General features: G+C 50.0%; 7 protein-coding genes and 1 pseudogene across 26 annotated transcripts; 5 read left to right on the forward strand and 3 right to left on the reverse strand.

Annotated features, from left to right (window-relative positions):
- The first annotated feature begins 23,233 nt into the window (after positions 1–23,233).
- Positions 23,234–397,584, forward strand: CUX1 (cut like homeobox 1). 15 transcript variants are annotated; one of them, XM_082644032.1, is made up of 24 exons: positions 23,234–23,468; positions 103,598–103,708; positions 197,207–197,254; positions 225,419–225,497; positions 252,589–252,726; positions 257,257–257,380; positions 261,611–261,687; positions 263,140–263,206; positions 296,718–296,766; positions 306,510–306,614; positions 312,783–312,965; positions 322,191–322,249; positions 325,787–325,835; positions 326,548–326,644; positions 327,653–328,324; positions 329,465–329,530; positions 330,836–330,937; positions 332,322–333,160; positions 335,427–335,592; positions 336,139–336,195; positions 356,423–356,725; positions 359,075–359,263; positions 365,361–365,625; positions 370,562–371,363. In XM_082644032.1, exons 1-24 carry the CDS (start codon positions 23,406–23,408, stop codon positions 371,262–371,264), a joined length of 4,611 nt encoding a protein of 1,536 aa, XP_082500158.1. In that variant the 5' UTR covers positions 23,234–23,405; the 3' UTR covers positions 371,265–371,363. The 15 variants fall into 15 exon arrangements, with proteins under 15 accessions (XP_082500158.1, XP_082500160.1, XP_082500157.1 ...); XM_082644031.1 differs by having other exon boundaries at positions 23,235–23,468; positions 312,777–312,965; XM_082644022.1 differs by having other exon boundaries at positions 23,235–23,468; positions 327,959–328,324.
- Positions 397,585–398,679: 1,095 nt separating this feature from the next.
- SH2B2 (SH2B adaptor protein 2) lies at positions 398,680–423,874 on the forward strand. 3 transcript variants are annotated; one of them, XM_082644598.1, is made up of 9 exons: positions 398,680–398,749; positions 411,094–411,854; positions 415,088–415,189; positions 416,841–416,932; positions 418,502–418,593; positions 418,702–418,866; positions 419,990–420,198; positions 422,727–422,898; positions 423,428–423,874. In XM_082644598.1, the coding sequence occupies exons 1-9, from the start codon at positions 398,707–398,709 to the stop codon at positions 423,775–423,777; spliced, it is 1,986 nt and encodes a 661-aa protein (XP_082500724.1). In that variant the 5' UTR covers positions 398,680–398,706; the 3' UTR covers positions 423,778–423,874. The 3 variants fall into 3 exon arrangements, with proteins under 3 accessions (XP_082500724.1, XP_082500725.1, XP_082500726.1); XM_082644599.1 differs by having other exon boundaries at positions 418,705–418,866; XM_082644600.1 differs by lacking the exon at positions 398,680–398,749 and adding an exon at positions 400,592–400,733.
- Positions 423,875–446,693: 22,819 nt separating this feature from the next.
- On the forward strand, positions 446,694–471,475 carry PRKRIP1 (PRKR interacting protein 1). The gene is made up of 6 exons (XM_082600489.1): positions 446,694–446,870; positions 447,498–447,576; positions 448,404–448,504; positions 452,986–453,071; positions 454,074–454,141; positions 471,003–471,475. The coding sequence occupies exons 1-6, from the start codon at positions 446,745–446,747 to the stop codon at positions 471,095–471,097; spliced, it is 555 nt and encodes a 184-aa protein (XP_082456615.1). The 5' UTR covers positions 446,694–446,744; the 3' UTR covers positions 471,098–471,475.
- On the reverse strand, positions 466,631–468,900 carry LOC309791604 (small nuclear ribonucleoprotein G-like; annotated as a pseudogene). The gene is made up of 2 exons (XR_014296212.1): positions 468,835–468,900; positions 466,631–468,602 (listed from the first exon to the last, which is right to left on the reverse strand). The product of XR_014296212.1 is annotated as a small nuclear ribonucleoprotein G-like (transcript).
- A 36,810-nt stretch (positions 471,476–508,285) lies between the features above and the next one.
- ORAI2 (ORAI calcium release-activated calcium modulator 2) lies at positions 508,286–519,577 on the forward strand. The gene is made up of 3 exons (XM_082645097.1): positions 508,286–508,408; positions 511,699–511,936; positions 516,214–519,577. The coding sequence occupies exons 2-3, from the start codon at positions 511,712–511,714 to the stop codon at positions 516,751–516,753; spliced, it is 765 nt and encodes a 254-aa protein (XP_082501223.1). The 5' UTR covers positions 508,286–508,408; positions 511,699–511,711; the 3' UTR covers positions 516,754–519,577.
- Positions 519,578–520,029: 452 nt separating this feature from the next.
- ALKBH4 (alkB homolog 4, lysine demethylase) lies at positions 520,030–526,936 on the reverse strand. 2 transcript variants are annotated; one of them, XM_082645095.1, is made up of 3 exons: positions 526,778–526,936; positions 523,860–524,057; positions 520,030–520,911 (listed from the first exon to the last, which is right to left on the reverse strand). In XM_082645095.1, the coding sequence occupies exons 1-3, from the start codon at positions 526,898–526,900 to the stop codon at positions 520,324–520,326; spliced, it is 909 nt and encodes a 302-aa protein (XP_082501221.1). In that variant the 5' UTR covers positions 526,901–526,936; the 3' UTR covers positions 520,030–520,323. The 2 variants fall into 2 exon arrangements, with proteins under 2 accessions (XP_082501221.1, XP_082501222.1); XM_082645096.1 differs by having other exon boundaries at positions 520,030–520,947.
- Positions 526,937–526,997: 61 nt separating this feature from the next.
- On the forward strand, positions 526,998–533,629 carry LRWD1 (leucine rich repeats and WD repeat domain containing 1). Of its 2 annotated transcripts, XM_082643415.1 has the most exons (15): positions 526,998–527,197; positions 527,708–527,942; positions 528,039–528,155; positions 528,584–528,724; positions 528,970–529,074; positions 529,341–529,463; positions 529,541–529,655; positions 529,873–529,982; positions 530,192–530,399; positions 530,886–530,958; positions 531,052–531,192; positions 532,671–532,762; positions 532,947–533,102; positions 533,184–533,296; positions 533,391–533,629. In XM_082643415.1, the coding sequence occupies exons 1-15, from the start codon at positions 527,118–527,120 to the stop codon at positions 533,535–533,537; spliced, it is 1,956 nt and encodes a 651-aa protein (XP_082499541.1). In that variant the 5' UTR covers positions 526,998–527,117; the 3' UTR covers positions 533,538–533,629. The 2 variants fall into 2 exon arrangements, with proteins under 2 accessions (XP_082499541.1, XP_082499540.1); XM_082643414.1 differs by having other exon boundaries at positions 532,947–533,296.
- A 316-nt stretch (positions 533,630–533,945) lies between these two features.
- Positions 533,946–537,940, reverse strand: POLR2J (RNA polymerase II subunit J). Its single transcript, XM_082643423.1, has 4 exons — positions 537,784–537,940; positions 536,521–536,610; positions 534,922–535,096; positions 533,946–534,137 (listed from the first exon to the last, which is right to left on the reverse strand). The coding sequence occupies exons 1-4, from the start codon at positions 537,834–537,836 to the stop codon at positions 534,102–534,104; spliced, it is 354 nt and encodes a 117-aa protein (XP_082499549.1). The 5' UTR covers positions 537,837–537,940; the 3' UTR covers positions 533,946–534,101.
- Positions 537,941–541,707: the final 3,767 nt, after the last annotated feature.

Below are 541,707 nucleotides of genomic sequence, written 5' to 3' on the forward strand. Positions count from 1 at the left end.
CACCCCCTTCCTTGCACCATGGGTACTAAGCTGGGTGCTTGCGAACTCCTTACCAGAAAGTGGCCTCCCCTAGTTAACCTCATTGCCTGGCCCGCCATCTCTTTAACCATCCGAACCTGACATTGAGACAAAATAATATCTAGCTTTCCTTCCTTGCTTTGATAAAGATCAAAGCCCCAAAGGTAATGTCAAAGGTCGTCAAACCTTGCTTTAAGCCAGCATCCTGGATTTGGGGTTTACCCCAGCCCTATGAGGTTTCTGCCCAGGCAGAAGAGACATGGGGCTTCCCAGCTCACCCCTCTTTTCTTTTCTGTTCCTCTAAAAGAGAGAGAGAGAGACAACAAGCAAGCCTGGGGCACAAACAAGCTGTAAGGAGATAAGATGATACCCTCTTGTCACCCTCCTGGTATTTTGATGTCCAGAGATGGCAGCCCAGTGCTTGCATTGGCAAAGAAAGTGGGGTCATTGACCTCCCTTGCGACATCTTTCAGAATGGGCTCCTCCCTGCTTTAATTTCAGCCTCAAGGTGTGGAGAAGAAACAAGAAAAACACATCCTCCTGTTAATCAGTGTGCAAAATGGCTACAGGCCTTTTCCATGCTTGCAAACAGAGAGGGCCCCTGAGGGTCCCTGTGTTGTCCAGGGACCTTTTCAACTGGATCTGTCCCAGCTTCTTCCTGCTGGATGAAATTCCAGAGTCTTCTGTCCCGAGTGGCCATGGAAGCCAGGCTGTGGCCTCTGGAATAAAGGTCCAGAGACGAATGCATGGAAACAGAAAGACAACTGTGAAGTGGGGGGTCGACATTGCTATGTCTCTGGCATTTGATATCCCCTATGATGGGAGGAAGAGGCCCTTCCTGATTTCCCAGGGGAACTTTGAGTGACCCCATTGGAAGCAGGCGTGCAGGTGTCCAACTGGTATTTGCCAAGAGGCAGGACCTGGGATAAAGGGGCTGGAAAAGGAGTGCTTCACAGTGGCTAAGATAGCCGGAGACCCACTCAGAACATTTAGCCCACATGGGCCCACTCCATGGACATAGAGTGATGGGGAAAATGTCACATGGAGAACCTGATACCACTGGCTGGATGACCTCATGCTGTTACTTCTGGTCTCTGGCATCGGAGTCCCGCTCTGTAATAAGAGGTGATAATTGACCTACCAGAGTTCCTAGAAGGTCAAGTGTGATGGGCATGCAGGACCCTTGCACTCTGTCAAACCCTCTTCAAAAGTCAGGAGGACGCCAGGGTGAGTAGACATTGGTCCAGACTGGAGTGACATTTCTGAAGTTCCCCTGAGAATCCACCACCATCCGCATTCCTCTGGGAAGAGCCTGTGTCTTAGAACAGTCACTGAGGAGTGGACAGGAGTTGGTATATTTATCATTTAAAAAAAAAAAAGAGGCATTTTCTGCGCTGGCTGGCTCATGGTCACACAAAATTTCTGGGTCCTTCCCAAGCAGGCAATGACATCTGGTAACCCCATTGTCTGCTATCTGCAGGGAAGAAAGTGTTAGACACGAGGGGCAGATGGAGTTTGCCTAATGTGTCTGTTCTCTTCTTTGCTGCCTTTTCAACTCTTCTTGGGAATGCAGCAAAATAGCAGCTGTTCATAATTTCATGAATAAAGAACTATGTAAATTTCAACTATGAAAATGTGTTGCATCTCTTGTGGGCAAAGTGTGGTGTATGCTCCAGCTCCATCTCTATTTCCATCTTGTGTGCATCTTGGGGTTTATCTAAACTGCATTCTCCAGGCAACTGCTCAGTTTCAGAATCCGTCTTGGTTAATTGATGACAAAAGCTATCGTTCCCCGATCCTCCCGGCCAGAGCGAGAGGCTTGCAGGCCAGGTTCTCAGGTACCGATTCCACCTCCATCGCCTCTGAGTGGGGTGTCAGTCTCTATGTGTTTCTTTTTACTGCTGTAAAATGGGTATATGATGTTTCTCTCTTTCACAGAACACTTGCATGATAATTACGGATTTGTGAACTACCTTCCAGCAGCCTTTGGATGGGGAGGCCAAGTACGTTAACGGTCTTCTTATAAATACCTGCACGAGGTGAAACTTGTCAGCAAGCATTCCATCCTGATTAGGTCCAAATAGGTACATACTGCTTGGGAGCTGTCTTCTACCCCATTTTCTCTACTCCTGGGGGCTTCAGAAATAGTATTTGCACCGTGTTTCTGAAGAGCATGCTGTACTCTTTAGTAACAATCTTACCAGCTCAGCTCAAAAATGGCAGGAGGGGGCTTCCCTGGTGGCGCAGTGGTTGAGAGTCCGCCTGCCAATGCAGGGGACAGGGGTTTGTGCCCCGGTCCGGGAAGATCCCACATGCCGCGGAGCAGCTGGGCCCGTGGGCCATGGCCGCTGAGCCTGCGCGTCCGGAGCCTGTGCTCCGCAATGGGAGAGGCCACAACAGAGAGAGGCCCGCGAACTGCAAAAAAAAAAAAAAAAAAAAAAAGAGAGACACCAGTTGCTTCTGACCCTCCTCACTATGGACATTTGGGACTCTTGGAGTTGGGCTGCTTTGGAAAGCTCGGCCCCAAAAGGCATCCACAGAGGCTGGGGCTGGTGTGGTCAGTCGGTTTCAGAGACAAAGGTCCTTTCCGCAGTCAAGGTGAACAAAAGAGAGCAAGTGACAAGAAGGTCATTGTGCCCACAGGTAACTGGCTGGTCGGGCTGAGGGACTTAGTGAACATGACCTTGTTTCTGCAACGTTGTTTTTGTTGCCTGAGGCTCCCTCCCTGTCCAAGCCCAGCGCACTCCTGTTCACTCCGCGTCAACCCTGAACTCCGTCACTTTGGATCCAGCACGTCTTTTCCAAAGGTTTCCCTCCTCTGGCCAGGTAGCAGGACTGGTGGAAGGGAGCACAGAGGTGGACAAAGTACAGGGCTTTGCCTCACGTTGTACCATGAAGACAAAGCAACCAGTACACGGAGAAACGGAGGAAGACCCCTGTGGACTGGGTTAATCAGTGAAGGCTTCCTAAAGGAGGTGAGATTTCAGGTAGGCCTCAAGGATGATAAAGCTAAAGATCACGGAAGTGGATCAGAGGTGAGGATGGGGAGGGGGTGAAGAATGCACGTCCCAGAAAGACCCCCACAGGAAAAGCCTATTCAAGAAGCCCCTCGTGCTTTGGAAAATAGTCTGAAATTCCTCCAAAGGTTAAACATAGAGTTTAAAAAATAAAAAAAAAAAGAATGAAGCACTGACACAGTCTACAAGGTGAATGAACCTTGAAAACATCATGTCAAGTGAAAGAAGCCAGACACAAAGGACCACATATTGTCTGATACCATTTATATGAAATTTCCAGAACAGGGAAATCTATGGAGACAGAAAGCAGGTTAGTGGTTGCCAGGAGCTGGGGAGGAAGCTGGAGTTGGGGAGGAATAGGGGGGTGACTGTTAATTGGTATGGGTTTTCTTTTTGGGGTGATGAAAATGTTCCAAATATGATTGAGGTGATGGTTATACAACTTGGTGAATTGCAAACAACCCAATGAATGGTACGATCTAAATGGGTGGATTGTATGGCATGTGAATTGTATCTCAAAAAGCTGCTAAAAAAGAAAAGAAGAGGAAGCACAAGGGTAGTTCTTGGTCTAAGAGTCATTAGTCATGTTCTTAGAGCTTTACCCTTGAAATGCAGCCCTGGTCCCCTCAGCAGCCAATTTCCAGTCTCATCCCTTCCTACCTTCCTGCTTGTATTAGGTCATGTGCCCCAGGAAGCAGAATCTGAGGCAGAAATTTGGGCCCAGGAAGTCTACTGGGAATGGATCAAGATTGTTAAGGGAAGCAGGTTTGAGCAGGGGGAAGGATTGAGCTGCAGTGCAGTCACAAAAAAGGCCTCAGCCAACCCCATGGGGTCCGCTGAAACTGGGATGACCCATCAGAATTGCCTCACTTTTTTTTTTTTGCGGTACGCGGGCCTCTCACTGCTGTGGCCTCTCCCGTTGCGGAGCACAGGCTCCGGACACGCAGGCTCAGCGGCCATGGCTGATGGGCCCAGTCGCTCCGCGGCACGTGGGATCTTCCCGGACCAGGGCACGAACCCGCGTCCCCTGCATCGGCAGGCGGACTCTCAACCACTGCGCCACCAGGGAAGCCCTCGCTGGAATTGTCTCACTTTGAGGCAAGGGGGCTGGGCCTCTATACTCTCTATGGTAACCAGTCATAGGATGAGGGCTGCCCCTGGGGAGGGGTATGACCTTGAACAAGGTGGATGTCTTTGGGAAAGGGGTGTCCTTGGGAAAGAATTCAGCTGAGCTCTCCCAGCAGCAGGTGGGACAGAGACTGTCAGTCCTGAAGGGAGGACCTAGGCAGTGCTCCCATTATTCACTATGTTGCTCTTCCAAAGGGCTGGCCAATCCACCCTTCACCTGGTTAAGAGGAACTTCATCTCCAATAATTGGACCTGTCCCCTTGGCCTCACAGCACAAATAAAATGAGAGGAGGCAAACTTGGTTTGAAAGGACCGTTATAGGACATTCTTTAAAAACAGCTGCATCATAGAACATTTCTGGAACCCAATTCTCGACATCTCTTCCATGTCTTCTTTGTTTTTTTTTTAACTGAGATAAAATTCACATAACATAGAATTCATTCCTCCTTGTTTTTAAATCTTCTTTTCTCGCCTTCTACTGTTTGAAGGCATTTGGGTACAAGGCTCACCCTTGAAGCAGCAACACCTCTGACATTAGAGAAATAAAGATCAGTGGAGCATTTAAAAATGGCAACAATAATGACAGTCATGAGCTGACCTGCTACTTATTGGAGAAATAAGAAGTCACTCCTTATTCAAAGAGATGGGATTCTCAGCAAAGTTATAATATGTCCCTCCTTGGTTATGTATATAAACCACTGAAAAACATCCATGTGAAATAAAAAGAAATGGACTCTTCCTTTGAATATTCTTTCAGCGAAAAAGGAGAGTTTTTCCGTACTGAATTTATGGTATCACAGCAGATTTAAAAAAATAATATACAATGCTCTGTCCTACACATGAAACCAAGCTGGATCATCAAATTGCCTGAGTCATCTGAGAAGCCACCTTCCAATACCCAGAGTTCCTACCTCCAAATAAAATTAAATAGAAAACAAGTTTTAAAAAAATCCTTAAATAATTATGGAAGTGGGCAGAGTTTTTTCTGCGATTGAAATGGTTGATAACGCTTGTATGAGGAGTGAAAAACATCTCATATAAATTTAATCTGAGTGTTTTTGTTATTAAAAATCTCATGTGAATCATGAATTATGGGAAACATGACTAGGGAGAGCTGTGAACAAGTTGATTCAAGTATCTTAGGCATCTGATGATCTCACGTCCCAGTCCAGCTTGGCTTCTGGGACTGTCAGGATTTTATCAGGTTCAGAGCTTGCTGATGGCCTAATGCTGGCTCCACGCCTCAGCTGGCTCCTTTCACAGGCTCAAGGAACTGTGGAGAACCAGGCTGGTCACCAGCGACCACAGTGGGTTGTGGCTGGTATCACTCTCCCACTCTTAAATATGGAGAAAGAGAAACCCTGGAAATGAAGGGCATGGCAAGATAGACTTAGACCTCATGACCCTTGACCTTTGACTCTTAACTGAGGAGTGAACCAGGCTCGTTCCTTCCTTCCCTCATCAAACATTCTTTAAACCGCTACCATGTGCCAGGCCTGTAGGTGGACGGGAATGCAAAGAGAAATAAGACTAGGTCATCTCCTCAGATAGCTTAGTCTGGTGGGAGAAACTAAAAAATTACCAAAACGTGGTCAAAGAGATTGCGGGTAATGTTAGATTCTGGGATGGAATCTGTGATGTGCACTGGGGGCCAAAGGATGGCCTTGATCTCGGGAGTCAAGACCACCTGCCTGCTCCAGAAACTGCCGAGGGCACGGGTTCAGTCCCTGGTTGGGAAACTAAGATCCCGCAGCTTCAGGGAAAGAAAAGAAAGAAAAAGAAAGAAAGAAAGAAAAAAGAAAGAAAGAAAGAAAGAAAGAAAGAAAGAAAGGAAGGAAGGAAGGAAGGAAGGAAGAAGGAAAGAAAGAAAGAAAGAAAGAAAGAGAAAGAAAGAAAGGAAGAAAGGAAAGGAAGAGAGGAAGAAAGAAAGAAGTCAGTAACAAATCTGGTGCCCTCATGTTAGAAAACTTTAAAAACTCAGGCAGAATAGATGGGCACTGACCAATCAGAGTGCACACTGACCATCAGAGGACCGGCCAGGCTACACTGGTGTGAATGTTTGAGAAGCAAGGAAAAGTCTAGTGTGGCTGGAACGTTGACTGCAGGATGGGGAGAGGCAGCATGGAGGCTGAGATGGTGGGCGAGGACAATGGGAGGAGAGCCTGAAAGATTAGCAGGAGAGAGACAAGATGAGAGCATTTCAGGATGCTCACCTGCGAGGCCCCGTGGAGTGCCAAGTGGGTGAATTGGTCCCTATGTCCTGTGTACTTGAGAATACAGAAGCCAAATTTGAGGGACTGAAGGGATGTGAAAAGCAGAGGGGCCTGGGCCATTGGTCTCCATCTTCCACTCTTTGTAAATGCAAAGCCAGCATCCAGCTACTATTTTTTTTTCTTGGCCGCGTGGTGCGGCTTGCAGGATCTTAGTTCCCTGACCAGGGATAGAACCGGGGCCCTTGGCAGTGAAAGCACGGAGTCCTAACCACTGGACCATGAGGAAATTCCCAGCATCCAGTTACTTGATGTCCACTTCCCTCACGTCACCCTTGTCCATAACCTAGAAGCCGAAAGCAAGAACAAGCCTGTGCAGACCTGATTGCCACATCATCTTCTAATCCCCTGTTTTTCAGCTCTCCCTAAGACCTGATGCAGCCCAACCCGGCCTGGAGGAGAAGTCTGCAGTTACCATGCCCCTTGGGGGCGCTGCCTCCACCTGGCCTCCTTTAAGAGTTTGGCCAGAGGACTTGAGACAGCCCCAGTGCACCATAAGCAGACTAATGACATCAAGGTGGAACCACAGCGATAAGTCTTAGCCCCAAGAACTTGAACTTCTACTATGCACCAGACACCATACCAGGTATTTTCCATGCGTTATTTATGTTTTAAGTAGGCCCTCCTCCAAATCACAAAGTCACGGAATATACTCCTCAAAATGGGTCCACAGTGGTGGGTGGAGCCCAGCAAGGATGCCAGGCCATACGCTAGATAAGTCTTTGGCAGCGTGACCAGCTCCCGTGCACTTGCCTGCTGGCCTCCAGTAAAACTGCAAATTAGCCCAGATCACAGACCTTCAGAGTTGCTCCCAAATCCTGGAACCCACAAACGTTAAGTTCACCTGTGCTGAGGGTCTATGGAATTATCATCACGTTATAGATGAGGAAGCCTTACTTGTAGTAGAATCTATTCCAATTGCCACCCAGACTCAGAAACCGCAAGTCTTCCTGGAGAGCGGGGGGTCTCCTATAAGACTTCCCAGGACTTCCCTGGTGGTGCAGTGGTTAAGAATCCACCTGCCAGTGCAGGGGACGTGGGTTCGAGCCCTGGTCCGGAAGATCCCACATGCCGTGGAGCAACTAAGTCCATGCGTCACACTACTGAGCCTGCATTCTAGAGCCCATGAGCCACAACTACTGAGCCCACGTGCCACAACTACTGAAGCCTGCGTGCCTAGAGCCCATGGTCCACAACAAGAGAAGCCACTGCAATGAGAAGCCCTGAGAAGCCCGAGCAGTGCAATGAAGAGTAGCCCCTGCTCACCGCAACTAGAGAAAGCCTGCGCACAGCAACGAAGACCAATGCAGCCAAATAAACAAACAAATAAATAAATAAATTTATTAAAAAAAAAAAAAGACTTCCCAGGGTCCCTTGTGAGCCATTTCCAAGAGTCTATAACACTTTATTTATTTATTCTTTTGGCTGCGTCAGGTCTTAGTTGCGGCACGTGGGATCTTTCGTTGCAGTGCACGGGCACTTTGTTGCAATACATGGGCTCTGTAGTTGTGGCGCGTGGGCTTAGCTGCCCTGCAGCATGTGGGATCTTAGCTCCCCAATCGAACCCGCGTCCCCTGCATTGGAAGGCGGATTCTTAACCACTGGACCACCAGGGAAGTCCCGGCATTTCCAAGAGTCTATAATTCTTAGCTGCCCTTTCCACTCTGTGTGCTGCCAGAAACAGGAATCAAACCATCCCACCCTTTGAGTACATTTTCTGAGTATCTCCTCTCTTAATCCTAAATGCCTTCAGATCAGAAGTGCAAAGGACCATTGCATTTCTCAGCCCCAACAAGAGAAAGTGTCGTTGAATAAGATGGCCACTGATGCCTTCTCTCATTTGACACATCATTATTGACAGAGCCAGGCCCTGGGGACAAAACAGGGAGAGGAAGGAAGACAAACTTTGTCCCTGCCTCACCTGAGGTTAACAGAAAAGATAAGCAAATCAGGGATGCTTTAAAAGGTTGGTATTATGCATACTGAGAACAGGGGGTAAAAATGAACCCAATCCTAATTGAATTCCACATTGCTGAGTCGAATTTGTTTTCTTTATTCATTTTCATTCACTTAAATATAAATTAAATTTATATTTTGAAATTCCTGCTGTATCAGTCAGGAGCCTAGCGGGGAAACAGAATCAAACGTAGGTGATTCAAGGGAAGTGAAGAAGGGACTAGGTACGAGGTGTGGGCAAAATTAAGGGGGCCAATAAGGGTGTTGAGGCCCTCCCCTGCTTCCCCCGCCATCAGCAGTAACAGTAATAGCAGGAAGCGGCTACTACCCTGAGGCCTGGGCAGGGGGACGTGGCCATGGGGGCCTGATGGAAGCCAGAGTTGTGGGAGGATGCTCAAATTCTAGAGGCAGAGCAGGAGTCGGGAAGCAAAGTCCCAGCCACTCCTTCCTCCAGTCTCCACCCTCCAACCTCCTACACAGCAGGCACCTCCATTAGCCCAACCCAATGGGAAACCAGAGTGGAAGAGAAACTACAAGAGTGTCCTCCCTGGGGCTCAGGTATGGGATTCAAGGGCAGACAGTGGCTGCAGGGGTGGAGGAGTTTTGCAAGAATAACTGTAAACTTTGCAAGCATTGGAAGGGGGCTCCTCAGGGAAATAGGCGAGGGTGTCCAGGGCGAAAGCATTCCACAGGAGAATGTTGCTGCGATGGCAGATTTGTTGATAAAGAAAGAGTCTTAGCACAGAAGGAAAAGGAAAGTTAGGCTAGTCGGTTAATCCGGGCTCGGGTGCGTGATTTAGTCTCAAGATGGGAGAAATGGGAGGGCGGAGTAGGCGACTGTCGTGGTTCCTCCCTGGCCTGTCTGTATTGATCAACTAAACCGATAACCGCCAGCTGTCTCCATCCCTTTGTGTTGTGAATTCACAGCCATAATGTGTGTGCATCTGTCCCTCCACGAGGGTTCATGGAGGCTGAGTAACGTCTGGAGGGAGAAAAAAAAAAAAAAAAGACTGCGTATGGCAATATGATCCCCAGCAATCGACAGCTGGTGATAGAGGGGCTTTCAATCTTTTTTTCTGTCTCAGGCTGAGCAGCTAAGTCTGGTGTTTAGCTGTATTTTGTATTGATTTCCAAAATGACAAAGAAAATTTCCAAAGCTGTCAAACACGAGACACTTACGAAATGAAGTGGCGTTTCATTGCGATTTCTGCTTTCTTCCTCATCTATTATGGATATTTCATTAGCAATTAGTCAGAAACTTTTGAAGCTAGCTTTGGAGTTTGTCATTTAGGGCTTTCGTGTCAATTTCCTTTAAAACACATGAAATATCACTGCTATAAATAAAGCACAAGGCTCAGCACGGAGGGAGAGAATGCAATGCAGAAAGGCAAATATAATTTCCAAGTATATGCAATTATGAAAAATAGAATAACAAAGTAGGCAATGTTTCAAATTAAGTTCCTAAATGTACATTTCATTTAAGCTTAATAAAATATCACTTAGATTGCAGTAATACCATTTAATTATTAAAAATCCTATCCAACCAGATTAATAACTATGTAAAAGATGCTCGTCTAAATTCTAAATTTCCCTCCATTCAGCAGTCCCTCATTATGAAGACTATCCCTCATTTTAGAAAGAATTTTCTTCGGTCCCTCAAAGACCTGCTGAGAACTCATTTTTAACACTGTAAATTATTTACATCAGAATCTTGGAAAAACAAAGCAAAGTAGGGCAGTTGTCATAGATGCGTCATTTTAGGTTTATTTTTCACCTACTATATCTTCTTGGGCTCAGGTCAATTTTAAATAAACATCATTCACAATGGTCCACAACTAGCTCGTGCTGGTACATGTGCTAAGTATCTTCCCAGAGAGTGGACGTCTGTTATTACTCTTTGCAACAAGTCCCTGAGGCAAGTATTATTGCCCCCATTTTATAGACGGGAAAAGAGAGGCTTGAGGATGTCACAGCCAGTAAGCAGCCTGATCTGACCCCACATGTCCCGCCTCACCATTTTCTGCTTTCTCCATGGAAACACACTGCTAGGGCAACTTGTAATAATTACCTACTATAATTCTCAGCATCGTTGTTCACATCAAATTCCATTGCCAGATTCCACTGATCTGGCTTTTGTTGGATCAGTAGCAACCTTAATGCCTGATAACAGCAGTGGGGCTGACCCCTTTCCATGAGATGCTGTCTGAGTGTCTCTAAATTGATGGTTTTATTAACCAGTGACACGCCATGGAAATTCAGTCTCACAGACTAAGAGTTTGGGGACCTGGCAACCAGACAGGATGTGCTGGGGGAAGTTTCTGTCTATGTTTAAAATATGTTTTTGAAGTTTCTCCTGTCCTTTTGTGGTTGCTTTCTACTTGATGGTTATTGTAATCTCGGCCTCGGGGCACTAAACAATCAGACCTCAGTTCCTCGATGGGATCTATGTTGGGTGGGAAGGCTGTTTTTATTCCACAGAATCCATTGCTTCTTTCATTGAGTTTGGGCTTCAGAGCATTTGGACTCAGGGAGAAGCTTCAGGGATTCGCTCAACCTCAGCACCGTGCTGGCAAGTTAGGGTGATGAGGCCAGTGGCTCAAGAGTAGGGGCCCAGAGTCTGAGAAAGGCAAGGCCATTACCTGTGCTTACAGCAGAGCCCAGAATTTGAAAGGTTGTATGTGTGCGTGTGGCCACGGGGGCACGGGGGTGGGGGAGGGGATGGTGGGAAGTGACATATGGTCCCTCCTGCTTTGTGAACTGGGGACAAGGAGACAGGGCCTTCCACTCCCAGTACTATTTACTCTTCCAGAACTTACAAGACATTGAAGGAACCTTGATCCAGAGACCCCTGGCCAGGGATCTAATTCACTACCTCCAGGGACAAAGCTGACTCACTGTGGGCCCTGACTATATGACTTGAGGACAAAATAACAGTTGTTAATTTCAGGTCCTCCAAGAAGGGACGCTGTCACTTCAGCTGCGGGTCATTATTTGTGAGTATTTAGGAGGGCCAGGGGCACGTAAGAGCACCTGCTTTACCTTTTTTAAAAAATATACTTTATTTTTTAGAACAGTTTTATTTTATTTTATTTTTTAATTTTTTGGCCGTGTGACACGGCTTGCGGGATCTCAGTTCCCTGACCAGGGATTGAACCCGGGCCCACGGCAGTGAAAGCGCCGAGTCCTAACCTCTGGACTGCCAGGGAATTTCCTAGAATGGTTTAGATGTGCAGAAATATTGAGCAGATAACACAGAGAATTTCCATATTAGGATCCCCGTCAACATCTCGCGTTAGTACGGTACATTTGTTACAATTAATGACCCGTATTGATGCGCTATTATTAACTAAAGTCCACAGTTTACGTTAGGGTTCACTCTTTTCTTAAAAAATTCATTATTTATTTATTTATTTAAAATTTTTTGTTGAAATATAGTTGATTTACAGTGTGTGTTAGTTTTAGGTGTACAGCAAAGTGATTCAGTTATGTGTGTGTGTGTATATATATATATATATATATATATATATATACAATATATTATTTTTTCACTTTCTCTTCCCTTATAGGTTATTAAAAGATATTGAGTATAGTTCCCTGTGCTATACAGTAGGTCCTTGTTGGTTATCTATTTTATATATAGTAGTGTGTATATTTTAATCCCAAACTCCTAATTAGGGATTAGGACACCCTCCCCCACCCTAAGGTTCACTCTGTTATATATTTTTGGGTTTTGAGAAATGCATAAGGGTATGTATCCACCATTGCAGCATCATACAGAATAGTTTTCCCACCCTAAAACTGCAGTGTTGTGGACCCATTCCTCAGGCAATTTGATCATCCTGAAATTAAGCAGAAACCATACTCCTGGAACAAGAAAGTATGGACAAGTGTTATACTCCGATGGGCTGTGAACATTCTATGAAGTGGAACTGGGCTGGTGAACAAACACTGTGATAGCTATGGAAAGAGAGACAGAAAAGTAAAAAATGGTAATTGAGGGATAGTGAGGCCAAAAATCCCTTCTGGAGTGAGGAATAAGGTGGAGGAAGCATAAAACTTCACTGAGGGATGTCCATGCCCACCTCTAATGCTTCCGGTGTATTAGCTCTTTAATCTTACAAGGTAGGTGACATAATTATTCTCTTTCACAGATAAGGAGGTACAGGCAGAGTAAGTCCAAGGAAACGGAGATTTTCCTGTTTAGGAACTAGGATTTGAATTCAGGCAGCCCAATATCAGGGAATGTGCTCTTAACCTCCATCGTTAGGCGGAAGTTTGCTACATCACTTCCTCTCAACTTCACCCCAGCCCTATGGGATGGGTTAGTTATGATTCAGATATTCCAGGTGAGGACAGAGGCTCAGAGAGGTTAGGTAAGCGGCTTGAAGCCGCCCAGCTACAAAGCTACAGAGCCTAGGGTTTGCACACAGGTCTGTCCCGTCTGAAGTCCACGCCCGTGACCTTCTCTGCCCCTTGGCCCGGTCTCCTCTGAGAAGGAGGGTGGGTGAGGATTTCGCTCTTTTGCTTCTCTGAATAGTGGTCGATGCAATTGTTCCAGGGAGCTCGAGGGAGGCAGTTTTTAAGAGAAGCAGCGACAGGAAATTTGGTCTATTGTTTGAAACAAGAGGTGCAAACAAGTCTCCTCTTTGAAGTGCTGAATACCAAATTCTGCTGGGAATGGAAAGGCGAGAAGCTACAAGATTCCTGAGCTGGTGTCAAATGCGCACGGCGGAGGGCAGGAGGGGAAGAGGCGGCCCTCGGAGAAACTGGGGCAGGATTTGTTTGAAGGGAACGTCTTAAATAGATCAGGCTACAGAGGACAGAAGCAGGGGGCCAGGGATCATTCTTTTATTTCCTAAGGGAGCCCGTTTTTGAAGGAAAACATAGCATCCAAATGTGGGGATGGGAGGCGACCGGCTCAACAGTAAAATGCAGAGCAGTTGCAACAGAAAACAAAACCAAACCCGCCACCTGGTCCGACTCGGTTGGTAATAAAATGCTATCGGATGAATGGAGCTTGTGTAAACGAATCCCACCTCCCACTCACAACTCAGCATTAAATTTTGGAACGAGAGATGGGAAGATACCGAACTTGGGATTACTTGCAATCACTTTACTAAACTGCATGCCTTCAACTCTGAGAGTGTATCCACGACCCCACCCTCCCAGCCAGACTCATAGCCAGAAAGGGATTGTTAATCAGATACTTCCCCCGACAGTCCATTAGATTAGACCAGACTCTCCTAAGGTGAAGAAGTCAGAACCCTGGGCAGTTAGCAAAGAGATTCCCAGCGATGACTAGGGAAACACACCCGTCGCCAGCGCTTAGACTGACAAACATCCCGTCTTCCTGGACTTAAGAGGGACTTTTGACTCTGCCATTGTCTCTCATTTGCAATCGATGTCTCATTCAAGACCAAGGTCAGGTGATCAATCTTTATTATAGATGCCCTGGACCAGGGTGTCTGGAGCCTCCACTGCGGCAGAGAAATGTCTGGAGACGAGAGCTCCGCCGAGAAGGACTACTTGCCAGCAGGCTGCTGCAAGGTAAGATGGAGGGATCCCTCCTGGGCAGGTAATACTCTGGACTTCCTGAAGGCGTGAAAGAGAGGCAACCTGTCCGACGACCCAGGTAAGTTCTCACCAGGTTGGGGCTCAGGTGTGACGGAGCAGCTGCAGGTAAGCCTATGGCGGTGCAGAAAGCCCAGATTTGACTCACCAGTGAGCAAGTCACATTGGAGAAGTCTCTTTATCTCTCCGAGCCTCAGTCTTCTTATATGTAAAAGGGGAATAATGCTTTCTGTCTTGCAAACCCGCTTCAAGGATCAGAGATAAAGGTGTGTAAAGCACAGGACAGAGGGCAGATGCTGGATGGATAATAATTGTTGTTATTAGGTAGTTTTACAAGTAAAGATAACTCTTCCAGGCATGTGCCTTTCAATCTGGCCTTTCCACCCTCAGGACATCAGCAGATAATAGGATGTCCTGCGTTGGCTCTATCCCCAGCCCCCTTCCAAGAGTTTCCATAAATATGTTTTATTTGGGGGAGGCCAGACCTGAGAAGTCCCCAAAGGGGAAAGATGTCCAAGGGAGGTATATGGCTAAGGCAGAACGGGGCTGGGTGCCTCTGATCCTGATGTCTCAGGAGCCGTATCTACGAGCTATGGCAACGCACCTGTGTGTGTTTGGGGTTTTCAGGGCCTTTACGTCCCTCAGATATTATTTTCTTATCCCATCAAATAACCTATAAGGTGGAACCAGTTACATGTTTCTAATGTCTTTTCAGCCAGATTTTAGACTCTCATCAGGGCAGGAGCTACTGCATTTCATGTGGCTTTACGTACACCCTCCCCCACCTTGCCATCTCACCTGCCCCCCTAGTGCACATGCCCGTGTACACACACACACACACACACACACACACCATACCAGCCTGATACAGACTTAGGAGCAACTGCAGATTTGAATTGACTTTATTTCACGTCGCATTTGGGAAAGCAGGAAACTTGGCTTCTCTGTTGGTGGTTGTGGTCTCAGCCCTGATTTCTGAAATGAAAGATCCCAGGTAAACAGGCCTGGAAGCAGAATATGAGGATAGCCCTCCCCAAGGTCAGACCTATCAAAGATTTTATTCTGGTAATGAGGGCTTACATTGCCAAAACAAAGAAGGCTGAAGGATTACAGTGCTCTGTGGCATGAAGAATGTAAAAGTCAGGAAAGTGAAAGGGGTTTAATAACCAGCAATGACATGGCACAGGATGGGAAGGCCATGAGGAGAGGTCCCCTCTCACTCTGAGATTTCTTCTCGTGGTGCTCAGCTGTCCAACGGAGAAGGAGTAGGGAACTCCCTCAGGCTCCAGACCCGGCACACAGTAGGCCCTCAATAAATATTTGCTGGAGGAATAAATAAATAAACACATCAATTGCTTCAGAAAGGCATTTGGGAGGGTGCAGCTGAGATCATGATATTAAGAGGTGATCAGAAAATTGAACAGGTGCTTGGCAGCCTGACTGAGAAATTCAACCTCTCCGTCAAACAACTTTTTGGTGCTCTGAACCTCAGTTTGCTTTTCTGTAAAATGGTATTAAAATATAAGCGGGAGTGCAGAGAAACAAAGTTAGGGTAGGTGGATATAATGCAGTTGAATGGGATTAAATAATAAAAGCTGACTTTTATTGGGCGCTTAGTGTATGCAGGTAGAGCTCAAAGCATTTTCCGTGGATTTTCTCGTTGAAGTCTCCTGCACATAATGAAGCATGCGCTTCTGCTGTGGAAACTTGAGACTACGCAAGGTTAGACATCATGCTCAAGGTCAAAGTGCTTTTCACCAGAATTTCAGTCCATGTCTGACCCTGTGGTTACGTGCTTCAATACAAACTGCTTCTCCTTAGCTCTGCTGTTTAGATGCTGGCTCGACTGATAGGACAAGGGTCTCTTTTGACGTGGTGAGTTGGAAATGGGAGCTCAGTGGGAATGGGTCATTCGCAGCAACTGCACGTCACTTGGCATCACCACGGCTCATCATCCACAGTGGAGGACTCCCACTTGCCTCTTCCAAGATGCCACCAGCATCTTCCCATTTGGCCAGCCTTTAAGATCCCAGCCTGCTCTCCACCTCCTGGGCTCCCAGCTGAACAGCGCACGCACTGTTTCCCTTCTTTGTATGAGGTTAGTCTGTGCTGCATTGTGCCTGCTTTTCCTGACCCCAAATGCCCTCCATCTTTCTTTCCAGCTCTTACATCCTGCCCTGTCCAGCACCCCATCATTTCCGAAATCTTTCGCTCATCTAAACTGAGAATGAACCTCAGTTCATTGCTCACATCCAAGCTAATGCTATGGCAGGTATCAGCCTTTTATCAGTTCCTTTCCTGGATATTGTTTGTCTTCTGCTTAAGTTGAATCATTGTTCCTCACCCCACCCACACATGTTATTGCTCTATTCCCCCCAAAACTGTAAGCTTCTAAGGGCAGAGACCTTTTCCACTGATTCTGTGTTTCTTTATAGTGTCTGACAGATTGCTTTGCTCAACAGATAATGATTGGTGATTGGACAGTGGACATCCAAGCATTACTGGTTACATCCTTATCTGCTCCCCACCCCCCAAACCTTTTTAAAGAACACAGAATCCTGCACAGCCAGTTTGGCATCTGGCCTCATATCTCACTTCAATTTCTCTCAAACACCTTTGTCTTTTTGGCATCTGGCCTCATATCTGACTTCAATTTCTCTCAAACACCTTTTGTCTTTCCTGCTGTGGAAACAGACTTCGCAAGGTTAGACATTATGCTCAAGGTCAAAGCGCTTTTCACCAGAATTTCAGCCCACGTCTGACCCTGTGGTTATATGCGTCAATAAAACCGCTTTGCCTTAGCTCTGCTGTTTAGATGCTGGCTGGACAGATAGGACAAGGGTCTTTTTTGACTTGGTGAATTGGAAATGGGAGCTCAGTGGGAATGGGTCATTTGCAGGAACCGCAGGTCACTTGGCATTACCATGGCTCATCATCCAAAATCGTGGACTTCAATTAGCATTAATAGAATAACACTTTGCACCTTTATAGGATCTTTCCTTAGAGAACTCAAAAGCATTTTACAAGAAAATATTAATTATTCCCATTTTACAGGCAGGAAACCCGAGGCAAAATCAAACAGTGACTCAGTGGCAAAATTAGGACATGATTTTTCTCTCTTTGTTTTCAATTGTCTACATAATCACTAGATGATGCTATCCCTTCTAGGTTAGAGTTAAATTACTGTTGAAAGACATGACATACCAAGCTTTTCACCATCCTTACAAATAATATTTGCTCTTTTCCTGCATTATAAAAGTAGCATACGCTCATGTAGAAATTATATAAAATACAGAAATATTAAAGAAGATAACACCCATAAATTCATTGTCCAGAGACACCTACTGTTCTTTTGGTATCCTATGTGTCTGTGGAACACGTTATTCTTTGTGACTGAGCTCACCATATATCCTGTTTTCCTCTTAAGTACTAAACATTTCCCCATGTCACTATGTATTTTACTAAACATAATTTTTAATGGCTACACACTTTCATCATTTATTTAATAATTTCTGTACTGTTGGACTTTCATGTTGTTCCATTTCGTTGTTTTTTGGTTTGTTTGTTTTGTTACCAGAAATACTTCTGGAATGAAAGTATTTGCACTTTATTCTTTTCTTTAACATATATGCTTTCCAGATTCTGTGTGTGTGTGTGTGGGGGGGGCATTTTAATAAGAAAAAATTATTGCTAGATTAGAGGCCCACTTTCCTGGCTTCTTTCTTCTATCTCACACACAAACAAAATTTTGACATCCTAGGAGATTCTGCTAGCTACTTAAATCTCTAAAGATATCCTAATACAGATTCTCAAAGCTGACACTAGATCAAATATTTACTGTGAATGAAGCTTGAGGGAATGAAAAAAGTTTTGTACTCCCCACTAGATAGATCAGCTTCCCTCTTTTCCATTGGAACAAGCTTTCAAAATCTTACAAACCACACTTACCCAGAAAAAAAATAATATACAGTCTGACGGTGCTTATGACAAAAGAAAATCTAATTACATTTCATGAAAACAAGTCTTCATTCAACTCCAACTGTACAACTGCAGAGATGTGTCATCAAGGATCTCGGGGAGAAACAGAACAATATTTTGCTTCATGTCATGAATACAATTAAAAAAAAACAAAACTGTGGTGTCCCTGCCCTATATGTCCTGGCACCAGGGACATAGTTGTGTGTTTAAAATATTGGATGGCAAACTGATATCATAAGAACAATATTAATAATGAAAAGTCAATATAAATAGAATGCATAGGGGTCATATCTCCCAGGAGGAAAGAAAAGGAACTAATATATGGTCTTAGCACAGAACTTGAACTTGCATTAAACAAGATAATAATAATATTTATATAGTCCTTTACATATTTTGAGCCTTTCATGCTACTGATGATGTACACTATTAATTCCTAGTGATTCAGCAACGTCATCAGTGAGAGTCATATAAGATGGCATTTATTTCAATAGCATACAGGAAATATGTAATATGACGCGTATGTGGGCCTCTCATGAGGAGGAAGAAGTAAAAAGGGGAAAATGAGATGTGATATTCTAATAAACTCTAAATTTCAAGCAAGTTTATATTAGAATATAAGTTTGGTAACAGAGACTGGGGCAGGGGGCTGTGTGGCCAGTGAGATGGTGTATGGGCGCTTGTGGAGTGATGAGAAGCCCTGGGTCCCTCTTAGGGGTTTGGAAGTCCCAAGGTAGTGAGCCCTTGAGTCCATTAAGCTAGATGTATTTTCCAAGCGTAAGATGGAGCTCTGTCTGAAAGATCCAACTGCAAGCTTTTTTGTTTAAGACACGCAGAGAACAGAACGTAATCGTTAGAGGTGTGGAAAGACACCTAGAGCTAGTGGCATTGACATATGCTGTCCAGAAGTGGAAAGCACACTTAAATGGTGGGCCAGAAATTAAGTCTTTGAAGATTCCAAAAAGGGTCTTGGAACTGAGCAATGCTGTCACCAGAGAGAGGCTGAGGGGGTTGGTGAATAGGAGAGTCTATTGTTTAGAAATCATTATAGTTTGTTCTTACAAGTTTGGCAGGTTCTTGGTACGATTATATAACTACACATACATTTGGCGTATAGAGATGAATTACGTATTCTGCATGTAATTACATGTAGCAAAATGTGTACTTTTATTTGGTGGGTATTTACATAGTACAGTGAATCGTGTACTCGGAAATAATTAGCATAAAGTATTATTTAAAAAACAAAACAAAAGTTGTTTGGTTTTCTTGAGCTTCAGAAAAAAAAAAAGAATCTGGAAACTTCCTTTCATTTATTCCAATAGTCCATGCCAAATTGTTCTGGAAGGCCATCGCCAAAGACAAAAGGAAGACACTGTAATTTCCCTCTGTTGTTCATCATCTTTTGATTTAAGGAAAAGGCCTTTTCAAATTTAAAGTGTCTCAATACTTCTGTCTGGCCTTAGATATTCCTAAATTTAAAACATTTGCAAATTCAGTCAACTTGAATGAATACCTAGATATAAATTTTCAGCTTCTATATTTGTAAAACTGAGACTCTTGTATGACTCATTAGGAGTATGAATAATTTTTTTACTGTGCAACGAAAAGTAGCCATGTCTTTATGTTTATCTGTGAATAAATTATGAAGGAAACATTTAACATTATATATTGTCTCTGGTTATCTGACATATTTCTTGTTGGAAACAATTCAACACCAGTTCTAATTTGGATGCAAAAATATTCAGAAAGTGAATTAAGGTTTTAGAACTGAATCTCTTTTGAGTTTTCTTTCTAAGCATATCACATAGGACAGAAGATTTCTGAATTTTTTCATTATTCTTGGCGTTGGCTTAAAAACTCTATTCTCCAACTTTTTCTGGAGATAAAGTTTCTAAGTGAAACTTAATTTTATGAGTTCATTATAAATAAGATCTTAGAACATAGAGACTCTTTTGTGAGGGATAAAGAGGATGGCTTTTTTTATAATGCCCTAATTGTAAGACATTTTTCAGTTTGGAAGAAATTCTTGATGGTTAATTCCTTCAAGGAATTAGGTTAACTATATCAGAACGATTACTAAATTAGAATCTTTAGGAAACAGGGTAATATATTTTCCTTTCTTGGGGCTATCAAAGGAGGACCAATTTAGTAATAATCAACCCATATGGCATTTTAGAGAATTTGCCAATTTTCACCTTAATTGATTTAATCAACTATATGTAGCTGTTGGGAGACAGGAGGGTCCACCAACGCCAGGAGGATAGGAAAGTGTGAACTTCTGAAAGTGCTTTACAGTGTTCTGTAAGTTACATTCATTAGTATTATCACTTCCCCATTATAGGCAAAATAAAATGGGTCAGAAAAGAAATTTAGGCATTCTGGACTCATATTTATTTGTCTGATCTGGTGCAAAACTGTAATTATTTAAAGGGTTCAGGAACAAACATCATTTTGGTCAGTCCTCCCATCTGATTACTTGGGGCTTGATTTTTGAAAGATTGGGATGGTGAATTAGTCATATACTTGGGAACTGTGAGTTTTCTTTCCCAGAACATCAGTGTCTCTGGGTTGTTTTTCTTGTGCTTCATTCTAAGTAATATTGTTTTCAAGTCAAGATGCTTCTCGTTTCCTGGGCCAGTTATCCTACTAACCTGCCTCTGTCTCACACTTCGCTCTGGGTTCTTATAGCCATTATTCCATTGTCTTTGTAGATGCTAATAGAGATCTAGGTCCTAAAACTTTTCCATTTTCTGAATATTTTATACAGTACACAGCTTGTGTAGATCCACTATATTTGGATGTCAGCAGGTCCTCCTGATCTTCTACCAAGGGGAGGCTGAAAGTCAATATAAAAAGAAAGAAAGAAAGAAAGAAAATAGCCTTTTGAAATAGATATAATTTGTTCTTATTCTATATCTATACTCAAGAAAAAGAAAATGTACTTTAAAAAGTTTTTTTAGGTCTCTGCTGATTCTTTCAGTCAGCTAAGGGAATTTTTGATCAGTGATTTATCTGGAGTGTTTTCCTTTAAAATGGTAACATTTTGTGGTGCTGGTTAAGTTATTCTAAACCTTTTTCCCCCTGTAGAGAGCAATTAGCCTTGTATAACTCAAAACTTTGGTAGAAGAAATCTAAACTTTATTTAAATAGAACTTAACATTTGGGCCATTCAATGTAGTGCTTTTTCGACTAAGTCCAGTTAGCATGTAAATAACGTAAGTATAACCAGAAATGTAACAAGGGTATTTAATACTCATCCAAATTTATTTCTGAAATATTGCCGTGGATTCAGAATCCTGAATTCCAACCAGATGTATTTCTGGAGTATTACACAGGTCATATATATTTCACTTTTTTTGGTTCAAACCCTGGGGATCGACACGATAATTAGATTGAGAACATCTGCACCAAATCCAAACCATTTCCCTGATCCTTCCTTGAGCCTTCCCCACGGGAGGGATTTTTTTTTTTTTTAAGCCCTTGCACATTTTATTTGTCTAGTTACCTTTCGGGCAATTCCGAGGTCTCACCTGCCTGCCACTGCACAAATAGGAGGGGAAGGCAGACGTACCCTCAAGTGTGGGAGAGGGAGTAATCTTTAGATGTGGCATATTTCTTCGGGACGGGAATCGCTAGAGGTGGCAATGCTGTCTCCCGCTAGGGGCCTGGCTTTGGGACAGGGCGTGGCCAAGCGCGGGGCGCGCGGGTGGGCACGTGCGCAGGGACCAGGGGACGCGAGTGTCGGGGCGCCGCTGCCCTCTACCGGGCGGCGCGGTCGGAGCTGCAGCGCGGTCGCCAGCCGACTGCGCGCGCGGGCTCGGGCGCTCCACACCGAGCCGGCCCTCGGCGTCCCGAGGTCGGGAGTGCCCTGCCTGGCGCGGCGTCACTGAATCTGGGGCCAAGGCTCCCGGCTCCCGCCCGCTCCCACCCACCTGCTTCCTGCCCTTGCTGCTGCTCAAAGCTGCCGCCGGGACGCCCAGGGAACCCCCATGCAGACCTCGGGAGTCGCGCCTTGTCGAAACTGAGGCTCCTGGTCGCCAGTGGCAGACGTGGGGGCACGTGTGTTCTCCAAATCTCGGGGACTTTCACTTCCAGTCCCTTCATTCAAAAATGTTGAGTTCACTCCAACGATCAACGCTAAAACCCTCGAACTCAGTTGAAATGCAATTATATACCACTTACATGTTTTATTTTGTGTTCCTTACAGATTTTATTTACATATAATTTTCGAGATTGAGGAATGTGGGGATTTGTTTTAACTAATTACACGTTAAAAGAAGGGCGGGAGAGTAAAAGTACAGTATTCCTACTGGAAACTCAAACTCACACGTGTGTTATAATCAATTAAAGATGACGACAATAAAACGCGTACTTCTTGCCAGGTTTCTTCGAAGAAAGAAATCAAAAGAGAATTGACTTTGGGGTTTATATTTTAGCATTCCTGTAAACTAGGGACCATGCTTTTTGTTATGAGCGTACCCACACTTTCCAAGTTTTTGCACCCAAACCGATGTGTCTGAACTACAGGAAGTTTCTAAGGCTGTTCCGCTTAAGCGGTGCGGGGGGATACAGAACTGGGCTCCAAGACTTTTCCTGTCGTGGCCTAAGCTGGCGCAGCTCCGGCGGACAGGGGCCATCGGGACCCTCGGCCACGGGGGGCGCGGTGCGGCGCGGGGACCGCGTGGCCACTGTGCGGGACATTAACGTGTGCAGCGACACGGGGGTCAGGGCTGCTTTCCCCCGGCTCCAGTGCCCCCAACATGAAACGCCGTTCGTGGCTGGCTCGGTCTCTGAATCCGGCTGGGTCGCAGGGAGAGGGTGTGCGGCAGCCGACCGCCAGAGCGCCTCGCACCAGCGCCGCAGCCGTGGGCCGGGTCCACGCGGGGTCGGGGCTCGGGCAGGTGGTCGCGGCGGCTCCGCGCGCTCGGCGCCCTGCCGGAGGGCGAGTGAAAGCGGCGCGGGGCCGGTGCCCTCCCCAAACGGCCACCCGCTCCCAACAGAGGGCCCAGAAGGGGCTGCGCTGCGCCGCCGCCCGAGACCGCGACCCCCCGGCGCCCGAAAACCGCCCCAGGTGAGCCGGGCCCGGGGCCTCCTGCGGGGGCCCGGGGCGCCCCTCCCGTCGCCCTCCAGCGCCCCCTCGGGGCCGGGGAGGTGGCCGCCGCCCGCAGGGGCCGGGGGCTCGGGAGCGGCGGGGGTCGCGGGCCTGGTGGCGGGCGCGGGGGGGAGGGGGCAGGGGCCGCGCACGCGAGGCCCGGCGGCCGCCGCCGCGCCCTCGGGCTCCGACTCCGGCTCCGGCTCGGGCTCGCCATGGCTGCGGCGGCGCCGTGAGGAGGAGTCCGCGTCCTCCGTGGCGGCGGCGGCGGCCGGCTCCAGGCCGGGTTTTGGCGCCGCCCGCCTGCTGCCTCCTGGCGGCTCCTGAACTCCAGCCCCCTCTCTATCAGCCTCTCACTCCGTCTCAATATGTCTCAAGATGGCGGCCAATGTGGGATCGATGTTTCAATATTGGAAGCGCTTTGATTTACAGCAGCTGCAGGTCAGGCTTCTCCTCACTCGGCCTCTCGCCCGGGGGTGGGGGCTGCGGGCGGTCGCGGCCTCCCCCGGGGCCCCGGGCTGTCCGGCCGCCGGGGGGCCGCGGCGGAGGGGAGGAGGGGGGTGCCGGGGAAAGCGGGGCCGAGTCGGGGATAAGTCCCTCTCGCTCCCCGGCCCCCATTGATAACTCGCTTGATCAGAAATTGATCCTCTTTGTTCAATTCATCGATCAGCCCAAGATGGCGCCGGGAGCCGCCGCCGCCACCGCTGCCCCCGGTGTCGGCCCCCACCCCGGGCGCCCCCCCGGCCCTGCGCCGCCGCCGCCACCGCCGCCGCCGCGGGACCGGGGAGGGGGCGGCCCCGGCGGTCCGCGGGGTGCGCGCGCGAGCGGGGAGCGGGCGGCGGGCGGCGGCGGCGGGCGCTGCGCTGGGAGGGGGCTGCGGCCCGGCGGCGGCGCCCGGCCGCGCGCCCCGCGCCCCCGGCCCGCCGTATTCCCGGGGAAAGTTTGTGGGGAGTTGCTGTGGGGGTGAAGCGCCTGCCTCTCCAGGAGGAGCTGCCGCCGCCACTGCCGCCGGCGCGGCGGAGCTGGGGCTGGTGGCGCTGTGGTGCCGCCGGCTCGGGGGAGGGTCAGAGCGGCCACCGGCGGCGGCGGCGGCGGCGCGGCCGGGCTCCGGCCAGGCGGGCGGGTGGCCGGGCGGGCGTCCGCGCTGCCCGGCCGGCCCGGGCCCCGGCCGCGGTCCCCGGCCGCGGCCCCCGGCTGTCAGCGGGCGGGGACCGCGCCGCCGCTCCTCCGCCAGGCGTGGGGCGCCCAGCGCGGACCCGGGGGTTTGTTTACGTCCAGGCGGGTGCTGGGGGGCCACCCGCAGACCCCGCAGCCGTCCCGCTCTTTTGTGTGCCTGCAGGAGCGGCGCGGAACCGGCTGCTCCGCGGCCGGGGACCCCGGTAGGGGCGCTTGGGGAAACTTGCTGGGGGCGGCGGGCGCCGCGCACGCGGAGCCCGGGTGTCGGGTGTCCCGGGGGCGCGGGTACGGGCGCCGGAGGAGGGCTGCAACTTTCCCCGAACGCAGGCCCGGCTCTGCGCCCGGGCGCGCGGTCTGTCCGGGCCGGGGGCTCTTGCTCCCCGGCGCCTGTCTGGGCGGCCCTCTCCCCGCGCCCAGGGGCTCCCGCGGACCCCAGTAAACACCCCCCACCCCCCGCTTCTCTCTGACCCTCTCCTCCGAGGCCCTGTCCTCCCAGCAGGGTCCGCGGGGGGCAATGGACCGCGCGGCGGGTCCGCTTCGAAATGCCTACTCCGATCGGGTTCTCGAAACCAAAGCCCCCGGGGCCTCGCTGGACTGTGGTGTACCGGGCCGTGGTCCACACGCCGAGCCCCGGGCGCCGAGGGGGCATCGTGCTGGGGCTCCACATCCGGCGCCCGAGCCGCAGGCGTGCCCAGGGGGCGCGTTCCTGCCTGCCAACCCCCACCCAGGGGAGCGGCGCGCCCTCGGGGTCCGCCCGGGATCTGCCAGCTCCTCGCTCGTGGCGCCTGGACGGCCCCGGGACTCTGCCAGGTGGATGTTGTGCGTAGCCGGAGCCAAGTTGAAGGTGAGCGGCGTGTGGGCCAGAAACTCCGCGAGCGCTGGCGGTGGGGGTGTCTACGGCTTAGAGGGACCCTGGGCGGCCTGGCGCTCCGGGGCGGGGGGATGGGCCCTCGGCGTCCCTGGGGGACGGCTGTTGCTCCTAACTCTAAGGGGTGCTTGAAGGTAAACTTGGCCGAACTTTCCTAACCCGGAGGAGTGGTGATAGTGACCTACAGTACTTTTAGGAGGAAAGCAAATGAACTCCAGATGCGGGCGTGTATGAAATGAAGCGGATTGGATTAAAATGTACATAAACGGAGTCTGACAACTTTAATTGTGTGTGCTTGTTTTCTGCTCTTGCCTACGTAAGAGCGGTAAAGCAGACTCATAGTCGTTATGAAATTTCTTCAGATTTCTCACTTAACTAGCAAGAAGACTATGTGAAATATGTATTTCCGATAAGATTAAAACTTAAAGGAGTTCGTGTTTATTGACTAAAATAGATTACTCCAAAGTGTCTATTGTGTAAATTAGATTCCTGAATGTAATGAACACAGCTGAATGGCATTTTTGATAAATTGGTCTACCCTGTTTTAGTAAAAATAGCTCCCTTTTACCATAATTTAATTCCCGAGCTTACTGTAAAACCCGTTGTGGAGTTTTAGGAGACAAACCTTAATTTTTTTTTTCTTGTCTTCCTAAATGTGACATTCTAGTTTAACACCAATGCGGTTTCTTCTTTAAGCATCCTGGCAAAACTGCCTGGGAGGTGGATTTGGTTTCTAGGGAGTTATTATATGAACTCTTTGACCCCGGCCCCCCAATCTTGGTGATTAGCTAGTTCTTCAGGGTAGCATGGTTAACTGTGTAACTTTACTGAAAAGTTTCCCTGTCAGTTCATGTGAGTGCACTTTCAGATGTTCATCTTGAATCTTAAAAATTCTTTGTCTGAGCATCGTTTTTTTTTTTTTTACTGAGCAGCCATTGGCTTTTGGTGATAGATAAGGATTTGGCCTTTGATGATTTCCTATTGCCGCTTCATCGCCTGTTTGAAAACCTTTAGTTGCCTGTGGAACGCCCAAGTTCCAGGAGAAGGCTAAACTAGTTCTTTCTCTGGGCCCTGAAGAGGCCTTTTGAATTGATATCTAGTTTAGCGTCACCTCTATTCCCACAGACAGTAAGTGAGCCAGTGGGACTGCAGTTTGAGAAGAGAGAATTCATTAGTTTCAGACTCTTCTCATCTTTCCAGAGCCCCTTACACCGAGATCGGGTTGCCTGCAGAGCCCAGCGAGGGTTGTGGTATTGCTACCTGAGGGTAAAGAGGCTGGGTCTCCGAGGGTCCAGGTGGGTTGAGGCAATTGTGCCCCTGGCAACAATGCGGGGAGCTGGGGCTGAGCTCTGGGCCCTCCGCTCGGTCTGACTTGAAGCTGCCTTGGGCTGTGCAGTGAGTGCCCAGGAAGAGAGTTTCTGAAGACTGAGCTCTATTTTGTTTCCTTTTTAGTCCCAAAGTCTTGTTGGTATGGGAATTTCAGTGATCTGGCCTTGTTAAGACTAGTTGGACAAGTTTTTATCCTATCCCAGACTTGTAAAAACCAGGATTTTTTTTTTTTAATAAGAAAACCACTATTGTATAAATTTGCCTTTTAAATACACGTTTGGAAAGAGGACACTTTCTAAAATGAGCTCATGTAACTCTGTATGTTAGGGTAGCTTTTTGCCAGTGCCTGGCTTCCCTTTAGGGCGTTCATTATTCCTACGTGGTGACTAGCCTTTCCCTTTAAGGAACCTCTGCAAAAGTAACCTTTAAATGTTTTCCTCTTTTTCAAAATAAGAAAACAATTTCATTTTTGCTGCAAGTCCATTTTCTGGTTGCTTTTATTTTGTTTTCTCCTGTTAAGGAAGTGTGTATGTTACCAGCCCTCCAGAACTCTTCCCTCTAGGAAGTATATTATTTTGATTAAAATATGTATCTCATCTAGGACCCTTTATAAAATAATGAGTAAACAAATGGAGGGGTTCCACACAGCTGCTGTTTTTGTTTTCTTGGTTCTCTTAATATCATTGTCTTTGAGATTGAGTGTGGGTCATTATCAGTTGATTAAAGTTTTTTTTTTTTTTTTTTTTCTTCTATACAAAACTATGTGTAGGGTTTTTTTGGGGGGTTTTGTTTTGCCTTTTTTTTTTTTTTTTTTAAAGGTGTAAGTCTGTGAAGGGGTTGAGTCACGCAGCACCTCCTGGGCAGTTGGGTCCATAGAGGCCCTCTTCTCCTGCTTCCCCAATTTCACCCATCTCCTGCCAGTAGTTAGTGACATGAAACGGACAGATTGCTAGTCCCCTCAGGAATGACTCTCTCCTAATGCACTGAGCTAACCTTAAAATTAAAAATACTGTCTGGTGAGCTGATGGAGCCCAAGACCTTTAGTGGCTGTTGAAGAAGTTCTCTGCCCTGTTGTATGCAATTCAAACGAACCCACTAGGGTTCATGCGGGGCCGGGGGGTGGTGTGGTGTGGAGGGGGGGGGTCCCTGTGCAGAAGCACCAGGCTGTGCTTTGAGACCCTCCACTCCGAGTCTACCTGGAGCAGTCAGCAGTCTAAACTGCTCCTGAGGCTGTGCTCACATTCTGTGTCTTAGGAGAGAAAACAGGGCTCCAAGTAGAAAATCCATGTGCCTTTCAGCTCATTTATAAAAGCACAAGGAACATCTGCAGTGAAAGGAAGGAAGGACAAATTTGTTAGAGGAAAAGTTGTACATTTTTAAAAAGAGAAATTCATCGTGTGAAGAGTCCTGCAGAGCTAGGCCAGATTCCTACCTGTGCTTCCGTTTTTTTCAGGTCACACGTTTGGCCTCATGTAAGTGTCACATAGTTAAAAGACAGGTATATCTGATGGACTGTAACATAAATGCTGACTAAAAGTTACTATAAACATTAAATATACAGAATCATATATTTTTAGAAATTATTTAAAAACCTATTTAAAATTAATGTATTATACATATATTATATATATATAGTAGCTTTCCCTATGAAAGTTCTGATTTTTACAAGTAATTGTCAAAGATAGAAATTCGTGTATTTCATCTAATTGTTTTGTCTGAAGCTCTGCATTATGGCTGCAGAGAGATAGTTTTGGTTGCAGCTGAAATTCCCCTGCCTCTGATTGTCTAAACCAGACCCTTAATCTTATTTTAACATACTTAAAATGTTCAGAAAACCCGGAAGAATTGTTTTGTATAAGTAGCAAGTGAATGTGGTTTAAACACTCAAGCAGTTCTGGTATCTAATTGGAAACAGGTGGAATTCTTGGAATCCTGTGTTTGAATCTTATTATAGCAAAGCACAGAGACACTTCTTATTTATGGCCATTCATTTTGTTGAAGCTGTTTGAAATGGGGCTCTGTGACCTCTCCCTGTGCCCCATTGCTGTTTACCTGGATGTTCAGCTGTGCTGGGCGTTTTAGGATACCTGTGTGTGCTTGGACACCCAAGAGAACTGTGCATGTGTGGATCACGGAGTGAAAGGGGAACTTTAATGGCATAATTAGGTGAGCGATTGAATATCTGTATTATATAATATAGCAAAGAAATGTGTGATTTCTGCTTTAATAAACATTTGTTGACATGAGCATTTGGGTACCTTTTCTTATACCCTGATAAACATTTCAAATTCAGAAAGAAATTACTTTCCCTAAGTACATTTAGAGATGTAACCTTAAATAGCAACCAAACCAAACCAAACAAAAAACCAGGTTAGGAGGATATTTCAATAAAATGTTCATGGTGGGGCCCTCTGAATTATCTCAGTATTTTTCCTATTCTACTTTTCAGAGCCATATAATAGCCTTGGTTTTGCTTTGTGTTTAAGAACCAAGTTTCGGTTGGTGTTTAGGTGCTGATTTGTGTTGAGCTGTCGGTTCTCACAGTCTTGGATTTGCTGAGCTGTAATCAGTCCTGCTTTTCAGCTCTCCTCTGAGAACGCTGGTAGAGGAAAACGGTCTTTGGCTGGGCAGGAGGTGTTCCTGCAGGGACTTACCTGGGATTGACGGGGTACCTGTGGCATAGCCTTCATTTGTACCATGGCTTGAAGCTGCTTTGAAGCACCTGGGCTAATAAGCACCTGGGATAATGCACCTGTGACTTAAAAAGTGTGTGTGCTACCCTGTTCACATAATGTGACATAGTTAAAAAACACAATGAAGGCGAACAGCTCCTCCTGAAAGACGTCTGATTTGTTGCAGACCCCATCAAGAACCTTTCCTTTGAAAAGTAAACAACTCTCTAATAAAAATAATTCTAATTCTTGCTGTAATTAAATTCTGATAGGATGATGTTAGTGTGCAAAATAAATGTTGTCAGTTTCTTCATTTGAATCTGAAGGCCTTTCCTTAATGCAGGAGGCCCCGGGCAGGCAGCAGAATTTTTGTGTTTATTAGAGCCCTGGGCCTGGGGCAGCCCGGGAAGTTCTTCAAATGTATGATTGGTAGGATCCCTATGCAGAGGTTTTCCCCCACCCCATCCTCAGGAACACCATGGGACAGGTGACCAGAAAGGAGCGGGGTTGGGAGTGTTCAGTCCTTCCAAGAATTTAGCCAACACTGCAGAGCCGCTGGAAGAATAGGTAGGAGGTGCACATGAAACTGACTAGATTCTGCTTCCTTCTTTGAGGCACTTGTGAAGTTGGGAACACCAACTATGTGATCCACACCTTTTATAAAACACAAGAGGCCACAGCAGGGCCTACCCAGTCTTGCTTGTGGCCCACTCACTCAGCTGACAGTTGAAATCCTGGATGCTTTTGACTGTGATTTATGAAGTTAATGTCGGAAGAAATTACCAGAGCTCTCTCTGAAGCTTGTGCTTTCTTAGCATTACCCTGAGTATACCAGCATGGGGCCGTTTTCTTAGACATCTTTCTCTTTGACTGTGCTTATCTAATAAGTTAAAGCAGTTAACGTTTCTTTAAAAAGTTATGCATAGTTGTGTGGTGTCTTGAGTTTGGTTAAGGGAAAAACAAATTGACAAATTAGCTCTTTCTTAAGTGAACATTGCAAAATTGTGAGAAATAGAATGCCATTCTTACTGTCATTAAAATTTTATTTGGGTGTTGACAGCTTTTTGCTAAATGTAAGGCGTTCAGATCCTGTCCACCCAGCTGTAAAAAAAAAAACCCCAACCAGCTCAAAAGCTTGTTTCCAATTTTCCAATTTCCCCCAAAAAGCAAGACGGTCTTAATCACTGGGTCTTTTCCCCTAATATATTGTTAACATTTTATTTCTAACATAGTTTTATATTTTTAAGGCCAAAAAGAATATGAACTCATTTTAGGCATCTTGGTTCAGTTGTTATTTTGGACCTGCAAGGGTCTTTGGTTTATTGCCACCTTCCCTTGGATTTTTAGAGGAGAAATTGCTGTTTAGATCAAAATAATTTGATTTAAAGCTAGTAATTGACACCAAAGGTAAATCCTTGTCTTGAAGAGCTGGAGGATGCAAATAGAAGCAAGGCCGGTGAGCTGCTGGCAAAGGAAGGGCCACTTTGGAGCCGCCCTCAGCCTGGGTGCTGCCAGCCCCAAGTGCCTGCTGTCAGCCTGCTTGCCACTTCTTGTCCCTCTCTGAGCTCCCGCCCTGCCAAGCTTGTCCCCTCCTTCGTTGTGACAACTGTTTTTTTTTTTTTTTTAAAGTATTTGTGGAGCTCCATTATTTTGAGAGTCTTGGAAGAAAGATACTATGTAAATGAAAATTAAAAATAAAATTCTTGCTGGAGGGAATTGTACATTCAATTTTTTGATTAGGTTTGGAAAAGATTTTGTTTCCCCTTACCCTGAAAATAAGAACATTCTGTTGCTTCTGTCACCATTTTTGCTTCATTCTGAAAGGTGTGGCAGATAATGGTGAAATGCATCCTTTATTTTCTGTTTTTCACCATGATAGTTGCCCTAGAACTTAAACCCATGCAGTTCTGTGTACAGTGAATTCTTTGTTTCACATTGTTCTACTCTGCCGAGCCGCCCATAGGACACAAACCTTTTAAAGGGGAAAAGATTTTGGGTCATCACCATGCAGAAGTTACAGCTAAAATACGTAGACCTGCAAATAAAATTCCACCTTCCCTTCCCGTTCACACAGGAAGAGGTGTTGTAAGTTGTACGTTTTTGAAACAGAAAGCTGTGAGAACCAGAGCATTCATGTAAACCAGTGTAGAAACCTCAGTTTACTGGAATTGCTTCATTTCACTTGTACCTCAGCTCCTCGTTTACATAGCACAGTGTGCTGTCAGGTTTGGAGTCATGCTTCTGCTCCACAGGCATGTGTGGGACCCAGGAGCCAGACGGGAAGCCCAGGCTGCTGCCAAAGCGCCCTGTCCAGGTGACCTGGTCTGCCAGGGACCTCAGGGACAAGCGCAGAGGACCAGTGAGGTGGCCAGGGCCTGGCGAGCACTTACCTTGGAGAGCAGCATGTCGCAGGCAGGAAGTTGTCACCTGGAGCCGACCATCCCTGGGGGTTGGGGGAGGGGGAGGGACACATGCTCTTCCCCCCACGGTTCCTCAACCCTGGCACCCCAATTTGTCAGCATTGATATGGGATTGGAAGAGGAAGGATATTGCCGGTTATGGTTGAATGTCATCGTCAGGAGGAGTAAGAAGTGGTTTGTGGTGATTGTTTTACGTTGCTCTGTGCTGGTATGTAATTATGCTGTCATTTTAAGACACACTAATACTTTAATAAATCTTGTGTGTGTGTGTGTGCATGTGTGCGTGTGTGCGTGTGCGCGCGCAGTTAGTTTTGAAGGCCGCTTGTATGTGAGAGCCAAATCTTCCTAACTACAGGAGCTGAGAGTGTAGCCTTTACTTGTTTGAAAATTGTCTGAAACAGGTCGCGATCCATTATGTCTGTGGCTGCCAGATGAATCTTCCCAAATCATTGATTTCATCATGTCATTCCTCTCCTTAAAGACCCACAGTGGCTCACGTTGGGACAGAAGGGGGACCACATTCCTTATGGCTGTCTCCACCCCGCCTAAACCTTTTCCCCCGCTTAGGAGGATCCCAGCTCCCCGCTCCACTGGAGAAACTCCTCCCTCTGCACATCTGAGTCTCCAGCCTTGTTTATGCACTTCTTCATTTTCACCAACGCCAAGGGAGCCCCTGTGTGCCAGACACTGTGACAGGGTGAGAGAGCCGCGGCTCCCCGCTGGAAGAGCGGGCAGCCCGCTATGGGCAGAGGTGCGCCGGGTGGCTGGGAGGCGGCTGTCACGGAGCATGCGCATGGATCGGTGGAGGGCTGCAGAGGATGGGCGTCCAGATCCGGGCGGGGCGGGCAGGGAAAGCGCCCAGAGGCCGGTAAAGCTTGAGCCGAGTTCTATGCACCTGGGGAAGCATGGGAGAGGGTGTTCCAGCAGAACAGCTGGGGGGTGGCCGGTGGTCACTGAGCTCTGGCTGACTCCTTTGCTGTTTCTGATGGCCCCCACGTAGCACCCACTTAGCTTCCCAGGCACGGTCCTTACGTTGCTGTGCGCCTGCTGTTCACTCTGCCCTCTGCTGTGGCACCCGCCACAGTTCTTGGCACCCAGTGAGTCCTGCTGCACGAGAACTGCGGGCGTCTTTTAGGGAGCAGTCTTGTGTGTTTCTGATTTGGGACTCAGCTAGTTAGTTTAAGAAAGCAAATGGAATTCTTCTTAGGATTGTGAAAGGTAGGCAGGGTATATTAAAATGGCTGTGTTTTGAAAGCTACTGATAGATACACACTGATAGAACATGTATTTCTTTTTTTATTTCCGTTTATTAAACTCCTTCTTTGCAAAGTGACATATACGTTGGTTAAAATACACATACTTGTATTTGTGGCACATAACACAAAAAATTCACGTTTTTAAAAATAGAATCGGGCAGAACAATTCTTTGACAGAGATTTATTCTCTGACTCTCATCACAGCCTGAATGGGAGGAAACTTCCCCATATGAATGGGGAAAGTTGGTATTGCAACGGTCAGGACTCCACCAATGGAAGAGAAAGCGAGTAGCAAGAAACACGAAGGCTTGGGGGTCAGCGCTGGAGAAATGTCTCAGCCGTGCTCGGGCCCCCAGAAGCTGTCCCGTGGGCCTGGGCAAAGGCTCCCGAGCAGCTCGTTTCACAGCAGTGGCCTTCATAGCCTGCATGCTTTCTCTGCTTCTTCATTTACAAAGAAAGTACCTAGGGTATTTTTGTAGGGGTGACGTCAGTGTCTGGCTGCATCAGCATTTGCATGGATTTGGGGAAGTGAGGGCTGCCAGGACCTCACCGAGGGGGGGCGTTGAGAGGAGCCACCATCCCTGGGGTCCAGCCTGGGTGGCTGGTGAGGGGGGCAGGGCCTGGTGTCCAGAGGGACAGGGAGGAGGCAGTGGAAGAAGACACGCTCCTTTGTTGGGCTTTGTGGGTTTGGGGGGGACTGGTGGGAATTCAGGGGCTGAGCCCTGGGAAAAAGGAGGGGTGAAGTGCAGTGGAGAGGTTTTGATGTTGAAGTCTCCAAGATGGGTTGAAGCCTGTGGAGGATTTGTTTGCGTTTTGGTTGGTGCTTGAGAGTTTGGCTTCATTTGCGGTGGGGAGGGCTGAAGAATTAACCTGGTCCCCCCCCCCACCTTGGGTCTTAACTTCCCCATTTTTGGAGCTGGGATTGTAGTGATGCTTCGGGAAAAGGCAGAGAAGAGAAGGAAAGCATTGGATTCCTCATATTGTAGCTGGTTTTATGTCCACTAGTGACAAGACAGATGCTTAAAATTTTTTTTTAATGCTATATATATATATATATATATATATATATGGTATCAGCTCTCATTTCCTGAGTATTGACCCTGGGCAGGATCTGGTTTAGGCTGTTGATTTCTTTCCTGTCGTCCACACCACAGTCCCGTGGAGGAGCTATGATCCGGCTGGAAGGTGAGAAGCCGCGAGAAGGTGGATGCCTGGGGCTGCCTCTGTCCCGTCCACACTTTCCCTGCCACCCCTGCTGTCCCTGAGAGGAGCTCTCCCTTGAAGCGGGGTCGTCGTGATGAGGCGACAGGGGGAGCAGAAGGGGTCCCCTGTCCACAAGCTGCCCGGATGAGCTTGGGGGTGGGTGAGTCACTTAATGTGAACAGCTGGGGATTGAATAGAGTCTCTGAGGTGCACGTGAAGGTACTTAGGTGACTGGTGGACAGACACCTTCTGGCCAAGGCCTCGCTGGATCCGAGACATTTTCTAGAGCCCTCCCCTGCCCTGAGACTTCAGAGTCAGCTCCCAGCAGTAGAGCTCCAAAGAGAATTATCTGAGAGAGAATCCTTCCCCGGGCAGTGAGTACTCCCATTAGCAAACTTTATCTTGATAGTAGGGGTACAGTGACAGCATTGGGCTGAACATAACCCTCCTGGTGTCACCTGCTGTCCTCAGCGCCCCATCTGTGCACAGAGCAAATTTGTGGGAAGGGTTTTGGGGAAATGGAAGGCAGGAGAGAGGCCTGATGGGGGGGCCTGGGCGGGGGGGGAGGGAGGGAGGGAGAGAGGGAGGGAGCTGGCTCAGGGGAGGCCAGGCACTGTCCAGCGGGCAGTTCTGCCATGAGCACCGGGCTGTGGTGCCTGGGTCTCTAACCAGGACTGTTTTCTGACACACCTGGCCTGATGCTGGTGCTGGGGAGCAATTCTCTGTGAGATGCTAATATTCGCCTTTAACCTCGTGAAGGCCAAGACGAAACCGCCCCCTCAGCCCCTGGGAATCTAGTTGCTTTAGCCACTGTAGTGATATTAGATTCAAATCCACTCATATCACCCGAAAAGCGTCAGCCACACAGGGTTTTGTTCCCAGTTGCACGTGAAGGTGGTGCTGGGGTGTGTTGAGTGAGAGGCCGGCTCTGTAAGGGGTCTTCAGGTGAACATCCATCCCTTGATAAGAAGCCTGATCAGCCGACACACCTTATTTTCCTCAAGGAGTCATCATGAAAAAGCTGAGTGTTTAGGCTACTCTGAATTCAGATGATTATTTTGCATGCCTGATTTTTTTTGGAGATGATGCGGCTTGTTTTGTAATCAAGTTGTACATTTAGTAAGAAAATATGCGCAAAGGTGCTCTGGTCTCAGAAATAATGCAGCATGTTTGAGTGAGGGGGTTTGCAGTTTTGTTTGTTTCTTGAAAGACTTTCTTTTTTGTAGACTGTCGGGGCCTCTCATTCATTCATTTATTGAGCAGGTCTCCGTGGTGCCCAGTGTCCGCACTGGATCCTGTTCAACCCCCTGGGGTACCAAGAGGAATGAGCCTGCGGCCCCGCTGGTCAGAACCGCAGGACACACAGGGCATCCGCAGGCGTCAGGTTAGGGGCTGGGGGTGTCTGATGTGTGCGGAGGGCAGGACAGGGGCCTGGAAAGATGGGCCTGGGACATCGTGCTCCACTGACCTCCCCTGTCAGCCAGGCGCTGTTCCAGCACAGCCTTCTAGTGACCAGAGCAGCAGGACGTCCCTGCCCTCAGGGAACTTACGTTCTAGCCCGGGAGACAGAAAGTAAACACAGGAGGAATAAGAATAAGTACATTACAGAATGCAAGTACGTGCCCAGGGCCTGGGCCCAGACAGCCTCTGTGCAAAGCCCTGCTGAGTCAGTTCTGTGTTCTGAAGGCCCTGAGAGATGCTGCTTTTAAATGCGAGAGGGCCAATTCAGCACTCAGATTTGTGTTTAGGAGGATTCTTCCAGAAGCTGCTTAGGACAGGCTGATCAGAGTGTGAGGGGGAGGGGTGGTGAGGGATGGAGCGGGGAGGGTAGGACTTCCTAGTCCAGTAAGAGGTGGAGAGGGACTGGGCCAGGAGAAAAGATGCCAGGCTGAGTGCTGGTGGCCGAGGGTGGAGGAGGCACCCGGGTCCTGGCGTGTCCAGGGAGGCTGCTGGGGTCGTGGTGGCCGTGGCAGAGATGGGCCCAGTGAGTGGCATTTGGACAGGCCGTCTGGGGGAGAGGAGTCAGCCGAGGAGACTGGGGCTGGGGGAGGGGCTGGGAGTAGCGCCTGGAGGAAGGAGTGGTCTTCAGGTTCCGGTAGATGCTGAGCGGCCAGCAGGCCTGTGTCACCTGGTGCCTGGTGCTGGCCCTTCCAGAGGTGGCCCGTGCACATGGCCGCTGGGCTGGGCCCCAGAGGTTGATGAAAAGCAGGTGAGGTGCCGTCCGCCCTACTTGAGTGTTGGGTGTGACCCAGACATGCATGGAGTCAGCCCGTCGTTTCTTTTATTCATCCCTATTTGCTTTTTGTCGGTAATCCTTTGTAATTCCCTAGTTTCATGGTGTAATTTTAATGGAATTAAACTTGAACACTTCAATTTGTAATTAATTACGTTTGGCTTCAATTACAATGACTAATTATAATGTGACACCTGGTGGCAAGTCAGGTACGTCCTGCTGGCGGGTTCCTGTCTGCCAGCTATTAGGATGGCCACTGTCTTGTCACCAGGGGTGCGGCTGCCTTTGGGGCTGCCCGGTGCCTCTGTCCCACCCCACCAGGGGCAGCTCCAGGACCTGTGAGGTGTGCACCATGGGTGAGGTGCAGGGATGGGGGTGGTGGGCGGGGAGGCCTGTTTTAGGACGCAAAGGCTCAAACTTGTTTTCAGGTCAGAGAGCTAGGAAAGCAAGTCTGGGGTAGGCCGGACGGGAGAGCAGGGCGCTACTGCCGGATTCCTCTACTTACTCTGGGATGTTGGATGGAGGTCGCACTTAAGTCAGTGTGAACACGGCCTGAAGAACGGGCAGGATGGTTTAGGGAGAAAGGTAAAGGTGCAAGAACCACCTTGGGGTGAAAGAAGGGGGTGGGGTGGAAGCCAGGTTTAAAAATGTCACTGTGGGGGGCCTCCCTGGTGGCACAGTGGTTGAGAGTCCGCCTGCCGATGCAGGGGATACGGGTTCGTGCCCCGGTCTGGGAGGATCCCATATGCCGCGGAGCGGCTGGGCCCGTGAGCCATGGCCACTGGGCCTGCGCATCCAGAGCCTGTGCTCCGCAACGGGAGAGGCCACAACAGTGAGAGGCCCGCATACCGCAAAAAGAAAAAAAAAAAAAAAAAAATGTCACTGTGGGAACTATTCCCAGGTGGCCAATGTGCAGGGCTCTGGGACCAGTAAACTGCCTCAGACCCCACGATGTAGCTTTGTGTTTGTGGGCTTCCTCTTTGCATGTGGTGGTGGTTTTATTTTGTGTTAGGAGAAGGGGGTCTTGCTGAGAAATCTGTACCCCGATCGACTGTTGCCCCTGAAGCTGGGCACTCCCATCTCCCGCTGATGGGGAATGGCAGCCCTTCCCAGAACTGGGCTGGGGGGTGCATGTTCGCTTGAGGACGCCATGGGCCTCCCGCCCCTACCCGCACAGCCTCGGTCTCCAGACACTCCTGTCATCCCGCTGTCCTCCAGGGAAGCTTCTTGGAATGGACTTTCAGCAGTGGTGCCCACGGGTGGCATCCAGTGTCCGGTGACCTGTTAATTTGAGAGGCTCAGGGCATTTTTTCAAAAGCTGATTCTTACGTCTGAGACTAGGGAGGTTTTCTTGATGCTCATCTGTGAGTTTTCCAGCACTTCCTGTTGGGATCGTGCTGGCCAAGGGGCTGTGTCAGAAGCGCAAGCTGAGGTGGAGTTTTGGGTTAGGCCGTGAGGGCACCTAAGTGTCTTACGGATTTCTGTTCTTTAAGGGAGAGTTAGTTTCACACTTCAGAGAGTGAGCGTGATGGCGCAGCACGTGCCTGGAAAACTTTTCCCTGTTGAACGTGCTGTTTGCTGTCCTGGTGCACAGGGCAGCTCCCTTGACATGATGCCCGATACCTCTGCTGTTACTTTTTAAGATAAAATTCATATAAAACTCACCATTTTAACCTTTTTAAAGTATACAATTCATTATTTTTTGGTATATTCACAATGTGGTGCAACCATCGCCACAGTCTAATTCCAGAACGTTTCCAACACCCCATCGAGAACCCCATACCTGTCAGCAGTCACTCCCCACCTGCCCCACGTCCCCCAAGCTCTATGTAGCCTTTAATCTACTTCCTGTCTCTATGGGTTTGTCTATTCTGGATATTTCACGTATAAACAGAATCATACAGTATGTATGTGGCCTTTCGTGTCTGGCTTCTTTCACTCACTATGGTGTTCTGCCGGTTCATCCGTGTTGTAGCAGGTGTCACCACTTCGTTCTTTTTATGGCTGAATAATATCCCATGCTGTGGATATACAACTTCTTGTTTATTCTTTCATAAATTGATGGGCATTTGGATTGTTTCCACTTTGGGGCTAGTATGAAGAAGGCTGCTGTGAACATCTCTGTGTAAGTGTTTATGTGACTGTAGGTTTTCAGTTTTCTTAGGTATATACTTAAGAGTGGAATTGCTGGGTGGTAGGTGGTGACTCTATGTTTAACTTTTTGAGTCTGTTACTTTGTGGCTTCTTCTGTGTAACTCCTGTTTTCTCTGGGGGTGCTCATTTTAAGGCCCAGACTGTTGTTCCATCCTAACTCTGTTCTGTTCTGCTCTGGTCTTCCTCTTGACTCTTTCTCGGGTGCCTTACTGATGGGGATCCGCCCCCCCCGCCTCCTTGGGACCACTGTTACGTGCAGATAGACTGTGGAGAGGCTGGGAGCAGTTTGAATGAGACCACACACTGTTGGCTGCCCCCTTCCCCCCAGCTCTCCCCTCCCCGCCTTCCCTCCTTACTCACCAGCAAGGGGCCTCTCCCCTAGCCAAGTGTGATGGGCATTTCACTTCATTTTGGCCAGAGAGATGGGGACTGTCAGGCAGATTTGCTTATGGTGCTGCTTCTTTGATAAAAGGCGACGAGCCAGGACAAACTGCCATTTTCTGCCTGTGAGCACGCCTGTGGGAGAAGAGGCTGCCCAGGCCTGCTGCCATCATCTTAGCACCAAAGGGGGAAACCCAGGATGACGGGCAACCACAGAGGACGTGGAGCAGGGAGATGGCAGGAACCTGGGCCCTTGCTCCTGCAGCCGCCCTCCCCCAGCTCTCTGTGATGCCAAACGAGCATTATAGCTGAAGTCCAGACCACAGGAAGCTTCTCCTGACTGCTTTGGCTGGGTGTGGACGTGCAAGTCATGTTTTCTGAGATGCACTGGTCCTGGCTGAAGGCAGACCTGAGGGTGTGAGAAGAAAGTGAGCGCTTGAAGCTCTCTTTTCTGATAGCAAGCAGAATCCCATTTGCCAAGCCAGATGTCCTTCAGTACTTTAGATCCAGCCGATAAAGCTCTGAGCATTTAGAATGGTTAATATAAGTTAAGTACAATTAGAAGCTGGTGTAAATTGTGAATGAAATTGACAGGTTCCATAAGTTACAGCAAAATACCAAATCTTCTTCAAGTAGAAGATGTATGTGTATCTCTGTGGTCTGTCAACCCAGACAGGTATATCATCTTACCTCCTTGGAATAGAAATGAGGGGCTGCTATCAACCCAGTTCACTATAATTCTGAAAGTTTAGGGACATCTTGCCAGTTGTTTTATGTCAAAGATTGAAATCCTTAAGTCAAGTTGTAAGAACTTTAACACTCTCATTTCTATACTATGGGCAGGAAAGATCAAATCCCTATTTTCTGCCTGCCTTCAGGGCATGTGTGTGTGTGTGTGTGTGTCTTGTGTGTGCATGTGTACACACACGTGTCTCCCCCCACACGAGTTGCAGTAATCACTTCTCAGTTCACAGCACATCATGATTCATCTTACTAAATTTTTTCTCCTTTCTGCTCTATCCCCATTTCTAGTCCCCTCCTCTCCTCATTCTAACGTGTTTAATATGCCTCTATATGGATGTATTCTTGTAAAGTATGTCGCCTGTTTTGTATGTATAAGTAGTTATAATTCATAAGCGTGGCATCGTGCTATAAATCTTTCTCTCCTTCCTTTTCACTTCTCACTGTTTTTGAGATCTGTCCATGTTACCCCCCCATAAATTTCATCATTCATGAGAGCTACATCGGATTCCACCTTAAGAATCCACTTGTCTTAGTCAGCTCAGGCTGCTATAACAAAATACCATACACAGGAGTGGGGGTGGGTTAAATAGCAGACATTTATTGCTCACCGTTCTGGAGGCTGGGAAGCCCAAGATCAAGGTGCGTGCAGATTCAGTTCCTGGGGACAGCCCTCTCCCTAGCTTGCAGACAGCCATCTTCTTGCTCTGTCCTCAACATGATGAAGGGTCTTGAGAGAGAGTGAGTCTTTTCATAAGGACACTAATCCCATCATGGGGACTCCACCCATATCACCTCATCTAAACCTCCCAAAGGCCCCACCTCCAGACACCATCACATCGAGGGCTAGGGCTTCAACATATGAATTTGGGGGACACACCATTCAGCCCCTAGCACCACTCTAGCTCACATGTCCATTTCCCTGGGGATGGCCCCCTTTGGTGGCCTCGGGCATCCTTACACGTGTCTCCTAACAGATAGATGCCCAGGAGTAGGATTGCTGAGTCCCAGGGTGAAAAGTGTTCTTAATTTCACTGAGCACTGCCAGATTGCTCCCCAGAGCGCTGCACCATGCTTCTCTCCACAGTCTCATTAGCGCTTCCTAGAGACTTTTGCCATCCTGATGGTTTTAAAGGGGCACTTCAGCGTTGTGATTTTTCTCTAATCACCGGTAAGTTTTCTACTTTTATAAACCTCATTTTATACTTGTTTAGGTTTTCAGATTTACTTTTTTGTAAATTGTCTAGTCATATATTTTATCCCTTTTTTCTTTCTTAAAATGGTTTACTGTGTTTTTGTTGATTTGCAAGAGTTTCTTGTATGTTTACATGCTAACCCTGTGTTGGTTTTCATGTTTGTAAGTAACTTCTCCCAGTCTTTCACTCGTTTTGTTGATTTGTCTGTAGTGTCCTTCAATAAACAGAAAAACCTAATTTTGATGAAGTCAAATCTATCAATTTTTCATTTCAGTCTTGTTTGAGAAAATCTTTCCCCACTCAAGATCGCAAAGATACTCACACTTGGACGGCCATAGAGATTCGTTTAGATTTTTAGGTTGGAGATGGTTTTTTGTGTAGAATGTGAGATAGTCAGTTTAGCACCGCCTGCCAAGTGGTCCAGTCTCCTACCCAGTGATTTGGGAAGTTACCTCCACTGTATGCCAAGTCCCTATATACACGTTGGGTATGTTTCTGGTGGTTCTTTTGTTCCAAAACCCTATGTGTTTCTTCCTGCACTGGTGCCACACCATTTTAATTTCGGCTTTATACATGTTTTACTTTCTGATCAGGTGAATTTGATCTTTGCTTTTCTCTTTCAAAATATCTCGGCTCCTCAAGGTCTGTTATTCTTTTGTGCCCATTTCTATCAAGTTCCCCTTAAGTTCTGCTGGAGTTATATTGGAATTGGATCAAATATACAGATTAATCTGGGAGAGAATTAAGAACTTTCAAGTTGTCCTGTGACTGGGAATATTTCTCCACCTGCTTAGGTCTTTCTCCAGAAAGGTTTTGTGCCTTTGTCATTAGGTTAATTGATAGTTCTGTACAGTTTCTGTAGTATTGCGAACAGTGACTTTTTTATTTAAAAATTTTTTTCTGATTGGTTATTGTGGTGTGGAGGAAAACAGCTGTTTTTGTTCACTGATTTTGAAACTGGCCAGCTTGCTGAATCTCTCATTGGTTTTACTAGTTCACTTGAATCTGTTGCATTTCTCTGGGGAGGATATCATATGCAAAAAAATGACACTTTTGTTTGTCCCATTCCTTCGACTCCTTATATACCAAAGTGACTTGTATCGTCAGCAGGAACACCAAGGACTCTGTTGCAGAGTGGTGATGGGGCTTTGCCTCTTCTTTCCTAGTCTGGGAATGTGCGTAATGGAGAGTTTTGATAGCAGCTTTAATCGGGTTAAGGAACTACAGGACTCCATTGTCTCCACTTTTCTGAGAGCTTTCATCATAAATAGGTGTTGACCTTTCCCTTTAAATCTATTCATGTCTGGGTGATTTTTTATCCCTCAGTCCATGAATGTGGTAAATTAAGTGATTGATGCTCTGATGTTGAAGCATCCATTGCGTTCTTTGATCAACCCTTCTTTGTCTTGTATTTTAAAATATTGTTGGATTAGATGTATAGTTGTCACATCTGTGTTATTAAATAAAATTGGCCTACAATTTTCTTATTCTTATCTGGTTGGAATTGAGGTTATGCTGGTCTCATAAAATGGGTTAAAATGGTTTTGGAACCATTTGTATAAGATGAAGATTATCTGTAGCTGAAATTTGATAGGGCTCACCTGTAAAACTGTGGGGCCTGAGCCTGAGAGTGTGCTGGGAGGCATTTATCATTTCATTTTCTTTGTTATTAGTCTATCTGAGTTTTCTGTCCATAGACTGATTTTGGCATTTTATAATTTTCTAGATGTGTATCCATTTCATCTGGGCTTTAAGTTTTATTCTCGTGTGATTGTTCATAATATTTCTATTATTTTTGTAAATCTGTTTTTCGGCTCTTGCTACTTCATTTTTCTTTCTGCATCTGTATTTTTGAATTTGTCTAAAACTTGTTTATTTTCAGGCTCATGTAGAGTTTTGTTCATCTTACTAATCTTTAAAGAAAACCCAGCTTTTGCTCTTTTTAACCTCTTTGTCTCTGTTTTTTGTTTACATGGCTGACTTCTCACCTTTATTTCACTCTTGTCTCTTTGAGGTCACTCTCTTTTCCTAACTTCTTTTTTTGAAGGCTCAGCCTTTTAATTTGACTTCTTTCTCATTTTCTGATAAATATATTTAAAGCTGAAACATTTCTTCTAAGTATTACTTTAGTGGTGGTCCACAACTTTTGACCTGTAGTGCTTTCATTTTTATTCACTTTGTAATTTTGTATTTATTGTGTAATTTCCATTATAATTTCCCTTTTAACCGAAAGGTTATTTAATAGCAAACATCTTTTAGAGTTTTGACATTTTTCTTTAATAACTTTTCTTATGCTATTGATGTCTGTTTTTATTGCATATGGTCAGAGAATATAGTTAACATGACACTGACTTCCTTGGAACATGTAAGAGAACTTTTGGTGCATTTACACAGAGTGTGCTTTTGTGAATGTTCCACATGTGCTCAAAAATAATGTGTTTTTTGTTTGGGGATACATTTTTCCCTATATTATTTTGAGCTTTTTCATGTTACTTAATTCTTCCATATCTTAGCTTTTTTCTTATAGTTTTGACAGCTGTTATGTTATATTATGTTAAGGCTATATTGTTAGGTGCACATATGATTATTGTCTTTATATCTTCCTGATTAATTGTTCCCTTTTCTGGTGTATATGTAGACTCTTCATCCTTTATGATGTCTTTCACCTTAAATTCTATTTGTTTTGATGTTAAAATTATTCTCCTTTTTGTTTGCTTTTTCCTTTGTTTTTAGTTTCTGTTTGCCCTATAAAGCTCCTTCTCTTTCATTGTTTCCAATCTTTCCATATCCTTTTGCTTTAAATATGTCTATTATAGATATATGATGCAAATCTTGTTTTTTAAACCCAGGATGAGAGTCTGATTAGTGAATTTAACTCATGTACATTTATGAAAATTGTGATTATATTAGGACTAATGCAATTTTATGTTTTCTTTTTACCATTCCTTTTTTGGGAGTGGGTTCTTTTTTTAAAAAAATTTATATTGGAGTATAGTTGATTTACAGTGTTTTGTTAGTTTCAGGTGTACAGCAGAATGATTTAGTTATACATTTATGGAGGTATCTTTTCTTGTAATATTTCATCGGGGTGAATTTCCTCTGCTGGATTTTAAAATTGTGCAGTCTATTTTATTCTTCTGAAATTCAGAATCTGGATTATTCCCGAAATTATTAAGACCCATCCATGTGTTTATTTTTTCCTGTCAGTTTCTAAAGTTTGTCAATACCTCTGTCCTATTTCCTGTTTCACCAGCCTTTCTCCTCTCTCTTCTGGTTTTGACCACGCTGATTTTATGTTCTTGTTCTTGAACTCTGCCTTCTCTCCTCAGGCTGTTGGACTAGTTGGTCTGTCTCTTCTAGTGTTGGCTGTTTTTCCCTGTGACCTGTTGTCGCCTAGGCCCCAGGGTATCAGCTGATTCCTTGCCCTGGGTGGGGAGGAGTTTGGTGGAAAGGGGTGTGCCCAGGGTGGAGGGCTTAGGCGGGGTGCAGTCGCCCAGGGCAAGCTCTTGGTGCCTTGCTCCAGCCACACCTGTTCTCCTGGGGCTGCCTCCCTCTGATGTTATTGCACAGCCTTCACTGTGTTTCAGGATCCCCTGGGGGAGGGGTCACCCGCAGAGATCCTGATCCTGCTAGTCTGGGCTGGGCACTGGTATGTTTTTCAAAGCTTCTCAAGACAGGAGAGGGGTATGATATAGACTGGCTATGGTTGATCAGTGTTGAAGCTGGGAGATGGGTGCTTAGGGGTTCATTATACTCTTTGTTCACGTTTGAGGTACTGTCTGTGTACAGCTACAAGTCTGATTACCTCCTGGCTGAGACTGACTGACACTGACCCTTGGTACAGGATAGAGGTGGGGGGTGGGGAATGAAACCTAGCAAGAACCTGTGGGGCTCCTGGGCAGGAAGCCTTTCAAACAGTTGCTAATCAGGGAAGGGAGGGGATGCAGAGACAAGGGAGGAGCAGCCAAGAAACAATAGTGGAGCCTTGGGGCAGGGTCCTGGTTGCCTCGAGATACACATAACAATATCTTTGAGCTCTTTACAGAACTAAAACCCCCAACAAATGGAAGATGTTAGCATTCTTCATTCCAGAGAAGACCACAGTTTGATAATCTCGAGAAGCTCATCAGGAGACCACCTGGGACCAGATTAAAGGAACCAAGAGAAGCTCATTAGGAGAAGACCACCTGAGGCCAGATTAAAGGCCTGCAGGCCCTGCACACACCTTTATCAGCAACCCGCCCTTGAACCATTGCTATAAAACTCCTCACCAAATCCTCCCGGTTTAGGGACACACAGTTTTGAGGGGCACGAGCCTGCCATGTGCCGCTTTGCCTGGCAGAGCAATAAAGCTATTCTTTTCTCCTTCACCCAGAACTCTGTCTCCGAGATTCGATTTGGCCCCGGTGCACAGAGACCGAGTTTTCCACATCAGGAATAGAAGAGGCTAGCTGGGGCTGCCAGACATTGAGGATGACTTATGTGGCATGTATTCTATTTCTCTTGGAAAGCGCTGTTTCATCTAGACCCTGGTTCTCCAGTGGTCCATGAACCAGCAGCAGCAGCAGGGAACTTGTGAGGAATGCAGAGCCTCAGGCCCCACCCCAGACGGACTGAGTCAGAATCCACATTTTTATGAAATCCCTAGGTGATTCATATGCACATTAAAGTTTGAGAAGCACTGGTCTAGGTCTTTTTAAAGGGATGGTTGGTTTCATTTAATTCCTATTTTAATAGAGTGACTCCTCCCTTACCATCCCAGTGGAGCTTTCCAGAACAGAGGTAGCAGCCAGTGCTCTGAGCAGCTAGGAAAGGTGCACACCGTCTGTGCGGTTATGCGAGGGAGGCCCTCGGGCCCTCTCCCAAGCCTGTTTTAAATCTACCTCCTTTTTTTTTTTTTCTTTTTTAACATCTTTATTGGAGTAAAATTGCTTTACAGTGTTGTGTTAGTTTCTGCTGTATAAGGAAGTGAATCAGCTATACAGATACGTATATCCCTGTTTCCCCTTCCTCTTGTGTCTCCCTCCTACCCTCCCTATCCCACCCCTCTAGGTGGTCACAAAGCACCGAGCTGATCTCCCTGTGCTGTGCAGCTGCTTCCCACTAGCTGTCTGTTTTACATTTGGTAGTGTATATATGTCCATGCTACTCTCTTACTTCGTCCCAGCTTACCCTTCCCCCTCCCCATGTCCTCAAGTCCATTCTCTACGTCTGCGTCTTTATTCCTGTCCTGCCCCTAGGTTCATCAGAACCTTTTTTTTTAGATTCCATATATATGTAATTAGCATATGGTATTTATTTTTCTCTTTCTGACTTACTTCACTCTGTATGACATACTCTAGGTCCATCCACCTCATTACAAATAGCTCAATTTCATTTCTTTTTATGGCTGAGTAATATTCCATTGTATATATGTGTCACATCTTCTTTATCCATTCATCTGTTGATGGACACTTAGGTTGCTTCCATGTCCTGCCTATTGTAAATAGAGCTGAAATGAACACTGTGGTACATGACTCTTTTTGAATTATGGTTTTCTCAGGGTATATGCCCAGTAGTGGGATTGCTGGGTCATACAGTAGTTCTATTCTTAGTTCTTTAAGGAAGCTCCATACTGTTCTCCATAGTGGCTGTACCAATTTACATTCCCATCAACAGTGCAAGAGGGTTCCCTTTCCTCCACACCCTCTCCAGCATTTATTGTTTGTAGATTTTTTGGTGATAGCCATTCTGACCTGTGTGAGGTGATACCTCATTGTAGTTTTGATTTGCATTTCTCTAATTAGTGATGTTGAGCATCTTTTCATGTGTTTGTTGGCAATCTGTATATCTTTGGAGAAATATCTGTTTAGGTCTTCTGCGCATTTTTGGATTGGGTTGTTCGTTTTTTTGATACTGAGCTGCATGGGCTGCTTGCATATTTTGGAGATTAATCCTTTGTTGCTTCGTTTGCAAATATTTTCTCCCATTCTGAGGGTTGTCTTTTCGTCTTCTTTATGGTTTCCTTTGCTGTGCAGAAGCTTTTAAGTTTCATTAGGTCCCATTTGTTTATTTTTATTTCCATTTCTCTAGGAGGTGGGTCAAAAAGGATCTTGCTGTGATTGATGTCATAGAGTGTTCTGCCTATGTTTTCGTCTAAGAGTTTTATGCTGTCTGGCCTTACATTTCGGTCTTTAATCCATTTTGAGTTTATTTTTGTGTATGGTGTTAGGGAGTGTTCTAATTTCATTCTTTTACATGTAGCTGTCCAGTTTTCCCAGCACCGCTTATTGAAGAGGCTGTCTTTTCTCCCTTGTGTATTCTTGCCTCCTTTATCAAAGATAAGGTGACCATATGTGCGTGGGTTTATCTCTGGGCTTTCTATCCTGTTCCATTGATCTGTATTTCTGTTTCTGTGCCAGTACCATACTGTCTCGATTACTGTAGCTTTATAGTATAGTCTGAAGTCTGGGAGCCTGATTCCTCCAGCTCCGTTTTTCTTTGTTAAGATTGTTTTGGCTATTTGGGGTCTTTTGTGTTTCCATACAAATTATGCAATTTTTGGTTCTAGTTCTGTGAAAAATGCCAGTGGTAGTTTGATAGGGATTTCATTGAATCTATAGATTGCTTTGGGTAGTATAGTCATTTTCACAGTGTTGATTCTGCCAATCCAAGAACATAGTATATCTCTCCATCTGTTTGTATCATCTTTAATTTCTTTCAGCAGTGTCTTATAGTTTTCTGAATATAGGTCTTTTGTCTCCTTAGGTAGGTTTATTCCTAGGTATTTTATTCTTTTTGTTGCAATGGTAAATGAGAGTGTTTCCTTAATTTCTCTTTCAGAGTGTACAGGAATGCAAGAGATTTCTGTGCATTAATTTTGTATCCTGCTACTTTACCAAATTCATTGATTAGCTCTAGTAGTTTTCTGGTGGCATATTTAGGATTCTCTATGTATAGTACCATGTCATCTGCAGTGACAGTTTTACTTCTTCTTTTCCGATTTGGATTCCTTTTATTTCTTTTTCTTCTCTGTTTGCTGTGGCTAAAACTTCCAAAACTATGTTGAATAATAGTGGTGAGAGTGGGCAACCTTGTCTTGTTCCTGATCTTAGAGGAAATGGTTTCAGTTTTTCACCATTGAGAACGATGTTGGCTGTGGATTTGTCATATATGGCCTTTATTATGTTGAGGTAGGTTCCCTCTGTGCCTACTTTCTGAAGAGTTTTTTATCATAAGTGGGTATTGAATTTTGTCAAAAGCTTTTTCTGCATCTATTGAGATTATCATATGGTTTTTATCCTTCAGTTTGTTAATATGGTGTATCACATTGCCTGATTTGTGTGTATTGAAGAATCCTTGCATTCCTGGGATAAACCCCACTTGATCATGGTGTATGATCTTTTTAATGTGCTGTTGGATTTTGTTTGGTAGTATTTTGTTGAGGATTTTTGCATCTATGTTCATCAGAGATATTGGCCTGTAATTTTCTTTTTTGTGCGACATCTTTGTCTGGTTTTGGTATCAGGGTGATGGTGGCCTCATAGAGTGAGTTGGAGAGTGTTCCTCCCTCTGCTACATTTTGGAAGAGTTTGAGAAGAATAGGTGTTAGGTCTTCTCTAAATGTTTGATAGAATTCGCCTGTGAATCCGTCTGGTCCTGGGCTTTTGTTTGTTGGAAGATTTTTAATCACAGTTTCAATTTCAGTGCTTGTGATTGGTCTGTTTATATTTTCTATTTCTTCCTGGTTCAGTCTCGGAATGTTGTGCTTTTCTAAGAATTTGTCCATTTCTTCCAGGTTGTCCATTTTATTGGCATAGAGTTGCTTGTAGTAGTCTCTCATGATCCTTTGTATTTCTGCAGTGTCAGTTGTTACTTCTCCTTTCTCATTTCTAATTCTGTTGATTTGAGTCTTCTCCCTTTTTTTCTTGATGAGTCTGGCTAATGGTTTATCCATTTTGGTTGTCTTCTCAAAGAACCAACTTTTAGTTTTAATGATCTTTGCTATTGTTTACTTCATTTCTTTTTCATTTATTTCTCATCTGATCTTTATGATTTCTTTCCTTCTGCTAACTTTGGGTTTTTCAGTTCTTCCTTCTCTAATTGCTTTAGGTGTGAGGTTAGGTTGTTCACTTGAGATTTTTCTTGTTTCTTGTGGTAGGCTTGTGTAGCTATAAACTTCCCTCTTAGAACCGCTTTTGCTGCATCCCATAGGTTTTGGGTCGTTGTGTTTTCATTGTGATTTGTTTCTAGGTATTTTCTGATTTCCTCTTTGATTTCTTCAGTGATCTCTTGGTTATTTAGTAGTGTATTGTTTAGCCTCCATGTGTTTGTATTTTTTACAGATTTTTTCCTGTAATTGATATCTAGTCTCATAGCGTTGTGGTCGGAAAAGATACTTGATACGATTTCAGTTTTCTTAAATTTACTGAGGCTTGATTTGTGACCCAAGATATGGTCTGTCCTGGAGAATGTTCCGTGAGCACTTGAGAAGAAAGTGTATTCTGTTGTTTTTGGATGGAGTGTCCTATAAGTATCAATTAAGTCCATCTTGTTTAATGTGTCATTTAAAGCTTGTGTTTCCTTATGTATTTTCATTTTGGATGATCTGTCCATTGGTGAAAGTGGGGTGTTAACGTCCCCTACTATTATTGTGTTACTGTCAATTTCCCCTTTTATATGGGAAATTTTATATGTCAATTTCCCCTTTTTATAGCTGTTAGCATTTGCCTTATGTATTGAGGTGCTCCTATGTTGGGTGCATAAATATTTACAATTGTTATATCTTCTACTTGGATTGATCCCTTGATCATTATGTAGTGTCCTTCTTTGTCTCTTGTAATAGTCTTTATTTTAAAGTCTGTTTTGTCTGATATGAGAATTGCTACTCCAGCTTTCTTTTGGTTTCCATTTGCATAGAATATCTTTTTCCATCCCCTCACTTTCAGTCTGTATGTGTCCCTAGGTCTGAAGTGGGTCTCTTGTAGACAGCACATGTACGGGTCTTGTTTTTGTATCCATTCAGCCAGTCTGTGTCTTGGTTGGAACATTTAATCCATTTACATTTAAGGTAATTATTGATATGTATGTTCCTATTACCATTTTCTTAGTTGTTTTGGGTTTGTTTTTGTAGGTCTTTTCCTTCTCTGTGTTTCCTTCCTAGCAAAGTTCCTTTAGCATTTGTTGTAAAGCTGGTTTGGTGGTGTTGAATTCTCTTAACTTTTGCTGATCTGTAAAGATTTTAATTTCTCAGTCGAATCTGAATGAGATCCTTGCCCGGTAGAGGAATCTTGGTCGTAAGTTTTTCCCTTTCATCACTTTAAATATGTCCTGCCACTCCCTTCTGGCTTGCACAGTTTCTGCTGGAAAATCAGCTGTTAACCTTATGGGGATTCCCTTGTATGTTATCTGTTGCTTTTCCTTGCTGCTTTTAATACTTTTTCTTTGTATTTAATTTTTGATAGTTTGATTAATATGTGTCTCAGCGTGTTTCTGTTTGGGTTTATCCTGTATGGTAGTCTCTGTGCTTCCTGGACTTGATTGACTATTTCCTTTCCCATGTTAGGGAAGTTTTTGACTATAATCTCTTCAAATATTTTTTCAGACCCTTTTTTTTTTCTCTTTTTCTTCTGGGACCCCTATTATTTGAAGGTTGGTGCAATTAATGTTGTCCCAGAGGGCTCTGAGACTGTCCTCAATTCTTTTCATTCCTTTTTCTTTATTCTGCTCCCTGGCAGTTATTTCCACCATTTTCCACCATCTTCCAGCTCACTCATCCGTTCTTCTGCCTCAGTTATTCTGTTATTGATTCCTTCTAGAGTATTTTTAATTTTAGTAATTGTGTTGTTCATCACTGTTTGTTTGCTCTTTAGTTCTTCTAGATCCTTGTTAAATGTTTCTTGTATTTGCTCTATTCTGTTCCCGAGATTTTGCATCATCTTTACTCTCTTTACTCTGTAAACCTATCTCCTTTTTGACGCACAGTTCTGATAGTATCGATTATCTGATATTCAAGGTCCTAACATATTAAAACAACAAATTGGAAGAAGGCAAGGGAAGGCCCAGTGGCAGTACCAGAGGTCCGCTTGGGAGTAGGAGACCAGAAGACAAGATTGCAGGCTGGGGCTGTTTGCTGGACAGGCAACTCCTCCCCTGTGGAGGTTGTTGAGGAACATAGGGATTCACTGCAGATTTCAGCATTGACCTTCAGTATGATTTGTCTGAGCCACTAGGAAGGGACTAGCTGACGTTGTGATGAATATACCTACCACAGCCATTGCGTGGGGAAGGTAGTATTGTCACCAGTGTCATAGCACGTGTCAGGGCCGAGACCGGAGACAAATGCTTGTTTGGAGAATGCACTTTGGGGAGTGTCTCCTCCACTCATTGTGCTGGGTCCCTGGCACACTGTCCCCTGGTGGTGGCAGCTCTCAGCGTGAGCACATGGGGTTCCTAGGTGGCCTGCCTTTGGGTGGCCCAGACCCACCGGCCCATCTGACTTGGAATCTCCATTTACTGGCTGTGTGACCTTGGGCACTTAACCTGCTTCCTCTGTACAATGGTGCTAATAAAACTACTTACTCTCCAGGGGACTTGCTGAGACTCAGTTTAGGACAGAACCTGGTACACTGTCCTCAGTGTCTTTTAGCCTCAAAATGACGAAGTCAAGGAAAGGATGTAGTGTTGGCAGCTCACCAGGAGACACCGCCTTCTGGTAAAAGCGTAATACTGGTGACTCAGATGGCAGTGTCCTATGTCACAGTGTCAGTACTGCCGTCTGGGTCACTGGCTACATGTCGGTGTGTTGTTTACTACTTTTATTTCTTTTATGCTTTTCCCCAGAGATTGTTTTCTCCTTATATGATGAAAAATATCTGCTTACACGTTAAACCCACCTCAGTTTGAATAATGCATTAAGGCAAAAGCGTGCCTCTGGGTCTGAGTAGCTCGCACATTGAGTGTTCAGCAGGCAAATGAAAAATGTGAGTTGTGCAGTACTTGTCACCTTTGGCTTCTGACATTTGGTGGCAGACTTCCTACAGAGAGGAGGAACTGCTGAGTGGAAATCCTCTCAGATCCAGACAGTGAAAGGATCCTTCCAGAGAAGCCGCTTGATTCTTAGCACTGGCTGGGACGAGTGATTAGTTGAATGTTTTTCCTCCTCCTGTTTTCTCAGCCTGCCAAGCCTACATGGGGGCCAAATTAATCCCAAATTTACCACTTCTGTGCAGAGTGAGGCTCTGTGCTCACCGGATGGGCTTACCCCTAAGGATGAGAACCATTTCTGGTACCTTCTGAAATGCACAGCAAATAGAAGACGGAGAGCGTGTAGACCAATAGAATACTTGCAGGGTGTCTCTCTGCCCGTGTAGAGAGCTTGGGTTTGCTCTCTCTGGTGTATTTAAGATTAAATACATTCAAGATGTACAACAACTTCTTCTTTTCTTTTTTTTTCTGGCTCTTCTTCCAGCCCTGAGCAGGAAAAGCTACTGTGCCTTGTGACTTACCTGTCGGGCTTGGAGTTCTGTTTTCTTGGCAAAGATCTTGAAGACTGTTTCCAAGTAGGCTTTTCTTCCTTGGCAGGAGATTTGGGCTCTTGGGTGGTCAGCCCTGTCCTTGTCTGCAGGGGAGCTGAGCTGGGGGTTTGGGAGAGAGTGGGCAGAGTGGCTACTGTGAGTGCTCCGTCCTCTCTCAAGGAGTTTGGAATGGAGCGGCACCATTGGCTGAAGTTTGAATGTAGGAAATTCATATAAAGCACACTTTGATCTGACTTTCAGATAGATAATAGAACTGAAATTTGGAGAAGGTGGTCAGATAGTTGTACAGAATATGCGACCAGCAAGGGTTTCAGAAGCAAAGTCAGAAAAATCTGGTAAAAAATCTTGGGTGACAAGGAGAAAAGAATGCAACGCTCAAGCCTCCATGGTTCCCTGCTGCGCAGGTGCCCCGAGGTGTCTGGCAGGCCCAGAACTCCAGGAAGTGGAGGCCAAGGTTGGCTCACATGTGCAGGCCTCCTGGGCTACGGTTTCAGGCCTGGCAGCCCTGGGCAGCCTCCTCTACCTGACATTTCCAACCCAGGTAGGGGTAAAGCTCGCAGGTTCAGCCATTAGCAAATAGGTCACGGATGAGAGAGGTTTGGGAGTGGAAACAGTTATAAGGCAGAATTAGTGCTTTTCCACGTGGCCCCTATGGTTATCACATTTTAAAACTGTTCAAGGTTCCCCCAGAAAAAAAAGTTGTACATCTTGAATGTATTTAATCTTAAAATAAAAAATTGTCTGAAGGTAATCATTATTTTTGTATATTTTCTTTCTTTCAAAACACTTAATTTTCATTTTTTCTTAATTATTAAAACAAATTTTTTTTTTTTTTTTTTTTTTTTTTTTTTTTTTGCGGTATGTGGGCCTCTCACTCTTGTGGCCTCTCCCGTTGTGGAGCACAGTTTCCAGACGCGCAGGCTCAGCGGCCATGGCTCACGGGCCCAGCCGCTCTGCGGCATGTGGGATCCTCCCAGACCGGGGCACGAACCCGTGTCCCCTGCATTGGCAGGCGGACTCTCAACCACTGCGCCACCAGGGAAGCCCCCCATTTTTTTTTTTTAATTTTTATTTTTTGGGCCATGCCTCATAGCTTGCGGGATCTAAGTTCCCCCGACCAGGGGTCGAACCCTTGCCTGCAGTGGAAGCACATAGTCCTAACCACTGGTCTGCCAGGGAAGTCCAGGAAGTCTCCTGTTGGTGCGTCTCTGCTCCTTTTTTCTCTTGTTTTGGTCCCAGTTAGAAATTTCCTGAAATGTCTGGTGACATTTCATCATCTGTCTCTATATAAGTGCAAGGCGCTAGCATGCTTATAATGGAAGCTCGTGTATGTGTGTCTTGAAGGGGTGGTTTTGGGGGCAGTCGACTGGTGGCCTTCGCTGTAAGTGATCAGCCCCGGTGCTTTGCTGGGGGGAGTCCCCCAAGTGTCCGTGTCTGTGGTCTTTTCTCCTGGGCTTGACAGTTTCTCCCATGAATGCCCTGGGTTCCCTGCCGGGTGGGGTCGTTGAGCCTGGAAGTCTGACGGCTTGTCTTGGGGCTGAGCTGTGAGCTTCCTCTGGTCTGTGAAGTCTGCTGTGGCTGGTTCAGCAGCTGGAAAGCTTCTAGGAGTCGGTGGACTTCTCCTTTGCAACACTCTGCTGTGAGACGAGACCTTACTGTTCTGGAGGGAGCAGAGAGAGCTTGGGTGTCAAGCTGCCGTTTTTAAGCTGGAAGTCACACGTTTTCAAGATGCCTCACTTCATGTATGGGGTAAGGCTGTATGTCTGTGACGACACCGGTTTTCTAGGAGACACATCACAGCAATCTTCTGGGAGCTCCTTCCAGCCAGGCTGCCCTGAGTGACACGTGGTTAACACACGCTGGGGATCGTCTGCAGAGGGGCTTTGTGAAATGCCTCGAACCGTGGGCTCCGTAGCATAGGAGCCTTGATTGTGATGGGAAGAAGGAAGCCGTGTGGGCTTTGGAACCCAAGGCCTGGGTTCAAATCCTCCACCATTTTGTGGTTGGATGTCTCTACTCCCTCATCTGAAAGGCGAGACCTTCCTAACTGGGTTGTTATAAAAACAAAAAAGAGTGAATATATGTGAAGTGTCTGCCGGTAGCTGCTCTGTGTAAATGGGAGCTATTATTAACCGTAACATCCTCACTGGACTAAGAAGTGGCCCCCCCACGTCTCGCATTTAGGTGACACCTCATTCTCAGTGGTGGTTATTCACACACACACTCAGAACTCCGAACGGACTTGGCTTGGATTGTGCTGCTCAACTGCAGGGGTCACGTCCTTCCCTCCCTGTTATTTCTTCTTCTTGCCTCTCGCCTGTAATCTTCCCCAACACATTGATGCTCCGCTTCCTGCCTCAGAGCTCACTCTTCCCTGCTTTTGCCGCGGGTGGACCCCATCCCCTGGAGCCCCCAGCTCAGGCCCTGCCTCCCTGTGAAGGCCTTTCTGCCTTCCCAGCCCCAGGAGCTCCATCCCCTCGGAAACCCCACCTTCCTCTGTGGTGACACTGAGCCCCATTCATCTGTCTTGGTGGCCTTGCCTGCCAGGGGCCACGCTGAGGGGCATGGCTCTCTCCGTAGAGTCTGGTCATTTCTCCTCAATTGACCAAGAAAACAAGGCGTGGGGAGAGGAAGGGTTTTACCTGAATTTACAGGTGGCACAATGGGAGAGTCACCAGTGGGTTTGCAGGAATTTCGCCATTTAAGTCACAACATTCAGTCTGGTACTTTGTGCTAACCCTAAGTTTTAAGTTGTCAGTGATACATAATGACCAGAATGTTACTCCCCAGTTGCAGTTTGTTTATTTCACTGGCACTGCATCTTCATCCTTTCTCTGCCCTATCCTTGATGGTTTATCGGAGCCAGTGTTCCCCATTCCCTAACTGAAGGCCCTACAAGCGGGCCCAGCCAGGAGTCTGGTGGGTCTGGAAAGTGACGGGGACGCCACAGAAAGATGGTGCCAGCATACTCCATTCCCTCTGGATGGAAACCCTTCTGAGGGCTGGGCCTCTCTCAGCCGGACAGACGCAGCCACGCAATCTGTTTCCTGCAGGCCCGAGGGAATGCTTCCTCCTCGCGGTCAGTGACTTCAAAAGCTGCCCCAGTCACACAAAGTTCAACTGTTTCTCCAATTTTGGGGACGTTGGGGCAGCCTGTCACGCCTTGAGGAGAAGCCTCCTTCTTACCCCTCTTCTCTCTGGTTCCCTCTTCATCACTAAACCGAAACTGCTTGCTTGCAGCTGGGTGAATGCTGCAGGCCCTCCTCGGGCCTCGTCCTCTGTGACCCCCGCCTCCTCGGGCTCCCACGTTTGGAGCCGACCAGGCCCCGGGTGTCAGAACCCACCCTCCCCGGTCAGGCCTCTGCTTGTGCTGCCCCCTCCCTCCCTCTGCATCCTTCTCCCCTCGGCCTCTGAAGCCCTGCTGCCCGGATCAAGTTCCTGTTTCTGTTTGAATGAAGCCCTTCCGATCCCCTCCAGCAGATGGAATCTGTCCTCCTCTGACCCCCAGGGGCGCTCCTGGCCTACCCTATATTTCTGCCCTCACCGCACCTAGGATTACTGTCCTCTGGGTCCTTGTTTTATGCCGGGTCAGCTTATCAGCGCGAGCTGTGCTTGACTGGGGACTCAGCACCTCCCACGGTGCCTCGCATAGAATAGGCATAGCATTCAATAAATGTCATAGTTTTGAAATATCTGTTGAAATAAAAAGAAATGCTTTTTTTTTTTCCAGGAGTCAAAATGCATGGCTTTCATCCACTTTCAACACATAAAAGATGTTTTCAACACAGAAAGGCCTTTCACTGCTCTTAATAGTCAGCTTTTGGAATGATGTGGACTAGAGTGAAAGATGAGGATGAGCACCTCTGAAATCAGCTGTTTTGAATTAAATAAAGCAGAGTGAGGATGGAATCAGGTGAAGTGAGAGGATGGGATTTAACCAGAGGAGGATTAACGTGCTGGGTGCCTTGGAGCTCTGAGGGCCTGTCTTCCCACACGTGAGATGGGAGGGGACGGACAGGGCTGGGTTGGCCCCACTCCTCCCCCGACCAGCCTGTTACCCCCTTACCTGGACTTAGGTCAGAACGACTTAGCCCTCCTGCAGCTTCGCAGAATTGCAAGGAAGTTTCTAGGTTTTTTTTTTTCTTATTTCTTTTGGGTTTTTTGGGGGGAGATGGGGGGGTCAGGGTTTTTACCCTTAGCTGTTCTTCCTGGTGATTTTCGGAGATCAGTAAGGATGCTGAGGCCAGGGAGTGAGGAGGCCCCAGGCCCTCGCTGCTCCGTGGACGTGTGTTTGCACTGGGTGGACTGTGCGTCCATGTCCCGTGCTCTCAGTTTCCCTGCCTGCTCCACCTTGAGCACGGAGGCTTGGATGCTTTGCGTCCAGTAGCCAATTTTGCAGAGTCTGCATGTTTAGCTGTCCATGTGAAAACAGACTAACGACACTAAATATGATGGGAATTCCCTGGCGGTCCAGTGGTTAGGACTTGGTGCTTTCATTGCTGAGGGTGTGGGTTCAATCCCTCATCTGGGAACTAAGATCCCACAAGCCGCACGGTGCAGCCAAAAAGTAAATGAATGAATGAGTGAATAAAGAAACAAAATAAAATCAAATCACTAAATATGAAGCCAACCTTCTCAGGCCTTTCAAGACATGCTGAACTGACCTCTGTCTCAGTGAGGCCAGGCAGCCCCAGTCTGACTGTGAAAGTGGTGGGGGTGACTCTCCCCTGCCTGAGGCAGGCTGTTTCATAAACTTCACCAACAGGTGAGCGGGGCTTCTTGTCTCCAGTCTGGCTGGGGATGAGCCAAGGCCTTGGCGTTGGTCAGCTGATAGAACTGACCCTGGAAGATTCTGGGGCCTCCAAGTTGGCCGACTTGCCGCGGATCGTGTGGACAGTGCTGCTGCTGACTTCGCTCCCATGTGGTCCCTCTCGTCAGGCCTGGCCCCTGTGGGCGGGTGGGCGCTGGGCGCTGTTCTCACGGAAGCTGAGTGGCCCCCTTAGGGTCAGCCGTTCCCACGATGCCGTCTGGGGGGGTCACCTGGGGCTGTTTCAGGAGTGCAGTCCAGTGTGGATCAGTGTTTGCATCAACGACCCCGGGTCTGACTTTTTTTTTTTTTTTTGCGGTACGCGGGCCTCTCACTGCTGTGGTCTCTCCCGTTGCGGAGCACAGGCTCCGGACGCGCAGGCTCAGCGGCCATGGCTCACGGGCCCAGCCGCTCACGGGCCCAGCCGCTCCGCGGCATGTGGGATCTTCCCGGACCGGGGCACGAACCCGTGTCCCCTGCATCGGCAGGCGGACTCTCAACCACTGCGCCACCAGGGAAGCCCCGGGGTCTGACGTTTTAACTGAGGGCTTAAAAAATTTTTTTTTCTCGATCCCACACCCCCTGCATTGGAAGCTCGGTGTCTTAACCACTGGACCACCAGGGAAATCCTTAACTGAGTGCTGAGATGGGCTCCGCTCAATACAGGGCTAATGCTGGAACCAAGAGGATTTTAAAACACGACACTGTATTTCAGTTGTTACCGAGGAGGAGGGCTCATTACCAGGGAACTGATGAAAAAAAAAAATACAGTATCTAGATTCCTGAAGGCTATGGCAAAGCTAAAGCAGCTTGTAAGCAGGCAAATGGACAGAAGTCTCGCCCACAGCGTTTTGGTTTCTGTTTTGGGGGTGGTGACGGGAGTTCCACTGCAGGGCCGGCTTTGGTTTGCCTCGATGGGTTTTACTTCCTTCAGGTCTCAGATGTCCCCTTCCCGCCCCTTATAAACTAGCACCCCCTCTTGGCCCCTCACCGCCCCCCCCCGACCTTTTCTTCTGCAGTGACTTATTGTCACGTGAGCCACTATTTATAAAAGCTGCCCCCTCCCCCCTGTGTGAACTGTGGTGCCTTAATGAAGGTACACGTTGGCCCTTAGAACTGCAACGGCTTTTAATCACAAGAATGTCCTCTTATTTATTCATGGATTGTGAAAACACTTGTACCTTTTCTTTGTTGAAGAAATCCAGTAACGTCAGGCTTTATAGATTCAAAGTAGGTCAGATGGCTAGTGATTGAAAATGGATCGGCATCCAGCGTGTCTGGAAATGGGAAGCTAAAGTCTTTGAGGCTGTGTTTTTGTTTATCCCCTTATCATTCAAGTGACTGTGCGGAGGCTGCGTTTGCAGTGGCTGCTGACCAGGGGTTAAGGGCAGAGCTGCAGGGAAACTAAGTTAAGGCTTCCCTCCCTCCACCTGAGCTGCGAGGGAGGCGGGCTTATGATTAACTCAGCACTGTCTTAGATGCAGTTTCTGGGGGCTGAAAACATTAACTTTTAAAAATGATTTAAAATTACCAATTGACCATATCCGGGGCCGAACCTGCATGATTCAGCTCCTTTTAAAAATATCTTTTCTCAACAGATTGCTTCCTTAACATTTTAATTTGTTGATCATAAAGGAAGCTTGCCAAATATTAGCCGTTCTTTTCCATTTCCTACAGCTTCAAGCTTTCCTTATTTGGCATATTTCAGTGGAACTGTAAGGTCACTCCCTATTTTTCTTCCCAAATAACTATATTTATTACTGTCAAGTATTGGCGGGTTTGATCCAGCTGTCATCAGAATGTTTGGAAATACTGTTTTTTGCCAGAATGCTGATTTAATGATCTAATACTGACATGGCTTGTTTTCTCTGCTGACTTGATAACTTGTTCAATAAGCTATCCTCTTTTTTTTTTCTTGCCATAAGCTTTATGGAGCAAGTGTCTTTTTTATTTTTTATTTTTCTTTTGGCTTGTGGGATCTTAGTTCCCTGACCAGGGATCAAACCCGTGCCCCCTGCAGTGGAAGTGCGGAGTCCTAACCACTGGACCACCAGGGAATTCCCAGGGGCCAGTGTCTTAAAGACAGTCATGGAAAGGTTTTTTTTTCCTTCCTTCTTCTTCCCCCACCCCCTCCCTTTCCTTCCTCCTCTTTCTTTTTTTGGAGAAGACCTAGATGGTAACAAAACTCTCCTTGAAGAAGCTGGCATTGCTGCTGCTTGGTATTTTGGAGAGTACTTAAGACAATTTTTCCTAGTGAAACCTTTCAAATATACACCAAAGCAGAGGCAGCTCTAGTGAACCCCCATGTACCATCACCGGCTTTACCAGTTAATGGCTCATGGCCTGTCTAATTTCATCCCTACCCCCACCTGTTTCTAGAATTTTGAAAAGGCTATCGTATTACTTTATCCATAAACATTTCAATATGTATCTCTAGAGGATGATACGTCTTTTTTTTAAAACACCGTAATACCATGACCACACCTAAAAGATAACGCTGTGAAGAAGACGTTTCACCCGAGTGGCACAGAAGTGAGACAGGCCGTGGGTGTCTCGGGGGAGAGGTGGCCTGGCCCAGGACTCTGCCCTCACCTGCTCCAGGGCCTGGGGCTGGTTACTGCTCTTTCTCGAGACTTAGTTGCTTCATCCAGAAAACCAGATGCACTAGTTCTTCTGTCTGTCTCTGAAAATCTTCCTTTTTATTTATTTTTTATTTTTTTATTTTTATTTTTTGCGGTACGCGGGCCTTTCACTGTTGTGGCCTCTCCTGTTGCGGAGCACAGGCTCTGGACGCGCAGGCTCAGCGGCCATGGCTCACAGGCACAGCTGCTCCGCGGCATGTGGGATCCTCCCGGACCAGGGCACGAACCCGTGTCCCCTGCATCGGCAGGCGGACTCAACCACTGCGCCACCAGGGAAGCCCCTAAATCTTCCTTTTTAAAAAAAATATTTCACACGTATGTGTATATTTTTTAATTTATTTCTTATTGTGTATAGTTGACCTGTCTCTGAAAATCTTGAGTCTCTGAACGTGTGAGGTGCTGCCTTGCTTCAGAATCGGTCCCTCAGCCCCGTGGAAGGAGGGGGTGGGCAGGCGCTTTACTGTGTCGGGTTCTGCCTCCTTCCTGCCAGCTGTGGGAGTTTGAATGTTTGACTCCAGCTGCTTCCATCTGGTAGTTGGATGGGTGTTCCCGGTCATCTCTTTTATCCTTTCAGTGTTTCACGGGCCACGGATTCTCCTTTGTTGCCCGTGCTGATCATCTGAAACTCTGCGTAATAGTTGCTTCTCGAAGGGGAGGCCGTTTTCCATATTTAGTGGTTAGCGGTTAAGGGTCAGGAACAGGTGTCACATTTGCAACCCATTTTTACCCCAATCTTTTGGAACTGAAATGTTTTAGTTATTTGAATTGAACAGACTGCCTGGTGCTGCCGCAGACGCTGGGGCTACAAAGCTCGTTTGGTGCTGGCTGGACCTCCGGGAGCCCCGTCTGCGGGGAGAGGACGGGTGCCCAGTGCCTTAACTGCTACAGGGGGAGGCCTCACCAGGTGTAGGGCTTGGGTGCAGGGCTGGGGCGGGGTGGGTAACAGGTCCCGATTTGGCGGTAATGGTGCTGCTGGGCCTTGAAGCACGAGTGGGATTTCTGTACCATCCAGGCTGTTGGGCGGTGGTGGGTAGCCATGTGTCTGACACCCGTAATCCAACTGGTATACCAGGGTTACAATCACCGTTAACGATGTGATTCATTTGGATATTTCTGCATGGATACATGGATTTCTGCTATCCATTCATGCAGTCAGCAACTCAAGAAACACGTCTTGAGCATCTGGCTACATGCCAGACTCTCTTCTTGGTTCTGGGGTGATAGGGAGAGGTCAAGGTGATTCCTGCCCTCAAGGAGCTTACAGTCTGGTAGGTTTACATAGTAAATCGTACCATACAGTAGATGCCAAATGGCATTCTGTTTAGTTCACTTTACAGATTACACTAGGCCGTCCATGGATTATTCGCCTGCCCTTCCAGCCTGCTGTTGCTCTTCAGCTTGACAGAGAACAGCTGTCTGTGAAATGTGACCCTGACAGGCCAGCCCGCTCCCCGCCCCCATCCCCCAACCCAGGCTCAGAAGGTGTTCAGGGAAGGCTTTCAGCTGGTGGGCTCAGGACATGCCCCCTTTCCCTTTAAGTTGCCTGTAAAAGGGTGGGGTTTTCCTCTTTTTGAGTAATTATACTGACTCTATATGCATTGAGGAACATATTTAAAATCCGGGTATAATTTGCAACCCAAGCATGCCCTTAAATCATTTCATTACCAGGGGTGGTCGGGGGGCAAGTGTTGTATTGGTTTTCTTACAGTTTATGTGCTCGAAAATGTCACATCTTTATTGTCACCCTTTATTGTTCAGTGTACCTGGAAAATGTGGCTCCAAATTCAAATATATACCCAAACAGAAGAGCAGAATGAAGCCTTTTGTACCCATTACCCAGCTTCAATAATTTTTCATTTATGGCCAACTTCGTTTTAGCTGGAATTTGTCCTTCTCTACCCAACTTAATTTTGAAACAAATCCCAGGCCCCATATTCTTACTTCATCCATAAATATTTCAGTGTGTATCTTTAAAAGATAAGGACTTTAAACCCCAGTACCATTATCATATCTACCCCGCAAATGGCAAAAAATTGGTAATATCAACTATCCAGTCCGTACTCAAATCTCTGTTTTCTCATAAATGTCATTTTAAAAAATCTGTTTGAATCAGAGTCCAAGTAAGAGCCCTATATTGTGATTGGTTCGTATATCTTTTAGTCTTTTAAGTCTCTTAATCAGCCAGTTCCCACCCCCCACCCCCACCCCCTAGTAATCTATTTCTGAATCTGAAGATCAGATTTGGATTTTTTGTTTGTTTTTCATTTTTTTGGCTAGGTTCCTTCTTAGGTGATGGTATGTGTTTCCCTCAGAAGGTCAGAGGTATGCTATTTATGTGTAATACAGGTTTTTTTTTTTCCTTTCTAATGTTTTAAATTACAGAATACATATAAAATGTACCATCTTAACTATTTTTAAGTGTACAGTTCAGTGGCATTAAGTACATTCATATTGTGTAACCATCCGCAGCTTCCATTCACAGCACTCTTCTCATCTTGCAAAACAGAAACTGTACCCATTACACACTAAGTCCCCATCTCCCCCCTCCTCCCAGCCCCTGGCACCCACCATTCTACTTTGTGTATCTGTGAGTTTGATTACCGTAGGGACCTCATAGAAGTGGAATCTTGCAGTACTTGTCTTTTTGTGACTCACTTATTTCACTCAGCATATTGTCCTCAAGGCTCATCTGTGTTGTAGCAGGTACCAGAATGTCCTTCCTTTTTAAGGCTGCATAACATTCCATTGTATGGATGGACCACATTTTGTTTATCCTTTCATGAAAGGGTGGACACTTGGGTTGCTTCCACGTTGTAGCTATTGTGAATAATGCTGCTCTGAACAAGGGTGTACAAATAACTCTTTGAGACCCTGCTTTCAATTCTTTTGAATATATCTACACCTAGGAGTGGATTTGCTGAATCATATGGTATTCTATTTTTAACAACTTGACGCACCGCCATGCTGTTTTCCACAGTGGCCGCACCATTTTACGTTCCCATCAACAGGGCACCAGGTTTCTTTCCTTTTTTCTTTTTTAAAAAATTTATTTATTTATTTTTGGCTGCGTTGGGTCTTCATTGCTGTGCACGGGCTTTCTCCAGTTGCGGTGAGCCGGGGCTACTCTTCGTTGTGGTGTGCGGGCTTCTCATTGCGGTGGCTTCTCTTGTTGCACAGCACGGGCTCTAGGCACACGGGCTTCAGTAGTTGTGGCTCGTGGGCTCTGGAGTGCAGGCTCAGTAGTTGTGGCGCATGTAGTTAGTTGCTCTGCAGCATGTGGGATCTTCCCGGACCAGGGCTCGAACCTGTGTCCCTTGCATTGGCAGGCGGATTCTTAACCACTGCGCCACCAGGGAAGCCCGGGCACCAGGTTTCTGATTCTCCACATCTTCGCCAACACACATTTTCTGTTTTTTTTTTTTTTTCATTTATATTCCTACTCTTTTGAATTTTATTTATTTTATTTATTTATTTGGCTGCGTTGGGTCTTCGTTGCTGCACGCGGGCTTTCTCTAGTTGCAGTGAGCGGGGGCTACTCTTCGTTGTGGTGCGTGGGCTTCTTATTGCGGTGGCTTCTCTTTTGGAGAACGGGCTCTAGGTGCGCGGGATTCAGTAGTTGTGGCACACAGGCTCAGTAGTTGTGGCACACAGGCTCAGTAGTTGTGGCGCACGGGCTTAGTTGCCGCGTGGCATGTGGGATCTTCCCGGGCCAGGGCTCGAACCCGTGTCCCCTGCATTGGCAGGCGGATTCTTAACCACTGCGCCACAAGGGAAGCCCTATTTTCTGGTTTTTTGATAGAAGCCATCCTAATGGGTATGAGGTAGTATTTCATCGTAGTTTGGATTTGCATTTCCGTAATGACAGCACTTATTTTTAATAACTTATTTAAACTTTATATTTCATCTGGGGGCGCTTCAAGGTGGGGCATGTATTTAGTGAGCCACCTTAATTATTTCTTTAAAAAATAAATGAGGGAAATACTGTTTCCCCAACAGTATTCACAATACATATCATTTGTTTGAAATGTTTTGTAAAATCACCAAAATTAGACCAATCCTCTCAGTTAACCACAAAGAAACTGATACCCACCTGGGCTGGGCCTTTGTCCATGGCCTCAACCGTGGGAGAGGGAAGATGAGGCTGGGCCCCAAGTTCCTGGGTCCGACGTCCAAATCTCCTGCTGGCCCTGGCCTCCTCGTCCTTCCTCCCCACTTCTAGGCCCGGTTGTGGTCCTTCGGTGGGGAGGGCCAGGTGCACAAAGCCCTATTTGTTTGGCTACACATGCCCACCAGCAGTTGCTCTTATTATAGAGCAGTTATTCTTATTTGTCAAGAAACTCAGAACAACTGTTTTTATTCTTCACAGTGAATGCTTATGCACATGACCTTTTGAGAACATATTTCTGGATGCTGCAGAGGCACTGATGTTCATGCAGATTAGCTAAGTTAAATCTTTCTTTCAGCTGAAAATTGCCTCTGTCCCTTTAAGAATTCCACTTTGCAGAGTTACTGTGTTTCCTTCTGTTGTTAAATGTTTATTAGTAGCCCCATATAAATTAGGTTATTACTTTCAGATGACAGTAGGACCCCTTGGTAGAGCCTGTGTTAAAGTCTGATGTTAGTTAAACCTTACTTACGCTGTGTTCAAGTCCGATGTTAGTTAAACCTTACCCTGCTTATCGCGGTGCGGGACAGACAGTGCTGGTGCTCGATGCACGTGGGCAGGACGGGGTGGAAGGGTGGTCTGACAGTTCAACTGCAAGCAGCCATGTAGCATGTCCCTCTGGGGGCAGCGTATCTATTCATTTACATGTTTCTGTGTAGTCTCTGAACACAGATATTTATGAAAGTGGGAGGTACATACCTACACCTACATGTATGATGGCCGTGATGGAAAATTCACTCATGCAGTAGTTACACTAATCTTTATTGTTTGGTTAGTAAGGACCAGGCACAGTGCTAGGTATCTGGGATTAGCACTGAGAAAATGACAGCACCTGCCCTCATGGGACTGACAATTTGGTGGTTTCAAGGGAAAGCAGCACTTGTTTTGAAGGGACCTTGGCAAAGCAGACGACCTTGAAATCTACCAAAGGCAGCAGTAGTTGGCATGCTTATTTTACAGTCTCCAGACAAAAGAATCATATCAGACCCTCTATTGCAGACATGAACATTTATTTTAAGGACTCAAATTAAACTAGAGGAGATAAATGAGCAGGCATAGTTGTTTGCTGATCATTCATGGCTGATACGATGAGCAACTCATTAAATTGTTGGTAACAAATGTAGTCATGAGAATTTCAACCCTGAGACACTCTGAACAACACAAACCATAAAACATTGAGTTAAGGGTGATTCTTCTTTGTCCTCGAAGCATCTGATTGATTTCAAAGCTTATAAAGAAGGCACCGCTGGAGCCTTTGGGAAAAGTGCCATGTAAGAAAGTTCAAAAAGTTTCATAAAAGTTAATTTGAAGTTTCAGTGTGATTTGATTTTCCATGGGGATAATTAATATGCCGTGTATCACTACAAGCATTTTACTTTCTGTTTTCTTGTGTATGCTGAATTTTCCAAAGTGGCGAAGAGTCACACAGCAGTGGATGAAATGATGGTGGTTCCTTGCACAGATGTGTGTGATGGAGCCAGCTCAGATGGCAGCATCCAAGTCATTCAGGGGGGGCTCTTCGGATGTTCAGTTTTAACGGCAGATTATTTATTAAGTCTGGCCTCCAAGTGGTGAGTCTCACAGCCAGAGCCTCACAGAAGCCCTCCTTGTCCTGGGGTGCCGGCAGCCACCAGGATGAGGTCACGCCCAGAGTGTCGAGTGCATGGCTGTCACAGACCTGAGGCTCTACTGCAGGGGAGAAAGGAGGAGGGAGGGTGTTGAGGAAGGGCATGTAGGACACTAGTGAAATTCTCTGTGCATCTTCCCCTGACACCTGGGCTGGGGGGGCGCCTCACAGGGACCAGTGAGTGTGTCAGCTGACCAACACTTCACCTGCTGGCTTTTCTTCCTCTGGACCTTCATCTCTGGGTGTCCCCAGAAGCTCAGACTTCAGATAATTTGCTCTCATTTTAAGCCAACTTCTTTGTAGAATCACTCACTCGTAGCTTTAACTGTCACCTCGATGTCCAGGTGTCAGAAGTCCAGTCCTTCCCGACTTGGTCCCTGGGTGGCCCACCCTCCCTTCAGTCGATTGGGACCTGTCTCATCCGTTTCCATCCCCCTCTGCAGAGCCGGCTTCTGAGGTCTTCCCGCGGGCCGCCGAGCCCTGGCCTTGTTGTGGCCCGGCACCTCCTCTGGCCGGCAGAGGGTCTGGAACTTGCCCCCTCCGGTCCGAGGCTCTCCCAGTTGCAGGCAGTGTCGGGGTGTTGGGAGGCGCTCCCCCCTTCAGTCTGTCTTGCACTGGGGACGTGCGAGCTGCCTGTACTCCTGGCGTGTGGACCGCCAACCGGACACACAGCACCGTGACCCTCAACAACCGCAGGCTGGGCCGCCCTCAGGGAGCCCTTCACTGCCCGGGGCGCCGGCTCTTTACGGGAAGAGCTCACCACGGAGAACTTGGTCTGAGCTAACTGTGCAGGAAACACCATGAGCAGCAAAGATCTGAGAGCAGACAGATAACAAGTGCTTTGGGCATCGACGGGAGAAAGGTCCCTGTGCGAGCGAGGATGCTGGGCTGATGTGAAAGGGCGCTGGGGAGGGGGCGAAGCATTAGTGGGAGCTGGAGAGTAAAGGGCCTTGAGTGCCGGGAACAGTGCTTTAGGCCTGACCCTCCAGGAGGTGGTTCGGCTGCAGGGACACGCCAGGGAGCCTCCCTGGCTTCGGAGATGAACAGGCAGAGGGCCTGTGATGGTGGCAGGGGCAAGAAGGAGTCAGAGGAACCCCACCCAGGTCGTGGTAATTTGTTTGGAGGCAGGGAGGGAGGACACCTGGATGAACCCAGAAGTGCACTTGGGCACGAAGGGTTTCCGTCAGAGACCCAGATGGCGGGAGGTATGTGGGGAGGACACACTGCCTTTCAGACGTTCTGAGTAAAGAGAACTGCTTGAGAGACAAGGGTGGGTCTGTCCCGTCTCTGCCCGATTCCCAGTGCCTGGGACACACTAGGTGCTTAATAAACCCGTGGATCAAACACATGAGGTTGAACGGAGTCAGAACTGGCCGCGGGTTCTCCTCCCCACCTGAGCATTTGTTGACCCCGTGGAAGTGAGTGAGTTTCCCAAGGGATAGGATTAAAGGGAAGAGGGGCCAAGAGCTGAGTGCTGGTGTGGGAGCCTGCAGTTAAGGGTGCAGTGGAGGCGGGAGGGTGCAAGGTCAGCTGAGGTCGGGAGGCTCCTGGGAGACGGGGGTGATGTGGGTACAGGAAGCCTTGTGTCCTCACCATGGAGAAGGCGGACGAGTGAGTGGGCCGGAGAGAGGGTAGAGGAAGGGCTTGGCTTTCCAGTGCCTCCCCCAGGCCGCCTCTGCCGAACCCAAACACTGTTGCCGACACCCGATCTGGTCCTGCTCCCCCCAGAGCCTCATTTCCCACTTCTCTTCCGGGACGCTGCTTCATGGGCTGCAGTGCACTGTCCACCCGCCACGTGCACCCACCAGCCTCACGCCCCCCACCACCTCCCGGAGCCAGGAGCCACCACCACCTGGAGCCCGGACGAGGTCACGTCGGCCGGCCGGAGCAGCTGCTTGGTCCCGATGTCTTGTTTTACAGCCGGGACCGTGTTGTCCACTCGCCTCCCAGCCCACAGTGGGGCGTCCCAGGGAGCAGAGAGGAAGTCAGAGCTCCTCCTTCACTGCCCTTCGTAAAACTCTTGTCTAGAAATTAATGGACGAGAGGATCTAGGGAACCTTGTCCAATGATACCTTGAAGAAATCTCGGAAATATGAACTTAAAGGGAAACATCATAGCTATCTCATTGAGACTGTGGGACGGTAAATTCCTTAACCTTAAGTGGCAGAGCTGGTTTAACAAGATGTTTCTCTTTGTGGTGGAGTTTTCATTTTTCCCCTTTTAAAGTTGTTCAGATAAAGCTGTGAGGGTGGTATAGAGTTTTTCTTTGTTAAGTTGGTAACTAGTAATTTTAAGATAGATGCTTATGAAGTCTGTAAATAATAATTTAAAAACCCTTGCCTAGTACCATGCTCATACCAGTTTATTTTTTAACTTTTTATTTTATATTGGAGTATAGCTGATTAACAATGTTAGTTTCAGGTGCACAGCAAAGGGACTCGGCCATACATATACGTGCATCCATTCTCCCCCAAACTCACCTCCCATCCTGGCTCTCATATCAGTTTTAATAAATATTTACGTAGCTGGACTCACCTGTCTGCCACGGAGGGGCCGAGCAGGTCCCCAGGGTGTGGAAGTGACTCAGAGTGGGTGGACGCCGATGTTCTCTCTGATGTTTTCTGCTCGGAAAGAGAAGGTTGATTTTAGTCTGTGATCATAGCACCCAAGGTGGGGGAGATTGTGAAGTTAATCCTCCTGCAGTTTCATCAGCAGAGCATAGGCCTCAGCTCCATTTAATTTGGTCCCATCATGAGGACTAAGAGGGGATGGTTTCAGTTACATGATGGCTTTTAAAACTAAAAGCCTTTAAACAAAACAAAACAAAACAAAAAAACACCCATCAGGGTGGCAAGATTTTAAGTCTGAAGCTATGGAGGGTTCGCAATGTGATCTCTGTCCTGTCGGTGGGTGTGTGAGCCAGAACAGCCACTTCGGAGAGGGATTTTGAAGGTGCACAGGTACAGGGGAGCAGTCTCCCTCCGAGGTGAAATGTACTCTTAGAGGTGCTCTCGGGTGTGTGTTCTGGGAGGCGTGTACAAGAACAGTGAACACCTGGGGAGAACGTAGAAGTCGTTGGGGGAGAGTGGTGTTGCCCAGGGCAGTTGTAGAAGGCAGGCTTCACGTGCTGGGGGACCTCACAGGCACAGCAGAGAGTGGAAGGGGCAGCCGGAGGGCGCACACAGCATAGTCCTGTTCATATGGAGTCAAATACGTGAAGCCGTACCTCGTGTTGTTCATGCCCCCATGAAGAGCTAGTGAACATAGAAAGATTTTTTTGGGAGAAAGATAAATGCCAGATTCTGGAGATATGATTATTTGAGGGGGAAAGAAGGGAGAAAATGGGTCTGAAGAGGGTATAATTGGAGGGCCAACTATAATATCTTATCCCCCCCCCTTTTTTTTTTTTGGCGGTACGCAGGCCTCTCGCCGCTGTGGCCTCTCCCGTTGTGGAGCACAGGCTCCGGACGCACAGGCTCAGCGGCCATGGCTCACGGGCCCAGCCGCTCCGCGGCATGTGGGATCCTCCCAGACCGGGGCACGAACCCGTGTCCCCTGCATCAGCAGGCGGACTCTCAACCACTGCGCCACCAGGGAAGCCCTCTTATCCCTTTAAAAGCAGCAAATATGGCAGAATGTTGAAATTTGATGATTCTGGGTATAGGTACGTAGGAATTTATGCTTTTCTGTATGGTTGAAATATATAATTATTAAAAAAATAATGTATACTAGCTGTCTGAACGTATGTGAACAGGCTTTAGTAATCTATTGTATTTACAGCCTAAAGTTCTCAAGATCGGGGCATCTTATGTGGGACCCTTTTATATCTCTCTTTTTCCTCTTCTCTTAGAGAATTCTAAAATTATGGCGGCTTTAATTTTATTTGTTGAAGAACTTTTATGGTCTCTTGTTTTAAATATCGGAAGGTTGGTGAAACTTTTTAGGCCTCTGTACATTTTAAGAAGATAATTTTAAGGTGTATTTTCTCCTTTGGGTTATGCCTTTTGATAGAAAAATAGGTCCTTGCCTCTCTTTCTGTGTAGTCACGATGAATTTTCTAGAAAAACAAGGACAGGAGAACTGAAGGGAAGAGACCCATGATGCCCGCATCTCCTTATGTATAGCCCTTAGGATACCTGGGATCCTTGGCAAAAGTAAACTATAAATTACACCTAATATTATCCAGGCCGTGGGTCTGGGATGGTTTCATATTGTCACTGGAACAAGAGATGCTTCTCAGAATGAGATTTCTGGCTTAATTGAATTAGCATCCTTGCAGTCAGGACGGGAGTGAGATGGTACATTCCTGTTGTGCCAGTTGTGGGGGATGATATTAAAGCCGGCCGTTGATGGAATAATATCCTTTACTCACTTGCTGTCTTGCTCTGAGGAAACAGGAGCTTAATGTGCCCCATTCAATTAACCCTGACAACATCCTTGAGAAGGTGAATAGAAGGCAGGTAGTATTATCTCCCTTTTACTCAAAAAGGGGCTGAAACATGACGAGCCTGAGCTCCCCGGGAGCCTCCACCCTCCTCTCCGAGCTCTGGCCAGGGTCATGGTCAACGCAGCTCACGGGGGAGGAAGGAAGCACTCAGGATGTGTCGCCTCCAAGCCTGGCCCTGCTGGGGAGTCTCAGGATCACAGTCACTTTTGATCCTGAGGACAGTCCTGTGAGGCCATCAGTGGGGTCATCCCAGCTTCTCAGGACGTCCAAGTCCCTGGCCGAGTCCCCAGGCTGGTCAGCGGCAGGCTTGGCTCTGCCCCGCCAGACCCTAGGTTCCTACCTGGTCACCAGGCCTTGCGTCCAGCCCCAGGCCGGGGGGGTGGGGGGGAGGGGGAGCGGTGGGGATCCATCGGGATCTGTCCTCTGAGAAAACAAAGCTTCAACATGCTTGAAGCAAAGTTAGCGACTCTGTTGTGGTGGCTGTCACGTGGTTAAGACCACTGAACACAGCTTCACTTGAAAGTAACTTGGGATCGTGGAGCAGAGAGGGTTCAGGGCATCCCACCTCCCACTTCTCGACCCCGGGCAGGTCTGCCACCCCCCGAGCGTCAAGAACAGATGTGACTCGCGTGGAATCTGCTGATAGACTTTATTCTGTTGGCTTAAACCATTTGCCGGGGCCAGATCAATCTCCAACGATTCTGGTTAGAAGTTGTGGGGAGGGTCAAGAAAAGGAAACAAGGCTGACGGGGGGACTGTGGTCTTCGCCGCCGTGTCTCCGTGTCCTGACCCATCCTTCGAGCCAGGCTGATTTACAGGTGAGTAAGAGGCAGTCAGGATGATGAACTTGCCCAGGGCCGCGTGTTTTTCAGTGGCAGAGCTGGGGGTCCAGACCCAGACCTCTTGTATTCCAGAGCTCACCGTCTCTCGGGTACGGTCAACCTGCGGCCGTGCCTTTGGCCAGCTGATGTTTTTTTGTTGTTTTTTAAAAAATATTGCTAATTATTCATGAGAAATGAGGATGAAGGCTTCGATTTCAGCCACTTAGAATTGGACAAGTATTGCTCTTATTATAAGCAGGGCTCTTTATTAACCGAAAACACTTGGCCCTTAGATGTGGTGTTTAATTGCTGTTGAATATATTTTTGTCACACTGCCCTGTGATAAGCCAGAGAACGGTTTGTGCCAGACACAGAAGGAAAGTGAAGCAGGGATGACAACCCTTCTGCTCACCCAGCTCCCCAGTGGAGCCCGCGGTCTTGTGTTTGCTGTGTTGGGTCTAGTTTCTGTTTACCGCACCTGGTCTGGAGGCTGGTCGGGACCTGTGATGGGGGAGACCCTCCCCGGGGGGCTCAGGTGCATCTCCCTCCCTTCCTGAGCCAGTGCTCATCTCTTCCTGGCCTTTCATCCTTGGTTGTGTAGGCCTTCTAACGTTACAGCACTGATAGAGGAAAATCAGCTACTGACCTTGGCCTTGGTTTTTTTTTGTTTGTTTATTTGTTTTGCAAAGTGGAAGTGACTTTGTGATTTGAAAAAGTAAGAAATGCTAGTAAAAATTAAGAAACTATGAAAACATATGACGAAGGAAATAAAAATCACCACTAATCTTATTCCTGTTAACATTTTGGTATACGTTCTTCCAGACGTTTCCCTGGCTGTGGGTTTACAAAACTAGGTGAGTGGAGTAAACACTTTGGATACTGTTTGGTAACAATCTCTCCCCAACCTAGAGTTCACTAAGCTACTAAGAATATCTTTCAATGTTAGTTTAGAAAAACTAACATGCTCTTTGTTGAACTTACACGTTACGTAGTATTCCGCTGATTTCCCATGTTTCATTAAATTGTTCTTCTCTTTTTCAACTTTGTACTACCTTAGACTACACAGGGATGAACATCTTTGTGCATCTATGCATGTTTTTGCTTTTTAATTTATAGTACTTTTAATGTTTGATTATTTCCTTAGGTTAAATTTCTAAAAGCAGAAGTGCTGAGTGAACAGTGTGTGTGTATTTTTAAGACGTTGGGTACATGTTACCCAAACTTCCCAGAAAAGTTGGACCAATTTATAGCGGCAGTTGCACTAAATTCCTGTAATGCTTTTTTCTGAGGAACATCGCATGGTTCCCCCTGCAAAAAAAAAAAGACATAAAGAGAAGTCTCCTACCTGCCCTGCGCTGCCCACTCCTCCACCACATGGCTGATTTCTTTGTGTATCTTCCTGAGTTTCTTTATACACAGAAACAAATACGAATACATGTTGTTTTCCCCGTATATACCCATAGTCTGGCGTGCTGTACATGCTCTTCTGCATCTTGCTTTTTACTTTTTAAAAATTATCAGCATTCCTTAGGCTTTCCAAATCAGTACATGAAAGCTGAAAATTCTATTTCTATTTCTATTTCTCTCTCTCTCTCTCTCTCTCTCTCTCTCTCTCTCTCTCTCAGAGCTCCGTGATATTCCCTGATACGGATGGCCATACCCGATATACCAGGTTTCCCATGGATAGATATTTGCATTGCTTCTAGTCTGTGCTCTCACAGCAACGCTGCCTTGAAGGGCCCTGTGTGTACACCGTCTGACACTGGTGCACGTGTACCAGCAAGGAGAGTTGCAGGGTCCCTGCACACGAGCATCTGTGATGTGATCGGGGCTGCCACCTTCCCCTCATGTGTCCCTTTAGACTCCCCCCAGCGCAGCTCCGCTCTCCGCTGCCCCGCCACAGAGTCCACATTGGGCTCTAGTTCTTTCATGATCCCTCTAGCCGTGCATCGGTTACTGTGAGGACCCTCCCCTCTGTACCCCAATGTGAGAGCCCTCCTCCCCTCCCCACTGAAATAACGCCACTTCCTTTTACGGGCAGGCAGTGGCTCTCTATTTGCCACCAGGAAAGCAATGAGTTCTTTTAGAGCCTGACCTCACAAGGAGCCAGCCATGGACTGTGGCGTGGCAAACTGGGGTTTGAGGTAAACGGTCCGACAGCGCAGAGCTTGAGGAACTGAAATGATCACAGCTGAGACTGTGACAAAATGCAGGCAGGGCCCAGTGAAGGCAAGTGGTGGCCATGTCCCTGTTGGACGTAGCCCCAGTGGTAGCAGTCAAGAGTCAGCAGTCAAGCTCCAGCCAGGATTTGGGTGGCCCAGACAAGCCCACCTTCACGCAGTTTTGATCAAAACAGTGCAGATTCCAAACCACAAAAGCAAACTGATACTTCTTAACACCATGTGGTTTTAAAAAATTTTATGAATGAAGAGAAGAAAGATGAAATGATGACTTACAAGCTTTTAAGTAGAAGAAACTCTTTTCTTCAAAATACTGTTAGGGTCAGAAGACTGTTTGCATTGTGATAAGGGGGTACTTGCCCTATCCGTTCTTTGTAAATGATACAAACCTACAGGCTTGAGTATCTGGGATCGTTGGATTTCAGGGCCTTTTCAAACTCCCCTGGGAGACGGTGTCCCCGGGTTTGACTTGTGCAGTGGAGCTGAGTCCAGGAGGAGTTAGGGGCGTCCATTGGAACTCAGGGCACCACCTGGTAGCTTAGGGTGACCTTGACTCTCTCCCTGCCCCTCCCCGTGTCCCTTTCTGATGGCTTTAACGTACAAATATTTGTAAATCATCTACCCTGTGCAAGAGTGGTCTCCTCTAAAAAACACTTTGAAATTAGGGTGTATCCCTCCCTCCCTTCTCCCTATTTTATTTCTAGGTTGGAGCCATTTAGTATAATGTAACTTTCTGCTTTATTCTTCTAGATAAACACATTCTAACCATTGGCATTTCAAAGTTTCATTCTCAGGGACATTTAGCCCCTTCCTGGATGAGGCTGGTCATACTGGATGAGGCTGGTGGTATTGGATGAGGCTGGTGGTATTGGATGAGGCTGGTCTTGCATGGCTTCAGTGGTGTTCAGCGTTTTTCTTGGGCTTGCTGCCACCCACTCTGAAGGCCCAGCCAGCTAGCAGTCTCCTCAGGCAGTGGACCCCACAGTCGGCTCACCTGGTCCACCTGAGGGCTGGTCTGCTTTCTTCTGAGACCCAGCGTGGTTCTCTTCTCCCATAGCCTAGCCCTGCCAGGAGATGACATGGTCTCGCCAGGTACTTGGTGGGCTTCCTGCAGGGCCCCTGGTGGAGTTGCAGATGTAGCATTGATTTGCCCGTAGGGTCTGCTCCCGCCCAGAAGGCAGCCCAGCGGCTCCATGGACAGCATCCTGGTGGGTGATCCATGGTCACCTAGCACACGTGGGTTCGAGTTGGGGGGACTGTAGGATCATGCTCTGATCTTCCCCCACCTGTGGACACTAGTGATGGGTGGGGACAAACAGGAGTCAACTGGGACAGAAGGGAAAGGTGACCTTGCTGGCGGGGGTGGGGAGAAAGGGATGTGCTTGTGGATGCAGTGCACACCTGGTCCGGAACGGTCGGAGCACCTATAGGAAGAGGCTTGCTTGAAAAACAACAGCTAAAGGCGCACAAGACCCAAAGCATATATACAATGCATTATATAACGTGCTCCATTGAAAGGAACATCGTGAACCAACTTAGGAAAAGGATCTTTTAAAATGGCTTTCCTAAAAATACTCCTAGGACTGGGTCAGAGGGTTTGGAGAGCTTGCCTTCAGAAAGCCCTAGTCCGGCATGGAGATTGTTGATGGAATCCTACTGTGAAATGTTCAGAAGCCCATATTCCTTAGGAACGGCCTCGTTAGGGATGGCTGTGTACAGAGTGTCGTGAGGAGGGTGTGCAGGCGTGGGCTTTGGGGGGGCCTTTCCTCCTTATCACACATCCCCCAGACCCCTCTCCCTGGCCTTGTAAAGAAACAGATGGCGCCCCAGGAATAGCTCCGAACTCACGTTGGCTCCTGGCTGTATAAAGAGAAAGGACCGGGACCATAAAAATTTGAAATGTCCCAGGAAAGGCAATTATTTCCTCAATGAAATATCGATGGAAGGGGAGCATTTAAAACGACAAAAGTTATGAACCCAGATTCAAGTCGAACCAGATACTGCACTTTAACCTTTTTGAGAATTATTAATTTAAAAGCAAATAGAATGAAATATAGACTATAAAAGCAAATTAAATCATTTTTATGCTTCCTGGGCTTTTGGTGTCACGTGGTTGGAAGGGCTAACAGAGAGGAGAGCGGGTTTTGGACGGAGGACGGTGGGGCTCACGTGAGATCAAGCACAGGCTGTGATCCTTGAGGAACAGAAGGAAGAAGCCGGCCAGCAAGGGCCCAGGATGCAGAGCCCCACGGATCCACAGAGGCCTCCAGAACGGAATCCTCTGTTAGGAGCATTTTCTCGAGCAAAAAATGCCCGTCCCGTGTCCGACCAGAGGGAGCAGATGTTTAAGAAAGGTGTCTTTGTCTGATTGATTTGGGGGGAGGCCCCCAGCAGTTGATGTTTTATGTGGAGGTGGGGGAAGCTAGGGCCGGGTTACACGTATCTACCTGCAGGAATAAATAATTCTTTTGACACATCACGAGGAAAAAAAAAAAAAGCTTTAGATTTATCTGAAGAGGAAGTGGGAAGTTAAAGTTGCTGGAGATCTCATTACTGTCTGTCTCGCTCACCGTAATTAAAAAATGCCTGAACGATGTTAATAACACATGATTCAGCTGACAAGCACTAATTGCCCCGTATCAGGCCAGGAGAAGATGAATGTTGTCAAGAAAACCGCAAGTCAGACAAGCTGATTCTCTCTTAGTCTGACACTGTGTTCCATGTACAGACCAGTTTTTACTGGAGCCTTTCCAGTATCAAAAGAGCTCCTTACCTTCCCATTAATTTTCATCGCTGGCAGGCCTGAGTTGTTTGTGACGCACTGTACTCATTACCCCTGCTTGCCAGCTCGAGAGCCCAGGTCTGCAGACAAAATGGAAATGTGTTTCTTGCTCTTATCTTGGTCCTTTTTAGGGAAAGAAATCCGTTCCTATTCAATTTGAATGCCCCGGTGGGCTTGTCACTGCATTACATGGCATCTGGGAATTGATTTTCTGACGCCGCCGATTTGTCAAGAATTCCGCGTGCTTTTTCAGCGATTTGACAGAACCTGTTGGACCACCGCATCCTGTGATGGGGTCCTCTGCTGGCCGAGAAAGGGGAACCAGGGCCTTGTCGCTTGGGCATCCAGAAACCTCCTTGCAGGGGGTGAATTTTGAGGAAGGAGGGGAGAATAATGATACTGGCTCATCCTTACACTTCTATAGGACGGCTGAGTCATCCTGTCATACCAGAGCCTAGTCATAGTCTGAATCTAGTGAAGCTCAGTTCCTTAAAAAAGGCCGAGCGCCTCTACACCAGGGCAGCATGCTGGGGAGAAGGGGCCGCAGCGGTAACAGCGCCCTGGCTGTCCCTGGCCACCTACCACGTCCTCTCACACCCGCAGGCCTTGGTCCCCTGGCGCCAGGCCCTGTGCTGGAGGGAGGCTCCCTGTAACGGGGAGGGAGATGGGTCCATCACCTGCCCTCACCCGGCTGGGCGAACCTCTCTGCAGGAAAACACTGCAGCATGGCACACCGGGTCCAGATCAGGCCAGCATCTGCCGTGACTGCCCTGTCCCTGCCCTCCCAAGAGACAGGCCAGTGCGGAATGGAAAGGTTGGCCTCAAAGGCTGGCAGGGCTGGGCTCTGGCTGTGGGGCCTAGGGCTGGGCCTTCAACATCTCTGGGCCCGGGTCCTCGTCTGAGAAACGACCTTGTGGGGCCGCGGTGAGGTCTGAACGAGGGGCCGCTCAGCGTAACGCTGCCCGAGCACAATGCCGGACACGTATGGGGCAAGGCAATATATGTCTATTGTTGTCACCCTCCAGGGTTGGGGAATTAGATGAGAGGGTTTCACGTTGCCCAGAACCGCGAGTTGCACACGTTAGGAGCACAGTCAGTTGCTGAGACAGGAACTTACTTCCTACGGAAAGAGGCCGATAAGGCTGGCAAATAAATGAGCAGAACACAGAAAGCCATTCAGTCCGCTGACTTGGTGAAGTGGCAGTGACTGGTCCCCGAGTGTTCCCTGCTGGAGGGGGATGCCTGGTCCACAGGAGCGCCCGGAGCCGCCCCACGCCGAGCTTCAGGGTTAGCCTAGTTAGCGAAGATGGCTCTTACCAGAGACCTATTTTCCTGAAATTAAAATAAAGTGAAAATCTGTGATGATTATCAAATACCTTCAGTGTGACTTAGTTGTAGGGGAAAAAAAATCATAAAGGAAGCGGTGCGTGGAAATAAAGCCAGGGTGTGCTTTTTGCTTTCCATTCAGAACCTGTGTTTGGTGGCCTCTCTGTTTCTCTTGTTACCTTTTGACTTTGAGACTCAGGGCCTTGAGCAGTGTGCTACCCACGACACCACGCAGCCCTTCGTGCACGGGTTCAGGAGGACCCAGAAGAAGAATCTGTGGGGGTCCCTGCTCTGAGCGGGGCTCCTTGGTCGGAATCTGGCTTTCCTGATGACCTGGTGGCCTCCAGGGTCACTGGAGACCCGGACCCCCAGTGGCAGCGGGCAGGCTGGCCCCGGCCTCCCCCGCTCTCAGGTTGTCCCGGGATTTGAAAGTCAGGGATAAAGGTTTTGCAGACCTCAAAGTCCCCGTTGATTCTGCGTAATGCAAGTAACAGCACCTCTGCGTGGTGGTGTGCCACCTTTGTCGTTTAATTTATGCATGGCCCTGAGTCAGTGGAAACCACGGCTAGAGAATCTAGATCAGCAACTTATTCCAAACCTCAGCCTGGCTGGCTCAGTTTGTAAGTTCTAGGCTGTGAAAGGGACGGCTGTTCATTTAATCTTCATATTTCACCGATTTTTCATATGTGGGAGTGGTGCTTTTCACCCTGTTTTGTTTTGTTTTTAAATCAAGTTATTTATATTATGGGGTGAGTCTGTCACATGGTCTGAATGCGGAATGTTGCCGTCCTTTTAATCAGAATCCTGCTAGTAATTTCTGTTTACAGTAGAGCTATTGAAAATTATATTGGGGTGAAACTAGCATAATATAGAAATTGTTGGCTTGTCTGCGATTTTTTTTTTTTTTTTTGGTGTGTGTGAGATTTTTATAATATGTACATACGGACAAAGTGGGCTCTAGTTCAGAAGGCTATTTCTATCTGTTGTGCTTTTATTAGCTAATGTTCCGGAGCGGGCCAGGTGCTGTTGGGAAATACGGGGGATTGGAGTACCTAGCTGTGGACCTTGAGATGTCCCATCTTATCTGTAGTGTCGTCCCGGCGGCGTCCCAGAAATTTCTGATTCCAGAACTCCTTTCTCCCCTCCCATGTCTGGATCCATGATTGCTGCAGGCCTAGTTTGTAGATGGGGTGGGAAGGCAGTGTACCCCCATGGGGGCCTCCTCTGTTTCGGGCCGGTCATTGTTTAAGCGCCCCTGCAGGGTGGGTGTGCGTTAAACTCCCAGCTCCGGTGTGTCCCAGCCCACCCTGTGCGTTGGCTATGCAGAGCACCTGGGAAAGCAGACTTCTCCCAGAGAGAACAGCTAATGGGGCGGGGTTCTGAGACAAAACTACATGCGATTGTCAGTTTCATGGATTACAGTTAATTCTGTTTGATGTCCTTTTTCCCCTCCTTTTTTGCCAAGTCCTGTGCATCATAGAATATTGACTTGAGCACAGAAGCGCTTAAAACTTGATTTGGTGCTTAAATGGATATTTATACAGTGACACCACAAATGTTGGATGAACAGGGGATCTGTTCTAATGAGATCTTCAGTGATTCGAAGCCTTTCCCCCCTTGCCTTGTGGAATCTGGGGCACTTCTTCTGCCTAGTTCTGGTGGTGCCGTAGCAGCCAGAACGCTCCCCTCATGTCCTCACTGGGTTTCAGGCTCTCTGAAGCCCGGGCCTCCTCCCCTCCCTCCGTGTGCCCTCTGCCGCTGTGCCTATCTCTGTGATTTGCATGTAGCGGAAATATTTGTTGAACCGAATTATTTTTACACACGGGCCTTTCATATGGCCGGTGTTCTGAGGTCTGTTTCCTTTGGCCGGAGGCTGGGAGAAACCTTCCAGTTCACCGAGGAGTGATGATGGCTTCAGGTACAGGGGTGCCCTGCCCGGGGCTGGGTGCGCCCCGTCTGGCCAGGTGGATCTCCAGCCAGGAGAGGGGGCTGAGACGGGTGCCCACACCCTCTCACGGTCCCCGCTGCAGCGTTGGGGAAGTCTAGGAGGCCTTCGGAGTGACCTGCTCCAAAGAGCAGTTTCCTCCTGCGGCCCAGAGGGGAGGAGGGGAGAGGAGGAATCAGAGCCCGGAGGAGTCTGCCCAGAGGACCCCCGACCTCAGAGGCCCCTTGTCCTTAAAGGCCCAGTTCAGTGCTGTTGAGATTTCCTCTTCGTATTTCGTGACTTATTTAAGAAATACCCATGTTTTCCAAGGGTATGTTGCCTGGCTTTTTCGGATGAGGCTTTTGGCTTCAAGGAGTGATCACCACAGCTCACACTTAGAGGACGTTTCCTCTGTGTTTGGGCTGTTCCGCGTGCCTCACACCTTCTAGCTCCGTCCATCGGTCCTCACAAGCTTCGTCCACAGCGGAGGAAAGCGAGGCTGGGGACCAGTGCTCAGCTGGCCCTGGGGTCCCCTCACCCCTCAGGAAGACATGCTGGGAGACGCAGTTGAAGGGTTGCTGATCCTCTCCCGTCTCCCAGATGACCCAAATGCCCGCGCTGTCATGAGCCTGCCGTGTGTTACCTTCCTGAATGCCAGTCCCAGCCTTGGGGACCCTGCAGGGACTTACCATCCTTGAGATGCTGCAGCGCTTGGAGGTCAGGTGGGCCTGGCTTTTGGAGGAGGCCCGCCTGGCCCCTCCTGCCCCTCTTTCCTCCCACTGGCCCTGGGTCACTTTCTCCTGTCGTGATGTGGCGTTTTCTGGCCCTCCCAGGTCTAATGCTGCTCTGTGGTGACAAAGGAGCCCTCGGGACTCGGCCACAGGCTTCCCCCACCCCATCCCAACTGCAGATAAGGGAAAGCAGTCGTGCCCAGGAACGTGTGTTCTTGCAAACGGGGTCAGTGATGAACACTATTTGGGCGTCGCCTCTGGGCTGTGAGCACAGCTGGTGAAGCTTTCAAGGGGCTGTGCTGCTGGAAGTTTCTAGGAGGCACCCCTGGCCGGGCAGCAGAGATGCTGCTGCCCTCCCTCCCATCTTCGAGACATGGACACAATCTCACCTCTCTTTTTAACCACTCACTCCTCCTCGTCCCCTCTCTTTGTGAATCGTGTGTGCACGAAGCAGGTAAGAGCCATCCAGGACACCAGGATCAGTGTCAGGACCACCCTCATGAACCCAAGGCCGAGATGTCTCCTGACCTGGATGAGGGCCTCCAGGAGGAGCCAGTGGGCAGGACAGAATCCACAACTGCCATGTGTACAAGCCAGTAAAGCAAGTGTCCTCCTCTGGGACTTGTTCTCCTGTGGTATTCCTTGCTCTTAGCATCTGGGGATTGAAAAACCAAATCCTACCACTGTATCTGGTGCTGAAAATGACCTTTATTTTGTCTTGAAGCTTACAATTCTCAGGTGTCTTCTGGTGTATGTGCCCCCCAGCGATTATGGGGCCCTATGCATGCTCACCCCAGGAGAACACATCCAGTGCCAAGACACTGACATGTGAAGTTGAATTTAGGGACATAGAGGATAAAGCTCATTGAGGGTTAGGTCGATAAGTTCAGTAAACATTTTTCAGTGTTTCCCTTGTACCTGGCACTGTGCTTGGTCTCTTTCAATTCCACTGGATAATAAATGAAATTCATGTTTGTCTCTAGACTCACAGATATCTGTATACTCACATTTACTTATAAATAAATGTATTGAACACATTACATTGGTTTATTGTCCTTCTCCCTGTCTGTACTGTCAGCTTGACTGTCTTGTTCACTGTGATCATTTCAGTTCCCAAACTGCGTGCATGCACGCATGTCTGAATGAATGAATGAGGCCCATTTTTTCCTTTTTCCCCAGGGTCTGGCACATAGGAGATGGTCATTAAAGATTGCTGAGTTTAGTCATTCCTCACAAAACCCTACAAAGTTGCTATCACTTTTATTTTGCAGATTAGAAAATTGATGCTCAGAGAGCAGGAATCTTTCCCCCAGGAGGGTTTGTGGAAGAGCCCTCCCCTTTCCCCTGTCTGATGCCTCCTCCCCTGCACCACACAGCCTGTCTCCAGGTGCACATTAGCATTTGGGGTATTTTTTTTTCCCCCATACTTTGGTTCTTCACTTTAAGCTCTAAAGGATTCATAAAATAGACTTGAGAGGAGTAAACCAGAATTTTCTTCTAAAACATCCAGTGCTTGTGAAGTGTTCAGGAAATAATTTCTTGGACGAAGGAACCCTGCAATTGCAAATACAATCTTTTTACTGGTTGCATGCAGGGCACTGAAACTCTCCGTTAATCCAAATGATTGGAGATGCTCTGTTTTCCGGAAATCCAAGCTTTCCCACCCCTGCTTCGCTTAGACAGGGTTCCAGGGTCTTTGCAGCAGAGACACAGCTGCCCTGACAGTAGAACCATTCCTACTGGCACATGGTGGGGTGTCCCCAAGGATCTGGGGAGAGGAGAAGCCAGTGGTAGGAACGGACTGGAAGAAGGAGAGTGCTAGGAAAAACGTGGGGTCACGGATGGGTGGGTTTTAGTATCAGGGAGGCCTAATGCGGGATAGGAGACAGGTGAGTGTTCAGAGATCCAGAGTCTGCTGCTCAGAGCAGGAACCCCACCCTGGCCCGCGGGGTAAGAGGGCCCTGAACCGGGCGTCAGTTCCAGGGGAACCGAAATCCCAGCTGGTGACCAAAATGGGGACATGAGAGCTTAGGAGTCAGAGCAGATTTGCAGGAGGGCTCCTCTGCTCTGCCTCTGCTCCATCTTCCCCCTCCCCCTGTCTTCCCCTGCCTTGAGTCAGAGCTGGCTGGGCAACCAACCCGACCCTGGACCCCGCTGTCTGTCCTGGGCAGGAGTCAGGGCTGGAGGGTGCAAAGTGCCTGGCAGAGCCCTACGCTAGATTGATTCTTGGGATCAGAGTGAAACACACCCCTTACGTTTTTAAGCTGCTGCTTTTGTGGGTCAGCATGGAGCAAAATGGTGGATCTCTTTTATGAAACATTTATATAAAGGTTGGTTGGAAAAGTAGCAGCTCAATTCTATTTGTGCGTTTTTGCTCATTGCTTAGAACACAAATCTGTCTTCCTCCTTTCTGAATTGTAATTATCTGATTAAATTGTAACTTAATCGTTATTGACTTAATGAATCGGACAGGTTAACCTTGAACCTTTCCATGGCTGTGGTTTTTACCATCCACCCCTTCTCACTTTACACGCGAACATGAGATCTTTTTTATTCTGAAGTGTGGCTTGACATTGTTTAAGCTGTTGTTTGCTTCTTATTTTCGACTCTTCTTTTGTCACTTAAGTAGGATGTCTTAATTCTTATTTCGTGTTAGATTATTTAGCAGGCTTTTTTTTTTTTTTGCTTTTTCCCTCTTTTTTAACATGGTTTTGTGTTGCATTTTGAATACTTTCTTAAGGAGGCATGTTTTAGAATTACTATAGATCCTGTAATTCTCTTCTCAAAGACATTTAACTGTTAGATGTAAACACCAAAAACACTTTCTTCAATCATTTCATTTAGAACTGCAGTCCAGGGAGACTGTCTGGAATGTGCCCCAGAGTCTCGGACCGGATCTTCTTTGAGTGCAGAGCGGACGTTCAGACTCACTTCATGACCGGGGTGTACGTCTGACCTGCACTAGGTGCTGTGGGGAATCCAGAGATGAGCAGGACAGCCCCCATCTTCTAGGAGCTGCGTCAGTGGCGTCAAGAAGACCCACTAATGACCACTAAAGCACATGGAATGTGACACATGCTGCAAAGTGCAGGCGAGGGAGAAGTGGTTCTGACCAGTGGTAGAATAGAACAGGGTTCATGGAGATGGTGGCATTTGAATTCCATATTTGGGGTTGTTGGGTTCCATGGTAGTCCTAGGGCAATAGTCCTTTATATTTAGTTCCCCCCTAAATTCGAAGAAGTGGTGGCATTTTCGTTTTTAAACTAGTTGGTGTGGGTGTTGGATTTCTGTACGGAGAGCGTCTGCTCATTTTGTTCCTGTCTCCTCCACTGCACAGTGTCAATAAATGTTGAATTATTTCGAAGGGTTTGTTGTGGTTGTCACTGTTAATGATCTGGGCTGTACCTTTTGTCTGGCACACTGAACACTGGAAGTCCCAGCTGGGTAGGGCAGTGCACAGTTTAGCTTTTTGTTCCTACAAATTGACTTGTCAGAGGTGGGGGACTCACTCAGGGCTCACTGAATGAGTCGGATCCCAGGGCATATTTTTTGAGTTTCAGTGGAGAGTTTGTCCCCGTTCTTTCTGTCCCTCTCCTTGCTCTGAGCTGGCCGCCGGCAGGCCGAGGGCAGTTGGACTTCTTAAGAAAGCTGCATCTAGAAGCAGATCGTTGGTCAGATTCTTTTAATTTTAGGGCTAGTGATGCTCCTTTTTCTCCCATTTGGTGAAGTGGTGTGATGCTTTAGCACATTTTAAATAGGATTACGCAAGCTGCTGTTAGCTGGCTTCAAGTGTCTTTTAATCTGGAGAGAAAATGTTACTTCCTTCATTTGCGAAACAGCATGTTTCTGTCACCGTATCCCAGAGTATCTTCTGGTTGTCCCGTTTTTCAAAACTTATTGTGGGCTTCCGATTACCCTTATTTAGGTGTCCAGGGCAGAAATTGCCACTTCAACAAGAAAATTTTGTAATGAGCCAGAGGAAATGGGCTGGTCATTACCACGTTATATATATGCAGCCTAAAAATCTATGTGGATTTTTCTTTCATGGGAATGTGACTGTTTAATTGAAAAATGTTGTTGAAGTGTCCTTTTCCCTTCCCATCAGTCTGTTGTTAATGCTTATATATCCAAGCTAGAGTCAGTTAAAATTGGTGCCCCTTTGCCAGAATGCTTCTTTTCATTTTTGGTGCAGGATTTTGTGTTGCTAGATCTATTTTTGTTTAATTAGGCCCTGCAAGGAAATAAGGGAGAGCTGTATTTAAATTTTTAGACCATTGAAGAGCCTCAAACTATCCTAGATGAAAAGCTCAAAAAATTAACTTCACTATTTTTTATATGAATAAAACCAAGAGGGAGAATAGTTCCAGAAACCCTTTCTCTTTTTCCTTGTTCAGACAGCTGGCTCAGATTAATAGCAGGCCAGAAAGCAGGCACATTTGCTACTTTTCCTCGTTCTGTTACTAGAAAATAACTCTCCAAGGAACAGACACTCTCAGTCTCCTTGTCTTTGGGGGTCAGGTTGTAAACTTTATAACTCACTAATATAATAAAATGTTTGTTGATCACATTATCCAATTTTGCTCTCTGGTAGAAGAATCCTAGTCTCTCCTTTTATTGGGATTCCTTTTGCAGTTTTAATCCAGAAAACAAAACCATGTGCATGTGACAGACTTGCCTCGTCCACGGAAAGTTCTAAAAACACCAGTTCCAGGGCTGTGGAACCAGGCTGGCTGGCTTCTGGCTCGAGAAAAGCTTGGAGGAAAGTACGTTTGGGGCCCAGCCCGAGAATGTTCTCTCATCATTTGACCAGCGATACCCCACCTGGGCTGAGGGTTAGCCAAAGACTCTTCTGTAGAAAGATGGTCAGACCTAGTTGCATCAAACCAAGATGAGGGGCAGAAGGAAGGAAGGGAGGCCGACACCCACCGGAGCTCCAGTATTTTTCCCCTCCGTTGGATCCCCCAAAGTGGGTTGGCTGTTGTGATGGAAAAGATTGTCAGCACTATGTAAATGAGAAGGAAAGCGAAAGTGCATCTCGTGCAGATAATTTCTATGTAGATAATTTGCCATAAAAATTTATATCGCAGTCCTTTAAAGCCTTCAGAGATGTAGTCTGTTCTAGGGAAAGGTGATTTATATGGTATTAAAACACGTTTTATGTCCCAGTCCTTTAGATTTAACGTTTATTGCCTATAAAAATGAAATCTTCTTGTGGATATTTAAAAGTTTGGGTACTGTGTGAAATATACATTCAGGTTAGAATCTGAATCGCTTTGGGGAAGTAAATGAGCAGCAAATTCTCTGCTCTGAAGTTGGCTTGGCCCACGTGTCCGCTTGGCACACTCAGGAGGTTGCACGGGTTCGGTGTGTCATCACCACGGTCAGGTTGCCAGGTAGGAAGATGTCTTCTGTGGGGACGGTGTTGATTTCTTTTTTTTTTTTTTTGCGGTACGCGGGCCTGTCACTGTTGTGGTCTCTCCCGTTGCGGAGCACAGGCTCCGGACGTGCAGGCTCAGCGGCTGTGGCTCACGGGCCCAGCCGCTCCGCGGCATGTGGGATCCTCCCGGACCGGGGCACGAACCCATGTCCCCTGCATCGGCAGGCGGACTCTCAACCACTGCACCACCAGGGAAGCCCGGTGTTGATTTCTTTAAAAAATTTAAATCCACTGACAAGTCCAGAAATATCCCCATTCCTCAGAAACTTGGGCAAGGTGTGACCAGAATGTCATGCCAGCCTGCAGAGGTACGTGAATTATGGCCCAGCTTTTTAAGAGCAGAAGTGCTCTGGCAATGCGTTATCAAGTGCAGAGCGGTTTTTGGACCTTTGCAGCCCCTCGGATTCCCAAGTCATGGCGTGCTTTAGCACCGGCCTTGCATAAAACTCCGAGAGAGTAAATCATACGGTGGGAGGCGCAGCTGCTGCGAAGGGGGAACCATGTGAGCATTTGGGGGGCCCCGAAGGATGTCTTTTGAGCAGACAGCCCTGGAGACGAGGAGCTGCTTTGATTGTGAGCTGAAGCATAGTGTCTGTAGGCCTAGTATGTGCTCCGCTGGCCTCTCGTCCCCACCCCCGATGCTCTCTGTGCGTGGACAGTGGCTGCTGCCTGAGCGCGGGGACGGTGGCCTCGCTGAGCCTTACGCCCCAGGCTGAGCCCTGGGCGGCTTTCCAGGCTCCTTAGAGGCTGGGCATTTTAGAAATTTTAGAAATGACGTGGGAAATGCTTTTCCTGGAGATTTGCAGGAAAAGGTGGAACTCATCAGGGAGGCCACCCCAGTATAGCTACGGTGGGACTCGCAAGGCCATGGCCGTAGGAACACTGAGCCTGCCCTGGGGTGCTGGCTGCTCTTTGAGGCCCGGAGTTGCAGGGGGAAGAGACGGGGTGTGGAGACTTTGGTCAGAATGTTTGTCCACGGATGCAGGCCTGTCAGTGAGGTTTGCTGAGTGGCTGCCCCATAGCAGGGCTTGGCTCAGCTTCCAAGGGCAAGAGGAACCCGAATTCTTAAAGAATCTAGGGAAGGCGGACAGGGAGAGTGACGGAAGTTCTGAAGCCCTCAGGATGGACCTCGCGTGGCTCCCTGCAGTGATGTGCCCAGCCAAGCCTGACTCCAAGAGATGTCGCAGCGATCTTTCAGGCAGAATCAGTGAAGAGGTGACAGCTGTTGCCTAATTATTGTAGTGGTGGTAGTGAGTCAGAGGACACATTCCTGAGGATTCAGGGGCCACAGTTCCTTGTATCACCAACAGGATGAAGCAGGATCCATGCCCCGGGAGAGCAGACCACATGGACAGCCTCCCGATTTCCAGCTTGCCTGAAGCAGCGAAGCTGCTTTCCAAGGCGGGGCCGAGGTGTTTGTGACAGCAGTGAAGCCTCAGAAAGGGGGTTGGTGGGGAAGCGGCTACAGGACAAAGAACCACCAAGCACGGGGGTGGGGTGGGGTCGGGGTGGGGGGGATGGTCCCCACCCAGGGTAGGTGTGTCATCAACCTGCACGTGTTGAAAAGTAAGAGGGTGTGTGCGGTGACAGTCCCCTCCCCGCCCAGGGAAGTAACCACAGTCAGCTTTGTGTGCAAAGGGCCAGCGACCAGGCTGCCAGCGTGGCTTCCCCCAGCTCCGCTTGCCCCCAGGAGCAAGTCGGGGAGCTCACACACTTCAGCTTCACAGCGGCCCCCCCACTCCATCGCCGTGAACCCCACCATCTGAAGGGAACTCGAATGCACAGACTTTCCAGTGACAGTGTGAAGTGAGGTCACTTCCACAGCTCCATTGACTAATATTTTTGATATAAAGCCTTGTTAAAATTAATTCCAGTCTGAAACTTGATGAATTCTCAGTCATGGAATTAACAGGTTTCAAATGGGAAGAAAAAATTGGCTTGATTAAAAAATAAATGTTTGTTCCGGAAATTTGGAGCCCGTCCCTAACAAACCGAACGTGTGGTTCTTTTTCATTTCAGAGGGTCTGTTTGCCTCTTTGTCTTTACAGGGGAAAGTACATATTCACACCAGAAACGCACAGACCACTAGCCATGACCCACCGGCAGCGATCTCTCACAAGCTGTCAGTCCTTTATGCCTAAGGCCTGCCTTCGGTCCACGTGAAGAATAAGATGCCACCTGGCTCCACGGGGGACTCTGACCCTGGTACAAAGCAGGTCACGCACGTGCTGCCACGTGTGGAGCATGTGGTGCCGGGAGGGCAGCCTCCTTCCAGCCAGCACACCCACCCGATTTCCTCTTGTCTTCCTAGGTCTTCCTCTGAATGTACGTCAAGTAAACCATGCAGGACACTGTGTGTTTCATTTTGTTTTCAGTGGGGTGTCAGACATCCGCCGCCCATCTCTGTCCTCTGAGTAACAGCACGGAGCTCCACACCGTTGGATATTAGACATCTGTGGTTTGACACCTTGAAGGCTCAGCCACTCCTGGGTGTGTTGGGTTAACGCAGCAAGGAGAGAACAAGAGGCTCTTTATTTGGAGTCTGGGGATTCTGCTCTCGGTTAACGAGGAGACTTCTAACAGTGAAGAACGAGCTAGGCTTCCTTAGTTTTGCTGGTTTAAGCATCGCACGTGGGGGCATCGTAAACACTTGGCTCTTTTCATGCCCGGCTTCAGTGTTGAATAACACCCAGAACGCAGCACAACCAGCCCCTTTCCATACCCAGATCTCCATAGGTTTAGCTGTAAGAATCGAAAACCGAGGAACCATGGTTTTTTTTTGGTGTGTGTGCGGTTCAAGAGAAACTTGCGTTCCCAGATTCATTTAAGTAGGAACAGTAATGCAGAAAAGCTGGATTTTATCAATAGTTTTTGTTAAAAAAAAAAAAAGTCCACACCCAGGTGTCCCTGTTGTGCCAGAGCTGCCTAATAATCCGTCGCACCATCCTCCAGCTGTGGGACCCAGTAGCGCGCCCCTGTCTGCCCCATCAGGCCTCTGGCAGCCGGCCGGGCTCGGGATCCAGCAGGGTGAGGTCACCGCGGGAAGGGCAGATGTGCCGGGAGGGGGAAGCCCGTTCCCCTGCTTTAAACCACAAATGTCTTTTGATAACTAGTAAAATTGGCAAGCAGAATGATTGAAAACATGTGAGAGGTAACTGGATCTACGTTGCAAGTAGTACATATTTGAAAAGTTTTCCCCAATGTAAAAGTTACTCTTTAAGAGCCTTAAACTAATAAAAACAAGGAAATTCCATGTTACGGCTGCCACTCGGCCTTTCCATTTTTATTCCAGCAGTCAGATTTGACAGGTCCGCTGCTGATTGGCTCTGGGACCCCCATGAGCATGTAAATCAGGGGGGACGAGGGCAGAAGCTGGCAGCAGCTGGGGTGGAGAAAGTCCCCACCGCCTTTCAGTGCCAGGCTTGTAATTCCATTTTAGTATATCCTATTTTCCCTTCTTGCGGCGGCTTCCTGTATTACTTTATTGACTGAAGCCAATTCAGGATTCTTTTAGAGACGTTTCTGGTTCCTTTCCTTTTTCTTGATCTCACAGCAGATTTTACGGGGCGGCAAAATCCCTCGCCCCGTGGCTTCTTTTCTGAACCGCGTGACCAGCTCTCAGCCTCTCCTCGCTCAAATCCATTCTCCCCGTCGCCGCCAGCATGATCTTTCTAAAGCACGGCAGTGATCCTCAATAGCCTGGAGTCAGCCACACGTGGGTTCAACACAGAGTCAGATGCACGTTCAGGGCTCCGATGAGGCGCCCCCGCGCTGTCCCTAGATACACTTCCTGCCTTTCTTAGTGACCCAGCAAATAACAAGTAGCTCTGGTCTCGAGACCCCACTGTCTTGTTTTTTTCACCAGTAAGCTGAGGGAACTGCCCCCATCCCCGGGGTAGGGGAGGGGGTCGGACGACAGAAAAGGGAGGCTGGGGGATTTGAAGAACCGCGTCACCAGTTCCACCGTTAGGACATCATCACAGAGCTTTAGAAGAGGCAGGAACCCCAGGGTTTCCCCCTTCGTGCCCCCAGAGCCCACCGCCCCCACGTCAGCCCCAAGCCTGGTGCGCTTCCAAGAGCGTCCTTCTGTAGCAGAGGGAGCAGCGTTAGGTGCAGAGAACGTGGCCTTTTACGTCTCCCTCCGTAAATGTGTGATCTCGGTCGGGTCCCCTTCACCTCTGAACCTCGGTATCCTCGCTCGTTGGTGGAACAGGAGTTGATGGCTGTTGTAGGACCACCGTGGCGATGAAAAATGACAAGGGGTGTAAAGCATGAGTTGATAACTGTAGCTGCAGAGGTTTTTTTTTATCATGTCTCTCTGCCCATTTTTTGCCTTCTGGAATCCTCCCTCCCCCCCCAAAGAATTCACACCCATCCTTTGGGACTGTCCCCTGCTACCTTTCCTAGGAAGTCTTCGCTTCGGCGATCTTTTGTTTTCGTATTTGGTTTTGTTTGCTTTTTTTTTTAAATTTTTTTGGCCGCGCTTCAGGGTGTGTGGGATCTTAGTTCCCCGAACAGGGATTGAACCCGTGCCCCCTGCAGTTGGAAGCACGGAGTCTTAACCACTGGACAGCCAGGGAAGTCCCAAGTCTTCCCCGATCTTTCCCCTCAACTCCCAGCTGTCTCAGAACCACTTCTGGCATGTCCTGCCTCACGGCATCTGGCTGTCTTTCTTGGTTGTGAGTTCTGAGCACTGGTATGGTTTGTTGCCCTTTTGTGCCCTGTCTTGTCCTTCCAGGAGGAGCTCGGGAATGCCCCTGCTGGATGGATGAGTTGACTAAGCGCCCGGGTGGGAGGGGAGCAGCGTCCTGGGGCATTTGGGCTGAATGGCTGTTCTAGGGGAGGGGGAAGCCTTTGGTTTCCTTTGGCCCTCGTTTCACACAGGTGTGCACGCTTGATCCCACCGTCTCTGAAACCAGTCACATCCTTTCTTCTGAGAGTCTTTGGGATGCAAGCAGAGTCTTCATGGTTAGTCCATGATTCATGGGACCTCCCCAGTTCAGGGGTTCCTGCTGCAGCCGTGCATAACAAGCCTTTGCTAGTGGCGATTATGTACAGTTTCTTTAGTATAATACAGGTGTCTAGAAATCCAGTGAGACCCGTTAAGCGGACACTTAGGGATGGAGTTTTATAGCTGGGAGTAAAGCAGGAAGTCCTCTTTTGTCTCAGTTCTTGCTGAAAATCTTGATAGGATAAATATATGGGTGTGCTTTCCAGAATTAGGAAGTAGAGTATGCGGGACACGATTGATTGCTTTTGTTTTTGATGATTGAAGAGCTTGATTATCATTTCGGATCTATGGCAATATTTCCTTTATGTTTACATTAGCCTGGCAGCCTCAAATGTTTGCTGGCATAGAAGACGGTGGCTGCTGCTTGTACAGTACTGCCTGTGGCTTCCTGCCTGTGATGGGATGACGTGGTCAGAGGAAGAGCCAGAGAGTGTGACCAAGGCCGCTTGGCCAGCATTGCTTCTGATGCTGCATGGGCAGCGCCCTGGGGTCCCCGCCTCTGACTGATATTGCCAAGGAGGCCATGGGGTGAGAGGTGTCCTTTTATAAATCACACTCTGCTGGGAGCTGCCTTTTGACCCCAGAGCAGATCAGGACCACCTCCTCCCCGCTGCTCCTCAAGAAATCACACAGAAAACCAAGAACAGAGGGTATAGGGAAATGTCATTCCTGGGCCAAAACAAGTGGCGTCATTTTACTGAGCTCAGAAATCTTCTGGGTGTCTGTGTAGTTAAGAAATAACACCCAGAGCTGGGGAAAACAGGTGATGAGACCCTGAACTTGGAGGGGTCACAGAGAGGTTGGGAACGCTTTGTAATTGGCATTGATTTTCTGCCTCAAGAACTAGCCCCTGCTTCTATCTGCACACACACAACCACAACCCCCACCCCTACCCCCGCCAGCCCTCATGGATCACTGAGGAGGCCGTGGAGTCACCTGTCCACACCGGGCAAGAGCTTGCACTGTCTGAGGGCGCTGGATTCGAGTATCTGAACCCATTCCAGAGTCAGTAGTAGTTTGCTGTAATTGTGCTGGTCAATTGTGTGTCCTCATCCTTTCACGTGAGTTAGAGAGTTAACAATAGCTCTGTAGCTGGCTCGATAAAGTCTGAGTTAAAGTGCCCCTCCAGGGACTTCCCTGGTGGCGCAGTGGATAGGACTCTGCGCTCCTGGTGCAGGGGGCCCGGGTTTGATCCCTGGTTAGGGAACTAGATCCCACATGCATGCCACAACTAAGGAGCCCGTGTGCCGCAACTAAGGAGCTGGCAAGCCGCAACTAAGACCCGACGCAACCAAATAAATAAATATTAAAATAAACAAACAAATAAATAAATAAAGTGCCCCTCCAGCTTATTTTTAGAAAGCTCCCCGGACAGGGTGGAGTGGGCAGACTGGCAGCAGCACTTCCAGGGCAGCTCCCGGAGCAGCCCTTTTTTTTCTTCCCGGATGTCCCTCTAGAATAGCCAAAGGTGAAACTCTTTGAGGATTGAAACGGCCCCTTTAAGATCACATCCCTGCTCTCGACACCGGGCGCCCTCATGTGATGTCACCTGTTGCTGCCCAGCACCCCGGTTCCCTGATAGCGGCCAGCAGCCCTGGTGCCAGGAGAGAGTGAAGGACTCACGTGCGACATTCACTTTGCCACACGAGTGTCACTGTGTCGGGCTATCTGGCGGGCAGCAGTTCTCCATTGCCATCCAGCCAGTGGCAGGATGTTGTAAACCTTGCTCGCTTGAAAATTAACTGCAAAAATAAAATCAAAGCTGGCTCAGAGGTGGCATCTCTTGGCCTGAAATGAGCTATTCAAATGAACCTGCTCAGCATTGTTGGTAGATGTCTGTTAGGGGTTTGGTTTCCCCCAGGAGCCACTTGGCGTCTTTCAACTTTTACTTACAAATTCCAGGCAAAAACATTTTGAGAGCTTTCTGGAGTTCTTATTTGCTAATTAAAATGTGAGAAGGGAACACAGCTACAGGTAGAGTGCTAGTGCAAGCCACAGCTGTGATTTAAAAAAAACCAAACCTGACAGTTCCAAAATGAAGTTATTAACACTTCACCTGTAACTGTGAGAGCTTTTAACTTTCATGCTCTGTCTCTTAAGCCCCCCTCCACCCCCGTAGTGTATGAAAAAGGGAGCTAAGTGAGGAATTTGTAGGATACTTTATCCTTGCAGGAGATAAGAAGAACTACCATTTCTGTGGAAGTTCTTTAACTTGCAAGAGTTTTTCTTATTCTTTATGTCATGCGGTTTTCCAACAACCCTTCGAGCCAGGGTAGGTGGCATATTTTACAGATGAGGAAACCAAGGCTCAGGGCATCTTGGTGACCTGTCCAGATTCTTATAGGCAGGATGGAGCTGGCTCTTCCTGAAATTCTGCTGCTTGCTTCCTAGACTTCACTAATGGTGGGAGAGACAGGGCTATGTGAAAAATCACCTGATATTGGGTCCCAGGTCTTCTACCACCTTCAAAATAATTAAAGAAAATGTCCTCTGCTCCTGGAAATCACTTTCAGCTGATTGCCCACTGAGCCCAGCTATGTATTCCTAGTAACCCCCAAAGTGCGTCTGTCCTTGCACACACACTGGGTTTGATTCACAGCCTGCGTCTGCGCCGGCAGATGTTTGTGGCCGGGGCAGCCCCGGCAGAGAGCGAGTGAGCTGCAGGGCGGTGGATGGCTTTGCCGCCAAGTGTTTTCCCAGAGAAGTGGAAGGGAACCTTTGCCAGAGTGGCTGGTGCCCTAACAAATTGATTCCTGCCAAACAATAGAAATAAATATTTTCAACAGACAGAAATTTTGGCTCTTAAAGTATTCAAATTAAAGGCTTATTTCTGAAACAAATACTTTAGGAGGAAAACATTTACCAGCGTAGATGAGATTGGAATCACTCCTTTTGGCAGTGGCATAATTATTTTTGAGATTAAAACACGTTTTTCCTGCTCCTGCCTCATTTTTAGCCCATGGCCTTGCCTCCTATTTCCTGGAGAAAGTCAAGTGCGTTAAGCTGGAGCTTGGGAAAGAGGCATTGCTGGGGTTTATTTACCTCAAGGAGCTTCGGCTTCCGTGGAGTTAGTTACCCAGAGCTGGATTCAGATCTCATTTCCAGCCACTTTGTGGTGTGATTTGGGCAAAGTCTGGTCATCTGATCATCAGTTTACTCAGTTTGTGAAATGGGGCAGCAGTCTCTGCTTTGTAGCAGTTAATCATGTTACCCTCAGAACCTGGAGAGTCCTTCTAGACTGTCGCTGTCCAGCAGAACTTCCCACGTTGATGGAATGGTCTGTGTCTGTGCCATCGGATACAGTTGTCAGTAGCCCTCAACGTGCGGCTACTGCGACTGAGGAATTTGTAATTTAATTTCGAGTCACACGTGGCTAGTGGCCACTGTTTTGGAGAGTGCCTTTCCCATTCGTCCGCTTCACTCCACTAATTGGTCCCTGGTTCCAATTCATTGGTTGGCAGCTCAGCCCACTGGAGATCTCTCGAGTCTCTCTCTCGCCATTGTGAATCCGGGAGTTTAGGCGGATCTGTTCTCTCTGATGTCTGTCTCCTGTCCTGCAGCCAGACCAGTGGGCCAGTTGCACTGAGCTAGACGGGGAAATGAACACTTTAGCCAAAGATCTCCCCCACCCCCCAACCAGATCAGCCTTCATGGACATTTAACATTTTAACAAGATTCCACTTAGTTTTGGAATTTGTCTTATAATGTATAGTAAGCATAAGAAGATTGAGAAAAGACACGGAGTCAAGGGCCTCTTCCTTGGACATTTGTTAGCAAGTACGTCGCGTCCGCGCCCGGCCTTGGTCTCCTCATCTGTGACATGGGATTAGCCAAGCTCCTGTGGCTGCCTATCCCCCAAGTGGGCTGAGGCCCACGGGACGGGGAGTGCCAGAGGCCACCTCAGCAGGGGATGGCAGAGGCTGTGACCTGGGGGACCAGCAGAAGAAAAGAGACTTAACCCGGGAACCAGACGGCCAGAGGAGAAGGTGGTAGCCCAGGAAAAGGAGACAACCAGACAGCAAGGACCAACCCTAGTGGCACCTTGGGGTGGGGGTGGAGGGTGGGGCATGTAAGGCTTTTGGGCTCCTTGGAGAAGTTTAAGATCAGAGAGGGAGAGAGCACTCCCGCCATTTGGAGCCGTGTGTGCCTGAAAGGCTGAGGCTGCCAAGGCAGAATTTTGTTTTGCTTTGCCATGTGGCCAAAGAGCAAGTAAAGAATGCAACTTACGAAACAGACAGACATAGTTGTAGTTCAGAACTGGGCAGATGGCAGCAGTTTCATTGGTTTCGATTAATAACAGAATCCTGTTAGTTGGGGTTAAGAGGTGTCCTTCCCTCTCCCTGCACAGGCCCTGGGCCACAGCGACCCAGGCCTCTGATCGCCTGTGTTTCATCATGCATCACCGAGCTGCCGTCTCTCACATCTCACTGTTTAAATGAGAGTCTGGCAAGTATTACGTGTAGTGCAGTGCTGGTTAGGTACATCTGGCATTTTTGTCTCTGCGTAGTGGGTTTCCGACGGGGTGAAAAACAATAAGAAACAAAATCTTGTTCTCTCTTGAAATGTCTCTGTGCCGAGGAATTCACAGAAAGGGTCGTAGCTTTTGTTAGGGTGATGTGTTTATTTTTGTTCAATTTTATTTTCTGAATAGGTAACGCATTCACTCGATCCAAAATCAGAGTTCTATTTAAGAACGTGAGAAATCTGCCCCCCACCTCTGTGCCAGCCCACCTTTAGATGAAAAGACCTCAGGCAGTAAGTGTATGTTGGAGTGAGTTGTTTCACTTGAATTTCTTAGATTGGGAATTAATATCAAGTCGTCTCCCAGAATCAAGAAATATCGAGTACATACTAGATGTATGACACATACTTGACATATGATAACCTTTTCTTCAGAGTTAAAGGAACATGAGAAAATGATCTTTATTTGAGGTGGGCTCTAACATTCTCACTCGTACCAGGCATTTCATCTTATTTAATCCTCACAGCAGCTCTGTGTGTATCAGCGTTCCCGTTTCAGGTTAGAGGGCTGGCTTGGTCCAGAGCTAAAAGGTGGTGGGAGTCTGTATGCAGACTGGCCTCTGCGCTGCCCTGCCGGCTTCCCCACCCTCCCACCCAGTTCCTATAATCCCTGGCTGTTCTCTCTGCTTTCCCTGGGCACGGGGAACCCCACTGTGCTCTGTGAGACCCTGCCAATAGGTTGCCTTCTGTTCATTCGACTCTAAACTCCAAGACGGGAGAAGGTAGCTAACTACACCGTGCAGGTTTCCGCAAGGGTTGAAACGGTGTTTTTGCTTAAGCCCCCAGACAACTAGAAACTTCAGCTGTAGGCAGTCCCTTGCACGTTCCCACGCCGCTTGGCCGTCCCCTGAGAACCTCAGGGTGTGATTAACCCAGAGAGCTCGCCTCCTGTCCGCCCAGCACGCCCGCGTGTGCTGCCCTCCTGCTGCGTGCTGGGCTCTGCGCTGGCTGCCCCCAGGAGCTGTGCTTTCCCTGCCTGAGGGAAGGTCCTCCTGGGACACCCTCTTGGGGAAGCAGACACAGGCCCTGCCAACAGGCCCGGGAGGAGCCTTAACAGCGAGCCCTCCACGTCTGCTTTGCTGCTCCCTATTTTACCCAAAGCACTGTTGGCACGGACTTTTCCTGTCCCTGTTTTTCCTGTTTCCTGTTCTCACGGTGGAGCTGTGATGACAGTGGCTTCCTCGGCTGCAGGGAGACCTTGCCCCGGCGCCTTCAGCAGAGATGAGCCCCTCGTAGGCAGATGATCCTAATTCTTAGAAAAATGGTACCATCCAAGGAGCCACCCATGGTCCTTTGAAGCTGAGCCAGAGGAGGGTGTGGGTCTCCTCCAGGTGCCCCTGCCCTCCCTCCTCATCCGTTCTTGCCTTCAAGAAGTTGCCTCTGTCAACTTGTCCCCTTCATCCACAGCCTCTTGAACTGTTCTAGACTGTTCTCTTTCATTCAAGGGTCAGTGCTTGGGCCGGCCTTTTTCTGGCAGCCTCCCTCTTTCCGACTGGAAGCCTTGCTGTCTGCAGTTCTTAAATTTGTGCCCTCCCCCTTTGTTGGTCCCTCTGTCCGGTGTGCATCCTTGCCCACCCCAGAATTCTCTCAAAGGTGCTATTATTTTCATGAAGCTGTTTCTGATTTTTTTTTCCCCAAGCAGAAGTAACCTCTCTTCCTTTGAACCCTTTTGCACATACTCTGAACTTCTGTTGGAGCATTTAGTTTATTTTGCCATTCTTTTTCTTTCTCCTTGTTTTTTTCTTTTCTTTTTTTTTTTTTTAGCTTACTCTTTCCTTTGGCAAATTCTGACTACAGTAGTCCCTCGGTATCCATGGGGATTTGCTCAAGTCCCTTAAATAATATGGCATAATATTTGCATATAATCTAAGTACGCCCTCCCGTATACTTTAAACCCTCTCTACATTACTTATACTACCTTATACAATGTAAATGCTGTGTAAATAGTTGCGGGATTGTGGTGAATTCTAGTTTTGCTTTTTGGAACTTTCTGGACATTTTTTTTCCTCGAATATTTTCAATCCCTGGTGGATTGAATCCCTGGATGTAGTGCCCACAGGTACGGAGGGCCGACCACGATGTGCCCCAGCACCAGGTGAAGTGAGCAAAAACAGTTCTTCCCAGAGCTTACAGCCTATGGGGTGCCCAGAGTTAAACAAGCACCCAGGCCAATACGTAATTGCAGACAGGCACGGTTTAGGGAGCTGGGTGCACACCTTCTGGGGCGGGAGGGGCATGAGGGGCAGGGGAGGCTGTGTTTGAGCAGAGATCCGACAGGTTCCATAGGAGAGAGAAAGGAAAGTCTTCCAAGCAGAGGGAAGAGCCTGTGCTGAGGGCCTGAGGTGAGTGAGGGGCCTGGTGGTCCCTGGTGGTCTCACCAAGGCCCCCTGGGAAGCCCCTGAAGGCTTTTGAGCAGGGATGACAGGTCCCCTTTCCTGCAGGCTGTGTGTGTGTCCTGGTGACCTTATAGCTGTGTGGCGATCAACACCCATGAGGGGACAAGGGCACCTTGGTCTGGCATCGAGGGACCCTCCTTGAAGCCCCCTGTACACACGCCAACACCTCCAGCCATCCTGCCTTTGGTTGCTCTGCTTTTCTCCATTTGTTCCCCTTTCCTGCACTGCCTGCCTTCTGTTGATATTCTCCTGGGCCGCGTGCAAGTCCATCTAATTCTGTAGGACTGTGGCTTCCTGGGTGGGGATGCTGACTGCTGGCCCGCAGCCTGACATCACGTGACAGAACACTGTAGCCGGAATTCAGATCCCTGTATCGCCCGGTGGTGAATCAAAGACTGTGAGTGGGAAAGTGATGGGTAAAAATGAAGTGTCTGAAGGAACACTTGGGAGATACAGGGTCAGACTTGGTTCCCTACCTAAACTTATAAAATAAGTGGGAACATTAACGTTTCCCTAGGGAATTCTGCAAGGTTCTCCTTGAAACAGAGACCATCATCTGTCCACACACCCGGGAACAGGACAAAACGCACTTCCTGCAGGACCGCATGAGGGCTTTGCTGGGAATGAGGCATTCATAGGCTCTTATCAGTCCTTCAAAGCCCATGTATCATTATAGGGGAAAAAATGAGATTTTAAGATAAATGTTTACTTTTTAGGAGTGGTCATTACATTTATGTGTACAAAATGCACAAGATACAAAAGGGTACACAGTGAAAGGACCTCCCAACCCCCCACAGGGCCCCCCGCCCATTCATCTTCCCCAGTATGAGGAATGGCACCAGGATCTTGAACCTGGGGTGCCTTCCAGAGCGATATCGTGTATGAGCAGAGAGTGTGTGTGTGTGTGTGTGTGTGTGCGCGCGCGCGCGCTCACAGTGGATGTCCTGGTCAGTGTCTGGTGTCTGTGACTTCTAACTGAACACAGTGTGTCCATTCTAGCCCCAGCCCCCTCTCAGTAGCCCTTTCACCACTTCTGTGCCCAAGCCAGCCTCCCTGGGGGGACCTGACCTGGGTCCTGCTCCATCTAAGCCCCCTTTCATGGTCTCTGACAGCACCAGTCACAACCAGAAGTTGTACTGGGGATTCGCTGAGCCCAGAGGAGGAGGAGGAGGTGTGGAGGGTGACCTGCGGACTCAGGCCAACCTGTACACAGGCCCCAGCCGAGATGGGCATCTTTCACGAAAACCTGGAGCCCTTTCTTGCTGGCAGTGTGTCCTGCCTTATCTAACCTCTGCCTGTTTTCATTCCACCAGCCTGGTCCCCTCTGTCTTGTCGCTCTTCCATGCCTGCCTAGTTTCCTCGGCTGGACTGTGGGTACCTGGAGGTCAGGGTCAACTTCCAATTCACCTGTGCATCCCTGGAGCCCCCGGCTTAGTTGGGGATACTGGTGGCAGAATGCATTCTAGCCTGAGGTCAAGCGTGTGGCTCTGGTAGTACAGAAAAACTCCCCTCGATGGAGTGCTCACCATGCCTCAAGGTGGACATGCATTACCTTAGTTATCTCCAGGGAGGGGACATCACTGACCCAAACCACATAGGTTATATAAAAGGGGTGGAGCCTGGAATCCAAACCAGGGTTCTCTAAGGCCACTGTCTGAAGGGTCTCCAGATGTTCCGTGTAGGAGGCCAGGGAGGGGGTGATGGAAGGAGGCCGGTGGGTGGGCTTGGGGCTTTCACCCCTTTCTAGTCAGAGTACCTTCCATTTGTCCAGTGATTCCATTGCAGGAAACGAAACAGAAAATGTTCCAAGGCCTACTTCATGCAGAAACCATGGCTGGCCTTCCCCTTTCTGCACAAGTGCTCTCTCTCCATTTTCCCTAATAAAGCCACTTTAAGTTCTTATATAGGATTTGCTGTTAATTAGTTGACAGATAAGCCCTGAAGAAGCCTCAGATGAACCCACTCTTTGAGTCAAAGTTAGCGACAGTGAAAAGACAATACTTTACTCGCATCTCTGATGCAGTTGACTGGTGTGTTTTCCCCACCAGCCCGGGGGCCCTGGGGGCAAAGAGGGCCTGTGTGCATCTGCTCAGAGCACTGGCAGGCCTGGCTTGGGGGCCTCAGGGAGAGAGGATCTGACAAATATTGTGGCAGCATTGCAGAGACACGACACACACACACACACACACACACACACACACACACACACACACACACACACACACACACACACACACACACACACACACACACACACACACACACACACACACACACACACACACACACACACACACACACACACACACACCCATTTAAAACCAACAGCTAACCATTCACTTTAACGGCCAGGGGTTCCAAACTGATCCTTGACTTTATTAAGAGACATGTTTTCTTTGGGAGACACTTCCCCCAAAGTTTCTTTTAAATAGGCAGCTGCATGGTCGCTTTTTATTTGTGTGTGTGTTAGTAAGCCTTTAATACTTGGCTGAGAGGCTGGAGTTCAGGCAGAGAGAAACTTCCAGTGTTGGGAGCTCTGCCCTTTGAGGATCTGTCAGAAATGGAGAAAAAGCATCCCAGAAATCAAAGTCAGTGAGGAAAACAGGATTGCAGCGTCCACAGCTCTTGGGGCAGTTCCCCAGTTTCATGGGGTGAGGTGTCCAAAGCCAGAGGTCTTTCCCTGGACCTTGTCGCCCCCTGATATCAGTCATCCCATGACGACTTTGAAAGAAAACCCCAGAGTTTCTGCAGCCAGGTGCCGTCCTTGCAAGATGCTTTGTTGTTACCATTTCTAGCTCTTTCGGCCTAGTTGGAAATGCCCCTGTTCAGAGCCCATGGGTTTGCTACCAGTTTCCGTCACCTGGCACCTGGGGTTGCCAGGTGTTTCCGGCAGGAGAACAGTTGTGAACAGTTCAGAGAAGACACCCTCCTCTGCCCTTCCCTGGGAAGGTTGGGGCTTGACTGAGTGGTGTTTTTGGTGACTGGCCACCTCCTACTCGTCTGTAAGCCCTGAGACTGGCCAGCATGCAGCACGTTGTGCAAGAAACAGCTGTTGTTTTGACAAAGGACACACTTGCCTCACTTTTTGAATCACCAGAGTGAGTCAGGGGTCATCTATCCCAGGCCTCTGTCCCTGGGCAGGTGGACACGGAGACCACGCACACTCATATATGGGGATGCAGCATGTAAAATATGTTTGTGTAACTATATGTGTGTGTGTTTTTTTCACATTAGCAGATTTTAAATATATAAAAATTAATATATATTGCGACTTTTCCAATCAGGTAATTCATATACATAGCAAAATAGCCAAAAGATACATGAAGAGCAAGTCCCCTTCTCCCCGGGCCTCCTCAGAGCCAAGCACGGTTTCAAGTTTCTCCATCTTTCTAGAGACAAGCAAAGCATATGCAAACATGCGTATAGATACTCTTTTAAACAATGTAGCATTGTTTTGCACTTTGCTTTTTTTTTGCTTAAATATATCTTGAATATCATTCCATCTCATATTGTGTGTATGTAGGATTGCATTTTTGCAAAATAGTTCTTGAGTGGATATGCCAATACACTATGTGCTATTGCTGGACATTGAGGTTGGTTCTATGCTTTTTTTTGTTTGTTTGGTTTTTGGGTTTTTTTTGTTCTTTGTGAATTTTTTTTTAAATACATTTCATTTATTTATTTGTTTATTTAGGCTGTGTTGGGTCTTCGTTGCTGCGAGCGGGCTTTCTCTAGTTGTGGTGAGCGGGGGCTACTCTTCATTGCAGTGCGGTGGCTTCTCTTGTTGCGGAGCACGGGCTCCAGGTGCATGGGCTCAGTAGTTGTTGCTCGAGGGCTCTAGAGTGCAGGCTCAGTAGTTGTGGTGCACGGGCTTAGTTGCTCCGCGGCATGTGGGATCTTCCCGGACCAGGGCTCGAACCCGTGTCCCGTGCATTGGCAGGCGGATTCTTAACCACTGCACCACCAGGGAAGTCCCCCTTTGTGAGTGCTCCTTGTTACATGTGACCAGTGACTCAGGGGCTGAGGGTTCTGTATTTTAGACCCCCACTGCCACTCCCCTGAAACATTCATTTCCCTTGTTAATGGATCATTATATGTGACATTTGGAGGATAGACTGGCTGGGTAGATAATAAAACAGTATTGGGCTTATGTTTCATAGCCATCTCCTGCCTCTGTGTTGTCCCCAGAGCCTTGATGTCCTCCAGGACTGAGACTGTGAGCCTTGAACCTGAGCAGCCAGACCCAGCGTGGCAGAGGCTCATGCTCGGTGGGTGGCGGCACCCGGTGCACTTTGGAGAGCCCTGTTGGTTTCTCACTCGGGCCTGCATATGTCTGCACGCATGGCGAAGGGGGTGTGGGATGCCCCCCACATCCCCCCTCTCCCCACCCCGGCCCGCCGCCTGGGTCCCTGCCTGCCAGCAGCAGGTCACCTCGGGCGCCCTGGCCTTGCTACCCCGTGATGGGGTAGGTCAGTTTCCCTTCCATCAAGTGACCTGTGCCAGGTTCAGCCCTCCACAGTCAGGCTTTCTGATGGATCTGCCCACGGAACCCCTTGATGCCGGGCTGGGACAGACCTCAGAGTGAGAGGTGGGGGGACCGAGGGGCCCAGGGAGGCCCACAGACCGTGTGCTCTTCGACATCTCCTGCAGTGCTGCCCCCATGGTCCCCGAGTTCTTCCCACTAGGTCTGGGACCCCGCAGTCAGCCGTGTGCCTCCAGCATCCAGCACCTGTCGGCAGAAGTCACCAGACACCCTCTGATTAAGTGACCCCTCCCACCCCCCACCCCCCGCCCCAGGAAGTAGGGTCTTCACTGAAAGCTCTTTGTTTTTCTCTAAGTTTTCTGCATCTGTGTGTGATTGGAACCAAACATCAACTTTACTTTTTTTGTCGTATTTCAATATTGGCTTTTTACCCCCTTTCTTGAAATCTCCTTTTATAACTTCTGCTGCTGCTGCTTAAATATAGATGTCTAAGTCCTCCTCCTTACCAGATTGTTTATATTTTTGAGAAGCCTTCTGCTTATCTGCGATTGCTCTCTCCTCTGTCTCCATCCCCACGCTGCCACATTGGTTTCAGTTGCTCTTTTTTTCCCCCCTGCCTTCACTTGACTGGGATGTGTTTCAAATGTGGTCTATCAAAATGTGCAGTGTTTCCCTCTTTTCTGCAGTAGCTTTGACATCTGTTCTTGAATCCGAGCCCACGTTATTCTTTTGGACTTGCTTGCCCAAGAATTGCCGCAATGCCAGAAGCGCGGAAGGAGGGAGAGAGTGCGGTGTGGTGGCATCTCCCCCACCCCCTTGTTCCTCCCCCCAACCCCCCACCCCTTTAAAAACTCTCTGCCATTTCCAAGTTGACAGCACCCTAGATGTTTGTTCCAGCACTCTGCCGCCCCGTCTGGCAGCGGCCCACCCTGTAGCGGAATGAACGAAGTGCTCAGCAGCAGGGCTCGCAGACGTCTTTGGTTACTTCCGCCAAAAAGGAAGCCGGGTGGGTGGAGGGTGGGTGTAGAAAGCCTCTTGGCTTCCTGGATGTCTGTGCATGGATCTTCAGCTTGGAGTTTCCTCGCCTTCCCTAGCTCTGCTGGGCCTCGGGGCGACGGGCTGTACCACTGAGAAGCCACTTGGAGCCGCCGCTTGCATCCTAAGCAGAATGTGCCCGTGTGTGTCTTCAGTAGCCAAAGCCACCCAGCACGAAAATGCGACTCTCGGTGGCTTTGGGAATGTGTCCTTGCACTCCTGCTGTCCGCCCAGGACACCACCCTCCTGGGCCCATCTGCCGCAGGCTTGTTTCAAGCGGAGCCTCTTGGCTGCTCCTCCCAGAGCTTCCAACGCTAGGACACAGGTTCTCTGATGCTCTGCGTGCCGGTTTGTTCTATGTGACAGAGGCCCACCCACTCCTGGTGGTTCTCAGAGGCTCAGGGGCAAGTCTAAGGGTTGGGGGATAACACTGTTTCCAGGTGCCTCGTTTCCCAAGTTGACACGACGCTGGAGATCCTTATTCTTGGGACTTGCCTCTTAAGGTCCCTTTTGAAAACAACTAACAGGTCCTGAACATGATGTCTGGCCTCTAGTAAGCCCACAATAAGTATCTGTTGAACAAAAGCAAATCAGATGTGACTACAGAAGATGCCAGGCCCAGAGAGTCAGACAGGATGCCCTGGGGAACAGCCTGGAATCAAGCAGCAGGACTGGGGCCCAGAGACGTGGCAGGAAAGACGCTCGTGAAGAGCAGAAGCGAGTGACTCCGGGGAGGGGTGGTGTTTGGGCACTCGCCTGACTCTGGTTTTAGCCAAGAAAAAATGCATCCGCGTGTTCTGTCATAGGAGCAGTCACTTGTGTTGCGCCTGTTGATACACAGCATGTCAAACCGAGCGGGTTTGGTTTTTTCAAACCAGTCAGTGCACAGGGGCGGATGGGAGCCTCCTGGTGGTGCCCCGGTCCCTTTCCGCTGGCCCCCAGCCCCTCCTGGGCCACGAGGTGGTGATCCCTGGAGCCACGGGCTCCCCCACCGTCCCGCCACCCGGTGCCCTGGTCAGGTGCAAATGTGCTCTCCTGCGGTACAAAGTGCAATTACAATCTCGCCTTCCCTTTTTGTTTCTCTCTGCAGAGGGAACTCGATGCCACCGCAACAGTATTGGCGAACCGGCAGGATGAAAGCGAGCAGTCGAGAAAGCGGCTCATCGAGCAGAGCCGAGAGTTCAAGAAGAACACTCCAGAGGTGAGCAGCATCTCCCTCCCTGGCTCTCAAGGGAGGGGGCCTCTTACTGTCCTAGCGCACATTCGGAGGGTGTGTCGTAAGCGTTTCATTCCTAGCAGACAGGGCCGTCTGCTCCTTCCTTTCGGCTGCCCTTGGCCCCAACAGCGAGCCCCTTTGCGGGCTGGGGACCAGATTGATGCCCGAGTGAATTCTAGATGCAGATGCTGAACCAGCTGGGGAACCAGGGGCGGGACCCCAGCCCCTCCGTGCCCGTGTGCTCATGTCTGTAGGCAGGACCTCACCCCGGGTCCTTAGGGAGCGTGAGTACAGGGACAGAGCCGGGTGGCAGGGCCTCAGAGGGGCACCTGCAGGCTGCATGCATCCAAGGATGCAGTATGCTGACGCTTCTTGCGAAACAGACATTTAGTCTGGTCTGGCCTTTTACTTGCCTCTGTGTTTCCTGAAATATGCTTTAAAGGGCATTGGAAATGTGCTCTTCGTGAGCTCCTCTAATTTTTCTTTTTTGGAAGTATGTGTTCAGAGGACAGTGTTGAGAGTGGCTGGGGCAGCCTTTTCCTGTCCTATTTTCTTGGTCCCTTGTTCCCTGAGTCCTTATCAAAGGCTTCAGAAGAAATAAAAAGACAGGAGAGTTTTACAGACAGTTGAGCAGACGTGAGGATTGCTTTCCGTGAGCTTCTGCCAGTTGGACCCACAGTGGTTCTTGTGCCATGGGCTCGTACCCAAGCCTCCTGCACCCTCCACTCAGGTGTGAGTGCGTGGCGGGTGTTCAGAGCTTCAACCCTGGCTCCCAGGCCTCCAGATTCTTCCATGGAGAACAAAGGAACAGGCCTGGAAGAAAAGCTGCTTTCTGGGAGGATGCTTCTAACTTTTATAATAGTCCTGGAAAATGATGTGTGAATTGAATTTGCTTAAAAGTGGACCCATTTTAAGTGCTCCAAAGGAGCTTGCTGTTTAAGGGAGTGTTATTGTGAATCATTTGGGGAAACAAGGAATTAACCCTCTATTTTCAGAATAAGTATTTTAGGAGAAAAAATCGTGGTAGTCCAGTGGAAAGAAATAAGGCTCTAGGGGCAGACCCACCTAAGGGTTTTAAATTTTAGATTGATTGCTTACCCTCTCCACCCCACCCTGCCCTGAAACGTGGATCTTCCGTGTTGTATCAGGACCAGACACGCGGGTCAGAGTGATTCAGGCTTGGGGGTTGCTGTCCTCCATGCCGCTGGGGGGTTGGGGGTGGACTGCTGGTCTCCACGTTCCACCTCGTCATGTCATGAGCAAAGGCAGGATCAGAGAAGGCAGTCGAGCGACAGGCCACCTTCCTCCTCTTGGGCTGCTCAGGGCAGACCTTCCCGGAGGGTCTCGCCGCGGGGTTTCTTGCACTCTTGTCTTTGGCTTTGTTTCCCTAGACCAGCCCGGGTCAGGTGTGCCTCTCGAGCCACCTTCAGCACTGATCCAGCAACTAGCTGTCACCGCTGTCCTGTGTTCTCACTGCCCTTCCCTTGGTGACCATATGTCCAGGGGTGGCCATAGAAAAATCTAAAAAAGAAGGGCAATGTCATGCTTCTGAGGTGTCAGACAGCAGTAGGTAAATATAATTCATCCTGTGAGGAAGTGCCGTGGAGAGAACTGGATTCCTGGGTGTTCCACTTGGGTCCCAAGGTCCTGTCAGCTAAAGGTGGTGCCAGCCGAGGAAGGGTGTGTCCCCTCCGGCCACCTCGGGCTCAGCGACCGGGCCCCGTCCCTCCATTGACATCTAAACAGGGCTCGTCTGGCAGGAACTGGCCGCCGGCTCCCATCCATGGCCTGTGTTGAATCCCAAGTCAGTTACTTGACGAAACCAGCCTCAAACTTTGCATTTTATCTTCTAATCCCAGTAAATGGAAGAGGCTTGGGGAGGAGCAGCCTGATGGGGAAAAGCCATTTGGGGCATTGCTTTCCAGGGCACGTTTTGTTTGCTTGTTTGTTCTTGATTTTTTTTAAATTTGTTTTTATTTTTATTGGGCTATAGGATATGGGTTGGGAGATATCTCTGCAGGTTTTGCCAGGGCACGTTTTTAGACACCGTCTTCCACGGAGGAGGGGACGCAGAACCCCGCCTGGAAGGGATGGACGTTGCCATCCTGCTTGTCCCTGGCTCGGGCTGGTGCCCTCTCGGGCTCCTCCTGCCACAGTCAGGAGGCCTCGCTGCGGCATAGATTTCCAAGATGCGTGGAAGGGTGAAGCCGCTCACCGGCTCTCGCCCTGATGGCTCCCCTGCATTTCCCAGTCCCGGACCCATCCTTGAATTTGGTGTGGGGTTCCCATGGGAACTGGAGGCAAGACCCTGTAGAGAAGACAGGTTCACCTATGCTGCCAGCCATCCAGAGTCTTCTGTAGATTTGGAAACCTCTTAAGGCTGCAGTGGAGGTGGGGGTGGGTAGTGTCAGCGAGGTCCTCCGGGGTACATGATGGCGGTACTTAGGGGTCCTATGGTATGGGAGTGTCTGGGGGCTCTGACGAGTGTGGGGCCTGGGACCCAGGTCAGGTATCGGGGTCATCACCTTGTTTGGAGCTTCAGTCCAGAGGAGCCTGACCCGTCTGTGACATCAGTCATTTCTTCTGATTATTAAACAACTGAGGACAGATTAACACTTACTGTCGAGGGAACACTTCTGGCAATAGGACGTGTGAAGATGAAGGTTGCTTAGAACTTTGTTCTCAGGGGTAAAAAAAAAAAATGTTGGCTTGTTGACGGGGGTGCATCTCTGGGTGTGGACACAGACCGGCATCCTCATGCCTCACACAGTCAACCGAGTGAGGACCAGGCTGGCAGGGCAGAGCCAGGGCCCTTGGTCTTGCTGGCGTCACACCAAGTGCGTTGATTCTGGATGAAAACCCTGATGTCCCTCTTTGTTCTGGGAAAGGAGAAACTGTCCTCCCAGTGTCTGTTGAGTGTCTAGTAAGTCTGTTAGGCAGGTTCAGGCTTCAAGGGGCAGTCAGAGGTGAGTGAAGCTGTCTGCCGACAGGGAGTTTGTGTTTTTCTGGACTGGTGCTGCCCAAGGGCAACTGGGAAAGCCCGGGTCCAGGAGCAGGAGTGTGTGTGTGTGGACATGGGCGGGTCAGTGCCCACCCCACCAGCCAGGAGCACAAGAGGCACCGCGGAGGCCGGAGCCTTGAAGATTTTTTGTTTAGAATGAAGTTCTTTCAGTTTCAGTTTTATGTCATTAAAAGAATACATTCCTAGTCAATTGATATTCTTGCTTCTGTCTTTTTAAACTCAAAATTGTAGTTAATCTGAAGGAGATGCAGTTACTCTGCATATGAAGTTTCATGCCTTCCTTTGACTCAGAAAAGAGTCCCTTTCGAAGAAAAACGTTTTCAATTTGAATTTTGTGACTGAACATCCATTCGCTATTGAGTTTATGATTGATAATTGAACGTAAAAGACTGGGGGGGTATTTCTAGGTTGTTTCACTTTTTATATTTATTGCTGCAGGTGACTTACTGGCTGGTGTCATTGGGCAAATGACTTAACCTCCCAAAGTCTCAGTTTCATCATCTGTAAAAAGTGTAATTGGCAGGGCCCAGCTCCCAGGGTAGCTATGTGTGTGTAGTGTTTGTGTGTGTATGGTATGTAGTGTGTGTAGTATGTAATGTATGTGTAGTAAGTAGTGTGTGTGTGTGGGGGGGGGAGAGCTCCACACAGGCCCAGCACCGAGAGTCTAGTACGTGTTTGTTAACGAGCATTAACTTGGAAAACATACTACGAAACACATGAGATATAGTTGTCTTCTGCTCCTCAAAGACAGCTCAAGGAACTTAAAAAAAAAACAAAACCCACAACAAATATAGGTTGTTTTCACCCAAAGTGTTCCAAAAGTTGGTGTGTAATAAGTTAATCATTTTACGAGTATTTTTGAGCACCTTCCACGTGCCAGATGGTTTGGCCCTGGGGATAAAATCCTATCCCTGTTCTTAAAAAGTTCCTTATATTCTTACCAAGCAAGTACGCCATCCTGATAAGGCATGTTAAGTATAGGACAGTGTCTCTGGAATCTTCTGAATGTAGACTCTCCCCCAGAAGCACTCTTAGATCAATGCTGGTAAATTCCAAGCTGCATGTGTCACAGTGATTCTTACTATAGGTGAGCAGGGCTGCTTTTTGAGCCTTGGTTCTCAACCTTTGAAGCATTGGGGAAGGACCTGCCCCCTGAGAAATGCACACGTTTGCACATAGTTTCGTTTCATTTGGATCCCCTGAAACTCATCCAGGAGCCCCTGGCTTAATGCACAGCTGCAGGGCACGCGTTGGTGGTCTCAGTGGTCTCAGCGCACCACCCTGGGTGCTCTGTATGTGTCTCCCCTTTCACCTTCCTCCTAGTTGTGCCCAGCCTGGGGTGGGGGGATGAAAGACTGGGGAAAGGGGCTGCATGAGAGATGAATGCTGAGGCCTTGACCTCTGGGCAGAGGCCACTGCACTTCGGCCCCCGGGCTGGATTTTGGGGACCGGGAGGTGGGTAGAGGAACTGGGCCACCCCCGCTGATGAGGGGCCCTGCAGGCTGGCGGCAGGGGCAGGTGCCTCCATGCTGGGTGGCACGTTCTTCCTGCCCAAGGCGGGTGAAGAGCATGGCTAGGCTGGCGGCAGCTTTCTTGAAGCTCTTGAAGCCTGGTGGGGTTAGAACTGTGGGTTCAGTGCAGGCCAAAACCCCGTGCCTTTTGCTTTTCTGTTGCTTTGATCAGAGAGCCAGGGTGTGGGCGGGATTACCGTTGATGCCTCAGTGTTGATAAACCTAATGGCAGATTAGAGGACCAGGGATGTGGAGGACCCTGCCCAGACCCTCCTAGGGCACACACAGCTCCTTACTCCTGGAAACTGAGTTACTTCCCATGGTGGGTGGGGACGGAGATAGGGACAGCAACGCTAGGGTTTCATGATTCTACCTAGGAATTGCTTTTTTTCTTGGTTTTCTGTTTGGTTAACTTTTTTTTTTTTTTGCGGTACGCGGGCCTCTCACTGTTGTGGCCTCTCCCGTTGCGGAGCACAGGCTCCGGATGCGCAGGCTCAGCGGCCATGACTCACGGGCCCAGCCGCTCCGCGGCATGTGGGATCTTCCCGGACCAGGGCACGAACCCGTGTCCCCTGCATCGGCAGGCGGACTCTCAACCACTGCGCCACCAGGGAAGCCCTGGTTAACTTTTAAGTTTGCTCCTGGGACCAACGTTTGTCTTGACAAGGATCTCACAGCTGCTACTCGACCAGGCTGGGACTTGAAACCAGGCAGCCTGGCCCCTGAGTTGGTGCTTTTAGCTGCCTCCTCGATGGGCTGAGCATCTGGAGTGGTGCAGGCCCGCAGAGTCAGGTCACGGGAGGTTTGCAGGGGGTGCCGTCCTAGCTCAGCGGCTCCAGCTATTTGAATATGATGCTCAACTATCAGAAGAAGGGTCTTCAGTGTTAGATTAGACTTGCTTCCAGATGGAGCACAAGGGATGGTTTTCGTTTTGTTGCCTTTCTTTTCAACAACAGAAGAACCATCCTTCATGGGGAGGAGGAAAGGAAAACCTCCGACTGGAGATGCTGCAGTTTTATCATAAAACCATCTTTGGGCCTCATCTTTGTCTTGGCAGAGTGTCCAGCTCCTAACCCAGAATGTATCTTAGGCACCTGACTGTCAGCCTTTGCTGGATTAATCTATGTTTCCTATGAAAGGGGTCACATCTCTTCCATGAGGTTTAAAACTCAGCTGCAATTCAGGAGCTCTGCTTGGTCATTTTTTCCCCTGATGTATTTTTGCCTCAACATTTCTTGCTCTCTTGAGTGTTAATCCTTGTGACACCTGGTCCACCAGGCTCACATCCTGGGTCTGTTTCCCACATTTCTCCTGCGCAAACGCACGTGGCCTCTTTCTCCCGTCACCATCTCTCGCTCCCGTCGTGACAGACAGAGCTCAGTCCCCGCCCTGACTGGGGCTCGGCTCCCTGACCACCCTCGATCCCCAATGGGGAAGATGGCCCTGGGCCTGGCGCCACCCACAGCCTTACAGCCCCGCCTCCCGGGTCAGCAGGCCTGGCTCCGTGAAGGGAACGTTCTCTTTCCTGCTGACATAACCGCCTGTTCACGGGCGTTCATTTCCTGAGCGCCAGAATCTTAATTTGCCCTCTCTGTCTCTGGCTGGAGTGTTTTTCTGATTTTTACATTCTTAGGAAACCGTTATAGAATAGTCAGGAGTCGTCTTGACATACAACTCGGGAAGCTGTCTTGCACCACGCCTAAAATGAACTAGATTTGTGGATTTCTCTCCAACTCTGGCAGGTGGGGGCAGGGTGAGGGCACCTTCTTTCGGAAAGTCCCCAGTCACTTTCTTATTGATCAGGATGTACTCCTTCTGAGTGAGATAAAAAGTCACGTGCCCCCAGCCCATCTCCTGCACACGTGAGCCAGTTGCTCCCCTTCTGCGGAGGTGAGGGGGACAGAAGGACGGAAAGACGCTGCAAACTTTGTGGCTCCTTTTGCGCTCCCTGTGAGAAAGGAGTCAGCAGGCTGGGGGAGGGAAGGAGGGGGCAGTAATATAGTTGTGGCCCGGGCCCAAATGCATTTAGTCACTGCCTCTACAGCCTTTATATAGACACTGCTGGGAGTGACTCAGCCTGGAAAAAGAGCGTCACTTAAAAATAAAGTTGCAACTCAGATGGACACGTCCTGCACAGACTGCCTCGAGACGGCGTGGCTGGGGATTGGTGAGAAACCTGTGGGGGGGTGTCTTTGCCCCACATGGCCCTGCAGGGGTCCCAGGCCAGTCAGGTGGCCAAGGTGAGGATGGTCGTTAAGCTGCACTGTGGAATTGGCATGAGGATTAAACGAGCTCACGTATGACTCCCCAAGCTTTTTAAACTATCAAACAGTGTTCAGACGTTCTTCGCTACAACTGGACGTGCTTGCGTGTTGAGCAGTGACTGAATTCTTCGCTCTTCTCTTGTTTTCAAGAAATTGACAGACAATAAAGGCCTGTGTGGCTTCTGTGTTTGCTTCCGTCCCCATGAGAATCAAAAAAGACGGTGCACAAGGGAGACTAGAAATGCGAGCTTAGTTTTCCTGGTGTCTCACTGGACACGGGAATGCATTCATTGACGACCCACTGCACTGATTTGATAAATTGTGACCTTTTTTACTAGTTTAATCCCACTTTATTAAATACACATAATCATACAGAGCCCAAAGCCTAGAGGGTTAAACACCAAAATGCTAACCTTATATTATTTCTGTAGTGAGTAGGGGAGGGGTACATTGTCTCCTTTCTGTTCTTCTATACTGTCAACAAATTGTGACTTTTTAAAAAAATCATAACTAGGACTTTTTTTTTAAAGTTTTATTAGAATACAGTCATGATTTCTTTTTTTTTAAGTTTTATGAATTTACTTAGGCTGTGCTGGGTCTTCGTTGCGGTGCGCGGGCTTATTTGCGGTATGTAGGATCTTAGTTCCCCAACCAGGGATCAAACCCAGGCCCCCTGCGTTGGGAGTGCAGAGTCTTAACTGTCGGACCACCAGGGAAGTCCCAACAAATTGTGACTTTTAAAGAGAAGGGCAGACCAGACGTGCCCCTAGGGACACAGGCCTTTCAGGAAGGGTAGTGGTGGGGAGGAGGCCTGTAAGCTTGAAGACCGGGGGATGCAGGCGGACACCATCCAGGAACACGGACACCCCCAGTGCCCCACGGACCACTCACATCGGGGACCCAGGAATCTAGACGCAGCCCCTCTGCTGAGTCTGCAGCTCTGGTACAATTACTTCCTCCCACTTCTGAAGGGGAAAGGCCTGTAGGCCGGAGCTGTGGCTCCATCCATCATGTGTATTTAGCTGTGCACCTTGAGCACCGTGGACGCTGGGTGACCATATTTATAGCATTCGTTTAGGAATCTTTTCTTTACAAAACAGAATCTTTAAAATATATATTAAGGCATATGTATGGAATCTAGAAAAATGGTTCAGATGAACGTATTTGCAAGGCAGGAACAGAGACACAGATGTAGAGAATGGACATGTAGACACAGTGGGCGAAGGAGAGGGTGGGATGAACTGGGAGATTAGGATTGACGTAAATACACTACCATGTGTAAAGTAGATAACTAGTGGGAACCTGCTGTACAGCACAGGGAGCTCAGCTTAGTGCTCTGTGATGACCTAGAGGGGTGGGATGTGGGGCGGGATGGGAGGGAGGTCCAAGAGGGAGGAGATGTATGTATACGTATAACTGATTCACTTCGTTGTACGGCAGAAACTAACAAGACATTGTAAAGCAACTATACTCCAATTTTAAAAAATGTTAACTATACTGCTCTACAAGATTCATTTCTCAAACAGGCAGATAAAATTTTACTTAACACTTTAATTTTGTTTTCTGTACAGAATTTTAAAAAAATTTCAAGAACTGCCTTTCTGTGGCAGTTCCTCAAAATGTTAAACACAGAATTACCCTATGACCCAGCACTTCCACTCCTAGGTATATATCCAAAAGAATTGAAAACATGTCCACGCAACAACTTGTATGTGAATGTTTATAGCAGTGCTATTCAAAATAGTCAAAAAGTAGAAACAACCCAAGCGTCCATCAAGAGATGAATCAATAAACAAAAAGTGATACAGCCATACAATGGAATATTATGCAGCTATAAAAAGGAATAACATGTTATGATATAGATGAACTTTGAATCATTTTGCTCAGTAAAAGAAGCTAGACACAAAATGCCACATGATTGCATTTATATGAAATGTCCATAATAGGCAAATCCATAGAAGTAGATTAGGAGTGGCCAGGGGGATGGGGAGTGACTGCTGATGCTTATGGGTTTTTTTGGGGGGATGATGGAAACGTTCTGGAATTAGATGGTAGTGATGGTTGCACAACTTTGTGTATATGGCAAACACCACTGAACTGTACACTTTATTTTTATTTTTTATTTTGGCTGCGTTGGGTCTTCGTTGCTGCACACAGGCTTTCTCTAGTTGTGGTGAGTGGGGGCTACTCTTTGTTGCAGTGCACAGGCTTCTCATTGCGGTGGCTTCTCTTGTTGCGGAGCACGGGCTCTAGGCGCACGGGCTTCAGTAGTTGTGGCTCGCGGGCTCTAGAGTGCAGGCTCAGCAGTTGTGGCGCACAGGCTTAGTTGCTGCATGGCATGTCGGATCTTCCCGGACCAGGGCTCGAACCCGTGTCCCCTGCATTGGCAGGCAGATTCTTAACCACTGCGCCACCGAGGAAGCCCTGAACTGTACACTTTAACAGGATAAACTTTGTGGTATGTGAATTATATCTCAATTAAGGGTTTTTGTTTTTTTTTTAATGCCTTTCTTTGTGGGGTTTGGGAAATCCCTGCACAGGTGGTCTGTTCACTTGTTCTCTCTTATCCTCTGAAGAAATTCCCTACATAAAAGGGTCTTGTGGATTTTATTTGGGCAGTGGCCAGCTTGGTTTGGAAAAGGCTGCTCCAATATTTGGCCAGATTATAAAGCCCAAATAATCAACTTGGATGTTTAAGCATTCCAGAATCACCCACCGTTAAGAAGACTTTAACTAGAAAAAGTTTAAAAATTAAAAGTGAACTTTTAACTGTTACCAATTAAACTCTTTAAGCCAGTTTATCAACCCAAGAGGTTATTTTCTGGTTTCTTCTGGGTCCCTAGGAGAGAAAACCTGCCTCGAGGGGGTGATAGATAGATAGAGTAATGAATGCAGCACAAATGTCATTCAGCCCCCAGTCGGTAATGGCTAGTGGCCACGGTATTCCCCCTCATTCCAGAGAGATCCTGCAGTATGCTCCCAAGGCACCAAGGAGGCCTCTAGAGCAGAAGAGGACTTAGCTCAGACTTGGACACATGGAGTGAGTCTAGCTCCATGGCTCAGTGGCTTTGGGACAGAAACTTAACCTCAGTTCCTCCATCTGCAAAAATATATTCTGCTTACTTCAAGAGGTCATGTTGAGGAACATGTGAGATTCCTGGAAAGTAAGTGGCCAGTCCTGGGCTGGAGTGGAGTGGACAAGCCAGTAAGTGGCGACCAGGATGTTTGGGCTAAGTTACCTTGACCAAGATCACCAGGCATTCTGGGACGCAGACCCCATATGTATAAATGGAACTGACAGTATCCCAGCTGCTGGGCAGGTGAAATGAATTCAATTGTAAGGAACATATAGTAGGTGCTCAATAAACACTTTTCTTCCTGCATTCTTTCCTCCCCCCCTTCCTTCCTTCTGAGCCCTTTCCTGGACCAGGGGCTGTCTGAGGTTCTGAGATACAGCAAGACACCGAGAGAAGGTTCTGGCTCATGTGGGGAGCAGGCAGACAGTGACCACGTAAACCAGTGACACACAGGATAATTTCAGGTGGTGATAAGAATGAAAACAGGACAGTCTGGCAGTGAGTATGGAAGGGTGGAAGGATCTTCAGGAAGTTAGGACAGTTTCTTGAATCAAAAAATGGAGGGCTTCCCTCGTGGCGCAGTGGTTGAGAGTCCGCCTGCTGATGCAGGGGACACGGGTTCGTGCCCCGGTCCGGGAAGATCCCACATGCCATGGAGCGGCTGGGCCCGTGAGCCATGGCCGCTGGGCCTGCACGTCCGGAGCCTGTGCTCCGCAATGGGAGAGGCCCGCGTACCACCAAAAAAAAAAAAAGGAAAATGACCTTTTGCATAGCTCCCTGCTACCCTTGCTGAATTTGGGCAGATTGTTTAGCTGCGGGGTCCCTGTAATTTCTTTCAGCTAAAAGCCTGATGGCCTGTGTTTGCTCTTATCATTCAGTGACTTTGAGACACCAGATTCAGTCCCTCTGCTTCCTAAGACCAGGAGCTTTTCCATTGGGATGTCAGAAAGTTCGGTCGGTAAACATTTGAGTTGGAGGGAGGCCTTGTTTTGTTTGACGGCCTTTGGCCCAGAAAAGTGAATTTGTAGGTAATCAATGAAGAGTTAATCTCTCGGTCTGTGTTGGTTATACAGGAAGGAGGCAGAGCTGCTCGAGGAGCCCTGACCTGGGGGCCGCACGTGGCATCTGCAGAGCCCTCAGGCCCCGCTTGCTTCCCGGGAGCGGCCTGTCCCGACTCACTCACTGAAATGTCGCAGGGCTGCCGTTCCCTTTCCTTCCTGAGCCTGTGTGCCGCTTCCTCTATGCGTCTAGCAGTTTTCAAAGGGCCATTTTAAGTATAACAGACAGATTCTCTGAGAGTTTACTAACTGTCAGAAGGAAAAGGCTGTAATTAGATGCATGTGGCGTGGAAGTTTAGTCGAGACCACTCTGAGTTGTATAACCTCCGAGCCTCCATTTTCTCATCCAGAAAATGGGAGCGATGACAACTCTCGCAGGGTAATTATGAGTCGGACAGAACGCTGTAGACGGACCAGAGTAACCTTGGCAAATAGCGGGAGCTCAATGAATGGCCTGTTGAGTGTTATGTTATAGAAATCTAATCTTTTAGAAGGAGAAATTGTGTTCACGAGTGAATTTTAAAGCTATAAATGAGCACTAAAATTTAAAAAAACAAAACAAAACTTTTTTGGGGGGCAGGGGGGCCTCGCCGCTCGGCATGTGGGATCTTAGTTCCGACCAGGGATCAAACCTGTGCCCCCTGCAGTGGCAACACGGGGTCCTAACCACTGGACCGCCAGAGAAGTCCCCCCACACAAAAATACTCTTAAAGCATTAAGTAGACCTGTAGGTCTATAAGCTATAGACCTAGTTTCTAGGGCAGACTTGAATAGATTCAGTTAAGTTAAAATACATTCCTTCCATATGTGTCTAGATGGTCATTTTCTCTCCCTTTGCATTGGTGCTGCTGTTCATGGAGTGGAAATATTTGCCTAAACTCTCTCTTTGGAAGCTGTTCTTTGGGAGCAGCCCGGAGCTTGTCTTTCTGGTCAATAACCTCAACCGAAGTACATTTCGGGTAGAGAATGTCATTCTGCATAGGATGTAGTAATAACCCGGGTATAGACAGGAGCTCACAGCTCTTCTCAGTAAACATCCTTGTTGTGTGCAATTTGTTAGGTATGATGGTTAAATGGGAAAGCCATAAAATTTGGTTGAAATTGTGGTGAACTGTTATTTATTAATATTTATCGAGTACTTCCCGAGAGCCAAGCATTATGCTAAGTGCATCACGGTCACCCAAGGAGGTGGGGGTCCTTAGTGCCTCTTCACAGAGTGCAAGCCACCTGCCTCCCAGGCAGACAGACTCCCAAGAACCAGGCCATAACCATCGTGCCAGACTGTCCCCTTTTTAGCTTCCAAAAGTCGATTTTTAGTCAGTTAATTGTAAGCAGTTTCTCTTCCGTTAGTTAAAAAAATGACCAAATATATATATATATATATTTTTTTGAGTATCACTCTGAAGTGACATACCCATTTAAAGGGTGTTGAATGTGTTGGGTGTGCGTTTTGTGGGATTATACCCAGGGAAGAGTGGTTAGGCTAAAATCTGGCGTTTCCTTGAAAACACTGGTTACCTTACGGGAATGTTTATAACCCAAAGCACAGGAAAATCTCCCCTTCTGTTTTGAGATTTTTGTCAGTCAAGAATGAGACAGATGACAGGTCCTGCTGACCTTGAGATCTGTTGTTTTAGGTTTTTCTTTCTTTGCCCAAGGGGGCTACAGGCGGGAATAGTTGGGGCTAATCATTGAACACTGATTTTTTTTTTTTTTTTTGCCACACCATGTGGCATGCGGGATCCCAGTTCCCTGACCAGGGATTGAACCTGGGGCCACGGCAGTGGAAGCGTGGAGTCTCAACCACTGGATCGCCAGGGAAGTCCTGAACACTGATTATTGACTACTGTCGGCTCTTGGTTTTAACTTGAAAATGTAAGTTGCAGAAAAAGTAATTTACAGGGAGCATTACGCGCCTACCACGCAGAGTGTGATAATTTTCTTTGTGGTCCGGTATTTTAACAGGAAGACATTATGGTATTGTTGATACATTTAAAAGGACAGTTGTATCTGGAATCAGGACACTTGGATCCTGATTCTGGTTCTGCCACTGACTGGATTTGAAGGCTGAGCAGGCCAGGTCCCCTCTGTTGTTTGATGGCCGTGCAGCGTGGCCGAGATCCGAGGGCGCTTGAGCTGGGCCCACTCCCTCCCCATCCGGCTCACTCCTGTTCATCCTCCATGGGCCAAGACTTCTGGGCTGCCCTTTCTTCTCAACAGGCCTCACCTACTTTACCTCTTGGGGTTTTTCTATTCAGAATTCATTCTGCACACAGCAAAACGTTATGGCGATCCCATTGTATGTGGGTTGGGGTATACCCGGGCAGCTCTGTTTTGAGGGCTCTGGTCACTGCAGGGACACAGCAGGAAGAGCTCATAACAACAGCTGACACTTACTGAGCGCTTACTGTGTACCGAACACTGTTCTAAAGACTTTAACTGTATTGGCTGATTTAACACACAGGATCCCTGTGAAATAGGTACAATATTTCTCTCCATTTCAGCGAGAGGAAAACTGAGCCCTTAGAGGAGGGAGGAGGTCCACTAGGGCGTCACAGCTCAGAAGCGGAGAAGCTGGCTGGAGGTTGGGAATGCAGGCCTGCTGGCGGCAGGTCTGAGGCCCCTGGGGTGGGATGGGTCCCTGGATCCGCCTTCCCTGCCCCACGCAGCCCTGCCTCCCTGGCAGCCAGATTCCCCAGCACAGTCCGGGGAAGGCACAGAGGCTGGATTACTTCTCACATGGGTAACTTGCATCCTGGGCCACTTCAGCTGCAGGCCCCCCCCCTTGGCGGTTCCCTACTTCACATTTAAAAGGTCACTGTTGTAGTTCCGAAGTCCAGTTGGTGCCCCAATTTCACCCCGTATTTATTCATCCGTTCACTGTTTCCGCACCGTTGCCAAGAGCGTCTGCCGTCAGGTATCCTGAGATTGGACAGTTAGTGACAGTTGTCTTCCTGGGGGATCTCCCCGCCAGCCTTGGGGAGGCGGGGCAACCTCAGCTCCTAACACCTCCCACTCCGCCTTCAACGTTATGTCACAAGAAGCTCTTGCATTTGTAAGGTACTGGGTAAATTTTAACCTGCAAACGTTTTGAGTCAAACAGACCCCGGCACACACATCTTCCAAGAACTTCTTGTGTGAGGGAGTGGCCCTTGGGTAGAAAGACCCAGAAGGTACGGCTGCCTTTGCCTCCCCTGGGTCCCACTCACAGGCCTCACACAGGATTTTACCTGCATGACACAGTTCTTTTATATGCAAAGCCGTGTGACCGGGTTTATATATATTTTTTTATATGAAGTATTTCTAGCATACCAAAAAGCATAAAAACAAAACACACGTTTCTGTGCCCTTCATGACGACTGGAAAGATGTTAACATTTCGTCCATTTGCTTCTGATGCCTCTTTTTCAAACAGAAATAAACTGTTATATATGCAGCTAAAATTCCACCTCCCTGCCTTCCCCCTCTTTTCTTCCTTAGATATAAACCCATCCTGAAAGTGATGTTTCATCGCCGTATGCTTTTTGCATTCATAGCAATGTTTATGCACTCATAAACAATAGATATTGTTTTATATACATATACATCTATTTTACTATTTACACACGTGGTAGGCAAATGGTATCTTGCGATATCTGTATATATCCTCTGCCACCTGGTCTTTTTTAAATTCATTCCCTGTGTGCATGAACCACAGATGATGTATCCGTTGCCCTCCTGAGATGGCACGTGGATTTTTGGTTGTTGTTGGCACTCTTTCTTTATTATTATACCCGTCCTGGGGAGTGGGTTCAGGAATTTACCGAGGTGAACCCCCCAGAAGTGTGGTCGCCGGTCACAGCTTGGCCAGGTGGGTGTTGCCAGTTAGCTGCCCTCAGTGGCTACATGCTGTCATGCCCCCCGTCTCCCAGTACCTGTTCCGGCCACATCCTCATTGGGTTTTGCTATATTTCCTTATTTCTAACGTGGGAGAACATCCTTTTGTACAATGACTGGCCTATACAGTTTCCTCTTTTGTGTCTTAACTGCTTGTATCTTTTGCCCATTTTCCCATCGGGCTGTTAGCTGTTTTCTTACCGACTTGTAGGAAATTTTAATATCCAGAATCTGGATCCTTTGTTGAGTGTGTACATGGCTGCTCTCTCCTCCCAGGCCGTGGCCTGTCTTTTCACTGTGTTTATGTTGTCCTTGGTCACATGGAAGATTTTAATTTTAATGCAGGTGGCTTTTATTTTTCCAGTTTTTGATGTAAAGTTTGGGTTTTTTAATCTTATTTCAGAAATTCTCCCTATGCTGATGTCATAAAAACAGTCTCCGGTGTTTTCCTTCAACAGTTATTTGGTTTTGCTTTTTACATCAGGCCTGTAAAGTATTGTGTGGATGGTGACTGGGTGAGGCTATAATTTTATCTTTGTCCATTAAGGGCCCCGCGACCCAGAACCATTTACCGTGGAGTCCCCCTTTCCTGAGGGTTAACGTCTGCACCTCTGCCAGGCGCCACGCCCGCCCCTAGGCCCCCAGTCTGTCCAACCCAACACTGTCTGGATGGTTATTACTATATTATTGCCATAATTATTTCCGTACCATTACTAAGTCTTGATATCTAGTAGAGAAAGGCCCATCCTCATGGTTCTTCAAAACCATCTAGACTGTGCTTCCGTATAACTTTTAGAATCATTTATTTGGTGCCATTTGGAAAATTCTCTCAGGATTTTTATTGGAAAAGTGTTGAATTTGTAGATTAATCTGGGGAGAGTTTATAAGGTGTTTAGGGTTTGGATGGAATTACTCTAGATCTTATTCTTAGGTGGATTTCATTCCATGCCTGACTCCAGGGATCCATGAAAATGACACACTCTTAACTCACTCAGTTAGTTGTGTGGATACAAAACAGTCAACATTGAAGGATTGATCATTGTAGTCTGGAACCAGGCATAAAAATAAACCCCACTCTGTTATCATAGGTGGCTGTGATTAAGATCAGGGGAAAGGTCAGCTGTGGGCCTCCTCACATTGACAGTTTCCTTCAGAAGATTAAGTGGTTCTTCATTTTTGGCCCAGGTCATCAGTAGCTTAAAGCCATTACTGTCTATTGGCTGTTTGGTTTGTCTGAAATATGGGGCTGGTCTCAGCCTATTTCCCTGGGGTCAGGTGTGTTCACATAATCAAAGTGCTAGGACCCCATATAGTATGCGTGTGTGTGTACGTACACAAAGTAGCCTTCTCTGGGGAGGAATGCACAGCGCCAGGATACAGAGATGTCCTTTTGTGCCTTTGCATTTTAAAATGTGCGTTCTTTACTAGTAGAGTGTTTTCGAGCTCAGTTTTGAGACAGGCTTGTTCAGCCACAGTCACATGTGCTTTGGAAAATGACCGCTTGTGATGCTGTCAACCACATGCAAACTGAAGAAAACTGAAGATGGCTTTTCTGTTTATGTGTGTTCAGGGGTTTTCATTAGCCCAATGCAGTTCCCATGACCTGTTCGGGGAGAGGTGAAAGCTTCCGTTTCCTTTCATTAAAAGTTGATAACGAGAATATTTTTATTTATTTTGTTTACATACAAACAACCTATGAAAAGTATTCCATGTGTATTCAAATGATACTTTGCCACAGGAAAGAAAAAAAAAAATGCTGGTTCCAACAGTGACAGGAGACCAGAAAAAGAAAAAATGACCTGTGAATAGGGATGAAGAAATTAAAGTGAAAAATATGACCAGGGCAGGTTGGGCTAATAAAATGAAGAGTAGAACTTGGGGTTTAATTCTTTTTGCTGTTATAAGGGAAATGTTTATCTTTCTTTCTCTCTATGTCTTTTCCTTTCAAATCCATTTGTAGTTGAAACTAGATAAAATGTTTGACTGTATTAATTTTCTTGATTATAAGTGTGGGAAAGGAGTTCCATTGTAACCCTTCTTAAGTAAATGAACTCATATGTTAGAACCAAAAGAGTTGAGAGTAATTTTTATTTTAAAATTCTTTTTGCATTAACACATCTGCAATGTTGAGGAATATATGGAAAATTGAAATAGTGCTTCTATCCTGCTGTGTCTACAGTACATCAATAAATCACCTTTTTTTTTCCTTTTAAAATGTCTGGCCTTGTACTTTATGTTTGCATAACCCATTACTAAATTCATAGTAGGTGTTTTAGTTGGCAGGCATTATTCCAGGGATTCTGAGGATCTTAAAAAAAAAAAAAAAACTACAGAGCCTTTGTTAGTATTTATATGTAAGTGGACACTTCCCCGAAAAAAAAAAAAAAAAAGAATTGGATTAAAAAAAAAAAGAATTTGGAGCTGGCTATTTACCTTTTTCTTAAGCCAACAATATTAAAGCCCATATTCCCACATTATCAATTGTCATGGATTTCTTAACTGACTTTATTGTTTTTCTTTCTTTTTTTTAAAAAATGTGATGGAACTGCACTATTTTTTTAAATTTATTTTTATTTTTTTATTTTTTGTGGTACGCGGGCCTCTCACTGTTGTGGCCTCTCCCGTTGTGGAGCACAGGCTCCAGATGCACAGGCTCAGCGGCCCTGGCTCACGGGCTCAGCCGCTCCGCGCATGTGGGATCTTCCCGGACCGGGGCACGAACCCGTGTCCCCTGCATCGGCAGGCGGACTCTCAACCACTGTGCCACCAGGGAAGCCCCTATTTTTATTTTTTAATTTATTTTTATTTTTAAGCTGTGTTGGGTCTTCGTTTCTGTGCCAGGGCTTTCTGTAGTTGCGGTGAGCGGGGGCCACTCTTCACTGCAGTGCGCGGGCCTCTCACTGTCGTGGCCTCTCTTGTTGCGGAGCACAGGCTCCAGATGCGCAGGCTCAGTAGTTGTGGCTCACGGGCCCAGTTGCTCCGCAGCATGTGGGATCTTCCCAGACCAGGGCTCGAACCCGTGTCCCCTGCATTGGCAGGCGGATTCTCAACCACTGCGCCACCAGGGAAGCCCTGTTTCTTTTTAAAATTAAAATCGGCAGAAGAAAATGATGTTAAGATCATACTAATTTCTAGACAATTTTCCATAGGTTTCATGTTGCACAGAAAATAAAAATTTGTTTCCCTAATTTTTAAATTTCTTAAATGCCATTGACTATCTTAGTTATAAAATGAAGATGAATGTATTCATTCATTTACGCTGTTTGGTGCTTGAACAGAAATAGCAAAGTTCAGGGTTAGTTCTCATACTTGTGGCTTACCGTTGAGACTTTCTAATTTTTAAGCAGACATTTAAAAATAATCATTATGTCTTCTAGCCCTAAGTTAGGGAAACTTTTAGGGCCTTACTCTGAGATGACGAAAAAAAGTTATTTCTGTTTTGTATTGTAAAAAAAAAAAAAATTTTTTTTAAAGTGATCTTTATGGTAGTTAGAAAGCCGGAAGGGCCACTTACGGTTTTTGGAAGAAGTTTGTTTTATTCGATCATTCTTCCCTTCTCTTTCCCCAACCCCCATCAACTGGTTAATAAAACATTTTCAGTATAAAATATGTATTTCAGCACATTGAAATCTCTGTGGCCCCTCAGAAGAGGAATTGTTTCTCCCGCCGGGGAGCCTTAATATATTTACCAGGAAGTCTGTAGCCCCCTCAGTCTCTTTGTGAAACAGAATACAGGTTATTGTTCAAAGGATATGTTTAAAAATTCAGAGTTTAACCTGTTCAAACTCTCTTCTAAAAGTCCACTCTTGCTGTAGAAGTTTGAAAGTCTCTCTGCCTTCCTCCTACTTAAGTTAGGCACTAAAAGAAATGACAGCTTTCTTTTGTTTTTGTTTATGTTAAACGTAGCTAATGTGACATTTTTAAAGTGGCTTATTTTCATTACAGTTTTAGTTCCTTATCAGAGACGTTTATTCTGGTGGTATTGCTCTGACAACCTTCTACACTTACGGAATAATTTCTATTGGGTTCCAGAGGTGCCTCTTCCATTTCTGCATTTATTTCTGGAAACTTTGGGCTCTTATTCGCTCTTCCTGGCAAGGTGTGGGGTTTCGAGAATCTGTCCGACTTCTAAAAACCCAGCTCTCAGACCAGAGCCTTTCCTGACAAGAACAATGAATGTAGATTACAGAAATGGTATCGCAGCCTTCAGGAGACAAGAAACACACTTTCTGGCTTTCTGTGAGGTTTTCCTCCCCTGCCCCATCCTCCCTGGAGTTGGTGGCCCCGTCGTCCTGAGCCCTGTGGTCGTGTCCCAGAAAGCGTTTCCACCAGGCAAGGGTGCTGAGCCAGAAGTCGGGAGAAAGGAAAAAGGAGGTGTTTATCGTCCCGAAGACGCCTTCCAACTTTTATTATTAACTCGTTTCCAAAGTAAACTTTCGGGTTTGTTTCAAGTCACTTCTGGCCAAAGTACAGTTGGGTTTGCTGTGTCCTCTAGGGGGAGAGGCGAAAACAGCATCACCCTGGGCGAGGAGGAGGTGGCGGCCTGTTCGCTTAGGGAAGGGAGGGGATCCGAGTGACAGCTGGGGGCCGGGGGGAACAGTTGGGATTGAGAGTCGGCTGCGGGCTGGGCCCCTGAGAGGCACTGGGGTATCCGGAGCTCCCCGTGGGCACCCCTGGCCCAGCCAGAGATCGGTGTGGAGTTAGACTGTTTGGATAAAGAGTAATAAATGACCAGATGGTGAGGGCAGTGCCCAGAGGACACTTGGAGCAAAGAGAAGGGGCTCTGGGGGAGATGCAGGAGTCCTGACCCGGGCTGGGGCCAGCGTGGGGCAGTCACCAGGAGTGATCAGTTCATGGGGGTGGGAGGGGGTGGCACATGGTGGGGCTCCGGCCGCTGCTGGAGAGGTTCCAGAGCGAGGCTGAGGAACAAGGACCTTGCTCTGCCTAAGGCCCTGCCAGGGGACCACAGGGTGCATGGCCCAAGAGTGACCCGGCCTGGCCTACACGTCGCGGAGTTGGTGCCCACGCTGTGGCGTGGAGCATGGATGCCCCGGGAGCAGAGGTGGGACCGGAACCGCTGGGCCCCTGCTCTGGGGTCTCCGTGGGAAACGGCTGCTCTCTCCACAAGCAGGTGATGTCATATCCATTCAACAAATACCTGTCGTGCACCTTCTCTGGGCCAGGCGCTGAGGATGCAGCAGTGAACAGAGTGCCAAGCCCCTGCCCTCGCAGTGCCGCCTTCAAAGGGAGGAGACAGACCACCAGTGAACAAATAGGACTGAGTTCCAGGGGATGCTGCTCTTGGGATCGGGGGAGGAGAGACGATGAATTTTGAAAATGCTTGGCTGAGAAGGGCAGGAAAGAGGCGGGGGGGGCATAAATAGGAAAGGACACGTTTTAAGGGGGTGGTTTTCCCCACCCCGAGGGGACGGAGCTTGTTCTAAGTGGGGGCAGGGTGGGGGAAAAGGAGAATCCATGTGTGATGGGGTATAATTCCAGAGCAAGGTCAAGGTCACAGAGGTGGGAGGAGAGGGACTCTACGTTCCAGGGAGCGGCATCCGCTCTCCCAGAGAAGTAGGAGAAGTTGTCCTTGAAGGGTGAGCAGGGGGCCGAGTGCTAGGGGAGACTGGACAGGTTTACAGTGGTCGTGAAGACGGTGGGAGAGGGATTTGGCAAAGCGCAGCCAGGATGGGGCGGTGGGAGGTCTCGGATGTGTGGTGGCACCTGGCCACCAGGTGTGCAGAAGGAGACCGTGGGTGTCCTGTTGAGGATAGTGAAGGACAGGTGACCAACCCTGCTGGTTGCATTCGGGCTTCCTGTCTCTTCATTGACTTGCTTCAGTCTGGATGCTTTTGAAATCACGCCAGACCAGTTACTTATAGGTTGCAAAGCCAAGGTTCTCCTGGTCTCCGAATTTTAAAGGTTAAGAAATCAGCTTCACTTCTAGCCATGCAGGAGCCACCCTATGTCAGTATTTTCCTAAGTTAGCTAATTGTAAAAGTCTCCTGGGTGTGTGCTTGTTAAATAAAACTACCATCCCTGGGCCCTACCCTACATGGAGCGAGACATAATCTCCCAGTACGGGCCTGGGGACCTGCATTTAGAATCAGCGCCTCGAATTCTTACTCAGGAGCCTGTTGGGGCACCCAGCCTCCCTTGATCTGCCCCCGGCTTGGATGATTTCTTCCTCCATGAGGATGTAGGATGTAGAAAGCCAAGGCTGTGGTTGGCATTTCTCCATCTCCCCACAGTGATGCTCGGGGAACGTGTGTCCAGTGACCACCTGAGACCTTGGGTGGTCAGGGCGTGTGGGCGGGGTCAGCCTCAGTCGTGAGGGTGGAAAAGCAGCCTGTGAACCATGTTAGTGCTGTCACTCCTGGGAGAGGCTGGGAATGATCTCAGGGTTCCAGAAGGCCTCTGGAAATGAGCATCATCACGAACTAGCAGACCTGGAAGCGTTCTCCGGGTTGTCTGGTCCAGTCTCCTTATCACGCATGTGAGGAAGCTGAGGTCTGTGGCCGGCCGAAGCTCCGCTCTGTGCAGGGACAGTGCCGGGCGTCTGTAGGACTGTTTTTGACCAGAGATCACCAAGCTTTGGCTTAAGCCAGGGTTGTTCACGTGTCCGAGCCCCTGGTAGGCGGTGCCCGGGAGGGAGCAGGCCCCCAGGCTGGAAGTCCCCTGACCTCAGCAGGAGAGTGGGCGGGCGTCCTGTAGAGATGACTCTGCTTTGGAGTATGGTGAAGGGTAGAAACCAGGTCTGCAAGGCCCCGCCCAGAAGAGGACTTGGTTGTGATGGTCTCTGTGGTGCTCCCTTGACAACACCTCCAAGTACGAGCGTGCTTGTGTGTGCACGTGCGTGTGTGTATTCTTTGGGTGACTTAAAGCAGTTTTACAAGCAGAAAGTACGGTTTTAATACTGATCATGGGCGCTAGCGCTCAGAGCTCACGGCCCACCAGGCACTGTGCTCACGTGCTCTGCACGTGTCTTCCACGCACTCCTCACAACAGGCCCCGGAGGCCAGCTGTCTCACCCCCGTCCTGCAGAGGAGGAGCCTGAGGTTGAAGTTGCCTGGGGTCGCCCGGCCAGGACACGGCAGAATCAGGACGTCGGAGCCGGCCAGCCTGGCCCCAGAGCCCCCGCTCTGTGCGCTCTGCTCTCCACCCCTGGAGTACGGGACCCTACGCCACTAAGCGCTCAGGCCGAGCAGGTCTCCTGTCTTTCCCGTTAATGATGTTAGTGGTTTTCTGCTTATTCATTTCATTCTCACGACACTTTCTAGTGGATTTGAGTTTAACGGGCACCATAGATTTTTATAAATCGTGGGAGACTGTCTTGAGAAAATTCTTTCTCTCTTCTACCCACACTTTTACCACCTACCCATCCCCACCTCCCACAAAAGCTGGGAGAAGGGCGAATAATAATCATCATAGTGAGTATCCTGGTCTAGCTACTCACGAGGCTTTAAAGATTCCGGTCAGTGAGAATGGTTTTCATCTTTCTGGCTGCACTCTAATTCCTTTTGTAGTACTGGCATGGAGATGTTAGTGTCAACTCAGTCCTTCGCTTGGGGAGAGGTTTCTTTTAAGTCAGGTTTATACTCATTCACCCCTTTGTAGGGGTCCGCTAATGTGAATTTTGGCAAATGTGTACCTTTATGAACCACCACCACAATTATTGCGTGGGACAGCACCCTCGTCCCCCAGATTCTTCTGTGCCTCTTTATAGTCAGCCCCTTCCCCACCCCCAAGCTCTTGGTGACCACTGATCTGTTTTTCTGTTCCCGTTTTGCGTTTTCCAGGATATCACATAAATGGATCATGCAGCCCCCTGAGTCTGGCTTCTTTCCTCCAGTGTAACGCGTTTGAAACTCAGCCGTCGTTGAAAGTACCTGTAGTTCCTCCCTTTTTAGTGCAGGGTAGAGTTTCTTTGTGTGGATGTACCACAGTGGGGTGAGGTTTGTGCTGCACTTCATCTCAGGATCCCCGACATCCAGACCCCTGGGGTGTTTAAAGCTGCACACGGCCTCGCACCCAGTGCTGCCTGATACCCTGATTGGTTTGATAGGGAGGCCGGGCAAGTGCACTTTGATCCATGCCAAGAATGGTCACATCAGTGCTCTGCCGTTTCTTTTTTTTTTTTTTTTTTTTGCGGTACGCGGGCCTCTCACTGTTGTGGCCTCTCCCGTTGCGGAGCACAGGCTCCGAACGCGCAGGCTCAGCGGCCATGGCTCACAGGCCCAGCCGCTCAGCGACATGTGGGATCTTCCCGGACCGGGGCACGAACCCGTGTCCCTTGCATCGGCAGGCAGACTCTCAACCACTGCGCCACCAGGGAAGCCCAGTGCTTTGCCGTTTCTGCTTGCAAACCCACCCTCCTTCTGAGTGCGCGGGGTCTTCCTTGAAGGAGGCGGGGTTAGTACTAAGTTGGCAAAGCTGACCGTTTTCTGGTCCTGTGTCCCAAAGGGAAGAAGGATTTGAGAGTTGCTGGAAACAAGCTCACACAGAGGATGCCAGCCCCCTGTTGACGGAGGCTGCACCTGCGCTGAGGGACAGGTGTAGCACTTCAGTAAACCAGGCATCTCGCTCCCTTTGTGCTCTGAATTGTAGATGCTCTTTTAGTATTTCCTTATGTCGTTATTTCATCCCCCTGTGATGTGCTTTCTCCTACTTGTATGCTCTGGGAAGGTAAGAACAATACCTCAGATCCTCCTCCAGCCTTGGTTGGATCTGGGATTGGTTGATTGATTACATGCCGTAATGCAGATGTGCAGAGTGATCCAGCCCGCGCCCCCCCCCCAAGAATGCTGTCGTCACAGCTGAGGACGGGGTGGGGGAGGGAGAGGGGCTTAGCAATCACTAGCCCACCTTGTCATGTTCTTCTGGAGAAAACTGAGGCCAGAGAGGTACACCAACTTGCCCAGAGTCACACGCCAGTTCAGCAGAGGGGCCCGGACATGGAGGAAGGGTCTGCTCCCCCGCTTCCCCCACCCGCAGTCCACTGCCCCACACAGCTCATCTCCACGCTGTAAATTCGAAAAGTCAGAAGGAAAAGGGCAGCGTGTTGGGCTTCCTTGAGGCAGGTGGCTCTTTTAAAGCTGGGGCTTGTTGCCAATCTGACCTCGTTTCCATGGAAGCAGCCAGCGGGGGCAGCTTGTTCCTGTCCCTCTGAGGTCTGGTGGAGCCTCAGCCCCTGACAGCTCGCCAGCTTGCTCACTTGGAGGAGGGGACCCAGGAGCCCCTCCAGAGGCTCTTTCCACCTTGCTTTTTGCTGCAGGAGTTCGGCGGCGTGAAGGGAAAGTTAGTGCATCGCTAGCCCCAGCCTGCGCTTTCCCCAGGACTCGCACGGGGTAGACTTCGTCACTGCTCTGGGGAGACCTCCTTTGGGAGCCCTCCTTAGAGATGGGCTCCCCCTGTAGACCTCATGGCCCTCCCATCATTCCTGGAGAATCTCAAAGACGGAAAAAGAACTATCCAGTACGTTTATTTTGTGCTGCAAGCGAACTCTCAGTGGAATCTGGTTCTTGAAGTTAATTTCATCAAGCTACTGGCTTTTCTTTCTCGCTGAGATTGCCGTTCAGCGGTTGTGGTGTGATAACCCGATCGTGAGAGCAGATTTGCCTTCTCTCCTGTCCGGCAGTTTTAATGTCTTGGCATTCCTGAGCTGGGTCTGCTTCGTCTCATGCTGGGATCACGGCTCAGTAATGAAGCCTTTATTATATTCACTCGTCAACAGATAACATTCTTTGAAGAATCCTGAGTTTTTAATTACCCCGCTTAAGCCTTTGGACACACGGGTTCTAAGGGGCATTTTTGCATTGCTAAATTCCAGAGTTGATTGCAAACCTTAAAAGACTAGAAAATGCTAGGAGCAACTTGTAAAGTCACAGACCCGGGAAAGGTTCCCCGCTTCCTCCCCCTTCCTGCCCCTCCCCTAATCCTGTTTTTCATGCCTTTCGGTCGGTGGTGTAAGTGCACTTTTATCAGACATGCCAGCACACATCGTTTCCCAGGTCTGTTTTTGCATTAAACGTACCCAACCTCTGTTCCAGTAGGTGGAGAAAGATGCTTCAATCCTAGAAGCACCACTCACCTACCTTTTTAGGGTATTGCAGGTTTAGCTTGAGGGCTGGAGGGCTTCCAAAAAAGTATGACTAAGGGAGAAAAGGGCTACTCCCAGAGCTAACAGGGTGGAGCGTTGCAGTCGGGATAGGAAAATTTCCCAGCAGGGAAACCGTCTTGTCTGTAATGCAGACACGCTGGGTCATAGATTTGCTTTCACAGAATAAGTGAAATGGAACAAAGTTTTCTGAGTTCTCATTCCCAAAGGCCCGGTTTCTGCAGGTGTGTCTTTCAGTCCCAACTTTTGTATCCGGTATTATATCAAACAATTTGCACTTCATGCTGTGTCTGCTCCAAACCAAACAGCTGGCTGGCTGAAAAGGGGAGTGTCGCCCGATCACTCTGCCAACCACCTGTCTTAGGGCAGAAAAGTGAGCAGCATCTTTGCCCCCGTCCACCGGCCACCCCAGGACCCTGCTCTTTCCCTCCCCTGCTGTCGTTTCTCCTCTGCTCATTAGCAACTGGCGATGCACCCCTGGCCCTCTGAGAGCCAGCGTGCGGTGTACGTTGTGTATTGTGTGTGTGTGTGTGTGTGTGTGGCTTTGGAGCAACACAGTCCTGGGTCCAAATGTTGCCTCCACCAGCTGCTGGTCTATCACTTAACGTCTCTGCAACTCAGTTCAACCTGAATGGGAATCTGTCCTTCTTACGGTGGCTGTGATTAAATAATCAAGGTCGCTTCCCTGCTCAGTGTCGCTTAGCACCCTGTGCACAGGTGTCTGGGGAACATTTGCTTTCCTTCCCAACCTGGTAAATGCTCATATACTGAGTTGCAGGAAAATGACCAGTTCATCTAGCTCTGGGCAAGTTAAGTGATGCTTTCCAACACGCATGTGGCTGAGCTCAGCCATTCTTGGGGCATCTTCTGGCCCAGTTTTGGTGTTTTCTCTCCGGTGGACTCTTGTCAGTATTACGCGTCATAGGCAGGATGCTAAGAGAGAGTCAGGCTCAGAGATATCGGGGGTGAAAGGAGTAGCGGGGCCAGATGTCGGCGGGAGCAATGTCCTCTAACAGTTTGAATTTTCGTTTTTCAAAAAAAGGCAGTGATAGGTTTGTGGGCACCTGTTGGCCTTTGGAGGTTCAGAATGTAATTTTGGTCACTGCCGTAAACACAGCGCAGTGCCTGCCACATAGACATTCAATAAATACCATTAAAAGAAATGAATAAGTAACTTGTGAAAATATGGCTAATGCTCTTGCCTTTTACACAGACACCTGATTGTACCTTTTTGTTGACTGTATCTTTGTGCTGTCCTGCAGCGGTGCGTGAAAATCTGTCTCTATAGAGCACACCTTTGCCTTTTCAGAATGCGGGGGGGCAACGGGGGGAGGGAGTTTTGTTTTTTCCTCATCATTAGGATAATATGGGCCAGTTGTAAAACATTCACTTAATGAAGAAACAGAGTCACCCTAAATTCTGCCATCCCGAGCTAACCACTGTTAGCATTTTGCAAACAGCGTTTCGGACATCTCTGTGCTTACATGCACATCCAGGCTCAGTTCTGCTCAGTAATATTAAAAGGCGCCGACTGTGTGCCAGGGACTCCGGGGTCCTGCCACTTACGTGCTCTTCTGCGAGCTCGTGTGTTGGGGACGTCTGTCCAGTGGGTCTGCCCTGGCCTGGCCGGCCTGCACTTTTCACGGCTGTGTAGTGCGCCAGTGCTTGCCCCACCCCAGGTGCATTTAGCCAGTCTCCTCTTGGTGGAAGTTCAGCTTGCTTGTTATCGTAAGTAAACCGTGTCTAATCACACAACATGACAGCGTGAGCCACCCACGGGTTCTTGCCAAAACCTCCATTAGTGCCCTGACACAGGGAAGAATGCTTGCTTTTTCCTTCGGTTACTGGGCTCGGCCATTCCCAGGTGTGAGTGACCCAGGCCCGGAGAGCAAGTAATTGACTGTCAGAGGCATGGGAGGGGGCCCTGTCCCCGCAGGGAGGGATGGCCCCAGCGCCTCCCGGTGGCTCTTTCCAGAAAGGGGGCGGTGGTAGGCAGTGGGGCTGGCCGTGTGAGAGGGGCCTCCGTGTTAGAGCGAGAGGGGCCCTTGGAGCCTGCTGGTCTGCAGCTCCCGCGGCCCCAGAATGGTGGGAAACTCCTGCTTTTCCCGAGGAGGGTGTTGATCAGTGATAGGATGGCATTAGCCGTAAGTGATGCACCCCAGCCATCTTAGCGGTAGCAGTTACCTAAACCCACCCGCTGGGAGCTGGGGAACGAGGCGGGGAAACACTTGGTGTTACAGTCCAGCTCACTGGCCCAGGGCCCCAGGGAGATGGGTGCTCTGGGCAGACGGACCCATGGCAGCCACGGAGAGTGACCTGTCACTGTTAGGAGCTCTCTGTTCTGCCCAGACTCACCTCTGCTTTCCAGTGGTGGCCACTGAACCCCCAGTTGAGCCCAGTGACCCGGTCCACCCCTCTTCCTCCACAGGTGAGGGAAATGGGGAGCTGCTCATGGGTGCACTTCAGTGAGTTATTAAATCGAGCCCTGCAGCTGGGCCAGAATCTTCCCACTGAGCGAGCGTGGTGTGTGCACATCCCGGCCTCATCGTCATCTGCCTCCGTGTGTCTGTCTGTTGGTGATTCTGCTTTTGTTTTTAATAAAACCCCGTGCCTGTTGGTTGGTGCTCTGACTCTTCCAGGGTCCCATCGGCCTCCAGCGGACACCCCGGTCTCCCCAGAGAGCAGGCGGTTGTGGCCAGGTTGCTCCTGGGAGAGCCGGAGCCCCCCACGCTCGTGCCTGCCAGCTGCAAGATGAGGGGGCCTCTTTTCTGGAGTGAGGCACTGCAGGCTGGCCCTGCGAAGAGCATGTGGGTCAAGGTCAGCCCCGCTCCTTCCATTACCCGGAGTTAAAGCCGAATGCCGCGTGGGTGCAAAAAGCAGTGCACTTTTCCAAAGTGCTGTCACTCCTGGGCGCTGTCCCCACCCCCGAGCCGGCTTTGGAACTTCCCATTCAGCTCACAGTCGCCCGGAAACTACCGAGCCCTGGGGCAGGTGCTGGGTGTGTGCCAGGAAAGGGGTCGGCATGGGCTGTCCCGAGCATGCGGGGCAGAGCCACCCAAGGACTTGGACCACAGCCCGCTCCAACCCAAGCCGGGCCCCAGTTCTGAGGGTTTAGCTCCAGGATCTGTTTGCTTTCGACACATCCACTATCATTGAGATACAAAGCATAACACGGCTGAAGCTAGTCAATGGAATTTAGAGTTCATGCCAGGAAAATAGAATAAATCAAAACAGTCATTAATAATTTGCTTTAAATTGTGAGTAAATTCCCTCTCTGTTTGTTGCATTTTGTAAATTATATCCAGGAGTTAATTTATTGCTATTTAAAATTGCACAAGAACTCACGGGAACCATGTCTCTGATGAGTGCCCTCTCTGTGCCAGGTGCTGTGCTCTGGGCTGGGGTACCAGGGACAGTCCTGCCCTCGCGGAGCTGATGTTCTGCCTGGGAGTGGGATCTCCTGGGAGCGTCCTGAGAGCCTGATTCTGGCTGGGGCCGGGGGTACCGAGGGGAGGAACTGGACAGTGGAAGAAATGGGTAGAATCCACATGATTCTGAGCCCCTGGGCTGCGGGCCTGAAAGAGGGGCTTCAGGGGCTAGCCTGGGCCAGGCTCAGGTGGGTCGGCGTGTCTGTGGTCCTGACCCGCTGCGCACAGGAGCACCGTTCTGACTCTGGAAGTCACGTCTGGGGCATGTGTCTTCTTTGCTTCCTTCCCTTGGGTCTGGGTGACAGTGTTGGCTCCGTCCCCCGAGGCTGGGAACACCAGAGGTGAAAGGAGTGGCTTGGGAGTCAAGCTGACATATTTGCTTTCACAAAGCATGAGTTCTAGATCTTTCCCCACTGGGCCAGAGGGCTGGGACTTGGAGGGAGGCAAAGTAGAGTTGTGGGTTTGGAAGGGGATGGCAAGGGAGGCCCCAGATGAAGCCAGTGGTTGGGGACCGGGGAGGGGCTGGCCTTTTCTAGCATGAGACATAGACCCGAGAGCAGTGGTGAAGTGGCCGGCGAGTCGGGCGGAAGCTCTGAGGACCGAGTCGGGGCTGCTTAGGAAGAGGAGGGTTTCAGGAGGGTTTGCGGTGGTGGCCAACGCTGCAGAGCGAATGTTAGATTTGGAGTTTTGAGGCGGGTGGGGAGTGGGCCAGACTGTAACGCACAGGGGCAGGAGAAAGGAAGGGTCTCATTTGCTGAGCCCCAAAGCCAAGGGCAGTGCTGGGCCCATCGCACGCATCCCCTGTGGTCATCCGAGGCGGGCCTTGGAGTCTTAGCTGTACAAAGAGAGCTTGCCCCAGGCCTTGAGCTGGAGTCCAGACTGGTTCCCCTAACCCTAGGCTGCGGCCAGGGACGGCTGGGGCGCGTGTCAAGTCAGCCCGAAGAGGCAGCGCTCCTGGACCAGTCAGTCTCCCTGCGGGCTCGGCGGTACGCAGAAGGTGCAGAGCAAAGGCAAGCACGAAAGCGTCAGCTCATCGGCCCTGTGTGCAGCGGGGCGGGGGTGGGGGGGGGACGGTGCCGGTGGGTGAGGAGGATGGAAGCAGGTCTGAAGACCAAGGACTCTACGACCAGCCTTTATTTCAGGTGCTTTGGTGACAGACCTAAACGTGACTAACTTCACCGCAAATGATCTCAATCTCCCAGGAATGACACCGGGCTTGAACGTTTTTCCTGCAAATCCATTAGTTAGTGTTGTGCCTGAGTCCACCCGTTTCCTGAAGAAAGGAGCTGATCAGTGTGGGATGTGCTGATGGACCCATAGGCAGTGCCTCGGGCGGAGGGAGGGAAAGAATCCAATCTTGAATTTGAAAGGACACAGTAAAATCTCTAAAATTGAAAGAAAGATTTATTATTATTTTTTTAAGTCTACAGTGAAATAACTGTCTCAGTCTGTGGATAGAGCTAATTCGGGAAGAATTTTGATTTCTGGAATTTTTTTTAAAGACAACTTTTCAAGCCGTAAATTAAATATTTTTGGACGTAGGCTAAGATGACCGACTTAGCCATTCCATCAACGACACGGAAAGTGTGAAGACGGATTTGGGGTTAGCGAGGACACCCTCACAAAGTTTGGCCTCTGCAGATTTTTGACCCCTAGCAGGAGAAGATGTCTGTATTTTCTTAGGGCCGCTGCTCCAGATATTAATTGGGAATAACGTCTGTTGCACCAGGTCTCTAGCCCAAACATTCACATTTTGCCTCATCTGTAGAGAGACCTGAGCAGAGTTTTATCTCTGCGTCTCTTTGCTAAGTGTTCCCGCTCCGTTAGCAGAGCTATAATTAACTCACAGGACGCCAGGCAGCCAGATTCGGCCAGGCGCCAAGAAATCAGCCCCAATTACTATATTCACATTGTCAGTAATGCCCACTTCACAGCTTCTGCTAATTTGAAATGGCAAGTTCCAACTTTCCATAGTAAAATTACCATTTTTGTACTGTTCTATTACATGGTGATATTTGTCCATTATTTTGGCAATGTAAACTTGGTATTATAACGACAATTAGTTGCTGAGCAGTTTCTGAGATGATTTGCAATTACGTCTCTTAATGCAACACTCGTGTCCGCCCTGATGGAGTGAGCAGTGCATTCCCTCTGTGCCCTAGATTCACTGCAGGGATCAGCGTCTCGTAGGAGACCGAAATGCCCTGGGACTGTGTAGTAAAGGTGGGGGTTTAAGATACGGAGCAGCCTGAGAAGGTTGCCCATTCTGTAGATTTTTGGCGTCCGCGTTGTCCGATCTCCTAATGAGAGCAGGGAGCGGCCCCAGCCCTCTGTCTCCCTGAGGTCCCTTGGGGCTGGTGCTCTGGTTGCTTTGCCAGCCAGCCCAACCACCGAAGGGTCTGGTCTGTGCCCCAGACGGGCGGTCACAGCTTCTCCTCCGATCTCCAGTCTGTGCGGTGGCAGTGGCAGTTGGTTTTCCTGCTGGCACACAGCGAGGTCCCCAGCGTTCCAGGGAGGCTTGTCCCCGGGGGATTGGGCCGGCTGGCCTGGTTGAGTTTGTACATTTTGCTCTTTTCAGCAGAGAAACTTCAGGAGGCATGATCTAGGCCAGTGTGCCACTCAAAGTGTGTCAGAGTGCGGCCCGAGGACCAGGAAACGGCCGTTATTGGCCTGCAACTAGATAAGCACAGGGGTTCAGAGCAGGCGTTGAGAAACGTTCGCAGCCTCTCAATATTGCAGTGATATCCACGTGGCATGTTTATTGTACTTTATAAAAATACCAGTCCACAGCAGATTGGAAATTTAGAAATCTGTGACGCGTCCTTCCGTACAGATGGTTTGAGAGGCATTGATCATTATTCAACCCCCAGCCCCCGACTGGATTGCATGGTAATGGTTTATTTTGGATAAGACAGACTATTTTCTTTTTGTGCTAGGCCGGGGACCGCAGGGCACAGTCACTGAGGGGAGGGGCTTCTGAAAGGAGAAGGCAGGCGTCCCCAGGTGCAGACAGGGACCCTTGGAGGAGACTGATGACCCTCAGGGGCTGGCAGCTGAGGTGCGGGCCTGTCCGGGGGTGCTGGTGTCCCCCGTGCGTGTCCATCAGGACCCGGCTTCTCTCTTGAGTCCCAGACCTTTCCTTTCATGCGCTGGCTGGGCATCTGGACCCCACCTGCCTGCTTTCACAATTCCCAGACCCTAATGGGGAGGATGGGGCGCAGCAGCCCAGAGACGGGGACCCGGATTCCTCCCTCCCCCTCAGCTAGTCAGTCACCAGTTCCTGATTGGACCTCCTGACCCGCTCTCACATCTGCTGCTTCCTCTGTGCCCACTGCCCTGTGCCGGGGTTGGCAAACCACGTCCAGCCCACTGCCTGTGTTTGCGTGCCCCACGAGCCAAGATGGTGTCTACGTTTTTTTAATGGTTAAAATAAAACAAGAGTATGTTATGATATATGAAAACTAAGAAATTTAAATTTCTTGGGACTTCCCTGGTGGCTCAGTGCTTAAGAATCTGCCTGCCAATGCAGGGGACATGGGTTCGAGCCCTGGTCCGGGAAGATCCCACGTGCCGCGGAGCAACTAAGCCCGTTCACCACAACTACTGAGGCTGCGCTCTAGAGCCTGCGTGCAACAACTACTGAGCCCGAGTGCCACTTCTGCTGAAGCCCATGTGCCTAGAGCCCGTGCTCTGCAACAAGAGAAGCCACCGCAATGAGAAGCCCGCGCACCGCAACGAAGAGTAGCCCCTGCTCGCCGCAACTAGAGAAAGCCCGCGCGCAGCAACGAAGACCCAATGCAGCCAAAAATAAATAAATAATCAATCAATCAATTAATTAAAAAAAGAAATTTAAATTTCTATGTCCATAAAGTTTTTTGTTTTTGTTTTTTTTAATTATGATAAAAGAAACCTAACATAAAATTTACCATTTTAACCATTTTGAGCATACAGTCCGGGGGTGTTAAGAACATTCAGGTGGTTGTGCAACCATCGCCACCATCCATCACCCCAGACTGAGACTCTGTAAATAAAGTTTTATTGGAACGCGGCCATACTCGCTTGTTTGCCTGTTGTCTCTGCCTGCTTTTGTGCTGCCAGGGCAGAGTTGAGTAGTTGCAACAGAGACATCATGACCTGCAAAGCCAGAAATATTTACTCTCTGGCCCTTTCCAGAAGAAGTTTGCTGACCCCTGCCCTAGTGCATATTCTTGTCACGTCCTGTGTAGTTACCGTAGCAACCATCTAACTGGTCTCCTGACCTCTGCTTTCATTCCTTTCCAGTCTGTCTGCCCTCGGGCAGTTTTCCTAAGAGACAAGTCTATCGATGAACCTCTGTTAAAATCCTGTAGTGGCATCTCACAGACTAATGTGTTGCTGGGAACACCCAGAAAAGTAAGTTATTAAAGGCTCTGAAAAGTCCTGCAGAAAAGAAACCTGCCGAGCGATGATTAATCCAGTATCATCCAAAATGAACTGGCGCAAAATTGTCATTGTTTTTTCCTAATCACCTAGAACAACCAACAGCAGGGGTTGGTTGGCAAACTTGCACCGTGAAGGGCCAGATGGTAAAATACCATAGGCTTTGTGGGCAATCCGGTCTCTTTGCAACTACTCAACTCTGCTGGGAAGTCGCCATAGATAATACGTGAATTGACGGCCATCGTCCAGCAATATTTCATGTAGAAAAGTAAAACAGGCCATGGGCTAGATTGGGTATGCTGAGCCTTGCCCTTACACAACAGTGGTACCCAGTGTGGTCCCAGACCCGCAGCATCACATCATCTGCGCCCGCTCCAGACCTGATGAATTGGGAGCTCTGGGGGTGGCCCCACGGTCTGCATCTTACCCAGCCCTACCTGCCAGCTAAGGTGTGAGACACCCCAATGCAGAAGCACAGAACACACTTCAGGAACACCCCAGGAGCAAAGCCAACATTAGCAGGGATGGAAAGCCCTTCGAGAGCTGGTCTCTGTCCAGTATCCCTCCCTCGCTAGCACATTCTGTGCTGCAGGTGAACTACCTGTAGGTTCTGGAACGTGGCATCCTTTCCCCAACCCATGCGTCTGCACAGAAACCTTTCTGTTTGGAGCAGCTCCCTTCTCTTGCTACCGCCGGCCTCGTCCCAAACTTCTAGTCGTTCATGACTCAGCCCAGGTGTTCCCTGTCTTGGAAGCATGTTTGGTCCCAGCCCCACCACTGCCCCACCTGCAGGGTTTTCCTCCTCTGCGCTTCTGTACCTGCCCGTGCTTCTCATGTGTGTCATGATGCAGTTAATGGCTTGGATGGGGACTCCTCAGATGGGGCCATTTTACTCTTCTCTGTATTCCCAGCACACAGTGGGCACCCTGAAATATTTGTTGAGTTTGCTCAGTGAGCAAAGGAACCCTATGCTTGGGGCGTGGCTCTTGGTGTCTGACGGAGGCCCCTGGTCCCCAGGTGCGAGGACAGGGAAGTCGAGTCCCCACCGGGAATTCCTGGCTCGCCCGGGTTCTGGAGAGGCTCACGGTGGGAGGCTCTGGGTCATTTCCTCCTCTCCCCGCCTCTGACTCACTGATTGATTGATGTTTGGAAATTGTGACTCACCTCTTTACAGAAGAAAAAGGAAATTTTACTCTGCTCTCCCTCCCTCCCTTTCATAAAAGCAATAAATGAAAGCGGCTGACATTCTGCTTGGTGCAATAAGAAGCGTTTAAATGCATTTCTGGTTTTCATAATTGGTAGCTTCTTGTAGAAAGGTGCTTATTAGAAGAAAAAAAACTTTCTTGTGTATCTGTTTTCAACCTTCTTGTCTGTAAAAATCATAGAGTGAGCTGGTGTGGGAATTGCACCCCCCCTTAAAAAGATATTTGTGGCAGTTCACGTTCTAGCAGTGGATAGTTAAGCTACTTCTCTTTTAGTAAGAAATGTGAGGTGTACCCTCTCCGCCTTCAGAGTTTCAAAATGAATCCACCGGGGTGGTGAGTAATGATGTCTTAAGCTGGTTTATTAAACGTGAAGGAATAAGATGTTCTAGGTTGACATCATGTACCAAATATAGATAAAGCCTGGATCAGCTGGACTCGAGGCCCGGGGCTCAGTCCAGTGCCAGAACACAGTTGAACCTGATGATGCCTGTTTTGTCTCATGACACTGACGATCGAAGTGGACCCGTGGCCTTGACTTTTAAGAGTCTCCTCCTGGAAAATACAAAAAAAAAAAAAAAAAAAAAAAAAGACGTTAGTTCACTTATCACTATAATATTGGAATTAAGGCTTGGCATCTCTCGTTGGCCTTTTATTCTCTTCATGATCAGCACGTCTTAAATGCGTTAGGTTCTTGGTTCTGGAAAACTTAACCAGTGAAATCAACATCTTTTCAGAATGTGACTCTAAGTAAGGGCTCAACAAATGTTAGTTGTAATTATTTTATCACTGCCATGCTTCTTATGTGCCAGGCATAATGCCTGGCATCTAGGTAGGTACCTTGCTGTCTTATTTAATTTCACGTGCAAAACGGCCTTGCAAGGCAGGTGCCATGCTCTCCCCATAGAGAGAGGAGGCTGAGGCTTAGAGGGACAGGGACTTCCAGAATCACTTGCTTCCGGTTGCACAGCATCCGCAGGTGAAGCCAGGATGCACACCTGGGCCTGTGTGCCGTGCTCTCTGCTGGGCAGGACCCAGCTCCACGGCGCTCTGGTTTCCCTGGTGCCGATGCCAGGAGTCTCACCATGTAAAAAATGGATCACACATCATGAATATTTTAACCGGGGAGCTGTTTAAGTGCAGGATCCTGGAAGGGAGAAGACAACGTGGGATCCACTTTGTCCCTTCTCCCTGCTGGGTCCCCTGCTCCCCGGCTGTGCTGCCACCGGGAAGGGGTAAAGGAAGAGGAGCCTCTCACTTGTCAGTAATGAAGGCAGTAAACCCGTGCTGCTTGCCCGCCCCGTGCTGAGCCCTTTACATTCCTTCTCTTACTTAGTCTTGACAACTCCCTGTAAGGCGGGCATAGTTTCCTGACTATTTCACAGGTGAGGAAACCGAGAGACTCACCCAAGCCCCTGAGCTGGTGATTGGCAGAGCTGGGCCTCCCTCCGCCGTCCCCAACAGCTGGCTCGGCCCAGGACTCCAGCTCAGGAGTCCCAGGCTGCAGCCAGCTGCTGGCCCCGTCACCAGGCACCCCGGCCCCAGGGCTCAGAGCTGGGTTGGCCTGGGAAGCGGCCGAGGAGCCGGACCCCCTAAGGGCAGTCACGTGAGGGAGCAGCAGAGGTTGGGGGCCCAGGCTGGGACCTGGGATTTGAAGCTGCCCACGGAGGGCCAACGTGCGACAGAGCTGAGAGTCATGACCTACCCTCCACCCTGAAGCAGCCGGGACTTGCCAAGCAAGCCTTGTTTCTAAAAGTCAGAAAGGAAAGTGAGGGCGTGTCCCCACACTTCACAGGAGGGATGCTGCGCACACAGCGGCATCCGACAGGACCATCGCAGGGCCCCCGTTACACCGCGCCCTCGACCGGGCCAGGCTTAGGTCATTTCCATTTCTGGGCTGGGAATGGCCTTTTGCAGATACCGGTTATATTTATCACCAGCTAACTTATCAGCTTACAACACCAGATACACAAAATTGTAACCTGACTCATCAAAGAATAGATAGTTCATGACTTGATGGTAAAGTAGATCAGCTTTAAGAAATCAAATGGATTGTGGAATCCAGCTTTTCCCCCAGAAAACTTTGTGAAATGGTCTAATAGGAATGTTAGTTCAGACCTTTCTGGAAACAGTGACCTTAAACATACTCCATTGACTCAACAATCCGGTTTTCTTTTCCCCCCTCAGGGAAAAAAAATTAGAAATGTGGTCAAAGCTTTATGAGCAAGAATGCTCACTATAGAGTTATTTTTAATACTAAAAAATGGGAACAGCCTAATGTCCAATAGACGGGAATTGTTAATTTATGTTAAATTCATTCAATGAAATAATTATGTAACTGATATTCTTCTCCAAGATATTTAATAACATGGAAAATGATCATGAGATACTATACATAAGGTACTATACATAAGATACTATATCACCCTAGTTTTATGAAAGAAAAATAAACAAAAATAATAAACGACATGAATACATACCCATTCAGCATAATATATAAAAATACCTATTATGTATACAGAAGGCCTCGTGTACATAGGTACGTAGAAGAAAGACTAGAAGAAGAAAATTCAGAGTCTTAGCAGGGGTTATTTCTGGACGGTATGAGATTGATTTTTTTTTTAAATTTCTTTGTCATGCCTTTCTATATTCTCCAAATTTTCTGTAGTGAGAATGTTATTACTCTTTAATTTGAACACAATAACTAAGAAAATGTTCAACTTTTTGCAAAAGAGAAAAGAATCTTTTTGGAAGGCTCTGGTATGTAGTAATCCATTCACCAGGCATCTTTAAGTGGGAAACAGAGGTTAAGACTGGAATCTCAGCCTGCCATTTACTCACTGTGGTCCCTGGGCGAGAAAATCAGCCTCTAAATCTCAGTGTCCCCATCTGTAAAATGGGAGCGTCCACCTCTTAGAGCTGTTGGGGTGATGAAATGAGACAAGGTACTCCTCGAGCCCCTGGCGGGAACACGTGTCCAGACCATCTGCTGTTATCGCTCCTACTCTTGTTGTGGTTGAAGCCCCAGCCGTGTGCCAGACTCCGTGTGAAGTGCGACCAATGTGAAGGTGGGTAAAAACAGTCCCGCTCCCGGGAGCCTGGGACCTGGCGGGGGGGGGGGGGCGCACGGGGCAGAGAAACGCAGCGCTGGAGTCAGGGAGGGCGTGCCTGCCAATGCGGGGGTCTCCGGGAGGGTGGAAATGGGGTGTCATGGGAACCCAGGCGGAACTGAGAGGGGTGAAGGTCACCCCTGCCAGCCAGCTCAGGGCCGGCCGAGGTCACAGCCAGAGTCCAGAGCATTGAGGAGACAAACTTGACTCGGTGGGAGGGGCGACCAAAAGGGAGCCTGGGGTGACACTGAGGCTTTCGCTGGGGCATCTATGCTAGAGAGCGTTCTTTTTATATCAGAAGGAGATGATACCTTTATTTTAAGGAAAACCAGACTCTCTTCCAGAATGTTCACTGCACCTGAGTGTGTGTGTACCTGTGTGTGTGTGTGTAACAGGAGAGGGAGTGTGGCTGTGACGGGCATTCGCCTGGCGTCACCATTTCTGAGTCGCCCCCTTTTTCTGCCCCCCCGCTTTCTTTAACTCACCCCCCAGCGCTGTTTGCTATTCCTTGTCACCCCACCCCATCGAAGGAAAATCTTCCTCTGTTCTCCCGAGCACCTGGCTTTTCCAGAGGAGAGGGCGCTCCTGCCCCGGGACGGGCGCAGAGGAGGCCGGGTGCCCTGCCCTCCCCCACGCCTAGCGCCCCTTAGAGCAGGGAGCAGAAGCCACGGAAGCCCAAGTAAGATCTCTAATTATTTCTGTTGAAACTGATTATACTGAGGGTGGAGCGCATTGCCTTTCATTTCTTTGTGTGCGCCTATTTTTTTTTCCCCCTCACAAGAGGTATATTCTTTTCTTTCCTGTTTGTTCCTGCTTGATTCGGGGAGGCTGCTGTTTTCATTGCCTAATTAATGGAGAGACGTTCTGTGGAGGATTTCGTCGTGGACGGATTCTCTGTTTGAACATGGTACAACCTGTGGCCCCTTTATTTATTTATTTATTTTTATTTTTATTTTTTTTGCGGTATGCGGGCCTCTCACTGCTGTGGCCTCTCCCGTTGCGGAGCACAGGCTCCGGACGTGCAGGCTCAGCGGCCATGGCTCACGGGCCCAGCCGCTCCGCGGCACGTGGGATCTTCCCGGACTGGGGCACGAACCCGTGTCCCCTGCATCGGCAGGCGGACTCTCAACCACTGCACCACCAGGGAAGCCCACCCCTTTAAAACATAGTTACATCCTTGACTCTTTATAGGGCAATAACTAGATTAATTTTGCAGTGCTTTTTGAATACCGTTTTTCTTTTTAAAAGAATAGGTTTGCTGTTTTAGTAAGACTCGAATGTCATTGAGACGCCTTAAATTGGCACAGTGGCTGTATAATAGCTTGGTCCCTTGAAATGAACTTGAGAGAGCACTTTATGGCTGCCCGGTTGTTGAAGCCGGCCTCGGCTAGATGCCACTTCCGCTCTGGACTGTGGTCACTGTGTTTACCCTAATGTGCTTGTCAATGGCATCGCTCGCTATCTTTTCAGCTTAGAGTGAGGTTGACTGTGTTTGTCTTGCTCCACTCCAGTTTTCACTAATGAGATTCATTTTGTAAAGGAGAGTTGGAAATTAATTGGATGATTAATTGCGAGATTCTTATTCTTATCAAGGAAAGCTATGGAACTTGTGGCTTCAGATAAAATTCGTAATGAGCCCTTAATACTTTTTTTTTTTAATTTGTTATTTTTAAAGAGCCTGGTCACGTAAAGAGAATTCAGTGCGACAGAAGATTTTTTTCTCCCTGTGCATTTACTACAACTTCAATTCCATTGTAAGGCAGTGTGTCGTGGTAACAGAATATGTAGTGTATGAAGATCCATCCCTCCCTCCTGACCTCCATTAAAGGCCCCTTACTTGCCCGTCACCGTGCCCTGTGACAGAAGATGAGCTCAGCGAAGGCCTTTCCGTGTAGTGGGACCTGGGCTTTGGGGATGGTTGGATGCAGGGGTGAGGGAGGAGGGAGCTTCCTGGCTGGGGCTGTTGTAGGTGGCGCCATTAATGAGAATCCAAAAGGGATTATTTGGGGCATAGATGAAGAATGAGCTTGGAATTCAGAGAGTTTGAAATACCCGTGGGATAGTAGATAGAGACATATAGATAGAAACCTGGAGAGAGAGAGAGAGACAGAGAGAGACAGAGATACCAGTGAGGTATTTCCAGGATGCCTCCAAGCAGGGCTGCCCAGTAGACAGGCCGGCCCTCGGGAGAGTGGTGAAAGGTCCCACCTCTGTGTCCCATGTCACTTCTGGCAGTGTGAGCATGGGAACATCGTTTAACCCCTAATCTTTGGTTTTCTCTGTCCGTGAAGTAGACAGAAAAAGAGCTCCTGTACAAGGTTGCTGTGAGGCTCTAATGAGCTAAATGCAGGTGAAAGTGCTTTAGAAACTCTAAGCTAGCTAGAAATATTAGTTAAGTTATTGTTATTATCATTCTTACATTAAAATGTAATCTGCCCAAACCATTTGGGAAGCATTGCACACTAGCCCCACTTGAAGACTTGTAGTACGCATTATTATTGTCTGTTTGTTCAGTGGTTTGCTCACCATATTGATTAGTATTAGAACTAAAGCAGTATATTTCAAAAAGCAACCAGGAGTAGCCATTCTCGGAAGTGTTATACAAGTATTAAAAATTATGTTTGCAGGGAGAGTGAAGTGTCTGGGCAGGCTTCAACAAAGCAAGCAGCTTAGGAAGCATATAGGGTATATTATTACAATTGTAAAAGAAACGCACAGAAAAAAATACTTGAAGGATCTATGCCAAAATAGTAAGTGCGTACCTTAGGGCGTGGGACTTGGAGTAATTTTTCGTCTTTGTTATACTTTTCTGTGCTTTAAGCGTACATTGCCATGCCCTTACATCACTTCTGTAATCGAAAAGATAAATTCATGAACAAAACAACAGCCCCTCACCACCACCCCTTCCCCACCCAATACAGGTGAGAATTAGATGCTTGAAGAACTAAAAGGACAAACGTATTGATTTCATCTTTTTAAAATTTTCCTGGTTCGTCCTCCCTTCAACACTGTTTTCATCTGGCAGAGAAAACGGGACTCTGCACAGAAACGGTAGCAACGAAACCGAAATATCCCCGAGCAGAGTCTCGAATTGCTCTGCCCTTTTGGGAACCTCCTGCCTAAATTTTTTGATAATGAAACTTGATCCTGACTTCAGCTAAAGCTATTGTGTATTAATCTCGCAGTTCTATTTAGCGTAGGATGTCTAGAATGTCTATTTAGTGTAGAATGTATTCGGCAGCCTGTAGAGACCAGAGATAACGAATTGTTATGTATCTTCTGTTTTGCCCTTGTGAGCCATGGAATCCGGTTTGCAGGCATGTGGAAGTGGATGCATTTTTGTGTCCCCCTGGCACGCATAAGAGAATGGGAGAAGTGTGCTGAGTATTCTTTTCTAGGAGAAGTGGGTTCCTCCAGCTCTTTCATAATTCTTGACCCCTCCCTTTCAAGGGGATTAGTCATCCTTACAAGGATTAGTCATCAATTTCAGATTTCTTATTTGGCCTGAGGCACTTACTGTTTAGGTGCAGCTGTAATGTGTGCCTCTTTTCTGCCTTTGGGGTCTCCCTCTTCACCCCCTTCTAGGGCTCTTGCTCCTGCCTTGGCTGTCGCCCTCTACATCCCTCGGTTTTTCCCAGTGCCTGCTGTGCTGTCACCTGCCACTTTCTCCAAAACCATCCCCTTGTCTCACCCCGCAGGAAAATTTTCCCTGTAGCCGTTACCCCTGCCACCAATTTTAGTGCCAGAAAGTGCGCTGGCCTCACTGTCCTTGGATAGCCAGTCCTCTCCTTTTAAATGGTATTTTGCTGCTGGTCGGGTGGGGGAGAAATCATGTTGGTTAATTGCTCATCCCCCCACTCATTTCTTCATCTCTTCATACTGGGTGCTGGGGCGGGGCAGTGTGCGGAGGGAATGGCAAACAAGGCGGACACAGATCCTGCCCCCATTTTTGGGCCTGGTACTTCATCCCTGGATCCAGGGACTGGCCTTCGTTCATTCTTCTCACCTCTTCTCACTCTTCAGAGGTCATTGCTGCAGCTTATGGGGTGGAGAGCAGAGGCAGGAGGACATTATGTGGAAGAAAGGAAAAACTGAGGGTCAGGGCTGGAGTGGCAGACCGGGTCCAGTCCCGATTTGATCCACTAACTTGTCAGTTTCCCTGTCTGAAATGGAACAGTAACCATGGTAAGGCTACCAGTTGCTTATTCCCCATCAGCACAGGCCAGTATCTTAACCGGCCCTTCACTCGTGTAATTTCACTTTACCTTCTCTGCAGCCCTGCGATATAGGTTGGCTTATTTTGTCCCTCTATCACCTTCAAAGAACCCGAAGCTCAAAGATAAATCACAAAATGGTAGAGCAGGAATTTGGATCCAGTCTTGGTGACCAAGGCCTGCACTCTTCTTGTTACACTGAACAGCAGACTGGCTTGAATGATCGTTTCCCAAAGCGTGTTCCAAAGAGGCCGAGTTGCAAAAGGCGTTCCTGGGAGAAAGGTTTAATGACCAGGTGACTTTAGGAAGCACTGGGCGCCGAGGACCAGGGCCCGGTCCACAGTGGTGTTAATCCTTCTCTTGGGGCTTTGTCCGTGGATTTAACACAGACCCCCCAGATGCCCGGGAGGCAGCGCGTAGTTGTGGTTAAAGGATGCAAAGTGGGGAGTCTGGCCCTGCCAGTTACTGTGTGACCCTGGGCAAGCACTTAACCCCCTCTGTGTCTCAGCCATCTCAGCTGTGAATAATTTCCCTCTTCAGGTTGTTATGAGAATTAGATGGGTTAATACAAATAAAGTACTCAGCACAGTAGCTGGTGCCTGTTAAGTGCCTGGTGCCTGTTGGCTATTATTATTGCTGTCATTGTCATTGCTGGTATTGGCTCAGGGCATAGAATGGCTCAAAACACACCGGGCTTCTGAGAAGTCAAAGCAGAGAATGCTGGCTTTGTTTTCTCCAAAGTTTCCCGTTCTCTTTTGCCATCATACTCGTTTAATCACAAAAACACCCACCTGCATGTAGAAGCCTCAGCTCCACGGGACACGCTGTGGAAGTACTGGCACAGATGGTTGTGACGACTTTGCACAGGCTCAGGATCCAGCAAGCCGACCTCAGTGCCTTCACACCGTCCCCAGGCAGTGGACTGTCGCTGTGTCAGAGTTAGAAGGGCCACAGCCGTCTACCAGCCCACCTGTTTGGTTGCAGGCCTCCCATGGAGGACAGTTTTATTTGGACCACAGCAGAAGAGCGATCTCTTTCCTACAGCCTACTAAAGAAATAGAAGGGCTTGTGAAGCAGGAGGAAAGGGGTCCTTTCCCTTCCCAACATGTGTGTGTGGGGGGGGAGTTAGTGGTATTTGGGTGTGTGTATAAGTTTGATGGTGATGTGGGGTTTGTGTGTGTGCTTTAATGGTATTTAGGTGTACGGGTGTAGGGTTTAATGGTGGTGTGTGTGTGTGTGTGTGTGTGTAGGGTTTAGTGATGATGGGGTGCGTGTGGTTTGATGGTGATGGGGTGCGTGTGTGTCTGTGGTTTCATGGTATTTAGGTGTACGTGTGGGTGTGTGTAGGGTTTAATGGTGATGGGGTGTGTGTGTGTGTGGTTTAATGGTGATGGGGTGTGTGTGTGTGTGGTTTAATGGTGATGGGGTGTGTGTATGTGGTTTGATGGTAATTAGGTGTACGTGTGGGTGTGTGTAGTGTTTAACGGTGGTGGGGTGTGTGTGGTTTCATGGTTTTTGAGTGTGCGTGTGTGTGTTTTTGTGTACGTGAACTTTAATGGTGCTGTCGTGTTGTGGTTTCACGGGGTGTGGGTGTGGGCGTATGTAAGGTTTCACGGTGACGGTGGATTTCGTCAGGGCCCTCCCCACCTTTGCCACTGTCACACCTTTTCTTCTGTGTCAGGCCCACCCCAGAGAGCACGACGATGAACCTATTTCCAGCCGAGGAGGAGAGTCGTTCCCACGCTTTGCCTGTGCACGTCCTGGGGGATGGACGGCAGGTCTGTGTGTGAGGAGTCGTGTCCTCCTCATGCAGCAGTGTGTAGTTAGGGTTGCCTTCCTGACTCAGCTTTGTGGATCCCACAAGAGCTGTGACGTCCGCCAGCCCCCCACAGTTGCCTGAGGTAATCAGCTCATGTTCAGGCTCATGGGAATGGGCATCAGTGTTGTGTCCACAGTGATTCCATGGAGGGCCCTGATGAGCTATCAATTAGAAGTGGAATCCACAAAGAATACAGCTTTAATGCATCACAAATGTGACCTATCTAAAACAGGTCTGTTGGGACATAATAAAAAATTAGATATTTAATCATGTTGGGGGCTGTCTTCAAGTTTTGAAGTCAGCAGTCTCAAATCCCCGGGAAGAGAAGGCCTCTGCCTTCTTTATGCAGTGAAGATACAGTTCTTCCAGTTTTTAATGTGCTTACAAAATTGGGATCATCCTTTTCAAAAGCGGCCTCCTCAGGCCGTGAACGGTGCCCTGTCCATGACCTTCACTGTGAGAGTTGAGAGAGGAAGAATTTGCGGCACCTGGTTTTATTGGGACATTCTGAGCATTGAAGAGGGCGCTTGGTGCCGTCCGGTGTGGAATGAGGGGCCAGCTCCCTGGTTTGCACCCGGCTCCAGCACTTTCACTGCACAGTGACTTGAGGACGCCATGCCTCCGTGTCCTGAACTGAAAAAAACGGGGGTGACCAGGATGTTGTTGCGCGCTTTTTTTTTTTTTTTTTAATTTTTTGCGGTACGCGGGCCTCTCACTGTTGTGGCCTCTCCCGCTGCGGAGCACAGGCTCCAGACGCGCAGGCTCAGCGGCCATGGCTCACGGGCCCAGCCGCTCCACGGCATGTGGGATCTTCCTGGACCGGGGCGCGAACCTGTGTCCCCTGCATTGGCAGGCGGACTCTCAACCACTGTGCCACCAGGGAAGCCCATGTCGCGCACTTTTAATGAGTCTGTGCAGATAATAAGCGTTTACAGCAGAGTGTGGCCCAGAGTAAGGGCATGTAAGCATCGGTTACTGATGTGGCAGAGGCTTGACATCCACGTAACTCCCAGTGATCAGAGGAGGTGACGATGTGCAGAGAAGATGCACCACTTGCTACTGAGATTTAGGGAGAAGCCAGGAGCCCAGGAAGCATCTCTGGGTGCGTCTCTCTCGTGGACACTGGTGGTTGTCTGCGCTGGACACCAGCACTCTGGGTCCCAAATCGGTCCCCGCTCTTGGCACCTCACAGTGCCAGGCAAGGGGCAGACCTGAGAACAGACATGTGGTTTTTAAAGATATAATATGGTATAGTACCAGTGTATGCCGATAAAAGGCAGTGAGGGGCAGAATGGTTTTGAAACCCCCAAATGAGAGGTTAATTTCAACTGGAGGATCTGAGAAGATAATATTTGAGTTACACCCGCCAGGGTGAGCTGCCCCAGTGGGCGTTGCTCCAGTTAGGGGGCGTCAGGGGGTGTTATCTGGAGATATTGACCAGAAAGCGTGTCCATCCCCCGACCCCACCCCCAGTTGATCTCGAGCCAGCAGGTCCCTGGAGGGTAGATACAGGCATCCAGACTCAGACAGGAGCCTCGCTGGCAGCCCAGTGACCCAGTGCCATTGTCAGCGGGCTGTCCTTCCCTCACCTCCTCCAGGCTGGCTCTCCCACCTTTCAGGCGGGTCCCTGACAGAAATCCATCTGGGTCAGCAGGCTTCGTGGGGGCCCGAGGACCTTTGTGGCTGGGGGCCTGGGCTAGACCACTAGCAGCAAGAGCATCTCCCACCAGTGCCCACGCCAGTACTAGAGCCCCACTGCGCCTCCCACCTGCTGCCACCTGCTCCTGGAGCCCGGCGTGGTCAACTCACTTCCCATTGGGCCCCAGAGGCCATGCCCAGTTCGCCACAGCTGGACTGACTGAGACTTCTCAGCCACCCATTTTTAGATCCTGGTCTAGCGTGAGTCCCTTTAATGGGTGGCTAATCTCACTCTTATTTTTTCCACGGTTTTATTCTCAGAGGGTAAAAGCTTACCTTCCGTAGTTTGGGGCTGTCTTGACCCTTGACCCTGTGTTTTTCACTGGCTACTAGCAATTAAAGTGGGGAACATTCTAGAGGAAGGGAAGTATAGTCTGCAGGGAGTGGTGAGCCATCCTGTATTGCTGGACTCTCGGGCACGGGGAAGACATAGAGCAATGTGTGTGATGTGATCAAAAAGCTCTTTATTGCTTATGGAGCAAGAGAGGGAGGAGGAGAGAGAGAAGGCAGGTGCGTGGGGGGTGTCCCTGTGGAGGGTTGTCGAGGGAGGGAAGGATGTTGGTGGGATGGCTGTGCGGACGGCCGAGGCCCGCCCTGCCCCTCCCACAGTGGGTGCCAGGGCTCCCCTCAGGTGGCACTTGCCAGCAAGCAATTTGTGTCCTTGGAAGGAGGTGGAGTGAGAGGGAGAAGTAATGCGAGGGGAGGACTGCCGTGCCTGGGTTTATAGATGCTTTTCCCCCAAGAGCTGTCCTCATGGTCATTGAGGTGACTGTCCTGTGTCTGTGAGTGTCTTTCCTCAGGCGTGCCTTTTTGTGCCCCAATGTCCCGAGCATTCATGGTGACCAGAGACTGTGCTACGTGATCAGAACCTGGTTTCTCTCTCACGCATGGTGGTGACCTGATCCGACCTGTGCCCTGGAAAGGCCACTCTGGGGCAGGTGGCGATGAGCAGCGAGGGGCTTGCCTTTCGTCACACAGATGGTAACTGGCAGGGCCTGGCTGGCCGACTCCCCAGTCGCGCTTGGGGCCCCTCGGTGCTGCCATGTGGCCCAGCTTCGATATTCCAGAATCCCCTCTGAGACACAGTTGAGAAGGGAGGGCATGGGTGGCCTTGGTGGCTGCCCCGTGTGTCTCTCAGGGCTCATTACCCACCGCTGCTCTCTACCTGTTTTAATCCGTGATCCTACAGGGCTCCCCTCTGAACAGGTAACAACACGCCATCAGCATGATTCTAGTTGAGATCTGCTGGGATAATACCTAAGGGCGGGCTGGATGGACGAGTAGAGGGACCTTTACAGAAGGCTGTGACGTGGACCATTTCCTGAGCATCTACTCCAAGCTGGCCTCATGCCAGGCCGCCCCCACCATGGGAGAGGGACTTGACACATCTGTCCCAGTGCCTGCACCCAGTCCCATGACTTGGGTCGCAGCTCACTTTGAAAGGGCCTGTTTGGAATCTTTTTCCATTTAACACATTTGCAACTTAGCTAAGTGTCTTTTTCAAACGCTAATAAAGCCTTAACAGCTTCTAAAACAACCGCACTAGACCTGAGAGTAGCTGACAATTTGGATTCCGTCTCCAGTGGGAAAGATTCGACACTGCAGATTTTAGGAGCTTTTAAAAGCTTCTTGTTTGTGTAATGTTCATTGAACACAAGTTCTTTTGCAAACAATGGCCTGCAACTGCTTTAAAGAAATAAACTCCACTTGCTTGGCTGGGGCGTGTATCTGTCAGTGGTAGAACCACAAACACACATTCTGTTAGCTGAATTGTTTAATTAAACCACATCCTTGAAATGATCCGAGCCATGTGAAGGGACAGTATGGGTACCACACTTTCTGAAAAGATACGTAAAGGATCTCCAGAAATACGTAACCAGAATTTATCCTGGACAAGTCATTTCCTCTCTCCGGACCTGTTTCCTCATCTGTAAAACGAGGTAGCAGGCCTGGGACACCCACAGAATCCTTGGGGTGATGCAGTGTGAAGATTCGCTGTTACTTGGAATAATTGTACTGCCTTAGGGTTTTATCCACTGACCCCCCTCTATCGTCCCTTGAAAATTAAACGGTAGGAGATTCCCTTATCGGATGCAGGTTCAAAATATGAGAATCAAGGGACCAAGATGATGGCCCAAGTGGTTCTTCTGGTCAACCCTGTCCAGGCTTGGCCTTTGCTTTTAAAGTGGCTCAGAACCCTGGGCATGTGGATGGCGAGGGCACCGGAAGAGTCTTGAGAATCCTTCAGGCCTTTCCAGGATGTCCCTGCTGCCGGATGGGAGGCAAGGCTGTGGAGGAGGGACCCGGAGGCTGGTCCGGCTCTGCAGCCCATCAGCTGTGTGGCCTTGGGCCTCCCTGTGTGTCCTTTCCCCGCCCCCTCCCTCATGGGGAGAGAGGGCTGGCCAGGCCCCCTCGTGGGCCTGACAACTCCTGGAGCTGGAGCCTGGGCTGTTATGGGGAGCACCCATCAGCTGACGGCTCTCATCACCCTAAGAGAGTCAGGCTACTGAAGGCAACTTAAATGAATAGACCCCCAGATTTCCCCCAGCCTTAAAGAAAGCTTGAGATTAGATTGGGAAGGCCCAATTCTGTTACAAACCAAAGTGACCGAATCATACTTTTGTAAATTTCACTTACTTTTTTTTTTTAGTCCTAAATTTTCAGCTTTTCCAGCATGCAGGTTCATAGAATCATTTGCTTTTCAGTGGTTGAAAGGAACTTAAGATGTACCAGTTATTTCAGAGTTGTGAAGCAGAGACTAAAATAGTCTGAAGCTGAATTTTTAAGCCTCTTTTGGCGGGACAAAGAAACCCAAACTTCTAAAAATACCAAATTAGCTTTTTAAGCATAGTTTCTATCTTTAGTTGAAAAATGTGTGCAGTGTGGGCTCCTGGAGCCTCCTTAAATGTATCCATTGATATTAGCATTTACCCTGAAAACTGAGGCGTCTGACCTGCGCCAGTAAAGTCACTTTCTCTGCCGTTGACTTTCCCCTCCCTGGTGTCAGGATTCCACAGCGTAGACCAAGACCTCCTCCCTTTCCCTTTCTTGAGTTCAGCTCTGTCTTGCAGGAGTTTGCTGTGGTCCAAGTTATATTCTTGAAAACCAAGATGAACAGACACGGGATTGAGCTTTCAGTTTCCATGTCAGAAATTAAAATGGATACTCCTACTTAGGGCATAATCTGAAATATTTGTATTTGGGTTGCAAATGTGTTATATGATGCTCTCTGTAGCAGATTGGCCTTTCTAATTGCCGTGCTTGTTAAAATTTAAATTAGTTTTAACTTTCCTAACAAATGTTGACTGACAGTCACAGAAAATGGCCCAGAATCTTGGCGAATGATGGGGGGCCGGGCCGGCCTGGGGTAGGACAGACCATTCGGAGTCGTTAGTCTTGACTTTCAGTACTTCCATTACAGATGTTTCAGAGACAGAGCTCCTTGCCATACCTAGCTGGCCGCGGGGCTCACCGGGGAGGCGGCTCTCCCACTGTGGTCGTTGAGGGAAACACCATCTCTGATACAGGCTTCATGTAGACAGGCCAGACTCCAGCCAGATAGGGTACAGAGGAGTGGGCAGTGGGCCACACGCCCAGGATTGCAGACCCTAACCTCCAGGAGTGGGCCACGGTGCCCCAGGCCTCTCCTGGGAGTGCTGAGGTGCCCAGGGCTGTCCAGGGACTTTGGGTGGGACCTCTGCCAGTTTTGCCTTGTTAAGAGGAGAGAGGACAAGGGAACAGTACAGTGGAAAGAAGGGGAAGTGACTTTTCTTAAGCACCTACTTTGTGCCAGGCACCAGGCTGAGCACATCCACGCGCATCAGCTAATTAAATCGTCACAACATCCCTGAAAATATACTTTCCCCATTTTGCATCTGAGGAGACTGAGGCTCAGAGAGGTTCCTGGCCTGCCCAGGGTGGTGCGGCCAGTAAGTGGTGGAGCTAATACTGAGTCCAGGTTCGTCTGACCCTAAAACCATGCTCTTGCCACTGTGCCATACCTGCCCTGTTGGCTGGTTGTGTTCTGCCTACTTCCAAAAAGATTTCAGGTGGCTTGCAAAGGTGTAACAAGCAAGGCAGTGAGGCTGGGAGCTAGTGGGAAGGAAAATAAATAAAGGGAGGAAAAAAAGTGGGGTGACCATCCAAAGTTATGTTCCCCAGGCACTGTATGCTTCATAGTGATGACAGACTTGATTGTGAGCTTCCTAGCACCCAGGGTAAAGAGGGCAACCAGATGAGTCACAGGACTCACAGACACAAAAGCAAAGCATTTCTTTAGGAAAAGCACAGAGCCTCTAGTGTTGGTAAAATGTCTTCCCAGAATCCTCATAAAGAGTATTTTTTGCTCGGTTTTATTGCTTACACGTTTCTGGCAACCAAGCGCCATTGGCATGTATCTTCTGGATTAATAGAGGTAGCATTGCATTTATCTGAAAGATGAAGGAAAGAAAATTGCAGGCCCATTATTTGGAGTGGACACATTTCTAGAAGTAGAGACACTTCTGTCTGGATTTATGAGGTGTGGGTGATGCTTTGATTTCAGATACAGCGCAAATGTGGTGTGTCAAATACTGATCATCAGAAGTGGAAAAGAACCCCCAACCTACCTCGCTTGAATCGGCTTGGTTCTGAGTGGGGCTTGGGTGGTCTTCCGGAGCCCACACTACTGACAGCCTGGGAGGGGCCCAGAGCTCAAGGGGGCCCAGGGAGCCTCCGACCTGGGGGCACATCTGCTCTCGCTGACTCTCCCTTGACTTTAGCTCACCAGTGGGCTGTTCTGCCTCATTCGTGGCGGAACTTACTCTCAGCACATTCTTTGTATTCAGGGGTTTGGGTTCAGCCATTGAACGAGAGAGAGATCCCTCCCTCCGCACAACCCTTAATTCCATTTCCAAGACTCCTGGGAGGAACCCTGGCCCAGTGCAGGGCCCATGTCTCATTTAGACCGGTGTGCGGTGGGCAGCGGGCAGGTCGCGTGCTGACATGATGGGAGGGAGAAGGGGCGTGTCCCAGATGAGGTGGCCCCCGGTGACCCAGGACCCCTCCCAGGCATTGTCTTTAGAGGCATCGGTGGGTGTCAGAGGGGGTGTCAGGAGCGGCCCAGGAGCCCCGTTGTGTGGTGACCAAGAGATGCCACCCCTTTTCCACCCTCAGAGATGTGTGGTGCCTGCAAGGAGCCACACCTTCCCGTCACCTCTGACCCCAGCAGGCTTCCAACCAGTGACCTTAAGGTGAGAAGCTCTGATTACCGACAAGTCTAGCCAGCTTCTGCCTTCCTTTATTGGACTCTAGAAATGATACCTGGGTTTTAGAGGATTGCTTCTCAGGCAGCTGAAATCACTGCTCCCACATTCTGGTACATTTCAGGAGAGAGTAATCAGGTGGCTTCCTTTTGTCCTGGTCCAGGGCATTCACGTCCGTCAGAGTGGAAAGCCGGGCCGGCTTCCTCAGGCAGAGGCTGGGCACCTTTGGATTTTCCCTGTAGTCTGAACTCACCTGGGAGGTGAGTCTGAACTCACCAGGGGCCTTGTGTGTCCTTCCCCGCTGGACACACAAGGCCCCTGGATGACATGACCCCCTCCCGGTGGCTCTGTGACCTCAGAGCGTGGGGACTCACCCCACGCTCATGTCACAGCCCCTAGGAGGCACGCATTTTCCACCAGAGTCTCTCTCAATCCCTCCCCATCAAGCCAACGCCAGGATGCAGCCCGCTGATGGGAGAGCTGGGGACTGAAGGGACTGAGTCCTTTTTTGCTTTGGCCATTTCAATTAGGCTTGATATACCTACAGAAAGATGCATGCTTCATTAGGTATACACTCAGTCAACTTCCCCAAACCGAGCTCGTCCGTGTACCAGCAGCCAGATCAAGAGCATTACCAGCACCCTCAGAAGCCCCTCACTGGGGCCCCAGAATCGGAAAAAGTTTTAAAGTTTTAAAGAAAGAAGGAAAGGAAAACAACATTTACTAATTAGCTTTTATGGGACAGGCTCTGTGCATACTCTCCACATTGCCCCAAATCCTCATTTGAAAGATGAGGAATCAGACCCAGAAAGGGACGGGCGGCTTGACCAAAGCCACGGCCACAGAGCCAGGTCTCCTCAAATCCCAACACAATGCACGTTCATCTAAACCCTGCTCCTGACTTTCATTCTCTCCCTGTCTTTTATAGATTGTTAGGAAGTGAGATAGCATATTAATATTTCCAAAACTTCTTATGAAATTTTGAAGTGTTGTGTAATGATTAAGATGGAAACTAGGAACTAGGAAATGAGAGCTTTTAATCCCAGCTTACAGGAAATTCTAACTAGTAGGAAATCTAATTCAGGCAGTCCTGGGAAACATCACACGCTCTGAGATGAAAGTCAGCTAAATTGGGATCTAATTCTATAATCTAAATATAGATGTAGATATATTACAGGTTGGCCTTTTCAGCTTGGGAGAGGATCATTCACTCTAAAAAGTGCCCTTTGTGTCATAGAGAAGAGCGGCTGGCCAGGGTGACAGCCCAGAAAGGCAAGGAGGGACTTTGACTTTTTTATACCTTCGTCTTTATTTTCTTAAATTTCCTAATAAGAATGTATTTGTGCATTACATGTGTAATACATGAATTTAAAGGGCCAGAGGGAAGACTCTTAGCAGAGTGTTTTCAGTGTGGACAGGAGGTTTGCGTGTAGCATTTGCCTTTCCCACATTAGTGACGATGGAGGGTGAAGATGTCAGCTGCTGTCGCCTGTCCCAGGGACACAGAGCCCCCCCTGGAGTTGACTAGCTCATTGGCCTTTGCGTGGCAAGGGCTCTTTTATTTTAAACATGTTTGATTACAAAATTAACATGCTTATAAAAGTTAAACCACTCCAGACTTGCAAGACATAACAAAATTTAAAGTCGTCCCCCCCCCAGTTTCAGAGGTCACCACTATCAGTTACATAGTATGTAATTATTTGTTTTGATTATTGTTTCTTCCCTATGGGAACATTTTTTTCCCTATGTCTTGTTCAGTGATGCATCTCAGGTGTAGAGAACAGTATTTTGCGCGAAGTAGGTGGGGTGTCAGTGTCTGTGGGGTGCGTGGACACTGCAGCAGACATCTTTGTACGTGAGTCCTTGAACATTTGTGCAAGTATCACTGCAGGACAGATTCTTGGGTGTGACATTGCTGGGCCAAAGGGTATGTATGTGTTTTCCTTTTCTGGTTCTGCCGATTTGGCATCCAAAACAGTGTCCTCAGTTGTCACTCACTCTTCACCAGGTGACAGACAGGACAGTGGGACTGTCCTTTTCCTCATGACCTCACTAGCACTGGATAAGTCAGTTATTGAATCTTCCACTGGTAAAAAATGTATGTATATTCCTTTAAGTTCATACTTCCTCAATCAACAGTGAGGTTGAACATCTTGTAGTATGTTTATCAGCCAATAGTATCTCTTGTGTAAACTGTCTCAACGTCAGTTGCTAATTTTTTTTAGTGGGCTGTTTGCCTCGTCTTCTTGGTCCTTTTTGGTGTTTAGAGAGTGTGGTATTAATTTTTTTCTCACATCTTATATATTGCAGATATTTTCCCCAAATCTGTCTTCTGTCTTGTAAATATAAACATGTTTTTCTACATCCTCTTATAGTAATTAAGGAATTCTGGTTTTTCATTAGATTTTTTTTTCATCTGACAGCAGTTTTGTGTATGTGGTTTGAGGTGTAGGATCTAATGACTTTTTTCCCCCCAAGTGGATAGGTAATTTTACCCATGCAGTATTCTTTTAAATACCCTAAATAAAAGAATAAAATTTTGTCTTTGAGAGATGGGGATCGTGAACCCAAAAACATGCATAGCAATTTTTACTTAAAAGCCCAGGCTGGCAGCAGGAGCAGGTCATTAAATTCATTTTAATGAATATTCCCTAAAAGCCAAAACTCATAGAAGTGGTTGCCCGAGGGCTTTGCAGAAAGCTGTAACTGAAAGGTTTCTACCATCGGCCTTCCCTCTTCTTTCCCTTTTTCGAGCAGCCATTAAAGATCTGATGACGGGGGTGAACGTGACAGCATTTTGGCATTCAGGATGGTGGCGTAATCACACATATCGAAAAACTCTAAATTTACATCGCTTGGTCTACTGTGTCTCATTATACTGCAGGCGTAAAAATTTCATGGGCCTCTTTTGTACAGCCGTCTGGTTGTATCACGGTTCAGGGGAAACAAAAGTAACTAGAACTCACGTTACCGAGAATTATTGAAATTAGGCTTTGTTCCATTTACTCAGTACTGAAACTAGAATTTGAATATCCTTTTCCTTTTCTCCTTTTCACTTCCCATTAATAATGGAGCTCAGATCGTACAGCCGCCCAGCTTGGACCCTCTGATGCCTTCCTGCCCTCCCTTCCCTGGGCTGTGGAGCGCCTGCACCATCACGGCCGCTCCAGCCCCGTTGGCATCACCTGAGCTTGCCTGTCTGCGCCTTGCAGTTCCTTCTCCCCGGTACTCCCGGGAATCCCACCAGTGACACCCCAATCTAAGGTCATTATCCTGTGCTGGCCACACGCTGTCTCTCCTGTCTACCCCGGCTCGAACGTTAGTCCCACAAGAGCAGGAACCCTCCGTGGTCATTTCACGCTGTACCTCCAGCCCCTGGCACAGAGCCTGGGACATAATAGTAGGTGCTCACTAAATATCCATTGACTGGCTGGCTGGATATTCTTGTGGACGGGATAATGACCAGGGATCACAAGTTACAGTGGGGCTACCCACCCTTTCCCACAAAACCGGGAGGGTCCATTTAATCTGTGAGGAACTTAACTCCTGGGCAAGCTCTATGTACGGATGTAAGCTCTCAGAGGAACATTTTTACTGCTCAGAAAATGTTCTAGCAGGGGACTAGAGAGACACTAACATGCCCCAGCCTGCAAGGCTGGGGAATGGGTTCCAGGCTGGAAGTGGGTTCTGGGTTCCCCATGAAGCAGGCTGGTGCACGGGCTCCCTGGCAGAAGACGGGCTTCGAAGGTGAGGCCCTTGGGGCTGTCACCCCGGAGCAGGTCATCACACACAGAAGTGGAGCCAAGTTTAAATTTGGTAAGGCTTGAAAGTTTGAGTCTTTGGCAAAAGCCCAAGTTAATGAAAAGCCCAGGCACAGACAATTGATGTTATTAGATCTTGAATTGCAGTTAGAGAAACCATGTAATTAATTATCAGTGTACTATTGTAAATCAAATATTGGGTTAAAAGGATCACTTCTACAGTCCTACGCATGTAACAGTAACTCAGAAACAGCTGGAAGTAAAAGAGACCTGGTGGGCTTTAATAAGCCTGTGAGTTTGGGCGAGGCAGCAATCCCTCACTGGGTTCGGGTTTCTTTTGTCTTCATGCATTTGTTCAATCAGGAGCTGTGATTTGAGCACCTGTGGATGCCAGGCCCAGGGGCAGGTGCTGGAGCGCGGTGAGCAGGGCCTCTTTAGTGAACTGGTGAACAAGGGTCTTCCAGACAGCGCCGCGCTAACGAAGCAGAGACCAGCGGGATAACTGGGCCGTGGAGTCGTGATTAATATTGTGATAAAAAGAGGGCCGCCCAGGGCAGTGTTACTGCCTCTCGAGAACAAGGTCTTACAGCCTAAGAACTTTCATGTGAACATATCCGACCGTTCCCTATCTGGTGCTGGAGCAGCAAATGCCAGTACAAAGGAAGTGGCGGGTCGCTTCCCAGGGGCCCTGAGACTTTGGCTTTTCCTCTCTTCTCACCCAAGGGACAGCTGCTGTGAAGTTGACAGCCCCCTCCTGCTCTTACTCAGCCCTTTACTGTTTGCTTCCCCAGCCAGATGGGCAACCCCCTGATCCTTGTGGTCCCAGAAACCGTGCCTCCCTGCATCGTGCAGGGCTCTCTCTCTCCCCCCAAGAGGAACCCACATGCCCTTCCTCTCCTCTGTCTGAGTCCAGCCTATGCATCGGTCTCCTAGGTTCTTGACTCCAGAGTTGTTGTTGTTAATTTTTTTTTGGCTGCGCATCGCGGCATGTGGGGTCTTCGTTCCCCGACCAGGGATCGAACCCACGCACCCTGCACTGGCAGCACAGAGTCTAAAACACTGGACTGCCAGGTAAGTCCTGCTGATTTTGTTGTTGTTTCAAAGCCACCAAGTTACATGCTGTGTCTTTCGGAATTTTGAAAATAAACGGAAAATTAACGTGAGCCCATCAGGCTTGTCCCGGGAGCGCTACAAATGCCCCTCCCTTGCCACAGAGCTGAGCAGGGGTAGGTGTGTGGCATGGACACTCCTCCCCTTCCTTTCGTGAATCCTGACCCAGCACTATCTCCTACCCCCCCATACATGCCCCCATTCCCTTTACTTTGCTGTCTTTTCTCCACTGCCCTTACCATCTCCTGATCTATTATTTATCTTATTGTCACCTGTCTCTCCCCATTAGGATGTAAGTTCCATGAATACCAAAACTGGTTGCGTTTCTGCAGCCACCAGAGTGGCTGGCACTGAAACCTCTGTTTCATGAATGATGACTCTCAGGTCAGAGCACAGAAGGTGGTCTGGCCTGGGCTTCCTGGAACCACCCGTTGATAAGTGGCTGGTAAGCCATTCCCACGAGTATTCTCTTTGACAGATATGTGTTTATTGCATCTAAAGGGTTCCGAATGGTGTTTAAGTTGTGAAGGCAAACATCGTCGGGAACTGTGAAGTTTCAAGTCTTGACTCTAATGAATCCAGGGAGGTTTTGCTCAGTCACATAAGCAGGAGGGAAAGTCAACTGTTTTTTTCTGTATTCACCAAGATGACCTGAAGTAAGAAAGTAGCAAACGCAAGGAAGAAAACCAAGCCCTGGGAGGTTGTGCAAGTGTATATTTGCGGGTATCTTCTTGCCTTGTTTGCTGGATCTTCTCTTTACCTGCATTTCAGGCTAAAAGGTATGACTCAGCTATAGCCAATAACACCCCAATAAAAAGTCGTTTACCCTTCGAGCTTTCCCCCCTTCTGTAGTCGGGAGCCCTGGTTGGTTCTGAGTGCCTCTCTTCCTCGCCGGGGTCTTGTGGGCTGGAGGGGGAGGCTGGGAGCTGGTGCCGGGCGGTGTTCACACCCGCCCTTGGCCTGCTCTGCGCTCGTGGGTGCGGGAGCCCGGAGCTGTCGGCCTTCCCTTCCTCCTCCACCACCACCACCACCACCACCAAAATCCCCGAACATGCTCCCTAGACAGTGCAGGAGGGACTGGTGTCAGGAGAAGGAAGGAAAGGTCACAGGGCCTCTTGAGTTTCCTCATCTGCAAAACAAGGATGGTTAATCCCCTCCCTGGGCGGTGACAAGGCAGCTGCAGAGGATGCTGTGGGTGGCCGTGTGCTGTGCCCAAGTGAAGCCCCTGTCATTTACCCAAGTCATTCATTCAACCAGTAGTTATGGACCTGAACAGGAAGGAGTATCACACAGCCATGAAAACCTAGAGTCGTGAATATGTTCACGCGGGATGCGTTGTGGGTGTTTCAAATACAAAATCTTTCTTTAATGCTGTTGTTTGTGTTTTCCTTAAAATAATTATTCTTAGGGTGGCAACCTCTCTTGTAGAAATTAAATCTCGGAAAGAAAGGGAAAAGCAAGGGTTTGCAGAAGACTCAGCCCAAGTGCAGTCTCTTCCCCCGGGAGCTCTCCCTACCCGCCCCCACCTCCCCCGCATCACCTGGAGCTCCTCCCTCCGCGGGGTGTGGGCTTGAGCCCTTTTCCTCCTGCCCCTGCTGCTGCAGACTGCACTCAACAGTTACTTATGTGTGGATCACAGCCAGAAGACTGTAAGGTGCTGGGTATGGACCCTGTGTCTTATTTCTCTTTATTTCCTCGTTGGTTAACATGTAGGTGTACCTCCTAGGGATAAGATAAGTGCGTGAGCCACCCTTCTAAACCTGTTTCCTAATCTGTAAAGTGTACCCACCCTGCAGGATGGTTGCAAGACAACACATATGAATATCTCAGTCTAGGTCCTAGTCCACAAAGGACACTCAAGAAATATCCTCTTTGGGGCTTCCCTGGCGGTCCAGTGGTTAAGACTCCGAGCTTTCACTGCAGGGGGCATGGGTTTGATCCCTGGTTGGGGAACTAAGATCCCACATGCAGTACAGTGTGGCCAAAAAAAATCAATCAATCAATAAATATCCTCTTTCATCTTCTGTGGCTTTCATTTTCAAGTGCTCAGATTATTCTCTTAAAAAAAAAAAAAAAAAAAAAAAGGCCTGTAACCAGAACCTGTCCTGCACTCAATCAGGCTTTTTTTTTTTTTTTTCTTTTTTCTTTTCTGTGGTACGTGGGCCTCTCACTGCTGTGGCCCCTCCCGTTGCGGAGCACAGGCTCCGGACATGCAGGCTCAGCCGCCATGGCTGACGGGCCCAGCCGCTCCGCGGCATGTGGGATCTTCCCGGACTGGGGCACGAACCCGTGTCCCCTACATCGGCAGGCGGACTCTCAACCACTGTGCCACCCCGGAAGCCCAATCAGGCTATTTTTACTTAACTGTTTTGTGAGTGTCCCACAGACCACGCACTCCCTGAGCTGCACTTTCAACACAGTGCCCTGCGTGGCCCAGACCCAGCAGGGGGAGGCGGCTGCAGCCTGGGAAAAGTAGATGTCAGTGAAAAATGCCAGAGGTGGTTGGCATCCGCCAAACCTGGTCATAAACCCAGTGCGTTCTCAGTACAGAATGAGCACTGTTAAAAATAAAATGTACAAGAAGCAATATATTTGAATACAAGGGCACTGCAAACAGTTTCGCAAGGTATTAAGAACACATTCATCTTAATTTTATTATATATTAAAGTTTGCAACTTTTCAAATAATGCTGTTTTCGTTGTTTCAAAATGGCTGAGATTATAGAGCTATTTGGTGTGGCTGTCAGGCAAGGACTCATGTCATTTATTGGGGCCCTGGTTTTATTTAATAGCCAGATGAATGGAACAGTTAATAAAAGAAATATTGCTTTATTCCCTGACATTTATGTCCTTGGTTTCCAATAAAGAATTGAAATTATGAATAGTTGATGGTTTAAATTGATGTTTTATGTTGAACGCTAGCTATAATTTGCCCTCTGAGGATTGTAATACCGAGAAACAGATGGTTTTTCACAGTAACAAATTGCTATGTGTATACAGTCTCCAGTCTTGGCTTTCAGACACTTTCACCTTTGGTTCCGAGCTGCCCTGCCACTGGCAGCCGGTGCGGGGGAGTTGGGGGGAGACACAGCGTCTCTGGGAAGGGGCTTCCTGCTCCGGGGGGAGACCCAGCCAGGCCCCCCAGGGTTTCGGCTGAGGTTCAGAATCAGATCACAGGGAAGTGCTGTGCCCCAGACTCAGCCCGTACCTGCAGTTGAGGCCGGGCGTTGGGAGCCGGCTGCCTTTGGAAGCGGCTCATCCAAGGTCACGGTGGCGGCTCCGAGGCAGCACCCGCAGCCTTGCTGAGTGTGACAGCCCGAGACCACGCGCACTGCAGACCTCACAGTCCTTCTAGAACAGGCAGAGAGATGCAGCGGAGACAAGTTGTGTGCGCCCTGCAGGAGAGAGATGAAGAGCCGGGGTTCTGGAGCCAAGTGGCTCGAGGCCCTGGCCTGACTGCCCTTGACCGGCTGGGTGACCTTGGGAGAGACCCTGAGATCCCTGATCTCAGTTTCCTCATCTGTAAAGTGTGAATGACAGCAGAAACCGCCCCCCGCAACACTCCCCAACACACACACCCCAGTTATGGGGATTGAATGAAATGATCCCGTGAAACAGCACTCAGCGCAGTGCAGGGCACAAAGCACAGTGCCCAGTAAATGGTGGTGCCGCCGAGCATGAGCAGCAGAAATGACAAAGCAGCTCGATGTGGGGTGATTCTTAGTGTTACAAAAGCTTTTTTATTTTTTAGGGCAAGTTCCCACAGGGGTTCTTTAAACGGGCTACGCGTTAGGGCTGCAGAAATTTACTTTCCAGAACCTTTTAAAGGAACGTGGCTTCCATGGAGCTAGGCACCTGACGCAGTAACACTGCCAAGTGTCTCTGTGGTGTTAGCCTCAGAGGTGCCCTCCCGGGAGGAGGACCAGGGCTGTCTCTGGCCCAGTGGCCACTGAGGCCAGTGCATCTCCGACAGAAGCCTGGAGCTTGTTAAACTGTTGACATGTGAACCAGAGCCCCAGCTAGACAATTCAGGAACACTTACAGTTAGGAAATGGTGTCTGGTTTTATGTGTAATTTTGCACAAGCGATAATAACACTTGGTAATTGGAATTGGTAATGATGTACTTAGGGTTTGATCTTAAGATTTTTGTAAAATTTCATCAGTTGAGAGTGGTGGTTCTATCTTCTCCAAGAAAAATGTTGAATTTCGTGTTTTTCCTTGTTTAGGTCATGATCCCAGGGCTTGTTTTCAAGGCATTTATTTATTACTTAGAATGCGAAGCTCCTTCCACAAGGAAAGAAAATATAGAAGTGTTTGAGCTCTCGATTGATTGGATAAAAAAACCTGTGCGTCTCGTGACTCACTTAAGAGAGAACCAGCAGTGTTTTCCAAACACCTGTTATGTGCTGCACTTTATCCTTTTACTCTGTCTTCCCAAGGAGGGTGAGAGGCCGGGCCCTTCCCGAGGCCCCATCACCATGCCGGTGAGTGACGGAGCCTGGATCAGGCGCGGTCTCTGCTCATCTGCCTCCGTGGAGGATCCCAGGGATGAGCTCTGGAGGCCGGCCCGTGGGCACCATTGCCTGCAGCTTGGGTTCAGGCTCCAGCACAGAACTGGTTGAGTGGTCGTTATCCTACAAGTTCTTGTCAACCGGTGGTGGTTTGGAGATAAGAAGTAGTACTGGATTGGCATATGGAGACCAGGGCCAGACCCTGGACCATACTGCTCCAGAGCAGGTGTCCTTCTAGACCTCCTCCCCATTTAGTGAGCTAGAATGTTCTTTCTCCAGCACTAAGCTCATCCTCTCAGGGCCCTGCTCCAGATCTTTCGGCATCTCCCTGCAGCCTGAGGCCAAGTCCGACTCCTTCCCTGGGAGCCATGGTGACTTGGCCCCCGCGTGTCTCCAGCCTTGCTGGCCTCCGTGGAATCCCCAGTCCATTTCTCTGGGCACTTCCTGTGCCCCGGTCCGCCCGCCCTCCACCCCTGCCCCCCACTTTGATTCGCCCATAGCTCAGCTGAGACGCTGCCACCCAGGAGCCTCTGGAGCACAGGGGGCTGTGATCCTCTTCCTGGCTGGGCCAGGTGCCTCTGGAACACAGGGGGCTGTGATCCTGTTTACCTTCAGGTCAGCCCCCTCTCCTCCTGCGACAGTACCCAGCACCCAGCAGGCACCGCACGCGGGGAGTGGAGGCACCTGCGGATGTGGGTGCATGAGCCCTCGTGGCCTGAGCGGTGCTGCTTTTATCCCAATCATGAGATTCTTCGTGGTGAGGGGGTGCGTAGGGCCTGCCGATCAGTTACAGCTCAGATACTTTGAGAGCACAGTAGTTTACCGGTGATAGTTTCTAATAGATTTTCATGGAAGAAATGATGAATCCAGGACCACTGCTTGTTTTGAAGTCCATTGTAGATCTGCATTTTTTTTAAATTAAAGAGAAATTTGTTTTATGGGTCAAGCATTAGGGGCTGTTATCCTGGTTGCTCCGTATGACGGTGGAGACCCTCAGGCTCCCCTGCAAGAAGCAAGGGCAGGGACAGCGTCTCTGGGTCACTGCGTTGTCCCGGTGACCGGAGGGGACTCGGGAGCACTTGTCAGACAGGAAAGGGCAAGTTAACAGAATCGCTCTGGCCCAGTGTCATTCCTTACGCAGATTAAAAACAAACATACAATGTACTTTGCCTTGGAAAGAAGTCTTAACTGCTGACAGGGAAAAGCCAAGGTCAGGAAAGGGGAAGGTCTTAGTGGCAGAAGCTGCTCTGCATGAGTCAGCTGGGTGTCTGCTAAGTGTCCCCAGCTCATTCCTCACAGCTCGCATCATCCCGTTAGGGGGCTGGGGTGGGAGGTGAGAAATCCAGGCTGAACCCTGAAGTTCTCGGTGAGCCGCGAAGAAAGGGTCACCTCTCCTGGCTGTGAAAGCTCGAAGCTCTATTTGTGGTGTCCAAGCCCCTGGCGCTCCTCTCAGATGAGTCAGCGCCTCTCTCCCCCACCCCTCCTGCCCCACATCTCCCCAAAGTCCCAGGGCTCTTGGCTGCTGTTTCCCTTTCATTCCCGAGTCCACAGCGCTGCTCAGTCTACCCTGCAGCTTGCAGACAGCCTCCCGGTCTCTGGATGTGGCCTGGCCAACCCTTTCCATCATCACTGTCCCCAGGATCTTCCCGCTTACCAGGGCCTTTGGAATGAGACCTCCATACTCTGCCCGCACTCCGAGCCTCTTTGAGATGCATCCTGCACGCCGGTACCAGACAGACACAGCCTGCTGAGCGCTCAGGCATCCCGGGCTCAGGACGCTGGGATGCCCTCTGGAAGCAAGGGCTCCCGTATTCCGAGGCCTTTGGGCTTTCCTCCTCCTTCTGTTCCTGCCCGTCAGAATACTGCTCGTTCATCCTCCAAGGCCCCTCTGTGAGCCTTCCCAGCCCTCTCCCCTCCTGTAGCTCCTTCCTCGCTCCGTCCTGCCTCCCTGCAATTGTGGGCCCTCCCTCTTCCCCCAGACGTGGAACCAGAGACCCCAAATGGTGTTTAATCCCAACATTGTCCCGAGTGGCACCTTGCCTAGGACTTTGCGTGCACTGAGCATGGTAACGGTGACATTAATAGCCAGAATGGCTAGCGTTACGGTCAGGCGCAGTGCTCAGGCCTCTACAGCCATGATTTCATGTAACCTCGCAGCATCCCAGTGGGGTGGTTCATCGTCTCTTGATTTCAGATGGGAATCAAGACACGATAACCCACCAGGCTCAGAAGCCCTAGGAATATTTGCAGGCTTCTACAGAAGGTCACAGAACTGCTAGGGGGCAGAGCCCAAACCCAAACCCGAGCTTTCCACCACTGGCCATGCTCAGCGTTGATTTCAGCTGAAGACCCTGGTGTTTAAGAGTTACAGGCACTTTGGAGGTGATGGTCGCAGCACTGTGGTTTGATGGAGGCTGAGGCTGGCGCGGTGATTCCGTGGGTTCCTGAAGTGAGTTGGGGCGCACCCAGAGGGCAGGTGCCATGTCCTGAACCCCAGCACAGTTTCCTCCACATTCTCAGCTCCTGCCCCGATCCTCTGTCATCCCTGCTGCGCTGGTTCCAGGGGCGTGGAGAGCAGGAGGGCAGCTACGCGAGTAGACTGGGGTAGACACTGGAATGTAACGTCTGTTTGCACGCACTTTCTGTGGCTGTCATTTGCGTGTGGGGTCTTATGCTCTGGGGGGCAACTCTCAGCGAAATGACAGCCTCACCACAGTGGAGACGGGACGTGATGAGGGAGGCTGGGAGGCGGAAGGTGTCTCTCCACACCATGGGTTCCTACAGCCTCGGCCCTGCCAGGAAGAGCAGTACACGTGGCAGTTATGTAAGCTCCAGTCTGCATATGTCCCCGCTCATGTGCCCCATAACTTGTCCGAGCACGGATCCTTATGTCCCCCTTTGACAGATGAGGAACCCTAAGGCTTCGTCGGGCCCAGGGCCCGGTAGTTAGTTGGAGAGGCAGCCTCGTTGGCCCCTTGTTCTTCCCTTTTCGTGTGTGTTTCTGGGTGCGTCTGCTGTAGATAAATGCATAAACGGTTTTGTGTTAGAATAGCATCCGCATGCAGATAAGACTTGGCGGGGGGTGGTAAATGGAGAAAATGAACTTGAAACAAGACCAGGTAAGTACAAGAGCTGGTACACGGGAGTAACAGGAACGGGGATTTCCCCGCGTGTGGTCAGGGCGCGGGGTGGGGGGAACCTCTTGGCTGCCTCTCCTCTGCCATCATCCCCAGCTGTTAGCCTTTGCACCCAGGACTCGTGGGGGCGGGGGGCCAGTTGCAGCCCCAGGATAAAGGCCACAGGAGGAGTCCAAAATTCCCTTTTCCCTTCAGTATGTAGTTTTTCATCGTGACTGAGCCCATTCAACGTTTTTTACACCTCCCGCCGGATGTGAACTAGTGCACGGAGACACAGGTGGCGCGGCAGGCCATCCCCATCCCCACCCTGGGGTCAGAGGGGAAGCACTTCCCCGGGGCGGGGCTGGGGCGGGGAGTCTCCTGAGACCCAGCACCTCTAGTCTCACGTCGTTACAAAGAAAAAGGCCGACACACTGGGCTCCCCACCAACACCACAAGCAGAATATTGAAGTGCCACCAGCTGACTGTTGTACCCAAGATGCCAGGCACGTGGGCCTCGTGGCCAGGGTCACTGGGGCTCAGGGCGGAAAAGGGCCTGGGGATTTCACGCTACGTTCCTTGACCCTCAAGGGCGAGTGGGGAGGGGGCCGGCCTAAAACCCACCCCTACCGATCTCCCAGCAGAGCCACTCTGTTCTCATCTGTTCTACAGTTTTGTGCATCCCTGTAAAGTTTTGCTTGAAAACAGTCTTCTACAACTCAAGATACAAAAAAGTTTGAAAATCACTAACTTAGACTCCAGCCTCTTTGTTTTTTGATTTGGCAAACTTGAGCCCACAGAAGGGAGGTGACCAGCTAGTGAGCTGGGTCTAGGCTGTCACCTCATCTCAGATGCCGCCCGTGGCTGCTGGGTCCCCGAGGGCAGGGCAGCGTCCTGTGTGCCCATTGCCCAGCAAGGGGTTCGTCCATGTTGGTAAATGAAGTAAATAGGTGTCTCCTGGGGGGCCGTGTGGACCACAGGGTGACAGCGATTTAGGTCTTCTGTCTTCAGAGAGGGAAACTCAGATACGAAAGAGCAGAAGTCTGACCTCGGTGCTTGCTCTGGAGGAGAAGGAGCATCAGGCTGGGCCGTGGGCTGCCCAGGCTTCAGTCTTTGGTCTTTTCTGGTATCGAGGGGTTTTGTGTTTATGGCAGCTACATACTTTTAGAAAATAAAAGTTCCAATTTCAATAGAGAATGGTAAAAAATGCACAAGTATGTTATCCCTCCAGTCTTCGGGTCTGGGGGTCCTCTGAGCACCCCAAGGAGGCCCAGGCTCCATGCCAACCACATCCACTTCAGGATCCGTCTCCCAGGGCCTCAGCTTTTCCCTTTACGACAGAAGGGCTTGGCCTCAAGTCCTCACGTTTTCTGACGTTCGCCAGCTTCTGTGCGTGGTGATAGGTCACACGAAGGCCGTTAGGATCTGGAGAGTACACTTGGCTGGTCCAGGGCAGGTTTCAGGGAACTTGGAAGACAGGGGCCCAGCTCGGAGATGGGAGGTGGAGGCTGAGAGCTGCAGCTGCTCTGATGAGGGGAGAGAGGCCTCTCCAGGGAGCACATACTTTTTTCCATTTCACAGTTTGTCCAAGAACTGCTGACGCAGGAAAGAAGCAAATTGCCACTCAGTGAGACTGGGCCGCTGGTTTGCTCACTCATTCATTCATTCATTCATTCATCCATCCCTCCGCACACCCAGGGCAGAGTAGGAGCAGCTCCACACTTCCTTGCTATGTGGCCTGCACAGGCTTCTGAACCTCTCTGAGCAGTTTGGGTGGGGTTGGTCCTCCTGGCTGTCATCCCCGCCTCGCCGCCCACTCTTTCCCCAACCCCTTCCCTCCGGCCTCGGCCACTGTCCCTGAACCCTGTCTCCAAGCCCAGAGGACACTCTCAGGCCTCGTCTCCGGCACCTTCACCTGGAAGATGCGCTCCTCCCTCTGTGACCGCCCCTGCCTGGCTTCTCCCCCACCTCATCACACCCTCCCCGGCTTCCTGGGGTCCCCTGTCTCCATCTCCCTGATGCTCCTGGGAGCACCACGCAGCCCTTGACACCTTCCTTCCCTGCAGGAGGCCGGGCCCTTCCCAGAGTTCTAGTTAATCTCTGTCCTCTCAGCTCCTAACCCGCCCAGCTCTGGGTCCACTTACCCAGCTGCCTTGTGTGCATCAAAGCCAGCGTGGCCGCGGATGGTGGAGTCCTCTCTGCTTGCTCGAGCTTTCCGCCGCCCTGCTGGCAGCCCTGTGGCCCACAGAGCTGTGCCTGCCTGAAGCCTGGGAGTGGCCTCGTGACAGCTCCTCCCTTATCAGTGTGGTACTAGGACTTGCCGATTCTAGCTCCTAAGGGCCTCGCTTCGTTTCATTTTCTCTCCATCGTACCTTAGGAGTCACCAACGTTTTATTTTTTATTATTATTTTATGTAGAACTCCTAGATCTGCTAGTCTGACCTTGGCAATAATCTCCCTGGGACAGCCTGGCCGCCTGCACACCTTGAATTGGCTTTTTTTGCCCAGAGACTTGCCCTTGGACCTGCGCTGAAGGCTTCAGCTTTCTCTGTTGTTGCCTTCGGGAACCTACTTGTTACCTGCCTTCCAGGGCTGTTGCAGAAGACCTTGGTTTGGTTTCTGGAGGGCATTCAAGACCTCAGGGTGTTGTCTGGTTTGTGCAGAAGAGAAACGTGGTGGTTTTAGAACCTGGCTGAGGGCCGTTGCTGGGAGTTGTTGCGGCTTGGGGTCTCCAGGCACACTGCCCCCACCAGCTCCTGCCGTTTTGCTCGGATTTCGTGGGACCCCGCCTCAAGACCCCTTAGAGCCACCTCGACTTGCTTATTCCCGCCCTGTAGACTCTAGAAGGCAGACCCCCTGCACAGTGACAGAGCATGTTGCCCACTGCATCAGGCTCTTCCTGTTCTTTTGTCGTTCTTTTAAAAATGAATGAGTCTGGGTCCCTTCTTCTTATAAGACAACCAGCTGAACCTGCTTGTGTTAAATTGTGGCCTTATGCCTTTTGATTAAATGCCTTAAGTATCTCTGAGGTAAGGGTCATTTAAGATCAATGCTGTCAGAATGTCAGATCATGGTTTACTTGGGAAGTAATTTTGGTCACAAGATTCAAAAGTGCAAGAACCGCACAGACTATTATAAAATGTCTTAGATGGTACTTGTAAGAGGCTCAGTTTACATGTACAGAACTCTGCTCGATGTTGAAAAGCACATGGGTCTGGCCCTGGTCCCACAGGCAGGCCGACATCCTGGTGAACACAGAGCGATTTGTGTTTACGGGGACTTAGCAGATTGGTGGGTAGTTTGCAGTAAGCTTGGCAGTGCTTATTCGTATTTATCCAAGAGCTGCGGGGCCATCTGCCTCGTTTACATTTTGGTGGAGATGTCTGACCTTCTCGTGGAGGAGAGTTCCCAGGGAGACCGTGCACGTGAGGGTGGCTGGACGGTGACTGCGGGCAGGGGGCCGGGAGGAAGGCTGCTCTGAATCGGATCCCGAATCGGGTCCCAGCTGACCCCCGGAATCCCCCTGCAGGCCTTTCGAGTGGACAGTGGCCCCCGCCTCTCGGCAGCCGGGCCCAGCTGCTCAGGCATTTTGCGATGAGTCATTCTTTCTGGTTTGTCTCTGCCTCACCGGGTGTGACCAAGCCTGGGGGCCCCCGAGCAGGTCTGGAGGTGGCAGTACCACAGCGAACACAGCAAGAGAGAAAATGAAATGACGATCCCCAAGTGCACAGCTTTCATTATGACTCCCTCCGCCCCTCCCTCTTGTCGACACAGCCTCCTTGCCGTCTTCTCTTTCTCCTTTACTGTGGCCCTGTCCTGACCTTGCCCTCCGCTGTCCACCCAGAAACACCGTGCACCCCCTTCGTGTGCCTGCCCAAAGCAGCCTCCTGTAGAAACTTCTCTGACTCACTCATCTATATGGGGCTGCTCTTCCTGGGACCTCTCCTCAGCACTGAGAGAACAGACTTGTGATGAAGAAGCTGCTGGAAGCACCAGCCCATGAGTGGAGGAGGCTGGTGAGCGTAGCTCAGAGCCCAGCTCAGGGGCTGGGCTTCTCCCTTCCCAGGACAAGGATGTCAGGGAGGCTCACTCTGGGTCAGAGGGCCTGGTCTTAAGGCCGACCCCTCTCCCCCACCTCCCCTCCCCCTCCCCCACCCAGCTCTGCTGGCCCTGCTGGCACCCACGCAGCAGTTCTCACCGGCCTGGCCTCCTCCCCCAGCTCAGGGATTCCAGGCCACGGGAGCACATGCTGCCCAGTCACAGTGTCTTAAATCGTCGGGCTCAGGCTTGGGGCTGTGTGTTCCCCTCCGCTTCATCCCATTTCCTGGGCACCCACGGTGCCCACTGCAGAGCCGAGCCTGGCCTGTAGAGACGAGGCAGCCGCTCCTGCCCCGGGGGGCTAGGGGGTGGTGTCCCAGCCCAGGACGTACCCCTGGCCGAGGGTCACCCAGGACTGCCTGAAAGACATCGTCATTTCATCTGCCGCCAGCCCCGCCCACCCCGTCCCTGTCCCTGTGGTGAGAGAAGGAGGTCTGTGGGGTTTCAGGAAGGAGAGAAAGGGAGGGGTTGGCTTTCCCCACTTCGGTCTTCCTGAAGGTGAACCCATCCCTGGTGAAAAAAATTGTCCTTTTGGAGCCACGAGGCTGCCTCGGCATCTGGTCCCCAAGCAAGCCCAGGAGCTTCCCGGGGCGGGCAGGGAGCTGCTTCCTGGTGTGAATGCCTGCATCCAGCTCTTTCTTCCTCCTTTTCTGAAGTCCAGGGAAGCTGTTACGTCGGGGGACGATAGATAAAGGCCCCTGACCCTCCCAGGTTTATGGCAGGGCTTTGAAGTGTGTTTCCTCTTGGCCCTCGGACCACACCTCTGCATGGCCTCCTGTGGCGCTTCCCTCCTGAGAGCCTGGCACGCCCCCGGCCAGCTTCCTCCAGGCCCTGCAGACAGGCAGGAAGGACGCGATGGCTCCGCTGTGCCACCAAATCCTGCACCTCGGAGCATCTGCTGTCCCATGCCAGCTCGAGGTGGGGAGAGCTGATTGCCGGGGAGGGAAGAGCCAGTTCCTGGGGTGCCCCCTGGCTGTGCTCGCCTGAGAAGTGACTCCTCCTCGCCCCCCGGGCCCCCCCACCCAACCCCATGGGCTGCGCCTCCACACACCCCTTTGAACTTTACTGATGACAAGCGTGTTAGAAGATTACTTTGAAATCTCAATTCTGCAGCGAAGACACCAACTCGGGGGCCGGCTCTCCTCTGATTTATGTCGGCCGCATCCAGACGGCGGGATTGCCACCCTTCCCAGGGCGAACCCCACAGTTAGAGCGTTTGAGCGTGGTTTCTGCTCCCCTGAGGCCTGTGGCAGATCGCCCAAGAGGACCTCCTGACAGAGTGTGATGTGTTCATCGCAGCGGGGCCACTGCGGCCCGATCGCTTCCAAGATTAACCATCCCGTGGCGTCTGCGCTGCCCCGTGAGCCGTCGGGCTGTGGGATTAAGATTACTGATGAACGTATGGAGTCGGATCTGGTTTAAAACTGTCTAGGTTTTGAAGTTTTTAGGTTTGGTGAGGAAATGAAACCCTTTGTCCCAAACCGGGGCCCATTGGTCTTGTCAGTGTCACGTGCGTGCAGCGTGTTTTCAAGTGTCTCTATTTTGAGCTGTTTGGAAAAGCAGCTGCCCTGATTTGAGACACATGTGTCTCCAGCTCGCTTCCCGACGTCAGCACTAAAATAGAAATCGGTCTCTGTCTGCAGCCTCTCTCGCAGGCAACTCATCAATGAAACCGCTTCCAAATGTTTTCCCTAAGCACGTTGGTTCCACCGGCTTCTGTCTCATCCGCCTTGTGTGGAAGGTAACATTTTTGGTTTTAAAGAGTTGTCAACACTTTCTTCTCTGGAGAGCAACATCTATTCCATATACAGTAAACTTAGAAAAATTCCTGGTAGAATCAGTCACCCCCATCCTGCATTAGAATCCTCCAGAAACCACCGGGCTGGGGGCCCCTCGAGGCCACGGCAGCGCGTGCACCGTTGCTCTGTGTGCACCTGGCTTCCTCCTGCAAACGTTCGTTTGCACTTTAGCAGACTGCTTATTGGATTGGGTCCGTGCAGTTCCCCGGAACGCTGATGGGCTGGGTGAGGGTTCGCCAGTGTTCGGGGAAAGGTGTTTTAAAACATGATTTACTTTCGGCCAATGTCCTGCAACCTTCAGTTGCAAAATTCACAGGATAGCTCGAGGTCTTTTAGAAATGACAGAGCCCACCCACCTGCCAGACTCAGGCTGGAAGGGCCTCCGTGAGCATTTATCTCAGATACTCCATATACTCCAGCTGACCTCCCTCTTGAACAAAACGATGTTTAAGTTTTCGGTTCCTTGTCTTTTAACTGAAAAGCCCTTGTTTATTAAGCTGTGATGGTGGGGGGAGGAGGAAGCATGGGGAGTGGAAATACCCTTTCTCCACCGTTACGTTCTTTAATGAACATCTGTATTAAATGCGTCCTATTTGCCAGGCCCTGCGCTGAGAGTAGAAACATCAGCAAGGCATGGCCCAGCCCGCAGGGGCCTCTCAGGGGGGCCTCAGGCCTGGAAACGGGGTGCCTTGGGTGTTGGGGGCCCAGGACCAGCCCTCAGTCCTCCGTGGGGGGTGGTTGGGTGGACTTTGGTACAGGAGGTTACCCAGCTGGTGAAGCTCTAGAGCAGCCCGGGTATGTTGTAAGGCCTGCCCTCCTCTTAACTCTGTGTCTTAGACCTGCTCTTGTTTTGCGTTTTTCACACTGTGTTGCCACGATTTGCATGTTTATCCTCCTTGTGGAACTCCAGCTGTAGAGGCGGGCGATCTTCCTGGCCGTGCACACACAGGGCACACGGCAGACAGTAAGTGTGTGCTGAGCAAAATCCACTCCTTCCTTTTGGAGAGAGTTGTCACCGGTTACCTCGCCCCTGCTCAGAAGGGGCTTAACTGCTTTTACTGAATCTCCTCCAGTTTGAGACATCACTGTTCATTCTTTAGTTGTGTCAAAGGAAAAGTGCGATTACTTTATAAAAATTTGACTAAAAAAGGTGGTTTGAGAACCATAGTATAAAATGAGGTAAGATGGCGTGTGGTGTTGAGCTCTGCACGTGGCCTTGAGCTCGGGGCGGGGGGTAGAGTTTGGGTTGGTGGCTTCCCTCTGGCTCCCACAACCCTGGGGTTTGGGTTGGTTCTGTTGCTCCGTGGCTCACCCCCGCTCACGTTTCCTCGCAAATCTTGCCCCCATGGGGTCTCGTCTGGCTCTTAGCAGCTCGGGTAGAATTCCAGGTGGTGGCCTCCCCACGCTGTCCCAGACCAAGGACGGCTGGAGGTTGGGTCACAGTCCTCCGTGAGCTCAGCTCCTTCCTTGCTTGAGGCTGACGCAAGGTCTACTTGGTTGTTTGGGATGGGGCTCCCCGTTGTCAAAGAATCACAGCGTATTTGCGGGCCTCCAGGGAAAGGGGGTGCACTGTGGATCTGAGCACAGCTGTGGGCCACCCAGCCTCTCCCACCCGCAGCATCTGAGTTGTTAACAGCCTGCCCCCCCACCCCCACCCCCGGGCTGCAGTTCTTCCCTCCTGGATGGGGAGGTCTTCATTGCTGCCACCTATGAGCGACTCTCCAGATCCCTGGGGGGGGGGGCATGTCTCTGTCCCACCTCCTGTCACACTCTGGGGGGTCTGGGGGGAGCTGTCCTAATAAAGGAGGTTACTTCTCAGCTGCCCAGAAAGGGACCTGGAGGGGCTGACTGCCTGCCTTGTATTTGCAAATAGTAGAGTCCATCCTCCGTATCAAAAGGGGCCTGGGATTGGAGGGAGGGGGCGCTCATGGTCAGAGCTGGGTGTCCCCGGGGTCAGGGGCTTGGGCTCTGTGCCAGCCCCACCCTCTGTCAGGCCGCCCGAGGCTTTTTAAGCCGCAGATTTCTCACTCTCAGGGTGGCATGCTTGTCCATCACAGGCCATTCCATTAAGTGACCGGGATTCGTGAGGTAGTAAGGTCACCACGGTGTCACTTAAATTAAACCTAAATTGCGACCCCCGATTTCAGAATGACCTCGGATGTAAAAATCACCCGTCTCCCTGAATTGCTACCTGAGTTGCTATCCAGTGCTTTATGGATACGATGTCTAGATAGTCTGCATTTCCTAAAAAATACGGTTCAGTCCTGTGTCTCCCTTCACACACATCTGGATGCAGAGTCAAAAAGATTTTCCAAACGGCAGGGTGCGGGCCAGCAAGCTGTCCCCGGGGAGGTGGGCTCAGCCAGGGAGGAGCGGGGAGGTCAGCCTGACCTGCTGGTGAAATTGGATCAGGGAGCCGCAGGATAGACAGCTCGGGTCAGCTGAGCGAGGCCCCCGCGCGCTCTATATTTGTGTGGACTGGGAGAGAACGTCAGGCTTCCACATTTACGAGAAAGGAAAAGAAATTTGGCTAATAAACCAGCTCATGTATAACCTCAGATGACAATAGGCTTTTATCCCCAGAGTCTTCTGAGCTTTTTTAAAAAAATGCATTCATATCCCACAACTCATATGATGTTCACAGCACCCTTTTAGCTGGAGTCATTGGGTGGGGGGTGGGACTGAGGCTGGGGCCGGGCGCAAGGCCTACCCGGGTTCCACAGGGAGAGAGTGATGAGGTTGGCATGGGCTCTGGTCTCCTGGCTCTGTCCACGTGGCCTGAGTTCCCGGATGTGAAGCAGCGCTCATCCTTCTTACAGGTGCACCCACCTGTGATGGGGGCATGGTGAGGCCAGAGGAAAGGAAGAGAATGACAGAATAGATGGAGGCCCCAGACTTTCTCTTAAAGGGCCGGTTACTAAATATTTTAGGCCCGGCCATCCAAGAGGCAAAATCAGGGTATTATGTACGTACTTATCTGCTCATTTTAAACGCAACCATTTAAAAGGGTGAAAAACCATTCCTAGCTCAAGGGCCATAAAAATACTGGCAGGGCAGTCAGCTGGATTTGGCAGCTTTCGACCCCTGGGTGGAGCCACCTTTGCATCCAGCCGGGGCTCATTTAAGACCCAGGTCTGGACTGCTGGCCTCTTTCCTTGTGTGCAGTTTTCCTGCCCATGTGGTTCCCAAAGCTCTGTGCCACCCATTCAGGGTCCGTCTCCGCTCCCTCCACTCTGGGCCCCGGGCCACCTCCTGACTGAGCCTGGGGGCTCTTGAGGAGATAGTCACGAGCACAGGCTGTGGGAAGCACATAGATCATTTTGCCTTCTGGAAAGATCATGCTCCTTCTGGAACCTGCTTCTGTTAGGCCCTTTCCCAGAAGAAAGATCAGCTCCAGAGGTCCCAGAGAGAAAGGGAGTGAGGACGGGCAGAAATGGGGGTGGACGTGTGGATGGGTGTTACCAGAGCAATCTTTTTCTTGCAGAGCAGGGAGATGATGGAAGACTAGTTCAGGAAGATAAGGCCCTGGAGTCAAAGTCTCAGATCTAGGGAAGCAGTAACGTTCCCAGGAGGAGCTGCCGCCTTTCAGAAAGAAAGCCACATAAGTTTCATTTCAGCATCTCTCCTTTTAACCTGGAAATGGAGAAGAAAAAAGACTGGCAGGGGTTGATGGGCACACAGGGCCACCTCCGTTGGTTTAGACCAGCTTTAGAAGCTCCAGTTGGTAACCTGTTTTTTAACCACCAGGACAGTTGTCTCATTACTGTTTAAACAGCGAAACCTTATTAGAATCTCTTGATTGCTAAACACACCACACTCTTCCCTTTAAGGGGAACCCTGGAACACTGGTGCTTGTTAGAATCCAGGTAGAAGGGATTTTTTTTTCAGGGAAAGTAATGTTCTCAGTGAATGAGTTTGGACCTCCATGTTCAGAAACTGATTTAATCTGGAACAAGATGCGTGTGGCAGAGATGGAATAAAGCCATTCGATGCATCAGATTCAGCATCACTGCCTCGACCACAGCAAGAGACCGCTGTGTACTGGGGGCACGAGGCACCGAGCAGCAGGGAGACGGGGCTGCAGGGGAACCTTCGCTTTTCCAGCTTTTCTACCAGGAAATGTATCTCTTTTCAATTTTGTTGTCATCCTCCTCCTCATGGCAGTGGCCCCCAGGGAGCCACCTTGGGGCCACGCTCTGCACCTCTGCTACTGACCTTCCAGAGGAACAGACTTCCTGTTCCCCAGGGCAGAGGTCAGGGTTCCAGAGAGCCGGCAGAGGACGCAGCTCGGGAATCCCTGGGCTGCGTGTTCCAGCAGGTCCAGTGATGTCCCGAGTCGTAGCAGCCAGGCGGGGCCTGCCACGGGTGGCAGCTTTGGGTGAAATATAGCTTCGGAGACAGCACGACGCAGCGGCTTTGGCGCCAGCCGGGCCCCGAGTCTGCATTATAGCCAAATGGCCTCAGGTGAAACACAGCCTCTCCAAGCCCCAGATTTCCTCTTTACACGGTGAGGATAATCGCAGGCACCTGCAGGGCTGTTCCGACGCAGACAGGAGGTGACACCATACAGTGCCCGCCACCGGGCTGGCCACAGGAGCGGTGCCCTGAGCACGCCTCGGGGACTGCGGCTAGGTGTCCCCATCACTCTAAAGGACCTGCGACAGAAAGGCGGTGCGGGGGCAGCAGGGCCACTCGGTCCAGACCAGGGAGCCGAGCCTCTTTCCGTAAGTGAAATGATTCAAGCGAGCGAGGACCCGGGCTAGGCCTTGGCCTCTGCCCTCTGCCCCGTCTTTCTCACCACGGGGTCGTTCTGCTTCCCCACACCAGGGTGGGGGACACGGTTCGCCCAGCCTTTCTGAACTTCTTTATCTCTAGTGTGTGCTTCTATAAATTTAAAGTTCCTTCGTTGGGTAAAAGCTTTAGAATGACTAAGATTCCTTTTGTATTGCACAATGTTCTTGCCATTTAAAAGATTAGCAGGCGTAATTTCAGTGTGCCTTCGTGAATGGCGTGCCTCACTTAGTTTAATCTCTCTTCGGTACATGTTACAACATATAAAGAGAGTGTCTCTAGCACACATGGGGAGCTTGAAAGCGAAAGATCCCTCTGATCCAAACTTTCATAACGGTGGACCTCTTAAAAAAGAAAAAAACATGGTGAACGGCCTCCCATGCTGTCAGCACCGGATTCCCTGACATAGAAATGCCGGGTGCCCTCGGGACAGGGATGGGAAGTCATTCCATTTCCTCTGGGGGAAGAGGGCAAGGCACCGAGTTTGGGGTAACACTGGAGGAAATCGGCCTTCCCTGGCCACAAACTAGCAGGCAGGCATCACCTTTGGAGATCTCTGTCTGGGAAAGCCCTGTCTGCCAAGCCCTGCGGAAGATGCCATGAGCTGCACTTGGCGGCCTGAGGGACCAGCTAGGGTAGAACTTGAGAGCCCAGGGGCTTGAGAGAGCGCGCTGGCCACCCCGACGTCAGCAGCCTGGGGGGAACGCCCCGGAAATGCCAGTCCCTCAACTAAGTGCTGGGGAAGAAATGACAGCCTTGTTGTCAAATCAGGTGAGACTACCTGAGTGCCCACCTGGAACAAGGTACACTTTGCAGACCATGTAGAGGTTCAGGGGCTCTGAGCGTTGCGTCTGTGGACGGGGACAAGGTCATGATCTTCGTTGCCATCGTCATGGTAACAGCCACACTCCGGACCTACTGTGTTCATTCATTCAGAAATGTTTCCAGGCTACCTACTGTGTGCCAGACAGTGTTCTCATAAGGCTAGCGACATCCTTCCTACCTAACAGGAGGGAAGACTGAGGTGCAGAGAGGTGAAAGTTTACTAAGCAGCCTAATTCACTCAGCTCTTCAAGGGCAGAGCTGAGATTCCAGCCCAGGTCAAGTTGAATTTTTCTGTGAGGATGACTTTGCAGATGTGCTTACATAAGAAAGGGAGATTTCACGGAGTGACTGAACCGTGCACAGCATTTCGTGAATCAAATCTGTGTTCAGGCAGTAGGGTATTGGGCGTCTGATGTTTATAAGGCCACACCCAGGGGAGTGTGTAGTCTGGAGGGAAGAGGAAGGAGACAGGTAGTGATGGGGTAGTTGGTTTGTTGGCACATGTCCCTGTGTGTCTGTGTGTGTGTGCATAGCTACATGAAAAGGGTGTCCAAAAGAGGCCCCGGTGAAGCACTGATGGAGCTGTGGGTGGGGGGGAATCGTGTGTGTGGACCCCAGTGACTTGCTAACCTGAGGACTCTTCCAGAAGGTACCATTCAGACACTGTCAGTTTACATTGCTTGGCCCAAGGCATGTATTACATTTCAATTTATTGAAATTTATTTCTGTAAGTCCTCAGAAGGATGTTTTGTGTAGAAGCCCTCTCTGAATATATCATTTTATAGTAGATCCACAGTGCCACCTATTCTCATGGCATTGCTACCACGTTGGGGGAGCTGGGTAAGAGCCTCGTGTTACAAAGAAAGAATCCTAAGAGGTCCATCAGAGCAGGTGCATCAGAGCGCTGCGAGCCCAGGCATGACGTGGGGGGACATTCGGACGAGGGCGTGTGTGATCCCATGATCCCCTGTCCTGCAGAAACCATTCATTCCCCTGAACTCTTTCTCCAGGACCACCAGAAAGAAATGCCTTTCTCGAAAGGTCTGATGCTTCCTGAGGATGGCGCTGGTATTTGCGTGTCAGAGGCGACCTCTTCTGTTAACCCCGTCTGGGAGGGAACTGCCGTGTGGAGCTGGTACTCGGTCAGGGCAGGAGACTGAGTTATGTCCCCTCACTCGAGGGGGGAGTTTTTATTATTTTGCCCAGACACTTGAATTTGAAATACATACTTTGTTACAAGTAATTTTGGAAGACTCCAGAAAGGACTCCTCTAAGGGGTCTTCCAAAATAATTTCACCATATTAAGTTTTAAGCTTAGGTTACCATCTTGTTGGTTTTGCATGATTTGTTTTTATAAATGGACCTTCCAGTGGTCCTCCAGGTATATGAACATTCCCATCAGACACCTTTTGTTTATGTAGTGTCTCAAGGAGCCACCTGATGGAATGGAGTCACATGTCTTAGGTTCCCATGCACATCTGCAGGCGAATCTTTCTAGCCTTAGGTTGGGCACCTAAATGTTTGAACACCGTGCTCTACAGCCAGTTTTCTTCACTTCTCTTTGTGGGCCTTCAGCATCTTTTAAAGGTTATGTCTGAAGACTTTGAGCTTCAGAGCTTCCCTGGTGGCGCAGTGGTTAAGAACCCACCTGCCAAGGCAGGGGACACGGGTTTGAGCCCTGGTCCGGGAAGATCCCACATGCCGCAGAGCAACTAAGTCCACACGCCGCAACTACTGAGCCTGCGCTCTAGAGCCCTCGAGCCACAACTACTGAGCCCACGTGCCACAACTACTGAGCCTGCGCTCTGGAGCCCGCGAGCCACAACTACTGAGCCCATGTGCCACAACTACTGAAGCCTGCATGTCTAGAGCCCATGTTCCGCAACAAGAGAAGCCACCGCAATGAGAAGCCCGTGCACCGCAACGAAGAGCAGCCCCCGCTCACCGCAACTAGAGAAAGCCCGCGTGCAGCAACAAAGACCCAACGCAGCCAATAATAAATAAATAAAATTAATTTTAAAAAAAGACTTGGAACTTGCAAAGCTATCTCTCTCTGAAACCTGATGCACCTGTCCCCCCCCACCCCAATTGTCCTGCTCCCACTCTGTCCTCGGGGGTGGGCAGGCCTGGGGCCGCTCATCTTCGCATCTCTATAAGCTTGATTCTCAGTACACGTTTATTGGGTGAATGAATGAATGAATGAGTGAATGCATGCAGGAAGCATTCCACCAGAGAATTCTTAAACTCTTAGCCAGTCGTGGAATTTCCCCACAGCCAGCTTTTAGAGGCCTGAAAATATTTTTGATATTTATCTCTTTAACGAATATGTTAAAAAAATATAAGCGCCAACCACTGTTTCTCGACTGATTCCTGAACGTGTGATAAGAAGCACAATTCCTTGGGGGAGAAAACCTGTTCAGGTTAAATTCTTATAGCCTCATATTGTTCAGCTAAGATGTAGCAAGACTATAAATAGCTAGGTACTTTGACCTACCTCAAATATTCGCCGATGTAAGACATTCTGTCCTCGTACCAAAAAAAAAAAAAAAAAAAAAAAACCAGAATAAAGCACAACCACCCCAGCCTGGGGTTACGTCAGGACTGCCACTGGCAGTACTGTCTTATGTGGCCAAGCTGTAGATCAAGAGAAATTTTTAAGAACAGTAATAAGGTAGGAAAAAACACCAAAGCTCAATTTGAGATGCTGGGAGATAAATAGATGTATATTTGCCATATATGGTAATAAAAGAAGTCCAAGCAGATGCTCTTGGCATTTATGGACTTCTCAATGATTCATCAGCAGGACTAACGGCTTCAGCCAAGAGATATAGAATTTGTTAAACTGTATCTCTCTCCTGAATGGTTTCACTACAAAGAAGCCATGCTGTGTATTCAAAAGAAAATTCCACGACTGTGTAAAAGTATTTGGTAACAGGCCTGAGAAAGAGGAATTCCAAAAGTGTTTGAAAGCCATTTTTTTACCAAAGCAGAATCACTCTCTAAGCGTTAGCAACCTTCTGTAGATTTTCTGTAGGTTCCCGCAGCAGCAACTCTTCCTCTCATGCCAGAAACAGAGGGGTCGGAGCTTTTTCGGCTAAACTGCCCATGGACACACCCTTCTTGCTGAGGTGTGTAGGTAGGTAGGTGTAATTCAGGTTACGGATGAGCACCTAGGCGTGTACCTCCTTCGAGCCCAGCGGCTTCCGAGCTGTGCCTGTTTCCTGCCATCTAGGCCCGCAGCACTGCTCCGAGCAGCAGACCTGGACGAGCCCGACCTCGCTGGACTTCTCAGTGGGTTGCTGCTCCCCGCGCCTGTGGAAGCTACATTACAGCATCCCAGAGAGCAAGCATGAGGGACACTGGGTATCCTCACGACATGGCAACCGCATCCCCCCCAGGATTTCCCGTGAAACGTGCTAATTTTGAAATGACACACGTGCTTCGGAACAAATCAGTACCAAGAAGATGTCATTTTAAACAGGGTCCTCGAGCTGTGCAGACTAACCAAACGGGAGAGTCACTGGATGAAATCATCTTCAGGCCTTGAGGCCACAGCGGGGTGGGTAACTCATCTTTCCTCCCCGCCCTTGCCGGGCATCATAACCCTCATCCCTGACCTCTGGGGTCTCTGAGGGCCTGCTGGAGAAGCCTGGGTGAAACTAAGGAGGTGCTTCCTTGGTGCCCTCGAATGGACTTCCTTTGCTGGAGTGAAGTGGGGTCCCCTCCCCGGAGCGTGCTAGCCGGCCATCCGGGATGCCGAAGTGTACCCGGGCCAGGAAGCCCCCAGGGTGTCTCTCTTTGCTCTGGAAGCTTTTGTTTCTCCTCAATTGCTAGGTTGGGGTAATCCCTTGGGAAGCCTCTGAGCATCTTTAAACATAAAGTCTGATTCCAAAGGTTTAAATTCTCTAGTTGCCACTGAGTCACATGTTTCTTAGGCTTGGTTTTCAGCCATATGATATAAGTAATTCCATTTAGAAATTAAGAAATTATGGCCTGCATTTCATATGCAGTAGCATTTTCCAAAAAAGAAAATGCATGAAAAAATTATAAGATCCCTGTTTGGATCCCTTGTGTGTGGGGCCTTCTGGTTGCCTGGGGGTCACTAGGAACCTCGTTCTGCTGCTAAAGCACAGGACCCTGTGGCTGAAGGATCCTGCCTTTGTTTCCATGTGTGCCTTTGAGTGGGTGTCTGAAAAAGCATTGACAGTGTGCTCTGCATCTGCTAGTAGATTTTCCCATCGTGCATTATTAATTATCCTCTGAGCAGCTCTATGAAGCGAGTAAATATTAGTAAACAATATGTACTGATTATTAATCCAAAACAAAGGTATATCTTTTCCATGCTGCTTAATTTTAGGGAAGCTAGTTGCACACAAGTGATGAATAAACTTGAAGTAAGGCCTTCGGGTGGGAAAACAAAGAAAACTGAGATCAGATCCGGGAAAGAGGGACTCTCCTGGTGGTCCAGTGGTTAATACTCCGTGTTCCCAATGCAGGGGGCCCAGGTTCGGCCCCTGGTTGGGGAACTAGATCCCACATGCTGCAACTAAAGATCCCTCAGGCGGCAACAAAGATCCTGCACACCACAACTGAGATCTGATTTTTTTTCAATTGAAATATAGTTGATTTACAATGTTGTGTTAATTTCTGCTGTACAGCAAAGTGATTCAGGTATATATATATATATATATATATATATATATATATTTTTTTTTAATCCTTTTCCATTATGGTTTATCACAGAATATTGAATATAATCCCTTGTGCTTTACAGTAGAATCTTATTGTTTATCCATTCTGTATGAGATCTGATTTTAAACCTTTTCTTTTTCTGTCTCCTTGGTGAAATCTGTCCTTGTTTTATGATTTGCCTTCTGAGTCCAGGATCTGTGTGTGGGGTCTGTCTCTGCCCCTTTGGTGCTGGTTTGAGATGATGTTTTGTTTTGTTTTGTTTTTCGGGGTTCTGACTTTTATTCCTTTTTGAGTAAGTTTGGTAACATATATATATATATATTTTAACATCTTTATTGGTGAGATGATGTTTTAAGTGTCCCCATTGTTGTCTGAGATCTGAGACTTTATCTTCTGATTACAAAAAGTATGAATGTTCATTACAGAAATTTGCATTTAAAGAAGATAGTAATCAATCACCTGTAATCCAAGACATAAATGTTAGCGCTGATGCTTTAGATCTTTCTAATCTTTTTTGGTTCATAAATATTACATATGTTAAAACAATAGAGATTATGCTGTACATATCGTTTGTAGCATGGTTCTCCCGCAACCGTAATATCTTATATAATGAAAAAAATGTAAAACATGTGGTGGACCAGTAGGTTTCCTGCTAATATTTATTGTACTTATAAAATAATTCTCCTTTGGAGAAATACGTCTAGTTTAGCTATGCATTAGCAGGTACCGTATTTATTTTCTTTGTGGGCTGTGCACAGGCTGAAATAATGCCTGGCTGTTTGCTTGGCCACGTGGACAGCACCGTGTCTGGGGATTCTGCCATTGGGGAGCCACAGCGGGGGGTAACCCAGTTGCTCTGTAAACCTTAAAGTCATCTTACTTTTTTGAACTATGACTCAACCCTCATCCTTAATTTTTAAAAGAACGCTTTTGAGGTTAAAAGGATATAATTTATTTTAAGCCGAAGAAGTGAAAAATAAGCCATAATCCCATTGATCTACTGTTTAACCCTGACGTAGTTCTCACCATCCTTTTCCAAACACGTACAGATGTGCGTTTATTCATTTTTACAACGTGGGGGTCATACTGTAAACCCATCTTGCAGTTTATGGCTTCTTTTCCCCTCTTTCTCCCCATTTAACCCCTGATCATCCTCCAGATCTGGGCTCAGGCGCCCCTTCCTCCATCCTGCAGGAAGTGCCTGCTGCCCCAGCCAGGTCAGCTTCATAAACGTACCCCCAGCTCCACGACCCTCCTCTTTACAGGGCTGACCACGTGGAGTGCACTCCTGTGGGTGGTCAGTGACTAACGTCCCTCTCCCTGCTAAACAGGCGCCCCACGAGGCGCAGGGACCGATTGGTTTTGCTCACGGTTGAAGGAGCACCTGTAACGGTGCCTGGGGGCCTATAACATCTACTTGACAAATATTTGTTGAACAGATGGCAGTCATGTGCCTTAGTCCATGGTATTAGCCGTCCTTTGAAAAATAATTTTACTGACTACCTAATGTGCCGCTGTATTGCTTTACGAAAGTTTATTTAATGAGTAACCCCCTACTGTTGGCATCTACATTATTTCTGATTTTTCTCTCTTCCAAACACATGCTAAGCATTCTTATACATAGATCTCTGCCTACATCTCTGATCTTCCTGATGGATAAATTCCTAGAAGTAGAAGCACTAAACTGAAGGCTTAATCTGTGTTCTGATCCGAAATAGCCCATTTGTCTAAATGTCAGCAGGGCCGAAGATCCAGAGTAAATGACACAGTGCGGGTGCGCGGGGAAGTGAGAGTCACACTTCCTGGTTCCTTTCGGAGGGTCCCAGGGTAAAAAGGCACTTCAGGCACGTCCCGTCTAGCACGTGGATCCCCTTTGCAGCAGGTCCCATGAAGGGTCAGCTTGGTTGTGATTCTGGGAAGAGCATCTTTTGTTCACTCATTCAATCCACAAGTATTTACGAGTGTCTCCTCTGGGCCTGGCACCATCAATGGTCCCAGGAATGGAGTCGGGGTGTGTAGGCCCGTCAACAGTCTACTGGGCATCTGTCTAGACTTGGTTCATCATTCACACTAGGAGGTAAGCCCCAGGAGGGCAGGGACTGCAACTAGCTCATTCACTGCACGGAGTAAATAGTCAGATGGTTTTATAATAGATTACGTGTATAATACGTGGTTCTTCTCTTTGACAAACTCAAAACCTATTGATGTGTAGATACATAAACAAATCACAGCAGTGTTTTCATAGTTCTGAAATAAAACTCAAGGTTTAGACACGAGCACTTTTTTCAGAAAGGGACCTGGAAGAATATTTTGAAATCAGACCTAAAGGCAAATCAGACATTATTAGAGAATTAGAGGAACCTGAGGTGGCCTCCTTCCCGGCCCCACCACTGAACTCCTGGCCAAAAAGAGTCCTGCAGGAAGTCCCTGCGCCACCGGCAGGCGTGATGCCAGCTCAGGCCGGGGGAGCCAGGTGCCACGAGACGCAGGGGAGGGTTCCATGGCCCAGAGGCGGTTGGCTGGTCCAGCTGCTTCAAGGGACACCGGCAAGTCATCAGTGGACCCACAGGCTTGACCTCTGGACAACGACCAGTTGTCTGCTCCAAGACTAAAACCTTAAAGCTGCTATTTCTCAAACATTTTGGTCTCTTAATATTGAGGGTTCCAGAGAGCGTTTGTGTCCGTGTGCGTATCTATCAGTAGTGAACATGTTAGAGACATGTTTAAAGCACAAGAAATCACAAGCACACGTGCCAACACTTCAGGGTGATGACATCATCACATGTGACACAGTGTCTGGAAAACTCCACTGGGCATCTCTATGAGAATGAGAGTGGAAAAGGAAAACAGCAAAAATAGTTCTGACCTCATGGACTCCTGGAAGGGTCTGAGGCATCTAGGGGTCCCAGACCCCACCGTTAGGGGCATTCGGGCTCTCCCGTACCACTGAGCTGCCGCCACATGCTGCCTTCAAACCAGAGCCTCTGTGCATCTCGAATCTGTGTCCCAGGCACCATCCTCAGCCTTCATCACCTTAGGACCAGGTTCGGGCATCACCCATCTGATAAACCTGCCACTTTTCATCATCAAACGAGTCTCGCTAAAGAAGACCACCACTTGGCTGTCACCCAGGAGCTCAGCGGTCCTCTGCTCTGCCTGGCTCCTTGGGTGTCCATCCTCTGCCTGCGGACGCCCTTAGCTGGTCCTTGCCACTCAGCCCCAGGAACCCTCCGTTCAAGCCCTGCACGAGCTCCCCTCCGCTCAGCTCCACAAAGCCAGGCCTTCCCATTATGCAGTTTTATTAGGCACAGCGCTGAAGGCACATCCATCAGTATTAGAGCCTTTCTGCTGAGATACAGAACATGTTTTAAATGGAGCAAAGAAATTTAAATGGGAAGAAATTATAGCATGAGTGAGTTTATCCCTTTCAAGGTAATCTTACTTAATAACCAAAAAACTCACAAAGATGTGCATTTTATCCAGCTACAAAGGCGGCGTGGCAGGTTATATGTTGTGGTAATTACATGTTTGGGGTTTCATTCCTTCTTTCAACTCGATTTCTATTATCTCAGAAAAATCAACCATTGTAGAAAAAGGACTATTCATTTATTTCATTGCTGGGTGGCCCATACACTGTAAAAATAGGTCAAGAACCATAATCTAAATTGACTGCTGATAAATAATTAAAGCTAATGGAATTTTCTCAAATCTGTGAACTAAAGTCTTTGAGAAATTGCCAGGACATACTGTCTGCTGTTATATAGAAAGATATTTTTTATTTAACACTTCAGCTTAAATGCCATTTAAAATTACTCTTTTCTATCACAAAGACTGGAAGGAGTATGTGTTCATCTCTAAAAGTAACCAGAAGTAGGGTGCTCCATTGATAGCTGCATGACTCATCTCCAGATGATGAGGTGGGAAGCGAAGGTTTCAGGATCCTGGAACAAAGAGAAACTTCACTTTTCACTGAACTGCATTTTAAGTTGAGTTCTACGATGTGTGCATTATACAATATATATTGTCTTGCCTGAAAAACTCCATACCTGGTCTGTGCTCTTGTATACACGATAAAGGGAGAACTCCAGCCATCTTCAGTGACATAAGTTCCAAGAACTATCTTTCTTTTGTGGATAATTATGATTCTCTCATTGGTGCCATTAGGACCTTATAAAAATACACTTGACAAATATGCAGAGAGGTTATTTTTGGAAGAGATGGCTTATCAATAAGAAAGCAGATTGGTATACTACAGTCAATAAGACTGGTAGGTTTTTCTTTATTGATAAGGATGATTCGGCCATCAGCAGGATATTTTAGAATCCCAAGGACATCAGAAGGAAGAATCAGTAGCTAGATGCTTTTGAACAATATGTCTTCGGTGTTTGGGCTCTAAGTTGTAGAAAGGGGGTCGTTTTCTTGTTTCAGTTTGATTAAATAACTTGGTTGAAAAAAAAGTCACCAATTTGCTATTCTTACTTTTTAGCAAAGTTGCAGTTGTTAAACTGCAGTACTTATATGCAATGTTGTATTTACTATGTTTTAATGTATTTGTAAATGATGGACCCCGTTTCTGAAATTAAACTTTTTTGCATTTCTCTTTATGAAAACACTCTCTATGGAAATTTCTTGACTTAAAAAGAAATTATTCCATTCAAATGCTCCTATCTGGCATCTGTATAATCTGTATATCTAGCGCCTAGAACCTTTATTCTGGGGTAGCCAAGGTCGCTGGGAGATGCAGTGGGTATTGTCCGTGGCCATTTTGAGGACCCCATTGCTTTCTTCTTCTCTAGAACTTTGTTCCAACATGACTAAGGGCTTTTTAGGTTCTGCTCGTACAACGTGTCCAGAATGGGGAGCATGAGACCCTGGAGCAAGGACCCCAGCGAGGGCTGTGCCGAGACTTGTCACACAGGAGCGGGGAGAGTGGCACTTGGTCCAGAGAGAAGATTCGGGGTGCAGAGGAGGGTGTTGGAAAGACGTGAGCTGGGCCCTCAGATACCTGCAGGGCTCCATCACCAGGCCCAGAAGAGGAAGGCTCAGCCATTCTCGGTCCCCTGGTCAACCCGCGGGTGTGGGGAACCGCTTCTCTGATCTCCCTAAGAAAATGCGTTATTAAGCAAGTCAGTGCTCCCATTGCGGAGCACAGGCTCCGGACGCGCGGGCTCAGCGGCCATGGCTCACGGGCCCAGCCGCTCTGCGGCATGCGGGATCCTCCCAGACCGGGGCAAGAACCTGTGTCCCCTGCATTGGCAGGCGGACTCTCAACCACTGCGCCACCCGGGAAACCCTCTTTTTTTTTTTTTTTTTAAGTGATTTATTTACCAACAAATTGCTACTAGTAATAACATCATTTGTGCTCAGGAGAGCTTCCCTCTGAGCGTCAGCCTTTGGTAGGCGGTACCTGGAGCCAGTATTTGAAAACTCCCGATTCCACAATGAGGCACAGTCTTGCACCAGGACTGTCCCAGGAGGGACAGAGTGGCCTTGGGAGGGTGAGCCGTGTGGCCAGGACACCACGGGTCCCGTACCTCGGGCAGGAGATTGGACCAGACGACCCTGGATTTCCAGGTTAACCTGATGAAGGAGACAGTTAACTAGTTGCTTGGTTGTAATTTAAGAGCAACAGTGCCTCACACCAGTCTCGTAATTCTCTCTGGGCCTGTCCTATGTGATTGGTCAGCGGAAGGCTTCGCGGGTCTCAGAGTGAAATACAGTGTTTTGGAAACCTTTTATATTTCAAACATACACAGGCCAAGGTGAAGAATACAATGAACCCCAGGTCCCATCCTCCCTCTATAATAATCATCCGCCGATCAACACACACTTGTGTCATCCTTATTCTCACCCATTACCCCTTCCCATTAAATTATTTTGAAACAGAAACCATATTTCATCCATAAATATTTTAGTAGGTATCTCTAAAAGATAAAGAGCCCTTTTTAAAAAACACGGCTGCACTACCTAAAATACAGGCCACGTCATTTAAAAATAAAAACAACTTGGGATCTATTTTAACTTTAGTTCATTGTGTGGCCATATTTTATCAATTATAATACATTTTTACACATTTCACCATCTTCAACATTAGAGCGAGGATAAAAATCAGTGACATCACAGTTGAATAAGCAGCACTTTTTTCCCCTTGGTGCGGCATGAAATAACAGTACCTCTTACACTTGACGGTATCAAACTTAGTGAAATAGGCTATGTTATGGAATGATTTTCTTTGGATAAACACCTAAAACAGTTTCCAGTCAGAATGTCCTTGTTTTGAGGCCTGAGTAACCAGGAGGGATTAGTGAATTCATTTGGAGATATTTTCAGCTCCGGGCGGGTTTGTAGCATGGAACCTCCTCATGCATAAGCATTTCCTACGGTTTTAAATGCCGGCCAGGCTTATATTTTTGCCTGGCTCCTGTCAACGGTTAAACTCCTTCCCCACCTGAACACAGTGAAGGAAATGTGAGCTAAGACCAGGAGAGAGGGGGAGGCTAAGAGTTACCCCGGGCCAAGGTGGTTCTGAAACAGAAGCCGGAGGGATGAAGCCACTTCTGCTTATGCCTCAGGGCTGGGTCCCTAACGCCTTTTGTACCCGCACCGGGGCAGGGATGCTGGCAGCCCTGCGGGAGTCACAAAGGAGAGCCTTTAACAGGTACCCTCCACGCTGCCCCCAGTGCTCTTGGGGAGACCCTGTTGTCACCGAAGAAAACAGGGCCCCACTCCTGGTCTGTGCCACAGAGGACAAGGTGCCACCGAGATATAGTCAGACGGTCGGAGTCTTCAATGTAGGCAGAGTCGTTCCAGAGAAACACACCTGAGTTACAGAGAAGCAAAAGGGAAAGGGAAAAGGGCATTGTAAAACATGTCGGGAAATCTGAACTTTAGAATCTTCTGGAAATAGAGATCATTTTATGGCTTGGAAGACGCATTCCCCCCCCCTCCCCCGAGCCATGTGGCTTGTCCCCCCACCAGGGATTGAACCTGGGCCCCGGCAGTGAGAGCGCCAAGTCCTAACCACTGGACCGCCAGGGAGTTCCCTGAAGATGCATTTGTAATTCATAGCCTCTTTGTGTTTACACGTGAGGCCTGGCTATTCCCCTTCATCTGCTTGTCCTTCCAAACCTAAACAGCCATGTCCTGGGCACCGTTCTTTCCAAGACTCAGAGGTGGGCCCGGGTGGCCACCAGATTGGAATCCACGGTATGAGATTCTGTGATGCCGGCCCTGGCATCACGTGTCAGTGTGGATGGGAGAAGTGTCATGGGTATTGGGAGTGCCAGGTCCCAAAGAGGGAACAGAGCCTTCCAGAGACCACCCAAGTGCTCAAAATGGGCAGAGAGTCAAAGATTCAGACCATCTGGGTTCAGAGACTGTGTCTTGTGTTTCTCGCTGGCACCTCACAGGTGTGACTGAATACTGCGTGGTGACTTCATAATTTTATTTCTGTTTTGCTTTTAAATCAGAATGGTTTCTCCAGCAGTAGTCATTAGATAGAAGATTCCTCAATAGCATTTTACTGTTCAGTTTTCTGACCTAAAAAATGACTTGTGAATCAGTGGTTTGGAGACTAATGAAAATGCTTTTCACATAGAAGCACCTCTTGATAAACATCGCTTATTATTTGCCACGTGCTCCAGGGAGAGAAGGTCGCAATGCAGTACTCTGGTTTTGCAAACAGACATCCGATATTAATAATCTCAAGGGCATCGCTCTCTACGTGTTAAGATGTTTGCTGCTTTCTGCTCAGTAAATGATACAGAATTGAAGAAAATTTGAAACAGCACTGAAAAACCTGTTGCTGAATTAAGTGTGCTAACCCTAAATTTAAGTTTCTTGACCTTGTGTTCATTTCCTAATTCTCATTCACGCCAGTGGGTTGTTTGTTTGTTTGTTTTAATTTATTAATTTATTTATTTTTGGCTGCATTGGGTCTTTGTTGCTGCATGTGGGCTTTCTCTAGTTGCGGCAACTGGGGGCTTCTCTTTGTTGTGGTGCGCGGGCTTCTCATTGCGATGGCTTCTCTTACTGCGGAGCATGGGCTCTAGGCGTGCAGGCTTCGGTAGTTGTGGCTCGCAGGCTCTAGAGCACAGGCTCCGTAGTTGTGGCTCAGGGGCTTTTGTTGCTCCGCGGCATGTGGGATCTTCCCAGACCAGAGCTCGAACCCATGTCCCCTGCAATGGCAGGCAGATTCTTAACCACTGCACCACCAGGGAAGTCCCGCCAGTGGGGTTTTGATTGGCATGGACCCCGTTTTCTTCAGTTTGCAGTTGCACAGAAGGGCACGTGGTCCCCTGCTATGACTGGGAGTGGTAACAGCTGTAGTTTTTGGTGCTGTCCAGAGAGCAAAGAGCACCCTGTTCTAAAAGGACAATGCAGGGACGTCTCTGGTGGCACAGTGGTTAAGAATCCACCTGCCAATGCAGGGGACATGGGTTTGAGCCCTGGTCCAGGAAGATCCCACATGCTGCGGAGCAACTAAGCCCATGTGCCACAACTCCTGAGCCCGTGAGCCACAGCTACCGAAGCCTGCACACCTAGAGCCTGTGCTCTGCAATAAGAGAAGCCACCGCAGTGAGAAGCCGTCGCACCGCCACGAAGAGTAGCCCCCGCTTGCCGTAACTAGAGAAAGCCCGCGCGCAGCAACAAAAACCCAATGCAGCCATTAATTAATTAATTAATTAAAAAAGACAGTGCAGCATGTCATGTCCTCACTAACCAATGACGGAGCGGTCCACGGGTCAGAAGTCAGCATCGTTGGTTCTGGGTTCTTAGTTTGGTACTAAACCAGGTAATATTTGGAGGTAGCAGCATTAGATAAGGAATTTCTCAGAGTGCCCAAAATAAAATGGGAATGAGTGATTTTTTTAGCTGGTGATTCCAAGTACATCACTTTGTGTGTGTATGGGTGTGAATATTTAGGGCCTTTTTTCTCTCCAGCTGTCTTCAGATAGATGTGTGTGCTTGAGTGCAAACACACACATCCAGCTTTAACATCTTAAGAGGTTATTTTAGCAGGTCTGCCGTGAGACGCGATTATGTCCAAAGACACGATTTTTTATACTGGGCTGGTTAAGACCATGGGCAGCGGAGACCAGTTTACTTTATTTACTAACATTATGAGAGGCGTGGATCTTCCACCATCCTGGAGCGCTCTAGAAATACTTTTGCCATCTGCTGAACTCAAAGCTGGTGCTCTCATGAGGCTGGCCCTGTGCAGTCTGGCGGGGCTTGGGGTGGACCCGGGGCGAGCCGAGTAAGAGACACTGTTTTGTGGGCTGAGCGCCAGGGCTCCCGGATGCCTGCCCCTGAGGCTGCACCTCCACGCCGGCTCTCCCTCCTCTTCTCTTCGCAAGGTCTCAAACGCCTTGGCCCTACCAGCTCTCATATTCCATGACCCCATCCAGCTTTGCCGTTTCCCCTCCGAGTTTGGGCCCATCACAAGCCTTTTGAGTGATCCCTGTGTGCCCCCCACAGTGCTGGTGTCCAAGGTGATGGATTCCTTTACAAAATCTCTGTGTGGCGTGGGCCTTGGAGAGAGCCCTGGGTTCACATCCTGACTCTTCCCGCTGTGCGACCTTGGACAAATCTCCTTCCCTTTCAGAGCCTCAGGCGTCGCTGTCTGTGACGTGTGGGTACCAGTCCCTTCGGTTGGCAGAGTTATAGTGAAAAGCAAACGAACATCCTGTATCTGAAGCCCCTCACTCACTTAGACACTCGCCAAGTGGGAACTGTCATTACCTTCCGCCCGCGACCCCCTTCCCCGTGGGGCTCCCCAACCCTGTCTCGCTTCTTCCTCCACCTCACACTCACTGCAGCCTCTTCCTCAGCCCCTCACACATTGGTTTCCAGCCTCCAACTTTACTCAGCTGTGCTCAGCGCTGCCTGGATGTTCGACCCAACCGTGTTCCCAGGCCCGGCGTCTGTGGCGACATTTGACACCAGTACCTTTTCCCTCCTGAAACTGCCTCCTTTTGACTTTGTGTTCCCCTGACTCTCCTATTCCTCCCGATTCTGGCTCTTTCACCGCTCGCTCCCTCTGGCCGTCCGGGGGGGTGGGGGGCTCGCTGGCCTTCACCATCTCCCCCAGGAGAGCCCTGATCCGTGAGCACCTCGCTTAGCCCCGAGCTGTCCGACGTGGTGGCCACCGGCCACGTGCGTCTATGAGGGGCCACTTGACATGCAGCCAGTCCAAACGGAGAGGTAGGGGGATGTGTCCCCGGTTTCAAAGACTTAATACTAACAAAGAATGTACACTATCTCGTTAATAATTTTTATATTGGTTACATAGGAAATGACAATATTTTGGATATATTGGGTGAAGTGAAGCTAAAATTGATTTCCTCTGTTTCTCTTTGCATTTCGAACGAGCTATTGAATGTTGTCAGTCATACAGGTGGCTGGCGCTCTGTTTGTGCTGGCAGCGCTGGCCTGGGAGATGGACCCCAGCCTTGAGGGCTCACATCCAGGCAGGGCAGTCTCTCACTTGCCCGGTTCTTAACACACTTTGAGAGATTGTTTGCTCTTCAATTTATTTGCTCATGCACGCACTCCATGCCCTGTGAGTTCCCCCTCTGTGTGACCAACCCGTTCTAGGCAGAGTCAACAGAGGTCTTTCTGCCGACCGGTCCGTGGCCTCAGAGGGTGCCTTGTGCACCAAGCCCAGGGCCGCCCTGCAGCCCTCCCTGCTGTGCCCTGTTGGGGAGCAGACTGCGTGGGGGGCCTCTCTGGGACAAGGGCCCTGGCGTGGACTACAACCAGCTTCCGTAGTCCACCCTTCTGGATTTAAGGCCCCTCAGGCCTAGGTTTCCTCAGCAAAATATCCCCCAGCCCCGCGTTGGATGCTTGAGTTTTAGGGGGGGGCGTGACCAAAACCCATCCCCTGCCCTCAAGCGAGCCCCAGTCTGGAAGGAGGAGGGCACACCCCTGACTCTGATCACAGCCCCCTTCACAGACTCGGGGTGAGAGGGGCCGGGAAGCATATCCCATGCCTGACATCAGAGCCCGGCTGCTTCCGGTTCTGCAGTATCCAATTCAGGTCTGTTGGAGGCCTTAGGGGTCCCCCTTTCAAGAGCCCGAGGGCCATCAGGTGCTACCAGCTGTCAGGTGGAGCAGGGCAGGCCCTCAGCCCTCGCCCAGGGCTCCCAGACCACCTGAGGCCTCCCTGTTAAGTCAAAGACCACCCAAAGCCCATGGCTTCCCACCAGCAGTTGGGAGGCAAGCACTGCATAGAGGTTCTCATCCTTGACCTGTTCATGTCTTATTTTTAAGTTCAATTAATATGAGTCTGTGGCCTTTTGAGGGGAAGATTCGCCACAGCCCTGTGCGAGCAAGGGCGCGCACCGTTAACGCACTTTACCCCCCACCTGTGGTCAGTGTGGACCGCGGGGATACCTGACACCTCATTCACGAGTCGCCTTCCTCACAGTCAGCCTTTTGGGAAATCAAACAGCAAACTCCATCCATCATCTCGTGTTTGCAGTTTGTGACCAAAGTACCTCAGTGCAATCATGCTGCCTGCTTGTCCCTTCCTGGGGGAGGCAAGGGGACTGGCCCACCCCCCTCAGAGTCCTGAGGGCTGTTTCCACCTTCACGTCCCCCCCCGCCACAGAGAATCCAGGCCATGTCACCCCCTCCCGGGGACACAGTGATCTCCCTGTGTGTAGACCTCCCGAGTAGTTACCTGCAGTGGCCGAGTTTCTCCCAAAGAAGCCAGGCTTATTCCTCGTGATGGAAACGTAGGCTTTACTGACCCTGCCTGGGGCCAGCCTGTAATCTTTCCTCCGTCACTCTTCACCCTTGGCAGCCTCTTGCCCCTCACTCTCCCTTTCGGTGTTCTATCTTATCCTCTATGTTGCTGAAAAGCACAGTGGGCTGAATGAGATAGTGTATTAGTTTCCTATTGCCACTGTAACAAACTACCAGACTTGGGTGGCCGAGAACAATAGAAACTTGTCATCTGACAGCGCCAGAGGTCAGAGTCCAGAATGGGTTTTACCGCGCAGAGTTGCGTTCCTGTAGAGGCTCCAGGGGAGGCTCCAGCTTCTCAGGCCGCCTGCGAGCCTTGGCTTGTGCCCTCCGTTGTTCTGACCTCCGCTTCCATCTCACATCCCCTCTGACTCTCACCCCCCTCCTCCCTCTCATCAGGACCGTTGCGATTACATCAGGCCCACCTGGATACTCCAGGGTCATCTCCCCAACTCAGGGCCCCTAACTTAATCACATCTGCCAAGTTCCTTTTACCACGTAACCTAACAGAGTCACAGGTTCTGGCGATGAGGACATGGACATCTTTGGGGGCGTTACTGTGCTCACCGCAGATAGCCTTATTTATTTAAGAAGAGGCTGCCAAAGAGTTTGATTATTTTTTTGCCATGGAGTTTGGTGTAGAAATAGAGAAAATGACCCAATGGAGGAACAAAAGGACTTCTCCAAGGAAGTCACCTTTAAGGACGCAACCTATAGGAAAATGTATAATCAAAGGGGAAACTATAATTCCTCTTGAGCAAATACTTTCACAGGTTACAATACAAATCAGTGTGGGTTAATTATGTTTGGCAAAGAGCTTATGGTGCAGTCCTATTCATTAGGTCACTCTGCAGCGGTGGAGATGTCCTGTGTCTTTGCGGTCCAGTGCCCTGGCCATCAGCCTCGCGTGTCTACTGAGTACTTCAAATGTGGCTCCTGCAACTGAGAAGCTGAATTTTTTAATTTAATCAAGTTACATTTGAACACAAAGAGCTGGTGACAACAGTATACAACCGCATGGGCTCGAACAAGGGAGCCTCACCTGGGTCTGTAGGTAGGCTTTAGGAAGCCCTCAGTGAAGTAATTTGCAGGGTTTTCTCCCAGAGGTGAAGGTCAATAGCTGTCCTCAGATTCTTAGAAGGGCTTCCTGACACCGAAATGTCACAGGCCCCAGTCCAGAGGGAAACCACAAAGAACAGTGGAGCACGGGTACCTGGAGCCGTCGTCCTTCCTAACGCTGCAGAGCCGTGCGCTGTGGTCTCGAGCTGGATTCAGAGCGTGGGATGGAGGCCCCTTTCATCTGGGTGCTTGGCCAGAGGAACACAAAAGGCAGTTACCAAAAGAGCAGACGCCAGCGAGCCCGTGTGTACACACAGCTCAGCTCAGGGCCTGAGTAGGCCCAGGGCCGGGGCTACGTAGAGAGCTGTAGCGTTCCGGGGGCAGAGAGGCCAAGGATTCGTGTCCCCGAGCCCTCTCCTTGGCCCCTACAAAAATCCTACCTGTCTTCCCAGCTCAGATGCTGCCTCCTCTGCGACACTGCTCTTCACCTCCTTAACCTGAATTTATCCTTCCTCTTATGTTCTCCCACAGCACAGGGGCTCTTTTTCTGAAATAATGTTTTACTTTCTCCCCATGTTATGGTTGGATTGGTACACCGTTACCAATACTAGTCAGTTTTACTTGAGCGTCTGCATCAGCCTCGGAGCTTCAAAAAAACGTAGATGCTTAGGCCTTGGCCCAGACTTACTGAACCGGGTCTGGCACATAGATTGGGCTCAGTAAATATCTTATATGCCCCAGCTCTCAGTAAAGGAGATGTTGCCTTGTACGAGTCCTTTCAAAGTGTTTGAAGTATTTTCTCCGTTACTTCATTTTTTTTTCTATTTTTTAAAAGTTGAGATAGAGTTGACATGTAAGATTGTGCAAGTTTGAGGTGTACAACATGTTGGTTTGTACAACCATTTATGTATTACAGTATAATGGCCATAGTAGCATTAGCTCACACCTTTATCACGTCACGTCATTAGTATTCCTTTTATGCTGAGAACAGTTAAGATCTAATCTCTTAGCAACTTTGAAGTTTATAATACAGTATTGTTGACTATAATCACTATTTTGTGCATTAGTCAATTACTTCATTTTAAATAAGATAACATGTTCGCAGGTTCTGAAACGGGTACTGGTGGCTTAGGATAAAATTTCCAGTGACTGTATCAGACATGGATTCAAAATCCATGTATCTCCCATGGATCGTACCCCAAAGTAGCAACTAAAATGCAGGATGGTGACCCACATCCACTTCAGATACAAGCAAATCAAACCTACCGTATAATATTCGATGGTATTCTAAGCAAATTGTCTTAGACTGACACCAGCAAAAACTTTAGTCCACAGCACATTCAAAATGAGGTGTAGATAACCAGGACTCAGGGAAAATAAAGCTTAGTGGTATTCTTTTTTTTTTTTTTTTTTAATTTTATTTATTTATTTATGGCTGTGTTGGGTCCCCGTTTCTGTGCGAGGGCCTTCTCCAGTTGCGGCAAGTGGGGGCCACTCCTCATCGCGGTGCGCGGGCCTCTCACTATCGCGGCCTCCCCCACTGCGGAGCACAGGCTTCAGACGCGCAGGCTCAGTAATCATGGCTCACGGGGCTAGCCGCTCCGCGGCACGCGGGATCCTCCCAGACCAGGGCCCGAACCCATGTCCCCTGCACCGGCAGGCAGACTCCCAACCACTGCACCACCAGGGAAGCCCAAGCTTAGTGGTATTCTTAAGTGAGTTCATTTAAACAACGGGGCACAGTTGGCATTATTTACGTGTATGAGGGAGGGAACGGGACAGGAGAGACACCGGGATTGCTTTATGTAATGGTAACCAGCACCGCATTCGAAGCTGTTTTTAGGAGACCTTAACGAATGTTTCCTTCTCTTTTCTTCTCCCATGGCTGCTTCCTGACCCACCTTCTCACCCCAGGATTTGCGCAAGCAGGTAGCGCCGCTGCTGAAGAGCTTCCAAGGGGAGGTAAGCGTTTATGTTTCTTTTGCATCCTGAGCCGCCTTCCTGTTCCTCACGCTTTCTTCCTGTTCTCATAAAGTAAGTGCCACTGGCAGAAGGTGCTTGCTCGGAGGGAGCCTCCCCAGCCACACCGACCCATCCACGTGCAGGTGACGGGCCCCTCAAAGTGAGGTTTCCACCGATTCCTCGATTCAAGCCCACGTGGGAGGGGAGGCGGGATTCGGGATGTCAGAAGCGGCGGAGGAATCCGGGGAGCAGTGGCCGGCGTATCACACCTCCCACGGTGGACTGGGCTTGTTCAGACCCCAGCCTCAGAGCCCACAGGCCTCCCCGAGCTCACTGGTCCCCTGAGCTGGATGGGGGCTGCAGCCACGAAGTCTCCCATGCAGAAAGGATGTGCTCCATCAGTCTGGTGCCTTCATGCACAGCCGCGGGGGAAAGAGGAACTTCACAGGCAGAAGCCACGAGGAGTAGGTCTGGGCTCAGTATAAGGAACGTCTTCTCATGGATCCTTCCAGAGAAGGGCCAGGCAAGGTGGCAGGCAGGCGGCCAGTCATCTGAGACCTGTGTGCCCTGAATGCTGTTCATCACAGATGATGCGGGCAGTCCGGGTGGGTGACACGCCTGCTCCTTCTCTGCCCTTTGTGTAGACACTCGGTGAATTTCAGAAAACCAGAAGTGATGTTAGTGTCAGGGGATTATCCGCTCTCAGCTTCTCCTGTAGGAACGATGACCTAGTAATAGCAGCAAGGAGGAGCGAGACTGTTCTCAAGCCCTCTAAGGAACCCACGCCGGTGGGGCCTTCGAAATTTTGTGTTCCTGCAGCTTCCCAACTCACAGAGAGCCCGGGAGGAGGGGCTGGATGCGGGGAAGTGAGGGGACGAGGTGGGGAGCGCCAAGAGGCTGGGATCCTGGCCCCTCGAGCTCCCAGCGAGAGATCGGGGCTGCCATTTGGCCAACTCTTCAGCACGCGGGTGACAGCAGAAGGTGCGGGATCCGAGGAGGCGGCGGAGGGCGGAGAGGCGATTCCAGGACGGCGAGGGTTGCATGTGAGGGCAGCAGCCGCGGTGAGGCTGGTGATGGCTGCAGATTTGAGAGCAGTGCAGGCGGGGCTCCTCTCTCGGTTTATAATTTCCTGCCGCAGGAAGTCGTCCCCCCTCCGTGCTTGGCTCCCTAAGGCACAGAAGGACATCGGTAGCCCAGGTCTCGGAAGGACTTGAATCGCCCTTTCCTCAGAATTACATCTCCAAACCCTCATTTTCTGAGTAAAGCCATCACCTTACACCTGCCCACATGTGATCTAAGCTTTTCTTCTACCTGTTCAGCAGCTTTTGTGAGACCCATCAGCTTAGTGTTTCTCTGGTTGAAATAGCTCAGGGTGCTCTTTCTGTTGTTTGCTTGTTTTTGATTCTTTCTGAAAAATTTCCAACCTACCTAAAAGTAGAAAGACTGGTGTAACAAAGAGCCAAGCACCCTTTACCCAGAATCCTCACCTGTCAACGTTGTGCTATGTTTGCTCCCCTCCCCCCACCCCTTTGCTCAACATTTGGAAGTGAGTTGCAGCCAGCCGGCCACCCCACACCCTCAGCGGCATGGGCGTCTCCTAAAATTAAGGGCATTTCCACAGTAACCCCGAGTATCACACCTGGGAAAATAACACGAATTTCATAATATCTGATATTCTGTCCAAAATCAAATTTCCCATTACCCTTAAAATGTCTTTTATAACTGCTCTACATTGCATTTGAGGGATATATATATATATATATATATATATATATATTTATTTATTTATTTATTTCTCTTTTAATATAGACACTCCCTCCACCCCCTCACCTTTGTTATTGTTTTTGTTTTTGTTTTTGTTTTTAAAGAATCTAAGCCAGTTGTGTAGACTATCCCACATTCTATTGGGGCGATGGGTTTACTTCTGGCAATATATATTAAATTTAGAATGCCTGTGAGACATCTAGGCTTCCTATTTGCCTTATTTTTTTTTAAGGCTATTTGAAAAGTAAATATTTTTATAGCACCGTTAATATCTACCAAGCTGCTGCTAATTGCTATATTTATGTTAAATAATGTGTGCTTTCCAATAAGCTGATTTGAGCAGAGGGGGCTAAATCCTGCTCGTTTCTGAAGACTGAGCTTGCATAGCAGCGGATAACTGCACGTGGGGACCACGAGAGCAGGGATGACCAGGGGCAGCGTGTCCTGATGCTTAGATGGGGCGAGATCCGTTGTTTTTCTAAAAAGCCACCTTCTCTAGTAACCAGAGGTTCATTCTCGTACCCATCACTCGAGTGTCTGCTGCTGCAGTTTTATTTATCAGATATATTCTTTGAGTTCATCCCAATGTGCTTGAGTTCCCCTAGAAGAAAGTACTGTGTTAGTGAAAAGGTAATCTTCGCCTCAGAATTTGTACAGATTTCTTCCTTACTTGAGATCCCCAAAAGAAAAAAACAAAACAAAATAAAAATAAAGTTTTCAGACAGCGAGAAATTCACAGACAGAGGTCTTTAGAGTTCCTGCGAGAAGACTTCCTTTTTTTTTTTTTTTGCGGTATGCGGGCCTCTCACTGCTGTGGCCTCTCCCGTTGCGGAGCACAGGCTCCGGACGCGCAGGCTCAGCGGCCATGGCTCACGGGCCCAGCCGCTCCGCGGCATGTGGGATCTTCCCGGACCGGGGCACGAACCCGTGTCCCCTGCATCGGCAGGCAGATTCTCAACCACTGCGCCACCAGGGAAGCCCAAAGACTTCTTTATTGTGTGTCATAACGTCACGGAAAACGCTAGCCGGGCCAGGGTGCCGTTTACGCCCTTAGGTGTTTTCTCATGGTCCTCGGTGTAAATCCAAACGCCCTCCTGCCTGTGGTTTGTGGGGCCCACGTGGTTCAGTAACTTCTCACCTCTCTAGGGTCCGCTCACTCCTGCCCTCCTGTCCCAGCATCCATGGCCATCCTGAGTCTCTGCCAGGTCCTTGTGCACAGGGCGTCCTCACTGATCCCCAGGCCTTTGCACGGCTGACCTGCTTCCTGAAACGTTCCTCTTCCTTCCTCTTTACCTGGCTCACTTCCTCAAGGAATGTCTTCCCTGAGCCCCAAAGGATGGGCCAGGTGCCCGCCATGGTGTGCTCCGGGCTATTTGTGATGCATTTATCATCATACCGGAGAGCCACCTGTCACTTTGTCTCGGTTCTCCTTTCGTCTGTAAAATGTGTGAAGGCAGCCACTGTATGTTGTCCTGTTGGCCATTGTGTTCCCAGCACCCGACGCAGCAAGTGAGAATCAAAAAGTATTTGGGCTCTCAGAGTGGTTATTGATAAATGATGGAACAGCCAGGTTCCCCCGGGAGCAGTTTTTAAAGCACCTTGCCTCTCTCCTTTCTTCAGGATCTGTTGTTGTTCATAAGGTGAGAGGGACCCTGGAAGGTATGCTCGGGAAACACCTTTAGAAGAAACTAGTAAATAATGACTTGTTGTCCTTGATTGAAAGGTTTGGGATCATACAGTCATAATGGTTATTCATAATTATTATAGCAAAGTCATCAAGTTTAACTCTTACACCCAGCCAGCTGATTGACGAGGTGGAGGTGGGGAGGGTCAGTCCAATTTAAGGTTTATTTCAGTCCAGTAATCAGGCAGTCCCTTCAGTGAAGTGACAGTCACACCGTCTAGGAAAACGCTAAGTCTTCCAAATTGCCACCCCTGCTCCTAGCTCCTCTCCCTGAGAAGGGTCCTCGTACAGAAGTTGAGGGGGTGAGGACTTGGCCTAGGCCCTACTTCTCTTGGCTGTAGGGGAGCTGCATATTTAACCCAAGTATCCTCAGGGAGGAAAATCCTCTTAAGAACTAACTTAGTTGCTTATATTAGAGGGGAAATAAAAGACTAAAAATCCATGAGCTTAGCATCCAGCTTAAAAAGTTATAAAAGTATGATAGAATAAGCTCAAAGAAAAGAGGAAGAAGTAAATTAAAAATGCAGTAATAATATATAAATTAAAATGAATGAAAAAGAAAAGAAAGACCCAAGAAAGAAATAGCCCAAAAGTTGGTTCTTTGAAAAAACTACTACAATAGACAAACCACCTTCCTAAATCAAGGGTAAAAAAGGTTAGGAAGGAAAACAGGATAACTTTGCAGCTGCAGTAGAGATTAAAAAGATAGTAAGGGAATATTATAATCAATTTTATGCCAGTAAATGTTAAAACCTAGGCAAAATGGACAAATTTCTGGTATGCTGTGATATACCAAAGCTGATTAAAGAAGAAATAGAAAACCTGAATAGCCTTATAACTATTGCAGAAATATATCCACAAGGTCTAGACAGTTTTATGGGAGAGTCCTATCAATCATTCATGAAACAGATAGTTCTCTTCTTTTGCAAATTGGGAAAATTTCCTTTCCTTCAGAAAATAGAAAAAGAGAACACTTCCTAACTTATTTTATGAAGCTAATGTAACCTTCATACCAAAACCAGACAAGAACAGTATAAGAAAAGAAAATTAAAATCTGTCTTGTTTATGAATAGATATGCAGAAGTCTTTAAAAAGGTATCAATAAATTGACTCCATCAAGCTCCATGTATCCCAAGAATGCTGTGTGGTTTAACAGAAAAAATTAGTTAATGCAAGTTAGTAGTCATTCTCAGATTATAAAGGAAACATCTCAAAAGTTACAGGAAAAGAATTTGGTAAATTTCAACATTCATTCACGATTTAAAAAAAAAAAAAAAAAAAACTACCAGCAAACCAGGAATAGAGGGGAAATTTGTTAACCTGGGAAAAGGTATTTATCAAAAACCTACATCAGTCATCATATTCAGTGATGTTAAAAACATTCCCTATAAAATCAGGAACAAGACAAATGCCTACTGTTGCCACTTTTATTTAACATTGTACTGGAAGTCTTAGAAGACTAGTCTTCATGGAAGACTAGAAAAGAAATAAAGTACAAGTATTAGAGCAGAAGAAATAAAACTGTCATTTTTCAAGTGAGCCTCGATTATTTAACAAGGTTACTAGATACAAAATCAATATAAAAAAGTAATTGTATAGCTCTACATCAATAGCAAACTGAAAAAGGATACCACTGCAGATAGCAACAAAAAAAATAAAGGATACCTAGAAGTAAATATGACAACACATAGGAAATCTTTCTGGAGAAAAGTATAACATTCTTATCGAACAATACTAAAGAAGAGTTAAATGGAGAAAGTCAAGGTATTCAAGGAAAGAAATTCCCACTACTGTATTATTAAAGACATCAGTTTTCCCCAAATTGATGACAGAGTGAGTCATTGTAATTTCAATCAAAATTCTAACAGTATTTTTCATGAAACTTGAAAAGCTGATTCCAGAATTTATATGCAAGAGCAAATGGTCAATAATGACAAATATAATAGTAAATAAGAATAAGACAGAGAATTTGCCCAACCAGATTATCAAAGCTACAGTAATTGGCACAGGGACAGATAAATACACCAACGGGACGTAGTAAAGAAATCAGGAAGTGACCTGTGCATATACAGAAGCCAAATATATTGCAAACATGGCATTGCAGATCAGTGAGGAAAGGGTGGACTTTTCAATAAATGGCCTCCTGACCATTGGTTATCCTTATGGAATTAAATGAAATTAGATCCCTACCTCACACCATATGCAGACATAAATTACAGGTGAAGACTTAAGGTAAAACTTTAAACCTTTTAGAAGAAAATACAGAATATGATGACGTTGGGTTGGGTAGGATTTCTTAAACGGGAAACCATAAAGGAAGACATTGTTACCTTCAACTCCATTAAAACTTTAAAGTCAAAGCTTTCTTTTTCTCATGGCAGGATAGCCTCAATGACGTGACAGGCGAGCCCAGTGCTGCTAACTCAGGTTCACCTTTATGCACTAGGAAAGGGCGCCACCTCCCTCAAGGCATTTTCCTTATCTGTTGGAAACTTACCATAACAAAGATTCAAACCTATCTGAACGTTTTTTCATAATGAAGATCAAATGCCCCTGATGTGAATGTTGCCCCCTTGGGCCATACTGTGAACCCATCGTACATGGGGTAGTTGCCATACACATAGCCGACAAAGGATTAGTATTCAGGAATTTTTTTTTTAACGTTTACCTATTAATAAGAAAAAACCAAACATCCCAATAGGAAAATGGGCAAAACCATGAACAGCATTCTCAGAAGAGAAAATCAGAATGGTCAGTACACATATGAAGAGATACTCAACCATATAATCAAGGAAACGCAAATTAAAATAATCTAAATGCACCTTATGCATATCTACCAGGCTGGCCAAAATTCAAAAGTCAAGATAAGAGCATAAATGGGTGCAACCTTTTTGAAAACCTATCTGGCATCAGATTCTCCAGCTGAAGAAGTACATATACTTTGACAGAGCATTTCCACTCCCAGACATACACCCTAAATAAACTTAAACATGGACCCCAGGAAACAAGGTCAGGAATGTTTGCAAATGGTAAGCAAGTGGAAACAACCCGCTTTCCATCAGCAGTAGGAAGAATAAGTAAAGAATGATGTAGTCATACGGTGGAATACAACACAGCAGGAGAAAGTGAATGAAATGCAAAATGGTGCAATACTGAGCTGATACTGTTTAAGATACATTTGTATTATTATATAATAGAACCATAACAAAAAGGTTAAACAGGAAATCCAGAACAGAGGTTGCCGCATATAGGCACAAAGGTGGTTTCAAAGGTCATGGGAATGTTGTTACTCACAGGTGTTCATTTTGTTATTTGTAATTTATGTACTCTTTTGTAAGTATGAGCTACTTCTTTCCAAAAGAGAATCGTGCTTACAAGGCAGTAGCTACATAATTCTATTTTCGCATGTCAGAAGCTGAGTATTATTTTCTCCCATCCCTTTGCATTTTTCTTCTGTGATAAAGCACATTTGTGAAGTTGTTCAAAATGGCATTTGTGGGACAGTTAGCAAGCGCTGTGCTCAGTGCTTTTCAGGCATGTGCTGCCCGGTCTTCGCCATCCCGGAAAGGAGCCGCTGCTTTGACCTTCCTGCCAGCGGATCTCCAAAGCTGTATCCATCTCTCCTGTTGGCTCCCACTGTGGGAGGACGTGCCCCTTCCTCAAACACTGGTCCCCCACCCCCACCCCGGGGCTTAGAGCCCAGCTTCTGCTTTCTCAGGAACTACAGCCCTGCAGGGACCCCCTCCTGTGTCTTCAGTCTCTGCTAGTTCCTGGAGTGTTCTCAGCAGCATTCCCACAAGTGGTAGCATGTGCCATCTCGGGAGGTAGGGAGGGAGACAGACTCCTTTCTCCCCCAGCCCCTTGGCCAAGCTTCTCCAAAGAGCCATCCATCCTACGCGTATACCCACCCCTGTCTGGCATCCACCCCGCTCTTCCTTAACCCTTTAAGTCCTCAGCTCTCTTACCCCAGTGACATTCTGCCCACCCGACCCTCTCTTGATAACCTCTTCTTTTGACATCCCGTGATGCTGTGCCCGCTGAGTTTTCTGTTCACTTCTCTGCCTATTGATTTTTAGTCTCCTTGGGCTGTTCCTCCTTTTCCCTTCAGACCTCTGAAGAACGGCCTTCTTTGCTGTATCATCTCTCAGTATCTGCCTGTGGAAAACTCAGGTTTCTCTCTCTAACTTGGTCTTCTCTTTGGAGTCCCAGCTCCTTCGAGAATGCCTGTGTGACATGACCTCGCGGTTTTCCGCAGGAAAGACTTCTTAACCCACAACCCACCTCCCCTTCTCTGGCTTCCATGCCTGCTGAAATTCCCTCCTCCTCCGACCTTCACCTTCTTGGGCATAACGCCCCAGGGGGCCTGGCCGGCTCAGCTGGAAATCCAGGACGCCTCCTCTCTCCCATGCCCCCACCTCCTCCATCCCACCTCCAGAGTGTACCGTCGCCGTCTCCCACATGCTTGTCCAGTGCCGTGTCGTGTGTCACCGAGACCAGTGGTTCCCTAACTGGTCTCTGTTCCCGCTCTTACCCACCCTACCCCCTCCTCTCCTCTATGCATCAGCAAGGATTGGGTCCTTCCTTGCTTCCAGGGCCTCCCCAGTGCCCTGGGCCTTCGGGGTGCCCTGGCCTGGCCGCTGCCTGCCTCCCAGCCCCAGCTGTTCCCCCAACCCCCCGACTGGCCCTCTCCTACTCATCCTGTAGGGCTCGCCTCAGGTGTCACCCCTCACAGAGGTGTCCTCTGACGGTCAGTCCAAACTGAGGCCCCTTTATTTCTCTTGTAGCAAGTTGTTCTGTTCAGAGTGCCTTCCTCTGTGTATGTGAGTTTTCACACCCGCCACTCTCTCCAGATTTTTCGTCTGTGTTGGCCTCCTCTCTGTACCTAGACCTGGCCCCGTTGAGCATGCGGTAGGTGCCCATTGGATGGGTGGGTAGAAGCAGCATCCTCATTTCACAGATGAGGAGACTAAGCCCAGAGCAGGTAAGTAAGGTGCCCATCGTCACATGGGTGATAACGGCGGGCCTGGGCTGTCTGGCCTCCCAGACCGTGTTCTCCAGTGATGGTGCTTGGGGAGTGGGGAGGTGGCGCCCTCTGCCCCTCCATCCTCTCAGTCAACTCCCTGGTCTTTGATAAGGACAGTTGATGTTCATTTAGCATAAAGCGCTTGGCAAGCACAACTTCAGGCTCCCTCCCCTTCCAACCAGCCCCTCCTGTATCAGATCTGGTGCTGCATGCCTGGTCCCCGTAGACATAAATATCCATAACTGTGTGCAGATCCTTTGGTGCAACCCAACCTGTGCCCCTTGGAGGAGTGGGGTGCGTGTTAACTGATGTCACAGTGTCACCTGCTGACATGGCCCACTGGAGGGACCAAGCCATCCTTTGGAATTTTCCTTTATACTGAAGGTCCACTGTATACGTAGCAGCAATGGTATTCAGAGCCTCAGTCTGGCCGTGTGAGACCCCACGTGGGCTCTGATGCTGGGTTTTACTCTCTCTGTTCATTTCTTCATTCAGTAAAACCCCCGAGAGCCGACTGTGTGCAGCTCTGGGCCAAATAGGAGCTGAGGATACAGCCGTGGATACAGTTGACAGGTGCCTGTGTCCTAGTGAAGGGACACAGGAGTGATGTCAGATGGTGACAGTGCTGTGAGGGAAGTGATAGGAACGGAGAAGCGCAGGAGAGGCAGGGCGGCTGCTCCAGAGACGGTCTTCATGGGAGGTGACGTTGGGGGAAGACCTGCGTGATGAGAAGGACCAGCCAAGCACGGAGCTGGGAGAGTGCCAGGCAGAGCGGGGAGGTGCCAAGGCCCCGAGGAGGGACAGTGCTCGGAATGAGTGGGGACCGGAAAGGAGACCTGCGGGGCTGGGGGGCCTGGGCCGAGGGAGCGAGGAAGCCAGGCCAGAGCAGCCAGCGGGGGACGGGTGGGCAGGGGTCTCACGGGCCACGAGATGGGAAACTGCCTTGAAAGGCTCTCGTCCAAAGACGTCTGAGTGCGGTGTAAAGCAAAGGACCATGCACACTTGCAGGTCCATCTGATAGATTTAATAAAAAAATAGACGAAATGGATTGAGTTGGGTAAATAGTCCATGAATTAGTTAAAAGTGACTGAGTGTCCAGGGTGCCCTGTGGCCTGGGTCTGTTGTCCTTTCACATATTTGTGCACTCACATCTAAAGGCCACGGCTAAGTAAAGCCCGGAGGTCCGAGTGCTTTACTCCCAAGAATATTTCGCAAGGGGTTAGAGGCGCTGACCCAGGCGCTGCCGCTCCGTCTGCTGTGAACTCGGGCCACTCCTGGGCCTCTTTCTGTCTGACTCTGCGCATCTGTAAAGTGAGTGGGTGAGCGAGGGAGTCGGCAGGGAGCCCTGTGGCTCTGAAGTCCCGTGTGACTCAGTGGCCTGGTACGTGGGTTGACTATCAGCAGCAGAACAGAAGAGGGGACATTTTCCAGCAATTATATCTGTTCCTCGAAGGAGCGGTCATTCAAGGTAGCGAGTTTCCCATTACTGGGAGTGTTCAGACAAAGGCCAGGGGACCACCTGTCAGGGATGTTTTCAGCTCCTACCCAGTCTTCAAGGCCCAACCCAAACTTTGGAGCCTCCGAGTCATGTCAGAATACCCTCGCCAGAAACAAACCCTTCCCCTCCTCATCTCTGGTGGGGCTCTGTTTGTATCTGTCTTGTGATTTTTGAGCCTGGAGACATTGTCTTTATTTTCTAGTTACTGGAACACAGTTTAACTAGCCCTATACTAAGCCTTACGCTTCTGAAATCTAGATGATAGGGACTGTGTGTGTTACACATGCACACACACGTGTACTTATGTCCCCATCATACCTGTACTTAGCAAGTACCACATTAAGCCTTGTGGGCAGGCTGGTAGTTGAGAAAATTGGACCAGACAGGTGGGTCCCAAAGCTGGTCCCCGGATAGCCCAACCGGCTGCCTGAGAATCACCCACGTTTCCAGAAATACAGCTCCCCGGGCTCCTCCCTCCAAGGTTCTGATTGAGCAGACTGGGGAGGGGACCTAAGAATCTGTCCTTTTACAAAGTCCCCACTAATTCTCATGCGTGGCTGATTGTAGGACCCACGGGCTAGGCTCTCCCCAAGGGCAGTTCCTCTAGGTCAAGTTCCGGGTCTGAGCGCCCGCTCAAGCACCCTTGATCCGTGTGTCAGGAGCTCCATGATTTTGCTTTAAAATGTATTTCCAGGCATCATGTCCTTGGCTTCTGCTCTGGCCAGGCTGGTCTATTTACCGTCACCGAACATGCCTTGTGGTTTCCTGCCTCTGCCCTTTTGCTAAAGTCACGGCCTCCGTTATTATAACCTTTTGCTCTTCCTCACCTATAAAAATCATTTCCATCCTTTAAGACCGAGCTACAAGTCTGCCTCCTTCGTTCCTTTTGCAGACCATCTCAGCCTGCTGCTGACTTTTTCCTTTCAAGGGCCTGCATCTTCTCCCCGAATGTGTATCTCCCTCTTTGCCTGACCTAGCTGGTTGAGGGAGGTATTCTCAGCTGAAGTTTCCTCCCTCTTACCTTCTCCTCGTTAGCAAGGACTCACCGAGTCCTGTGTTTGAGGCTTTGCACCGGGTTCCTAGTGACCCACAAGAAAAATAAGGTGGCCTCCCCTCCTTGGGGCCTCAAAGGCATCTGCCAGTTTGAGCCCAGTGTCCCTCCCCCCTTTTTTTAATTTTTATTTTATTTTATTTTATTTTTTTGCAGTACGCGGGCCTCTCACTGCTGTGGCCTCTCCCATTGTGGAGCACAGGCTCCGGACGCGCAGGCTCAGCGGCCATGGCTCACGGGCCCAGCTGCTCCGTGGCATGTGGGATCTTCCCGGACCGGGGCATGAACCCGTGTCCCCTGCATCGGCAGGTGGACTCTCAACCACTGCGCCACCAGGGAAGCCCTAATTTTTATTTTATATTGGAGTATAGTTGTTTAATAGTGTTGTCTTAGGACTTCCCTGGTGGCGCAGTGGTTAGGAATCCACCTGCCAGTGCAGGGGACATGGGTTCGAGCCCTGGTCTGGGAAGATCCCACATGCCACGGAGCAACTAAGCCCGTGTGCCACAACTACTGAAGCCTGCACGCCTAGAGCCCATGCTCCGCAACAAGAGAAACCACCACAATGAGAAGCCTGTGCACCACAACGAAGAGTAGCCCCCACTCACCACAACTAGAGAAAACCTGCGCGCACCAACGAAGACCCAACACAGCCAAAAATAAAATAAGTAAAATTTATTCACAAAACAAAACAATGTTGTCTTAGTTTCAGATGTACAGCAAAGTGATTCAGTTATACATATACATGTATCTATTCTTTTTCAAATTCTTTTCCCATTTAAGCTACTACAGAATATTGAGCAGAGTTCTCTGTGCTATACAGTAGGTCCTTGTTGGTTATCTATTTTAAATATAGCAGTGTGTACATGTCAATCCCAAACTCCCAATCTGTCCTTCCCCCCTGGTAACTGTAAGTTTGTTCTCTAAGTCTGTGAGTCTGTTTCTGTTTTGTAAATAAGTTCATTTGACAGGTGAGCACAGGGCGGGCCAGGCACCCTGAGGACACGGCAGACTCTGGCTGGAGGTCAGGGGAGGCTGCCGTCCTGACCCATTTCCAGGGGAACTTCCTTCTCAGCCAACACGACCATCTTCAGACTCTAGGGCCTTTTTACGCGCCTGGTAGTCAGGGTGACTGTGGTGGCAGTGGTGACGGTCTTGGCAGTGACGACGACCGTGTGTTTTAATTCTCTTCCTCCGAAACCCAGCGGCCTGGTGGCTGCAGCGTCTTCCTGTAGGCCCTCTCCATGATGGCTCAATTAGGGGAGCAGTAGGACTGTGGTTCAGTATTCAGGCCAGCTTCCTAATTGAAAACACATTTTCTCCTGCAAAGCTGCAGCTGGTTTGGTTCTGCTCATGCAGAAAAGGATATAACCTTGCATAACATAGGAAATGAACGGTTGAGAGAGAAGCCAAATTCAATTTCAGTCAGATACGTTGAGGCTAAGCCCGTGATCTATGGAAACCGGTGAGCGAGCCGAGCGCACGTGGAGGGGGTGCGCTCAGCAGCCCATTCATCACGGCCGCCCGCCCTGTGCTGCCTCCGCCGTCGCCGCCGCCTGCGCCACCGCGCCCGCCGCGCCTGGGCCGTGGCTGGACCGCAGCCAAGCACTCCAGAAGTTAACCTCTTAAAGACCTGGAGCTGCTTTCTGTTGAATAAATGTAATTTTGTGGTCAGAAATAAATGCTTGTGATGGAGCCGGAGCTTTGAAAACAACAGCCCGCCAAAGCTATTACAAATTGCTCCGCGCCGGGGAAGCCAACAGCATACATGAAGATTCCGAGGGTACGGCAAATTGATTTCGGCCCAGAGCTCTGCAGCTCTTCAATAAAAGTCCTATTAAGCCATTGTATGTAATGAACAATCCAGAGCAAATCTAATATTTTCAGCAGATAATTATTTTTAACATCCTCTCGGTAACCGTCGGCAGAGTTCGTGGATGTTTACAGCACACAGCCGCGCGCGGCAGGCCCTCCCCAGCCTTCCTTGGCTTCTCTGCCGGAGGACCCGCGTCAAGTGCCCTTGGACGTGGTGCTCCCTGAGGGTCCAACAGCAGACCCTGCTCCGGAACAAGGCCACGGAGGGCTCCGGGCTGCTCTCCCAGGTCCTGGCGCCCAGTAGTTGCCTGGGAAATGTTTGTTGAAATGAACTGAGTTGAAATGCAGAAAAGGGAGCTCAAAGAGCTCTAGAATAAATTAGTAAGAAGATACGCTGGCAAAGCTGACTCAGAACCTGAGGCTCTAGAGATCAGAGGGTCACAGGTAATTAATTTGAGGTCCCACGTGACAGAGGGACTGGTGCCAGTGCCCAGAGGAGCCCCAGGACTTGCCCAATTGTACTTACATTCCCTGACAGCTCGGGAAAGAGGGTCTGTATCAGGGAACCCACACTGATGGAGCCACCAAAGTGATCTTGCAGCCAGCTGGGTGGGGGTCACTTCGGCAAGGGCCACCACACCCTCCTGGACTGCTCCACTGCTCTGTTTGTGGCCAAGCTGTGACCCTGGTCATGCTAAATTATGTCATTCTCCCAGACCATGAGCTTCTGGAGGACAGGGTCTACTCATTCATTCTCTCATTCAGTGAGTGTTTACTGAACATCTACTGTGTGCCAGACTAGACCCGAACCAGACCCTAGTATGTGGTTTTAGGTAATTAACTCAGATGCGGCTTTCATGGAGCTTAACAGTTGAGCAGGATCTGTATCCCCACATGGCACAGTGCTTGGCACATAGTAGGCCCTCCGGAAATGATGGATGGATGGGGATGGCTGGATGAATGGCTGGATGGAGGGATGGGCAGTCATGTAGATGGGTGTGCAGGTAGATGGATGGATGGATGAATGGATGGGCATGTAGATGGTTGGGTAGGGGTAGGTGGATGGATTGGGGTGAATGGCTGGTTGGATGGATAGATGGATGGATGGTTGAATGGATGGATGGATGGATGGATGACTGGACAAGTAGGTGGATGGGCAGGGAGGTGGATTGGTGGATGGATGGGGATGGATGAATGGCTGGTTGAATGGATGGATAGATGGAGAGTTAACACCGCTGGTGTATAAATCAAAAGCAATCTCTGTTGATTAAAAAATGGCTCAATTCTGTGTGTTTACATTCCCAGCCCCATTCAGGAAATCATGTGATACCAGGGGGCAGTTGTGATATGAAGGTTAAAAGCACTGGACCTAGAGTTATAAGGCCTAGGTTTGAGGCCTGACTTGCCAGTGACCTTGACCTTCACCAAGTCAGCTGATCTCTCTCAGTGCCTGTTTCCTCGTATTATAAATGTGAAGAATTGGGGGCAATATATTCAAATGAGGATTAGAAGTTGTATTTGTCTGTGAGAATAGACTGACTCTAACAGTTTTTTTCCTGGACTAAAATTATCCAGCTTGTAACATTCGGTCATGTAGTATTTATTTGAATACCTTGGAATTTAAATTATTAGGGTATTTTATTTTCTGCAGATCTCCCTCCCCTTGAAAAAACTCAGTCTGGATGTTAATTAGGTTTTACTAATGCTCCATCAATTTCATGCAGTAATTCCTTAAATGAAACTGACACCAAGGACCAGATGGTCGAAAGAAGGACTGTGAACCTATGTGCGTGACTTGGGGCGGGGGAGCACGGGGACACTGATAACAGCCCAGGGCAGTTCTGTTGCTTGAACGTGGGTTATTCCATGTTCCACTTCTCCCAAATCTTCAGACTGTGCCCCTGCTCTCTTTGCCAATCATTATTTGCGTAGCATTTTGCTTCTACAAATCACCATTCCATGATCTCACGAAGCCTTCCCCCCACCCCACCCTGTTCAGCGGACATTATCACCAACCAGAGTGAGTGGGTGGGAGGGCAGTAGTGTGAGGAGTGGAGTGGCTTCCTGGAGGGAGGTCTGCGCCCCTGGCTCCAGGCGCTCGGCTCTCCTCACCTCTTGCCATCTCCTGGTCCCGTCCTGGGATCTGTGGCTCCCTCGTGCTTGTGCTCCTCAGGGAGCCCCTCCAGCTGCTGGTTCAGATCCCACCCTGCCCCCTACTACCCTGGGGCCCTCAAGCCCCATTCATCCTCAGGCCTGAGACCGCGGCTGTTTGGGGACTTGGGAGGGCAAGTGTGGGACTCAGGGCCAGGCATTGTCCCAGGGCAAATCTCTGAGCAAGGGTTCTCTTGAGAAGCAGCAGACGAGTATCACTGCCCTGGGAGCAGTCGTGCCCCTCAGGACACGCAGGGCTCAGAGGCCCAGCTGGGAGCACCTCCTGGCATTCCCATCTGGGGTGGCCCTGTGGGCCAACACCTCTAGGGGTGTGGCAGCCTACTCGGGGTACTAGACACATGCACTGCTCCTTCCTGCTCCCCTTGGCTTCTCTCCTGTGTGACCACCCACCCCTCTGGCACCTCCTCTCCAGGGAGACAGCTTGGAGTAACAGAGAAAACCGAACAGACACGTCCCAGATTTTGAAATTAGACAGATCTGGACGTGAGTCCTGACATCGTCTTTTACCAGGGTGACCTTGAATGAGTCATCTTAGCTTCTCCGTGTCTCATCCTTAGAATGGAAAATCCGCCCGGCAGAGCAGAGATGGTGCGTGTATGTGTATGTATTTAAAGATCGTGGCGTAAAGCAGGGCTGGAAAAGTGGAAGTTCTAGTTATTGATCACAGAATCTTCCAGTTCCTTCGCCCTCTTAAATTCCCCGGGAATCAGCCCCAGCTCTCGGGCCTCTCACCGCACGCCTGCCCCATCCATGGTGAGGTTATCCTCTTTCCTGAGCTGTGCTGCCACCTGCCAAGGTCTCCCTGCCTCCTGGGGTGTGGCCTTCCATCCAGAGCAAGCTCATCACTTCCCGGTTGACAGCCTCTGGGACTCCGGTACCTTTCAGGATAAAGTTACCACCCCCCACCCCCACCCTCACCCCGCTTAGCCCCCAGGCCCTCCCACTCCACCCCACCCCCCAGCTAGGCACCAGGCACAGCAGATCCTGCACTTCCAACAGGCCACTCTGTTTGTACAGGCTCCCCTTGCCCCAAAGCCCTGCCCCTCCCACCACGAAGGAAGCTGACCTAAAGTGTGCAAAAACACGAGATGCAGAACAGTATCTATAATATCCTACCGTGTACGTGTGTGTGTGTTTTAAGGGAGACAATGTGTGTATAAAGATGCTTGTAAACGCATAAAATCTTTCTGGAAGGATACTCAAGTGAGTCTTTGCTTCCCGACCAGGCAGCTGAGTGACAGGTGGACGTGGATGTGAAGGAGACCTACTTTTCACTGTATATTTATACTTTTGTTTTTGTCTCTCTCTTTTTTTTTTGCAATTAAATGGGTTTTATTATATTCACACAGTTGTGCAGCCATCACCACAATCCAATTCCAGAACATTTTCATCACCTCAAAAAGAAAACCCATACCCACTCATTAGCTGTAACTCCCCATTCACTCCACCCCCAGCCCCTGGCAACCACTAATTACTTAAGCGCTCTCTGTAGATTTGACCATTCTCGACATTTTATGTAAATGAAATCATTCAACATGTGGTCTTTTGTGACTGGATTCTTTCACTTAGCATGTTTTCAAGATTCATCCATGCTGTAGCATGTATCAGTACTTTTATTCCTTTTTATGGCTGAATATTATTCCATTGTGTGGATATAACACATTTTATTTATCCATTATCAGTTGATGGCCAATTGGGCTTTTTCTACCCTTTGGCTCTTTTGAATAATGCTGCTAAGAACATTCATATACAAGTTTTTTCATAGATACACATTTTCATTTTTCTTGGGTATGTACCTAGGAATGGAATAGGTTTAATGTTTTGAGGAACTGCCAGACTGTTTTCCAGTGTGCGTCATTTTACATTTCCATCAGCAGTGTGTGAGGGTTCCAATTTCTCTACATCCTCTCTAATGCTTATTAACTGTCTTTTTAATTATAGCCATCCTAGTGGGTGTGCAGTGGTATCTCACGGTGGTTTTAATTTACATTTCCCTAATGACTAGTGATATTGACTATCTTTTCATGTGCTTATTGGACATTTGTGTATCTTTGGAGAAATATGTATTCAGAACTTTTGTCCATTTTTAAATTCAGTTTGTCTTTTTATTGTTGAGTTGTAAGAAGTCTTTTTGTATTTGGATACTAATCCCTTATCAGGTATATGATTTGCAAAAAGTTTCTCCCATTCTGTGGGTTGTCTTTTCATTTTCTTGATGTTGTCCTTTGAAGCACAATAGTTTTAAATTTGGTAAAACCCAGTTTATCCATTTTTCACTTGTCATTTGTGCTTTTGGTGTCATAGCTAAGGTCGTGAAGATTTACACCTGTGTTTCCCTTTTAGAGTTTTGTAGTTTTAGCTTTTACATTTTGGTCTTTGATTCATCTTGAGTTAATTTTTGTCTACAGTGTGAGATTGGGGTCCAGCTTTGTTCTTTTGCACATAGATAACCATATGTCCCAGTATCATCTGTTCAAAGACTGTTCTTTCCCTACTGTTCTTTCTCTCTTGTCAAAAATCAGTTGGCCATAATGTCAGGGTTTACTTCTTGACTCTCTACTCTATTCCAGACGTACTGTCTACGTCTGTTCTTAAGCCAGTGCCACACAGTCTTGGTTAATGTAGCTTTGTAGCAAGTTTTGAGATTGGTGTAAGTCTTCCAACTTTGTTTCTCTTTTTCAAGATTGTTTTGGCTTTTCCATATGAACCTTAGGATTGGCTTGTCTTATTCTTCAGTGAAGCCAGCTGGGATTTTGTAGGCATTGCATTGTACCTGTGGACCGATTTGGGACTTTTGCAATCTTAACAATATTAAGCCTTCCAATCCACGAACATTTCTTAATTTCACTTCCAGATTGTTTTTGGCTAGTGTATAGAAAGACAGTTGGATTTCGTATATTGATCTTGTCTTGTGCAACCTTGCTGAACACTATATATGTTTTTATATCTAAACTTTTTTTTTTTTTTTTTACTATATACATAACATCTGTTCACAAAATAGTGTTTTTAAAATCTCGGGTAGGCATTCGTCCTCTGGGAAGCCTTTCCACAGCCCTGCTGCAATTTGCCTATGGGGGGTAGGGGGTGCGGCACCCTCCACCCTGTGTCCTCTGGGGGCAGAAGTGGAGGCTGTGGCCCCGGAGGCTAGGCTAGCACACCTCCTGGCACGGTTTAGCCACTCCTTGAACGATTGTATTGACAGAGTGAAGGGATGAACAGACTAGTGAGTCAGACAGGCATCAGCACGATCCTCCTCTGAAGTAAACACTGTGCTGTTTGCAGAGGTTTTCCTGCTGTGTTAAGCTGTGATCTGCCTTCCTGTAACTTCTACCTGTTGATTCTGGTTTGTGCTCCAGGGGGAGAGAAGCTGGCTAATCCTTATTCCCCACAACAGCCCTTCAGGTATATGTCGACAGCCAGGATGTCAGATGTACGTGAAAGGACGTGGTAAACTGTAAAGGAAGAATGACATGCTTGCGGCTGTTTTATTGTCTTTACTACTCCCTTGCTGTCCCCTCTGCCACAGGTCTTCTCTGTGGTCCCACATCCCCACTCACTCTTCGTGGCACTCTCTTCTGGAATTCTCCAGGCTTATTCTCTTAGGATCTTTGGGGTTGGGGGCATAGTTAAGGAATATGTCGTCAGTGTATATAAGACGTGATTTTGTGTCATTACCCAGGTCTACACTGCACTGCCTTTACAACCAAAACTGTCCTCTGGGCTTTGGGCCCCCTGCTCTGAGCAGTGTAGGGATTTCCAACAAGTCCTGTTCAGTTCTCTGCGATGGGGAGAATCTCCAACGCGATTCTTCCTCCCTGCGCTCTGTGTGCGAGTTGGAAGTCATGAGGGAACGTGACCTTGAGAACCAAAGCTGGTGGTGGCAGCTGGGCTCCCACTCCCGTTTCCAATCTCTCTTCTCTACACATCACTCCAGAGGTGGCCAGGGGGCCGGAAGAGGGTCCCCTCCCCACTGGTGTCCTCTCTCGTCTCCCCATAGAACTCTCACGGCAGTAGCAGGACTGGTACTTGCCAAGCATTAAGTAGATGTGCACTTAGAGAAGAATTACTGGGCTCTCGGCTACTGAGATCTTCTTTCAGAAAATATGTTCCTCTCTTACGTGGCCGGGTTCAGTTAAAATTAGAACTCGGAAGCTGTGGCTGCGTCCGCTTCTGTTTTGGACAGGACCTTGGTCAGTCTCATGCCTTCTGGAATTCCACGTGGCTCTTCACATCATGTTTTGCTCTGGAAGGAATTCTGCAGCCAGACGTAGAGACAAAACTGTTCTCTCTTTTCCCTGCAGCTCTCGCTGGTCCTCACTGGCCCATAGTCCAGCATCGCACATCGATTTGAAAATTCCGTCAATGGTCTGTGTTTATTTCTAAATCATCAGCTTGTAAATTCCCAGGGTGTAGGCTTACGGATTGTTCCTGAGTGTGCCATTGCTACCGTGGTATCTTAAATGTTGTTTAAGTGTCTCTGTCCTCCAAGACCTTAAGCATTTTGGTTTCTTGCTCAGTTTGATGGCAGAGGGGGACGGCCTGTGGTGTAGTGGGAAGGGCGCTGATTTGGATTTATTCAGGAAGACAAAGATGTTTACTCACCTACTGCAAGCTCCTGACCATACCTCACATTTATTTCACATTCCTCACATTTTATTTCACAACTCAGCAATTCACTGAACAGATGAAGAGACAGAGGTGTAAATAGTTTAAGTAACCCGCCTCCAGATCCTCCAGTAACCAGCACCAGGGCTGGATTCAAACCCAAGTCTGCGTTCCTTCAAAGCACGCATTCCTTCCCCTGGCTGCGCAGCCCCCATCCTCAGCTCTGTGCTGGGGTGTCAGCATGTGGGGAGGAGGGGTTGCTTGGGGACCTGGTTCTGAGTGACTTGGTCAGTTTCTGCATCTGAGAAGTGGCGCTGCCAGCACAGCGGCCCTGTCACCATTGCACAGCACAAGAGTTCTCCCCATCTTGCAGACAAAGAAACGGAGGCACCAAGAGGTTGACTCGGGTTGAGGTAGCGTACCTCTGTTAGCGCTGGAGCTGGGGCTCGGCCCTGCCCTTCTGGCGCCATATCCAGGTCCTGGCGCGGGTGCCTCTGCCCTGCCTGCCACCTGTGCGTGGCAAGGCTGGACGACGCCCTGAAAGGATGAGCCATTTCCATTTCAAAATACGCTGCACTGGGCAGACATCAAGACCCGTCATTCTGTTTGGTATCTTTTTGGTGATCCCTGGGCCCTTGCACCAAGTCCATGCCGTTGTCCGTCTGTGCTGCACAGCTGGTATGACAGGGCTCTCTGTGTGTGGCCGGGGGGGTGGGGGGTGGGTGTGTGGCCCAGCTGGGCTGTGCCCGGCATCCACAGCGCTCCGCTCAGGGTACCCAGTGAATAGCATCCCTTTCACCATGAACTGGGTGAGCAACAGGCGTGGACCCCAGACTCAGGCCACCCCTGGAGAGATGCTAGAGTCACCGGCCCGCAAGCAGAGCCTCTGCGTTAACAGCAGCTGCCGCAGGGCTCCATCCCTCCCAAGAGCTGGGCCCACTTGCAGGCACTTTGCACACATTTCTTTAACACTTACAAAAAGCCCACGAGGAGGTCTAATTTTCTCCATTTTAGAGACGACATCCCCTGGCTGGTTCCTCTCTACCCGCAAAGCCCCTACCTGCCCTCCTCTCCACTGACGCTGCCTCCCCAGGGTCCTCTAGTTCTGACAAGGGCAGTTGGCTCCCCTAAACCAGATCAGAGCTGGACTCTCATGACTCCCCTCTTCTTGGACTGAAGTGCAGTGGATAGTAACAGCCTTCTTGAAGCTCTTGATGGTAGGAAACTACCTTCTCCACCCTGAGCTTCCACAGTCATCGATGCTGCAGGAGTCACCAGTTAGTTTTGAGGAATCCCCTGGCCTGGGCAGCCTGGAATCTACCCTCCTTCATTCACAGACATGCCCCAGGTGGCCTCCTGTGCCAGTCAGGACCTGGGTGCTAGGAGACAAGAGACGAAGGTGACGCTGGCCTGGCCTGGGACAGACCACAGGGTGGTGGAAAGGAAGCTCCCAGATGGGAAGCATCATCGCTCGGTGCAGGAAGTGGGCAGAGAGGGATTCACAACAAGCTCAGGTGGCACAAGAGCCAGGCGACCAGCAGTGTCTGGGGAAGTCGGGAGGACCCCACAGAGGAGGTGTCATGTAGGCCAACCCATGAAGGGAGAACTGGGTCCCCCGTGCCTGGGGTGAAGAATGTTCCAGGTGGAGGACCTAGTGTATGAAGACCGGAGGGTGAAGGGGCAGGGCATTGGCGGGAGGGCGAGACCTGGCGTGGAGAAGCATGGGCAGTGCTGGGATTTGGTGGGAGGTGAAGTTGGCAGCGTAAACAAGGGCCGTGTTGGGAAGGGTTCTGGAAGCCCAGCCCAAGGAGTGTGGATTGTAGTGGGGGAACCAGGAGAAGCCGTTAGGACAGGGTGGCTACGTGTTCCTTCTGGGCTCTGGGACGATGACCCAAGGCCACCGTAGAGGATGCCTCATGCTCCATGGCAAGGAGAGGCCGCCGTTGGGGAGATCCTCTGAGTACTGGTCTGCAGTGTCCAAACTGGAAGTCATGGGGTGGGGGCTTCAATTAAGGCTTTCCCTCCATCAAAGGAGGAAAAGAGACTTTAATTCTGAAATTGATTTCTAAGGCCAGGTGAGCAGGACTTCTTGACTGATCAGTGGCTGAGCCTGGAAGAGAAGGAGGATCTACACATCTGTCAATATTACACTATGTGATCCTTTTCTCAGTTCTAAACAAAACATCTTCCAGTTAAAATTCAGGCTTGTATTTGATCTCCCCACATTTCCTTCCTCTGCAGAGAACTGGAGACTTCTACTGAAAATTCGAGTAACAAACCCCAGAGCCTCAAACCCATTCATGTTCTGAGTTATAGGTGGGTGGGGGATTTTCTGCAGGGAATGTCCTTTAAGACATAAGCAAGCCCCTGAAATGTTGCAGCAACCCTCTGGAAATGCTGTGTAAGAGGCGGTCTTAACAGGCTAATTCTTTTAAAAGTGGTGATTTCTTTCATACCAAAACTAATGCTTCGTGAATTCTCCTTTAACCCCCTGAAATTTTGATGCTTAATTTAGTTGATACTTGTATGCTGTTTCTCCTCCTGAATACAGCATGGCTCAGGAATTGTCACCAGCACTGAAAACCAGCCTGTGACTAGCTCTGCACTGTTGTCACGTCTTCTGTCTCATTCGATTCTCTTAGGGTTCCTACAAGGCAGGTATTCTCATCAGTATCTTTTCCTAGACACATAGAAAATGAAATTCATAGAGGCATAGGGTATGTAGCTGGCCCAGTATTTATTCCAAACTGCATGATATAGCCATGTCTTAAATCCATTGTTCTGGTTTTAAATCCTGTGCCCTTTCTCCCTTGATCACATACCATCTTCCCCCCTGCCCTGCCCCTGGCAAAGATAAACAATCAAGCTTCACAGCAGACAAAGAGAAATCCTTTGGCCCTCACGATATTGGTCGTTTATTCCTTATTTTTACTTTGTGCCGTCATCTTAGAGACGTGATCACCTGTTCGGACTTGTAATAGGCCGCTTTGCTGGATCGCTCTGCAGTAACAAGCAACCCTAGATCTCAGCGGCTAATGGCAACAAGAGACGATTTCTCATTCATGTTATATGTGGGCTTTGGGTTGGCAGGATGGCTCTGGAACCATGTGTTGTCTTTACTCAGAGATCCCAGTGGAAGAAGCGGCTCCTCTAAGGTCACGCTATTCTCACTGCAGAGAAAGAGAGCGCACCAGAGCTGAACCACACACACACTCTTAAATCTACACTCAAAGTGTGTGGCACCACCACTTATATTCCACGTGGTCAAGTCTGCCACCCGTGGGCCGGGAAGCCCCCCACAGGTCACGTGGCAGTGGGCAGAGACGTGAGATGCCCCCACAGGGAGGGCGGACAGTGAGGGGAGCAGTGACTCATACTGCACACAATGCCCCAAGCCCCGCAGCACAGGTCTGCTGGCTCCCAAATGGTCGGGTGCTCCCTCACCCCTTCTAAATCTCGGGGGTGTTGCAGTCGATTTCCATGAACTTGGCCTCTAAACCTGGTCTCTGACTTTTCATCCTATTGGAAGCAAATATTGATTGAGATTTGGAATAAGATAACCTTTCTGTAGACCTTTTTCTTGAATTTTCATCCTTATTACAGAAAAACCAAACTCCGCATTACAAAAGTGATGCCGTTGAAAGGGTAACTGTTGGATCCAGGAAACTCATGATAGAAGCACTGGGCCTCTCTGTAGAGTGGGGACGTGGAGCTCCCTGCAGGAGGCTGGCCAGGGCTCGCCAGGCATGCACGGTGGGGAAGGAGGCCTCCCGTGCGCTGGCTTCAGCCAAGTGGCTGTCATCATAGGAGCACGTGAAACACACGCCGAAAATCAAAGAACTCTACGAGTTGAGCATTTTCATAAAGACTTAAAACTGCATCCCTTAACCATTCGATCACTTCTGCAGGTAAAACAGTTGACCAATTTAGGTAAATTTTCATTCACACAATAAAAATGTATGAAACACCTACTACATACTGGTCGTCGGGAGGAAAGCCTAGGGTGGGCTCTCAAGGAATCTAAGATCTCCCAACGGAGGAGCTTTGTCTGCAGTCCTGGACCTTCCGGGCAATCCCATATGGTGATGGGAGTGGCCGGCAGCCCAGAGATGGATCAGCTGAGCCTGGAGGATCAGAGGAACATTCCAAGGAGGCGCCTTCCAGGCTGCGGGGAAATCGCTCTAGTGTATTCAGGGAACAGGGAGTAGCCGGGCGTGGCTGGAGTGGGAGGCGTGGCAGGAGGTGAGGTCGATCTCTGGAGCAGAACAGGTTTTACCCAGGGCCTGAGCGCCGTCAGAGATTCTCCAGATCTGTCCCGGCTCCGCCGCCAGCAGCCCCTCTGTCCTTTGCCACCGCTCACAGTGGCCTTGCGGGTGGGGGGATGGTACAAAGGATCTCTCCCTCGGGTTATCTTTGCACATTAAGCAGCCAGAATGTCTAACCTAGGATCCGACTTTCAACCATCTGTGCCTAAGACCTCACTCCAAACCTCTTCTCATTCATAAACCTCTCCCCCCATGTGAGGGGGTGCCATGCCGAGTCCTGGCTCCAAGGCAGGCACAGAGGGCGTGAGGATGAAGATGACCCCTTCTCTTTCCTCCCTCACTGAAGGATAAGGAGGACAGACAGGGCTCTACTTCCCTGCGCCAGGCACTGAATGCTTCACCCACCCAGCCCTGGACCGTGCAAGGCCGGCCAGCCTGGCCCCAGGGTAACCCGGCACATGCATCCTGGGGCCAGTGAGACCTGCACTGGCTCTGGAAGCATGGCTAGGCCTTCTAGGGAAGGCCCACCCCAGCAAAGGTGGGGCTGGGAAAGGGAGAGGACAGACCAAAACTCAGAGCCCGAGGCCTGTTCTTGGACAAGGGCAGAGGCCGTGGGGGAAGTCAAAGAGTGAGCGAGCAGAGAGCCTCACAATCACCAGAATCAACAAATTCTTCCGGGTTTGGAAACCTTAGAAGGAAGCTCGGGAGACCTCATCAAGGAGTAACTCACCCACGCGTGGAGCTCTCATCACCTCTCTTAAGAAACCTCAGTCCAGTTGCCTAATGAGTTAAACTCAGCAGCCTGGCCTTGTTCTCTCAGGACTGGGTTGAATGTTCTTGCGTCTGTGGAAAGGGGACGGGAAGACGACGCAGATTCATGGTTCCCGTACTAATTTGCTAGAGCTGCCGTAACCAAGTACCGCAAACTGAGCAGCTTAAACAGCAGATGTTTACTTCTCACAGTCTGGAGAGCAGAAGGCCAAGGTCAGGGCATCGGCAGGGCTGGTTCCTTCTGAGGAGTGTGAGGGGCTGTTCCAGGCCCCTCCCCTGGCTTCTGAAGGTTTGCTGGCCATCTCTGGCATTCCTTGGTTTGTAGGTGCATCACCCCAATCCCCGCCTTCACGTTCACATGGGGTTCTCCTGTGTGCGTGACTGTCTCGGTCCAAATTTCCCCTTTTTAGAAGGACAGGTCCTGTTGGATTAGGGCTCCCCTTAAGGACCTCATCTTCACTTGGTCATCTGCCAAGACCGCATTTCCAAATAAAGCCACATTCACAGGTACTGAGGGTTAGGACTTTCAGGGCAGGGGCACAGTGCAATCTGTAACAGTCCCAAGTGTGTTGTGTAGATTGCCAATCCCACGTCCCCCCTCAACAACCCATAAGGGAGCGAGAAGACAGCGTTCAGGATCCTTCCAGATCCCATCCTCTGCCCACTCTAGAGGCAGCCGCCTTTGTGGGCTCAGAATCCCTAGGAAGCGGGGGGCCCTCCCTAGGCAGATCCGGAGCCGAGCAGAGAACCCTCTGTGTGTTGAGAGGCGCAGAGAGACACCAGGGCCCCTGTCCTGCTTCCTGGGCAGACTGCTGCCCATGGCACCTCTCTTAGGAGGTGGCAGAAAGGCCCGGAGCGCAGGGAAAGCTCCAGACGTCTGGAAAGGCAACTCCAAATATCCAGTTTTACTCACAACACCTATGTAGGTGGTGGTTAGGTACAGTTGAAATAATGCTATTAAGACATTTTCCAAATTTTGTAATAGACATTTGGAAAGACTTTATATGTTCATGAAAGCACAGTACAAAATTTTCCATATGGTTTGATTTCAAATATACACACAGACATTTGTGACAGCTTTATTGAGATGTAACTCACATACCGTGTAATTCACCCATTTGAACTCGGCAGTTCATTGACTTTTACTACAGTCCCGATCAATTGTAGAGCTTTTCATCACCCCAGAAAGAAACCCACACCCCTTAGCCGTCATCTTCCCGGTCCCCAACTCTAGACAACCACTAATCTACTGTCTCTATAGTTTGCCTACATGCCTACATTTCATTCAGAATTAAAGGGAACTACAGACATAGAGGCATGACTTCCACTGGTGAATGGCAGGATTATGGTGTTAATTTTCTCTTTATTTTTTGATATATTTCTAATTGTACAATGAGCATGAACTGCTAAGAATCAGAGGGGAAAAGGAAAAAACCATTTTAAAAATAGAGAGCCATCTTATCATTTTTAAGTAGTCCTTGTGGATTATTCAGAAAACATGCCCAACACCTAAATCACAAGCTTATTTTATTGGGGGGTGGGGGGAACGTGGCTGAGTTCTCGGCGACTGACTTCAAGTAGGAATTTTCCAGCACAACTTGGTAGAAGTTGGAAATGCATGCATTGCCCTTTTTTGCTCTGTATTGGGTTTCCTGAGACCTGCCCTGCTCCCCTTCCCACAGCCTTTGTGTCCCCCTCCCTGGGGTCTCGCCATCCTTAGTCAGGTGACCTCTCTCAGCCCTTAACAAATTGTTGGTTGGCTCAGGTGAGAGGCCCTGTAATTACACCACTTCCTTATCCCTCTTTAATAACGTTGGAGACAGAGTATGATTCTGTGAGGGGACAGGGGGATATATAATTTAGTGTCCTTTTCCTGAGCCGATGTGGACTCCGTGCATGTGGCATCTTGCACGCTTCAGGGGTAAAAAGTGATCTGTTGTCTCCGCAAGCATGTTATGGAAGCAAACTACATACTGAGTCCATCCAACCACAGAAGCCTCTTTAGATGTGTGTCCATCTTGCTTGGGACGCATCACCTTTCTTTGACGAAGAGACTTTTCACTGGAGGGAAACCAGCTCAGCTGGGTTTGTTTATGAGACGCACTGATCTGGCCACCGTCACAGGAACTCGCCATTGCCGAAGCTAGAAACCTGGGCACCATCCTTAACTCACCTGGACCCTCCATGTGTCACATCAGCTCAGCTGGACCTAATCTCTCTGCTTGGCCTCCTTCCCTCAGTCCCCAGCGCCACTGCCCTGCACATTCTCACCAGGGCAGCGGCAACAACCTAGGAATGGTCGCCTCCTTCAGGGCCCCTCCTGTCCTCCTTCCACTCTGACTCGGGCCCAGACGGTGAAGGTCATTATCCTCCACCTGCACTGACCCCCTCACCTGTCCAGTCTCACACCCATGTATCCATGTCCACACACACACACCCCGAGCAGCCCCACATTCCCTGGGGTTACAGCCCGATCCACAGTTCTTAATCTGGATTCTATGGACAGAACACACGTGGACACATGAGTGTCCTAAAGTAGAGTGTGTAACCCTGTGTGTGTGTGTTTCTAGGAGAGGGTCCTCAGCTTTCATAAAATTCTTTTTTTTAATTATTTATTTTATTTTAATTTTTGGCAGCTTTGGGTCTTCGTTGCTGCACGCAGACTTTCTCTAGTTGCGGTTTGCAAGGGCCACTGTTCGCTGTGGTGCGAGGGCTTCTCATTGCGGTGGCTTCTCTTGTTGTGGAGCATGGGCTCTAGGTGCGTGGGCTTCAGTAGTTGTGGCACATGGGCTCAGTAGTTGCGGCACACGGGCTTAGTTCCTCCGCGGCATGTGGGATCTTCCCGAACCAGGGCTCGAACCCATGTCCCCTGCATTGGCAGGCGGATTCTTAACCACTGTGCCACCAGGGAAGCCCCGGGTTTCAAAAAAATTTTAAAGAGGACCTAAGGACCCCCAGGTTTCAGAACTTTGGTGTTTGAATATTTTCCTCCCCTTTCGTGTCACCTCTTCACCTGGTGAGCTGCTCTCGAGGACTCTGCTCAAATGTCACCTGCTTTCTTACTTGACGTCCCCTTCTCGGTGTCCCCATGGCTCTGCTTACCGAGCACTTTCCCAGCTGGGATTTCACTAATCATTCACATAACCTGTTCCCCTACTGGACCCCGAGCCCCTGGGGCTGAGGGCTGTCCCTCTGTCCCGCCTCCGGCACAGCGTCTGGCATGTGGTCAGCTCATAGTCTACACTGGTGGAAGAAGGAAAGAGACCACATTCTCCATGGAGAGTCCCCACTCCGTCAAGCAATGGGACTGCTCCTGCCTCGCTCCCCTTCATGGGTGGGCCCACGTGAGTTGCCTCCCTCTCGCATGTTTGCAGACGTTTAAGAGGTTGAAGGCCCAGCTGTCCGGCATTTACATGGAGCAATCAGACTTCCATTTGACGTGTAATGATTTTTAAATTACCTCTTGACAAATTTTGAGCTCTTTGTTTTTCTTTTCTTTCTCCCATTCCTTTTCAGATTGATGCACTGAGTAAAAGAAGCAAAGAAGCTGAGGCAGCCTTCTTGAATGTCTACAAGAGATTGATTGATGTTCCAGGTAAGCCCAGCGCTTGTAGCCCACCTGTGGGCATTGTGTCTGGTGAACCAGTGGGCTTCTGGCTGATTCTTCTCAGCCTCCCTAAGGCAATTTCCCCAGGAAACTGGGGAGTTCTGGGAATATGAATTCTCCAAAACCCAGACTTGGGATGAGTATGGAAATCAGATGCATATTTGCTGAAGTAATAGAGTTGCCTCCAGTTGATGTCTTTGGAAATGCAGAAACTCAGACCTGCGGGGCTACCTTTAGCTTTGGTTTAAAATGCTGCACGTTTCACAGAGAAGAAAGAGAACCCGTGTGTGCGCTATGCAGACGTCCTGGATATTCACGATTCTGGGCTGACCAATTCCATGTTCAGGAACGGCCCTGATAGGGCACCTGGAATGCCTTGCTCCCCTTCCAGGTCATCCAGGGAATCAGTGGCCTCTGGCCAAGTCTTTCACTTAATATCCAAGGGCAAGCAGTAGCCCATTTAACTACAGTATATATGGGTTGTTTTTTCTTTTGAAGGAACTAAAGAGTTAAAATTTTAATAATGCTTGCTATGCATTCAGAGAGATAATGGCTCCCCATTCCTTATTCTAGAAAAGTGAGGCGGGATTTAGAGTACCCACTGGTCCCATCGATCCTCTGTTCTCGGGTGGTCCACTCACCTAATCCGTGGGGAGGTGATGGACACGATCACATGGGTCCCAACTCAGTCCTGAAAAGACTCAGATCTGAAAATTAGCCACTTGAATGTCATCCTCTGCTGACCAAGGAAACCCAGTTACCACCACCCTCCCCTCCCCACCCATTAGAGCTGCTCACTTGCCCTCATTAGGAATCCTCTGTGCGTCACTGATATTACTAGAACTGCTTTAACAAAGCAAAGCAGAAACAAGTCTCCTTTGTTTCTGTATTGTATTCTAATTCAGGTCCACTAAGGGCTTTGCTGTCCCCTCTGGGAGCCGGGGTTAACAGAGGCCACACCAAGCTATGGACAGCAGAAAGTACCTTAGACGCTTAGGACAGGGGGTAGGGAGATCCAGATTCTCCCGCCAGGGCCTTGTTGTGAGGTCTTGGTCACATCCCTTTTCCCTCTCTGAACCTCAGTTTTCTCATCTGTAAAATGGAATGAGGTAGGGGAACCACCTAGTGATGGAGAGGGGTTGTCTTTGTTCTAACCTTTTGCTGTCTTATGAGCTTACCCCGCTCTTAGTCCCAAATTCTAGCCCTTTGATTTTCTGCAGGAGTTTGTATCCACCTAGGGGTTTCCTGAATACTCTGGCTGAGGCTCATGTGGAGGCTCATTCACAATAAATGGATCATTCAGGGCTCTCTTTCTCAGGCATTGGCAGTTTGGTGGACCCACTTGCATTTTCTCATACAAGTGCTAGTTTTGTGTTGGTGACTTAGTTGAAAGGCGCCTGGTTTATTTTGCCTTTGCCCGAGACCCAGAGAGCCTGCAGCTACTGTTTTCTAAATAATCTACACTCTTTTTAAAAGTCTGATTTGTCTCTGGGTTTTCCCTTAGTGAGGTCTCTCCACTGGGAAGCCACTTGAACGAGTCGTTGGGTTTCTTCTTCTGCACTTATTTTCCATCTTGACTTCTTACAGACAAAAACGAGACCACTTTTCTCATCAACACTCGTCTTTGCCTGAGCAATCCTTATTCATATACATATATAAATTTTATGGAACTCTGATCATAACATGACTATATAGTTATGGTCTGCTTTTTTCACTTAATGTTATCTCATCAGCATTTTCTTTATATTGGTGATATTCTTTGTAATTATCATTTTTGGCTGGCAGTTTTAATTTCAGGTGGTGGGGGCGAATAATGTTTGACGTTGTCTGTAATAATGAGTTAATCAGAGTACATTTGCACACCACGTAGATCACGTTTACCTGCCTCCCAGGTATTTCTCTTACAAACACTGTGGTCTGACACATATAACAACTACTTGAAAAGCAGGAATGGAGCTTGGAGCCCTCAACCTGTGTTTTGCAGTCCACTTATCGCTCAAATGAAGTAATCGTGTGGCTGAGGCTTACGGGAAGGGCCTGGTCAATAGCAGTGCATTTACTGATGGTCAGTCACACAGCTGGGGAGACTCGGGGGGCCTTAACTGTCTGTGTGCTCCAGGCTTCAATCCAGCTGAATCCAGAAATGTAGGTGGGGTGTGTCAAGTTCTGGTTTTAAGAAATAACAACTGGGCTTCCCTGGTGGCGCAGTGGTTGAGAGTCCGCCTGCCAATGCAGGGGACACGGGTTCGTGCCCTGGTCCGGGAAGATCCCACATGCCGCGGAGCGGCTGGGCCTGTGAGCCATGGCCCTTGAGCCTGCGCATCCGGAGCCTGTGCTCTGCAACAGGAGAGGCCACAACAGTGAGAGGCCCGCGTACTGCAAAAAAAAAAAAAAGAAAGAAAGAAATAACAACTTACGCTATCTCAGGAAAATAGAGAAAGCTCTTGGAAATAATGGGAAGGGTATTTTGGCCATGTGGCCCAGCTCCAGGAGCCCAGGAGGAGGTGACCAGTCAGTCCTAGCACATCACCACGACCACTGCCACACTTTTGGACATTTTATTTACCTGTGTGTTTTCTTGTTCCTTATCTGCTGGTCCTACTAGAATGAAAGCTCTCTGAGGACAGTTTTGCTTGATCGTTCTGTGCCTAGCACCTGGAGTAGGGCCTGGCATAACACAGCTGTTGACATGTGACATGAGGCTGTTGACCCAGAGCCACCCAGGGTCCTTGGCAGTGGAATGCACCAGGGGTCACGCTGGTGGCTCTTGAAGCTTTGTTTCAGTTCGGTTCTCGCCCCTGAGTGTCAGCCTGTATATCCTCCTGGACATCCCCGCTGGGCTGACTGAGGGACACCTGTAACAGCCCAGTGTGTCCAGAGGAAACAGTCTCCTTCTCTTGGCGAGCGACACCACCTGCCACCCAGCTGCTCACGCCAGAGCATTGGGTCAACAAGCCCTGGCCGTCCTACCCCCAGAAGGTCCTCGATTCCATCCACTTCTCTCCATCCCAACCTCTGCCCTCCACTCTGCGGTTCAGGCCACCTCTCCCGTGTCCACAGTGTGGCGATGCCAGACTTCCCACCGGCAGGAATGGGTCCTTCTCCTCGCCGTGGGCAGGCCCAGCCCATTCTGAGCTGATCTCTTCCAGCTCCTCCAGATTGACTTGTTGAGATGCTGCTTCTTGACCTCCCAGGTCCGGCCTAGGTGTGCCCTTAGCGCACACACACACCCCGCTCCCCACACCCTGTGTCTGTTTACCTCTGTTATAACTACAGTAAGTCCCCTACATACGAACGAGTTCTGTTCCAGGAGTGCATTCATAAGTCCAGTTTGTTCATAAGTCCAACAAAGTTGGCCTAGGTACCCAACTAACATGATCGGCTATATAGTACTGTACTGTAATCAGTTTATAATACTTTTCACACAAATAATACATAAAAAACAAACACAAAAAATAAAAGAAACCATTTTTAATCTTACAGTACCTTAAAAAGTACACAAGTACAGTGCAACAGCTGGCACACAGGGGCACGTTCGCATCTTTGAGCGTTCGCAACTCGAAGGCTCGTAGGTAGGGGACTCACTGTACTTGCTCCTCAGCCCTTTTCCTTCCTGGCTGGGTGCACACGGGCGCAGGGTGGTCTCGTCCCTGGTTATGTGCCTGGTCTCTACCCCGGTGCCTGTCACGTAGCAGAAACTCGAAAAATATTTGTTGAATGAATGACTAAATTAATGGATCCAGTTATTTCTTCAGGATGCTTCCTGAGGTTTATCGGTATCGCACCGTAATTGTTCGCGTCGAACCCTATCCTGAGATTGACAGCTTGCCGTTGGGGAAGAGCCCTCTGGCGCACCTAACCACCTAAGTTACGAGACAACAGAATGTATCTTTCCTGGAGGTGGAGCAGTTTACTAGCTCTCTGAACTCTCCTTCCGCTTTGCTGTCCCTCTGTAAAGATTTGCCTGCCTGCAGGAACATTTATATGACGCTTAGCATTTGGGGTTCATCAAACCAGCACGGGTGCTTCAGAGGCCTTGGGTTTTGGTGGTCAGTACTGACGTCCAGAATCTGTGTTGGGTTGAGTAGCTGTCCGGCTAGCATCCCAAGCTTTACACACCCAGCCCCGAGCGTGGAGCAGGGGACCCCCCTCCACCCCAGCCCTTTCCTTCCCCCGGTGGTGTGACTCCATTGTTTAAGGCAAAAGGAGCAGTGGGGTCACCCGGCTCCTTCCTCTTCTCATCTTCCACGTCTAAAAATCCCAAGTAGTGTTATTTCTCCTTCCAAAAGCCTCCTTCAGATTAAAGACACTGAGTAGACATTGAAAGACATAGTTGTCCTGATGCATCCTCTGAACAGTTGCCATAGTTAAGACCCCAGGTTTACCTCTTCTCACTTGTCAGCAGATCGCTGCTCATTCCCTCAACAGTTTTGAGGGTATTTTAAGATGCTTTTTTTTTTTTTTTTTTTTTTTTTTTGCTGTATGTGGGCCTCTCACTGTTGTGGCCTCTCCCGTTGCGGAGCACAGGCTCTGGATGCGCAGGCTCAGCGGCCATGGCTCACAGGCCCAGCCACCCCGCGGCATGTGGGATCTTCCCAGACCGGGGCACAAACCTGTGTCCCCTACATCGGCAGGCGGACTCTCAGCCACTGCGCCACCAGGGAAGCCCTTAAGATGCTTTTTATCAGAAATATCCTGCCGCTCCTTCCCCGCTGCTGTGACCCTCGGTTCTGTGGGGCTACCGGCCAGCACCGGAGACACTGTTCCCCCCCTCCCCCGCTGTTTCTCAGGAACCCTGCTGAGTGCTGGGGATGGAGCAGGGAGCAGATCCACTGACAGCTTCCTGTTCTCATGGGCTCGAGAGTCTGGTGGGAATGTGGGCATCCAAAAGTCTTCACACAGGGACTTCCCTGGCAGTCCAGTGGTTAAGACTTTGCGCTTCCAATGCAGGGGGCACGGGTTCCATCCCTGGTCGGGGAACTAAGATTCCCACAAGCCACGCAGCACAATTTGGCAAAACAGCCCTATACTTTCTGCTCTTTAAAATACCAGCCAGGGACTTCCTGGTGACGCAGTGGTTAAGAATCCGCCTGCCAATGCAGGGGACACGGGTTTGAGCCCTGGTCCGGGAAGATTCCACATGCCGCGGAGCAACTAAGCCCCTGCGCCACAACTACTGAACCTGCGCTCTAGAGCCTGCGAGCCACAACTACTGAGCCCGCGTGCCACAACTACTGAAGCCCACGCGCCTAGAGCCCGTGCTCGGCAACAGGCGAAGCCACTGCAATAAGCCCACGCACCTCAACAAACAGCAGCCCCCACTCGCCGCAACTAGAGAAGGCCCACGCACAGCAACAGAGACCCAGTGCAACCAAAAATAAATGATAAATAAATTAATTAATTTTAAAAAAAGTCATCCTGACTGCAGTTTGGAAACAGATCGGAAAGGGGTCCAAGGTGATGTGAGGCACGAGAGATGAGGTCGCCTGGTTTTGGCTGGTGGGGGTGAAGTTGGAGAGGAACAGACGGTTGAGGAAGGCGACTTGGATGGCTCTAACCCAGGACCCAGTTAACGCAACAGTACTTCCTCCATCTTTGGTAGCAGTATTGTTTACATGGTTCCATCTGGTTTGCAAAATTAAAAGGAAGACCAATAAAAAATTTGCCAAATTAGCCTCCTGTCCCTAATTTGATTATCATCCCTCATTGTTCTAGTTGAAAGTGGTCTTTGCTTTTATTGTCAACATCATGGCAGTAGGAAAGTAGTTCTACAATTCGATTCATAAAGTTTTACATCATTAACCCAGATGGCTTCATCTGTGATTCCTACCACAGATTTCATATTGTAATTTATATGATCAACATAGCGATACCTTACACTTGCAAATATTTACATTTTTTTATTTTAATAACCTCTGAGATTTATATTAATTAATTTGCTAATGGCTACTCACATGAGGAGAAGCATCATAGGCATTTGCCAACAGCGTGACTTGGTTGAGGACACCTGGGCGAGGCCCCCTGGGATGGGGAGCCCTCTGCGACGGACTCCCTAACCGGGAGACCAGCGTCCTTCTGCATTGGAATCTGTATCTGTGGGTGAGAGCAGAGGTCAGTGGCTGTCAGCCACAGTGACCCCAGCTGTGCAAGAAACAGTTCAAGGTGTGCTGTTCAGAAATCATACTCACACATTCCCTCGGCCAGTACTTCTGGTGCCAGGCCCGGCACCATGCACCCAAGATGCAAATGCAGCTGAGACGTGGCCCCTGCCCTCCCTCAGGTGGCTCCTACTTGGGGGAGTGGGAGACTGTACAGCACCTTTGAGAGAATATCCCATGATTAAACAGGTGAAATAGGCAGCCTTCTTCCCTTACTGTAATGGAAGGAGAAATAAATGTCTCGGGTCTTAAAGTGTGACCCTTTCAGATAGCTGGGAAAATTCTGGAATGACCTCCTCTTAAAGGCCCTTGCATAACTGGAATTTTACTGTGTTCTGAGCAGAATTACCACGGTATGCATAATCTGCCAGGAATTCACCTCGCGTGGGTGACCTGCTCTTGCTTCTTGATGCTTTTCACATTTTTTACAATGAGCATGTCTTTATCTCTACAATCGGGGGGTGTGGAGAAGCATAAATTTGTAAAATATTCAACTTGCAATCTCAGTTTCTGAATAGCCTTTAGTGATGGATTCCAGATAGGACCGTAAGCAGTAGTCGGTGGAGTATTTGTCCTCACTTAATAATTGGTATAAAACACAACTGTGCCTTTTCAGTCCCAGAAGCATCTCAGCAAAGGTATTTTTTGGGGAAGTTCCTAGAAAGGAGACAAGGTTAGTGAGCGGGGCATTGGTGCTGTAGAACTTCTGTTCTCTGGCTGCCGAGTCCATTGGAAGAGGCCCTGCTTGTTCTCATCACCTCCTGGCCTCTCTCTGGGCACCCCCCCCCAACAGAGAGTCATCTTTCACTCCTTGCTAAGGTGTAGTTTAGGTCCTACAGACACAAACCCTTCAAACACAAAGGCAGTGCCCAGAAGGATTGATTTTAAGATTTAAATCTAAGGGAGCACATGACCAGTGATATAAAATATTCATGGACTCGTGAAACTCCGCTGGCGCTCGGCGTTTCCTGACTGGCTCCGCTCACTTCATTTCCCTCGTATAACTGGCCTGCGATCAGAAGTAGAAGGTGTTAGTTTTCAGAAGCCTTGAAAGAGAACCAGCAGAAGGGAGCCCGTTTTGTAGGCTGCTCCGTTTTCAGCACCCACGCCAAGATGCCCCCGCTCCCGGGTGCTGCTGAGGGGCGGTCGGAAGTTTCAGTCAGGATTTAGGAAAACCTTCTCTGCTGGAGAATATCGCCATCAGCCCTGCATCTGAGGATCCAGAAGTAAAGAGGGACATCATCAGTTTTGAGAGCTGCTCTTTTTTTTGGCCGCACTTCGTGGCATGTGGGATGTCAGTTCCCCGACCAGGGATCGAACCTGCGCCCCCTGCATTGGAAGCACAGAGTCTTAACCACTGGACCGCCAGGGAAGTCCCGAGAGCTGCTTTTTAACGTTTCTGCCTAAGACTGAAATAGTGAGCCGGTCCTTTGTGCCTGTCAAGCTGTTTTAAGTGAGGACACGCTCTCAGTTAAAACCAGAAAACACTGTTGTTTCCATTCTTTTTCTTTCTTCCCCGTCTGTCCCCTGATCAAGGCTGTGTAGTAAGCACTCCTGGCAAAAAGGGACAAAATCTTGTGATTAGTTAGAAATATCCCTTGCTTCTCATACCAAGCTTTTCACGGACATGCATCCTGGTGGCGTTTTTGAAGGCTGTGCCATGTGGCCGCCCCAGCCTGCTCCTGTGAGGCTGCTCCAGTCCATGTCTTCTAGTTGCCCGGTGTTGGCAGCTGCCGGTGACCAGGCCCCTCCAGAGAGAACTCTTACCTTGGAGCCCCCCTTTGCACGTTTTCAGTTGACCTTCCTGAGACATCTTCATTCACACGTGAGAATCAACCACCAGCACCAAAACGGACAACAGAGGGACCAGGGCCGTGGCCATGGGATGAAGCTGTGGGTTGCAGGTGCCCCCACCCCCGTCCCCTCTGCTGGGCTGCAGGACCAGAGCTGGTCCAGAGCAGCTTCAGGGGACAAGGGACAGTCACACTCTGACCAGTGCTGGGGTAACTGCAACCCAAACGAGCCGGCAACCTCTCCACCCTCCTTGACCAGCTTGAAACAAACCTGGGGCCCAAGGAGCCGATCGTTCGCAGGCTGAGGAAGCAGCTCCACACGTGTTAAAGAAAGGCCAAGCTGACAAGACGGGCGTCTGAGTCGCCTGCTGCCCCACCTTCAGCGCTCTCCCCCGGCCTCCTGTCCCGGTCCCCCGACCCATCTGGAGAACTCACTGGAGGTGACTCGGTGACTTGGTTTTCGGCGTGGCCCGGCGGGGGGGTGTGGGGTGTGGGGGTGGCGTCTTCCTTGCTCTGCTGTGACTGTGGTGGTCCTGGCACACGCGCTATCTAGACAGCTTCTCATCAGTTGCTCATCAGCATGCTAATTGCTGTATGACTAATTATGCCCTGAATTCCAGTTGATTTTGTTAATGAGACAGCTGGGTTAATTATGTAATCGTATGATTACATTAGCCTAGAGTGCCCTGGCGGAGGGGAGCGTCTGCCGTGCTCTGATGTCATTGCGGGGATGGCGCTCACAGTGCCATCCACACTCTGGCCAGTGGCAGGGGCTCTGTGCACACGTGGGCAGGGGTCCAGGGAGGTCAGTCTTTGTGGTCCTCACGACAGAAGCAGCCACCACCGCCTGCCCCCCCTGCACACACACGCCCCGGCACCCCACGGCCTGATGGAATCGGAGCCCCACTCCTTAGCCCCGCAGCCTTCCATGTGGTTCAGCAGCGCCTCTTCCTCCTCCCGGGATGTCCTGCCCCGGGACTGTTGGTGTGACGGTGATCCAGGGCATCCTCACCAGTGTCCCAAAGTCCCTGCAGGACCACACTGCATTGGTTTACATAAAGTCAGAACAGCCTAGACTGGCCCCACCCTTATTGCCACCGTCCCCCTTACAGGTGCTATTTCACACCTTCTTTCCTCCCTGATCTCTGCACACCTCGTATTTCACTGAGAAAATACATGTGCTTGGAGGATGACATCTCTCTCCACTGGCCAGCTCTCTCCTCTGAGAGTCCACTGGGCCTGCAGAACCCACCTCCCCCCTGGTTATGCTCCTCCTCAGACCCTCTCTTCCTCTGCAGGACTCTGAGTGTGGGGTACCCTAGACTCTCCCTGGGTGACTCTGATGTCTCTTTTTTTTTTTTTTTTGAATTTTTGAATTTTATTTTATTTATTTTTTTATACACCAGTTTCTTATTAGTCATCAATTTTATACACATCAGTGTATACATGTCAATCCCAATCGCCCAATTCATCACACCCCACCCCCACCACCCCGCCGCTTCCCCCACTTGGTGTCCATACGTTTGTTCTCTACATCTATGTCTCAGTTTCTGCACTGCAGACCCGTTTATCTGTACCATTTTTCTAGGTTCCATATATATGTGTTAATATATGATATTTGTTTTTGTTTGTAGATTTTCTCATCATGTCCATTCTAACTGGTGTGTGGTGATAACCTCATTGTAGTTTTGACTTACATTTCTCTAATAATTAGTGATGTTGAGCAGCTTTTCATGTGCTTCTTGGCCATCTGTATGTCTTCTTTGGAGAAATGTCTATTTAGGTCTTCTGCCCATTTTTGGAATGGGTTGTTTGTTTTTTTGATATTGAGCTGCATGAGCTGTTTATATATTTTGGAGATTAATCCTTTGTCAGTTGATTCGTTTGCAAATATTTTCTCCCACTCTGAGGGTTGTCTTTTCATCTTGTTTATGGTCTCCTTTGCTTTGCAAAAGCTTTGAAGTTTCATTAGGTCCCATTTGTTTATTTTTGTTTTTATTTCCATTACTCTAGGAGGTGGATCAAAAAAGATCTTGCTGTGATTTATGTCAAAAGAGTGTTCTTCCTATGTTTTCCTCTAAGAGTTTTATAGTGTCCGGTCTTACATTTAGGTCTCTAATCCATTTTGAGTTTATTTTTGTGTATGGTGTTAGGGAGTGTTCTAATTTCATTCTTTTACATGTAGCTGTCCAGTTTTCCCAGCACCACTTATTGAAGAGACTGTCTTTTCTCCATTGTATATCCTTGCCTCCTTTGTCATAAATTAGTTGACCATAGGTGCGTGGGCTTATCTCTGGGCTTTCTATCTTGTTCCCTTAATCTATGTTTCTGTTTTTGTGCCAGTACCATATTGTCTTGATTACTGTAGCTTTGTAGTATAGTCTGAAGCCAGGGAGTCTGATTCCTCCAGCTCCATTTTTTTTCCCTCAAGACTGCTTTGGCTATTTGGGGTCTTTTGTGTCTCCATACAAATTTTAAGATTTTTTGTTCTAGTTCTGTAAAAAATGCCATTGGTAAGTTGATAGGGACTGCACTGAATCTGTAGATTGCTTTGGGTAGTATAGTCATTTTCACAATATTGATTCTTCCAATCCAAGAACATGGTATATCTCTCCATCTGTTGGTATCATCTTTAATTTCTTTCATCAGTGTCTTATAGTTTTCTGCATACAGGTCTTTTGTCTCCCTAGGTAGGTTTATTCCTAGGTATTTTATTCTTTTTATTGCAGTGGTAAATGGGAGTGTTTCCTTAATTTCTCTTTCAGATTTTTCATCATTAGTGTATAGGAATGCAAGACATTTCTGTGCATTAATTTTGTATCCTGCAACTTTACCAAATTCATTGATTAGCTCTGGTAGTTTTCTTGTGGCATCTTTAGAATTCTCTGTGTATTGTATCATGTCACCTGCAAACAGTGACAGTTTTACTTCTTCTTTTCCAATTTGTATTCCTTTTATTTCTTTTTCTTCTCTGATTGCCGTGGCTAGGACTTCCAAAACTATGTTGGATAATAGTGGTGAGAGTGGACATCCTTGTCTCATTCCTGATCTTAGAGGAAGTGCTTTCAGGTTTTCACCATTGAGAATGATGTTTGCTGTGGGTTTGTCCTATATGATCTTTATTATGTTGAGGTAGGTTCCCTCTGTGCCCACTCTCTGGAGAGTTTTTATCATAAATGGGTGTTGAATTTTGTCAAAAGCTTTTTCTGCATCTATGGAGATGATCATATGGTTTTTCTTCTTCCATTTGTTAATATGGTGTATCACATTGATTGATTTGCATATATTGAAGAATCCTTGCATCCCTGGGATAAATCCCACTTGATCATGGTGTGTGATCCTTTTAATGTGTTGTTGGATTCTGTTTGCTAGTATTTTGTTGAGGATTTTTGTATCTATATTCATCAGTGATATTGGTCTGTAATTTTCTTTTTTTGTAGTATCCTTGTCTGGTTTTGGTATCAGGGTGATGGTGCCCTCATAGAATGAGTTTGGGAGTGTTCCTTCCTATGCAATTTTTTGGAAGAGTTTGAGAAGGATGGGTGTTAGCTCTTCTCTAAATGTTTGATGGAATACACCTGTGAAGCCATCTGGTCCTGGGCTTTTGTTTGTTGGAAGAGTTTTAATCACAGTTTCAATTTCAGTGCTTGTGACTGGTCTCTTCATATTTTCTATTTCTTCCTGGTTCAGTCTTGAAAAGTTATATCTTTCTAAGAATTTGTCTATTTCTTCCAGATTGTCCATTTTATTGGCATAGAGTTGCTTGTAGTAGCCTCTTAGGATGCTTTGTATTTCTGCAGTGTCTGTTGTAACTTCTCCTTTTTCATTTCTAATTTTATTGATTTGAGTCCTCTCCCTCTTTTTCTTGATGAGTCTGGCTAATGGTTTATCAATTTTGTTTATCTTCTCAAAGAACCAACTTTTAGTTTTATTGATCTTTGCTATTGTTTTCTTTGTTTCTATTTCACTTATTTCTGCTCCGATCTTTATGATTTCTTTCCTTCTGCTAACTTTGGGTTGTGTCTATTCTTCTTTCTCTAGTTCCTTTAGGTGTAAGGTTAGATTGTTTACATGAGATTTTCTTGTTTCTTGAGGTAGGCTTGTATAGCTATACACTTCCCTCTTAGAACTGCTTTTGCTGCATCCCATAGGTCTTGGATCATTGTGTTTTCATTGTCATTTGTCTCTAGGTATTTTTTTATTTCCTCTTTGATTTCTTCTGTGATCTCTTGGTTATTTAGTAACATATTATTTAGCTTCCATGTGTTTGTGTTTTTTACCTTTTTTTCCCCTAAGTTCATTTCTAATCTCATAACGTTGTGGTAAAAAAAGATGCTTGATATGACTGCAATTTTCTTAAATTTACTGAGGCTTGATGTGTGACCCAAGCTGTGATCTATCCTGGAGAATGTTCCGTGCACACTTGAGAAGAAAGTGTAATCTGCAGTTTTTGGATGGAATGTCCTATAAATGTCAATTAAATCTATCTGGTCTGTTGTGTCATTTAAAGCTTCTGTTTCCTTATTTATTTTCATTTTGGATGATCTGTCCATTGATGTAAGTGAGGTGTTAAAGTCCCCCACTATTATTGTGTTACTGTCGATTTCCTTTTAGAGCTGTTAGCAGTTGCCTTATGTATTGAGGTGCTCCTGTGTTGGGTGCATGTATATTTATAATTGTTATCTCTTCTTCTTGGATTGATCCCTTGATCATTATGTAGTGTCCTTCCTTGTCTCTTTTAACATTCTTTATTTTAAAGTCTGTTTTATCTGATATGAGTATAGCTACTCCAGCTTTCTTTTGATTTCCATTTGCACAGAATATCTTTTTCCATCCCCTCACTTTCAGTCTGTATGTGTCCCTAGGTCTGAAGTGGGTCTCTTGTAGACAGCATATATGTGGGTCTTGTTTTTGTATCCATTCATCAAGCCTGTGTCTTTTGGTTGGAGCATTTAATCCATTCACGTTTAAGGTAATTATCGATGTGTATATTCCTATGACCATTTTCTTAATTGTTTTGGGTTTGTTTTTGTAGGTCCTTTTCTTCTCTTGCATTTCCCACTTAGAGAAGTCCCTTTAGCATTTGTTGTAGAGCTGGCTTGGTGGTGCTGAATTCTCTTAGCCTTTGCTTGTCTGTAAAGCTTTTGATTTCTCCATCGAATCTGAATGAGATCCTTGCCGGGTAGAGTAGTCTTGGTTGTAGGTTTTCCCTTTCATCACTTTAAGTATATCATGCCACTCCCTTCTGGCTTGTAGAGTTTCTGCTGAGAAATCAGCTGTTAACCTTATGGGAGTTCCCTTGTATGTTATTTGTTGTTTTTCCCTTGCTGCTTTCAATAATTTTTCTTTGTCTTTAATTTTTGCCAATTTGATTACTATGTGTCTCGGCCTGTTTATCCTTGGGTTTATCCTGTACGGGACTCTCTGCGCTTCCTGGACTTGAGCGTCTATTTCCTTTCCCTTGTTAGGGAAGTTTTTGACTATAATCTCTTCAGATATTTTCTCGGGTCCTTTCTCTCTCTCTTCTCCTTCTGGGACCCCTATAATGCGAATGTTGTTGTGTTTAATGTTTTCCCAGAGGTCTCTTAGGCTGTCTTCATTTCTTTTCATTGTTTTTTCTTTAGTCTGTTCCATAGCAGTGAATTCCACCATTCTGTCTTCCAGGTCACTTATCCGTTCTTCTGCCTCAGCTATTCTGCTATTGATTCCTTCTAGTGTATTTTTCATTCCAGTTATTGTATTGTTCATCTCTGTTTGTTTGTTCTTTAATGCTTCTAGGTCTTTGTTAAACATTTCTTGCATCTTCTCGATCTTTGCCTCCATTGTTTTTCTGAGGTCCTGGATCATCTTCACTATCATTATTCTGAATTCTTTTTTTCTGGAAGGTTGCCTATCTCCACTTCATTTAGTTGTTTTTCTGGGGTTTTATCTTGTTCCTTCATCTGGTACATAGTCCTCTGCCTTTTCATCTTGTCTGTCTTTCTGTGCATGTGGTTTTTGTTCCACAGGCTGCAGGATTGTAGTTCCTCTTGGTTCTCCTGATGTCTGTTAGACTCTCAAACTTCACATGAGCACAAGAAAGCAGCTGATCCCCCCCAGCCTCCCCTCCCCCCACCCCAGAAAGTAAGTGGCATCACCATTCATGCAGTTGCTTCGGCCACAAAGGCAGGAGTCAGCTTGCTTTCCTTTCCCTCCCTCACACTTTAGAGCTGATCTGTCAGTAAGTCCTGCTGACCTTGCCTCCAGAAGGCACCCTGAATTTGACCACTCACCCCATCAGCCACCCCTAGTGCAAGCCTCCGTTACCTCTCACCACTTGAATCCACTTCCTCCACCCATCCTTTGCACACAGCCCACGGGTCTGAGTGGTCTTTGAGCTACTTTTGTTCGTGTCCCCCAACTGTAAAAAATTTCGAATTTGTATCCCCCATATATACTACTTATTTATTTAAATGGTGTACATGTGTAACTATAGTAGTGTGTGAAATACATTGCAAATCATATACTAAAAACAGAATTAAAAGTACGTGATGAAGAGTAAAAAGGACTTAAAATTTACATTTTATTAGCAGTGCAGAAAACATTTTGCTCTCACTAGAAAAAATTTTTTAAATACACCTCATTGAGGTATAATCTATATACAATAAAGCACACCTATTTTGTGTACAATTTGATACAGTGGCCAACCACACAATCAAGATACAGAACATTCATAACCTCTCGAAAGTTCCCTTATGATCCCAAATGCCGGCAACCACTGATCTGCTTTCTGTCGATCTAGATTAGGTTCATTGTTTCTGGAGTTTCACATAAATGGGGTCCTTGGGGAGGTTCTCTGATGCATCTGGCATCCTTCACTCAGGGTGGCGTGTTGGGGATTATTCACCCACGTTCATTGGGGTGTGGTATTCCACTGTGTGGATGTATAACAATTTGCCTACCCATCCACCTGTTCATGGACATTTGGATTGTTTCCAGTTTGTGGCTATCGTGAATAAACCTGCTATAAGCGTTCATAGACAGTTGTATATGGACATTTGTTTTCATTTCTTTTAGATAAATACTTAGGACTAGAATTCCTGAGGCATGGGGTAGGTGCATGTTTAGCTTGATAAGAAACCGCCAAATGGTTTTTCCAAGCAGTTGTGTCATTTTACCCCCCACCCCCAAATATGTGCGGGAGTTCCAGTTGCTCTGTGTCCTCTCCACCATTTGGTATTGTCAGTGTTTTAGATATTAGACATTCTAGTGAGTGCAGAACGTGTTTCACTGTGACTTTAATTTGCATTTTTCTTGATGACTAATGATGGTAAATTTTTATTCATGTGCTTTTGGACCTTCATAGATCTTCACTTATAAGGTGTCTATTGAAATCTTCTGCCCGTTTTTTTTAATGGGTTGTTTGGCTTACTGTTGAATTGTAGCTTTGCTGTAGTCTAGGTACAAGTCCTTTGTGAAATATATGCACTGCCAATATTTTCTCCCATTTTCTTGTCTTTTGAAGAGCAGAAGTTTTTATTTTAATAAAGTCCAGTTTATTAATTTTTTCTTCTATTGGTTCTTGCTTTTTATGTTCTAAGAAATTATTGCCTAGTCCAAAGTCATAAATTCTTTTCTCCTTTGTGTGTGGGTTTTGTGTGTGTGTGTGTGTGTGTGTGTGTGAGGTTACATAGTTTTATCTTTTAACTTTAGGCCTATGATACATTTTGGGTTAATTTTTATGTATGATATGAGATAAGGGTTGAGTTTCTTAGAAAATTAATGGATGATATATGTTTGAGTCTTTTTTTCTGGACCATCTATTTATTTCACTGATCTGTATGTGTATCCTTATGTTAATATCATACTATCTTCATTCTTGTGGCTTTATAATCAGTCTTGAAATCAGGTAATATAAGTCCTTTTTCTTTGGTCTTCTTTTTCAAAATCGTTTTGGCTAATTGAGTTTCTATGTAAATTTTAGACTCGGCTTGTCAGTTTTTACAAACAAGCCTGCCAGGATTTTGATCTGGATTCTACTTTATCTATAGATCAATTTGAGGAAAATTGACAACACTATTGAGTCTTCCAGTCCAAACATTGGATATTTCTTTATGTCTTTAATTTCCCTCAGCAGTATTTTGTAGTTTTCAATATACAGGCCTGGCCCATAGTGTTCCGTTTATCCCTAAGTAGGTCATGTTTTTGGATGCTGTAGTAAATGGGGGTTTTTTTTGGTAATTTTTTTCCAATTCTTTGATGCTTTTATATAGAAATGTGATGAATTTTATATAGTAATATTATATTTGTGACCTTTTAAAACTTACTTCTTAGTTCTGGAAGTTTTTTTGGAGATTCCCTAGACCTAGACCGTTCTATCTTGAATGTCCCTTGTGCCCTTGAAGAGATTATGCACTTTACAATTGTTGGATGGAATGTTCCGTAAATTTCAGGTCAACTTGGTTGATAGTGTTACTCAAGTTTTTTATGTCCATATTGATTTCCAATCTGTAATATCATGTATTTCTTTTTCCTTTTCTTTTTCTTTTTTTTCCCACACTGGCCAGGACCTCCAGTACAATGTTGAATAGAAGTAGAAAAAGCAAACATCCTTGTGTTGGTCCCAACCTTAGGGAAATCATTCACTCTTTCAACACTGAATATGATGTTAGCTGTAGTGGGTTTTTGTAGACACCCTTAAAAGTTTGAGAAAAGTCCCTTTTAGTCCTAGTTTGCTGAGAGTTTTTGTCGTAAATGGGTATTGAATTTTGTCAGATTTTTTTCTGCCTCAATTGAGCTAATCATATGATTTTTCTCTTTTATGCTCTTAATATGGTGAAATAGTTTAATTTTCTAGTGTTAAACCAACTTTGCCTTCCTAGGATAAGTCTTACTTGGTTATGATGTATTGTGCTTTTTAGAATTTGCTGGATTTAATTTGCTGATATTTTACTAAGGATTTCTGCATTTAAGTTCATTAGGAATATAGCACTGTAGTTTTTTGCCTGTTTTTTTTTTCCTTTTAATGTTTTTATGAGTTTTGGTATCAAGGTAGTAGTGCTGGTCTTATCAAATGAGTTAAGTGCTGAAAGAGTTTATGTAAGATTGCCATTACTTCTTCCTAAAACATCTCTAGCTCACCAGTGAAGCCATCCAGGCCTGGGATTTTCTTTGTTGCAAGGCGTTTGTTTGTTTGTTCTTCCATCGCTTCCACACCCCCTCTCCCCATTGTGAACCACAACTCTGTTCTCTATGTCTATGAGTCTCTTTCTGTTTTGTAATAACTTCATTTGTGTTATATTTTAGATTCCACACATAAGTGATATCATGTGGTATTTGTCTCTCTCTTTCTGACTTCATTTAGTGTGATAATCTCTAGGTCCATTCATGTTTCTGCAAATGGCATTATTTCATTCTTTTGTATGGCTAAGTAGTATTCCATTGTATATATGTACCACATCTTCTTTATCTATTCCTCTTTTGATGGACATTTAGGTTGTTACCATGTCTTGGCTATTGTGAATAGTGCTGCTATGAACATAGGGGATTATGTATCTTTTTGACTTATAGCAAGGATTTTAATTATAAATTTTACTTCTTTAACAGATAGAGGTCTATTAAGATTTTTTATTTCTTCTTGAGTCAGTTTTGATAATTTTTCAAGGAATGATCCATTTCATGTAAATTTATTAGCATAGTGTTGTTGATGATATTTCATTACCTTTTAAATATCTGTAGGATGGGTAGTCATGTCCCTTTTTTCATTCCTGATCTTGGAATTTGTGAATTCTTTTTTCTTTCTTTTTTTTCTTTTCTTGATCAGTCTGGCTAGATCTTTCTGGAGTTTCTTAAAGTGGAGGCTTAGGTCACTGATTTATTTCACCAGGGAATGTGCTTGGTATGATTTCTATTCTTTTAAGTTTATTGAGACTTGTTTTATGGTCCAGTATATTTGTATCTTGGTGAGTGTCCCATGTGCACTTGAAGAGAATGTGTGTTCTGTAGTTTGCTGAGTGGAGTGTTCTATAAATGTCAGTTAGGTCAAGTTGGTCAACAGCGTTGTTCAAGTGTTTTGTATCCATACTGATTTTATATTTAGTTGTAGTATTAATTAGCAAGCACAGAGCTTTGAAATCTTTATTATTGTGGATTTTTCTTTTTCTTGTTTCACTTATATTAGTTTTTAACTCATGGTTTTGAAGCTTTGTTTTGTAGTACATTTACTTTTAGGATTGTTATATCTTCTCAATGATTTGATGCTTTCAAGTTTACACAGTGATTTTATTTTTGTTAATATTCCTTGTACTAAAGTTTGCTTTGTTTCATTTTGATATAGGCACTCCAGCTTTCTTTTGATTAGTGTTTTCATGTTATATCATTTTCTAACCCTTTACTATTAACTTATTTTTTTGTTTTATTTAAGTTGTATTTCTTGTAAACAGCTCTGTCGTGTTTTTTTTTAATCCAGTCTGACAATCTGCCTTTTAAGTGGAATGTTTGGTATTTTATGTTTCATGTAATTATGGATAAAGAGAGGCATAAGTCTACCATCTTACTATTCGCTTTCTACTTGTCTTACCTATTTTTTTGTTGTGTCTTTCTTGCTTTATTTTGATTATTTTTTGTGATCTTATTTTATCTCCTCAATTGTCTTACTAGCTATAGCTCTTTGTTTTATTTTCTTAGTGGTTACTTTAAGGCTTACATTAAGTGTCTTTAATTTATCACACTATACTTTCAAATAATATTATACCAGTTCACATACAATGTAAGAATCTTACAGTACACTTTCGTTCTCTCCTTCCTGTGCTTTGTGTATTGTTATTTATTTTACTTCTCCATATGTTATAACCCTACAATACATTATACTATTTTTGCTTTTAAATAGTCAATTATCTTTTAAAGAAATTAAAAATGAGAAAAGTAGTACTTTATTTTTACCCATATATTTACCATTTCCAGTGTTGTTTATTCCTTTGTGTAGATGCAGGTTTCTGTCTGGCATCAGTTTCTTTTGGTATGTAGCATTTCCTTTAACATATCTTATAGTGTAGGTTCAGTGGCAATGAATTCTGCCAGCTCTTGTTCATTTGAAACACACAAACAAAATGTCTATCTCACCTTCATTTTTTTTTTACTAATTTTTTTTTAATATTTGTTTATTTATTTATTTAATTTTTGGCTGCGTTGGGTCTTCATTGCTGCAAGCAGGCTTTCTCTAGTTGCGGTGAGTGGGGGCTACTCTTCGTTGCGGTGTGTGGGCTTCTCATTGCAGTGGCTTCTCTTGTTGCGGAGCACGGGCTCTAGGCACGTGGCCTTCAGTAGTTGTGGCTCATGGGCTCTAGAGCACAGGCTCAGTAGTTGTGACGCACAGGCTTAGTTGCTCTGCAGCATGGGGGATCTTCCCGGACCAGGGCTCAAACCCGTGTCCCCTGCATTGGCAGGCCGATTCTTAACCACTGCACCACCAGGGAAGCCCTCACCCTCATTTTTGAAGGATATTTTTTGTTGGGTATAAAACTATATATTGGCAGTTTTTGTTTCAGTTTTTCTGTCTCTGGACTGACTGACTCATTTCTGACAGGAGGTCTTCATCAGCCTTATCTTTGTTCCTCTAAGAGTCTTCTTTTCTCTGGCTTTTTTTTTTTTTTTTTTGGCTGCATTGGGTCTTCACTGCCGTGTGCAGGCTTTCTCTAGTTGTGGCGAGCAGGGGCTACTCTTTGTTGCAGTGTGTGGGCTTCTCTTGTTGCGGAGCATGGGCTCTAGGAGTGCAGACTTCAGAAGCTGTAGCATGCGGGCTCAGTAGTTGTGGCACGCAGGCCCTAGAGCACGTGGGCTGAGTAGTTGAGGCGCGTGGGCTCTAGGGCATGCAGGCTTCAGTAGTTGTGGCGCACGGACTGAGTAGTTGTGGCTCGCAGCCTCTAGAGCGCAGGCTCGGTAGTTGTGGTGCACGGTCTTAGTTGCTTCGCGACATGTGGGATCTTCCTGGACCAGGGCTCAAACCTGTGTCCCCTGCATTGGCAGACAGATTCTTAACCATTGCACCACCAGCAAAGTCCCTTTTTTCTGGCTTTTAAGATTTTCTTTTTATTCTTCTTTTCAGCAATTTGATTGTGTTTATTGGTGTTCTTTGCATTTATTCTGCTTGGATTTTGTTGAGTTTCTTGGATTTGGGGGTTTATAGCTTTCACCAAATTTGGAAATTTTGCTACTTCTTTCAAATACATCCCTTGCCCCTTTCTGGGACATGTATTTTAGATTGCTTGATATTGTTTTACAGGCTGCTGAGGTTTTAGTAACTTTTTTTTTTTCAGTCTCTTCTCTGTGCTTCTATTTAGACAGTTTCTGTGACTATGTCTTTGAGTTAGTTCTCTGATCTTCTTGATTTTGCAGTGTCTAATGTGCTTTTAAGGCAATCTAGGAAATTTTTTTCATTTCAGATACTGTATGTTAAGCTCTAGAATTCCATCTGGGTCTTTATAGCTTCTGTTTCTCTCCTTATTGTGTTCATGTTTTTCTTTAAATCCTTGAGCATGCTTATAATTGTTTTAGTCTTTGTCAGCTACTCCCATTATCTCTTGTAATTTCTGGTTCTGTGTTTATTAACTGATGTTTTTTTCCCTTATTCTCCTGATTCTTTGCATGTCTAGTAATTTTTGATTGGATGTTGGACATTGTAGTTAACTGGATTTTGTTGTCTTTCTTAAGAGCATTGAAGTATTTGGGGCAGGCAGTTAAATTACTTGCAGATCAACTCAATTATTCTGACACATGTTTTTAAGCTTTTGGGGACAGGTCCAGACTAGCCTTTACTTTAGGATTAGCTTAGCCCTCCACTCTGGTATGGCCCTCTGATGTCTTCTACTGAATGTCCTGGCTGTTCAACAAGCCTCTCTTCTCTGGCTGGTTGCAACTTGAAAGCCTCCCAACACTGCGAACTCTAGGAGTTGTTTACTTAGACCTTCCTTGTAGTTCTTTGTGCAGCCTTGTGGAGTTTCACCCTGTGTGTATGTATGTACCTTATCTTTGAGCAACAGATTTTATATGACTCCTCTGCAGATTTCTCTAGCTCTTTCTCTGCATATCTCCCTCCTTTCCAGGGCTCTGCTCTATAAATTCCAGGTACCTAAATCTCCTGATCTTTTGATCTCTATCTTCTCAATCCAAGAAGACCATCATGCTCTGCTTGGGTTCCCCCTTCCCTATGCTATAGTCCAAAAAGTGTTTCCTGGCAGAAAGTCAGGGTGATCATAGGGCTCACCTTACTTGTTTCCCTCTTTCGGGGATCACCATTCCTGCTCTGCTCATTGTACAACATCTGTAAATGGTTCTTTGTTTGGTTTAGATTGCCTAGTATTCTAGTTGTTTATGGCCAGAGGGCAGGTCCAGTGCCAGTTAATCTGTCATGGCCAGGAGTAGAAATCTCCAAGTTTTGTTAATGTTGTTCTTGATTTTAATGGCTGTCATAAATGGCTGGAAAAGATAACTCACAAAGATACATAGATCCAAACCAAAGCAGTGCATTATTAGCTGACTTTACAAAAATATGATTCACATTTTTGAAACCTGTATACCAGTTATAAGAAAGTATTAGTTGAAATTCAGCTAGTAAATTTTTATTTATCATGGTATATCAATTTTTCTTGCTAACTAGTCAGAAGATACTGTATTTTTTATATATTAACAAATGGGTTTGAAACTCCTTTTGGCAAATATTTCATCAGGTTTGAGTCAGTTGATAATAGGTAACATCTACTGAGTATTAACTCCGTGCCTGGTGGTATATCACATATTATCGTAGTTAATCCTTACAACAACCTAATGATATTGGCACAATTATTATGCCCAATTTATAGATGAAGAAAGTAAGACACAGAGATATTAAGTCGCTTGTCACAGGTTGCACAACCAGTAAGTGGCAGAGCTTGGATTCAGTTGCATATAGTCTGGCCCACACTCTAAACAGTTACCCTCTACTCCCTCTTGTCTGATGTGAGGCATTGAGACATGTTTGTAGACGACGTTATCTTTGCCCATAAGTTTATATGATGATGGGAACATTTCCAAATATCCACTTTTAGAGTGCTGTCACTGTAGATGAGTTTCATTCAAGTAGTTTTTTTTTTCCCACTAAGTATTAAAACATCACATTTATTTCAAAGACATAGATTATGTGTTTATATTTTTTAAATGTCTGCCAAGCAGCATATTACTGATAGCCATCTGTCATCACAGAACAGGGCAGCTAATTTAGAACACTTAGCTTTTTAAAAGAAAAATTGTATAACTCATCTTTAAGCTTAAAACTCTTAAATACTTTGCAACTAGAAAACCAACAAACATTTTCGTGGTTCAGAGTACTGCATTTTTCTCCTTATGCCACAGTGGCTCATTTTGCAAGAGTCCTATTCTCTGGTGGCTTTTTCCATCAGGAGTAGAACTGAATCCAAACTCGATCCCTTAGCTCACTGTAGACACTGTATTTTCATGAGAATCACCCACTACCTACTGTGCAACAGGGCACCTCCGACATTGTATTTTCAGCTCTAGAATTCAGTTCGATTCTTCTTTATATCATCTCTTTCCCTCCTTAGTTGTGTTCATATTTTTCTTTAAATCCTTGAGCACAGGCCTCCCACTCTGACCACTTGTCCTTGGCCGCTTTCCCTTCCCTTCATCATACCTCACTGGCTTCTCTCTATGCCTTGTATATGCTCATCCTTGTATCCAGCTCTGGACCTTTGCACTGCCATTCCCTCTGCCAAGAGTCTTCATGTTCTCTCCTCTTCGACATCCAGATCTCAATCCCACGGTCACCTCCTCAGAGGCCCTCCCTGTCCTTCTGTCTCCAGGACCCATTCCCCATTCTCCACACCCTGTCTCCTCTCTTCTTCATGCTTGGCAGTACTGAGAGCATTCTGATTTGTTTGGTTTTACTGTTTGTCTGTCTCCCTCACTTCAGTGGAATGTCAAGTCTTTGAGAACAAGGATTTTCTCTTGTTCGCCACCGTGCCCCCCCAGCACCTAGAACGGTCCTGACATCATAGAATGTGTACGTGGGCACCGGCAGTTGGACTGAAGTATTTTTGTGGCTGTGCCTGACCCTTCCCCGCTTCTTGCTCCCCTGCATGCTGTTTCTTCTACAGGGATTGACTGCCCCACAGTCTCCACGGGTCTAAACTCTGACTCTTCTTTTTAGAAAAAAAAAAAAAAATCTCCTTTTCCCAGTTTCTCTATCTGGGAATGGTCTTCCATGTGGCCCTTCTTGCTTTATCTTAGTTATTTGTGAACATAGTTTATCTCTGTGAGGTTGGGCCCAGCTGACTCTGCTGAATGTCCATCCCGGTGAATCAATGCCTTACCCAGAGCAGACAGATGCTTAGGACCTACTTGTTACATTAGCAATTGAAGAGACAGTATAATTTAGTCGTCTGCTGGTTCAGAAGGCAGAAATCTTAATTAGACTTTTGCATACCTCTTTGCCTGGCCGACTTCTCTCCTCCCCCGTCCCTGAGTGAGATGCCAGTGCCTGACTCGCTGCAGAGCCCCCTCCTCCCCCGCCGACCTCTGGCTGTGATGGCTGGAATCAATGAGATAATGTTCCATGTACTTAGGGGAAAGTGCTGAATAAATACAGGTGACTTGTTTGTTATAATTATGTTCTTTGAGTCCTGTGTTGCATAATGAGCTGTAGAATGCCTCAGAGAGTGTTTTAGGAATGAACTATGAAATGATTGTGGAACACTTTGCAAGTTTGTCACATCGGGTGCGTGGCACTGGCAGTAAGGCGTGTTGAATTGGAGGCGGCAGGGAAGATGAGCTGCAGGTTTCCGTGTGATGCTGTTCCACATATGGGTGTGTGCTCTTGGCCTCCCCTAGACAATTCCCTAATTGAGCTGCTGAGATCAGAGGCTTGTGACGTTCAGAATAAGACCTAACAATACTTGTGTGGGGTTTAAATGGCGTTGGAAATCATTAATGAAACAAAAAGCTATGATTTCCCCTAGATTAACATGCAGGCTGGGGTTTGGCATGCCGAAATTCACTGTTTTGGTCTCTAGCCCAAACATGCTAGAGTCATTATATTGTCATGTGGTAATTAACTGTTCCTTTAATACAAGTAATAAATATTAAGCCTGAGAGGTACTTTAGCAATGCCTTTTACATAATCCAAAATGATATTCAAATGCTGTAGGCATTGAGTCATTCAACTGTACTGTAGTAAAGTTTGAAGTTCAGTACATAGAGATTTTTGAATATTCAGTTCATTCTTTATTCTATGACCAGTTCTGCTACTTAGGCATTAACCTTTAATCATGTTCAATTAAATATATATGCCATAATGAATAATTATAAGATTGCCAGAATTTTCATTTACAATATAATGCTTTGAAAATTTATCTGAAGGTCCTAGTTACCATTCACTTGATAATGTGTGTATTATTTTTATATGTTAGTGAATTCCTTGCTGAATCTAACGAGGGAAACTATTTTTTATTCGAAGCAGACACAGTGGGTCCTGGCCTCTTAAAAGGAATGGACTGGAAAAGTTGTCAAGAGAAATTTGGGGGATGGAGGGCAGCATACTAGCTTAGCTCTTTAAAATATAATTTGTGCTGGCAGCTGTGCTGGGAAACCTACAGCAATGAACATTCATAGGATTTTATAGAAGCACAGTGGTTCTCCTTCTCCTCAAATCTTCCCTGACCCCTGTTTCAAGTTAAAGCTGTCGTTTTACATGGACGGGGCCACGGGCAATACTCTTTATCTCCTTCAGGTCATTTGCCCAGCATAAGGCCATGTGGGGAGTGGGAAGAGGAGTGGGGGTGGGAAGGTGTCCAGGGAAGGTACTGAAATTAAAAAAAAAAAAAAAAAGCTGCACCTGGAATGTTCTGAGGCTGTTCATTCTGTAACGCTATTACTGTTCCAACTTACAGGGAACCATCTCCCCGAAATAGCTTTGAAATCTAATTTAATATAAATATTTTAATGCTGATAAAAATAATGAGGGGCCACAAATGAGAAGGCGATGAGGTAGTCATAAACTGTATGTACGCACAGAATCAGTGCCCGGCTGCCGGGGTTTTGCATGATGGGTGGTGTTAAACGCTGTGCTGGACGTGCCGCGGGGCCTGCCTTTTGTAAACCCCACCAAGACGCTGGCTCCTCAAAGCGCTCCTGGCTCCTGGCTCCTGGTGGCCCCACCGACTGACGTGGTAGACGGAGCCCTCGTTTCCAGGAACCAAGGGTGGTCTGAAAAATTAACTGCTCTGGTATTTGAAAATTCAGTGAGCGCTTGGATATATACCCCTGTTGATCCACTGGGCTCTGTGTTTAGCATTCCTCAACCGGAGACTAAATCTTTGCAGCCGTCTCACAAGTGATGCTGGCGTCCATACCAGAAATATCTTCCATAATCTTTTCTAAGCCCAGCAGACTCGGGTATGCTTCTACTCTGACGGGGCCCCAGAGGCCCAGCGGAAGTGCCCCACTGGGGCCCGGCAGGTGGATTATAAGTGCAGCAGAAATAAAAATAAAGACCCAACTAACGCCAGAAGAACATTTAATGTCTCTCCATTTTCTGCTGAATGAATGGTAAAGGCAAAGTCCGCGCCTGTACCCCAAATTCCACATCTGCAGTGTCCGATTTTAGATCCAAATCTGTTGCAGGAAAGGGGACCCCTTCCATGGCCCGAGAGCGGGCTCTTGTCTAACCCTCGGAAATGAATTGTCCGAGGAGACACAGGTGCTGACAAAGCAAGAGGCTTTATTGGGAAGGGGCACCCGGGCAGAGAGCAGCAGGGTCAGGGAACCCGGGAGAACCGCTCTGCCACATGGCTCCCAGTCTCGGGTTTTATGGTGATGGGGTGAGTTTCCGGCTTGTCTCTGGCCAATCACTCTGACTCAGGGTCCTTCCTGGTGGCACATCCGTCGCTCAGCCAAGATGGACTCCAGCAAGGATTCTCGGAGGCTGGTAGGACTTAAGGACTGGCGTCTCCTCTCTCCTTTGGACCTTGCACGAATTCTTCCGGTTGGTGGTAGCTTGTTAGTTCCGCATTCCTTACCAGGACCTCCCATTGTAAGAGAACTCATGTGAGTGGCTACTGTTGTGCCTGGCCAGGGTGGGCGGTTTCGGTCAGTGGTTCCCCTCACAAATCCAGCTTTCTTGTAAGTGAATCTGATGGTGGAGAGCACATTGCATTGGCTGCAGGACCTCTCATAACTGGCCCAGATGCCCTTCTCCTGCTGTTTGTACTATAACCAGGAGTGTGTGGTGGCCTCCTGGCTGGCTGGCCCACTGGCGCAGGACGGGTCACAGCAGCTGGGTCACCAGCTGTGCCTCTGAGGAAAGACAGAACCGCCAAGAGCAGAAACCCGGGGTTCTCCCATCTTTAGATCACTAGCTGGTAAGCCCTGACTCTTTCCTGAGCATCCTTCATCAGTAAAGGAGGACCGTGACAGAAAGGGGAGCCCGCCCCCTCAGGGGACCTTCCTCTTTGGAAGGACAGTCACTGGATCTCACAGACTTGGGTTTGTGATCTCTCTGCCCAACTAACCAGCCCGAAACCTGGGCCCATCACCCCGCCTCAATGAGCTTTAGTTCCCTCTTCTGTGAAAGGAACGTGATCTGTGTGTCACATCTCTCTCCCAGGAGTGTCCTGGGGCTCAAATGAGAAAATGTCCGTAAAAGTGTTCTGTGATGGCCAGACGCTCTCCGGGTATCAGGTGTTATTTCCAACTTCATAAGAATTATTAGAAACTTGAGGCCTTCGGCACCTTCCCACTGGCTGCTTCCTCCGCCTGGGCGCTAGGTGATAGGGGATTTTCCCGGGCTCCTCCCCTTGCCACCGCGTGTATCTTTCTTCCTATCATATCAGGGAATGGAAAACCCTTTAAGTGTCACACCAGGCCAGGGAAGTGGGCAAATCCCAGGGAGCCCGTGGCCATTCCCACCCCATTTTCATGTACTGGGTCGGTCTGCGTGCACATCCCTTAGCAGCTGCAGAGAAGCACCCAGTCCATCCAGCCGCGGGGCCTTGGGGAGCTGACTCCCTGGGAGCTGGGCGACCTGCTCCGAGCCTCCTCGAGGCCAGGAAGGTGGCTCGAATGTGTCCAGAGGGGGGTGACGTGTGTTTCCCTCTCTTGCAGATCCCGTTCCAGCTCTGGACCTCGGGCAGCAGCTCCAGCTCAAAGTGCAGCGCCTTCATGACATTGAAACAGAGAACCAGAAACTTAGGGAAACTCTCGAAGAATACAACAAGGAATTTGCTGAAGTGAAAAATCAAGGTTGGTGGAAAATGTATTCATTCCTAACTTTTTCTTTCTTTTTCTTTTCTTCTCTTTCTTTCTTTTTTAATTGCCTTCCCCATACTGTTGGAACTAGCTCTGATTGTCACCTTCATCATAAACTCCGGGTGGGGCAAGAATCAGAGTCATTAAAGAGAGATAATAATGCTTAGCAATTGAGAAGGAAAACTTTACCTCTGCACAAGGACTGCATAGGATTTTATTGCCCTCCCGCCAGACCGATCAGGATTCTTTTAAAGTTCTTCCTGAAACATCATGTGATAGGATCTGCCTTTTCAAAGACGGATGCATTGCCTGCGGGTGACACCTGTCAGAGAGCCAGCTCATGATCAAAGGGTCACATCCAGTAAGTCATTTAATAATTGAGGCCGATACATTAAGGCTTTAGACGCAGGCTCCACGTCCCCACGCGTAAGCCCCGTGGTGTCCTGGTCACTGTCACCTATTCATGACGAAGTTAACGAGGGAAAACAAAACAGCTTTTTGGCAACAAGGAGAGAGGGCAAAGGTTGCCTGGCTTTCCTGTCAGGGAAGAACAAAGAAATCTCTCCCACACCTAAAATCCAGACGTGTCCCAATCGGGAGCCTTGTGGCTTCCTCGTCTTGAGGAAAATCTCTGCCCCATCTGACAGCTGCTGTAGGTTTCTCAGCCAAGTCCAAGTAGAAGTGGGCCTGTTTGGTTTTGTTTGGGGGTGTGGGTGAGGAAGGTGACAGAAAAGAGAACAAATGGCTTGGGGGACTTCTGCGGGCTGGAGAAAGAATTACCTGATGATGATTTTTTTTTTTTTTTTTTTTTTTTGCTGTGCTGGGTCTTCGTTGTTTTGCACGGGCTCTATGGCACATGGGCTTCAGTAGTTGTGGTGCCCAAGCTTAGTTGCCCCGAGGTATGTGGGATCTTCCAAGACCAGGGATCGAACCCGCGTCGCCTGCGTTGGCAGGTGGATTCTTAACTACTGTGCCACCAGGGAAGTCCCTGACGACGATTATTAAAAGCATCCTTGGGGCTTCCCTGGTGGCGCAGTGGTTGAGAGTCTGCCTGCCGATGCAGGGGACATCGGTTCGGGAAGATCCCACATGCCGCGGAGCGGCTAGGCCCGTGAACCATGGCCGCTGAGCCTGCGCGTCCGGAGCCTGTGCTCCGCAATGGGAGAGGCCACAGCAGTGAGAGGCCCACGTACCGCAAAAAAAAAAAAAAAAGCATCCTTGGGTTTTGAGACCTTTGGACACCGGCTGGCAAGGAGGGGTCGTGCGCAGAAAGGACCCGAGAAGAGGCAGGAAGGTCCAGGCCTGGGCAGTGAGGACAGCAGGCCCGAGGGCCCCTTCCTCAGGGACGCCACCTCGTTCTGGCCCACAGGGAGCTGTGAGCCTGTGGGACTCAAGGGACAGTTTGGTCCCACTGGGGAGTGAGGTGAGGACTTAGGAGCTTGGGGTCCAGTGAGAGAAATGCTCCCTTCCCCCAGCAGGTGGCTCTGGTCAGAATCACCCAGCGCCCAGGGGAAAGAGAACCTGTGAATTCTGGTTCTGCACATTTCCTTCCAGTGACCTCTGGCATCTTATTTTGACAGATCCACCATTTGGGTCTCCTTCAGTTTGATTTGGTTTTGTTGTAGGGCGTGGTCGCCCTCCCCCCTCTGTTTTGTCAGCGCTCCAGGGCCAGTTGCCCAGTGCAGGGTCATTGCCTCCCCAAAGGCCTCACCTGATGGACATTTATAAATGAAATGCAGAGCCTAAGGGACTTCCCTGGCGGTCCAGTGGTTAGGACTGGACTTGGCGCTTTCACTGTAGGGGGCATGGGTTCGATCCCTGGTTGGGGAACTAAGATCCCACAAGCCACGTGGTGTGGCAAAAAAAAAAAAAAAAAAGTGGAGAGAGAGAGAGAGAGAAAGAAATTCAGAGTCCAAGACTCAAGAACAAAGGCTCCAAAGGCCAGCAGACCGGGCCGGGGTCCCTTGGTTGCCACCACTTCACTGTGCAACCTGGAGCAAGTGGTCTCATATTGTCGAAGCCTCGTTTTCTTGGGTGGAGGCAGAATTCTCATACTAACCCTGAAGGGCTGTTGTAGGATTAAATGAGATGCAGCCGAGGCGTTAAGCACTGTTCCCGACACTCAGTAAATATCAGCTGCTCTTAACTCAGCGCTGTGGCTTTTTCCAGAAATCGCCCCCCATCCTTCTCTTTGTTTATTGGTATCTTCACAGATTTTCCCCACTGCCAGGAAAATGCTGCTTTCCTCTCTTTTCTCCCCAGTATAAAAATGATTTGAATTTGCAAGGGGTTGAGGTGCACATCACTTGTTTTAATCATCACAGCTGTAGTGTGGATGGATCAAATGTTAGAGCAGGACAGGAGTTTCTTGATCACGTGCTGTAATTCTCCCCCACTCCATGTAAAGGTGAGTGAACGGGGCCCAGGCACAGCCCGTGGGAGCAGAGCTCTTCGGTGTCCTCTCCTCCACGCCGCTCTCCCTCCTCCCCTGCTCACACGGAGGGGACCCAGCTGGGACACGCCCAGGGCAATGTCCTGGACCTGAGCCCAGGTGCCAGAGGAGGGACCGAGGCTCCAGGACAAATCCGCCCCTGGCTCACTGAGCAACCCACCTGGGCTGGATATGACCCTACTTTGATCATGAGCTGGCTCTCTGACAGGTGTCACCCGCAGGCAAAGCATCCATCGTTGAAAAGGCAGATCCCCATCAGACAGAGTGAGAACCCCGAGCTAGTGCCCCAAACTCCCCTGGAAGGAGCATAGATGGGTCACACTGAGAAACCCATTGGGTTGAGCACCAGGGCCCAGGGGCTGCCCAGATGCTTCCAACCCATTGCTCAAGGCAGAAATGCTGCGTGTTTACAGCCTCATTGACCATCGACTAAAAAGAATGTGCAGCCTCATTGACCATCGACTAAAAAGAATGTGCAGATGTTTCCAGAGGTGACCTGTTGTGTCCGCTTTGGACGTGTTCCGCTCCCTCCCAGCCTGGGCCCCATCACTCCATGTTATCCATTGTGCTCACAGAGCGTTTCTTCCAGGCCCCAAACACCCAGCCCGAGAGGCAGGAAGCCCCCTGTTCGTCTCTCAAATGCCCTGCCAAGGTCATTGGTCTTAATTCCCTCTCTCCTCCTCTGAGGAGAACCCTCTGGTTCCACTGGATGAAAAAGGCCAATTTCTTATCTTAACGAAAGAGCCTCTAGCTTTTATGCCCCAAGCCACGTGGGTACAAATGCCCGGCTGCCTGGCTCCCGCTTGGCCCTGCATGTCTGTGCAGCTCAGGGAGCAGAAGCTGACGTGAATTACAGCCCGAAGGAACAAGGGCCACCAGTCCAAGCGCTTACATGGGCAGAGACCTGGCAGGCGACGTTGTCCCGTGGGCCAGGAGCCCCGTTGTCACAGCCCTGTCGAGGCCTCACCCTGCTCAGCCCAGCCTCATGCCTCAGCCACTTTCCGAGCACCCACTGTGTTGGGTGCTGGGACGACCAAGAAACTCTCAGCCTTGCCTCCCACGAGATGGACCCACGCCCAGGCAGGTGTGGTCCCCCAAGAGCTCCACCAGCCTTGGAGCCAGGGCCTCGGTGCTCTGCCTGGGGCTGGCTGGCCCGCCCAGGGGAGTGGGGGTGAATGGGGCGGGAGCAGGTGGAGTGGTCCCACCCTAGAGCCACTTACAAGTCTGAGTTAGGACCCTGCCCTGTTCGTTGCATCTGCTCTTGTGTTCCTATTTTGGGTCATTGAAGCAACTGCTGTAAACACGCACTTGGTGGTGGGGGAACCTGGGCTTTCCAGGGGCGGCCCTGACCCCCAAAGGACCCTGTGTCCTGAGCACCGGGCACTGCAGGGCTTCATCACACAGCACTGCTTCCCATGCCTCTGGCACTCACCCTCCCTCAGCTGCGGCTCCCCTGGGCCCCGTCATCAGTTCTGCACACACAGCCTGGGTCTGCCAGACTCTGGCCCTGGTGGAGGGTGCTCTCAGCACCCAAGCTCCGGGGCTGGTCCCTTCCAGCCGAGGAGGCAGGCGCCTCATCCACTTAGCGCACCGTGTGTCTCATCACTTGTGAAACAGCAAAGCTGCAGCCCATGGCCGGGGAGGTCAGTAGGCTTGTTCCAAAATGTGCGCACAATTATGAACTGTTTTCTTTGTAAGAAAGTACTTAAACCCACACTAAAACGTTATTAATCTTCCCTCAGTAGAGGACTAATTTAAGACTCATCAATAAGATGATACTATATTTTACCATTGATTTCCCCCCTCTTTTTCTTAAGTTGTATTAGAGAGACATAGTTCTTCTTCCCAGCAAAATCCATTGATCCTCCTCAACCTAAATGTTTAAAGTTCAATTTAACATTTAGGGAGTAAAAGGTCTCCGAAGGGACTTGTAACCATTGATTTTGTGTCAGAGTTGAAGAGCTAAAGTTTAAAACACACCGATCCTCCTAGGTTACGAAAGCCTAGTATAAATAGCCACATGGAACCATGCTTCTCTTACTGGAGTTTTTTTTTTTTTCCCCCTTCTGCAGAGGTAACGATAAAAGCACTTAAAGAGAAAATCCGAGAATATGAACAGACTCTGAAGAACCAAGCCGAGACCATAGCTCTCGAAAAGGAACAAAAGTTACAAAATGATTTTGCAGAAAAGGAGAGGTGAGCACGTGTTGAGATCTGCACGCACTGACGTGCTGACGTAATGTTTTACTTGTACACAAGACACAAGACAGTTTTTTTAAATGGACCTGTGAAATAAGCCCAGGTTGGAAACCAAAATCCTAGGGGCTCTAAGGCACAATTTTTGTTTGAAAAACAACGGCGTCCCTTGTTCTGTAATTTGTGAGATTGTGAGATGACCTTGAGTGAAATGTACCAGTCTTTCCCGTTGGTGGGTGGTGTCAGGTATGTCAAAGGGCATGTCTGTCGGGGCCACATGGTGCTAGGGCTTGAGCACAAAACGTGGGTGGTTGGCACGTGGGGGTGGTACCCGAGGTAAGATGAGAGGGGTGGGACCGTCCCCTGCTGTGTGTCTTCTCTGGGAAGCCCAGGGCGATGCTGAGCTCCTGCTACCTTCTTAAGTGAATTTTGATATTTAACATCTCTCTCTCTCTCTCTCTCTCTCTCTCTCTCACACACACAATATCTTTTTTATCTTTTTTTAATTTTTTTGTCTCTTGCCTCGTTTCATTACCTCACAGAGCTCATACATCAAGGAGTTAGTATCAGTAAAATATATTAATGCACCATCCAAGGACTGTGAGTGTTAGGTTTCCACTGGCCTGCTTCACCCAAAACTTTGCCACAAATAATGAGTTGCTTTTTCACTAGTGTGATGACTTAATGAAAGTTAGATTTCTTATAAAAACCATAGGAGTGTCGAACTTACCAATTCAAACTGCGTAAGTCAGGTCTCTCAGAACTCTGGTGAAGCTAAGGTTTAAAAATCTAAGCCTGTCATGAAGAAACGTGAGTCCATTAATGAGAGGCACTAAATGTCTGGTTACAAGTTAAGAGGCAGGCCCCGTGGTGGGGTTTTGTGGGTGTTTCCCGTGGACTTGGAATGCAGCTGCTCGGACTTCTATGAGGCAGGCTCCGTGGAGATCTCGGGCATCACCAAGGCCTCTCTGGGGCACCGTTAAACTGGCTTCATTTAGAAAAGAAAAAGAATGCCCACTACACTCATTGCCAGGCCCTCTCGAGATGTTGTCTCACCAAGTGCCCGGGATAGACCTGCGGAGCAGACCATCTCATTTTACAGATTAGGCACCTGCCCACACTCTCCCAGCGAGGCACCCAGAGGTGGGGGCAGAGCCCGACCCACTGCTATGGCCCTGGCCTCCCTTTGCGCTCAGACTTGGCCTCCCAAAGCCCTCACTGCAGGACCAAAGCCAGTCCCTCGAGGCCAAGCCCAGATCTGCCGGGGATGCTGCATCTACGCTGCTGGGAGAGCGGGGCTGGGTACAGCCCCTGGGAAGGAAGTGAGCCCCACAGAGTCGGGGCTCAGAAGGATGAGCGGGTTCTTGACCCAGCAGATATGGAACTGGCACTAAATATGTCTCCTAGGAAAGCACTCTGTGCCCAAAGAGATTTCTCACCATATTACTGATAATGGAGGGGAGGGGGGAATGCAAGCCATTGAAATGCCTTGCCAACAAGAAATGGGTGCGTAAAAGTGGCCACCCCTAATGGGAACGTTATACAGCTGTTATAAATAATAGTTTTGTTGAATTTGCAATTACACCAGAAATGTATCCGGCATAATGTGAAGTGAAAAATGCATGATACTGAATTATAGACGGCGTGATTACATCTGCAGAGAGTAAACTTATGCATTACAAAAGTAGGGAAATAAATTTCTATAGGAATTTAATATTATTAAGTTGACTTTTCAAACTAGGTAAAAGGATTGATTATATTAAAAGATGCAAATAACTGACCACTGGGGGTGGGGGATGAAGCTAGATCTTTATCTCATTCTTTACATCAAAAAATTGAAACGGATTAGGATTTAAGTATTAATAATTAAATCATGTACATACTGGAAGAAAACGTGGGCATTTACTTTGTTTTTAATAATTTTGGAGTGGAGAGATCTTTCTAAACATAAAAGAAAAGTTATAAAAATACAGCTGCCTAAAATTTCACACAGACTTTTGAAAACAAGTAACAGTGGACATTTTTAAACCATCAAAAAACTGGGAAGAAATATTTGCACCACATAAGAAAAAGGGCTAATTTTCTTTATAAACAAAGAACTCTTACAAATTAATAAGAAAAAAACCCAGCACTACAAAAAATGGGTAAAAGAGTTGAGCAGACAGTTCATACAAAGAGAAATTCTCAGCTTTACTCCAGAGTAAAACTAAGTTTAATTTTATCCAGTGTTGGCACAGCAGAACACTCTCGAATGCTGTTGGCAAGAGTTTAAACTGGTGAGGCTTTTTGTTGGAAAGTTTCTCAATAGCTATCAAAACAACGAAAACAGTTGCACATACCCTTTCACCACTGTAGTTCCTCTGTTAGAATTTTATCCAACAGATTCACTGTCAGAATTATGCACCAATACCTATGATGATCATTGTGGAATTGTTTAGTAGAAAGGGGTAATAAACTGTCTAAATGTCCATAGAGGCTTGGTTAAGTCAATTGTTTAATGAGAATGAGGACGAACTATATATGCTGGGGTAGAACATTTCCACAGTACAGAGATAAGTGAAAAAGCTAGCTGCAGGATACCATGTGTGCTCTGATCCCTTTAGTATTAAAAGAAAGGGGCGCAAAGTGCTTATTACACTATAATATCTCACACCTGAGTTTATATTATGCTACAGTATATTACATATTACATTGTATTTCTATACGTATAGAAAAATTCTAAGACATCCCTGGTGGCGCAGTGGTTAAGAATCCGCCCGCCAATGCAGGGGACACGGGTTCGAGCCCTGATCCAGGAAGGTCCCACATGCCACGGACCAACTAAGCCCGTGCGCCACAACTACTGAGCCTGCGCTCTGGAGCCCACGAGCCACAGCTACTGAGCCCACGAGCCACAGCTACTGAAGCCCACGCGCCTAGAGCCCGTGCTCCACAACAAAAGAAGCCACTGCAGTGAGAAGCCCGCTCGCCACAACTAGAGAAAGCCCGCATGCCCCAACAAAGACCCAACGCAGCCAAAAATAAAATAAATAAATTTATGTTTTAAAAAAAAGAATGAGGGGCCTCCCTGGTGGCGCAGTGGTTGAGAGTCCGCCTGCCGATGCAGGGGATACGGGTTCGTGCCCCGGTCTGGGAGGATCCCATATGCCGCGGAGCGGCTGGGCCCGTGAGCCATGGCCGCTGGGCCTGCGCATCCGGAGCCTGTGCTCCGCAACGGGAGAGGCCACAACAGTGAGAGGCCCGCATACCGCAAAAAAAAAGAAAAAAGAAAAAAAAAAAAAAAAAAAAAAAAAAGAATGAGGAAGCCCTTTATTGTTTAAAAAAAAAAGTAAAGAAACATTCTAGAGAGCTACAAAAGAACTTTGAGGAGTGCTGGTGGGGCCAAGAGAAAGGACATTTTACCTTCCATGCTCTTATAGTATTTGTGGTGGTGGGTTTTTTTTTTAACACAGAGCATTTATTAGTTTTATAATTGAAATATGTGCAAACGCAAGCAGTGCTTTTCCATAGATTTCCATAAATTTGGGTGCCTTTTTTAACTGTGCCATTTCTACTTTTCTGTATCCCCAGGTTTCTTCTTTATGAGAGCATGTGTTATATTCATATGATGTAAAAATAATAAACTTATTTTTAGAGATTTTTCTGCCGATGAGGAGGAAGGAATGCTATTTATTGACCAGGGAATTCATTTGGAGATCATGGGAAACATAAATACATGGAATGTGGCTGCAAACATTCCGAATGTCCCCATTAGGTATTAGAGTTGCATTTGCATTCCATTCCAACAGAAACGGAACAGCTGTCGAATCTCTTCAGTACATCCTTTATTCCAACAAATTCCTTCATTGTGTCAGCAAAATGTAAATGTATCATTCTTCTTGGGCTAACTTCAGGAAACAATGAGTGCATGATGATGATTTTTCTTCGTTTTTTTTTTTTTTTTTTAAATATCTGGCATTTCAAGAACGAGCTACATTTAGGATAACCTTCTAGATCAGTTGCCTCATGTCAAGTCCCACAGGAAATACACCTCCCCTCATGTGATGTGCGGGTACAAAGTCTGGGTGTTAAAGAGCCAGGCATCAGGGCTCCTGGCATTACGAGTTGTAACCGGCCGCGAGCCTGTCACCAGCTGTGCGAAGATGGCTCATCGCCGTAGCTCCAGAACGCACAACATGTGTGAGTTGCTAAACAAGATGACCAATCCGGCTTCTTCCTCTTCCTTTTCAGAAAACTGCAGGAGACCCAGATGTCCACCACCTCAAAGCTGGAAGAAGCCGAACATAAAGTCCAGACTCTGCAAACAGGTGTGCTATTCTGCCTGCCGGTCAAGCTACTACAGGCCAGTCTAACCTAGGGCAGGTTTGCGCCACCTCCCAGTCCCTCCAGGTCCCCTCTGACACCTGTGACCCCCGCCGTGGTGAGCCTGGAGGAGTGAGGGAGTCCACGCCCCAGCGTGCCTCAGACCCCCTCCTCCACAGCTCCCCACCTCGACTGCATGAGTCACCCACACTGAGTCGTTCCTGTCGAGGTGGGAGGCTCTGAATCCCATTTGCATCGCTGCCACAAGCCATCCTTTCTTCCTGCTCTTTTTCCAACAAACAAGTCTAAATCACCAAACTGTCAAGGGCTGACATCTCATTTGGAACAATAATGAGGGCAAAAAACCCCCTTATTTCTACCCTGTGAAGTTAAGGAGAACAGTAATAGCAGACCTTTAAAACTTTAGATGCCAAAAAAGGTTATGCTTAAGTTTTTATCGCTTCTTTGAACTTCTTTCTGCCTTTTTTCTTTTTGTTCTGGAAGAGAAATGGCACTATATATTTAATTTAAATGTGGGGAAAAAAATCAGAAGACATCATAGTCCAAGTTTTAAAAAAACACAAGTGACAGAGTGGGAGAAACTAATCATAACAAATTCACAGTCAAATAATATCCAAAGAATATAAAGCTCACCTACAAATCAATAAAAATAGAGAAACCGTCCAGGAGAACAACGGGCTAAGGATGAGAACAGGCAGTTTGCAGAAGACATACACGCGGCACACATATGAAAAAATGTTAATTTTGAACAGGCAGGGAAATGCTAATTAAATCAGTAAAAGATTGTTTTGTCTGTCAGACTGTCGAATTTTTTTTTTAATTGATTATTTACAATGTTGGTGAAAGTATAGGAAAATAGCCACACTCTTAGTATTGACATGAATGTAAATGGACTCTTGGGAGGCCAGCTGAGTGATATTTATCTGAAGTTGAAACATCCATGCTCTTTACCCAGCACCTTCCTTTCTAGGTGTCCTGACTCCCCGAGCATGTGGCAAGCCCTGTACAAGAGCTAAGTTGTTACTGTCATTGCCAATGTCCCAGCATGGAGAGATTTCCATATGTCTGCTAAGGGCAAAGGGCAAATCTCAGAAGATATTTGTATCATCCTATTTATGAAGGGGGAGGGGTGTGAAATATTACACACACACATACACTTAAATATATATGCAGTTAGGTATGGAAATATTTTTTAAATAGTGAAATTTATTTAAAAGCAGGAAACTTACACAATAAACTAGTAACAGTGGTTATCTCAGAAGAGGCGCATGGGATGAGGTGAGGTGGCAGTGGAAGGGGATTTTTCTGTTGCATGCTGTGTATACTTTTGTAATCTTTGCCTCCTTTGAAATGAGAATGTATTACATGTATACTTTTTCTTTCTGACTTAATGTGAACAATTAGTATATTATGGTTTTATGTCCTCTGCCTTTCAGCGCTGGAAAAAACTCGAACAGAATTATTTGACCTGAAAACCAAATATGATGAAGAAATTACCGCCAAGTAAGTCTCTGCCTGGCTCCCTCCATCGGCATGTATTTGGTCAGGTGTCACCCGATTTTGCTAATCCGTGAAAGATTTCCCTGCTTCACCCTCCTGTTTATTGACTTTGCAAAGTGGTACGGGGTTTCGAAGATGCTCGGCCTCTGAGCTGCTGTAAGGAACAGGGTGTCGTTCCCATGACTTGCTTGCATCAGTTTAAAACCCAAGATGTGACAGTAAGCTCTATCTGGTGCTCTCAGAACAAGCCTTCCAAGTGAAACTTTTTTCCTTAATTATGTGGAGCCTGGCCACCACTGTGCCTTTGTCTAAGAAAGTTTGAAAAAGAGTCAGTGTAGAGAAGATGTGATACTTGGGACATTTTGTGGAGCTTGGTCTGTGCCAGTAGCACCACCTTTTTCTTGTGCCTTCACTCCCACACAGGTGTGTTTGTTCAAATCCCACCTTATGGCGCTGGGCGTCCGTGTGCGGACACACCCAGAGTGGGTGTGTATCTTTCGGCAGGTGTATCACACAAGGGTCTTGTGGGGAGGAAATCAGTGATGCACTGCGGGTACACTGTGGCTAGCCTACCCTCCACGCAGAACACCAGGAAGCAAGAAATAATGTTGACGTAAATCAAGAAAGATGAAGGAGCAACAGATCATCCCCTGACAATGCCAGGCTAGAGGTTGAACAACTTTTTCCTGTGCCACCTCCCCCAGAAAGCCATGTGTCCCCAACGCCCACCCCACCCCAGCCCTGACAGCTGTGTCTCCAGTGAGAAGCATCTCCTGCTGTGCTCACACCGGGCCTCGGTGGGCGCTGGCGAGTGGGGAGGTGGCTCTGAACAGCGTCGCCCTCCTCCCCGGCGCCTGCTCCGTGTGGGGCCCTGGTACTCGGCATCCCTCAGTCCCATCACCTTTGCCCTTGGCCTTTGAGGTTGCTGCTGGGCCAGCTGCTCTCAGGGCACGTTGAGGGGGCAGTAGGGCGGCCCTTGACCTTTGCCCTGGGTTGTTTAGCAGCTCGAGATCTTGAGAGCCCAGCTACCCAGGTCTGGTGGTCAGAACCAATTTTGATCATGAGCAGAGATCTTCTGCGCAAAGACTAAAACATCCTGGTCCATCTTGATGACTCCGGCTGACTTGTTGGCATGTCTAATCCCGGGGGACCCCGCCAGATCACTGTCCCCTCTCGGTGTGCTGAAACGAGACTTTAGGTGGTACAGAAAGAGCCGGTTCTAAGGTCTCGTGACCGTTAAAACTGTGCTTTGAAAACTGGTGGTTCTGGTATTAACCCTTCCGACCCCGGGCATCACTGTCAGTGGGCCGGCAGGCGTGCGTCTCCGCCCTCCCCTCTGAGCCCACAGCCTGAGACCTCCTCACCTCCCGAGACGTACCCTCCGAGGCAGCACGCCAGCTGCTGTCACCCTGCGGTTCCTCGGTGTCCATGTCTGGGTTCCCTCTTCTGCCCGCGTGTCATCCTTGTTTTTCTACTATTTCCGCCTGGACTTGATTCTACTATGTACGTTGTTTTTCTCAGTAAATTCGAATTTTAAAAATTATAATGTTTTAGTCTGATACATAGCTCTGGCCTTAAGTTTATAGCATTTCTTTTCTAAAAGACTTTGATCTGAAGATGCTGTGCTAATTCCCTGATTCATTCACTCTTAGCCACACCATCTTACTTGCTGACAAAATTCATGATGGCTTTGGGGGTGATAAATTGGATTATTTCATTAGTTTCTGTTAACTTATTTTTGTTAAACCACACCTCTTTCTAAAAGGCATAGATACATCTTGCATATCTACAGTCAACCAAAGTTGGCTTTATTATACACTGAAGAAAAACTTTTGGGAACCCAACCTCTAAGCCCGTCTAAGCCCATGGTTTTCAAACTGTGGGTCACAATCGCGAAGTCACTTTAGCGAGTGGTGACTGGCTAGTTGAGTAATAAATAGAATATAAAACAAAATAATGGAATAGAATAGAAAATGTCATGGCTCATGGCACACAGTAAAGTTAGGCATTGTTTTGTGACACTTTTAACTCATGTGTAAATCTGAAAGTACAGAGTTATTGAGCCACAGCATAAAATGTAGTTCTTCCTGCGGCTCTCAGTCAAAAACCATTTCGAAAGCCGCTGCTCAGAGACTGTCACCAAAGCTCAACTTCCAGAAGCGAGTGTCTCCCGCCGTGTTCCCTGCGTACACGGGGTGGGAGGTGTACCTACTGCCTGGTGACACCAAGTATCTGCAGAAACCACTGGGAGTTGACAGCCAAGAATGCCACCTGTCATATGATGGCTAAGTACTGGGCCCTGGCTGAGAGTCACAACTTCTTACTTCCTTCTTGGGCTTCTAAAAAGCCACACAGAAAATTTGTGTCCATGTAATTGGTTTGCCTTAGGGGTTGAGGAAGCAACGGCACTGAGAACAGCCATCTAAGAAGGACTTAATCTTCCCCAGCTCACGGCTGTTGGTCTTCTCTAGGGAGGGCACGTGTCAGCCAGCAGTGCCTGGGAGACAGAAAGAGGGAGGAGGGGACATCTTGTCCCTGTCCCCACCCTCTCCCTGCCTCACTGTGCTCGGGGCCAGGGTGATGCTTGGGGATGATTCCCGTCTCTCAGTCTTGTCCTAAGTTACCATTTATAGATGCAGGGACCCTGGGCTGTTCCTAAGCAGCCAGCTCTGTCATCTGACAGGTAAGATCGTTAAATCTCGGGTCACCTGCATCAGCAGGGCTACCCAGGGGAGCACCAGAGGCCGGTCCTCCTGCCCCCAGACCTCTCCTTGGACTCTGAGCCCGCTGGCCTTTGACGAGAAGCGGTGGTGGTGGACGGGGGCTCAGGGAGAAATGTCTCTAGACTGTTTCCCATCACATCAGTGTATCTTGAGTCCAGAAAGCTTCTTTTCCCTCCAAATCCAGATGAGTGAAAACCCACACGTGACTTGCTCATTTTCACTGAACTAGAGTAAACGGAGAATAGAATCAAAAAGCATGGGGGTCAGTTGTTCTGTCACGTAAACTGCTTTGCCTCTGGGCTGTGGCTCTTGTTACCAACTGCTGACGGGGCCACGGGTGCTCTCGGGGTGTGTCCCCTCCTGTGATAGTAGCAGGAGGTCTCCTCCAGGGATAGGTTGGGAGGCAGAGGTGTGGTGTGCACGTGGGCGCAGAGAGAGAGCAAGCCTCATGGGCACGCCTCAGAGCCACTCGTCGGCGGCACTAGCGTTCCTGGAGGCCTCCTCTTGGAGGCTCGGTGGCCGGGGTGGTGTGGGGGAGAAAAGCTATTGCAAGCCAGCGTGACCCCTGCTGTGATGGAGGGGACGTTAGTTAGCGCAGCACCTGTGCCGTCGGGGTGTCCACAGAAGACAGACAGCCCACTCTAGCTAGGTCGGTCGGAAGAGAGTTTTAACATGGGCACAGAGGGGATGAGGGAGACCAGTGTCCTGAGCGAGCACTGGCCGGGCCTCACCCCACCTCCGTTTGGAGGAGCCACCTGGAGAGGAGCTGTGGCCTCTGGGGGGTGACGGGGATCCCAGCAGCACCAGCAACCCCTGACCTTACCCTCCTCCCCTCCCCGGCCAGGAGAGGGGCAGGGGGAGAGGGAGCTGGCGACGGGGACGGAGGGTCTCCAGCGCACACCACCCCACCCCGCTGGAGCCGAAGGAAAGGACTGGAGGAAGCCTTCCTGAAAGGGATGACCAGGGGGTTGAGGCCGAAGGACGAGCCGCGGTGAGGGTTGCTAGAGGCAAAGGAGGAGGGCCCTCTGTGAAAACACCAGGCGGCGAGGCTGATCTCCTGGAGGACCAGCCCGAAGCCCCGGCGGGTGGCTCTGCCAGGGCAGGTGGGCATGGTGGGCACAGGGGCTGGACTGAGGCTCGGACGGGGATCGGCATTTCCCAAATAGAAATGGACGGCTACCACGGGGCAGCCTAGGGCCAAACCCTTACTGTAAATGGTTCCCAGAGTAAGTAAGCCACAAAAAATGTAGAGAATGGCCTGAGATAATAATTGCTACTTTCTTTTAACTTCGGAGACAATCGCTTCGATCTTGGACATCCCCCACGGAGCTGCCCCCTCCGCATTCCTCCCCCCTTTCATTTTCTGGGAAAGGTCTGTCACTTTACCATCTGCTTCAGGCCCGACTGATGTATACTGTCTTAGACTAGACAGCTTTTCATTAATACGTACGAATATAAGCCCGCCAGGGGCAAATCTCACAAATGGTCGTAAAACATTTCAAAACAATGTATCTTCTCCCTTCGAAAGGAGGGCTTTTAAAAAATGTGTTGACAGAAAATGCAGGAAGGGGATGGGAGAGGCACTGTGGAAGGTGGGCTTTGAGTGGATTGCCGGGGTCCGCTGCTCACCCTCTGTGTAGCCCTGGATAAGCTAATTGACCTCCGTGACTCTCTTTTCTCGCCTGTACAATGGGTATAATAGTAGTCAGGATGCCGGGTGGCTGTGGAGAGTAATGAGGAGGTGTGTGTGCAGCGCCCAGCACGGTGACAGCTGTGGTCACTGTCACTAATGGCTGTCAGCTATTCTATTGTCAACGAGTAGAGACTGTTCCCGACAAGCTTGCCCTGGGCTCGGGTGCGTGCGTTTCTGAAATTAGACGGGCCTGAACGGCATCGTCTCCACAGGAGGTTGGAAGAGCCCACGTCGCCTGTCCGTCCCTGGGAGATGTCACTGGGGTGACCATCCCCGCCCCCACTTGGGACCGAAGCCTGCAGGTCAAAGGCAGCGAGGCCGTCGGGAGCCCCCGTTGACTGGGTGCAACCCTCAGCCTGCGTCAGCTGGACCGGCCCGGCTGGCTGTGGCGGGTACAGCAGCAGGAAAGTTTTCCATGTGTAGGCTTGAAGCGAAATGTAATTAGCCTTTATGTGCAGAACAAGGCCTCATTGATGAATACAGCTGGTCTTTGTTTTGTCCTGTCATTGAGAGTGGGAGGTGAAGTGCTCTTCTTCATGTTTATTAATGCGAGGTCCCTTAGACAAATGGCAGGCACAGTTTACTATTTGTTGGAACATCGGGGGGCTTGCCAAAGCAGTTGCTGTGGAAGAGGATTGCAGGGTTTCAGATTATAGCCATTTCTGGGTTAAATAAATGAATTATTTCTCAGCTTTTTTTTTTTTTTTTTTTTAAAGTTAAAAACGTACGTCCTCCTCAGCTGGTCAGGCTGTGTACAGATCTTCTGCCTTCTCTTAGCAAATAGAGATTTAGCACCCCGCTTGACATTAACTTGGAGATTCGAGCAAAGTCGAGCAGGTTGGATTTTAAGATTTCAGTGGTTCCCCAGGATGGCCTTGGAGGAGGAGGGCAGACAGCTTTTTGGGCCCCGGGAGAGAGGCCTGGACAGCTCCCCCTGCCCCCCGACTCCACGCCTGTCTCCTGCAGCTGTTCGCCTGTAGTTGGGCTTAGGTGGCCGCTGCCCACGGTGGGAGGAATGTTGCCCTCCCAGCCAAGATACCAGCATTCTGGGCGAAAGTGCAGGAAGTCCCATTTTCGCTCAAGTCCACGGCCACCTCTTTGCTCTGTCCCCCGGAGTCCTGGTTGCAGAAGGAGCTTCAGTTGTAACACACACAGTCAGCTTATTACATTCCTCTTGACTTGTGGGCGGAGGCTCTGAGCCTCTGATGAAAGAAAATATTGAATTGCACTGAAATGCTGCATTTTTTATAGCTAATGTTAGTCTTAGAAGAATTTGCACCTCCCAAACCTTTCCTGCCGGTAAAATTCATATTTCCTAAGGTTACTCATGTTGTATTCCTTGCCTATATGCTTTCTAAAAAGAGCCACATGGTATACACACAAACTTACATAGTACATTACAAAAGAAACGTTTATGAGGAACTTCACTTGGGTTCATTTTAGAGTATTTACTCTCTAGAGTGTATATAAACCAGTGTATAATCACAGAATGCATTATGCTCTGAGAAAGCAGAAAACTCCCAGGCGAGCTTGGCTTAGGGCTTTATTGAAATTGTTTAAGGAAGCCTGTACCCTGCACCCCGTGTTTTGGAGGTAGGGGATGCCTGTGTCCCAGAAATGGTCGTGGAGGACCTCAAACGAGATTTGAAAATGTGAGGATACCCGCAGTTGAAGACTCGACGGGGACCAAGACCGTCCATGCATCCGGGTCACTCTGGACTATGTCACGGCACCTTTTTGCATGATACCTTGTTTATTCTTTCCAGCAGTCGTGGAGGAAGTGTTTGTGGTGTTCATTGCATAGACAAGGAAACAGTCCTGGGAACACAGAGGCAGGCCTCAAATCCAGTCCTTTGGACTCAAAATCCAGTGCCCTCTGCACTCCCACCGTGGCCTGGAAAGTCTCTTCCTGTGCTATCTTCAAAGGGCTGAGTTACCGAGTGCCGGCTCACTGGGTGACCGGCCTTCTTGAAGGGTTTCACGTCTTCTCTCCCTCCCCACGAGCCCCGTGGTATGTACCCTCGCAGACCGATTTCTCTTTTATTTATTTATTTTTTACAGTTCCACATGCAAGACTCAGGAAACTGGGCCAGGTAGAGCTCAGTAAGCGGAATACTCACGTTAGACAGATTGTGCTTCCCCCGATTGTATTTGAAAAGACCAACCTCAGTGTCCGGAAATGGAGTCTCCCTGCTGTACCTTTAATAATGTAACATTTTCTATTTCCTGGCTTTTTGATGAGTCATCAATTTACAGTACGGGTTGCTGTAATTATCCTGGTTAGATTAATTTCCCTAAAAATAGAGAAGCAGCTACTTTGATGATTTTGAGGGGATGGACTTGAATAAAGAAACCCCTGTACTTTAAACCTGAGAGAGAAATCAAACTTGCTGAGAACAAATGATGCCTTTATTTTCCCATACCTTATCTGCAAAAGGGTGTGTGCATTTTGTAGAATTCCTGGGATTTTCCCTCTCTGTCCAAGCATTTTTCTTCACACCTAAAATTCAGTGCCTACATGAGCCCTAAAGGGCTTTCCTTGGCTTCTGCACTGACTGAATGTTTTGCCTTTTCCAAGCAGTACAGCCCTGATCTGGAGTTTTCCCCAGTCTGGGAACTGCGTAGAAAGAAGAGTGTGGCTTCATATTTCCAAATCCAGGTAGAAAGTCCTCTGAGTGCCAAGGCTTCTTCACCTGTTCCATGGACACCGTGGTCTAGAAATTATAAGGCATCAGTGAGAATTGGCAATCTTTACCTTTCCTCCCTTCAGCTAATCTTTTTATATATATTTATTTATTTATTTATTTATATTTGGCTGCGTTGGGTCTTCGTTGCTGCACGCAGGCTTTCTCTAGTTGCGGCAAGCAGGGGCTACTCTTCGTTGCGGTGAACGGGCTTCTCATTGCAGTGTCTTCTCTTGTGGACCATGGGCTCTAGGCGCGCAGGCTTCAGTAGTTGTGGCTCGCAGGCTCTAGAGCGCAGGCTCAGTAGTTGTGGCGCACGGGCTTAGCTGCTCCGCGGCATGTGGGATCTTCCCGGACCAGGGTTTGAACCCGTGTCCCCTGCACTGGCAGGTGGATTCTTAACCAGTACTGCGCCACCAGGCAAGTCCCCCTTTGGCTAATATTAAAACTCTGTGCTAAAATGCAGGCATTGTGTCAGGTGCCAGAACTACAGAGTAAAGAGGACACGGAGAGTTAACAGATGTGATATGCACACAGACATGGCTCACACGCTCTGCACACAAAAACACGTGCCACACACGTGTACATATAGCTGTCCTATATATGTGTGTGTGTAAACATGTTTATGAATATGGAGATAGCAATCACATTCATCCATCATCATGGGCGCTTTCCTGCTTGTGGGGCTCGAGGAACGGATGGGCGTGTCCCTGCAGACCGCCCAGAGTTGGCCAACGTCGCCTGACCTGCCTCAGAGGAGGGCCCTCACCTCGGTCCCTGCACACCACAGGCCCACTGGCATCATCAACACATGGGGCTTCTGTTGAATGAATCACTCTGTGGGTGCCTCCGCTGCGGAGAGCGGAGCCACCGGAAGATGCCACGGCCACTGGCAGAATGTAAAGGCACAAAAAGACAGGGCAAGTGTGAAGCTTCCTAGTTTAAACCTGTGCGGCAATGACGGCAGTGTGACAAATCAGGCTCCCAAACAAGAGGGAACTCAAGGGGTAACCGTCTCATGGTACACCTACTGATGGAATACTGTGCAGCATGCATCACATTCCTGAAGAATAGGTAATGACAAGAAAGACATATTTACATGGCAAGTAAAAAAAGAAAACAAACAAACTAGAAATGAAAACTGAGTATCAGTCTGATGCCATTTGTAAAAAGTTAAAAAAAAAATAGAGCACCATATAGAAAAAAGACTGGAAGGAAATACGCCAAAATGTTAAGAGTTATCTGTGTGTTGTGGGATAAGTGTGATCTATTTTTAAAAATCTTCTAGAATTTTCTAAATTTCATATAATAAACATGTGTGGCTTTCGTAATTAAAAATAATACATGTCACATAAAAGGAATTAGTCTTCACTGATGTGGGGCGATTCCAAGCGAAAGATAGTTTCTCACTTCCGCCAGCTTTCCTGCCTCCCTTCAAAGGGCCCTTGACTGGTCAGGGTGCGTCAAATCCCCTTCTTCCCGACACTCTGGAAGCAAAGATGTGCAGTGTCACAGTGACCAGCGAGCCCAGGGCCCCCACTGCAGCCAGGGACTCCCAGGGGGTGGGGGTCAGAAACGCACAGCTTTGGGAGGAATATCACTGAGGGCAGAAGGCAGCGTGAACATTCCAGACTGGCCTCCATTACAATTCTGTCTTCATGAAGCACTTCAAAGGTTCAGGTGGCTCCTGCCTTCTTCCTAGACTCCAACAGCTTCCTTAGTTTGCCCTTCCAGAGAGCAAACGGACTTGCTGGTCAGGCTCTCAGCACTGCCGAGACTGGTCCCTCGGCCGCACCTCTGATCCACCGCTCTCCGCAGCGGAGGCACCCACAGAGTGATTCATTCAACAGAAGCCCCATGTGTCGATGATGCCAGTGGGCCTGTGGTGTGCAGGGACCGAGGTGAGGGCCCTCCTCTGAGGCGGGTCAGGCGACGTTCGCAGACTGCTGTTCGGTGATGCTAATAGATGTCCCAGCCTCCCCTGGTTGGTGGACAGTGGAAGGTGCTGGGCCTAGAGTCAGGAGACCCTGGGTCGGATCCCAGCTCTGTCACCGCGTGTGGCCAGCACAGCTCCCTCCCTGGGCAGTGGCAGTGTCCTCATTAGCAAAACGGGAAGATTGGACTAACCCACAGGCAGGTTTGAAGAGCCTGACCGTTTCTTGGCCTCTTGAACTTTATCACCCAGGTTCTTGCCAGAAGCTGGGATCTCCGATCCTCTCCCAGCAGGGCCTGCACAGCCATCCGCGGAGGGGCCTTCGGGGAAGGGGCTGTCCGGCATGTGGGGGTGGTGTGAGCCTCAGGGGAAGAGCCCAGGTCTCAGGGTCACTACAGGGTTTGATTCCTGGTGCTGTGAGTGCAGAAACCTTGGGCAGGGCGCTCCCTTGCCTTACTCTGGCCTTAGTTTCCTCCCGAGCAAAGTGCAGAGAGCCGGGCCCAGCATCTGAATGCACGCCCTCGGGAAACAGGGCTGCGGCACTGCTGTCAGCTGCAAGGCCCCCTGCCTGGCCCATTGGAAAAACGCTGGTTCACTTCCCCCACCATCAGGTCTCTTCCAACCCTAAAGAACCCCATCCTTTTCCATGTTTGACCTGGGAAGATCAGTCTGTCTGCATCACAAGACCTCTGTCTGTATTTGCATGCTGCAGCTGTGGACTGAAGTGCGCTGTTTCGTGTCACATCATCATCCTAAGAGACTCTGAATTTTAAAATCTTAACTAGTTACCATTTGGGTGCTGCTAACACTGGGCGTAAAAAGTTCTGAGTTCAAATGATTGCAGGACTGTTAGTGCCTTAACCACGAAATAACCACCTTGAGAAATCTACGTGCCATGTGTGTGCAGGACCCACTTTCTAAAGCGAGAACAGCATGGTTCCCTCCAGCCACACATCGGGGCAACTCTTAGCGTTCAGCACAGACCTGACTCCACGTGTCCTGGAGAATTTGGGGGTCCCTGGGCTGGTGTAAAACAAATTAAGAGAGGTGCCAAACATCTGGGCACAGGCAAGAATGTCTAGGGCTTTTGTCCTGGGATATCGTATTAAAAAAAAAAAAAAAACTTTTGGGAACCAGCCTTCAGAATGAGAAGTTTCCTGTAGGAAAGGGAGAGGGAGCTAGATAATTGAACTCATTGATTTCCTTCACGGCTTGTTTGCCCTTTCATTCTCTTCCTGAGGTGCTGTTTGTTGAGGAATGTCTCCAATTGCCAGAAAGACAGTGGGGTGTCTCCTATTTCCCCACCAGCTCTCCTTTCAGCCAGAGCCGAGCTCTGAGGCGAGCCTGCAGTATGAATTTTTAATACAGAGCTTTATGGCATCACTCTGGCAGCCCAGCCGCATTGCTCTCCTGAGCTTTGAGATTTCATGCTCTGCTGAACAGAGCAAAGACTGGGGGCATTCAGCATCAGTGAGGATTAACCCCCAAGTGACCACACGTGTACCCTCTGATGTCCCTCAAGGTAAACCTAAAGGAGTTGCGAGGAAAAAATTAAAACTATGTAGTGTTTGGAATGTTATCAACATAGCCTAGACACAGAAACAGAGCATAATCTTGAAATTTCATGGGATAGCGTATATTTTTAGCTTTTCACTTATCTTTTTTAAGTTGGACTGTTTCCACTTTGATGCATTTCTGTGATCTTTCCACCCTGAAAAAAAAAAGCCGGTTTGTAGGATTTACAGAACATAAAGATTAGTAGATACTTCCGTTTTCCATGGAAAGCCCCAATGTAATTAGAAATTTAGAATTTGTCGTCGATAATGGAAAAAGGACCAGTTATGTAAGTGGTTAATTCTGTGTGTAGGCATATGGTTGATTGGCCCTTTCTTCTGGTAGCTTTCTGTATTTTTGAAAGTTTCCAAATTAAGGGGAAAAATTTTTAGAAAAAGTTGTCTATAAAAATGGCTTGAGTTTAAATGCGTTAGGGAAGGATGAAGCCTTCGATCAGCGGTGGTTCCAGAATAGCTAGCTAACACCCAGAAGATGAGAGTCAGGGCAGGGCCCCCGTGCAAAGTCAAGCCTAGGTGTTTTAAATATTTACATATGAAAAACAAAGCCATAAAAAACATTAGGAGAAATTTTCGATGGATATTTTTATAATGTGGGGGTGGGGAAACCCTTTCTAAGCACCATGGCAAAGGTAGAACGCACACAGGAAACTCACAGCTTGCTGGTGATTGATGACTGACTGGTAGATAAACTGGCAAAAATATTTGCCTTGTGTATGACAGAGAAAGTGTGTGTGTGTGTGTTTATATATATACAGGCACACCTCGTCCTATTGCACTTTGCTTTATTGTGCTTCAAAGATAATGCATTTTCACAAATTGAAGGTTTGTGGCAACCCTGCATTGAGCAAATCTATTGGTGCCATTTTCCAAAAGTATTTGCTTTACTTTGTGTCTCTTTGTCACACGTTGGTAATTCAGACTTCAAGATTTCAGACTTTTTCATTGTTATTTTATTTCTTATAGTGATCTGTGGTCAGCGATTTTTGATGTTACCACTGCAAAAATATTACGACTCACTGAAGGGTCAGATGATGGTTAGCATTTTTTTAGCATTCAAGTATTTTTTTAATTAAAATATGTACGTGTTTTAGACATAGTGCTGTTGTGTATGTAACAGACCACAGTCTAGTGTAAACATAATTCTTATTTGCACTGGGAAACCTAAAAATTCGTGTGATTCACTTTATTGCAATATTTACTTTATGGCGGTGGTCTGAAACCAATCCCTCAGTGTCTCTGAGGTATGCCTGTATATATAAAGAGCCTTTACAAAGCAATAAGAAAAAATTTAATACCCAAAGAGAAAGCTCTCCATTTTCTTTTTTTGTTTTAGTTTTTATTGGAGTATAGTTGCTTTAAAATGTTGTGTTAGTTTCTACTGTACAGCAAAGAAAGCTCTATATTTTCAAATCCAACTCCTTGCTAGACATAGGCATCTCAAACTCAAGCAAACTCATGATCTCTTCTGACTTCCCTCTAACCTGCAGGCAGCTTCCCTTCCATTTTTTTTCCCTCCCTCGAGCATACGTGGTCTTCCTTTATTCCAGAGACGGAATATTCTTGACCCTGCTGTCTAATCCATATTAATTACATATTAATTACACCTCCTTGAGACCTTCTCATTCCTCAAGTCTTTATCTCCACTGTCACTGCAATAACTGGGCTTTTTTCATCTCTTGGCTTCGCTCCTTCAATATCTTAACACTGGATCTCCCTGCTGCCAATTTCTCCCTGGACTAAGCCATCCTCCAAGTATCTGCTAAAAGTATCTTTCCAAAATATAAATTTGATCCTGTTGAAATGAGTCCTTAAAATCTTTCCATGGTTCTTTCTTGCCACCACTGAAAAAATGATGCCATAGCGCCCGAGATGCTTCATGACACAGCTCTGCCTTCATAACCTCATTTCCTACCGATTCTAACCCCCTCTGTAGAACCGTGGGCCTTTCCCCAGCTCACCATGCTCCCACATCCTGATATATAGCTTACCAGCCTTTCTTCACAAGCATGTCCCTGCCCCTCCACCCCCTGTTCCTGCATCCCTGCCCCTCCACACCCCATTCCTGCATCCCTGTCCCTCCACGCCCCATTCCTGCACCCACATTTAACAGCCTCTGTGTGCCTGTGAGAGGGGGCTCTGGTCTCTCCCATTCCATGGAGAGAATTCAGGGGTCTTGATTTTCACTAAATCTGACTGCAATGTAGCATTTCTTTCCATTGCGAATCAAGTCAACAGACCAGAACAAGAACAGACCTGTGACTTTGCTGCAAGCGGAAATCCCAGTATTTTCACATCACATCACAGTCCTTGCAGATACCTCAAGGACTGTTTATCTCCATCACTGCTTCAAAATGTCAGTAGTTCTTAGACCTGCCACGAGATTCGTTATATGGCGCATCAGTAAAGAAGAACGTTTGTTACGGGGACTTCCCTGGTGGTCCAGTGTCTATAAGACTCCACGCTCCCAATGCAGGGGGCCTGGGTTCGATCCCTGGTCGGGGAACTAGATCCCACATGCGTGCCGCAACTAAGAGTTCACATACCACAACTAAGGAGCCCACGTGCCGCAACTAAGGAGCCCTGGAGCTACAAAAAGAGCCTGCCTGTCGCAACTAAGACGTGGTACAACCAAATAAATAATTTTTTTTTTTAAAAAAAAGAACATCTGCTACTAGATCACAGACTTGGGGGTTTTCTAGTATTGTAGTAAATGCACTTGCAAATATTTATTTTCCTTAGTAAACTGATATATTTAAAACATTATTCCAGGAAGGAGGTCCATTCTTTTCAGCAGAGGGACCACGGCACCAGAAAGGTTAAGCATCCACATCAGATTGGCAGCATCTTGAGGGTGGCAACTGGACCTTCCTAATTTTCTGTGCTGGCACTTTGCCCAGTGCTTCCTACAGTACACAGGCTCCTAGTAATAGTTTGTTCATGTGGTTTTCATAAAACCTACCTCTTCTGGGTATGAAACGGTTGGGGCTGAGATGGGCCTGGGTCAGATCTGCACATGCATGGAAGCAGGTGGTCCCTGCTCGCTGTGCGGGGTGAATGCTTCCTTGAGGGACCGAGGATGCCCGCTTGTTTCTGGGGGTCGGCACCTCACACACCTCGACCCCCATGTGAGGCAACGTGGGTATTTAGGTCACCGGAGGGCATACGCCATTAGCATGACATGGGCCGTGACTTTAAGTCAGCCACGGGAAAAGGACAAGCATCAGAGAGCCTGCGGCTGGCAGTGGTAATGAACAGGAGGCGTTAAGTGTATTTTCAGTCCAAGCTAAGGGACATTTCTCCTTTCATAAAAATGGAGGCAGTGCCACCTGTGTCAGGCAGTGTCACCTATGTCATAGGTGTCAGTGCCACCTATGTCGCCGATTCAGTAAGTCTCTCCTGAGGGCCTCCTTTGCACAGGGCACTGTTCGGGCACTGGTGGGGGCCGCAGTGTGTCAGGGCTCAGTCTTTGCACTTGCTTAGCCCTCTCCCTGGGAGGCTCACTCACCGCCGTGACTAAATTCCATCTCCCTGGCGCTGACTCCTATGTTCACGTTTCCAGCCCAAACCTCCCCCCTTCACCTCCAGGCTCAGCTGCTTCCCTTAGGTGTCATCTCAGCTTCACCCGGAAGAAGACCAACTCCTGATCTTTCCCATCAAACCTGGCAAAGGACCGGCCAGAGTGATCCTCCCACACTGTAAGCTGGTCCCGTCACTGCTCTCGGAGCCCTGATGGCCTCCTCCTGGCGGACTCTGTCCTCTTTCCCACTTTATTTTTCTCCTTATGGCACACCCTGTGTTTCCCGGTGTGCTGAGCTCTCTCTACTCACCAGGCTCCAAGTTGTGTGAACCGTGTTACCTTGTTCATCACTGTGTCCCCAGTGCCTAGCATAGGGCCTGCCGGGCGCTTGAAAGATGTTCCCTGGATGAATGAAAACAAAGGCCCTGCTCTCCTGGAAGCAGACTCTGAGCAAAAAGCAGGCTGCCACATAATAATAAAAGTTGAGTTAGTGTCAAGTCCTGCCTGCCAAGAAAATTAAAGCAAGTAAAAGGAAGTGGGTGTGGCATGAAGGGGACCGGAGCGGCTGGCTGAGATGGGTGGTCAGGGAAAGTCACTTGGTTGAGAATTAAATGTCACAGCCTGTAGCAGGGTCTCTGCTCTGTATGGTGTTTAAATGGTACCCATGTGTGCTTGCTCTGCTATTTGTCTTTATTATGGGCATCTACTCAGAGATTATTTTAAATGAGCGGGAACCTTGGGCCCAGCCCCGACATGAGAAGGCTCGTGCTAAAACCTAGAACTCCCCCAGTCCGGTCAGACGAGAAAATAGATGGTAGTTCCAGACGTCTTCTAGAAGGGCAGAGTATGTGGTGCCGGGGAAGTTCCTCACATCTGTGACCTGTGACACTGCAGCTCCAGCCCCTACTTTGGAAGCACTGGAATTCGGTAAATCGCCCCTCGTCACACAGGTCAGTGACTCCTAGACTTGAGTGGATTCCTCAGAGCATTGGTCTAGAATGCTGATCCCTGGGCCACACCCCGGGGTGTCTGACTCAGTAGGTCTGGGTCTGGGAGGGGACCCAGGACTCTTCGGCCCTCCACGCACATGGGGTCTGCTGACCACACTGTGGGAAACTCTGATCCGGTTGCTCTTGTTTGATCGTTGATTTTTGGTTTAAGGAAAGAGTTGTCCAAATAAGGACAAAAGGACAGCGCTCTGATGGCCCCCCTGGGACCCCTTATCTCTGTCCCAGTGCTCAGGTGCTTACCTCTACGGGCCACCAGGTGTGTCAGACCCAAACGTCTGATCTTCCCGTCTGACTCACCAGAATGGGAGCTCCTCGGGGGCTCATCTCTGGGATCCAAGGGTCTGGGGCTGTGCCTGGCACACAGCAAGCATCTGAATCATCCTTGAGTTAATGTGCCGGGATGTGCGGACACCTCCCCCACATCATCTCAGGTCATTGCCTTTAGGGCTGTCACACAGCCGCTACGTCCTGCCCCTTACCCAAGGGTCTAAAGAGCGAGATTCTTGGAACATTATTTGTTAGAATGTGTCTTTTTTTTTTTAACATCTTTATTGGAGTATAATTGCTTCACAATGGTTAGTTTCTGCTTTATAACAAAGTGAATCAGTTATACATATACATATGTTCCCATATCTTTTCCCTCTTGCGTCTCCCTCCCTCCCATCCAGAACGTGTCTTAAGAGCCAGCAAAGGTGAGGGTACAGATGGAAGGTACACGCTCATGGCGTGGGTGATGGCTGCAGCCGGCACGGCCACCACGCCTGTCCCCACCGCCTGCCCATCCCAGGCAACTCTGTGAGGCTCTGCTGTGTGGTCTCCAGCACACCTTTGAGGAGTCCCAGGGCCAAGTGTGAAAATACCAGATGAGGGGTTTTCTGATTCATAATTCTCAGGAGGCAGCCAGGTTGCTGGTTCAAGGCTGGCAGAGTTCACTCGGTGGCCTGGGAGAGCCCCAGGGTCTGAGAAGCTCCAAAGTGATGTGAAGGGCTCGCCGGGGCAGGGCTGGGTGGAGACCACTAAAGCCCTCTGCTCTGGTCTTCTAGAATCCGTCTGAGTTTTAATTGCTAGGTTAGTCTGTCTTTTATTACTCTTTAAAAAATGAATGCAGAAGCTCTTATATAGTGCTATGGAAAGATCTTTTACATATGTGATTCAATGAAAAAAGCCAGGTTCAGAACTGTGTGTCTAGTATGCTACATCTGCTTGTGCATTCACACACACACAAAAATTAATGTCTAGAAGGAGATCTGGGGGACAGGGAGAGAGGTGCTCTTTCACTGTAACCTTTTCTGAATTTTGAATATCAGACTAAATTAGAACCTATTGGGACTTCCCTGGTGGTCCAGTGGTTAGGACTCCTCGCTTCCACTGCAGGGGGCACGAGTTCCATCCCTGGTCGGCGAACTAAGATCCTGTGGCCAAAAATAAGTAAATAAGTAAATTAGAACCTATTTAGTCCCTCCAGCCCTGGAGCCATCAGGAGCCTCTCCTCTCTGTAGCTCAGAATCACCAGGATTAAACAAGAAAGCACTTTTGAACCATCTTTGTGAACGCGCGTATCTTTAAAGCAATTTGTGCTGGATTTTTAGTTAAACGTGCCTCCAGACCCCAAGAGAGGAGGTACGGTATGCAAGAGCCACATCCGGGGGCGCACCTGCTTCCACCTCCCTTCCAACAGCGGCCCCTCGGGCAGGTCTCTTAACCTCTCCTGGCCTGGGTTTCCGTCCTGTAACGGCGTCTGCCACCCCATGAGTTCCTAGGAGTGAATAAAGTGCTCTGTGGTCCCCTCGCCAGGGTTCAGGCCGTATTAGCTGCCACTATCATTATTAACATCTGATACCCTCCAGGCTGGCTCCTGTTGGAAAGCTGGCAGTGACCACGAATGCCAAGTGCACGTCCACTGGACCTGTCTCTGTTGTTTGCAGTTAAATAATGAGCCATCCTTGTAGCAAAAAAGAAAATCTGAGATGTGCTCTGTCACTACCTAACCAGTTCTGTGACCAGGAACACACACGTTTGTACACATCTCGGATGCGCACGGCTCTGCACACGTGTGTCACGTGGCTTTGCCACTGCGGCTGGATGTGCTCAGGACATCCCACTCTGCTCACTCCCCTTTGTCCTTTCGGCCTGATATTATTTCCTACAGTTTTTTGTTTGTTTGTTTTTCAATTTTTGGCTGCATTGGGTCTTCGTTGCTGGGCGTGGGCTTTCTCTAGTTGCGGCGAGCGGGGGCTACTCCTCGTTGCGGTGCGCGGGCTTCTCATTGCGGTGGCTTCTCTCATTGTGAGCACGGGCTCTAGGCACGCAGGCTTCAGTAGTTGTGGCACGTGGGCCCAGTAGTTGTGGCGCATGGGCTTAGTTGCTCCGGGGCATGTGGGATCTTCCCAGACCAGGGAAGATCGAACTCGTGTTCCCTGCATTGGCAGGCGGGTTCTTAACCACTGTGCCACCAGAGAAGTCCCTTTCCTACAGTTTTTACCACACCTGCTGATCTGCTGATTTGTCACTTTGATGGCAGAATTTTGTTTTCCTCCCTTGATGAATTAGACTTTACGTAACCATTCTTGATTTGCCAGCATTTTGGTTATTTCGGTTTTTCATAATGAATTTTTTTGTTTAGAAAAATCATTTTTTAAGATATTTTTCAGGGGACTTCCCTGGCGGTCCAGTGCTTAAGACTCCACGCTTCCACTGCAGGACACGTGGGTTCAATCCCTAGTCAGGGAGCTAAGATCCTGCATGCTGTGTGGCACGGCCAAAAAATATATTTATATATTTTTCAAGAAGAGAGATCACTGGGGCAAAAGGGGTGCTGTTTCAAGGCTCCTTAGCGTGTCCTTTGCAGGGGGAAGAACCCATTGGGAACAGCGGCAGCAGGTGCTACAGGCTCTCTCCCCTCCCACAGCCCCAATTTCCAAGGTGTACCCAGAGCTCAGCCTGGCCTGGGGAGCTTACACTGCTTGTCTCAGACCTTCTGTGCCAAATCCAGGAGATAAGGGGTGGGCTGCAGTGATTCCCACCGTCTCTCTGCTGTGCCACGTGGATGCCCATAGGTGCTTAACTTGATATCCGTTAGCACAAAACTCAACATTCTCCCATCTGCTTATTTACTCTCCATGTGTTTCCTTATCACCCATGAATGTGGGTGCAGTGGGAACAGGGTAGTAATTCTACATGTATTCTGGATTTTAACTACTCACTCGCATTTATCATTACTTTTACCTATCATTTGATTTTAGTTTTAGTGATTTCATTGTTCAGTAGTATAAATATATGAGATAGGTTCCATCAACCTTGTCGTTAATCATTATTAATATGGTTTCAAAAATAGGAAATGGTCTTTCCTTCCCAATCCATTTTCTTATGATTTTTTTTATGATTTATTATATCTTTAACCTGGAATTTTTTATAGCGTATGAGGTTAAGGTATGTGTCTGTTTATTATTCTTCATATTAATTCTCAGTTTGCCCAATAATGTTGATGATTCCTTCCTTCAGTATTTAACTTTGGACAAATCAGATGTAAATAATTACATGTGTCTCTGGATTTCTGTCTGAAATTTCATTCCATTGATCTGACTTTTCATTCTCGTAAGTACCAAACTGTTTTAATAATGTTTCTTTGTTTTCTAGCTTAATACCTACAATTAGTTTACTGTTATTGGGGTCACCTAATTTTTCTATATGCGTCTTGTCATTTTACCAAGTTTTATAAATCAACTTGGGAGCTAAACTTACATTTATTTATCTTTAACGCAACTGCAAATAGGAAATGTCATCATTAGCTTTCTTTGCCACTAGCATTTTGTAATTTGATTTTATATAGATGGAATTTATACCATGTTATCTTAATTCCCACATGTTTAATATTTGTATCCCTGTTGTAGATGAGATAGTCTTTTATTTCATTTTCTAGATATTTATTACTGGTACATAGGAGCTTAGTGTTTTGTCTTTACCAAAAATCGTGGGACTCTGCTGAATTCTTGGATCATCTGTGCCCATTTGCTCAAGTGAATCCCTTGGATTTGGTGAGCATGTGACCATATAACCTACAAGTAGTGAATTTTTGTGCTTTTGTGACAGCCAGGATATCTGATCCTCATCTTTCATTCCTGTTCTTAAAAGGGGCATCTCTCTTATTTGTCTGTGGAGAGCAGTGGAGGCTCTTGGTTTAAGTGTCTGTCCTATGTGAGACCCAGCACTCTTGTGATCCCCGTTTAAATTCAGATGTGACCTAGGTTTCAAGTTCCATGTGACTGGAACCCCTTACCTACATCATATGGTGTAGTTCGTTTTCTAGTAGGATGATACTTCTATATATTGCATTTCTTTCCATTTTTATATTATGTATTTTATAGATTTTCTTGCCTTGTGATTTAAGACAAGTTCCAGCTTGTGGTGTTTTATTATTTACTGTACCTCTTAGTATGACTTCTTTCTCTGTAATGTTATTTTGCTACATATAACATTGGCTAGTGTGGCTTTAAAACCTTACCGTAGCCTTTTGAAAAAATCTAGTTAATCATTTCCTCTTTACTTGAAGTGTGTTTCTCCAACATTTTGTTAGGTTTAGGATTTTCTTCAAATATGTATTTTATTTTTATAGGTGAATTCGGCCTAGTTACATTTACCAGTATCACTCTGCTCTTAACATTTTTCTTTATTCTTAATCCTCTTTTTTTTTTCTAATTCATAGCATCTCTGTCATAAACTTTCCGATCTATTTAAGGAAGATGGACCACAGAGCTTAATTGACTCTCTGAATGTCCTGAGCCTTCCAGTCCAGCCCTGCTCCAGGTCCCCTCTTTTTACTGAAATTCAGTGTCAGATGCAGAACGACTGAGCCCTTCTGAAACCTTCTAAAAGCCATATATTTATTTAAAAATCTCTTACCGTACTGTACCATTATTGCATTATATGTCAAGCACAGCAGCGAGTTATATTTCACTACATTAACCTCACCACCTCCCTCTGCAGTGAGACACAGTCCTTTATAGAATACTCTGAACCTACACATTCCTGCTGGTGAATTCCTTAAAGTTATTTGGATTTTCCAAGAATCTTCTATTGCCTTCACAAAGCAGCTACTGCTTAGCAGGATTATCAACTATAGTGATAAGCATCCTTTATTCCCTGGCATACAGTAAATATTTTGCACAAACTTGAGGCTTGCCAGGTAGATCCCAAAGCACAAACATAGATACGTTCTTACCATCACATTGTTTAACTTTTCCTAAACTCAGAAATTTACCACCTGGGTCCTTCCATAAGGATTAAACCCAAGGAGCGCCGTACCTTGTCATTTGGAAAGTGACTGGATCCAATTTCCTGCCCAGAATCCCAGTGACATTGTACCTCAGTGGTCATGAGCATAGCTAGCTGAGCTGTAAGGCAGTTATTTGCTGACCGTGTCTTCCCGACCGAGGGTCCTTGGGGTTCTATCCACTGAAGTTTCCAACCAACCATGAATGTATGGAAGAGGGTTTGGCTTGTCCAGTAAGAATCCTTCCAAAATGAGTGCTCTAATAAAACCAGGAAGGTTATTTGTTTAACTTCAAATTTTCATCACACCTACCTCCAAAAAGTATTCCACGTACCTTTAATACAAGACACAGAATCAATGAGGCTCTCAGAGCAAAACCTGGGAGTTCGAGCTTAGAGCTCCACGGGGAAGATACTTCTTTAAGGCTTGGATTTGAATTAGAAGCTCAACGACTCAATAACCTGATGTGACTAAGACATTCCCCACATAGGATTTTCAGAGTTCAGTGTTCCTGTGACGCCCTGATGTACTGTTTGCTTGGCAACGAGGGAAAACTTTATGATGCAGTTAACCTTGGTATTTTTTTCCCTATGTCTAAGTATTGTGAACTTCCTTTGTGGTATTTTAGTGATTAGACAGGATGGAGGGTGTTCTTAAAGATTCATGGCCAAATCCGATGATGTCAGACCAAAGGGAAGGGACGGTCTTCGTGGGGCCAGCAAGTCTGGCCCCGTCTGAATTGTTTGTCTAACACTTCACAAGTAGAAGAGGAACCGCTGAATTATTCATTCTCAAGTTGCCCTAAAAAAGGCAGTTATGCTGCCGAAATGCAGACTTTCGGTGCCAATGAGAGGAAGAGGAAGGATGCCGTCTTTCCTCGGGATGCGCTGCTGCCTTTGGCCGCCTGCTTCTCCAGTTTCACTTCCCAGCCCTGCGGGGTGAAGGAGACAAACCACCAGCTGCCTTAAGTGCAGGGCAGTTAAGGGGGCAGGGGCTGTGGACAGACGCTGCGAGGGCCTCTGAAGCCACAGGTGAGCTGAGCACTGAATTGACCAGGGAAAGACCAGGTGGAGGGGAGACTCTGGAAGCAGCTTTGAAGGACCAGCAGGAGATTTGTAGTCAGAAGGCCCCAGGGTGCAGGTGTGATCAGAGAACTGCCCGAGCCTCTAGATGGGCCCAGGAAGGCCCAGGAAGTCGTCTCGGCCTTAGGTTTGGAGAGGAAGGGACCTGAGTGTAATAACTAGAATGCAGTTGGAGAGCTTTTCTTATTCTTAGTTTTAGCTTCTCTGCCACCCAACCTTTTCTTAACAGTCCCTACCAAGTAGTACTTAGGGGAGAAAGGGGGTAATTAGAATCCCTCACATTCGGGCATAAAAGCAGGGTTCTTACCCTAGACCGCTACTCGTTGCAACCTTGAGCTCCTTGGTCACCACTTGGCCCCGGCCTCAGTTTCCCCACCTATGAAATCCGAGCAGTGTCCTCCTGTCCACCTGTGGTGATGGCACGTCCCCTGTCCTGCGGAAGGCGTTAAGAGCAGCAGGTTCGATGCCCAGGATCAGAGGCACCTGTCGGCCAGAGGCAGGGCACTTACAGGTTAAGTCAACAGGAAAAGGGAAACGAAATCTGAAAGGCAGTTTTTTTTTTTTTTTTTTTTTTTTGCTGTACGCGGGCCTCTCACTGTTGTGGCCTCTCCCGTTGCGGAGCACAGGCTCCGGACGCACAGGCTCAGCGGCCATGGCTCACGGGCCCAGCCGCTCCGCGGCATATGGGATCCTCCCAGACCGGGGCACGAACCCGTATCCCCTGCATCGGCAGGCGGACTCTCAACCACTGCGCCACCAGGGAGGCCCATGAAAGGCAGTTTTGAAAGAGCAGAAGCTCAGATGGGGCAGGCAGTTCTCCAGCTGCCAGAAAGACATGCTGACAAACTTTACATTAAATATGTGAAGGAGAGCTTGAAAACTATTTGTAGGTGGCACAACAGCAGCCCTTCCAAAACATTTCTTAAAAATCTGGAGGAAAGAAGCAGCAACCTGGGTCTGCAGCCCTGCTGGCCATGTCCTGTGCCCAAGATTCCCAAAACCATCTGCCAGCTCCTGGGGTCTGGGCGCTCAGGGTGGCAGCCTCGGTTCCCTCCAGAGCCCTCAGGGAGACAGCTCCTCCTGAGAGCCCCTTTCGCAGTGGGATGAAGGATGGACTCGGCTGTCCCCTCCAGAATCCACATGTTCTGTATCAAAGAAGAATATCCATGGATGATTTTTCAATCACGTACTCTTTGCAGAGATGTGCTTTTCATGCCTGTTTTTTTCCTCCCCTTTGATGAATACACTGAGATTCTGAGAGGTTAACTGGCTTGACTGAGATTAGCAAAGCTCCTCCTCGGTGTTCCTTCCAAGGGGGCCCTCTGCAGCCTCCTCCCAGGCACAGGCCTGCCTGTCACCTCATTTCTGTGCAAACGGAGGTCAACATCATACATACCGACTTCATAGTTGACAAGCGCTGATGGAGCGACACAAAACTGTGATGGTCTATGCTTTTTTATCACCTTATACTTTTGTTTGTTTGTTTACTTTTTATTATGTTAAATTTCCAACAGACAGTAGAGGACAGAACCCCTAGGTGCCTACTGGGAGATTCCAGTCATCCCATTCCTGGCCTACCTGTCCCCACCCCACCCCCATTTTATCTTGAGGCTTCTTCAAGAATCCTTTCCTTTCACCTCTAAGTGGTTTAGCATGTAGAGCCTCACATGTAGGACTCTTTAATATAGCCACCATACTATTATCACATTCAAAAAATAATTTCTTGTGCTTCCCTGGTGGCACAGTGGTTGAGAGTCTGCCTGCCGATGCAGGGGACACCGGTTCATGCCCCGGTCTGGGAAGATCCCACATGCCGCGGAGTGGCTGGGCCCGTGAGCCATGGCCGCTGAGCCTGCACATCCGGAGCCTGTGCTCCGCAACGGGAAAGGCCGCGGCAGTGAGAGGCCCACGTACTGCAAAAAAATAAAATAAAAAATAATAATTTCTTAATATCATCAATACTTAAATTTCAAATTACCCCTAAGCATCATAAATGGGATTTTTTTCACTGTTTGGAGTCAGGATCCAAATAAGACCCACACATTGCGATTGGTTGGTATATCTTTAAGTCTCATTCATCTTATAGATCTCCCTCCATCTCTTTTTTTTTTTTTTTTTTTTTTCTCGGTACGCAGGCCTCTCACCGCTGTGGCCTCTCCCGCTGCGGAGCACAGGCCCCGGACGCGCAGGTCCAGCGGCCGTGACTCACGGGCCCAACCGCTCTGCGGCATGTGGGATCCTCCCAGACCCGGACACGAACTGGTGTCCCCTGCATCGGCAGGCGGACTCTCAACCACTGCGCCACCAGGGAAGCCCTCCCTCCATCTCTTTTTCTTTTCTTTTCAATCTATTTGCAAAAGAAACCAGTTCACTTGTCCTGGAGAGTTTCCCACAGTCTAGATCTTGCCGTTGGCATCCCCAGATGTAGTTTAGCTTTATTCCTCTGTCCTCTCATTACTGCGAGTTTGTAGTTGAACCTAGAGGTCTGATCAGATTGAGGCTGGAGATTTGGGGCAAAACCCACTTCCTAGGTGGTTGTGATTATCACCTAATGGTCTTGGGTGTTGAAAATTAGCTCTGACCAGAAGAGAAAGATCCTGATTTTTGTGCACGACAATAATAATGAACATGTGCATTGGTTTACTAAGTTTTTTTTTTTTTTTTACTCTCCATCAGTATTCTTATTTTAGCCTCGTGCCAGTTTCTTTGAGAAAGGCCACATTATTCCTCCCGTACAGATGGCTGTCGCGTGTCCCGATCTGCCCAAGATCAAAGGACCAGAAGGCAGTGGGGGAGAGTCCGGTCCGTTTGTGGTGCCAGCCACACTCTGGTGGCTCTAGCCCTTGGTTTCCCTGATTTTACCTCCAGTCACTCCATCCTACTTATGACCTCATGGCACTTGATTTAAGGGAAGAAAAGGATTTTCACATCCAGCCTGCTCCCCATTGCTTTTAGAGCAACGGTTTTAGAGAATGTTAGAGAAATGGCAAAAAGCATCCGAAGAGTAATCCAGATGCTTATCCCAAGAGGCTTCCATGATCTCAGAAGCAGCAGTCTTGTAAACTAATTCTCCGGCCACAGCTGTCCTGGGTCCCTGCCCGGAGAGGACTGAAGCCTGAGTGATGGTCACAGGCTGTTTCTGATCACACCAGGGTCATACTTCAGGGAGTGACCAGCCTGCTGGAGCTGCCCTGTTGGTTTGGCACAGGTGGGAAATTTGCCCCATGAGGGCAGTAGCAGACCACTTCATTGGTCAGCTAGACTCAGATTAAACCAAAGTAGGGTTTTATTTTAAGTTATTTCATGTAAACAAGTCAATTAAATAGTGGGGCAAGAAGGGAAATTTTCTTCCCATTCGGGATTGATGAGGCTTAACAAAAATTGATTTTAACTGTTACTTGTATCATTTACATTTAAATATAATGGTCATAAAAAGGAATAAATTGTGGTTAATTTCTGAGCAGGCAGAGGTGACCTTCTGGCCATTTGACTGTCTCTCGATACAGTTTCACTTCCAAGAAGAGTAAAAACCACTGTTTTCAGAGGGTTTGACGTAGCAGTCAAGCTCTACAACCATCTCTGCCTAGACCTCAACTGGATCAGAGAAGGAGGGTCGGCACTTGGGTGACATACTGGATCGGGGGCTTGGAAGGATGCCAGGTAGCTTCACCCCCAAGCAGAGGTGGCTTCACCCAGGTGGAAAATGAGAGAGAGGACCAATCATACAGCTGGAGGTTGTCAAGAAAACCCTTCCACAAATGATGCTTTCTCCTCCTGCCTCCCCGGCCAATCTGTGTTGAGTCTGACTTGCACCCAGCTGCGTGGGCACAGGGAGGATCGGGGAGCTAGGCCGATGGCCCTGCCCTCCAGGAGCTCACAGCCCCATGGACCTGGGTCTATATATACTTTTTCTTCCAGGGACAGTGTTGCCTCTCTTTCAAGGGCTACAAAAAGTGGTAAGAAAAGCGAATTATTTTTCTTCTGCCAAAACAACTTACAGACTCTTTCCTTGAAAGTCATATTTACAATTTGGAAAAACAGCCCTACACTTTCTGCTCTTTAAAATACCAGCCAGGGACTTCCCTGGTGACGCAGTGGTTAAGAATCTGCCTGCCAGTGCAGGGGACACGGGTTCGAGCCCTGGTCCGGGAAGATTCCACATGCCGCGGAGCAGCAAAGCCCGTGCATCACAACTACCGAGCCCGCGAGCCACAACTACTGAGCCTGTGCTCTAGAGCCCGCGAGCCACAACTACTGAAGCCCGCAGGCCTAGGGCCCGTGCTCTGCAACAAGAGAAGCCACCACAATGAGAGGCCCCCGCACCACAACAAAGAGTAGCCCCCGCTCGCCACAACTAGAGAAAACCCGTGCGCGGCAACGAAGACCCAACGCAGCCAAAAATAAATAAAATAAAATAAAATAAAATAAATAAATTTATAAAATACCAGCCAGTGAGTTGTTGCCTGTCACACACCGGGTAGACTTGAGGAAGCAAAGGCGTCGCAGGTCTGCATCGTTCATCAGCCAGGATTTAGGGAGCGCCCGCTGTGTTCTCTGGGATCATAGCCGTGAATAAACACGTCATCAGTATCTGAACAAGATACTCAGAGGCAGGAATAAGTGCAGTAAAAAGAAATGAGCGGACAGTGTGGGGCAGGGCTGCCGGGAGACCCTCAGAGGACGACGGCCCCTGGAGCTGAGGACCGGATGTAGACAGCAGCCCCCCATGGGGATCTCAGCAGAGGGGACAGACGTGCGGGCAAGTGTGGTGGCTTCAAGGAACAGAATAAGACTGAAGAACCCATAAGAGTGTATGCTGACTGAGGCACAAAAGGAAATATGCACAGAATGCATGTCACTAACAGAGGGTGAAGGCTCAACCCCAGCTCAGCAGCTCTGAAGAAGCAGTTCTGCACTTAGGCCTCTTTGAAAGACTGGAGGGTTGGAAAAGTGGGAAACGAAGCTGGAAAAGGAGTGAGGTGTTGATGGGAGGTCGTTCTCTAGTCGGTTCTGCTCCCTGCAGGGATCCTGGCCCAGAAGACACTTTGGGTCTAACCAGCAGGGAGGAAGCCGAGGAACAGCTCACGGAGCCTAGCGTGACATCGAAGGCAGACTGGCTGTGAGCCCTGCCCCAGGAGAGAGGAGGACAGCCAAGTGCAGGTAGAGGAGGCCGCAGACCAGGAGGGGAGGTGGGGTCCCAGGCACCGCGGGCGTGGGGACGACGGCGGGAGGTGGCCGAGGGGAGCCAGGCCCGGGTGCAGACTCCGCAGGGCTCGCCTGCCAGGCGACGTGTTGAGACCATACAGGTGGGATGTGGGTTCAGGTTTTATAGAGTAATAGCATCCAATCTGTGATAGCTCACTCCGTCTATGGAAAGAAGGAAATGCTTTCAAAGTGTTTTGTATGACTAACTGACAGAAGACAAAAGAAACGAGAGGCCAATCTCATCTATAAATACTTACGGGAAAAAAATGCTCAATAAAATATTAGCAGATAGAACTCAGGAGCACGTTAAATGCATAATACCCACAACCAAATGGAAGCAGGTGACTGTCAGTATAATTTACCATTTCAGCAAGTCAGAGGAGGAAAACCAGCTAATTAGCTCCATAAATGCTTAAAAGGTACTTAATCAAATCAATGTCCGTCTTCTATTAAAAAGCCTTAATAACATAGGAACAGTTGGCTATCACGTTAACAAAATACAAACATATGTATCTAAAGTCCAGAATGAGCAAGATGCTTGATGGTGAACCATTGGAGGCATCGCCCGTGACGTCAGACAACAGGGTTTCCACTGTCACCCTCGCTGTGTGACAGGGCTCTGCATGGCTTCTGCCATCACAAGAGAAAGAAATAGGAGGCATAGAAGGGGCAGAAAGAGGCTGCCCTGTCATGACGGCGGGGCGGGGGGCTGGACGCCATGGAAACACAAGATTGAAGGGCCCCCACCGCGTTGTGGTCTGGTTCTGTCTGGTTGTCCGTCCCTCTGCCCTGCTGTTCTCTACCCAGCAAACTCATCCTCCAGGATGCAGACCAGATGTCTACTTCTCCAAGAAGCTCTCTCCTCCTGTTTGCAAAGCCCGCTGTCCCTCCTTCTGGGCTGTCACTGGACCAAAATGCCTTAGGCGTCTTCACCTCCCTGCGCCCACCCTGAGCAGGCAGTTACAGGGTCTCATGTCTTTGAGCTCCTGGGATGTGCATCCTCTGTCCCGTGTGCTCCCGATAGGCGAATGCCATTGCCCGGTGCACTGCCAGCCTGGCACCTGGGAGCTCTGTTTCTCCATCAGTGTGGCACGTAGTAGGTGCTCAGTAAGCATCATTGAGGGGAGACTGCCCCCCTCCCCTCCCACCTCCGCTCCTCAGGCCGTTGCCACCTTCTCCAGGTGCAGCCTTGCCCTGCCTCCCACGCGGGTCTCTGCAGACCAGCCGTTCCTCTCCTGAGACCAGGTCCCATCTGTGTGCCCATGTGCAGGCGGGGGAGGCCCCTTTCCTAAGGACCCCGCCCCCCATCAAGGGGATCCCAGTCCCATAGCCAAGAGACCTTCCTCACCCCCAGTCCTCTGCCTCCTCCTCTTCGTTTTCCCACCTGCTCTTTCCACACACCGTCCAGTGAGCCCTGCTTCTGGAGCTCAGAGTCCTGCCTGGAAAGTAACCCGCCTTCCTGACGGCCCAGGCGTCAGACGCAGCATCCGGTGGTGGGGGAAGCGTTTGCTTTACCAAACATACTGAAATTTTTTGTTTGTTTTTAAAGCAAGGAGAATTAATCTTTAGATATTCTTCCTTTTATGGCCGTGCCTCGCAGCTTGCGGGATCTTAGTTCCCCGACCCGGGATCGAACCCGTGCCCCCTGCAGCGGAAGCATGGAGTCCTAACCACTGGACCACCAGGGAATTCCACATATTTCTTCTTTTGATACTTAAGAACTTTACAATCTAGTACTGAAACTACTGGCTCTTGACCTGGGTCCAAGAAGGTACACTGACCTTTGAAGGTCGCCCTGGACGCTTTTTCAACTGCCTTGTAGACATACTTTGTTTTAACAGCTCCCGATGTCGTTAAGATTGTTTGGGGTTGAAATATGCCCCACCCTTGCCCTGGTGCCATCCCTCAGCACTCGGGAGGCTAGTGTGAAAGGAAATACAGGGTTTCCATCGTGGATAGGATTTCCCGGCCGTTGGCCTTGACCGTGTCCTTTTAAGTTCCTCATAAAAATCACATGCCAGCCCAGAGAATACCCTGGAATGATCTGTGGGGAACCGATCGAATGAACTACATATTCCAGCCCAGGCCAAAATGATCCGCGGTTTGAAGCCAGAGCAGGACATCATGCAGCACAGGTTAATAGATCAGTGAAAACTGTTTTGTCAGCTCATAAAAAGGTGAGAGAACTAAGTTTTTATAATAAATAGTTCTGCTGAGCAAACAATACCTGTGGTTATTACGGACTTTGGAAAATAAATGATTTTAGACTAATGTCAGGCTCCAGATCCTGACGTGGTAGTTGAGCCTGCGAAATGAAAAGAATGAAAAACCCCTCAGAGTCTTGTTGATGATCCTGCTGTGAAAGCACATGCCGTTTAATTCATCGCTGTACTTTTCAGATAACGTTTATAGTTGCAGATATTCTAACCTCTGGGCACTTTCATGTTACTTATTGAGGGCAGCTGTCTGGTAGGAGTCGTGTTGTTGAGGGGCGGGTGCGGGCAGCAGTTTGGCGAGAAGTGGGTCATACAGGCCCGGTGGCAGACGGGTTCTAAAATGCAGCCAGCACCGGCGGGTCGGCCAGCACCCAGGGCTGTGCTTCCCGTCTCCAGAAGCCCTGATCACATTTCAGTACCCAGCCAGTTGTATTTTTCTCTCACCTTTTAAAAAGCGTGCCCCTTGGGAAAGTGAATCACGAGCCTACAGACTTTTAAAATGATCATCTGAACTCTTCCTCACCCACTGCATCCCTGCTTCCTTCCACTGCCTCTTTCTGTGGCTTCTGGTCCCATCCGCGAAGGGGAACTGCAGCCCCTCTGGGCCCTGCTTTTGCCAGGGTACCTGGTGTTGAACTGCCCGACTCTGTAACAGCAGGGCTCAGTGTGGGCATTATGGGCTGAAAGCTCTGGAAATATGAGACTTGCTCTCATAATGAAAGGTAAGGGCCGCACTTGTTATCACATTCAATATTTTGGTCAGCTTAGCAGTTGCTTAGTAACCAAAGTTAAACTGATGAGAAGATGGAAAAACTTGAAATTCATTTCCAGGGATTGCCTCAGACTGCCAAGAAGACACCTTCCTGTTTAAATGTGACTAATTTTTAATAAGTGACATGAAATCTTTTGGAGATGATACCTTGTTTTCTGGATATGAAGCATTCTAATGACCATCCAAAACCATTCACCTGAGGAGGCACTCAAGCCCACCCAGGCCCCCTAAATCTGGCCAGATCTGGATGCCACTTCCCAGACCCGGCAGGTCCCAGCTTTGCCAGTCTAGCCTCTAGGTGAAGCCAGACCCCTGGGAATCCCTCTCTTTTTTAGCCCAGGCCTGTGTCTGACCCTGTCCTGGCCCCATCACCAATGGCAGTGGCCAGGCAAGGAGTGAGGAGTGGATAAAAACAGGGGAGGGTGGGCCCCCAGGCAGCCACATCTCTACCCCTTATCTCCAGAGCAGAGGCTGGGGAGTTGTACCAGGGGAATCCCCTGCTCCTAATGCTGAGAACTGAAGGTGAAGCTCTGGCCAGAGGATTTTTCTGGTGGAGGGGAGCTATCAGTGTTTACTCTGGGGGCCTGGGGTCATCCCCTGCCTTTCCTTCTTCACTCAGCAAAAGACTGTGAACACTGCTGTGTGCCTTCAATTCATCCTGAGAGACACACAGCGGGGCTGCCTCTCTGTCCCCCCTCCTCCCCCCATATACCCTGCCAAGAAGAGTAGCTGGTACCCCCGGGGAAAACAGCAAGGCCCCAGAGGAGAACACCCCTCTCTGGAAGACAGACCCCCAATCCCATCAGCGTATGTGATCTGAAGACAGACAGATGGGCCCCACATACACAATAAGCATGAGAAATACACTCGAGAAAACATAAAGCAAAACCAAGTAATAATTTAATAATGAACAGAGTGGGAATGACAGGTATCAAGAACAGAATAACTAAACTAAGGAAGCAGAGAGAAGAGATGGATCACAGGTTGAGCACAACTGCAGGGGGGTCAAGTTGAAGGACCACCCAGAAGGAGCAGGAAAGGATCAGGACATAGCAAATGTAAGGAAAAGTTGGACGACGTGGAGGATGGAAGTAGACGGGCCAACAGTAGCCAGATAATAGGATACCCAAACCAAGCAGAAGAAATATCTGAATGACAAAGATAAATTAGCCAGAATTGGGCTTCCCTGGTGGCTCAGTGGTTGAGAGTCCGCCTGCCGATGCAGGGGACACGGGTTCGTGCCCCGGTCCGGGAAGATCCCACATGCCGTGGAGCGGCTGGGCCCATGAGCCATGGCCGCTGAGCCTGCACGTCCGGAGCCTGTGCTCCGCAACGGGAGAGGCCACAACAGTGAGAGGCCCGCGTACCGAAAAAAAAAAAAAAAAAAAATTAGCCAGAAAGGGCTCATGAAGGACCCAACAGGAGAGATTCGGAAAACCCTCCCTGAGACCCCATGCTCGGGATCTCTGCTCCCCGAGCCCAGGCCGTTCCCCTGGCCACCTGTTGGGTCCTGCAGCCACCAGCTCCCTGATGTGCTCCAGAGAGAAGGAAGATGGGGCACCTGGAGGTCTTGTTTCAGGTGCTCAGCAGCCAAGAGGAGGGGCTTCTGTCCCCCTCTGTAAACGCGGCACTGGTGGGCTGTGCAGGAGCCACGTCTGCCTGCGCCTTTCCCATGGCCGCTGCCGGGGCCAGGGAGCTTGTAGGTGTCGGAAAACATTCACGGACCGAGGGAGAGAGTGCTCGGATGATGCCAGCAGCCGGCGGGCTGGGTGGGTGGCCGTGTAGATCTGGACTTTGTAAATACATAGTGAATAACTGTTTGATTAAAGTTCAAAACTGCATTTAAAAGTTGTGACTTGCCTTAAAAGAGAAGTTTGTTAACTTTTGATTGCCTCTCATACGCAATGAAATGTGCACTCCATCAGCAGGTTGTCAAGAAAGCTTTCTGTCCTGGCCGCCGTCAGGTCCCCTTTTCTGTCACTTGAAGACCAAAGACTTTCAGTGATGGTTTTACCCTCTGGAGTCAAGGCAGTTCCTCTCTGAGATCTTGGCGGTTTCTATTTGCCATGGTGCATTAAGATGTTTTGTAATTGAAGCCGCCCCCGGCCCCCAGCATTTCTCTGCGGGGGCCGAGTTTGGGTGTTTGTCTTAGAGACACTGCCTGCTTCACGAAGTTGTCCTAAAAAGAGCTTCGTTTAACTAGGCCATTTGATGAGTTGTTTCGGACTTCTCTCGGACGAGCCTGAAAGCAGGATACTATTTCAAACAGATACGACGATCGGTGAACCTGATCACAAGGCATCTGTTACCCCGTTTGGGCTGCTGGGAGTTGATGAGATTGCCTTGAATCGCAGGGCGCCGTGAAGGCTGGAAAAGCCTCGGGGCCACAGGAGAGAACACACGATGCAGCAAATGGCAAAACCAGACCGGCCAGGGCCTGGGTAGTTTGTCCCACTCTCTATATGAAGGGTGGATGGCTAAGACCAGAGAAGTAGGTCTGGGGGACAGAAGAACCCTGGAGTCGGCCCGTCCGAGTGCCCCAACCTGTCCCAGAGAGTAGACTGGCCCACTGGCCCGTTGCTGGCAGGACAGGCTGCGTTCAGGACCCTGGCCTCCAGCTTGATGCCAGGCCCTGTGCTGGCAGGGATGAGGGTGAAAGAGACACACCCTGGCAGGGAGGGGGAGCTGCGCTACCTCCTGAGATGGAGCCCCTGGCAGGGTTGGAGGAGGACTTGGGGAGGGGTGGAAGTAGGGGATGAGGTTCCCAGGAGTGGAGGGTGACGGGGCAGACGACACACGTCCAGGCTATGTAGGGGCCCCCACGTGGTGGGAGCTGCCTGAGCACAGGGCCGCGGGGGTAGGAGGGGAGCAGGAGCCTCGGCCCAGAAGGGCAGCCAGGGGGATTCAGCAGGCAGAGAGGCCGGCGGGGCGGGGTGGAGCTCAGTCCTGCAGGTGGCAGAGCCAGCTCAGGTCCCCGTGGGGCGTGGAATGAGGCGGCCGCAGCAGGTGGGGGCGCACACACCCACTGCTGGTCTGCAGCTGTAACATCCCCTCCCATCTTCCATGGGTGGGCTGAACCTTCCTCGGGCAGCAGTCTCAGCCGTGGTCACAGGGGCCGTCATCGGGATTCATCTGGGGCAGTGACTTCCCTGGGCGTTCTGTTCAAACCTGCCACAGACTTTTGGAACTGACCTTCTCGGTAGAACTCTGAGCATTCCTCTCTCTCTCTCATGCTGTTGTGTGTTGGAAGCATGTATGTGCCTTCAAATTACTCAAGAAGGTACTTTCAGAGCAGGAAAAAAAAGAGAAAGAACAAAGCACACCTGGAAACCCCGTGTGTGAGCAGGCTGAGGGAGGATGACGGTGACCCAGGTGGTTTTATAGCACAGACTGCGGAGCCCCCCAGCCTGCATCCCCAGCCTCCTCCCGCCTCCCCAACCTGCTCATGGTTCTCTTGGTCTTAGCAAACTTCTAATCATCCTTCAAAACCCAGTTCACACATCACCTCCTCTGAAACCTTCCTGATTCCCTCCCCCAAGGAGAATTCATCTCTGCCGCCTCTGTTTTTCCAGAGCATTCTGTTCAGAGTTCTGTTCGCTCTCTTGGCAGGAGGCACTGTCTCCCCAAAGAGACTGGAGCCTCTCAAGGGCAGGCAGGCTCTCCTGCCGATGCAAGCCCACCTCCTCCCAATGGGTGGCAGAGTCCCCTTCTGCATGGCCCCTCTCCCTCGACACCGACCTGCATGCCTGTGGATCATGCTGCCGAGTTGGAACCGCGGTGGCCCCTGAGCCTCCCTCGCCGCTGACTAACCTGCTGTCTCCCTCTCACCTCCCCAGGGCCGACGAAATTGAAATGATCATGACGGACCTTGAAAGAGCAAACCAGGTAGGACGTTTGATGGCTTCGGGCGTGAAATCACAAGAGCGTAGCCCTTTCTGTTCTCTCAGAAGAGGCTTCTCTAAGTTAGGAGGCCAGTTACTCTTGTACCTTTCCCATACAGCTGTTGACGTTGACGCTTTTTCTGATGTCATGAGAAATACGTGAAAAGTCCCAGGCGTGATTTCCTTGGGAAAGTCTCTGACGTGGTCCCAGCATCCCAGGCATCCCGTGGTGATGCTTTTTCTTTTCCTTAAGCCGTCTCTTAAATCTCTGCTCTGTTCCCGTGACAGCCGTTATGCCATAGAGTTTATACCAGTGCGTTACCCTATAGCAAAGTCTGTGTCTCCACCTTCTAACGGGATGAAGCCACTTGCTCTGGAGAGGGCTGCCAGCTGACAGCCCCTCTTGGCTGATACTTAGTTGTCACGATGCTTTGCGCAAAGTACCCCAGCACTGTGTCCGGCACGAAATAGGTACACGGTATCCAGTGATTCTAAACACTCAGCTGCCTGGGAAATTTGGCCACCCTACAGAGCCCCGCCCTTCCCCAAGGACTCTGCAGAACAGGAGAACATTTTGCTTCAGCATATGGTGCTACTGCTTTGAAAAGAGAGGGGTCTCTCGTTTTAGTTTATTTATTTGCAGGGAGAAGCAGCCAGAGCTGGGTTATGTGTCAGCCGCAGAAGGCCAGGGACAGTGGTGGCCTCTCCCCGCTCAGTTTTACATCTGGGTCGCTCCAGGCACTTCGAAGTTTAGCGGTTTGCCTCGGGTGGCCCCATGGAATGAAAATCTTTCTCGGATCCGTGGTCTCAGCTCTCCACCTTGTGAGGGTCCCAGAGGGTGCCTGTCCCCCTGACTGGCATTGCTAACCCGGACCTTGGCAGACACTCAGCAAAGAGCGTCCCTGTCCATTCTTTGGCCCATGAAAATATCCTGAAGTCTGATTAAAACATGAAAGTCAGTATATGCATAAGAATGATCATGGAACGTGTGGATTCCTTTCTTCTTTCAGGAAGACTTTGTGTGTTCGGTGTTGCACACTCATACTCACCCCTGAGTATCCTGGGCCTGGTCCATAGGGGTTGCTCAGTAGAGACGCATGGACTGTATCGCCCGCGGTAGCAGATTTGTGTAGTAGCTGTGCTAGTCACGGTGAGAAGAGCTGCCCGTTGCTGAGTAGCTTATTTTGTACCAATTGTACCGAACTTCACATGAACCGAGTCACTTAAACCTCACTGTTTTCCACCAAGGTCAGTGTAGTTATGACTCCCATCTTACAGATGAGGAAACTGAGGTCGGTGGCCGGTCAGTTGCAGAGCCAGGCCTGGCGCCTGTGCCATTCACCACACTCGGAAACAAGGATAGAGCCTGGGGGCTCGCTTGGCCTTTCTTTATGTCCCAAATACACCCATTCAGCTCCTTGCCCTAAAGCACTACTTCTGCTTCACCTCACAGAGGTTCCCAAGCATTTATTTACCTTAATTTGCTAAACGAATTTACTTTGGCCCCTTTGTTCTTACTCAAGTAGCACTGCTCAACTTTACAGAAACCTTATTGGTTAACCTTCCCTGTCACGGGATTATCATTTGCATTTCTCAGTTTCTACTCACCCACTCTCTCCCTCCCCCCAGGCCCATCCCGGGCCTGCTTCCCCTTTTGGTGGCACTTTGGGGTAAGCTCTAGTTTGTTAGACAGATGAGCTGACTCTGTGCATATCAAGTGCTCAGGCTCCATCCAGTTAGTCCCCAGGTACTAGGACGTTTGGCACAGTTGATGTGCTTCTCAAAGTGCTGAAGGCCACTGGGTGGATCCGGGTCCTCGGAGACACCAGACAGGACCCTGAAGAAAGGTGCCGCCTCCACGGTAACAGTTGGTTCAGGTCCTCACTCGGTACTTCCTGGCCATAGATGGCCTTGGACAAGTCTCTCCACTGCTTACATTTCTTTTAAAAAAGGAAAAGAAAGAGATGAACTTTGCAGACATTATGCTAAGGAAAATTAAGCCTCTCACAAAAAAAACAGACTGTGTGATTCCACCTACATGAAATCCCTAGGGTCGTCGAATTCATAGAGACAGACAGTAGTAGAAGGGTAGGTGGGGGGTACTTCCCTTCCCTGGCGGCAGTGGTTGGGAGGCCGCCTGCCAATGCAGGGGACGCGGGTTTGAGCCCTGGTCCGGGCAGATCCCACATGCCGCGGAGCAACGAAGCCCGTGCACCACAACTACTGAGCCTGCGCTCTAGAGCCCGCGAGCCACAACTACTGAGCCCACACGCCGCAACTACTGAAGCCCGCGTGCCTGGAGCCCATGCTCCGCAACGGGAGAGGCCACTGCAGTGAGAGGCCCGCACACCGCAGCGAGGGTGGCCCCCGCTCGCCACAGCTGGAGAAAGCCCGCGCGCAGCAACAAAGACCCAACACAGCCAAAAATTAATTAATTAATTAATTTTTTTAAAAAGAAGGGTAGGTGGGTGTCAGCAGCTGGGGGAGCAGGGAATGGGGAATTACAGTGTTTAATGGGGACAGAGTTTCAGTTTTGCAAGATGAAAATTTCTAGAGATGGTTGCCTGACAATGCAAACATACTTAACACTACTTTAAAATGTATACTTAAAAATGGTTAAGATGGTCTATTTTATGTGACTGTATTTTACAATTCAGTTTTTTTTTTTAATTAAAAAAAATTGTTTATGTACGAGAGAAAGGGAGGGAGGGAATGGTAACTAGTACAGGCAGACCTCGGAGAGATTTCAGGTTCCAGACCACCGCAACAGAGCGGGTATGAGAAGGGAAGTCACACAGATTTTTTGGCTTCCCAGTGCATATAAAAGTTAAGTTTATGCTACACTGTAGTCTCTTAAGTGTGCAGTAGCATTATGTCTAAACAAACAATGCACATACCTTAACTTTAAGATAATGCTGTTGGAAAAATAGCGCCAGTGGACTTGCTCAACACAGGGTTGCCACAAACCTTCAGTTAGTAAAAAGCACAATAAAGTGAAGCGCAGTAAAACGAGGCCTGCTTGTACTTCCTTCAGAAGGTTGTTTTGCGGATTAGAGGTAAAACACCTGTAAGTGGGTGCTTAAACTCATGCTCTGTAGTTGCTAAGGAAGCCTGGGTTCTCAGGGAGAATTCTGAAGTCCTGCCCAGGAAGATACCAGCACAGTGGGGGTGGGGAGAGGTATAGGAGAGTCTCACCAGCCACTCAGGCTACATTAATAGAAATAGTCTCTGGAGTGAAGGGGATGGTGATTCTGCAGCCGGCTGTAGCAGTTAGTCCATGCCCGGGGCATTATCGTTTGTCCTGGAAAACCACAGACACTAGAAGGAAACCAGGCACATGGAATGCATTCAGGTTCCACTCCATGGCCAGGACGGGGAAGGGACCCTTACACAAAAGAAACAAGGAGGTCTGGGGACATCCCTGTTCTTTGGGGAGCAGGGAAAGAAGACAGAAAGACATGACACATCAGGAACTTGGGATGTTAAGAGATTAGAAAGGGGAAGGCCTAGGGCAGCGGTTGTGGATTCCGGCCTTGCAGCTGTCCAGGGCTGGCCAGGGAAGGGGTCGGGCTTTTTCACGGCCAAGTGCAGAGGCTGATGGGAGGGAACTCTCTCCCGATGCAGAGGTGCCTGGAGCTGCCTCCGAAGGGAGTGAGCTCCCCGTCACCAGAGCTGTGCAGGCAGACGTGGGCCAGCCCTCGCTGAGAGTATGAGGTGGAGGATCAGACACAGAGCAGACAGAAAGAGAGGCTGACTCGGTGACTCAACAGGTCAACGAGGATGACTCAATGAGGAGAAAAACTCCCCGGGGGGACGAGGAGGGCAGCGTCCAGGCAGGCAAGGAAGGGCCTATACGGAAGGCACCATGAGCTCTGGGGGTTCCAGGCTGTTCCGTAAAGCCCCTGCGGAAAGATGGGCCCAGAGGAGGGGGTCTAGCCAGGTGTGGGGAGGGCCTCATCCTGAGAACAGTGGAGATTCACTGGCAGGAGTGAGAAATCAGATTTGAGTTCTAGAAGGATCACTCTGGCTAAACATCCAGAGCATGGAGGGGAGTGAAAAGACTGGAAGCCAGGACAGCAGTAAGCAGCTGTTGTGATGTGTCAGGGCAGGGATGATGCAGGGCCCCGTGGCGATGAGGCGGAGGCGGGCCAGGCCGGAGGAGGGGTACCAGGGCCGGGCGCAGCCAGACATCTGGTTCCATGCCTTTCCCATCAGGGGAGAGCCCCAGGAGGAGCAATTTACTAGTTCATTGGCATATAACATTATTTTTGCACTGGTTTATAGTCAGAATGTTCTACTGAGACCTGAAGCTCTATCTTATCACTGAAGTACTTGTGTTTCTAGTGAGGGGGAAGTGGAAGAGAGTCCAACTGGGGACGGGCAGTTAGGGCTGGGTCTCACTTACACCTCTTTGTCCAACTTGGAGGTGTTTGTATTAATACTGTCTTAATTGGTGACAGTAAAGGTTCAGAGCTTTTGGGACAGGAGGGGGTAGGGAAATTTGCTCTTATGGCTTTTCTGAAATCGTGACCCAGCAGTCTGTGGGCTGTAACAATCTGCATTTATGCAGGTGGTGTGATGCTGGGGTAGATCCAGCTTTCAGCCTGGCCGACCCGAGAAAAGAAATCCAAATCAGTATCCATCGAGTCCCCCAGAAACACAGGCAGGGGGTCCAAATGGGACTCTGGCCACCAGCACAGGGCCAGCTTGGGATGTGTGGCGATAACTCTCTCAGTGGACCTTTCTGACCTCTATCCTGCATCATCACTGAAGCGGATCCACCTCTGGGTCCTAGCTGTCCTCCGCAGTCGAGTGTGGGTGTTGATCTGGAAGGGTGACCGGAAGTTAGCTGTGCACTTTACACAGCGATGGCATCTGTTCCCTTGGAAAGTCGCTTGCTGGTCTTTGTAGTCTCGCTCCCCTTTTCTCTCCCTCCAGAGTCCGGGGCCTTGAGGGGAGCAGGTTGAGGAGTCATCCCCAAGGAGAGCTTGCCTTCTCCTGGAAATGGTCCAAATGTGTTATTTGTCCTTAAGGACTACGGTGGCCAGAAGAACGGCCCCCAGAGATGTCCACATCCCATCTCCACAACCTGTGAATAGGTCCACTTACCTGCAGAGCACAGTTAAGGCTGTTAATCTGCTGACCTTGAGATGGGAGGGTCCCTGGGGTTATGCAGGTGGGCCCTCCATAATCACCAGGGTCCTTAGGTGCAGAGAGGCAGACAGAAGAATCAGAGTGATGGGATGTGAGAAGGATTTGACTGGCCACTGTGGGCTCTGAAGGTTGAGGAAGGGGTCACAAGCCGAGGAATGCGGGAAGCCTCTAGGAGCTGAAAACAGCCCGAAAACAGAAAACAGATCCTCCCCGGAGCCTCAGGAAGGGACCAGCCCTGCAGCACCTTGACCTTACCCCAGTGAGACCCACAGCGGACGCCTGACCTCAGAACTATGACGTAATAAGCTGGTCTTGTTTGAATCCACTGAATCTGTGGTAGTTTGCTCCAGCAGCCTTGGGAAGTTACTGCAGGAGGGACAGCCTGCCAGCAGACCCATGTGCCCAGCCACGGCCCGTCTCCCTGGGGGCACTGCCCTTGGCCAGCTCACGTGGCTGCTGTGTCACTAAAGGAACTTGCTCACCTCTGGTGTCCCCAGAGGTGGGTTTTCATGGCCACACATATAAAAGGGACAAGAGACAAAGCCTAGGGCCAGGTTGGGCAGAAGGCTGGATCAGAGACCCCCCTCACCCCCGCCTCTACCACCACCATATAAAACCAGGGGACTCAAAGCCACACCTTAAATGGGTAAACTGGGGAAAGCCTGCCCGACAGGGGAGGTGGTGAGGATTCCCTCACATCCCAGCCTTGGTGCTGGGGGAGAACGAAACACACCCTCCAAGGGAACCCCTGAGCACAGCCCCCTTTCCCTGGGCCCGGGGCCCACGTTGCACGCTGGGCTGTGACCGGCCTCACCAGCCGTCCCCTGCAGGCTGCAGCCACCCGAGCCTCTGCCTTTGCCTCCTCTGTCTGCCCCACTGGGCCGCGCTTCTCCACATTTTATGACTTCCTGGTGACAGTTGAAGGAAGCTGGAGTTTAACCTGAAGACCAGCTACAGTCTTTAGTAATTTTCCCCTAAAAATTTTAAGATTTTAAATTTTAAAATTTTTCCTCGAGACTTCCCTGGTGGTGCAGTGGTTAAAAATCCACCTGCCAATGCCGGGGACATGGGTTCAAGCCCTGGTCCGGGAAGATCCCACATGCCGCGGAGCAGCTAAGCCCGTGTGCCACAACTAGTGAAACGCACGCATCTAGAGCCCGTGCTCCGCAACAAGAGAAGCCACTGCGATGAGAAGCCTGCGCACCACAAGGAAGAGTAGCCCCCGCTTGCCGCAACTAGAGAAAGACCGTGCACAGCAACAAAGACCCAATGCAGCCAAAAATAAATAAATAAAATAAAAAAACAAAGTATTACCTCATTTTAAGATAAGGAAAGAATAGTGGCCACCTGAGGCGGCACACACCAGGGCCCAAAATAATAATTCTTCACTGGACGCCTGTCACCGTGTGGTGGCACCGCTAGGCACCTGGCTTTGTTATCTCACTGGTCCCCAGTTGTCCTGCAGGGCTGCCCTTTCTATCTTTCTGGTTGGAGTTACCACCAAAATGCAAAGCAGTGCCCTCATTCATTCACGTGCCCTCTCCTTTACTTTTCCTTGTGCTTCCAGCATTTACCCTCACTTCTCAGAAAAGGACAGAAAGTAAGAAACAGCCAGCAAATCTCTCAGGAGGGCAGCTCAGGCTTGGCCAGGCTCAGTTCTCACCGTGGGGTGGCCGCTGAGTCACACCCACGATGCCGCCAGCTGCCCACCAGGGCCCTGGCCTCGGTCCCCTGGCTCTGCCTCTGTAGGGACAGGGGAGGAGGAGTCCCGTCAGTGGAAACGGGGAGCTGGGTGTCTCATGGCAGCCACGGCCCCGTGTCTGGGCGTCCAGATCAGAAACCAGCACCAGAGCTTGCCCCCTCCCCACGTTGATTCCAGTTCTAGAAACACAACTTCATCTGGCCGGACTGTGGTCGTGGGAAAGATAGGAAACCCTGGCAACAAGGGAGACTGTGGAGCCAACCCAGCACAGCACCCTTTCCCTTCCGCCTCAGCCGCCAGCAGCTGGGCTGCATTTACAGCTACAGAGACTCACTCACCGCAGCAGCTCCCGGCGTCCAGTACCCGCTCCCTCCTTCAGCAGCTCTTAGGCCCACTTTGACTTTCAGCTGTTCTGCTTTGCGCACGTTTAGCGGAACAAACCACCTCAACTCGTTTTGTTTTGCTTTGTTTTGTTTTGTTTTTGATGTACTCAGGCTATAAATCCTGAATAAATAATAAAAATCCTAAACAATTAAAAAGTTACAGCGTGGGACTTCCCTGGTGGCACAGTGGTTAAGACTCTGCGCTCCCAATGCAGGGGGCTGGGGTTCAATCCCTGGCCAGGGAACTAGATCCCACCTGCCGCGACTAAGAGTTTGAATGCCACAACTAAGGAGCCCGCCTGCCGCGACTAAGACCTGCCACAACCTAATTAATTAATTAATTAGTTAATTAATTGATTTTTTTTTAAAGAGTTACAGTGAAGCAGCCAAGTCAAGTCAAACGTGATAAGAGGCTGTGAGGATAGGCCCCAGGTTCATGACTGTACATGAACTTGGAAACGGAACAAAGTGCAGAAGCTCTGGAGAAATTATGAAAACCAAGGGTGAAATCATCCACAACTAAGATCCCTTATTCTGTGAGCCCTCGGCCTTTGATAGGACAGCACTCTGCTCCCAACAGCGAAATGCCCACGTGAGATCCTGGCCGCGAAGCCCCTGCCCGGGCTGCCCCAGCTCTGGTGCTTCTGGAACGTTTCACGGCCAGTGTTAGCGGGCGGGGGGTGCTGCCTCTTTGGCTGCCACCAGAACTGCTTCTCCACTAGGCTAAGCACTGTTTTCCTTAGTCAGAAAGGCTAGAAATATGTCAAAATACACCTTCTTCCTGGCAGAGCCATGGAGGTTTTATGCCCAAGAGTATAACTGACGAGAAAGACGAGAGTAAACTTTTCAGTAACATGACTTGATTATCAGAGAAACGTGGAGTGGCTCATCTGGAAACAAACTAGGGGAAATCTTTTTCACTGAAGGGGAGAGCTTCCTGCAGTTATCGTGAACCAGAAGTCACCCCTGGCATCTTGGCCATACCCATCACATCACCGCCTTTCCTGACACGGGCGCCTCTAGACGGTTTGCAGCGGAGGGTGGGAAGTGGCTGCTCGAGCACAGACAGGCCCGCCCAGGCGCCATGGGAATTAGATTGAGTGCAATTCCAAGAGCTCCTGGAGCAGCAGGGCGGGCAGCCACCAGCACCACCCTGGGCAGGAGTAGCTACTGTTAGAAATACCCTAATTTGTCTGGATGCAGAGCAGATAGGGCGGCGCCGCCGTCGTAGAACCACTTAAGGCTGCCAAACCCAGTCCTCGTACAACTAGGTGGATCGGCGAGTACCGGGCAGGCTAACTTCTTGCTTCTCTTTTCAGTTCTTTCTTAGCAATTAGTAGGCATGCACTGTCACACCACAAAATAAGAAAACACACGAAATAGCCTTAGTCAGCCAGGCTTTTCTTGTTCATCTTTTCTATGAGCAGAATGTACGTCTGGTAGAAAGAATCAGAGATCACTCCTCAGTCCACGCGCCCGGTGTCAATTAGCTACAGCTTCCCACCCATCCTTGCGTTTCGTCTCAGTCATTGTAAAATCAGGACAAGCCCATTAACAAAGCACTTATGAACGAGGGCGCTTCTGGGTGTTAATCCTCGCAAGGTCCCTGGGAGGGAGACGTTGTTCTCATTTTACAGATGGGAAGGTGGAGGCCTGGTGAGCTGAGTGAGGTGACCTGCTCTCATCCCTCTGGTCCCAAATGCCCAGCTCCTGCCCACTGCACCATGGTGCCCTCTTGGGAGGCAGGCACTGGAGTGACTGTTCTCACTGACCAGTGGGAAATACTGGTTTGCTCTCCAGAGCGCTGGTGTCCTTGTCCGGGAATTACAGCAAATGACAGAAGCGTCCACTCGTTCCTCTTGCAGCCTCCTCCCTTTGGGCGGCTCTGTTCGGCCTCACCCCCTCAGCAGCCCCTCATTGGCCTGGCTGGCTGGAAATGCCAGCCTCAGCATTAGAAAACTTGGTCGGGTGAAGGGTTAAATACGTTGAAATAAGTCTGGTCCTCACAAAAGAAGTGGCATTTACACCCCGTCCGTTTATGGAAATACTTGCTGGAGGAAAACAACCGCAACATTGTGCATGTTTTTAGGAGGAGAATGGCCAGAGTGTCTTTAATTCACTGTTTACCCGTGAGAATTACTCCCAGGAGTAATTCTGCAATAAAATCTTCTTGGGCTATGAGAATAGAAAGAAATTGAATCAAAAGACTCCATTTCCACTTGTATTTATTCAGTCTGGGAAATTCAGTGGGCCGGAGCGCTAGTATCAGCAGGGGATTCCTTGCTCCTAGCGTTAAATTACTGTCATAATCGCTCAATTATTTCTTCCTTGTACTGTTTAAAATAAAAATCCATCACATTCTCTGTTTTTTTCTAGCATTTATTAGGTTGAGTGTTTAGGAAAATCAATTATAGTCAGTCAGGCATGAATTGATGAATGTTTCTTGTAATAATTGTCAGTTGTTAAACTGAATGTACTTTCTCTTTCCACCCTTTTCACTTCCTTCAGAGGGCAGAGGTGGCTCAGAGAGAGGCGGAGACCTTGAGGGAGCAGCTCTTGTCGGCCAACCACTCTCTCCAGCTGGCCTCCCAGATCCAGAAGGCGCCGGACGTGGTGGGTAGCCCAGCACCGTGGGGACCGCGTCGCCTGGCGTCTGTACCTCTGTGTGTTAACAGCCGCTTTCTTCTTTGGCTTTCGAGCGTCCCTTTTTTGGGGGGAATGTTTGAAACAGTCCTGCTGTCTCGGTGGGGAGTCTGGGGATGGAACCCAGTAGTGTCCGAGGGAAGAGCTTTACTGGTTGTGCATCGGTGCCCAGTGGTCAGCGTGACGCCCACCCGGTGGAGAACCCATCACCAAGAGAGCATCTTCCCAGTTAGACTGGTGGGTGGACCGCTGGCAGATGGGTGGCGATCCGAGGCTGGAGGCTTGCAGAACTGCACGGGAAAATTGGAGGTTTGGCCTTCTCCTGGATGTGTCCTTCCAGAGTGGAAAACAGTTCGTGATGTGGGAGGAGTGGGGGAGGTAATAACACAACCCGCTCTGAGTCCACGTGATAGTCAGGATCTCGCCTGATGTGCGGGCATTCAAGAGGAGCCAGGCGCACATCTCAGACCTTTGCCTCTTGATTTTTCTAAGACTAATGAAAATTGCTCTTAGCTGGAACTTTCCCAGCTCGATCAAGGCGGCTTTGAACTATCGGACTCCAGACTCTTTTCTTCAGTGCTGTGCAGCAATACAGAGCGGCGGCGTAATTAAGACCGTGGCCACTGGAGCCAAACCCCTGGGTTCCGAACCCAGCTCTGCAGCTTATCAGCTGTGTGACTTGGGGCAAGTGGCTTATCCTCCCTGAGTCTCAGTTGCATCATCCATAAAATGGGTTTTTACAAGGGTTCTGGAAGTTACTCTCAGCGAAGCCTTTAGAGCACGTCCTGCCACATAATCCGTCCTCAGCCAACCTTAGCAGTTAGTCTGACTGTGGTTGGCATCAGCACTCTGGTCCAGGAGCCCCGGTTTCAGAGCCAACTCCGTCACTAGTTCACATACAGTGATTAACTCAGGTGGTGGCACTTACGAGGCCTGAGTTTCCTGGTGTGCAGAATAAGGAGGAAGTAAGTGATCCTGAGGTCTCTGCAGCTCTGATGGCCTGTGATGGGTGAATTGCACTTGTAGCTGTCCTTTTATTTAATAAAGGGTTGGAGAGCCCTAGCTGTGTGCCGGGACCCGCAGTGGATCCTGGGAGAGCCAGGAGGGACGAGCCAGGCCCTTCCTGCAGAGAGGACAGTCCAGTGGGAGACGTGCTGCTCTAATAAGGTCACACATCAGTTTCACTACCACTACCCCACCCGACCCATGAAGCAGGGCATTGTTATTTCTTCATATAGATGAGGAAATGGAAGCTCCCTGGATGTAAACCCCTTGCCCCAGAATGCTTGGCCCCAGCAGCCAAGCCAGGACTCAGCAGGGGCCTCCGCCACCCCAGACCGGAGCTTTTAAATTATTCCCCAGGAATGGGTCCAAAGCAGAGTTTTAGTGTGAGGACCCCTTTTAAGACTGGATTTTTGTTTTCTGTCTTTAAGTTCACCTTAACTAAAACATGACTTAAGTGTTTCAGGCTACAGAGAAAAGTTTTCCATTTAAGGAGCCATCACAACCTTTGTACTTCATGGACTCTGGTATTAATTTTGCCTGAAATGTCCCCTTGGCTCTGTCACGGTCCCCTTTTCCAAGTTTACCTGGACTGGACCCAGCACCGGAGCCGAGGCAGGAGGAAGCCCTCGAGGATGGAATCGGTGCGGCTTCTCCTGGCCTCTGTGGTCACTCAGGGTCCTCTAGAGAAAGCCGTGCTGCATCCTGTGTGTACCCGGGGCTCCTGAGCTAAATGTTTTGATTGAAAGGATTTCTGGCACCATCCTGGACTGTAGCAACCAAAACATTTCAGAAGGAAATGAATGTTTTTGCAGGTAGAGCAAGTTGTGGATCCTCGGGGCGCTTAAACACTTCAGCATCGGCTAAGTGCAGTGTTTACATGGCACCGCTTCAGCCTCCCGCGAGCCGGCCCTGCCAGGGCTCCCCTCAGGGACACATTCCCGTGTAGCCCGGCAGCTCCAGCCCCAGCCCCAGCCCGTTGGGGAGCAAACAAGCAAGCGTAGGAAACCAGGCCAGCGGCATGATGTCTGTTGGGCTTGGCTGGCAGAACTAGGTAGAGAAACAGTGGAGTCTATAGATCAGCAAAAGCCAAAACCATGCCATTGGGCCATTGGAATCACCAATTCTGGAAGGCGAGCCGCCACTCAGCCAGCCCCTGCTCTGCATTAGGGGCCAGGCGGCACTCTGTGCAGTTATGTCATTGCTGCCTCGTGATGCCACAGTCGTTAGAGGACGGTTTTATTACCTTCATTTTGTAGGTAAGCAAACAGACTCAGAGGAGTTAAGTAATCTGCCCAAGGTCACACAGCTAGAAAATGACCGAGCTGGAATATGACCCCAAGTTTGTCCTGCTCCAAAGTCCACTCTTTACCCCTGCGTCGAGCCACCCCTGCTTCATGTGCATTCAAGGAGACAGGAGGTATGCAGGCCCTTTGTCAAGTATTTACAGGCAAATGTTAGTTTGGGACTCTGGTGCACCACACCAAGCCGCCTTAAACCTAAATGCCTGTCTGTCCATCAGGTGAATATACCGGACAGAGTCGGCATATGTCGGCCACTTAGTGTTGGCAGGAATAGCGGGGTGATGAGAAAGAAGCAAAACTGAGCCTCTCATTCCCTCAACCCTCCCCGGGGAGATTAGCCTAGACTCTGAGTGTTTGCCTCGTAGGCTGGGGTCCCGGCCCACCGTCACCGCACATCAGGTTTCCCTCGTGTTGAGTGATGCTCCTGCATCTCATTCATATCTCCTGTGAAAATGGCTGCAGGGTAACAAAGATCATTATCTGGCTTCTTCGGACCTCGGTGTTCTGGTCTCTGTAGGAGGATTTACGTGACCTGTGATAGTTCACACAAGCGGTTTGGCAGAAGGGGGCGGACGGTTCCAAGGGACAGAGTTTAATGGGGTACTCCCTCAGCAGCTTCGGTTTCTGGGTTCATTCTCCCCTTTGGAAACATGAGGAACACAGGCCCTTACCTCTGAAGCCTGGAGCCTGGGCAGGTCCCCCTGGGACAGACTCTCGGGACCCCATTCTGGTGCCCACAGGGACCTGTTGTCAGACTGAGGGAAGTCAGTTTCTGTTCCTTCCTTCCAAGGCTTGTCCGAGCCAGGGTCCTGACCCTGGACCCCATCAGAATGACGAGGGAGTCCTTGGGCCCTACCCCAGCCCCCTGAACCACAGCTGCCAGGGCAGGGCCCAGCCCCCAAGGGATTTGGGGGCAGCTGAGTCGAGGCCTGGACAGAGACGAGGGAGCCAGTGGTCCTGAGTCCCTGAATCCACCTTTGCTTCCCTTCTCGGTAATGATCTCAAGGGCACCTGAACTGCCAGACGCTGACCCCCCTGCAGTTTTCCACGCCCCCCCTCACCCCCCCCACCCTACCCAGCACCTTGTGCGTCCTGTCCTACCATCTCCTTTTAGCTGGTGCCCACGGACCGACTGGCCCAGCTCCATCACCCAGGTGCAGGCCTCTCCCTCCACCCGCGGCCCCTGGTCAACTCCCGGGCCCTTGTCTGTTTCTTCCTCCATTTTTGCCGCGTCTTCACGATGGGACAACAGGATGCCCTCGTGTTGGAGATGGGAGTGAGCACGTTTGGGCTCGGAGTAGGATGATGTTTTCTATCTTAATTCCAAGGTCTTGCTGCTTTGGGGTATATTATCTCATCTCAACTTAGTTTATGTGAGACACAAATGGTGTCTGCTTTGTCATGAATGAGGCATCTGTGGCCCGGGTTCATGAGGTAATTGATGTGCCTGAGGTCACAAGGTCAGCTTGTGGCCAGGCCAGGCTGGGCCCCAAGAGTTGAGCAGCCAACTGTACCCTGGGACTGCCCATCCCCCGGTACCCATCCTGGATCTAGGGCCACACCGAGAGCTCCTGTTTTTACACAGGTTCTCTGAACCCTCATCCCTGCTGTGATATGCACTCGCCCATTGAAAACCCCAGATCACCCTTGAGCTTGTTTTACAGATTCTTTCCCTAAGAGCACTTTAAACAGTTGCTATGGCTGCCAGCCCTCAGGTTGGAAGATTGATAAATAAGTTAAATTAGATACCGTGCCACAGCCTAAACCCACCATGAGGCCAACCTCCCTGGGTATCGCTTTCATCGTGTCCCCCTGCTAAGTCCAGGCCCCTCCTGCCACCCTCCCGAGCAGTCACTTTCAGGTGCCAACATGCTCATTCCTCTTCGAGCCGGCCTCTCAGCATTGATCACCCCTTGCTCGTGCCCTGCTCCCTGCCCCTCCCACCCCTGTGCCCGCCTGTGGGGTCCCCACCCTGAGACGGAGCCCCTCTTCTTCCGACAAGATCCACCAGCCCGCCTACACCCCCTTCTCCCTCCTCAGGACCCCCTCCACGTGCTCCTCTCCTGTCCTCACTGCTGGGAGGACTTGTCTGCGGTCCCTTGGCTCCTGACCTGGGTTCTGGCCAGAGTTGTTAGGGTGACGCTTCCTAAATTCTCTGTGGCGAAGGATGGTTTTATTTGTTTTGTTTTGTTTTGTTTTGAATTTCCAATCTGTTGCAGACTGATAGTTTTACAAAAGACAATAAAAATGTCACAGCAAAGTCAGATTGCTATAAAAGTTTCTAAACACTTACTCTCAATTTCTGTGCTTGTCTCACTGTGTACCAGCCACGGTGTGTGAGTTGGCACCAGTCCGTGGAGCCCACGCTGAACAGAACTGGTCTGGACAACATGTGCCTCTTTAATAAGTTGGCGGGAAGATGCTCACTGGGGCCCCAGGGCCACGGGCAGATCTGCCAGAAGTCAGGGGAAGTGAAGGACTTACTTTATAACATTGTACAAACCAGAGACAGAAGGGGCTCACTTCTTTGCCCACAAAAGTTCACATTCTTACATGGTAAAGGCCTTAATTTCCTGGGAGGGAGATATGAAAAATTATTTCCATGGTGACTGGCTGTCCCCAAATGTGAAAACCCTGTGACAGGCACATCATGCATGGAATGGCAGGGCTGCCCCTGCCAACTGGGGCTGTAGCTGCCACTGTTTCTGCCCCAGTATAGGCCAAATCAAGGTGTGCAGCGGTGCACTTCCGGGGGCAAGGGGATGACAGCGAGGGTGGTGGCGTTCTACACTGAAGTGTGACCCGTCCCCAGGTCACTGCTGTCATAGGGACCTTGCAGTCCTGCCCTTCCTGTCCCCCTCAGTCATGCCCAGAAGTGCTCCGCCCGGCACTTCCAGACAAGCTTCCAGAACCATTCAGGAGCTATGATTACTTCTAAAACTTGAGAAGAGTACTGCTTTCATCCTTGAGAAGTGGAAATATGAATTTGACTTTAAAAAAAATACCTTTTCCCTGTTTTTCATTTTTTCCAAAATGAGCACATCTGAGGGGTGGAGAGTAAGTTTTTTAAAACAGCAATTATCAAAAGAATTCCTGCACAAAGGAACCCCAAATATGCATCTTCCACATCTTTTAACTCTTTTTTTTAAAATGCTAACTCTGAGAATCAATTTGTCAAACAGTATTTCAGCTTCTAGATAACAGAGTAATGAATCAAAAGGACATTGCATCTCATCTTGTGGTAAAAAATCCGAATGCCTTGGAACATTCCAGGAGCTGTCCTCAGAACCTTCCCCTCTGGCGTCCCCAGCCATCAGCAAGGCCCTTTCCATCACCTCCTTCAGGTCTCTGCTCAGATGTCACCATCTCAATGCGGTTTTTCCCGACCACATTATTAAAAGCCCCAGCTGCCCCTTCCCTGCTTCAGTTTTTCCGTGGCATTTATCGTCATCTGACACACTCTCTGCTACTAATAAGCATATTTAAGGCATCTCATCCCTGCCCCATCCCACTGGACCAGAAGCCCTGTGAGGACAGGGACTTCTGTCCTTTTGTCCCCTGCTGCGTGCCTGCTACATGGTGGGTACTCGGTAAATGCTTGTCGAACAGACGAATCCAGGTGGCAGCTCCCCGTGCAGACGAGAAGGTGGGGGGGAGGGCGACGGGCAGGTGCGGTCCAAGCAGAGGCAGGACGTGATGCCGTACCATCCACACCACCAACCACATCCTTCGCACTGCCTGCTTCTCGCCTCGGTTGCCAGCACCAGTAACCCCAAGCACCCGTCCGAAGCCGGCGCAGTTTTGTCATCTCCTTTCTCCTCCGCAGGAGCAGGCCATAGAGGTCCTCACCCGCTCCAGCCTGGAAGTTGAGTTGGCCGCCAAAGAGCGGGAGATCGCACAGCTGGTGGAGGACGTGCAGAGACTCCAGGCCAGCCTCACCAAGCTGCGCGAGAACTCGGCCAGCCAGATCTCCCAGCTCGAGCAGCAGCTGAGTGCCAAGAACAGCACCCTCAAAGTAAGGGCGCCGGGGGCCCCAGGGGCGGGGGGTAGGGCCGCACGCGCACACCCCACCTCCCTCCCACGTGGCCCCAGAAGGAGCCCGGGCTTGGCACGGGGGGTCCGGCTCCCCGCTGACACCCCGAACTCTTCAGCAGGGCACTTCGGCCCCCAGTGTAGTGACCACGGCAGAAGGTCTCGCCTCAAAGCCAACTCATTTGCCCCACCATAGCCGTTGCACACATGTATCTCGTTTTTGTTGTCTGCAAAGGTCATGGTTAAAATTCCTTCTCTTTTGAAAGCCAAAGTGACTGTTGGGGTTTTATCTCAGGTGAGCTCCAGCCATCAGCCAAGTCTTTCCCTCCAGTGAGACCAGTATAAGGAGGCGTGAGGTTCCCCTGGACATGTCACTCAGAAGCTCCATCAGGGCTCTTGTCTGGAGAACACCTTGTCCTGACTGACAGCAGGCATGGCAGCCTTGACCTCTGTGAGGCAGCCGGAAGCAGAGTCCTGAAGCCCAAGGCTGCAAGGCGGGATGGGCCTTGACCCCTCCCGTCAGCCCTTGCCCAGGTGGCACGTCCCTCCTGGTCAGCTGTCCTCACATGCAGCCCGTTGTAGAAACCCCGATCCTTGGTGCCCACCTGCCCACAGCACGCCGCATGGGCTGGAGTGCCGTCGGGGCGCAGGCCATCTGCAGACGCATTAGTGCAGCTCTGCCAGCCTTCCCTGGCTCCTGGAGAAGGCTGCCGGCAGGAGGACCCAGCACACCGAGACCCCAGCCCGCCCTGTGCCCAAACGACATGAAAGCCGGGGGTTCGTGGAGGGCACATCTGCACCGAGCCCTGTGGGCCCTGCTCCCCACCTGCAGGGATGGTTTTGACCCTCAGGCCTGTGCCAGGCGCCGGGGCCTGGAGCGTGGTGTTGCTTCAGCACGGGGAGCTCCCACCATCAGCCGCTGGTCTCCCTCCTGCGTCTTTAGCAGTCTAGCCGAAAGCTAGATCCTCTTGGGGCTTCTCATAAATTGGTGTCCCAAATTCAGAACCCAGAACCTTTTACATTATATTTTTTTAATTACACTTTATTTGAGGTATTCCCAATCTGTTGAAGTTAGCATAATGTGGAGATAGTCGTGGCACCAGGGACTCCTCAGTGGTATCTTATTTGACAGGGAAGAGACAGGACCGGCGAGGGCACGGCATCCACTCTGCCGTCCCCGCTCCATCCGCCCACGGGGCCCCCCCGCCCCCGCTCAGTGCCCATTCGAGGTGGGTGTGAATGGATAAGTGACCGACTGCCAATTATAGTCTCTGTGCTCTAAAGAAAGTGGATCAGAGTTGGTTGTAAAAATGTCAGGAAAACTTTCTCTTATGTAAAGTAATTCCAGAATGTGGTTAGGCCCATTTTGATTTTTTTTTTTTTTAATTGAGATTTTGTTTTTTTCTCCATGCGTGACCATGTTTCTGAGGCAGAACTCAGTCTCCAGCAAGTCTGTCCTCCCGGCAGCCCCCTGGCCTGACCTCGCTGGCGCCAGGGTACCCACAGCTCATCCTCACTAGATCCTTCTCTGCCTCTTTGGGTGGATTTCGTCCACTGTCTGAGAAACTGCTGGGTGCCCGGGCCCCACGGAGTAGACGGTCCTGCCGGGATGGGGAGATGGTTGAGGCCCGGTCACACTGAGGCTCTCATCAGCCTGCACACTGAGTGCCAGTACTCACTTTTTATTTCCAGATTCAGTGTCATTTCCTCGTGTTAGAGCCATTTCTGACCCCAGCAGTGGCCCTGCTATTGGATGATTGGCCTTCCCCTCCTTTGTTACAGTTAAAGGCTTCGACTCAGGTACATGATGCGTTTGACTACATGAGAGGGAGGCTGTAGACCTTACGTTTTTTATTATAGAGCAATTTCTTCTAAATCAGTTAAGGTTTTAATGTTTGCCTTCACCAAAAATGAAACGCAGTTTCACAAATTAATGTTCTTTATCCGTATCTTGGGGGAATTCTTTAATACTGTGCAGTTAATGAAACAATTCGGCAATACTTCTTCCAAAATTATTACTCCCATATCTTCATCTGATCTAATAATCAAAACATGTCCTCTAGTAACAAGACTTCTCTGATTTTAATTATCTTAACCCCTTGTCGCCAGGAGTGAAGCTTTCCCTGATATCGAACCCACACGCAGAAGGTATCAGCCTTCCCCAAACGGGCACGTCAGCCTCCCTCGCCCAAGGGAATAAGGTTAATTGAATGAGATACTTCCCTGGGCTTTTTTTTTTCTCCTAACGTGTATAATTTATAGTCTCAAATCTAAACTAAGCAGCGAAACAATTACTAGAAAAATATTTTATGAATGAGACCTGTCAAATCGGCAACCTGATGCTTTTGTGGCGGGGGTCTGAGGCCCAGCCGTGGTGGCCGCTGGAAGCAGCCAGGAGCCGCCCCTGAGCTTCCCATTTCCTCCTCCTCCCGCTTCCACCATCCCCAACCCCCCGACACCTGTCTTTTCCATCTTGGACAGTGCTGTCCAACTTTTTGGGCTCGGGTTGGGATCTACGTCTGAGGATGCTCCAGCCTCCAGCTGTCTCTCAGCATCCTGGCGTGGTGGGTGGTTTCACCATGACGCTGACCATGACCTCGGAGATAAATGCTAATGTGCTTGATGACGGTCACTGAAGGGATGCGGGGCACTGGTCTCACAAGGGCAGGAGGACAGGTCTTTTTTTTTTTTGGCCATGCCGTGTGGCATGCAGGATCCCAGCCAGGGATCGAACCCGCGCCCGCTCACGGTGGAAGAGCGGCGTCTCAACCACTGGACCACCAGGGAAGTCCCATGGACAAGTCTTGAGATTATGGAGTCTTGAGCTGACTGGGGGTCTCCTCCACCAGGACCCCTTGGGGGTGCACTCTGTAATGGAACACGTTTGGGGGACTAAGTGGTTTGCTTTTCCGAGCACCTTGAAACACTCCCTCTTTGCGACTAATGCTTTCTTCCCTTCACCTTCATAATTGATTGATAATTATGAGGATAAATTGCCAATTGGATGTTTACCAGTCTCTCTCCCCATGCTCTACTTTTTCAAGCCAAGTTCACCATCACTAGCTGCATACAGTGGTGCATTCTCTAACCTTCAGATAGACATCAAAACCAACTCAGACGTGGGAGATGTTTCTTCCTGCCTGATCTGATGAGAACTGCAGCACCGTGCAACTTGTCAAGGATAATTCTGTATTCATAATTAATGAAACAACCCGACTGCCATTACAAGGCTGCTGTTTCTGATAACACTATTCTGGGGTCTTCTGTTGGAACACTTCAGTACAGAGGCCGTGTAACGCGGCAGTCACCTGCATTCTACTCGCTAGGGCACAGGAAACAATGCTACCAATAGCTCAGGTTTAAGATGGGTGTTTGTAAGAAAGACTAACTGAGGCCAATATCCCCTAGGGAGAAATGATATTTTCTGCAGATGCTTTAAAGATCAGTACTTCTCACTGACCAGTACTTCTCACAGGGCGGGTGGGCAGGTGGGCAGGTGTGCTTCATTCACCTGGGGGCCTTTTTCCAAACTGCAGAAGCCTCCCCAACCCTCCGCACCCCTCACGCCACCTCCCGAGGTTCTGATGGGTCCTTTTGAGCCACTGTGGGGCACACTGTGTCCCTCGGGGGGTGGGGACAGGACAAAAGACCGACAACCACTTCTCTGCACTCGTTCAGCGCCTTTAATTCTGGACGCTGCCTCTTTGGTTACATAAGTTCCCTCACTGGCCGTGTGTTTCCTCTGCACTGGGGCTGCCCTTGACCGCGTTTTAACGAGCATCTCATCATCGTCTCAATGTGTGAAGCTCCGACATCCACGTTCCGTTGGTCGCTTGCCGCGGTGGGCACGATGATAATCGCTGTCTCGGGGAGGAGGTGCCAGCCAGCCCATGGCTGTAGAGGGGAGGCCTGTCCCTCCATGGCCCCTGCCCTCCCTGGACGGCACGAGTGCGTTTTAATGTCACACATCCGGTATCAGAGAGCCCAGGAGCCGAGCCTCCCTGAGCCTTGTCCTGGCTGCATCTTGAAGGCACTGTGAGCACAGATTGAAGGAAGCAATCTGCAGTTGAAGGAAACAGTGAGCCTTCCACGGGGAGGAGGGGGGTGAAGGGGGCCCCGGGCAGGGAAGCAGCAGCGGAGATGCCCCAGAGGGAAGAAACCGAGGGCCTCTTCCCTCTGGGGCATCGTGCTAGAGGCCTCAAGGCCAGTTATCTGCATTGAGGTCGTAAGTAAATCGCTGCAAACCAGTGGGCATTACTGGAAATGCTTCAGGGAGCTAATTGTGGGAATCTACGGTGAACCCTCTTAGACACACGTGCCCCTGGTCACTGGGTGAGTAAATCTAGATACTCACCTGCAGATGATCCCCAGCTTGTGGCCCACTTAGCCGACCATACAATGTCCAAGTAGCTGAAATATTGAGCCAGGACCCTCCTGGACTATGATGGCACCATTCCATGAGAAGGAGTTGGCTCCCGTCCGCCCTGTGCCTGGGTCACAGCTCATGGAAGTTGGAGGTGACTTGTGATGGGGTTGCCACACAGAGGTCCCCCTTTTCTCTCAAGAGCCACACTTCTCCAGCTGGCAGCAAGGCCTCCAATGTCATGGTCACTCTCCCCACCCCCTGGCCTGGGGGCAAGGGAGTCTCCCTTTTTTGTCTTGCGTCCTCAGCCTCCCTGTAGTGCACGCACAGCGCCCACCTGGGCGTCCCTGGGCTTCTCCCCCAGGCCAGCCTCAGCAGATCCTAAATTTATGTAACTGCCACCTCTCACCAAGGAACAGTGGAGACCTGAGGGGGTCCCCGTTCAGGTGAAAAGGAGGGGCACGCTGCCTAGTTCCAGACCCCAGAGAAGCAGAGTCAGCCTCAGACCCCTGCCCAGACCAGGGAGCCCAGTCTCACCCGCTGGGTTCTAACTGGTGTCCCCTCAGCCCTGGGGTCCACGTCAGGGTGAGGGGTCACACACCAACACCCCTAACCTGAGCTGTGGGTCTTCAGACAGCACTGCCAAAAGCCTGGCTCCGATTATCCCAGAGGAAGAAGACAGAGCTGCCTGAAAACTGCAACAGTCGCCTCTCCGGCCCCATCCGTTGTGTGGCAAAGGCGTGTTGCTGCCTTGACCCCTTGCTGTGCAACCCGGAGGACGAGGTCTTTCGAGGGTCTTTGCATTAGTCTCTGTGCCAGAGGTCCCTTAAGTTGGTAGCCCTAGGCCCCATGTTATAACTTGACTAAGCCAGATATCTTTTATAAATTCAGTGCCTAATTTGTTGCACACCAAAATGCTTTGCATTTTAAATTAAATTACCTCATTATTTGAGTCTTAGCCAGGATTTTAAGAACTTCAGATAGATCATGCTTCTAGCAATTCAAGAAACATTTGATGAGCTCCTACTAAGTTCTGGGACCACATACATGCTCTATAGTATTAAACGTGTGTGATTAATGTATCATAAAACCACCGTGTTTGAGGAGTGCTTGCAGCCTGCACTTGTGCATCCGACATTTCCTCACCATTGTCCTTTGGAAACTCTTCTTCTTACTTTTCCCCTCTTCCCAGATGAGGAGGGTGAGGCCCAACAGGCTAAGCCCGTCACCCAGGGTCACACTCAGCCAAGTGGGACTGAGCTAGAAGCCTAGCTCCGCCCTAGACCTTTCCTCCCCTCTCTATACAAGGTCAGAGTGTGTTCCTTTACAAGAGCACCTTTTCAGGAAGGCGACCCGCTTGCCAGATTCTGCATTCATGGTGCAGGATGTGGGGCTGCCTTCCCTGCCATCGGCATCAAACAGCCAGAGCTGCTCTGGGCATCTGTCCTCCTCCATGGATCTGCCAAAGAGCAGCAGGGACGCTCGGAGGTGGCAGACTGGGATGTGGAGAACTTCATAAATGGAGCCCCTGGATTGAGGACCACAGAGTGTCTTCAGAACCATTTAGTCGTATTCAGTACCACCCACCAGGGTTAAAATAGTCATAACTATAGTAATAACAGTCACCATTGTTACTGAGTGCTTTACCACAGGCTAAGCACTCAGTATTGCAGTTGGGGCTCTTGTCTCTGCACGTTCCACATCCACGGATTCGGAAGGCCAAGTGCCCTACGCCATTCTGTATAAGGGACTAGAGCATCTGCAGATTTGGTACCACAGGGGTCCTGGAGCCAAATCCGCCGTGGGTACCAAGGGACGATTGTTTCATTTAGTCCTCAGGAAAGCACTGTCCCGTGGGTACCATTATCCCCATTTTATAGATGAAGAAACCCCCGCCCCGGGGCTTAGAGAAGTTCAGTGTCTTTTCCAGGGTCACTCTGCAGCTAAGTGGTGGAGCCAGGACTTGGCCCGGGTCTGTCGGGCCCCAGCCCACCGATGCCTCACTGCTTCCTGCACTTGCTCTGGGCAGTCTGGGCAGCCTTGGGCTCTGCCATGGCCTTTGGTGCATACCCCTTGTGGGTTTTTGTTTTTCTTTCTTTCTCTGGACGGACAGACAGATGCTCTGCAGACGTGTCGCGATAATTGAATAAGATGACATGTGGGGTGTGGAGCTGGGCCTGGGATCTGGCCCACTGCTTGATGAGCATCGGCAAAATCCTAGGGAATAGTCTCCAGAGGAGCGATGGCCTGGAGCACCTGCTGCCCTTTCCAGGCAGGACCCTCTGAAACCAGACGTTACGGGCGCCCAGCAAGGAGTTTCTGGCCAAAGAACAGAGCTGAGGGCGTTTGGGATCTTGCCTGCGTGGGCCCACGCCACCTGCCTCCTGCCCCAGCCTACCCCCAGCCCGCCGCCACACGCAGGGTCCTGAGACAGCGCTCCGCTGGGAGCTCGGTGGGGACGGGCTTTGTGAGGTGCCCCCCACCAGGCCCCCGTCCAGGTGTCTGCTCAGCAGAGGTTTGCAGGCGCCCTCTTGGTTTCTTCCTGACTATGCTGCCCCCAGGCAGTTGGCAGAAATTTCAGTGGAAGCTGTTTGGTTCTCAGTGAAAACTCATATTTAACCAGACAGATTCCAGCCCGAAAACCTTCTGATCTGGGCTGATCGAGGGCCTGCAGCTGTGCTCTCAGGGAACCCACAGCAGGACCTGGCAGCGAGAGTGGTCCCGCATCGAAGGCCCCTCAGTGCCAGCATCTGCACCAGCTCCTTGTCTCGTGCCCCTTCGCTCAGTACTTGGAGGTCACCGGTCTTCCCGTCTCACAGGTGAGCCGCTGATTGACGTGCCCAAAGGGCCTGGCTCGTGAGTGACAGAGCTGACTCCACGTTCTGGGCCGTGCCAGATCCAGAAGCTTCGTGTCTGCCATTCTTCCTGCCCGTCTCCTGTTCTCTGAACATGACCACTTTCTATGCGTGCTCTGTGTGCAGCGTCAGTGAGTCCCACCCTCCGAAGGTGCTTTGCGTCCCAGCAGCGCTGGGCAATCTTGTGTTAGGAAGCGCTTCCCACTATCCGACCACAGGGAGGAGAATGAAAGAATCACGTCTTCATGAGCACCTTCTCAGCATCTTTTGTCGGAAAATGAGTGCATGCTACCCTGTTTGATTATGTGGAGAAACCATTGTAATACAGGCAAGAGGTCTTAAAAAGGAACTAGGGCAGAGCAATTCTACACAATGGAAAATACACACACAAGAAACCGGCAGCAAGGGCAACCGCTGGCAAAGGCAAAAGGAAAAGATGGGCTAAATGGGGCCACGTGGGATTCAGGTGAGCATCCAGGCTAGTGGGCCAGGTGGGAATCTTCTCCCCAAATTCTAGAATGTTCTCAGTCGGCTTTAAACTGTGATCATAGACGTGGCTGGTCAAGTAGAGCCTAGAAAGGTAACTAGAAGCCCTGGGGATGGGAAGGGCCTGTTGATTTAAGAATTGGAATTTGTTCACCCCAGGCTTGGAAAGATGCTAAATGGTCAGGACCCCCTGCTGGCTGAGTCTGTGTTTTATGTCAAGCTGTCTTACTTCCCACAAAGAACTCCTTTGGTTGAGGGGGGAAGGGCAAAAACAAATTAGGCCAAAAGCACCTTCACAGAAGGAAGCACCACCCTGTGCCGACCACTCTACAGCAAAGGCTCTTCCTGGCAAGAAGGGCTCCGGGCACAAACAGCCACATGGGTACCAAGTGAGCTCACAGAGGTGAATGGAGCACAGCAGAGCATCACCGTACCTGGGAAGCTTGCCAAAGGGCCCCTGACCTTCCCTCTGAAGGGCATTCTAGGGCCAGGAAGTCAGCCATGCCCAGCCGTGGCCCTGCTGGCCAGGGTGCCCTGCGAGGGCCCTCCCTGCAGGACCGTTTGTTGGAGAAACCACTGACCACCCAGCGGACCGGCCTCCACTGCTGAAATCCCCCGCGTCTTGGGGGATCTCTCCAGAAATACAAACGCATTTTCCCTGGTGCCTATCTGATGCTGACCTCAGTGACAAAAGGGCGGTATCTCTTATCAGCAGGGTCCCATCAAAGGTGATGACAATTAACCATACGTGTCAGCTGGCCTCACATAGTTTGTGAAAAGCCACATGCTGCTTTTAAAACACCAGGAGAGCCGTCTCTTCATCCTGTTGGCCATTTTGTGGGATTTCATACAAAATGGCCTTTTCCTTGTTCAGTTTTCCACTTCTGTAAAGCTTTTTCCTTCTACTTTCATTGGGGTTTATGTTACAACCTTATGGTTGCCGTGTCTGTGTCTGTGTGTGGTGTGCATGCACACCTCTGCCCACTCAACATCAGGCAACAAGCAAAGGACAAGGGACGACTCCACAGTTGTCACCTTTCACTGTGCATGTCTGGGCTCCCTCGGGGCTGCTGGATGCTTTACAGGGGACATAGTCAGTGAAGGGTCTTAGCCCGTTGGGGCTGCCATGACGGGATGCCAGAGACCAGGTGATGTAAACAACAGACACTTTTGTTTCTCACAGTTCTGAGGCTGGAAGTCCAAGATGAGGCGCCAGCATTTTCTGTGTCTGTTGAGGGCTCCCTTCTTGGTTCACAGACTGCCGTCTTCTCACTGTGTCCTCACATGGTGGAAACAGTGAGGGGCCTCTCGGGGATCTCTTTTAAGTCACTCATTCCACTCATGACCTCAACACCTCCCAATAGCGCCCCCTCCTGATGCCATCCCCATGTTGGGGGTTAGGATCTCAACATTTGAATTTGGGGGGACACCACATGCAGTCCATGGCAAAGCCCATCAGCCTTTTTCAGGCACGACCACTAATAAAATCCCTCTCTGTTTTCAGCAACTGGAAGAAAAACTCAAAGGACAGGCCGACTATGAAGAGGTGAAGAAAGAGCTAAAGTAAGTTTGGAGATGCCGCTCGGCCATCAGGGCTCGTTGGGGACATTTGCTAAGGAAACACCGTGTCAGTGAGGGGGCAGCTGCGGGGTCCTTGGCTGACGCTTCACCACTGGGCCACATCCGGGGCTACTCAACATGGCGGGTGTTTGCACTCAGACCTACGCCTGAATTCTTTGGACTTTTTATGAAACTCTGTGCATAAAAATTGCCAATATGGGCTTCCCTGGTGGCACAGTGGTTGCGAGTCCGCCTGCTGATGCAGGGGATGCAGGTTCGTGCCCCGGTCTGGGAGGATCCCACATGCCGCGGAGCAGCTGGGCCCGTGAGCCATGGCCGCTGAGCCTGCGTGTCCGGAGCCTGTGCTCCGCAATGGGAGAGGCCACAGCAGTGTGAGGCCCGCGTACCGCAAAACAAAAAAATTGCCAATATGCACGGAATCAGGGGAGATACTGCCTTTATAGGAAATATAAAATATGAGCTTATTTTTTAGCTGTAAGTTCCCCAAACAGAAGGAGAACAGACCAAGGAAACATTTTCCAATTGAGGCCTCACACCTCCCTGGCTTAAACTATGGGACTTTCTTCCCCTAGCCTCCACCCGAGAGGCAGCAGCTGAAAGCTTGTCATCCTTCGGTGCTGATGCTCACGTTCTCACACTTAGAAGCTCCCTCCTCGGGCCCCGGCGCCCAGCCTGACGCTCCCGCCTCAAACTCCTTCCCCTGAGCTGCCCTTGGCCCGCCTAGAGCTCATGGGCAGTGCCCCGACATTGCACACGGCCGCCCCTTGGCCTCCCTTGCCTCGAAGAGTCTCACCCGAGCCGCCCCCTCCTCCCCAGCCAAGTTGGCAAACGCTGCAGAGGAATCCCTGGGCCTGGGTCCCTGCAGGCTCCAGGCCTCTCCCCTGCAGCTGGCCGCCTCTGCTCCCCGGGGGCCTTGCCACGCCCTTGGCATACCCTTCTGCCCCCAGCGGCACCCCGACCCCTCAGCAGACCCCCCAGTGCTCTGCCTGACGGAGGGGACAGACGCCTGCGGCTCCCGGAGCCTTTGCCTCGAAACGACTCCTCTGGTCTCGGCTTCTCCCTCCCGTCTCTCCAGGCTGACCCCACCACGCTGGTCCCTGCCTTCCTACTCCTCCCATCAGCTCTTTTCGCTCTTGCTGACATTTTTAATTTCTCCTTTTAAAATAAGCCTACACCCACTCCCCATGCTGTTCTTTGGATTCTTAATTCCATTCCCTCGGGTTTGCTAAAAAAGCCCACTGGAAGGCCTCTTCGACCTTCTCACCCCCTGCGTCAGCAGCCTCCTCCCTGGCGGGGTGACTCCCGGGGGCTCCGCTCACTTCTCTCCCCGAGCATCCTCACCCCCGTGACACAGCGGGCCTCTGCACGCCTCCTTGGACAACCCCTCAACTCTCTGCAGGTCCAGCTTCTTTGAGCTCTGTCCTCTGCCCACCCCATTTCCGGGAGGTATATTTGTTACTTCTCTACCCGCCTCCCCATCCCTTTCCCTCTTCTTCCAGCCTCAAAAGAAAAAAAAAGGGCTTCCCTGGTGGTGCAGTGGTTGAGAGTCCGCCTGCCAATTCAGGGGACGTGGGTTCGTGCCCTTGTCCGGGAAGATCCCACATGCCGCAGAGCGGCTGGGCCCGTGAGCCATGGCCGCTGAGCCTGTGCGTCCGGAGCCTGTGCTCCGCAACAGTGAGAGGCCCGCGTACCGCAAAAAAAAAAAAAAAACACAACAATGTGTGCCCTCCCTAGTGTTGAATTGGAAAAACTGACTTGAAGGCCTTCTCCCAAGCCCCCGCCCTTCCCAGGCTGAGGCCAGTCCCACACCTGCTCCTCTGAGCTCACCTCTCTCACCGAGAGCCAAGGCTTCTTGGCCCCAGGCTGCTCCCTCCCAGGTCCGCCTGCCCGGCCACTCGCCGGCCCTCACCCTCTCCCAGGACAGCCTCCCACATTCCTGCTAGCCCTTCTGCTACATCTGCCCACCACGGCCCCAGCACAGCCCCATTCAGGTGGCTCTTCTGCTAGAAGGTGTCCCTGGCTTCCCAGTTCCTGGTGATCCACACGCCCTCTGGATGCATACCAGCGCCCATTCCGTCCCATCTCTTCCCCTGAGGTCCCCACCGTACCCCACCCCAGGAGTCTGTAAAGCATTTTGCTCCTTCAAGGCCCTTCACAAACACTGACATCTCATGAGACAGACCCATCTCCTGCCCGGGTTTTCTCCTGCTGGTGCTGTTTGGATTTTGTCTTCCACCCAGAATCACCTGTAGGGTCCCTGAGGATGAGGAGTGGTTCTGAGTCTGCACAGCACCAGGCGCGTAGTAGGCTGTCGGTAAACTTGGTGAATAAACGAAGAGACACTGATGTTTTCAGTATAAATTCAGGTGCACTTAGTCTTTTCTCACATGATCCTAAAGAGGCCCTCAGACAAGAATATAGCAGCAAACAATGTGACAGCCACGAAGAAAAGACAGGCTTGTCCAGACTGCTCGCCTCTTCTCTCCTGGCTGATGCAGTGCGGCCCGGGGCTTTTAGGATTCTTGGTAGCAGCTCATCATAAAACAGAATTATGAGCTCCTCGTTCCCGTTTTGTTAGTTTACACGACAGGGGCCACTACAAAGATACAACCACAGGGAAGCCAAGAGCGGTCGGCTCCTTACTCAACCTCCCGGGGGCTGTGGCACAGAGGGGACCCCTGGGCCCTGGGCACGCTGTGCTCTCCGGACAGCACTGCCGTTGATCTTAAAGAAGGGCCGAGGCTAGAGTCACAGCTGGGAGAGTGCAGGAGGCCCGGTGTCCGGGATGGAAGCTGCCCTCTTTCTCACCTTCCCACCTCGAGCATGAGGGGAGCGCCTGGGCTCCTTGGGGCCACGTGGACCCACAGGAAGAAACCAGTGTCCACGTGTGCAGAGCGCTGCGATCAGCAGTCCTGGGCACCCGCGCTCACTCAGCTCTCGGACTTGTTGACACAGGCCGAGACCGGAGCAGTTTCCATGGTAAGGAGAACAAAGGAGACGTAAGCCCTCGTGCCCACACCTTGGCAGTGGCTCCTTCCCCAGCCTGGGCTACAGACGGTCCGCTGCCGCCTTTGAGCCATCCAGCGGTGGGACCTCGCTCCTGGCCCATGCCCGGGCGGCAGCTGCCAAGTGTACCTGAGGGGCAGCGGTCAGGGGCTTCGGTTCCTCTCCTCGGCTTCCTCATTACAGCTTTTTCAGCCCTTCTCAGCTTTACAAATACATTCCACTTGCAGCAGTGTTACGTCTGCCTTCAACTTAACTTTAAAATTATACTCTGAACAGACCTGGTGTGATTCCATATGGAATGATTTACATGCTGGGCAAGAAACTTTCGCTGGCCAACTGCTAGTCGAATAGTTATTCCAGAGACGCTATCAGATGATAAAGCTGCCAGGGAAGTTGTTAAAGTTGTCAGCTCCTCGGTTCCTGGAGAGCAGGAAGCGGTGATGTGACCGCTCGTTAGTGCGGCTGCCCCCAAAGGTCCGAGCAGGGGTAACGGCTCTGTCTTGCTCTCCGCAGCATCCTGAAGTCCATGGAGTTTGCTCCGGCCGAGGGAGCTGGGACGCAGGTACATGGTCTCCCTTTGCTTTCCGTGTGCGTGAGCATCCGCGTCACTGCTTCACCGTCGTGGTGTTTCTCCTCAAGAATATTTCACCAAGTGAAAGCAAATTATCTTTAACTTAAAAGGGGCAAGAAGAGAAAAGTTAGTGTCTTTCAAACTGGTAACTGCATTCACGTGAAATTGCAGTTTAACCTGGGCAGGTCCTAAGGACGTGGGTACACACAATTCCAGGTTGTGTTAAAAGATCAGCCCCAAATGGACGGACTGACTTAGGAATTTTTATTATCTACTGCCTCACGTGGACAAGAAACGGGCAGGATGACAATGGCACACGGTAACCCAGTGGCCAATTAAAATTTTAAGTCATCACGTGGAAGCCCGCTCATGATGCCCAGAAGGCAGCCTCTGACTCGGTGGCCGGCACCCAGAAGAGATCACCTTTGCAGGCCTTTCTGACAGGTTTACGGCTCCCATTGCTAACAAAGCGTAGGTCTAGATGCTCGGATTTGGGTACAGAAGAGGGAATAATTAGCTGTCTGGAAGCTGTGTGAGCCTAGAAAGAAATTACTTCAACTGAAATGAGTTATCTCAGAAAGGAACTCGAGTGTTCTCCACGTGCGTGGAGCATCCTCGGGGGGAGGGCGGGGGGTGGTCAGGTCAGAGCGGGGATCCTGGGGGTCCGGCGGCCCCGCGGTGAGCCCCGCTCTGCCCCGTCTAGGACTCATCCAGGCCCCTGGAGGTACTACTGCTGGAGAAGAACCGCTCGCTGCAGTCCGAGAATGCCGCGCTGCGCATCTCCAACAGCGACCTGAGTGGTAGGTTGACAGGGTCTCGCGTCCGCTCAGCCCCTCCCGGGGTCGAGGAAGAGGAAGACAAACCGTGAGTCTGGGCCGATGCATGGCGGGCGTCGCCGGGCGATGAGAACCTTGACTAACGAGTGTCCATCTCCTCCTCGTCCTCCTCACCCCCCCACCCGCCCCCACCCGCTCCGAGACGGTCCAGGCGAGGCTCGAGGCCGCAGGGCGTCTGCGGAGTGCAGGCAGGGCCATGCTGCGGGAGAGCCCACGAGGGGCGCTCGCTCGCGGACGGTGGCTTTTCTGGTCTCTTCTTGGTTGTGCGGCCTCTCCCGTGGTGTTTCCGGGGCTGCTTCCAGGGCCAGGCCCTGCCCTTCCCGGCTCAGTGGAGCTTTTCTTCCTTTGTCAGGTTTTCCTTGGGAACGCCTCCCCCATCCTTAGCCTTTCTTTGCTCGTCCCAAAGTGGTGGCGTCACTGACTGCTTCGGGTTTTGACAGCTGGTAAAGCGTTTAAGAGTGTCTCGGGCTCCGATGATATTTCATTCTTAAAATGTGCGTGCCTTCGATCGAGTGGACTCGGTGCGGTGCATTCGCCTCAGAGCAAGTTGTGTGAGAATCCGTTGGTCCCAAAATGTCAGTGTTTGCTGCTCCTCAGGTGGGGCCCTTCTGGTTATAGCTCAAATGCTAGAGGCCCGATGAGAGGCCCGCGACCTGCCGACTCTTTACTGTGTGTGGTACCGGCTCCTTGTCACGTTAGGAGTTTGAGTCTATGTCAAGGGGAACTCTCCAGGCTGCAACGTACAAGAAAGGTGCAAACATGAAATGCATGTTGCTTGTTTCGGGGGGCCTCGTTTGGCTAATTTAAAAATTCAATTGAAAAACAAACCAACACACCTCATTGGCCCTTGTTAAAAAAAAAAAACCTGCACTTTTTTTTTTTCCCTTTTGCGGGGCAAACTTTGCATCTTGGTCTTGGTTTTTTTTCCCTTTTGAATCCCCCATAATGCATTATGTTTGCCCTTCCTTGTAGGGTCAGCCAGGAGAAAAGGGAAAGACCAGCCTGAGAGTCGGCGTCCTGGACCTTTGCCGGCCTCCCCTCCTTCTCAGTTGCCCCGCAACACGGGGGAGCAGGCTTCCAATACTAATGGTACACACCAGTTCTCACCAGCGGGGTTAACGCAAGACTTTTTCAGCTCATCCCTGGCAAGCCCCAGCCTGCCCCTGGCTTCTACGGGAAAATTTGCACTAAACTCTCTCCTCCAACGACAGCTAATGCAGTCCTTCTACTCCAAGGCCATGCAGGAAGCAGGAAGCACAAGCATGATTTTTTCAACAGGTCCATACAGCACAAACTCCATATCTTCCCAAAGTCCATTACAACAAAGCCCAGATGTAAATGGCATGGCCCCGTCTCCCAGCCAGTCAGAAAGTGCTGGGAGCATCTCCGAGGGCGAGGAGATAGACACTGCAGAAATCGCCCGGCAGGTGAAAGAGCAGCTGATCAAGCACAATATCGGACAGCGCATTTTCGGACACTATGTCTTGGGACTGTCTCAAGGGTCCGTAAGCGAGATTCTGGCCCGGCCCAAGCCGTGGAATAAACTGACGGTTCGCGGCAAGGAGCCATTTCACAAGATGAAGCAGTTCCTCTCAGATGAACAGAACATCCTGGCTCTTCGCAGCATCCAAGGCAGACAAAGAGGTGAGAGACTCACGGCTCGGTGCCCATGTGTGAGCCCGTCATGGAGAGCGGTGTGTGTGTGTGTGTGAGATGAGACATTTTTTGTGCATCACATCAGGTACAGCTCTCAGTCCTGCCGTTGCCGGAGCTCAGGGCCGAGGGGCACGAGCTTAGGCTGTTAGACTTGTGGTGGGGAGGGGTCTGGCCTCTGAAAATCGCTCAGCACCTCACGCGTAGTAGACTCGCTATTTCAATACCACGTACTGAGTCGGAGGGAATTCCCTCACGCTCGACGCTCTGATGCGTTTCGTGTCCAGCGATCCTTCCGGCCTTAGGTGCTGGCCTCACATGGGGAGGGGCCCGTGGGTACCACCCGGCCCTAGAGCAGCAGCATTGGCCGGGGGCGGTCCTCACGTAACGCTGGGTCCACGCAGAGGGCAAGCCGACCACGTGCGCCCCCCTCCTCCCTCCGCACCAGTGGCAGCGAGGCCCACGGTCACAACTCCCCGTGTTTACGTCCCGCTAGTGATCTGTTTAGCATTACCGGCGAAACATGCCTGCCTTGAGTAAAATACATGAAAGTTGTATTAAAACACGCTTCCTCCCCCCCCCCGCCCATAAAAAGATAAAAAGTCCGTCGCATCCCTAACTGCAAGAACTCCTTCCCTCTTGAACGACAGGGGATCCTTCTGCTAAGTCAGCAGTGATAGAGAAAGGGACTCTTCCCAGACGCACTTGAGATTTAGACTCAGAGAAGGGAGACGCTTCAAACAGCGTCCATTTGCACAAAGGGCACCGAGGCTTTCACGGCGATGTTAACCGAAATTGACGGTCTTTGGATGATTAATGCGAGCTTTGTTCCGGGGCTGGTGGGCGATCCGCTTGGCGGCCCTGCTCCCTCCGTTTGACCCCCGTGGTGCTGGTGCCGCAGGCCGCCACCTAGGTCCATCTAATCCCCTTTGGTGGCAGAGCCGTGGCCTCTGTGAGCTGGTCAGCCAGGGAAGGGCCTCTCCAAAGTTTCTAGTGACTCCCAAGTGGCACAGGCAGCCCTGAGCCCTCTCTGTAGTGACAGGCGGCTCAGATTTCATATCACGCAGCCCATATCGTCAAAACCACCATCCCCCTGATTGTTTTGTTCTTACCACACTTGTTTTTCAACAGAGAATCCAGGCCAGAGCCTGAACAGACTATTTCAGGAAGTACCGAAACGAAGAAATGGGTCTGAAGGTATGTCGCAGGCAGGTGTTTTTCTTTGCAGTTAGTAACCTAGGAAGCAGCATGTCCTTAGCTGTGTATTTGGGTTAAAACTGTACAGTGTGATTCTGGCCTGGAACCTGATGGAAAAACAGAGCTAGTAAGTATAAAACAAAGCACGGGTTCAAGTACGCACGGCCCCTTCCCCCTGAGCTGCCCGCACTCTACCGAGCGCAGGAGGGGGCGGCACCACTAAGATGAGCCCCAAAATGCGAATCCCCCAAAACCTGCCCCCCTCTTAGATTCAAATTATGCCTTTCCCCACTTTCTCAGAAGCAGGTGAAAGAGTAACATTTGTTGCTCTGAGAAGAATCAGGTGACTGAGTCAGATGAGATACTGCTGCTTCCTTGTACCTTCCCTGAACTCTGAAATGTGTCGAGGGCATGACAGAGGGGACAGATCCCAAGTGGAACCTGCTCGCCAGCCCCCATGGCGCTCCTCGGAGTCGCAACTTTGATGGGGTTTTGTCCCGGTGGTTTGCTTGTTTTTAAATGGTTTAATGTGGCGGTTCACACTTAGTGAGGTAGTGACCAATTCAAACACGTGGACGGCTTCCAGGAAGAACCAGGGCCAGCCCCCGGGCCGTAGTAGCTTCAGTGCATCTGTGCACGTGGCTGCTCGGCAGAGCATCACCATGTGACCGAAAGACGGAATTCTTGTCCTTTAGGCATGTCCGCAGGCTTCTCTCCTTGTTCATAAATTTTAAAAAGATAGTATGTGATAAGAGACCCGAAAATTTTAACTTAAGCCTTCAGCCTCTTCACCTTGTACGAGCAAAGGATAGCGAGAGAATCAGCCTCCACCCCTTGCCCTCTCTGCCCATTTTTCCACTCTGGGATACTGGCCTCAAGGACACATACAAAGCCTTGAACGTAGTCCCAAGCCAAAGCAGCTGTTGGAGTTGTTTTTAAATGACTCACAGAAAAAGCGTTGCCTTTTAATCCTTCATCTTTTTCTTATACCGGATTAAATGATACGCTCTCCCTGGCCCCACCCCAGGGGTGAAGTCCAGCTTGGATAATGTGAGAGCTTGTTCCACTGGCCGAATACTGTTTGACGCCAGGTGGAGTCAGTAGGAAGCCCTTCCTGCCCCGGGGCTGTGGTACCTGCTGTGAAGTTGCAAGCACAGCAGGTACAGGTAAACGGGAGGCCACACCTGCCTCTGTGTCATCACCGGCCTCAACTCGGCAGCTATTTATCAGAATGACGTCTTTGTGCAGCCCTAAGTTTTGTTCCAGGTGTGGGTTTGATGTCATTGGTGTGGCTTCTCCCTGCAGGTAACATCACCACCCGGATCCGAGCCTCAGAGACCGGGTCCGATGAAGCAATCAAGTCCATCCTGGAACAAGCCAAAAGGGAGCTGCAAGTACAGAAAACCGGTACGGAGTCCAAGTCTTCGACCACTGTCTTCCACACTTAGTTGAAAGAATTGTCATGAGCGTTCTGGTCAGCAGTAATTAACTTTGTTAAAAAAAAAACAGAATGTATGTTTTCAAGCCTTTAGGCAAGCAAAGAGGGGAGCAGGTCTGTGTGATGTCTATTTTGCTAATAGTTACCATTCTAAGTCATTCCCTAGCATTGACTCAAGAATGCACCCCTGGCCTAGAATCTCCGTGACTTAAATTAGCAAGTAGTTTGTATCAGATTCCCTTTTTTTTTTTGCGGTACGCGGGCCTCTTACTGTTGTGGCCACTCCCATTGCGGAGCACAGGCTCCGGATGCGCAGGCTCAGCGGCCATGGCTCACGGGCCCAGCCGCTCCGCGGCATGTAGGATCTTCCCGGACCGGGGCACGAACCCACATCCCCCGCATCGGCAGGCGGACTTTCAACCACTGCGCCACCAGGGAAGCCCCCAGATTCCCTTTTTTAAATGCAACACAGGCTTTTGCTACTTGGGTATATACTTGACCACAGCTGCTTTATGGAACAGACGTTGCCAGGGGGGAGCAGGAAGTGTTAAAGGGTGGATGTCCCCACCTCTGCAGTCAGCCGGCTTCAGGAATTGGCCCTCAGAGCTCCCTGGGAGCTGCCTTGTATAAGAGAACACCCACATTTCAGCTTTTCTGCGGCTGAGCTTTGATTGAGAGGCGCGCCAGGCTGTAGATTCAGCTCAGACCTTCCGGCGGAGAGGAGACCTGAGTGCTCGACCCGGGGCTCAACACAGACTCACCCCTGCCCTGTGCCCACGAAGCCCCTGCTCCGTGGAGTCCTTCTACCACAGACGTGGCCGCAAGGCCCCACCAGGCAGCTGTGACCGCTTAGCACTTGCCACCACCTGGTCACTCCCCTGGGTTCCTGAGCTAGGGCCTGCCCACTGCCCCCCACCACTGGCCCTCCCCCTCCCCCTTGGTGGCCGCACCGTAGTCACCCACCTGGAAGGGGATCTGAGCTAACAAAACCACTGGAATTTTGGGATATAGCACATGAGAACGTTAAGTTTAAAGTCATCCCAGAAAGAGAGTCACAGAGCATTTGCACACGTACCCCCCCTGCCCCGCCCCCCATCACACTCGTGATCATAACTTACCCCTTCAGCTGGTGTGTCGCGGAGGCCATGTGGTCATACAGCAGGCGCGTTGGCCCCTCTGTCACTGCTCGGACAGGGTGCGTGAACGTTTCACGACGGGGGAAACGTTGGAAAAACAGAGCCGTGAGGTTCTCCCCAGTAACCTGCATGCGGTGGCAGGTCGGGTCAGGATGAAGTGGAGTGAAAAAGCACAGGGCGGTGCCGCCACCGTCTCACCTCTGTGTTTGCTCCGCAGCAGAGCCAGCCCAGCCTTCCTCGGCGTCCAGCAGTGGGAACTCCGACGACGCCATCCGCTCCATCTTGCAGCAGGCCCGCCGCGAGATGGAGGCCCAGCAGGCCACCCTCGACCCCGCCTTAAAGCCAGCGCCGCTGTCCCAGACAGACATCGCCATCCTGACCCCCAAGCTAATGCCCCCCTCGCCCATGTCGTCGGTATCCGGTTACTCTCCATTAGCCGTCTCCCTGAAGAAGCCCCCCTCGGCTCCCGACTCCAGCGCCCCCGCTCTGCCCAACCCCCCGGCCCTGAAGAAGGAGTCCCAGGATGTGCCCGGGCCAGACCTCCCGGGGGTGGCCGACTCCGCACAGGGGGTCCTCAGACACGTGAAGAGCGAGCTGGGCCGCAGCGGCGTGTGGAAAGACCACTGGTGGAGCGCCGTCCAGCCCGAGAGGAAGAGCAGCGCTCCCCACGAAGACCCCAAGGCTGAAGAAGCCAGCGGCGGGAAAGAAAAAGGTGGCGGCGGCAGTGGCGGGCAGACGCGGGCTGAGCGCAGCCAGCTCCAGGGCCCCTCCTCATCAGAGTACTGGAAGGACTGGCCCAGCGCCGAGTCGCCGTACTCCCAGAGCTCAGAGCTGAGCCTCACCGGAGCCAGCCGCAGCGAGACACCCCAGAACAGCCCTCTGCCCTCCTCCCCCATCGTGCCCCTGTCGAAGCCCACCAAGCCCTCGGTCCCTCCGCTGACCCCCGAGCAGTACGAGATCTACATGTACCAGGAGGTGGACACCATCGAGCTCACCCGGCAGGTGAAGGAGAAGCTGGCCAAGAACGGCATCTGTCAGAGGATCTTCGGGGAGAAGGTAAGGAACTCGATTTGGGAGCCCGGGTCTTCCCATTTCCCTTCACTGCTTAGGACTGCGTATCTGTCTGGACGATGTGGCCGTCACCCGCTTAGTTAACCAAAGAGCATCGTGGCTCGTCCACTCCCAAACTTCCGGGGAGGCTGGCCAGTGAATGCTCCATTTGCGGCATCCCCGTTGGGGGCCAGGTTCTGGGTAAGGCCCTCTCACCCTCTGCGGTCCTTTAGATCTCTTGTCACACTGTGAGGGGGTGGCAAAGTCGCCATTTGACAGATGAGGAAACCGAGGCTCAGGGAAGTTAACTGTGTGCCCCAAGCTAGCAGGTAACTGAATCGAGTTCTGTCCCCCCAGCCAAGTGGAGCCCAGAGGCGCCTCTGCAGGCTGTTTTGGCCAAAAGGATCTGATGTGATCACAGGGAGAGACGACCAACATGCAGAGAACCAGAAGGCACTCGATAGAAACAGCAATGTAAAGCATAGTTGTACCTCTCTCATAATTCAGAACGTGCTTGGGGCGCCAGAGGGGTGAAGCAACCTGCCCAGGGATGCACAGCTAGAGGTGGCACGGGCAGAGCTGCACAGACCCCAGGCTGTGCCCCGGACTGGCCCCGAAGACCCTTGTTTCCACATCGGCCTTCCCTGGCTCATGAAAGGCCATGGTTTGTGGATGAGCTACCAGATCCCTTCTGTTCTTGGCACTTCCTGGTCACTGAGATTCTGGATAATGGGGATTTACCAGGCCTGCAAATATAAGATAAACATAATACCCCGGGATAGTCTTAGATTAAACAATGAATTGCTGAGCATAATGAGAAGCGCTCCAGTCCCCTAAAAGACAGCCTCCCCGGGACTTCCCTGGTGGCGCAGTGGTTGAGATTCCGCCTGCCAGTGCAGGGGACGCAGGTTCGAGCCCTGGTCCGGGAAGATCCCACATGCCGCGGGGCAGCTAAGCCCGTGTGCCACAACTGCTGAACCTGCGCTCTAGGGCCCGCGAGACGCAACTACTGAAGCCTCCGCGCCTAGAGCCCGCCCACACTCCACAACAAGAGAAGCCGCCGCAATGAGAAGCCAGCGCACCGCAACGAAGAGTAGCCCCCGCTCACCGCAACTAGAGAAAGCCCTCGTGCAGCAACGAAGACCCAATGCAGCAAAAAAAAAAAAAAAAAAAAAGACAGCTTCCCCAAGGGCCACGTGGCTGGGTCAGCAGCAGCCTGCCCCGCGACCTCCTACCCGCCTTACCAGGTCCTGCCTTGAGTTCAGTGTTTGCAATGTACTGTGCTATGAATCCTTGAAATACGGTTGTGAGCTCTTTGTCCCGACTTTGCAAAAGGTGATGGGGTGAATAGAAATGAGGATGAGAATTTAAAGTCCCTTGAAATTTCTAGTTCAGCGTTGTAAAAATATCATTTGAGAACATTTAAATAGACATTTGTGCTCATGCCTTAAATTTAGCAGAGACTTAATAGCATTGAACTTGTTTGGCCCATGAGTGCAGTTTATTCTGGAACTTGAGAACTTTTCAAAGAGTGATCGGATGCAGCCCCTAAATATCTCTGGGCTGCATCTGTGTCCTGTGGGGGGTGTTTGTGCCCATACATATGTATGGCCATATGTGAGCGTAACAAAGTCGGGTATGTACGTGCAACTTGTCGATCGTCTACAGTGAGCTTCACTCCCAGGCTGGCTCCTCAGTTGCCACCAGCTCACCTCTGGGCCCCTACCATCGAGCAGGATGTGATCAGAGAGAGCAGACCTTTCTAAATGCCAGGCTGGCCCGGCTCCAGCAAAGGAGACGGGCGCCCGCGTCCCACCAGCATCCGTTGCTCCTGCTCTAAAGGGGTCCTTGGCCCCCAGCACCTCGGCCTTTGCTGGCGCCACCAGGCAAAGAGCAACGTGGTTTCAGTGCTTCCTCCCCAGGTTGTCAGGACGACAACCCTGCAGGCTTGGCAGGATCGAGACCCTGGGGGGAGGCCCTCCCCTCCATTTGCCCACCCTCCTCTCCCTGGGAGCTGAAAGCTGGGACTATGACTATGGCTCCCCGTGCCAGGGCATCAGCCCACTGGTGACCTTGAAAAGCTTATCCCCCACCCCAGGCTGTTGCCACCCACCCCCAGGGGTTGGTTCTGTGCTCGGCCCCAGGATTGCCCCCTGTGTGCCATCCATCCCGGTCACGCCTCCACACGGCCATGCGTGTATCACTAACACATTCTGGGGCCTCACACCAAATCCAGGGTGCTGATGCTGTGTGTCTTTGGTCACCATTCCAGGTGCTGGGCCTGTCCCAGGGCAGTGTCAGCGACATGCTGTCCCGGCCGAAGCCATGGAGCAAGCTGACCCAAAAAGGCCGCGAACCCTTCATCCGGATGCAGCTCTGGCTGAACGGCGAGCTGGGCCAGGGCGTCCTGCCTGTCCAAGGACAGCAGCAAGGGCCAGGTAAGGGCAGCCCCGCCCTGGGCTGCTGCAGGCGGTGGGGGAGGGGAGCCTGTGCGGGGAGACCACCAGCCACGCTGTCAGCTGCTGCCTGAGAACCGCCCCCCTTCCTCCACCACCTGTTGCCATGGGACTGACTCAGTTTTTAGGAGAGAGAAGATTATGCCTAGCTAATTTTATAAGCAGCAGAAAATGAGTTACCAATTAGGAAAATGCTGTTTATACATAAATATAGGTAAAAGTCAAGTAGCTAAATCAGGGAATCAGGAAAGGAAATCAGCCAAAGGAACAGAATGAAAGATCTCATGGGTGACGGCTTCCGCTTGCTCTCCAGCCAGTGGCCCAGCTTTCTACCGGCAGCGCTTTGCCTGCCAGCATGGACACCCAACCCCCGCCCCGTTCTGGCCCTCCCCGTAAGGAGTGGGTACCCTCCCTTGGGCCTTTGGGGCCCTTATTGCTGTGCCCCCTCTGCTGTGCTCCAGGTATTAGGAAGCTGTAACCCCCCCAAGTTTGTTTCCTCGTTTAACTGTATCCATTTCTCTCGTTTAGTCCTGCACTCCATGACGTCACTCCAGGACCCCCTGCAGCAGGGCTGCGTGAGCTCAGGTAACTAGCCATGTCTGGTGTTTTGAATGAAACATTTCCCTGCCTTTTGTGCTTTCCTCTGGTCTGTACTGGGGAGACTTGAAGGATCCCTCGTTCTGGATCCAGTGAGCTGAAAACATGGTACCCTCTAGGCAAACTGGATTCGTCAAGGTCATGGTTTCTAATGGAGAAGGAGAGAGTCGACGGCCGAGTGCAGGTTCCTCCAGCGTTTTCTTGTTCCTCACCGCGCTCTTTCATCAGTCCGTCGGCTCCTAGGTGTGAGGCCCTGTGTTTGGGGCTGGAGGCTGGGGTGCGAGTCAGAGACGGATTCTGTGCTCAGGGGGCTTCCAGTCTCATAGCAGGGGACAGGGGACAAGGAACGGGCATTGCAGTTCAGGGCATGACACTCAGGAGAGTGGGACTGAGCTTGGGGTCCAGCCTGGGAGCAGGTGGTGGAGGGCCTGGAGCCCGGGCCCAGGAGCTGGGGCTGCTTCCGGGTGGCATCTGAGAGCCCCGAGGCCTGGTCTTTGAGGTCACATCTCCGCCACGCGGACTCCTGGACACGGCAGCCCGGGCTGGCCCACATCCCTGATTCCTGGACCCCCTCTTTGTCCTTCCTGTGTGCCAGACTTTTCCCACCCGGCTCTCAGGAACAGCCAGCATCATGAGCTGTTCCTCTTTTTTTCTTTCTTTATTTTTCTAAACATGTTGATTAGTCTCCATATCCCATTGATTCATTGAAAACACAAACAAAGCTAAGTGAGGAGCGTGGAGCCCGCCAGCCTGCTGGAAGTTTTACGAGGGAAAACACGTGTCGTGAGGGGAACAGCTGGGCGGCAGCGGCCGCCACGGCTTCGAAACTCCAAACCCGCACACAGATGCAGCCAGAGTGTGCTGGGTGCAGCTAAGTTCCCGGCTGACATTTTCTTGTGTTTTGGGTGTTCCATCTTGAGGGGTGGAAGGCTGTATCTAACCCAAGCTCTTGGTTTTCTTGGCTGGACCTCTAAATGGAGTGGCTGGCCCTCTAAGAAGGATCAGGTGTACCTCCTTCTCCCTGCCTTTCTGCGTTGGCCAGTTTCCTTAGCAAGTACTGGAGAACATACACAGCACTGGCGCCCATTCAAAACACATTAGAGAAAATAATGGACGCGGTTGTTTGTGCTAGAGTTTTGTGGACGTTTGCATGGAAAATTCTCCTTGCCTCTTGCTCTAATGGAAAGCTGGCCCCCTGTTAACTCTCCGAGTATCTGCTGCCCCATCAGAGTCAGGACCCAACTTGGCAGAATGTGACTAACGGTTTTTAGATCAAAACCCCTTGTTCCTAAATAAAATAAGAAATTGCCTGCAGTCCCAGGTTGGTTGTGATGGATGCCAAAACCTTCCCTGTGTCGGAACAAATCCTTAAAGAATGGCTTTTTACTTTTTATTTAGCAAGCACTCGCTGCCGTGCTGCAACATTCCTATGACAGCCATGTTTCCAACCTGGGAACAACTCACAGGGCTCCTCAGAGGAAAGTAAGTGATATTTGTAAGAGATCAAATTACTTTATAAAATAAGGAGATTTAAACTCTTGGGGAGCCTGCAGATTGAAGGAGGTAGGGAGGCAGGAGGCAGTGAGCCCCTGGGTACAAGTGAGCACTGTAGAAGTTTCCCCTGCTTTCTGTGAAGAGGCCCAGGCAGGCCTCTCTGTGTCATCTCTGCAAGACGGGAGGTGGATGGCAGACCTCTCACTCGACGTGCCTGTTGTGAGTCAGCAGTTGGGAAGCCATCAGTAGAAATAATAATTATGGTGATTGTGGAGAAAGGTGGAAAACTTATTTCTTACATTCTAGGAAAATAGAATTTTTTTTTTAAGCATGATGGTAGCTAAGCGAAAATGTTTCTCTGGATCAGGAAAGACTAGAAAGTGCTTGTCAGAATGAAAAGACAGATGATCATATAGTGGCAAGATTGTGGGTGGTAGTTTTCCTTGTTTGAAATTTCGTTACTATCAGCATTATCCTTTCAGGAGTGTTTCTAAAAATTAAAGTAGCCGTGCCTTTCGGTATGTGGAATTTAGATTTGAAAAACAGAATTCTCTTATAATGATGAGTATTGGTAAATCAGTGGGATGAATGACTATTGGAGACGTCAGGATCTTTGACAGCCTAAAAAATCAGTGTCTGGACTTCCCTGGCGGTCCAGTGGTTAAGACTCCGCGCTTCCAACGCGGGGGGCGCGGGCGGGGAACTAGGATCCCGCATGCCGCGCAGTGTGGCCCAAAAAAAAAAAAAACAGTGTCTCGGAGGAAGCATTCAGCATTGCTCCCCGAAAGGCAGGGAGTAACGCCTCTGGCCTAGGATTTCTAGGATTCTGATTCCCTGCTCTCGCTGTGGCTACCACGGAATCCTTCCAAGAGGCCCCCAGACCCAGAAAGATGCTCTGTCCTTGGTGGTGGCTCCATGAGGCCTCTGCCCAAGGCAGCTCACCGTGGTGGCAGCAGATGGCTGCAGGAAGGTAATTCTGACCCTGGGTTGGTCTGTTCCTAAATATTGGTGAGAAACACTCAGTGTCTGAGAATCCAGGCTGCCGAACTGGCCCGGCCATCGGTTCAGCCTCCCAAGTGTGGAAGGACTTTGGAAGACCCGCCTTCTGTCCACAGCCTCAGTCTGAGCAGAGATCTTCTGGGTCTAATGCAGGGCTCTGTGCTTAGTTACCATGGCGATGAGGTGCCCCGGGGGTGGAGGGCCTCACTCAACTGAACAGCAAACTGCTGACACGGGACTCTGTTTTCCTCCTAAGAATTCCTGTCTGCCTCTTTCTGCCCAGCCCTGTTGCCCTCAGCATCTCCATTTTCCTTAATGATTTCTGTGTCAAACTTGCCGATCAGGTTTATGATAAAGGAGAGAGAAACTGAAGTTTCCAGTGTATCATCACTTTTTCCTCCTGCTGGTTGTAACCATTTCTGAATGTTCCTTTGATGATTTGAGACTTGGGGTGATGGCCTTGGACACTGAGGAGAGTTGATGCCACTTTCAGCCAGTGACCTGCGCTATTGAGGCCTTGGTGAGGAGAACAGAGGGTTCCATGCCAATCATATGAGTAACTTAAAAAAAACAAAAACAGTTTTTAAAGGACAGAACTTCAGATCAGTTACCTGTTCCTATATTTCCTGGTAGTCTAGTTTCACATTTTTTTACATATAAATTTATTTATTTTTGGCTGCGTTGGGTCTTCGTTGCTGCGCACGGGCTTTCTCTACTTGCGGCGAGCTCTTTGTTGTGGTGCGAGGGCTTCTCGTTGCGGTGGCTTCTCTTGTTGCGGAGCACGGGCTCTAGGCACACGGGCTTACTTGCTCCACAGCATGTGCGACCTTCCCGGACCAGGGCTCGAACCCGTGTCCTCTGCATTGGCAGGCGGATTCTTAACCACTGTGCCACCAGGGAAGTCCCTCTATACACATGTTTCTGTGGGCTTCTTTCAAAGTCCCCAGTGTCTTGGGTTGTCGTTAATCTAATATGGCAAGACAGAGGTGCAGGTATTCCTTTGGGATTGGTTCTCCGAGTCTCCCGTTTGTTTGTCTCCCATCCCAGCTATCATGCATCAGCTACCCTCGCCCTGCGTAGCAATAATAGTGCTCAGGAGAAGCAAAGGACGCGCTCAGAGAAGGAGAAAGGAGGCACCAAGTAAGGCTTGTTTTCTCTGAGTGTGGCCTGTGGTCATTGCTTATCAGTTAGGAGGGTGTTTTTTTTTTAAAGAAGAAAACCTTGAGATGTAATGAAGGTGTACGTGTGTGTATCCGTGTAGGTAGTACATAGGTACCTAGTTAGATATGATCTACAATTGGATTGTTTTTTCTTTTTCATTCCTTAAAGCTCATTTCATATTCATGGTTCCTTGGTGTGATTAATCTTTTTGCCCCAAGGGAAAGGAGACATGAGACAACTCCAAAGTGGGGAGAAAGAAAGAGGAAGGAACAGATTTTTCTAAATGCGACTCAGTCACTCATCACCTTATGGAGAACCGACAGGAGTCGCCCATGCGCTCAGCTTGGTAACTTTTTACTCTGGGAGCACTTCGTTACTGTAGCTCACAAGCTTCCACGCCCAGATGGATTATTGCAAGCCGTACCGAAGAAAGGATGGCCCAGTCTCCTCGGATTAATGATAAAATACCCAGCTTTTTCCCAGCGTGTCAGGCAGGAACTGCGGGTTCCGGAATCTTCTCCGGCCGTGGAGGATTCCATGGCTCCTCGTCACTGTTCTCACTCAGCCGACCACCAGTTCCCTCTTGAGAAGATAGCAGCTGCGTCCCTCTCTAACGTGGGTGGTCCCACATGTGCCCCTTCCCTGACATGAGCACCACGGAGCTGTATGCTGCACGTGGCCTTACACAGCCGGAGAGTCCCAGGGCCACAGCTCCCGGTTAGGGACAGGCCAACCTTCCTTTTTAATACGCATAATGGCTCTTGTTGGTGCCCATGAAATGACCAGGAGAACACGTCCACGGTTTTAGTGCTTTAAACTCAGCTTCCTTGAATAAGCAATCAGTTCCTCAGTTTTGGCGACTAAGTCAGGGTGGGGCATTTGGACAGCACATTAATAAGAAGAGGAAGGGCTAGTCGAACCCCCAGAGAATTCCATGGCACCATCTAAAGCAGGCAGAACTCTTTGTCCAGTGCCCTAGACTAGAACTGAGTTGATTTTTTTTTCCTTTCTTTTTTTTCCTTCTCTTTCATGGAAATACATCAGTGAAAGTAACTATTGGTGCTCTCTGAAAAGAACTCTTCTAACCCTCATTTTGAATAGCTGAAAAGATTTGTATATACATAACCAATTTATACATGGCCGTAGGCAACAGCTCAAAAACAAAAGAGAATTCTGGAAAGCCACGTGTGAGCTAGGAAGTGACCCCTCCTGAGCAGGTGGCCGCTCTGCGCATCATTAGTCCTGGGGCTCAGCCTCTGCCCCCGGCTCACCAGCCGTGAACTTGGCGGCCGGTAGAACTAAGTGCCCATTCATTTCTCTCTTTCTTGGTTGTGCCCTGCGTGACGGCATTTCAGCGTTACCAAGAGTGCCACGATAAAGGAATTGTCTATCCTAAGATCAGAAAAGTCAGGTTTCTGGAATCAGAAGCAACCTACCTTACCGTTTGTCTGTCATCTGGTACATGTGGGCTCAGGCCAGTGGGGAGGCCCGTGGTGCTGAGGGCGCCCCAGGAGGTGGCTGGGCCGTGAAGGGCGAAGGGGTCAGGGCGGAGAACATTCCAGGTGGAGAGCTCTGCGGGTGCAAACGTTCATTGATGGCTGAGGACGGGACATGTGCGGAACCTTTGAAAAAAAGCGAAAATAGTAGAAGCCCTGACTTTAGAGGCCTTCTGTTTTTCTTTTAAAATAACAGGAGGAAAGTGAATTACGGAGGAATTTTGTCTTTTCTTTATGTAGAATAGGGGTCCTGTTGCCGCCTTAAGGCTCGTATGATAAGAAAAGAAGTATGGAGATCAGGACAGAAGGGGGGCTCCTTGGCTCCTTTGAGGTGACCTCCGTCACCTGCCCCCGTGGCGGCACTGGGCCCCAGGATGCCCAGCCTGCCACCCCGTGGGCGGCTCTTTATTGAGAGGAGGTGGGCTTCCAGAGTGTGGAGAGGCAGGCTGAGGCTCAGCGCACCCAAGAGTGGCCTCGGAGGGCAGGGCGGGAGGGCAAGGCTGTAGGGAGGGAGGACGGCTTCTCATGAGCTCCCCGGAAGCTGCGCTGCCCTGCGTTACCTCCGTGCCTGTGCTGCCTTTGCAGCTCTCCTAGCGGTTCTGGGCATTTGTGGGATTCCTTGTGGCGCCTGAGCACGACCCTGAAACTACCTCGCTGCAACATTAACCAGGAAGGCAGAGAGAGCATGGAGAGGCCCTTCCACTCCTGGGACGCCATGGGGGGTGGACGGGAGCCGGTGAGGGTGGTGGTGGAGCCGAGCCGGCCCGGCCTGCCCTCCCCTAGAGCACACTGCACCTGCAGGCCCCGCACAGGCATCCCTGGAGCAGCAGCCACTGAGCCAGCCAGCCCACTCGATGTTTTCGTCTCAAAGCAGCAAATGCTGTCACCACGATCACTGGGAAAGGCTGCTTCTCACAAATCAGCCCCCAAGCAAGGGTCTCTGTTCCTTGGGTGGGATTTGTCACTGGGTCTCTCCAAAAAACGACGAGAGAATCAGAGTAAACCAGAGCAAGAGACTTTTATTTTTAATTATGGTTTGTGGGTTTTTTTGGGTTTTTTTTTTTTTTTTGAATAAGTAAAGTGCATCATGGCTACAAAATGCAGGATTTAAAAGAGCTTACACCCTTTTTCAAAAATAAGTCGCCCTCCTCCCTCATCCCCAGGCCCCCAGGTGCTCTCCCCCAAGGCCCTCCTGTTCATTTCCTTCAGAGAGTCTCTGCATCTAGATGTTTGTTGCACCCAGAAGGGAGCACGCAGCGCTCAAGGTGTGCTTTGCTTTTCTCACCTGGCAGTAGTCTGTAGAGACTGCCCTAGGCTGGGACATAAAGAATTTCCTCCTCTGTTCACTGCTGTAGGGAATTCCTGTATCTGGACATACCATACTTTATTTAACCAATCACTAGTGAGAGATATTTAGATTGATTTTTTTTTTTTTTTTTTTTTTGCGGTACGCGGGCCTCTCACTGTTGTGGCCTCTCCCGTTGCGGAGCACAGCCTCCGGACGCACAGGCTCAGCGGCCATGGCTCACGGGCCCAGCCGCTCCGCAGCATGTGGGATCTTCCCAGACCGGGGCACGAACCCGTGTCCCCTGCATCGGCAGGCGGACCCCCAACCACTGCGCCACCAGGGAAGCCCCCTAGATTGATTTTTTTTTTTTTTGCGGTACGCGGGCCTCCCACTGTTGTGGCCTCTCCCGTTGTGGAGCACAGGCTCCGGACACACAGGCTCAGCGGCCATGGCTCACGGGCCCAGCCACTCCACGGCACGTGGGATCTTCCTGGACCGGGACACGAACCCATGTCCCCTGCATCGGCAGGCAGACCCCCAACCACTGCGCCACCAGGGAAGCCCCCCTAGATTGATTTTTAACAGCAGAACCTAAGAAACGATCCTGCAGCGAGCAGCCTTGAGCACGTGTGAGCAGCAGCAGGGCGCGGTGGCTCAGAGCCGACTGCAGAGGGCTCATCTCATCTCGGCCACTGAGCACCTGTGTGGCCTTGGGCAAGTGACTCGACCTCTCTGTGTCTCAGTTTCTTCTTTAAAATAGGAAAAATAAAGTACCTATCTCCTAGACCTTCAGGAGTTTTAAATGAGTTCGCATATAAAAGCCTCCAGAGCAGTGGCTCGCACGGAGGAAGTGCTAGTTGAGTGTTTGCTTTCCTACTGCTGCCCTTGAAACCACTGCCATTATGTCATTTCGTGCACACACAGATAGCTATAGAACAATGTACGTGCACACATGAAATGTCAGGCTCCTGGCTTTAAAGCAGGAAACGGGTCCAGCACTCACTCCTTGGGCGGAGACTGTCAAGTGAGAGCCTGGCTGGGTGGCAGCCGGCACAAAGGGTCAGTTGCAGGATGACCTGCATGCAGCTCTCCAGATTCCTGGCTTCCCTGAAATGCTGTCCATCTTTGAAAATAGTCTGCCACCTGCCATTCCATGAAGTTCACCCAATATCTTGAGCTTCAAGAGTAAGACTACAGGTCATCGCTCAGGCCATTTGGGGCAAACTAGTGCAGAGCCAGGCCATCTCGTCTGGATACAGGGGTGACTGTGGGCACAGGTGAGCGGCAGCGCCATCCCGCTCAGCTTCTCTTGGTTGCTTGGCCTGGACCCTCGGTGCTGGCACGCCCTAACTGCCCGTTAGGAGAAGGCCCCGGCAGGCCTTTGTCACGGGCCTCTGGACACGTCTCCTTTCTCTTCCCCTTAGACTTTCTTTGGAGAAGGGAATTTGCAGTACATTGGGCATTCAGTACAAGAGGCAAAAGTAGGTCACAGGTGCAAATGAGGACTTCAGTTTTCAATGGTTTGCTTCCAGGGAAGGATGAAGAAGCTTAAATGCTTAAAAATCCTCAGGTAATTTTTAAAAGGCGGTAAGAGTACAATGAAGAAACTCATATATTTGCACCTTTTATGTGCCAAGCGCAGCCCTAATACCTTTGATCCCCAAGTGGATTAAAGTGGAAATGATTTATAAATAAATTTATTAAAAAATAATAATAATAAAATAAAATCAGATCCAAGATGAACACTTAACAGAAAATCAGATGCCTCAGTTACCCCGAGAGGCACGCCCTTGTGTTCAGGCTGGGAGCTGGGCAGAAGGGAAGGGAACCCAACAACAAATCAGTGGCATAGTCAGAGCCCGGTTTATGAAGTTTTGCAACAGAAAGTGTATGACCCATCTGGCCTGTGATGCGGGTCCATGCTGCTTTGAAACCCCTTCCAGGCTAGATCCAAGGAAGATATGCACAGTGGCCCAGGGTTCTTTCCTGTGCAAGGACAGCCCCGCCCTTCAGCTTCATGCCCTCTCCCTGCTAGTGGCCCTCAGCCAGCCTAGGACCTGGGGCCCAGCCCCCTGCTGACTGGTCCCTGGGCCAGGGTCATGCTCAGGAGTGAGAAAGGGGGTCCCAGAGAGCAAGCCAGGCGGCTTCCGTCACCGGCTTCATCTTGATTTTGTGTTTTGTTCTTCCCTTTGGAACTGGATTCCTAAATATAGCCCGAGTCTGAATTGGCAGATGTTGGGTTTGTCCTTTACAAGAGGGCCAAAATTAGTCTGTCATTTGGCACCTAAATAAAGCAGCCAAACTGCCTTTGTACCAACTTTGCAATGAGGAGGGACTGAAGTTGCCGCATTTCTCTCGATAAGGAAACTTTCTCGGAAGCTGGAGCATCACCTCTGAAGCCAAGAGGCTGAGTCCAGAGGGACGTGCCTTCCTCCCGGCTAGACCCTCTCGTCTCTGAGTTACAGTCAGTTTGTTCCACGTAGTTTAAATACCTCATGAGATTGGAAGAGGAGGATCAATACCCCACAGAAATAGCACTTGGAGAGAACAGCAGTGGTGACTTTGATTTGGGGAGGAAAAGAGCAATCTGTCCAGAGTGCCTGGAGCTGGGTGAGCAGAGGGGCTCCCCAGGGGCAGCAGAAAGATGTTATAATCAATTACCACATCCTAACACTGATGTATGATAATTACTGAGTGTTTCTCCTGAGATAGCGCAGCATTTGGCTGGGATGCAGTTCTTTCATGGTCCACTGCCTGATTAATATGCAAATAATAGGCTGATTGCATGATGAATACAGAAAATGAGTTCGCTGATAACGTGAGCACTGGAGCGGGAAGATGATAAATTACTTTTACTGACTGTCGTACATTAAGTACCCTTTCTCAACAATTTCATCACAAATTAAGTAAAGCAGTATGGAGAGATTAGGAGGATGTGTAAAATAATGTACCTTAATAGCTTTTCTTTCTTTTTTTTTTTATAAATTTATTTTATTTATTTGGTTTTGGCTGTGTTGGGTCTTCGTTGCTGTGCGCGGGCTTTCTCTAGTTGTGGGGAGCGGGGGCTACTCTTCATCGCGGTGCGCGGGCTTCTCATTGCGGTGGCTTCTCTTGGTGCGGAGCACGGGCTCTAGGTGCGCGGGCTTCAGTAGTTGTGGCGAGCGGGCTCTAAAGCGCAGGCTCAGTAGTCACGGCGCACGGGCTTAGTTGCTCTGTGGCATGTGGGGTCTTCCCAGACCAGGGCTCAAACCCCTGTCCCCTGCATTGGCAGGCAGATTCTTAACCACTGTGCCACCGGGGAAGTCCCCTTAATAGGTTTTTCTAATACCATCACATACAACGAACATGTCCCTTGGTTCTGCTCAGCACGGCCTGGGGCCCGTGTAGGGCCAGATCAGTGCACTCAACCTGCGTGTTGTTGGGAAGCCGGGAAGCAGCCCACCACACCAGCTATTCATTCAATCAGCGAAGGATTCTCTAAGGAACATTCCATCACAGGCCAGACATCACCTGCATGCCAGGCTGCCTGGCAGGGTTATTGAGAGGGGACAGGCTGCTCTTGGGGCAAATACTGGAGCCTCTGCGCAGATGGGCATTTGCAAGCCTGCTGTCCACCAGGTGCCTGAAGGGAAGGAAAGTTTCTAAGCTGCAGGCCTAAAAGGCTCAGAAGGAAAACACTATTCAAAACCGCCTCTTAACTCCTCCAAGCCTTAGAAATCTAGGAAAATGAATGCCACCGTCAGAACGGCAGTATGAGCTGCCAGAGAGAATCACTGCCGGTGAAGGATGGGCAGGTCTGCCTAAAGCCAGAAAGGAACCCTGGAGGAAGAAGACACATGCACATGGGCGCACGCACACGCACACACCGTGCTTAATCTTTGGTTACAGCGGTTTAACTAGAGAGTTTGGTTTTACTCATCTCAGTAATAATATATATTTAGACTGTTTGTATGACATACATTTTCTCTTAATGCACAGGGACGCATTGATAAGTGTTCATACACACAGCTGGTTCGGTAATAAGGTTATTGGAGGTAATTTGAAAGCATTATTTCTAAATCAGTATGGATCTGTAGAAAAGCTAGGAACGGGGAGCACTGTGCTCCTGAGGCCGGCCCAACGGTGTCACCAGTGTGGTCCCCGCAGCCTCGCCAGCCTGGGAGTTCACTACCAAAGTTGAATTGTAACTTAAGGAAGGTTTTTAATTTTTAACATTCCCAAACTCTGCTTTGGACATGCGTATTTCCTTGAGAGCCTGTAAAAGATACACAAGAAAAATCATGGAAGCCTGAGGGGGGCAGCAAGTTTACAATCCCGAATGCCCGGCAGCGCCCACCCCTTGGGTGAGCGCTCCTGGGCTCAGGACCACGTCACCTGGGCAGCTTCCCCAGGTGCTAAGATCTTTCCCCGCCATGTGCTTCCCTGGTTCGGTTCAGAGAGAAAAGAGGAGGGTGAGGAAGCATCCCAAGAGTGAGGGAAGCGCAGGTGGTACAGGCGGTGCCTGATGGGAGGGGCCCTGTAGACGTGCGAATCACAGCCTCACCCCCTGCACCCCGTGCTATGCCAGGACAGAGGCGACCTGCCAAGGACGGCCCTCCCGCCTCCTCCCTTCCTTGAGCACCGACTTCCCGCCACGGGTTCGTCGTCCCCTCCGGTGAAACGCAACCAAAATGGAGCTCAGCCTTTTCTCCCCAGAACTGTGAAAGCACCGCCATCCCCATGGTCACCTGAGCCAGGGCCCGGGCAGCTCACCTCGATCCCCCTCTCCCTCTTACACCTGCCCTCCCTCTCTCTCACGCATACACACTCACACGCACACACACTCACATGCACGCTCACACTCACACAGTTTCTGTTTCCTAAACCTCTAGAACCGTCCCTCCAGATCGCATGTCGGGCTAGGGCCCTCCCCTCCTTCAGCCCCTTCCCTGGGGTTAAAGTCCCACCTTCTCAGTGTGTGACCCTGCCCCCGCCACCCCGCCACCTCTGTCTTTCTTGTTCCCTCCTCCCCAGCCTCAGCTTCAGTGTCACAGTGCTGTGAGCTGCCACCACCCCCTGGACGTCCCCCTCCTAGTCCTCGTCCCAAGGTCTTTGTGATAGCCAGCTGCTTAGTGATGTCTGCCTGGGTCACCGTGCCCCACCTCCTAGCACCCCGCCTGGCACTTAGAAGTTTCCCTTAGTGAATGAAGGGCACAGGCCCTCTCTTCAAGTGGCTTGGAAGTCAGCTCGGGGATGTAAGCTGGCACAAGTTAAATAGAAACCTTGCTTTTATTAAACAGGTTTTTGTTGTTAATAAGTAAACTGTTGTGGCTTTTAAGTCACTATAAGGGTTCCTTAGGCAAACTTTTTAAAATGTTCACACACATACACCAGCACCTACTGTCTCCTTTTTACTATTGAAACAAAGAGTGAGTGATGTGGTAGGTTTGCTGGGATTTTCAGTGACTTAAGGCAATGCCCAGGCTGGCTGAGGGCCAAAGACTATTGCCAGCCCGGGGCCAGCGAGGAGGGCAGGCAGGGCCTGGCCGTGGGAGGGGTGGGCGCCAGTGTGTGATGCCGCCTCTTTGGGATCAGGCTTTCCCCGGGCTAGGGGGAGACCCGCCCAGGCCCTTGGGGATGGGGCCCGAGGCCCCCCGTTACCCCCCCACCGGCGTCAGGCGCAGGCCCTTGGAAAGCAGGCTGTTCTGTAGTGGGGCCACTTCACACGCTCCGACATGCCTTAGTGTGTTGTTAGGTTATTTCTGTTCCTTTCTCGGTAACAAGCGTGCAGTGGCGTGGCGGGAAGGGTGTGAAAGGTCCTGCGTGTCTCTGAGACGTCTATGAACGTCTCCACATATTTTCTTTCAAGCCTCTGCTAATCAGTCCAAAGACCACGCATACGCAAAAGCAAAATGCTCCATGTTTCTTTTTGTTTGTTTTTTGTTTGTTTGTTTTGCGGTACACGGGCCTCTCACTGTTGTGGCCTCTCCCGTTGTGGAGCACAGGCTCCGGACGCGCAGGCTCAGCGGCCATGGCTCACGGGCCCAGCCGCTCCACGGCATGTGGGATCTTCCCGGACCGGGGCATGAACCCGTGTCCCCTGCATCGGCAGGTGGGCTCTCAACCACTGCGCCACCAGGGAAGCCCAAAATGCTCCATGTTTTGTGGGGTTTTTTGGATTTTTATTGGAGTGTAGTTGAATTACAACGTTGTGTTAGTTTCAGGTGTACAGCAAACTGAATCAGTTATACATATACATATAGCCACTCTTTTTTAGATTCTTTTCCCGTATAGGCCGTTACAGAGTATTGAGTAGAGTTCTCTGTGCTATACAGCAAGTCCTTAGTAGTTACCTACTTTATATATAGCAGTATGTATATGTCAATGCCAATCAAAAACTCCACGTTTTTATGTTGGCCGTGCCTAACGGAGATATGTGGCTGGAGAAATAGGATGGGGGTCCTGACGGGCGACGAGCATCTGCTCAGAGACTCGGAGGCAGGGAGCCCCCCGCCGCCCCCCAGGAAAGGTTTGGTGCTCAGAGATGTTAGAGAGAGGGTCTGACGTCACCGTGTGGCACTAAAACCCAGGGCAAATTAGGCAGCCGTTCACTTTCGACGCAGAGAAGCTCGTTATTTCTAAAGAGGCCCGGCGGCCATGAACCCTCAGGTGGCGGGGGGTCTCTTCAGACAGAAACCGCGTGAGCCGTGAGCACGTCCCTGTGTTTCGGCTTGGGTTCTGTGTCCCCGCCACGATCTCCACGTCTGAACTCGGCTGGGAAGCGTCCCGGGCTGGCGGTCATCCTGCGGTGGCCTCTGAAGCTGTCATCACTGTCGAGGCCCCTCAAGCTGGGTAGGGTCCTTCCAGGCCACCAGGGCACCCGCTGGACCGAGGACGCCAGCACCAGGCACTCCAGAACCTTCTGTAGGTCCTTGCATGGCCGTGCCACTTGCAGCGCCGAAGCTCCCGTCTCCCCTCGGGCTCCGTCTCTGCCCTCTGCCTCCCTGGGACCCCTCTTCCTCTGCCCTTTGACTTCCTCCCTCCCTCAGTCATGTTTCCATGTGCCAGGCCGTGACCCCACTGCTCCCCCAAACTTCTCTTTCTCTCTCCCATCTTCCATACTTGACAGTCTGTAGAGGCGCTTGGAATTTCCTGGCTTGGCGCGGGCTCAAAGCCTAAACTATGGACATAATGAAAAGCGGTGCATCAGACCAGCCGCCAGTTAAATAATGTTTGGGTTCTTGTCAGAATGTCACAGAGTACCCTGTCATTTTGTTTCAGCAACTTGTCCTTCTGAATGCACAGTTCGCCTTATGGCATGCCAGCAGTAAAAATGTCACTTACAATAATTACTTTTTGGTGAAAATGCTTGCTGACTTCCTACCTTCAAGCTGTTTTTTACACAGTGGGGAGATAATAAGAAATGACTTTATCCTGACTGCTCAAATGAACACTAAATGGAATTTGGGTTATTATTACTGCAGATAGAGGGCTGGGTATGGAAATTTAAACAGTGGATTGGGTAATCTGCAGAGAGATTTGTCTCTGAAAATTATGGCGGGTGTGGATTTTCAGTTGGCTTCTATTGAAAACTTAAGGCAGCTGTTGTTTGCCTGCTGTTTTGGGAATATAATATTTTTCATAATCCTTTTATAGTTCCTGAAAGCTCTGTGTGTTTCAGAGGGCCTTGAGTCACTGTCTGTACTATCTGTATCTTACTCACCGGGCTACTCTTCTGCAAGATTCGAAGCCCTCCCCAAAAAATTAATCCACACAGATCACTTTTTAAATGTAACACCTTACTATTGCCGTCAGAATTGGATAGATGGTCTGTGTAGTTGGGCTCTTAATGCAAAGCACGCATTTTTAGTTGCCCCAGTCCCGCAGGCTGCAGACTCTTTGAGAGCAAGGTCTCTGTCGAATTCCTCTTATCCTTGGGGATTTCCCTGGTGGTCCAGTGGTTTAGGACGTGGCCCCTGGTTCAGTTCCTGGTCGGGGAACTAAGATCCCACAAGCCGCAAGGCACAGCCAAAAATAAAATAAAATAAAATAAAGCAAAACAAAAAATTTTGTCTTATCCCCACTGCTGAGCAGAGTGTACAACACAGAGCAGGTGCTCTAAAAAAGTTTGCTTGGGCGAGTGAATGAATGAATGAAGGCAGAGGCAGGCTGTTGTGACACCGCAGTGACTGGCCGGTGGGGGCTTTCCACTCCTGAGCTGGTCAGATCCTCGCTCCACCCAAGTGACCTGGGAGATATGTCACAATGCCCATCGGAGCCTCGGTTTCGTCGCCTGGAGTGCGGGGTTTATATTTCCACCACAGGACCATCGTGAGGATTGAATGAACCAGTGTGTAAATGCCCTTAGCACACGGCTGCATTCAGGCGAGGTTGTAAAGGTGTTTCAGTTCCCTTCCCTCATCCTAGAGGTGGGTTGGCTTTGAGGGCCTCACCATCGCATTTCTGAGGTCTGGACACATGGATACGTGCCTCAGCACAGTGCCTGGCGCACAGTGAGTGCACAAGAAACATTTGCTTGAGCACTAGCTGCTGTTACAAGAGGTCATACGATAGGGTTTATTTATTTATTTTATTTATTTATTTTTGGCTGTGTTGGGTCTTCATTGCCGTGTGCGGGCTTTCTCTAGTTGCAGTGAGCGGGGGCTACTCTTCATTGTGGTGCGCGGGCTTCTCATTCACTGCGGTGGCTTCTCTTGTTGCGGAGCATGGGCTCTAGGTGCGCGGGCTTCAGTAGTTGTGGTGCATGGGCTCAGTAGCTGTGGTGCACGGGCCTAGTTGCTCCTCGCACGTGGGATCTTCCCGGACCAGGGATCGAACCCGTGTCCCCTGCATTGGCGGGCGGATTCTTAACCACTGCGCCACCAGGGAAGCCCCAAGAGTAAGGTTTCTTAACATCGTCTTCCCCCTCACCCCAGGATGCTCCTGCTGCAGTGCATCCCCTCTCAGAACGGCACCCCACACACCCCGTAGCCCAGGCCACAACGTGGGACACACCCCCTCTTGCTCAGCCCTCTCCCTACATCCACTCAGCCCCCAGTCCTGTTGACGCGATCTCCTAAATCTCACCTGAACCTACATACTTCTCCCCACCCCACTGCCTGCCCTCCTCAGCCTCCATCCGCTGTCCCCGACGACCTCCCGGCCCCAGCCGTGCTGTCTGCAAGTTCTTTCTCTGTACTGAAGCAACAGTGAACTTGTTTACTTTCTTACTCTTTGACGTTAGGCCTATAATATTTCAAACATGAAATTACAGAATAACCCAGCGAATGCCGATCACCCAACTTTAGCCCTAACTAAAGGGCTAAACTGAATGGGTCATTATTCAATCCTGTTTTTTGGGGGTTTGGGGTTTTTTTTTTGCGGTACGCGGGCCTCTCACTGTTGTGGCCTCTCCCGTTGTGGAGCACAGGCTCCGGACGCACAGGCTCAGCTGCCATGGCTCACAGGCCCAGCCTCTCCGCGGCATGTGGGATCTTCCCAGACCGGGGCACGAACCCATGTCCCTTGCATTGGCAGGCAGACTCTCAACCACTGCGCCACCAGGGAAGCCCAATCCTGTATTTTTAAGAAATAAAATGTCAGCCTCTCCCTAGTCTCATTCCGCCTAGAAGTCAGCTACCGTCTGTCCTGAATGTGCGTGCACTTTGTCTTTCCTGGACGTGATTTTATACCCTCACTGAGGGTCTAACTGCCACACACAGCACATAGCGCATGCAGCTTTTCGGCTTGTGCATCAGTGTTGTCATCTGTTTCGTTCTGTGCCTTGCTTTGTGGGCTCACCATTACGCTTTCATGCTGGTCCACGTGACTGTAGTCCTGACCCTCTTGCCGCTGTTCATAGCACGTGGTATATTGTATGAACGTGCCCTGGCTCCCGACTGCCCAAAAATTAAAAGACACTGTAACCAACTCAAAGGCCCTGCACAACCCAGCCCCTGGGGACCACCTCTCTTTGCCTCATTTTCTTGCTACACTCAATTTTATTGATGACTGAAACCCACCAGGTATCTGGAACAATCTATCTCCCTTCCTTGTCACTGCTACTCCTCCCAACTTAGCTGGCTAATTCCTATTCATGCCTGAAGTCCCCCTGAAATGTCACCCTCCCAGGAGGTCTCTGATCCCCAGGCCACATCAGTGTCCCCACCCCCCTGCTGTGTGCTACGTTCACTGCCGTATTCCCACTGGCCTGACTCAACAGACTTGGGGAATGAGTGAAAGAAGTATGGAATAATGCATCTTTGTTCATTGTTTCTGCTGGCACTTTTGTCCTAAGTAAGTTGATAATGACATATAATTCACATACAGTAAAATTCACTCTGCCCGCATAGAGGCATTCTATGCATTTCAGTAATCAAGATATAGAATAATTCCATCAGCCTCCCAAAATTCCCTCGTGCCCCTTTGTAGGCAACTCCTGCCCTTCACCCTAGCAACACTGATCTGTTTTCTGTCCCTGTAGTTTTACCCTTTCCAGAATATCATCTAAATGGTATCACACAAGATGTAGCTGTTGAGTCTATCACCAGCATCTCAGTCGTGTGCCAGGAACTATGGAAGAAACAGCAATAAATCATGAGGAGATTTACACTGCGTGCAGGGGAGACCTGTTTTTTTTTCTTTTGGCCGCGTTGGGTCTTCATTGCTACACGCAGGCTTTCTCTAGTTGTGGCGAGCTGGGGCTGCTCTTCGTTGTGATGCGTGGGCTTCTCATTGCAGTGGCTTCTCTTTGTTGCAGAGCACGGGCTCTAGGCACATGGGCTTCAGTAGTTGCGGCACGCGGGCTCTAGAGCGCAGGCTCAGTAGTTGTGGCTCACAGGCTTAGTTGCTCCGTGGCACGTGGGATCTCCCGGGACCAGGGCTCGAACCCGTGTCCCCTGCATTGGCAGGCGGATTCTTAACCACTGTGCCATCCGGGAAGTCCCAGGGGAACTTTATATAGACAAATATGTTCAATTTAATAACTACTTTTTTTTTTAACATCGAGTTCAGGTTTCCTTAGTGCTGACCATGTGGCAGGTTCGTTCCTCATTACAACCCTCATTTCCTCATTTTTCCTCATTTCCTCATTTTTCAGATGAGGAAACTGGGATGTTGCAGGAAGTTAGGAATCCTATTCAAGTTAGCACCACCAGCTAGTAGAGGCAGCCCCCATCCCCAGGCTCAATGCCTTAGTGCCAAGCCCAGGGCTCCTCCTTTTTTTCTTGTTTAAATTATTTTTAGTTACACAGAAGAGCCCAAAGCCTTGTTCATTCAAAACGTCTTGTTTTAATCAGAGGGCTCCATTTGCTAATTTTTGGAAAAGAAAATATTTCTTCTTCTCTGTTGACCATGTTTCTTGCTCTGTCAAGATGGTGAGTCATACGGGTACCTGTCCTCCTGGCACCGAGGGGCCCGGTCCCCTCACCAGGGGTCGATGGGAGCTGGTTGATGGGTCTGGTTTTGTGGTGCTTACTGGAAGTAGCTTTCTAGAGAATTGAATGACTTTCCAATGTGATGTTCTGAGCCTGTGGATTCGTGGTGTGTCCAGTGAGGCCGCTCCAAGAACGTGGGCCCAATTCTGCTCTCGGTGACCTGAGACCACGGTGGCACCTGTGTGCACCTGTGTCTGTCGGTGAACAGTTGTCACTCAGCCAGTACAGTTTAGACACAGACTCATGGTGGAGGTGCAGATACCAGCCACCCAGTACATTCCCAGGCCCAGTGGGGTTTTGATCTCGGCCGGGGGGGCGGGATTACCCTTGTCTGCAGTCACGGTTGGGAGCACAGAGGGACACCAGTAACATGTGGCGAGCACCTCTGGTCGGTTCTCTCAGAGGGTTTTCCTGGCAAAAATGCGTGCAAGCGTCTTGCTGAGGATGCCTGGAAGAAAGAAACATGCCTCCACTCGAGCTATTCAGGGCACCCGCCTGCGCTGGTGCCAGAACAAAACGGGTGGTGCTCGGGCAGCAGTGCCGGCCGGTATGTTCTCCAGGCAGCCATGATTCTGACCTTGCTGTGGGTTAAAGGACACAAACCTGAGAAGAAATCTGTTTATCATGTGGGGAATTCATGCCATCCTTGACAGTATACAGTGAGCAAGATGAATGATCTGCCAAATTGGTCCCTCGCCTGGGTGACTCAGGGCAAGTTCACAGTGCAATTCCATTGCTGCTTCAGATTCAAAAATAACGTTTGCTGGGTTTTATATCCAGTTGTATGATGACCTGGAGGTGAGCAGAGAGAAGAAATCCGATTTGTAGGATTCAGACTGCCTTAAGGATTTATATGGACCATTTCTGCTGTTTACGTCCGTCTCTTTTACAGCTTTCACAAACCAGTGTTTTTTTTGTTTGTTTGTTTGTTTTGTTTTTAACCTGATTTTCCACGTTGAGGACACAGCATTATGTGATGGTGGACCTCTGTCCTGGTTTAGGACAACAGATGGGTTTATCGGTTGAATTGCAGTTGTTTTATTTGGGATTTTCTTTCTAGGTATTTATACAAAATATCCCTTGTATCTGGAATACATTTCCCATCCTCTTGAGTTGAGAATAGGTTGTTATCCTGGATATCATATGTCCATCAAAGGACACCCCAGTTATACGATCAGTTAAAATTCAGTTACTCTTTAGTTTTACATTTTCTTTAGTCAGGTCGCGGGTGTCGGGGGGGGCCGCCCATGTGTGCTCACACTCACTGCGTGGCCCGGCCTCATGAGCTGTCATCTCTCTGGGGCTGTAGAGCCCTGTGACAGTGCCTGGCCTGGCCCCTCACACAGGGTGCTGTGGGATCTCCCCGTGTGCCGTGCCTGGTGGGAGCGGGGAGTGGGGGCAGAGATTGCACCCAGACTCTGAGCCAAAGGCAGGTAGGACCGCAGTGCTAGGTCACTTTGCATTTTCTCTATATTTGGAAATTAGAAAATGGCAAAAGCCTTTATTCCAGGCATCCCAAAACGAGAACGGATGTCAGGTTTTACGGGTACTGCTACCAGAGAGGCCCGAAGGGACTGCTCAGCAACAGAGCACGGTGGCACTCCCTGCCGGGCACCTGCAATAAGACAGCTCCTTCTTATGAAAGGAGAGCATGGAGACCTGACTGGCCACACTGGCCCCGTCTCTTCCAGTGTTGGTGACAGCATGGCATAGACAGAGAGCTAGGCTTTCAGAAGCACATCCTGGGCTCTGGCAGAGAGCAGGGTGGGCACTCCTCTTCCATCGGTTCCCTCCAGGTAGGGTGCCATGGAGCCCTCCGGGATCACAGTGAGAACCGACCTGGGGTCCCAGCTCAGCACCAGGCGGCCGAGGACTTAGGTCTCATCTACAAGGGTCTTCATTGCTGTGGTGACCACACATCGTAGGCAGCCCTCATTTAAAATACTATGTCCATTCATTTTGTGCTGGAAATTATAGACAAAATAAATATGCAAATTATAATCTAGCCAAGGTACCTCTGAATTAAAGAATTAAGGGGTTCCATCGGAAGAAATCATGACAGTGATAGCACGTGACTAATAGGACGTATTTTTTAACAGAATGCCCTTTATTGAGCCTTCAGAGACCTTCTCTTTAAACTCCTAGTTTTTCTTCTGTTGCTGTTTTTTATTTTTTAATACAGAAAATGAAAGGTTAATTCTCAGCCAAAAAAACTATGAAACAATTCATTTAAATCCATAGACTGCCATACTGTCTCCTTCTTAAACAGACGTTTAATTAGTAATTCCTAGATACGGAAAGTAGATGCACATGGTGAAAGACAGCTGTTTTCAGCCTCGGTTTTCTGTGTGCTTTGATTACAGAAAGCACTCCAAAGACCTCTGCCAGCTGCAGCCCTGCACCCGAATCACCAATGAGCTCTAGCGAATCAGTGAAGAGTTTGACTGAACTGGTCCAGCAGCCCTGTCCCCCCATTGAAACAAATAAGGACGGCAAACCGCCAGAACCCAGCGACCCGCCCGCTTCAGACTCCCAGCCCACCACCCCGCTGCCTCTCTCCGGACACTCGGCTCTCAGCATTCAAGAGCTGGTGGCCATGTCTCCAGAGCTGGACACCTACGGCATAACCAAGAGGGTCAAGGAGGTGCTGACCGACAACAACCTGGGTAGGTTCCCTCCCCAGCTGCTCGGTCAGGCGGTGGCAGGTCGTCTCCTGTCGGGAGTTCTCAGGAAGAGCGAGTGGAAGGGGGGCCTCAGGCTGAGCCAGCCAAAGGGTTTAAACGTTCACAGGCTGCCTGTAAGAACCTAAAACGTCCTACAGTTGTGAGCACTAAGGGTTCATAAGGGTGTTAGAGGTCTAAGGTCAGGCCCAGCCCAGCCCAGCCCCGCCCCTGCGCCCCAAGCAGGACCTCTTGGAAGACAAGCATGCCGGCCGGAGCCAACTCAGGCCATACACTCCGGCCACCAATGGGGGCATGCCCAGTGGAGCTCTGAATCCTGGCGGAGGGGGTGGGGATTGTGCAGACCAGGGCAGGATCAGCCATGAGCCCAGTAGCATCTGGGTGGCGTCACGGGAGAGCCCAACAGGCAGGGTTCAGATTTGCTGTGAAGGCAAAACTGATCTGAGGGGTGAAACTTTTCACACCAGGGAGACGACTTCCTCCTCTTTGAGTAGAAGAGGCTCCATCGCAGCGTCACCCTGGATTTAGAGATGAGAGGCATCTTCATGGTTGCTCCAGCTGGTCTTGGCTTCTCCAGGAAAGAAGCTGCCTCCCCTCCCAGGGTGTGTGAGAGGAGTAATAGACACAAAGGGGGCCAAGTTACAGATGAATTAGGCAGCTTGGTCAAGACCCAGTCATCCGCTTAACCTCTGACCTGGGATCTTGAGGTGTTCATGGGTTAGTCTCTTAAAGTCATAGCAGGATGTGTGTGTGCGTGCACATTTTAAAGGGTGAGGGTCAGTAGCTTTCTTCAGGTTCTCAAATATGTCTGGGACTCAAAAATGATTGAGAGCCACTGCTGTGGAACCTCTAAAAGTAATACAGATAATTTTCTAAGAATAATCACTTGATTTCCGCCCCCCACCCCTGCCCCATACAGCTGGGTGGGTCAAGCAAATCGTAACTAAGCTGTTCATATATATCGCTTTCCTGACATAACAAGCTCCTTGGAATGAAATGAGATATAGGCTAAACTGAGAGTTTGAAAAGCAGAGAAACCACAAAATCAGTAAATGTATATCTCAGTTAAAATGACTGATATCAAAAACACTTAATTTCTCACATCCAAAGCTTTCCACGCAGTAAACTTCTGCTTCGGGTCCCGCTTCTTACAAGGCAGCGCTCTTGTAACTGCTGCGAGTGCAGCTGGGGGTGTTTCCCTCTCACAGATGGAGGACGTGAGCCGCAGGGGGAACAAGCCGGTCGTCCACGGTCCCCCTGCACTGCGGGGTAGAGCCGGGGTCATGATCCATAGGCTTTATGGTACCAGACACTGGCCTCTGATCCCGGTCTCCACTTCCACTGGCAGTCCTGTGCATTTAAGTCCTCCCGTCCAGTCCTTCAGGTTGTGCCTGGTTCTCGTGCGTACCTTTAAAAGTGGTGGGGGCTTCCCTGGTGGCGCAGTGGTTGTGAGTCCACCTGCCGATGCAGGGGACACGGGTTCGTGCCCCGGTCCGGGAAGATCCCACACGCTGCGGAGCAGCTGGGCCCGTGAGCCATGGCCGCTGAGCCTGCGCGTCCAGAGCCTGTGCTCCGCGACGGGAGAGGCCACAACAGTGAGAGGCCCGCGTACCGCAAAAAAAAAAAAAAAAAAAAAAAAAAAAGTGGTGGCCCCTCTTCACTGGCAGCTGAATGGCGCTCAGAGAAGAGAAATTTTCTTTCTAAGCCTCTGACGAACATTGCAGACCTAACGCCGCTGTGCTCTCCAGAGCGAAATACCCTCTGATCAGCCTGGGAAGCAGGCTGCTTGAACTGCGGGGACAGACTTTAGAGTTGGAAATGGCCTGCTTTTCAGGAAAATAAAGCTGAGGAGCTCTTTCTTTTTCTCTTTCCTGCTGTGACCTTGGGTCAAGTGGCCTGTTTTCTCAGCAGGACCTGGTAACCTCACTAATCGTGAAAGGAGCCAGTGCAGACGGCCCTGTGGTTTGAGGCTGTAAAAAGGAGGTCTCCCCACGAGCTGCTCAACCTCCTGAGTTCGGCTTTGGGATTAACCACCTCTGATAAAAGCCGCAGGTGTCATCCAGGCCTCGGTTCATCCGAAGCCCAGAGGCTTTTTTGAGAGAAACCTTGTGTGTAGCCAGAATGCAAGAGTAATACTGACTCCATCACCAGTGGAGTTCGTTACCAGTCTGGTTGAGGAAGTGCTTCTACAAAGTGCTCACTCTAAGTCGGGAGCCAGCTGATCAGACCGTGGGTCTTGAACCCCCATTTCTGATTTTAACCTGACACATACTTCTTCCGCCAGATCCCTGGGTCTCAGCAGTGATATCACTCTTGGTTCTGTTCTCTCTCTAGGTCAGCGCTTGTTTGGGGAGACCATCCTAGGGCTCACCCAAGGCTCCGTCTCCGACCTCCTAGCTCGCCCAAAGCCCTGGCACAAGCTCAGTCTGAAGGGGCGGGAGCCCTTTGTCCGGATGCAGCTGTGGCTGAATGACCCCAACAACGTTGAGAAGCTGATGGACATGAAACGGATGGAAAAGAAAGGTAACTCCCTGCCGCCTGCCCCAGCCAATCGCTTTCTCATTTATAAACGCGCTGTCGCTTTTAAAGCCTTCACACAGAGCTGAGGAGGCACACTGATCCATGCCCAAGGGACTATAAGGCAGGGCGAAGGATTTTTTGAGGATCATCCACCGATGAGTACCTAAAAGGACTGGGAAGATGTGTGGCTTTTTCTGCCTAGCAGCCTGAATCCAAAGGCATTTAGCCCTGGGGGGCACTGTGATCATTCCTCAGTCACCCTGGCGACCAGTGTACCTTTTTCTTCTTCAGGAGAATAAGGCCACTTGGTGGTGGCTCCTTTGTTGTCTTTTGTTTTGTTGGATGGGTGGGGTATTAAAACACTTCATCGCACGCGTACCACATGGCAGGGCTTCCACAAAGAGGTGGTTTAAAAATGCATCTGTAAATAAGAAGTCTCTGGTTCAGAGAAGTTAGCCACCTCCATGGAGGCCGCCCAGCCTGGAGAACAGCAGAGCAAATTCCTGCCAGGACAGACCTCTCTCTTGCTGTTACGTTACCGTCTCTGGGGCTGTAGAGGATACGACCTCCTAGAGAGCTAAGAGCAGCTCTCTTCTCCAGACACATCCCGAGCCCTCTCAAATGCTGAGCAGCGTTCTGCTCCAGGTTACGGCACAGAAGAAACCCTGAGGGATTTCCTTGGTGGCAGGAAGTGACACCTGCTCTGTGTCCTGGTTTGCACTGCACGTGCTGCCCCTTGTCAGTGAGTCCTCCCCTTGGAGGGGACAGTCCTGGGTCACCTTTGGTGCTGCGAGCTCACCTGGTGGTTGCTGAATCCCTTAGATGTGGAAGAGTGGGCACCAGCTGCCGGTCTGGCTGCAGGAAGCTGTGACCACCCCCCTTCCTCAGCTTCTGCAGGGGATCTCACCAAAGAGCGGGCATCACAACCACCCGTGTGACTGTGCCCGGCCCCACCCCCAGCGCGCCTGAGCCGGGGGTGGGTGGAGCCCGGGCTCGTACCCTCTGAGTTCACCAGGGGCGTGTGATGCTCACCTCCAGCTGGGCATCACTGTCCTCACCCAACCGGGGAAAGGGCTGGGCTCTGAGGGTGAGGGAGAGTCTCTGGCCTAGAGACTTCTAGTTTCAAAGTGCCTCCTATTTGCAGACACTGTGCTGAGACTTCACTCAACCCACATAACTCCATCCAGTAGAGATGTTATTATCCAGGAAAAATGAGGCTCTGGCATCATGAAACTTACCTGACTTCAAGTCGGCATAAGCAGGAATCCAAATGTGGGCTGTTAGGCTTCACAGCCAGTGCTCTCAGATATGCATGTGTTCTGCTGCCCTGGGCCGAGCGCCTGCCACGCCGGGACCACGTGCCCAGGCCGCGGCTGCCACGCCAGCCGAGGCCCTCCGGGGGGCTCCTGCCCTGCCCACCCTCAGGCTGCAGACCAAGGCTCTGACGCAGGCCGCAGCTGTGGGCAGGCTCCAGAGGCCTGGTGCCACGTCACACCCCCCCGCAAAACTGTTTGACTTTTGATCATGGGAAATTTCAGACATAAAAGCAGAGAGAATGGTATCGTGAACCCAGTACCTCCATCACAGACTTTCAACAAGAGTCCACCCCAAGCAGTTCTAAAGCTGCGTGCACTCTGTCAGAAGGCATCCCTCCCGAAGGCCACCTCCTGTGCGCGGGCCCTGGCCGTACCACTCCCTGGTGTGCTTCTCCTGGGCCAGTAGGAAAAGACCTCAGCCTCCATAAACAGATCTCTGGGGGCTTCCTAGGCCTCCACTCCCTCCTGCACAGGCCCTGGGCGCCATCTTGTGTCACAGAACAGTTACTGTCTCACTGGGGCCCAGGCCCCTCCTCACATCCCAAAGTCCCTGAGCAGCTGCAGGCCCCCTGTCAACTCTCACTGGTAGGGATGCTCATAACCAGTCCCAGCAGGAGGCCGAGGCATCTGACCCCTCAGACACAACAGCGGGTGACCCAGGGCACAGCACTTCCTGTGATTTCCATAGACGATCGGTCACCCGCCCAATGCGAGGGGGCTGGCTGGACAGACCAGGCTCATTTCTTTGAAGCCTCTTGACTCTTCACCACATTCATTTTAGGGGGAGAAGATCTGCTTCTCAGTTATGTCTGAGTTCTAACCATAAAATGGCATGTTAAGGAACTCCCTAGCCTAAGTTTCTGCATCTGTAAAATGGACGTAATACTTTTTCCAGTTGTAAGGATTAGAATGTACCTAGTATAACAACCAGCACATATAAGCGCTCACTAAATGAGAGTTATTAAAATAATTTGTATCCCTTTAAAATAGATGAAAATAAGCTTTGCCCCCAGTCTAGCCTAGGTTAAAAATTCTGCACCAGGCAATCCAGACTGTAGGATTCCCATGTATGCTGTGCTTCCTCCTCTTCCGTAAAGCTTTTGCTGCTTCACCCTTTAGCGCAAATCTTTTATTGTTCTCCTTTCTTTCATTCTCGTACATCTCTTTCTCTACCCTAGTCCGCCCTCTGCTTTCTGTTCCCTTCATGAGATAGCCCTGAACCTACATGTTCACACAGTTCCAAGCACGTGGAGACAGACAGACAGACACACACACACACACACACACACACACACACACACACTCGCAGCCTCAGCTAGCTCGGGGGCTGGGCTCCCCTCCCTGGAGGCTACAGATGGACCCTGATAGTCTTCTGTGACATTTGAGACCCACGTGTCAGTGCTGCTGAAGTGTGTCTCCCTGGCTTCCCTCAGCTCCCACGGACACAGCCCCGGGCCCCGCTCCCATGCCGTGGCCGGGCAGGGCGGAGGCGGGGAGGGGGGCTGGCCACCATCTGGCTGGGCAGGGCAGGCAGTGCTTCCCAGAACAGACTTAGGTCAACCTCAGTTCTGTCACTTACTAGCTGTGTGACCTCAGGTGAATCACTGAACCTCTCTAGGCTTCAGTTTTTCCGCCTGTAAGTAGGAATGATACCGATCTCTCTCCCGTAAGGTAACTGTGAGGACTAGATGACAAATGTCCGCTGCTGAACAGATACTGCTCTTACTACTCCATGCCCTTTGAATTAAATAACACTGTTTCTCAACTTTCCTCAGTTTTAAGAAGTTTTAAGGAATTTTCGGACCGTATTCCAAATTAGTTCACTAGAATGACCTCTGTGGATGATTCGTTTGCTCAAGAAGTCCAAATGGTTTTTAAGTTGAAGCGTAGTTGGTGATTAGTGACACGTAACAGAAACGAGCAGACGAAGCGCGTGCAGCACTGGTCGAGCAAATAGCTCCTAGGAATCACCCCCCATTTCCCTCGCAGCCCACTCAGCACATCCCCAGGTGACAGTCGCACCTGAGTCCCTGAGCCTTGTCTCAGGCCCGCTGCCCACCGCTCTTAACCCTTATTCCACAGTAAAAAGACACGTGAACAGCACACATCCTCCCCTCGCGCCAGCTGCTCTGCCTTCCGGGCCACGCGTTTCCTGACCTCTGAGCCCTGCTCTGGCCGCTCCTCCACTCCTGGGTTAGGAGGCTCCTCCAAGCTCGGTCCAGCAGGTTTTCTCGAAGCCCCTTCTCACCTCCGTCCGCCACCCTCCTGCTCACTGTCTACGTTTTCTCAAGACTGTGGCCCCTGGATCAGCGCCTTCCTCCACGCCCATGTCCTGCCTCACCCAGGGGAATTTTAAGACCCATTTGACCTGTCCAGCACCCAGGCCTCAAGTTCTTTGACCTCCTCAACCCTTGATTCCCCAAATTGCATCCTCGCCCACAACTACCCTACCTCTCGAAGCCTGAGTTCAGGTCCCCTGTCACTGACCACATTCCACTGTTCGTCCACCTTTCCACGTTTCTCCGTTCATCCCACCTGACCCCAGATGGCCTCCAGAGTCTGGATATCCCCTCCCAGGCTTTCCCCCAGCAGTTTGCCCTCTGCTGCCCTCTCTCCTTCCCCAGAACACCACCCCCCACCCCGATCCCCGCTTTGGTACTCTGTGGCCATGATACTCTATCGCACACCTTTTCATTCCTCATCCCCCTGCAAGTTCCAGCCTTGGGTTAGCGCCCTGCCCATCTTCTTCACCCAACCTCCTTGGCGTCTGGGACCTACACGGGTCGGTGCCGCCTCAGATTTGTATCTCCGGTTTCAGTAGGGTCCTCTGTGCTTCTCTCCACCCCCGCCATCACCCCCTCCATCCCCACCACCATTTCTCACCGACCTCTCTCAAGACTCCATTTCCATCTCTTCAGATCACCCCTCCTCCTGCCTTCCTACATCATAAAGAAAACCAAGGCCGTCAACTCTCCCCACCTCAGTCCCTATAAATGTGTCTGTATGTCCACCCACTCCACCCTTCCCCTCCCCTGCTACTCCTGTATTCAGGACACACCTCATGCACCTCCGGTGGCTGTCTCCTCCCTCACCTGTAGCCCCAGTTCTCTCTGTCTTCTCCCCCATCAGCTTGGAAACATCAGCTCTCTCTCATCTTTAAAGGGCCACCCTCGACCTGGGACTTCCCTTCTAGAAGCCGTGCTGTCTCTCACTTTTCTTTTACAGTTAGGCTTCCTAGAATAGTAACTCCTGCCCACTACCTCCACTTTCTCACCTCCTGTTCACTATTAAATCCACTGCAGTCTGGCTTCTGCTCCCACAGCTCCACTGTATCTGCTCACCAAGGCCTCCAGTTACCTCCTAATGTCTAAGCACCCGGGACATCCTGGGTGCTTGTTGGACCTTCCTTTCTGCAGCACTGACACAGGGACCCTCACTCCTCACTCATCCCTTCCTCACATCACTGTCTCCTGGTTTGCCTCCCGTCTATGTATCCTTCACGGCGGCTGCTTCCTGGGGTATCCTCTGCATGTGGGTGTTTTCCAGGTTTCCATTCTCGGCCTTGCTCTTTTTCATCAAGGTCTCTGACTGAACTACAAGTTCTGTTCTAGTGGTTCCAAGTTCCTCTCTCTAGCCCGGACGATTCTCTGAGCTTAACACCTGTCTTTCCAACTGCCTACAGAACATCTCGACATGGGTGACCCAGAGGCCCCTCAAACTCCACGTTTCCAAGACGAACCATCATCTTCTCCCTTTAATCTGCTCCTTCTGTGATACCCAGCCCAATGACACCAGCACCCACCTCACCTCCCACGCCTGAGACCAGGGGGCCGTCCTCAGCGCCGCTCACTCTGGTCCCTCGCTGAGTCAGCCACCACGGCCTGTCAGTTCCACCCCTCAGAGCTCCACCATCCGTCTGCTTTTCTCCAGCCCCATCACCACTGCCTTAGTGCACATCTTTATTCTTCTTGCCTCCCGACTGAGCTTCTTCCTTCCAGTCCTTCCCACTCCACCCTCCGAGCTGTCGCCAAGGCAGCCATTCAGAAACAGAGAGCCGATCACATCATTCCCTTCATTAAAATCTTTTCGTCTCTTCCCACTGCTTTCTAGGTAATGTCCAAACTTGTGGCCTACCCTGGCCGCCCATCTCTCCACCTTTAGGTCCGACAACTCCACCACACCCCACCCGCCATGTGCACGCGCGTGCACACATACACAACACACACACACACAACACACTTCGACCGTGCTGTTTCGTGCCTCTGTGTCTTTGCACACACTATTCCCGCTTTCTGGAGCAGCCTCCTGCCATCTTTACTTCGCTGCCTAGTTTTTCTGGTTAATCCCTTTGTCCTTCAAGATTCAGTTTAATCATCATGTCTCCCAGGAAGCCTCCCCGGCCCCCTCCCCAGGCTGAGCTGAGTACTCTCCCTCAGCGCCCGCCTCCGCGGCACCCCACGCTTGCCTCCCTTATCACACCTTACTGGGGTCACCTATCTGTATACTTCTCTGTGTCCCCACTAAACCGTGGGTCGTGCAGGGACAGACGGGGACCTCACGTCACGACAGAGCAGGTCCTCGATGAGTGTGTGTTGGGTTTCAGAATGGTTCTAGTCCAGGTGTCTTGAGATGCTCTCAGAGGAGCAGGCAGCTGCCACAGTCCACACGACGATGTCTGGGAGCGGAGGGCGGAGGGCGTACCGCGGAGCGTCGGGGGCGGGGCCGGGGCGGGTCTCCCCGCTGGGCCTGCCCCTCAGTCTGACTCCCCTCTCTCCCTCCCTCAGCCTACATGAAGCGGCGGCACAGCTCGGTTAGCGACAGCCAGCCCTGCGAGCCCCCCTCCGCTGGCATCGACTACAGCCAGGGCGCCAGCCCCCAGCCCCAGCACCAGCTGAAGAAACCCCGAGTGGTGCTGGCTCCCGAAGAGAAGGAAGCTCTGAAACGAGCATATCAGCAAAAGCCATACCCGTCACCAAAAACCATCGAAGAACTCGCCACCCAGCTCAACTTGAAAACCAGCACTGTCATCAACTGGTTCCACAATTACAGGTACGGTCCTGCTCTCGCCCAGTAAGTCAGCTACAGCTTAGAGAACGCGCGTTCAGCCCTCGGGAAGAGGCCGACGGGTACTGCAGACACTGGCTGTTCACCGTGCACAGGGACGATGTGATGGGGATTGAGAACTTGATGTTTGGTCAGTTAACTGGCTTCTTATTCGTACTGGCGTTTTAAACCCCAAAGACGTAGGGTCATATAGTTAGAGACCAGAAAAAAAATCTCTCAGGGCTACCATTTAAAAAGGGAGAGTGTAGTCATTCATGGTTCCACAGTAGTGACTGTGTATTTGGTGATTTTTTTAATGCTTTCTCAGGGTCTTTTACAGTATTGTTTTCCAAATTAGTTTGATTCGTTTTGTAATTAAATCAATTAGGTAGTGTAAGACCCTTTCTTCTGGGAAAGTCATGAGTTAATGAAGATTTATTGAGCATCTACTAGGTCTGCAGACACTGAGCTATGTGTTTTAACCAGCACTGTATCACTGGATCCTCACAACTGTGTAAGAGATACAGTTTTTTCCACATTTTATAGATGAAAACATAAAGCGCAGAGGGGTTAAGTAACTTACCTGAGGAGGGAAGGGCCCGGTGCTCTCCTCTAGAACAAAGGACTGGGGTAAAATGTTTGGATTAGATCATGGAGATCCACTGACAGATAATGAATTGTCGATCACCGCTATAACCAAGACTCCCTACTGCTAGAAACCAAGAATTCTCAGTGGCCTGCTGGAAATTCCTGCCTGTTTAATGCCTTGTACGTGGCCATCTTGATCGCTAGTTCCCATCAAAACATCATTTTCCCTAGGGCTCAGCAGAACTGGGGTAGGTGCGCCTGGTTATACCATGGCGACAAGTACACATGTACAGCCAGTGCAGGTGGAGCCCTCATGGCTCCTAACCTGAAACAGGTTGCAGGCAACATAAGATCACAGACAGTCAGGGGCTAGAGGGGGTTGTGCCTCAGAGTGGGGCCTGCCTCATTGGACAGGCTCTGCTGGAGCTTCTGACAGGGCACAGTTGTTCCCAGGTTCTGAACAAATTGGAAAAATGTTAACTATTAGATGGGAGCCAAAATAATACCTTTATTGCCGATGAGCTGCGTTAGCCGATGTAGCTTAGTGTGAGAGCCAAACAGACTTGCTCCCTGACCCTGAAAACCAGGCCAGTTTATCCATCATGGCACCACTGGCCCCGGCAGGCCTCCCCATGCGTAGGCTGGCTCCCAAGAAGACAAGGTACATGAGCTGAGCACGGCCAGCTTATTCATCCTACATTTACCAATCAGATAAAAACAGAGGCAGAGTGAGGTCAGCGGTGACAATAAATGGAGAGCTCCCTCTGCACGGAAGGAAACCTCCAAAGTAGTAAACTAAAGTGCAGTGAAGGCTAGTGAATGGAAACGTGGGCAGAAGTTCACTGCAGCCTCTCCTTGCCAGGTGTCACACAATCCTCCTTTCACTTTCTAGACACAAAGGTGCATTTGAATGTGTACTTTTGAGTCTTCTGCAAGTTATGTCCATTTTAATGCAAGAATCATAACCCTGGACAGGGGTGCCGGAAGCTGTAGATTGCTGAGCATCTGGGCAAAGGTGCTACCAGTCGCACGAAACATCTCCAAAGCCATTTCCCCTGGCCCTGCTGGGGCCACCTTTTTTTTTTCCAGATCCCCCTACAGGCCTCAGTTGAGTGGCAGTCACTGCCTCCTGGCCAGGGCATGCGCTCTCCATGTTTCCCAGCTGGCCTCCTGACCACCATAGTAATGCCATCACATGATGGTCAGCTGGTCATTGTGGAGATGCCTCACTTGAGCATTTAAGCAAATTCAGCTATAAAGAGAGAAGGGGGAGATGGGAAGAATAGCAGTAGAACCTCAAAAGCTAGTCATGAGCTCAGGTCCAGACCTAGAGTAGATGGATGAGCAATAAATGCTTTCTGTCAAACATACTCCACAACAAAGCAGGCTGGTAAGTCAAGTGGGATAACCAAGGGCAGAGGTGAGTTTCACCTGCAGAGATCGGGATGAATATCCTGGAAGAGGTATGATATGGCAGAGTCTTGAAAGAAGAACTGAACTAGAGAAGAATTTTATAAGCCACAAAATAGGCTGGATGAGAAGCGACACCAGGTCATTCAGAACTGGCAGAAAGCCCAAAGAATTGAAGTCCCTTTGCCTAAGGTCACCCAAAGGAGAAGTGCAGAGCAGAGATTCCAACTGAGCGAGCACTCTCTCCGTGGCTTTAGCTCTTTCCCTTAAATGCTTAGTCCAGACCAGCTTACCTGGTACGTCCCTCAGAGCTTCACACAAGGACGAGCACACAGTAGCACTCAGCACACATGCACTGAACGTGTTTTAATTCCTACACAAGAGGGCAGTTTCTTAGGTTCTTTCCACAGTAGTTAAACATAAGTTGATTTATTTTTTACTGCGCCACTGGAACCCTTAGTAATGTTTGGGGTCGATTTTTGCCCCCATCAAAAAAATAAAATAAAACTTTACTTCCTCTTATCCTTTCACCCTAAGGAAATTAGAAGTACTCTAGGGTGACCATTTACCCAGGAATTTCAGAACAACATAGCACAGGACACCTGGTCTCCTGGAGAAGAACAGGTCCATTAGAAGAAGTTCTTCCAAGCCCTAAAAGCCATGGCATCCTGTCAGCCTTGCATGACTTGTCTGAAAAGCAGATTTGCTTCTGGGACCTGATCTTTCTAGACCAGAAGATAATCTTTCTCAGGGACATGGAGACAAATCTAGGCTAAGAAGGATGACGTCTCGTATCTGCTGAGCATATAACATGTGCCAGGCACTGAGCCAAGAGCTTTGTAGATGTTATCTCATCACTTCCTCTGATCAGCAGTTGAATTCAGTGCTTGCTGCCAGCCCCGTTTTACAGAGAAAGGTTATTACACACGTTAGCCGAGCCAGTGAGGGTGGCAGCCTGGATCCCAGGCCCTGGGCATGAAGTTGTCCCTTTCCTCCCTCAGCCCTTCTGTCTCAGCCTCAGTACTTACAACAGGGACTTTGTCATTGAAAAGGCAGCTAGATGGTAAGAACAGAAGAATAGTTCCTTTTTTTTTTTGTCTACTTTGTGTCCTATAGTATACATTAATATTTAATTGTAACATCTCTGCAAGGAAGACACTATTCTCCATATCTTTCTGCTGAGGAAACTGAAGCTCATAAAGGTTAAGGAACTTGCCCAAGTTGCCTGGCTAGTGAGTGACAAGCCAGATTTCAAACCCAGGTTTGCCTGGTTCCAAAAAGCCTGTTCTCCAAGCCGGGCCAGGCTGCCCCTGAGACTCAGAGTTAGTCCAGGGTGGGCCTGTGGCCTGGATGGGACCAAACCCTCAGCTGCCCACCTAGCCTCCCACCTCCGTAACCAGGGTGGAATGGGATTGGGTGTTCATCCCAACGGGTATTTCTGGCTGCCAAAGGGCTTAAAAGCCAGTAAAGAGCAGGTTCGCCCTCCCAGCAAAGTGCCCAGGAAGCTGTTTATGGGAGCTGCCATTTCACGGGCTCCCAGCGTAGCCCAAGGGAAGGAGGAAAGTCTTCCGTTATCCCTGGGAACTTCTGGGGGCCTTCAGGATCTCACCTGGGTAGCTCTGGCTCAGGAATCATCTTCAGGACAAGGGTCAGAGCTCACCCTATGTGTGGAGCAAAAAACTATGTAGCAGATAACCATGACCAGGGTTCTGATATACAGGACTCAACTACAGCCGGATTCTCCCTGGCCCCAGCCTCCCTACGTGCAGCACAGGACCTGGCATACTGTGGGTTCTCAAAAAATGTGACCTTTATTGAGTTATATGCACTGTAGCAAATATCTTCGTGTATGCCTAACCCCAGGGCTTTCTGCAGTCCCAGTTTCTGCAGGACACTGGGCTTGGTGCTCATTTCCCTGAAGATGCTTCTCCACTAACAGCTGGCTCATGATCAGAGGCTCTTTCAGCTCTTCGGAAGAAACACCTAGGGAGCCTTCTGACTGAGCCTAGTACTGTGAGCATGATGGGAAGAGAAATTCCAACACAAAACAAAACAGACTTAACAACAGCCCTTTCATGACATCACGAAGGGCTCCAAAACAGGGAAGGCCAGGGCCCTTCTGTAGCTGTTTCCTTCAGACCCCACAAAACAGTGAAGCACACTTTCCACCGCAGGCTGAACTCAGCTTGATTAAAACATGCTTGATGCGTTGGAGCACGTTATTTGGTCTCCTTCCTGCTTGATCAGAAATGACCCTTTCCTGGTTTTCTTTTAGAGGAGGGAGTTAGTTGAAATACCTAATTTGTCAGAATCCCGCCTCAGCCTTGACCAGAGGCCCTGCCTGGCCCGTGGCTCAGAGCGGGACACTGAAGATTTTCACTTTGGGCACCGTCTAGTAATTGGTTCTCTCTCACGAAGTCCAGATGAGGAAGCAGTGGTTATCATTCATGCTCTCCTTCCACGTATGAATTCAGTCGGCCTTTATCACCGTACACCAAGCACCATGCTAGGCCTGGGGTGTGCTAAGAATGGGACCTCGCCATTCACAGCCTGGTTGGAGGTGGACTGGCATGGAGGTGGAGGAACCGTGCCATTAAATAAGTAACGCTGGCGCTCCATCCTTGTGAAGAGGGGACTGGCATGCCAGCCAAGGGACAGGTTACACAGAGGCACCGAGTTTAGGAAACCGCGGGGTCTTTGCTGGCTCCTGGCTGGGAAGGGTGGGGCGGCTTTAAAGCAGGGCCCAGGAGCGGGCCCTGCTCCGCTCTGGGGCCCGCAGGGGCCTCAACGGCTGTCCCGCGGGTGGGAGTGTGAGATGCAGTGCGGTGGACGGAGAGAGGGCGTCGGGGCGGAGATGGCAGGAGGCTCAGGCCGCAAGGGAAGGGGCGCAGAGCGCCCGTGCGCGGCGGCCCTCTCATGGCGCCCCCCTGCTTGTGTCTCGTAGGTCTCGGATCCGCAGAGAACTGTTTATTGAAGAGATTCAGGCCGGGAGCCAGGGCCAGGCCGGGGCCAGCGACTCGCCGTCGGCCCGGAGCAGCCGGGCAGCGCCCAGCTCGGAGGGCGACAGCTGCGACGGCGTGGAGGCCGCCGAGGGCCCGGGCGCCGCGGATGCCGAAGAGTCGGGCGGCCCCGCGGCCGCCGCCAAGTCTCAGGGAGGGCCGGCCGAGGCGGCCATGGCCCCGGAGGAGCGGGAGGAGGCGCCGCGGCCGGCGGAGAAGGCAGAGCCGCCGCCCTCGGGGACCCCGGCCCCGGACGCCGCCACCGACGAGAGCCGGCCCCGGGCGCCACCGCCGCCGCCGCCGCCGCCCGAGGGCCCCGCGGACGGCCCGGGGCCCGTGCCAAACCCCGCCGCCGCCGCGCCCGCGGCCGGGGAGGACGCCGCTACCTCAGCCGCCCCGCCAGGGGAGGGCCCGTGCAGGGCCCGGGACGGCGCCGACAGGAGTTCCGCTTTGCCAAGCACCAGCGCGCCCGCGGCCGCCCGCAGGCCCAGCTCGCTGCAGAGCCTCTTCGGCCTCCCGGAGGCGGCGGGCGCCAGGGACTCGCGAGACAACCCCTTGAGGAAGAAGAAGGCCGCAAACTTGAACAGCATAATCCACCGCCTGGAGAAGGCCGCCAGCCGGGAGGAGCCCATCGAATGGGAATTCTGAGAGGGCGCCGCCCGCCCGTCCCGCCGAGCCGGGCCGAGTCTGGCCGAGCCGGGCCGCGCCTGACCGGGCAGGGCCGAGTCGGGCCGAGCTGGGCCTAGTCGAGCCGAGCTGGGCCGAGTCGAGCCGAGTCTGGCCGAGCCGGGCCGAACCAGGCCGGGCAGGAGGTGGGGGGCGCCGACTCCGCGGCCTGGACCTTGTTGCGCACTTACCGCCCTGCGGGCCACAGGGCAAAATCGCCATAGGCCAAGGTGCATATAGAAAACAAAGGAGCATTAAGCCCAATCTATGTCGTGTTTTCAAGGAAGAAAACGGAAATGTGTAGTCGAGCTTTTTTGTACCCTGAAGTGTTTTTTTTATTGCCCTAAGTGATTTCCACAGGTTCTGGAATAACTCTTACAGCTTTGCCTTGCGCCCTCCTCTTTCGTGTGGGCTTTAAAAAAAAAAAAAAAAATCAAACCCACATATTAAAAGGGGGCTTTTTATCTGCCATCTAATGGCTTCAGAGCGATAATACACTATTGTCTTCTTAAACCAGGAAAAAAAGGGGGGGGGATTTTTCAGAAAAATTTAAAAAGAAAGTTTTTGTAGCTGTTCAGTTGCCACTAAGAGATTGCACAGTCAAACCGACTCTAAACACACTAGTTTGGATTCCTAAATATTTTCAAGCAAAGAATCTTCTCCTTTGAAACTTTGAATTAAAGTAAAACACATTTACTTCACATATTTTTTAACAAAAAGAAAAGTCACATCAGGAAACTTATCTGATTTTGTGGTAGCTGACGTAGTGTTTTCTTGTACGTGAATAGAATCCTGACATGTAGTGCACATTGATCCATAGCTTTAACTGACTCTGGGCTTTTGCTGACCAGGGTTTGTTTAATACACTCCATTCTAGGCCAAATCAGGACAAAAAGAAAAGATCCGAATCTAGGTATTTTATAATCTGCTTTTTAACCTCTAACCGCAGAGCACGCTGATCAGACCTCATATCTCGGAGGTGTAGGAGACAAGTTAGAACTGTAGCATGTACCCGTTCATTTTGTTTAATTTATGGTGTCTTACGTCTGTGTTAGTGCGTCTTGCACACATACGAGCGTTGAAAGAAAGGAGGAAAGAGTAGGCCGCGAAGGTCGCCGCAGGCAGATCTGGGGCCACACAGGGCCCCTCGTAGGCAGCAGTCTTTCCACGACACAGAAGGCACCGCACCTCACACAACTCTCCCGGGCACCTGATGGACTGAGCCCCACCAGGGGACGCCGCTCCCTGGGCCTGGGCAGGGCTCGCGCGCGCACGCTCTCTCTCTCTCTCTCTCTCTCTCTCTCTCTCTCTCTCTCTCTCTCTCTTTCTCTCTCTTTCTCTCTCTCTCTCTCCCTCCCTTTCTTCCCACCACAAGCACTGATGACTGTTGACGTCGTGGGAAGCCTCCTTCCTTCCCTGCAGAAGAGAGAACGTGGTAGTCTGGGCTCGGCTCCCACCCCTATAGAGATGGCCCAAACTCACACCAAAACGCTGATGCTCTTCACTTCCAGACCAGACCATTGGCCCTCCATTCATTTTGCCTCTTGGAACGTTCTTTTATGCACAGTTTAGGGCAGTCTAAGTACAAATCAAAAGTCTAACTTGTCTCTGATTCCTCCTGTCGTCTATGTGTATATGCGTGAGAACAGAGGTGGATGAGAGTGTGTGTGTGTGCGTGTGTGCAATTTTATACGTCTGTGTATTTTCTTAAGTACCTGTGCACACATAGAGTGCATTACTGCCACCTTTTTTCAATAAGCTGTTTTATCAGTTATGGCTTCTACAAGTTTGCTAATTTAGACTCCTTTATTGCCATATCTTTAAACTAACAATAGATGATTTCGGTATATATATATATTTTTTTTTGCTTATTTATAGGTGCTGTATTTTATTATCTGATTGTTAGGAAGGGATGAGAGGGGCAAATATTCTTTAGAGGGATAGACTGCCGGCAGTATTGGGTATAATTTACAAGATGTAGTTGTCATACTGTATATTACTGATTGAAACCTTTTTGACCGTATTGTGTATCATTGAAACCTTTGTCTTAGGTCAACATCTTTGGATGACATTTTAATGGTGCATTCATTATTTCTTAAGTTTAATTAATATTACCTTTTTTTGATTTGGGGGGGTGGGAGGGAGTTCTAATTTTAAAGGTATGCTCCCGCTATTACACCTCAGTGTGCTTGTATTAATTAACTTGTAGGACTTTGACTGTAAGATGTGAAACCACATTTCTTGCATGATGTTTTAGAAATTATGTATTTCATTTACAGTCTTTTAACCTGCAACTGCAGCACTTAGTTCAAGTTTTCACAAGTTTAAGAGTCACTACACTAAAGACAATGCCTTTTCATGAATAAGAAGTTTGCAGAAGGCTCTAGGAGGCTGGGAGGCAGGCCGTTTGTCTTTTGATGGTTGCATATCATCTCTGAACTTGAAATCTGGTTCGGTGAGCAGAGAATTCAACATGGAGGAGCTTAAGGGGAAAACGGATTCACATCTGGCTGAATCCAGGTGCGGTGAGAAGAGCGAGTTTGCATTCGTGACCCTCAGGACAGCAAGCAGCAGAGCCCCTGACAGCACTGTGGTGCCCTCTCCACGAAAACTTCGAGGAGGGATTTTGTCGTCACGTGTGCTCAATCTCCAAATACCTGATTTTCATTAGAACGAAAAGCAGGGCGTTAACAGGGAATACTAGGGTAGTATTTTCGTTTTAAAGGCATGACTGTTATTTACTAAGGTGTGAAATCTGAGGAAATTGAAAAAGTATAAATCTGTCCATCCTAGTGGCCAAATAGTAACGTCTAAAACAGCCACTTTGGCTCTTCCAGGCAATTTAGTCATTTTTGTTGTTGTTTTGGTTTTTTTTTTAAACTAGGTTATTGTTGATTTCCATTCTATCTTTTTTGCCAGGCTTACATCTGGGTGCTCGATACAATCAGTTGGTTAAATTTTGCTTGCAGTTCCATGTTTGTATTTTTTCCTCTATTTATTTTATTTTATTTTTTTGTTTGCGATCCCAACCCTATGATCTCTTGTGTTAAGCTGTCACTATAATACTTTAAAGAGCTGCCACTAAATAATAGAAACCGGGGCAGGGGAGGGGGTGTCCCCCTCCTCTTTGCGCCCCTTATTTTGAGTCCAAGGGTTGATCTTTCATCTTGAGAAGCAATATTCAAGTGCCTTGAACAGCATCCTCTCCGTGGGCTTTACCTTCAGCTGGCTGGCGTTCCAAGCAGTAGCTCCCGCAGGCAGCCGACCTCTTCCTCTTTACGCTCCATCAGTTTAAAAAGCTGATTTGTACCTCTCCCCTGGGGAAAACGGTTTCGTATAAAACACTAACACTTAATTACAAGCTCCATTATACCATTTTAAATGGCTTCTTTTTGTTAATTGAAGGCAGTGTTCATAAGTTAAGGTTTTTGCCATTACTTAGCTGGCTAAGTGGAGGCTCCGCGTACAGTCAGTGTTCACGTCCAGCCTCTTGACCCGTTCCTGCCCACGTTCTCCTGTGGTGTCTGAGGTGGAAGGGGTGTGGGTTCTGTCCCAGCCCTGTGCCCGCTCGCTCCCGCCACCTGGCTCCCAGATGGCCTCTTCCCTTGAACTTATGGATCAGGCAGGGTTGTCTCTGATCTCTGTCTACCAGACCGCCCTTCTTTAGAAAGGATTACCACAGCCATCTAGCTCTAACTCGGTTTTCCTCAGAGCCTACCTTCCCAAAGAACATCATGACACAAGGTGGCTTACGGTCAGCAGACTGGAGAGAAGTCTCCAGGAAATGCCAGGATCTTGACTTATATGACTACTCTCAAGCCACGGCCACTACGTCTGGGAAAGTGACCCAGGCAAAAAGATGAGAGTTCATGGCCTCCCTGGGACGGTTTCCCTGAACTTCCAAAGCACAAATGCCTCCCTGCTCATCTCCCTCCTGTGGGCATCTTTGTTTCCCCCCCATTTAAAAGCCAGATATGCTGGTGGGTGGTCCAGACCCAGAGTACAACAGAGCTTTGGGTTAAGTGTGCGTCTGTTCTCCCTCTGGCTGTGAGAGACCCTCCCCAGCCAGCCCCAGGCCCAGCCGCCAGCTCCAGGAGGAAGGAAACACCCGAATGCCTCCATGCCTGGGGCCACATCAGCCCACAGCCCTGAGCAGACCAAGCAGAGGGCAGGCTGTACGCAAGTTCTGGCATCAGCTAACTATCCTCAGATCACCCAGCAGTCGTGCCCTAAGAGGTCGGGACAAGAGTCACCGGACAGCTCTGTCCGCAGGCAGGTGCCTTTCCGGCTAAAGTTGGCCTGGATTTCTTTGTTCTCCCTGAATTCATGTCCTTACATGTAGGGGTGATCAATGAACTCTACTGACTTTCTATGCAATGTTTTTCATTCCTCTGATTGTAGGAAAACAAACCTCCCTGAAAATAGCAGAGGAGCCAGGGGGAGCATAACGCCTGTCCTTCAGGGCTGAGCACAAAGTGAAACAGCGATGGTGATTTACTAGGTCTTGAACTTGGGGACAGTAGCCTTTGCCTTAAATGCACTGTGGCAGGCACCTCTCGACGGGCCTGTGAAAACAAGAGTCTGTCCTTAGCCGTCCCAAGCTGCTCCTCTCTGAGGCCAGTAAGCCAGCTGCATGGAGGGGGTGGAGCAGGGTGAGGTCCTGGCGAGCGTGGTGGGCTGATGGTCGTGCCCCTTCAGCCTGGAGGTGTGGCTCCCTCCCTGGATGTCCTTTGTTGTCACACTCATTTGTCCCCTTCTACCTCACTAACCATGCTCCCACTCGATCTTACCCCTCACCCCTCAGAAACGTGAGGCAAGTGGGATCCGGGAAGAGAAAACCTAGAAGCGTGGCGTCCGTGAGTGTATCTTGGCCTGGTGGGCAGGCGGCTTCCCTCTTGTGAGCACAACACGGACAGACAGCTGTTCTCTGTGAGGCACGGGGACTGTCCTCTTGGCTTCCACCTGTTCCTGAAGCTCTCACAGCTGTTTCCTTTGCAGGCAGGGGCCGTCTCGGGCCTCAGAGGGCCTTGCCTTTGGCCTGCCTCTGCACTCTGTCCATTCCCGCTCAGCTGTTAAGATCCGTCACAGCCATTTCCCTTGCCCTGGGCTGCCCCTCCATGGCCACGTGAGGTCACTTCCCCAGGATTCCCACTTGGCCTCGGGGAGCTCTGCTGTCTCTGGCGCTGGGCAGTTATCGTTTCAGCCCCTCTGTGAGACCTCCTTGGGAATCTTATGAAGGGCAGGAGAGAATACGGCCTTCTCCAGCCCTCATGCCCAGTCTTCAGTCACGTGACCCTTTCTTCCCCAAAGAATAGGCCAGTTTCCGCCCCCGTGCTGAAGAAAACCAGCTCCCAGGGCTGCTGGTTAGGTGAGGTGGCCAGAGTGTTCTGATGGAAGGAACTTGGAAGCGCTTACCGGGAGGAGCTTACATTTAGAGCCCCCCCCCCCCACCGCCGCTGCTGCTGCGGTCTCGTTTGGGCCTTGATGGCGTGACCCCCGAGGCAGAGCTCCTGCCCTAAGTGTCAAGGTGGTGGCCTGGGACTCCAACATGCCGTACGTCTGTTTCCCCAGTGCACTGAATGTCGGTCCGGCCAGCAGCACACCTGCTTGCTAAGAGGATGGTCCAGTTTGGCATTGTTAATTCCCATTCCCATCCCTCGCTGCCTTTTGGTAGACGAAAACTACCGGGAAAAGAAGGGAAAGCAAGTTGCCAGTTAAAGTTCCAAAAAAGATCAAGGCTTTGAGACCCTTAGAGATGTGCAGAAAACTGAGGCCAGAGCACTTGGGGCTGATCGAGGTGGCAGAGGAAGGGGCGTGGGCAGTGCCGAGCTGAGCATAAAATGAGCCCTATCCTGGAGTCTGCCCTGCCCTAGCAGCCTGGGAGCCTCATCCCTGGTCAGGGAAGAAGAAGGACATGCAGTTCACCACCACCACCACCACCGTCTGTCCCATCGCAGGAACTGCCCCCACCAGCCCAGGCCTTCTGTCACCACCTTCCCTCCAAAGAGATTGTGTCCACGTTGTCAGTGGCATCCTCCCCATTTTCATTTTTGGATGAAGTGACATTTAGCTTTAACAAGACATTTCCAAAGCGCCTAGTCTCCTCCAAAATGCTAATTTTAAAAGTTGGGCATTGTAGGTGAAGGACCTTAAAAAAAAAAAAGGCTAGTGAGAGAAAGACATTAGGCTAGGCATAAATGTGCACTTCCCATCCCCGCTATTCAACATTTAAAATAGCTTTGAGTTGCTCTTCATGGATCATTTTAGCTTATCCAGTAGTGTAGAGTCTGTGTTACTGTAATTTCTGTAGTGTTTAGGCTTTCATCTCTACCACAAAATATGCTATTATGCTATGTATCAAGCTTTCTGTGATCAGAAAGGAAAGGTGCCTTATATCTCAATGTCATGGCTACATCCCTATGGAAAATAATCAGAAGCACAGTGTGTACGGAAGCATTGGGACTTCCGTTGGTGAAACCAGACACCAGTCAGCAAGATGCATTGAAGTGGCACGGGGCTGCTTTTGTTTTCTGGTTCCCTTCTCCTTTTTTCATTTTCCTTTTTTTGTTCTTTTCTCTCTCTCTCTTTTTTTTTTTTTTTTTTTGCCTAGTTTGCTTTAAACAGAAAGCACTTAAATAGATGACTATGTGTAAAAGCTCTGTGCAATAGAAATCATTTTTCTTCATTTTTAAGAGGTAACGTATTGCACACCAAATGAACTCAAAGTAAGCTTTAGACCAGGACGATTCAGGTTGTGGAGGAGGACAAGTTTGTCCACTGTAGTTCCGTGTGTTCATGAACTGAAGGGAAAACAGGCCTCCCCAGCATCCCCCCACCCCCATCTCAGCTTAGCTCTTGCTGACCGCCAAGCTAGGCGTGTAGGGCCCACGGGCACCCACCAGAACTTCTGGCTGGGTGGCAGGGCGGGTGGAGGGGGTCTGTGACTCAGCAGCTGAGAACCTTCCCCAGTGTGAGACCACAGTTATCCCTTCCAGCACTTAACCTTTTCTTGTTGAGATGGATTGACTGCTACTGACCCGCCAGCGTGCGTGAGGATAATTATAAAAGGATGTTTCCTTGAGAAAAAAAAAATTATTTCTAGCCTCTTCTATTTATTATTAGGTTAATCCTTTAAGTACTTATCAGGAGTATATTGTTATTTTGTGTCGTTGTTGCTGTCATAAATGCTTTTTGCTATCACTCCAGTGGTTACCGTCTTCTGCCTCCTGCCCTCCCCGGCCCCGAAGAACCCAAGGGTCTGGGAGATGTGGAGGGGGGTGGGGGGGAGGGGGGAGGGGGAGGGGGGCCGGCGGGGGCTTCTCCAGCAGAATCAGACGTCTGTCTCCAGGGCAGCCACCCAAACACTGGTGGTCTCCACACGTCTAACTTTTCAAAATGAGAGAGTTGATGAACAACAACAAAAAATGTACCAATGTAAGGAAACGCCGGGTTGAAGGACACTCGCATGAGGAGCTATAGAGGAGACTTAGAAAATGCAAAGCTCGGTTCCCCAAAGCCTCCTAGAGCCTCTGGTCAGACTTCTGGGTTCATGACGTTTCAGGAGCCCCGGGCAGAGCGGGTGCGGCGGCCTGGTCGAGGCTGACTTCGGGTGAGAAAGGTTTCCGGCAAGGCTCACATGGGCTGACAGGTTTCGGTTGGCTTTCGTTTCTGTTGTTGTTGTTTTCCTTGCCTGCAAAGTTGGTCAGAACCTTCTTGAGGAACAACCGTGTTTCTTAGTCGGGCTGCGGCTTAAGGACCCGCCCCAGGGGGGTGGGGTGGAGTCCCTTATCCCCTCTCACATGATCAAGTGTGGAGGAAGTTTGGACCAGGGGCAGAGCTTTCTGTGGCTAGAGGCACAGCCAACAAGACACCCAGTTGCTTGCTCATCAGGTGTTGGGGTGCAGTGGGACTGGTGGTGGAGGCCAAGGTGGGGCTCCCAGAGGGCCCACCGACCGCCGACTCACTCTCCGTGCCATGACTTTTCCCTCCTCTGACATCATTTGGGGTCCTGCTTCTGTCCTCGTCTCTTTGAAAGAAAGCCCTCTGATGAAATAACGGCCCCCATCCCTCCCCCGCCAAAGGGTTTTCATTTCCCTCCAAGTAGTCTATGCATTTCTCTCTCTCTCTCTCTCTCTCTCTCTCTCACTCACTCACTCTCAAACCGTTTTCTGCCTCCTTGGAAAAACGGGCATCTCATGTCCCACTCTCTGAGACCCCCTCAGAAAATGCTGTGCATTTGGGAGGCATGAGGATTCGTTCAAAATTCCAAAAGCATTTGCGGATAGCTTGTCATAAAATAAAAGTGGGGAAAAGCAAAAGAAAAGGCGGTGTCCCCCACGTCCCTTTCCACTGAGTAAGACCTAGCTCTTTGCAATTGTGCAATAAACTACTTGCCATGAGAGCGGGTGGCCACGCTCCTGCCCAGACTACTAACTAGCACAGCACAGGACGGCCGGCCGCACGGCGGGCCTCTTCCAGATGACTCCTAATAAGCTCAGCTCCCACCCCCACCGCACCCCGTGTCTTGTGGTGTCTTACATTTTAGCAGTATTTTATATTTTCTGTAATGCACTAAGTCTTAGATGTTTTTAGAGCTCATTTGTTCATACAATCACAGACTTTTTTTTTTAATCCTCACAATGACCCAATTGACCAAAAAAAAACAAAAAAACAAAAAAAAACACATCATTTTTGTACAAATAGCTTTGAGAAAGGTCTCTGTTGTGTTGCTGTGAGCCATCTCTAGTAACATTTTATTTCTGCTATTTGTTTTCAACACGGTAAGTCAAAAGTTGATCCGCCTGGCATGGGGGTGGGGGGAGGCACCCGTCGGCCCCCGGGCGTTGTCCCTTCTGTCTTTGGTTAGCCATACGATGTTTGTTCTCAGCACTGTACAACGGTCCCTATATGATATGGAGAAGCAATATCACTGTATGAAACTCACACCATGTATTATTATTATTCACTAGCACCGTAGGTGTGATAATTGAAGTAAATATCTTTTATACAAACACAAGAACGTGTGGGTCGTTTTTATTTAAAGGGCTCTGGCCTGAGGAGGAGCAGCAAACACTTTCATTTTGGGTCCAAAGGGCACCTCGATAATTGCCTTCCCGTGCTTCCTGGGGCGTGTGGCGTCGGGGCAGGTGTCGGCAGGAACCTGGGCCGGGCATAGGACGCGTGGGGATCTGGGGACCAGCAGGCCCTGCTGTCCTCAGGTCTCCGTCTGGGCACACGCTACGTGCTCTGTAAGGGCCTGCATCGCTGCTTACTGTTATGTCGCCCTTACCGTTCGGGTACCTTTGAAGTGTTGGCCCTCCTGGCACCCGCCTCCTTGTCTGTGAAATAGGGGCACCGTCGCGAGTCTCACAGGCCTGTGAGGACCAGGAATGGTGGGCGACTGTGTAGGGTGTGGCGCCGGCGGCCTGGCCTCAGCCTGCTCTGTGGGGTCTCTTGCTTCGTCCCTGACTCCTGTGATGTGAAGAAGGACAAGCTCAGGGCACCTGTGAATGCAGGCGAATGGGTGGGAAGACGAAGGCGGGAACCGTGTCTTGTGGGCTTCCAGAATGATCGGGCTCCTGAGAAAGGGCCTCTCCAGCCAGCGCTCAGGGCTGGAGGTGGGAGAGCCCTGCAGAGTTGGCTGCTATGTGGTCCATGTGCTCGTGACTGAGGAGGCTTCTCGTCTTGAGATTTACAGGATTGGAAAAGAATTGCCATCCTCACCAATGTAGGACTGGCGGGGGGGGGGGTATATTAGTTCGTTGTGCCTTGATGTGTAGGTTTCAGCATGTGAAGCTCCCACACATGATACAGAAGCGTGAGCTAAACGCGACTCAATTTCCCCTCCATAGGAGACCCCAGAGCAGGGAGAGTCTCCCACCAGTGCTAGGGGCTTCCAGCAGCCCCTGTCTCAACCTGTCACTCGGGTGTGGAAGTGTAGAGCTGTCCCCGAATGTCTGCCCACCCACCCTCCATGGGAGAAGTTGGCCTAAAACCAGTAAGGCTCTCCCAGTTCGGCACTGAGAAACTTAAACCTCACTGGGAATCTTTTCTGTTTCTAGTTTAGGCACACCCCCACTTTTTAAAGATCCTTTAACTAAATTAAAAGATATAATGTAAAAAAAAAAAAAAGCACTTAGCACAAACTCTTTTTACCCAGAAGATCTCCCCAAGTGCTTTTGCCGTGAGATTTAATTAAGCAGAACTGCAGTTGCACATGGTTTCGCAGGGCTGACTCTTGTTTTTGTAAACGGCCAGCTCCAGAGGCAGAAAAACGAGCAAGATTTCAGGCTCTGACTGCCGTCGGATGCTGTCCCCACGGGGGCAGAGCATTCAGCCTCCCTGTGCACGGCCTTTCTCCTTTCTCTTTGGTTAAGTGGATCTGAGCAAAATTATGTGCCTTATTTAATGCACTGGGGAATTGCAGGTTTATACAGGGTAAGGCGACACGATGATGTAATTATTAAAGTGCATGAGTCGTCCACAGCAATCCGGTCTGCTGGTGTTTAAAAGGGCTTTCAAGTGGCTGCCTTGGGGTGTGTTGCTATCTCCTCCATGGTCCTAGATGCTGGATTTGGGGGACACGCAATTTGCAGGCCCACGTGTGGGGAGCCAGGGTGAGAACCCAGAGGGCTGGGGAGAACTGTTGTGATGTTGGTGGGCACCTGGGAAAAGGCTAGCAGATTTCACCAGAGTGGCCTTGACGTGGGAGGTGGCATTTGTGATGGACAGGCAGGGAGGACACCCAAATCGAGGGGCAGCACGTGCACAGAAGAAGGGCGACAACCTGGCGGGTCAGTGGAGCAGGAAGCCGCGGCGCTGGGGTAGGGCGTGCGAGGCGGGAGGCGGACGACCGTACTGTTGGTAAGAACAAAGCCAGGTCTGGAGGGATGCTTCACTAGGTGATGCTTGTTCTCTGATGTCGAGAAGGATTCGGGTGCAGCCGAGAGAGCCTGCAACCATACTTGGAGTGAGGGGGCCCCAGCCAGGGAGGAAGTGCCCCTCACCCCCTGGAGCCCCCCAGCAAGTATGCACTCACTGATTGGGGTGCAGGGTCGCCCTGGGGCTCTGTGCTGGCAGATCTGCAGGCCCAGTGCCAGCGCACAGCCTGGAGGGATCTGGGTGAGGCCTGAGCAGTTATCAGGTGGTGGGTCCAGCAGAGGCCAGCTGGCCCTGCCAGGCTCCTGCCACCTGTGCCCAGCCACCTCTGCCCCAACCTGGGAGACCTGCAGCCCTGGGGATCCCTGTGCAACCTCCCACCTAGAAGAAATGGTGCTTCTCTGCTGGGCGGAATCCGCCAGCGAATTGCACACTGAGGGTTCACTGTGGATCACTGCTCTGGGCGCTGGGGTTATAGCCGGAGACAAACAAGGAGCTGACCTTCTAGTGTGGGGAGGAAGATGATAGACATAATAAATGAATAAGTGAATGGCCACTTAGACGGTGCTAAGTGTTATGGGAGAAAAACAAGGCAAGGCGACAGGAGGAGCAAGTGGAGAGGTTAAAGTTTTAAATAGGTGGTCAGGGTAGGCCTCACTAAGAAGGTAACGTGTGGACAGAGTCTTGACAGAGGTGAGGGAATGAACCATACAGACACCCAAGGGAAGAACATTTCAGGCAGAGGGAACAGCAAGTGCAAAGGTCCTGTGGTACAGACGTGCTTGGAAACCAGTACAGCTGGAGCACAGTGACCAAGGGGAGGGGCAGGAGGTGACGAGGTCGGAGAGGCAAAGGGGGAGGCGTGGCAGGTGGGGCCTGGTAGGGCTCTGGCTGTTGTTACTCCGAGGGATGCGGGGGGCCTATAAGATTTGAACAGAGGGTGGTCTGATCTTACTGTGTAAAAGGCTCTCTGGCTGTTGCTTTGTGACTAGATTGTAGGGGTGAGGGTGGAGGAAGGGAGACCAGTGCGGGGGGCTGTTGCCACAATCCAGATGGGAGGTTGCAACCCGGACCAGGTGGTGGCAGTGGTGAAACTGATTGGATTCTGGATCTATCTGGAAGAGAAAGCCAAAAGCAGGACATGTGACAGATGAGATGTAAGGAGTGTTGGAGAAGGGCAAAGTATGGCCCCAGGGGTTTGGTCTGAGCCACTGAAGAATGGCCTTGCTTCTGCTCCTCTCAGCCCAGAGGATGCCGCCTCTTGGGGCCATGGGACTGGGGCTCCTGTTGGGGCGAAGCAATTGCGGGGTGGGGGGGGATCAGGCTTCAATTCGGACCCGTTAAGTTTGAGATGTCACTTAGACAGCCAAGTGGAGGATAAGCCCAGGGAAAGGAGTAGACTGGAGACGTACATGCACTGGAGGGTCATCGGCTTATAAATGGCACCCGAGGTGGCCAGAGTGAATGAGAGGAGAGAGAAAGGCGTGCAGGGGTGGCGCCCTGGGTGCAGCAGCGTTCAGAGCTTGGAGGGGAGAAGGACCAGCAAAGGAACCCGAGAAGGAGCTGCCAGCAGGGCAGGAGGCCCGGGACAGTGCCCTGGAAACAGGTGCTGATGGGTCAGTAAGATGAGGGCTGAGAAATGAGGACGGAGTGAGGTGTGAGGTCATCAGTGACCTTGGCGAGGACAGTTGGTGGAGTGGGCGTCCAAGTCTGACGGGGAGGGTTTACGGAAGTGGACACTCGAGACTAGGCACCTTCTTCAGGGAGTTTGGCTGGAGGGGTCAGTGGGGTCAAGAGAATGGGAGGGTGTGCGTTTCAGATGGGAGGATAACGTGCTTGCGTGCTTGTGGGAAGAAGCAAGGGCCGCAGGACACGGAGGAGACTTGCTGAGGCCGCACAGAGCGAGGTGCTGGCATCTGCAGGCACAGGGAGGCATCTCTGGCCACCCGTGGGGACACCCGGGCACAGAGGTGGGGAGGGGCCGGGTGTGCTAGTGACACACCTCCCCTCAGATCCCTCCAGGGCTCCCGCCTGGTTCGCAGGTGGCTGATTTAATAAAGGGGTCCCCCGTGTTCGGGAAAGCCCTGGGTGTGACACCATCCGATCGCGATTGGGCTACGTTTCTGCATTTGATCGCCCTGCAGTCAGAAATCAGGCCTTTACCCGCAGTCATAGTCCTGTCTCCTTAAGTCTTGACCTTGACGTTGCTTTGCTTTCTTTCTCCCCTCTGTGAAATTGAAATACACCCCCTAGAAAGCCCTTCCCGGATTCTCCCAGAAGGACGAGGTCCCATAAAGCTTCATAAAGGGAGGGGGACTGTCTCAGACCCACCTGACATGGGCCACCTTTCAGAGGCGAGGGGTCTCTCTCCACCGCCCCAGCCCCAAGCCCCACGCTCATCCCTCGGTTGCCCCTCCCCCTCCAAGACGCAGCCTCTCTCTCCGCACAGGCTTTTCCCCGGGTTGCAGATACTCCATCCTGCAGCATCCTCCTGAAAAACCCCTCTCTTGAGGATGCCGCCCCCCCATCTGGCATCTGTCCAGAGCGGGCTTGTCCCCACCTCTACACCCCTGCTTCTCCCCACCTCCGCCACTACCTTGCCCGAACGCTCCAGCCTTTCTTGAGACCCCCGTGACCCCTCCTCACTCACTGACGTCTCCTATTCAACGTGGTGTCTTAGCGCTTCCTCCTGATCTCCCCCCGGCTGCCTGCTACCTCTTCTCCGGGTCTTTTCCGGGACGCTCCTGAAAAGGTCAGCATCCCCAGAAGTTCTGGCCATTCTCACCCAGCACGCTCTGGGCATCCATGTCTGCTGCGGGGCACTCAGTCACCCCAGGACCCGGAGGTCTCCGCAGCCTGCATCTGCAGCCTGTGGGTCCCGCTCCCCACCATACATGTCCCCTTAGCCATTCCACTGGCACTTCAGACTTGCCATAGCCCAACCACCCAGCGGCTCGCCCCTTCCCCATCTGGGTGGCTACTTCCAAGCACAGGCCTACCCTCCTGGGTTCTCCGCAAAAATGGGGGTCACGACTCTTTCCAGGGCCTTCTACTGCCTTGCCCCAGGGCTCGAATTCAAGCCCAGGTCGGCCAGACTCTAGCTCAGCACCCTCCCTTGACACCAAGTGGCCACCCAGAGACGTGATCCCAAATCTCGGTCTGCGTGTTCCCACCCCCAGCAGAGGAGACGGAAGGAAGTGAGGGGTGGCGGGTCCCACCCAGGGCCTTCCCGCAGCCTTGCCCCATCACCTCCACTGCCCTGCCTTTGCCCGGCTTCTTCCCGGTGCCCCACAGGCAGCTACCTCCACGCGAGCCGTGAGGGCACGCCAGCCAGCCCTCAGCTTCACCCAGAGCCACTTCTTGGGGAACAGCCACCGCCAGCACTCAGCCGTGCACTCCCGGAGGTCTCCTCAGTGGCTCACCCGCTGCCTGGGAGCTTCTGCAGCAGTGGCTGAGGCAGGCCCTCCAGACCAGCTTAACCGAGTGGCCTGGCGCCCACTGGCTGGGGCAGCCTAGCACAGAGGGCTTGCTGGCAGGGCTCTCACACGCGCACAGAGTGTCACGTGTGCACGGGCAGGGACCTGGGTACCCACCCACCCCCAGCACCAGACACAGGCACAGACGCGCAGGGAACCCGGCCTGGATGTCCCCTCATCTCCCCCCTGCCCACGGACGGCTCCTGGAGCTGCAAGCCGCTCCTTACCCAGGGGCCTGCCGAGGAATCGTCTCACTGACATTTTAGCCAACGTTTGTGCCGTGCTTGGGTCCCCTCAGAACAACGCTGCACGCACACCTCCCGGGACTGAGCAGCAGGCCACTTCTCCACGGGCTCCCCGACCTCCACCCTGTCCCTTCTGTCCCCGGGGCCTTCACCCCTCAAGGTGGGAGGCTGCCCACCTGCGCCCTCTCTGGGCTCCACGCCCTCCGCTCATCCCCGGGCGGGGTCTGTCCACCCAGAGCCGTTTTTGGACATGCTCCTCTTTGTGGCTGTCCCTTTGGACGCCCGGTGCCCAGAACTGAACCTGTCCCCTCCCTCAGCCCAGGCCCTTCACCTCTAATAGTGATGCCCTCAGGACTTCCCCGGCGGTCCAGTGGTTAGGACTCCCTGCTTCCACTGCAGGGGGCGTGGGTTCGATCCCTGGTCAGGGAGCTAAGATCCCACATGCTGTGTGGCACAGTGGAAAAAAAAATTTTTTTTTTAATTTTTTAACATTAATAATGATGCCCTCTCCCTACATACACCTCACCATGACTCCCGTCCACCTTCCTCCTGTGCGTGTGTGATGCTCACCAAGGCCCCGTCTCCCAGGCCAGCGGGTGATGACACTTGGGGGGCCGCTCTGGGCCTCTCCCCTCTGGGGTCTACTTAAAGCTCCTGGAGGCCACCCAGGGCCTGCAGGCTGAAGGCCAGACCCCAACCCTGCCACCCACGGTCCTCCTCCATACCCCAGCCTTGCCTTCGGGTCCAGCCTCTTTCCCCAGCCCCACCCTGGACCCTCACTTCGGCCGACACCACCTACCCGCCAGGTACAGAAGGAGCTCAGTGGTGTCTGACGGAAGAAATCCACTCAGAGCCTGAAGCAATGGAGACCCTGATGTGGGGAGGGCTTAGACATAGTCGGCGGTGCACACCTGGGGTCTGCACGGTCCCAGGCCGGGAAGCCTCGGTTCCTCCATCTGTAAAATGGAAATCATCTGATCTGACTGATGAGACTGTCGTGAGGTGTGTAAAGGGCTGGGTGTGCAGCAGGCACCCACGAGACGGAGCAGGTGGGGGTGAGTCTGCCCAGGAGGGCCTGGTGCCATTCTCCTGGCACTGCCCACAGCCTGAGGCCTTGGGGCATTTCTGAGGCAACAGTGCCCCCTGGTGGCTACACAGTCTACCCCGAAGCACAGCACTCCAGGCCTCCGGCCTCAAGCCTCAGCTACCCTCTCTGCGGCTCTGAGCAGGGTTTACTGTCGCCATTTTATAAATGAGGCCCAGGCAGGGCAAGTCGCTGCCCAGCGTCACACAGCCAACCAGAAGTAGGGCCAGACCTCAAACTCGGGTCTGCCCAGCTACCAGGCCACTGCTGTCCTCCCTGCCGACGGCAGCTGAAGGCACCCACGGGGACTGTGCTGGGAGCCTCGGCAACATCTCCCACCCTCCAAAAAGGCAGGAAAGTCCCCACACAGAATTATTTTGGATTTGCTTTGTTGTAAAGACGACACCTGGCACCGGGCTAGGAGAGAGGGACGGGGCTGTGGGCCAAGGGAGTCGTGGGGGAGCTGCTCCATCCCTAACGCTGCGCTGAAGCGTGTTGGCGGAGGGGCCGAGCAAGTCTGGTGTCAGTGGGAGCCCTCACTCCCCCGGCCCCTGCTCGGTCTGGGGGAGGCCGGCCTGCCCCCCACTGCACCTCCCTTACCTTTCTCCCCACTCCTACCCGCCGCGGCATCTCTCTGGTCATTATCCCAGGGCATCAGCCCTGGAAGAAACTTGGGGCTCATTGGGTTCAGCTTCCTTGCCCTGCTTGCCGGAAGCAGTGAGGCCTGGAGAGGGAGAGGGGCTGGTCACAGCGGAGCCGGGGAGGGGGCTGCCCGTTGCTCCTAAATCTTTGACATGGGCCCCTTCCCCTACTCAGAGAATTCCATGAGCAGCTCATGCCAGGAGTGCCCAACCCCTGCCAGCTGGGCTAATGCTGGCCCCTCGGGCAGGGGCACAGGCTGTGGGCTGGGAGGCACAGAGCGGGGAGAGCACCGCGGGTCCCACCAGCCTGCCTCTGACGGCCACGTCTTCCTTTGGCACAGGGCGCTGTGCAGAGCTGCAGGTCCACGTCACGGAGGTCATGGCCACAGCAGCTGAGCAGAGGGACCTGATTGCCCGCTTGGAGCAGGACCTCAGCACCATCCAGTCCATCCAGCGACCGGAGGCCGAGGTGAGCCCACCCCCGACCCTGCCCCCTCACCACCTGCCCAGGGCTCTCTCAGCCTCACTGAATACCAGCTTTCCAAGTAAGCCAGCCCATTCCTCAGGCAGCTGGTGTCCACCTGCCCTGCCCCAAGCCCCACAGGGGCTGTCACCTACAGCCTCTGGGTTTTGTCTGCTCACTTCACCACAAAGGCCCAATTGGGGATGCCCAGCCACAGGGCAAAGGACACAAAGCCCCGTGTGTCCGGGCACTGGCTTGGACCTCTGCCCTGGGAGCTCTGGGCAGAAGCAAGGCCGGGATTATCCACCCATCTCACAGCTAGAGGACCTGAGGCCCCGAGATCAGGGAAGGCTGGAGCCCTAAGGACCCTTAGAGGTCATCACATCACGCACCTCGTTTTACAGATGAAAAAATGGGGCTCAGGGAGAGAAGCTGGGCTGCCCAGGGCCACACAGCAGGCTGGCTGGCAGGGCCTAGTTCGCCTGGCCTCTGACGCCCATCAGGGCCAAAAGGCCCGGTGTGAACCCCACCGCTGAGCTCTGGCCTTGGGGTGAACCTGGGGCCCAGCCTTATCTTCAGTGGCCCACACGAGGCATCCTCTTAGGTCCTGCCACCGCTGTGCCCAGCCCCTGCCTCCAGACCGCCCCACCTGCTCCTTGCCCCCTATTTGCTTGGCCTCCTTGAAGGCTGTGCTCAATGCCCAGTGTGGAGGCACCTCCCTGACTTCTTCCTCTCACCTGCAGGGCGCAGCCGAGCTTGGCCTGGAGAAGATCCCCGAGCCCATCAAGGAGGCCACCGCCCTGTTCTATGGTGAGGAGGGGCCTAGGCAGTGATGGGCAGGGCAGGAAGGGAAAAGAGGTGGTACGGCCTGGGCCATGGGCCCTAAAGAGCACTCTCCTCCCACAAAGAAGGTCAGGCCTCGACGCCAGCAATCCAGCAGAAACCTAAAAGAGGGGGTGAGCCCCCCACTTGCCCTTCTAGGCCTCACCCCCCCACCATGGGACCCTGACCCCATTGGCCCTGCCAGAGGCCGTCGAAGGCTGGTGGGCGTTGGCTCCCTGGGGAGGCCTCAGCCCTGAGATGCAGCCAGAGGGCTGGAGGGGAGGTGCCTCCTTGGGTGTCGAGGCCAGAACCCGGGGCTGCTGGGCCAGGACATGGTGGCGGTGGTAGGGGGTACCCAGTCCCTTCAGTGTCCCTTTGCTTTCCCCAGGAAGTGGGGCCCCAGTCTGACAGATGTAAGGGTCTCAGATCCAAGTATAGAACAAGGGGAGGGTCACTGGGGCCTGGCCCTCAGACAGTGCAGGCAGGAGGGGCCCACCTCAGGGACACCCCCCTCCCAAGGCCCCTATTCTCATACCCCACCCCTTGCTGCTACCCTGGCCCCTCTCCCCCTTCCCCGACCTCTCAGCACCTTGTGGCTTCCACCCCATGGCACTTAGCCAGAACTCCCTCGGGGCTGGTGACCTGAGGGCCCACAGCTGGGCTGTGCCTCCCGCTACTCCAAGCCACTGTCCCCTCCCTCCTAGGACCCTCAGCACCAGCCAGCAGCACCCTCCCCGAGGGCCAGGTGGACTCGCTGCTCTCCATCATCTCCAGCCAGAGGGAGCGCTTCCGGGCCCGGAACCAGGAGCTGGAGGCTGTGAGTCACATCCTTCTCTCCCCTACACTCCTTGGACCTCATGAGGACACTGTAGAGGACACACAGGCTTGGGGGAGAAAGATGTGTCACAGACCATAAACCTCAGTGGGATTAGATTTGTTCTGTGCAATCAGGGAGGGCTTCCTAGAGGAGGTGATGCCACGCTGGGCTTTGAAAGAAGATTTAGACACTCAAGGTAAAGGAGTGAGTGGAAACATGGGGCCAAGGAGCCAGAAGGGAGTGCAGGGACAAAACAGAGAGTTGCCAGGCAAGGTCCCTAGTGCCAGGCTGGGGCGCCACCAAAGGGTTTAAGCAGGGGACCAACACTGCCAGGATGGATGGTAAGAAGGTCACTCAGGCAGCCAGTTCAGGACAGAAGCCTGGCCCAGGAAGATGATTTGGGGGTGGTTACCATCGTCCAGGAAGAAACATCTCAATCAGGTGGGAGTTAGCAGGGGCAGGTCCCAGGGAAGAGAGTCTTTGAACCCTATGAAGAGGAACAGCGTACAGATGGCCAGGAGCTCTGTGGGGTCTGAGAGAGCTTGCTGGCTGCTAAGCACCCAGCTGGTGGCCCTCCTGGAGGAGCCCCATAGGGAAAGGGGCAGTCTGGTCTGCAAAGGTGATAGTCCGACTGCACGTGGGTCTTTCACACGCAGTGCCTCCTTAGGGACTCTGCAGACCACTGCCCCCCCAACCCACCCCCCACCCCCTGCATCCCACAGAGCCAGCCCAGGTCCCCCGCTCACTCTCCCAGTAGAAAGAGGAGTCAAGAAGATTTCCGTCTTCTCAAAGAGTCACGGCTTGAGTGGTTGGTGAAATGTTTAGACTCTTGCTCTCCACACCCACAGCTTCCCCCATGGCGTTTCCAGGCTGAGGTCCTGGGGAGGGAGACATTCGCTGAACACCCACTGCGGGCCAGGCCCAGTGCTGGTCCAGTGACAAGGGTGGACCAGATCCAGTGGGACCCTCTGTGATGTGGGCTCTGGAGCAAGAGGCTTCAAATGAAGGACCGTCAGGACTGCTCCCCTCACAGCTGCCTTCATGGACAGTGGACAGGGAATACCCACACGCCACTGAGGGACAGGGGACAGTCACTGTGGAAGGCTAGACAGCCCTTAAAAGAAGGTCTTCAAATTAGATCAAATAGGGAGGAAAGAGTATTTATAATAGTCTACGTTTTGCTTTAAAAATCTAGACTTTTTACCATGTACTTGTATTAAGTCATGGTAAAGGACACATCACTTAAAATTTACCATCTTAGGGCTTCCCTGGTGGCGCAGTGGTTGAGAGTCCGCCTGCCGATGCGGGGACGCGGGTTCGTGCCCCGGTCCGGGAGGATCCCACGTGCCGTGGTGTGGCTGGGTCCGTGAGCCATGGCCGCTGAGCCTGCGCATCTGGAGCCTGTGCTCAGCAACGGGAGAGGCCACAGCAGTGAGAGGCCCGCGTACCGCAAAAAAAAAAAAAAAAAAAAATGGTTAAGATGGTCAATTTTTTCCCCCCTCTGGTATGCGGACCTCTCACTGCTGTGGCCTCTCCCGTTGCTGAGCACAGGCTCCAGACGCGCAGGCTCAGCGGCCATGGCTCACGGACCCAGCCGCACCGTGGCACGTGGGATCCTCCCGGACCGGGGCACGAACCCGCGTACCCGCATCGGCAGGCGGACTCTCAACCACTGCGCCACCAGGGAAGCCCCCATCTTAGCCATTTTTAAGTGTACAGCTCAGTGGCATTAAGTACATTCACATTGTTAGGCAACAATCACCACCATCCATTCCCAGAACTTCTTCAACATCCCAAACTGTATCCATTAAACACTCACTCCCCATTTCCATCCCCCTGTCCTCCTGTAACCACCATTCTACCCTGACTCTATGAATTTGACTATTCTCGCCATCTCATATAGGTGGAATCATAGACCATTTGTCTTTTTGTGACTAGCTTATTTCACTCAGCATAATGTCCTCCAGGGTCATCCATGTCATAGCATGTGTCAGAACTTCCTTCCTTTTTCAGGCTGAATAATATTCCATTGTATTGATGGACCACATTTTGTTTATCTTTTCATCTTTCCATGGACACTTGGGTTGCTTCCACCTTTTTAGCTATTGTGAATAATGCTGCTATGAACATGGGCAGGCGAATTATCTCAAAGTCCCTGCCTTCAGTTCTTTGGGGTATATGCCCAGAGTGGAGTTGCTGGATCATATGGTAATTTTATTTTTAAATTTTTGAGGAACTGCCAGACTACCATGGACTTTTCTTGTCCTTTTGAATATTTCGCAGTGTGAAGAAAACACCTATTTAAGCATTTTAATAAGTTGGAAAATGAGTTCACATTTCACTTTGCCCCTAGATTGGCAAACATTAACATCACGTATTGTATGGTTCCGTTTATACAAAATGTCCAGAGCAGGCAAATCCATAGAAACAGGAAGTAGGTTAGTGGTTGCCGGGGGCTGGGGGAGGAGGGGATGGGAAGTGATTGATGACGGGTGTGGGGTTTCTTATTGGGGTGATAGAGATATTCTGGAATTAAATAGTGGGGATGGTTACATAACACTGTGAATATACCAAAAAAAAAAAAAAACTGAATTGTACACATTAAAATGGTGATGTTTATGTTATATGAATTATATCTTGATAATAATTTTTAAGCTGATAATACCATAAACAAACAACATGAAGAAAGTGATCCAAGAACTGTGACTTCTGCCTGGTGCAGGGTCTCCCCAAAGCAGGCAGCTTTGAGCAGAGGCTGGCAGGTCAAGGACATGGCCCCAGGCCAAGCAGGGGTTCCAGGTAGACAGAGCAGGACCTGTGCCAGCACAGAGGCCTCTCCCCACACGTCTTACACCACTGGCCCTGCCCACCTGCCCACCCGCCCACCTGCCTGCCCCCAGGAGAACCGCCTGGCGCAGCACACCATCCAAGCCCTGCAGAGTGAGTTGGACAGCCTGCGCGCTGACAACATCAAGCTCTTCGAGAAGATCAAGTTCCTGCAGAGCTACCCTGGCCGGGTAAGTGCCCTCCCTCCACAAGTTCAGCCCCAGGTGTACCAGACAAGGGAGAGAGGTGGTCCGGGCATATCCAGGCGGGAGGGCTCGGGGAAGTGACCTGCTAGGCAATACTGGGCCTGGGGGCCCTCAGAGGGCATCCGACCCCCCCACCCCCTCGGCCTGCCAGCTGTCCTCCCTAGGCTGGGGAGAGCCTCCCACAGTGGAGCCCTTATGGAGGTTCGTTCATCAGAACCAGCCAGGAGGTGGTGAGGCCCAGCAAGAGGCAGGGTTCACAGGACTCAGGCCCACAGGAGTCACGGTGACTCCTCTGTGAAATGGGGGTGACCCACTAGTTGACCCCAGGATGTGGGAATTTAACCCCAGGGATGTTGAACATACAGGACAGGCCTGGGGAATTCTTTTTTTTTTTTATATATAAATTTATTTATTTATTTTTGGTTGCATTGGGTCTTCGTTGCTGCGCACGGGCTTTCTCTAGTTGCGGCGAGCGGGGGCTACTCTTCGTTGCAGTGCGCGGGCTTCTCATTGCAGTGGCTTCTCTTGTTGCGGAGCACGGGCTCTAGGCGTGCGGGCTTCAGTAGTTATGGCTCATGGGCTCTAGAGTGAGGGCTCAGTAGTTGTGGCACGCGGGCTCAGTAGTTGTGGCTCACGGGATCTAGAGCGCGGGCTCAGTAGTTGTGGCACACGGGCTTAGTTGCTCTGCGGCACGTGGGATCTGCCCGGACCAGGGCTCGAACCCGTGTCTCCTGCATTGGCAGGCGGATTCTTAACCGCTGCACCACCAGAGAAGTCCCTGGGCCAGGGGAATTCTTATCTTTTAAACTTATATTAAAAAACAAAAAAAAACAGAATTTGGTCCAACATTCCAAAAACCTATCAAGAGAATGCAACAGAAAGCTACCCACCCTGTTCTGAGCCGGGAGGGCCCTCCCTGGCTTCTCTCAGCCCCCGGGCCTCACAGGGGACCACCTGGTGCAAGAAAACCCTTCTGAGACTGTGGGGAGGCAGAATGGACAGTAGAAGGATGGGGAGCGGTGACACGCTGGTTGGGGGCCTCCCTGGGACAAGACTCTCAGCCACCGGCCCCCAAACCACTGGTTGGAGCTGTTCTCAGGCCACCAGAGGGCGCCCAGACTCCGCGCAAACTACACCGTGGGTGGCCCGCTGCGGGGCTGGGGGTCCCTTGTCTCCCAGGTGCTGGCCTGGGCTCCACAGCCACCCTGCACACTCCCAGCGAAGACCCTCCAAACCCACCTCCCTGTACGGCGCCCCGCCCTGTCCATCTTATACATTCCAGCCCCCCTCTGGGCCTTAGTTCCCCTACCTGCCCTGAGGCACCGTGGCTCTGATCCCAGGCGGAGACCTCTGACCCTGGGCAGTGCCCCTGGACACGTGGCACCATCCATGTCACACTGTCACCCGGGGCCTTCTCCCCTCCTTCACCGTGCTAAGGAGGAAACTGGGGTTCCCTATGATGCTGTCGGCCTGCACTCCTCGGCCCTGGCCTTCCTGTTGGGTCCCTTGACTGTGACAGGGGTCTCTCCTCCTCCTTTGCTCGCAGGGCGGCGGCAGCGACGACACAGAGCTGCGGTACTCGACCCAGTATGAGGAGCGCCTGGACCCCTTCTCCTCCTTCAGCAAGCGGGTGCGTGGACCCGGCCGCCACCAGCGCACCTGGCCTCAGCCTCCCTCCAGACCCCCCCCACCCCGCCAGCCCCGGTCTCACCCTGCGGCCCCCCACACTGCACCCTGACACACCAGACCATCAGGGCAGCCCCCAGGCTCGCTGAAGGCCCGGGGTCCACCCGGGGTGGGCCCGGAGCACCAGGAACACATGCTGAGGGCTATGGGAGGGTGTGTGACAGCGACCAGGTTAGCCCTGGGTGCACACTCTGGGGGGCAGGCAGACAAGCAAAGAGCTCCCAGTGTCAGGTGACTTAACGGTGGGGGGGGCGGGGAGATTGTAACTCCCCCTCCCCCTGCCCTGAAGACCTTCCTCCTGTAGGCAGAATCGGCCACTGCAGAGGGGGTAGCAGCTCCCGTCACTGGCCCTGCTCACACAGAGGTTGGGGGAGCCTAGGATGTCACCCTGAATGGGGCTGGGCACCAGGGAGCCCCTGGCAGGCCCCCGGGACTCTGCAGGGACAGCAGGGCAGGGTCCCTCTCTACAGTGAGCTGGAGCATTGGGGACCCTTTGGGGTCCTCTTCTCATCCCTCCTCCTCCTTCAGGAGCGGCAGCGGAAATACCTGAGCCTAAGCCCCTGGGACAAGGCCACACTCAGCATGGTGAGTCCCCCACCCCGTGCCCCCGCCGTGTCAGGCCTGGGCCTCTGACTCTGGGCACCTTGTCACCTGCCCTCCAGCCCAGTCTGGAAAGCCCCAGGGATCCCGCTGCCCCTCACAGGCTCCATCAAGAGTAGCTATGTGAGGGCTTCCCTGGTGGCACAGTGGTTGAGAGTCCGCCTGCCGATGCAGGGGACACGGGTTCGTGACCCGGTCTAGGAGGATCCCACATGCCGCAGAGCGGCTGGGCCCGTGAGCCATGGCCGCTGAGCCTGTACGTCCGGAGCCTATGCGACCCGAAACAGGGTCCCTCCCACTCCAGACAGCAGCATAATTCATGGTAGGTTCTGGAACTATGCCGCAGGGGGCGCCATTCCCTAGAATTCCTGTGGCCCAAGTTCCCAGCCTAAACACTGGAGTGAAAGGCCAGCTGCCTGTCCTTCCCTCCCCTTGGTGCCCTGGGATGGGTGAGCCCTGCAGGGGTGGGTGAGGCCTGCCCCAGCCCTACTCATGCCTCGCTTGTTCCCCAGGGGCGGCTGGTTCTCTCCAACAAGATGGCCCGCACCATCGGCTTCTTCTACACACTATTCCTGCACTGCTTGGTCTTCCTGGTGAGTGTCCAGGCACGACCAGGGATGCATTCACCACGGTCCCCCCATCTACCCCCAGGCACAGCGTCTGCTCTTGGCTACTTCTCTCCCCATCAGGGGCCTCATCCCACCCTGGGGACCACAAGCCCACCCATCAGGCTCTTTGGCTGGCGCAGCAGCCCGGCTGACTCCACCCAGGGCCCAGTCCCGGAGGGGCTTGGTAGAGGGAAGGGCTGCTGTGGGAGGCTGACAGGTGGGAAAACAGGTCTAATTGACTACTGAGGGACAGCCAGATGGGCTGCACAAAGAAGGGACATCTTGAGCTGAATCTCCTCGGGTACAGAGGGGGCATTCCAGGTAGTGAACACAGCACATACAGGGGCCTAGTGATGCCTGCGTGCCCACCACGTGTGGGGAGAGGTGGGCGTAGGGAGTGCCTATGGAAGGCTCCAGCCTCAGGGATCCCCACCCCCAGAGAGGGCAGTCAAGATGGCCCCTACATGGCTAGCCTGGGCTTCAACTCTGACCCCAGGGCCCAGGAGGTCCTGGCCCTGCCAGTGGTACACCCAGCAACATTAGGGATGGCAGCTGCATCCCCGGGCCTGTCTGACCACCTGTGAAACCAGTGGGCCCGAGAGCATCTCTAAGGCCCACCCATCCTGGAGCCTGGGCCACGAGAAACTTCACGTGTCAGGAAGCCAAGCCCAGGGGCCGTAGGTGGACTGCAGGAGCGGCCGTGAGCAGCCCAGGCAGCTCACCATGTCTCTCCTTGGGCAGGTGCTCTACAAGCTGGCATGGAGCGAGAGCGTGGAGCGGGACTGTGCCACCTTCTGTGCCAAGAAGTGAGGACCCACCCTCGGTCCCCAGCACCACCGCATTCTTATGTTCCCTGACTTCCCCCAGCCTTCCATCACTGCCCCCATCTGGTCCACCCCACGGCCCCTGCCAAGCCCACTGTCCCCAGCCCCCACGCCAGCACAAGGTGCACGCCCCTTGGAGATCTCCATGGCCCCCACCACCCCCTACATTTCTCTCTTTTTCACACTCGGCCTCAGCAAAGGTTTCTGTGACCCACAGGTTCGCCGATCACCTGCACAAGTTCCACGAGAATGACAACGGAGCGGCAGCCGGTGACCTGTGGCAGTGATGTCCCGGGGCTTCCTCGACACGACAGTGATGGCTGCACTCCCCACCCCTGCTTGTTCAGCTGCTTCTAATGACTTAGGCTTCCCTGGAGAATCCCCAACGTAGACTGCCCTTGCCCTCCAGCCAACAGTGCCAGAGGTCCCCAGGTCTCCTTGGACTCCCTTAAAAGATGGTCTCGGCCACATCCAGCTCCCTAAATCCAGAAAGCTCCCAAGACCAAGCCAGATTGAGCCAAAGGGACACCTTCAGGCCCATCTCAGGCTGGTGACCCAGCCTGGGTCTCACCCGCAGCCTGACCACTAGCCCTGGTGGCAGAGACCTCCCAGCCATGATACTGCTTTCCCACTGATTCTGGCTGTGGTTAATCCAGTTGGGATCCCCTGGGCCTCTCTGTGCCAGGCCCCAGGATCCCCTTGGGCTCCCCTAGGATCCATCACCATCCTACCAAGGCATGGAAGCCCTTCCTTGCAGGCCAGCAGGCTTTGAGTCCAGCCCCGCCACCTGCCTTTATCATAGCCCCACCCCACCCAAGAAGAGAGGGAGCCCCAGAGGGCAGGATAGTTTCTCTTACCCCCTCCCAGCCCCTTAGACCCACTATGATTTTTGCTTTCTTCTTTAGCAAGATATTCTGGCTTTTAGGTAAGGAGGAGCACCCACGCCCCAGGCTCTTCAGACCCAAGGACTGGTCTGAGGGGCCCAAGTGCTTCTTGGCCAAGCAGAACTGGCTGTGGGCCATCCTAGCATGGCCACCCTGGGGCCACTGGCAGATCTTCCTAACTTAGATTTGCACTTGCGTGTTCAGCTTTGCACATTTTGAATAAACACATTGTTGCAGCCACACCGGTGTCCTGCCCTCTGTAACTCTGAGGGTACAGGAGGCTGGTGGGTGGGTTCCCGCAGCGACACCCCCAGGAGGTATGGCTAGACCTCACAGGTGCTCTGCTGGCATGGGGCACGGTCCCCCACACGTAGGAGGCCTCTCCCCCTTTTCTCACCCCCAAGAATTCCCTGAGTGGGTCCAGAGCTTTGCGGAAACCCAAACTCACAGTGTCTGAGTTCTTTTTTTTTTTTTTTTTTTACCACACTGCACGGCATGTGGGATCCTAGTTCCCCAACCAGGGATTAAACCCGTGCCCCCTGCAGTGGAAGCGTGGAGCTGCAACCACTGGACCACCAGAGAATTCCTTGTCTGAGTTCTCTTGAGCAGACAACCCAATCAAAAAGAGAAATCCATTCCTTTCTTAAGAGCTGCCTGTCAGGCTGTGGTTGGATATGTGACATCAACTCCTAGGGAACACCTGCTTCCCTTTCTGTGTACCCTGGAGCTGTGTACTCTCCCTTTCCCTTGGGCCCTGCCTGCCACACACTGCAGAGCCCATGCCCACCAAGCCCCCTGTGCCAGGCTTGCATGGGGACACCCCTGAGTCACAGGTTCTAGGCCACCTGGCCTCCAGCCCAGCCCCACTGGTGTGGGTCCCCTCCCACCCAGACAGAGGGCTTCCTCTTGGTCTGTGGTGGTTGGCGTTATCCCACTGGCCAGGTGGCCCATGAGACTGGCTCCACACCCAGCTCCCACCCTGCAGTCCACCAGGCCAGAGTCCCCCATGCTACCCCTGTCTGAGTTTTAGCCCTGAATGCTCTAGAGTTTATGCCTCCAGGGGTCCCCTTTGGGGTCCCACCCCAGTGTCCCTCATCATCTGTCCCATCAGAACGTCCTCTAAGGCCACAGAGCCTCCTGCCCTCGGGGACCCCAGATAGACCTCTCCTCCCTGACCCTCACTCCTGTCCCCATGACAGAGCTACTCTTGGCTAATCACTCCCCCCGCCTTTCCCCACCCCAGCCACTTCCACTTCTCCCACCAGTTCCTCCTTGTAGGTCAGAGTCCCCCTCACTTCCTCCTCCCTGGCAATCAGCGCTCTTGTCCGGCCCAGGGCTCCACACCCCACGACCCTCCCTGGCCAATGACAGCCCACCAGTGGACCTCAGCCCACTACTCGGAACCAGGTTAGTCCACTGGGGGACCAGGCTCTCCCATCTCCCATGAGGGTGGGGTCCACAGCCAGGCCGCGCAGTGTGGAGCCTCCCTCCCTCTCTCCCACTCTGCAGGCGGTCATGCACCCACCCCTACACTCCCACACGCCTCCCAGCCCCCTTCATAGGTCAGGTTCCCAGCTAGATGTCCAGGCTTCTGTCAGCTCCAAACGGTGTTTGGTCCGCGCCTAAGCTTTCATTAAGTGTTTGCTAGCCAGGTCCTGGCGAGAGAGCAGCCGGTCTGTGTGTGGAAGGGTAGGGGCCGGGTACCAGGGCCTCAGACCAGGCCTGCCTTGCTTTAGAGCCCCTGTGGAGGGCAGCCCAGGGCTGGCAGGCAGGAGGTGAGGACTCCGGGACAGTCTCCACCTTCACCAACCCACCGCTCCTCTGTGGGCCCCACCCTTTCCATCCACAAGACTGGGAAAAAACCCTTCTTTGCCTGTCCTGCTTCTTGGGAAATTAGATATGCGAAATGGCTTTGGGAAAGGTTAAAGAGCTCTCTACAGGTCAGAGGTCACAAAGGTCAGAGGTCACTATGGGTTGGGGAGGGCAACATATGGAGGCACTCCCAGCTAGCAGGCAGACCATGGTAGATCACAGAACGGCCAGAGGTGGGGCTGCAGAGAGTTTAGCAAAGGCAGGGAGACGCAGATCTAACTGCTTGTGGGAGCTGAGGGCCTGCGGCAGGGGCAAGAATGGAGAGGAGGGGAGGAGTCCGGCACCCCCCAAGGAGCAAGCAATAGGTGTCATCTCTGAGCAGCCCTTCCACAATTCTGTTCACACTGATGCCCTTCTGCTCCTCTTGGGCGCCTTCCAGGCCTGCTGGAGCCCCTCCATCTCTTTTGGGAAGCCTCCTGGAGGCCCCCAGCTCCCCAGGGGTTAGTCCACAAGCTTTCGCAAAGGCCAGCAGCAGTCTTTGTTCTTTCAGCCAGACTGGGATCTGCCCTAACCTATGCCCCGGGTTTTGGGGCTGCAGAACCAAGCAGGGGTGAGGAAGACAAGGCTGTGTTCCCCTCCCCCCCATCAGCCCTGTGTGACCTCTGAAGACCCCCCGGGTGGCGTCAGTGTCCCCATCACTGTGAAGGTGGGGAGGTGGGACCCGTGTTCGGGTCTTCCCTGCCCTGTAGCCCCGGGGCTATTTCTTGCACCGGAACGCTGGGGGGAGGGGGCGTGGTGCTCGCCCTTGGGATTTATGAGAACCAGACGTTGACTTCTCCCGTTGCGACATCTGGGCTTTCTCGAGACGCCCATTGTCCCCACGCCGGAGGGTCCGGGGCCCCCGCCGGGCGCCCACCCCACTACCCTACTACTCAGGCCACCCACCCGGCCTCCACCCGCCACGCTCCCGGGGCCACCACCCCCGGCTCCGGGGAACGCCTCTGCACGGCGGGGATTCCGGAGCCTGGCTTGGAGCCTGCTCCGCGAGACCCGGCAGCCGCGGACTCTTGCTCCAAATGCAGCGGCTGCAAGCCAGCTCCTAACCCCTCTGGGCCCCAAGGCTCGGCAGTCCAGCCGCCGCCACCGCCGCCACCCGGAGGCAGCGAGCAGCAGCGGCGGGCGCCGAACAGGCTCGTGCTGAGGGCGGGGGGCGCGGCGGGGGCGGGACCTGCCAGGGGCTAGGGGGCCGAGCCCGAAGAGGGGGCGGGGCCGGGAAGGCGCGCGCCGCACCGGCAGAGGGTAGGAGGGGGAGCGGGCGGGGCGCGCGCTGCGCGGGGCTGGGCTCGGAGCGCGCGGGGCTCGGCCGCCGAGCCGGGGCCGCGCTGGGCCAGTGAGGAGCGCACGAGCCTTCGAGGTTGTGGACGACGGAGGGAGGAGCCGCCGCCAACGCCAGCTCCCTCCCGGAGGGACCCCGAACACCCCGCTGGCCATGAGCAGCCGGGCCCCGGGAGGCCGGCCGCGGTCCGGGCAGCGCTCCTCCGGCGCCCCGGCCCTCCCGGCCACAGCTGCGCGCCTGTAGGTATGGCCTGCTTGTCCTCAGTTCCCTCGTCCCCCCGTCCATCACCCCGGACTCCATCCGTCCCTGAGGGCGCGCGTGTGTGTGCGCACTGCTGCTCTGGGGAGCGCGGCAGCACGCGCCCCGGTCCGCGAGTGTTGTCTTTGTGTGCGCGGGTGGGAGGGAGCGCGACGGAGGAGACGCGCCCCCGGCGGGGATGGACTCTCCGACCCCCATCCCGGGCCGGGCGGGAGTGGCGGGAGGGGCCGAGCCGCCTCCGGAGCAGCTGCGCCCAGGCCCCTTCCCTGAGCCCAGGCCCCTTGCTGGGGCCAGCGCAGCGGGCCCCCTGAAGGAGGGGTCTCTGGCTGGGGGCTGGGGGTGGGGGATGGTGTAGCGCTGGGGTCTCTTCCCTGGGCTGCGGGGGGCGGGGGAGGGCCAACCTGGAAGGAGGGTGCCGGCCACGGGAGGGACCCTATCTAGACCACCGTCGCTGGGCCGGCACGCCCTCCATTTGGCCCAGGCCTTCTTTCTCACGGTCTCCATTCTCGACCCGCCCACCCCGGGAACTCTCCTGCAGCTCTGGGTAGGGGGGAGGATCTCTGAGGGTGCCGGAGAGGCCGGCGCCTTTAAGAAGGGGCGGGTTCATGCCCTCCATTCAGTCTCTTCGGCCTCGGCCATTGATGAACCTGCGGGCAGCGCGGGGCCCGGCACCGCGCCAAACCAGCGGGCCAAGACCGGGCAAAGGCAGGGACCCCAGCAGCCCACGAAGTGAGGTCTTCAGGGGGAGAAGTCTGCAATGACTGGGACCCCTCAGGAGCCGCGCAGGGCTGACTGGACAGCCCCAGGAGTGACCGTGGACAAAGATAGGCCAGTTGGTGCAGGGGAGAGCCTCAGGGCTGGGAGTCAAACCTGGATTGAACACTACCTCTGCCCTTTGAGCCTCCATTATCTACCCTGTAAAATGGGGATGGTGCTGCCTACCTCCTAGCTGGGTGACCAGCAAGAGTTGCCCCCTCCAACACAGGTCGCTGAGCATGGGGTGAATGGGCACCCCTAAGAGAACGGAGGAGCCAGGGGATGGTTACCCTAAGAGACTTTGGCTGCCTCTGTTGGGGGGGTGGTGATCTGAACCACCCCCCCAACCCTGCCCCCCGCTTTGAACAAATCTCTTCCATCCTGGCCTCCCTGCTCCATCCAGGAGGCCATCGGCTGTGAGTGACCTAGAACCCTTCAGCTCTAAGAACTTTGGAGGAGGTCTGGCCGTGGGAGCAGTGGCAAGGTTCAGGGCGTTTATGGGGTTCTCAGAGACAGTTTCCCACAGACTGCTTCCTCTCCCCCTCTAGAGGGCGTGAATGATGATGGGCCGGAGATCCTGATGCAGGATAATTGAATGATCCTGAGGATTCAAGAGTTAATGCATATGCTTTTCTTCTTACCCTTACTGTGGAAACTCTGTCTAAAATTTCTAGACCCCTCCTCCCTACTTTGTGGGTGTCCCAGGGAGAACCCACACACACACCCAAGGGTGAGCTTCCCTAGGATGTGGGACCCCCACTCAGGTGGAGTCTGGACCCCCAGGGCTGAGCATTTGGTTTCAAGCTGACTCGTGCCAGGCTAAGGGCCTCTGTGGCGTTTCTCATGTAATCTTCACAACAACCCTGGGGGTTTGGTTCTATTATTATCCCCATTTTGCAGAGAAGGAAACAGATTCAAGGAAGTGAAATGACTTGCCCAAAGTCACTCAACCAACAAGCCAGGCTTCCAAATCACTTCTCTCTGGCAAGAATCTGGTTTCTACCTCCTGCACTGCCTGTCTATTCTGGGTTGTAGGGAATTGGGAGTTTAGGTATATTGGGCCTCCTGGCAGCTGTCCCCATGCCATTCGGGTCCAATCTTAGAGCCTGCCTCGCTTCCTGCTCTTTCACTGTGCACGTGGGGCCGGAGGGGCGGCAGCAGCTTTGGAAACTGGGGAGGTTTCTCTTCCCCACTCACCTGGGTGGGTCTGTTTTTATGGCTGTGCTCTGTCCCAGGGGAGAGAGCAGGGATGACTCGTCAACATCTAGAGGAGGTCACGGCCCACACCTGTTTGGGCAGAGCAGTGTGTGGGAGTACAGCATCTTTTGGCTCCTCTGGGTGAAGCAGAGTTTGGGCTCCATTCTCCAGATACTTCCAACCCTCTGTGTCTAGGCCCCACCTGGGGGCGGGTATAACACCCAGCTGGGGGCTCACGGTTTGGTAGAGAAGACAGGCCACAAGCCATGTGGTGTAGAGGGACGAGGGGCAGGGGGGGCAGAGTGGAGGCCGGGACAGGACAAAGTGGGGCATTCCCGGGGCCCCCTTGGGCTCAGGGACCTGCCAGCTACCGGGGCAGAGGAGCCGGTGGGGCAATGCCGGGCTGCATGTTGAGACTCCGAGCAGTGGACAAGCAGGGGTTGGAGGAAGAGGATGTATTAAAACTTGGATGTGGTGAGTTTGAGGTGTCTGGAGAGCAGACAGGCTGGGAGTTCAGTTGTTTGGGGAAAGGCCTGGGGAAGCTTTATAAGCATCCACAGTACCCGGAGTTCTGGAATACTCAGAAACGAGGAGAGGCACTGGAGGTCTCAGTTAGGAGTCGCTGGTCTGTGTATCATGAAAAAAGCCAGAAGGCAGACTGGTGGGCTAAGTGGTTGAAGGGGATGTCTGGCAGATTTGGGGGGCTGGGCTATGGCCCAGGGAGGTCTGGGAGGGTTATGAATCAGGGCCTAGGTGAGATCCATGACACTGGGAGAGAGGGAGAGACTGCGAGGCTCAGGCCAAGGATGGAGAGGGGTTGGTGTGTCTGCTCTGCAATGCCAGGATGGCGGGCCAGTGCAGCTAGAGCCATCCCAGCCTGCTCTCCACCTACAGAGCCTGTCCAGGAGCTGTCCAGCACCAGGTGCTCCTGAAGGAGGACAGGCTTCCGTCCTGAGCCCCCAGGCCCCGGCTTAGCTTATTGTCCTGGGGCCCGCTCCCCGCTCATCTGATGTGGACTTCCTGCAGGGCCCAGCCCTGGATTCCCCTGCCCTCCAGCCTGTCAGAGAGCCCTTTCCTCTGAGGATGGCCATCTCCTTTCCCCAGGCAGGGCCTGGGTCCCCCTACTGTGCCCTCAGAGGGAGGGCTCCCCAGGGACAAAGCCCTGCTGGGAGTAGCATGTGCTACAGGAAGGGACAGACCTGAACTTGGCTTCACACACCCCCCTCACCAGCCTGTGGCCCTGGACCCACCAGCATGGCTCCTGACACGTGGTGGGAGTCCAGCACAAATCCAGTGAGTGGTGGGCCAGTCACCTCCCTCGCCAGAAGCTCATTTCCTCATCTGTATGACGGGAGAATCCTCACTTCCTGGCAGGGAAGATGTGAGGGGAGAAGGGTTTTAAACGGGCATAGCCCAATTGGATGTGAGTCCCAGAAAGGTGACCTTGGCCACACTGTGGAGCCTGGATTTGTCAGGGGTTGGGGGGGATCGTGGGAAACAAAGAGGCTTGGGAGGAGTCCTCTGCCCAGAGGAGTGGGAGGAAAAGCGGGAATGAATATGAGACATTTAGGAAGTAGAAGCAGAGGAGCTTTGATTTTTAAACAAGTTACGTATTTAATCCTCATGACAGCCCTTTGAGGTCAGTGCTCTTTTACCCTCTGTTTAACAGATGAGGAAACTGAGGCCCCAGGAGGCTGAGTCACACGGCTAGGAAGCAGAGGAGCTGGGATTCAAAGCCAGCCGGTCTGGCTCCAGATCTCAGGCCTTTAACCACTCCACTGTCCCATGTGTCAGACGGCCAGATGTGGAGGAGGGGAGACGCCCCGGCCACGGGGCCCCTGTGATGGAAGCAGCTGTCGGATGCAGCTGTGGGGCCCCCTTGGACCAGGGGTCTGCAGGTCCCAGAGCCAGAGGGGCTTGTCAAGCTCGGGGGCTCAGCAGAAGGGCTTCCCCACTCCCATGGTGGCAAAGGCTGGCAATTGCGTGGAAGGCGTGAGGGCACAGAGCTGCTCCGCCAGCTTTTAGCAGCCACCTCCCAGCGATGCTCCTCAGCACAGGCCTTGGACCACGAAGCAGGCAGGTCTGCGTGGGTGAGCAGGATGGTCCCACTTTACAGCTATGGAAACTGATACTCAGAAAAGCCAGGGCCAGCTGAGTCCCGCACCGCCCCTCCCTCCCCTCACCCCGACCCCCACAAACAGGGGCAGAGTCCCAAGGGTTCTTAATCCACACCTGTCCCTGTCGCTAATCAGAGCACCCTCCTCCCCAGACCCACTCTGCAGCAAAGACCCAGTCAGTTCAAGAGTATTAAGACCAGAAATCATGCCCACTCCTGCCTCCTGCCAGGGTCATGGGTTGAGCACAGATATTCTGGGTGGGGAAGGTCAGGGAATTCCAGCTGCACATCCTTCTTGCAGGAGGCCTTGGTTCAGGGCCTGCCCTGTGGGGACACTTTTTGAGGGGGGTGGGGTGGGGTAGGGGGTAGACTTAAGAACCAACGCCCAAGTACCAACAGCGAAACACACTGAGCCCTGGGTACTCTGCCTCTGTCGCGGGCCCGAAGGTTGTCTGTGTGCTGCAGGGGCCAGGGTGCAGAGGGGCGACCGGGGGATACGGTCCCACAGAGGCCAGGAGGGCAGCTGAGAGGAGGCTTGGTGGTAAAGTGCGCGGTCGGCTGGGCTGGGCCAGGCCAGTGGTCCTGAGAAGCCCGGAGGCCAGGACATTGGTGATCGTGGTAGGGGCCAGCTTCCTGGAGGGCAGGGGGCAGCCGAGGGAGGCCTTATCTCCTCTCCTTGTGTTGGGGAGACCCCAAGAAGAGGCCTCGGTTTACCCATCATGAGTGGTTCGCGGTAGGGCAGGGGAGAGGGTGGGGAGCGCTGTCCAGCCCAGCCCGGAACACAGCACAGAGGAGGATGCCGCCCAGGCCTTGCCCCCCACCCAGAGGGCAGCCTTTCAGGTTGCTGGGCGGCTGGTGTGCTCTGCAGGGCCTCCTTCCCTCCCCCTGGGGCTGGTTGTCTCCTGTGGTAGGGAGGCCAGCTCCAGCTGGGGCTCCCCGGAACACCCCCCCCTCCCCCACAGGTGTGGGCCTGGACCCCGCCGGTGCCTCCCCACCCCTCCAGGCCGCTGTCCACTGTGCACTGGATCGATTGGGCACTGGCCCATTAGCGGGGTGGCTAGGCCGCCTCATTAATATTTTAAGGAATGACCTGGCCAAGGGGTCCGGAACTGCGTGCCACTGGGGGCTGATGGCTGGCTTTCTTTCCTCTTTTCCAATTGTCAGTGCTATTTTTACCACCGGAAGGCCAGCCGCCCCCTCTCCCAGGCGTCTAACCGGATGGGGGTTGGGGGATTCTCCCGTCTGGTTCTTGGCGGAGGGGTTAGGAGAGTCCATGGCTTGGAAAGGCAACAGGCAGGGACTGGATTATGCTTCCCCTCCCCATCCCACCCCCTGCCCTTCCTCCGTGAAGCCCCATCCCATTACTCTCTGGCCCTGGCAAGATGGGAACAAAAAACATAGCTCCAGGAGGAGAAGCCAGACAGCCCAGCTGAGCCTGGAAGAACCCCAGGGTGATGGACTGGGGAGGGTAGTTTGCCCGCCCAGGGCCGCTGGGGGGCCACCACCTGATCCCCAGGCCAGGCGGAATGGGGGTGGGGCTCCCTTTGTCTCCACCAGAGTCCTCATAGAAGAAGCCCTTGAAGGTGAGAGGCAACCTCCTGCCTGCCTCTGCTCCCACCCCTAGAGGGACTGTAGGGCCCCAGTCTTCAGTGTCCAAGGGCCATGACAGGGGCCGCTGGAGGCCACTGCTCCAGCACCCCATGGGGAGCCGAGGCCTCAGGAGACATAGGGCCTGGCCCGAGACAGGGCCCACATCTCCCACCGGCCAGTCCATTGCTGTCCCGCACTGACTCGGCGGGTTTCTTCTGGCTCCCTGGGGCCAGAGGAGGGGGAGCTGGGACCCGGCCCATGGAAGCAAGAGGGCCAAGGACCACAGGGGCCATGGGAGCTCAGGATGGAAGAGCCAGTGTAGGGGGAAGGCTTCCTGGAAGAGGAGAGTGTTTTACATAGCCTAAAGGTGGGGCAGAATTTGACTAGTCAGCAGAGTGAGGAAGAAAGTTCCAGCCGGCTGGAGAGTAACACAGGCAGAGACTCAGGTGGAAATTCCCAAGGAGCCACTGGAGGAGGGAGAGCCCAGGGCCTGCTGGAGTCAATCCATAAACCTTCGCGGACAGGCCAGACAGTAGGAACCCGGTGAGTTCGTCCACCCTGCTTCTGGTACCTCTGGGTTCCCCTCCCCCTGAGGCTCTGCTTTTCCCACATCTGGGTCTGTGGTCACCTGCAGAATGATTCATTGGGTGTCACACTGACTCGTCCCTGGAGATACTTCCTGGCTCCACCCAAAGGTTTGGAGAGCCCTAGTCCTGCCCACAGGTACACATGGATTATAACATAGCAGAGACCACTTCCTGTGCTGTCCTTCCAGGGAGGGGCAGCCCCTCATCCTCATTTTTTTTTTTCTTCACCATGCCACGCAGCTTGCGGGATCTTAGTTCCCTGACCAGGGATCGAACCTGTGCTCCCTGCAGTGGAAACGCGGACTCCTAACCACTGGACCGCCAGGGGATTCCCTCATCCTCGTTTTTAAAGTGAGGAAACTGAAGCCCAGAGGCTGGAGTTGAGGTCAACGTCCTTCACCCAGAGAGCAGTGGGGTCAGGCCTGGAGCCCAGGTCAGCAGAGTCCCTGCACTCGATCTCCTCCCCAGTTCTGGCCCACGGGCAGTTGGGAACAGCACACCGTGCCCTGCTGGGGCTGAGCCGTCTTCCTCTTGGCTTGCGGCCTCCCCTTCACAGAGAGCCATGCCTGGGCCTCAGTCTGTAACTAGGGCTGGGGCTCCCGGGCTGGCCCGGCTGCTTGTGACTTCTACCCCTGGCTGTACAGCCCCTGCCACTTCTGTGTAGCCCCAGCTGGACCCAGGGGACAGTGAGGGCTGCTGTGCTGGGCGTCAGGCCCGTAGACTCCTGGCCAGTCAGCAAGCGGTCAGGGCAGGGGAGGGGGGAGGTCAAGGCAGCCCCAACCTCTGTGCTTCCCAGGCCAGTGCCTGCCTAGGACATGTGCCCCCTACACTTGGCAGATTCCTCTCCGAGTTCCACCCCTACCTCCAGTGAGGCCTAGATGGGACCCTCCCCCCGCCCCCTCACCCAGTGAAAGCCTCTCCCCTGGGTCCTGTCCCTCCACTCTGCCCCTTCTCCTTGCCAAGAATATTCTCAACCAGCAGGAAGAGTGGGAGGGACGGGGATTGATGCTTGAGGATGTGGCACTGGGACCGACTTCCTCCCTGCCCCCACCTGCCCCATGGAGGGCAAAATTATGGCAAGTGGGGCATCCACACTTTGCTGCTGGCTCCAGTGGTAGCCCTTCCCAGGCTGCCCTGTCACCTAGTCTGACCCTCCTGGTGGTCTCAGGAGGGAGAGAGATGGCCCCAGTGGGGAGCACTGCCCTGCTGGGTAAATGGATGGGCTTGGAGCCCAGGGACGGGGCTTCACAAGCTCAGCTGCAGGGCCTCGTCCCCACCCCACCCTCAGAAATGCCCGCTCTCCACAGGTCAGGCCAAGGCCTTGGTGATGGTGGCAGGTGCATTCCTACTTCCACCCCCATTCCGGGTATATGACTCAGGCCTGCCTTCTGCCCCCAAGGAGTGCCTGTGCCAGGTGGGAGACAGACATGGAAACAGATACCTGGGGCACCCTGCAGTGGGCGCCTCGCTAGAGGGATGCACAGGCAGGAACTGTGGGAGCTCAGAGGAAACACCTGTCGCCTGGGCTGGGGAGGCAGGGGAGATCAGGGAAGCCTTCCTGGAGGAAGTGGCCCCTGGATTCATTCTTGAAAGATGAGTAGGAGTTAGCCAGATGAGAAGGAAGTGCAGGGCAGGAGAAAGGCCCAGCATGAGCCATATTCATGGGTGCCTCAGCCCCTCCCCCATGTCCTGAAAAGTCTGCCTCCAAGTTACTGCTCATGGCTGCAGTGAAGTCACTCTTCATCCTCTTTGCCAGCATGAAGCCCAATGCAAGCCCCCACCTCCTCCAGGAAGCCCTCCGAGCTCCCTGCTACTCTTCCCCCAGTGCTGGGGTGAGAGCCTCTGAGGAGACCTGCTGGTTTGGAAGGAAAACTGTCCTCAGGGCTAAGTGGCCTCATCAAGTGGCCTGTTTCCTCCCTGGGGCTGTCCTGTGGTTATTGACTGCAGATCGATGGCCAAGCTTGCCCCAAGGTGAGAGGGAATTCCCACGGTACCCTATGGCCCAGAGGCCCCGCAGATGATCTCACAGAAGTGGGGCAGCTATTTTTACCTGGCGATTAATTACAGAGTTTGGATCCCAGAGGAGAGAGGAGATGGTGCTCCCAGGAGCTGTGAGGGAAGGGCCGTGCTGGGAACTGTGGGGATCCTGGAAAGGCAGGCGAGAGCATGACCCCCTGTCTCAGTTCCCCTAACACTGGCCGGCCCCCTCAGACAGGGGCTCCCTAAGGCAGGGCAGGACCGCATCACTCCACTTCTTCTCCACCAGTAATTTTCACCCTGGTCTGTTGGGGAGGAGATGCATAAACAGAATGGCTGGTGCCCCCAGGAGTGATGGGGGATGAGGAGGCAAGGCCCCCAGATGACTAGACACACACCATGCAGTTTGGCGATCCGGAGTGAGAAAGCATGGAGGGGCCTGGGGATAGGAGGAGGATGGTGGGGTTCCCCGATCAGGGCCTCTTCAGGAAGGTCCGATTTGGATGGGAGCTCTGGAGGGAACAGGATTCCAGGAGGTGGGAACACAAGTAGAGCAGGCAGCCAGTCCACAGTGAGGGAAAGAAGTCTGAAAAGGCAGCGCCTTCAATGCCAGTATGAAAAACTGGTCATACTAGATCCACACTGGGAGGTGACCCCCAAAGTCTCAGAGTCAGCGTGAGAATCCCTGATCTGTCATTAACAAGCTGTGTGTTCTCAGGCCCCATGTGACGGCTTGCGCAGTGACAGCTGTGACATGCCTGGTGGGCTGAACACATTCATTTGTTCATTCATTCATTCAGTGTTTACTGAGTGCCTGCCATGTGCCCAGCACTGTGGACACAGCCACATATGAGACTGTCAAAACCACTGCCTTGGGCTTCCCTGGTGGCGCAGTGGTTGAGAGTCCGCCTGCCGATGCAGGGGACACAGGTTCGTGCCCCGGTCCGGGAGGATCCCACATGCCGCGGAGCGGCTGGGCCCGTGAGCCGTGGCCGCTGAGCCTGCGCATCCGGAGCCTGTGCTCCGCAACGGGAGAGGCCACAGCAGTGAGAGGCCTGCGTACCACAAAAAAAAAAAAACGCTGCCTTGTGGAGCTGGCATTCTCCGGGGAGGGTGTGGTGCTGGGGGGGGGGCGGTCCAGGGGGCGTGGAACAAGACCAAGCAAATGGATAAACAGAATGTCAGATGGGGATAAGCACTGTGGAGAAAAGTAAGCAGGCAAAGGGCACAGAGACACCCGCACTGGGTGGAGAATTTCTTATTCTAAATAGAGCGGTGGGCAAGGAGAGCCATCGTACAAGATGGTATTTGAACAGAAACCTGAAAAACGTGAGGGGGTGTGGGGAAAGGACATTCCAGGCAAGTACAAGAGAAAATCGCAAGTGCAAAGGCCCTGGGATGGGACTCAGGTGTGACCAGAGCAGAGTGGGCAAGAAGAGTGGCGGGAGATAAGCTCAGAGAGTCAAATGGAGGCAGATCATGTGAGGCCTTGGGGCCCATGGGTAGGACTTTGGCTTCTACTCTGAGCGGGGTGGGAAACCATTGCAGGATTCTGAGCAGCGGAGGGCCTGATCTGTCTTATGTTTTAGAAATGACTGGGTTCCTGGGTGGAGAACGGGCTATAGGGGGTGAGGTCAGGTTCCGGGGGACCAATGAAGAGGCTGCTAAAATACTGCAGGCAGGAGAAAGGGTTGCGTGGGTCCCAGGACAGCAGCACGGATGGCGGGGAGCAGTGGAGGGGTGGTGTTCTTGGTATACTTCAAAGGTAGAGCCAAGAGGATTGTGCATGACTTCTTCCTGTCCACCGAACTTTGGGGACCCTCAGAAGAGGGTACTCAGGGAAGCGAGGTCACTTGGAGGCTCACTGGGGACCCCATTTGAAGGCGTCTGTCATCCCAGCCTCCCTCGCCAAGCCCAGGAATGACCTTGGGGTTCCCTGAGACTGCTGTTTGAAGGAGAGTGCCCCTCTTGCAGACACGTGTCCCCCCTGCCTGGTTGTCCTCCTCACACATTGAAGCTGCTCTGAAAGGCTGCACACAGCCCTGGGGGAGTGGGGGAGTGGGGCAGGTGGGCTCTCTGGACATGGGTCAGGAATTCACTCACTCGTTCCTCTCGCCTGCAGCCTCCGGGGGCTGCGATGGGACGGGAGCCATGAATGGTGCCGCCCCCGGCCCCGCCGCCGCCGCCGCCCCGGTCCCGGTTCCGGTCCCGGACTGGCGGCAGTTCTGTGAACTGCACGCGCAGGCGGCCGCCGTGGATTTCGCGCACAAGTTCTGCCGTTTCCTGAGGGACAACCCGGCCTACGACACGCCCGACGCCGGGGCCTCCTTCTCCCGCCACTTCGCCGCCAACTTCCTGGACGTGTTCAGCGAGGAGGTGCGCCGCGTGCTGGTGGCCGGGCCGGCGCCCCGGGGAGCCGCCGAGCCCCCAGACGCCATGGAGCCCGAGCCCTCGGGGCCCCCGGCGCTCAAAGCCGCGCCCTACGGCCACTCGCGGAGCTCCGAGGACGTGTCGGCGCACGCGGCGGCCAAGGCCCGCGTCCGCAAGGGCTTCTCGCTGCGCAATATGAGCCTGTGCGTGGTGGACGGCGTGCGCGACATGTGGCACCGGCGCTCCTCGCCCGAGCCCGATGCCGCCCCGCGGGCCACCGAGCCCCCAGCCGAGCCGCGCGACAAGTGGACGCGGCGCCTGCGGCTGTCGCGGACGCTAGCGGCCAAGGTGGAGCTGGTGGACATCCAGCGCGAGGGCGCGCTGCGCTTCATGGTAGCCGACGACGCGGCCGCGGGCCCCGGGGGCGCCGCCCAGTGGCAGAAGTGTCGCCTGCTCCTGCGCAGGGCCGTGGCAGGCGAGCGCTTCCGCCTAGAGTTTTTCGTGCCGCCCAAGGTGAGTGCCCACCCCCACCTGGGGGGACCGTGGAGGGGCTGGCTTCGGGGACCGCACTGCCTGATCTGATCGGCAGGATGGAGTATTCAGGGTCAGGAACCTGGGATGCCAGGGGCCCCCCTGTGCCTCCGGGACAAGTCACCCCTCAGGCCCTCTTTTTCTGCCTGTGAGGTGTCAGAAGGGCCCTCTGGCTACAGAAGGGGTTCTGGGTACTGTTCTTGGAGGTATTGGAGAGCCTGGCTGCCTGGACTCCTCTTCCTCACCTGGGGCCCCTGGGTGGCTGGAGCCTCCCCAGAGAGGAAAGCAGGCAGTGACATTGGCACACTCACAGAGGGCCTGCCGGAGGTCTGCGTCTGGCTCGGGGGAAATCTGCTTGTCCCCAGCTTGGCTGCCACGCTCCAGCCCAGCCCCTGCCCAGGTGGCCCCTTTCCGGCCCAGATTTCAAAAGCTAAGCTTCTAGCTGTCACCAGCATGGCCGCTCACCTAAGTGCACTGTGCCCTCCCCTCTCTTGGGGGCTCAACATCAGAGCCCTGAGGGCAGCTTTGGGTCTCCTCCACGGGAGCAAATCTGCCTTGTTTGGAAAGAGGGAATAACTCTAACAATAGTGCCTGCTTTCTGAGAGCCCTCATCCTCCCAGTTGCCCCGGCAAGGTGGGCAGCATGGTCCCCAGGTCACAGAAGAGAAGGGAACGAAGGGAGGGGGTGTGGCCTGCCCAAAGTCACGCAGCTCGCGGGAAGCGGAGCTGAGCTAATTATACCCATCACCCTGGTGGTCGCGGGAATGAAAGGAGCGTGGAGGTGGGAGCTCCTTGTGCACTGGGAGGTGTGGAAGGGTGGGAGGTTGTCCACCTGGGGCCCTCACCCACCTCTGGGCCCATTCTTTCCTCACTGTCTTTAGCCACCCTGCGTCTCGCCTCCTTCTCCATCTCCCTTTCTGTCGGGACTCTGGATGCTCCCCCTTGCCTTTCTCCCCTGGAGGTGCAGGGTGTGGGCTCCCCAAGGCTGGGTGCCCGTGAGCCGCATGAGAGGTGATTTCCCAGGGACACGCTGACTCTCTGGAGAGCTTTCTCCCCAAGTCCCAGGATGCCCAGGCTCACCAAGGACTTTTTGCCTGCCCAGGCCCCCACCTTTAGGTCCCTGAGAGAGTCATAGACCACTAAGCCCAACTCCACCGTTTGTCAGACAGGGAGACCGAGGCCCAGTGAGGGGTGGGAAGTGGGGTGGGGCTTGCCCAGGGTCACCCACAGGGCAGGGCTTCAATGCCTCTGGGCCCTGAGTGGCAACCACAGCTGCTCAGCTGTAAATAGCATGTCTGCTGCCCGCGAGGGAGGGGACACAGCAGCCGGTGCCCTCTGCCTTAGTCCACCCCCTGCAGCCCACCATTCACCGCTGGCAGAGGGCAGGCTTCCTGAGGGGTCACTTTCCCAACCTCTGAGAAAGGCAGGTGGGTTCCTATCCCAGATCTGGCCTCAGACCCTCCTTTTTTCATGCAAATGTTTGTGAATTCAGGAGTGAGCCAGGTGGGAAGCATGCCTGGTGAGGGCTCAGGTCCGGTTTCCCAAATATGTTTGGTTCCAGGGTGTATGAGCCCCACGGGGAGCCCCTGCTGACACTCCCCCTGCCTTTGAGTCCCGTTCACCCACCCGCAGTCCAGATTTCTTCCTCCTCTTGCCCCTGAAGGCCTAGCTGCACCCTTGGAGCAGACCGGGGCTTGGGGTCTGCAGGCTTAGGGGCTGTTTCTGGGACCCTCAGACTGCTCTTTCACACAGCCCCGTGTGTCAGGCTTCCAGCATCCTGCCCTCTCGCTCACACAGCAGGAAAAGTCTCCTGGACCCCAGGTGCCCTCATAGCCCTAGGCCGGCCAACCCTGGGACCCAGGGAGCAATGATGCTGGCCCCCTGCCATTAGGGAACCACCAGGCAAGTGATATTTGCTGGACTGGATGGTAAAATAAACCTCAGTGGGGTGAGCACAGGACGCTCTGGGGGCCACAAGGAGGAGAAGCTTCATAAGTGTTCACCAGGTGGCAGGGCCCCAGGACAGGCATTTCTGGAGACTCAAGCTGAGTGAGCCAAAGTCTGGGGTCGTGAAACAGCCTGACAGCTCCGTCCAGGGAAGTGGTAACAGTGAGCTGGAGCCGGGTGAAAGGCAACTAGGCCAGGACAGACGGGCCTCAAGTGCCAGGCAGAGGAATCACCACCGCCTGTGGCCAGCGGGAGCCCAGCGATAGTTCCTAGACCAGCCTTCACTGCAGACCTGTCTGCTCCACCCACTCCAGGACCGCGGCCCCTGCCCCGCTGGCTGGCTTGATGGCCTGCCATGGTCAGCCAAGCTTCGCAGTCACCGCCCCAAGCACAGCCCTGCTCTGCTGGATGGCAGCCAGTGCTGCCAGGAATTCCCATCCGCCTGCCCACCCAACGTGTGGCCCTTCCCTTTCCTCCTAAGAAAGCCCCTGTCCCAAAGCCCAAGCCCTGCCAGGAATCTCAGTCTCAAGGCAGCCCCAGGGGGCCTTCATGCCAGGGCCAGGAGCTTTGGGGCAGAGTGGGGGGTCCAGGCACAGAGTGGCCGTCCCCAGGAGTCCTGCCAGCTCACCTTGGTTAAATCCCACACTGGTCCCTTTTCCTCCACCTAGAGCACGGCCTGCCCGGCTCCAGGAGTCCTGTTCTGAGTTGAGGCTCCAGACCTGTGCTGTGGAAAATCTAGTCTGAAGGAGGAGATGAGCATTTTTTTTTAAATGAACTAGAATAGAATAGAAAATATCACACTCCATCACACAGCCAGGGTAAATATTGTCTGGTGAAACATGTGTTTCAGAGATATTTTTACCTGTGTGTGTGTACTGGGTCACAACGTCAAATGAATTTCTTACTATGGGTCAAGGTGAAAAATGTGAAAACCACAGATCCAGTAGGTGCGCTGGGCGGAAGGGCAGCTGGGGCAGAGTTCACCCCCTCAGGGCTCAGAGGTGGGAGACTCATGTCAGTCCCAGCTCTGTCCCTGACTTGCTGTGTGACTATATGGGGAGGTCCCTCTGTTTCCCAGGAGGTCCCTCTGTTTCCCAGGAAGTCCCTCAACTTACCCATCTGTGAAATGGGGATTGGGACACCTCTGTGCCAGGGCTGCCTGACATCCTAAGCTGAGGGCTGCTCTGACCTCTGGGAGTGGGGAGGGGGGAGAGGGCTTCTGGAGGTCCTGGGGCCACTGTCTCACTGCCCTTTCCTCTGGCCTCCCAGGCCTCCAGGCCCAAAGTCAGCATCCCTCTGTCGGCCATCATTGAGGTCCGCACCACCATGCCCCTGGAGATGCCGGAGAAGGACAACACGTTCGTGCTCAAGGTGAGCCCCACCCCGGGCCCCACAGATCCCTCATGGGTGGCAGAGCTTGAGGGCAGTGTCGGGGGAGGTGAGGGTAAAGACCAGCAGCAGGGCAGGGGGAGGGAGCCCTGGTTGGGGGTCCCAGGATCCTACACAGATGTCAAGCATGTAGCTAAGAAGTGAATCCTGGCCTGGGCTCCAAAGCCAAATGCCCCAGGTGTCGTCCAAATCCACCGTGTGCGGCCCCGTTCCCATTTCCTCCTGCGCCTGGGTGAAGGTTCTGAGTTTCACTTCCTCCCCTCCCTTCCCCCACTGGAGTCAGCAAGCACCCACCCCACAGGCAGGAACTGGTAGCCAGCCTGCAGCCGTTATGCAAATGCTCCTGTCACCAGCACTGGAGTGTGGGAACCTGCCTGGTCCCACAGAGGGCACAAAGGCCCTGAGGGTGGGCAGGGAGGCACCCCAGTGAGTCTGGGGGCAGCTCCTCTTTTTCCCAGGCTCCACATCACTGGGGTGGCCTGCTTGGGTTGCTGAGGACATGGCTCCAGGCTGCCAGGGCTGTGGCCCTGTGCCTCCTTGGAGGATTAGAGGATGTTTGTGAGGCCAAGTCCCCAAGGAGGCCTGGTTCCACCCACCCAAAGCTGCCTGGAGGCCCCCCCGCACCTCCTCTCCAGGCTCCCGGTTGGGTTTATGTTTTTACTGTCCCTGTTTGTTTAGTCATGAACTCTCTTATTCATTTAGCAAACATTTGCCAACCCCATACCCTGAGTCACCCCAGGCGGGGGACTGAGGACACGGCCCCTCCCTGCCTGGCACTCTCATCTGCTGGATGAGACAGGTCAGAGCCTCGCCGCCAACAGCTGGGTGGCCTCGGTGTCTCTCATTACACTCAGGAGCCCTGAGGCCAACGGGCTCACCTGCCGGCCCGCTGGGGGCCTCAGTTTCCCCATCCGTTCAGAGAGGGGATGAAGGCAGTTCCGAGGACCATCCCAGCTCTGAGATGCTGGGAGTCCAACTGCTCTTTACTGAGACACGCGACAAGAAGCTCAGAGCCCAGGCCTTGGCCTTAGAGACCTGGGTTCAGGTCCCAACACCTCCACTGAGTGCTAGTGTAACTTTGAGCGAGTTACCTGACCTCTCTGAACCTCTGTCTTCTCATCTGTACAATAGGCAAAGCATCACCTCCCTCATGGGGCTGTTGGGAAGAGTTCATCAGACAATGCATGTGCAGGATCACACTCTGGGCCCGGCTTTCTCCTCCTTGTTACCCTTCTGGAGGCTTCTTATCCCAGGGGTGTGGCCACAGAGGCGGAGTTCCAGGCTCAACGGCGTGTGGGCCCTCAACTCAGTGCTGGGCCAGCCGGCCCCTCACAGACTTGAGGGTTGTGATGCCCTTCCACCCCACCTCCTCATCCCTTACCCGGCCAGCATGGCCTCCTCCAGGGCTGCACCTCCAGGGCCTGAGGACCTGAGCTCAGCAGGGCTAGACATCATCTCCATGATCCCCAGGGGTGGGCCCAGGAGGAAGGGGCTGCTGAGAGTGTGGGCTCTACCCTGGGACCCCATTGTCTTCCCTGCTGCCCTCACCAGTGAGCCCCCAAGGGGGAGGGGCTCCGGAGCCTTCTGCTGAGGGTGCTGACTGTGATCTGGACTCTTGCCACCCCCTCCCCAGGTGGAGAACGGAGCAGAGTACATCCTGGAGACCATCGACTCCCTGCAGAAGCACTCGTGGGTAGCTGACATCCAGGGCTGTGTGGACCCTGGGTGAGTGCCCAAGTGCTCCTGGGATGGGAAGACGGGGTGGGGGGGCCTCGCTCGGCTGTGCCCTTGGTCCAGCCTTCACGGGGAGCAGCTTCCTGGTGAGGGTAGGAGCTGAGCTTGACACATGGGCTTTTCTCATTGCGGTCCCATCCAGGTGGGTGCTGGCCGGATCACCCACACCCCCATTCCCAGCAGGCTCTGTAGGTTTAGGGTCTGGGGACCTGGAGTGAAGTTGAATCAAGTCTTTTTTTTTTTTTTTTTTTTTTTTTGCTATACGTGGGCCTCTCACTGTTGTGGCCTCTCCCCTTGCGGAGCACAGGCTCCGGACGCGCAGGCTCAGCGGCCATGGCTCACGGGCCCAGCCGCTCCACGGCATGTGGGATCTTCCCGGACCCGGGCATGAACCCGTGTCCCCTGCATCGGCAGGCGGACTCTCAACCACTGCGCCACCAGGGAAGCCCTGAATCAAGTCTTGTTCTCACTCCAGGGGAGGCTGAAACCACTAGGAGAGGGGTAGTGATGGGGTGAGCCCAAAGTGCCAGGGGTGGGGGACCAACCGGGAGGCCCCTAATCCAGTCCTGGGGCTCCGAGAAGCTGTCGTGATAGAGGTGCCCCCCTTCTCTGCGGCTTAAACAAAGGGCAGGCCTGAGCCTGGCAGAGGGGACTGGGGGCGGCAGGGAGGAGGGCAGAGAGAACAGCCCAGCAAAGGCTGTGGACGTGTGTGAGGACCTGGGACTCGCAGGGAATGTCAGGGCCCTCGGGTGACTGGAATTAGAGCCGATGAGGAGGAGACTTCTGTGGGAGCCCCGGAAGCTGGTAGGTCGGGGCAGTGGGGGGCCATGGCTAGTAATAAGCAGAGGGCAGCTATGATCAGCTGTGTGCAGGAAGAACAGCAGGGAGGCTGGCTGCACCATGCGGGAGAGATCCCGAGGCCAGAAGGAGGAGGGGCAGGCAGGCCAGCCAGCTAAGCATTTGGCAGCCAGATACTGGGGTGAGCCAAGCCCCGGGGGAGGGGCTGCTGCCTTCTAATTAACAGCTTCATTTAAGGAAGCACAATTAAAGTGCTGAGCGCCTCCCAGCACCCCCCCACCCCGCCACCCCCATCTCCAAAATGGTCGTTATCCCTCCTGTGCCACCCTCCCAGCCATCGGCTCCGCACACTCGTTCCCCAGCCCTCATGAAGGTGAAGCTCACTTTGCCGTACTGTAGAGCTGACACAGATGGGGAGACAAAGGCCCAGGGAAGGGAGCTGGCCCCGGCCCCGCCCACCACCACGCCCTGCCCCTGTATGAGAGCCTCCGTGGGATCCTAGGAGGAGGGCCGCCTGTCATGGGTTAGGGGGCAGGGGTCATGTGACCTCCAGGAGAGCTGCACGCACCAGGAGACATCTCCATATGGCCCGGTCACTCACATGGTGGCCACAGAGCAAGCTGAGGGTGTGACAGAGGGACGTGAAGGCAGAGGGACAGGGCTGATGCTGGCCGTGGGACTGTCTGCCACTGCCTGGCTCCACGAGCAGCCTGTGGTCCGAGCCCCATGGCAGGGCATGGTTGCGCTTTCTTGCCTTCACAGGGACAGTGAGGAAGACGCCGACCTCCCCTGTGCCCGGGGAAGCTGTCTGGCCAGCCGTGTGGCCTCTTGCAGCTGTGAGCTCCTGACGGATGGTAGGTGGGGACAGAGCTGGCTGGAGTAGTGGAGGGCAGGGTCGGAGGGGACGGTCGCTCAGAGATGGTCAGACAGACAGACGTGCTTCTCACCTGCCATTTCTTCAGCAGCGGACGTGCCCCGGCCCCTAGAGACAACGGCAGCCGTGGTGACAGCCCCACACAGCCGAGCTCGAGATGCCGTCGGGGAGTCCCTGGTCCATGTCCCGCTGGAGACCTTCCTGGAGACCCTGGAGTCCCCAGGTGGCAGCGGCGGTGACAGCAATAACACAGGTGCGGTGGGGCTGCACTCTTCCCGCTGCCCCTCCCTGCGCCCCCGCCCCAGGCCACAGGCACCCCCAGGCCTCTCCCAAGCCCTTCCTGAGCCTCAGAAGCTGTGACATTTCATCCCACTGGGTCCTTTGCACAGCTACTCGGTTGTTCTGGCTTTTGCAGGCTAGTCCGGGAACGTGACCCCTCCCACGGGCCCTGGTTTCAGTAGAAAACGCTCACAGAAAGGGGTGCAAAGGATTGTAACGAGGGCTTGGGGACACAGACACTTGATTTGTTCCCAGGTTTGTTGCCGACTTAGAGGGTGACCCCAGGAAACTAAGTGATCCCACCAAACCAGAGAAAATTGGACGATGATTATGAAATAAGCATATTCTGATGTTATACATACAAGCAGATACAGCAGGGGTATTGAGGAGTTTTGTTACTGGTTCAGGAGGTGCAAGAACATTTCATATATGTTATGTGAGAACAGAAACCATTTGCCAATTGCTTTTTTTTTTAATTAATTAATTTATTTTTGGCTGCGTTGGGTCTTTGTTGCTGCGTGCGGGCTTTCTTTAGTTGCAGCAAGCGGGGGCTACTCTTCGTTGCGGTGGCTTCTCGTCGCAGAGCATGGACTCTAGACGCGCGGGCTTCAGTAGCTGTGGCACGTGGGCTCAGTAGTTGTGGTTTGCGGGCTCTAGAGTGCAGGCTCAGTAGTTGTGGCACGCAGGCTTAGTTGCTCCGCAGAATGTGGGATATTCCCAGACCAGGGCTCAAACCTGTGTCTCCTGCATTGGCAGGCAGATCTTAACCACTGTGCCACCAGGGAAGCCCCACCAATTGCTATTAATGGTCTATCCTTGAGACAAAAGGCACCCATTCCATCATTTGATACATTCTTATCATTAAGCTATTTGCTAAACCGGTTTGAAGTTTAAATCTACATTCTCTTATTCTATCATTTTCTCTTCTCTGTGCCTCAGTTTACCTCATATGTTTAGTGGGTGGGTCAGCTCCCTGCCTCATTCTAAATTATTCAGCAGCATCTTACATGCAAAAACCCAACAAGATGATGCATCCCTTTTCTCGTTGATGTGCCCCCTCTCTCCCCCACGCCTCTCACACTGTCATCCCTCTGCAGTGGAGTACGGAGCAGAGCCGGAGCCCGGGGCTGAGCCCGAGCTGGAGCTCTCTGACTACCCCTGGTTCCACGGGACACTGTCACGGGTCAAGGCAGCTCAGCTGGTTCTGGCAGGCGGGCCCCGGAGCCACGGCCTCTTCGTGATCCGCCAGAGTGAGACTCGGCCTGGGGAGTACGTGCTGACCTTCAACTTCCAGGGCAAGGCCAAGGTAAGTCAGGGAAGGCAGGGGGCACAGGGGGGAAGTATCCAGCCCAGGGGGGGGCGGGCTGAAGTGGCCCTGGTCCTGAGGCTGCACCTGCGCCCAAGAGGAGGATCCATGGGTGTAGGGGTGGCATGGCTTCCCACAGGCCAGGCCTACCCCTGGCCATGCCCCGAATCACTCGCATCCCTCCTGCACCTCTCTGTGGGGCTACAGTCTGCCCCAGACATGGCTTCGCCATTATCCGATGAGGAAATCACCTGCTGGTGGCCGAGCCCCCAGGAGGCTAGGCCCTTCTGAGGGTTTGACTTTGACCCTGTGCATTGGGGATCACGTAGCACTAGGGCTTCTGAGAGTCTCCACCGAGAGCCACCTCAGTACAGGGCTGGGGTCAACCAATGCTCCACACACCCAACAGCCCCTCTTGTCCCCTGCTCAGCACAGTTCACCAGCCCCTCGTGGTCCCCAGCTGCGGGCCAGGCCTGTGCTCAGACCAGGCCAGGGGATGTGGAAGGGAACCACATGCAGTGGGCCCTAGAGAACCAGGCAGAAGAGGAGGAGCTGGGCCCGGCAGGAGGGCTGCAGAGAATGGGGGGCCAGAGGAGGCTCCTGACCCCACCAGCCAGAGTAGGAGAGGATCTTGACCTGAGATGTGCAATGGACAGAGAATCCTTGAGGTGAAGACAAGTGGAAGGGTGGTCCAGACAGGGCAGGGCCAAAAAGGCACGACTATGAACCCAGAAGCCGGGCTCTCAAGGAACGGCACTGTGTGCTGATAATGACCTAAGGCACAAAGGGAAACATGACAGAAAGTCCAGTGACCGTGGGGGGGCTTCAGTGTGACAGAGTGAGCAGGAACCTCCAACTCCCCTCCGCCCCATCCCGAGTTTCCGCTAAGGAAACAGACACAGCCCTGGCTCCTCCCAGGACACAGTTTCCATCAGTCCTTGCTGGAGGAGGGGGCACCCTAGGACTCCTGCTCCAGGCCTGCACTGGTAGCCAGTGTCCCAGCCCCCGGCTGGCCCGGCTCAGGCCCTCCCCTGGCCCCATGGGCAGCACTTCCCTGGGGACACCCCCTTGGAAAGCAGCTGCCCTCACCAGTTCCTCTGACAACCAGGCGCTTTACGCTGTCCCTGGCAGCCTGACCCGGAGTTTACTTCTCAGCCAGCACGGCCCCAAGGCAGCCTCCTAGGAGGGCCCGGATCTGATGCATGCCCAAGCCAGAGGCTCGGATGGTGCCCAGCCCACCGTGGGGCATGGGGCAGGCCGGTGGGGTCGGGGGGTGGTGTCAGGGTGTTTGGTAGGGGAGACAGAGCGGGAGGCTCCACTCGTTCCAGGGCAAAAGCCAGCCGTGAACTTTGTACTCACCACAGCCGGTGCCTCTCAGAGTACGGTGTCCGTCCAGAGTCCTGTGCAGAACTGGAGAAGTTAGTGGTGGGATAGAGCAGCTTCCTACTCATACACCTCCCAGGAAGGAAGACCTCTGCCTTACGAGGCCTCCCTTTTCACCTTCAGATAAGAAATGTCTGGAATGTTTTTCCAAAGACTGAGAGGCACACGCTCCCTGGGGCCCAGCTCTGCCCTGGGTCTCTGTCCCCAAAGCCCCCCCCCCCGACTTGAGGCTGTGGTGTGACCCCACTATGCTGTTCCTTTTGGGCTGAGCCCCTGCCCTGGGCTGCCATGAGTGCTCCCTGGGTTTGCCCACACTGTTCTGGCAACTTCTGGCCCTGCCGAGTGGCAGAACTCACTCATGGGAACACTCCCCTCCTCCCCAGGGTTTCTCTCTCCTGTACTAGGAGGCCAGCTCCCCCGTCCCCTGCACCCTCCTGTCATCACCCCTTTTGCCACACAAACCCCAGAGACGGCCACTCTTCCCCTCGTGAGATACACCACGGAGCAAAAAAGGGCTGAAGCCAGACACCTGTGGCCCCTCCCTCCCTGAGGCGCCTGGCCCAGGTGGGCGCTGTTCCTCCGCGCTCCACGCTCTCCCGCTGCAGCACAGTTGAGTAGCATCTGCAGCCATTCCTCCCCAGCCACCCTGGGGGTTGTTTCCAGCCTGCTGGGCTTTGCCTGTACCGGGACACTGGGCAGACCCCTAGCTGCTGGGGTGGGAGGGTCATCCAAACACGAGTTCTCTTCCTAGCTCTGTGCTCTGCGGCTGTGGACAAGTCTCTCCCTCCCTATGCCTGGGTTTCCCCATCTCTAATATGGAGGCTGTAATCTCTACCTTCTAGGGCTTTTGGAGACTAGGGATGGAGGGGGTGTGTGAAAGGCCTGATGTGGGTGCTCCCAGCATAGGGACAGATGCATGCTCCCTCCAGTCGCAGCCTGGCTCTGTGGCCCTCATTCCCCATCCCCGCCACAGGCATGACCCCCCCCTAAGATGGGCTCATGTGTGAGGGGCCCCCACTCTGACACCACCCCTGTGGCCTCTGTGAGACCTGGTCCTCCCCGTGACCTTCCAAGGCACTTGCCAAGCATGGGGCCAGTCTGGGACCCCCGCACCCCACACTGACCACACCCATCTATGCCCACAGCACCTGCGCCTGTCCTTGAACGGCCATGGGCAGTGCCACGTGCAGCACCTGTGGTTCCAGTCTGTACTCGACATGCTCCGCCACTTCCACACCCACCCCATCCCGCTGGAGTCCGGGGGCTCTGCAGACATCACCCTTCGCAGCTATGTGCATGCCCAGGGCCCCCCACCTGGTAAGACGCCCCTACCTGGCCCGTGCAAATAGACAGGTGGGCAGTGGGGGAGGGCATCACCCTCAGGCTGCCACCCTGCTAGACCCAGTGGGATGAGCACCCGGTCTTGGGCAAGTTGTAAGCAACCCGGCCATCAGGATTGGCGGGAGAGTGGCAGCCCTGAGGGATCCGTGTCCTGAGTAATTCCCGGCAGGTGGAAGGGGGTGGAGTCCCTTAGATCCCTGCACAGGTGGGGCTCAGTGCTGAGCTGTTGAAGGAAGGAAGCCTTGGAGGGGTGAGTGAGGGTGCCCGGCACGCGGGTGGAGCGCCGTTTGCGTGTGTGCGCTGCCGCCTGTACCATGACTTTAGTTATCGGGGAGGTGGGCTGGAACCCGGTGCACTGAATTTGGGTTCCCGGCTCCCTGTGTGATGCCAGGCCACCCCGTTCCTCCGGGGCTCTGGCCCCTGTCTGCACGCCGGGACTGGGGGGTGGCGGGGGGGAGGCCAGGGCCCAGGCTTGGCGCTGACGGCCCGCGGTCTCCCGTTGCAGACCCCGGGCCCTCGCCCAGCGCCGCGCCCGCGCCCGCGCCCCCCGTCTGCTGGAGCGAGCCGGCCGGCCAGCACTACTTCTCCAGCCTCGCCTCGGCCGCCTGCCCGCCCGCCTCGCCCTCGGAGGCCGGCGGCGCCTCGTCCTCATCCGCCTCGTCGTCCTCGGCAGCGTCTGTGCCCGGCGCCTCGCGTCCCGTCGAGGGCCCGCTGAGCGCGCGCAGCCGCAGCAACAGCGCCGAGCGCCTGCTGGAGGCGGCGGGCGGGGGCGCCGACGAGCCCCCAGAGGCCGGGCCGGGAGAGGGCGCCCGGGGCCGCACGCGCGCCGTAGAGAACCAGTACTCCTTCTACTAGGCGGGCGCGGGCGGCGCCAAGGCCCTGGGGCCACCCGGACCCGCCCGGCCGCGGGGCGATGGCCCACGTGGCCGTCCGTCCCACGGACCCTGCCGGCTCCCGCCCAGCGCTGGGTGGGAAAAGCGAAGCTCTTCAGTGAAGACATAATGTTATTAAAGAGCCTGTTTTAGGGACTGCACCTGGCTCTCCGTCGTCCTTTCTCCTGCCTTGGCCTCAGGCACGGCTCCTCCTGGGCCTGCCAGGGAGGAGGGAGAGCCACACACGGGCCCCCTGTTGAGCCCACCGTGGCCTGGCGCCTGCCCGGCCCCCACCCAGGTCTGTCTTGGGGACCCGGCACCCCGTTGGGCGAGTGAAACCAGGCGACAACCGGCAGTCCTGAATGAGGTGCAGAGATAAAGCGCTGGGCCCAAGAGGCCCACAGGGATTGGGGAGGGGGCTTTGGCGGAGCTGTGAGAGAGGTAAGGGGGGAGGGATAACTGAGCAGAGGCTTTGGGGGCAAGAATGAGGGGTGGGGGAGGGTAGAGGAAAGATGAGAAAGGAGGGCTCATCCTGGGACACAGTGAAGGATGGGAGCGAGGCCAGGTATGGGGGCCTTGAATGCCAGCGTGAGGAGCTGGACCCTGGTGAGGAGAGAATAACTGTGTCCTTGGGTTCGTCATTGAGGTCCTGGCAGTGTGGACAGGATTTTTCCACATGAGCCCACTGGGGGATTGGGTAGTGGAAGAGGCCGGGCTTCTCACCCTTGACCTAGATTCCAACTTGCAAGTGGCCTAGAGGGTCCTCCCACCCCTCCACCCAGTCCCCACCCCAACCCCTTGCCTCCCTGCAGGTGGAGGTCCAGCTGTGGCTCCCACCTGGAGACACAGCCTGCTCGAGGTCCCAGCACCCCAGCCCCCAGGCAGTGGTCCGTCTGAGAAGGATCTTGTTCCTGCTGCGCCAAAGCGCCCTCCCCCTCCCCAAGTCCAAACTCTGCCTCCCCGCCTGGGTCCATGGACCCATAGTCCCTCTGCCCAGGAGCGCCCTTGCAGGGCTTGCATCCATGGCATGCATTTCAGAGCCCCAGACAGTTAATCCTCCTGGGACTGCTATTGCAGCACCTGCAAGCCCTTCCCCATATGAGGGGCACCAGCACCCCTGGGGGGCTCCCAGAGCTTTTCTGCTTGAGTTACCCAGTCCCGACTCACTAAATGACCAGGAAGTGACCGAGCAGCACTCCTGTTGCCATCACAGTGAGGGAGTACAAGGCTGGTGCTCAGAAGAGCCCGTACCTCAGCTTCTGGCATCTCCATCCTTGCGGCTGGAGCTGCTCCGTGCTGTTGCCCATGTGCTGTGGTGGTTTGGGGTCTATACCAGGCCAAGTGCAAGCCCCCATCCCCCTAGGGAGTTGTGGGGGTGAGGCTCAGGCTGGGCAGAGGACAGGGGGCTGGTGAGAGCTCTGTTTGGCTGCCTTCTGCCTCTCCGGCAGAGGGAGTCTCCCCAGTGGCAAGACAGCTGAGCCCCAGACATCACCCCCAAGCCTGGGGCTTCATCCTTGCTCCCTCAGTGGAAGGGTTCAGTGGCCTCAGGGGTGGAGTTGAGACTTGAACACAGGATCTGCTGTTCTTCAGCCCTCCTGTCTCTCCCTCCTGACACAGTCGACCACCTTGGAGGCCACTTTACCTGCTGAGAGCTCAAGGCAGGAATCTGGGCCCAGGAGTAAGCAAAAGGCACTGGAGGCTGAACCAGGGACCCAGAGCATGAGAAAGTGGGAAAGGGTCTGTGCTCACTCTGAGGATGGCAGTCAGGCACTGTTCCTAAGGTGTTCCCAGGTTAAAGTGGATTCAGGGGAGAATGGTGGAAAAGATGATGGCCATCTCCGAGGGCTCTCCAAGGGCTGTGGCACAGAGGCCCAGCAACAAGAGGTCAAATGAAAAGAAGCACTGTCTCCACAGTGTGGCCCCCAGGGTGAGACCCTGGGGTGCTTCCAGAAAGCCCAGACTTGGTGGGACTCTGGGGAAGCCATAGCAATTGCACAGATGGTGGCGACATTCTCAAGATTTTCCTGCTCAGCAAGCATTTCAGATGCCTGCTTGGTGCATGGCCAGGCCCATGGGGTAGGTGGGTGGATGGCCAGAGAGATGAGCTGTGCGCTGGGACCACACAGAGGACGTGCCCTGGTGACTGGGAGGGCATGGAGTGGGAGATGAGACCAGCTGGGTTGAGAGGGCCTTGAGTGCCAGGCCAGAAATGGAGGGTTTTTGGGGACCAGAGCCAGTTTGAAATGGGGGCTGAGATGGTCAGTTTTCCATTTGAGACGGATCACCCTGGGACCCAAGGATGAGGAGAGGATGGATTGGAAGGGGCAAAAATGAGGCCAGGGAGTCTGCGGTGATGGGTGAGGGGTGATGAGCTGGACCAGGATAGAAGAGGGTAAGGAGGAGACCAGTGATGGAGGAAAGATCATCCATAGACTGATGGAAGTGGGGAGGGGGGAGGATGGGGGAGGTGCAAGGGAATCTCTGGCTTGAGGCTTTGGAGGACAGTACAGCCCTTACTGGACCCACTTGGATGGCTCCACCTGAAGGGGGCTGTGGAGAACACGAGCTCCAACCCCATGCCTAAAGAGAAGGAAGAGACGTCTGCTGTCTTCATCAAGAAGCTCCAAAGGACTGTTGGTCTCTCTCTAGCCCGGGACTACACCATCCAAACCTTTTCTGTCCATCTCCCAGCTCTCCTTCAGGTAAGAGGTCGGGTTAGATGTCCCCCTCCATAAGCCACAGAAGGATGCTTTCGGCTACCCAAAAATCTCCAAGATAAAGCACTCAGAGCCGTGGAGAGGCAAGCCACTGCCATCAGTGCACTCTTCTGGGAGGGGGCCCTCGACCCAGAGGCAGATCCACACTGAGGCTAGATCTGGGCCCTTGCACTTGACCAAGGGTGACCTGGAAACAGGGTTCCAGGGTAAACCAAGGGTGCAGGGTCTCCCTGGGAGGGCGCCCAGGCCTGACCACATGGGGTGGGTTTTCCCTTCTGCAGCCACCCACCAGCCAGACCAAGAAGTGGCAAATGCTGTGTCCTGCCTCCAGACATAAGGCTGACCTTGCTCCAAGGAGGTCACTGCCATAGAACTGAGGTATGTATGCTGGGGGAGGATGAGGGTCCACACTTGTGCCTGCCCCATCAAAATGGAAAGCTGGGTATTTTATGGCCCTGAAGGTGTCAGTTTCCTTCAGAAATGGAACTGGTGTACCAGTGATGGTTCAAATCATTTTTTCTGGCGGGCGCTTCTAACTCAGCCAAGTGTGAGCCCTTTTAGGGTATAAGAAGTAAAATTCCTGGCACCAAGAAGTGTTCTTATATGCCTAGTGTTAAGAGACAGCAAAGTAGTACACTAATGTAAATGTTGAGTAGTGAATCTCAACCATTCCCCCAAAATCCTTTAAAAAGATGCATCTGGCCCAAACTGCCATCCTGCAAGTAGGAAGTTTTCTACAGTGATCCCCTCAAAAGGCCAGGGGTTCTTAATCTCTTTTGTGCCTCAGACCCCTTGGCAGTCTGGTGAAGCATAGAGAATCCCCGCACAGTTTTAAAGCATTTTTTAAAACTCATGAAGTAGGCTTGCAAAGAAAACCAATTATCCTGAAATTCAGTCAAAATACTAAACATAATCAAAAAGTAATCAAAATACATTTTGTTAACTTGTGATGTGATAATATCTGTGTTTGTTTATTAACACTTTAAATAGCAAGTTCTAGTAGCACCTCTATGGACTAAGGTAATTTCAAAGTAGGATTAGTGTAAATGATAATTCAAAGTTTCTGCCACAACCAAGGTCTACTATGAAAATATCACTGATTTCTATGAGTGCTTCTAAAGTGACAGGTGCTGCTGCTACCGCTGTGGTTTCTCCTTAAATGAAGGAAATGTAGTTTTTAGAGGTTAATTAAAATAAAGATGTCATTTTATTCCCCTTGAAGTAAATGGACTTACTGAATGGTTTATCCACAAACCATCCCAGGACCTCAGGTTAACAACCCTGCTCTAAAGAATGAAGATAAATTGCCTGTATTTGAAATAGAATGTTCAGAAATAGCAGAGAAAAAAACAGTGTGATGAGGAATCAAAAAAGCCCTCAGCTGGTCCCTGATCTAACAGTTGGCTTGTAGCATAAATTAACCTCCTGGTTCCTACTTTAACATGATCAAGAATCCTGATCTTACAAAACAAATTGGACAATGAACCGGTCTTAGAAGGGAGAGGAGGCTTGTGTGTGATCTCTCACTGACTTTGTTCTCCCTGTTTGGGACTGGATGGAGAAAGCTAATTAAAGGGGAAAAAAAATTAAAGGTTTTATTTTTAAATTTATTTATTTTGGCTGTGCCGGGTCTTAGTTGTGGCACGCAGGATCTTTGTTATGGCATGTGGGATCTTTTTTTTTCTTTAGTTGCGACATGCAGACTTCTTAGTTGCGGCATGCATGTGGGGATCTAGTTCTCCAACCGGCGATCGAACCCCAGGCCCTCTGCCTTGGGAGCACGGAGTCTTACCCACTGAACTACCAGGGAAGTCCCAAAATTAAAGGTTTTATGCCCATGTAGTTTATGTATTATAATTTTCAACTTGGAGCTTTTTAAGTTGGACAAATGTTTTGGAAACGAATTGAGACTAATATTTGGTGCTCAGGAGCTTTAAAGAACACCATCAAATTCATAGAAACAGAAAGTAGATTAGAGGTTACCAGGGTCTGGGGGAAAGGGAAGCAGAGAGTTATTGCTTAATGGGTACAGAATTTCTGTGTGGTGTGTTGAAAAAGTTTTGGAAATAGCTATGGTTACACAACATTGTGAATGTAATTAATGCCACTGAATTGTACGCTTAAAAATGGCTAAAATGGTGCTCGCTTCGGCAGCACATATACTAAAATTATAACGATACAGAGAAGATTGGCATGGCCCCTGCGCAAGGATGACATGCAAATTTGTGAAGCGTTCCATATTTTTTAGTGGGTGAGAGGAAGCATGTCTTCATAAATCTATTCCAGCTAATAAATAAGAAAAAAGGATATAACTTGAATATTATTTTGCAACTCCCAATAAATAAATTAACCTAGGCATTAAGCTTCAACAACTGCTAACATCAAAAAAAAGAGAAAGCAATAATCAGACATTGATCTTATATCTAGAAGGGGATGCTGCTCCACTGTTTAAAAAGTTGAAATGTTTTAACCTCACAATAGCAACAATGTATTGCTTTCATTTTGCCCTAATAAGGAGAACAATTTATTAATTTTCATCACGTATTCACAAAAAGGGTTACTTTTTCCAATCTATAAAGAATGGTATCATATACAATTTTTTAAAATGGCTTAAAGTGGCAACTTTTATGAGAAATATATATATGTATTCACAATAAAAATAAATAAAATTAAGTAAGATAAACTGTTTCAAAATGACCAGAGCATCAGTGAAATGTGGGACAACTTCAAGCAACTAAATATATTGATACATGTAATTGGAGTCCCCAAAGGAGGGAAGAGGAAAGAGATAAGAGGACCCCCAAAACTGAAGAAATAATGGCTAAAATTTTTCATAAATTGATGCAAACTGGAAACCTACAGATCCAAGAAACTCAACAAATCCTAAGTGCGAGAAACATGAAGAAAATTATATCAAGACATATACTCAAATTGCTTAAAGTCAGTGATAAAGAGAAAATCATAAAAGCAGTCAGAGAAAAAAGACACATTACGTATTAGGATGACAATAGTTTTCTCACTGGAAATAATGCAAGCCAAAAGACAGTAGATTAACATCATCAGGAATGAGAGAGGTGACATTACTATAGGCTCTACAGATAATTAAAGGATAATAAAGAAATATTATGAACAACTTTATGCCAATAAATTCGACAGCTTAAATGAAATGGACAAATTCCTTGAAAGATGCAAACTACCAAAGCTCATTCGAGAAAAGTTAGATAACACCAGTAGTCCTGTATCTATTAAAGAGTTTGAAAATGTGGTTTAAAACCTCCCCATAGGGCTTCCCTGGTGGCGCAGTGGTTGAGAGTCCGCCTGCTGATGCAGGGGACACGGGTTCGTGCCCCGGTCCGGGAAGATCCCACATGCCGCGGAGTGGCTGGGCCCTTGAGCCATGGCCGCTGAGCCTGCGCTTCGGGAGCCTGTGCTCCGCAACGGGAGGGGCCACAACGGTGAGAGGCCCGCGTACCGCAAAAAAAAAAAAAAAAAAAAAAAAAAAAACCTCCCCATAAAGATGACTCCAGACCCAGATGGTTTCACTCCTGAATTCTACCAAACATTTAATGACACTTCATCCAAGATGTATGGATGGCAAATAAGCACATGAAAGGGTGCTCAACATCCTTAGTCGTTAGCGAAATGCAAATTGAACCACCCATTATAATGTCTAAAATTAAAAAGACTGACATACTAAGTGTTGGTGAGGACTGGAACAACTGGAATTATCATCAGCTGGTGGGAATGTAAAATGTTTAAAATGCTTTGGAAAACAGTTCAGTAGCTTCTTAAAAAGTTAAAAATATAAGTACCATACGACCCAGCCATTCCACTCCAAAGTAGTCAACCAAAATAAATGAAAGCGTTTGTCCATAGAAAGACTTGCACATGAATGTCCATAGCAGCTTTATTTGTAGTGACCAAGAACTGGAAACAGCTCAAAGGTTTATCAGTAGTTGAGTAGATGAATACATTATGCTATAACTATACAGTGGAATACTATTCATCAATAAAAGGGAATGAACAATTAATATACATGACAACTTGGATGAATCTCATAATAATTATTCTAAATGGAAGTAGCCAGGGACTTCCCTGGTTGCGCAGTGGTTAAGAATCCACCTGCCAATGCAGGAGACACGGGTTCAAGCCCTGGTCCGGGAAGATCCCATATTCCGCGGAGCAACTAACCCATGCACCACAACTACTGAGCCTTCACGCTAGAGCCCACGTGCCACAACTACTGAAGCCTGCACGCCTAGAGCCCGTGCTCTGCAACAAAGAGAAGCCACTGCAATGAGAAGCCTGCACACCAAAAGGAAGTGTAACCCCTGCTCTCCGCAACTAAAGAAAGCCCGTGTACAGCAACGAAGACCCAACGCAGCCAAAAATAAAACAAATAAATTTTAAAAAAAAAGAAAGTAGCCAGACAAAAAGAGAGTACGTACTGTATGGCTTCGTTTCTATAAAATTCTAGAAAATGCCATCTATAATGACAGAAAGCAGATCAGTGGTTGCCTGGAGATGGGGGGTGGGCAGGGAGGGGAACAAAAAGGAGAGATTACAAAAGGGTATAAACTATTGCGGGTAATGCCCATGTTCATTATCTGGAATGTGCTAATGGTTTCACAGTGTATACATATGTCAAAACTTATCAAATTATACACTATAAACATGCAGTTTATTGTGTATCAATTTTACCTCAATAAAGCTGTTAAAAAATGAAATAGCAAAACAGCTAAGAGATTATGGATATTCTTTTATAATACTCTTGGATAAGATACAATTTTGTTTTAGAAAAGTAAAACCTTCTGAAGCTTTAAATAACATTATTTAAACACATGATTTGGTATAATATATTAAAGCAAAGTACATAAAATTTGGTAAAAAAGATGTTATGTGTCACAGAGAGGTGAAAATATTCTATCTCAGAAAAGAGGAGAAAATAAACTAAAAGACTTTGATATCAGTATAAGAAAGGGCTTAGTAAAATTGTAATTAAGTTTAAAATATTTACATAAATTGATGATCTTTTTTGTTTTTAAATAAAAGATAATTTTTCTGTTCTGTCATCCTGCATTGCCCCCAGTACTCCTGTGACACCATAAAAGTCTGCATTCCTAAGGCCCAACTTTTGGTCTTGAATATACAAGACCAAGGCTCCTTGGAAAGAGTAGCTGATTCCATGTTTGAGGCAGAAAACCTCGAACTGGGCCTAAAACGTCTTGCTGTCAGAAAGCAAGAATGCTTTCAAGGCTAACTGGGGATCCATCACTACGAAGAACAAAGAGCCAGCTTCAAGGGATATCCACTGGCCAAAAGCAAAAAGCAAAAATAAAATTACGGTCAATGGGAGTAAGTTGAGTTTGTGACAGACCATGAGTCCATGATACTCAAAAGAGACAAATATTTTTGGAGGTCAGTAACGTGATGTTAAAAATTTCCACTGAGGCTCAACATTTCGATAGATGTGAAATTCCAGAGGCAGATCATCAAATGCAGAATTTACAAAGGAAATGGTCATGGGCTGACTCTGGGTCTTCCGAATCCACTCCCCTATTTCAAGCACATGGAAGAGTTGAGAGAAGGAAAAAGGAGGATGGGAGCTACAGCTGTGCTGAGTTCCTCCCAAGGAGAGAGGTGCTTTCCACTTGCCCCCTTGTGGTTGAGAAAGCGTGACCTGTTCTCCATCTCATGTCTGAAAAAGCTAAAGGAGTGTGCAGCTTCAAGACAGAGGAGTCTGCATGTCTGGAGTTTCTCTGGGAAAGCATTTAGATCACATCACAGGAAGTGCCTCAGAAAGAACCAATATTTGGTCCTCTGAAGGATACAAGAAGGTGCCCGCAAGCGGAGTCCGCTCTAGGCTTTGGCCAGGCTAAGGGAATGCCGAGGCCTCCAGCCAGGGTGGAACCATATCATCCCCTTACCTCCTCTCTTTTTGCCCCTACCAGGATCAAAACAGTAACTAGTAAGTGAGGATGTAAGCAGGGAGAGGGGGCAGAATCCACCCACAATCACCTTCCTGGACTGAAGGCTTTCTCCTGCCACCAGCCTTAGCTGGGGAAGGAAGAGAAGTCTTAACTCTGAAAAGGAAAAGGTTCCTCCCTGTTGCCCTGGCGACCATGCGCATCTCTACATGGGCCAGGTAGGCAAGACTTAACCACAGCTGACCTGAACCTTGGCAGGACGCCCTGTGGCCCTCCCAGAACATGAGAACTTAGGAAGCTGCCTCCCCATCTTCCAGGAAGACATTTTCTCATTACCTCCTGGGTTCTAATGAGGTATGAGGTTCTCCGTCTTAGGGTACAGCTGCCAGGTATCAAACTACACAGAACTGACTCCTCAGTGTCAGGGTGTCCCACCCCTCGTGTTGCATTGTCCTCTCTTGTTTTGGTGTCATCCTGTTGAAGAAAGGTCCCAGGGAGCTGCCACCTTGGCTGATCTTGCTTTTGCTCCTGATGTAAATGATAAACTGTGAATCTGAAAAGGTTTGTTTCTTTACCAGCCAAATCTGCCAGCCTTGCTCGATACCCCTTAGTGAGTTTGAGGTTGAGTCATAACTCACACTGAATTGGGCTGTGTCCTGTGACTTAGAGGGACAAGAGGACTTTCTTTTATTGTATCCATAAGGGGTGATGGATGCTAATTAAATTTTGCTGTAATTATTTTACAATATATGTAAGTTCAAACCATTTTGCTGTACACCATAAACAGTGATGTATGTCAATTACATCGCCATTAAACTTGAAAAAAATTCAGTGAATCCAAAGAAGACAAAATAAGATAAAGTAAAATAAAATGTTCCCCCTTTTCCAAGGCAATATTATGTGAATTCCCTAAATGAGGTACCCTGTAAGCTGGGAGAGGTACTGTAGGTAGAGAAGGCAAGCCCATATCCTGAATAATTTTCAGTCCTAGTAAAGATGAATTTCTACCTCTTCTAAGGTAAACAAACTCAAGTGCCATCAAATAGTGGCCTGGGGGCTTCCCTGGTGGCGCAGTGGTTAAGAATCCGCCTGCCAATGCAGGGGACACCGATTCGAGCCCTGCTCTGGGAAGATCCCACATGCTGCGGAGCAACTAAGCCCGTGCGCCACAGCTACTGAGCCTGCACTCTAGAGCCCGCAAGCCACAACTACTGAAGCCCGCGGGCCTAGAGCCCGTGCTCCACAACAAGAGAAGCCACCGCGGTGAGAAGCCCGCACACCACAACGAAGAGTAGCCCCCACTCGCCACAACTAGAGAAAGCTCGCGCGCAGCAACGAAGACCCAATGCAGCCAAAAATAAAATAAATTTTAAAAATTTAAAAGCAAATAGTGGCCTGGTCTCCTCAAGATAGGGTACCATATCAAAGGCTCAATGTTGGTTTCTGCTACTGATAGTTTTAACATTCGGTAGCTGCAGAGTCTAGATCAGCCTTGGTGAGAGGGAACCTGCACCATTGGGTCCATGCATAGCCTACATCTCTGCTACAGTGGCTATTCTGCTGTGCAAGCGCTGGGGTGGCCAAGGACAGAAGCTGGCTGACATCTACCAGACAAGTCATCCTATTATCCTGTTTGTTAGGTGCTCTCTCTGTACTAGATGTATTCTGATGGGCATTGGCATGAGACATAAGAAACCATACTTTTTAAAAATATTTATTTATTTATTTATTTGGCTGCACCAGGTCTTAGTTGCAGCACTTGGGATCTTCGATCTTTGCTGCGGCCTGTGAGATCTTTTAGTTGCAGCATGCGAACTCTTAGTCGCTGCATGTGGGATCTAGTTCCCTGACTGGGGATCAAACCCAGGCCCCCTGCATTGGGGGTGTGGAGTCTTAGCCACTGGACCACCAGGGAAGTCCCAAGAAACCATACTTTTTTCTTTTTTTGGCTGCATTGGGTCTTCGTTGCTGCACGCAGGCCTTCTGTAGTTGCAGTGAGCGGGGGCTACTCTTCGTTGCAGTGCACAGGCTTCTCATTGTGGTGGCTTCTCTTGTTGCAGAGCACAGGCTTTAGGGCACGTGGGCTTCAGTAGTTGTGGCACGTGGGCTCAGTAGTTGTGGCTCACGGGCTCTAGAGTGCAGGCTCAGTAGTTGCGGCACACGGGCTTTCCACGGCATGTGGGATCTTCCCAGACCAGGGCTCAAACCCGTGTCTCCTGCATTGGGAGGCGGATTCTTAACCACTGCTCCACGAGGGAAGCCCGAAACCATACATTTTTGTATCCACTCCCATACATCATCTACAAATCTTTTTCCCAGCCAAGCTATCCATCACTACCCAAGAGTCTGTGTATAGCCTGGCCTCTGACCTCTTCTCCCTGAACACAGAGTTGATGGCAGCGGTGGTGCTCAAAGCTCTGCCCACTGGGAGAATTTCTATCCCCTTCTCCACTTGGAACGCCCCCGAGTGGGGCAGGTGGTGTAGCAGCAGGCCATTTTGGGCCCACACCAGCATATCAAGACAGCCTACTTCGAACCAGACCCAGACTTCTCATCCTCCATTAGCTGGTCTTGGTATTACCCACCGCTTCCCACATAGGTGAACACTAAGAGGTGCTTCGTGCACCAGAAGAGAAGTGAGCTGCCTATTCATTTTGTTTACTTGTGTCCTTTGGACCTGCTTGAATCAGATCCCAAAGGTACCATTTCCGTGATACAATGATTGTACTGTGCCCACCTAACCTTATGATGTAGTGGATCTAACAATATCCAGCTCATGACAGCCACTCTGGTTGCATTGACCATGATTCCCACAGACAGACTCAATTTCTTCCAGGGACTTAGTAGCCTACCAGAAGCTGCTTTACTTAATTTCCAAACAGTTAGGGATTTTTCCAGTTATCCTTCTGTTATTGATTTCTACTTTAATTCCATTGTGGTCAGAAAATATGCTTGGTATGATTTCACTCTTTTGAAATATAGTGAGACTTGTTTTATGACCCAAGTACCTGGTCTATCTTGGTGGCTGTTCCATGTACACTTGAAAAGAATGTGCATTCTGCTGTTCTTGGGTGAAATGTTCTATAAATATCAATTAGGTCAAGTTAATTGAGAGTATTGTTCAAATCTTCTGTATACTCATTGATGTTTTTGTCTACTTTTTTTTTGAACTAATTGCCAAGGGAGCAGCGTTAACATGTCCAAATATGATTGTGCGTTTGCCTGTTTCTCCTTTTAGTTCTGCCAGGTTTTTTTCTCCCTGTACTTTGACGCTCTGTTATTAGACTATACACATTTAGGTTTGTTATGTCATTCTGTTGAATTGACCCTTTTATCATTAAGAAATGTCCCTCTTTATCTCTGATAGTACTCTTACAGTCTACTTTGTTATTAATAGAATCACCCCCAGCTTTCTTACAGTTGCTCTTTGTAGAGTACATCTTTTTGTATCTTTATATTTTCAGTCTCTCTATGTCCTTATACTTGAAGCATGTCACTTGTAAAAAGCATACAATTGGTTTGTTGTTGATGTTTTTTAATCCAGTTGGGCAATCTCTGTCTTTTGGAGACTGCAGTATTTAGAACACTAAATTTAATGTCTATCATCTTACTACTTGTTTTCCATTTGTTCCATCTGGTTTTTTGTTCTTCCTTTCCTTTATTTAATCTTTTGGATGAATCAAGCATTATTTTTCTTCTTCTATTTTATCTCCTCTATGGCATTTTAGTTATACCTTTTTATATTTTTTTCAAATGGTTAATCTGGAGATTATAATATGCCTTTTACCTTACTACAATCTACCTTAAAATCGTATTTTGCAACTTCAGGAAAGATGTAAGAACTTGATAGTACAAGTCCATTTACACTTCCTTTCCCCAGCTTTCTGTGTTCTCATATAGTTTACTTCTACATATGTTAGAAATCTCATTGTGATCATTGTTGCCCTAAACAGTTGGTAGTCATTTTATTTTTTTTTACTATGGAAAAATATACAAAACATAAGGTATACCATTTTAACCATTTTTTTTCATTTTAACCATTTTTAAGTGTACAGTTTAGTGGCATTAAGTACATTGACATTGTTGTTTAATCAACACGACCATCAGTTTCCAAAATTTTCTATCTTCCCAAACTAAAACTCTGTACCCATTAAACACTAACTCCCCATTCCCCATTCCCCCAGCTCCTAGCAGCCACCATTCTACTTTCTGTCTCTAGGAATTTGACTACTCTAAGTACCTCAGATAAGAGGAACATGCAATATTTGTCTTCTGTGTCTGCCTAATTTCATTTACATAGTGGCTTTAAGGTTTATCCATGTTGTAGCATGTGTCAGACTTTCTTTCCTTTTTAAGGCTGAATAATATTCCACTGTATGTATATACCACCTATGTTTATCCATTCATCTGTTGCTGGACATTTAGATGCTTTCCAGCTTTTGGCTATTGTGAATAATACCTGCTATGAATATTGGGGTTCAAGTTATCTGTCCAAGTCCCTGCGTTCAATTCTTTTAAGTATATACCCAGAAGTTGAATTGCTGGATAATATGGGAATTCTGTGTTTAATTTTTTGAGGAACTGCCATGCTATTTTCCATATCTTGAAAATTTTTTCCATTTACTTACCCATTCCAGGTTTCTTCTTTCCTTCCTGAAGATCCAAGCTAGCTGAGGGTCTCATAGTGCGGGTCTGCTAGAAACAAAGACTCTCAGCTTTTGTTTGTCTAAAAAATTTTGCCTTAGTTTTTTTTTTTTTTTTTTTTTTTTTTGCGGTACGAGGGCCTCGCACTGCTGTGGCCTCTCCCGTTGCAGAGCACAGGCTCCGGACGCGCAGGCTCAGCAGCCATGGCTCACGGGCCATGTGGGATCTTCCCGGGGCACGAACCCACATCCCCTGCATCGGCAGGCGGACTCTCGACCACTGCGCCACCAGGGAAGCCCCTTGCCTTAGTTTTTGAAGAATGTTTTCACTGGGCATAGATGGCTAGGTTAGCAGGGTTTTCTCCTTTCAGCACTTTAAAGATGTCATTCCATTTCTTCTGATTTCTATAATTACTCTTAGGGAGTAAGCCATTGTTGTTATTGTTCACCTGAATTTAATGTGTCTTTTTTTTCTCTGGCTATTTTATTTTATTTATTTATTTTAAATTATTTATTTATTTATTTATTTGGCTGCTCCAGGTCTTAGCTGCAGCATGCGGGATCTAGTTCCTTGACCAGGGATCGAATCTGGGCCCCCTGCATTGGGAGCACAGAGTCTTAGCCAGTGGACCACCAGGGAAGTCCCTCTGGCTATTTTAGAATTTTCTCTTTATGTCTTTGGCTTTCAGAAGTTTGACTCTGGGATGCCTAAGTATGGTTTTTTGGTATTTATCCTGCTTAGGGTGTACTGAGCTTCTTGAATATGTGGATTCATGTCTTTCATTAATTTTAGAAATTTCTCAGCCATTATCTCTTTTTTAAATTTTTATTTATTTATTTTTATCTTTGGCTGTGTTGGGTCTTTGTTGCTACACGCGGGCTTTCTCTAGTTGCAGCCAGTGGGGGCTACGCTTCGTTGCGGTGTGCAGGCTTCTCATTGCAGTGGCTTCTCTTGTTGTGGAGCGTGGGCTCTAGGTGAGCAGGCTTCAGTAGTTGCAGCACATGGGCTCCATTGTTGTGACTCACAGGCTGTAGAGCACAGACTCAGTAGTTGTGGCTCATGGGCATAGCTGCTCCATGCAATGTGGGATCTTCCGGGACCAGGGCTCGAACCTGTGTCCCCTGCATTGGCAGGTGGATTCTTAACCACTGCGCCACCAGGGAAGTCCCATTATCTCTTCAAATATTACTTTGTTGCCTTCTTTCTATCCTCTCCTGCAGGGTCTGATTTTCAGCATAGACTTTCCTCCAGATACTGGAGATGAGAGTCTCTCTAGGTGTTGTGATGTAGGCAGTCTTTTGGTGCTGGGTTTCATTGGCTGCCCTGAGTTTGTTATTCTCTTTTTTCAAATATTCTAGGGCAGTAAAGAAAAACCAGGCAACTCCACAACTCATATAATTGCCATTTCCTTCATATCCTTCAAGATCTAAGGCTGCAACATAAGTGACCCACCTCAGGTGAGATTCTTAGCAACTGTGATGCTCTATCCAGAGAAGCAGAAAGACATGGGCACTTGAGGTGGGCAGCTGTCCGTGTATATAGTAAACTCAAAGGGAAGCCAAAGAGACGTGGGTTGTGGCATCAATAGCATATTCTAGGGACTTCCCTGGTGGCGCAGTGGTTAAGAATCCGCCTGTCAATGCTGGGGACACGGGTTGAGCCCTAGTCCGGGAAGATCCTACATGCCGTGGAGCAACTAAGCCTATGTGCCACAACTACTGAGCCTGCGCTCTAGAGCCCTAGAGCCACAACTACTGAGCCCACGTGCCACAACTACTGAAGCCCGCACACCTAGAGCCCACGCTCCGCAACAAGAGAAACCACCGCAATGAGAAGACCATGTGCCGCAACGAAGAGTAGCCCCTGCTACTTCGTACCCTCTGCTACGAAGAGAAAGCCCGCGCGCAGCAATGAAGACCCAATGCAACCAAAAAAAAAAAAGAAAAAAATAGCATCTTCTATACAGGATAATGGGCAATGAGGAAAGTTCTTTAGAGAAAAATACCAGCTTAAAAATGCACAAGGAATGCTGAAATTAGAAGTTCAACATTTTGTAGCACTCAATGAAATAATGGATCCAGGAACAACCATTACAGGCTGCAAAAACCATTAGGTAAGCTTTTTGGAGCTTTATAATGGATAGATTAGACTGCCAACTTCTAACCCCCAATCAACCCTAACATGACTAAAAGCAGGACAAAGAGTCACAATGGGGATCCTGAGGTCAGATGATGGGAAGAACACAGCACCTCTTATGAAGCACACAAACCAACAAAAACAACCAGAGTTTAATCAAGTCTCTAGATCTAATTATGAGTTTACCCAAAAAATAAATAATAAATAATAATAAGGGGATAGAAGGACATATGAAAGGATGCCAAAAAAAAAGCATTTGTCCAAATCCCAAACTGAGAAATTCTATAGGAAAAAATATTCTGTTTCTTCAACAAATAATTGTCATGAAAAAGAAAGAAGGAGGGGAAATGATATAGGTAAGATAAGACACGGGAACTAAAGATGATAATCCAACTGTAAAAGAAAAAATTTTGAGACAATTGGGAAATTTTAAAAATTGGCTATTAGTTGATACTAAGGAATTATTGTTAATATTTTTAGGTGTGACAGTAATATACTGGATTTTTAAATATACGGATACATCCAGAATCATTTATAGATGAAATAATATGATCTCTGGAATTTGCTTTACCAGCAGGAAGGGGGAAAGGGCAGCATGGAAAATGTTGATAATTGTTGAAGGTAGGTGATGGGTAGATGGGAATTACTTTGTATTTGCTCTTCTTAGGGCTATTTTTTATCTTCATAATTAAAATTTTTGAAAAGCGGTTTGATGGTAGAGGGAAGGAGAGTATGCGGAGAAGGATGTAGAGTCTGGGGAGATGGAGCATGTTTATATGCTGAAGGAGAGAGTGAGAACACTGGAAAAAGATGAAATCACTGATGGAGCCAGTTCTGGAAGGTCCTCGGAAATAGGATGCTGGACCCAGGTGGCAGGCTTTTCCTTGTCAAGGGTAACATTATATTCCAGCCTCCATCAGCTGAATTCCAGCTTGTGTCCTATTCACAAATTTCATCTTCATTGGCCCTTACAACTATTCCATGAAGTGAGTGTAATTATTCCCATTTTAGAGATAAGGAATTAAGGCTTGTAAAGATGGATGACTCACTCCGGGTCAAGTAATCAGTAAATAGCAGATCCAGGATTTAAAACAAAGTTTCTATACTCCAGATCTTCTGGTCTTTATAGCTGTGAGACAGGCTGAAAGGTGGTGGTGGGGGGTGACATTTCAACCATTGGAGGGGAAAGAGGGAGCAGCAGATTCAGCCTTATGGCTGATGGCTGGTGGCCGCTGCTCCTTGAAGCTGGGTGGGAGGTGCTTAAGGACAAGGGTGCAGGCCCTACTCATCATTCTGGGGCTGCCAAGGAGCTGAAGAGGAGTGAGTCACATTCTGGTTCCAAGACGATCTGGGCCCACCAGTGAGACAGAGGTATCCCCACAAGGAAATTCAGCAGGGAGAGTTATCAGGTCCCTGTCGTGGCCCCTTCCCACTCTGCTGCAGCTTCAAGAAACATGGGTGCAAAAAAAAGAAAGAAATGGTCCCTAAGAAATCCCTCAAGTTCTAGACTCCTCCACAGCCCCATCATACAGTAGCCGCCTAGCTCCTCATGATAATTAAGGTCATTTATTCCCACCCCTTCCTTTGCTGCTATTTCCCCGGCCCAAAAAGCCCCAAATGAACAGGTGGTAATCAGAGCTTCAAATCCACTGGAACCCTTACTGTGTCCCCCAGTGTTCCATGACCCCAGGAATCAGAATTTCTTTTTTTTTTTTATTTTAGATTTACTTTTGTATTGAGGTAACATTGGTTTATAGCATTATATGTTTCGTGTGTACAACCTTCTATCTCTTTTTTAAAAAAATATTTATTTATTTATTTTTGGCCGCATTGGGTCTTCGTTTCTGCACGCGGGCTTTCTCTAGTTGCGGCGAGCAGGGGTTACTCTTCATTGCAGTGCACAGGCTTCTCATTGTGGTGGCTTCTCTTTGTTGCAGAGCACAGGCTCTAGGCATGTGGGCTTCAGTAGTTGTGGCACACAGGCTCAGTAGTTGTGGCTTGTGGACTGTAGAGCACAGGCTCAGTAGCTGTGTCACACAGGCTTAGTTGCTCCGTGGCATGTGGGATCTTCCTGGACCAGGGCTCGAACCCGTGTCCCCTGCATTGGCAGGTGATTCTCAACCACTGCACCACCAGGGAAGTCCCAACATTCTGTTTCTACTTCTATGTACCCTACAGTGTTCTCACCACCAAAAATTTAGTAAGAATCGGAATTTCTCATCCAGCCAAGACTAAGTTTGTAAAAATGAGAAGTACAGGTTCGCAAGCAGATTTCAGGGGTGGTAGTGAAAGGAACCACTTACTTCTTCCACCTTTTGGTTCCCTAATCCATGAATTCTAACTATAGGGCATGCAGGGCCATGTATCAGCTGTAGGTTCCACGCACACTCCACGTCCTGGTGGGTATCCCTCCAGCCTCTCACAGTGTTGAGAGGGCACCTCATCTAAGAATATAACAGTCCACTCTATGTTCTATTAGGTCAGCTGCTTTCGGGTACTGTGGTGTGTACAATCCCATCACCATGTTGCATCTCCTTTAGCATAAAATGATCCCCTGGTCTAAAGAGATACCGTGCCGGATCCCTCGCTGGCAAATCCAATACATTCTGCAAAGCCCTTGAATGATGGTGCTGGCAGAGGTACTGCAGGTAGGGGAGGCAAACCCTTAAAGGGCACAGAATAAATTACAGTAAGACAAATGCCTCTAGGGCAAAAGGTGGTCAGTGTAACAAAATTGCCATCAGGAGGTTGACTGGGCTCCTTAAAGGATAATGCTACACCAAGGATCATTCAACTCAGGCATTCAGCAGCAGCAGTAATATATCAGCCGTGGTGAGAGGGAGCCCATCTGTTGTGCCCGTGCATACACTTCATATGGCTACTCTGTTCATGGACTAATTGCATAATCACTGGAGTGGCTTAGGACAGGGCTGGATGACCCCCACTAAACAAGCCATCTCGTCTACCCGGTGACGAATGCCGCCTCTGTGCAGATTGCCAATCTGGATGCCTTCTGACCTTCATGCCTTGAGTTGATGGTGGTTAACCTGAACATGCATGTTCTCCTTTCAAGTCTCGTAAAGCAGTTAACAAAAAGCAGCCAACAGCACAATACTTACACTTTCCATTGCCCCCATGCCTTTCAAGTGTCATCATTGCAGATAAACTAAATCTAGTTTATTGAGGTATCATTTTCATACAATTAAATTCACCCTTTTAAAGTATAGAGTTCAATGAGTTTGACAGATGTGTGTGTTTGTGTACCTACCACCACAATCCAGATACACGTTCATCACCCCAGAAAGTTCCTTCGGGCCCTTTACAGTCTATCCCCTTCCCGTATCCTTGGCCTGTGGTGACTGCTGATCTGTGTTCTATCATTTTGGCCTTTCCGGAATGTCAGGTAATGGAATCATTCAGGTTGTAGCCTTTTGGATCAGGCTTCATTCACTAAGCATAATGCTTTTTTTTTTTAAGATTTTTTTTTAATGTGGACCATTTTTAAAGTCTGTATTGAATTTGTTACAATATTGCTTCTGTTTTATGTTTTGGTTTTTTTGGCCACAAGGCATGTGGGATCTTAGCTCCCCAACCAGGGATCGACCCCACACCCCCTGCATTGGAAGGCGAAGTCTTTAACTACTGTACTACCAGGGAAGTCCTTAAGCATAATGCTTTTGAAATCCATCCATGCTGTTGCAAGTACCAACGGTTCCTTCCTTTTTATTGCTGAGGTGTGTGTCACTGAATGGATACATCACAGTTTGATGGACACTTGGGTTGTCTCCAGTTTGGGGGCAGTTATGAATCAAGCTGCTCTGTGTATTCACATACAGATCTTGGTGGACCTATATCTTCATCTCTCTAGGAATGAGATTGCTGGGTTGTGTGGTACATGTATATTTATCTTTATAGGAAACTGACAAAATCTTTTCTGAAGTGGGTGTGTTCTTTGTTTTTATCTCCATTGGTGGAACTGTTCTCTAGTCACTGACAGAGACCATTGTGGAAAGACCATTGACTCACTAATTCAGTGAGAAACTCAAACTATGGAATAGTTGTGAACATTTTTGCTGTTTTAGTTCTTTAAGTATAAATCGCAACTCAAAGGATTGAGGCGGGAGTTCCCACCCCTGGGTGACCAATTGTGCTGCTATGCCCGAGACTCTCCCCATTTTAGCACTGGAAGTCCTGCATCCTGGGAAATCTCTCAGTCTTGGAACCAAACTGGGACAGCTGATCACCCTGTTATTGAGTGTCAGGGGCTGTGCTAGGCACTGCACATCTGTCACATCATCTTATCCACTGGCCAGTGTCAAGGGTAGGTTTGCTTGTCCCCAGCCTGCACATAAGGAAACAGCCTTTGAGAGGTTAGGTTGCTTGCCCAGCCCACGCTTCAGAGCAGGTGGAGCCAAACTTTGCCATCAGATCTGCCAGACTCCAAAGCATTGGTGTCTTTCAGGTCAGTAGACATCATTCCCAAAGTGCCCAGTTCTGGTGCCTCAGGGGCACCAGCTGCTGGCACGTGGGCCTGGGTGGAGCTTTACTGCCCTCTGGTGGCAGACAGGATGTCACTCAGAGTCTGAGTCCACTCTTGTGGGACAGTTGGTGACGAGTGGGGGTGGGTAGGCACCCTTTCCTCCCAGGGAGCAGGACCTCAAATCTGGCTTCAGCCCTAGGAGGGTGCCACCTGGATGGCCCCACCATGGTCTGCCTGGGGGCCTTGGTCCATCTATCCGTGAGTCATGTGATCACTCAGGCCCTCACAGCCCCAGCCTGCTGGTTGGAGTCTGGGTGACCCTGAGCCTGTCACTCACCCCTCTGGGTCTCTCAGCTCCTTAACAGGATGACAAACATGTCAACACTCTTATACTAGGCTTAGACATTGAGGTTGCTATTATCAGCTCCTTCACAACTACATGCCTTAACTCTCCCCCATCTTGGTGCACGCATTCATTTCATTCATTCATTTAACTTCCATCCAGCAACTGTCTGCCAAGTACCAGCTCTGGGCCAGACCCTGAGCTGGGGGTATCATGGAGATGGTTGCCCTGCTACCTCTGTAACTGTCTGTTCATCCACTGTCTTTTGTGCTCTTTCATTCATGGAGTATCCATTTCTTTATTGAGTGTTCATTCATTCTTTCTCGTACACACTGACTTCCTCATTCACTCATTCATCCATCACTAGGTTATCTCATTTGCACATTCACTCATTCTTTATTTTTTCAGACTCTTTTCCTTCCTCCCTCCCTCAATCCTCTGTTCTGCAAACATTCTGGAAACACCACTCTAAGCCAGAATTAGATGCTGGGATTCTGGCACAACCCTCTCCCAGACATGTGGGTAGGCAGATGGTGAAGACACCCTGTAACTACCACATGCCAGCCACTGGGACTCAGAGCAGAGGGAGCACCAAGAAAGGAGCAACTGACTGCCTGGAGGAGGAGGCTGGGTGGGGGCAATCAGAGAAGGCTTCATAGAGGAAGTAGCATTTAAGCCAGGCAAAGGAGGGTGTATGTGAGTTCTCCAGGGAGGAAAAGACACTCCTAGTTTTTGTCTCGTGGTGTGTTTGGGGAAAAGTGAGGTGCCTGGGGTTTGTGATGTAGGGTCATGTGTGCATGATCCATCCCAGACCAAGCCCTCCCTGGGTTCCAGTGACAGACGTGGGTCACTCAAGGACTTCCCCTAATTCAGCAACCTTGGCCCCTGGAAAACCATCCACTATCAAGTGGCCAGGAATGGCCTTAGGGCATTAATAGAGCACCCTCCAAGCAACCACCACCTGTCCACCTGTCCATCCTTTGGGGACTCAGTGGGAGAGCTGTCCTGGGTTGGGCGGGCTGAGCAGGCAACAGCAGCAGTAGTATCTGAGGTGCCTGGCTCCCAAGATCCCATGTTCATCCAGCAACATGAGGTCTTGCTGTGGGCCAGGCCTTGCCCCAGATACTGGAAATGCAGCAATGAACAAGACAGAACTCCCACTCTCTAGGGGCTGACAAATGATAAACAAGAAAAACAATTATGAAGACCACCAGGAACACACCTGTAGTTGAACGAATTAGGTTTATTGCCTCTTTTGAGAAGGAAGACAGCATTTACCTCAGTAAGAGGGTGTTTAGTGGATTCCCTGGCAGTCCAGTGGTTGGGTCTCAGAGCTTTCACTGCCTAGGGTCCAGGTTCGATCCCTGGTCAGGGAACAAAGATCCTGCAAGCCCCACTGTGCGGCCAAAAAAAAAAAAAAGTGTTTAAAAAGGCTTATTATAGGGACTTGCCAATGCAGAGGACACGGGTTCGAGCCCTGGTGCGGGAAGATCCCACATGCCACGGAGCACCTAAGCCCGTGTGCCACAACTACTGAGCCTACGCTCTAGGGCCCGAGAGCCACAACTACTGAGCCCACGTGCCACAACTACTGAAGCCCACGTGCCCTGAAGCCTGTGCTCTGCAACGAGAAGCCACCGCAATGAGAAGCCTGCGCACCGCAACGAAGGGTAGCGCCCACTCGCCACAAGTAGAGAAAGCCCATGTGCATCAACGAATACCCAACACAGCCAAAAATAAGTAAATAAATAAATTTGGGGGGGGAGGCTTATTATAGAATTTGGGCCTGCGTTAGGTGATTTGGGGGAGGGTTCAAGTAAGTGGGCTTTTACTCTGGAATAGATGTCAGGAAGCGGGGACAATTCTACGACTGGAAGTCTTAAATCTTTAAAGTGGAAGGCTAATGCTGTAAAGAAGCAGCAGTTACTCATATTAGAGTGGGGAAACGGTTGGTCTTTTTCTGGTTCCAACAATATTCTTGATTTCATCTGACTTTAAACATGATTACGGAGCAGTCTTGTTTATGCCTTGCTCCATCATGGTCTCAGAATGGCCTTGCACTACCGTGGTGTTCTGGGAAATTGTTTTATGTCCAACAGGAGAATACCAAGGCCTAGCTGTGAGTGCCAGGCTAGTTCCCAGATGCGAGGAGCAACTGTTCTCTTTCTCATAAGAAAGGCCCATTCACTCGACCGAGGTATATTTGCCGGGACCCAGGTGCAGAGTAATTCGAGGTGGACAAAAGAGATACGGCCCCAGTCCTCAGAGAGCTCGCAGTGACGTTTGTGCCGTCTTAAAGACATTGTCAGAAATGGCAAGGGGAGTGGACCAGACCCAAGGAACCGCCAGGACAAAGGCCCGGGTGCGGGGGTGGGGGATGCTGAGAGGTCGGCGTCGGGGGTCGGAGAGGTCGGCTGGGGTCGGAGAGGTCGGCTGGGGCCGGGCCCTCGGGCACGCAGGGCCAACCTCTCCCCCAGGGACGTGGGCATTCGCTGAGCTGATTTGCTCAGAAGAAATCAAGCAGCTTTAATCAAAATAACCCACCGGGGCTTCAAGCTCATGAATATTCAGCACCCTGCTTCCGGCTGGCAACTCCGCTCCAGCCCCGCCCAGCTAGGAGACTGCACTTGCGTTGCTGGCGCGCGGCTCTGTCGTCATACGCGCGCGCGGGCAGCCGCTTGCTAGGACAGCCGCAGAGCTCTCATGGCGAGCTCGGCCGCCTCCTCCGTGCGACCGCCAAGGCCCAAGAAAGAGCCGCAGGCGCTCGTCATCCCCAAGAATGCGGCGGAGGAGCAGAAGCTCAAGCTGGAACGGCTAATGAAGAACCCGGTGAGACGAGGCGCGGGCTGACGGCCCTTCCGAGTCCTACCCCCTTCCCTTCCGGCGTCTCTGGGCGCTAGCGGGCCCTCTTTCCCCGCTTCCGAACTCTCGAACTCAGTACCCGAGCCCCAGGGTCAGACCTTAGGAAGGAGTAGGCGGCCCCGGAGATAGTGAGCTATTTTCTGCTCTCATGTTAGAGCCAAGCCTGGATGAGGGAGCTGCGAAGCGGCTTCTCGTGCCCTAAGACCCTTTAACTTTGTGAACAGAAGCCTTAGACTGGAAAGATACAATCCGTGGGTTAGCACAAGGGTTTATTTTCTTCCAAACAGCACTAATTGTTAGAGAGGCATTGGCCAAGACACCTGGGGTTGGAGGTTTCCAGCCATAAACGATGAGTCGCGTTTCTGAGTTCTGCCCTGAAAAGTTGAGTGTAGCCCTGGCAAAGCTGTGGGCTCTGATAGGACCCAGAGTATACAGGATGAAGTAAAGGCAGAGGGAAGAAAACAAATTCAGCTTTGGGTCCAAGAAGCAAAGCAGCCTTACTTCACTACTTCAGTTGAAGTTTTTGGGTTGAAAAATATGTCACTTTGTCAGCCGGTTTATACATACAAATGCTTTCGTGTTTAAATGTTGCAGGACAAAACAGTTCCAATTCCAGAAAAAATGAATGAATGGGCACCTCGACCTCCCCCAGAATTTGTCCGAGATGTAATGGGTAATGTCTTTTGGATGTGGGTGTGTGTTTAAATACAGTTTTTAAAGTGTAGGTATTAAAAACTCTGCAGTTAGTATTTGTAAATTACATCCCTGATAGGAAGAAAAAAAAAGTTCACTGATCCAGTATTTTGCTCTTACAATGAAGGGGTATTGTTGCTTGTGGCTTGGCATTAGAGAACTTTCTTCTGCATTGTTTTTAATACCTTGTTTTTTCAAAATGGAAATAGTTTTTATTTTGTTGGGTTGTAAGTTAACATAACTAACTATAAAGAGAATAAATAACAGGTGTAAAAAATTAGAACCACCTGTAATCTATCGTTCTATTTGTAACATTTTGATATAGTCCTCCAAACCTCTTTGTAGTCAAAAACACTCATGCTTAAGAAAAAATGTTTACAAAAATATGGTTGTTCTACACATACTATTTGATATTTGATAACCTACTTTTTTTCACTTCATATATCATGGACATCTTTTCAACTAAGTAGAAACCTAGCATGTCAAATGTGAAATCATCTGGTGGGGGAGGGAAAGGTCACAGGCTCTCTTTTAGGTTTCTGGTCTCTGAACGATAGTCTGCTTGTCCTCTTAATACTGCGCTAGAGTGGAATTTTTAGTGACTTCACATTCAACATTCACACAACAGATATTTAATGATACCTACAATATACCAGCCAGTGTGCTAGCTTCTGGGGTACAATGGGGAACAGGGCAGGCTTGGTCCCTTGCATCACTTCTAGTATCTTTCTTTGGTCCCCTGTGATTAAGAGTAGCCTGTGTTGGTAACTGGATATCATCAAAAGCTCTGGACTGTCCTGGCTTTAGGTTCAAGCGCTGGGGCCGGCAGTGGAGAGTTCCATGTGTACAGGCATCTGCGCCGGAGAGAGTACCAGCGACAGGACTACATGGATGCCATGGCTGAGAAGGTTAGTGAGCCAGGAGGCTGGCTGAACCCTTGGGTTCAGGCAGTGTGCACTTAAACCTTAGAAAAAAGCACTTGAAGAAGAGTAGATACACCTGGTTGTGGCTTGTGTGAGGGCTGCCTTGTAAAGTCAGCAGGAGGAACAGACGTCAGGTGGAGTCCAGGGTACTTCTAGGTCAGACCCAGCACGGCAGGATGCTCACACTAGGAAGTGAATGAGGGGAGGGAGTCTTCCAGGTGGTGGAGAGCCCAGCAGAGCCCCCTTTCCCCTCCAGGCCATTTGCCGTGGAATAGACGCAGGATCTCACACCACCTGAGTTGTCATTTCTTTCTAGTTCCTCTCTCTGGATGAAATGCCTGTAATTCCAGTTAGCTGCGTGTTTGGTGCCAGTAGTCGTGTGCTTGCAAGTTCTTTTGCCTCTTTGAGTTTTCTAGCTTTGAGGCTGGCATTTCTTCATGATAGGTGTCAAATAATAATTGATTAAGAATGGAGAATTGCTGACAGTCTCCTGGTGGTCTAGTGGTTAGGATTCAGTGCTTTCACTGCTATGGCCCGGGTTCAGTCCCTGATCAGGGAACTGAGATCTTGCAAGCCATGTGGTGTGGCAAAAATATATAAATAAAAATTAAAATTAAAATTAAAAAAAAATTTTTTTAAGAATTGAGAATTGGGGCTTCCCTGGTGGCGCAGTGGTTGAGAATCTGCCTGCCAATGCAGGGGACACGGGTTCGAGCCCTGGTCTGGGAAGATCCCACATGGCGCGGAGCAACTAGCCCCATGAGCCACAAATACTGAGCCTGCGCGTCTGGAGCCTGTGCTCCGCAACGAGAGGCCGCGATAGTGACAGGCCCGTGCACCGCGATGAGGAGTGGCCCCCACTTGCCGCAACTAGAGAAAGCCCTCGCACAGAAACGAAGAGCCAGCACAGCCATAAATCAATCAATCAATCAATCAATCAATCAATCAATCAATGAATGGAGAATTGCTTTTGAAATTGTACTGTAAGAACTGTTAAGCTCTCCATTGCTTGATGGGAAAGGGCAGAAACCTCTCTCCTGTTGCTCTTAAGAAATATTCTTTTTTTTTTTTTTTTTTTTTTTTTTTCTTTTTGCGGTATGCGGGCCTCTCACCGCTGTGGCCTCTCCCGTTGCGGAGCACAGGCTCCGGACGCGCAGGCTCAGCAGCCATGGCTCACGGGCCCAGCCACTCCGCGGCATATGGGATCCTCCCAGACCGGGGCACGAACCCGTATCCCCTGCATCGGCAGGCGGACTCTCAACCACTGCGCCACCAGGGAGGCCCTTAAGAAATATTCTTTTGGACATTTCACTTATCTACTTTCTGGAATTGAGTTTTGGAGTTATTTTATCCACTCCAAAAGTTTTGTTTGATTTTTTTACTAGATTTAAATTGAATCTGTAACTTAACTTGAATGAGAATGGATGTCATAGTGTTTAGTCATCCCCTCTAAAAACTTTGTCTTCTTTTATTTGTCTCATCTTTTTGTATCTCTCAGTGATCATATATAGAGATTTTACATATGTCTCACCACCTTTGTTCAAAGATATTTTAAGTTTTTTGATTGCAGTGGTGGTGAGTGGTCCCTTAAAAATTTATTTGAATGGCCAAAATTGAGTTTGAAAAATAACTGTATGATTTTTGAACAGAATGGGATCATTGCCATGGTGGTTTTCACCTGGTATTTGCTTGTCCTGCAGCCCTTACTTGGCCCCCAGGTGTCGGTGGTTCTTCTCCAGCTACTTCTCAATTCCAGTGAGGAGTTTCAGGTGAATTGTCACACAGCTATACCAGATCACTGAAGGATTTGCGCTGTTAGGAATAAACAGAACTCTGTATGTAGAAACTAACAGAAGCACTTTTTTGTTTTTAAACTACGTTAGAGGGGAGGAAATAGACAGACGGTTGTCTCAAATGCCATCAGTTAGTCTGAAGCTTTTATGTATTGATTAACGACCCAGAGAAAATACAGAAAAATGTTTCACAAACCTTGAAACCACACAGATGCAAAGGTTTTATTTCACATGGTGAAAGAGAGGTTCTGAGGTTAGAAGAAAAAAGAGATGCAAGAGAATCCTTACCTTCCACAGCGACTGATAGGTTGTCACCACTGACAGAGCACATCTGACTCCTGCTTGAGACTTTGCCGGTGGGGGGGGGGGTCAGCAGCCAGCAGGGGGCTCTGTCTTGGTTGCGCTTCAGACATTTCCAGCTCAGCTTCTAAACAGATCAGGTACTTTTAGTTTGAAGTCATTGCTTTCTAGCTGAACTCTAATTAAAGCTGATTCCTTTCTTGGATGGAGACCCTTCTTTTTAATTTCATAATTCTGCTCTCAGAGTTTCTGCATCCATCTGAGCAGATCCACAGAACCTGGCAGTGCAGACTAGCAGAGGTGTTGAAGCCACCTTTTTCTCCTCTGCTGGCTCCTTTTTTGCTCCATCAACATTTATGGCTATAACTAGAAGAAATAGACATGGCACTTGTTTTTAGTTGTTTTTTATTTTTGCGGTACGCGGGCCTCCCACTGTTGTGGCCTCTCCCGTTGCGGAGCACAGGCTCCGGACGCTCAGGCTCAGCGGCCATGGCTCACGGGCCCAGCCGCTCCACTGCATGTGAGATCTTCCTGGACCGGGGCGCGAACCCGTGTCCCTGCATTGGCAGGCGGACTCTCAACCACTGCGCCACTGGGGAAGCCTGACACTTGTTTTTTTATCAGTAGATGTCTTTATAGTTTACAAGAGCTTTCCTGTAGGTTATTGCAGTTCATTAGTCTTCCTAAAGGCTCAGGGAAAGAGAAATTATTGTTTCCCCCATTTTATAGATGAGGAAGCTGAGGCTTAGAAACAGGGAGCTGCTAGGAAGAAATAATACAAGGGGGCTTCCCTGGTGGCGCAGTGGTTGAGAGTCCGCCTGCCGATGCAGGGGACGCGGGTTCGTGCCCCGGTCCGGGAAGATCTCACATGCCGTGGAGCGGCTGGGCCCATGAGCCATGGCCGCTGAGCCTGCGCGTCCGGAACCTGTGCTCCGCAACGGGAGAGGCCACAACAGTGAGAGGCCCGCATACCACAAAAAAAAAAAAAAAAAAAGAAAGAATATAAGGGATGGATATATATTTATTTGTATGTATGTACATACTCACATATACGTATGTACACGTGTAGGTGTGTTTAGTAGCAGGTGATGGCAATGCATGTTATGCTGCTTTAGAATCGGTCATTTAATAACCGTAGTGAGTTAGGACTTGAAAATTCCATGGTCGCAGCCGTCTGGCCACTCCACCCAGTGAACCCCCATCACTGTCTCTGAAGAAGCAACACTCCTGTGTGTCTTCTTACTGTCAGTACTCTGCTGCCTTTCTGACACTTCTGGGCACCGGGTGTGTGGGGATTTTCCCCACACCGAGCAGTTCTGTGGCACCAGGTGAGTTTCCTACAATTCAACTCAATTGTGACCCTGTCTACGTGGAGATAGCCCCATATCTCGAAGGTTAAGACTCAGTCCTACAAGACTGAGCCCACCCCCAATTCAGAGGCCAGCCACAAGTCCCTGTTGTCACCTGTGCTTCTGACCCACTGGCTATAAATCAGAGGTTTCCCATGACCCCCTCCTCAGGTTCAAGTAATTTGCTTAGAGGGGCTCACAGAACTCAGGAAAACAGCTTACTAGTTTTCTGGTGTAGTATAAAAGGATATAACTCAGGAACAGCTACATGAAAGAAGGGATGCAGAGCTTCCATTCCTTCTCCCAGCATCTCCAGTGTTCACCAACCCAGGAGCTATCCAAACGCAGCCTTTTGGGGTTTTTGAAGGCTTCATTATGTTGACATGATTAAATCACTGACTGTTGGTGATTAGTTCAACCCTCAGCCCCTCTCCCCTCCCTGGAGGTCAAGGAGGTGGGGCAGAAAGTTCCCTTGGCAACCAGCCCAGTTCCTTAGGTGCTTTCCCAAAGTCACTCATAAACTCCTGTGGTTGAAAGGGGCTAGTTATGAATAACAAAAGATACCCATTTCATCTTTATTTCTGGAGTTATTTCAGGAACTGGGAACAAAACTAAATATGATAATAAAAGATCCCCCTGTGGCTCTCATATAGGAAACTTGTAAGAGTTTTAATGCGCCAGAAACAGTGGATGAAGACCAAATGTGTATACATATTGCAAGTCACAATACCACGTCCTCCAGGGCCCTGGCGAAACAGCCAGTAGTGCTGCCTCTGCCTTCAGGGAATCCTCAGCCTGCTCCCTCCCATACTTTCTCTCTCTTACATTTACTTGCGCACGAACGGTACCTTAATGAACTGAGTTATGTCACCACCAGAGATCCATATAGTGATTTCCTGCCTCACCTGTGAGGCAGTTTCTTAAAGTGGCCCTGGAGACCTGGATGTACCCCCAGTGGTGTGAGTTACAGAGTTTTCACACCCACGCAGGCCAGGGTTTGTCTAACTGGTGTGGTTGTTTGCAGCAAAAATTGGATGCAGAATTTCAGAAAAGACTGGAGAAGAATAAAATTGCTGCGGAGGAGCAGACTGCAAAGCGTCGGAAAAAGCGGTGAGGGCTTTGTGACATCCCATAACTACTGAGACTTAGGGCGGGAAGTGTAAAAGTAAATAGTTGGTGAACGAGTCCTTCTTGTAGTCAAAAGTTTACTTGTGGGCTTCCCTGGTGGCGCAGTGATTGAGAGTCCGCCTGCCGATGCAGGGGACACGGGTTCGTGCCCCGGTCCGGGAAGATCCCACACACCGCGGAGCGGCTGGGCCCATGAGTCATGGCCGCTGAGCCTGCGTGTCCGGAGCCTGTGCTTCGCAACGGGAGAGGCCACAACAGTGAGAGGCCCGCGTACCGCAGAAAAAAAAAAACAAACAAAAAAAGTTTACTTGTATGGCCTGTATAGGTCTTGGGTGTAAAGATCCACAGTGGGGACTTCCCTGGCGGTCCAGTGGTTAAGACTCCATGCTTCCAATGCAGGGGGTGCGGGTTTGATCCTTGGTCAATATGCTGTGCAGTGCAGCTAAAAAAAAAAAAAAACCCCACAGTGGAGCACCCCCGTGGAGGAATGGCTTTTCTTCCAGTACCTGGGGAGAGATCAAGTCACTTATTGCCCCCTGCCCCTGCCCCCAGCTTGCTACAGATTCTCCAAAGCTTGCTGGTCAGCACTTTGGTGGTGAGCATGTGGATTTCTGTGTCTCCTTCATGTCGGTATTTTAACATCAGGTTTAGTAAGTTGTAAAATGAGCAAACTTCCCGATTAGCTTCTCCCTTAAAGGAGGGTCTGTAACCTCCCTAAGTGACTACATGAGTATACAGACTGCACCCGTGCACGTCTTGATTGCGCTAATCACCTCAGGACTCCAAAGAATCTGATCTTGACTCATGAAGGAAACAGGTTGATAATGTTGATGATGTTGGAGTAGCAGAGCCATGAGGAAGTATTTCTTTCATTTTATCATAGTATTCGTGTAATTACTAAATTGCTAAAGGTTCTGTAAGTAGATGTTTATTTTCTAAAATATAAAATAGGTAGTTAAGGAATTAATTATTTTGCATTTGCAGCCAGAAGTTAAAAGAGAAGAAATTATTGGCAAAGAAGATGAAACTTGACCAGAAGAAACAGAAGGAAGGTGAGTGGTACCCACTTTTCTTTCGTGACCTTTCTTAGTGCTGGTCACAGTGGTTGACCTGTCAAGAATGAGATTTAGAGTTTGGAGTAGGTTGGCTGGCCTCTGAAGAAATGAAGGCTTGTTTCTATTAGTTTCGACTCATTTAATTGCAAGTGTCAGGAAGCCAAACTGGTTTAAACAAAAAAGAAAGATACTGCCTCATGTTTAGTCCAGGACAGACCTCCTCTTGGGCATGGCTGGTACAGGAGCTCTGATGTTGTTGGCATTCACTGTCTCCTGTCCCCTGGCTCCCTGTCCTCAGGGAGGCTCGTTTCCTCCTTGTGGTTGTGAGGTACCAGTAGCTGCTCCAGGCCACACCCTGGCTCATTCTTGCCTAGTAGGAAAGACTGAGGGGGTGTCCCTAGCAAAAGAGTTTTTGTGTCTCTTTGGCTTTTATTGAGCCACTTGGCAAATCAGTTAAGAATGCTTTTGGCTACAAGAAATAGAAAACTAGCAGTAGTTAAGCAAAGAAGAATTATTTTTCTCACATAAGAAATCTGGTGGTAGGTGGCAGCCCAGTGTGGTTGAGTAGCTCAGTGGTGTCAGGCCCAGTACCCCTGCGGTCCTTTTGGCCTTTATCCTGTGGGCATGAGATGGCTGCTGCAGCTCCTGGCATCATACTTACGTTTAAAGCAGGAAGAAGAGGGGAAAGAAGTGGTACTTGTCTGTTGTGTTGTTTTTTTTTTTTTTTTAAACTGAAGAGCAAAATATCCCCCAGACGTATTACCTTATATCTCATTGGTCAGTACTAGGTCACTTGGCCATCCCTTGCTGTCATCAGGCTAGATGAAAAGAAAACAGAATTGTCATGACTGTCTTTAATGTATCATGATCCATCACTGGATGCTGGGTACATTGTCACCCTAGACAGAATTGAGATTTGTTAGAAGGAGGAATAGGGGGTGAGTAACGTGTCAGCATCCCGCAGTGCTGCCAGTCCTGCCCGCTTCCGAACCCATCACAAGGCCAGTGGTGCCAGCCACTCCTTTGGGAACCCCTGGGCTGCGAACCAGGGAGAGAGAGGTCCCAGATGGAAAGGACCAAGGATGCTAAGAGACAAAACAGTGACAACTGGTCACCACATCTCTGAATTGGTGGCTGTTCCCTGATTGACTAGACATGGTTCCTAATTGTGATTTTTTGGTCTTAAGATAAAATCAGACCTGCACTGACATACAGAAATATGATTGGCCCCTTCCAGGACCAGTTTGCTTATGAGTTGTAAATGTACTGTGTGACACACTATATACGGTATGGTTTTAGCCTGTTCCCTACCATTTCCGAGAAGAAATGATTTTACCGTACCAAAACGTGATTGCTAGGACATCATCCCTCAAATAAGCCACCTCAGCACGTTCCCTGCCCTTCCCCCACCCCCCCCACACAGGAATGTGGAAGTACTTGGTCCAAGGGCAGGAGGATTGGGCACCCCACCAGTCTCATGTTCTGTTGAAGGAGGTACTGTGGCTTGGACCCCATTATATTGGGGAATAGAAAGGTCTCCTTGGCTGTTGGTAATTTGACCCTCCCTACCCAGGGTTTGTTGTTTTTGCTGCTTGTTGTCTTTGTTGCTGTTTATGTGTTTAGTGACTTTCCTGAACTAACTCTGTACAGCTTATATTCTTTGTTGTGTGTGGCAACTGAAGTCTTTGCTTGGTTAGCTTAGTGGTCAGCTGAAGATTAGAGATTTCCTGAAATGCTTTGAACCAGTAAGTCTCCTGATCTTTGCCAAGGGGCTTTCTGTGTGTGGTGGAGCATGCCTTCACCATTCTGGCAGGCAGTTTACAGTTTTGCCTTAGCCTTCACTTCCTCCTTGCACAGAGCCTCAAGGTTAGCCAGAGGTGAGATTAGGGCCATCACTTGTCTGTCTTAGACATGTGCACAGCTCTGCATATGCATGTGGCCTTCTAGATTACCAGCTTTTCCTCTTAAACTGTTGGTCAGTTTCTTGTTTGCTTCCACTGTTATCACTGCCTCAGGCAGCTATGATGTTAAATGGTTGCCACTGATTGTTTTTGACAAATACCTTGAAGAAAAGGCTGTTCTCACTGAGTCAGGTTGAATAAAGACAAAACAAGCCGTGCAAGTGGAAGTTTCCAGGGAGCTGCCAGACAGGTCAAATAGGGACAGTGCTCTGGGTATGGGACTTCTGAGGAACTCCCAGGGCAGTTTACTTCCTCCAGTGGCTGCTAGGCTGCTGGTTTTCACAGCTACTGTGAGTAGGAGGCTGTTGATTGGGAGTCTACCTTGGATCTGCGGAGAGGGAGTAGGAAATAGGGCAAAATTTCTTTTTAAACAAATTTATTTTATTTATTTATTTTTGGCTATGTTGGATCTTCTTTGCTGTGCGCGGGCTTTCTCTAGTTGTGGCGAGCAGGAGCTACTCTTCGTTGCAGTGTGCAGGCTTCTCATTGCAGTGGCTTCTCTTGTTGCAGAGCATGGGCTCTAGGGCACATGGGCTTCAGTACTTGTGGTGCGTGGGCTTAGTTGCTTCGCGGCATGTGGGATCTTCCGGGACCAGGGCTCGAACCCATGTCCTCTGCATTGGCAGGCGGATTCTTAACCACTGTGCCACCAGGGAAGTCCTGTTCTCTCTGGTTTTTTGTTTCTCTGTTTCTCCTTTCCTGTCTTCTTTTGGATTTATTTGAACATTATTATTATTCTATTTTAATTTATCTATTGTGTTTTTAACTGTTTCCTTTTTTATAGTCTTTTAGTTGTTCCTCTAGAGATTACTATATTTATACTACTTTCACAGTCTACTTGGACTCAGCATTTCACCACTTTAAGTAGAATGTAGAACTTTTCATCACACAGATTTCTTTACTCTGTATGTTGTAGTTGTCTTAGGTATTTCATCTCCATACATTGAAAAGCCCTTCAGATAATGTTACTTTTTTTAAAATTGACCTATAGTTGACTTACAATATTATTTGTTTCAGGTGTACAACATAATGACTTGATATTTTCATAGATCGTACACTGTACAGTTATTATAATACTTTTGGCTATATTCCTGATGCTGTATGGGTTGGCCAAAAAGTTTGTTCGGGGTTTTCCATAACACCTTACAGGGAAACGAACGAACTTTTTGGCCAACCCAATACATTACATCCCTGTGACTTATTTACTATATAACTGGTAGTTTGTACCTCTTAATCCCCTTCACCTATTTTGCCCATTCCCCCATCCTCCTCCCCTCTGGCAACCACTAGTTTGTTCTCTGTCAGTGGAGTCTGTTTCTGGTTTGTTTTTTAGATTCCACATAAAAGTGAAAACATGTAGTATTTGTCTTTCTCTGTCTGACTTATTTCACTTAGCATAATACCCTCTAGGTTCATCCATGTTCTTGCAAATGGCAAGAACTCATTCTTTTTGTGGCTGAGTAATATTCATGTGTGTGTGTACATCTTCTTTATCCATTCATCTGTCATTGAACACTTAGGTTGCTTCCATATCTTGGCTATTGTAAATAATGCTGCAGTGAACATTGGGATGCACATCTTTTTGAATTAGTGTTTTCATTTTCTTCAGATAAATACCCAGAAGTGGAATTGCTGGATCATATGGTAGTTCTGTTTTTATGATGTTACTGTTTTTGTTTTCAGTCATCAAGTATATTTCAGAAATCTCAAGAGAATAGTCTTGAATAGTAACCAGATAGTTATCATTTCTGTTGCTTTTTCTTTGTTGCTGATGTTCCAGACTTCTATCTGGTATTGTTTCCCATATGTCTGAAGAACTGGCTTTAGTCATTCAGTTAGAACAGGTCTGCTGGCTATAAATTATCTTAGCTTTTCTTCATATGAGGCTATCTTTATTTCACCTTCATTCCTATAGGACATTCTCACTAGATATAGAATTCTGGGTTGGCAGTTTTTATTTCAGCACTTTTGAAATGCTGTTCCATTTCCTCTGGCCTCCATGATTTCTGATTTTTAAAAAATATGTAGTTATTCAAATTGTTCTATCATTGTTTTTCTCTGGCTGCTTTCAAGAACCTTAGATGTCAGGAATTTGAGAATTTGATTATGATATGTGTGCACATGGATTTCCTTGGGTTTATCCTGGAGTTGGATTTGGAGTTCACTAAGCTAGTTGAATCTGTAAGCATGTATCTTTGTCAAATTGGGGATTTTTTTTTTCAGTCTTTTTTTGTCTCTCTTGTTCATATTGGATAAGTCCTATTGATCTGACTTCGAGCTGTCTCTTCCCTGTGTCATCTCCATTCTGCTTATCGATTCTATCCAGTGAATTATGTTTTTCAGAAAAGTTTTTCAATTTCTATTCGATTCTTCTTTATACCTTCTATTTCTTTGCTGCAGTCTTTTATCTTTCCATTTGTTTCAAGAGTCTTCACTCTTCCTGGAAAAATATTTAAATAGCTACTTTCAAGTATTTGGTAGTTCCAAATCTGGGGCATCTTGACATTGGCATTTGTTGATTGTCTTTCCCCATACAAGTTGAGATTTCCCTGATTCTTCACATGCCGAGTAATTTTCTATGGATCCTGGACATTTTGAATATTATATCATGAGGCTCTGGTCTTGCTGATATTTGTTTTAGCAGACAGTCAACCTGGTTGTGTTTGGAACGCAGGTTCTGACCAGCCTTCTGTAGATTGTGGTTCCAGTGTCAGTTTGGCTTTTAAAGCTTTTGCTGTGCTCTCAGATGTGTCCTGTGTGTGCCACCCAGTGGCCAGTCAGGGTTTAGTTCTTTGAGTTCGATTCTCAAAGTGTTTGGCATGACGATTAGGGCCAGATCCATGCATGTGCTGTCAGGGCGGGCCCAGGCATTTACAAACAACTTTATGATGTCTCTTCTCATCCTCTCTCCATGATCTCCCCTGTAGTTTCTGGTTTCTTGGGGCTCCCCTTTTCAGACCTCCAGCCAGAAAGTTGGGGCTTGGGACTTTCCTCGTGGTCCAGTGGTTAAGACTCCAAGCTCCCAATGCAGGGGGCCTGGGTTCAATCCCTCGTCAGGAAACTGGATCCCACATGCCGCAACTAAAAAAGATCCCATATGGGTACTTCCCTGGTGGTCCAGTGGCTAAGACTCCAAGCTCCCAATGCAGGGGGCCCAGGTTTGATCCCTGGTCAGGAAACTAGATCCCACATGCCACAACTAAAGGTCCCACATGCCACAACTAAGACCTGGCGCAGCCAAATAAATAAGTAAATATTTAAGAAAGAAAAGAAAGTTGGGGCTTTAGTTACCTACTCTGCCACATACTTTGTACAGCTGCGCCTGCATCCAGGGCTGAGTGGTGGGAGGACAGAGAAGAAAAGCAACAGAGTTTGCGCAGCCATCTTAGGACCACAGCTCCTCTGATCAGAGAGGAAGGTTCCGCTCCTTCAAAGTTTTTGCACATGCAAGCCCCTATTGCACCGCAGTCGCTGTGGCCATCCTGACACTGGCAGGATTGCCTGGGAGCTAGGGTGTGAGAGAATGGAGAGGAAAGAAGAAACACAAGAATTTCCCTTCCTCTGAGCATTAGGAGTCCACTTTCTTACTCCTTGAATCAGAAGTAGAAGGTTTACATATTATTATTAAACTAAAGCCCATTCTTTATTCAGATTTCTTTAGTTTTTACCTAGTGTCCTTTTTCTGTTCCAAGATCCCACATGACATTTAGTCATCACATTTCCTTAGGCTCCTCTTGGCTGTGACAATTTCTAGTACTTTTTCATAATTGCAAATAGACTCCTATTCAGCCACAATTTCTGCCTCCCAACTCTCCCTTGCGTTCACGTTCATGCCCTTGACTTTTTGCCTCTAAAATGATGGATTCTGGAACCGTGGTATCCCCCGAGCATCTAACGGGTATGTTTCTCTTGGAACTGTGTCTGTGCCCAGTTTCCACTTCTGCGTATTGGATCACCCTGAGTCCAGGCTGGGGGATACTGGAGGGAAGAAAGAAAAAAAACAGGAAACACAATGTTGTTCCAGTGGTACTTTGTATTCTGGTCTTTTTCCCCAGTCTGTGTGCTTTTCAGAGTCCATGCATTCTGTCCAGGTTCTATAGCTGTGTTCAGTGGAGAAACGGGGTCAAATGTGCTTTCTCTGTCTTACCTGGAGCCCACGCTCTATTTTGTTTTTTGAATCCAATTACAGGACTTGATATTTAGCTCTTGTGCATTTCAGCTTGGTGTTACTGGCTCCGTTGATTCAGATTTCCAAAATCCTTTTGAATTCTGATTATCGAAGTAAGCATGTTACCGTGTCAGGGGCAGGTTTGATAAACATACCTCCTTTGTCATTGGTAAAAATGCTGAGCCAGACTGGGCCACTAGCGAGCTCCATCTAAGCTAACATGGACCTGTTCACTAAAACTCTGGGTGGAGTTATTCTCCAGCTAAGAATCAGCTAGACTCACTCTTCTTTCCTCTTACCCACAGAGGTGTCATTCTAAACTAAGATAATTTGAGGTCAGGGAGTAAGTACGGTAGGCGTAGATTCTAGGCTCAGCTCTCACTCTGGCTCACCCTGACCTTAGCATCTCCTGTTTGAGCAGATGTGTTTTTTTTTTAATTTTAGTCTGTAAAATGATAAGCTTTTTCTAGATCTAAAATTCCACAGCTTGGTAACTTTGCCAAACGCCTTGCTGTAATGAAGATATAGCGTATTTGGGCAGCAGGAGGGGCGGTTCCCTCACCAGTAAATCTAAGAACCCTTTCAGAACAAGAAACAGGTTAGTTTGCTCTGAGTTTGTGCTTAATGAACCTGTAGTGGGTCTTTGGAATCACTTAATAACTTTTTAGTAATCAGCTCTAGAATTGAAGGAGATGGGAGACAACATCCCAGAGATGAGGTTTCTTTTTTTTTTTCTTTTAATATTTATTTATTTATTTATTTGGTTGCACTGGGTCTTTTGGTTGTGGCAGGCAGGCTCCTTAGTTGCAGCATGCATGTGGAATCTAGTTCCCTGACCAGGGATTAAACCCAGGCCCCCTGCAACTGGGAGCACAGAGTCTTAACCACTGCGCCACCAGGGAAGTCCCCAGAATTGAGGTTTCTTAAATCCCCCTTTTCTAGCCCCTTTTACACATTAGGTGCATGTGATCGTTCAGTTTTCAGTCACTTTTCTTTAATTTGTCCAAGGCTATAAAGAGTATATGAGATGGTAGATTTCATCCAGAACCTCTAACCTGTTTAAAACGGCCTTGTGCCCTCTCACTGGGTCTCCCCCATCCCGAGCTTCAGTTCTATCAGAAGGATAGATGTTTGTGCCCATGTTGCATCATAGTAGCACAGTGTTTTTTCAAACTGAGGGATGTGATCCTTTACTCACTGGGTCATGAAATCAGCTTAGAGGTTACAGATGCTGGTTTTTTCATGGTTTTTTCAAACATGCATAAAGTAGACTAGAAAATATCAGAATGCATCACACCCTGAATAACTGTTTTGTGAAATTTTCTTTCAGTTTCTATGTGGGCTGTGGGCTGCAGTCAAACAGATTTGAAAATCATTGTTATGATACATGAGCCCTGCTCTTCTACTTGTGAAGTTAGCACCTGTACCTATTAAAAAAATGATTAGTAATAATACACGGTTGTATATGCTTTGCACCAAATGAGCTGGATAGAGAGTGCTATAGGGATAACTTCCTAAAGATGGTTTGTGTGCCTTTTACCTCACCCTCTCAGTTTTCTTCCTTATTTTTCATTTTGTGAAAGGGAAAGTAGGTTTTCTAGGTGGTTGAAGTGATAATCAGTTGTGCCACAAGGTGGCTTCTGTGCGCTTCTGGGTTCTTGAGGGACTTGGAGATAAATTACTCGAGCTTTTTGGCTCTTCTCCTATCAAGTGGTAAGGGGCAGCTGGCTAGGAGTTCCGTTCTGTTGTTGGAGAGGAAATATCCCCACTTGTTGTCTGTGCTGGTCCAGCAGTTCAGTGAAGACGCCCTGCAGTGTGGAACTTGTCTGAATGATACCACAGGATGGTGTTAAGCCAGTTTGGATTATTGTGACGCCTTGAACTCCCAAAACGACATATTCTGATACCAATGTTACTTATCCTGACACAGGCTCACCTACCAGAGAAACCCAGGGTGACCTTAAGGTGATTTGTTACTAAGTACGTCAAGGGCAGTTTCTTGGCAGTGGCGGGGAGGAGAGAAATAGGTGAGGGAGATTGAGGTACAAACTTTCAGTTACAAAATAAATGAGTCACAGCTATGAAATGTGTAAGTGTGGGAAATACTGTCAGTAACTGTGTAATATCTTTGTATGGTGTCAGATGACAACTAGATTTATCGTGGTGATCATTTTGAAATGTATAGAAATATTGAATCACTGTGTTGTGTACCAGGAACTAATATAGTGTTGTAGGTTGATTATACTTCAAAAACAAGCAAACAAACACTCATAGGAAAGGAGATCAGATTTGTGGCTACAGAGGTGGGTGAATGGGAGGAAGGGGAATTAGATGAAGGTAGTCAAAAGGTACAAACTTCTGGTTACAAGATAAATAAGTACTGGAGATGTAATGTACAACATGATAAAGATAATTAATACTGCTGTACATCATGAATGAAAGTTGTTAAGAGACTTCTCATCAAAAGCAAGAATTTTTTTTCTGTTTCTTTAATGCTGTATCTATACGAGATGATGGATGTTCACTAAACCTGTTGTAATCATTTCAGAACTGGGGGTGGGGGGAAGCAGTTTCTCAGCCTCAGCACTGTTGACACTTTGGACCAGATAATTCTTTGTTGTAAGGGACTATATCCTGTTCATTGTAGGATGTTTAAGGGCATCATGGCTTCTACCCACTAGATGCCAGCAGCACCCACCCTCCCCTCAGTCATTGACAATCAAAAATGTCTTCAGACATTGCCAAGCGTTCCCTCGTCGGGGAGGGGGTGCAAAATTGTCCCTAGCTAATAAAATTCATATCTCAGCTGGTGTCTGGTGTTTGGAAGGCACTCAATTTATGTGGGGTTTTTTAAAAATAAATTTATTTGTTTGTTTATTTATTTATGGCTGCACTGGGTCTTTGTTGCTGCACGCAGGATTTCTCTAGTTGCAGCGAGCGGGGGCTACTGTTCATTGCGGTGCGCAGGCTTCTTGTTGTGGTGGCTTCTCTTGTGGAACACGGGCTCTAGGCATGCGGGCTTCAGTAGTTGTGGTACGCAGGCTCAGTAGTTGTGGTACGCAGGCTCAGTAGTTGTGGCTTGCAGGCTCTAGAGCACAGGCTCAGTAGTTGTGGTGCACGCGCTCTGTTGCTCCGCGGCATGTGGGATCTTCCCAGACCAGGGCTCGAACCCGTGTCCCCTGCACTGGCAGGCAAATTCTGAACCACTGCGCCACCAGGGAAGCCCCTCAATTTATGTTTTGGCTTGGACTATTTGTTTCAGTGCCAAAACTCGTATACATATTACGTTGGAAAACTATTCATATCCATAGCCTTTGTGTCTTTTGAGAATAAGGGTAATATGTGATCATTTTAGAAATTTTTAGAATATGCAGAAAATAAAGTCAAAAATAAAAATTATCCATAATTCTTACTAAAAATCACTTTAACATTTTCGTGATGTTTTTTATTTCAATTTTAATATTTATTATATAAACCTATTTATATAAGTATCATATTTACAGTTGTCCTACTTTTTCATATAACATTGTATCACAAGTATTTTCCCATGTCCTTGCAATTCCATAGTACAAAAGGTTTTTTCCCTAGCGTATTCATTCATCTGTTTGTTTTTGCTTTGTTTTTTTTGTCTGAGTTAAGTCTCATTTGCGGCATACGGGATCTTTCATTGTGGTGTGGGCTCTTCATTGCGGCGCGAAGGCTTCTCTAGTTGTGGCGTGTAGGTTTTCTCTTCTCTAGTTGTAGCGCACAGGCTCCAGGATGCATGGGTTCTATAGTTGTGGCACACGGGCACCAGAGCACATGGGCTCTGTAGTTTGTGGCACGCAGGCTCTCTAGTTGAGGCACGCGAACTCAATAGTTGCGGCATGCAGGCTTAGCTGCCCCGTGGCATATAGGAGCCTAGTTCCCCGACCAGGGATCGAACCCACGTCCCCTGCATTGGAAGGCAACTTCTTTACCACTGGACCACCAGGGAAAGTCTCCATTCATCTGGTTTTTTAAAAAAAGTTAACATCAGTTTCAATTACACTCAGTGGCATTTTACCTAGTATTCCTATAGTCTAAATAAAATCTCAGATTCTTAGATTTTAAAATTTTATGTAAACAGTAGCATAAGAGTAATGGAAAAAGCTCAAATATTATCATCCTCATAGATCACCTGTCTTTCTGTCCATTTTCTTTTAATCTCTCCATATGCACATGTCATTTGTATGTAATGATAATTGTAGTGTATGAACAGTTTCCACTTTGCTTGTTTTTATTTAACATTATAAGCATTTCTGGTCCTTCATAATTTTTTCAGTGACTGATAATATCCAGCAATTGACATGCCATGATACACCTAACATTTTCCCTTTTGTTAGACATTAGATTGATTCCAGTTTTTCTCTTTAGAAGATATTTTAGTGAATTTATGCACCTGTCTCCCTTCCCCCTTTCTGGGTCATTTCCTTGAGATAAATTTCCAGCAGTGGGAATAATTAGATCACGAGTGTAAAAAGAGTTCATGGCTCTTGAAATGTATTGCCAGTTTCTTTCCAAGGGAGTAATACGAGTTTTTACTGCCATCAACAGTGTGCAGTGGTGTACACTTTTACCATATCCTTGCCATATTCCTCCACATGGATAAGAATGTGATTTCAGAGGAAGTCAAGGTCTCATTGAGGATTTAGTAAAAAACCTTACAAAAATATAGATCCAGGGGACTTCCCTGGTGGTCCAGTGAGTAAGACTCTGTGCTCCCAATGCAGGGGCCCAGGTTCGATCCCCTGGTCGGGGAACTAGATACCACATGCATGCCGCAGCTAAGAAGTCCACATGCTGCAACAAAGAGCCCACATGCTAAGCCCGCAACTAAGACCCAGCACAGCCAATCAGTCAGTATATATCTATATCTCCAGATGTGGCAGGACTATGGTAGCAGCCTCCACTCTCTTCCCACCCCACCCCCGACGCCTCCCACCTTGAACAGCCTCCAAAGCTCTTTTTAAAACAGAGGTTGGATTGTCACACATTCTTCTGCTTGTACAATAACAATACTTAGCATTTATTGAACATTTATTGTGTAGCCCCAGTTCTAAGGTGCTTTGCAGGTATTAACTAACATAATCCTCACAGTGGCCCTGTGAGATAGGCAGTGACGTTATCCCCATTTTACAGTTGACCTTAGGGACCAAGTGGTAATGGCACCCGTAGAGCTAGTGGGAGTGAGTGACAGGCCGGGATTTGATCCCAGATAATGTGTCTCCACTGGCCTTGTGCTTACCTGCGAGGTGATCCTGCTTGAAACCTAGTCAGTAGCTCCTGCAGTCCTGCCCTTTCTGGTCTCTCCACCGTTTTGTTCTGGCCACTCCCTTCCACGTGTCCTCTACTCTCACCAAGCTTAACACCTCTGTTCTCCCACCTCTCCTCGTGCTCAGGCCTCTGAGCTCTTTTCATTTTCATGCTACCAGGCTCCCCATCTGCTTGGAAAACTTCTCATCTTGCACCTTCCTCTCTTTGTAAAGCCTTTCCTAACCTCCCTCCCCACCCAGCCTCCGCCTTGCTCCACAGGGTTTTGCACATACTTGGTTACAGAATCTGCTGAATCATATAGCGTGCTTATCTATTCAGTTGCAATCTCAGTTCCATGAGGGTAGGCAGTGCCTTTTTTTTTTTTTAAATAAACTTAGTTTTAGAATGATTTTAGATTTACAGAAATATTACGAAGATAGTATAGTACAAAGAATTCCCATACACCCAGTTTCCTCTGTTGTTAACGTGGTTCATTTGTCACAACTAATGAACCAGTGTTGATACATGTAGTAGCTAAAGTCCATACTTTATTTATATTTTCTTAATTTTTAACTAATGCCTTTTTCTTGTTCCAGAATCCCATGTAGGATATCACATTACATTTAGTCATCATGTAGCCTTAGGCTCCTGGTAGCTCTGACAGTTTCTCAGACTTTGTTTTGATGACCTTGAGAGTTTTGAGGGTCAGATGTTCTGTAGAATGTCCCTCAGTTGGGATTTGTCTGAGGTTTTTCTCATGAGTTATTTATTTTTGGGAGGAAGACCATAGAGATAAAGTACCATTCTTATGTCAGGACTGGGTACTTGTCAGGATGGCTTGTCATAGTTGATGTTGCCCTTGATCACCTGCTCAGGCAATGCTCTTCAGGGTTCTCTGTGTAAAGTGACTCTTTTCTTTCCCTTCCCACACTGTACTCTTTGGAAAGAATTCACTATGTGTAGCCCATACTTAAGGAGTGGCGGGTTATACAGCCCCTCCATGAGGGCGGAGTAGCTACCTAAGCTATTTGAAATTGTTAGGCATGGATTTGTCTTCTCCCTCATTTCTTTAAATCAGTATGGACTCTGGGCTATTTATTTTATACTTTAGGTTTAATCCAGTACTACTTCATTTTCTTGCCCAAACTCTTCCAGCTTTGGCCACTGGGAGCTCTTTCAGATGGCCCGTGTCCCTTTTACATACTCCCATTATCGGTGGAGTTTTGAGGGGTTTTGTTTTGTTTTTAACAGCATTTCCTTAGTTTCTGGTACTACAAGATAGTCAGACTTGTCTTGTGTATTTCCTGTCCCTAACCTAGAATCAGCTTTTTCTCTGAGTCCTATTTCTTTTCATTGGAGAATGAAATGATTTTGTTGAATTACCAAATGACTTGAATGTGCAGCAGATTCCTAGGTTTCTCCTCTTTGAGAGAGATACTTCCAGGCCCCAACAACCTGTCTCCGACACACAGGAAACAACTGTGTTTACTATTAATTGAGATATTACATTTTCAGGAGCTTTTCAGTCACAAGGAGTGGTTTGAGTCCTCCTCTGTCAGTCAGCACTTCAGGCATCCAGAACACCCCATTCCACAAACATCCAGGTTAATGAGTATTTTACTGGGTTTTGTTTTGTTTTTTCCACTATTACAAAAGTTTATTTAATAAAAATGTTCAGGGGGCTTCCCTGGTGGCGCAGTGGTTGGGAGTCCGCCTGCCGATGCAGGGGACGCGGGTTCGTGCCCCGGTCCAGGAAGATCCCACATGCCGCGGAGCAGCTGGGCCCGTGAGCCATGGCCGCTGAGCCTGCGCGTCCGGTGCCTGTGCTTCGCAACGGGGGAGGCCACAACGGTGAGAGGCCCGCATACTGCAAAAAAAAATAAATAAATAAAAATAAAAATAAATAAATAAAAATGTTCAGTAGTAGGGGCCTCCCTGGTGGCGCAGTGGTTGAGAGTCCGCCTGCCGATGCAGGGGATACGGGTTCGTGCCCCGGTCTAGGAGGATCCCATGTGCCGCGGAGCGGCTGGGCCCGTGAGCCATGGCCGCTGGGCCTGCGCATCCGGAGCCTGTGCTCCGCAACGGGAGAGGCCACAACAGTGAGAGGCCCGCATACCGCAAAAAGAAAAAAAAAAAAAAAAAAAATGTTCAGTAGTAAAATGTATACGAGCCAGTTTTTATCATAGTAAAATGTGGAGGGGACATGTGGAAGCAGTTGATTTCCCTGGTGAACACAGCCATTGTTCATACTGGTTCCAGGGCTTCTAACATGATGATACTGTTTCCTTGTGTTACCACCACTCCAGTATTGTTCTGTTGCCCACTAGTTGCCATCTCCACACATCCATCTATCACAAGATTCATAAAGGGATCAAAGCCCCACAGTATTCCTTGGGCATGTGTCTGCCACCATTTAATTTTAGTGATAACTTCTCCATAACTTTCTTCCACTCAGGAGGGTGAGCCTTGCTCATGATGTCTACTCGGTGAGCTCGAAGATGCCTCCTGTTTACTGTCTCTTTAAGATCAGAATGAAAGATCAAAGCCTATGCTCTTGTCCTGCTGTGTTCAGATCTCTATGGATATGGTTGGTGGTTCTTAGAGAGGCTTGAGGCTGACCAAGTATGACTAAGTTATGGAACAAAACAAGTAATCAGCAGTTTCAGCCTTGGAGCCCAGGTTCTAGAGCAGAGCTCCCCCGCTGGTATATGGGGAATGGACTACACATGGCAGAGACCCTGATCCCCTTGCCTTCAGGGTGGAGACTGAGTGCCCATGGCCTTGGACCAGTTGCCCCACATGCCATAGAAATACTGTCCTTTTCCATGAGTGCCATGACATGAGAGTGCTTAGGGAGTTCTGCCCTAGGAGTTCAGGGAGCTCAGAGCGATGTTTTTGATCCATCTATAGTTTTTCACTCAGTCTCTACATAGCATTTTCCTCCCTCCCTCCCTTGCCTCACTCTCTACCTTTCTTTCTCTTTTTTTTCTTTCTTCCCCTCCTTTTTTTTTTAATTTTGGTAAAATACGCATAACACAGAATTCACCATCTTAACCTTTTTTTTTTTTTTTTTTTTTTTTTTTTTTGCATTACGCGGGCCTCTCACTGTTGTGGCCTCTCCCGTTGCGGAGCACAGGCTCCGGACGCGCAGGCCCAGCAGCCATGGCTCACGGGCCCAGCCGCTCCGCGGCATGTGGGATCCTCCCGGACAGGGGCACAAACCCGCGTCCCCTGCATCGGCAGGCGGACTCTCAACCACTGCGCCACCAGGGAAGCCCCATCTTAACCATTTTTAAGTGTACAGTTCAGTGGCACTAAATACATTCAAATTGTGCAACCATTATCATCATCTATTCCCATAACTCTTTTCATCTTGTAAAACAAAAACTAACTTTTAAACAACAGCTCCCCATTTCCTGCTCCTCCCAGCACCAGCAACCACCCCTTCTGCTTTGTCTCTGAATTTGGCTACTCTGAGTACCTCCTATAAGAGAGATCATATAGTATTTGTCATTCTGTGACTGGCCTGTTTCACTTAGCATAATGTTCTCAGGGTTCATCCATGTTATAGCCTGTCAGAATTTTTTTCCTTTTTAAGGCTGAATCATTGCACTGTATGAATAGACCACATTTTCCTTATCCATTCAGTGAGCTCACCTCATTCCTGTTTTCACCTCATTTTTCTTTTTTATTTTATATTGGAGTATAGTTGATTTACAATGTTGTGTTAGTTTCAGGTGTACAGCAAAGTGATTCAGTTATACATATATCTATTCTTTTTCAGATTCTTTTCCCATGTAGGTTAATACAGAGGATTGAGTAGAGTTCCCTGTGCTATATAGTAGGTTCTTGTTGGTTATCTATTTTATATATAGTAGTGTGTATCTGTTAATCCCAACCTCCTAATTTATCCCTCCCCCTCCTTCCCTTTTGGTAACCATAAGTTTGTTTTCAAAGTCTGTTTCTAAGTTCATTTGTATCATTTTTTTAGATTCCACGTATAAGTGATATCATATAGTATTTGTCTGTCTGACTTCACTTAGTATGATAATCCTCTAGGTCCATCCATGTTGCTGTAGATGTCATTATTTCATTCTTTATGGCTGTCATGCCATTTTTCTTTTGCCTCCGTTTCCTTATGCATTTCTGCAGGCAAGGTACCAGAGGCTTGAAAGTCAGATAGTCCAGGTTTGAATCCTAGGTCCTGGTTTTACTGAGTATGAGACCTTGGTTAACAAATTACTTAACCTCTCTGAGCTTTATTCCTCATCTGTAAAATGGATATAGAGGAGTGTTACTTATCTCATAGACTGTTGTTTAGAGTTAAGACGGTACGTATATGCAAAGACAATAAGCACAGTGCCTGGCACATAATAGGTGTTCAACAATAAGCACAGTGCCTGGCACATAATAGGTGTTCAACAAATCTTAGCTACTAAAACATGCTCCTCATTTGTACTTTCAAAATTTCTCGTTCTTTTTGGCATGAGGTTAAGGTGGAGGAAAATCCTAAATAATTAAATCATAGCAATGATGTCAGCCCCTTGCCATGAGTGCTCTTTAGTGTCCCATCCTAGGGTATGCAGGTGACTGTGCTGTGCCCTGGGCATCCCCAGGCCTTGAAGCTCTTCGGCCCTGTGACAACAGCAGTAGCAAAGCTCTGGGTGCCTGTGGGCCCTGGGGTGCTGGAGTGAGTTTCTGCATGTCTGCAGGAGGAGGCCCACAGTACCTGCAAGTGGCCTCCTGGCGTGGACGGGGAGCTGGAGGACCGGTGTGGGCTCTGGCTCGTCCCAGCTCTCGCCAGCTGCCTGCTCCCCAGAAGAGGGCGGAGGAGTTGGGGACAAGCTGCTCTGTGCTCTGCTGCTAGCCAGCTCAGCTGCACTGAGGGTAGACTGGCACGCCGCCAGGGAAGACGCTGGGATTCAGAGCTGCACACGGAGTGTCAGAGAGGCCTTCTGCGTCGTGGGAAGAGCCGGGAAGCCGACATATCTGTTGTAGGCAGAGCCCTCTGCTACAAGGTTTTTGAGACTCCTTTTGCAGACTGGGGTGAGAGCTGGAGACGTCAGCAGGAGTGTTATCAGCCTAGCGCTAAATGTTAAAGGGCTGCTGTGGACGTCGCCCTGCCAAGGTGACAGACTTTAGAGGGGATCATATAAAAAGCAGTGAGGCCTGATTTATGGGGCGTCAGGATCTCATGTGTGCCGGACCTTTTCATAAGGATGAGGCCCACCCTCCAGCAGTGGTAGGTGAGTTCTGTGACTGGCCCTTTACACCCGGGAGTGGCAATGGGGACTGATGGACATGAGGACCTCTCTGGCTCCCCCCTGTACAGTTCAGGAACAGCTGGTTCCTGGGTTTTCCTCAGCAGTCCTTTCTTGGAGTACCCCTTGTTCACTAATCAGGGGATACTCGATAAGATTTGTACCTCTCTAATCCAAATGTCGTGTGATTGCAGGATCCAGTCAGTCCCAGGAGCCGCCATCCAGTGGCTCTGAGGCGGCATCTGGAACAGAGGAGGAGGACGAGCCCAGTTTCATCATGGGGCGATGACGATGTTGGCCACGGCAGCTGTCTGGAGCCTGGCCCGCTCTGTGACCGGGACCTCAGAACATCCTCCACAGGCCTCAAGGGGAAGGGAGCAACCTCTGTTTCAGCTCAGTTTCCTTCCCAAAGCCTCACTGGATAGAAGCAAGTAGGAGTCCACTCTAAGGGCTCACAGCCCCCCTGTTAGCAGGACTGGGCCTGTGGGAGAGAGGACCATCTCCTGGACACTCGAGGGCACTGCCAGGCAGTAATGTTCTCGCTGCAAGTGGGGAAATGTATGGCCTGGTCCCCCTCATCCCTGTTCTCACGTAATTGGACACTGATGAGTTTGGGGCTGGTTTCTGTGAAGCGAATGTTTATTTAGTAAAGAACAGAAAAACTCCAGGTTTTGTTCGGACCTGTGAATGTTAATTACAGAAACTGTAGAGAAGGCTGTGAAACGACATGGGAGGGATGGGGCCTGTTCCCAGACTCTTTGAAGGAAATGGCCTTGGCCGTGGAGCTAACTCTCACTGCAGGGCACGTGACCTCCATTACCTTCAACGGAGAGTGCAGACTGCACCCAGAACACATGCTCCCTCCCAGCACACATGTGCAGAGGGAGGTGTGGGACTTAACTGGGGCTGAGCCAGAAGAGAGGAGCTTAACGTGTGAGAGGAGCTTTGGAAAAACAACTGGTGAGTAGAAACTGAGCAGGTAGAGAATCCGGGGGATCCTAGCTGCACTACAGGGGAAGCAGATGCATTGGCCAAAAGCTGCATATTCATCTGGAGTTAAGAGGGGATCTAAACAGAAAAAGGGAGGTGACTGAGGGTATCTTTTCAGGCCAACAGGAGGAACAGGGATGGTCTCTAATTTTAGAGCCTTTGCTCACTTTTTGGATATTTCCAAGTTTCTAGCTCTATTTTGTGCCTTTTATGGAGTTTGATAGAATTAGGGAAATAGTGGTTTTGAGTGAAGGGAAACTAAGAAACATCTTACTTTTCTTGATTTCCCTGGCTCCACCCTGAGCCATGTGACATCTGTGATAACTTCTGTCTTTCCGCAGTTCAAGTCACAGGAATTTTTCTTTCCCAGGAAGCTGAAATGGCAAGTCAGCCATAATAAATTAGCACACACCCTGACGGTACATCTTGAAAGCCGTGTTTCTCTTTCATCGGGGACTGGCTGATTAGTTTTGTGTCCTCCTATCTATCTTTGAACTGTTGGTTTCTTTATCTCTCCCCAGATTCAAAGTAAGAGTTATGACACACACTTTGGTGAGTCTCTCACACTGGAGGCACTCCCTGCCTCTGCCCAGTGCCCCTGGCCAAGAGCTCAGTGAGATACCAAAGCACATATATGCTGTACAGGTGGGCAAATGACTAAACAAATGGGAGGGTGCCAGACTGGATAGCTGTTTTTACCTTTACTAGATGTCAGAAGATGATGTTCAGGAAGATGTCCTCCAACGGTTTCTGATGATATTTAGGGGGTTATCAGTACCTTAGGTTGAATGACTCTTAGTATTTCTGTTACCAACCAGAAACTTGGATCAGGTCACCCAACACTCAGCAACTAACATTGTACTTTCTGTTATCACAACCCAGTTTATTGCAGGGTGCCAAGCAAGGAGAACGGGCAGCTCGTGCTCAAAAGACCCAAACTCCCCAACGGCTTTCAGAGAAGGGCTTTTGAAGACTGAGGGAGAGGTCACAGGATGGGCGATCAGCTCATACAATTCTTACTGGTTAATGGTGAATAATTGGGTGATGTTTTGGGAATCTCAGCCTTTTGGTTCCAACCAGTCTGGGGTCTACATGCTGGTAGTCAGCATGCGGTTAACGTCTTTCACCTGGTGGGGGTATTGATATCTTCAAAACAACTCAAGGGAATGGCTCAGGATACTATTTATAGCCCTTGAGGCACTAAAGTTCCTTGACTTTTTTTTATGGCTAAATTATTATTTTGCCTTAGTTGACTGCTTTCCTTTGTTTCTGCATTTTCTTACTTCTAATTAAATTTGCTCTTGGGAGCTCAGGGAAGGCCTGGGAGGCTAAAACAGGGGACATTGTTGGGGGGGGGCGGTCTTTCTCTAGGAAGGCCCACAGGGTCCTGCTTGGTTTTAGTCAGCCTTTTTCTTTGATACACCTCAAGCCTGAGGGGAAGAGAGGGAACAACCTTTTTCAGGATTAGAGGAGAGAGTCACTGACTTTTTTAATATGTTTATTTATTTATCTGCACTAGGTCTTAGTCACAGCATGTGTGATCTAGTTCCCTGCATTGGGAGCACAGAGTCTTAGCCACTGGACCACCAGGGAAGTCCCGAGTCCCTGACTTTTCATTTTTAAAGAATTCTCAAGTTGCTTAGCATCAATATTTTGTATTATAAAACATTACCTCTCTGTGTGACTGCTTTGTCACAGCACCTGGACAAACATTTGAAAATTAGTAGACATATTATAATGAGGATAATGATGAAAATGCACCCTTGTAGTATACCCCCAAAGTCTTCCTGTCACAGATGGCAACCAGGAAAACAAGTTTCAGAGTGGGTCCTTTTTATGTAAATTAGTAGGATTTTGAATTAACTCTATTTGTGTTTCAGCTTCTCCAAGGGTATTAACATATACATAACAGGAGTTATTGGCCACTACACGTCTTTTTTGTTGTCAAAATATAATTTAAAGCAATTTTAGTATCTAGTACTATTCTGCCTAAAGAATCTAGTGCCTTCTGCTGGGAGGCTATAGCTTGAGCTGTATTGCTTGTTACCATTCCTAAAGAGAAAGGTTTCATAGCAGCTGATAGTGTCCTTGAGTCTGATACAGCTCAGAAAGTTCAAGTTCTCAGTAATATAGGAATGTGTCTGAAACCACGTCCATAATAGGCACCCAGATCCATTTTGGATGCCTGAACCAGTTACTTCATTTTGATTTTTTAAATGCATTCTTTAATGGTTAAAGCAGATGTACAATGTATGTTTGATAAACTAGAACAGCCTTACCTTATAAGCCAGAATGACTTCTCCATACCTCAATACATGAAAGTTTCCTCCATCATTTTCCCTTTTTGTTTGCAGATCTTTCAGTAGCGAGCAGTGATACACATCGTGAGTAGTTATTCAGCTTCACTGGAGAATTTCCTTTCTATCCTGAACATTGGAGTCAGAAGTATATTAGAAATAAAACAAAAACTTTCCATTTTGATACGGAGACACATTTGGTGAACAGTTCCATTGAATTAGGATGGATCTTAACAGACCTGGTCCAAATTCTCGGGTCAGCTGTCTACCACTGCTGTTGTCTTTTTCTCATGTGGGTGTTGTTTGAGGTCAGCAGTCCTTTTATCAACCAGGCCAGTACAGAAGCCCTTGAGTGGGAAATATTAATTCAAGAGTCAGTTTCTTTCAATTTCACTGTGCATGAACTAAATACCTGATAAGGGCTCTTTTCATTTAGGTGGGAGAGAGTCTTATAAGTGATGTTCTTTCCAGTATGTATAATCTCCTGGTTGTGGATCATGGGGCATCTGATCTTCATCCAAAGATAGATTACCGTGATCAGTTTCAGAAACAAGCTTAGAATATTCCTTTAGTAACTTAATTAAAATACTTTATAATATAGCAACAAGGTCATCTTGGATGTAGATAATACAAAAACCCTCAGTATATACAAAACCTCAGTATCCACAAAGGTATATTATCAAAACATAATCTCTCTCTAATGTATCCTCATTTCTACCAAATTGGGCCAAATTAAGTCTAGTTTCAGTAAACAGCCTGATTTACCTAAGTGTAACTGGTCGTATAGGCTCTTTTCAATTGGCTGTGCTAGAACTTTTCTTAAAGAATATCAATTTAACTTTTTAAAAACCTCTTGAGGCCTGGAAAATCATATCAACAACTTGCCATCAGATTTTGCCTGCAGTATCTGTAGATATGAGAGAATTCCTCCCTTCTCAAGGTTCCTAAAATATCTCAATATTCCTGCTCCTGGCAGGAGGTGACCTTCCTTATTCAGCTGATAAAGCTGTTGGGACTCTGAGTTTCCAACTCCTGGAGGGATCAGGTCAAGAGAAAAGATAAATGTTTCAATTCCACTTACCAAGTTGTTATAAAGGGAGAGGTTTCCTCATGTCTAGAAAACACAGACTAAAAGCCAGCAGTGTTTCAGACAAAAACATAACCATATTCATTAGTTCACTCAGTACTGTGTAACTAATCTTGATCTTAATCTTCTTAACAGTTTTATGAAACAATCAGGGTTTCCATTAGAATTTCTTAACTAGTTCAGCAGTATGATCTGGAAGTTATCTTTTACCTGCCAAAAAGTCCTTTCTATGAATCTTCTTAAGATGTTTCCATTAGAATTTCTTAACTAGTTCAGCAGTATGATCTGGAAGTTATCTTTTACCTGCCAAAAAGTCCTTTCTATGAATCTTCTTAAGATTTTGCAAAATCATGAGTGCAATATCATCTGTGAATGACAGAAGACTTGAAAAGGCAGTTAAGGATCTGATTACAATGCAATTGACAAGCTTAACCAAGTTGCTGTGACAAAAAATATTATAAAGATAACTAGAATTAAGACTGGTAACAATACCAGGACATATCCAAATTTTAGGAACTTCATATAATTTTTAGAACACTTGGTGATGTTTACCCATACAGTATTACCTAAGAAGGTTTTATCACCACTCATTTGATAGTGCTTCTCATGTAATTTAACATACCAAATAATCTGAATTAGTTTAATCTCTCTGAGATGCCTCAGGGGCCTTTTAAAGGTCCCAAATTAGAGGTCAAAAGAACTTCAATTTAGAATTTGATTTGAGGAAGTTTGTCAAAAATAAAGTTTTACTGGGACTCCCCTGGTGGTCCAGTGGTAAAGAATCTGCCTTCCAATGCAGGGAACACAGGTTCCATCCCTGGTTGGGGAACTAAGATCCCACGTGCTGCAACTATTGAGCTCCCACGCCTCAATGAGAGAACCCACCTGCCACATACTAGAGCCCATGCACTCTGGAGCCCGCATGCCACAACTAGAGAGAAACCCAAGCAGACCATGGGCCATAACGAAAAAGATCCCATAGTCTTCAACAAAGATCCCATGTGCTGCAACTAAGACCCAATGCAGCCAAAAAAAATAAGGAAAATAAATAATATTTAAAAAATAAAGCCTTACAAACAGACAACCTACAGAATGGGAAAAAAATATTTGCAAATGATGAGACTGGCAAGGGCTTAATTTCCAAAATATACATACAGCTCAATATCCAAAAAAACAACCCAATCAAAAAATGGGCAGAAGATTTAAATAGACATTTCTCCAAAGACGACATACAGATGGCCGACAGGTACATGAAAAGATGTTCAATATCACTAATTATTAGAGAAATGCAAATCAAAACTATAATGAGTTATCACCTCACACCAGTCAGATTGGCTATCGTCAAGAAGTCTACAGGGATTTCCCTGGTAGTCCAGGATTAAGACTCCATGTGCCCAATGCAGTGGGCCCAGATTCCATCCCTGGTCAGGGAACTAAGATCTCACATACCACAACTAAGCCCTTGTGCTGCAACTACTGAGCCCACATGCTCTACAGCCCATGCCCTCTAAAGCCCGCATGCCACAGCTAGAGAAGCCAGTGTGCCGCAATGGAGAGCCCGCAGAGCCATAATTTAATTTTTTAAAGTCTACAAATAATAAATGCTGGAGAGGGTGTGGAGAAAAAGGAACCCCCTTACACTGTTGGTAGGAATGTAAATTGGTGCAGCCACTATGGAGCAATATGGAGGTTCCTTAAAAGAGACTAAATAGAGTTACCATATGATCTGGTGACCTGGAGAAAGTAATTCAAAAAGATACACACACTCTAATGTTCATAGCAGCACTATTCACAATAGCCAAGACATGGAAATAACCTGTGTCCATGGACAAACGAATGGATAAAGATGATATGGTATATATATATATATATATATATATATATATATATACACATACATATATATATATACATATACATATATATATATGTGTGTATATATATATGTATGTATGTATATATATATATGTATATATATATATGCACAGTGGAATATTAGCCATAAAATGAGACAATGCCATTTGGAGCAACGTGGATGGACCTAGAGATTATTTTACTAAATGAAGTCAGAGAAAGACAAATATGATAGTGCTTATATGTGGAATCTAAAAAAATCCTACAAATGAACTTATTTTACAAACGGACTCACAAACATAGAAAACAAACTTGGTTACCAAAGGGGAAATGGAGTGGGGGGATACATTAGGAGTTTGGGATTAAAATATTTACACTACTATCTATAATATAAAATAGATAACCAACAAGGACCTACTGTATAGTACAGGGAACTGTACTCAATATCTTGTAATGGGGCTTCCCTGGTGGCGCAGTGGTTTAAGAGTCCACCTGCCAATGCAGGGGACTGGGGTTCAAGCCCTGGTCCGGGAAGATCCCACATACCACAGAGCAACTAAGCCCATGCGCCACAACTACTGAGCCTGCACTCTAGAGCCCACAAGCCACAACTACTAAAGTCCGTGCACCTAGACCCCATGCTCCGCAACAAGAGAAGCCACCGCAATGAGAAGCCTGTGCACCGCAATAAAGAGTAGCCCCTGCTCACCACGACGAAGACCCAATGCAGCCAAAAATAATTAATTTTTAAAAAATACCTTGTAATAACTATAATGGAAAAGAATCTAAAACAATACACATGTATTCATACATATATTTGTATATATACACACATAACTGAATCACTGTGCTGTACACCTGAAACACAGCACTGTAAATCAACTATATTTCAATAAAGTTTTTTTAAATAAAGTTTTAAAACACTTGGTCAAGTAGAATCGTAAGTATTGTGAAAGGACTCAACTAAAGTGACAGTGAAGATTTCAAAGGCAAATACAGGAGGTTACAACAGGTCACGTAAGAAACAGTCTTATTGGGAGTTCCATGGTGTTCTAGTGGTTAGGATTCAGCACTGTCACTGTGCTGTGGTCCAGGCTCAATCCCTGGTCAGGGAACTGAGATCCCATAAGCCGCATGGTGCGGACAAAATATTAAAAAATAATAAAAGACACTCTTAAAGAAGCTCAATATTCCAAGAAAACTGTCTCATAACAAAAAACGAAACTCCAGGGCTTTCCTGTTGGCGCAGTGGTTCAGAGACTGCCTGCCAATACAGGGGACATGGGTTCGTGCCCTGGTCCGGGAAGATCACACCTGCCGTGGAGCGGCTAGGCCCATGAGCCATGGCCACTGAGCCTGCGCGTCTGGAGCCTGTGCTCCGCAACGGGAGAGGCCGCAACAGTGAGAGGCCTGCGTACCAAAAAAAACAAAAAACAAAAAAAAAAAAACTCCAGTCTTGTATCAGCTTAAATAAATAAAATACTTTTCAAAATAAATTTATTTTTGGCTGCATTGGGTCTTTGTTGCTGCCTGCAGGCTTCCTCTAGTTGCGGCAGTGGGGGGCTACTCTTTGTTGCAGTGCATGGGCTTCTCATTGCAGTTGCTTCTCGATGCAGAGCACAGGCTCTAGGCACATGGGCTTCAGTAGTTGTGGCTCACGGGCTCAGTAGTTGTGACTCACAGGCTCTAGAGCACAGGCTCAGTAGTTGTGGCACTCAGGCTTAGTTGCTCCACGGCATGTGGGATCTTCCTGGACCAGGGCTTGAAACCGTGTCCCCTCATTGGCAGGTGGATTCTTAACCACCACGCCACCAGGGAAGCCCTATCAGCTTACTTTTAATAACAAAATTAATTTACTTAGATTGAATTCAGTCTAATCTGATCCAGTTCTGACCATGAACAAAACTCTTTTCTCAAGGTTCCTCTTCCACAACTTCCTATATCCATGAGTTTGTCCCTTATTCTTTCCCCATCCAGAAACAACCAGCTCTAGGACAAATCTACTCTTTAACAAAAATATCTCCATTTCTCATACCTTCTTGCCAACAACATATATCCTTTCTTTACATACTGAAATGTTTCCCTTATTTCTAGTAGTTTTTAATTACCTATCACAATTTTTAACCCTTAAAAACTTTAATCTCTACCAAAAACCAGGAGGCAAGCAACTGTGAAATGTTTATCATACCTGCATTTTCTGATTAGCAAACTTAGGAACATCTTCTATAACCTAAAAACATTTTCTCATAGCACAATTTCTTCAATGTGGTACAAGACATGTTTGGGTTTATTAGACATATCTTTTGTCCTCTTGTTAGAGAAAAACTAAATTAGGTAAACAGACTTGCTTAGCAACTGTTCCAGTATTTCATCTTATTTTAAAATGATTTAGACAATTAATTTTCATCATTTTACCTTCATTTAGGAAAACTCAAGTTACCAAACATCTGGAAAAACAAACAACTATTCCTAAAGAGTTCACCTAAAAGCTTTTATCCCATTTATCTCTATCACTTATGATAAGATCATGCCAAGTTAATCTTTTCTTGCTGACAAATTTTGCAACAGGGATGATGAGTTTTGATTTTCAGTAAACCTAAGTACAATAAAAGTATTATACTTAATATTGACTCTAAAGACAGGTCTGTATTAAACCAAACTTAATACCTGGTATTAAAGTTAGTTTAATACTGAATATTCCCCCAGATCACATGAACTTGAAATTCATTTGGGTTAATTTCTGTTGTATTCCTGAGAATTTATATAAGCACTTAATTTCCTTTGAGCCAATCAATTAGAGCTCATTTACAAATTAATTTTTAAAGACAGAACTAGAGATCTCATAGTTTCATTTTAAAAGTCATGAATTAGACGTCTAAAACACATTCATTTATAACAGTTGGAATAAGTTCACTTGAGTTTTAAAATGCTTCTTTTCCCATTTCCCCTCAGATTCAGGTTCTACGAAGTAAGCTAAGACAATAGTCTCAGACAATGTGAGTGGTCTTTGCATTTCAAGGAAATAAGAGTTATAACTTAACCTTTAACCTAGGAGTACTTTTGCTCTCTCAGGGCCAGAATTTTGAAAAGAATTTTTTTATCTTACTTTTTTTATACAGCAGGTTATTCGTTATCTATTGTATACATATTAGTGTATATATGTCAATCCCAATCTCCCAATTCATCCCACCACCATCCCCCCCCCAAAAAAGAATTTTTTTTAATCAAGCCAGACTTCTCTAACTGCATATGCAAAAAAAAAAAAAAAAAAAAAAAGTTTTGGGGCTTCCCTGGTGGCACAGTGATTAAGAATCCACCTGCCAATGCAGGAGATACAGGTTTGAGCCCTGGTCCGGGACGATCCCACATGCCACAGAACAACTAAGCCTGTGCGCCACAACTACTGAACCTGCATTCTGGAGCCCACGAGACACAGCTACTGAGCCCGTGTGCCACAACTACTGAAGCCCACACGCCTAGAGCCCATGCTCCCAACGAGAGGCCACCAGAATGCAAAGCCTGCACACCACAATGAAGAGTAACCCCCGCTCACCACAACCAGAGAAAAGCCCACGTGCAGCAACAAACACCCAATACAGACAAAAATAAAAGAATTTATTTTTTTTAAAAGTTTGAAATGTCAAGAGTTTTATCTTCACCATTTTTCTCTAGTCTAAACATTCTGACAATGTGGTATTATAACAAAGTCATCTTTCTTTTCATAGAAACATAACTGAAAATTTCCCAATTTTGTAAAATACACCCCAGGGGACAACAAGATGCAATAGAGCTCTGATTTCCCTTTTTATCATACAGCTGGTATTACCAGAAACAGATCAGAACTAGGCAACCCAGTGCTGAAGGCCTCTCAGGATCACAGTTCCCTAGCACAAGAATGGAAGATTTCCTACCTGTTGTTCCAGATAGGGGTACCAACGAGCCTTCGTTTAACAGGGAGTTTCCCAGTCACCACAAGGGCAGTCTGGAATGGCTGAAGGATTCCTCAACCCAGAAGAGAACACTCCAATTAAAGCAGCATTTTGGGGACTTCCCTGGTGGTCCAGTGGGTAAGACTCAGTGCTCCCAGTGCTGGGGCCCTGGGTTCGATCCTTGGTCAGGGAACTAGATCCCACAAGCATGCTGCAACTAAGAGTCTGTGTGCCACAACTACAAGATCCCACATGCCACAACAAAGACCTGGCACAGCCAAAATAAATAAATTTTTTTTTTAAAAAAAGCATTTTGCTCAAAACCAGACAACCAAGTCCTGTGCTTTCTCCCACCCCACGCCCAAAAGGAAAAATTCCATTCAAGGCAACCCAGTAGGGAAGAATATCCTGGTGTGGTCACATGCAAGGTTCCACTACTTACCAGACAGCTCACAAACCAGAACTAGAGCCTTGCTTCCGTCACCATCGAATCGAAAGTGCCATGGGCCAGTCACACCAAGTCAGCAGTAAGCACTCAGAACTGTCCCTGAGACAAAGGTGCTCAGCTGCTGGCCAGGATATGAGAGCTGCAACCAGCCAGGGGCCTATGTGCCACAGGCAAGACACACCCACTCTGGATGGGAATTCACCTGGGTCACCAAAATTGTTACTGAACTAAGCCAATCTACTGATACCTAGTTGTGGTGAAGGAAAGTACAGTGTTTACTGAAGGGCACCAAGCAAGGAGAGAGGGCAGCTCGTGCACAAAAGACTCAAACTCCCTGATGGCTTTCAGAGAAGGTTTTTTAAAAACAGTGTGAGGGAAAGGGTCACAGGTGGGTAATCAGCTCCTGTACAATTCTCTGGTTGATGATGAGATAACAGGATGATGTTTCGAGAATCTCAGTTATCAACCTTCTGGTTCCAACTGGTCTGGGTTCTATGTGCTGGTGGTCAGCATGCAGTTAACTTCCTCCACCTGGTGGGGGTTTAGTTTCTGCAAAACAACTCAAGGGTATGGCTCAGGATATTATCTGTATCTCTGGAGGAGGAACTAAAGGTTCTCGACTTTGTTTTACGGCTAAACTATTATTTTGTCTTTCTTGATTGGTTTCCTTTGTTTCTGCATTTTCTCAATCTGATTAAATTTGCTCTTTGGAAAAGAAAACACTCCTGCACTGTTGGGGGGAATGTAAGTTGGTGCAGCCACTGTGGAAAACAGTATGGAGGTTCCTCAGAAAACTAAAAATAGAATTACCATATATATGAGGGACTTCCCTGGCAGTCCAGTGGTTAAGACTCTGCACTTCCACTGCAGGGGGCAAAGGTTCAATCCCTGGTAGGGGAACTAAGATCACAAATGCCATGTGGTGCAGCCGAAAAAAAAAAAAAATTACCATATGATCCAGCAATGCTACTCCTGGGAATATACCCAGACAAAACTATAATTTTAAAAGATACATGCACCCCTATGTTCATAGCAGCACTATTCACAATAGCAAAGACAGTGAAACAACCTAAATGTCCATCAACAGATGAATGGATAAAGATGCGGTATATATATATATATATATATACACATACACACACACACACAGATAGGATGGAATAATGTTCAGCCATAAAAAAAATGAAATGCCATTTGCAGCAACATGGATGGACCTAGAGATTATCATACTAAGTGAAGTAAGTCAGAAAGCCAAGTACAATATGATACCACTTATATCTGGAATCTAAAATATAACACAAAGGGACCTATCTATGAAACAGAATCACGGACATAGAAAACAGACTGGTGGTTGGGTTAGGCGGGGGATTGGGGGAGGGATGGAGTGGGAGGTTGGGGTTAGCGGATGTATTATATACAGGATGGATAAACACCAAGGTCCTACTGTATAGCACAGGGAACTATATTCAATATCCTATGATAAACCATAATGGAGAGGAGGAACCAAGATGGCAGAGTAGAAGGACGTGCTCTCACTCCCTCTTGTGAGAACACCAGAATCACAACCAGCTGCTGGACAATCATTGACAGGATGACACTGGAACCCACAAGAAAAGATACCCCGCTTCCAAAGGCAAAGGAGAAGCCACAATGAGATAGTAGAAGGAGTACAATCACAGTGAAATCAAATCCCATAAGGACTGCGTGGGTGACTCACAGACTGGAGAACACTTATACCACAGAAGTCCACCCACTGGACTGAAGGTTCTGAGCCCCACGTCAGGTTTCCCAACCTGGGGGTCTGGCAATGGGAGGAGGAATTCCTGGAGAATCAGACTTTGAAGCCTAGTGGGAATTGATTGCAGGACTTCAACAGGACTGAGGGAAACAGACACTCCACTCTTGGAGGGCATACACAAAGTAGTGTGTGCATCGGAACCCAGGGGAAGGAGCAGTGACCCCAGGGGAGACTGAACCAGACCTACCTGCTAGTGTTGGAGGGTCTCCTGCAGAGGCGGGTGGTGGGTGGTGGTGGCTGTGGCTCACCGTGGGGACAACGACACTGGCAGCAGAAGTTCTGGGAAGTAACCCTTGGCTTGAGCCCTCCCAGAGTCTGTCATTAGCCACACCATAGAGCCCAGGTAGGTTCCACTGTTGGGTTGCCACAGGCCAAACAACCAACAGGGAGGGAACCCAGCCCCACCCATCAACAGTCAAGTAGATTAAAGTTTTACTGAGCTCTGCCCAGGAGAGCAACAGTCAGCTCTACCCACTACCAGTCCCTCCCATCAAGCCTCTTAGATAGCCTCATCCACTAGAGGGCAGACAGCAGAAGCAAGAACTACAATCCTGCAGCCTGTGGAACAAAAACCACATTCACAGAAAGATAGACAAGATGAAAAGGCAGAGGGCTATGTACCAGATGAAAGAACAAGATAAAACCCCAGAAAAACAACTAAATGAAGTGGGGATAGGCAACTTTCCAGGAAAAGAATTCAGAATAATGATAGTGAAGATGATCTAGGACCTCAGAAAAACAATGGAGGCAAAGATCGAGAAGATGCAAGAAATGTTTAACAAAGACCTAGAAGAATTAAAGAACAAATGAACAGAGATGAACAATACTATAACTGAAATGAAAACTGCACTAGAAGGAATCAATAGCAGAATAACTGAGGCAGAAGAACAGATAAGTGACCTGGAAGACAGAATGGTGGAATTCACTGCTACAGAACAGAATAAAGAAAAAAGAATAAAAAGAAATGAAGACAGCCTAACAGACCTCTGGGAAAACATTAAACACAACATTCGCATTATAAGGGGTCCCAGAAGGAGGAGAGAGAGAGAAAGGACCAGAGAAAATAGTTGAAGAGATTATAGTCGAAAACTTCCCTAACATGGGAAAGGAAATAGCCACCCAAGTCTAGGAAGCGCAGTGAGTCCCATACAGGATAAACCCAAGGAGGAACACACCGAGACACACAGTAATCAAACTGGCAAAAATTAAAGACAAAGAAAAATGATTGAAAGCAGCAAGGGAAAAACGACAAATAACATACAAGGGAACTCCCATAAGGTTAACAGCTGATTTCTCAGCAGAATCTCTACAAGCCAGAAGGGAGTGGCATGATATACTTAAAGTGATGAAAGGGAAGAACCTACAACCAAGATTACTCTACCCGGCAAGGGTCTCATTCAGATTCAGTGGAGAAATCAAAAGCTTTACAGACAAGCAAAGGCTAAGAGAATTCAGCACCACCAAACCAGCTCTACAACAAATGCTAAAGGAACTTCTCTACATGGGAAACACAAGAGAAGAAAAGGATCTACAAAAACAAACCCAAAACAATTAAGAAAATGGTAACAGGAACATACATATCGATAATTACCTTAAATGGATGGATTAAATGCTCCAACCAAAAGACACAGGCTTGATGAATGGGTACAAAAAGACCCATATATATGCTATCTACAAGAGACCCACTTCAGACCTAGGGACACATACAGACTGAAAGTGAGGGGATGGAAAAAGATATTCCATGCAAATGGAAATCAAAAGAAAGCTGGGGTAGCAATACTCATATCAGATAAAATAGACTTTAAAATAAAGAACGTTACAAGAGACAAGGAAGGACATTACATAATGCTCAAGGGATCAATCCAAGAAGAAGATATAACAATTATAAATATATATGCACCCAACATAGGAGCACCTCAATACATAAGGAAACTGCTAACAGCTATAAAAGAGGAAATCGACAGTAACACAGTAATAGTTGGGGACTTTAACACCTCACTTACACCAATGGACGGATCATCCAAAATGAAAATAAATAAGGAAACACAAGCTATAAATGACACAATAGACCAGATAGATTTAATTGATATTTATAGGACATTCCATCCAAAAACAGCAGATTACACTTTCTTCTCAAGTGCGCACGGAACATTCTCCAGGATAGATCACATCTTGGGTCACAAATCAAGCCTCAGTAAATTTAAGAAAATTGAAATCATATCAAGCATCTTTTCTGACCACAACGCTATGAGATTAGAAATGAATTACAGGGGAAAAAATGTAAAAACACAAACACATGGAGGCTAAACAATACATTACTGAATAATGAAGAGATCACTGAAAAAATCAAAGAGGAAATCAAAAAATACTTAGGGACAAATGACAAAGAAAACATGATGATCCAAAACCTATGGGATACAGCAAAAGCAGTTCTAAGAGGGAAGTTTATAGCTATACAAGCCTACCTCAAGAAACAAGAAAAATCTCATGTAAACAATGTAACATTACACCTAAAGGAACTAGAGAAAGAAGAACACACACAACCCAAAGTTAGCAGAAGGAAAGAAATCATAAGATCAGAGCAGAAATAAATGAAATAGAAACAAAGAAAACAGTAGCAAAGATCAATAAAACTAAAAGCTGGTTCTTTGAGAATAAACAAAATTGATAAACCATTAGCCAGACTCATCAAGAAAAAGAGGGAGAGGACTCAAATCAATATAATTAGAAATGAAAAAGGAGAAGTTACAACAGACACCACAGAAATACAAAGCATACTAAGAGACTACTACAAGCAACTCTATGCCAATAAAATGGACAACCTGGAAGAAATGGACAAATTCTTAGAAAGGTATAACCTTCCAAGAATGAACCAGGAAGAAACAGAAAATATGAACAGACCAATCACAAGTAATGACATTGAAACAGTGATTAAAAATCTTCTAACAAACAAAAGTCCAGGACCACATGGCTTCACAGGTGAATTCTATCACACATTTAGAGAACTGCTAACACCCATCCTTCTCAAACTCTTCCAAAGAATTGCAGAGGAAGGAACACTCCCTAACATTCTATGAGGCCACCATCTTCCTGATACCAAGACCAGACAAAGATACTACAAAAAAAGAAAATTACAGACCAGTATCACTGATGAATAGAGATGCAAAAATCCTCAACAAAATACTAGCAAACAGACTCCAACAACACATTAAAAGGATCACACACACATGATCAAGTGGGATTTATCCCAGGGATGCAAGGATTCTTCAATATATGCAAATCAATCAATGTGATACACCATATTAACAAATGGAAGAAGAAAAACCATATGATCATCTCAATAGATGCAGAAAAAGCTTTTGACAAAATTCAACACCCATTTATGATAAAAACTCTCCAGAGAGTGGGCACAGAGGGAACCTACCTTAACATAATAAAGACCATATAGGACAAACCCACAGCAAACATCATTCTCAATGGTGAAAAACTGAAAGCATTTCCTCTAAGATCAGGAACAGAACAAGGATGTCCACTCTCACCACTATTATTAAACATAGGTTTGGAAGTCCTAGCCATGGCAATCAGAGAAGAAAAAGAAAAGGAACACAAATTGGAAAAGAAGAAGTATAACTGTCACTGTTTGCAGATGACATGATACTATACATAGAGAATCCTAAAAATGACACCAGAAAACTACTAGAGCTAATCAATGAATTTGGTAAAGTGGCAGGATACAAAATTAATGCACAGAAATGTCTTGCATTCCTATACACTAATGATGAAAAATCTGAAAGAGAAATTATGGAAACACTCCCATTTACCATTGCAACAAAAAGAATAAAATACCTAGGAATAAACCTACCTAGGGAAACAAAAGACCTCTATGCAGAAAACTATAAGACACTGATGAAAGAAATTAAAGATGATACCAACAGATGGAGAGATATACCATGTTCTTGGATTGGAAGAATCAATATTGTGAAAATGACTATACTACCCAAAGCAATCTACAGGTTCAATGCACTCCCTATCAAATTACCAATGGCATTTTTTACAGAACTAGAACAAAAAATCTTAAAATTTGTATGGAGACACAAAAGACCCCAAATAGCCAAAGCAGTCTTGAGGGAAAAAAACGGAGCTGAAGGAATCAGACTCCCTGGCTTCAGACTATACTACAAAGCTACAGTAATCAAGACAATATGGTACTGGCACAAAAACAGAAACATAGATTAAGGGAACAAGATAGAAAGCCCAGAGATAAGCCCACGCACCTATGGTCAACTAATCTATGACAAAGGAGGTAAGGATATACAATGGAGAAAAGACAGTCTCTTCAATAAGTGGTGCTGGGAAAACTGGACAGCTACATGTAAAAGAATGAAATTAGAACACTCCTTAACACCATACACAAAAATAAACTCAAAATGGATTAGAGACTTAAATGTAAGACCGGACACTATAAAACTCTTAGAGGAAAACATAGGAAGAACACTCTTTTGACATAAATCACAGCAAGATCTTTTTTGATCCACCTCCTAGAGTAATGGAAATAAAAACAAAAATAAACAAATGGGACCTAATGAAACTTCAAAGCTTTTGCACAGCAAAGGAGACCGTAAACAAGACAAAAAGACAACCCTCAGAGTGGGAGAAAACATTTGCAAACGAATCAACTGACAAAGGATTAATCTCCAAAATATATAAACAGCTCATGCAGCTCAATATCAATAATAATATTTTGTCCGCACCATGCGGCTTATGGGATCTCAGTTCCCTGACCAGGGATTGAGCCTGGGCCACAGCAGTGACAGTGCTGAATCCTAACCACTAGGCCACCAGGGAACTCCCAATAAGACTGTTTAAGTGATCTGTTGTAATCTTCTGTATTTGCCTTTGAAATCTTCACTGCCACTTTAGTTAAGTGAATACTTTCACAATACTTACGATTCTAGTTGACCAAGTATTTTAAAAGTTTATTTAAGAAAAACTTTATTGAAATATAGTTTATTTACAATGCTGTGTTAATTAATGCTGTACAGCAATGTGATTCACTTATATATATATACATTCTTTTCTAATATTCTCTTCCATTATGTTTTTTTTAGTTATTTCTGAGAAATACACTTTAAAGTGATAACTAGAATTATGACTTATAACATTATACCAGAACATGTAAGATTTTTAGAAATTTCATGTAATGTCTGAAACATTTATATTAACATATTTGCATACAAATAACCTAAAGAAAATTTAGTATTAGTTGTTTTTTTCTTTGGTTTTTTATACTGCAGGTTATTATTAGTCATCAATTTTATACACATCAGTGTATACATGTCAATCCCAATTGCCCAATTCAGCACACCACTATCCCCACCCCACCGTGGTATTCCCCCCTTGGTGTCCATACATTTGTTCTCTACATCTGTGTCTCAACTTCTGCCCTGCCAACCAGTTCATCTGTACCATTTTTCTAGGTTCCACATACATGCGTTAATATACGATATTTGTTTTTCTCTTTCTGACTTACTTCACTCTGCATGACAAATATTAAAAAATAATAAAAGAAAGTGTTATTTAAAGCAGCTCAATATTCCAAGAAAACTTTCTCATAACAAAAAACCAAACTCCAGTCTTGTATCAGCTTAAATAAATAAAATACTTTTTAAAATAAAGTTATTTTTGGCTGCATTGGGTCTTCGTTGCTGCGTGCAGGCTTTCTCTAGTTGCAGCGACGGGGGGCTACTCTTCGTTGCGGTACATGGGCTTCTCATTGCAGGGCTTCTCATTGCAGAGCACAGGCTCTAGGCACATGGGCTTCAGTAGTTGTGGCTCATGGGCTCAGTAGTTGTGGATCACAGGCTCTAGAGCACAGGCTCAGTAGTTGTGGCACACAGGCTTCGTTGCTCCACGGCACATGGGATTATCCCGGACTGGGGCACTAACCTGTGTCCCCTGCATTGGCACGTGGATTCTTAACCACCATGCCACCAGGGAAGCCCTATTACCTTACTTTTTTTTTTTTTTTTTGCGGTACGTGGGCCTCTCACTGTTGTGGCCTCTCCCGTTGCGGAGCACAGGCTCCGGACACGCAGGCTCAGCGGCCATGGCTCATGGGCCCAGCCGCTCCGCGGCACATGGGATCTTCCCAGACCGGGGCACAAGCCTGCATCTCCCGCATTGGCAGGCAGACTCTCAACCACTGCGCCACCAGGGAAACCCTAGCTTACATTTTTTTAATTTTTTTTTTTTGCAGCACGTGGGCCTCTCACTGTTGGGGCCTCTCCCGTTGCGGAGCACAGGCTCCGAACACGCAGGCCCAGCAGCCATGGCTCAAGGGCCTACCTGTTCTGCAGCATGTGGGATCTTCCCGGACCGGGGCATGAACCCATGTCCCCTGCATCGACAGGCGGACTCTCAACCTCTGCGCCACCAGGGAAGCCCTATCAGCTTACTTTTAATAACAAAATTAATTTACTTAGATTGAATTCAATCTAATCTTATCCAGTTCTGACCATGAACAAAACTCTTTTCTCAAGGTTCCTCTTCCACAACTTCCTATATCCATGAGTTTGTCCCTTATTCTTTCCCCATCCAGAAACAACCAGCTCTAGGACAAATCTACTCTTTAACAAAAATATCTCCATTTCTCATACCTTCTTGCCAACAACATATATCCTTTCTTTACATACTGAAATGTTTCCCTTATTTCTAGTAGTTTTTAATTACCTATCACAATTTTTAACCCTTAAAAACTTTAATCTCTACCAAAAACCAGGAGGCAAGCAACTGTGAAATGTTTGTCATACCAACATTTTCTGATTAGCAAACTTAGGAACATCTTCTATAACCTAAAGGCATTTTCTCATAGCACAATTTCTTCAATGTGGTACAAGACATGTTTGGGTTTATTAGACATATCTTTTGTCCTCTTGTTAGAGAAAAACTAAATTAGGTAAACAGACTTGCTTAGCAACTGTTCCAGTATTTCATCTTATTTAAAAATGATTTAGACATTCAATTAATTTTCATCATTTTACCTTCATTTAGGAAAACTCAAGTTACCAAAAATCTGGAAAAACAAACATCTATTCCTAAAGAGTTCACCTAAAAGCTTTTATCCCATTTATCTCTATTACTTATGACAATATCATACCAAGTTAATCTTTTCTTGTTGACAAATTCTGCAACAGGGATAATGAGAATTTATTGATTTTCAGTAAACCTAAGTACAATAAAAGTATTATACTTAATATTGATGACTCTAAAGACAGGTCTGTATTAAACCAAACTTAATACCTGGTATTAAAGTTAGTTTAATACTGAATATTCCCCCAGATCACATGAACTTGAAATTCATTTGGGTTAATTTCTGTTGTATTCCTGAGAATTTATAAAAGCACTTAATTTCCTTTGAGCCAATCAATTAGAGCTCATTTACAAATTAATTTTTAAAGACAGAACTAGAGATCTCATAGTTTCATTTTAAAAGTCATGAATTAGACGTCTAAAACACATTCATTTATAACAGTTGGAATAAGTTCACTTGAGTTTTAAAATGCTTCTTTTCCCATTTCCCCTCAGATTCAGGTTCTACGAAGTAAGCTAAGACAATAGTCTCAGACAATGTGAGCGGTCTTTGCATTTCAAGGAAATAAGAGTTATAACTTAACCTTTTACCTCGGAGGACTTTTGCTCTCTCAGGGCCAGAATTTTGAAAATAATTTTTTTTTATTTTACTTTTTTTTATACAGCAGGTTATTCGTTATCTATTGTATACATATTAGTGTATATATGTCAATCCCAATCTCCCAATTCATCCCACTGCCATCCCCCCCAAAAAAAGAATTAAAAAAAAAATTAAGCCAGACTTCTCTAACTGCATATGCAAAAAAAAAAAAAAAAAAAATTGGGGGCTTCCCTGGTGGCGCAGTGATTGAGAATCCGCCTGCCGAAGCAGGAGATACGGGTTTGAGCCCTGGTCCGGGAAGATCCCACATGCCGCAGAACAACTAAGCCTGTGGGCCACAAGTACTGAGCCTGCATTCTGGAGCCCGTGAGCCACAGCTACTGAGCCCATGTGCCACAACTACTGAAGCCCACGTGCCTAGAGCCCATGCTCCCAACAAGAGAGGCCACCACAATGCAAAGCCTGCACACCACAATGAAGAGTAAACCCCGCTCACCACACCCAGAGAAAAGCCCACGTGCAGCAACAAACACCCAATGCAGCTAAAAATAAAATAAAATAATTTATTTTTTTAAAAAGGTTGAAATGTCAAGAGTTTTACCTTGGCCATTTTTCTCCAGTCTAAACATTCTGGCCATGTGGTATTATAAGAAAGTCATCTTTGTTTTCAAAGAAACATAGCTGAAATGTTCCCAATTTTGTAAAATACACCCCAGGGGACTACAAGATGCAATAGAGTTCTGATTTCACTTTTTTTCATACAGCTGTTATTACCAGAAAAAGGTCAGAACCAGGCAACCCAGTGCTGAGAGGCCTCTCAGGATCACAGTTCCCTAGCACAAGAATGGAAGATTTCCTACCTTTTGTTCCAGATAGGGGTACCAGTGAACCTTGGTTTAACAGGGAGTTTCCCAGTCACCACAAGGGTAGTGTGGGATGGCTGAAGTATTCCTCAACCCAGGAGAGAACACTCCAATTAAAGCAGCATTTTGGGGACTTCCCTGGTGGTCCAGTGGGTAAGACTCAGTGCTCCCAGTGCTGGGGCACTGGGTTCGATCCCTGGTCGGGGAACTGAATCCCACATGCATGCTGCAACTAAGAGTCTGTGTGCCGCAGCTAAAAGATCCCACATGCCACAACAAAGACCTGGCACAGCCAAAATAAATAAAATAAATATATTTTTTAAAAAAGCATTTTGCTCAAAACCAGACCACCAAGTCCTATGCTTTCTCCCACCCCACCCCCCAAAGGAAAAATTCCATTCAAGGCAACCCAGTAGGGAAGAATATCCTGGTGTGGTCACATGCAAGGTTCCACTACTTACCAGACATCTCACAGACCAGAACTAGAGCCTTGTTTCCTTCATCTTGGAATCGAAAGTGCCATGGGCCAGTCACACCAAGTCAGCAGTAAGCACTCAGAACTGTCCCTGAGACAAAGGTGTTCAGGCAGCTGCTGGCCAGGATATGAGAGCTGCAACCAGCCAGGGGCCTATGTGCCACAGGCAAGACACCCACTCTAGATGGAATTCCATCTGGGTCACCAAAATTGTTACTGAACTAAGCCAATCTACTGATACCTAGTTGTGGTGAAGGAAAGTACAGTGTTTACTGAAGGGCACCAAGCAAGGAGAGAGGGCAGCTCGTGCACAAAAGACCCAAGCTCCCTGATGGCTTTCAGAGAAGGTTTTTTAAAAACAGTGTGAGGGAAAGGGTCACAGGTGGGTAATCAGCTCCTGTACAATTCTCTGGTTGATGATGAGATAACAGGATGATGTTTCGAGAATCTCAGTTATCAACCTTCTGGTTCCAACTGGTCTGGGTTCTATGTGCCGGTGGTCAGCATGCAGTTAACTTCCTCCACCTGGTGGGGGTTTAGTTTCTGCAAAACAACTCAAGGGTATGGCTCAGGATATTATCTGTATCTCTGGAGGAGGAACTAAAGGTTCTCGACTTTGTTTTACGGCTAAACTATTATTTTGTCTTTCTTGATTGGTTTCCTTTGTTTCTGCATTTTCTCAATCTGATTAAATTTGCTCTTTGGAAAAGAAAACACTCCTGCACTGTTGGGGGGAATGTAAGTTGGTGCAGCCACTGTGGAAAACAGTATGGAGGTACCTCAGAAAACTAAAAATAGAATTACCATATATATGAGGGACTTCCCTGGCAGTCCAGTGGTTAAGACTCTGCACTTCCACTGCAGGGGGCAAAGGTTCAATCCCTGGTAGGGGAACTAAGATCACAAATGCCATGTGGTGCAGCCGAAAAAAAAAAAAAAAACTACCATATGATCCAGCAATGCTACTCCTGGGAATATACCCAGACAAAACTATAATTTTAAAAGATACATGCACCCCTATGTTCATAGCAGCACTATTCACAATAGCAAAGACAGTGAAACAACCTAAATGTCCATCAACAGATGAATGCATAAAGATGTGGTATATATATATATATATATACACATACACACACACACACAGATAGGATGGAATAATGTTCAGCCATAAAAAAAATGAAATGCCATTTGCAGCAACATGGATGGACCTAGAGATTATCATACTAAGTGAAGTAAGTCAGAAAGCCAAGTACAATATGATACCACTTATATCTGGAATCTAAAATATGACACAAAGGAACCTGTCTATGAAACAGAATCACGGACATAGAAAACAGACTGGTGGTTGGGCTAGGTGGGGGGTTGGGGGAGGGATGGAGTGGGAGGTTGGGGTTAGCGGATGTATCATATACAGGATGGATAAACACCAAGGTCCTACTGTATAGCACAGGGAACTATATTCAATATCCTGTGATAGGGCTTCCCTGGTGGCGCAGTGGTTGAGAGTCTGCCTGCCGATGCAGGGGACACGGGTTATCCCCGGTCCGGGAAGATCTCACATGCCGCGGAGCGGCTGGACCCGTGAGCCATGGCCACTGAGCCTGCACGTCCGGAGCCTGTGCTCCGCAACAGGAGAGGCCACAACAGTGAGAGGCCCGCGTACCACAAAAAAATATATGTATGTATCCTATGATAAACCATAATGGAAGAGAATATTAAAAAGGAATGTATATCCATAAGTGAATCACTTTGCTGTACAGCAGTAATTAACACAACATTGTAAATCAACTATACTTCAATGAAATTTGAAAAATAAAATTAAAAAATACAATTTTGGAGACAAAAAAAATACTTGCTCTTTGTAACTCAGGGAAGGCCTAGGAGACTAAATCTTTTCTACACACAAGAGGTGGGAGACGGGGGTGTGTCTGTCCCCAGGAAGACCCCCCAGGGTCCTGCTCAGTTTCATTTTTCAGGGTATTGTTTGTTTAGGAAAAGGGAGCAATTAAATGTCAGTGAGAAGGGAGAGACGCTCACCCCTTAAAAAAAAAAGAAGAAAAAAAAATGATGGGGGGCGAATCTAAGTAATGTCCTTGTGACTGTTACCAAACCAGGATCATTTTGCCCAACATGCAGCAAGCCAAAATTCTGAGATGTCAGGGTTTGCAGCAAAGAGAGGGTTTATTCACAGGGCAGCCAAGCAGGGAGACACAACGAGTCTCAGATTCACCTCCTGGAAGGCAAGCTACTCCAGGTGTTTATGGAATAAAGAAGCAAGGCAGTCTGAGGCGTGGGGGCAGTGAGGATGGGTAATTGGAAAAAGTTGCGGTGACTGTCATTCTGCGCAGGCGTAACTAAGCTACAGGCCTCTGCACATGCAAAAATGGAGGTGCTTAGCATGATCTAAGGGTTACCCTTTGATGTCAAAAGGTCACCAAGTGGACACATGGGCAGGCCCAGTTGGAGGGTCAGGGGTCCTATCCAGTCTTAACCAGATCAGCTCAAACTAGACACAGCTGACTCCAAGCTCCTAGAAAACAACTGGGACAAACATTGTTTAGGCTACAGGCTGCTTGGAGGACATGCAAGTCTCAAAATGAATTACCTTGATTAGTGAAGGCAGATGAAATGGATTTGACTGATAATTACCCAGTTTTACCACCACCACCCCCATCTTTTGATTATTCCTCATCTCGAGGGAAGAGGGGGCAATGACTGATGTGGCTATTTCCTGCCAATAAGAGGCATAGGGCTAACACAGCACTGGGTTCAATGAATCAACTATACTCCAATTAAAAAAAAAAAACAACATAGGGCTAACAAAAGCTTCAGGAATGTAACTGTTTAGTGCTCACTTGAAAAGATTCTCTTGTTCCCAGTTTCAAGTTAGCACTTTGATCCCAATAAACAGATACCACCTATGTGCCAGCTGTCATAGGCCCAAGATTGATAATCGAAATGGTGGCGCAGTGGTTGAGAGTCCGCCTGCCGATGCAGGGGATACGGGTTCGTGCCCCGGTCTGGGAGGATCCCATGTGCCGCGGAGCGGCTGGGCCCGTGGGCCATGGCCGCTGGGCCTGCGCGTCCGGAGCCTGTGCTCCGCGGCGGGAGAGGCCATAACAGTGAGAGGCCCGCATACCGCAAAAAGAAAAAAAAAAAAAAAAAAAGAAATGGCAGACAAATATGTACGCTGAGGGGGCACACATTGTTAAAATTTAGGCTTTTTTTTTAGGGATTTTATCTAGGACACGGTCAAGCCAGGGATCAGTGTTTTACCTTTTTACATATCGGAGAGTCCCAATCATTTTCAGTTTGGCTGAAACACTTAAATATGGAAGGAACACAGGCTGGGGAAAAATAAGTATGTTTTCTATCCTCACCTAATATAACCTTGACAGGGGGAGAGTGCAGTCTTTTTTTTTTTTTTTTTTTAATCTGAGGTCACAAGGACCAAATTTCATCTTAGACAAGGAAAAACAGAACAGGAAATTCTGTTGATTAGCCTAATCTGGTATGTTACAGTGAAGTTAGGGACAGTCAAAAAATTAATGACAGGTACTTCCCTGGTGGTCCAGTGGTTAACACTTCATGCTTCCCATGCAGGGAGCTCAGTTTCAATCCCTGGTCGGGAAACTAAGATCCCACATGCCTCGTGGTGCGGCTATAATTTAAAAAAAAAAATTAATGACAGGCAGGATCAAGGGGTCAGCATGATCAAATACAGAAAAAGATTTTGGATGAAATATCCAACAGCTAGAGAGAGTACCTGCTTTTGCCCAAGTATGAGAAGTCCTAATCATTGAATTGTCCTTGCAAGCCTTAATTTCTTTCTTGTGGCTTCTTTCTGAAAAGCCGCTTAAGATCTGTTAGGGGTTCACTTGCCCACTGGGAGAAGTCAGTGTAGGGGGTCTGGAACCAGCCAAGGCTTGGATGATCTCAGTCGACAGTTCTCCTCTGCAGTATGGTTTCCATTTCCCACCACGTTCCACACAAGGTCCAGTCTAGGGAGAATGAAGCTGGTCTTCTGGATGTTTACTCTTCCAAGATTTCAGTCTAGAGGGTCATGTCCTCCTCCTCTAAGAGTTTCCTGAAGTGGTTTTGCCATGAATCCAAAGTTGGGGATCGAAATGCAGCAGAACCCAGCTATTCCCCGGAATCCCCACAACTGCCTCCCAATAGTGGAAACTGCAACCCCGGCTAGAGCTTCCCTTCTGTCAGGGAGCAAGATTCTCTGTCCTTATGAGAGTTCAAAACCCAAGTATTTAACAGAGGGCAGAGAACTATGCCTTTTTCTTGGACACCTTATAGCTTCATTCAGTCATAAAGTTCAAAATCAAAACTGTATTCTGGTCTCAGGGGTCCTTTGTTTTACTGGCAATCAGAATGATACCATCCACATACTGGAACAGGGCTCCCTCGTTTAGGTGAAGGGCCTTCAAATATTTCTCCAGGATTTCTACAAACATCATGGGGGAATTTTTAAGTCCCTGAGGACTTCCTGTCCAGTAATACTGTTGTTTAACTCTTGTATCTAGATCTTCCCATTAAAAGCAAACAATTCTTGGGGTTCAAATCTCAAGGGTATGCAAAACAAACAAACCCCCAAACATCCTTCAAATCCAGTACAGTAAACCAACGAAAATCTCTGGTGAGCAGTAGTGAGGAGAGTGTATGGATTAGGGACTACTGGATGAGTATCTTCCACATTCAATTAATAGCTTTTAAGTAATGCACAAACCAATATTCATCTCTACCTGGTTCTAGACTGGTAAAACTGGAGTATAAGGTGACTCGCAGAGACGCATTATATCATGTTCGAGGAAGGCTGTTAGCAGGGGATGAATTCCATGCTTTGCCTGTTCCTTTACTGGGTACAGCATTAAGTTTGGAATTTTTGCCCCAGGGCACAGCCTCACCTGTACAGGTGTAGCTGTCTTTGCTTTTCCCAGCCTCCCATCTGCCCATACCACTGGACTCACCTTCTGCTGTACCTCTTCCAGAATGGCTGCCGGCTGTTCTCTTTGAGGTCGGAGCAATACAGCCTGCGATGTACAAGCCTGCTCTGGTGGAACTTTGGTGTCCACTCCTCCAGGTGCAAAGGTAACCTTGGCATTTACTTTAGTTAGTAAATCTCATCCCGGAAGGGGACTGGGGCATTCAGGCTTGTACAGAAAGCTATGCTTCAGATGGGCCCTCCTCCACCTGAGAGTCTGGCAGCTGGCAAAAAGGCTTTTTCAAGGTTTCTCCGGACACCCCAGTTGCTCACATAAGACTCAGAAGAAAATTTAGTAAGTCTTGTATTTTAAACCGAGTAAGTGCCCCCCTGCCATAATCACCCAGGGCTCCATATGGGAGATATTGAGACACTCGGGATTTAAAGGAGCCTCTGGGCCCTGTCTTTCTTGGTCACTGTCTTTCTCAGTTAACTCTGGCATCTGATGGGCCACCTGTTTACCTTCTTCAAGAGTCTTACTTAGGATGTCCCTCCTGTTTGCAATATGCACATTGGCGAGATCCCACTATCAGAGGCCCTGCTACCTTTGGCCAAGTCCCTCATGGGGGTCCCCCATTTGGTCCAGCTCTTCCCTCTGCTACGGCAGCCGCCAGCAGAGCGGTCTGCTGTTTCCTTCTCCAGTGTTCCCTTCTCTCCTGAACCTGCTCTCTGCCATTAGAAACTTTAAAGGCAATTTCAACAAATCGAGACAAAGACATCCCTAAAGTCCCTCCACCTTTGCAGTTTCTTCTGTATGCTGGGAGCGCTCTGATCAATAAGTCATATTAAGCATCCTTAAATTATTTGGAGCCTCAGGGTCTCTATCTGTATATTGCCTATATGCTTTAAAGACCCTTTCTAGAAATTCTGAAGGATCCTCATTCAGTTTCCATCTTACCTCCTGTACTTTACTGAGGCTTCACTGTCTTGGCGCCCTTCTTTGTAAGCCTGCAGGAATGCAGTCTCCATGATGCTTAAGTTTTAGCCCATCTACAGCATTCACAGTCCAATTAGGATCCACTGTTGGTACAGCTACGCTTGAAGCAGCCCATAGGGGGCTGCCAGGGGTTTCTGTATGAAGCCGATCTTCCTCCTTAGCACCACTCAACATTCTTCTGAAGTGAGGAGGGTATTTATTCAATGTTGAACATCTGCCCAAGTTGGGCTGTGGGTTGCAAAAAAATACCAATGAGGGCTTCCCTGGTGGTGCAGTGGTTGAGAGTCCGCCTGCCGATGCAGGGGACGCGGGTTCGTGCCCTGGTCTGGGAAGATCCCACATGCTGCGGAGCGGCTGGGCCCGTGAGCCATGGCCGCTGAGCCTGCGCGTCCGGAGCCTGTGCTCCTCAACGGGAGAGGCCACAGCAGTGAGAGGCCCGCATACGGCAAAAAAAAAAAAAAAAAAAAAAAAAAACCAATGAAAAAAGATTTTCCATTCTCTCTGGGTCATCTCTGGACTTACCTGAATGGATATTGCCCTGCCTGAGAATGGGTAGCTCCCTGGCCAAATCCAGTGCCCTGGAGGGTATGAGCGGGGAGACCATGCCTATTTCTCCATCCTCGGAGACTGGGAGGGCGCCCTCCACTCCAAGGCGGAGGCTGTGGCTCAGGCACCAGCAACGAAGGAGCAGCGGCGCCATCATATGGGGCCAGGGGAAGAGCAGTCGGAGTGTCCAGCTGAACCCACAGCAAGTCCCCCTCCTCCTGAATCAAGCAAAACAGGTTTCTTTGCCTTCCCTTCCTGTTGGGCCTTCATCTTCTCTGCACATGGTTTATTCTGATACAATAACATAAAAGACCTTACATAAGGTATTTCATCCCATTTTTCTTCTCATTTACAAAATAAATCTAGTTGCAAAATTGTATTGTAACCTAAGCATCCATTTTTAGGCCATTATGCTCCAGAGTCTAAAGGATATTGTGGAACAAACAAACCAGACCAAAAACAAGACCGAACCCAGCGTCCCGGGCCTCCAACCCAGGTATGGAGCACCTGAGCAGCTGGAACCTTTTATATTTTCTACCAAAATCCTGCCAGGTGGGCCTCCACCCCCCAATCTGGATGGGAATGCCAAACAACCCAGGCACAGGTGTGTTACTCACCCAAAAGACGTCTTCAAAACCCAAAACCGTTTCTTTGCTGCAAAACAAAACTAGGCGCCGAAGGCCCACAGCGTCTCACTGAGGAAATCCGGGGCACAGTCCCCGGAACAAAAGGACGAGGCAGGGGCTTCCCTGGTGGCGCAGTGGTTGAGAGTCCGCCTGCCGATGCAGGGGACGCGGGTTCGTGCCCCGGTCCGGGAAGATCCCACATGCCGCAGAGCGGCTGGGCCCGTGAGCCATGGCTGCTGAGCCTGCACGTCCGGAGCCTGTGCTCCACAACAGGAGAGGCCACAACAGTGAGAGGCCCACATACCGCAAAAAAAAAAAAGACAAGGCAGCTGCTTGGACTCAGAATACCAGCAAGGGGCCGACCAGCCACGGGCAAAAGGTCCGTCTGGACTCACCCCTGGCCGGCTCACCATATTTGTCACTGAGCCTTTTGCCTGACGTGCAGCAGGCCAAATCGCTGAGAGGCCGAGGTTCGCAGCAGAGAGGGTTTAGTTCACAAGGCAGCCGCGCGAGGAGACAGAAGAGAAAGGCTCAGACCTGCCTCCCGGAAGGCAAGATGCTCGGGGTATATTATGGGATGACGAATAAAGCAGCAGGGTGGTCCGAGGCGTGGGGAGAGTGGGGATAGGTGTTTGGGAAAAGGCGTGGCCAGCGTCATCCTGAGCAGGTGTGGCTCAGCTACAGGCCTCTGCACCTTCAAAACTGGAGGCGTGGGAATTCCCTGGTGGAGCAGCGGTTAGGACCCCTCGCTTCCACTGCAGGGGGCACAGGTTCCATCCCTGGTCAGAGAACTAAGATCCTGCAAGCGGCGTGGCGTGGCCAAAGAAAACAAAAAAAGAGGCGCTTAGCACGATCTGAGGGTGGCTCTCTGATGTCAAAAGGTCACCCATGTGGAGGGTCAGTGGTCCTATCCAGTCTTAACCAGCTCAGCTCAAACTAGACACAGCTGACTCCAAGCTCCTGGAAGACAACTCCGGGAAACATCTTATCGTGTAGGCTCCGTGCTGCTTGGAGGACTGCAAGTCTTAAATGACCTTGATTAGTGAAGGCAGGTGAAATGGGTTTGACCAATAATCACCCAGCAAGGAAGTGTTAGAGCTGCCACATGAACCCAGGCAGTATGACTGCAGAGTCCATCCTCCCGATCCCAGCCCCACAGGGCTGTGCCGCTTTAGGGAGAGGCATGCGGAGCCCAAACCTGGCAGGGAGGGTGCCAGGCAGAAGGCCGTTCCTTTAGTGAGTCCCCTGTGTGTTGTGTGTGTGTGTTTGCGTAATAATATGTGTGTCATAATATCTAATAGTTTTAAATACAGTCGCTCCTCACAGCGACTCCCGGTTCTATTTTTGTGAATTGGCCTATTCACTCAATTTTATTCGTAACCCCAAAATCAATACTCCTGGTGCTTTTGCCGCTGTTTGCATGTGCAAAGTAGCAACATTTTGAGTTGCCCGATGCACGTGTTCCCGGCTGAGGCCAAACAAGGCGACGCTCGGCCTTCTTGTTTTAGCTCAAACCTACTTAATTGCAGCCCTTTTTTGCATTTTTGTGCTTTTTCTTGATGATTTGCCATTTAAACAAAATGGCCCCCAGGCATCATGCTGAAGCGCCAGCTAGTGTTTCTAGCACAAGGAGGGTGGGGTGTGTCTTTGAGCACCTTCGCTCAGGCCTGAGTCATGATGCTCTGAGTTCAACACTAGTGAGTCAGTAATGTATAATAATGAAAGTGTCTTGAAACAGAAAAACACACATAAAGCAAGGCTGTATGTTGACCGGTTGATGTGGCCCGAGGCTCACAGAAACCTCACCCTGTGTTTCCCCAGGCAGGATTGGTTGGTTCAGTGTCTGCTAATCCAGTGTCTGCGGCCACTTTATGGAATCTAACTACCATGAATGAGAGTTAACTGTGTGTGTGTTCGGAGAATGAGTGGACGTGGGTGTGCAGCCTTGCAGTGACAGGGACAGATGTTCCCTAAAGCAAGGAATTGTACTTTAGAGCTACAGTCCCTGGGGCTATCAATTCTTTATCTCACCCAACCAGGCAGCTGGACTGACCAGTCCCAGGTGAATATGGGATCACGGGGGTCGCACAGGAACCCAGCACTCCCCTCCTCTCCTGAGATCTTATACCACCCTCGTAGAGTCACTCTCCCACTTTCTAAAAGGCATTTTTTCGTGTCCTCCCTTCCCAGGGCTCTCCCTTTCCCCGCCCCCTGCAGTAACTGTTTCACAGAAGCACTTCATCCCGGGTTTCCTGGCCCCTTCCCGGCAACAAGCAGCCAGGTGCCTCCCATTGTGAAGCAACAGAAGAGGAGCCCTTGTCCCCGTGCCCTCCTGCCACTGTCACCCCACTCACCTCCTCCCCTTCTCGGCTAAACCCCCCAGGGTTCTCTGCGTTTGCTTTCACTCTCATCCTTCTGCGAGCTTTCCTCCCCGTAACCCCACTGAAATCCTTCTAGTCTTGCCCAGTCCAGCCCCTCGGTGGCATTCTATTCAGTTTCCCACTCTTCTGTTAGCATTCCTGACAGCACTGCCTCCTGGCTTGTTTTCTGCCTTTCCCTTGCTTGCTTCCCTGCCGCTCAAACTCTGAATATCAGAGTGACCCAGAGCACAGTCTTCTATTGTCAATACTCAGGTCCCAGGAGATCATTTCTAATAGGTGGCTTTAAATACTAGCTTCACTGATGTCTTCTGAGTTTCTGGCTTCAACTTCCTTTTGGAGCCCAGACTCGTGTCTACCCAGCCACCCACCCGATGTCTCCCCTTGGATATGTAATGAGCACCGTGAGCTCAGCGTAAGAAAACCTTGATTTCACCCCCTAAGCACGTTCCTCCTCTGTCTTCTCACCTTGGTGAATTGCACCACTTTCCACCCAGTTGCTTGAGCTCCTAACCTAGGAGTCAGGGTCTTCGTTGGTTCCTGTTTTGCTCACCGCTTCCCCAGGTCCATCCACCTCGCTGGGCCTGCTCACTGTCATGGTCTTTGTCTTGTTCACCTTAGTCCACACCACCAGCATCTCTAGCTTGGATGGCTGCTGTAGCCTCTTTCTACTCATGCCCCACTGAAACCAACTCCCCACAAAACCAAGTTCTTCTGCCGAGTTTATGATTAACCTCTCTACCCAAAACTTTATACCCTTTCTGTCCTGCTCCTGTTCCTCTCAAGATTGAGGAGAATCAAAGAAAAGGGGGGATTGAAGTCAATCAGGACCCTACGGGGCCCTCCTGGATACAAAAGCCTTTCCATGTCTCCTGTTTCTTGTTTGTAGAAAAAGGCTTTAGTCTCCTAGACTTTCCCTGAGTTCCAAAGAGCAGATTCAAGCAGTTACTAATTAGGGAAGGGAGGGAACACAGAAACAAAGGAAAGAGCAGGCCCCAAAAGTCTTAAAGAAAACAGCAGGGTCTGAGCGGGAATTGAAAGTCTTAACCAGTCACATAGGCTCTAAGTAAATAATAAAACACCTCACCCATTACTTTTGCTCTCTCTGAGAAAGAAATTAAGGGATCACAAGACCATGATTTACTAGTTTGCTTTGCAGGAACAGACAGGTTGATCACCAGTGACACATGAGGTCACAAGACGGACGTATGAGGGCCAGGAGGTTGCAACTAAAGTCTTATCAGGAAGCTGAAATCACAAAGACCCTCTTTACCTTTTTTTTTTTTTTTTTTTCGCCTTTAAAAACCTTGTGCCTCAGCCAGCCAGCAAGATGGATCTGAGACAAGCCTAGGTCTCTCATCTGCCAGGTTGGCACCTCCTGGACTAATTAAACTTCCTCTGCTCCAAACTCTGACGTTTCCGTTTGTTTGGGCCTCACTACGTGTCAGGCACAACAACTTGAATTTGACAACACCCCACTCCCCAACTTTGTTCTCCACAAAGCAGCCAGGGTGATCTTTTAAAAGCAGAAACCAGGAACTTCCCTGGCAGTCTAGTGGTTAAGACTTCCAATGCGGGGGACACGGGTTCAATCCCTGGTCGGGGAACTAAGATCCCACATGCTTTGTGGCGTGGCCAAAAAAGAAAATAAAAAAAAAGCAAACCAGATCTTGCCGTCCCTCTGGGTTACTTCCCCAAGGGCTTCCCTCACACTTACAATAGGAGCTGAAGGCCTTCAATCCAGCCCCTACCTGCTTCCCTCTCGTGCCGGGTCCCCTCCCTCCCTCTTGCTCCCGATGGCCCCACCCCGGGAAGCAGTTCCTGCCTCAGGAACACTGGCTCTGCCTCTTCCTCCCCCGTGGGGCTCAGCTTTCCACCCACCCCGTTTCATTTCTTCCACGGCCCCATCACTCGTTCCCCCGCCCGGGTCCCGCCATACTAGCAGACCGCACACCCCCAGACTCAGCTGAGCTCGTGACAGTGAGGACCTGCTAGTTCCGCTCCTTTCTGACCCCTAGCGCCATCACAGTGCTTGGGACGTAATAGGTGCTCAATAAATGTCACTGAGCAAATCTCAGTGACTAGGAGCAAGCCGGTAAGTCGTTCCCACCTGAAAAACTGCTCCTACGGCAGGAAGGACCTACGAGTAGACACAGTTAGTCACCTTCTCTGCCTTGATGCCCGCAGTGTAGCAGCAGGGGAGGAGCCTACCGAAAAAATCCAGACCCCGGGGACTTCCCTGGTGGACCAGTGGGTAAGACTCCGCGATCCCAATGCAGGGGGCTGGGGTTAGGTCCCTGGATGGGGAACTAGATCCCACATGCCACAACTAAAGGTCCCGCGTGCTGCAACGAAGATCCTGGTGCAACTCAAGACCCAGGGTGCCAAATAAATAAATAAATAAATAAATAAATATTTTTTAAAAATCCAGACCCCAGACATGCCCCCGAGACTGATTTATTACAGTTCAGGCCCTAATTAGGCATTTTAAGCAGGTACCTCAGGGGATTCCACTATGGATCCCCTCCCCCTCCATACCTTGAGAAACACTGGTTTGGAACATAAAAAGTACCATCACTATTTTGAATTCTCTGTTTTCAACATTTATCTTTTGAGGAAAAAAATAAATTGTGTTAGAGGAGTGACGTTCTATTGGCTTTTGGAAATAGGAATGTAATTAAACCTGGTTTCCAGGCTGCGTGGAAGCAGAGCTGTGTGGGAACCACTTCTTTTGGCATCATCACTGGAAATAGGTATGTTTTCTTCTCCTCCCCTTTTGGAAGTTTATGTTTACTGTTTGGCATACTTGACTAAAGTGAGCTACAGTAACTATATATTAACCTAGCTCAGTAAGGAGAACCCTCTTAGAAATTAACCTGGGGCAAGTCCTCAGGCAGTTTTCTTATGCCCTAGAATGTAGTAAACGTTTATTGAGCAGAACTAAGGGCTAAATCCAAAGGGTTCCTAAGTGCACTTTGCTTGGCAACACAGTCCTCACCTTCAAGGAGCTCCAGATCCGGTCAGGGACACAGACGAGAGAAAGGTCAGTGCCGTGCTGCACAGGGTGCTGCGTGGGCATGGGACCCAGGACTTCTGGACAAGGGGAGGGTAGCTCAGTAACGCAGACCTGGGATGACAACGGCCTGAGTTAGAATAGAGACCAGGTGGCGCAGTGATTAGGAATCCGCCTGCCAATGCAGGGGACGTGGGTTCGAGCCCTGGTCCGGGAAGATCCTACATGCCGCAGAGCAACTTAAGCCCGTGTGCTACACCTACTGAGCCTGCGCTCTAGAGCCTGTGAGCCACAAGTCCTGAGCCCACGTGTCACAACTACTGAAGCCCGTGCGCATAGAGCCTGTGCTCTGCAGCAAGAGAAGCCACCGCAATGAGAAGCCCGCACACCACAATGAACAAAAGCCCCCGCTGGCCGCAACTAGAGAAAGCCCGCGCTCAGCAACGAAGAGCCAACACAGCCAAAAATAAATAAATAAATTTATTAAAAAAAAAAAAAAGAATAGAGACGGGGGGACGGGGGGAGGAAGAAGTGTGTGGAGGAGGGGGACGCAGGGGCAGGAGGGGGACGCAGGGGCAGGAGGGGGACGCAGGGGTGGGAGGGGGTATTTCAGAGACATGTAGGTGGGAGAATTCACAGGACTTGGGGAGGAGGGAAGTCAGGACTGACACCAGATCTACAGAGTCACCAGCTGGGCGGGTGGTGGAACTCGCCCTGGGACAGGTGACCAGGAGGTGGGGCAGGTGTGTGAGGGAAAGATGAGGAATTCAGCTGAGGGCCTGGTGAAGCTCGCGGGCCTTGGATCACACCCTGCCAGGCTGGGAAGAGACCCGGGTTGTAGGTGATGATCTGGGAGCTCTCAGGCAAAACGGGAGTGGGTGAGACCACTCAGATAGAAATGTGGAGAGAGGGACCCAGACAGGACCCTGAGAAACAGCCGTATCTAGTGGACAGATGGCAGAGGAGAGGTCTGCACTGGGGAATGTCCAGTGGCCTCACCAGAGAAGGAAGGAGTGTTTCCAGATGGAAGGAGGGGAACCCGGTGACAGAGCAGTGGCTGAGACATCTGGACTTAGCAGCGCAAAGGGCAGCAGACTGCAGATGGCTGAGGAGGAAACAAAGGAAGTGATGACAGCTCTCTGAGAAGTGGGGAGAGGTGTCAGTAGGAGAAGCCGAAAGGAGGCTGAGAGGGAGAAAAATAGGTGTCAGAGTCAGGGGAGTGATGGGGGACTGAGTGAGGAAGAAGCGTCAGAAAGTGGGATATTTGAATTTAAGTGTTCACGCTGGGAATTCCCCGGCGGTCCAGTGATTAGGACTCAGAGTTTTCAATGCCGGGGCCTGGGTTCGATCCATGGTCGGGGGAGTTCACAGAAGGTGATGATAATAAGGGCTAGGCCATAGGAGCAAATGGCCAAGGGGACAGAACTGCTGTGTCAGGGGACTGGATACATTGTCCATACCAGGTGTGAGGCCATCCTGGGGGAGAGAGGAAAACAGCAAGGACCACGGCATTCACTGAACAAGGGGGCACGCGTGGATGAGGCAACTAGAAGGTGGCTGACCCCTGGGATATGCCTCCCAGAGTTGGTCTTTTTCAAATGTGGGACAGCCGAGGCCTCGGGAGAGGAAGCGACTTGCCGAGAATGACAGCACAAACTGGAGCCCAGACATGCCGGCTGAGTGGCTGGTACCGTGGACCTGTACCTGAACCTCCTCGCCTCTGTGTAGCCCCTACTCAACTGCCTGGGCGCCTGAGGGGGGCTTGCAACTACTGTACTGTGATCATTAAATCTCTCTCCTTTCAGCACAGTCACCACCCTTAATCTTCCAGGGTGAGGAAAGCCATTTTCTGGGTTTGGTTAGGAAACGAGCTCTGAAAAGCCCTGGTAACTGCGACTTACCTTCTGCTTCTGCCCAGACATGCTGGATAAATGTGCTCGGGGGTGGGGGCATGGCTAACTGGCCTAGGAAGCTTTCTAAAGGATGTGCAGTCAGGGTTCAAGGGTGAGAACGCAAGCGAATGACTGCTGCTGAAAGAATGTTCATCTATGAGGCAACTACTGCCGTTTACAAAGTGTTCAAAGTGTTTTCTTCCTGTTTTCCAGTCCACTTTTCCAGCTGCTTGAGGTGTGGAAGCCACACTATGCTTTTTGAGGACTTTGCTCCCTGAAATCCAGTGATATCCTTCCTGTAGCCATGGGAGCGGGGCGGTATTCAGACCCTGGGATTTTCCTCCGCCCTTTGTTAGGGCACTAACCAGGGGGAAACTGGCTTAGTCTGCTCTTAAGTGTCCTCCTGGATTAAAAGGTATCATCCTGGCTCTCAGCACTGGCCCCTAAAATGCATCTTGCAGTATAAATGGATTTGCCCTGGCATCTGCTAACGTTTACTCTTCCAATTGTCAGAAAACTTGGACTGGTTGACACGAGTGGAATTTTTCTCTCTCTTTTTTCTTTCGTTTGGATAAATGTGTCACGGTCCAATGTTGTTGTGACAGATGGAAAAATCCTATGTAGGCCACGCAGGAAGTACTCTGAGGGCCCGTGTGGCACGATGGGTTGACAGGAACCCATCTCTCCTCTTAGTGAATATTCACGTGTACTTCCCTGAAAGATCGTTCCTGTTTGAAGGTCTCGGTTGTAAAACCGGAGAGTTCACCATTCCCGCGGAGAGGTTCCCTGCAGTCTCGGACAGAAGGAGCCAGAGGCACCGCAGAAACACTTTCTCCCCCAGCGCTCTGCCCACTGAGAACAGCTCTCGGCGCGCCAAGCATGCTGCACCCGGGTTAGGACCCGGCAGGTCTCGCTGGGCCTTTGGGTGAGGGTGCAGTCTGGGCGACCAGCTCCGGGGCGCGCTCTGCCTGGTGCCACCGTCCGCCCGACAAACTCGGGCGTCGCCGCCCACATCTCCCGGAACAGAGCCTCCCTTACACCCTTTCTCCCCACGCCCCCCGCCCCCCGCCGCCCCCCCGCACACCCTGCAGTCTGATAACGGGATCCCACCCCACCACCGGGTCAGTGACCGGTCCCGGACGTTCTCTGGGGCTCACCCTGGAACCCCGTGCTCCCACTCGGCACTCAGACCCCCACACCTCGGGCCAAGCAGGGCTCAGCCTGACCTGGACTTGCTGGCCAGACCCAGGGGGCAGAGAAAGCGCAGCCTCCCCGTTCTGTCGCCAGGGCGCTCGGGCGGCCGGCGGGGCGGGAGAGCGAGGGATGCCCAGGCTTCCGGCTCTCCTCGCCGCCGCGGCGCGGATCCCTGCTCACTACTACCCGCGGTGCGCCCAGGAGACATGAGCAACCTTTCGCGGGTTTTTGGCGCCCTGGCGGGAGCAGTATCCACACAGCTGGGACCCCCGGGGCCCCTCCGGGAGGGGCCTCGAGCCCCGCCCCTGCCAGCCCGCAGTGTCACGTGGCCCACAGCGCCCCCGCGGGCCGGTCACGTGACGGCAGCGCACTGTTGCCGGGGCAGCGGCTGCGGCGGACCGGCGGGGGGGCGGGGCAGCTGGCGGGGGCGGGGCCGGGGGACCCCGAGGGACGGGCGGAAGGAGGGTGGGGGCCGCGCTCGGCGCCCCGGCCGGGCCACAGGGCCACTGGGCCACAGGGCCACACGGCCACGCCAGCGCCGCCTGCCGCGAGCCCGAGCCGGAGCCGGGCCGGGCGGGCAGAGCAGCTCGGTGAGTGCTCGCCGCGGGGGGTCTGGCGGGGGACTGGAATTGCACCCGGAGACTCGACGGGGGAGGGGACCGGCTTCCTCCTGGGCAGGCCTGGGACGCGACGTCTGCGGGGTTGGGAGGCGGCCAGGTGACCCCAACCCCGCGGGCTCCCCGGGCAGGGTGCGGCGCTGAGAGGACTCAGGTCGCGGGTGCGGGCTGAATGCGGGTCCTGCGGCTGCTGGGGCTTCCTGAGGGGAAGGGACAGGGATGCAGGCGGACTCCTCTAGGAGACCCAGGGGAGCAGGAGGGGCTGGGCCCCCGCCCTGCACGGGTGTGACAAAAAGAGAGTCAGAAACAGGCGTTTCTGCGTGGCACTCGCCATTGCTCGTGCCCCAGATGTTTAAAGGAAGTTAAGACAGGCAAACCCCAAAACCTACCGCCCGGAAATGTTTCCAACAGCCCTGCCAAGGAGAATAGCTAATCTTTAGAGAGAGCATCACTGTTATGCTACAAGACCTCTTTTCTCTGACTGCCCCTTATATGAAAACAAAACCAAAAAACCCCACAAGGTTCAGCCAGGAGAGCATCCTTTGGAGCCTCTGCTACCTGACAGAAACGCAGGGCTCCATCTTGACCCACCCCACCCCCTGCCTGAGCCCAGCCCTGGAGTGTGAGGACCAGACTCTGCCCCTGGAGTGGGGGAGGCAGGGGGAGGAGGCCTGGCCCAGGGTAGGACGCTGGGGCTGGAAGGGTGAGGATGCATCTGAATCCAGTCTGGGCTGCTCCCTCTACAGGAAGTGGCTTCTCTGTCTTCAGGACCCACAGGCCTGCCTCAAGACCCAGGCTCCAAGCAGACAGACAGCCCTTCCTTCCCAAACCCTGCCACTCGAAGGACATCTGCAGGGCTGAGGCTGGCCTGCCTATTGCCCAGAGGCCACCATGGCCCAGAGGCCACTGTCAGACCTCACTGCCCATGAAGCTCTCCACTTTCCAATTTGAGCTCAGCTCTCGTTCATTGATGGTCCCTGTGCTTCCCTCTTCTTCACCCCATACATCCCTCTGGAGGCCACCAGGCCCTCCTGCCCCTCCCAGTCGGCCAAGCATTTGAGCACACAGACCAGACTGAGGCTGCATTGTTCCCTGACCAGCTCCGTCCAAGCCCCTGCATCCGGGCACCGCCAGAGCAAGTCCAGCACAGTCATACTTTCCAGGCTCCTTGTACTCCCTGCATCCTGCCTTCCACCCCCGTTTCCCTGACCCCCTCTGCAGCTAGCTTTTCTGCCCTGCCTCTCAGAAGCTCCCATGTGGGCAGCGTCTTGTCTTTGAGGGAGGGTCCCTCTTTGCCAATGCTACCTTCACTACCTATGTCCTTGTCCCTATCCTGGCTCCCTAGCAGGGCCCCTCTCCCGGGTCAAGAGTAGAGGCAGCCAGCCCCTCCTGCACTCCCTCAGCCCTCACACCCCCTCCACTAAAGCAGCATTTAACTCACTGGATGAGATTCCCCCCGCCCTTATCTCACTCCCCCCCTGGACATCCTCACCTTTCATTGATCCTTAAGTACCAAATGCAGTCTTACCTTCGGGCTCAGGAAGCATTTATTGGATGCAGGATGGAGAGATGGATCCTCTGAGGGGGCAAAGCTTGTGCCTTTCACCCCACCACACACTGGACAGTGTCTTCATCATAACTGTGGGCTCACTTCTGATACATAGGGGGAGAAAAAGAGAAAAAAATGTATTTCCAAATGACGCCATTCTCAATTATTTGGAGCCAGCCAATGGATTGGTTAGTGAACAACATTTCTCTGAATTCTCCCCAAGGGAAGGGACATTCCTGTGATTGAAGTGCTTGCAAGCGGTGCTGCTGGCTGCAGATGTGGATGGGGTGGGGGAGTGGGGGTGACCAAGGTTCCCAAGTCGGCCCTTCTGTAAATGACCTAGTAATTGGCATCCCAGGCAGAAATAGAAGAGCACAGAACTGTTTCCCGGGGCCCTATTGGCCGGTAAAAGCCGAGCCTCCGCAGCCTGGTGGAAGACAAAGAGGAAGGCACCCCAAAAGAGAGAGGCCTTACCCGCCTCTAGGACCTTCCCAGAGAATCCTTTTAGGGGTTGGCATGGACAGGTCAAGTGTGGGGCATTTCCTCAGCCGCTGACCCTGATGAACACCCCCTACTCCGCCCACCCACCCCCAGCCAGGCTCCCTGGAACCTGGGAACACTGCTCTGTTTTGTAGTAGCCTTAAGAAGGCTTTTCACGGGGCCTATGCGGGCTTGAAGGTACAAGTTAATATCTGATGCCAAGTGAGCTGTGAGGTGCCTGTGCCCTTGAAGCCTGCCCTGCAGATTAATTCGAGCTGATCCCGCGGGCTGCTGCATGGGCCGGCCCCTTGGGCCACGCAAGACCGCCAATCCCCTATCTGGATTAGTGGAGATTTGGGTTTAAATTCACAAATCTCGACAGATCAGCTCTTCTGATCTTCATCGTGTGTTACTGTCAAACCAGATGTCTACTGGGATACTCGAGGGGTCTCCAGCCTCCATTTCTCGGAACAAAAACAAAAATCCCCACAAAAAACCGTGCTCACGTCAATTGGCCAATTCAGTTTTTCATTTTGCTAAAGGTTTCCATTGCAGCCTGGATGTGGCCTTAGTTATACAAACCAGGTATTTTCAGGGCGAACTGTGCTGATTAAAATCTAAGTTGGATTTGAGAAGTTAGCGGCTGCTTGGAAATGTTGATTTCATGGTTGGCACCTGGCCACTGGAAAACAGTTTTGGTTCCACTCTCTTGTCTAAGAGCCCGGTAGGGTGGGGATATCCCTAGGTGAAGGTGAGCAGGTTGGAAAGGTCAGGTGTCACGCTCACATGGCAGGGTCAAATCCAGAAGTTTAGGTCCTAAAAGCTTCCTAAATACTACAGCTCCCTACTCCCTGAAGATAGGTGCACCTCTGAGGAGTCCTTAGGCGCTTTTGGCCAACCTTGGAATTCCATTCTCCCAAGAGCCACACTCAGTTGGAGCCTTTCTGAGCTCGGGGTGGGAGGCCAGATTCCTGCTTTGTGGAGGAACACTGGATGCTGCGATGGTTCCTGGAGATGCACCCCTGCCCCTCCTTTCCTGCAGGTGGTCCCCACGTTCCTGTGTGAGGACTGCCTCAGAGGCCAGGGCTCCATACTTCTGCACCCCTGGATCCCACGGCCCTGGCACAGGGTGTATACAGTGGGCCCCCAGGGGAGGTTAAAGGGACTTGGATTCTGGCTTTTCCAGGCCCCGGGAACCCTCTGGGATGCCTGAGTGTGTCTCTGCCGCCCACAGCCTGGCTCCCACCATGAGCGCCGAGCTCAACGTACCTGTGGACCCCTCCACTCCCGCCTGCTCGGAGCCCGGCCACAAGGGCATGGATTACCGGGACTGGGTCCGCCGCAGTTACCTGGAACTGGTCACCTCCAACCACCACTCTGTGCAGGCCCTCTCCTGGAGGAAGCTCTACCTGAGCAGGGCCAAGCTGAAGGCCTCCAGCCGGACGTCCGCCCTCCTCTCGGGCTTTGCCATGGTGAGTGGAAACACATGGTGGGAAACACAGCCTGTGAAGTGGGCTTTTGCTAATTGAAATCCTGTGATGCTTCAGGGAGCAAAGCACTCCCTCCGGGCCCTGCTGACAGCCAGGATGGACCATTAGCAAGTCTCTGCCCAGGTCCCACCTCCTCCAAGGGGACTGCTCTGGCAACTGGGGGGGTGGCCTGGGGTATCCAGGGGAGTCCCCAAGCCCCAGAGCCCCCAGAAAGCCCACTCTCACATTCACATACCGTATTTACTTGGTAGGGAAGTTAGTGGGGTAATTAAAATAGCTTCAGGGTACAAGGTTTCCTGGGGAAAAGTCCCCACATCTGCACATCTCAGGCACCACCCAAGAGTTTGGGAATTTGAGCAGAAACTGTGGCATGGGTTGCGTTTGCTTAGTTTAGCCCAGCTGGGGACGCAGATGCTCCCTGAATGTGGTCTCTGGGGTGACGAAGCAGAGCCTCTGGCCTGACACCCGGCTGCCCGGCTGTGCTTTCCTTCTGAGTCATCCCCCAGGACAAGAGTCTGTCTGGGGAAAAACCACGGGCCCTGAAAAAGGGCCACATCCCCTGTTGACTTCAAAGCCTGCAGACCTTCATCCCTTCAGGGGATTGTCCCAGAGAGGGGGGATGTCAGGATTCCGGATTCCCAGCGAGAACTGTGGCCGCCCCTCCTTTTCTTTCTCTATTGTCTGCTCAGAGGTCCTATTGGGCTGGAAGCCTTTTTTTTTTTTAATGTAAAAACGATTGTTTTTCCATATCCCAGAGCCTCAGCTGTCCAATGGATACGCAGAAAATAAAAAGCTGTCCGAGCGAGCCAGTGCGGCCACTCCCATGACAAGGGCCTACCCGTCATCGGCACTGGTCACCCGTGGAAAAATGAGACCTCATGTAGTCGGGGCGTGACTTCATATAGGGCAGGGCAGAGGTCACCACATTTAGAGGGCAGTCAATTTGGGTTTAGGTCTGTAGTTCAGAGCAAAGGCTTATTTAGGTCTTGCATTTTATTGCTTAAAACGTAATTACAAAAGTGTACAATCATATGGGACATAACTTTGGCTCAAAATCATTTTCTTCCATCACATTAAAAGAGGAATATTTTGGGCCTCCCTGGTGGCGCAGTGGTTGAGAGTCCGCCTGCCGATGCAGGGGATACGGGTTCGTGCCCCGGTCTGGGAGGATCCCATATGCCGCGGAGCGGCTGGGCCCGTGAGCCATGGCCGCTGAGCCTGTGCGTCCGGAGCCTGTGCTCCGCAACGGGAGAGGCCACAACAGTGAGAGGCCCGCGTACAGCAAAAAAAAAAAAAAAAAAAAAAAAAAGGAATATTTTCTCAAGCTTAACTTTAAGAAATAGCAAGAGAAGTTTAGACGTCACCATTAAAATTAGATCTTGTTTTCTACCCTCACAGTAGGATATAATGCGTAGTAATACTATGCATGTACTGCATTAAATTTTTCTGGCCTATATTTATTATTATATATTTTTTAACTTTGGAAAACTAACTGAGAAGTACTGCATGATGTAATGAAGTAGGATGGTTTCCTTTCTGTGCGGGGCCTGGGTCTCGGAAATCACTTCCCGTCTGCAGCTGTCCCTTGAGACCCCAGTCTTCCAAACATTTGGACTTCCAAATTTAGGGAGGAGTCTGCTCACCCAAGTTTGAAGGCTACAAAACCCCTCATTAAAATTTGCAAACAAGCCCTGTGAATAAAGCTGTAAAGCAAAGAGTGAATTCTGGAGGAGTAGTTTGAGACTTAATGGCAGCCTTCAGGGGTGTGAACTGGCCTTAGAATGAGGACAGTGACCGTTGAATAATAATAATAATAATTCATTATTATTCATTCAATAGTATTATTCATTCAATAATAATGAATTATAATAATTCATTTCTTCAGCATTTATGGAGTATCTCCTCTGTAGCAAGTGCTTCCTTAAGCCGTTGGGGATACATTTCAGAAGCCACAGACCCCAGTAAATCAGATAATTATTCAGACTGCAGAGCAGCCCAGGCGAAAGAAATGATGAATACAGATCGTCAGCTAGTATCATGTCCACTGTGGAAACCACAGCTGAATAAGGGCAGGGACATGGAAAAATGAACAGGCCGTTCTGTAGGTAGAGTTCCCTCTCCATATTATGTATTCCCTAATTAGAATTGCAAAGCTGTTCCTTTTTCCAGCAAGTGCTTATGCCTGACCTTAAGCTTATTTCTTCATGTTTATCCTGCCCCTAACACAGAGAACCAGTGATCCAGGACCCCTTCATAAAAATCTTTGCATAAATACACTGAAAAATGGCCTTTGGCCTTTTCTCCTGAGGTTGAACAAAACTTCTTTCCTCATAGGCCTTTTAATCTTCTTTGTTTCTCATCTCTGCACCCTCTGAAGTTTACAACATCCTTTTTTGTCGGGCCATATCCTTTGTGGTCACAAGAGCCTACCCAGGCTAAAAGGGCACTGAGCAAGGACCACCCCTCCTCTCGGTAGTGTGGCTGCTCTCTCTTTGGAGCAATAATCACTGCTGAGTTTCTGTTCAGCTGTGGTCCACTAGGACTGGCATATCTTCTTTTTACCTACCAAACGTTCCATCTTCACTGAAGACGGAGTGAGAGGATGAGGTCCTCACTCTAAGAGGCAGTAGTTGCTAGAAGTTAGGAAATCTTTCTTGTAAATTTTTAAAAACAGGGATGGCTCTGGGAGTTCCCTGGCGGTCCAATGGTCAGTGGTTGGGACTTGGCGCTTTCGCTGCCGTGGCCCCAGGGTTCCCACGGGATTGCCCCGTGACTCCTGAGCTGGGCTGGTGGCAGGTCAGGGAACTAAGATCCCACAAGACGTGCAGCATGGCCCAAAACAAAACAAACCAACAACAACAACAAAAAAGGGATGGTTCAGCTTTAGGAGACAAACAGCGTGAGTGGAAAAGCCTTCTGGCTTCTCTCTGCCTCCCTGTTCCCCCTTCCTTGATGGGTGTGGTTTCTTACCTTTGGGTGCCTGGGAGAAGGCCCTTGGTGAGCCTGGACTAAACCCTCCACTGGGGTTGGTCCACAGAGCTGGGGTGGGATGTGGGCTGCAGGGGAGTGGACTGGGTGTGACCTGGGGAAGCGTGGCAGGAGCCTGGCGCCCAGTCTGGACTTTGAAAGCCCCTTAGGGCTTGTGGTGAGCAGATCCCAGCCTAAATAGACACTCACTGCTACAGAGATAAGCTGGGGCTTCGGGTCCTTCTGTGAGCCTTTTGTTCCTTTTCATTTAAAAGTGGTTTTTATTTTTTCAAAGTTAGCACATGCGCAGTTAATAAGTACTGCAAAGGGCTTGTAACAAACTCCTGCAGCCCCGCGTTCCCATCCCTGGAGGCAGCCTCCGGCAGCCCCTCCGCCTCCACGTCTCTAATGACATTTGGGAATTGCTGTTTCTTGACTTACCCTTTTTACATATTTCCTGTTGGCCTCCTGCTCCCGTTGACTGCTGCTGCTGATTCAGCTCAGTTGTCCCAGCCCAGCCCCTTCCCAGCTTCCCCTCCTCACCGTTGTTTTCATTTATATGACCATTCCTGGCCTTTGGAGAGGTGGCTGCTCACTCCCGCTTTTGGTCTCAGCTGAGAGAGGCACCCTGTGGCTTGTGTGAGGCCATCCAGTGTATGGCTCTGAGCCCGGGGACCATCAGGAGCCTCCATCATTACTTCTTTTTACCTCTTAAAAGGTCAAGTTTGTTCTTTTGAGAAACATCAGTTGTTTTGCAGCTAAGCTCCACTGCAGCCTGGCTCTGATATCAACAGCAAAGTCGCATGTTCCCAGGGAAGTGTGGCCTCTGCCCTGGGCTGGAGCCCGGCACCCCAATATACCTACGTTCTTGGCATCCAGGATGCGATCACCGCCCTGCCCAGTGCTTCTCTGGCCTCTTCTGTACTTTGTAGATTTTCCCTTAATGAGATCTTCTTTCGCTAATCAGCAAAAAAAAAAAAAAAAAAAGTAAAGTTCAGGGCTTCCCTGGTGGTGCAGTGGTTGAGAGTCTGCCTGCCGATGCAAAGGACGTGGGTTCGTGCCCCTGTCTGGGAGGATCCCACATGCCGCGGAGCGGCTGAGCCCGTGAGCCATGGCCGCTGAGCCTGCGCGTCCGGAGCCTGTGCTGCACAACGGGAGAGGCCACAACAGTGAGAGGCCCATGTACCGCAAAAAAAAAAAAAAAAAAAAGTAAAGTTCAAAATATTTGATCAGCGAGCAGGGCGCCCTCTGCTCTGTGGGCACCCCAACCCAGCGCCCCCTCTGCCTTGCAGGTGGCCATGGTGGAGGTGCAGCTGGAGACTCAGTACCAATACCCACGGCCGCTGCTCATCGCCTTCAGTGCGTGCACCACAGTGCTGGTGGCCGTGCACCTGTTCGCACTGCTCATCAGCACGTGCATCCTGCCCAACGTGGAGGCCGTGAGCAACATCCACAACCTCAACTCCATCAGCGAGTCTCCGCACGAGCGCATGCACCCCTACATCGAGCTGGCCTGGGGCTTCTCCACCGTGCTGGGCATCCTGCTCTTCCTGGCCGAGGTAGTACTGCTCTGCTGGATCAAGTTCCTGCCCGTGGACGCGCGCCACCAGCCCGGCCCCCAACCTGGCCCTGGGGGCCACACGGGCTGGCAGGCCGCCCTGGTGTCTACCATCATCATGGTGCCCGTGGGCCTCATCTTCGTGGTCTTCACCATCCACTTCTACCGCTCGCTGGTGCGCCACAAAACCGAGCGGCACAATCGCGAGATCGAGGAGCTACACAAGCTCAAAGTGCAGCTGGATGGGCATGAGCGCAGCCTGCAGGTGGTGTGAGCGTGCACGCTCCTGGGCGGGGCCGATGCCTTGTCCGCGGCTGCATCCGCGTCAGCGTCCACGCCTCGCGTCGGGAGGGAACAGAACTCGCTTGCGGGATGGGGAATTTCAGAAATGCAAATTGCCAACGAGAGACACTGCCAGGCGGTTCAAGACCAAAGTTCTACTCCTGTCTTCATGCTGTAAGACCTGGATCGTTTTCCTTCATAAGATGGAAATCTTCAGTTAAACGGGAGACCGATGCTAAGAGCTCAGGGCAAAGAAAGGACGAGTCCTTGGCCCTGGGCACTTCCTGAGGCTGGAGGCCGGGCTCCGAGTAGCACCGGGTGGTCACGGGTCACCTCGGAGACCTGGAGCGAGCGGCCAGCGGGGGCCGGGAGCCTGGCAGGGACCTGGAGAGTCGGGGCAGCACCATGGGTTCAGGGAAGGGATTGCCCCGTGACTCCTGAGCTGGGCTGGTGGCAGCTGGGTGGCACATCTGATGGTACCACCCTGCTATGATTAGACGAGGCACGGGCTTACAGCTTGGCCTGGTGCTTCCCTCCCTGCCCTGGAGGGAGCTGGGTGGCCTGGCTCGTGGGGTTGGGGAAGGAAGGCAGGAGCCCAGGGCACATGGCCCAGCAGGTTTGGTGGGTGCTCAGCAGGCGTCAGACTTGTCAGGCCCTGGGGGAGCCGTCCAAGGGCGGAGGCCGGTCTGTGGGCGCCCACTGGAGGTGGCTGTTAACTGAGGGGTGCTCTGAGGCACACTGGGCTCAGATTCTCTTCTTCCCTGCCAGCTGGATCCCTGGCCACATTGACCCAGCGAGGCCACCAGGCCGGGGAAAGGGCCCAAAGTCCAGAGGCCTCCGTCTCTCAGCCACAGACTGTCCCCTGAGCCGCCAGCTGACCCTCCGGGCTGTGGCTGCAGAAGGCAGGGGCACTCTCGCCCAGGCATCTGAGCCCGCCCGCCTCCCTGCTGCCTGTGGTCCCCAGCAGCAGGAGGGGGCAGCCGGGGGACTTCCTGTCTAGACAAGGCCGTGGCCGGGCCTGGTCTGTGGGTGGTAGCATCAGGGGCCAGCCCTGGCCAAACATGGGTCCTGCTTATAATGATGGCAGGGAAGGTGAGACCCTGTGTAGTGCTCCCCTCCTGGGCCTCTTGGCCACAAGCACAGGCCCAGCTCACACTTCTATGCAGCCATGCACAGCACAGGTTCTGGTGTTTTTGAGGGGCGTCTGATAGACCTGAGCCCATGTTCTTGGACCGAACACATACATGCTACAGCTCAGCTTATGTGTGAGCCTGCTGCGCCCTGGGCCGTTTTTAAGGACCACATTTACCACACTGGCCAGCAGCCACCAGAGTGGTGCCTTTTCAGTCACTGGACTTCATGCTCTGACGGCTTTTCTGTCCACAGCCTGATATCTCTGTGGGGTCTGGGTTGCCTGTACCAAGAAGTGGGGGCAGGCCTGGCTGAGGTTTCTGGGACTGTGACATCCTGTTGAGAACCTGAACCTTAACACATAACTCTGAATGCTGAGAATCACCAGTGCAAATCATGGCATTTACGGGCAGCCTGGACATCGTGTCTTGCTGGGCCGGAGGAGAGCCCTAGCGCCTTCCAAAGGGCGTGTCCCTCGCATCCTCTGCAGACATCTGTCGCGACTTGCTTGCTCCCTAGTGCATGTCTCCTCTCCCAGAGCCTTGCTGAAAAAGCTCCTCTGGTGTAATGTGTTTGCTTTGCAAAAGAACGTCAGCGTCACTGCAAGACGGCCACTTTGTGTCCTGGCAGGGACTAGACAGGCTGGCTCCTCCTCACTGCCGGGAGGGGACGGCAGCCCCTTCCTCTGGCCTCAGGCTTTTGAGAGGGGCCTTGTTGGGCTCACTTCGGCCACCTTCCTGGGCCATCTGGTGCCCCTGCCCCATGTGCCAGACCCACAGAGTGCTGAGCTCCCCAGACTGCGGCGAGCACACTCTGGGTGTCAGCCAGGGGCCAGCTGTTACACCTGGCCCATGGGCAGAGTTTTTCTAGCCTGGCCACATCAGGGTCAGACACTAGGTGCCCAGTGACAGTGCCACATGGGTAGGAAAGATGCCACATAATCACGTTTTCGACACTGATTAGGAGAATAACGTTCTTGTAATTTCTTTTTCTTTCTTCCAGCGAGCTCTCCCAGCTCCAGCCTTTCTAGTTCCCAGAGGCATGGGGGCAAACTGAATTTCTGTGAGAACAGAGATGACTGTGGGCCTGGGGACTGATGATCAGGGGGGCACCCTCAGGACTGGAGAATTAGCTGCCATTTGGAGCTGCAGCAGGGCAGTCTGGGGAGGGGAGGGAAGCAAATTGCAGGCTAGAAATTTGGTTTCTGGAGGCTTAACCTGACTGTGAAGGGGGTTCCAAGTGCAGTGGCCTTTCTGTGGTGAGTGAGAGGCGCCACAGGCTGCCCCGGAGCCAGCGTGGGCTTGCCCTGTTTTCCTCTGAGCAGAGCCTTCCTGGTGCTCATAAAAACAAGTGCCCACAGATACGCTGAGGCCCTTTCCAAAGTGGAACACGGTCTCCGTTTAGTACCTGACCAGAAGTTTCAAAACTCAAGCGTTTCTATTTTAGACAAACTGCCAGGGCAGAATGTATTTCAGTGTCTTCTAGGAAGGTCTGTTGAGGATAAAGCTGCCTAAGCCTGAGCAGATCGAGGCTCATCTGCACTGCTCACCTGTCTTGTCCCAATTAATTCATTATGCATGACGCTGTGGAGACCACATGCGGTGTGCACACCCCCTGTCCTGTGTATGGATTTTTAAAACAGTTGACCTGGACTGAACTGAATAAATAAGTACTTAAGTTATGAATTGCTCTCTGCTCTTGGTGGAACGCCGTGGAGAGAGGTGATGCTTGGAAGCCCCTCCCTGCCAACCACTGGCCACCAGTGTTCCATATCCCACACCCCATGGGGTCAAGCATGACCCGGGCAGAGTGCAACTCAGAAGCTGTCAGCAGCTCTGAGGTCTGAAACAGTAATAACCTCACATCTTCTACCCATCCTGTTCTCCAATCCAACACGCTCCCTAAATGAAGGGCCTGGGTGTTCCCTGGCAGTCCAGTGGTTAGGACTCGGCGCTTTCACTGCCGTGGGCCTGGGTTCAATCCCTGGTCACGGAACTAAGATCCTGCAAGCTGCGTGGCACGACCAAAAGTAAACAAATTAAATAATAAATAATAAATAAATAAATGAAGGGCCTGCAGGCTGGGACACCGGGCAACCTTGTTAAGAGAGACAGATAAAGGAGAAAATGACCTGAAGTGGTACCAACGATTTTTAAGCTCAAAGTATGCCACTGCCCTCAAGCTGTGACAAATTAACCCAGGCAAGTGGCCACAGCACAGGTCAAAGGGGACCGACTTGAGGCCCGTTCCCGTCGAGCCAGCTCGCGGACAGGGCTCGCACTGCCGGGCACCAGGGTGTCAAGCGGTCTCCTCTTAAGACCTGAGAAAGACCCTCGGGCTGGGCGCCCCCTTCAATGCCGGCTAATGGTCCACTCTGGAGCCAGCACCCCCGGCCAGGCCCAGCGCCAGCTCCCGTCCCCGGGGAGGCGGCTCACGTGGGTCTCCCCTGAAAGGAGAGCGAGGTTTGCAGGAGCTCCTGCCCCAGTTCCCGCTGCCTCCCGCTGGGGCCAAACTCGGCTGACAGCTCCCTGAAGGTGGCGCTCACGCGGCGGGCCCCGATGTGCCTGCGGTGGATGGCATGCTTCCACTGGTGCCGCGCGGCTCGCGTGAGCACCAGCAGAGCGCGGCGGGGCAAGGGGACAGCCACCTCCACCTCCCGGCACGGGACAGACCTGCCGGGGGCCGTCGCGCCTTCCACCGGGGCCTGCGGGAAGCCGGACGGGGCCAGGCAGAGCAGCAGGCTGCCAGGCGCCTCCCGGGACATGGACAGCACCGTGGGGGACAGCAGGTTGAGGCTCACCAGCCGCTCCCCCCACAGCCAGGTGTCGTCCAGGTGCGGGTCGATGGCCGAGCCCCGCTCCGGGCAGTAGTCCAGGTTACACTGCTCCACGGGCCGGAAGTCCTCCAGGACGGGGTAGAGGCCCATTCTCCGCACCACCTCCCGGCTGAAGCTGGGGAGGCCCTGGAAGCCGGCGGTCTTTAGCTTCTGTTTCCGAAAGTTGACTTTGGGGCCATAGTCCTGAAGGATGAGGACAAAAAGGAAGTGGGGAACTGTCTGAGTTTACAGAAATGGCATCACACGCCAGGGCTGAAGAATCCAGTCACAGTGACCAAGACCAGCAAAGATTTCAGACTTCATGGAGCTGACATTCTGGCAGGAGGAGGCCGACACCAAGGAGGTAAATATAAACAGCAAACATCAGATGGCGGTAAATGCTGAGGAGGAAAACAAAGCAGGGGAGGGGGATGTGAAGCATCGGGGGGACATCTCAGCCCAGGTACCCCAGGAAGCAGAGCTAGAGACAAGAGGCCCATGCACGGCATCCCCAGGACGTGGTGCTGGGGAGTCGGGAAGGAGCCGAGCAAGGCAGAGCAGGCCAGCCCATGGCAGCGTTACCCATCTGGTCAACACTGGGTGCAACTGGGCTTCAGGACCACAAGAGAGAAGAGTCTCCACAGGGCCCAGCAGCGGTTCCACTCCTAGCCTCACACCCAAGAGAACTGAAAATACACGTCCACGCAGAAGTCTGTACTAAAATAGTCACAGCAGCACTATTCATGACAGCCAAAAAGTAGAAGCAACCCAAGTGTCCATCCAAAGAGTGGTCCGTCCATCCAACGGAATGACATTCAGCCACGAAAGCAATGCAGCATCGATACAGCTGCAAAGGGATGAACCCTGAGAACGTCATGCTCAGTGAAAGATGCCTGATACAAAGGGTCACGTATTACATAATCCTAGCTATACAAATGTCCAGAAGAGGAAAATCCACAGAGACAGAAAGTAGATTAGTGCTTGCTGGGGAATGAGGGAATGCAGAGTGACTGGCAATGGGTACGCATTTCCTCTGGGGTGATGAGAATGTTCCAGAACAAGACAGTGGCGACAGTTGCACAACACTGTGGATACACTGAAAACCAAACCAGTGAATTATACACTTGAAATGGGTGGATTTTATGGTGGGTGGCTTCTAGTTAAAAAACAAAACAAAGACACCCTAGGGAGGAGCCTTGTAGATACACCTCAGGTCTGTGGCCTGAGGGATGGGGGGCATCTAGCCGCACCCCTGCTCCCTCGGGCCCCCGCCTCGTGGAGGGTGGCTCCATCTGCTGGTGGAGTCTTTCTCCTTCCCTGTTCCACACGGCCCAGTGCGGGGCCCCGCCAGCTCCTGCGGGCCACTCCAACTCCTCGGCAGCAGCAGGCAGAAAGGCTGGGACAGGCAGGCCACGGCCAGGAGACTCCGAGGAACCCAGGAGGCGGGGGTGACTGCCGTGGGGACAGCAGACAGCAGCACTGGAGACAAAGGTCGGGCTGGCGGCCAGTGCAGGGCCTTCTGGGGCATGGTAAGGCCTCTGTGTTTACGTTGAGATGGGAGGCCTGGAGGGCCTGTAACAGAGCAGTGACTTGATCCAACCGGATGTCGGTGGGATCACTTCCTCCCTACTGAAACCAACTGAGGAGGACCGAGGGCTGCCCAGGAAGTGCTAGAGGCAGGTGGTGGCAGCGGCAGGCGGGGTGTGTTCTCAGATTCAGGATATGTTTTGAAGAAATACAGAGCTGACAGGAATTACCGATGAAAGAGAGGAACGTGGAAAGATCCAGGGTTTCTGGCCTGAGCAGGTGAAAGATGGAATTTGCCGAGATGGAGCCACGGCTCAGCTTAGGGATGCCAGGGCTGGAGGTACGAGCGCGGAAGCCCCAAACTCACCAATGTGCGGGGCCGGGCCTCACTGAGATCAGTAAGGAGTGTCTGGAGAAGGAAAAGGAGAGGCCTGAGGACTGAGCCCGAGAACCAGCCGCTGGCTTTAGGCAGGAGGTGGGCGATGGAGGCAGTTTTTGAGTGGGTGAAGCGGCAGCAAGAAGAGAGGACCTGAAGAGAACGGAGAGCTCTTCTGAGGAGCTCTGCTGCAGAGACGAGAGAGACAGAGCTTACTGGGAGGCCGGTGGGAAAGAGCAGCCTTGAGTACAGAAGGGGGCGATGCGGGACAAGGAGTTCCGAGGAGAGGGGCAGCATCCCGCGCAGCTGGAGTGGGGCTCGGGAAGAAGCCTCGCACAGGCGAGAAGGCAACGTCTGTAGATGCACCTGTTCCCTCAGAGAGGCCCAGTCGTTAGCGGGGAGGGAAGAGGGGAAGGAGAGGTTTGGAAGGAGGGCAGCAAAGCGAACGACCTGCCGAGTGGGAAGGGCCCGGCTCGGGATGGAGAGCCAGAGCCAGGGCGGCCACCAGCAGGGGGCGCGGGTGCTAGACCCGACCAGGGCTTTGGGTGAGCGGGAAGAGCCTGGCCAAGTAAGAGGAGAAAGGGCGAGGGGCACCTGAGCAAGTGCCTGTACTAACTGGTCACAGGACTGAAGATGGGTGAGGACACATGACAGGAGGGGGAGGGAATGTGGAAAGGTGGCCGATGGCTGGTTCGCAGGTCCTGGATGGGGCGAGGATTGCTGGGGATGAGGAACAGAAAAGGAGAGGAGCGGACCCAGGGAGGAGGGGACTGTGATCCCTGGCAAGGGAAGGTTCAGGATCTGGAGGCCCAAGTATCAGTGGGAAGAGGGCTGGGGAGACTAGAAACTGACGGGGAGAACTTTGGATGGGGGGTAGGGGGATGGGGGGCAACTGGCAGCCTTTAAGAAACCCTCTGTGAGGGTCACCAGCACTAGGCCAGCTGGGGAGAGGGCAGAGAGAGCTGAGTGGCCATCTGCCTTTGAGCCCCACCTTATGGAAAGGTAAGCAGGCCATGCCCAGGCCCCTGGCCCTGGCCCTTCCCAACGCACCCCATTCAGCAGCCCTGCCCGCCCCCACACCCCCCGCCCCGGTCGGCGAGCTTGTCACCTAATGGCTCTGGGGAGTGGTGAGAGGTGGCTGCAAAGGAAGGCCCTGAGAGGAAGGTGAGCAAAGGGGCTCTGGGGTTGGGAGCCCGGCACGGCCCCGTAGCGTGACTGCCCTCTCTGGCCCAGCTCTGGCCCAGCCTACCTGCTTCCGCCGCCCGGACTGTGAGAGCTTCCAGGGGTCGCGGTCCATCAGCCGTACCATCTCAGCTTCTTCCGCCGGGGTCACAAAGTCCTCGATCAGCGTCACGCCTGGGAAGGGGAAGGCCCAGCCTTCAAAGTCGCACTCCTCGGCCCCTACAGCCCAGCCGGTGTCGGCGTAGTAAATGAACCGGTGTGTTTTCTGCAAAAGAAAGACAGGGGTGGGAATTCCCTGGCGGTCCAGTGGTTAGGATTCGGTGCTTTCACTGCGAGGGACCCAAGTTCGATCCCTGGTCAGGGAACTAATATCCCGCATGCCACTTGGTGTGGCAAAAAAAAAAAAAAAAAAAAAAAAAAAAAAAAAAAGACAGGGGACAGGGGTCCTGGAGCCACTGGAGCCCTTCCGCACACCGCACACCACACACACACGCCCCGAGAAGCAGCCCCACCCAGCAGTGCACCCTCCCCTGCAGCACTTTGGGAGGCAGCTAGAGTCTAGAGGGAGGTGGGACCCCTGCCCAGGGCCGCCTCCTGGGAAAGGCCCTCAGCCCCTGCCTTTCTCACTTTCCCGTCTGTAAAAGGGAAAAGAGTATGCAGAACCATTCTTTCATCCTCCATTTTACAGATGAGGTGACTGAGGCTCAGCAAAGTTAAGGAACTAGCCCGAGGCTGCACAGCTGGGGCACAGCCTCCGAGGCCACACTGTTCCTGTGTCGCTGTGGGGCACTGTCTGCCCTCCCCAGGCTGGTGAGGGCTAAAGGGGAGGACTGTGTGAAGGCAGCCAGCCCTGACCAGGAGCTGGAGAAATCTGCTCCCCTACAGCTAAGGCCACGGGCCTGCCCAGGAGGTGAGCAGCACATGCTGGGAGGCCAGAGGGAGAAGCCCTTTCCGGCTGCGGTGTGGGTGTCTCTGGGGCCTGCCCTGCACTGTGGAAGCCACTGGCACTGCCTGAATTTCCCATCTAAAAAGAGCAAAACTGGGAGTTCCCTGGTGGTCTAGTGGTTAGGATTAGGTGCTTTCACCATCATGGCCTCGGTTCAGTCCTTGGTCGGGGAACTGAGATCCCGCAAGCTGAGTGGCATGGCCCCATACATACATATGTACATAAAATTTGGGGAAAAACACAGAGAAGAACTTGCCAGTCACCCAGAGGAGTGCCAGGCTGACAACCTTCTGTGGCAGGGCCTTCAGGATCTGCCTCTGGTTCTGAGCAGAGGCCACCCTTCTCCTGGGCCTCCAGCCAGTGACCCAGCACAGGCCTGGCCATTTCTGCCCAACGTGGGACTGCCTACCAGGCCGTCTTTGCTCCGGAGCTTCCGGTTGGGTTGGCCAGGACTTTGTCAGATCTACAGGGCAGTCTGAGGTGTTCCCTGCCCAGTGAATTCTGCGTCCTCCCGCTTTATGTTCTACAGGCATCGCCAGCACCCACACCCCAACCCTGAACCACCATGTCTCTGTCTCCTGGCACCTCACATGGGACACACGGAAAGTTAAGGAGTCATCCCGTGCATTTCACTTGTCCCTCAGCCATCAGGTTGGGAAGATGCTACCCCTGCGGTGCCCTGAGCCTCCACACCCACGGCTATGGGCACAGTTCAGACCTTTGGCAAGGTCTGAAAAACTCTTTTTTAAGAAAGTTTTTAACTGTGGTCAAATATATACAACTACATATACGTTATACATTTAAAATTGATCCTCAGCCACATTTTAAGTGCACATTTCAGTGTGTTAAGTATATCACATTGTTGTACAACCAATCTCCAAAACTTTCTCACCTTGCAAAACTAAATCTACCCATTAACACCTCTCCCCCTCCCTTCCCCCCAGCCATTGGCACCCACCATTCTTTTCTGTCTCCGTGAATTTAACTACTTTGGATGCTTTACATAAGTGGAGTCATACAGTATGTCTTCTGACTGGCTTATTTCACTCAGCATAACGTCCTCAGGGTTCATCTGTGTGGTAGCACGTGCCAGACTTTCCTTTCTTCCTTTTTTAGGACTGAATAATATTCCACTGTACGGAGGGACCACATTTTGTTCTTCCTTTCATCTGTCCGTGGACACTTGGGCTGCTTCCACCTTTTAGCTATTGCGAGTAACTCTGCTATGAACATGGGTGTACAGATATCTCTTCATGACCCTGCTTTCAATTCTTTGGGGACCATATCCAGAAGTGGGATTGCTGGGTCATATGGTAGCTCTACATTTAATTTTCTGAGGAACAGCCACTGTTTTTCACAGGACCTTCTGAGCTTTTATCACGGACAGTGTGACAGTTTCTTTACTGGCTTCCCAGCCTCCTTTCCTTCCTATCCACCCCTCCCCTCCCCAGGATCTTTCTAAAATTCACAGGTAACTTCCTTTAAAACCCTCAAGAGCTCGCCATGGCCCTCAGAACAAGTCCCGCCTGCCTTCCGTGGTCAGGCCCCACCGGCCTCATCTCCCTCACCTGAAGCATCATCCACCTTCCCCAGGCCTTGGCCCAGCTGGATGGCCCTTGCCCCGCTCAAAGCCTCTGAGTCCTTTTTTGTTAATTCGTTGGAATGAGTTTCCTCCTTGCCCGTTTCCGTCCAAGGCCTTCTGGGGCCCTCTGCCCTGGTTTTCAGCACCCCCTACTCTCTCCGTGTCGTCTAACCACGAGCCCGTGAAGCTCCCAGCCCCAGACACGGGGGGGCTACGTTTGCTGTCAGACTCCCCCCAGGTTCCAGAGGTGAGCTGTGGTCGGACTGCATCCACGTCCCAGCCCCTTTCCCACTCCAGGCCCACTGCTCAAAGCCCTCATCTCCTCACCCCGCAACGCCCTCATCGCCAGGGCCGCTGACACGGTTTGATCAGGAGCCCGTCTTCACGGCCAACCCGGGCCTCAGTTTCCCCGGATGAAGAATGGAGTTGTGGGCGCGGCCCCTCTCCCAGCCCTCACCTGCGGGGGGTGCTGCCAGGGCGGGTCAGCTCCGCGCTGCCGCTCGCAGATCAGACAGGTCCGGATACCCTTGCAGCCGCATTCCCGAAGGACCTCAGGGGCCGCCACAGCCGCAGCCGCCATCGCCGCGTCCTGGCAGCCAGGGCGCAGGCACGGGGCCGTGGGCGCCGCTGGGAGTTGTAGTGCGCGCGCAGGGCACGAGGTCCGCGCGGCCGCTTCCTTCCGGTCGTCGCCGCCGACGGATTCGCGCGGCGCCACCTCCTGGAATCGGACAACCGCCGGCGCCAGCACCGGATTCGCGTGCCGCCGATCAGGTCCCCGCGGGCCGCGCCTCCTCGCCATGGGCCCCCTCTCGGTGCGGCTGCTGATCCAGCGGGGGCGACCCAAGTGCGACCGGCTGGGGAAGATCCGGAGCCTGGAGTAAGGGCCGGGGCCACACCGCCCTCCATCAGGGCCTGGGTCGGCGGACGGTCGGGAAGAAAGCCTGGGACCCTTCCTCTCTCCCTGCCCGGCCCCGTTATCACCCTGTCGGTTCGACAGAGTCTTTAATCATTCGGGACAAACGCCGTTCTCTCGTTATGAGATGGGTCGGGTAGGCCCGGAGCGGCATTACCTCAGAGGAGGTTCCGGGCTGCTAGGGAGACAGTCTTGCAGAAAGAATATGGAGCAACCTGTTGAGAGAATTACAGAGGACTGGGGAGCACAGAAAGCCCCCCTAGAGGATCAGGAAAAGCATCCCGGAGGGGGCCAGCTGTCCCAAGTTATAAAGTAGGGACAGGGTTAAAGTAAGTGGGGGAATGTTGCGGATCGGCTATGCACGCAGGAGAAATGTCAGGTGCAAGAGCCGTCGGAGGCAACCTGGGCTGCCATGGGTGAGGGGTGGGAGGCCTGCCTGCCCCCTGAGCCCGCCCTGTCTGCCCCTCTCCCCAGCCTGTCAGGGATGAATCTGCTCTCAGAGCACTTGGACCCCAAGCTCCTGAGCCGCCTGAAGCAGCTGCAAGAGCTGGACCTCTCCAACAACCAACTGGAGACGCTGCCCGCCAACATGGGCCTGTCCCACCTGCGCATCCTCCGCTGCGCCAACAACCTGTTGGGTGATGTCAGTGTCCTGTGCCAGTTCCCACAGCTCGAGGAGCTCAGCCTGGAGGGCAACCCCTTTCTGACAGTAAGTGGGCGGCCCACATCCCAGGCCAGCACCCTGGGGGCTCGGGCTCAGCCACAGGCTGGGGTGACCCCGAGCCACTCTTCCCTCATCCCCCAGGTCAGTGACAACCTGAAAGTTTCCTTCCTCCTGCCCAAGCTCCGTAAGGTCAACGGCAAGGACGCTTCCTCCACTTGCTCTCAGGTGGAGAACCTGAACCGGGAGCTGACCAGCAGGGTAAGGGGCGGGGCGGTGTCTCTGGTGCTTGGGAGCAGTTGGGGGCCTTGAGGAGTGAGTGACAGAACTGGACATTTGGAGGACACCAAGGGGGGTTACAGGGGCTCTCTGTCCCAACCCCAGGTGGCCCTGAGCCCCTAGCCTGACCTGTTGCTTTGAGCTTGGCTGTGGCGCTTGGCCTCTTGTCCTTGGAGGTCCTGCCCTCCACCTTGCAGGCAGGGCCTGGCAGGGGAAGCTGGGATGCTTTCACGGTGACTTTACCCTGGGCCGGCTCCTCCCTTCAGGGGCTGTCCCTCCCTCTGTGTTGCTTGGGTTTGTGCAACCTGCAGCTGAGACAGCTCTGGCCCTGAGATTAGAGGCAGAGGTGCCACAGAAGGTCCAGGAGAGCCGGGGTGGGCTGAGCCTGAATCTGGTCCCTCTCGTTCCAGGTCACAGCTCACTGGGAGAAGTTCATGGCCACACTGAGCCCAGAGGAGGAGGCTGAGAAGGCCCAGGCAGACTTTGTGAGGTCTGCCGTCAGAGATGTCCGCTATGGGCCCAAGTCTCTCAGCGACTTCACCCAGTGGAGGGTATGTCCTCACCCCACTGTGCTGGGAGTCGCTTCTCCCAGCTCCTCCCTGGCTGCCACAGCCTGAGCCGCCCTGGAGGTCTCTGGCCATGAGGGGATGTGGGGAGTGGGCAGGTCAGGGAAGGAAGCCCTATGGGCTGGAAGGACTCTTCCCCAGCTCGGGAAGCACCCTCTGACTGGGCGTCTGGGGAGGGGCTGGAAGCCCCCGGGATGTGCTCAGCTTCCTGATGGCCTGGCCCCACCCAGGTGCAGATGATCTCTGAGGAGCTGGTGGCCTCTGGTGGGACTCAGGTGCATGAGGCAAACATCTCAGAGAGGCCCCCAAAAGCCACCGCTATCCAGGAGCCTAGGGTGAGTGGTTCCATGGGGCTCCCGGGCTCCCAGGGCCTGCCCTGGCCCTTCCTGCCTAGGGAGGCATTAGGGAAGCAGGGCGTCCTGGCAGTGTGCCCAGGAGATGGCCTCCTATGCTCGAGCTGGTTCCCTCTGACCCTGGTACCCCTGGCCTCCTGTACCCATGGGAGGGTGCAGCCCAGCCTCTGATGGGGAGGAAGGAAGCCCTGGGCAGATGGGCGCATGGTCCCCAGGCCCTCGGGTTGCCCCCGCCCCCTCCTCCACAGGCCAGGCCAGTGGCCTCGAAGCGGCCAGGTGATGTCCCAGTCAACCTCTCTCCCAACAAGCGGGTGTGCACCTCCCCGTTGGCCCAGGTGGAGGGCAGCCCCGTGGGCTCTGCTGGCAGCCAGGTGAGCTAGCAAGGTGGCAGGGGGCGTGTGATGGGAGCAAGGCCTGGGGCAGCCATGACCCCCCTCTGCTCCCACAGACCGCCCTGCAGCTGGAGCCCCTGCACTTCCTGCAGTGCCACAGCAAGAACAACAGCCCTCGTGACCTGGAGACCCAGCTCTGGGCCTGCGCCTTCGAGCCAGCCTGGGACGAGGGTACATCCTTGGGTGGCAGGCAGGGCGAGGGCCACAGGGAACAAGCAGAGCAAGCTTTCTGGGCACGGGGCCTGGGAATACCACCTGCAGGGGGCTGCCTGGGTGGACGGGGGAATCGGGAGGGACAGAGAGCTTAAAGGGTCCTCAGGGTCAGGAGGAGGGGCTGCAGTGGGGGACTTTACAGAGAACGTTTTCACCAGGCTGACCTCTCAAACAGGGCAGGCAGGGGCCATGTCCCAGACCGTGGCCACATGTGGAGGGGAGGCCGTGTGTGTGATCGACTGCCAGACGGGCATCGTACTGCACAAGTACAAGGCGCCTGGTGAGGTGAGTGCCGGGGCCCTGCTTCTGCAGGGTGGCAGGCAGAGCCTTGGCTCCTGGGGTAGGAGCACTGGGGTCGGGGGGCCAGCCTCGGCCACCTACTCACCAGGTGACCTTTTTCTTTGATGCTGGGCTCCTGTTCCCGGGCCTGATCCTGCACGCGTGTGCACGTGTGTAGCTCTGCCCCTCGGTGACCCCTCCCCTTCCCTCCCCAGGAGTTCTTCTCAGTGGCCTGGACAGCCCTGACAGTGGTCACACAGGCAGGCCACAAGAAGCGCTGGAGCGTGCTGGCAGCTGCAGGCCTGCGGGGCCTGGTCCGGCTGCTGCACGTGCGGGCCGGCTTCTGCTGTGGGCTCATCCGGGCCCACAAGAAGGCCATTGCGACTCTCTGTTTCAGCCCCACACACGAGACCCACCTCTTCAGTAAGACCCCCTCCCCGAACCTCCGGGGCTCCCTTAGCACCCGTCCTGCAGCCTGACACCTCAGGACTCCTTCCTGGGATGGCAGGGAGCTCCTGTGGCTGGTGGGCCTCATACTGGCTGCCGAGGTCAGCGCAGACCGGTAGGAACATTGAGGCTTCATGGACAACTGACCAGGCTTGAGATTCTGTCTCTTCCCCCAACCTGCTCTGTGGCTTTGGAGGTTTCTGACAACCTGGGCCACGTCTGTGACCTGGGTGGATTCCCCTGGCCCTCTGGGTGTGATGAGAGTGATATCTGAGCAGAGACTGCGGGGACGTGGCTGCCTGGCATGGGGCACATAGGTTAGAGTAAGATAAGGATGGTAGGCCCTGGAGGCTTTCTCCCAGCCGTGGCCCTCCCTCCCTGCCTTGGGGCCCCAGTGTCAGCCTGGGATGCAGCCTGCATGAGGGAGCAGGGCCACCTCTCTCCTTCCCATCCCCTCCTCAGCGGCCTCCTATGACAAGCGGATCATCCTGTGGGACATCGGGGTGCCCAACCACGATTACGAATTCCAGGCCAGGTGACGCTTTGCGGCAGGACTTTGTGGGGTGGGCGTGGGGGGGGGCGCACACCTGAGTCTGTGGCCTCACACACCCCCCTCACCTGCCGGCAGCCAGCTGCTCACACTCGACACCACCTCCATCGCCCTGCGCCTCTGCCCCGTCGCCTCCTGCCCAGATGCCTACCTGCTGGCCGGCTGCGAGGGCGGCTGCCATTGCTGGGACGTGCGGCTGGACCAGCCTCAGAAGAGGAGGTGAGAACGGGCAGGGGTGCCCTGAAATCCAGTCCTCGGAGCTGGGCAGCCCCCAGTCCAGGTGTCTGACCCCAGGCACGCCTGCTGCAGTGATGCCCACACCACGCCCCCTGCCCTGGGCAGCCAGAGGCTGTTTTCACGGGCCTCCTCACAGAGCTGTCCTGTCCCCACCTCCTGCCCATCTCTTAGGAAAGGTCCATTCCCTCTCTAGGCTTGATCACCTTGTCACTGCCCAGGTCCTGCCACTCACCAGCAGTGTGACCTTCCTCTGTCCAACATGATTTTGTCATCCACAAAGTGGGACAGTAACTCACACCCCAGGGCTAGTGGAGGACAACGGCATGGTGTCTGGGCCAGGAGAAGGTCCAGAAGGGCCAGGTGGAGGCTTGTGGCTCCTGTGTGTCACCTGGAAGGCCTGAGACAGTGCTCAGCAGGGGTCCCCTGGCCTTGTGGGGCCCGAGCCTGGTGGGGGAGACGGACATTAAAACCCCCCAGAGTGTGATTGACGACAGCTACAGAGGAAGGAGAATAAGGTGCTCTGAGAGCAGGGAGGCTGAAGGGACTCTGAGGTGACCAGTGGCCGATGGACAGGTCCTCAGGCTCACGCTCTCCATGAGTCCCAAGGGAGTCAGGTGGGCAGAGGCAGGAAGGGTGCTCACACGGGGTAAGTGCAAAGGGCCAGTGGCAGGGACAGCTGGCTGACCAGGGAGAGCTGGCCACAGCTTGGAGAGCTGGAGGGAATGGCGCAAGGTGAGGTGGCAAGGTTGCCTGGGCCAGGGGAGACTGGCCCTGTGGGCCCTGGTGAGATCTTGAATTTTATCCTGAGCGCAGGGAATAGCGTGGGAAGAATTTTAGGGCAGGTGGCAGGAGGGAACTGTAGTGACACCTCAGCACAGACCATGGCGGTTGTCCAGCCAGGTGTTGGTGGCATCCCCGCCACACCTGGGAGTCAAGCCCTGGGCCTGCCTCCTCCCTCCCTGCCTGGTCCCCAGGTCCTGTGGCGTCTCCCCCATGTCTCAGATGTGTCTGCTGCTCGTGCTTGGTACTCGGCCGCCTTTCTGGCTCCAGGACTCCAGGCAGCTGCTGGGTGGCCTCTGTAAGCAGTGTGCCCAGCCCACTCTCAGCTTGGAAACATTCAGCAGCCACTCCCCACTGTCCTCAGAGTCAGAGCAAACCACCCCCGCCCCGCCCAGTCTCTGGGCCTAGAAGCGCCCACTCGGCCAGTGAACTGCTCACCTCACTCAGCCTCACAAGCGCTGCCTCACTCCGGAGCCCTTCCTGGCCATGTCCCTGCGCCCCCTAAGTTGCCACCGCCTGTGACTTGGCACACTCAGGTGCTGGCTCCCCCTTCCAGGGCCTGGAACCCAGGCAGGGCCCAGAGTTAAGTGCCCGGCAGGTGTCTGAATGAGCGAGCAGCCCTTTGTGTGCAGCTCTTCCTGCAGCCTTCCTGGCTGACCAGCACTTCCGCTGCCCCACAGGGTGTGTGAAGTGGAGTTCGTCTTCCCCGAGGGCTCTGAGGCAACTGGACGGAGAGTGGATGGGCTGGCGTTCGTGAACGAGGACGTCGTGGGTGAGCGAGCTTAGCTCGCGACAGTCTGGCTTCCTGGGACCCAGATGGGCCCTGGTCAGGCCTTCTGGGGTCACTTCTCCCTGGGCTGGGGTTTAGGTCCGAGGGCTTCGGAGGGGTCCCCACTGTGGGACACGAGTTGCCCGGAGAGGGGCCCCCGGGCACAGTTCTTCATTCTCCCCGACAGCCTCCAAGGGGAGTAGCCTGGGCACTATCTGCCTGTGGAGCTGGAGCCAGACATGGCAGGGCCGGGGCAGCCAGTCCACAGTGGCTGTCGTGGTCCTGGCCCGGTTGCAGTGGTCACCCACCGAGCTCGCCTACTTCTCACTCAGCACCTGTCCTGGTGAGTCGCCTGCTGGCCACCCCCAACCCTGCACCTCTGGGAGCTCCGCCCCACCTCAGATTCCCATCTCTGTGCTGGCAGATGAGGGGATGGTGCTCTGCGGGGACGAGGAGGGCAACGTGTGGATCTACGACATCAGGCCCCTCGTGGCGCAGCAGCCCCCGCCGCCGGCTGCCCCGCAGGCCCCCACGCAGGTAGGCACGCGCACTGCTGTCCCCGCCGGGGCTGGGGCTGCCCGGGGACCCGTGTCAGGAAGCAGGAGCCCGGCACCCTCTCTCTCCCCTCCAGATCCTTAAGTGGCCCCAGCCCCGGGCCCTGGGCCAGATAGTGAGCAGGACCATGGTGAACACGGTGGTGGCCGACCCCACCTTTACCTACCTCACGGCACTGACGGACTCCAACATTGTCGCCATCTGGAGGAGAAACCAGCCTTGACTGTGGGACGCAACTTACTCAGCTTTTGGGGTCGTGAGGGGGATCTTCTTATCGGTGACTATTTTTTATTAAAGTCTACTATGTAAGAGAAACCTGGGGGGACCTGTTTGTGGGCCCCATCAGGTGTCCCCCGCTGAGTGAGGCAGGCAGGCCCGGCAGCTGAGGCTCCTAGGGCAGGGACGCCTGGAAGCACATGAGCTTTCATTTCCTTCTGCTTGAGACGCCGCCGGGCAGCCCCAGGTTCCCAGGTTTCGTCCAGAATGAGTTTGTTCCTGCCACCCTCTCAGACAGAAATCTGGCTCCCTGGGCCAGTCCTGAAATGGGGCCCGCGAGTGGCTCCGGAACAGGTCCTCCACCCCCACCGGACTGACCCAGGGCTGTGAAGTCACCTCTGCTTCAGCCCACAGCTGGGTCTTTTCCTGCCACACTTTATTAGGAAGGTAAAACAGACTCTATATATGGGACACATTGGGTCAGGGGTGAGGGACTTTCTACAAGGAGGCCCACAGCTGAAGGAAATGCTTTTGTCCACCTGGTACCTGGAGAAGGGCCGGGTGCAGCCCACTACTCGATTCCTTCTTGCTTGTCTTTGATGGCCACCTGATGGGGAGAAAGGAGGGGGCGCCCTGAGCTGGAATGGCCGGTGAGGATGTTGGGAACGTACCCTCGGCCTCCCTGACCAAGGGCTGCCAGGACCTTGGCCAGGGGCCCCAAACGGTTCCGGGCACTGGGTAGCCAGCCCCCCAAGGACCCTCTAGCCAGCCCTACCCACCCCACCATGACTTCCCTGCAGCACAGGTCCTGCTGCCTGGGGTGGCAGGGAGGCGGGGGAGCAGACGTGCTTCCTGGTGAGCCTATGACTGACAGACTGAAGGTCTGACAAGCCGTGGATCTTTCCCACTCTAAATTGTGTCTAGACTTTGAAGCCCCCTGTGTGAGCAGATGTGCCCACACCCATCTGGCCTTCTTGAAGGTGGTACCCCACGATAAGATGAGCTGCCCCCTAGACAGACAAACCACAGGGCAGCGGCACCACAGGGAAGAGTCTTAGAGGGACAGCCCCAGGCAGCAGGCCCCTTGCTTCCACGGGGGCCACGAGAGCACAAAGGGAGACCCTGGGCACTGGGTGAGGTCCTACCCCTGGGTGCAGACAGCAGGCCCCAGGCCTCACCTCCATGACCCCTCAGTCCACACTTCCCGGATGCTGTGGTGTACACCCCCGTTCTTTCATCACCTCCGCTCAGCCCCCATTTCTCCCACCGAATAAATCAGAGGAAACAACCCAGGGATCGTCCTAGGTGTGGGCATGAGTACGCTGCAGCTGTGGCCATACAGGCTGGCGTCCAGACGGACCTCAGCCCCTCTGGCACATCCAGCCCCTCACCCGGAATCGCTCTTCCAGCAGGGAAAGCTCGCTGATGAGGTCCGTGATGGCGTTGGTGAAGGCCTCCTGGGGGCTGTAGTCCGGTGTGGTCTGCACGCGGATGATGATCTTGTGTTCCAAGGGGTGGGGGACTTTGTAGCCAGCAAACAGCACCTGTGGGTCCTTCAGCAGCTGCCTGAGACACAGGGATGGGCAGGGTGGGGGTGGGGGGTGAGCCTAGGGCCCTTGGGGCTCTGGCCCCTTGTGGCCTTCCAGGTCTTCTAACCAAGGCTCTTCCCGTTGGGTTGGGGCCTGTAAGCAAATGCAGCTGCTCTCGATCTTTAGTTATTTGTGTTGTGTGATGTCGTGGTCACCACCCCACAGCCCCTGCAAAAATGTCCAAGACGTGTGAAGAAGATACAGCGTGTGGGGACTCCTCCCATACACACACCTACATCCATGAGGATCAGCGACCCTACCTGGTAAACACGGTTTCCAGCAACCTCTTCCCTCAGGAGACGTCAGGGACCCTCAACGGCCCCAAAGAAACCTCCCTAGGCAGTAAAAATCCAGCTAGTGTTCAGGAAAAAAAAGCCCTATTCCCATTCCCCAAAGAGCATCTGGCACAGCAAATAAAGGCAGCAGGGGGAGAAAGCCCCAGGCTCCGAGCACTTAATGAAGTGGAAACGGAAATCCTCTGGGCAATGCGGGCTGGCAGCTGCCGTCCACACACATGGGGTCCTGGTCCGCGAGGCTATGCGGAAGCGAAGCCTGAATCGCGAGCTGTGCCCTGGGCGCGTGGGGATTTTCTCCAGATCAGCTCCCTGAAGTGTGAGCACTTGGGGGGTGTGGGGGGCTGGCACAGGTGGGAACACTGGGCTCACGCAGTGGGGGAGGGTGGGGGGCAGCAGGGCCCCAGGAAAGCCTGGGTGCACCACTGGCTTGGCGCTGGGCAGGAGGCGTCCACACAGAAGATGGGCAGCTCCGCCCCCTACTTACACCAGACGACCAGACAGGCTCCTGCCCACGGTCTCAAACACGCAAACCTGGGAAAGGCATGGCTTCACTGATGGCACTTTTCAGCAGCGAAATGACAAGTCTCCGGCCAATCCTATTGCTGGCCACCTACCAGGCCAGGACTTCACTGGTGCAAACACCCACCATCCAATTATCAGGAACCCACCAGGGCACCGGATGATCACAGAGGCCCTCTCCCACCTCCTTCCCTTATTCTACTAAGTTACAATCTCTGGCACATACATCTTAGAATGCCAGGTGTCACTGAGGTCACTGTCACAAATGGGGGCGGCGTGGGTGGCCAAAGCTGAATGCGTCTCTATGCTTCTGAGCACAGAGCCCCAAGCGGGCCTTCTTTCCCGTGGCTCGCTGCACATTCACCTCCTTTAGTCAGATAACTGAGCCAACACAGGAAAGTGGCTACGTGAACAGATACTGGTCACTGTCATTTTGAAGAAAAGGTACTGGGATGTGTGAATTCCTAGAGCCAGGACCCAGAAGGACTTCCTGGAGCTCAGAGAGACTTGAGAACATCTCCTGGAACTTGAGCTTGGCCTCTCAAAGAGCAACATGACCCCCAAAAGCCTTTGACTTGGAACTTACGATTTAATGATGTTTCCTAGCGTATGGTCTTCCTTGTTGATGGTGAACAAACAGGCATTGGGTACCTTGGTGTCCTTGTTAATGGTGATCCTAAGGGAGAGGCAGAGGCAACAGGTTGGTGGGGAGGGCCGGGGCTTCTAAACCCTGCCCTTCAAGGAAGGCTCAGGTCCCACCTCCTCCTCGAAGACTTTCCCATCTCTTCATCCCATAACGTCCTCTGTGACTCAGAGTAGCACCGTGGCTATACCCCAAACCCAGCCACGCCTGGCTCTATGGGACCCTCATCTCACCTCTGGATTACTCCTTCTTCCTAAAGCAGAGCTTCTCAACCTTGGCACCACTGACATTTTAGGCCAGAAAATTCTTTTCTGTAGGGGGACTGTCTGGTACACTGTGGGGTATTAGCAGTACCTCTACCACTAGATGCCAGGAGCATCCCCTTTATGACAACCAAAAATGCAGACACTGCCAAAGTCCTCTGGGGGGCAAAATGGCCCCCACTTGAGAACCACTGCTCTCAAGGGAGACTGAAGTGCCTGGTAGGGGCTAGACCGCAGGGCAGAGCCCTGGATACCAGGCAGCTAAGAGAAGGAAAAGCCAGCGTTTAAGATGGTCTTCTTTGTGCTGAGCCCTGGACTAAGTGCTTTACATAAATTACCTAATTTAATCTCCCCTTAGAGAAAATTCTGTTATTTAACACAGTAATAAGCCCATTTTCCAGATGAGGAAAGTGGGCCTCAGGCAGATCGTCACTTGCCCAAAGGCACAGAGTTCTTAAGTGGGGGATCCGGGAGCCAAGCCCAGGCTATCTGAGCACTGGATTACATTTCCCTTCACCTGCAGGCAATGAAGAGTCACTGGAGGTTTTACACCGGCAAATGAAGATCCGGTGTGAGTCTCAGAGCCATCATTCTGGCTGCAGCAAGGAGGATAAAGGTGGTGGGCGGGAAGACGAGTGAGGGGGGCTACCAGATCCCAAAGGAAAAGGACTGTGGAGCCAGACACACTGGGTTCGAATACAGACCGGCCACTTTCTGTGCGCCTGGGAAAGTTACTTAACCTCTCTGAAGCTCGGTTTCCTCATCTGCAAAACACCTAGGACTGTCTTAAGTTTGGCAGACTCAAGTGTGAAGCGCTCTGTGGAGCTGGAGCAAAACCTGCTTCTGTCCCCCCGGCAGAGGACGGGCAGAGAAGCCCCAGAACCTGCGGGCGCTGACGGTAGAGGGTCCGCGACCCTCTCCCACCCAGGCCGGTTCCACTTACTTCTTCTCGCCCTCGAAGAGCAAGAACGACTCGAAGGCGGGAGGCGCGTTCATCCTAGCGTCGCAGTAGCCTCCCAAGCCTCAGTTGCAGCCGCCACCACCTCCAGAACACGACCTATTATAACTCGACCACTTCCGGGTTAGCGGCTGCTTCCGGATTATGCCGGCAGCGCCAAACCCATGTGAGGAGCGGCTTGCTGCCCTCTATCGGTCTGGAGGATCTTGCGCAGGCGCGAGAAAAGCCTGCCGGAGGGAGAGGAGCTGGTGGCTCTGCGCATGCGTGAGTCGGGAAGGTCCTCTCCTGGGCTCACCTGCGGGCATGTTTTGACGCATGCTCCTAACGCGGGGGGCAGCTCTTTTGGTTCTGAGCCATCGCTGTCTAGGCTAAGCCGGAACCCTGAGCTCTCCTCTCTGCTCCCTTTGCCCCTTGATCCCTCTTTGGAAATGTGCCCTTGGAATACATGGCAAGAGGCCCTTGAATGGAGAATGGAGCCTTGGGTTAGTGGGCAGGTGTGGCCAGCCGAGGCGGAAGAAGCCTCCCCTGGGCTAGACTGTTGTGTATGGATAATCCACCTGCCAAGGCAAGCTGCTACAAGACTCCTGGTTGGGTTGTAGCCCAGTGAGGTTCTTGTTAGGGGAGCAGTTGGGTGAGGGCCGAGGAGGGAGGCGGCAAGTGTATGCTGGTGGGGACAAAGAAATGTTGCCTGCCATTTCAATAAACAAAGAATGTTGCCGCCATCAAGCCATCAGCCCCTGACGTGTGCCCTGAGGGGAATTCAGAATGGAGAAAAACAGGATACTAGCCCTAGATAGTTAAGATGCATATCTAAGAATCATTTCAATGCCCAGATTGCTGAAATCATTAACTTGAGATGTCTGTCTTTTGAGATTAGCGGTAATCTTTTGATGTTTGACTACATGTGTTTTGTTGGTTTTTCAGCAAAAAAACTCCTTCGTATCCTGGCTCCTCCCTTACCTCTTTGGAAGAGTTCCTCAGAGCATTCTGAGAGGCTGTCTCCCAGGCTACTGTCCTCAGTAAGGTCCCCGATAAACTCGCAGGAACTTCCCTGGTGGTCCAGAGGTTAAGACTCTGAGCTTCCACAGGGGGCACAGGTTTGATCCCTGGTCGAGGAAGTTCCGCTTGCCGCTCGGTGCGGCCAAAAAAAAAAAAAAAAAAAACCAGAAAACAAACAAAAAACCACCCCCACAACTCGCAGGAATTCCATGGAGGTCCAGTGGTTAGGGATCGGCGCTTTCATTGCTGGGGCCCAGGTTCGATCCCTGGTCAGGGAACTAGAATGCCACAAGCCACATGGCACGGCCAAAACCCAAAAAAATCACGCATAAGGCGCTTCCCTGGTGGCGTAGTGGATAAGAATCCACCTGCCAGTGCAGGGGACACGGGTTCGAGCCCTGGTCCGGGAAGTTCCCACATGCCGCGGAGCAGCTAAGCCCATGCGCCACAACTACTGAGCCTGCGCTCTAGAGCCCACAAGCCACAACTACTGAGCCCATGCACCTAGAGCCCGTGCTCTGCTACACGAGAAGCCACCGCAATGAGAAGCCCGAGCACCACAGCAAAGAGGAGCCCCCGCTCGCCGCAACTAGAGAAAGCTCACGCGCAGCAACGAAGACCCAACACAGCCAAAAAACGAATAAATAAATTAAAATTTTAAAAATATATATTTTTAAATCCCACATAACTCGCAACTTTTAGGTTGTGCATTTTTGTTTTTGTTTTGTTTTCAGTCAACACAGGTATGAGAGGAACTTTAAGGGATAAGTGTATGAGTCGGTTTTGGTTGGTTGATATTTTGCAGACTACAGCTTAGCATAAAAGTCCCACCTGAGCAGTTTGAAGCAACAGGAGCTGGGGTCTCAGATTAGCTACTGAAGCCCTAACAGTTTTCCAGCTGTTTCTTCAAGGCTGGGGAACAGCTGAGGAGCCCTCAAGGAAATCTGGAGCTTCCCCCACCACTTCCCGTGAAGGACTCTTTGCTACTTAAGCTTTGAGACCTGGAGTGAGAAAATGTCATTTGCTGGAGGCCCACACCAACCTTGACTGTCCAGGCCAAGTGGGTGGGGGCCTCTTTAACTGCGGAGGAATAGAAGGCAATGACAGTAATGATGCCCCTTCACCCATCTGAGTCATCCTGGGAAAGTTTGGGCCAAGGATGCTACTGAGAAATAAAATATTGCCTGCCATGTCAGTAAACAAAAGATGTCACAGCCGTCAGCCATTGCAGCCCTGCCCCCAACGGTGAGCCCTGAGGGAACTCAGGAAGGAAACAAAGAATATCTGCCAGCTAGCCATCATCAGACTGCAGCCACCCCCAAGGGTGCAGCTTGATGAAACTCAGGATGTGAAAACACGGGATACTGGCCCCAGATAGCTGAGGTACATATCAAAGGAATGATTTTGGTGAGCCCAGACTCTTACATCTTCCCATACAAAGAAAAGCGCTAAATTCTTTAACTTGAGATATCTGGTTTTCTTTAATTAACAGTAATCTCTTGATGTTCAGACTACCTGCCCTTTGTTGCAAAACTCCTATATATCCTGGCTCCCCATCACCTCCTCAGAGCAGTTTTCTCAGGGTTACTTAAGATGCTGCCTCCCCGGCTTGAAGTCCTCAGTATGTCCACCGAATAAAACATAACTCTCAACCTTTAGGTTATGCATTTCTTTTTTCAGTTGACGCTACTGAGAAAGGAAGGGGGCAGGGCACAAACTTTAAAAGAATGACATAGCCTCTGAGGACATAAACTGGTTAGAACTGATTAGGCCCAAGATGGCGAAGCATCTACTTGCAGTAGAACTTGAGCCTCATTATATGCTCATTGCGATACATCAGCACATGCTAAATGACACACCAACAGGCACCATGACAGCTCTAAGGCTGATCATAAAAGGCCAAAAAGTGGGTCACAACTCCTGGAAATCTCCGCCCCTTCCCCAAAATAGTTGGAATAATCCTCCCACTCATTAGCCTATGAAATTCCCCTCCCCCTAAAAACTAACCACCCCATACCCTGGGGCCTCTTGCCTTCTGAGTTGGCCCACACTCAGTCTATGGAATGTGTATATCCCTGAATAAACCTGCTTTCACTTTACTGCAGCTCGCTCTTGAATTCTTTCCTGCAAGAAGCCGAGAACCCATACTTGGCGACCCATCCCAGGGACTCACCTGAGACCTGACCATCCTCTTGTGCCCCACCTTTTCTTGCAACACTACCATTGCCAGGATTGCAGGGACCTGGCGGTGATGAGGCTGGCCTGGCCTTAACTGGGCTACGGGACAGGATGGGAAGAGGATTTTAACTCTGAAGGGGCTTCCCTCCCTGCCCTGTGGAAGTCTGTCCTCTCTAGGGAGTTCTGGTCACACCTGCCCTTTGATTCTCTGACCAACATGAGATCCTGAGCTCCAGAAGTTGTCAGCCCCCAAAAGAGTTTTCAGCAGCTCAATTTTGGTGTGCCCCGAGAGGAGTCCAAATGACCATTCCCATCTTCTCCTTAGTCTAAGGGAGACAGGCCTGCCTGGCACCACTGTGGAAGGGGCGGCTAGACATGGGGTGCTAAGAAACATTTTCCAACCTTGGAAATAAGGGGAAGGGGGAGTGTGTGGCATATCCCAACAATGCCATACTGGAGCGCTGTTGAACAGGCCTGATCAGGGGTTATTTAAATATCTAGGGCAGGGCTTCCCTGGTGGCACAGTGGTTAAGAATCCGCCTGCCAATGCAGGGGACGTGGGTTCGAGGCCTGGTCAGGGAAGATCCCATATGCCATGGGGCAACTCAGCCCACGTGCTGCAACTGCTGAAACCCACGTGCCTAGAGCCCGTGCTCCACAACAAGAAAAGCCAGTGCACCACAACGAAGAGTAGCCACCCCCACCCCCGCCCCGCTCACGGCAACTAGAGAA

Source organism: Mesoplodon mirus (assembly GCF_964341445.2).
Source record: "Mesoplodon mirus genome assembly, chromosome: 15".
In the NCBI taxonomy this organism is placed as follows: Eukaryota; Metazoa; Chordata; class Mammalia; order Artiodactyla; family Ziphiidae; genus Mesoplodon; species Mesoplodon mirus.

Excerpts from the sequence above, each read along its gene's own strand:
- CUX1 (XM_082644021.1), top strand. The coding sequence starts at position 24,718 with ATGGACCGCGCGGCGGGTCCGCTTCGAAATGCCTACTCCGATCGGGTT. Across the intron at positions 225,498-252,588 it reads GAGATTGATTGATGTTCCAG|ATCCCGTTCCAGCTCTGGAC; the intron begins GTAAGCCCAGCG and ends CCTCTCTTGCAG. Across the intron at positions 365,626-370,561 it reads AACTGGTTCCACAATTACAG|GTCTCGGATCCGCAGAGAAC; the intron begins GTACGGTCCTGC and ends TGTGTCTCGTAG.
- SH2B2 (XM_082644598.1), top strand. The coding sequence starts at position 398,707 with ATGACAGCCCACCAGTGGACCTCAGCCCACTACTCGGAACCAG. Across the intron at positions 418,594-418,701 it reads CTGTGAGCTCCTGACGGATG|CAGCGGACGTGCCCCGGCCC; the intron begins GTAGGTGGGGAC and ends CCATTTCTTCAG. Across the intron at positions 420,199-422,726 it reads ACTTCCAGGGCAAGGCCAAG|CACCTGCGCCTGTCCTTGAA; the intron begins GTAAGTCAGGGA and ends CTATGCCCACAG.
- PRKRIP1 (XM_082600489.1), top strand. The coding sequence starts at position 446,745 with ATGGCGAGCTCGGCCGCCTCCTCCGTGCGACCGCCAAGGCCCAAGAAA. Across the intron at positions 448,505-452,985 it reads TGGATGCCATGGCTGAGAAG|CAAAAATTGGATGCAGAATT; the intron begins GTTAGTGAGCCA and ends GGTTGTTTGCAG. Across the intron at positions 453,072-454,073 it reads GCAAAGCGTCGGAAAAAGCG|CCAGAAGTTAAAAGAGAAGA; the intron begins GTGAGGGCTTTG and ends TTGCATTTGCAG.
- ORAI2 (XM_082645097.1), top strand. The coding sequence starts at position 511,712 with ATGAGCGCCGAGCTCAACGTACCTGTGGACCCCTCCACTCCCGCCTGC. Across the intron at positions 511,937-516,213 it reads TCCTCTCGGGCTTTGCCATG|GTGGCCATGGTGGAGGTGCA; the intron begins GTGAGTGGAAAC and ends TCTGCCTTGCAG.
- ALKBH4 (XM_082645096.1), bottom strand. The coding sequence starts at position 526,900 with ATGGCGGCTGCGGCTGTGGCGGCCCCTGAGGTCCTTCGGGAATGCGGC. Across the intron at positions 524,058-526,777 it reads CCTGGCAGCACCCCCCGCAG|AAAACACACCGGTTCATTTA; the intron begins GTGAGGGCTGGG and ends TTTCTTTTGCAG. Across the intron at positions 520,948-523,859 it reads AGTCCGGGCGGCGGAAGCAG|ACAGTTCCCCACTTCCTTTT; the intron begins GTAGGCTGGGCC and ends CTGTAAACTCAG.
- LRWD1 (XM_082643414.1), top strand. The coding sequence starts at position 527,118 with ATGGGCCCCCTCTCGGTGCGGCTGCTGATCCAGCGGGGGCGACCCAAG. Across the intron at positions 527,943-528,038 it reads AGGGCAACCCCTTTCTGACA|GTCAGTGACAACCTGAAAGT; the intron begins GTAAGTGGGCGG and ends CTCATCCCCCAG. Across the intron at positions 528,156-528,583 it reads ACCGGGAGCTGACCAGCAGG|GTCACAGCTCACTGGGAGAA; the intron begins GTAAGGGGCGGG and ends CTCTCGTTCCAG.
- POLR2J (XM_082643423.1), bottom strand. The coding sequence starts at position 537,836 with ATGAACGCGCCTCCCGCCTTCGAGTCGTTCTTGCTCTTCGAGGGCGAG. Across the intron at positions 536,611-537,783 it reads CTCTTCGAGGGCGAGAAGAA|GATCACCATTAACAAGGACA; the intron begins GTAAGTGGAACC and ends CCTCTCCCTTAG. Across the intron at positions 535,097-536,520 it reads CTAGGAAACATCATTAAATC|GCAGCTGCTGAAGGACCCAC; the intron begins GTAAGTTCCAAG and ends CCTGTGTCTCAG.